A 570,909-nucleotide genomic window follows, 5' to 3' on the forward strand; every position below is an offset into this window, starting at 1 on the left:
GAGGCTGAGGTAGGAGTATCATTGTGAATTTGAGATCATTCTGAAACTACATAGTGAATTCCAGGTCAGCCTGGGTTAGAGTGAGACCCTGCATCAGAAAACAAAACGAAAAAAATTTTTTTTTTGGCAGGGTTTCACTCTAGCCCAGACTGACCTGGAATTCACTATGTAGTCTCAGGGTGGCCTCAGACTCACAGCGATTCTACCTCTGACTGGGAAATTTATTTTTCCTTTTCTTTTAAAATTTTTATTTTGAGGCAAGCCCAACAGACTGGCCTTTTTTTTATTCCACTTAAAAAAATTATTGACAACTTCCGTAATAGGAAATTCAATTTTTGGAGTGTAGGGAGAGACATCATCACAGGCAGAATAATCTCAGAAACATTTTTCTTTTTGTTTTTCTAGGTAGAGTCTTGTTGTAGCCTAGGCTGACCTGGAATTCACTATGTAGTCCCAGGCTGGCCTTGAACTCACAGCAATCCTCCCGCCTCTGCCTACCCAGTGCTGAGATTAAAGGCGTGAGCTACCACACCCAGGGTCTCCCGTTTTTATTTAGGCTTAAAATTGTTTTCTGGTGCTGGAGAGATGGCTTAGCAGTTAAGTTATTTGCTTGCATGGCCTAAGGACCCAGGTTCGATTCCCCAGTTTCCACATAAGCCAAATGCACAAGGTGGCGCATGCCTCTGGAGTTGAATTGCAGTGGCTAGAGGCTCTGGCATTCTCAGTCTCTCTCTCAAATAAATAAATAAAAATTTAAAATTACTAAAAAATGTTTTCTCTCGTGGCAATTTCAGCCCATATAAAATGAGCTCAGAGGCAGGTTCAGTTTGCCCCTTGGTCTGCAAAGCAGGCACGTGGTCTTCGCAGGTTCCCAAGGAGAGTTCAATAGTTAGCGATGAAAAGTCTGGAAAAGCAGGTGACCCTTAGCCCTAAGCAGCTTCTCCGGTCGGGCGTCCTCTGCAGACTCTTGTGGTGTCCTGCTCCTGTTTTCCCTCAGTTCAGGACTTGTACTGCAAAGCTGCACAGCGCCAGGGGACATTAACAGTTTGCTGAGACACCAAGGAGACCAGTGTGCATGGATGTGTGTCGGGGAAGGGAGCTGATTCTTCAATGCTGGCTCCATGTTTCCGCTCCCAAGCTAGCAGCCCATTGCTCAAGATCCGGCCCTCCGCAGCCACCGCCCTGGGGCACTCGAGTTCACACCTGTCAGGGTAGGGTGCTTCCGCGGGCCCACTGCCTCCCGTGGGTTGTCCTTTCCTCGTACACTCTTGATCCAGGACTCACCGAGGCGGCGCTGACTCCGTGCGGTGTGAATCACCTTGGTACCAGGTGCTCCGCCTCCACCCTAATCAGAGTTCCTCGAACGCAACTAATATAGTATCTCCGCTGAGGAGAACGGGCGTGGTCCAGGATGCAAGTACGCCACCAGCTTCAATTTTGTCCCTGCTTGGTCTCGGTAACAAGGCATCCTATCCCACCCCGCCCTCAAGCCAGCGGGAGCAATTACGACGCAAACGTTGAAGGGTAACTAATCTCGCAACCAATCAGATGACTGAAAGCGGCTTGGTCCTAGTAAGCTTCCGTCGCCCAGTAGGAAGGGGTGTGTGTCGCGCCTGCGCAGTGGACCTGTCGTCTCGCGGCGCGTGGTGGTTCTTTAGAGCCGTGCGAGTCACGCTTGAGTCCGGGTCTTGGGGGCGCGAGGCGTTCGTGGACCATGTCCTGGCTCTTCGGCATAAATAAGGGCCCCAAGGGCGAAGGCGTAGGACCTCCCCTTCCCTTGCCGCCCGCGCAGCCCGGCGCTGAGGGCGGGGGCGACCGTGGCTCCGGAGACCGACTGGCTCCCAAGGACAAATGGAGCAACTTTGACCCGACGGGCCTGGAACGCGCGGCCAAGGCGGCGCGCGAGCTGGAGCACTCGCGTGAGTGCGGCGTGCTGGGTGCAGGGGGCCGAGGGCCCAAGCAAACTGGAAGCTGCTTAAGGAGGCTCCAGCTTTGGTGTCTTACCTAAGGGCACACCAGGTGGCTGTCCGCAGCCCCACTTTTCAGGTGATCTGAACGTCCCTGGCAGTCTCTTGGCCAGAGCCATCTAGCGTGCTGGGAGACCCACGTCTTCTCACCTCTCTAAACCTTTCAATTGTCCACGCAACGGACGAGGCCGGTTTAGAAAGGCTTTTAGAGGTGCAGCTAACTTGTGGTACAGCGGGCCTCGGCTGGGCGCGTGCTTGTTCTTGTTCGTCCACGTGGGGCAGAACAAAGCATGGTCAGATCAGGGGTGGCGTGTAAGTGGTGGTCAGCATTGGTTTTCCTTGTAAATAGGGAAGCATACTTGAAAGCCATTTTATTTTAATGAGAATATAGCAGATTTTGCATCTATAATTGGAATACAGCATTCCACTCTGGATTGTGGGGGTATTTGTAAAGACAGACATGGTTCAACATAGACTGCACCTCCCTAAGACCAGATCTTTTCCACAATCTTCGTTTGTTCCCTGATGTTTACAGTTTGTCTTAAGGTGTTAGTTAAAGAGCCTTTTCTGCATCCTTTTCTGACCCTGCAGGGTCTTCTGTGAGTGCTGCATGCCTCCATCACTGTCCCTTTTTGTGGAGTCTGTCCTGGTGTGTACTCTGCATTTTCATTTCTGCCATGCTCAGTGGCATCAGTGCTAGCCGGGATTTCTTCCAGTCCTCTTAGCCTATGTCCATCTTCCCCAGATATTTCATGCCTATCTGATATTCCTCTGGATGCACTCCTAGGTTCCCAGATTCCTAGTCTTTTGGCCTTGTATCAGGGTCTGCAGGGTTGGCTTGAGCTTGCTGCATTGGCCCCACTGTCTTCTCTAGGCCAGTGGAAGCTGTCTTCAGTGACCTTCCTTCTCGGTTCCTCTGGACCTAGCCTAATGTTGCCTTGTTCTCAGAACTTGCCCTAGGCACTTGAGCATCTCTGATACACTGCTTCTCGTACCGGATGATGTTGTAATCAGTTAGGAAGGTCACATGGTCACCAAACCTGTACGTGCTTTATTTTTTGTTCTTCCGGGGAAGGAAATGGCCTTAAAGTTAGCCAAGCTTGCCAAAAGTCACATTGAGAGAAAAAAGGGCTTCTGGGATTTAGTTCCAGTTTTGTTGGATGTGACACTAAGACATTTCTTGTCTGCTGTGCTAGGATGAGAACCCAGGAAGCTGTTACTCCTTCCAGACCTTCACAGTCAGTGAGGGTTGTCAAAGAGCCCTCCCATCCCTTCATGGTCTGTTAAACACTTGGCTTTGAAGTACCTTGCTGCTTCTTTTGTTTTTCTTTTTTTTTTTTGGCTGGGGGGGAGTAGTAGGCTGACCTGGAATTCACTTAGTCTCAGGGTGGCCTCAAACATAATGGCTATCCTCCTACTTCTGTCTCCCAAATGCTGAGACTAACAGCATGCCCCACCAAACCCAGCTCTCATTGCTACCTCTTGGTGGATCCTTTCATCATCCATCCTGGTCAGTGAAGACCATGTTGTTTGGAATGTGGCCTTAGAAGGTCCTTCTCAAGCTCTGACACTGTTGGCTGAGTTCACCTCAAACTTTATGCAGTGCACAGACTGATCCCAGATGCTAAGGAATCCACCATGGTAGATGGTAGGTGGGTTGTACCTACCATAATCTTTCTTGTCTTGGGTTATTTTACCTTGAGGAAGCACACTCAGACCTTTAACAAATGTCAAAATCTGGCTAATGAAGCTGGGTGTGCTGGCGCATGCCTTTAATCCCAGCACTCAGGAGGCAGAGGTAGGAGGATCGCTGTGAGTTTGAGACCACCCTGAGACCACATAGTGAATTCCAGGTCAGCCTGAGCTATAGTGAAACCCTTCCTCGGTAGGGGGGAAGGGGAAGGAGGACAAAAGAAAAAATCTGGCTAATGACATGCTTGTAGTGGTTGGGTACTGAGATTGCAGCTATTGCAGTTTACCTTAAAAGTTTTTTTTTTTTTTTTTTTTTTTTAAGAGAGCTGAGTGTGCTGGCACATGCCTTTAATTCCACCACTTGGGAGGAGACTCTACGAAAAACAAAAACCAACAACAAAAAGACATATAGCCATCAACAAATCCACAAGATGCAATAAATAATACCTGTCAGTAGTAAACAGACACCAGGCAGTAAGCCATGACCACTGCAAAATGGCACTAATACATTTGCTGCTTTTTTTTTTTTTGGTATTTCACTAAAGATGTTTGTTTATAAAGTTTGTAGGTCGACAGTTCAATTCCTCAGTCATTTACATAAAGTCAGACAAGTTTCTTTTTGTAGTAGCAAAAGACCCTGGCATACATGCATGTACGTGCACACATGTGAGTGCACATGCATGCACACATACACATACATGCACACATAAACTACATTAATAAAAATTTTAAAATAAGAATAAAGAGTCAGTTTGGTGGTGCACGCCTTTAATCCCAGCACTTGGGAGACAGATAGGAGGATCGCTGTGAGTTCAAGGCCACCCTGAGACTACATAGTGAATTCCAGGTCAGCCTGGGCTACAGCGAGACCCTGCCTTGAAAAGCCAAAATAATGATGATAATAATAATAATAAAAGAAGTAACTATGAGCAAGGGAAGACTATTGTGGGCCAGCTTTCTGTGACTGGAACAAATGCCAGAGACAATGAGCTCATAAAAAGAAGAGTTTATTTTGGCTCGCAGATCTGGAGGTTTCAGCCTTTCTTTTGACCTTGTTGCATGGGTTGGTGGCCTTACATGATAGCAAAGGTGCTCATGCCATGGCTATGGAAGCCAAACAAAGAGAAGAGGAATAGACTAGGGCTTACAATTCCCTTAGGGCATGCCCCTATCAACTGAATACTTCCTATGAGGCCCCACTTCTGGGTTCTATCACTTCCAAGTATGCCAGGCTGGGGACCAAATTTTTATCACATTTTAGATTCCAGACTATAGTAACTGGTCAATGGCCAGATTTGTGCCTGAATTTATCAAGTTCCCTTTGCTGAGGCGGGGAGTGCTCTGCAGAGAAAGAGGGCAGTAAAGAGAACAAGTGCTGCTTATACACAGCCAGCTACATGTCACACATGCTGGAGGTGACACACAGGTTTTCACCATTTTTCTTAGAAGTGAGCTTCCTCATCTTCTTTTCTCCTTTCCCAGTCTGCTCCAGTTTTTTGTGTTTTGCCCTGGACATTGTAATACAGTTGCTTCTAACCCTACTTCCATTCTCATGTAAGGCCACATGTGTGTAATTGACAAAGTGGCCCATTTATAACTCAAGTTCTTGAAGTTCTGGTCGGGCATGTTGGTATACACCTTTAATCTCAGCACTTGGGAGGCAGGAGTAGGAGGAGCACCGTGAGTTCCATGACAGCCTGAGACTACATAGTGAGTTCCAGGTCAGCCTGGGGGGGAAAAAAAAGAAAAATTATAGAATGTGGTGGTTTAAGGAGCAAGCCAGGGACATTGTGGCATTAAGTGTGGGCTGCTGTGTGATCACTCCCTCCCTCCACCTTTGAAACTCCACTCTTCATATCACCTCCCCCTCTCAATCAGTCTCTTTTAATTTGTTGTCATGATCTTTTCCTTCTGTTATGATGGTCTTGTGTAGATAGTGTCAGGCACTGTGAGGTCATAGATCTCCAGACCATTTTGAGTCTGGAGGAGCATGTTATAATAAGTCCTACTCTTCCTTTGGCTCTTACATTCTTTCTGCCACCTCTGCTGCAATGGACCCTGAGCCTTGGAGGGTGTGATAGATATTTCAGTGCTGAGCACTCCTCTGTCACTTCTCAGCCCCATGGTACCTTCTGAGTCATCGTCACAACTGGTTTTATATGATATTAGGGATCAAACCCAAGGCTTCATGCATGCTAGGTGAGCACTCTGTCAACTGAACTTCATCCCCAGCCTCTCCAAATTTTCTGTTGGAGGTTAGGCAGCAGCTTTGGAGGGAAGGATCATCATGCAAAGTCTGGACAAGGGTGGTCAGGTGAAGCAGGTTGAGAAGGCAACACAGGTGTTTTTTTTTTTTTTTAAAGGTAGGATCTCACTCTAGCTCAGGCTGACCTGGAATTCACTATTTACTCTCAGGGTGGCCTTGAACTCATGGTGATCCTCCTACTACCTCTGCCTCCCAAGTGTTGGTCTTAAAGGCGTGCACTGCCACGCTGGGCTCAGGTGCCTTTTTTGCTTAGTTGTTTGTTTTATTTGGGAGGGGGATTGTGTGTGTGCTTTGAGGTTGTATCTCAGTCTAGCCTGGGTGGACCTGGAGCTCACTCTGTAGCCCAGTCTTGTCTCAAATTCATGAAGATCCTTCTACCTCAGCTTCCCAAGGGCTGGAATTAAAGGTGTACACCACTGTGCCTGGCACAAGTGCTTTAAGATTAAGATGAAAATGGTTCCTTACAAAATCCTTTGGCACCAGTGAGCGCTCCTCTTGCTGGCCACACATGGGTATCTGTTATCAGTCTAACATCCAATATCCTAATACCCTCTGTCCTGTTTCCCTATATCCCACAGGCCATGCCAAGGAGGCACTGAGCCTGGCACAGATGCAGGAACAGACGCTGCAGCTAGAGCAGCAGTCTAAGCTTAAGGTGAGCTGTGGGTGATGTCATCGGAGGACCTAAGGAATGTGCTTACAGACAATAGGTCCATGATCACATTCTTGGTTCTGTAAAAGATGTGACCGTGTCTCTGCAGTAAAGCTGGTATAGGTTGTAGGTGAGGCATGTTTGGACTTCCTGAGAGCAGGGGATGTTGAAATTCTTTTTTGGGGGGTGGGTGTGGAGAGGGTGATTGAGGCTTACTGTATAGCCTAGGCTGGCCTCCCAAGTACTAGGATTATAGATGTGCACCAACACTCCCAGCTCCTTTATTGAAATTACTTGCTTTTCTGCAATCAGCAGGAATCTATTTAAATTACACTCCCAGCTCCTTTATTGAAATTACTTGCTTTTCTGCAATCAGCAGGAATCTATTTAAATTATCTCTTTACTTATTTATTTGCATGTGTGTATCTGCACACGTGTGTGTGTGTGTTTGTATATGGGCAAGCCAGGGCTTCTTGCAATGAACACCAAATGCTTCTTGTGAATGGCTTATGTGGGCAGGTTGGGGATTGAACCCAGGCAGGCCGACTTTTGCAGGTAAGCTGCTGAGCCATTTTCCTAGCCCTTGACAGGACTCTTGATGCCAGAGTGAATTAAACAGAGATGAATTAAATAGGCTGTGTCCTTAGTACTTGGTTGTTGTATAGCACAGTTGAAGTTGTGAGCTCGGGTCAAGGGAGTGGCTTGGTATCTCTAAGTATCTGGTCTTACCTCTTTGTCCAGGCCAAGAGCCCAGTTAGCCCATGTGGATGTTTATTCAGACCAAATTTTCAGAAGTGTCTTCCGTCATACCCCAGACTGCTTCACACACTGGCTGTAGTGATGTCACTGTCCTGTAGCCTATAGCTCCAAGGAACAGGCTGTGGAGGGTGACTCACATTGACATCCTGAGTGGTGTATTCTACAGGAATATGAGGCTGCTGTGGAGCAGTTGAAGAGTGAGCAGATCCGAGTGCAGGCTGAAGAAAGGAGGAAGACTCTGAGTGAAGAAACAAGGCAACACCAGGCTGTAAGGGCTCAGGGAGGACTAGGGTGATGTGGGTAGTGGGGTACAATTTTGGATCTTTTAGTTATGGACCAACTAATTTACTGGGTGTTAGCTGGAGCACCATTGTACAACTACCTCAAAGCCCATAGATCCTCACAGTTAAAGCCTGTTACACCTGCATGTTTGTGGGAGGCAGTAGCTTACCTAAAGCCCTGACACCCACTGGAGGCTGGGTTCATATCATTTTCTGACCCTTCTAGTTGCATCTCAGGGCAAGATATGTCCTTACTGTTGTCTTCTTCCCTAGAGGGCCCAGTACCAGGACAAGCTGGCCCGACAGCGCTATGATGACCAGCTGAAGCAGCAGGTGAGCAAGGCACACCTCCTCTGAAAGTCATGCACTGTCCTCACCAGAGCACAGGAGACTATGGGACTGAATTCACCGGTGAGAACACAGGCATTGTTTTCTGATGAGAGCAGCTGGTCCTAGGTGAACTTTCCCGAACAGTGGTATGCATAGGCATATGTACACTTGTGGACCCATGTTTGGATGGGCATGCCCAGGCATGCAGATAGGGATATTCATCTGCAGAGACTCACTTGTATATGATGGCATATGTGCACAGATGTGTGCAGTTGTACACATAGGCTCATACCTTCCTGTGCAGCTCATGCAGCAAAGGGGGTTTTCCGCCCATGCTGAGAGTTCTTGCCAGGTGAGACCTTTTGTAGCACCCACCTGACCAAGGAGGTGTGTGATTAGCTGAGGGCAGGGTCTCTAAACAGTCTAAAGCCTGGGTGGCTCTTCTTGGTCAATGCTTGCGTCTTTTTTTTAAATATATTTATTTATTTTCTTTATTTTTTAGTTTCATTTATTTATTTTTTTTAAAATTTTTATTAGTATTTTCCATGATTATAAAAAATATCCCATGGTAATTCCCTCCCTCCCCCCCACACTTTCCCCTTTGAAGTTCCATTCTCCATCATATTACCTCCCCATCACAATCTTATTTATTTATTTGACAGAGAGGAAGAGAAAGGGGGAGAATGGGTGCGCCAGGGCCTCCAACCACTGCAAACAAACTCCAGATGCATGTGCTACCTTGTACATCTGGCTTACGTGGGTCCTGGAGAATCAAATCAGGATCCTTTTGGCTTTGCAGGCAAACGCCTTAACTGCTGAGCCATCTCTCCAACCCAATGCTGGCTTCTTGCTACAGGCTTGAGTTCGTTGAGATTTTTCAAATGCTTTGTTTTCTAGGGCATTGTAGTAGATCAGTAGACAGAGAATAGAGTGAACCAGTGGACAGCCATGCTGGTAACACTGCAATAGGGACTGTTTCTTTGCCTAGCAGGTGGGTAGCTCTGGAGCCATCCCTTCGGGTTGTGTGTGCCCTGGGCCATCATCAAACGTGCCTGTATTGGAGCATATAGGCTGCAAGTTCCCTGGTATTCTTCAGATGGGCAGAAGCCTTTTTGGAGCAACTGCAACCTCTTGCTTGACTTGGTGGGACTTTTTTTTTTTCCAGTTTTTTCGAAGTAGGGTCTCACTCTAGCCCAGGCTGACCTGGAATTCACTATATAATCGCAGGTGGCTTCAAACTCATGGCAATCCTCCTACCTTGGCCTCCCAAGTACTGGGATTAAAGGCATGCACTGCCATGCCTTGGCTTCTGACTTTTTTTTTTTTTTTTTTTTTGCTTATTTAGGTAGGTAGGGTTTTTCTCTACTCCAGTCTGACCTAGAATTTTAGAATTTACTATGTAGTCTCAAGGTGGCCTCGACCTCACAGTGATCCTTCTACCTCTGCCTTTGAAATGCTTGGATTAAAGGTATGTGCCACCATGTGTGGCCTAAAAAAATTCCTTTTTAAAATTTGTATCTGGCCAGGTCAGCCTAGGCTAGAGTGATATGATATCATACCTTAAAAACTAGTAAAAAAAAAATTTTTGCATCTGTGTGTGTCTGGGTTTGTGAGAGTCTCTTGTTATTGCAGAATTGAACTTGGGCTGGCAGGCTTTGCAAACAAGTGCTATTAACTGCTAAGCCATCTTCCCAGCACCATTTTTTTGTTTGTTTGTTTGTTTATTTTCAAGGTAGGTTCTCACTCTCACCCAGGCTGACCTGGTTTTCACTTTGTAGTGTCATGGTAGCCTCAAACTCATGGCTATCCACTTGGTTTTATTAAGTATTTATTATACTTTACTTTTCGAGGTAAGGTCTCACTCTGGTACAGGCAGACCTGGAATTCACTTTGTAGTCTCAGAGTGGCCTTGAACTCATGGAGATCCTCCTACCTCTGCTTCCCGAGTGCTGTCATTAAAGGTGTGCACTACCATGCCTGGCAAATATTTATTGTATTTTGAGAGAGATAAGAGTGGGGGGGGGGAATGAGATATGGGTATGTGTGTCAGAGTCTCCTGCTACTGCAAGTGAATTCTAGATGCGTGCAACACTCTGCATCTGGCTTTATGTGGGTACTGGGCAATCGAACCCTGGGCATCAGACTTTGTTAGTAAGCACCTTAAATCATTGAGCCATCCCTCTAGTCCCTATTTTTGATATTAAAAGCTGTTACCTTTCTGTGTCTCCTCAGCAACTTCTCAATGAAGAGAATTTACGGAAGCAAGAAGAGTCTGTGCAGAAGCAGGAGGCCATGCGGCGAGGTAGGGGATTGCCTCTGGGTGGTGCAGGAGGCTCAGAGGTGAGCTACAGTCACCTAGAAGATGTGGCTATGTTGATCGTTTCAGTCCCTAAGGAACACCTACACTGTGGTTGAAACCCCAGCTAAGAACTGCATTTGTAATGTGTGCTTCACAACCAAAGGCAACTGGGTGTGCAAACATCTGCTTCTGGTGTTAGGCTTCATCTGCAGTTCAGCTCCTCCTGAGTTTGTGCAGTTCTGGAGCTGGTTAAGTTGCATGGGAATATTGTCCAACTTAATCTACTGTGGGACAATTTCATTTTTGTTTTTTTTTTTTTTTTTCCTTTTTTTCCCCCTTGAGGTAGAGTCTTGCTCTAGCCCATGCTGACCTGGAATTTACTATGTAATCTAAGGCTGGCCTGGAACTCACAGCAATTCTCCTTACCTCTGTCTCCCAAGTGCTGGGATTAAAGGTGTGTGCCACCTCGCCTGACCAGAACTTCAGGAACTCGTTATAAATGGGCACACACATTTGGCCCCACATCAGAATGGCATTCCCATCTCAGGATGTATTAGGGAGGGTTAGAAGCAACTGTGTTGGTGCCATTTTGCAGTGGTAATGGCTTATTGCCTGGTATTTGCTCTTACTGCTAACAGACAGGCACATTATTTAATGCATCTTAGGGATTTTCTGGTATTTGATGGCTATGTGTCAGTTTAAGTGGGTTTCTGTTGTGCTTCTCTACATTTTGTTTGTTTCTTTAAACATGTCCTAAGAAGGGTGGCAGCATCTGTTTTCAGGAGACCTTCATCTGCCAGAAGGGCTGATCCTGGGGTATAGTTTGCACACTTAAGACAGTATACTCACCATTCCTGATGCATGCAGTGCCTAGTTCTGTGTACACATCAGCAGTGTGGGCAGAGGTGAACTGAATGCTACTCTCCTTTTCTTTTCCTGGGGCAGCCACTGTGGAGCGGGAGATGGAGCTTCGACATAAGAATGAAATGATGAGAGTGGAAGCTGAGGCCCGAGCCCGGGCCAAGGCTGATAGAGAAAATGCAGACATAATCCGAGAGCAGATCCGCCTGAAGGCTGCTGAGCATCGCCAGACCATCTTGGAATCCATCAGGTGAGGATACATCCAAAGGCTAGTGGCTGCTGCCTGTCCTGTTCTCCCTGGTTGTAATTGTTGTATTTTACTGGTCACTAGTGGCTCCCAAGGTCCTACAGCTCTGGGTCAGCATGTTGGTGGGAGGCTCTCTGACCCCATCTTGGCAGACCTCTTTGAACTTACCTTTGGGGATGACCCTGACAGTCTAAGGATGCTTAACTAGGTTCTTGTCCTTGACTGTCTCTTGCCATGTTTAGCATTCCCCCCCCCCCCCCAATTGCTCCTAGTCTGGTGATTGTTTTTCTACTTTCAGGACAGCTGGTACTTTGTTTGGTGAAGGATTCCGTGCTTTTGTGTCTGACTGGGACAAAGTGACAGCCACGGTGTGTATAACGTGTTCCTGGGGTATGAGCCTGATGAGCTCTGGGGTATAGTTTGTGGGATTCTCCCTGTGAGGCCCAGCTTTCATTTGCTGGATGAGGAGACATCTGTTGTATCAGCACAGAGCAGCCAAGCTTGAGCTGCAGTAGCTGTTCCTTAACTATAGTGAGGGAGTTGGAGAGATAGCTCAGCACTTAATTTTGTTGCTGGAAAGTCTGAATAGCACAACCTAATGAATCTTATTATTGTTATTTTGGTTTTTCAAAGTAGGTCTGGCTCTAGCCCAGGCTGACTTGGAATTCAGTATGTAGTCTCAGGGTGGCCTTGAATTCACTGCAGTCCTTCCTATCTCTGCCTCCTAAATACTGGGATTAAAGGTGTGTGCCACCATGCCTGGCTGGGGATGTCTTCTCAAAGAAGGTAGACCACAGAAAACTCCTGATGTCCACACACATGCCCATACATGCCTAAATTAACAAATTAATAATTTTTGAAAAAAGACAGCAGTGTTGGGCATGGCCCTTATGGGCTTCCATGTACTCAGCATCTCTGCAGAGCTACATTCATTTGTTGCAGCCTTTGCTTTGCAGAATGTTGCAAAGCACAGGGAAATAGTGTGATAAAGGTACTGGTGATAGTTTTTTACCTCGTCTGTCCTGTGCAATTGAGCACTGACTGGCTGAGGTATAGATCCAGGGACTCAGCCAGAGCCCAGTATGGGCTACATAAGATTCTAGATGCCTCTTAAATCAGGATTAGCTGTAGGGCAGAAGTTTGGCATAGACTGCTGTCTTTCTGTTCTAGGTGGCTGGATTGACACTACTGGCTGTTGGGGTCTATTCTGCCAAAAATGCCACTGCTGTTGCGGGTCGATACATTGAAGCTCGGCTGGGGAAGCCATCGCTGGTGAGGGAGACCTCCCGCATCTCAGTGCTGGAGGCATTGAGGCACCCTGTACAGGTATGGCTGCAGTGAAACCCAGGTTCTACATCCTTGCCAGACATCTTCCAATAAAAAAGTGGTTCACAATTTCTTTCCCCTCTCTTTTACATGAACAATACCCGCTCTCTGTCTTCTGTATGTTGGTGTGAGTGTTTTCTCTTCCATAAATGCTGTATCATCAGAGCTTGTTGAATTAGTGTTATCTACTGATATGACTGCCCCTGGGTGCCCTTTGCTCTTCATAGACCTGGTTCTATCCTTCTGTCATAGGTCTGAAAGGAGCTCGACAGCTCACTATGTCCCTTGAGCTGAGCTGCTCCCCTTGACTGGCCTGTAGCTCAGGCTGTACTCCATGGTGATCTTCCTACCTTATCCTTTACGCCCATCCATATGTATGTGAGCCACCATGCCTACCTCAGGTCAAATAAGATCTGTACCTTAAAAAAAATAAAAGGCCTAAAGCTGATAAGCTGGGTATGGTGATGCACACATTTAATCCCAACATTGGGGAGGTTGGGGTTGGAGGATCTCTGCTTTGGAGGTCAGCCCGGGGTTGTGTGAGACCCTGCTTTAAAAAAAAGGGGGTGGGCTGGAGAGATGGCTTAGCGGTTAAACACTTGCCTATGAAGCCTAAGGACCCTGGTTCAAGGCTCCACTCCCCAGGACCCACATTAGCCAGAGGCATGAGGGGCACATGCGTCTGGAGTTCGTTTGCAGTGGCTGGAGGCCCTGGCGCGCCCATTCTCTCTCTCTCTATCTGCCTCTTTCTCTCTCTGTCACTCAAATAAAAATAAACAAAAATTAAGAAAAAAGAAAAAGAAAAATTCTTGGTATCACCCAAAGTCCAACTCCAATATGTCTCCAGCTTTGACACTGGAGTCCTGGCATATCACTGTAGTTCTGTGTGTAGCCAACTCTTTTATTTTATTTTATTTTTTTTGGTTTTTCAAGGTAGGGTCTCACTCTAGCCCAGGCTGACCTGGAATTCACTACAGAGTCTCAGGGTGGTTTTGAACTCAAAGCAATCCTCCTACCTCTGCCTCCTGAGTGCTGGGATTAAAGGCATGTGCCACCACACCCAGTCTTTTTTTTTTTTTTTTAATTTTTATTAGCATTTTCCATGATTATAAAAAAATATCCCACGGTAATTCCCCCCCCCCCCCACTTTCCCCTTTGAAATTCCATTCTCCAAAGCCTTTTTTTTTTTTTTTTTTTTTTGGTTGCCAACTCTTACTCCCTACAGGTCAGTAGACGACTCTTCAGCAAGCCTCAGGATGCGCTAGAGGGTGTTATCCTCAGTGTAAGTTAATGTGGCAGCCGGGGTCTGGAAGGGTTGTCTGGGTCCCAGGGCTGGGGAGCTGCAATATCCATGTGATCCTTGTGCTGACTGCTTTTGGCACTCATAATACATGTTGCTATCAACTGAACCTGCATTCAGCTGCCCTTTAGGCCACTCTAGGGTCCACATGGGATAGACTACAACATAACACCCAAGGCTATCTGTGGGCTGAGGAACCAGGTTCCCCAAACCACATCTACCCTGGCAGCCCATCCTGGAGGCAAGAGTACGAGACATTGCCATAGCAACAAGGAACACCAAGAAGAACAAAAGCCTGTACAGGAATGTTCTTATGTATGGACCACCAGGGACTGGCAAGACACTATTTGCTAAAGTAAGAATACCTGGTTGTGTGGGTGGCACAGGGTACTGCTGGGCATCTCACCCTGGGGGTGGGTTCCTGTCACTGGCCCTCACAACACTAGTGCATGAAGGGCCCACCTCAGCTCTTCTGGTGGGGAACTGCCCTGGGCAGGGTGGGCTGGTGGAGCTGTGGGCTTGCCAGTTGGGGAGGGAACATCTGCTCTGTTTCCCCTGCCCCTTCCTGCCCAGAAACTCGCACTGCACTCAGGCATGGACTACGCCATCATGACAGGCGGGGACGTGGCCCCCATGGGGCGGGAGGGTGTGACCGCCATGCACAAGGTCTTCGACTGGGCCAGCACCAGCCGACGAGGGTGAGAGTACTTCCATACAAACGTGGTCCAGTTTCTGTGTGCCTGCCAGGCTCCCTTGATTAGGCCCTATTGTCGTCTTGTTGTCATGTCCTCCAGGCTTTGTGGGAGGCATGGGAAACTTCTAGCCTGTAAAGATTTCTGGGGGTGGGAGCTTGCTGTTGGTGGTTATGGTGCCTCTAATACAAGGGGGGCTGCCAATCAGATATAACTAGTGCCAGAAGTAAGTGGCTCACTCACATGGGAAAGGGGGTTGGATTGGGGCTTATAGTTGTATCCCTTGAAAGTATGCCTATGTGCTGTGTGTGCACAGATGAGTGTGTGACAGATGAGTGTGTGAGTGGGTTTTTTTTGTTTGTTTGTTTGTTTTTCTTTTTTGGTTTTTGAGGTAGTTTCACTCTAGCCCAGGCTGACCTGAAATTCACTATGTACTCTCAGGGTGGCCTCAAACTCATGACAATCCTTCTTTTGCCTCCTAAGTGCTGGGATTAAGGGCATGCGCCACCCCAACTGGTTTAAAATATTTATTTATTTATTTTGGTTTTTCGAGGTAGGGTCTCACTCTAGTACAAGCTGACCTGGAATTTACTAATGTAGTCTCAGGGTGGCCTCAAACTTATGACAATTCTTCTTTTGCCTCCTGAGTGCTGGGATTAAAGGCCTGTGCCACCATGTCCGGCTTTTTAAAATTTTTTTGAGGTAGGTTCTTGCTGTAGCCCATGCAGATTTGGAATTCACTCTGTAGTTTCAGGGTGGCCTTGAACTCATGGTGATCCTCCTCCTCCCTCTTGCCTCCTGAGTGCTGGGATTTTAGTGTGCCACCACACTGCACTTTTTAAATATTTTGTTTATTTATTTGAGAGAAAGAGGTAGATAGAATGGATGCAGGGCCTGTAGCTACTGTAAATGCACTCCAGATGCATATGTCACTTTGTGCATCTGGCTGTCATGGGTACTGGAGAATCAAACCTGGGTTAAGGCAAATGCCTTAAACACTTAGTGATCTCCCCAGCCCTTTTTTTTTTTCTTTTTCTTTTTAAATAAGTAGTTTATTTATTTATTTATTGGTTTTTGTTTTGTTTTGTTTTGTTTTTTGAGATAGGGTCTCGCTGTGGTCCAGGCTGACCTGGAATTGACTATGTAGTCTCAAATTGTCCACTAACTCTTGTCAATCCTCCAACCTCTGCCTTCCGAGTGCTGGGATTAAAGTTGTACACCACCACACCCAGCCTTTTTTTTTTTGGTTTTCCAAGGTAGGGTCTCTCTCGAGTCCAGGCTGACATGGAATTCACTATGTATTTCTCAGGGTGGCCTTGAACTCATGATAATCCTCCTACCTCTGCCTTCCGAGTGCTGGGATTAAAAGTGTGCACTACCACACCTGGTTTATTTATTTATTTGAGAGAGAAAGAAGCAGAGTCACTGCAAACTCCAGATACTTGTGCCACTTTATATATTTGGTTCTATGTGGGTACTGGGGAATCAAACCCGGGCCATCAGGCTTTGCAAAAAATTGTCTTTAACTGCTTAGGCATCTCTCCAGCTTTTTTCCCCCTCTTTGGAAGTAGGTCTCACTCTAGTGTGGGCTGACTTGGAATTCACTATAGTCTTAGGCTGGCCTTGGATTCACGACAATCCTGTCTCTGCTTCTGGAGTGCTGGAATTAAAGACGTACACCACCATGCCCAGCTGAATATGTTTCTTTATGTTAAGTCCTCTGAACATTAGCTGAGAATTCATACAACTCCTATAGTATGAAATGGCTAGCCTCATTTGTCCTTTGCATCGCCACATGTCTTGATTATGTCTACATTTCTGGCCTTTGTCCATTCACTTTTTTTTTTTTTTTTTTTTTTTGATGTAGGGTCTCACTCTGGTCCAGGCTGACCTGGAATTCACTATGTAGTCTCAGGGTTGCCTTGAATTCACAGTGATCCACCTACCTCTGCCTCCCAAGTGCTGGGATTAAAGGTGTGCACCACCACGCCCGGCTTGTCCATTTACTTTTTAAAAAATACAGTTTTTATCTATCTCTCTATCTTCCATCTGAGAGACTTGAGTGAGTGAATGCCTTTTGCCACTGAAGACAAATTTCAGTGCATGTTCCAATTTGTGCATCTGGCTTTACATGGGTATTGGTGAATTGAAAACAGGCCAGCAGGCTTTGCAAACACATTTAACCACTGAGCCATCTCTCCAGCCCCTCTTTCATTTTATTTATTTTTATTATTTTTTTTTTTTATTTTTTTATTTTTTTGAGGTAGGGTTTCACTCTAGTCCTGGCGTGGAATTCACGGTAGCCTCGAACTCAAGGCAATCCTCCTACCTCTGCCTCCCAAGTGCTAGGATTAAAGACGTACACCACCTCACCTGGCTCCCCCTTTCATTTTAGATGACCCCCTCCCCCTGGTGCTGCTCCTGTACAGCCCAGTCCCTGTTCCTGCATGTCTTGGGGCCTTGAGTAAGAACTGTGAGTAGGAGGAGCATTCTGTCCACCACACACCATTAGAGCTGCAGGTTGGGCTTCCAGTGTTTGAGTTCTTGTGAGCTGTCATTTTACTGAACCAACATGTTAAGAGTCCCTCATAGGGCAGGGCCTGTGCTCTGAGGAGCAGCTTTTGCTAGGGATTGGTTCCATACAGCCTGCTGCTTCTGGGAGCTTTCAGATGCTGGCTTGTCTTGTGGCATCCAAGCATTCCCTTTCCTACCTGACTCCCTTCTGGTTCACAGCCTCCTGCTGTTTGTGGATGAAGCAGATGCTTTCCTTAGGAAGCGAGCAACTGTGAGTATTCTGGAACTCTAAATACCTGTAATAGGTGACCAAGGCTGGGTCTTTTGAGCTTTGAGGATCATGCCTGAGGATGTCATGTTGCCCAGAGCAAGGAGGGGCTAAGCTTTCCATTCTGGCCCAGAGATGAAGCTGCTATTCAGATATACTTTCTTACAAGTTTGCTTGCAAGTGGAAGTCACATCTGCAGGGGACTGAAGCAGGGCTTTGTGCATGCCCTAAACACGTGCCCCTCACAAGCCATATCAGCCCTCTGCAACAATTATGAATCAGTCAGAAAGTACGTTTTGGCTGTCCGGGTCAGGGCCCATAGTCTATCCCCAGCCTGGGTCCCCAACAGTGGCTTCTCTGGTTACTGCCCTTTCTTTATTTATAAAACTGCTTCTCAGGCTAGAGACTGATCTTGGAACTTTCTCTCCCCAGGAAAAAATAAGTGAAGACCTCAGGGCTACCCTGAATGCATTTCTGCACAGGACGGGCCAGCACAGTAGCAAGTAAGGGCAACCTCACTCTCCATCTCCCTGTGGACAGTGCGTGTAGTCCTCATGAGGGGACTCTAAGGCACTGCCCAGGCATACCAGCTGCTAAGAGGCAGGGCTGAGAATCTAGCACATAGTATTTTGGCAGTTATTTGGGTTGGTCTTGGTGTCCTCACAGGGAAAGACTTGAGAGTCCAGTTCAGGAAGGCAATAGAGATCACTCTCATACCTTGTGGTGTCCAGCTGTCCATTCTATGTGCTGCTGAGCTAAGACCCTCCTATTATTTGAGGCTTTCCTGTGATTACTGGAGGCTGTGTGGGGTTGAGGCTGCATATGAGCCTGGGGCATTGGCTTTTCCTAGGAGTTGGTACTCGATCAGGTCCCAAGTATCTTGGATAGAGAATGGATGGATCCTTGGCCTTTGTTTGAGATACTTGTCCTGGGGTGACATCTGGGCCTTTGGAAGAGATCCCAGTTTAAGCCATTTCCCTGGAGTACCCTAGAAGTCATTGTAAAAATGCCCACCTCAGACCAGACATGCCAAAATTCCCTAATCCTGTCCTTAGCTTATTGATAACCCAAGGAGAACCCCACCTTCTAATCAGCCTGTGAGTACTTTCTCACAGACATTCCCTCACTGGCTGTGGCTGCTGTCTGGCCCAGGCCTTTCTGAAAAGGCAACGCTGGGCTCCCGCCGAACAGAGTTGATGCCTCCACTTAGCTATGCTAGGCCCTACCTCATGTGGACAGGTATTGCTCCCAGACACTGGAGTCTCACCCTATTCCTGAACACTTAAGAGGGAGATGTCCTGTTGATGCAAACCTGTTGGGCTGGGCATTGGGAAGAAGTGATTTGGGGGTAGCAGTAGAATATTAGGCTAACAAGCTGACTTAGCACAGACTACAAATGGGCCTGTTGTGACTGAGTGGCTGGGTCTTCCTGGGGTTTTCTGGACTAAAAACTTATCAAGGAAGTGGGTATGATGATACACACCTTTAATCCCAGCCCTTGGGAGGCAGAAGTAGGAAGATCACTTAGTTCAAGCCACCCTGAGACTACAGTGAATTCCAGGTCAGCCTGAGCTAGAGTGATACCCTACTTCGAAGAAAAAAAAAAAGAAAGAAAGAAAGAAAGGAGGTTATGAAGGATAAACAACTGCCAACCTGCCAACAGCAATTCTTCTAAAAGTTTACCTGAGGTTTAAAAGTCCCTCTTGGTCCTGAACAGCCTTTGCTTGGCCAGGCCCTCAGCAGGTGCTCTGATGTCTACAGGTTCATGCTGGTTCTGGCCAGTAACCAACCCGAGCAGTTTGACTGGGCTATCAATGACCGCATTGATGAGATGGTCTGCTTTGCCCTGCCACAGCGGGAGGAGCGGGAGCGCCTGGTGAGAATGTATTTTGACAAGTATGTCCTTAAGCCGGCTACAGAAGGAAAGCAGTAAGTGTCCAGCCCCATGGGGTCCCCTATTAACCCAGCTTCTTGTCTGGGCACTTCTATTTATCTGGGGTTTAGGTCATCTGTATGGGGTCATATTCTGTACATATGACCTGGCAGAAGTGATTCTGTCAGGTGGGCCTTATCTGGGGATACCTGCCAGCCTGTCCGACAGTCTCATCATGCACTTATATGAAGTGCTTGGGTCAACGTGGGTGGCAAGGCAAGGGAAAGTGGCACCCTTCAGAGTTTGAGCCTCTTCTGCCAAGTCTAGGGGTGGCTGGTTACCGCTTTCTGCTGTTGAACAAGTGCCAGGACTCACACTGTCCAGCTGCACATCTGCCTTACCACTCCTGGTTGCTGCTCTGGGTACCTATTCTCATGCTCTTGGCCGAGTCAGGGAGAAGCCAGTGAATGAGGCCTAGTCAAATGGCCTTGGTGCTAGCTGCAACCCCTCACTGTTATGTCTAGCATACTCTGGTGTGTCCCATCAGCAGAAGCTGCTCTGTTTTCAACCATCTCCTGGGGCCCAGACTTTGCAGCATCCAGGCTCCATGTCCTTCCATAACCTGACCTGAATCCCTCCTACTGCCCGTTGGTATTCTCCTTTCTGGGGAAACTGACTTATCCCTGCTGTTCCCCACTTAGCCTAGCTAGGTGACATGTATGCTCCAGCCCCAGCCTAGGAAATGCAACATGGTGTTCTGTATTTACTTTTCAGGAGTGATTTTTGTGGCTTGCAGTCAGACATTACTGCTGGAAACTAAGAATGCAGGGTTTTCAACCAACTGATCCCCTCTCTCCCCCTTCCCTTCTTCCCTTTCCTGAGATCTTTCCTGCCTAGTTAATGCTCATTGCTGGGTAAGCATTTAACTGGCATCTGCTCTTTGAGTGCTGAGTATATAGATGTTTGCTGGGTCCAGAGTGAGTAGGAGGTGGGAGCAGATTGTGAAAGTAGAGCCCTACCTGTCCCCAACCCCTGGCTCCTCCTGCAGGATGATGGAATGTGTCTAGATGGTTAGGAAGGAAGGCCAAGGACATTAGGCAGAGTTTGCCTCATTCAACCAGGGCTGTGCAGAAGAGCCTACCGAGAATGCCTGTTACAGGCAGTGGCACTTGACACGATGTTGGACAGCCTTGCTTCTGAAATCCCAGCTCCCTTTGTGTGGAGCCATAGCAACCCTGGGCCCACTTGGGAACTCTTCCTCCAGGCGTCTGAAGCTGGCCCAGTTTGACTATGGGAAAAAGTGCTCTGAGGTTGCTCAGCTGACGGAGGGCATGTCGGGCCGTGAGATTGCTCAGCTTGCTGTGGCATGGCAGGTGAGTCAGAGCCCTGGAGCTCTACCTGTTCTGCACACCCCCTCCCCACTCCCCAGAGTTTCTGTTGAAAGATGTTCTGTGTTCTATGTGTGGTCATGGGTGTAGCCCTTGCTTCCACTCTGGCTACCTTACAAAAGCTGTTGCATCTCTCATGGGAGAATGGGGCAATGTTATCAGTGGCTGAGCCTGTTCTGACCCAGATCTGAGGTGCTGTTGCAGTCATGGTAGGAAAAATATTCCAGGTTCTCTGGGGCAGGTGGGAAGGAAGAAAGCTGCTCTTCCGGGTTATTAAGACAATAGCCGAGGAGTGCTGCGCTCTGCTCTAGATTGACAGATGCTCATGCACGGGTACTCTTGGGTGTTTGTCTTTTTAGACAGGTTCATTGTGGAATGTAACGGGGGGGGGGGGGGGGAGCAGCAATGTTGTCTTCCTAGACCAGGCAAGGACACTGTTGGGTTAAAACACACATGCCAGAATTGCTTCTCTTGCCATGAAGCCTGGAGCAGGGAGACAGCCCCACACAGCAGTGCTGGGGAAGCATCCAGGGAGCGTGTGTGTGTGTGTGTGGTGTTGCCAAGAAAAACCATGTTAATAAGGTGGAAAGTGCTGTGGCCACCTCATTTTTGCCAGCTTCCACATGTCCCTGGAGCCTGCTGTCTGGTCAAGAGACAACTTAACCACTTAGTAGTACTTTATTATACCTACTTAAGTTTGGACTTTGTAGCCTAGGTACAGGCAGACAGTGTTAGTCAGAATGAGCTGGCTTAGCTGCTGTAACAAATGCCTTACATTGAAGGTTTCAGCCATTTGTGGCTAGTCGACTCTGATCTGTCCTCTCAGGAACCAGGTCTGTTTCCATAAGTAAGTGCAGAACAGGGAATTTGGCACAGTAAAAGTGGGCTGCTTAAACACCTGGAAATTGTGTTTCCACAATTTAGGAGGCTGAAGTCCAAAGGTCAGCATCAGCATGGTCAGGTCCTGGTGAGGATTCTTCCCTAGTTGGCAGTGGCCATGTTGTTGCTGGGTCCTCCTGGGGTTGAGAGCATAATTAATTCCTTGTTAGCGTGAAGCATGATCTTTAAATGTAGCACCTGTAGGAGTACCAGGGTCTTGGTGGGAGTATCAAGGCTTTCATATGTTAAATATAAAGGGCAGGGGATTAAAACGCCTAACCCATTCCAGTAGATTAGGCTTGGTTCACAAAACATCCAAGACAGTTTGTCTCCCTCCCTCTCTACATGTGTTATTGGCCAGAGCCGTGACAAGCCAACCAAGGGCCTGGCAAGGGAAAGCTGGGAATGCGCCCTGGGGTCCTTTCTAGACATGACTGGTCACTGGTTGGTCACCCAGACTGAGACAGATCAGTGTAGACCTTTCATGGGAGAGGAACAAGAGATAGAGGGGTCTAGTCACAGGACTGCCCATGTCCCACCAACTCTGGAGTAGGCATGGTTGCTGTGACCACAAGTCCTCAGAGACTTGCATTGGCACATCACATAAATTTCTGCTCTCCAGCTTCTAAGTGCATATGCAAGTTCCTGACTCTGTAGTCTTTACCTGTAGAGATTTGTTGGCCCTTTATTGAAAAACAGAATTTACCATCGTAACCATCTTTAAGCGAGCAATGTAGCGGCATTGAGCACATTGACAGTGTTGTGCACCCCACCTACTTCCAGAACTTCCTCATGCTCCCAAATTGAAATCCCACGCTCAGAACTCTAGCTCTCTCACCCTTGCTGCCAGGCAGTCTATGCTTACCCTGACTGAGGGACTCTAGGGACCTCCTGATGTTGAAGCAATTTTATTCTCTTGTGCACTAGTGTGATGGCTTCAAGGTCCAGCCATGCTGTAGCAGATACCAGGATCTCCAGTTTCCATGTAGACTAGTGCTTATCATATGTGCAAAGCATATTCTGCTCATCCATTTGCCTGCTATGGTCACTTGCATTGGTTAGGCTTTTCAGATATGTGAATAATGCCACTTAGTACATGGGTGACAAATACCTCTTCGGTCCCTGTTTTTTGTTTGCTGTTTTTAAGTTATTTATTTGAAAGAAGAGTATAGGCACACCAGGGCCTCCTGCTGCTGCAAGCAAACTGCAGCTAACTCCACAAGCTATGCAGGCAAGTGCCTTCAACCGCAGAGCCATCTTCCTAACCTTAGTCCCTGCTTTTAATTCTTTTGTATACTCCCAGAAGTGAGATTGGATTGCAGTGATTTTAGTCTATTGTGAGAGGAGCCATCAAGCTGCTTTCCCCATGGCAGTACCACTTTCAGTCCCAGCAGCAGTGCATAGAGACTCGTTTCTTCATAGGCTCATCCACACTTGCTATCTTTTGCTTTTTTTTTGATAGCAATCTTAATCCTTGTGGATATGAGGTGTTTTAATGGTTCTGTATGGATTTGCATTTTCCCTATACTCAGTGGTCCTATATGTCTTAGGATAAATTCCTTTGTCCATTTTGATCTTTATTTTGTTTTTGTTTGTCAAGGTAGGGTCTCACTCCAGCCCAGGCTAACCTGGACTTCACTGTTTAGCTTCAGACTGGCTTTGAACTCACAGTGATTCTCCTTCCTCAGCCTCCAAAGTGTTGAGATTAAAGGCATGTGCCAACACACTGGGTCTTTCATTATTTATTTCTTTACTTTTGTTTGTTTGTTTTTTGAGGTAGGGTCTCACTCTAGCCCAGGCTGACTGGGCACTTGCTCTGTAGTTTCAGTCTAACCTCAACTCACTGCGATCTGCTACCTCTGCCTCTCAAGTGCTTGGTTCAAAGGCATGCGCCACCATGTCCAGCCCCTTTCTCCATTTTTACTTTTTGGATTTTCGAGGTAGGTTCCTACTGTAGTCCAGGCTGACCTGGAATTCACTCTGTATTCTTAGGGTGGCCTCTAACTCATGGCTATTCTCCTCCCTCTGCCTCCCAAGTGCTAGGATTACAGGTGAAAGGTGTGTACCACCACATCTGGCTTTTCTTTTGTCCTTTTTATTTTATTTTATTATTTTTTATTTTTATTTTTATTTTTTTTGATTTTTCGAGGTAGGGTCTCACTCTGGTCCAGGCTGACCTGGAATTAACTCTGTAGTCTCAGGGTGGCCTTGAACTCAACGGCGATCCTCCTACCTCTGCCTCCCGAGTGCTGGGATTAAAGGCGTGCGCCACCACGCCCGGCTATTATTTTTTAAAACAGGATTTTATTTTTTTTTATTTATTAGAGGCAGAGAGAAGGAAAGAGAGCGAGTGAGAATGGGCGCGCCAGGGCCTCTAGTCAACTGCAAATGAACTCTAGACACATAGGCCACCATGTGCATATCTGGCTTATATGGGACCTGGAGAATCAAACCAGGGTCCGTAGGCTTCACAGGTCGCACTCTAGCATAGGCTGACTTGGAATTCACTATATAGTCTCAGAGTGGCCTCAAACTCATGGCGATACTCCTCTCGGCCTCCCGAGTGCTGGGATTGTGTGTGACACTACACCCAGCCCCTTTGTCCATTTTTTATTTATTAGAGAGAGAGAGGTAGGGAACTGGAGAATGAGCACTGCAGATAAACTCCAGATGAAGGCACCACTGTGCATCTGGCATATGTGGGTCCTGGGGGAATCGAACCTGGGTCCTTAGACTTTGCAGGCAACATTGTCTTTTTTTTTTTTTTTTTTTTCCTGGCTTTTGGAGGTAGGTCTCACTTTGGCCTAGGCCGACCTGGAATACACTGTAGTCTCAGGCGATCCACCTACCTCTGCCTCCTGGGTGCTGGGATTAAAGTCATACGCCACCACGCCCAACCTTCTTTTGTCCATTTTTTAAAATTTTTTTATTTATTTTTTAAGATGAATATAGAAGAATGGTTGTGCCAGGGCCTCCAGCCAGACACATGCACCACCTTGTGCATCTGGCTTACATGGGTCCTGGGGAATTGAACCTGGGTCTTTTGGCTTTGTAGGCAAGTACCTTAACTGCTAAGCCATGTCTCCAGCCCCTTTTGTCCATTTTAAATAAGGTTGTTTATAGATTTTGTTTTTGAGTTGTTAGAGATCTTTTATATATTCAGGATATTAACTCATTAGACATGTGCTTTGTGGAGTGTTTTCCTCTCATGATGTAGCTTATCTTTTTTTCTTGATGGGGATTTTGTATCCCTGCTCATCAGGGCTGTGATCTGTAGGTTCCTCTTACCTGTGCTTTGACATCAGAGTGGTGGTGGGAGCCTGGAGGGCATTGATATGTGCTTCTTCCCCTTTAGGGTAGGGAGAGTTTAAGCAAGATCAGGGCTGATTCTTAAGAAAATTGTTTGGTGTACTCACTAATTAAGCTATCAGGCCCTGGACTAAACATTGAACATGTTAACTTCATGTATTTATTTACCAGTTTTTTTAGCTATATTGCTGAGGCTAGACATGAACTCCTGGGTAAAGTGATCTTCCTGCGTTAGTATGAATAAAAAATATTAAAAAAATAAATTTTAAAAAGATAATAGCTTGACTAGCTCAAGGCCCTGCTGTCTGGAGCTCAAGTATTCAGGGACAATGAAGAAGAGTAGACACGAAAAGGAGCAGCCTAGTCAGAGGGGACCTCTTCGATCTCATTAGAGAAACTGATGCCACCTTATTCCATGTACCTGGAAATTGGGGCCCTGGCAGCAGCTGCTGGGTATGACCTGGTGTATTGTCTGGGAGATGTGGCCACAATGACCTGGGATTCAGCATTTCTCTGTCTTGCCTAAAGGGAGTTTTCTGGGGTCTGCAGTGTGTGTAGAAGGGGTGGGGAAGCTCTGTTCACACTTGCTATTTTTAGAAAGTCATTGAGAAACTCTGAGCACAGAGCCAGCCCTGGCACTGTGGATCCATCAGTAAGTTCAAGCATGCCCAGTTTGCTGGTGTCTAGGAGCCTCCGAGGCCAAGTTGGGGGAGAGTAATGGGGCATCTTACACAGCTGGTCCTTCCCTCCATACCCTCTTTCCTGTTAGGCCATGGCTTATGCCTCGGAGGACGGGGTCCTCACAGAGGCCATGATAGACACTCGTGTCCAGGATGCAGTTCTACAGCACCAGCAGAAGATGCAGTGGCTCAAGGTAGAGCTACCCAGACATGAGGCCAGCAAGCCGCAGTGCCCGATTCCTCAGCAACCAAGCTAGGCCTGGACACTACACACTTGGCCGGAAAACACCAGCTGCTGCAACCACAGTGCCATTCCCTTCTCTTCCCTGCTCCCTTCTGCCTCTGGGAGAGGTCAGGGATGGATCGATGGCTCTACCCTGCTTGGGGCTGCATGGTTGTGTCAGCTCTTCTCCTCCTCCTGCCATGGAAGGTGGCTGGGGAGGGCAGATCACCTTCCTGCCCCACAGGACACTTGTGAGACATGTCTACAAGCCTAGCTCAAAGCAGGGAGGAAGCCAAATGCTGTACCACAGAGCAGAGGCTATGGCTATGCCAGCAGAAATGGGACCTCTGGGGACCAGATTGTGGTCAAGGACCCTGTGCTGCCCAGTAGGCCTTGGACTGGGCATTCTCCCACCCTGTGCACATTTGTGCCATAAATTAGCCCATCTCTTACCTGGTGGGGTAGGACTGGGGCTGGACAGTGGCATCTCAGGCTCAGGAGGAGCTGCTGCCCTCCCCTTGAGTGGAGCTGGGCCTTTTTAATCCAGAATCTAATAAACTCTGACCATTACTATTTTGTCATTTGGCTGATGTGAGGGCCAAGAGGGAGGGTCTCTAGCCAACTCCTAGAGTTGGAAGTGATGGAAGAGGCAGAGGCTGGAGCTTTCTGGAGAATTTACTGGCCAGGAAGGGTGGGCTTCACAGTGAGGGCTGGGCCACCTGGAACTACCACATCCTTATTGCTGCTGAGGGCCCGCCCCTCCACTCCCACCCTCCAGTCGCACACGCCCCATGCACATGCTCCCGTGTGCAGATGGGCGCAGGCCCTAATGCCTCCCTCCCCTCCTGACGCTAATGGACGGATGGACAACAGGTGCACAGGAAACAGCGGCTTTCAATGAGATGTGGCCTTAGATCATGGTCACCCAGGCCAAACTCGTCCCCACTGAGGACCCGCCACCCTTAGCCCCAGCACCTCTAAGGCAGAGAGCCTGCCTTTGTGTCCTGTCTCCTGTGGAGGCCAGGCTACTGTCCCTGAAGCCTGGTGGCTGTCCCCACCCTAGCTCCCACCCGACCCCTTTTAAAAAAGAAGAGACAGCACCTTCCACTGGACTTGCCCATCGGCCACAGACCAGGTGGCCAGAGCCCAGCATACCCTGGGCCTGAGGCCGCAGTCCTGTCTTGCCAGCTGGGCATCCACGAGGTCCCTTTACATATGCACAGCGGCCCCGAGTCCCGTGCGCTCACAGGTGCCGTGGGCTGGGGTGCCCGTTGTGGTAGAGCTTCTGCTTCACGTGCACCATGTTCCCTGTAGGCTCCTCGAAGGGCCTGTGTGGCCGCCGGCCCAGCTCCCGCAGGCTGCACAGCTTGGGCAGCCAGGTCCACGAGCCATCTGCAGGGGGACAGGGCGGTCAGGCGGCCAGGCTGGGCCAGTGTGGTGCCCGCAGTGGCGCGAGGCACTCACCATAGCGCCGACCTGCCCTCCAGGCGCGCACAGCGCAGTGTAGGACGCCATCCATCCACACCAGGAACCAGCTGATGCAGAAGCCCAGCAGTAGCCCCAGCATAAGGTCGATCTCCTGCTTGGTCACATTGTCCGTCACAAAGTAGTTCTCAGAGGCGTCCACCACCGACTGGTCCCCGTCGTATGGGATCACGTAGTGGATGTGGTGCCTGGGGGCGGCATGGCGGGCTGGCACCTCTCTTGCCAACCCTGGCCTGGCCTTCCCCAGGTCTGTGATAGGCAGACTGGTGGGTCCCAAGGTGGGCAATGTGACAATTACAGGGCACCCTGGGAAGTTCTGTGAAGAAGTCCCTGTGCACTGGCTGGGAAGGGAAAATGCCCCCACACCTTCAGGTCCCTGTGGTCCTGGCAGGAGAGCTGTTAGGGCAAGTGGAGACCATAGACCTGCAGACCAGGAGTGAGTTCCAGGTAGGGCTGGGATGGGTGCCCTGCCCAATACTTTCACTCTGCTCAAAGTCCCATGGCAGGGTCTACAGTCCACCTACTAGCCCTGGGGTTACTACCAAGATCCCAAAAGAGCTCAGTGGCTGGGGCCACTGGATTTGTCCCTTGGCCCTCACACATTCCTCCTGAGAGACCTATGCCTTTCCCGTGTGCTTGGCGACCAGTGGGTCCCTCCCCTGCCCATTCTACTGGAGGGCTTGAGGATCTAGCTCCCCTTACCCATGAGCATATCCCTCTATCCCTATGCACACTGCTCATTTGCTCCTAAGAGGGAAGCTTCCACTTATCCAGGGCCAAGTTGGATGGGTTTTAGGACCCTCCCCAGGGTCTACTTACCCCCCATAGCCACGATCTCCACATCTTTGCCACACTGTGCCCCTCATCCTGTAGCTTCCCACCCTGCTATTTCAGGACACAATCCAGGCTTAGGCTACCAAAGCTTTCATGTCTTAGCTCGCCTCACTGCATTGGGGCTCCCCAAATGGCTCCATCGGGCCACTCACCCCCACTTTGAGATGGCTGGACACCTTCCAAGAAGCCCTTCAGTCCTGTAATTCCAGGCGGGGTGACCCTGCTGATGGCCCAGCTCCAAGAGGTAGCAGTGGCTCAATACCTAGAGCCACTGACCCCGGGTTACCCAGGGCACCAATGGGCCACTCTGTGGCCTCTCTTCCTGCCAATGCAGTTGGCCTCTCTTGGCCCCTGCCTCCTTCCAGAGCCACTAGTTGGAGGGCCTTCACTTCACTGATCTCCATGTCTGCTAGGAGATGCTTGCTTGTGAGTCTCCACGTGGGATCTACAGACACCTCAAATGCATGCTGAAAATAGCTCCTCTTTCCCCAAATCTGTGCCACCTCCTCCTTCCCTCAGTGAGATGCTGGTACTTGCACCTGCCTACAACAGGCCATCAGCCTCCTATTCAGGCCTGGCCCCCCACCCCTACTCTAAGGGACCTTTCACCACATAAAAACTAGCATCCCAGGCTGAATAGATGGCTTAGCTGTTAAGTGCTTGCCTGTGAAGCCTAAGCACCCTGGTTCGAGACTCAGTTCTCCAGGACCCAAGTTAGTCAGATGCACAAGGGGGGGCACGCGTCTGGAGTTCATTTGCAGTGGCTGGAGGCCCTGGCGCGCCCATTCTCTCTCTCTCTCTCTCTGCCGCTTTCTCTCTCTGTTGCTCTCAAATAAACAAAAATAAAAAAAGAAACTAACATCCTGAAGCCAGGTGTGGTGGCACACGCCTTTAATCCCATCACTGGGGAGGCAGAGGTAGGAGGATCACTGAATTCAAGGCCACCCTGACACTACATAGTGAATTCCAGGTCAGCCTGGGCTAGAGTGAGACCCTACCTTGACAAACAAAACAAAACACATCCTGGCGGGCATGGTGGCATACGCCTTTGATCCTAGCATTTGGAAGGCACATGTAGGATCACCCTGAGGTCAAGGCAAGCCTGGGACTATAGAGAGTTCCAGGTCAACCTGTGCTAAGGTAAGACCACACCTCCAAAAAAGAAAAAAAATCAAAAATCCTCCCTTGTTCCCTGTTAATACATATCTGTTGGTCCTCAGTGGGGTTGGTGTCCTTAAACCCAAGCCCAGGCCAGCAAGGACAAGGAGGGGCAGCAACTGCTACTTTTCAACCACCTTCTGATCTTCCTGGGAATTTGTAGGGACCAGCTCTGGTCCACAGTGTGGCCAGTGCTGACAGGCAGGACTTAGGCTTTCAGCCTTCAGTTGATTGAGATGACTGTGTCTGACACCTACCTAGCAGCCATCCAGTTGTCAACAGCCACTGTCCATCACTGTGACAGACCACTACCGATTGATCCTGGCACCGAATATGTGATTGCACTCCCACAATCCCCAGGAGAGGTAGCGCTTCCAGACCATCAGCGGTCGTCACAGGCCCTGACGGGATTGGGTTAACATGGGCTCCCAAGGGTCATTCTCTTGACTGCCACTAACGAAGCTGGCCCAGGTAGGAAACTTGAACACTAAGCATCAAAGAAGCCAGAGGGCACTGTGCACCCTACAAATTCAGCAAAGTTGGGTTATATCTACTGAGGGGGCTCAGGAATCCAAGGAATTAGAGGTCATAATCTGCACTTCCATTTTTTGGTTGGGCATCTGCAACTCCTCCCCTGACATGAGCTTCTCCTTGACTCTACATCGAGCCCCTCAAGGTGGGAGTCAGGTCTTCTGGATGAAAGCAGAAGGATGTGCCATGTGCACACGTATGTCTGTGATGTGTACATACATGTATCCTGCCTGTACCACACATGCTGCCATGTGTCCACTTAGGTCCAATGCATGTCATGTATACACACCGGCCGCATGCACAGGACACAGTGTGTATACTGTGGACATGGGCCCCACAAGCCCCACACCCATGCACTGCACACACTCTATGAGCATGGTGCTGCTGCACATGTGGATGCACATTCACACAGCTTTGCACGCAGCCACCTTCTCTGTGGGACGCTGTCATGTGCATGAGTCTGTGTGTACACACACCAGTGCTGCCTGCTGACACGTGTACTTTGTCCACAACATTAGTTTTCATACATATCCTTTGTATAAAACTGCAAATAAGCACATACAAGGCAGACACATGTGTACATGTATTCTCCATACAGTGTGTACACATGAGGAAAGTCTAGTATGGCCACAGGTGTACATGGTGTATGCACAGATATCCCATGTGCAAACTTTAATCTGTAGTCACTGCACCCACGCTGAGATGTTCTAAGATTGTCCCTGAGCACACTGAACTGTATATTGTTTTATATATATGTACTTTGCATACACATATATGTCATCAATATACAAAAGTGCTTTGTACAGTGAATTTACATAGCCTGTATGTAGAGCTGTGTACAAAGCACATACATATAGAGAAACACACGCAGAAACATTGCTCACAGCAGGATGTGACTCTACATTTTGGCGTACACAGGCCTTGCTTCAGGTTCCACTCTACAGGTGTCTGTTCCCGGAGTCCACACCTACTCTGTATGCTACATGGGATGTACATACATACCCTGTATAAACATACTCTGAGAACATGCCCTCTGTGCCCAGCAAGCCTTCAGTGTGTTGTCCTGGGAAGCTCTATACCAATCACATTACAACAGTCCACAGAAGTAGTGTCTGTATCTAATGTTCACAGGACTGGTGTCTGGGACTAGGCTGTGGACATTGTCTGCCTGGCAATGCTTCAGATCCCACCTACAAACATGGCCTGTCAATAGAAGAGCTGACCTTGTGCCTTCTTGAGCCCTCTGATGTGCCAGACAGACTGTGCCACAGCACAGACATTTCTGGAAACATATGGCCACATAGAAAACTCTCGCCATGCCCAGAACATGAGGGGAATGTACATCCTCGTTGTAGCTGCTGTTAAGGTCCATTTGCCTGTATCCATAGTCATGGAGACACTTAGGAGACATGCAACTGTTGTGACACACACACACTGTACCCCTATGTGTACACATACCCCTCTGAAGGATGGAGTGTGGAATAGTTCTGGAGTTCTCACCCCCATTGTGACCTTGGGCAAGTCTATCCTCCAACGCTGTCCACTAGGGACAATGGTCATCGTGTGAGGGCATCTCGGATGAGTGCATGCGGATGTGCGCGTGCGCTGTGTACGCACATGTATATGCACAGACGGTACACACATGCGCGGCTCATGAGAAGATGTTTATTTAGTACATGGACGTACAAACATGCATGGCCAGAAGACTCCATCACTACACATGCACAGAAAGGAAAGTCGCTGGAGGGTGTGATGGGGCTCCTTGTGACCTTGAGCAAGCCCCAGCCCAGGTCCTACTTTAGTTTCTTCTCTGCATAAGGGGCTGTGGCAGGTACCCCTCAAGGTAGGCCCTCCCCACACTGACCTGCACCTGCCTGCTCTGGGCTCCCATAAAAACCCATGGACACACAGCAGGCCCAGGAGGAGAACCAACTGTAGATAAGCCTCTACTGGCCCAGTTCGACCCTTCCCCGAGTGGCTGGATCTAGCTTTCTCTGTTGGCACTACTCAGGGCTGCTGCTCTCCAGGCCTTAGACCAGAAAGCTCCAAGGCCCATTCTGCCACCACTTGGCAGCCCTTTTTCCAAAGGAACTGGGGGAGGGGAATCCTACAGACTCAGGCACATCTCCCTTGTTGGGAGACACAGCTGGCCTACCTCGGATTCCTGTTGGACAGCCCCTCCCCCAGATCCTGGTAGGCTGAGGCGGCCCCCCACCATCCAGCCGCTGCTCTGCGGCCCAGCCTGTGCTGGGCTGGGCTCTCGGGCCGAATGGGGCCCGCTGCACATGTGTGATCACGCGTGTCGTGCCCAGAGCCGGGGCGCACTCACCGGCCACAGTTGCAGTGGCAGACGCGGTCCTCGCCCCGCAGGTGCGGGAGGATGTAGTTGTGGAATCGGTCCAGCAGCGCGTTCATGTCCATCAAGCACGCGATGGCCTGGAAGAGCCCATGACCGGTCAGAGCGAGGAGTGGGCCGGGCCAAAGTGGGGATCCGAGGGGAGCGCGGGGTAGGCGGGATGGGTGGGTGGGTGGGTAAGCGCGGGGCAGCTGGGGCAGGGGCCGCGCAGGACAGCGATGGAGGGCAGCGCAGGGCAGCGGCGGAGGGCAGCGCAGGCCGCGCGGGCAGTAAACAAGGCAGCGAGATGGGGGAGGCGCGCGCGCGGGCGGCGGGAATAGGGGGCGCGCGCGGGAAGCCCCTCCGCTCACCATCACGATCGACGCCCCCAGAATCATGAAGATCATGGTGTTCGCGCTCATGGACATCGGGCGGGGCCGGGCCGGGCCGGAGCGCCGCCCCCCGGCCCCGGTGCCCCTCCCGGCCCCGGCCCGATGCTGAGCCCCCGCCGCCTCCGCAGAGGTCAGATCCCGCACACCGCGCCTCCGCGGGCCTCCGGAACAGTAGCGCACGGGAGCAGCTGGGACGTGGGGGCCGCTGTAGGGTCGCTCGCCAGCCGCCTGCCGCCGGCCGCGCTCCGCTCCGCCCTCGGGTCCTCCCAGAGCTCGGCTCCGAGCTGTCGGCGCCGCGGCCCCTTCCCTCCTCCCTCCTCCCTCCTCTCCCAGTCTTCTCCCTCCCTCCTTTTCTTCCTCACTATCTCCTCCCTCCTCCTGCCTCCGCCTCCCGGGAGGGACTTCGCCGCCCAGCGCCAGCGTCCTGGGTCTAGGCTCTCCAGTCCCACCCCCATAATGCCGGATCTGACCCCTCCCCTCTGACCTAGGCTCTACATCCCACCCCATCTCATCAGTTTCCTTCCTGGTCTCCAGCTCGGAGCCCCTGCACTCCGTCCCAATCCGGACCAGGGGGTCCTTTCTGCCCCACTTCTTGGGCAAGGCCACTCCTCCTGACCCCTAAGTTCCGGGATTCCAGGTGAGGGCCTGCCGGGCAGGTGAGTCAGCATCCAGCCTCCCCCAGCAAATAAATGCCTTCAGAGGAGGGACCTACAAGGTCAGAGGAGCCAGGGAGGTCACTCCAAAGTCATGACTGCATGGCCAGGTAGGTAGCAGGGCAGAGGCAGGGAGGTGCGGACCAAGGATGCCAGAGACACTCATGGCTGTGGCAGAGAGGCTGCTAGATTTTCCGGAGGGGAGGGGTGCTGATGTCAGCCTTAAGTCTGAGGCGGTGTCTAAGTGCCTCTGACACTGGAGACCAGGTGTTATGTCCCAAATCCTCAACAAGTTCAGAGGGGACAACACAGGAAGCCCACCTGCTGTGTGACACAATCTTGATATCAACAACTAGTGACCCCAGACCCAACAACAGGCACCACAGGGAGGGTACCATCCTGCCTGAGCCCAGCAACCACAACTGAAGAGGGTCCTTTGCTGTAGGCCACAAAAGTCTTGGGCTGCAGGGCAATGGCCTTGTCTCCCCCAGTCCCTGCCTTTCAGGATAGTCTCAGATATGCCACAGGGCTGGACTCACAGGCCCTCTTTGTTGCCTCTTCCCTTGCAGGAAGAACCCTGTCCAGGAATTCAGGACAAAGTGAAGACCACCAGCATTGGTTAATTGGGCAATCCCAGGGTCTTTCCCAGTAAGACACTGCCCATGCTTTATTTACGTTTTTGTATAATCCAGCAGGTAGGGAGAAAAAGGCTAGGCAAGCTGACCAGGCACTTGCTGGGGGCCGTGCTGTAAACCATATTTTCTCTTTTGGTTAAAGAAAAGGGGAATTGAAAACAACAGTTTTTAATCTGGCAATTCTGTATACTCCTCATACCATATGTACAGTACATTGGGATAACATCACTGCCATGGGCAGAATACCTAACAGTAAAACAAGTATCAGGAAGGAAAACACATTAACAAAGTGGCTCCGAAGGTGGCTGAACAGGGCAGCTTCATATGAGGCAACTCCTGGCAGCTCAGTAGAAGCAGACAGTGTGGAGAAAGGCCCGGCCACTCTTCTCTTCAAACTCCTGCAGCAGCTCATCAATCTCATTCTCCATGTCTTCAGTGTGCTGGATCTGGGGAGAAAGCAGAGGCCTGGGTGTCAGCCGGGTACCAAGACATGCCTCCTTACCTTCTCAGAACTGCATCTTTTCTCCTGCGGGATGGCCAGGCCTCAGAACAAGGGTGTCCTCAGGGCTACCACAGTGGCCCTTCTCAGTGGCATCTACCATGGGATCAGAGTAAGCACCAGAACTCCACCCTGACCACTGCAGCACCCTATACTGGGAGCAACAGAGCTGTATTCAGAGGGCATAGCTGGGTCCTGTACCCCAAGGCTAAACTCAGGCCCTGCTCTCAGACAGCAGAGGTACACAGAACCTCCACCAACTAGTGGTGCCTCAGCTTGCATGTAAGTGAAGTATTCGGGCACAGAAAGGTACAGGCACTTGCCTTCAATTGTCCAGAAAGGAGGCCAAGCATGCTGTGTGGTAGGGCATCCTATGCACTGCACATAACAGCATTCCTGGCCTCCATCCACTGTATGCCCTAGGCATCGCCACAGGTTCCCTGGAGAACTCTTGCCCTAAAACTAGACAACATGGCTGACCGTATCTGCCCTGGCATGGCTGCATGTCTCCCAAGCTATACAGACCCCTCCATTGCTGCCTTGGCTGACATGTGCCATCTCTGCAAGGAGTGGTCCCTGTGACTCAGCTGTAACTCAGCTGTAGACAATAGGACCCAAGTAGAAGGTGCGTGCACAGCTGCTGTATGTTTTCTTCCTTAGCCCTTTCTCCTACACATTGGATTTAACTGCTGGAGCTCCAGCAGCCATACTGGAACATCAAATACACTGGGAATGGAAGGTTTGGCAGGAACCTACATCACACATACCAACTTAACCAATCCAGGCTATTGCCTGCTCTTGGAAAGCCAAGAGGGCATCAGTTCTGTCACTCACAGCCAGCTGACCTGAACCATTCCCAAAAGGAAAAGGGCAAAGCACATGGCTCTCCTGCCTGAGAAGGTCCCTTCATATCATATGAGCAGTATGGCACAGCCACATGATGGATACACAAGCCTCTGGGATGCCAGAAGAATGCCCAGGGGCCCTCAGGGGAGGGTTGGTATCTGACTGTTTTCTTCAGAGGGTGCACAGCACACATAGCCTTGTTTTATAGATGGCTACCTCTAAAGTACCCCCAAGCTTACCTTATACCCACCAGGCAGGGGTGCCATCTGGCTCTGCTATGTACACCGCAGGGAAGAGGTGCCAACTCCTACAGAAGAGGCTGTGACTAAGATTTGGGTGGACACCTGGAGTGACCCTCAAACAGTGCTAACAAATAAATGGAAGGTACTGCAGCCTCTGCAAGCGAACTCTTAAAAGTATGCACCATCTTGTGCATCTGGCTTACGTGGGACCTGGGGAATTGAGTCTGGGTCCTTAGGCTTCACAGGCAAGTGCCTTAACCACTAAACTATCTGTCCAGCCCCCTTTTAAATATTTGAGAGAGACAGACAGAGAGAAACACACACACAGAGAGACAGAGACAGAGAGAGAATGGGTGTGCCAAGGCTCCAGCCACTGCAAACTCCAGACACATGTGCCACTTTGTACATCTGGCTTATGTGGGTACTGGGGAATTGACCTGAAAAGGACCTGGGTCCTTAGGCTTCGCAGGCAAGCACCTTAACTGCTTGGCCATCTCTTCAACCCCTACTTACCTTTTCATATTTGACCAGGATTGAATGTGAGTTGCTGGCACCCAACTCCACCCTAACATCCCCTACCCAAGACTGCCTGGGCCCAGATGCTGAGACTCACACACTGGCAGAGCTCACAGATGAGGAATGCCCCTAGAGTGGCCTCTTCATGGTTGTCCTGGATATCCACATTGACCACATGAACAGGCTGGCAGGTCTCCTGTTCTCTTGAGTTAAGATCTGATTGTGACAAAGAGATAAATGTTAGAGGTTCTAGCAGCAGGTGGCAGATATAGACAAACCTCAGTTCCTAGGCTCCCTGTCCCTAGACTGAGGCTTGGGAGACACAACCTAAAAGAATGAGCATCCAGTCAGGCCCAGTAAACTTCTGAGGAGCAGCATTACTAAGTTGGCTCAGTGAAGGAAACATTCATTCAACACATACTCCATTGAGGCCACTCCACCATCTATCCAGCTTCAAGTTGAAGCATCTCTTGGAATCAACAGTGCATTATTGGCAAAATGCTAGGCCTAGCTCACATGCTAAGCAGACTCTGAAGGGCACAGCTGGCTCTTCACTGGCAGAAAAGGCCTAAAACATTTGCCTGTGCTACTCCCAGGATCCTCTGCTAACTTCTCCCAGGTCTTAACACCACAGATGACTATACAGGTCAGGGTAGGATGAGAAGTGGCCTTTTTCTCCCCATTGTCACCCAAGGGACCAAAGCCTAGCCTAGAAGACAATCTCTTGCTTGTTGGGAGCCATCCCACCCCCACCCCGCCCACACACCCAGCTCTTCTAGTTGAAGAGGCATAGCTTGTGTGTACCTGCTAGCAGATGCTGGCTGTGTGCTCACCTTCTACCACCTGGTCGTAGACTCTCTCTTCACAAGTGAGGATCAGATCAAATAGGTCTTTGCAGTTTTGGAACCTTTCTGGCCGGGGTTTGATTCTCTTATTTCTGTCCAACATATGTAAAATACCATTCTGTGTATAGCTAAATGCCGAGTCAAGGAACTTTGAATAATTTTTTTATTCTTTTACAAAGCTAGTGGAATAGTTGTGAAATGACCCCACTGTCCCACAGCAGGAGGCACTAGGAGACTTGGGGCTTCGTGGGGGAACCCTGAGTCCTTGAGACTCAAACCTGGACATTCGGACTGACATCCTCATAGAAAGCAGAGACTTAGCTCCAGAGCCTCTATCCTTAGAACATAGCCTTTCTTCTTACCATGCTGACCAACAATTTCTGATTTTTTTCGAGGTAGGGTCTCTCTCTAGCCCGGGCTGTCCTGTTCACTATGTAGTCTTGGTGGCTTCAAACTCATGGCAATCTTACCACCTCTGCCTCCTGAGTGCTGGGATTAAAGGTGTGCACCACAGATGGCTTTGGCTTTCCCCTGTTTTAAAATATTTTTATTTATGGGCTGGAGAGATAGCTTAGTGGTTGAAGCACTTGCCTGCTAAGCCTAAGGACCCAGGTTCAACTCCCAGAACCCACGTAAGCCAGATGCCCAAGGTGACACATGTGTGTGGAGTTCATTTGTGGTGGCTAGAGGTCCTGGTGTGCCCATTCTTATTCTGACAAATAAAAAATAAATAAAATTAAAAAAAAACATTTTTATTTATCTGGAAGACAGAATGAATTGAATAAATATGGGTGCACCAGTCTTTAGCCATTGAAAACAAACTCTAGATGCATGTGCCACTTTGTGCATCCAGCTTTATGTGGGTCTTGGGGAGTTGAACCTGGGTCTTGAGACTTTGTATGCAAGACCTTAAACACTGAGCCATCTCTCCAATCCCTGATTTTCCCTTTATCATTAAGTATTTCTGCTACTTCATCCTACTCTCTGTACCTCTTCCATGTACAGTGTGACACACTTGCTCCCTCTCAAACTGGACCCTGTCAGGAAAGTCTCGAGCAACAGCAGGAAGGCCTGGGAGACTCCTATGATGGGCCAGAAGGGCAACCTTGGCTCAACTGAAAGCAAACAGTGGACAGACATCATGCCCACCTGAGCCCAAATGGACAATCTGGGTGGAATAAAAGGTACAGGAGAGCCAGGTGCAGTGGCTCACATCTTTAATCCCAGTACTTGGTAGGCTGAGGTAGGTGGGTTGCCATGAGTTCAAGGCCAGACCAGGGATACAGATTGAGTTCCAGGTCAGCATAGGCTAGGGATTAGGCTTTACCCAGAAAAACCAACAAAAACCACAGGAGTCATTGCATCTGGGGTCTTTGAGAGAGCATCATCCCATCCCCATGGGGTCCACAGGGAAGGACTCATCTTCACACAGACTCTAGACCACCCATGGTTAAGGGCTCTTCTGACAGCTGGAGACAAACACCTCGCTAATTCTGTTTTAGGAGAAACAGCCCAGTCAGAAATTCTGTGGAAGGGGAGAGGGTTGTTAGTTTTTTTTCCTTTCTTTTTTTTTTTCCAAGGTATGGTCTCAGGGTAGCCTTGAATTCATGGTGTGTCACCACGCCAAGCTGAGGTTTTTTTGGTTGTTTTTTTTTTTTTTTTTTTGAGATGGGGGTCTCACTCTAGCCCAGACTGACCTGGAATTCACTATGTCATCTCAGGAGGTTCTTTTTTTTAATGTTGGGAATACAACCCAGTCCAAGGCCATGTGCATTACAAACTATGCTCTCAGGTACACATTTATTTTTTATATTTTTATTTTTATTTTTTTTGAGGTAGGGTCTTACTCTATCCCAGGGCTGACCTGGAATTCACTATGTAGTCACAAGGTGGCCTTGAGTTTATGGCGATCCTCCTACCTCTGCCTCACAAGTGCTGGGATTAAAGGCGTGCACCACCACGCCTGGTCCCAGTATTCTTGTTTTGAGGTTTTCTCTGTATAGCCCATGCTGACCTGAACTCACTCTATAGCCCAAGCAGCACGCACAGTGATCCTGTCTCCTGAATGCTGGGATTACAGACCTGAGCTACCACACCAACTTGCTCTCTTTAAATATAGCTCCTAGTTTAGGGCTGGAGGGATGGCTTAGAGGTTAAGGCATTTGCCTGCAAAGCCAAAGGACCTCAGTTTGATTCCCCAGGACCCATGTTAGCCAGATGCACAAGGTGGTGCATGTGTCTATAGTTCATTTGTAGTGGCACCCATTCTTTGTCAAATAAATAAATAAAAACATAGTTCCTACTCTACAAATAGCTTGTGGAACACATTCAAGTGCCCAACCCAAGCAGTTTACCAGAAGACACTTGGTCATGAGGTGCCAGGCATTTCTGATCCCCCTATCATTAGCTGCTCCTGGGCTGAGCTGTCATGTGTCCACAACCCCTAAAGCATGGTGCCTCCTCTGAGTTTTGGTCATGCTAATTCTTCTACACACTTTTAAGCAAGATGGAGAGTGCCACCCCCAAAGGCCTAGCTTTGCTCTGACGTCATACCCCAACTCAAGGCCAGATCCTCTCAGGCATGAAACTAGAACTCTTCAAGCTCCTTCTTTTTATTCATTCTAGTATTTACATAAATTAGGCAACAAATGAAAGATCCATGGAATTAAGGAGAAAATGTATTAAGTCTCAAAGAGGAAGCCTCATTAATTTGGCTGGGAAAAAGATCTAGTGGCATTTACAAACTGTCCTTGAAAAATAAGATGGAAGTCAAAAGATGGAGAAATGGCTTAGCAGTTAAAGGCACTTGCTTGTAAAGCCTAACAGTCTGTGTTCAATTCTCCAGTACCTATATAAAGCCAGATGCATAAAGTGGCACATGTACCTTGAGTCAATTTGCAGTGGGAGGCCTTGGTGTGGTCCTAATCATTTTCTGTCTTGCTCAAATAAATAAAAATACTTAAAAATAGCCAGGTGTGGTGGTACACGCCTTTAATCCCAGCCTCAGGAGGCTGAGATAGGAGGATTGCTGTGAGTTCAAGTACAACTTGAGACTACAGTGCATTCCAGGTCATCTTGGGCTAGACTGAGACCGTACCTCAAAATACACCCCAACACCAAAAATTTAAAATAGAAGATGAAGTCAGAGGCCCTGATGGGTGGAGTTGGCCTCTACTTATCACATGAAAAACCTAAGTAGGAATCCTAAGGAATGACTTAACACCCACCCATGTTTGACCCAAGATTACACCTATATTTCTACTTAATGTCCATAGGGACAATGGAAGTGTAGGTGAGGCAAAGAGCAAGGTACAGGTGAGAACTGGAGTAGAGCCAATGCACAGGCTTACTCAAAGTTAATGCTGAAGACAGGTGCACACTGATAGAGCTATATGGAGACACATACACACCATGGGTTTGCATGGAAGAGTAGGGAGGGCATAGCCCACCAGCTACAAATAGGGAAACATGGTCCGAAGTGTAGCCCACCTAAAGTACGATCTGAGACAAAGATGTCTCCTGACTGAACTAGCTCCCCTGGATGGCTATGTCCCTACAGCATAGTTCCCTCATCACTCAAATCTGACATTGACCCCACCAAGATAAAGCTAGAGAAAGTGAGACTAGTGGACAAACAGTTCCAATAGGCCTGGGTCACATGGGGAGCCAAATACAGTGGCAGGCTCCACCTTACATTCCCCACAGAGTTTAGAGCCCCCAAATCCTCCTAAAACCAGTCATAGGACAACCTGCCTAGAAAAGCACTTCACATAACCACCCCTAGCCTGGACAGACATTGCTCCCTCACATCCAGTGTTGGCCCAGCTGGTATACATCAAGCATGTCAGCATCTTACCTGAAGATAACACTTAAAAAAAAAAAAAATTTATTTATTTGAAAGAAAGTTAAAGAGAGAGGTAGACAGAGAGTGGGCACGCCAAGGCCTTTAGCCACTGCAAATGAACTCCATATGCACACACCACCTTGTGCATCTGGCTTACATGAGTACTGGAGAATTGAACCTGGGGTTTTAGGCTTTGCAGGTAAGTACCTTAACCACTAAACCATCTCTCCAGCCCTGAGTATAACATTTCTAATAAACTTGTGCCACCAGTCTGGGGTGGGTGGGTGGGTAAATATAGTGGGCAGGGCCCACTTTCCCAGGAAGGGCCTGCTGCTACATTACAGCCTCAAGAGACTGATGCTCATTCAGATAAGCACTGAGCTGCCCAACAAAGTTTTCTGGGGACCAAGGAAGTAGGAATGGCACTGGTTATGCTGTTTGGCTCTAGTGGCCAACCAGGAGTAAGATTCCTGAAGGTTGAAGAGTATACTTCAACCATTCCAAATGGATCTATTTGCAGTGAACCAATGCCTAGCTTTGTCCTAAACACAAGTTGCACCCACCTGGCCTGGGTACTTTACACCTGCCTCCTGCTGGCTCTCAGAAAGGCCAACTATGGAAAGTGAGGCATGGCGCATACAGGGTTCACACTGAGGGCTCCATGAAGACCTGAACACTAGCTGGGTGTGGTGGCACAAGCCTTTAATCCTAGCACTTTGGAGGCAGAGCTAAGAGGCTCACTGTGTATTTGAGGCTACTGAGTGAGCTGGAAAAAAAAAAAGAGAAAAAAAAAAGTCCTGAACACTCTCAGGGAACAAAAGCACAGTTCAGGGCTGGAGAGATGGCTTAGCGGTTTAGCGCTTGCCTATGAAGCCTAAGGACCCCGGTTCGAGGCTCGGTTTCCCAGGTCCCACGTTCGCCAGATGCACAAGGGGGCGCACGCGTCTGGAGTTCGTTTGCAGAGGCTGGAAGCCCTGGCGCGCCCATTCTCTCTCTCTCCCTCTATCTGTCTTTCTCCCTGTGTCTTTTGCTCTCAAATAAATAAATAAATAAAAATGAACAAAAAGCATATATATATATATAAAGCACAGTTCATTATGATCTACAAACTCCTTGCCTCACCCCATCACTCACATTCTCTGAAAAAGTGGTATAGAGCCAAGTGTGGTGGAGCACACCTTTAATCCCAGCACTTGGGAGGCAGATGTAGGAGGATTACCGTGAGTTTGAGGCCACCCTGAGACTCCATAGTGAATTCTTGGTCAGCCTGGGCTAGAGACACTACCTTGAAAAAACAAACAAAAAATGTGGTGAGAAGTGCCTGACACTACCTACACAAGACCATCATAATAGGAGGAAAAGATCATGACATAAATAAAAGCGAGACTGATTGAGATGGGGAGGGAATATGATGGAGAATGGAGTTTCAAAGGGGAAAGTGGGGGGAGGGAGGGAATTACCATAGGATATTTTTTTATAATCATGGAGTTATTAATAAAAAAAATTTGAAAAGAAAAGTGGTATGGTACAGAGGATTCAGGGAAACAGCAACATCGTAGATAGAATTTCTTAGGGGATTTCCTTAAAAACAAAACAAAAAAAAAAAACAGAAGTGGAAGCTGGGACTAGTGGAACATGCTTATAATCCCAGCACTGGGGAGACTGAGGCAGACTGCTGTGAGCTAGCCTGGGTTACACAGTGGGCTCCAAGCCAGCCTAGGCTAGAGTGAGAATCTCAAAAAACAAAAATTAGAAACAATGAGCTGGAGAGATGGCTTAATAGTTAAGGTACATGCCTCCAAAGCCTCAGGACCCAGGTTTGATTCCATGTACAGCCACGTGCACATAGTGGTGCATGCACTTAAGAGTTCATCTGCAGTGGCTGGAGGCCCTGATGTACCCATTCTCTATCTGCTTTCTTTCAAATAAAATTATTTTTAAAAATTAGAAATGATATATATAGCTGTTAAGTGCTGCACTGTCATTGCCCTTACTCAAGCAATTTTTTTTCGAGGCAGGTTCTTACTCTAGCTCAGGCTGAACTGGAATTCACTTGGTAGTCTCACTCATGCCAATCCTCCTACCTTTGTCTCCCACATGCTGGGTTAAAGTACGCCATTATGCCCAGGTCGCAATTTTGTTTCTTTACTATACCTGTCTGCTAGGTAGCAGCCAGCTATGTGTCATACATATAAAAAGAAAAAATTAGAAAGCCAAGATAGGATCTCTCTCTGCTTGCAAATAAATATAAAGCTGGACTGAGTGCATTTAAAAAGAAAACTGGTCAGGCATGGTGGTGCACACCTTTAATCCTATCACTCGGGAGGCAGAGGTAGGAGGATCATTGTGAGTTTGAGGCAACCCTGAGACTACACAGTGAATTCCAGGTCAGCCTGAGCTAGAGTGAGACCCTACCTCAAAAAAAAAAAAAAAAAAAAAAAGGAAAAGAATTAAAAATGACAGTCATGGGATTAGATTCTCTTTAGTTAGTGCCAAAAGCCACAGGGACTTCTATCCATGTCAAAAAGCCTGCTTCCAGAATCTTGCAATGTCTATCCATGTGAACAGAGTTGCTCCATTACTAAAACTTAAGGCCACTTTACTGGTAATATCAGGTTTCTAACCACAGGGTTGTTTTTTTTGTTTGTTTGTTTTTTAATTTAACCATAGGGTTTTATTTTTCAAGGCAAGGTCACTGTCCAGCCCAGGATTACCAGGAACTCATTCTGTAGTCCCCAAGGCTGGCCTCCAACTCACAGATCCTACCTCTGCTTCCTGGGTGCTGAGATTAAAGGTGTGTACCATCATGCCCAGCTCTAACTATAGTTTTACGGTTTTTTCTTTTTTAATTTTTATTTATTTATTTATTTTGGCTTTTCAAGGTAGGGTCTCACTCTAGCCCAGGCTGACCTGGAATTCACCATGTAGTCTCAGGATGGCCTCGAACTCACAGTGATTCTCCTACCTCTGCCTCCCAAGTGTTGGATTAAAGGTGTGCACCACTATGCCCGGCCAGTTTTCTTTTTAATGCACTCAGTCCAGCTTTATATTTATTTGCAAGCAGAGACAGACAGAAAGGGTACGTCAATCAGGGACCCTAACCACTACAAATGAACTCCAGATACACGTACCACTTTGTGCATTTGGCTTTACCTGGGTTCTGGGGAATTGAATTTGGGTCATTAGGCTTTGCAGGCAATTGCCTTAATCACCGAGCCATCTCTCTAGCCAGTTTTATGGTTCTTAAGCAGTTTCCCAAAGAGAAGCTGATTTCAACAACTTTTGGATATCAACTATAGGCCCTTCATGTGCTCAGCAACAGTATAGCCAACCTGAACCCAATGCAGGTCATAGCAGGAGACATCCACAAGCAGGTTCTCCTCAGCATCATTGCTAACACGAGGCTTGAGTTCTCACTTTTGCTGAGCCACCTTCTGGAGTCTCTGCAGTGCTCTCTGCTGAAGTAACACTGCAGAGATGATTCCAGGAAGAACAGCCATCATGGGCTGAGCAAGCATTGTCTCTGGAGAAAGGGAAGTAGAACCCAAGGCAGGAATCCCACAACAGCCAGCCATCACTCAGACTGCATGGCTCATCAGTGGAATCCTCCCCCTATTCCTACTACCCATATCTTCTCATCTACTAGGAGGTCAAAGACTATGGACAAATAGCCTACAGCCACAGGGCTGCTCATCTGACCTTAATACAAGGCCTCCTCGAGGTTGAACTGCCTGGATTGAGGCAGACCCTGATTTCTGCTTTAAATGCATCTTCACAAAACCCTCAGCACAAGTTTCACCCATCCTGCTGGTCAGAAAGAAGCTTAGAGGAGAAGCCAGCATAGTTCACGATAACAAAGGTCACCAACCACACTTATGTGAGACAAACCCAAGTCAGAAAAGTGACTCTGAATAGCACAGATCTACTCTTCTGAGACAAGGCATAAATGGAAATAGAACCCCATGGTCTTTTTAACCTTGGTGCCCCTGGTTCTGTCCTAGCAGTGGGAACTACGGGTTCTTCCTAGTCATGGGGTTGATGTTAGGGACGGTGCTGGATAGAGCACCAGGTTTCCCTTAAACATACCACCAAGGTCAATTACCGACATCCTGGCTTGAGCAAATCGCATAGGCTTTAATGAAGCCACCAGGGTTGGTCTCATCCCAGTTGCTTCTCAGAGATTATTGAAGAGAGCACATGACCTTGGCTGGCAAGTGCATCTTCTACAACTGACCATCATCTCCCAAACACTAACATACCCAATTTCTTATGGATTAGTTACAAATGCAGGGCGTGGGTTGTTTTTTCAAGGAGCCCACTGTCACTAACAACCTTCTTGGGCCTGGTGTCAATGCAACAGCCTTAGTAGGGCTCCTGATGCCACCTGATGTCAGGGGAGCATGTCAAGTCACAGATGGCATGGAGACCTTGCATGATAGTTTCATGTTAACTACTGTCCAGGTCCCCAACAAGGACTGAAGCAAACATTGTAGGGCTGATAATAGTACCAGTGTCCTACACAGCTGAGCACTGCACAATGTTTCCCAGAAAACAGTATTGAAAGGGATTGATGAATGCAAGGGAAGCTCCTGAAAAAACACAGCACCATTGTTAGGAACAAGGTAGAACACACAAAATTTAGAAGTGTATCTCATGACCAGCATGGTCATTTCTAATCAGCCAGGCATGGTGGCGCACGCCTTTAATCCCAGTGTTGAGGCGGCAGAAGTAGGAGGATCATCATGAGGTCAAGGCCAGCCTGGGACTACATAGTGAATACCAGGTCAGCCTGGGCTAGAGTGAAACCGTATCTTGAAAAAGAAAAAAAAAAATCTTTTGCTTGCATGTGCACATTATTGGACAATTCTGGACGTTGGATCCTCATATTCCTTCGGTAGGGTCTCTTTAGTGTTAGCCCACAACATTCATCAAGCTAGTTGACTCTCAAGCTTCTGATTCCTGTCTCTGCCTTCCATCTTGCTGTAGATATGCAGGGATTAGACACACTACCAAGTCTGCCTATTGGCCTTTAGGTGGAGTGTTGGGGATGTGAACTCGAACTCATATTTGTGTGCTAAACACTTTATCAACTGAGCTATCTCCCCAGTCCATTAAAAGTTTTATTTTGCCAGGCATAGTGCTGCACAACTTTAATCCTGGGACTCAAGAGGCAGAGGTAGGATCACTGTGAGTTTCAGGACAGCCTGGAACTACAGTGAGTTCCAGGAGATCAGCATCGGCTAGAATAAGACCTTACCTCAAAAAAAAAAAAAAAAAAATCAGCTGAGCGTGGTGATACATGCCTTTTAATCCCAGCACTAGGGAGGCAAAGGTAGGAGGATCACCGTGAGTTTGAGGCCACCCTGAGACTACAGAGTGAATTCCAGGTCAGCCTCAACTAGAATGAGACCCTACCCCGAGGAAAAAAAAACCCAAAAACATTAGAGGAGTGTTCAGCACTGAAACATCTCTATCACACATTACAAGGCTCAGGGTCCATTGCAGAAGAGGAAGTAGGAAGAATATAAGAGGCAAAGAAAGGATAGGGCTCCCTACAATGCACTCTTCCAGATACAAAATGGCCTAAACATCCATGACCTCGCAGTGTCTGGCACAAGCTACACAAGACCAGTATAAGAGGAGGGAAAGATGATGACATCAAAAGAGAAAATAAATTAAAAAAAAGAAAAAAGATCCCTCCAGACATAAAATGGCCTGGATATTGATGACCTCATAGTGCCTGACACTACCTACACAAGACCATCATAAGAGGAGGAAAAGACCATGACATCAAAATAAAAGACAGACTGACTGAGATGGGAAGGGGATATGATGGAGAATGAAATTTCAAAAGGGAAAGTGGGAGAGGGGAGAGGGAGGGTATTACCACGAGATACTTTTTATAATAATGGAAAATGTTAATAAAAATTGAAGAAAAAAGAGAGCTGGCTGTGGTGGCCAACACTTTAATCCCAGCAGAGGTAGGAGGGTTACACTGAGTCTGTTTGAGGCTATCCAGAAAATACAAAGTGAATTATTTCAGGTCAGCCTGAGCTAGAGTGAGACCCTGCCTCAAAAAAAAAAAAAAAAAAAAAAAAAACACAAAAGCAAGCAAGCAAACACAACAACAACAACAAAAAAAAACTGGGCTGGAGGGATGGCTTAGCAATTAAGGTGCTTGCCAGCAAAGCCAAAGGACCCAGGTTCGATTCCCCAGAACACATGTAAACCAGATGCACAGGTGGCGCATGTGTAGTTTGTTTGCAGTCGGCTAGAGGCCATGGCATGCCCATTCTCTCCTTCTTTAAAATAAATAAGAGTATTTTTAAAGGTGCTCTTTAATGCTTGTTGTATAAACCATGTATATACAGTAGGAAGAAAACCAATGTGTGTGTGGGGGGGGGGCATTGGAGACAAATTCACTGCCTTGTACATGCTAGGCTAGAGCTCTAACACTAAGCCACACCCTCAGCCCTAGAATAAGATTTAAGCCAAACTCACCACTGCATATTGGTGGTCCCAGCTACTTGAAAGACTGAAGCAGGGGAATCACAAATCTCAGAACCATCTAGACTAAACAAGACACTATCATTGCAAAAACATAGTGACTTAAAAGTTTTACTTTCTAATGCGGAAGAGGTGGCGGAAAGAATGTAAGAGCCAAAGGAAGGGTAGGACTCCTTACAACGTGCTCCCTCCAGACATAAAATGGCCTGGATATCCATGACCTCACAGTGCCTGACACTACCTACACAAGACCATCATAAGTGGAGGAAAAGATCATGACATCAAAATAAGAGAGACTGATTGAGATGGGGAGGGGATATGATGGAGAATGGAATGTCAAAGGGAAAAGTGTGGGGGGAGGGTATTATCATGGGGTATTTTTTATAATCATGAAAATGTTAATAAAAATGGAGAAAAAAAGTTTTACTTTCTTTTTTCTTTTTGCAAGGGTGGTTTTCGAGGTAGGGTCTCACTCTACCCCAGGCTGACCTGGAACTACGTAGTTTCAGAGTAGTGTCAAACTCATGGCAATCCTCCTAGCTCTGCCTTCCAAGTGGTAAATTTAAAGGTGTGTGCTACCATGCCCAGCTTACTTTTCATCTTCATTTTCTGAGATGGTCTCATGTAGCCCAGGCTGCCTTTAAACTTGTTATATTGTTGAGTAATGCTTTCATTTACATCTCAAATGCAGAAGTACAGATGTGTGCCACCACGCCTGGCTTGATGTTTGAGAGAGAAGAGACAAAGAATCAGAATTGTCATGCGACTGGAAATGAACTCCAGATACATGTGCCACCTAGTGCAACTGGCTTACATATGTAGGTACTGGGGAATTGAACCTGGGTCCTTAAGATTCATAAGCAAGCGCCTTAACTGCTAAGCCATCTCTCCAGCCCATGACTTGAGTCTTTTCATGCTAGGTCTTGAACCTAAGTGCATCTTACCATAAATCTACACCTTACCCTGTAACAGATCTTTTTTTCTTTTCTTCAAGTAAGCTCTTATTCTAATCCAGGCAGAACAAGGTGAGCCTTGAACTCAGTGATCCTCCTAACCTCAGCCTTCTCGGTATACCATCACAACCAGCTCTGTAGATTTCAATTAAATAAGCAGAATATGGTGGGAGAGATGACTCAGCAGTTAAGGCATTTGACTGCAAAGCCTAAGGACTCATGTTTGGTTTCCCAGTACCCAAGTAAATCCAGATGCACAAGGTGACCCATGTGTCTAGAGTTCAGTTGCAGGCAGGTCAATTCTCCATATATTAACCTCTTACTCTCTATCTCATAAATAATTTTTTTTTTTTTTTTGGTTTTTCGAGGTAGGGTCTCACTCTGGTCCAGGCTGACCTGGAATTAACTCTGTAGTCTCAGGGTGGCCTTGAACTCACGACAATCCTCCTACCTCTGCCTCCCGCATGCTGGGATTAAAGGCGTGCACCACCACGCCCGGCACAAAATTAATTTTTTTTAAATAACACAATAGGCTAGGTGTGGTGTCACAAACCTTGAATCCCAGCACTCAAGGGGCAGAAGTAGGAGTACAGCTGTGAGTTTGAGGTCAGTCTGGACTACATAGTGAGTTCCAGGTCAGCCTTATCTAGAGAGAGACCCTATCTCAAAAAATTAAAAATAAAATTGGAGCTGGAGAGATGGTTCAACAGTTAAAGGTGCTTGCTTACAACACCTGATGGCCCAGGATGATTCATGGCACACAAATAAAGCTAAATGCATGAAGTGGCACATGCATCTGAAGTCCTTTGCAGCAACAGAAGGCCCTGGCATGACCGCACCCTCTTCTCTTTTTGAGGTAGGGTCTTGCTCTAGCCCAGACTGACCTGGATTTCACTATGTAGTCTCAGGGTGGCCTCAAATTTATGGTGATCCTCCTACTTTCGCCTTTCAACTGCTGGGATTAAGGTATCACTCAAACCTAGGCTCACCTAGAATTCACTATGCAGTCAGGCTGGTTTTGAACTCATGGAGATCCTCCTAAATGTGCCTCTTCAGTGCTGGGATTAAAGGTATGTGCCACCATGCCCAGTTTTTTTAAAAGAATATTTTAGGGCTGGAGAGATGGCTTAGTGGTTAAGGTGCTTGCCTGTGAAGCCTAAGGATCCATGTTTGACTCCCCAGGTCCCACATAAGCCAGACAAAGTGACACAAGCATGCAAGGTTGCACATGTGCACAAGGTGGCATATGTGTCTGGAGTGTTGACTGCAGTGGCTGGAAGCCCAGGCTTACCAATTCTCATTTGCATAAAAAAGGAAGGAGGGGTGCTGGAGTGATGGCTTAGCATTAAGCGTTTGCCTGTGAAGCCTAAGGACCCCGGTTCGAGGCTTGATTTCCCAGGAACCACGTTAGCCAGATGCACAAGGGGGCATGTGTCTGGAGTTCGTTTGCAGTGGCTGGAGGTTTGGCACGCCCATTCTCTGTCTCTGCCTCTTTGTCTGTCGCTCTCAAAAAAAAAAAAAAATAATAATAATAATAAACAATTTAAAATAAATACCCGAGCTCACTATCAGTGACTGATTTAGGAATGAATTCAGGGTCCCTGTTAAAAAAAAAAAAAGGAAGGGGTAAACCAGGTGTGGTGGTGCACGCCTTTAAGCTTTTAATCCCACCACTCAGAAAGCAGAGGTGAGAGGATCACCACGAATTCAAGGCTACCCTGAGACTACACAGTGAAATCCAGGTCAGCCTGGGCTAGGGTAAAACCCTACCTAAAAAAAAAAAAAAAAAAAAGAGGGGGCAGTCTATTGGGGTTTGCCATAAACTTTTTTATTTATTTATTTACTAGGGGAAGAGAGAGTTGGGCACTCCAGGGCATGTAGCCAGTGTAAATCAAGTCCAGACATGCCTCACCTTGTGCATATGGCTTTATATGGGTACTGTGTAATCAGACTTGGGTTCTTTGGCTTTACTGGCAAGCACCCTACCCACTGAGCCTTATCATCAGCCTCTAAAAGTATTTTTAAAAGATCATAGCTGGAAGACAGGTGTGGTGGCGCACGCCTTTAATCCCAGCACTCGGGAGGCAGACGTAGGAGGATCACCATGAGCTGGAGGCCACCCTGAGACTACATAGTTAATTCCAGGTCAGCCAGGACTACAGTGAGACCTTGCTTCCAAAAAACAAAAGCAAAAAACAAAAATCACAAAAGCAGCTGGGTGTGGTGGTGCACTCCTTTAATCTACAGCTTGGGAGGCAGAGGTTAAGAGGATTACAGTGAGTTTGAGGCCACCCTAAGACTACACAGTGAATTCCAGGGCAGCCTGGGATAGAGCGAGACCCTACCTCAGGAAATTAAAAAAATAATAATAATAAAGCCAAGTGTAGTGGTGCAAGCTCTTAATCACAGCACATAGGAGGCAGAGGTAGGCGGATTGGTGTGCGTTTGAGGACAGCCTGAGACTACATAGTGAATTGCAGGTCAGTCTGGGCTGGAGACCTTGCCTCGAAAAACCAAAAAAATAAAAAATAAAATAGGGCTAGGGATGCAGCTCAGTTAGTACATTGCTTGTCTGGCATGCACAAAGCCCTGGAGCCAATCCCCAGTACCATATGAAACTAGGTATAATAGCACATCTCTGCAATTCCAACACTCAGAATATGGAGGTCATCTTCAGCTACACAGTGAGTTCAAAGGCACCCATGGAATCGTGTCAAAAAGACAAAAAAGAGGAGCGGGGGCTGCTGGAGAGATGGCTTAATGGTTAGGGTGCTTGCCTGCAAAGCCAAAGGACCCAGGTTCAATTCTCCAGGACCCACATGGTGGTACATACATCTGGAACTCCTATCCAACTCTTGTACTCTGCCTCTTGATCGCTCTTTAATAAATAAAATACTTAAAAAAAAAGTAAGGCTGGAGAGATGGCTTACCAGTTTGCCTAAGAAGCCAAACGACCCAGGTTCAATTTCCCCAGAACCACATGGTATATTGACCAGTAGCGTGGCCTCAGAAAAGTTAAGCTCTCTGCAACTCAGCTTCCTCTATGGTAAAACAATATTGCTATTTCTCCAAGAGGTAAAGTGACCCAAGACTGCCTCTTCCAAACCAACCCAATGCCATACAGATGCCCAGATGTGTGGAGCAGACATGGGAAGAATGTAAAGAGGGTTTCTGAGACCCTACTTACCTGTGTCTTTTCATAAGCTTCGTGATAACAATGGCTGGGTCAACCATGAAGATATTTGGGGTGGGACATCCTCCTGGGTCCCTCACCCCCACTGGTGCAGGATTTATGAGCCCCAAGTTTTGCATTGTGTCCTACCTTTAATAAAGAGTTAATATGGGAAAAAAAAAAATTCTGCCCTGAGGGGCGTGGTGGTTCACACCTTTAATCCCAGCACTCAGGAGGCAGAGTAGGAGGATACTGTGAATTTGAGGCTACCCTGAGACAACATAGTGAACTCCAGGTCAGCCTGGGCCAAAGTGAGACCCTACCTCGAAAAACCAAAAACAAAAAGCTACCCTGGACTGGAGAGTTGGTCAGTGGTTAAGGCACTTTGCCTGTGAAGCTTAAGGACCCAGGTTCAATTTCCCAGTACCCACATAAGCCAGATGCACAAGGTGATACATGCACCTGGAGTTCACTTGCAGTGGCTAGAGGCCCTGGCATACCCATTCTGACTCTCTCAAATTTTAAATACTACCTTCAAACAAAACAAAACCAGGAGCTGGACATGGCTCAGTGATTAAGGTATCTGCCTACCAAGTGTAAGGATCTAGGTTTGATTCCCCAGAACCCATGTAAAGCCAGGTACACAAGGTGCCACATGAATCTGGACTTCATTTGCAGTGGCTAGAGGACCTGGTGAACCCATTCTCTATCTGTCTTTCTAAAAAAAAACAAAAAAACCAAACAATTAAATATTAAAAAATAAAATAAATCCATAAACCTTGAGTCGTGGATCATTTTAGTTTGTAAAAACTATCTTATTTTGGGGCTGGAGAGATGGCTTAGTAGTGAAAGCACTTGCCTCTGAAGCCTAAGGACCCTAGTTCAACTCTTCAGGTGCCACATAAGCCAGGTGCACAAGGTGGCGGGTGTGTCCAGAGTTCATTTGCAGTGGCTAGACGTCCTGGCATGTGCATTTTCTCTCTCAAATTAAAAATAAAAAAATTGGGCTGGAGAGATGGCTTAGCAGTTAAGTGCTTGCCTGTGGAGCCTAATGATCCCGGTTTGAGGCTCAATTCCCCAGGACTCACGTTAGACAGATAGATGCACAAGGGGGCATACACGTCTGGAGTTGGTTTACAGTGGCTAGAGGCCCTGGGGCGCCCATTGTCTCTCTCTGCCACTCTCAAATAAAAAATATTAAAAAAAATTAAAATTAAGGGCTGGACTCGTGGTTAAGATGATTGCCTGAGAATCCAAGTTTGATTCCCCAGTACCCATGTCAGCCAGACAGATGTACAAGGTGGAACATGTGTCTCAAGTTTATATGCAGTATCTAGAGGCCCTTGTCCAGATGACCATTCTCCCTATCCCCTTCTCTAATAAAAGAATAATAAAAAAAACCCTAACACCTGCATCCAGCTGCTTCCCTTTGTTTGACATACAGGCAAATGCTAGCAATCCTACCTTCAGTAGGGCTTGGGCCATCTCTACGGGGTTGCTATAAACACTGGGCTAGAAGAAAAACCCAAATTTTCTTTCTTCTCCTGGAGATTCTCATCACTTGATAATTTAAAGAAAATAACAGGAGTATAACTTAGCAATTGAGTTTTCAGAGGCTAAGCTTAAGAAAACCACCATAAGGGCCAGGTGTGGTGGTGCATGACTTTAATCCTACCACTTGAGAGGCAGAGGTAGGTGGATCATTATGAGTTCGAGGCTGCCCTAACACTACATAGTGAATTCCAGGTAAGAAGCCAGGCGTGGTGGCGCACGCCTTTAATCCCAGCACTTGGGAAGCAGAGGTAGGAGGATTGCTGAGAGTTCGAGGCCACCCTGAGAATACATAGGTCAGCCTGAGCTAGAGTGAGATCCTACCTTAGGGGGAAAAAAAAAAAATCTGATAGCTTAGTGGTTAAGGAGCTTCCCGGCAAAGCCTAAGGATCCTTGTTCAACTCTCCACATCTCATGTAAGCCAGACACATGAAGGTGATGCAAGCACAGGGTCACAAATGCACACGAAGTGAAGCATATGTCTAGAGGTCCTGGTGCACCAATTCTCTCATGTTTAAAGAAAAAAAAGCGGGCTGGAGAGATGGCTTAGCAGTTAAGCACTTGCCTGTGAAGCCTAAGGACCCTGGTTTGACTCACCAGGACCTACGTTAGCCAGATTCATAAGGGGGTGCACTCATGTGGAGTTCGTTTGTGGTGGCTGGAGCCCTGGATGCCCATTCTCTATCTCTATCTGCCTCTGTCACTCTCAAAATAAATAAATAATTTTTAAAAAACCTTCATGCATGTTGGCTCATGTCTTTAATCCCAGCATTTGGAAAGCGGAGAGGCAGAATTGCTGTGAGTTGGAGGCCACCCTGAGAATACATAGTGAATTTCAGGTCAGCCTGAGCTAGAGTGAAATCCTACCTCGAAAAAACAAAAAACCCAAAGGATTTGTCTACGTGTGACGAGGTTTTCCTGTTCTTTTCCTCATTTAATTCATCTTGGCTTGGAAGTTTTTGTGCCTTTTTTTTTTTTTCTCATTTTCACTCTACCCTAAAAATTTTTTTCTGTATCTTAAAAACAAAAGCTGGGTGTGGTGGTGCACGCCTTTAATCCCAGCACTCGGTAGGCAGAGGCAGGAGGATTGCCATGAGTTCGAGACAACCCTGAGACTCCATAGTGAATTCCAGGTCAGCCTGGGCTAAAGACCCTACCTCAAAAAACCAAAAATAAATAAATAAAGCCACCAAAAGCAGACTGTGATGCAGCTGTGTTAGTGTCTGCTTTGGGATCTGTTCCATCCCCAGCATAGTGAAAACAAGGCAGAAGCACCTATAGGACAGCACATGACACAGGCCAGGCTGATTCGTGAACGGAACTCTGCATGGCTATCTCTCTGGGTATGTTCCTAGGACAGGGCTGAGGGCAGTCAACAGACTAGACACAGGCAGAATGAGCTCACTAGTAAGAGCCAGCCACCAGTACACAACAGATACTAGACAGCCTTCCAAGACCATCAAGCTGTCAAAAGGGGAGAATGTATCAGGCGCACTGCTTTAATCCTAGTACTTAGGATGAGGTGGGAGTATGGCTGTGAGTGTGAGGCCAGCCTGAGACTACCTAGTGAATCCCAGGTTAGCCTGGACTAGAGTGAGGCCCAAAAGAAAGGGGAGGGGAAATATACCAGGGGTCCTTGTCTGAGTGGGGCAGCAAAGACCTTTGAAAACTTTAAGAGCAGAGGAAAAGGTGATTACAGAGGAGCAATGCTGGACTAATCCATCTCAGCAGATAAGGCTGAACTCAAACATAAAAAGGGGCAGAGTCAGATGCACAAGGGGGCGCATGCATCTGGAGTTCGTTTGCAGTGGCTGGAAGCCCTGGCGCACCCATTCCCTCTCTCTCTTTTTCTCCCTCTCTGTCACTTTCAAATAAATAAAAATGAACAAAAAAATATATTTTTTAAAAAAGGGGCAGAGTGAGGGGCCACCTGCTCTCCGCAGTAAAGCTGCCCTCCATTCCCACCAATATGTAATCCATGATGCTTTAAAATTTGGGAGGTGTCATGCCTGCATAAAACACAGCTTGTTAAGAGCTTTCCCTCAAAGATTTGCCATTTAAAAAAAATTTGAAGTCCCAGCACTTGGGAGGTTGAGGTAGGAGGATCACCATGAGTTCGAGGCCACCCTGAGACTCCATAGTGAATTCCAGGTCAGCCTAGGCTAGAGTGAGACCCTACCTTGGAAAACCAAAAAAAAAAAAAAAAAAAAAAATCAAAGTTTCAAAGGGGAAGGGGGGAGGGAGGGCATTACCATGGGATATTGTTTACAATCATGGAAGTTAATATAAAATTAATTAAAACTTCTTTTGAGGGCTGGGGAAATGCATAGCGGTTAATGCATTTGCCAGCAAAGCTTAAGGACCCGATTCAATTCACCAGGACCCATATAAGCAAGATGCACAAGGGGGCACATGCGTCTGGAGTTCATTTGCAGTGGCTGGAGGACCTGGCATGACCATTCATTCTAGGTGCCGTTTCCTCTCTCTCTCAAATAAATTATTTTTAAAAAAAAACACAAAAAAATGAGTATGCATATTTATATGCTATGCATACATTATGTGTGCTGTGGGTACATATGCATACGTGGAGGCCAGGCAACAGATATATATGCCTGGCTTTTACCTGGGTGCTGGGGATCCAAATTCAGGTCCTCATGCTTGTCCAGAAAGCACTATACCAACTGAGCTATACATATCAAATTTAACATTTGTTTCTGGGGGTGACAGTGATCCTGGAATGTGACAAAACGTCAGAACTGGGTGAGCCTGTCTATATCTGCCCTATCAAGAGATACTGAAGTGCTTGGCAATTCTGTGTATGCTTCCAGATCCTTTGGCAACTGCATCAGGAAGGACTGTTCTATGAGGTTGAGCACTCAACTCCAACTTGCTCTTTAAAGATAGCCCACTGGCCACTAAACTACAAGTGAACCCTTCCTGAACCAAGTGCTGAGAGAAATGTTTTCTAGGTTCTTAAAATGTGCCTTTACAAACCCCAGTGTTTCAGGATGGCCTATGAAATTACTGGCCAACAGGAGCCTCTCATTGGTGGTGTGTGCATGGGTGTGCTCAAAGGGAAAAATGGGGGCATAGTTAGGCTTGAGACTGTCTTATCAGGAAGTCAAAGGTGGGTATGAACTTACTCAGCGAAAGAGCATAGTCAGTGACAGTATCACAGTTGACACATCCTGGGTTTGGAAAGCAGAGAGGCAGAATTGCTGTGAGTTAGAGGCCACCCTGAGAATACATAGTGAATTTCAGGTCAGCCTGAGCTAGAGTGAAACCCTACCTCGAAAAAAAACAAAAAACCCAAAGGATTCATCTACGTGTGATGGGGTTTTCCTGTTCTTTTCTTCATTTAATTCATCTTGGCTTGGAAGTTTATGTGCCTTTTTTTTTTTTTTTTTCTTCTCATTTTCACTCTACCCTAAAAAATTTTTCCAAAGCTGTGTACTGGTACATCAAAGCAACCACACTGGCTCAGGTGGTATCATCTGTCATTCCTCCCCCCTTGTCCTACATGCTCCCCCACCCATACCAGCTACTAGGTATCAGCTTCATTTTATAAGTCAAATCACCAGAAGCCATTGCTCACCTTGGAAGGAACTATACTTCAGGGCCTTACATTGACTTACTCCCAGCAGCAAGCCCAAGCAAAATGTAGTGACAAAGGATGAGGAAGACTTGGGTAAAGAACTGCACAGCAAAATGACGAACGCTCTCCAACTGCCCCACCAGACTTAGGAAAGCCTAGCTGCCAACTTATTGGTCAAATCCTAGAGACTGACCTCTTTCACTAGTCACAAAAACAGGGGACACCAGACATCAAAGCACTGCCAAAGAGCCATGCCATTAGTGTCTCAAAAGCTGAGGGAGAGAAGGTCAGGATAGTGCCAAATCAGACCAGGTTTCTCAGGCAAGCTATGGGACCATGTATTATATGTGGTCTGGATGACATCAGCAAGCAGGAATGCTGGAGGGGTATACTAATGTCACAGGCCTGACATGGGGATCTGCCAACCATCCTTACAAGGAGGTCATGAAGGAAAGAACACTGATGTAGAAAAGGGACAGGTCACTGAAGGGTGGATCTAAAGGGAAGAATGGGAGTGGAGGGAGGGAATTATCATGGTTTTATTGTCTATACTTATGGAAGCTGTCAGCAGAAACTTTAAAAAAAAAAAAAAGGGCTGGAGAGATGGCTCAGTGGTTAAGGTGTTTCAAAGCCTAGGGACCCAGGTCAATTGCCCAGTACCCACATAAAGCCAGATGCAGAAGGTGATACATGTGTATGGAGTTTGTTTGCAGTGGCCAGAGACCCTGGTGCACCCATTCCATCTATCTGCCTCTCTCTAATCTCTCTCTCAAATAGATCAATAGGGCTGGAGAGATGGCAGGCATAGTGGCCCATACCTTTAATCCCAACAGAGGTAGGAGGATCACTGTGAGTTTCAGATCAGCCTGGGCAAGAGACTCTACCTCACACACAAAAAAGAGATGGAGTGTGGTCAAAGAAGACGTCTAATAAAACAATAACCAAAGGAGAAGGAACATGTGCAGTGCTATTTACTTCTCTCATGGAATGTAAGTTTCAAAAAGGATAGGATTTCCAGATAAATTTAAGGGCATACCAGCATTTTGTCTAATAAAAAACTCATGAGCCAAGCATGGTGGCACACACCTTTAATCCCAGCACTCAGGAGGCAGAGGTAGGAGGATCACCGTGAGTTCAAGGCCACCCTGAGACTACACAGTGAATTCCAGATCAGCCTGGGCTAGAGGGGGACCGTACCTCAAAAAACCAAAACAAAAAGCTCAAGTTATTTTCTAGGGCTAAAGGGAAGCACCTGGTCCCAAAATGATATTCTGAGGCTTCATAGTTAAGCATCACTATGAAACTAAGGGAAAAAAGCTAAGGAAAGGAAGAGAGGGAGCCCATGTTCATTAGACAGCTTCACAAAGAGCTCTCGAGACCCTGCCTGGCCATATTCCATGGCCAAGTATGTAAGCAAGCATCCAATACTTAAGAAATAAGGTTATTAGCTGGGCGTGGTAGCGCATGCCTTTAATCCCAGCACTCAGGAGGCAGAGGTAGGAGGATCGCCATGAGTTCAAGGCCACCCTGAGCTGCATAGTGAATTCCAGGTCAGCCTGGGCTAGAATGAGACCCTACCTCAAAAACCAAAAACAAAAAAAGAAATAAGGTTATTAAACAGCTTATCAAAAATCCTCAACAACAGCCAGGTGTGGTAGTGCACGCCTTTAATCCCAGCTGGGGGGAGGAGGGGCGCCAGAAGTAGGAAGATCACTGAGAATTCAAGGCCACCCTGAGACTACATAGTGAATTCCAGGTCAGCCTGGGATACAGTGAGACCCTACCTCAGGGAAAAAAAAAAAATCCTCCACAAATTCAGGTTCCTATTCTTCTAAGCAGAAACGAGCAGACATGCTATCAGATCCCAGGATGGACTCCTAAGACCACTCTGTTATAGGCCCTAAGCACTCCATAGGGGAAACTGTGGTACTAATAGGAAATACCCATGTTTTTGGACAGTGTCCCCACTGACAACCTTTCAACTGCTGCTGAGAGAAGACAGAGTATAGGGGCAGAAGATGCAATAACTACTAGGATTTACATTTTACTAGAATGTACTTAGAGCCTTAAAACCTAATTAATTGTTGTATATATAAAAGCATTTCCAGCCAGGTGTAATATGGCACACCTTTGATTACAACACTCTGGAAGGAGAGGTAGGAGGATTGCTGTGAGTTTGGGGACGGCCTGGGACTACAGAGTTCCAGGTTACCCTGTACTAAAGTAAGAACCTACCTTATAACCCATCCCCAAAATAAATAAATAAATAATAAAGCATTTTCAGTTTATTAAATACCTTTTTCTCCCTCTCCTTTCTGAGACAAGGTCTTGCTACCTATCCCAGTCTGGTCTCAAACTTGAGATCCTCCTGCCTCAGCTTCCCAAGAGCCTTGTACTGTCTCTTCTCTGCTTCCTACCCCCTCTCCTGTCCCCATTCATTCTGTAAATCAGAGATTTTTATTGCGAAAGCAGCAAAAAAGCCAGGGCAAACATTCTTAGAATTTTGGATGGTGTCTAAAGAAAAAAATTCAGAGGATAGAGAGATAAGAGATAGCTCAGCTGTTAGGACACTGGCCTGCAAAGCCTAATGACTCAGGTTCAACTCCCCAATATCCACAGAAAGCTGGATGTACAAAGAGGTGTATGCATCTGGAGTTCTTTTGCAATAGTTAGGGACCCTGGCCCACTCATGCTCTCTCTTTGAAATACTGAAGAAAAAAAATACTCATGCTGCCGGGCATGGTGTTGCATGCCTTTAATCCCAGCACTCGAGAGGTGGCTCAGAGGTTAAGATGCTTGCCTGAAAAGGCTAACAACTCAGGTTTGATTGCCCAGTACCCATGTAAAGCCAGACTCACAAAGTGGTGCATTCATCTGGAGTTTGTTTGCAGTGACTAGAGACTCTCGCGTACCCATTCTCTCTCTCTCCTATCTCTTTCTGCTTACAAATAAATTAAATGGGTGAAAACTGGAGTTAAAAAAAAAAAAAAAGAGCCGGCAGAAGGCACCATGGGGTTGAGAAGTGACAGAGGACTGCTCAGCACTGAAATATCTCTATTACCCCTTCCAAAGCTCAGGGTCCATTGCAGAAGAGGTGGCAGAAAGAATTAAGAGCCAAGGAAGGGTAGGACTCCTTATAACGTGATCCTTCAGACACAAAATGGCCTGGAAATCCATGACCTCACAGTGCCTGACACTACCTACACAAGACCACCATAATAGGAGGAAAAGATCATGACATAAAAAGAGAGACCGATTGCGGGGGCGGGGGATATGAGGAAGAATAGAGTTTCAAAGGGGAATGTGGGGGGAAGGAGAGAATTACCATGGGATATTTTTTACAATTATGGAAGTTGTAAATAAGAATAAAATAAAATAAGATAAGATAGGGCTGGAGAGATGGCTTAGCAGTTAAAGGCGTTTGCCTGGAAAGCCAAAGGACCCAGGTTCGATTTCCCAGGACCCACGTTAGCCAAATGCACAAGGGGGCGCATGCTTCTGGAGTTTGTTTGCAATGGCTGTAGGCCCTGGTGCAACCATTCTCTCTCTCCTTCTTACTGTCAAATAAATAATAAAATAAAATTAAAAAAAGAGCCAGACTTGGTGGTGCATTACTTTAATCCCAGCATGAGATAGGAGGATCACTGTAAGTTTGAGGCCACCCTGAGACTATATAGTGAATTCCAGGTCAGCCTGAGCTAGACCGAGACCCTACCTCAAAAAAAAAAAAAAAAAAGGTGGGGGGATATGGTCTCACTCTATCCCAGGCTGACCTGAAATTCACCATGTAGTCTCAGGGTGGCCTCGAACTCATACCAATCCTCCTACCTCTGCCTTCAAAGTGCTGGGACTAAAGGCATGTGCTACCATGCCTGGCCTTTAAAAATACCTTTTCCAGGGCTGAAGAGATGGCTTAGTAGTTAAGACGTTGGCCTGTGAGTCCTAAGGACCCAGGTTCAATTCTCCAGGCTCCACATAAGCTAGATGCACAATGGTGGCACATGCATTTGGAGTTCGTTTGCAGTGGCTAGAGGCCCTGACCTGCCCATTCTCTCTCCCTCTGTCTCTAATAAACAAATAAATAAAAGTAAAATCTTAAAAATTTGTTTTTTTCAGCCTGGTGTGGTTGGCACACACCTTCAATTCCAGCCCTGGGAGGCAGATGTAGGTGGATCACCATGAGTTCGAGGTCACTCTGAAACTAGTGTATTGCAGGTCAGCCTGGGCTAGAGTGAGACCCTACCTTGAAAAACAAAAATAAAAAATAAAAAAGAGCCACAGGGGGCTGAAAATATGGCTTAGTGGTTAAGTCACTTGCCTGAGAAGCCTAAGGACACAAGTTCAATTCTTCCTCAGTACCCGCATAGACATAATGGACAAGGTGGTACATGAGTCTGGAATTCAACTGCAGTGGCTAGAGGGCCTGATATGCCCATTCTATCTGCCTCTCTCTCTCTCAAGTAATAAATAATAATAATTTTTTTTAAAAAAAGGACTAGAGAGATGGCTTAGCAGTTAAGGCACATGCCTGCAAAGCCAAATGATCCCAGTTCGACTCTCCAGGACCCATGTGAGCCAGATGCACAAGGGGGATCATACATCTGGAGTTTGTCTACAGGCCCTTGCACGCCCACTCTCATTCTCTCTCCCCCTCAAATAAATAAATAAAATATATATTAAAAGAAAAGAAAAAGAATCAGGTTTGATAATTCCCCAGGACCCACATAGGCCAGATACAAGGTGATGCTTGCATCTGGAGTTCGTTTGAGGGTCTAAAGGCCCTGGTGTGTCTATTCTCTCTGTGTGCTTTTTTTTTTCTCTCTCTCAAATAAATAATATAGTTTTTTGGGTTTTTTTTGGTTTTGGTTTTTCAAGGTAGGGTTTTTCGCTCTAGCTCAGGCTGACCTGGAATTCACTGTGTAGTCTCAGGGTAGCCTTGAACTCATGTCAATCCTCCTACTTCTGCCTCTCAAGCGCTGGGATTAAAGGCATGTACCACCATGCCCAGCTAAAATAAAGTATCTTTAAAAAAAAAAGTAGCCCCAACCACATGTCCCTCCCTGTAGAGAAAGCAGCCGGGCAGCCAACAGCCTGAGGCGCTGACACTGCGTAGTTTCCATTTCCTCATCCGAGCTTCTCTTGATATTAAGTCAGAGCCTTCTACTTGACCATACCAAGGTAGGATTCACATCTATGCCTGCATGTGTCCTGGACAATCTAGTAGGCAGAAAGAAGAGAAACTGAGCTCACGTAAATAAAATGGAGTAGCACTTCCATTACATGCACATGAATCAAAAAAACACATCTGTGGCTCCTGCTTCACCCAGACACCTCCCAGAAGGGTGGGGGGGGGTCAGAGTGACCAGAAGTCACAAATCACACCCACCACAAGACCACCCTGGGTTCTCTAAGGGTCAGCCATGGGATACAGTTCTTTGTCTTTCCTGAGGAGATCATTGTACATCTGGTCATATGTGGTTTTGAAGTCATAAACATTGGGTTTGTCAGGTGCTGGTCCTGGGAGCTTCACGTGAGTTCCTGTTCCAAAGGACCGGACACTGAACCCTCGTTTGCTGGAAGACAAAAAAGAGAGCATCACAGTTAGATTACCATGGTTTATTATCTGTAATTATGGGAGCTATCAAAAAAGTTAAAAAAAAAAAAAAAAGAAGAAACAAACAGGCACAATGTTCCAAAACTAAGGGATGTGAAATGGACAGTTTTTGAGGTAGGGTCTTGCTCTAACCCAGTCTGACCTGGAATTAGTCCCAGGTTGGCCTTGAACTCACAGTGAAACTTCTATCTCAGCCTCTCAAATGCTGGGATTAAAGGCGTGTGCCAACATGTCTGGCTTTTTTCATCTTTGCAGACAGCATCTCACTATGCAACAAAAAATGTCCTAGAACTAATGATTTTCCTGCCTCAGCTTCCCAACTGCTGGGATTATAGGTAAGTACCATCATGTCAAGCTCGGATATGTTTAAGTTGCTTTGATATTAATGAACATGTTTTATATATTTTTTTAATATTTTATTTTGGGGCTGGAGAGATGGCTTAGTGGTTAAGCACTTGCCTGTGAAGCCTAAGGACCCCGGTTTGAGGCTCAACTCCCCAGGACCCAAGTTAGCCAGATGCACAAGGGGGTGCACGCGTCTGGAATTCGTTTGCAGTGTCTAGAGGGCCTGGCACACTCATTCTCTCTCCCTCTATCTGTCTCTTTCTTTCTCTCTGTCACCCTCAAATAAATAAGTAAAAATAAAAAAATAATAATGGATGCGCCAGGGTCTCTGCCAACAAACTCCAGATGCATGAGTCACCTTGTGCATCTGGCTTTTTGTGGGTCCTATGGAATCAATCCTTTAGCTTTGCAGGCAAGCACCATAAATGCTAAGCAATCTTTCTACCACTATTTTTTTCCCCCAGGTAGTCTCACTCAAGCCCAGGCTAACTTGGAATTCACTATGAAGTCTCAGGGTGGCCTCAAACTCATGGTGATTCTCCTACCTCTGCCTCCCCAGTGCTGGGATTAAAGGCGTGCGCCACCACGACCAACTTGTTTTTTCTTTTGAGGTAGGGTGTTATCCTAGCCCAGGCTGACCTAGAATTCACTATGTAGTCTTGGGCTGGCCTCAAAATCACCACAATCCTCTAAAGTGTATTAGAATTCTGTATCAAGTTACATAAAAGCCAAATGAATCCAATTAAAAGATAATCTAGAGGCTAGGGATCCAGTTCAGTAGTAGAGCATTTACCTAGCATGCATGTGGCCCCATATTCAAACCCCAGCACTTAAAAAGTGGGGGAGGGGCTGAAGAGATAGTTTAGCAGTTAAGGCGTTTGTCTGTGAAGCCTAAGGACCCAGGTTCAATTCCCCTGTACCGCATAAAACAAATGCACAAGTCAGCACATGGATCTGGAGTCCATCTGCAATAGCTGGAGGCTCTGGTATGCCCATTATCTCTCTCTCAAATAAATAATCTATTTTTTTAGAAAAGGGAACCTGGGCTGAAGGGATGGCTTAGCAGTTAAGGCATTTGCCTGCAAAGCCAAAGGTCCCAGGTTCAATTCCCCCGGACCCACATTAGCCAGATGCATGAGGGAGCACACATCTGTAGTTTGCAGTGACTGGGAGCCCTGGAGCACGCATTCTCACTCTCTCTTGTGCGCTCTCTCTGTCTCTCTGTCTCTAATAAATAAATTTTTAAAAATCTTTAAAAGGCAAATTTTTTTTTTAAGGAATCTACCTTTATGAAACTACATGTGAGTATTAACTGTTCAAAGTCACTACTCGAAACACAAAAAGACTGACCACGGAATTAAGAACATTTTAGTCACCTAACCAATGTCTTAGCCTTCTTGTAAACATGGCCATTTAATCCTCTTCTTAGGCTGACCTGTTCACCAGGAAATCTTTCCTTTAGTTCCCAGATGTTCCTGTGATGCTGGCTGGCTAATCCATACCTGAGCACACAGGATGGTCCTATGGGGACAAACAGCTACAATAACTGCAGATCTCCAGGACCTAGCAGGATACAGATTCTGACAAACTAGACAAAGTGATGAGGAGCAGTAGTCCATCCTAGTTGGACTTATATGAGAGAAGTAGCTCTGCAAGCTGTATCGATGTCAAGAGAAGGAAAAGTACCTTAAAACACACACTCAAGTTATAGTCAGAAGTCTCTCCATCATCACTGATGACCACATTACTTTTTTCTTGGTTGTTAGGTTTTTGTTTGTTTTTTTGAGGTAGGGTTTTACTCTAGCCAAGGATGACCGGTAGGTAACTCACTCTCTAGCCCAGGCTGGACTTGAATTCACAGTGATCCTCCTACCTCAGCCTCCCCAGTGCTAGGATTAATAGGTATGTGCCATCATGCCATTTCACATTTATAAGAGAAAAACAAAACATGTAGATTCTGCTTCTCACCTATTATATTAAGACAGCTCAAGGTGATGTCATGATCCATACCCTAGTAATATGTCGGCACTCGAGGGGTTGAGGCATTAAGATCATGAATTTGAGTAGACTGGGTATAATACTGGGTAAGACCCATTCCCCAGCAACTACATAGAGCCAGATGCACGAAGTGGCACGTGCATCATCTGAAGTTTGTTTGCAGTAACTAGAAGCCCTGGCATGTCCTCTGTCTCTATCTCTACTTGGAAGTCCTGAATTAAAATATTTTAAAAAAATAATAATTTTTTTAGCTAGGTATGATGGCACCCATCTTTAATCCCAGCACTTGTGAGGCAGATGTAGGAGGAGTATGAGGACAGCCTGAGACTACATACTGAATTCCAGGTCAGCCCAGGCTAGAGTGAGACCCTACCTCAAGAAACCAAAAAAAAAAAAAAATACAGGGGATAGGAGATAGTTTATTCTGGAGCCAAATATGAGTGACCATGGCCTGCAGCACAGATTTAGCTTGTCCCAATTCCATGTTCTAACTTGTTAGCAATTTCATGATGGTTTTACAGTTACAGAACAAAAGAAAATCATAAATCAAGGCTCTTTTTAAAAACATTGACTGATAATCTGGTGGATAAGTTATGGCAAAGTGGGGTGGGGGAAAATCACCACCACAGGTGGATGCTATCTGATGACATACTTAAACCTTGGATTGGTGGAAACGGTAGTCCACTAGTACATTCCAAAAAGATCTCAACTGAATCACATGGATGTTATGTCAGAAACAGAGGAGGGCAGGGCTGGAGAGATGGCTTACGGGTTAAGGCCTGCAAAGCCAAAGGACCCACGTAAGCCAGATGCACAAGGTGGAGCATGTATCTGGAGTTCGTTTGTACTGGCTGAAGGCCCATGCGTGCCCATTCTCTCTCTCAAATAAAAAAATAAGTAATATTTAAAAAAAAAAACAGAGGTGGGCAATAAACGACTATTTGAGGGGCTGACAGTAGCCCATATAAATAAGTTTTATTATTTTATTAATAAATTAAATCATATTTTATTATGTATTTATAGAATATATATTATTGTATCTTTATTATATTACATATAAATTTTATTCACAAACTAAATAACAGTGAGAGAGAAAGAGGCACAGTAAGAGTATTGGTGTGCCAGGGCCTCCAGCCACGGCAATCAAACTCCAGACATGGGTACCACCTTGTGCTCATGCATGACCTTGTGAATCTGGCTTATGTGGGAACTGGTGAGTCGAACATGGGTCCTTAAGCTTTGCAACCAAGTGCCTGAACTGCTAAGCCATCTCTCCAGCCCTAAATAAGTTTTATTTATTTATTTATTTGAAAGAGGCAGATAGACAGAAAAAGAGAATGGGCGCACCATGGCTCTCAGACACTGCAAATGAACTCCAGACACATGCACCACCTCGTACATCTGGCTTATGTGGATACTGGGGAATCAAATCAAGGTCCTTTTGGCTTTGTAGGCAAGCACCTTAACCACTAAGCCATCTCTCCAGCCCCTAAATAAGTTTTTATAAAGCAGTTCACATTTAATTCAACACCTTAGCTGAGGTGTATGAGGTTGGTAACTGAATCAGTTACTATGTCTCTAGATGTCCTGAGCTATACAACTAGGCCCCTAACAGCACAGAATCATGACTAAAACCCCAAGTCAGCCAGGCATGATAGCGCATGCCTTTTAATGCCAGCACTCAGGAGGCAGAGGTAAGAGGATCACAAGTTTGAGGCCACCCTCAGACTAGTGAATTCCAGGTCAGCCTGAGCTTTAGTGAGACCCTACCTCTCAAAAAAACCAAAAAAAAAAAAAAAAAAAAAAAAGTCAAGGGCTGGAGAGATGGCTTAGTAGTTAAGGCACTCGCCTGCGAAACCAAAGGACCAAGTTCAATTCCCCAGTATCTACGTAAATCAGATGAGCATGCTGGCATATGTATCTGGAATTTGTTTACAGTGGCTAGAGGCTCTGGCATGCCATTTTCTCTCTCCTTCTGAAATAAATTTAAAAAAAAAAAAAAAAGCCAGAGCTAGAGTGAGACCCTACTTCACAAAACAAACAAACAACTGAGCTGTAAAATAAAACTGAAAACACTACAATAAAATTCTAATGTTCAGTAGGGCATGGTGGGGCATACCATTAATCCCAGAATTCAGGAGGCCTCTAGAGGTAGGAGGATCACTGTGAGTTCAAGGCCAGTCTAAAGCTACATAATGACCAACCTGGGCTAGAGCAAGACCCTACCTTGAAAAAAAAAAAAAAAGAGTCAAAGGCCCATGGCAGCCCTAGTGCTGGAGTTCTCCTGGTGGTCATGGCCCTGTGGAGGAGGGGCACAGGAAGGAAGTGAAGGAGACCTGCTGGGCCACCAGCAGAGGTGTGCTTCCTCACTTGTGCGAGGCCGAGTGAGTGTCCGGTCAGCTTTCCCAGCCTCAGTATCCCCATCCATAGGGAGGGCACGGCACCGTTATAAGAGGTTATGAGGAGGATGTAACAGAGGTCATGAGCTTCCTAAGGCATGGGTAAAGGTTGTCATTTCTGTGTCTTGGAGCTCTTGTTTGTGATATGGAGATGAAAATATTACTGAGGTAGGATTGCTTTGAGGACTCAGATTGGGTGGGGGAAAGCCATTTCTGGGCATGTGCTAAGTGGCAAGCCTGTGTTTGCTACGAGTATTATTGTTAGAACCAGAATTTGCATTCTGACTGCCATTTCATTGTAACTTTCCCAAAAGTGACCCAACCACCCCTCCCCCATTGTCACTTTCCTGGAATGGTCTTTGGGCCACCTGTCAGTTTGTCACTTTCCTGTAGCAACCCAAGCCCTGAGGCAAGGTGGATGCCCTACAACCAAAGAATTCCAATGATCCCCACGGCCCCATAAGTATCCCCTAACCTGTGAGGGAATTTTCTTCTGACATGTGTGGTATCACATCCCTTCTCTGGCTTTCCCCAAATAAGTCAGCTGTTGGCTAGGACTGAAGGGGAACAGAACCAGACACAGGGCAGGTGGTAGACATGACACCTAAACATTAAGCCCTCTGCCAAGCAAGAGGTTCCCTTTCAACTAAATTTGAAACTATTTCCTTACTAAATTGGATAATGTACAATAAAGAATCTTAAAAAAAAAAAAATGCTGGGCATGGTGGCACACACCTTTAATTCCAACACTTGGAAGGCAGAAGTAGAAGGATCACTGAGAGTTGGAGGACACTCTGAGACTACATAATGAATTCCAGGTCAGCCTGGACCAGAGTGAAACCCTACCTTGAAAAACTAAAAAGGAGCCAGGTGTGGAGGCACACACCATAACCCCAGCTACATAGACAGAAGCAGGAAGATTTGCAAATTCAAAGACAACAGGTTGGGCATCCCCTGCTTCTTTGCTGTGAGCTTACTCCTGTTTGGATGGGTTTGTCTGGAGGATGTGGATGAGAGAGGCACAATCAAGTTAGTTCACTTGCCTTCAGGTTCCAGCCCCTTGATTTGTGAAGTTCGCACATTCAAACTATGGTGCACCAGAACCTGCCATGGGCATGTTCTTACATGGGTGCTGGGGTTAGGATTCACAAGACAAAGACCTGCTTCTTCAATCCAATGAGGGTGTTTAAGATAGAATACAAGTGTCAAATAGCATGCACACTACAAAACATAGAAAAGTACACAAAACATAACACATCAAAAAAGGGGGGACCGGGCGTGGTGGTGCATGCCTTTTAATCCCAGCACTTGGGAGGCAGAGGTAGGAGGATCACCATGAGTTCAAGGCCACCCTGAGACTACATAGAGAATTCCAGGTCAGCCTGAGCTAGAGTGAGACCCTACCTCGAGAAACAAAAAAATCAAAAAAAAAAAAAAATTCGCATCATGTATATGACTGAAACTAAGGCCTTAAAAAAAGCCAGCAGTGGTGCATGCCTTTAATCCCAGCACTCGGGAGGCAGAGGTAGGAGGATCGCTGTGAGTTCAAGGCCACCCTGAGACTCCGTAGTGAATTCCAGGTCAGCCTGGGCTAGAGTGAGACCCTACCTCGAAAAACTTAAAAAAAAAAAAAAAAAAAAGAGCCAGCAGTCCTCAAGTGAAGGTCTTTTAAAGAGGGTCAAGCCTGGTGGGGCTTGGTGATGCATGGCTTCAATCTCAGCATTCAGAAGGCAGAGGTTACAGGAGTGCTGTGAATGAATTGAGCCCAGCCTGGGACTAGAGGGTGAGACAAGATAAGACAAAACACATGGCCCCAAGCCTTAAACCAAGCTTGATGGTTCACACCTTTAATCTTTAGAAGTTGGAAGGCTGAGGTAAAAAATCACTGGAAGTTATAGATATGGGATAGATATGGATAGGTATGAGATATGGGGGAATGGGCTGGAGAGATGGCTTAGCAGTTAAGGCACTTGTTGGCAAAGCCAAAGGGCTAAGGTACGATTCCCCAGGACCCACATAAACCAGATGTACAAGGTGGCACTTGCATCTGGAGTCCATTTGCAGTGGCTGGAGACCCTGGTGTGCCCATTCTCTCTACCTTTCTCTCTGTGTCTGTCACTCTCAAATAAATAAATAAAAATTTAAAAACTTTTATCAGGCTGGACAGAGGATTGCTGGGAGTTCAGGGCAACCCAGAGACGAACTAGTAAATTTCAGGTCAGCCTGGGCTAGAGCGAGACCATACCTCAACCCCCCTCAAGTTTTATATATGTATATAAAAATTACACATATAGCTATATATATATATATATATATATATATATATATATATATATATATATATATACACACACACACACACACACATACACACATATATATACACACATACATACACACACACATATATAATTTCAAAAAAATAAATTAGCCAGGTATGGTGGCAGACACCTTTAATGTCAGCACTCAGGAGGCTGAGGTAGGATTATCACCATGAGTTGAAGATCTACTGGGAGTGAGTTCCTGGTCAGGCTAGGTTAATATGAGACCCTGTCTCAAAAAAAAAGGGGGGGGGGGGACAAGAGATGGCTTAGTAGTTAAGGTGCTTGCCTGCAAGGCCAAAGGACCCAGGTTCAATTCCCCAGCACCCATGTAAGCCAGATGTACAAGGTGGCACATGCACCTGGAATTCATTTCCAGCAGCTGGAAGCCCTAGCATGCCCATTCTCTCTCTCTCTCTCTCTCTCTGCCTCTTTCAAATAAATAAAACAAAATATTGTTTTTTTAAGTGGGGTTGGGATATGGCTCAGTGGGTAAACATACTTGCTTGCAAAGCCTGATGGCCCAGGTCTGATTCCCTAGTACCCTCATAAAGCCAGATGCACAAAGTGGCATATGTGTCTAAAGTTTGTTTGCAGTGGCAAGAGGCCCTGACACACCCACTTCCCCCATCTTCCTTGCAAGTAAAAATTGAAAATAATAAATTTGGCTTGTTTTCACCCTCCCTCCCAAAAAACTGGTCCACAGGTGGCAAAAAGGCTAGTTAGCAACAGCTCTGCTATTTCTTTGAAACCTTAGGAACTGGTATAATAGCTCATCATTTATGGTGACAACCTACTTCTTATATAAAAGCAGTGAATGCTATAAAAATGCTGACAACCAACAGATTTGTCTGAAGGGCAACTATTTTATCTAATCATTCAGCAAGGTATTGGTTCATCAAATAAGTCTTTACAAGTATCAGAACTCTATCAGAATGTAAGTTATTGTAGGAAATGTTAAATGAAGGAAAACAGAATTGGTCACCAAACAGGACTCTAAAACATCCAGCCAGGTGTGGTGGCACACACCTTTAATCCCAGGGAGGGCAGAGATAGGAGGATCACAGTGAATTGGAGGCCACCCTGAGACTACATTGTGAATTCCAGGTCAGCCTGGGCCAGTAAGACCCTTCCTGGGGGGAGGAGGGGGACATCCAAATCACCAGCCCAGGTTCTCTCTGTGTGTATTTTTTTTTTTATTGACTAATGTTCCACTCTGTAGTGATTAATGGGATTTTAAAACATGATTGTGTCGGGCGTGGTGACACATGCCTTTAATCCAAGCACCTGGAAGGCAGAGGTAAGAGGATCACCGTGAGTTCGAGATCACCCTGAGACTCCAAAGAATCCCAGGTCAGCCTGGGCTAGACTGAGACCCTACCTCAAAAGAACAAACAACAAAAAAAATGTGATTGTGACATAGAATTAAAACACTGGCTCCAATGCTTCTAAAAGAAGGCCATCTTTAACCAGAACGTTCTATAATCCTGTCACGTTTACCAAGATTAGCGAGGAACTATCAGTCTGTTCTAGAAACCTGATGATTTCATGTCTATAAAACCCAAATCAGGGCTGGAGAGATGACTTAATGGTTAAGGTGCTTGCTTGCAAAGCCCAAGGACCCATGTTCGACTCTCCAGGTCCCATGTAAGCCAGACACATAAGGTGATGCAAGTGTGTAAGGTCACACATGCGCACAAGGTGGTGCATATGTCTGGAGTTCAACTACAATGGCTGGAGGTCCTGGTATGCCATTTTCTCTCTTTTTCAAAAAAATATAAATAAATAAATAAACCTAAATCAATTAATTGCTCACAGACCACCAACCTTAAGACCTTAAGTTGATGAGGTGTTTAGACAACATGAGTTCACCAAGAAGACTCAGGGGGACTGGAGAGATGACTCAGTGGTTAGGGTGCTTGCCTGAAAATCCTAAAGACCCGGGTCCAATTTCCCAGTACCCATATGTAAAGTCAGATGTACAAATGAGTGCATGTATCTGGAGATTGCAGAGGTCCTGGTGCCTCTACATAGTGAATTCCAGCTTGGGCTACAGCAAGATCCTACCTTTAAAAAAAAAAGGCTCATGGGTCAAAGGCTTAGTCCTCAGGTAGTGGATCGAATCACATGAGAATGATTAGATCATAAGGGCACTGATCAATGGGTTCACCCCTGAAGGATTCACAATTTGATGACATTATCGGGAGGTGATAGAAATGTGAGGAGGCAGAGACTAACTGCAGACAAGAACTCTGACTAATGTATCTTATCTCCACCCATTCCTTCTACTTCCTTGTATTTTAATCATTGAGCCATTTCTCCAGCCCTACATCTACGTTTTATGAGGAAATATGAAAGCTAGCAAGACAAATAAAACACAACATAAAAATTTATTATTGGGGGCTAGAGAGCTGGCTGAGTGGTTAAGGTGCTTGTCAGTGAGCCTAAGGACCCAGGTTCTATTCTCCAGATCCCACATAAGCCTGATGCACATGCTGGCACACACATCTGGAGTTCCTTTGCAGTGGCTAGAAGGCCCTGGTTTGCCCATTCTTTCTTTCTCTCATTCCCTCTCTTTCTCTAATAAATAAATAAAAACAAAATGTTTAAAAAAATTATTCTTACTTGGCAAATGTTTATAGAGGAGCTATTCTGTAACCAACACACCTTTCCAAATAATTCTTAGTGTTGTACTAGCTATAGCACTGAACAAGGACTTACCAACTTCAATAACTGTTTCAGTGAAGTATAAGACTGATGTGACTCAAACAGAGCTGGTAAACGTAACTTCATTAACAAAACTACTGAATAGAAATAAAAACTGAAAGCCAAGTGGTGGCACAGACCTTTAATTTCAGCACTTGAAAATCAGAGGTAGAAAGATCACTTTGATTTCAAGGCCAGCCTGGGACGAGAGTGAGTACCAGGTCACCTTGAGCTAGAATGAGACCCTATATGGGGGTAAAAACAAAAACAAAAACAAACACACACATTACTTTGTAAGGTTCCAGATCCACTTTGTTATGCAGCATAGCCAAAGTGTTAAAGAATCATCACTAAGCGGGTCTTCTAGCCAAGTGAAGACATTAAACTATGTTTTCCTTGGGCAATTTTTCAGGTATATAAACCTTGTATTAAAAAAAAATGTGGCCGGGCACAGTGGCACACGCCTTTAATCCCAGCACTCAGGAGGCAGAAGTAGGAGGATCACTGTGAGTTCGAGGTCACCCTGAGACTCCATAGTGAATCCCAGGTCAGCCTGGGCTACAGTGAGACTCTACCTCAGAAAAAAAAAAAAAAAAAGCGCATGCATGTGCAGATGTGTACGTGTGTGTACATGCGGAAGCCAGAGGACATTACTGGGTATTGTTTCAGATACCTACCATTTCTTTTGTTTTTCAAGGTAGGTTCATGCTCTAGCCCAGGCTGGCTTTGAACGCATAGTGATTCTCCTACTTCTGGCTGCAGAGTGCTGGGATTAAAGGCGTGTGCCATCACACCCAGCTCCACCTTTTTAAAACTTATTTTCTATTTATTTGCAAGCAGAGAAATACAGACAAAGAGCATGCTAGGGCCCCTAGCCACGACAAATGAACTCCAGACACATGCACTACTTTGTGCATCTGGCTTACATGGGGAATGGGGAACTGAACATAGGTCATTAGGCTTTGTAGGCAGGTGCCTTAACTGCTGAGCCATTGCTCCAGCCCTACCTCCTCCCCCCTCCACCTTTTTCCTCCAGACAGCCTCACATCAAAGCTTGCCAATTATACTAAAGCAGCTGGAGTGAGGATAAGAGTTCCATCTGGCTCTACCTTCCCAGAGCTGGGATTGTAAATGCACACTACCACATCCAGGTGGGTCAGGGATAAAACTCAGATTCTGAAACTTGCAAGGCAAACACTTTACTGACAGCCATTTTCACAGTGAATTAAATGTATCAGACTTCTGGTGCTATATTTAATAGATAAACAGACATGCAGAAAAATTTAAAAACAATCTTCATACAGATTTGTTAAAGCATATGACACTAAGTGAATACTATGGTCAATATGTCAAACATTAGGAAGAACTAAATTCAGAATTAGCAGATGGTAGACCCATGTAAGCCAGATGCACAAGGTAATACATGTGTCTGGGGTTTGTTTACACAGCTGGAGGCCCTGACACACCCACTCTCTCTCTCTTTCTCTCTTTAGCAAAGAAAAAAAAAGCCAGGCATGATGATCATATGTCTTTAATCCCAGCACAAGGGAGACATAGATAGGATCTTGTGAATTTGAAGCCAGCCTGGAACAAAAGGGTGAGTTCAAGGTCAGCCTAGGCTAGAGTGAGGATCGACCTCAACAAAAACACACCAACCATGGAGGTAATGAAGAGACTTCTCATTTTGACAAGGCAGCCAGTAAGGTTCAAGGTGGGCAGTGATAACAAGGCTCTTTTCTAGTAAGGCTTACGTATTGTTAATTTAGGGAGAAAATCATTGCAGCTGTTTTTTTAAAAAAAACTATTACTGTTCACTTGATACAGGTCTCACCTTGTGCCTTGTTGCCCCTGAGGCCCAAGGTCAGTGGAGCAGCCCCACATAGACCGGAGCCTCAACTCTTAGCCAAAGCAGCCCCACAACTCCAGCCATCATGGAAAAACAACAGAATAAATGATTTGCACTGACAGGAGAAAAAAAAAAAAAAAAAAACACCTATTACTGTTGAAGGCTGGGTGTGATGCCATATGTTTTTAATACCAGCACTCTTTGGGAAGCAGAGGTAGGAGGACTGCTGTGAGTTCCAGGTCAACCTGGGCTAGAGGGAGACCCTATCTTGAGGAAAAAAAATAAAAAAAAGAGTTGCTCCACATGGTGAAGCAAGCCTTTACTCCCAGCAATTGAGAAGCAGAAGTAAGATGACTGCCATGAGTTCGAGGCCAGTTTGAGACTACACAGTGAATTCCAGGTCAACCTGGGCTAGAGTGAAACCCTACCTTGGAAAAAAAAAAAAAAATTGAAATTTATATTTCAACTGTTGGGGCTGGAGGGATGGCTTAGCAGCTAAGACGTTTGCCTGCAAAGCCGAAGGACCCAGGTTCAATTCCCCAGGACCTGCATTAGCCATATGCACAGGGGGCGCACGTGTCTGGAGTTCGTTTGTAGTGGCTGGAGGCCCTGGCGCACCCATTCTTTCTCGCTCTCTCACTCTGTCAAATAAATAAGTAAAAACACTGTATTTCAACTGTAAAGTTAGTTTCTCATTCTGTCAATAGATTTTGATCAAGATACACTATACACTATCAAGCTGGGCAGATGGCTCAGCGGCTAAAGGCACTTGCTTTAAAAACCCCAAGTACCCAGGTTCATCTCCTCATATCTGTGTAAAGCCAGATGCACAACCTGGCATATTGTGTCTAGAGTTGGTTTGTAGGGTTAGGACCCTGGCATGCCCATTCACAGGCTCTCTCCTCCCTTCCCTCCCCCTCAAATAAATAAAATATTTGTGTAAAACACACTATCAGGCATACATGACTTACAAGACATATACAACACAAGGGTCAAAGAGAGCTGAGTGCTGGTTAGCTCAGCCCCCATCCAGAGCTTATGAGGACAGCCAGGCATGGTGGTGCATGCTCTTTAATTCCAGCACTAAGGGATGGAGGGGGGCACAGGTAGAACAATCACTATGAGTTTGAGGCCACCCTGAGAATACATAGTCCTGGGTTCAATTCCCCAGTTCCCACATACACCCAGATGCATAAAGAGGTGCATACATCTGGAGTTGTTCACTTGCAGTGGCAGAAGGCCCTAGCTCACCCAAATTCCCTTTATCACTCCCCCTTCACTCCCAAATAAATAAATAAAATTTAAAAAGTGTTTTTTGTTGGAGTTTATTTTTTGAGGTCTCACTCTAGCCCAGGCTGACCTGGAATGCACTATGTAGTCTCAGGGTGGTCTTTAAATCCAGCACTGCAAAGGCAGAGGAAGAAGGATCGCTGTGAGTTTGAGTTTGAGGACAGCCTCGGACTATGGAGTGAATTCCAGGTCAGTCTGGACTAGAGTAAGACCCTACCTCAACAAAAGAATACAAAAGGAGTCAGGCTGGTGGTCCACGCCTTTAATCTCAGCATTCAGGCAGCAGAGACAGGAGGATTGCCGTGAGTTCAAGGCCACCTGAGACTATATGGTAAATTCCAGGTCAGCCCGGGCTAGAGTAAGATCCTACCTCCACAACAACAAAAAAGAATGCAAAACAAGCCGAGCGTGGTGGTGCACACCTTTAATCCCAGCACTCAGGAGGCAGAGGTAGAAGGAGCGCTGTGAGTTCGAGGCCACACTGAGACTACATAGTGAATTCCAGGTCAGCCTGGGCCAGAGTGAGATCATACCAGACCAAAAAAAAAAAAGAATGGAAAAGGGTGGAAAGCTGGGCATGGTGGCCCAAGCCTTTAGTGCCAGCACTTGGGAGGCAGACATAGGAGGATCGCTATGAGTTCAAGTCCAGACTGAAACTACACAGTTCAGGTCAGCCTGGGCTAGAGCGAGACCCTACGTTGAAAAACCAAAAGAAGTTGGAGAGTTAGTTTGTAAGAATGTAGTAGCACCTTTGAACTAATCGAATCAACATATTGCAGAATATCCCGAATAAGGGTCTTGGGAAGGGGTGTGTGCATGAGACTCGCAAGCGTGGATATAAACATGACACTGACGAATCAGGTCACTGCTATTTCCAGAATCGTTCCATCTTGTTATGACGTGAAGCTTTCCAGTGAATGTGACGTGACACACACGGGAAAGACCCTGGCCTACCTGGGGACTCCGTTTCACCGTCTGGCACCCAGAGGGACATAAGTAAACAGACATAAGCAAGCATGTAGAAAGGCCGTGACCAGCAACCGGGCCTCGATCTCATTTCCCGAGACTGAGGATCCTGTGACCACCAGCTTTCGGGGCTCCGAAAGACTTCTAGGCGAAGCCGACCCCAGACGGATCCCCAGCCGCCAAGTCGTCCAGCACGTCAGCTGGGCGTGGCGTGGGCCCTCCGGCGCCCAGCCCGCCTAGGGTAGGGGTCTGGAACGGACCCGTAGGAAAGACTGAGGGATGGCGCGCGGCCGCGCGGGCCAGGAAAAAGCCCTCACTACCTGAGTATGTTGTGCGCTTCCATGCTCCGGTTCTGGTTACTCGAGCACACCACTGCCACCCGCAGCGGCGATGACGGCATGGCGCCAACCGCACAGCCCACCGCACCCGCTCCCGAGCTCCCACCCAAAAGCCGGTTTCGCGCGACCAAGATGGCGGCGGCCGGAAGTCAGCAATGCGGAAGTCGGGGGGGGACGTAGCGCGTGGAGACGCCGGCGCTGCCGCCCCGGGAGCACGCGAACCGCTCAGCGGACGCACAGCAGCGGGCTCGGGCTGGCCAACGTCGCGAGCTAGCGGGGCGGACGCCGCCGAAGTCGCGCTCCCTCCAGCCGCGGCTGGCCGGGGAGGTCTCTACGCCGGCGTCCGACGTCACAGCGTCCGCTGGAAAACGGAGTGATGCGCCGACCCCGCGACAGCGCCCGGAACGTCACAAGGCCCCACTACTGTCGCTCCTTGTGACGGTAGGCGTGGCGCCTGCGCAGTGAGAAGTTGGAGGTGCCAAAGGCCGTGAGGTCTCCTGAGATGATTGGGCCTGGTCTTTCTTCCTGGTTGGGTTTCCTTTTACGTGCACAGGTCCGCTTTTGCTCCTGCTTGTGCCCTCCCCTGTTTGCTGAAAATAGACCCACGACCTCTTCCTGTTTAAAGTCCTGGTGTAGAAAAGTGAAGCTGAAAAAATTTTTTTAAGTCACTAGTGGAAAACCAATGGAATCCCATGGTCCCAGACAAGTCACTAATCTTTAGGATACTTGCCATAACTCAGCAAGGCCTTCCTATGGGACAAATCCTCTGTAGCCTTGCACAACCAATAAAAGATTGAAACAGGAAGAGCTAATGAGGATTTTGGGGGGTATCTGATGAACAGAACAAGTGATTCTTCTAAATCCAGAGATAACAGTCTAGAAATACTAAAATAAGTGTGTTAGTCTATGAACAGCTGAGGCAGTTTTTTTTTTTTTCTATTTGTTTATTTGCAAGCAGAGAGAGAAATACAAAAAAGTGAGACCGAGAGAATGGGTGCACCAGAGCCTCTAGCCACTGCAAACGAACTCCAGAAATATGTGCCACGTTGTGCATCTGGCTTACATGGGTACTGGGGAATCAAACCTGAGTCCTTAGGCTTTGCAGGCAAACACCTTAACCACTAAGCCATCTCTCCAGCCCCTCATACCACTTTTGTTTAAAGGCATGCAATCCTCCTACCTCTGCCTTGTGAGTGCTAGGATTAAAGGCAAGCACCAGCACGCCCAGCTTACTTTTTTTTGTTTGTTTTTTGTTTTTTTGAGGTATGGTCTCACTCTGGCCCAGGCTGACCTGGAATTCACTATGGAGTCTCAGGGTGGCCTCGAACTCACAGCAATCCTACCTCTGTCTCCGAGTGCTGGGATTAAAGGCACGCACCACCACGCCTGGCTCAGTTTACTTATTTTTTAATAGAGAGACAGAGAGAATGGGTGCTCTAGGGCTTCCAGCCACTGCAAATGAACTCCAGACATATGCACCACCTTATGCATCTGGCTTAAGAGGGTACTGGAGAATCGAACCTGCTTCCTTAGGCTTTATGGGCAAGCACCTTAAGCATTAAGCCATCTCTGAAGCTCCTCATACCACATTTTAATTGTTTCTGTCTTTCCCTCTCATGCAAGTCTCCCTACTGGCCAGGTAACCACTCTGGTTCTTTCAGTTAATATTACTTGAATTATCTAGAATTACATATAAATGGAATGATATACTATGTTATGTTTAGAGATTTTTGTGGGGGAGGTTTGGCTTCTGTCAAAATATTTTTTAGAGAGAGGGAATGCGAATGGGCTCAACTGGGACTTCAGCTGCTGCTTATGAACGCCAGACATATGCGCCCCCTTGTGGCACATGTGTGGCGTTTCATGGTTGTGTCACTGTTTTGCCACGTGATTTGAGGGCTGGACAGAATGCTCAGTGGTTAAGGCGCTTAACTGCAAAGCCAAACGAACCAGGTTCAATTCCCTAGCACCCCCTGAAAGCCAGATGCACAAAATGACATGTGTCTGGAGTTCGTTTGCAGAGTCTAAGGGCCCTGGCTCACCCATTCTCTCTTCCTCCTTTTATCTCAAATAAGTAAAAATGAAATATTTCTTAAAAATCCTCATTTAGCCGGGTATGGTGGCGCAAGCCTTTAATCCCAGCACTCGGGAGTCAGAGGTAGGAGGATCGCCACGAGTTCAAGGCCACCCTGAGGCTACATAGTGAATTCCAGGTCAACCTGAGCTAGAGTGAGACCCTCCCTTGAAAAACCAAAAAAAAAAAAAAAAAAAAAAACTCATTTGAACACCTGGATTAGAGTGAGACACTACCTTAAAAAAGGGGGGGGGTGGGAGAGATGGCTTAGCGGTGAAGTGCTTGCCTGCAAAGCCTAAGGACCCCGGTTCAAGGCTCGATTCCCCAGGACCCACTTTAGCCAGATGCGCAAGGGGGCGCATGCGTCTGGAGTTCGTTTGCAGTGGTTGGAAACCCTGGCGCACCCATTCTCTCTTGCTATCTGCCTCTTTCTCTCCCTCTGTCACTCTCAAACAAATAAATAAACAAAAAATTAAAAAAAAAAAGGGCTAGAGAGATGGTTTGGCTTAGTGGTTAAGCACTTGCCTGTGAAGCCTAAGGACCCCAGTTCAAGGCTCAATTCCCAGGACCCATGTAAGCCAGATGCACAAGGGGCACATGCATCTGGAGTTTGTTTGCAATGGCTGGAGGCCCTGGTGCGTCCATTCTTCCTCTCTCTCTCCCTCTCTCCCTCTTTCTCTCTCTCTCTCTGCCTCTTTATCTGTCTGTTACTTTAAAAATAAATAAATAAAAATTTAAAAAATTTTAAAAAAAATACTCATCTGAGCTGGGTGTGGTGGCACATGCCTTTAATCCCAGGACTTGGGAGGCATAGGTAGGAGGATCACTGTGAATTCGAGGCCAGCCAGAGATTACAAGTGAATTCCTGGTCAGCCTGGCTAGGGTGAGACTCTACCTGAGGGGGAAAAAAATGAAAGCTAGGAGAAAGCTAGCTTTTTAAAGGCAATTTAAGTTAGAGACAAAGACAACCAGGAGACCCCACATACCATCTCACCCTGACCACATGGGTGTTTTCACCAACCTTGGGCCTGCTACCTATGTAATTTCTATAAACTTGGGATAACCTAGCTTCTACTTTAAGGAGGGAGAGAGAGAGAGAGAAATGGTGCGCCAGGTCCTCAACAACTGAAATTAAAGTCCAGATGCCTGTGCCACCTAGTGAGCCTCTGCAACCTTGCACTTACCTCACCTTTGTATGTCTGGTTTACATGGGAGAGTTGAACAGGGGTCCTTAGACTTCACAGGCAAGCGCCTTAACTGCTAAGTCATCTCTTCAGCCCTAGATTCTACTTTCCACATGCCAGCAACTTTACTCTTGTCTTTCTCTAAAGGTCTCAATTTCTTGTAAATGTACCTTATAAACTATACAGTTTCCAAGTGAGAGCATGTTTCCTGCTTCCCATGTGTGTATGACTGTTCTAACTCCCAATCTTCTTTAAATAAACCCCACAGGGCTGGAGAAATGGCTAGCAGTTAAGGTGCTTGCCTGCAAAGCCAAAGGACCCAAGTGTGATTCCCCAGGACTCATGTAAGCCAGATGCACAAGTTGGCACATGAGTCTGGAGTTTGTTTGCAGTGGCCGGGTGCCCTGATGTGCCCATTCATTCTCTCTCTTTCTCTCTGTCTTTCTCCCTCCCTCTGCCTCCTCCTCTCTCTCAAATAAATAAATAAATAAATAATAAAATATTTTTTAAAAAAAGTAAAGCAGGGTGTGGTGGCGTATGCCTTTAATCCCAGCACTGGGGAGGCAGAAGTAGGAGGATCACTATGAGTTCAAGGCCACCCTGAGACTACACAGTGAATTCCAGGTCAGCCTGGGCAACATCGAGACCCTACCTGAGAAACCAAAAGTAAATAAATAAGAAAAGAAGAAAAATAAATAAATAAATAATAAACCCTACAATTAATGATTTTCCCCTTAAATAAATACCACAATAGGTGATTTCTCCCTAAATAAGCTTAGTAATTTGTAATTTATCCTTCTTGAGTCTGTCTTTATTCTTTAAAAAAATATTTTGGTATTTTATTTTTATTTATTTGATAAAGAGAGACAGATTAGGAAAAGAGAATGGGTGTGCCAGGGCCTCGAGCCAAACAAACTCCAGACACATGCTCCACTTTGTATGTCTGGTTTATGTGGGGTTCTGCGGAATCGAATCTGGGTCCTTTGGCATTGAGGGCAAATGTCTGAACTACAAAGCCATCTCTCCAGCTCCATCTTTATTGTTTTCTTTTGGGGGAGTGTTGAAATAGGGTCTCACTCTAGCCCAGGCTGACCTGAAATTTACTCTGTATTCTCAGGGTGGCCTTGAACTCAGAGTGATCTGCCTACCTTTGCCTCCCTCTAGAGTGGTGGGATTAAAGGTGTTTGCCACCATGCCTGGCTAACTCTTAAAAATATTTAGCTAAGCATGGTGGCATATGATCCCAGCACTTGAGAGGCAAAGGTAAGAGGATTGCTGTGAGTTTTAGGCCACTCTGAGACTACATAATGAATTCCAGGTCAGCCTGAGCTAGAGTGAGACCCTACCTTGAAAAACCAAAATTACATATAATTTAGGGATGACTCAGAAGACACCATGGTGCCAGAAGAAGTGACAGGAGTGCTCAGCACTGCAATATCTCGATCATACCTTCCAAGGCTCAGGGTCCATTGTGGAAAAGGTGGCAGAAAGAATGTAAGAGCCAAAGGAAGGGTAGGACTCCTTACAACATGTTCTTCCAGATACGATATCCATGACCTCACAATGCCTAACACTACCTACACAAGACCATCATAATAGGAAGAAAAGATCATGACATCAAAATAAAAGAGACACTGATTGAGAAGGGGAGGGGATATGATGGAGAGTGGAGTTTTAAAGGGGAAAGTGGAGGGAGGGAGGGAATTACCATGGGATATTGTTTATAATTATGGAAGTTTGTATGTGTGTGTGTGTGTGTGTGTGTGTGTGTGTGTGTGTGTACACGTATAACTTATTTACTTGACAGAAAGAAGCAGACGGAGAAAGAATGAGCACACCAAGGTCACTAGCCACTGCAAATGAACTGTAGATGCATGTACCACCTTATATGGGTCCTGGGGAATTGAACCTGGGTCATTAGGCTTCACAGGCAAGCACCTTAACCACTAAGCCATCTATCTATCCCTGCATTATACATTTTTTAAAATTTTTTCTAGCCCAGTCTGACCTGGAATTCACTATGTAGTCTCAGGGTGGCTTTGAACTCACAGTGATCCTCCTATCTCTTCCTCCCAAGTGCTGGGACCACCATGCATAGCTATATTATACATTTAAAAATATTTGTTCATTTATTTTAGAGAGAGAGAAAATGGGCATGTCAGGGCCTCCAGCCACTGCAAACAAACTCCAGATAAATGTGCCCCCTTGGGCTGCTGGCTTACATGGATCCTGGGGAACCAAACCGGGGTCCTTTGGCTTTGCAGGCAAATGCCTTAACTGCTAAGCCATCTTGTGTGCATATGCAGTCTTGCTGTATCCCAGACTGACCTAGAATTTACTCTGTAGTCTAAGGGTGGCCTCGAACTCAAGCAGTCCTCTTACCTCTGCCTCCTAAATGCTGGGATTAAAGGCATACACCATCTCACCTAGGTCTTTTTTGTTTTTTAATATTTATTTGAAGCCAGGAATGGTGACACACACTTTTAATCCCAGCACTCGGGAAGCAGAGTTAGGAGGATCGCCATGAGTTCAAGGACACCCTGAGATGATGTAGTGAATTCTAGGTCAGCCTGGACTAGAGTGAGACTCTACCATGAAAAACCAAAAATGGGCTGGAGAGATGGCTTAGTGATTAAAGCATTTGCCTGCAAAGCCAAAGGACCTCCATTCAATTCTCCAAGACCCACGTAAGCCAGATGCACAAGGGGGGCGTGTGAGTCTGGGGTTCATTTGCAGTGGCTGGAGTGCCCATTCTCTTTCTCCCTCTCTCTGCCTCTTTCTGTCTCTCTCAAAGAAGTAATAATAAATAATAAATAATAAAGTTGTTTTGAAAAACAAAAACAATTATTTGAGAGAGAGAGGGGTAGATAGAATATTCTTTAGTAAAGGTAGGACAAAACCCAAAACTTGGGGTACATAAATTTCAGGAGACCCTCTTGAACCCCCCAAGTCTTGCATCACTAGGGCCTCCTGCTGCTGTAATAAGAACTCTAGATGTGTGCACCACTTTGTGCATCTGGCTTTACATGGGTACTGGGGAATTGAACCCTGGCCATCAGGTTTTGTAATACGTGTCTGGGGTCCCACGTAAGCCAAGATGCACATGGTGGCATATGCATCTGGAGTTCATTTGCAGTGGCTAGAGGCCCTGGCATTCCCATTCCCACACTCTCTTTCTCTGTCTCCAATAAATAAATAAAAATAATTCATTAAAAAAATTATTGGGCTGATGATGAAATGGCTTAGTGGCTAAGGCATTTGCCTGGGAAGCCTAAGGACCCCAATTTGACTCCCCAAGACCCATGAAAGCCAGATACACAAGGGGTTGCATGCATCTGAGTTCGTTTACAGTGGCTAAAGGTCCTGGCATACCCATTCTATCTGCCTCTCTCTCAAATAAAATAAATATTTTTTAAAACTTAAAAAAATAAACTTATTAATTATTTGAGAGAGGGAAGGAAAGAGGCAGATGGGAGGGGAGAATATAGATGTGCCAGGGCTTCCAGCCACTGTAGATGAACTCCATATACATGTGCCACCATGTGCATCTGGCTTCTGTGGGTACCGGGGAATTGAACCTGGATCCCTGGGCTTTGCAGGCAAGCACCTTAACTACTAAGCCATCTCTCCAGCCCAACACTCAGGAGGCTGAGGTCTGAGTTCAAGGCCAGTTTGAGATTACATAGTGAATTCCAGGTCAACCTGGGCTAGACTCTACTTTGAAAAACCAGGAAAAAAAAGAAAAAGTGAATGATATGTCTGAGGATGACACCTAAGATTGTTCTCTGGTTTCCACACGTGTGTGTACACGTGCACATTCATACCTGCATACATTTGCGCCAATATTCATATGAACATGCACATTCATCACACTAGTTTTTAAACTTTTCATTTTCATTTTATTTATTTTTTAAACTTTTCATTTTTATTTATTTTTTATTTATTTATTTTCCCAAGGTAGGGTCTCACTCTAGCCCAGGCTGACCTGGAATTCACTATGGATTCTCAGGGTGGCCTTGAACTCATGTCTATCCTCCTACCTCTGCCTCCCGAGTGCTGGGATTAAAGGTGTGTGCCCCCACGCCCGGCTAAAGTTTTCATTTTTAGAGAGAGTAAAAGGGAGAATTGTCACCAGGACCCCAGCTGCTGCAATTGAATGTTAGACGCTTGCGCCACCTAGTGGGCATGTGCGACCTTGCACTTGCCTCACTTTTGTGAATCTGGTTTATATGGGACCTGGAGAAGTGAACCTGGGTCCTTAGACTTCACAGGCAAGCGCCTTAACCACTAAGCAATCTCTCCAGCCCCTCACGAAAGTTTTAAAAAATTAGTTTCACAGACTAGACATGGTGGCACACACCTTTAATCCCAGTACTAGAGAGCCAGAAGTAGGAGAATGGCCATGAGTTCAAGGCCACCCTGAGACTCCATAGTGAATTCCAGGAAAGCCTGGGCTAGAGCAAGACCCTGTCTCAAAAAACAAAACAAGTTTCTCCATCAGGCTAGGCACATTTCAAATAATTAATATCTGTACCTCAATGCCTAGTGATTGGTGGTGTTTTTTTTGTTTTTGTTGTGGGTTACGTCATGTTCTCTGAAAGGTTTTGTTGGTATCTCAAGCTCTGGCAATTGTGAGTACAACCTCATATAGTAGTTTCTGTATAGCTGAATACATGGAGTCTTCTGATAATGTCCCTGCACTCAGCTCATGGAGGTTCAACTTGTATTCAGAGAATGACTGTGGATCATTCTGGTAAGCTAAGATGGTCACATGGTATGAGGTTTTCCAAGTGGGCAGGGAGGTCAGGGTTTTGTTTTAGATAGAAGGTAGAATGTCCCTGAGTGAGCATACTGGAGTTTTCAAGGTCCACATATATCAGCAGGGTTGGGCTGGGGCATAGCTCTGTCTGGAACACAACTGTGGGGAACAATAATAAAATTACTATGATTTACTCATCTCCATCTGGCTGGTCGGTAAGGTTTTGTGTGTGTATGTGTGTGCATGCACGCGCGCATCATGGTGGTGCACATGTGGAAGTCAAAGGACAACTTTGAGGTAATATGTGCTTCTTGGAGACTGAGTCTCTGGCTACTGCAAAGGAACTGCCAGAATTCAAAGGAATGTCAACCCAAAGCTTCTGATTTTCCTGGCTCCACCTTCCACTGTTGTAGGATCACAGATGGATCCAGCTTTATGTGGTTGCTAGGAGAATTGAACTTAGGCTGCTGAGCAGGCTTTGCAAAGAAGCAACTTAAAAAAAAAAATTATTTATTTATTTATGTGAGAGGGAGAAAGAAGCAGAGGGAGAGAGAGAGAGAACGGGCACGCCAGGGCCTCCAGCCACTGTAAATGAACTCCAGATGCATGTGCCCCCTTGTGCATCTAGCTTACATGGGTCCTGGAGAGTCAAACCAGGATCCCCTGACTTTGCAGGCAAATACCTTAGCCGCTAAGCCATCTCTCCAGCCCTGCAAAGAAGAAACTTTAACCACTGAACAATCTTCCCATCTTTTTTTCTAAATGTTTTAATTTTATGTAAACAGAGAACACCAGGGCCTTCAGCCACTGCAAATGAACTCCAGATGTATGTGCCATCTGTGCATCTGGCTTACATGGGTACTGGGGAATTGAACCTGGGTCCTTTGGCTTTGCAGGCAAACACCTTAACCGATAAGTCATCTCTCTGCCCATCTTTTTGAAATAGGGTCTCATGTATCCCAGCTTGCTGAGGATGCCCTTGAAATCTTGATCCTCCTAACTCCACCTCCTGAGTGGATTACGGGCATGTGCTACCACACCTGGTGTACACAGCACTGGGGCTCAAACTCAGGGTCTCATACATACTAGGCAAGCACTCTACCAATTGAGCTACATTTCTAGCACAAGTTTTCCTTTGTTTGTTTTTTATTGTTTACTGTTTCCATTTATAGATAAGGAAATTGGCCTGGTGTTGTGGCACAAGTCTTTGATCCCAGCCTTCGGGAGGCAGAGATAGGAGGATCCTCCTTAGTTTGAGGCCACCCTGAGAGTAGAGTGAATTCCAGGTCAGCCTGGGCTACAGTGAAACCCTACCTCAAAAAACAAAACAAACATTATATAAGAAAATTGAGCCGGGCGTGGTGGTGCATGCCTTTAATCCCAGCACTAGGGAGGCAGAGGTAGGAGGATCGCCATGAGTTCAAGGCCACCCTGAGATGACAGAGTTAATTCCAGATCAGCCTGGACCAGAGTGAGACCCTACCTCGAAAAACCAAAAAAAAAAAAAAAAAAAAAGAAAATTGAGCCAACAAAAGTTTCCATGGCCAGGTGTGGTGGCACATACCTGTAATCCAAACATTCAGAAGACGGAGGCAGGAGGATCATCATGAATTGGAGGCCAGCCTGGGCTGCTAGAGTGAGACTGTATCTTAAAACAACGAAGGTTCCATGGCTCTTCCCTGCCTCCAAGATTGAAGCTAGACCCTTGTGCGTGGGAATCAAATGCTGCTACTAAATTGCACCTCAGCCCTGATGCAGGGCTCTTAAAAGGCAGAGCCAGGACTACATGTGGGGAAAGCATAAGCTTAACTCTCAGCTATCAGTGATAAAGAAGACGCCAGACCAAGACTTCAGAGGTGACATCCTGAAGAAACACCCATCTCCACATTGACCTGAACCAGGCAGAGGAGTAGTTGTCAGAGATGCGCTCCATGTTCCATAAGAGACAGACAGGAAGACGGGAGGGATGGAAAAAGTACTCCAGTAGATGGTGGGACTGGACTGAAGTTGAGACTTAGAAAGGGATTATCAGCCTTTCAGGTAGACCAGGCTGTCTCGGAGGCTGATAGCCTCCTGTGGAAGGGGGAGTTTATAGGAATGACTGTGAGCTCAAATGCAGGCACCCTTGGCCTGGATACCCAGTTCCCTGCAGGGGCAGGGATGTTCCAGTCTCATCTCTGGACTCTGAGAAGCCCCTCAGTGATGGCTGCTAGAAGACTTGTGGGTTTAGTTGGCAGGACCTCAGTCCCCTAAGAGGCTGAGGTCATGATGGGCCTGGGGAGATTTCATAGAATTTTTGCTCCAAAAGGGGTCATGTGGGCCCAGCTCTGGAATCTAGTTGTGGCTAGCAGGCTGGATGCTGGGGTAATTCAGACAGGGCACTACCAGAGCTCCCACTCCTGTCCTTACCGGCTGAACACACATAAACAAACTGGCATAGGGACCCCAAGGAACCTGTTTTTGGCTGGGTGTGGTGGCACACACCTTTAGTCACCATTCAGGAGGCAGAGGTAGGAGGATCGCCGTGAGTTTGAGGCCACCCTGAGACTACATAATGAATTACAGGCCAACCTGGGCTAGAGTGAGACCCTACCTCGAAAAAAAAGAGAAAGAACCTGCCTTTGCTATGTATATACTTTGCTGTGCCACCCCCCTGCCAGGGATGAGTCTAGGCATGTCACTGCACCCCTCCCTTCCCCCAACCTCCTCTGTATGAGTCATTCCTCAGGGTTAGCTCACCCTCCTTGGTACTTTTGCTTCCTTGAGGCTCACAGGTGCCCCAGTGTACCAAGGACATTCCAAGTGGGGTGGGAGGGTGGTGATTCAGCACAAGCACACACAGAAACCTCAGGCTGATTCTCTACATCGCCCCCGGGCCCAGCTCTGGTACCATATAGGAAGGCCCTGGGCTGAGGAGGGGATCCCCTCCTAGAGCTGCTTAATTGCTACTTGTCACAGCTCAAGTGGGTCACTGGGAAACTTGGCTATTTCTAACCACCACCAGTTCTACCTCCCCATCCCCACAGAATACAACTGGCAAGAGATCCTTTCCTAAGGTCAGCAGGTAGACAGGCCATGAACATTCTGCCTGTCCTCCTGCCAGGATTGCAAGGTCAGCACTCAGCTGTATTCTGCACTCGGCCCCCACCACCATGGGAAAGATTTCAGGGCCAACCACTGGACTAATGCTTGAGATCCTTGGAGTGGGTGAGTTGGGTCCACTTTGTTTTCCCTCACTTCCACACCCTCCCCTCCAACATCCCAAATAAACACACAAGACAGTGTTAATAGTCTTAGAGTGATGGACATTTAGACGTTGGCACCAGGTTTGCACCTGAGCGGCGCCTCGCAGGGAGCGGGCAGAGCAAAGACAGAGAGGTAGGGCATGGGTGCTGCCAGCCAGGACCCAGGGTTAGCATGATTGCTAGGGTGAGAGTAGACGGGCAGATTAGCCAAGGTTAAGTCCGGTGGTCAGTGCTGGGGCTCAGTGACAGCTGGGCACCTCCTGGTGCCCAACAACATCAGGTGACTAGGTAGGTTACCTCAGCCAGGTGCCCAGGTCTGCCAGAAGGAGGGCAAGGCCAGCCTCTGTCCGTGTGGATGTGTGGGAAGCATTGCTGGGTCAGATCCCGGGTTCTTTACCCCCTATCATGAGAAGGACTGGGGATAGTGCAGTTGGTCACATTGTGGCCACTGAGGTCTCCTGTGTTTGTTGAGGCTTGGGATCCAGACCACAGAGGAGGGTCTGGGTAGGCAAGGCTGGCAGCTGTCCTTCTGACCTCAGGATCTGGTGCTGTTCTCCCAATCACCTGCCCCCTCCACTCCCCTGCACAGAATGTCCTCGTCAAGGCAGTACAAGCAAACGGAAAAGCGGGAATCGTCAGCCTCCCTAATTGGAGGCACTCACCCCTGGATGCAGCAGGTGGACGCTGGGCCCAGCCTGCTGAGCTACATCATGGCTCTCGTCTTCTCAGGCACCCACATAGGAAGACACAACAGGACCCGTGTACCCTCACCCTAAGCTCCTGAAAAATCTCCAAAACGGATTGTCCTCAGGGGGGACTCTGGTCAGTAGCATGCATAAGCCAGCCATTCTCAGGCCCACACACCCCTGTGGAAAGCAGAGGGATGATGGGTGGCTCCTGCAGTGGGTCTGAGATATACTAAGGCACAAAGCTAACCTAAGCCCACTGGGGTAAGGTGTTGGGGAAGGGATAGGCTCCAGACACCACTCCCCCAACCCGCAAAGCACAAAGTGACCAAGCAGTGACCATGGCCTTTGACAACCTGTCACAGGATGGAAGTTCAGGGTGATGATCCTGGGTGCCAGTGGCTCTTGCTGGAAGGAACCATATGTCCTGGCCAGTCCCTAAGGCCTCGGGAGAGCAGGAAGACCCATGGGCACGGCTGGCACCCCAGCCCAGGACCATAGGCCAGTCCAGACCTGATTCTGGTAGGCAAAGGCCCCGTTGGGGCTGGCAAGGTCGTGGGATGATGCCAAGGTTCCCGCGTGAGCTAGCCGGCTCCCTATTCGTCTCCATCAGGCCCTCCATGGGAATCCTAAAGAGGGAGCGGGCTTGAGGAAAAGAAGGGGAATGAGGCAGAGGACCTGGGGTCTCCAGCACTCAGGTTTCACTGGGGCTGTCGGGCTGACTGCTTAGAGCTTCAGGCCTGCCTGCGCAGGCTGGGCCGCCTGAAGGTCGGGTGCATGAGGTTCTCGGTGATGTAGGCCACCAACAGGCAGATGACCACCAGCATGACACAGATGGAACCGCCCACTGCCGTCATGGCCACCACGATCTCCTGCATAGCGGCCGGCTCGGCGGTGAATTCCACGCATTCAGCGGGCTCCGGAGCGGCGGCGGCGAGGCCCGTGCCGCTGCTGCGGGCGGGTTCGGCGCGCAGCGGCAGCGACAGCGGCTGCAGGCACAGACGGTAGCGCACGCTGTCGTGCACGTCGGGCAGCAGGTAGTCGCGGCAGGAGGCGCCGAGCAGCACGCGATCGCACGGGAAACGTGTGTAGGTGCCGCGCCACGAGCAGTTGAGCGCGAAGGCGCGCACGCGGCGCGCTTCGGCCGGAGCCAGGCGCCACTGCAGCAGCACGCTGCGGTTGCGCAGGACGTGGGCGCGCAGCGAGTCCCCGGCCGAAGCCAGCGTCACGCAGCCCGGCGCCTGGCAGTGGAAGCCGCGCGCGGGACTGCGGAAGCACAGGCGCCCGCCGCCCATCTCGGGGCCCTCGGGCAGCACCTTGTACGGGCACCAGGGCGCGTCGGCGGTCGGCTCCCAGCCGGGTGGCGTCGGAGCAGCGGCAGCGCCGGGCGGTGGCGCGCAGACGGCCAACAGCAGCAGCAGCAGCGGCGGGGCGCGCATCCTGCGGCTGGGCCGGCGCGGCGGGGCGCGGGCTCGCGAGCGCACGGAGCGCTACAGAGGGTCACGCGGGCCGCGCCACCGCCGCCGCCGCTGCCGCCGCAGCTGCTGCGCTCACCCGGCGTCGCGCCCTCCGCCGCCCGCCCGCTCGGACCCGCCCCACGCCCGGTGCGCGCTCGGACCCTGCGACGGAGGCGGGGCCGTCCCACGTCCCACCCCCTTAACCCTCGCCGGGCTACAGCCCACCGGAGCGGGACCGGCCGCTCTATCTCAAGTAGGCGGCGCGCTGTGGCCCGAGGATGGGCTCTTGCGATGCCCGTCGGGGACGCCGTGCTGCCTTGAAGGCCCCACCAGTGCAGACCTAGGGAATGGACTTCAGAACCGAAACGTTCCTTTGCAGGGCTTCTGCAGCTTTGGAATGGCCAGCGTCTATCGGGGAGAAAAGCCTTCGTTTGGTGAAAATCTGGTTCACTATGCATACCTAAAGGCAAACTAGCGGACAAACCTTCCATGTCCCACCGGAAGTTTCGCCCTGTCTTCACTGGCACCTGAACAGGGTCGGTTAGGGCTAGGTAAATGCAACGATCCTATAAAAATCCACTCAGAGCCCAGCCAAGTGATTTACTGATTTTGTCTAGGCAACCTAGTAAGAACCTGTCAAGAGGACAGCTGGATGGCCAATCTGCCAGTCTACTCCAGAAGAGCCATATGGATGCAGGAGAAGCTGTCCATCATGGTGTAAAGCCAGCCAAGTGAAAATGCAGATCAGCCAGTACTCTCCCCCAGGGTCTGGCTTTGCCCATGCCATGAGCCTGTGCTGGAGCTGGGGGCTCCGGTCTCACCAATTCCTGGCTACAGCAATTCCTGGCCAGCTGCCCAGACTTGAGGGTAAGGCTATCCTCTCCCTACTGGGCAGGGCGGGCCATGGATAAGAGCTCTGCTATCCTACTTGGATACCTCTTCTGTCCATTGCTTTTTGCCAGTTTGGGACAGGAGGAAGGCTGTCCCTGTGTAAGGGCTGCCAAACCATAGGAAGATCAGGTAAGGTAGACATCAGGAGGCTCTAGTTCCCATCCAGTGTTTCTGAGCCAAAGAAACGAAGGAATGGGAGCAGGGCTGTCACCAAAGACCACAAGAGGGGCTGGAGGGATGGTTTAATGGTTCAGGCATTTGCCTGCGAAGCCTAAGGACCCAGGTTTCATTCCCCAGCTCCCCAGAACCCACATAAGCCGGATGCTCAATGGGGGCCACATGCATCTGGAGTTTGTTCGAAGGGGCTGGATGCCCTGGCATGCCATTCTCTCTCTCTCTCTCTCTCTCTGTATAAATAAATAAAAATAATTTTTAAAAAAAACACAGAAGGGCTGAAGGGATGGCTTAGCAGTTAGGGCATTTGCCTGCAAAGCTTAAGGACCCTGGTTCAATTCCCCAGGACCCACATTAGCCAGATGCACAAGGGGATGCATGTCTGGAGTTCGTTTGCAGTGGCTGGAGGCCCTGGTGCGCCCATTCTCTCTCCCTCTCCCTCTTTCTCTGTCAAATAAATAATAAAATATAATAAAATAAAAAACAAAACAAGAAGCCTCTCACCTCCTTATCACATGCTCCAACCTTTGTAGCTGCCCCCTTCCAGCAAGGCCTTGTGTCCCTCTTGTTCTATGGCAGCACAGTCCCAGGACTTGGATCTGCCAAGGCCCTGCACTTCTAATCACCATACTGCCCTCCGCAAGGAAAGTGGAAGTTCAGGTCCTGTCAGGAGCTCCATTCACACCTCTACTCAAGAACTTGTCACATCTTTCCGGGTCCCTGCTCACAAGGCCACAAATCAGATACTACTCGGCAAAGAGCTCCATGGAGAGGCATGCTAGAACAAGTGACTCCACTTCTGGCTATAGCCACTTTACTGAGCAGTCCCACTGGAAACCAAAAGGAGGACACCTGAAGGTAGACAAAGGTCCAGACTGCTGGGGTCAGAACCCAGCACCCAGTGAGCAGGTTAGGAGCTGGACAGACAGATGGAGGAGGATCAGCATAAGGTGCACAAGCTGAGGTCCAAATGCAAAGTCCTTCAGAATATTGAGACTGTTGACAACCCAGGTCATTCCTATTTCTAGTAGCCATTGGGGAAGCTCTTCCTCAGACCCTGAGGCTCTTGGGTGGGGCTAAGATGACTCAGGCCTGGCCTGAGTTCTTGGGAAGAGGAGATTGTCTGCCCCCCATCATCTATGGCCTTAAAGATATCTCTGTGTAAGTTCAAGTGTATGTATGTGGGTGTGCATATCACTGTGTGCTGCTTGTCAAGTCAGAGGTTGGCTTTCACGTGTTGGTCCTTGCCTTTCACCTCCTGTGAGGCAGGGTCTCACTTTGCTTACTTCCACTGCTTTCACCAGGTTAGGTGGCCATCAAGCATCCAGCAGATCCTTGTTTCTGCTTCCCTTACGCCCTTCTCGCCTGTAGGGGTGACTGGGATTACAAATGCCCACCACAGGTTCTGGCTTTTTACATAGGTACTGGGGTTCCAAGCTCAGGTACTCATGCTTGCATGGCACATATTTTATCCACTGAGCCATATTACCAGCCCTGCTGAAGATATCTTAAGGGAAGTGCCAACTGAGAAGGAATCTAACCTTGGCCAATGCAAGAAACCTGGCTTGTCTACTTCCTCCCTGCCTCACCTGAAGCAAGTACTTTCCCTGAACCACACAGTCATGGGAGCCAAGTAGCCCACTTTTTAGGACCCCTGAAATACAGTGTCTTCAGCTGCAGGTCCTACAGAAGCTAGTCCTGCCTATCACCCATTGGGCCCCCAGATACGGAATGTGGACACAGATTTAGCCCTACGACTAGGCTAGAGGTGAAGACAAAGAGCCATCAAGGAAGAACAGGGACAAGCAGAGTTGCCTTGATGCTCAGGCTGTATGGAAAGAGCCTGGGAGCTCCAGAGCAGCAGCCACCCACTTCCTGTGGCCAGGTAGAGCTGGGTGGTAGATTTGTGTCCTGAAGCACAGCTCCTCCAGCTTCCCAAAAGCCACCTCCACACGCCAGCTCCTTTGCCTTTCCCTGTCACCAGCTACATAGCCCATCTTTTTCTTCTCCAAATGTGTGACCACTCTGCAAGTCCTGCACCAATCTCTGATCGTGCCCTAGAGGACCACAGAGGGACAGCTCCTGGTGGTGAAGGACCACTGGTTTCTATATCCACCCTGGTACCTGGTGTCAGTGGAAGACAGTGGCCTTTGGAGAGTGTGCTCCATTCTTACCAGGTTTTGAGTGTGACACAGGGCAAAACATCTACCTGAGATGGCAAAGATTGAGAGCCTGTCTTTGGGGTGGTTTTCTAGCGTTTGTGTAAGAAGTGGACCTGGGTCCCTGTAGGTCCCTCATCATACCCACTGGTCCAGATGATGCTGTGGTGCACATATTACTGTGATCTCAGCTGGGGGAGGAGGTGTCCTCCAGGGGTCCCCATTCCCACCTCAGTGAGTATAAGGACCTCAGGCCCAGGGTAGGGCAACTGCAAGTGCCAGAAAAAACAACAACAAAAAAAAAAACAAAACTCCTCCATCTAGGACCATCATGGAGAGCTGAGAGTGAAGGAGACATGGGAGAAAGCTAGCTTCTTTGAAGTTTCAGTTAGGGACAAGAGCCCAAAGAGAGAACCAGAAGATGCTTACCTGGCCTTGGCTCACGTCAAATCTAGTTTCAGCCACAATGGCTACAGCGCCCCCTGCTGCCTCCACAGTCTAGCACGCTGTCTAGGCGAGCTTAGTTTTGTTTGGGTCAGCGCCCCCTTTGACTTTTTTTTTTTTTCCTTTTTTGTTTTTCGAGGTAGAGTCTCACTCTAGCTCAGGCTGACCTGGAATTCACTATGTATTCTCAGGGTGGCCTCAAACTCACGGTGATCCTCCTAACTCTGCCTCCCAAGTGCTGGGATTAAAGGTGTGCGCCACTACGCATGGCTTCCCCTTTGACTCTTCAAACCGTACCTGACTCTGATGATGAACACATTTTCAATCCACTGAAAAGGCTTGTCAGTGCTGATCTCTGCCCTCTCTCTGCCTTGCCATTTCTGTCTGGATGTGCAAGCCTGGCTGGGTAGGGGGGAGTATTGTTTCTTTGCTGGGGTGGTTTTCTGCTTGCCTCTGTCTTATGCTTTGGAGTAATTTCTCACTTTAATGTATGATTTTCTTCTGATCTCTGAATCTACCACGTGTGTATTTCCTTTACACTCTGGGCCAGCTACCTGTGTAATTTCTCTAAATTTGGAGTAACCGTGGGTGTAACTGTCTTTACAGCCCATTTCTCATCTGAATTTCCTAGTCTCTGCTGTAGTACTTTCCCTCTGCTATTCTTCCTTAGGTCATCACTACTAGCTCTTAACTTTCTTCCATGGGGAGGCTCAGGGTGGATACTGTGCCTTCCAAACAAGTACGTGTTTCTTCTAAATCTCCCTACATATAAGCTCCTAGGTTCTACCTTCCCCACGCTTGTGACTGCCCCAGACTTTTCCTAGATCCCAATTTTCCTTAAATAAACCCCAAAATTTGTGATTTCTCCCTAAATAAAGTAAATAATTCATAATTTATCCTTCCTAGCTGAGCGTGGTGGTGCATGCCTTTAATCCCAGCACTTGGGAGGCAGAGGTAGGAGGATTGCCATGAGTTCGAGGCCACCCTGAGACTCCATAGTGAATTCCAGGTCAGCCTGGGCTAGAGTGAGACCCTACCTTAAAAAACCAAAAATAATAATAGTAATAATAATTAAAATAATTTATCCTTCTTGAGTTCATTTTTTAATCAATTATTTGATAAAAATAGGATAAGAAAGGGGGCTGGAAAAATAGCTCAACAGTTAAGGCACTTGCCTGCAAAGCCTAATGACCAGGGTTCAATTCCCCAGTATACATGTAAAGCTGGATGCACAAAGTGGCACATGTATCTGGAGTTCATTTTCAGAGGCTAGAGACCCTGGTGTGTCCATTCTCTCTCTCTCTGCTTGCAAATGGTGCAGTCCTTTAGTTCCAGCACTCAGTAGGCACAGGTGGTAGGATTGCTGTGAGTTCCAGGTCAGCCTGAGACTACATAGTGAATTCCAGGTCAGCCTGGGCTAGAGTGAGACCCTACCTCAAAAAGGAAAATAGGAGGGCTGGAGGGATGGCTTAGCAGTTAATTTGCCTGCAAAGCCAAAGGACCCAGGTTTGATTCCCACGTTAGCCAGATCCATAAGAGGGCACACACATCTGGAATTCATTTTCGGTGGCTAGAGACCCTGGCCCACCCATTCTCTCTTTCTCTCTCTGTCAAGTAAATAAATAAATAAATATAAAATATAAAAAAATACATTCCAAAGTCTCTCAACTGATCCTCTGGGCAGAGAGCCCTAAAGCTACATGATGCTCTCTCTGCCCATGTTACAGCTGGAGGGGTGGGCCTGGGTGGAATCCCACCCCTGAGCCCCATGCTTCCAACCAAGCCTCTCCAACCCCATGTGTTTATAAATACTCTGGCATCCTTTGGCTCCAGGAGGTTTTTAAATGTGTTATTTACTTCTCTAATCATGACAATTGCTATAATTAAAAAAATACGATAAGGAACTAATATTGGGGTTTTTAAGTTTTGAAAGATTCCTCCTGAACCCCAAAATCTTGCATCAAGAAGAGACTGTAGGGCTGGAGATATGTTTCAGTGATTAAGGTGCTTGCCTGCAAAGCTTAAAGACCCAGATTCGGTTCTCCACAGTCCACATAAAGCCATAGGCACAGGATCTTACATGCATCTGGAGTTCTACTGAAGCAACTATAGGCCCTGATGTACACATTCTCATTCTCTCTCCTTACAAATAAATAAACCAGAAATTAAACTGAGCATGGTGGCACATGCCTTTAATCCCAGCACTCTGGAGGCAGAGGTAGGAGGATTGCCATGAGGTCAAGGCCACCCTGAGACTACCAAACGAATTCCAGGTCAGCTTGGGCTAGAGCAAGACCCTACCTTGAAAAAACAAACAAATAAATAATATAAAAAAGAAAAAACTGTCCAGACTGATGCCCAGTGCCCTAGTCGTATAATACCAGGCTGGTCTCACTTGTGACAATGACAAATATCCACACAACTTGCTGATGCCACTTGAGACAGATCCAGATCGAGCCTTTGCCCACCTTACATGCTACCCCTTGTTTGTTTGTTTGTGTTTTCTTTTTTCAAGGTAGGGTCTCACTCTAAACCAGGCTGACCTGGAACTCACTCTGTAGTCCTAGGCTGCCCTTGACCTCATGGTGAACTTCTCCCTCTGCCTCCCAAGTGCTGAGTGCTGAGATTAAAGGTGTGCACCATCAAGCCCAACTTGGTATAGACTGGGAAGTAGAGCCAGATCCCACCCTGATGTTTCTGTTGCCTGTTCCATCTCTGCACCTTTCCTTCCTATTATCCTAGTACCTATTGGGTTGTCCTGGGCAAGATGTCAACTTGTGCCAAAAATGACTTAGGGCAAGCATGGATGTTAGACAAAATGAATACTCATGAGGTATTTCCAAGGATCAGCAAGAAGGCATACAAAGGTTGTTTGGCTTGGCTCTGCTCTTATGTTCCTTGTGGGGCTGGTGGACACCAGGTCCACTCGAGGATAGGACCAGGCCAGGGTGAACCACACTGATCATCATGGCTCTCTGGCCTACATGGGGCAGTTGATCAGCACAGGCCCAGCTGGATTGCATGGGGGTCAGCACAGGCTCTGCCTCACGTGGGTCATCAGCTCAGCATGTGCTCAGCTGGCCAGCACAGGAGAATGCAGTTGGCCTGGGGTCAAGGCATCTGCAGCTCTGCTGACCTCTCCAACTCATCTCAAGCCACTTTAATGACTTAGGTCTACTCAGATTTCCTAAGACTCAGATTTTCCGTTTTGTTTACATTTTCAAATGTACTGGCAAAAAAAGAAAAATCCACAGTGTTCCCACCCACTCCTGCTGCATGTGCAATTCTGTCAGCTTTTCCATTCCTGTGGAAGGGAAACACCACACTGCCACATCTCATTTCTATCATGAAAAGTTCTGCTGCACCCTCTCTTGACTCTTTAGTAGGTCAGAGCTCTGCAGGCCTGTCCTCTGGAATTCTGGCCAGGAAAATCCCAGCTCTGGCCCCTAGTAAGGAATTGCCTGTCAGAGGACAGCGAGAGGTCTCTGTGTGCCTTCAGCTTCAATAAAGCCAGGATTGGGCTGGAGAGATGGTTTAGCAGTTAAGCACTTGCCTGTGAAGCCTAAGGCCCTGATTTGAGGCTCAATTCCCCAGGACCTATGTAAGCCAGATGGACAAGGTGGCACATGCATCTGGAGTTCATTTGCAGTGGCTGGAGGCCCTGTTGCTCTTGTTCTCTGTCTATCTACCTCTTTCTCTCTCTGTCACTCTCAAATAAATAAAAAATAAACAAAAGAAATTGATAAAGCCAGGATTGAGACATACATAAGGTACCCCTCGTCTCCAGCCATATGGGGAACTAGGAGACACTTTCTTAGGTCTTTTGGTGGTTTCCATCACACTAGTTTTAGACATGCCCTTTGCACACACACATAGGTGCCAGAGAAAAACATCAAGTGTCCTATCACTCTTCTGATTTATTTCCTTGACACAGAGTCTCTCATCAAACCTGGAGCTGCTGTTTTTGGGCACACTGGCTGACCAGCAAGCCCCAGAATTTCTCTGCCCCTTCAGCACCGGGATTACAAGCATACATATTCCTCCTGTCCAGGTTTTTGTTTATTTATCATTTTTATTTTAGTTATTTGTTTTTGTTTTTACAAGGTAGGGTCTCTGTCTAGTCCAGGCTAACCTGGAACTCAGTATGTATTTTCAGGGTGACCTTGAACTCACGGTGATCCTCCTACCTCTGCCTCCCGGGTGAGTGCTGGGATTAAAGGCGTGCGCCACCACGCCCGGCTCTGACCAGGTTTTTACATGAGTGCTGAGGATTCGACTTAGGCTAGTGCTTCCAGTATTAGGGCTGAGCCATATTCCAGCACCTGGAATTTTCTTTTCAGATAAGATCTTACTGTGTAGCCCAGGCTGGCCTCAAATTCACAACATTTTTGCTGCCTCAGCTTCCCCAGTGCTGGGATTTCTGACAGGAGCTACCATGTCCAGTTCCCCTGGAAATGCTGTCTGGTGTGATTTCTCCCCTCCCTGTGTTTATTTATTTATTTTATCTTTATATGAGAGAGAGAAAGAGAGAGAGAGAATGGGTACATCATGGCATCCAGCCTCTGTAAATGAACTCCAGACATGTGTGCCCCCTTGTGCATCTGGCTTACGTGGGTCCTGGGGAATCAAACCTGAGTCCTTTGGCTTTGTAGGCAAGTGCCTTAACTGCTAAGCCATTTCTCCAGCCCCCTGCCTTTTTTGCTTGCTTGTTTGTTTATTTGTTTTGGTTTTTCAAGGTAGGATCTTGCTCTATCCCAGGGTGACCTGGAATTCACTATGTAGTCTCAGGCTGGCCTTGAACTTACATCAATCCTCTTACCTCTGCCTCCTGAATGCTAAGATTAAGGGCATTCGCTACCATGCCCAGCTCACTCGCCTTCTTTCTTTCTTTCTTTCTTTCTTTCTTTCTTTCTTTCTTTCTTTCTTTCTTTCTTTCTTTCTTTTTAAAGAGAGAGATGCTTGTACAGTTTGTGAAGCCAAACGAAAGCACTGGAATTTGTCCTGTTTCCTTTTGTGCAAAACCTAATGTTAAATCTGTTAAGTTGCTGATTCCCTAAAACAGAACTGAGTCTTTCCATCCAGCATTTCATGGGTGTATGGTATATGCACACTTGTATGCAGATGCACGCATGTGAGGAACCCAGAGGAAAAAAAATATCCAGTGTCTCCCTTCCTACCTCAACCTGCATGCTTTCTTGAGAAAGGGATTGGGATGGGCTGGAGAGATGGCTTAGCAGTTAAGGCACTTGCCTGCGAAGCCTAAGGACCCAGGTTCAATTCCCCAGTATCAATGTAAGACAGATGCACAAGATGGTGCATGGATGGAGTTCGTTTGTAGTGGCTAGAGTCCCTGGAGCACCCATTCTCTCTATCTGTTCCCTCTCTCTCTCCCCCCATCCTCTCTCTCTCTCTCCCTCTCAAATAAAGGGATTTGGGTTACAGACGTGTCCAGCGGTTCACGTCGGAGCTGGGGAATGGAACTCAGGCAATCTCAGCCCTCCATCGGCGACCTGCACTGTCCAGGAAGCACTCTTTCTTATCAGCTGAGCCATCTCTCTAGCCCCCACACCATCTTCACTGGCATCACTTTCGGACAAGCGTTTCTGGGCTATCGCCCCCTGGTGGCAGACAAGGGGTCATTCTGTTCGCTTGTGCTCCCAACTTCTCTGTAAGAAGCTTCTTGAATAGAAAAAAAAAAAGTAGAATTCATTCGCTAGAGTGAAACCCTACCTAACAAACAAACAAAACAAAACAAAAACGACATTTGAGCCCTGTCAGACAGGGGGTGTGACATGGGTAGGAATACAGAATTTCTCTTCAGGCTAGGCCAGCGCCAGTTCACAGACTCACTCTATCCTTCCTCCTCCTTCCTGCCCATCATTTCTCCCACCCATCCCTGTCAACCTGTGGATTCTGAATTTTAGGGTCGCTGTATTCTTTGTGTCACCTCAGTCATTAATGTAAAATATATTTGTTGAATTTTGTATATTTTTTCAATTTCATTGAAGACTTTCAAGTTATCTATACATCATATTGCAGAATATTAGATCCTCTGTCCTCAGTATTCACGTCACCACTTTATTTTTTTAAATATTTTATTTATTGAATTATCTGAAAGAGAGAAAGAGAGAGGAGGAGGGAGATAAAGATAGGATGGGCACAGCAGAGCTTCCAGCCACTGCAAATGAACTCCAGACATGTGTGACACCTTATGCATCGGGCTTATGTGGGCCCTGGGGAAATCAAACATGGGTCCTTTGGCTTCGCCCAACAAGACTTTAACTGCTAAACTATCTCTCTAGGCCCATTTTGTTTTTTTTTGTAGGGTCAAAACCTGGTCAAAAAAATACATGGTTGTAAAAGTATGACCTGAGGATCTCTCCTCTCCCTGGTGTCTCCCAACACCTGTTTTTACCACTGTCAGGCAACAACAGGCATTTCCTTCCATGTATAATTATGCACACCAGAAGTTAAAGGCGTGCCATCCACGTGTCCTGTGTTTACACATAGTGTGTGTTGTAGTGTAAGTGCTCTGTCCTTTGGCCTTTCTCCTAATTACATTTCATACAGACACACGTGGAGGCGGGCGTGGTGGCGAGTGAGACCCTACCTTGGAAAACAAAAAGAGACACATATGGAGATGTGCCTTCAAATATTATTTATTTATTTATGGAGAGAGAGACAGACAGAGGCAGAGACTGAACATGGAGTTCCAGGGTGTTGTGTGGCAAATTTCCTCCATCCACTTTTTTTTTTTTTTTTTTAATGTAGGGCTTCTAGCTCAGGCTGACCTGGAATTCACTATGTAGTCTCAGGGTGACCTCGAACTCATGGCGATCCTCCTACCTCTGCCTCCCGAGTGCTAGGATTAAAGGTGTGCACCACCATGGCCAGCTTAACTAATTAATTTTTTATTAACAACTTCCATGATTGTGAACAATATCCCGTGGAATGCCCTCCCTCCCCCCACTTTCCCCCTTTGAAACTCTACTCTCCATCATATCCCCTCCCCATCTCAATCAGCCTCTCTTTTATTTTGATGTCATGATCTTTTCCTCCTATTATGATGGTCTTGTGTAGGTAGTGTCAGGCACTGTGGGGTCATGGATATCCAGGCCATTTTGTATCTGGAGGAGCACGTTGTAAGGAGTCCTGCCCCTCCTTTGGCTCTTACATTCTTTCTGCTACCTCTTCCGCAATGGACCCTGAGCCTTGGAAGGTGTGATAGAGATATTGCAGTGCTGAGCACTCCTCTGTCACTTCTTCCAAGCACCATGATGCCTTCTTAGTCATCCCAAGGTCACTGCCATCTGAAAAGAGAAGATTCTCTACCAAAAGTGACAGCAGCCTTAATATATGGGTATGAACATTAAGAGAAGTGCTTACTGGGCAGTTTGATGAGCATAGTATATACATTTAGCCAGACAGCCGCAGATGTTATACCCGTAGGGCTCATGACTACCCCTGTTGTAGGTTTTCAGTATCAGGGATGTATTTGTAATTGGCCTCCAGTCCAATTAGAGGGCAGTTGATTTCCATCATGACAGATGTGCCACTATTGCACCTGTTGGCTCATTGGGCCTGGCTGGCAAAATATAAGATTTGCAGTGTCCATTGTTGAGTATCTTCACTGGTGATTTCTCTCTCTGCCATTGAACTGCATGCAGAATGGCTTCTTCCAGGTTTCTGTCCGCTGGTCTACATGGAAGAGGTTATCAGCTCAGTTCCAGCAGGATTTCTCAGTGGTCTTGCAGCCCAAGTAAGTGGAGTCTTCAGCAATAGGGTCTTACCTTCTATTCCTGGTTCTATTATTTTGATATTTGGAAAAGTCTGATATTAACAAAAGTTTATATATTTAAGGCACACATGAGGCTACAGAGAGTAAACTATGAAAAAAGATCTGCTGACAGAATTTAAAATAAATAAGAAATCTACATCATGTAGTTATATTTTTGGCTTACATATGAAGACATGTGCCAGGCATGGTGGCGCATTCTTTTAATCCCAGCACTCGCACTCAGGAGGCAGAGGTAGGAGGATTGCTATGAGTTCGAGACCACCCTGAGGCTATATAGTGCATTCCAGGTCAGCCTGGGCTAGAGTGACAGCCTACTGGAAAAAAAAAAAAAAGTATCCCAATTCTGATAAGCTTAAAAAATTTATAAAATTTTTCATATCTTCACACACACACACACACACACACACACACACACACACACACACGTTTGTTTGTTTTTTGAGGTAGGGTTTCACTGTAGCCCTCGAACTCACAGCAATCCTTCTATCTCTGCCTCATGAGTGCTGGAATTAAAGGTGTGTGCCACCACATCTGGCAAAATTGGGAGACTTTTATGTTATAGGGTCTGGTGTCACACAAATAAGACCATCAACTCATGGAATGTGAGGCAAAGTTTTATTGGGTAAAAAGAAAGAAAAAGGAGAAAGCTGGTGCAGCAGGTCCGCATCCCAGAGTTTGGGATCTCAGCCCTGGAGTGTTTGGAGTATCACCTTTTATTGGAAATAACCACATGATGTTTATAGTAAAAACAGGATTGGGAGTTAAACCACAAAATTACATATTGTTAAACAAGGGGGGGCGCTATTACAAGAAGTCACAAGGTTACGTAGGTGGAACTGAGGCAAGAAACATTCTATGCTATGTAATCACAAAAATATTTACAAACAAAGAGATACAGGGAGGTCATAGTACATTGCATAGAGGGATCATCCCATTCCTTAGGTAACAGTAAACACCTGCATTGCACAGAGGGATCATCCCATTCCTTTCACATTCCATTTTCCATCTATCTACATATTTTCGAGGAGATTTAGCACTTACTGACATGATCTAATGAAAAATGGAGACAAGTCTCATGGAAAAGAGAGGGAATGGGCATGCCAGAGTCACTTGTCACTGCAAACAATTTCCAAATGTATGTTTCACTATGTGCATTTTACTTTGTAAATAAGCACCTTTAACTGCTGAGCCAAAAAGAAATATTTTTAATCTCTTAACATACACAAAATTTTATGACACAATCTTTAACTATTCAAACCTTAACCAACTTTATAATTCTGTCTGTGGGACTTTGTTAAACTTGTTCAGTAATGATATAAGTTAAATTTAAAGCATTAAGACTGATTGTTGGAGGAATTGAGAAATTACATCTTAACTCACAACATAATTTTGTTTAGAATTTTCTTTTACTGTTCGCCATAAAGTAAATAGTTTTCAAGTGTGTGACAGATAAATACGCTTAATGTTTCAAATGTGGTCTATTTACCTTATAAAATAGGGAAAACAAGAATAAATAATTCCTCTGTGAGATTCTTTTTTTGAGGCGGGGTTTTAGACATAATAACCTTAGGAGAGAATTAAATATTAAGTCAATTTTAATCTTAAGATTTAGTTAAAAGGTTGACAAATAGAGGGAACTAGTTAATTTGGCTGGGTACTCTAAATTTAGTTTTTCATGATCATTATTATGACCAGATTAACATCAATGAGTTAAAGTTAAGTTTACAACCTGAATACCATAGCAACCTGCTACTAGTCAGGGCCATACTTTGTTACTCTGATGTAAACCCTAGGCTAAGAGCCATTTAATATCTCAAGAAGTTGTTAATCTGATTAAATACTTTGTCTTTAACCTTCTGTTTAAGTTTACTCATATCTTTATCTAAATACTGTATTCTACATAGTTTTATTTTACAAACAATGTAACCACTCTGTAACAATCTTTTTTATCAAACATTTAGCATCCAACATATAAAGTTTTCTATCTAGTTTATCTTCTTTAGTCAGTTTATCTCATAACTACCAACAAAAACTTTTTTTTTTTTTTTGAGGTAGGGTTTCACTCTAGCTCAGGCTGACCTGGAATTCACTCTGTAGTCTCAGGGTGACCTTAAACCTACGGCAATCCTCCTACCTCTGCCTCCTGAGTGCTGGGATTAAGGGCAGCACCATACCTGGCTTCCAACAAAAAGTTTTATTGTCCTTACCATAACACTTTGAATATGACCAATTTTTTTTCCTCAAAAGGCCTCTTGAAATAACTTTTTTAATTTTTAATTTTTTTATTGATTAGTTTTGTATTCAGCAAATACAGTCAGTTTGGTATCATTATTAGGCTAATCCATGACCTACCCCTTTCCCTGAAATAACTTTAAAAAAAAATGTTTATTTTTATTTATTTATTTGAGAGCAACAGACACAGAGAGAAAGGCAGATAGAGAGAGAATGGGCCTGGCAGGGCCTCCAGCCACAGCAAACAAACTCCAGATGAATAAACATATAGGTTTTAGAACTTTGTTTCTTATAACTTTCCTGAAACACATTTCTAAAAATATAAAAGCAGATTTGAACTTTATTAGAAATTTTAGAAAAAATTTTTAAACAAATTTAGTATCGAGTACTTTTAAATTTAAATATAAATCTTGAGGCTAGCTGGGTGTGGTGGCGCACGCCTTTAATCCCAGCACTCGGGAGGTAGGAGGATTGCCATGAGTTCAAGGCCACCCTGAGATGACAGAGTTAATTCCAGGTCAGCCTGGACCAGAGTGAGACCCTACCTCAGAAAAAAAAAAAAAAAAAAAAAAAAAAATCTTCAGGCTATTGTCTGTTAGTAGTTTCATAGAAGCATAGAAAGATAAAGTAAATGTAAAACAGGGGCAGGCATGGTGGCACACGCCTTTAATCCCAGCACTTGGGAGGCAGAGGTAGGTAGGAGGATCGCCATGGGTTCAAGGCCACTCTGATACTACATAGTGAATTCCAGGAGAGCCTGAACTAGAGTGAAACCCTACTTCAGAAAACCAAAAAAAAAAAAAAAAAGAAAAAGAAAAGAAAAGAAAATGTAAATGTAAAACATTTACAAATTTCTTATAAAAATTTTTTTGTTTCTAGTAACTTGGCATTCATTCATCATCATGCTGGGGCCAGGATCCTGAGATTCCCTGTGCTTGTAGCCCCTTGGCTCTGCAAGGCAGGGAAGCTAAGAAAGAGCCATTTTACAACTCTTTAAGATCTTAGTTTATATTTTTTATATATATTTTTATTTTTTATATTTTTTGCAATTTTTTCCCCCTATGATGTTAATTACTTTTAGTGTTCCTTCTGGGGGACACTCAGCAGTAAAAATTGGCTATGCTGTTTCATACAGTGGGCTGGGTGGAGAACATCCCCCACAATGAAATGGCACTGCACAGAACAGAAATCATTCTGTAGCCTTAGGGCTGTGAGCCCCACACGTCCTCACACACATTCACTTCAAGTGTACTTTTCACACAGATTCTAAGCAACCCTTTCCCCTTCACATATTCATTCATTCATTTATTCAGAAGTTATGCATTTCCATTGTAAATTTCTATTTTATTTACAACTTCAGAGACTAAAAATCAAGCTTTGTTACCAGGCAGGGTGTCAGGAGAGGCTGAGGGAGCTGGAGGAAGCGGAGGAGCTGTTGGGGTGAGGTGGCTACAAGCATCTAGTTGGAAAAGCAGGTAGAGCAGAGAGAGAAGCCCGTGCACACAGAGTGAAAAATAGGGTATTTCAGACCATTTGACTGTACATTGGCAGAAGTTTTTTTTTTTTTTTTTTAATCAGTGAGAATTTGGAAATGAAAAGGACATTCTCAGGACATTTGGACCCATTGCCCAGCTTATATTGTGACCAGGCAGAATTGCAGAGAAAGATGTCTTCCTAGAGGCTTTCTTGCAGTGGAAGATCAGGAGGGAGAGAGAGTGTCCCAAGATAGTAACCAAAAGGCACCCCTTAGGGTACAGTAGACCACACAGCAAGATCCCAGGTGTCTTTCTCGAGACCTGGGGTTGGTGCCTAATGGCCAAGGAGTATAGCTTGGCTTTTTGGTGCCTTTTCAGTCATGCCAAAGGTCACTGTCATCTGAAAAGAGAAGCCAGCCTGGGTCTGCAGAGTGAGTTCTAGGTCAGTCTCAGCTAGAGTGAAACCCTACTTTACAAAACAAATAGGCCAGGTGTGATAGCTCATACCTTCAATCTCAGCATACAGGAGGCAGAGGTAGGAGGATCACCATGAGTTTGAGGACACCCTGAGACTACAAGACTACATAGTGAATTCAGGGTCAGCCTGGGCTACAGTGAGACCCTGCCTTGAGAAAGAAAAAAGAAAGAAAGAAAGAAAGAAAGAGAGAGAGAGAGAGAGAGAGAGAGAGAGAGAGAGAAAGAAAGAAGGAAGGAAAGAAAGAAAGAACGAGAGAAAGAAAGAGGGAAGGAAGGAAGGAAGGAAGGAAGGAAGGAAGGAAGGAAGGAAGGAAGGAAAGAAGGAAGGAAGGAAGGAAAGAAAAAAAGAAAAAGAAAAAAGAAAAACAGAGCTGGCCAGATGGCTTAGAGCACTAATTCATATTCTTTCTCTCTCATAACAAAAAAGGCTGTCTGTTGGACTTGCCTCAAGAACAAAAAAGTAGAGAGCTGGCTTAGCATGGACATTCATTATTCTTCACTTCCTTACTGTAGACTAAATGTAACCAGCTGCCACAAGCTCTGGTCTCTAACTCTTCCCTGCTATCATGGGCTGTAACCTGGTATTGTAAGTTGAAATAAATCTTTCCTTCCTGTTAACCGATTTTGTTTGTTTCTATTTTTCGAAGTAAGGTTTCACTGTAGCCCAGACTGACCATCTGGAATTCACTATGTAGTCTCAGGGTGGCCTTGAACTCACAGCGATCCTCCTGCCTCTGCCTCCCAAGTGCAGGCATGAAAAGTGTGCGCCACCATGCCCAGTTAGAGCTTTCTTTTTTTTTTTTCTTTTTTTTGGTTTTTTGAGGTAGGGTCTCACTCTAGCCCAGGCTGACCTGGAATAAACTCTGTAGTCTCAGGGTGGCCTTGAACTCACGGCGATCCTCCTACCTCCGCCTCCCAAGTGCTGGGATTAAAGGCGTTTGCCACCCGGCAATAAATAAAATATTTTAAAAAAAGAAAGCTCTAAGGCGGAGGTAGGAGGATCGCCGTGAGTTCAAGGCCACCCTGAGACTACAGAGTTTATTCCAGGTCAGCCTGGGCTAGAGTGAGACCCTACCTCAAAAAACCAAAAAAAGAAAAAAAAAATTTTATTTATGGACTGGAGGATGGCTTAGTGGTTAAGGCGTTTGTCTGCAAAGCCAAAGGACCCAGGCTCGATTCCCCAGGACCCACATTAGCCAGCTGGACAAAGGGGGTGCACGTGTCTGGAGCATCTGGGCTGGAGGCCCTGGCAAGTGCCCATTCTCTCTCTTCCCCTCTTTCTCTGTCAAATAAATAAAAATAAAATATTTAAAAATATTTTAGCCAGGCATGGTGACACATGCCTTTAATCCCAGCACCCGGGAGACAGAGGTAGGATTGCCATGAGTTCAAGACCACCCTGAGAATACACAGTGAATTCCAGGTCAGCCTGGACTAGAGTGAAACCCTACCTCAAAAAACAAAAAATAAATAAATAATTTATTTGGAGATAGAGGCAGAGAAAGAGAAAGACACAGAGCAAGTGAGTACAGGTGTGTCAAGGCCTTCTGCCACTGCAAACCAACTCCACACACATGCACCACTTTGTGCTTCTGGCTTTAAGAGGGTATTGAGGAATCCAACTCAGACCATCAAACTTTGTATGCAAGTACCTTTAACTGCTGAGTCATCTTTCCAGACCACTTATAAAAGTTTTCTGATGGAGTCTTTAGAGACTGTTACATAGAAAATCACATCATCTACAAATAAAGATACCTTGATTTTTTTTCTTTCCTATTTCTTTTAAAAGTTTTATTTATTTATTTGGCAGAGAAAGGGAGCAGCGCTAGGGCCTCTGGCCACTGCAAACGAACTCCAGACACATGTGCCCCCTTGTGCATCTGCCTAACGTGGGTCCTGGGGAATTGAACCTGGGTCCTTTGGCTTTGCAGGCAAATGCCTTAACTGGTAAGCCATCCCTCCACCCCTTCTTTCCTCTTTACATCCCTTTTATTTGTTTCTCTTTTATTCTCTAGCTAAGATTTTCAATATTATATTGAACAAAAGTGAAAACATGTGGTGGTCCTGGTTTTAGTGGAAGTGCTTTGAGTTTTTCTCCTGATAGTATAATGTGTTGCCTATGTTTGTTGCATATAGCCTTTTTGACTATTTCAGTAGGGACACAAAAAGAAGGGGGACCTGGGATCCTCCAACAGATTAAACACACACTAAACATGTACCTTTCCCAGCATGTCATCAAAATAAGAATAAAACAAGAGGAAATATGGATTTCAGTAAACAGAGTACCCAGACAGGACAAAGGCAGAGCCCTAAACAGTAGAGAAAAGTTCCTGCCAACAGCTGCGTGGTCCAGGTTTGAATGGGCAATAGAGGCTCTGCCAGATTTATACCAATCTCATGGAATTGCTGTCCATGGAAAATGTTCCATATAGGTGGAGATTTTGGAGTGCTTGGAAATTGGTTACCTTGGGTTAGTAAAAACTAGGCACATAAATATAAATATAATGAGAAAAATCAAGTCTGCCACCAGGTGTGATGGCTTATGATCATAAATTTCAGCATTTGGAAGGTTGAAACAACAGGAGTGTGGAGAGCTTCAGGTCAGCCTGGGCAAGAGTAAAAATGAGAAACCAAGGCTGTACAGTGTTGCAGTCAGGTTCGCTTTGCTGGTAGAAATCACCCAACCAGGGCTAGAGAGATGGTTTAGCGGTTAAGCGCTTGCCTGTGAAGCCTAAGGACCCCGGTTCGAGGCTCGCTTCCCCAGGTCCCACGTTAGCCAGATGCACAAGGGGGCGCACGCGTCTGGAGTTCGTTTGCAGAGGCTGGAAGCCCTGGCGCGCCCATTCTCTCACTCTCCCTCTATCTGTCTTTCTCTCTGTGTCTGTCGCTCTCAAATAAATAAATAAATTAATAAAAAAAAAAAAGAAATCACCCAACCAGGAGCAGCTTGTGGGAAAAAGAGGTTTATATTGGCTTACAGGCTTGAGGGTATGGGATGGCAGGGGAAAACGATGGCATGAGCAGAGGGTGGACATCACCCCTGACCAACATAAGGTGGACAATAGCAATAGGAGAGTGGCATGGGGAAACTGGCTATAACACCCATAAGCCTGTCCCCAACAATACACTCTCTTCAGGAGGCATTAATTTCCAAATCTCCATTAGCTGGGAACCTAGCATTCAGAACACTTAATTTTATGGGGAATACCTGAATCAAACCACCACATACAGGAATGAAGGCCTGGTTCCATGAGTGGCGTCCGCATAGTATTACCTGAACTGTGCAGCTGGATGAAGGGACAGTTAGAGAAGTCACATTCCCACTGGGGTACGGTGCCTACAGGAGGTTGTCAGAGAACCAAGTTCTCACTGGCCTTATTGGACAAGTCCACAGGGATGTATAAGGTAGGTAAGGACAGTCTACTGTTTATAAACATGGAGGTTTCTACCAGTGAATGGTGTGATAGAGATGGGGGTTGGAGATACAGCTTGGTGTACAATGCTTGCCCCGTGTGCAGGAGATCCTGAGTTCTATTTATAGTACGCTGGAACACAAACAAACAAACAAACAAAAACATGTTTTGAAACTAATTTGGTGAAGAACGTCTTTTCATTGCATCCCTAGAAGCCAAGCTATTTTGAGCAAGACGTCATCCCCAAACCTCCGTATCCATGGCAACAGAATGCGTCCAGGGAACAGACACTGCGCAGGCGGAAGGGGGGGGCTGTACCATACAGGCCCCGCCCCGAACCACTTCCGGGGTGGGAGCAACGCATCCAGTCTGGGGGCGCTGCTCCCTTCCTGTGTCCGTTCTTTCCGGTTCCCAGTCCTCGCCTTTCGATGTGCCCCTCTTTGCCGGAACGCGAGCACATGCCCCATCCCCTTTTGGATATGTAGAACGCCAGCCGGCCATATCTGTCCCTGGCTCCTGCACGTCACGCACCGGTCTTCTCGGTGTCCTCCGCCTATCTCCTTCAACCCGCCCCGGCGTCAAGTGCGTGACGTGCGCAGGGCAACTGGGAGCTGTCTGCCCCGCCCCCCGCCTGGCGCAGCAAACTACAACTCCCGGCAGGCTGTGGGGCGGTCCGGGACTCGAGCGGGGGTCGCGACAGCCGGGTGGGCTCGCGCGGGCGGGGCGGCCTGGGCGGGCGGTGGGGGGTTGCGGAGGGCCAAAGGCTTCCGCTGGCTCTCGCGTAGCTGATTCGAGGATCCGCTGTCAGCCTTGTTGCTGCTCGGGTCCCGGCGTCCGCGGGCGGAGGGGTGCAGAAACTCCGGGCAAGTGGGGGGCCAGGACCCAGACGGTCTCCCCGAGCTGGGGGCGGTGGCTGGAGGCCCAGACGGTCTGATCAGCCGGGAGGGGGTGGGGCTTGGGCAGGCGTCCCCACTCCTTCCTCGCGCCAGGCTTCGTGTCCCTCGCCCCTGGACGCAGCTCGTGCCCGGTGCGCGTCCACGGGCCGGGACACGGACGCAGCGCGGGGCGGCTGATGGAATGTGCCCCGGCCGCCCTGGACGGGTGGCGGCGCCGGTGGCTGCAGTGTGGTGGCGGGTGCTGATTGTGGGTCTCCGCACCCCTGGCCATAGGGTTGGATCTCTTGGGGCGGAACCTCAGCCCGGAGGAGGCCAGTCCCAAGTCTCCCAGCTTCAGGGCTGCTGCCTGATTCTCAAGGAGGGTGGGTGACAGTGGACCGCAGACAGGTGAGCTCTTGAAGGGCTGTGGCCTGATAGTTTGGGTTTGGTGCGTTCAGCTCGTGGATGCTGTTGGATGCTGTGTCAGGGGTTGTGGTTGTGTCTGAATGTGCTTGTGTGGACCGCGCAATGTGACATTCGTCCTGCATCCCTCTGGGCTCAGAACCCACGGAGAAAAGCAGATGTGTCAGGCAGGATCCTCATGGTCACCAGCAGGCTTGGGGATAGAGTAAACACAAGTACAGAAGCCCTGGCAGGGTTAGCACCTCCTGGAAGATTCCCTGGCTCTACATTTCACTCTGGCCTGTTGCTCTGGATGCAACAAGTATCTGAATGTCACTCTCCCACCCAAGGTCAGCCTTGGGCAGCAGGGAGAGCTCCGGGCTGCTGTGTGCCTGAGGCTTTCTAGCTACATAGCCAAGATTAGCAGTGACGACACCCCACCTCCATACTTTATGGCTTTTCCCCCAGAAGGTGCCTTGATACAGGGCAGATTTGGTCTTCTGACCCCTCTATCTTAGGGCATCATTCTGTCACTCCACTGGCATCCAGGATACCCACCTGTCTGGCAGGGACCTGGGATATGACCTTTTTTTTTTTTTTTTTTTTGCCACATTGTCGATTCAACAGTGTCAGGCACAGCTGGAGGTCTGAGGAGTAGCTCATCCTTGAGTTCTGTATGATCTATGTCATGTAACTTTATTCTTCTGAATAAAGGCATTCTGCTAACTCCCATGCTAAACATGATTTAATTTCTATGGCTTTGTGGGGCTTCCTGACAAGATAATCACAACCAGGGGGCAGTGTTCTGCACTGTCCTGACACTTCTGTCCTCTAAGAGGTGGCTGTTTCTAGTTGAAAAGAACACTAGTGGGCACCAGTAGCCCCAGTTGCCCCTATGAGACTGGTGGTAAATGCCAAGTGTATAAAACTGCCTCTAAAACCATCTTTCCCCAGCCTGGCTCCCTGCCTGCCTGCTTGGTTTGCTGTGTTCTGTGTTGGCAATGGCTGCTAGCTTCCCACTGGAAGTTTTGGTGACTGAGCAAATTTGTGGCCTGGCAAGTAGCAGCTAACTGCCTGGGATGAAAATTTGAGGCTGCCGTGTGTGCTCTGAGGTGAGTTATGATTTTTGTGAAGCACACTTGCTAACCAAGTCCTCATACTCTGACTGCCCCACTGTCACTGTAAATATCTAGAGGGCCAACTATGGAGATGTTCAGATGCTGTTCAGTGCCATGTCTGTGCTGTAAGGTAGATAGCAAAGTCCAGCAGAGGAAAAAGTCAGTTAACTAGGTAAATTTCCCACTGAGACACACATGGCACATTGTGGCATTCAACATCCTGAAATATGCTGTACAGCAGGGTTTGGTGACACTTCATGAGGTCTTGAAAATAAGATCACCTGTATACCTGGGCTGTAACAGCAGCAGCTCTTGGGCTGTGTTGAGCAGAGCTCCAGGTAGTGCTTCCAAGACCCCAAAACCCTCCATGCATATGAGGCTGAGGCTTCTGCAAGGCCACTGCTGTCTTTGGGAACTTTGGCAGGTTGCAGGGCACATGAAGCACATAGTACCTTCCTTTGCTTGGAGCCTTGTGGGGTTAGGGCAGGAAGGTGGAAGCAGGCAGATAGAGGCTTCCTGCTTTCTGGGAAGGGTTGGTTTGTGGCCATTGTCTGAAGGCTGTGGCAGGGCAGATCCAGGGAGGAAGTCTGGTAGTGAAGATCCCTTGGAGGTACATCTGTCTTAGAGACATTGCACCGTGCTGTCCATCTGCAGGACAGATTTCCATTTCTACCCCCTGTCAGGGGCTCCTCAGGCACCCTGGACACATGTCCTCACCCTGAAGTCTGCAGCATGGCTAGCCTGGATACAGGATACTGCCCAGGCCTGCAGGTCACTTCCTGGACTTGTTCAGAGGCTAAGCATAGGTCCGTTGTCTTCTGTTTGGACTTCACTTGGTGTGTTAGGAAGGCTGCCAGGCAGTCCAGCCAGTGACAAAGTAGCCTATGCTGACCAGCCCCTGCCTGCCATCGTGTCTGGTATTTTTAGCACAGTTAGGCAGTTCTCAGCCCTTGCCACTCTTCCAAAGACTGTCCCTCAGTAAGGAGCCCAGCAAAGTCATAGCACAACCAGGTGGAACCTGAGAGGGCTTCCTGACCAAAACCAGCAGCTCCTGATAGCCAGGACTGCTTCAACAAGATGGTAGATGTCTAGGCCAGGGGGAAGGTATTCTTTACCAGTCCTCCCCAGGGCACTGGGATTTGTGAACACTGAGAAACATCCAGCCTTAGTGGCACCCGTAGTCTCAGGAACTCTTCTCCAGTATCCCATCCTAGATATCTTAGAGTCTGTCCTCTGCTTCAGTGGTGGGATTCTGTGTCCAACACAAGTGCTCTGGGTCTGTAGATATGTCTCCCTGGTTCCCCTTGAATAGTCACTGCAGGGAGATACAGGAGAAAGGGTTTCTGGGCCTCAGAAGCAGCTGGACCTGACATTCTAGGACCTTCTTAGGAACCTGCTAGCTTTCCTTTACTCTTCCCTCTAGGCCTCCCTGCCTGATCCATTATTCTTTGGCTCAGCACATAATATTCTGTCTGTCATCAGTGTCCCATGCCCTTGGCCTCGGGGCTCAGTGTCTACCAAGGATGTGTGGGGTGGTGAGTGGGGACAAAACAGGATTAGAAATAGGAAGGTAATAATGAAATGTAGGCAAGCTGGGAAGGGCTCCCAAGTCAGCTTTTGGCTTTATACCCTGGGGACCAGCTTGCTTCCTGACCCTGCCCTGGGCCTGGAAGTGTTTGTACCATATCTGGGCATGAGTCCTTTGCCATAAAATTTCATTCTGAAATGGCTCCATGTCCCTTAGCTCTCTGTAAGTAGTGAGATGGACAGTCCCTAGCTCTCTGTCAATAGTGGGGTGTACAGTCCCAGACTGAGGCATTTTCTGGCTGTGCTAAAAATACCAAGCATGATGATAAGCAGGTGACAGTCAACAGAGGCCATTCTGTCACATTCTGGACTGCCTGGTAGCCTTCTTGCTACCCAATGTGGAGCTGCCAGCTGAGGCCTAGTCCTGACTTCGCCCAGACCTTCTTCTGTACATCCTCATGGGATATAACACGCCATGCTTGCTCTCATGCTTGAAGCACACACCCCTCTATCTTGTTTTAAAAGAACCAGCATCAAGTCATTAGTGGAGCTTGCAGGTGGGAAGTTGTGGTAGCTGGCCTGGGCCAGGCCCGTCTTGGCCGAGAGGCTACATTTACAGAATCAAGGACATGCCACATAGCTCCAGTGTGACCACAGCACCAGCTCACAGTACTGAGGTATTTTTTTGGGTGGGCAGGGTGTTTTTTTTTTTGTTTTTTTTTGTTTTTTTAAAGGCAAATTCTTGCATCTCAAGTCAACCTCAAATTCCCTTTATAGCTGAGGATGACCTTGTTTTTGTTTTGTTTGTTTTTGTTCCCAGGTAGGGTCTCACTGTAGTCTAAATTGACCTGAAACTCACTTTGTAGTCCCAGGCTGGCCTCAAACTTGCAAACTTGCAGCCATTCTCCTACCTCTGCCTCTTGAGTGCTGGGATTGAAGATGTATACCACCATGCCTGGTGAACTACTTTTTTTTTTTTTTTTTTTTTTTGGTTTGTCGAGGTAGGGTCTCATTCTATCCCAGACTGACCTGGAACTCACTATGTAATCTCAGGCTGGCCTTGAACTCACAGTGATTCTCCTACCTCTGCCTCCCAAGTGCTGGGATTAAATATGTGTGCTACCATGCCCCGCTTAAAAATTTTTTTTTTTTTTTTTTTTTTTGGTTTTTTCGAGGTAGGGTCTCACTCTGGTCCAGGCTGACCTGGAATTAACTCTGTTATCTCAGGGTGGCCTTGAACTCATGGCAATCCTCCTACCTCTGCCTCCCAAGTGCTGGGATTAAAGGCGTGCGCCACCACGCCCGGCTTTAAAAATATTTTTTATGTTTATTTATTTATTTGAAAGTGACAGAGAGAGAGAGAGAGAGAATGGGTGCACCAGGGCTTCCAGCCACTGCAAACGAACTCCAGATGTGTGTGCCCCCTTGTGCATCTGGCTAATGTGGGTCCTGGGGAGTAGAGACTTGAACCAGGTCCTTGGGCTTCATAGGCAAGCATTTAACCACTAAGCCATCTCTCTAGCCCTTAAAAAATATTTTTATTTACTTATTTGAGAGAGAGAGAGAGGCAGACAGTGAATGTGAGTGCACTAGGGCCTCCTGCCACTGCAGATAAACTCCAGACACACGTGCCACATTGTGCATCTGGTTTTACATGGGTATTGGGTAATTGAACCCAGGCTGTCAGGCTTTGCAAACAAGTGACTTTGACCACTGAGTAATCTCTCCAGCTTTCTGACCTTAAACTTCTGATCCTCCTGCCTCTGTGATTGCAGGCATGTGCTACCATGCCTGGCTTATGCAATCCTGGGCATCCAAACCAAAAGCTTTGTGCATGCTGGGCAGGCACTTTACCAGTTCACTCACATATTTAGCCCTTCCTGCTGTTTTGTTTTGTTTTTATTTATTTATTTTATTTTTTCGAGGTAGGTAGGGTCTCGCTCTAGCCCAGGCTGACCTGGAATTCACTCTGTAGTCTCAGGGTGGCCTCGAACTCACAGCAGTCCTCCTACTCTGCCTCCCAAGTACTGGGATCAAAGGCATGTGCTACCACACTCAGCTCTTATTCTTTTTGTTTGTTTGTTTTGTTTCTGGAGGTTGGGTCTTGCTGTAACCCAGGCTGACCTGGAATTCACTTTGTAGTCTCAGAATGGCCTTGAATTGAATTTGATCTTCCCACCTCTGCCTCCTGAGTGCTGAAATTAAAGGTGTTCACCACTATGCCTGGTAGCTTGTTCTGGTATTTGTTTTTTTCCCTGAGGCAGGGTCTCACTCTAGCTCAGGGTGACCTTGAACTCACTATGTAGTCTCAGGGTGGCCTCGAAGTCACAGAGATTTTCCTTCCTCTGCTTCCTTAGTGCTGGGATTAAAGGTGTGTGCCACCATGCTTGGCTTGTTGTGTTTTTTTTTAATATTTTATTTTTATTTAGTAATTTAAGAGAGAGAAGGAGATACAGAAATAGGCAGGAGAGAGAGAGAATGGGTGTGCCAGGGCCTCTAGCCACTGCAAACGAACTCCAGATGATTGTGCCTCCTTGTGCTGGCTTACATGGGTCCTGGGGAGTTGAACCTGGGTCCTTTGGCTTTGTAGGTAAGCACCTTAACTGCTAAGCCATCTCTCTAGCCCCTTGATCTTGTTTTTGAGATGGTTTCGTGCTATGCAGCCTAGGCTGGTCTTGAACTTGAGACCCTTCTGTTTCAGTCTTCCAAATGTAGGCATTATAGGTGTATGTTACTCTAGCACTTGAGTTCAGCTTGGCTTCTTTTGTGTTAGTGCTGGGCCAGGTCTAGGATTTGGCAGACAGGGAGTCCCTTGCCATCAGGGCCTCCAGGTGGGTCAGTCTGCTCTGCCCACAGTGATTTGGGTCTGTGGTTGTCTGTAGCAGCCCTTGCTTTGGGTAAACAGGAGTGTTGAGTGAGGAGGAGCCCTGTTCCAGCTGTGATGAACACTGATGGCAGGAAGGATGGTGTGTGTGTCTCCAGTGGAGGTCAGCAACCTGGCAGGGGTTTGAGGCTTGTGCACCTAAGAAGCAGTGCCACCACTGTGCCAGCAAGCCACTGTCTTGGTCTCTCCCTGCCTCCGCCATATATGCAAGGGTGGTCCCCATGCCGAGAAGGCCGGGGGTGGGGCCCAGCCCAGCAGGGTCTGCATGTTTTGGAATCTCCCCAGAGAGAGTTTGAATCTATTACCTGGAACAGCTAGGGATCCTGGAGATCAGGCAGTGAGAAGTATAGTTTAGCTAAGGAAGAGGGTGTGAATTCCCTCCAAGACAGTCCCTAGTGAGGACCAGAGGTGCTCTGAAGGACAGTCATGACCATGACAAGGGGGAGAGCAGCCAGTGGAACCGTGCCCCCCTTAGTGCTGCTCAGAGAGAGGTGCCTGGCTTTCAGTAAGCATGCTGTGTTTGGGTTGCGTGGATAGGGCCGAGGATGGCTGGACCCTTGAAACTGGTCTGTGTATTGTCAGAGCAGCCAAGCACAGGCTCTCCGTTTTCTTTGAATATCACTCATTCTCACCCATTGAGGAAATAGTGAAGCCGGCAGGGGCTGGGGCAGGCCAGACATGAGGTACGGCAGTGAAAGAACTTGGTGGCTGCCTTCTGAGGCCTCCATGGGTTCACTGCTTGGTCAAGGGGAGCTGTGCAGAACTGGAAGGACCCTGAGATCCCACTAAGGGCAGTGAAGGTCTGCTCTGGTGCCATCCATATTAGCTGACGGTGTGGGAGGTGAGGCTAAGCAGGCTTGTTCCACACAAGACCCTCCCCTGGGCCGGGACTAGCACCAGAGAGTCAAAGGCATTCTCACTGGCAGTTCTCACTATGGCTGTTCAGTGTTTGGCCCTCCACTGTGGAAGGAGGAAGCCTCTGGTGCTAGAGTCTACCCTAATCTTAGGCCCTGGTGCCACATCTTAGTAGGGTCTCCAGAGCCCATAGAGGGGAGGGACTGAGAGGGGACAGGCTAGGCCCCTGGACCAATGATTCTCTGGAGAAACAGAGCCTAGCCATTTGGAGAGGCTCCTCACCAGTGCTGGGATGGGAGAATGTGAGCTTTTAAAATGTCTACTTTGGGGGGCTGGAGAGATGGCTTAGTGGTTAAGTGCTTACCTGTGAAGCCTAAGGACTCCAGTTCGAGGCTCGATTCTCCAGGACCCACGTTAGCCAGATGCACAAGGGGGTGCATGCGTCTGGAAGTCATTTGCAGTGGCTGTAAGCCCTGGCATGCCCATTCTCTCTCTCTCTTTCTGCCTCTTTCTCTCTCTGTTACTCTCAAATAAGTAAATAAATGAACAAAAAAAATGTCTACTTTGGAATAGGGAGATGGCTAAGTGATTAAAGGTGCTTGCTTAAAATGTCTACCTGCTTCTGCTTTGACCTTGGTAGTCTTGTGCAAGTGAGGAGGGAAGAAAACTGCAGAAGGCTGAGCCAGCCAGGAGGCTCCTGTCCTTGACAGTGAGGCAGGGTGCAGATTAAGAGGCATCTGTGGCAGCACCCTGGCCAGCATAGGCTTTCTAGTGGTGCTGGAATTCTCAATGGGCCTGGATCTGAGACAGCCTGTGGTATTCAGGTCTCTGCCAGCTCTCAGGCAGAGTGGGAGTATGGGACGAGGCTTGGCCACTGACCCTTCACTGTCCACTTGCGGCTTCGTGATGGGTAGGTAGACATTTGCTGAACTGGACAGGTCAGGAGACTCTTAGTTGGGGAATGGGTAGGGATGATGGAAGGGCCCAGGTGGAGGGGTGGTATGTGCTGTCTACTTGTTGCTCAGCCACCTAGCTCAGCCTGGCCTCTGTCCTGTGACTGAGGCCACTGGGCCAGAGTTGGAGCTGGCAGGGCCCTGACCAGTTGTCATCATCCCCTCCAAATCTTCAGCTACAGCCAACCCTGGCTCATAGTGACCTCCCAGCATCTTGTGAAGGCTGAGCAGTGTCCTGGAACCAGGCTACTGGTGTGTCCTACTCTGAGCAGTAGCCCTGGGTGGCTCCTTCCCCACCTTCAGGGCTCGGTGGTTAAACAGTATGGAGTGGAAGTGACTTTTCATGGTCCAGGAGCCCCTGAGCCCTCTCCATGTTAGTTTGTCTTTCAGATCCACTCATGTTCCAGGTGGTGACACATACCTGAATCCCCAGCACTTGGGAAGCTGAGGCAGGAAGATAGTAAGTCTGAGGCAAGACAGTGTTCATGTTCAGGCTTTATTTCAAGACTTGCATCATAGAGTGCTCAGGCCAAGTGGGCAGCCCAAAATGATTGCTTGGCATGGCTGGCTCCCTAATACCCTGGAATTGCTTATCCCTTTTGTAAATTTCTCCTGGAGTCGCTGTAGTAAGTAGACTTAAATTTGGCTGCTGTTCTTCCATGTCCGTCTGTGAATTTTTCCCTGCTGTCCTGTGTAGCACAATAAGGTTACCTGAACACTAAATACTGCAGGGCGCAGTATACCCTGCATAATTTCTAAATGTACCATCTCTTGGCTTCCCTACATGTGACCAAAGAGGGCATCTGTAGTGCTGTGTGACCTATTGCAGTATCCTTGACATATGGGGCTGTCCTGCCTATGTGAGCAGTGTTCTGGTGACCATATACACCATATGTACCAAGTATCCTGGTGTACCTGTTTCTGTCTCTTGCCTCTTTTCTGTGGGTTTGTCTTAAGTCTTTCCTCTTTCTTTCTCTGTCTCTCTTTTTCTTCTTTTTTTGAAGTAGGGTCTCACTCTAGCCCAAGCTGACCTGCAATTCACTATGTAGTCTCAGGGTGGCCTTAAACTCTCAGTAACCCTCCTACCTCTGCCTCCTCTGAGTGCTGGGATTGAAGGTGTGCACCACCACGTCTGGCTTTTTTTTTATTTTTATTTTCCCTGAGGTAGGGTCTTTCTTTAGCTCAGGCTGGGCTTGAATTCACAATGATCCTCCTACCTCAGTCTTCCAAGTGCTGGGCTTAAAGGTGTGCTTCACCACACCTGGTGTTTCAAATCTTTCATATGGACTTGTGGGGTTGTCCAGATTGTTATTGCAAATGTATTCCCTCACTTCGTTGCCTTTTCAGTGGCTTGCTGGTGTCTTATTGAACAGTCCTACGTGCCACAGAAAGGTACTCTTTTCTTCTGAAAGCTCTTTGTCCTACATATATGTATCTCCAGTTCTCATCTATAAGTTTATTTATTTATTTTTTTTTTTGAGGTAGGGTCTCGCTCTGGTCCAGGCTGACCTGGAATTCTCTATGTAGCCCTCAAACTCATGGCGATTCTCCTACCTCTGCCTCCCAAGTGCTGGGATTAAAGGTGTGCACCACCACGCCTGGCTCTCATCTATAAGCTTTAAAGCACATGCATTTTTTTTTTTTTGAGGTAGGGTCTTGCTCTAGCCCAGGCTGACCTGGAATTCACTATGTAGTCTCAGAATGGCCTTGAACTCACGGTGATCCACCTATCTCCACCTCCCGAGTGCTGGGATTAAAGGCATGTGTCACCATGCCCAACTAAAGTGCATGCATATTGACATATTGACAGTGTGTTGCATGTAATCTTCTGGAAAGAGCTCACTAGCACATGGCTACACTGCCAGGTCTGGTCCTTGGTCCTTTGGGTCAGTCTTTCTGTAGTGGCCCCAACCTCAGTCCCCTACCTTCAGGCCAAATGTCGCCTTTACCTTCTCTGCTGGCCTCCTCTGGTGCTGGCCTGAATGCCTGTTTCCAGCCTTCCTGGGCCCTAGGGCACTCACACATACTGTCCTTCCTGCTAGGCCCTGTGGTTTGGTTCTCCCAGGTATCCTTTAGTTCTAGGTTATAGGACAGGTGGTATCTGACATGGCCTGAGGGTGCTCTTTGCTGCAGGTCCCTGAGCAGCCTCACCACAATGGACCCAGACCCCCAGGCAGGTGTGCAGGTGGGCATGCGTGTGGTGCGCGGCGTGGACTGGAAGTGGGGCCAGCAGGATGGAGGTGAGGGCGGCGTGGGCACAGTGGTGGAGCTCGGTCGCCACGGCAGCCCTTCAACCCCCAATCGCACAGTTGTTGTTCAGTGGGACCAGGGCACACGCACCAACTATCGTGCTGGCTACCAGGGTGCCCACGACCTGCTGCTCTACGACAACGCGCAGATAGGTACGTGGTGAGGCACCACCGTGAGCAGGGCCTATGGGTGGGACTGGCCAGGCAATAGGAGGCCAGCATGCCTTCACTAATCCCATTTTGTTCCTAGGCATCCGCCACCCCAACATCATCTGTGACTGCTGTAAGAAACATGGGCTCCGTGGCATGCGTTGGAAGTGTCGCGTCTGTTTTGACTATGACCTCTGCACACAGTGCTATATGCACAACAAACATGACCTCACCCATGCCTTTGAGCGTTATGAGACGGCTCACTCACGCCCGTAAGTTCCCCAGGCTGTGACTACCACCCCAGGGCCTTGTGACATGTTCCTTGGAGACTTAGCTAGGCCTTGGCCTCTGGGAACTGAGACACTTAAAAAGCTCCTACCAAGTCCCTACTGAGTCATTTCCTTGAAGAAGTCATGGTTACTCCAGGGGCCTCACCATTGATGCTATTGCCGCACCTACAGACAGGCATCTGTCCTCAGGTCCTCAAGGTGTGTGGTGTGGATGGGGTTTCCTTTGCTGTCTCACCCTGAGTCAGGATTGGCTCCTAAGTATGACTGGAGCACTGCAGGTGGCCTTTGTGTGGCCACATAGCCAGCAATGGCCACGTAAGCACACCACATCCCTTGGAGGGACTGGGCCTGGAAGCTGACCTTGGAGAGCCATCCCCTAGCCACAGCTGAGAGCAGCCCTGGCCTGGCACAAAGATGCTGTGCTGCGGTCAGAGGGCATGGGGCTGGGAGAGGAATGTCTGTTGGTTGGGGCAGGCACTCCGAGATACCACTCTTTGGCTCCTACACAGTGACCCATCTCTTTGACCTTCCTTACATGTGGGGAGAAGCATGGTTCTAGGTACTAACTGCCTGTGCCATGCCAAATCCCTTCTCTGGGACAAGCCCTACTCCTGTTCACTGAGGGCACAGGCTGCACTGAGGGCCCCCCAAGGTCCCTTTCTCAGCCTTGCTCTGATGAAGGTCAAGCCCAGAGGCATTGGATGGCTTATTTCCATGAGGCCTTCTCCCAGAGTATGTAAAGTTATTCAAGGGCAAGAGCTGGGTCTTAGCATCAGGACACCCATTCTACAGACCTATTAGTGTTAGTAGTGCCTTTGGGGTAGAAGAACAGGCTGTTACAGCACTCTCCATGGTTCAGGACTCATTCTCTTGCAGGGTCACACTGAGTCCCCGCCAGGGCCTTCCTCGAATTCCACTAAGGGGCATCTTTCAGGGAGCAAAGGTAGTACGAGGCCCCGACTGGGAGTGGGGCTCACAAGATGGTGAGTGGCTGGAAAGGGGGGACAAGGGGGCAAAGCTGTGCTACAGCTAGTTATGGCTATGCCTTGAGCACGCTCTTGCCTGATGGGGGGACACTGTCTCCTTAGGAGGGGAAGGGAAGCCAGGCCGTGTGGTAGACATCCGTGGCTGGGATGTGGAGACAGGCCGGAGTGTGGCCAGCGTGACATGGGCAGATGGGACTACCAACGTGTATCGTGTGGGCCACAAGGGCAAGGTGGATCTCAAGTGTGTCGGCGAGGCAGCTGGTGGCTTCTACTATAAGGAACACCTCCCGAGGCTCGGTATGGGGCTGGCTTCACTGATACTAGCTGCCCTCCTGCCCTGCCTGGCTGGGCAGGCACTGCCCTAGCATGTCCTAGAGGGGGTTTGATACCTGAGGCCTAGCCTGCCACCCTCCCCCAGGCAAGCCAGCAGAACTGCAGCGTAGGGTGAGTGCTGATGGCCAGCCTTTCCAGCGTGGGGACAAGGTCAAATGTCTGCTGGACACAGACATCCTAAGGGACATGCAAGAAGGCCACGGTGGATGGAACCCTAGGATGGCAGAGGTGAGCCACCTTGCCTTCTGAGTCCCTGTGTGTCCTCCCTCCCTAAGTCCTCTGGACCCCCAGCCCTCTTCCTGCCCCCAAGTCCAGCCTGACCCAGCCATAGCCTCCGTGACCCGCCACAGTTTATCGGACAGACGGGCACCGTGCACCGCATCACAGACCGTGGGGACGTGCGTGTGCAGTTCAACCATGAGACCCGCTGGACCTTCCACCCTGGGGCTCTCACCAAGGTGCCTAGGGGCCCGGGCTGAGCCCCACCCATTGCTTCTGTAACCCCTTCTATATATCTGCTCAGCCCTGGGAGTGGTCAGGCAGAACTAGGGCACCAGCCTCTTCCTGAAGGAAGGGGAGAGCCTGGTGGGTGGAGGTGGGGCCCAGAAGGGGATCCAGGTGTGAGAGGATCCAGAGTAGAAGCACTGGGAATGCTAGAGCTCGGAGCCCATGGGCTCAGGCCTGTGTCCTAAGAACCAAAGGAAAGTGGACATCATAGTGATCTGGAAGTGGGATTGCTGGGCATGTTCTCTGAGGTCTTTGTGTCTGCAGCGTGGGGTAGATGAACAAGATAGGCAGAGGCTTGCCCAGGGTGGTGGGGACTGGTCCAGGTGGGCTCTGTGATAACAGTTTGGGAAGCAGGGCTATGGGGATGAGGCCTGGACCAGGCAGGTAGAGGGATGTGTAGGAGGCCACCCTGGGGGAGGGGGAGGCTGTGCTTTTTTCTGAACAGGAGAGGAGGGGCAAGACAGCAGCATGTAGAGCGTCACTCTCACCTGAGTGCACAGGTTGTGTGTTCCCTGCAGGAATACCCCTTCACACCATTCCTGCCCTCCATCCTGGCCCTGCTTTGGCACAGCAAGGGTCCCGCCCTGCTTTGGACCTACCCTATGTCTTGGGCCTAGCACATTTTCCAGACTGTCCTGGGTCTGGTACATGTTTCCTGAGCTATATGTACCCAGAGCTGGCTTTGCCTGGTCTGGATGCTGCAGCCCCAATGCCTGTCTCCCCCATGGCCTTGGAATTAAGACAACCCAAGGCTGCTTTGGTCACCTGAGGCCCTTGTGTGGCAAGATCCTCTGGTTGTTTGAGGAAGAAACTGGGGTCAAGGGCAGATCTGCCTATCCTGTGGAGCTCCAGGGAGGTACCCTCCTCCACAAATCCTGGGCAGCTACAAGTAGCTGGGGGGACCCCCTTACCTGTCTCTCTGTTACCCAGCACAACAACTTCTGGGTGGGCGATGTGGTCCGGGTTATTGATGACCTTGACACCGTGAAGCGATTGCAAGCTGGACATGGTGAATGGACAGATGACATGGCCCCTGTGAGTCATACTCTTTCCCTGCCCTTGCTCCTGTTGCCCCACCCCCAACCTGCTGTGACTCCACTTCTTCCTCTCAGGCCCTGGGTCGAGTGGGGAAAGTTGTGAAGGTGTTTGGAGATGGGAACCTGCGTGTGGCTGTTGGTGGTCAGCGGTGGACCTTTAGCCCCTCCTGCCTGGTGGCTTACCGGCCTGAAGAAGATGCCAACCTGGATGTGGCTGAGCGTGCCAGGGAGAACAAAAGTGCGGCACCAGCCTCGGTGGCCAGTGGGAGGCAGGGAAGCCCCTGGCCAGCACTTACCTCAGCCCTGCCCTCAGGCTCATTGAGCGTGGCCCTGGACAAGCTGCGGGCCCAGAAGAGTGACCCAGAGCACCCGGGGAGGCTGGTGGTGGAGGCCGCACTGGGAAATGTGGCCAGGGCTCTGGACCTGCTGCGGCGGCACCCAGAGCAGGCAAGCTCTAGCCCTGTCCCTTCTGGTGGCCAGCAGCAGGGCCAGAAGGCAGAGAGTACAGCACTCACTCCCTGGCTGTCTTTGCAGGTGGACACCAAAAACCAGGGCCGAACTGCCCTACAGGTGGCTGCCTACTTGGGCCAGGTAGAGCTAGTGCGGCTGCTGCTGCAGGCCAGAGCAGGTGTGGATCTGCCAGATGAGGAGGGCAACACTGCACTCCACTATGCAGCTCTGGGGTGAGGCTCGGGCAGACTAGTGGGTATTGGTAGGGTCCAGGCTTTGGAGCCAGTGGACATAGCACTCCTCTGCCACCCCTACTTCTCCATCAGGAACCAGCCTGAGGCCACACGGGTTCTACTGAGCGCAGGGTGTGGGGCAGATGTCCGCAATGGCACCCGAAGCACAGCACTGCATGTGGCTGTGCAGAGGGGTTTCCTGGAAGTGGTAAAGACCCTGTGTGAACGTGGCTGTGATGTCAACCTGTCGGTGAGTGGTAGTCTCTGGGTGCTGTGCCATTAAACAACCCTGGGTCAAGAGGGCAGCTTGACCCTAGAGGGAGGCACCGCTGTGTGACTAGTCCCCTTTGCTGCAGGATGCCCATGCTGACACACCCCTGCACTCTGCCATCTCTGCGGGGGCTGGTGCCAGCAGCATCGTTGAAGTCCTCACTGAGGTGCCTGGCATTGATGTCACTGCCACCAACAGCCAGGGCTTCACATTATTGCACCATGCATCCCTCAAGGGCCACGTGCTGTGAGTGTGGGGGTTGGGCACATTGCTGGGCTGCACTGACCCAGAGCACCCAGGAGAGGTGCTTAAAGAAGGCCGTGGACAGACTTCCATTGCATCCACAGAGCCGTCAGGAAAATTCTGGCACGGGCACGACAGCTGGTGGATGCCAAAAAGGAGGATGGCTTTACTGCACTGCATCTGGCTGCCCTCAACAACCACCGTGAGGTGGCCCAGGTCCTCATCCGAGAGGTGGGTACAGGGGCTCCAGGCCAGCCTGAGAAACAGGTCAGTTGGGTCCTTGGGCTGAGCCTGTGCCTATATATCTACCCAGGGTCGCTGTGACGTGAATGTACGCAACAGGAAGCTCCAGACCCCACTGCATCTGGCTGTGCAGCAGGCCCACGTGGGGCTGGTACCTTTACTGGTGGATGCTGGCTGCAGTGTCAACAGCGAAGATGAGGAGGGAGACACAGCTCTGCATGTGGCACTGCAGCGTCATCAGCTGCTGCCCTTGGTGGCTGACAGGGCTGGGGGGGACCCAGGGCCTTTGCAGCTGCTGTCCAGGGTGAGGAAGTAAGGAGTGAGTGAGTGAGTGCTGGAGAGATGAGCTTGAGTCGCTTTTTACCTCCCCTGATGCTGGGAGAACCAGGCTTGCTGCAGAGTGGGGCAGCCCTGGAGTGGGTGGAGTCCAGCGGGTGTGGGAGGGGCAAGTGGAGAGTAGTGTCAGAACTCTGGGAGCTGCTCAGCCAAGGCACCTGTAGTCCCCACTTCATGTTTTCTTTAAAAGAAACCCTTATATTTTATTTGAGAGAGAGAGAAAGAGGTAGATAGAGAATGGGCGCGCCAGGGACTCAAGCCACTACAGATGAACTACAGACACATGCACTACCTTGTGCTTCTGGCTTACTTGGGTACTGCAGAAACGGGTTCTTTGGCTTTGCTTGCAAGTGCCTTAACCATGAAGCCATCTCCCCTCTCTTACTCGTACCAGAGGTCTCAGACAGGAAAGGGATACCAGTGTTTTCGTTCCAAAGGCAGGGGCACCCCTTGCCCAGGCTTCTGGGGCTGCCTGGTATCAGCAGAGACATTCCTCAATGTGTCCTGCTATCCAGCTACAGGCCTCCGGCCTCCCAGGTAGCGCTGAGCTGACGGTGGGAGCAGCTGTAGCCTGTTTCCTGGCGCTGGAGGGCGCAGATGTGAGCTATGCTAACCACCGCGGCCGGAGTCCACTGGATCTGGCTGCTGAGGGCCGAGTGCTCAAGGCCTTGCAGGGCTGTGCCCAGCGCTTTCGGTAAGCCTGCAAGGAGGGAATGGGTAATGCCTGTAAGGCCACTGGCCGGTTTCAAGTCCCCTCCTCCCTTCCAACTGCAGGGAGCGACAAGCAGGCAGCAGTGGGGGTGGGGCCCCAGGCCCCAGACATGTGCTCAGCACACCTAACACCGTGACGAACCTGCAAGTGGCTGGCACGTCGGGGCCAGAAGCCGCTGAGTGCCTGGTGTGCTCCGAGCTGGCGCTGCTGGTTCTGTTCTCGCCCTGCCAGCACCGCACAGTGTGTGAGGGTGAGTGGGGGCGGGAGCACGGGGCCCAGAGGCGGCCAGGCCTGCGCAGTCCCACCCTTCTAACTGAGCTGCACCGGCAGAGTGTGCACGTCGGATGAAGAAGTGCATCAGGTGCCAGGTGGTCATCAGCAAGAAGCTGCGTCCAGGTGGGTGGGAGGCGCTCGGCAATCACCTTCCCGTCCCAGGGCACACTCCCCCACACTCAAGCCTCATACCCACCGCGTACTTCCAGATGGCTCGGAGGTGGCGAACGCCGTCCCCGTGCTCGGCCCGCCAAGGCAGCTGGTGGAGGAGCTGCAGAGCCGCTATCGGCAGATGGAAGAGCGCATCACCTGCCCCATCTGCATTGACAGCCACATCCGTCTGGTATTCCAGTGCGGCCACGGCGCGTGCGCGCTTTGTGGCGCCGCGCTCAGTGTCTGCCCCATCTGCCGCCAGCCCATCCGCGACCGCATCCAGATCTTTGTGTGAGCTCACGCAGCGCTCGGCGGCCCATCTCAGAGCCTCCTTCACAATTTATTTTTGTTTTTTGGTGTCTCTTTTTTTTTTTTTTTTTTTTTTGAGGTAGGGTCTCACTCTAGCCCAGGCTGACCTGGAATCCTGTAGCTCCAGGCTGGCCTTCAACTCACTGCGATCCTCCTACCTCTGCCTCCCCACGACTGTATTTTATAAAAAGATCCTCTAACTCTGCTGCTTGCTCCCTGCCTTCGGGTGCTGGGTGGGCCTCTGGGGTCCTCCGCCAGATTGGGGCACGAGCCTCGGGCTGCTTCAGCCCATCTGCTCCTACCCCCACCTCCCGCACACAGGGTCCAGGATGCCCCTTGGGCCCGAAATAACTCTTGGTGACAACACAGGCCACCTTGAGCATCTTAGGTGTGGCCTGACAGGAGGGGGAGAGGACTGTCTGTTGCCCGCCTCCGGGGGCAGTAATTGGAAACTCAAGCTTTGGCCAAACCTGGTTGATTTTTTTGGCTCAGCGAGGGGCCTGATTCAGTGGGGTGCAGTTAAGGTCTTGGTGGGGTCAACGGAAAATGCATTAGAGGATCGATTTGCTGGAGCAAATATTTGGGCCAGCCGGTCGGCGCTTTCCAAGAATCACCCGCACAGCTCTCTGCCGCCGCCAGCTGTTTGGCCCTGACTGCTGACTCCGCTGGCCAGTACGATGCCCACAGCCTAGATCCAAAGCCCGCGGGAGGGACAGGACGCCTGCTGATGTCTCTCGCCCCTCGATCCAAGCCCTTACCCCAAGCTCTCGTAGTCACACCCACCCAAATTTCGCCCCGCCCCGGTATCTCGGGCCAGGCATCCCCGCCATCGCTGCACCGCCCAGCACAGCTGCGGGCCGCCCCGTCGAGCCTTCCGGTCTTAGGGGTATAACTCCCCACCCCCAGCTAGGACTATGCCAGACCTCCACACCCAGCTCCCAGCTCCACTGTGTATTCCCAGCTCCCACAACCCTCTCCCCCCTGAGCCTGGCCCGGGATTCTGAGTCTCAGCACCCTCCCCACACCGCCGGCCCTGCCCCATGAGGGGGTATTCTCTCTGGGCAAGGCCCGCACTTCTGCTGGCCCCTTCCCAGCTCTCCCAGGGACCCCTGCAGGTCTCCACCTTGTCTTCCCTGTGGCCCTTCCTAATTCCTTTGCCCTCAGCCACCCTATACTCACTGCCACGTCCCCTGGCTCTGAATCCCCTTCCCTGTCGCGTGTACGCATCCCAAGCTGGTCCCAGTTATCCACTGGGGTCAGGATGGAAAGGCTTTCCTGCATTGGGGACCCCAGGGGGGGATTCCATTTTGGGGAAAAGCCAATTGGTCGTTTAGCCCCAGCTACGTGGCGGAGGGGAGGCAATTGACGCCCCTTTGCTCCGCCTGAGCCGTAGCGCCTCTCCCCAGCTTTGAGCGACCCCACAAAGCGAACCACCCACTGGCCCCTGCCATAGACCCCCATGGCCTGTGTCCTGGAACCTCAGTGGGGTATGCGGGCCACTCCCCGACAGGCCAGCTGGTTTGTCTCACGGGCGCTAGGTCTCCGCCTCCCCACCGGGCTGTAACCCGAGCCGCCCGCGGCAGCATCCCCTCCCGTTCCGCCCTGGCTCCACGGCCCAGGTCCCCGAGCCGAGCTGCCCCGTGCGGCCCTGAACCCGACATCGAGTCCGCCATGGGCCGCCGGGCCTGCATCCACCCAGAGGCGTCGGGCGCTGAGCAGGGCTACCGCCTAGGAGCCGTCCTCGGCGGGCTGTGCCTCCTCCCCGCGTTGGTGTTGCTGGTGCGGCTGGGAGTGCCAGCAGCCCCAGCTTGGATCGCAGCGCAGGTGAGCGGTTCGGAGAGTCAGGAGCGCAGGGCGGGTCCGCGTCGGAGCGTCTGACCTTGGGTCCAGAGTTGAGAGGGTTCCGTTGGTTTGCATGTGACTCTAGGTCTGAGCCTCCAGAATCAGTGTCCATCAGTGGCGGGAGGTGGGTGGAAGGCTGTGTCCATCTCCAGCTCCGCCCACTCCAATCGGCTCTGGCTCTTGATAACTGTTTTCTCTGGGGTAAAAGGAACACACTGAAGGAAGAAAGGAAGCAGTCATCAGCACCCTACCCCATTCCCATTGCTCCCGTCACCCATTTACTAACAGTCTTGTTTTCCACACCTATTTTGGGCCCTGGAGACTTCCTACAGACTCCTCACATCCACTTTCTTCCCTTGAAGAAAACTGTGGCTGTACCAGACCCCTCCAGGATCCCCACCACCCAGGACCCCAGCCCACTGACCCTACTGGTGCCCAGAAGACGCCGTTATACCCTGACCCCAGCCAGGCTGCGCTGGGACCACTTCAACCTCACGTACAGGTGCCACTTAGACTTGAGGGTAGTGGGGGTTGACCACAGCCCAAACACCATCCCTGACCTTAACCTTCACTCTCAGAATCCTGTCCTTTCCCCGGAACCTACTGAGCCCCCGTGAGACACGCAGGGGATTGGCTGCTGCCTTCCGCATGTGGAGTGATGTGTCCCCATTCAGTTTCCGGGAGGTGGCCCCCGAGCAGCCCAGCGACCTTCGGATAGGTGAGTAGCATGGTCCTGACCCCGCCCAGCCCCACAGGGGCTGTCTCAGCCTTGTACTTTTCTAGGTTTCTATCCTATCAACCACACTGACTGCCTGGTCTCTGCTCTGCACCACTGCTTTGATGGCCCCACGGGTGAGCTAGCCCATGCCTTCTTCCCACCCCATGGTGGCATTCACTTTGACGACAGCGAGTACTGGATCCTAGGACCCACACGTTACAGCTGGAAGAAAGGTGACCTGACCCCAAGGGCTTGTGGGGGCCTTATTCTTTGCATCATGGTGGGCTATGGGTGGAGGGTTTTGGAGCAGCAAGGCCTTCCTGGGGTAAATGAGTGTTTCCTAGTCAAGCAGGCAAGGGAGAACTCTGGTTCTAGTACCCTCCCCTTCCACCCCAATGCTGCTGGGGAGGGAGCTGCAGCTGCATTCCTGGGGACCAACCTCACCGCCTAGGCTGGGAACATATTTCTTCCCTGGCTGTGGCCAAGCGTAGCTTGCAGCTGTGTTCCAACAGCTGTACAGGGCCTTCTGGAGCTCACCAGGACTAGAAGGGCTCTGAGCACTGACCCATGGGGCCCACAGGTGTGTGGCTCACAGACCTGGTGCATGTAGCAGCCCATGAAATTGGCCATGCCCTGGGCCTGATGCATTCACAGCAGGGCAGGGCACTCATGCACCTCAATGCCACGTTGAGAGGCTGGAAGGCACTGTCTCAGGATGAGCTGTGGGGACTGCACAGACTTTACGGTAGGTTCCCTGGGGCAGGAAGGTGAAGATTTGAGTGGTGGCACTCTGGGCAACCCTGAGCCAGGCTGTCCTCCCAGCAGGCTGCCTGGACCGGCTGTTTGTGTGTCCGTCCTGGGCACGAAGGGGCTTTTGTGATGCACGTCAAAGGCTCATGAAGAGGCTGTGCCCTAACAGCTGTGACTTTTGCTATGGTGATGTCTGGGGGGTGAAGGGCCTCTTGGGCTCAGTGTCCCCATCTTGCGCCAGGTCTGGTGGGGATAAGCACTGATATGACATTTCTCCATGTCCTGCGCAGAATTCCCTTTTCCCACGGTGGCCACCACCCCACCACCGACCAGGACCAAAACCAGGCTAGTACCTGAGGGTAGGAACATGACCTTCCGCTGTGGCCAGAAGATTCTCCACAAAAAAGGCAAAGTATAGTGAGTGAGCAGCACTAACCAGGCATTCAAGAGGGGCTTGGGCTGCATGAAGCACTTAGGGGTGGTCAGGGAATGCTTGGGCTGCCCAGTGTCCTCAGAGGGTGTGTGTTCTGGGACCCTTGGAATGGGCTGGGCAGGTATGTAGGAGCTTCCCTCCCACAGCTGGTACAAGGACCAAGAGCCCCTTGAGTTCTCCTACCCTGGCTATCTGGCCCTGGGCGAGGCACAGCTGAGCATCATCGCCAATGCCGTCAATGAAGGCACCTACACGTGTGTGGTACGCCGACACCAGCGTGTGCTCACCACCTACTCCTGGCGGGTCCGAGTGAGGAGCTGAGCCCACTCATAGCCCTGGGCTGCTAGCCAGCAGATAAAGCACTTTCTTTCTGATGTTTTCGTGCTGTTTCATGGGAAGACCAAGTGTGGGCCAGCTTATGTCCACCTGAATGTGGGGAGCCTGGAATTGGGAGTACCTCACTTTGAGGCAAAGACAGTCAACAGGGCAAGAAGGGCTTTGCCAAGATGGCCTCTGGATTCTGAAGCCCAAGTATCAGCTTAGGCAGAGGAAAGTCCAGGCACATATGGCATCCATACTGCGGTATGAGGCCAACACCCTGTTCAGCCACAAATGGAAAGGTTAGATGAGCAGGTGAAGTACTTGACCCATGTGAGATCAGGACAGGGCTATACCCTATCCTGTAACTCTAGGCTGCTTACCAAAGCCCAGGCAGGTAGCAATACCCCTTCCAGGCACACCCATGTGACTCAGCAAGAAGGCCAACATACTAGGGGGTAAAAAAGGCCAAACCAGGTATTCCTCCAAGAATAGTTTACTTCTTAAGACAGGTAACAATCTAAAGTATAAAAACTCATGGTGGCTGATGCTGCCATACACCTGGATCTGGAGGCCAAGGCCTGTGTAGATAGGGCTGCCTCATTCATTAGCACAGACACAGGCTTCGAAGACTGACAAGCAGAGAACTCCAGCTCTGTTGCAGACCAGGGACCCACTGTGGGATGGCTGGGCTGTCTATGCTGGCACCTGAAGACACCCACTCTTACTCACCAGGCTAGTTAGATACCTCTGAAAACAGTCTTTCCTTCCAGAAGGAAAATATGATTTAATTCTACAAATTTACAAACCAAAATATATTAAAAAAACAAAAAAACATGGAAAACCAAGTCAGGATGAAGAGTTCCAAGGCAGGCACCCTGATTCATGGCTGGTGAGGTCATGCTTCCATGCTGTCCTCACCCTCCAGGCTGGGCCAGGGATGCTGAGTTAGAACTTGAGACTGAAGCCAGGACCTGCAGCTGAAGCTCCCTGGTTGGTGGTGGTGAGGTGGAAGCCTGTCTCCTTCAGGTCATCGTCACCCTGCAAAGCAAGATGTTCACCATGAGGAATGTGCCCCAGACAGCTCCCCCCATAGGAACTCCTGCTAGCAAGGACCCTCACCAGCTGGCTGTAGCCTAGGCCACCCTCAGGAGGTCGTGGACTTGTGCCACGCTTCACCCTCTGCTGCTCGCTCTTGGCAGGCCATGTAGGAAACATGGAGGGGTCGATGGGAAGGGGGGTCTCGCGGAAATATTCGTGCTTGAGGCCATCTTCTGCATTGATCCTCCTTCCAGGGAAGTATGTCAGGAACCTGTGGATATGGCATGGGGCAGTGGGCATCTCTGTGGGCCAGGGCACACCCATGGTTGTCATAGCCTGAGCCAAGCCTGTGTTCACTGGGTGGGCACATGCTGTAGACCAAACTGCCATAGAGAAGAGAGACCTATGGAAGTAACCTGTCTACTCCACTGAGTCTCAGTGTCCCCTAAGGTCCTGTGTGTTGGGGCTTCCAGGTACCAGGACAGTTATGGAAATGACTGATGACATGGGGCCAGTATGAGAGTTGTACAGACCATGCTGCCACCACGGAGACTTACTTGTTCATGAGATCAAAGCCCTGGTCTGAGAGCAAAGCACCAAATCGCTTTCGGAGGTTATTGTAGGGATATTCACTGAATGTCATCTTCTTGACTGCTGGGAGGTCATTGTAGCCAGGCCAGATCTTTTCACTGGGTGTCCCTAGGTCCTGAAAGAGGAAAGTCTGAACTGAGCAAATGCTATATAGTACTGACAGTATGTCACTGGTATCAAGAAGACAGGTCAAGCCAGGCGAGGTGGCACATGCCTTTAATCCTAGCACTTGGGAGGCAGAGGTAGGAGGATTGCTGTGAGTTCGAGGCCACCATGACACTACAGAATTCCAGGTCAGCCTGGGCTAGAAGTGAATCCCTACCTCGAAAAACCAAAAAAGAAGGTCACACTGTGACCTGGGTCTCCAGTCCTACATACACACTGACAGTTACTTCTAGTCCTGCCTGTTCAATTACAACAGGATAGATGACCCAGCCTTCAGACTCACCTTAAACACTTTGTTGATCTGATCAATTTCTGACTTTCCAGGGAACAGGGGTTTTTGTGTTAGCAGCTCTCCAAAGATGCAGCCCACTGACCACATGTCCACAGCTGTTGAGTATTCCTAAGAGGTCAGAGGACATGGGTCAGATGCCTGCGGTGTCAGTCCATGGGCCAAAATAGGGCCAGCATGGAGCAGAACAGGTTCTCAGATACCCTCAGACTCACCTTGGCACCAAGCAGCAACTCTGGGGCACGATACCACAGGGTTACCACAACTGGGGTGTAGGCTTTCAGGGGTGACCCATACTCCCGAGCCAGACCAAAGTCACCCACCTGCAGGGACAAAGAGAAGGTAGCTTAGGAAGCTAGACTATGGACAAGGTTCTTGGGCAGGGTGGGCAGATATAGGACTTCACCTTGAGGATGCCAGCATGGCTCAGCAGTAGGTTAGAGGTCTTGAGGTCACGGTGCAGGATCCAGTTGTCATGAAGGTGTTTCACCCCACTCAGCAGCTGGATCATCAGTGTCTTCACCTCCCCTGGGAGAATAATGGGGTCACATACACAACCCCCATACCACTGAGCCCACAATGTCTCACAAAGGGGCCAGAGGCATCAATGTTATTTACATGACCCAGCAGAAACCAGGCTCCTGGGTAAAGTCTATTCTAGCAACACTTGTAGCCCATGCTGGCTCAGTACAAGGACACTGCTTCTGCCTTTGCTCAGAGTCCTTAAGACACCTGTAGCTCATGATCAGGTAGCAGTGGTTGCCTAGGGTGGCATATGGCCATACCTGGCAGGAATGGCTGCTTCATCGTCTCCATTAGGCTCTTGAGGTCATGCTCCACATAATTCATCACAATGTAAATCTTGTCCATGTTGCTGCCCACGACAATTTCCTGGGAAACAGTGGGTATATACAGTGGGTCTATGGGTGGTGGGCACAGCCTCCAACCCAACCTTGGCAAATATTGACTCTCACAAACCTAAAATCCCAGACACAAATGCCATAGGCATCAAGGACCTACTATATTTCAACCTGTTTCTACGCTGAAAGTTTCCTAACATCTGACCCAAGAATGTCATGGAACCTTCTCCCTATCTCTTCAGGAGACAGGCCTCCCATACAATCATGCCAAGCATAAGGACTGGGCCTCACCCTGACAGTGACGATATTGGGGTGCTGAGCCTTGAGGATGGTGTTAATCTCCCTCAATGATGTGATTGGAAATCCTTCCTTCTCCTTCTCCATCTTCAACCGCTTCAGGGCCACAATTTCATCTGTAAAGAATATCATGTAAGCTGGGAATGGCTGCTTGTTCCTGTAATCCAAGCATGTGGATCAAAGCACTTGGAAGGCTGAGGCAAGAGGATCGCTACGAGTTCCAGGCCAGTCTGAGTTACACAGTGAATTCCAGACCCTATAAAAAACAAAAACAAGAACCAGGTGTGGTGGCGCATGCCTTTAATCCCAGCTCTTGGGAGACAGAGGTAGGATGAATGCTGTGAGTTCGAGGCCACCCTGAGATGACAGTGAATTCCAGGACAGCCTGGGCTAGAACCAGACCCTACCTCGAAAACCCAAAACTAAAATAAAATAAAAATAAGGGGGCTGGAGCGATGGATTAGTGGTTAAGGCATTTACTTGCAAAGCCAAAGGACCCAGGTTCAATTCCCCAGGACCCACGTTAGCAAGATGCACAAGGGGGTGCTGTGTCTGCAGTGGCTGGAGGCACTGGTATGCCCATTCTCCCCCCCCCCCTTTCTCTGTCAAACAAATAAGTAAAAACAAAATACTTTAAAATAAAAATAAGGGCTGGAGAAGTGGCTTAGTAGTTAAGGTGCTTGCCTGTGAACCCTAAGGACCCAGGTTTGATTCCACAGTACCCATGTAAGCCAGATGTACAAGGCAGCGCACGCATCTGGAATTCGTTTGTAGTGGTTAGAGGCCCTGCACACCCATTCTCTCTGCCACTTTCTATTTCTCCCTTTAATATTTAATCAATAAATATTAAAGAATAAAAATAAGCTGGGTGTGGTGGCACATGACTTTAATCCCAGAACTTGGGAGGCCAAGATAAGATCACTGTGAGTTCTAAGCTAGCCTGAGACTACACAGTGAATTCCTGGTCAGTCTGGGCTAGAGCAAAATCCTATCTGAAAAATCAAATAATGAGGGCTAGAGAGATGGCTTAGCAGTCAAGGAACTTGTCTAAGTAGCCTAAGGACCCATGTTTGATTCTCCGGTACCCACATAAAGCCAGATGCATGAGGTGGCACATGTGTATGGAGTTCATTTCCTGTGGCTACAGGCATTGGTGCACCCATTCTTTCTTTCTCTCTCAAATAAATATTTAAAAATAAAAATAAGCCAGGCATGTCAAAAGTGACACAAGCATCTGGTGTTCATTTGTTAGTAGCAGCAAGAGACCTTGCACACACATGCATACATGTACAAGACCCAGAAGTTATTTTTTTCCTTTTTTCTTTTTGTTGTTTGGAGATAGGATCTTGCTCTAGTCTAGGCTGACCTGGAATTCATCATGTAGTCTCAGGGTGGCCTTGAACTCATGGCATTCCTCTTACCTCTGTCTCCTGAGTGCTGGGCGTATGCCACCATGCCAGGCTTATTTTTTTCTTTTTTACAAAGCAACCGATTACTTCATAGGAAGGATCTGTTTTAAGAAGAAAAGCTATGGCTGAGGGCATAGCACAATAGTTGAGTGCTTGCCTAGAATCCCAATATTGCAAAAACTTTTGGAATTTATAGAAGCATGTCTTCCTTCTTGCTTGCCACTTCACTAGCCTTGTCTCTAAGCCTTCTGTCAATAGTAAACAGCAGAGGCTGACCCCTGGCTTCTGGACTCACTGAGGAGCTCGGGTGTGCATCACTCAAGCCAGGATCTGAGACTTCAAGGAAGGTATGGTGTGCCCAAAAGCTTGACACCAGGGAAAGGAAGGGGTTGACTCCAAAGATCCACTGTCTCATGCAAATATGAATCTGCATTTAGAAACCATGCACTGAAGCTGCAGAGACCCAAGCCAATCACCAGCCCTCCCAGAATCTGTACGAGGATTAGGAAAGGTTCTAACCAATGTCTGTCAACAGACCCATGGCTGGGCAAGCACCAGCATAGGGATGATCCACTGACCACTCCTCAGCAGTGATTCCTAGTTTCCCAGTGCACATCAGAGCTGCCTGCTGACTGGGCCCACTCTGGCTGTTAAATCCTGTCCCCATGTCAACCATGTCCCATCAGTGGGCCACCCTGGAATTCGACCCACCTGTTTTCTTGTCCTTTGCTCTGTAGACCACCCCATAGGTGCCTTCTTCGATCCTGTTCAGGCATTGGAACTCCTCCACACTCCGGCAGCCCTGGGAAGGAAGCAAGATACAAGGGCTCAATAGCTGTGCTTGATGGAAGGGCATCCTTGTCCATGGCCACATTGTATTGTACAGGGCAGGGGCATGGGAAAACCCACCTAAGTGACTTCAGGAGGGTGTGGGCACAGCACAGAGTATGTGCAGACAGTAGGATCTTATTCTGTTTTCTTCCAAGATACCTACATGTTAGTATGAAGTAAGCCAGCACAAACAGAAGCATCTCATTCACAATAGCATCCTCTGCCAAGTAGCCTATGCTACCCCAGAGAGGGCATGGCTTACCTGTCCCACAGAACCTTCTGGACATCATGTGGTAGGGTGCCACATTGTGTGGCCTATGGTCAGACTTATCTGTCCAGAGGCAGTACTGAAGGGCAGGTGACAAAGGTCCAGAAGGAAGTTATAAGCATCTGGGACCATCACACTCTCTCCAAATCTTCCTGGCAGTATCCTGTACTCACTGGTATTTTCTTAGAAGTTTGCAGCCATGTGCATTTACACTGACCCCTGATCATGTGGCCAAGCACCAAGTGAGTATAGAAGCAATAGCACATGGCTCCTGGTAACCAGTAAGCACTCAAATGCTGCCAGGCATAAGGACCATGGCTACGACGCTGGCGGCTGTGCCTGGCTACCTAGAATACTATACTGTATTGCCAAAGCAGGAAGCCAGTCTTGGGGCAGAAGGTAGAGAGGGTCCTAACCTGCAGGGCCGGAAGGTACTTGGGCAGCTCCTGCTTAAGCTCAATGGGCGATAGGGCTGGAGAGTCAGGCACGTAGTCACCTTCCGTCGGGGCACTGCTCTGAGGGGTTCCCTCGCCCACTTCTTCCTCCCCTTCTTCACTGTCTCCAGAATCTCGGTCAAATCGCGATTCTGGAACTTTAAAAGTTAAACCTAAGTATGGACTAGGAACAAGCAAGTACAACAACCCTCCTATTCTGAGGCTCTGGGTTCTGTACAGTGGTGGCCTGTCCTGTCTCCTTTACATAAGAAGCTGGTGCTGGGCTTGCCTCCTCCGGACAAAGGTACTGAGGAAGGCCTGTGATCCTTCAGAGCCACAATTTCATCTGTAAAGAGAATTGTATAAACCACGCATGGTGGCTGACACCTGTAATCCCAGCACTTGGCAGGCCTAGGCAGAGCCAGTGACAGCTACAGGCTGGACTTGGAAGATGAGAGCAGAAGCCACACGGGATGGGTATACCTAGAAATTATATCCACCAAGGACACAATCCTGCTGTCTGCTAGAGGCCCTAACAGCCCTCCCCTTTCAAGTGTGTCTATTGTCCAGCAGTCTCATTCCCCCTGAGGACCAGACCCCAGGTTCCCTCAGCGAATGAGTCACAGTGGGCACTCAGCAAGATGCCATCCAAATAAAGCTGATCTTTAAACTGGGCGTGGTGGCTCAAGCCTTTAATCTAGACACTCGGAGGCAAAGGTAAGAAGATCACTACAGAGTGAGTTCCAGGTCACCCTGGGCTAGAGTGAGACCCTACTTTGAAAAAATATGCCAACTGTGTGTCCTCAGGAAAGCAGCAAATCTCTCAGTTTGGCTGCATGTGCTCATGGACGAGCCAGAACAGGAGCTCCCTATAGCTTCTGGGAAAAACCAAGTTCATGGGGCATTATGTGCCGTGGACAGACAGGCACAGCCATGCTCACACCAGACAAGACACTACCACAGGTCAAAGGGAGACCCTTACCAACCAAGATGTGGTTTTCATTTTCTCGCTCTTCATCTTCACTCATTTCTTCATCACTTACTTCTTCTGCAAAAGAAAACAGCCATCTGCTTGGACCAGCATGGGGCTGAGCACTGGCCCTCGGGCTCCACAATCCTTTATAGGCAGATCTAAGGGTTTGGTTAGCAGGAGCAGGTGGTCCCAACAATCAATTTTTTTTTTTTTTGGAAGTAGGGTCCTAGTCTGCCCAGGTTGATGTGGAATTCACTATGCAGTTTCAGGGTGGCCTTGTACTCACGGTGATCCTCCTACCTCAGCTTCTTGAGTGCTTGGATTAAAGGAGTGTGCCAGCATGTCTGGTTCACACCAATCATTTCTGAGGCTCAGCTCTTTTTTTTTTTATATTCTCTCTCTGTTTTTTGAAGTAGGGTCTCACTCTAGTTCAGGCTAACCTGGAATTCACTATGTAGTCTTGGGTAGCCTTGATCTCATGGCCTCCTACCTCTGCCTCCTGAATGTTGGGATTAAAGGCATGTGCCACCATGCCTGGCTTATTTATTTTTTGAGGTAGGATTTCACTGTAGTCCAGGCTGAACCAGAACTCACTCGGTATCTCCAAGTTGGCCTTGAACTCATGGCCATCCTACCTCTGCCCCCAAGTGCTGGGGTTAAAGGCATGCACCACTATGCCTGGTCTTTTATTTTTTTAATTAAAAAAATTATTTTATTTTCTTCGAAAAAGATGGGGGAGGGGGAGAATGAATGAGAATTAATGGGTACACCAGGGCTTCCAGCCACTGAAAACGAACTCCAAATACATGCACTACCTTGTACAGGGGTACAGTGGGTACTGGGGAATTGAACTGAGGTCCTTCGTCCTTCGGCTTTGCAGGTAAGCACTTTAACCTCTAAGCCATCTCTCCAGTCCCTTATTTTATTTTTTGACATTGAAGTTCAGGACTATATTATACAACAGAGACTAGTGGTACTAGGGACTGAACATAGGGTCTCATGTATGCTAGGAAAACACTCTAACACCAAGCCACACACACCCCCTTTATTATTATTTTTGTTTATTATTTTTACTTATTTATTTGAGAGTGACAGAGACAGAAAGAGGCAGACAGAGTGAGAGAGAATGGCCACACCAGGGCCTACAGCCACTGCAGATGAGCTCCAGATGCGTGCGCCCCCTTGTACATCTGGCTAATGTAGGTCCTGGGGAATTGAGCCTCGAACCGGGTTCCTTAGGCTTCACAGGCAAGTGCTTAACCGCTAAGCCATCTCTCCAACCCCCTTTATTTGGTTTTTAGAGGTAGGGTCTAGCTCTCTAACCCAGGCTGACCTGGAATTCACTATGTAGTCTCAGGGTAGCCTTGAACTCACAGTGATTCTCCTACCTCTGCCTCCCAAGTGCTGGGATTTAAGGCATGCACCACCACGCCTGCCACTCCCAGTTTTGACTCTCACAGAATAACAAAATTTCAATTTGAAAAAGTTCTTACATTACACTTCAAATTACCTTTCTGTACTTCTTAAACTCTCTACAGCCATCATATAATGCTTTAGCATCAATGAAAACCGTCATGACCCACCAGCTCCTTACCTGCAGACTGTTCTGAGGCTTCCTCAGAGTTGCTCCCAGTCTCCTCTTCCTCCTCTTCTTCTTCTTCCTCTTCCTCCTCCTCTGACTCCTCACTAGTGCTCCCTTCTTCTTCCTCTTCCTCTTCTTCCTCCTCTTCTTCCTCAGAGCCTGAGCCTGATTCTGCTGCAGAAGAAAACAGCCCCTGGGTAAGCCCTGGCCTTCCACTGATGGCAGTAGTCAAGGCCTTGGCCAGGTGGGCTTAGTACCTGATGAAGACTCAGCTGAGCTGGTTTTCCTCTCACTATCACTGATGTCCTGTAGATCAGACAGCAGGTCTCTTTCTTCCATTTTCTCTTCTTTTACTTGTGAAATAAACCAGCAGGGGTGAATTTAGAGAAAGATCTTTCTTTGAGACAGGGTTTCACATTTCCCAGGCTGAGCCTCAAACTTGTATGCACCAACATGTCCAGTATGTGCTCTGTATTTCAGCCTCAGTAAAATTTTTCTATTTTTCAAGGCAAGGTCTCACTCTAGCCCATGTTGATCCAGAATTCATTATGTAGTCTCAGGGTAGCCTCAAACTCTTGATGATCCTCCTACCTCTGCCTCCCAAGTGCTGGGATTAAAGGCATGCACCAGTACAAAGACAGCACCATCCAAAAGTTGCATGTAGCTGGGTGTGGTGATATACACCTTTAATCCTAGCACTTGGGAGACAGAGGTAGGAGGATCACTGTGAATTTGAGGCTAGCCTGGGACTACAGAGTGAATTCCAGGTCAGCTTGGGCTAGAGTGAGACCCTACCTGAAAAAAGAAAAAGTAAGGTTGTAAAGTACTTTACATAATAATTAACTTCTTTGTGTATGGAAAACAACTCAGGTAGAGCAACTCCTAAAAGGACCAGCAACAAACACCTCAGATGAGAAACAAGCCTTATGTCACATGAATGTTAGCTGTCTCCTCACAACAAGACAGTATTGTAACCAGTATGTAATTTTATTGTGGAATTTTCTTAATGTCATAAACTGTTTTTATCCACTTTAAAAAAATTAATTTTTGTAAAATTAACAAAGTAATAGATTTCATCATGTCATTTTCATATGCACCGTAAGTTATTAAAGAAACAAATGGAGGCTGGAGAGATGGCTTAGTGGTTAAGTGCTTGCCTGTGAAGCCTAAGGACCCTGGTGCAAGGCTCGACTCTCCAGGACCCATGTAAGCCAGATGCACAAGGTAGCACATGCATCTGGAGTTCATTTGCAGTGGATGGAGGCCCTGGTGTGCCCATTCTCTCTGTGCCTTTTTCTCTCTCAAATAAATAAATAAAAATAAAAAGAAACTAATGATTGGGGGCTGGAGAGATGGGTTAGCAATTAAGGCACTTGGCTGAGAAGTCTAAGGACCCAGGTTCAGTTCCCCAGTATCCATATAAGCCAGATGCATAAGGTAGCACATGCATCTGGAGGCCCTGGCATGCCCATTCTCTCTACTGCTTCTTTCTCTTCCTCTCTCAAATACATAAATAAAATACTAAAAGAAAGAAAGAAACAAACAAACAAATGATTGTGCTGGAGAGATGTCTCCGCAGTTAAGGCTCTTGCTTCCAAAGCCTAAAGACCAGGGTTCTAGTCCCCAGTACTGACATAAAGCCAGATGCACAAGTGGTGCATGTGTCTGGAGTTTGTTTGCAGTGGCTAAAGGGCCTGGCATGCTCATTCTCTATCTGCTTCTTTCTCTCAAATAAAATATTCTAGGAAAAAAAAGAAAGAAAAAGAAAAAAATAAAAAAGAAACAGTGCTATGCAGATGGCTTAATGGTTAAGGCATTTGCCTACAAAGCCAAAGGACTGAGGTTCAATTTCCCAGGAACCACATAAACCACATGCAGAAGGTGACACATGCACCTGGAATTAATTTGCAATGGCTAGAGGCCCTAGCATGCCCAATCTCTATACGACCCCCTCTCAAACAAACAAACAAATCTGGCTTAAAAACAAACATTTTTTTCAGGTCAGCCTGGGCTAGAGTGAGACCCTACCTCAAAAAAAAAAAAAAAAGTTAGCCAGGCTTGGTGTCCCATGCTTTTAATCCCAGCACTTTGGGAGGCACAGGATCATTATTGAGTTCAAGACCACCTTGAAACTACATAGTGAATTCCAGGTCAGCCTGGCTACAGTGAGACCCTTTCTCAAAATACCAAAACAAACAAACAAACAAACAACAACAAAAAAAAACAAACCACATTTTTATAGTGAGATATCCCCCAGGGATCTGGAGAGATGATTCAGTGGTTAAGGTACTGGTCTGAAAAGGCTAACAACTCAAGTTGTACCCTCATACAGCCAGATGTACAGTGATGTATGCATTGGAGTTTGTTTGCAGTGGGTGGAGACCTGGTGTGCCTATTCTCCCTATCTGTCTCTCCTCTCTCCTCTCTCTCCTTGCAAATTAAAAAAAAAAAAAAAAAAAAAGAATAAAAAATAAATATTCCCTAGGAAAGACATCCTCATGTTCCAAGCAAAAGCTGGTTGGCCTCACCTGGCTTCCGGCTGTCTCCAAGCTCAAAACGCTCTCGTGGTGGCCTCAATGGGCTACGGCTCCAGTGGCTGGCCTTGCTCTTTTCACTGTAGTCCTCTCTCATCGTGCGGTGATGTGCAGAGACTATACACATGGAAGAGTGGAAATGAGGCTATCAACAGTCAATCCAAAATGGCCCTGATCTGCACATGGCCGCCTCTGGATGCCCCACACTCACACTGTGTACAGATATATACATGACACTAATATCCTCAGTCACAGGCCAAGAATTCAGCAGGAAAAGGCCCCAAGATGGGCTGACCCTGAAGACCTAGAGTCTAGAGTGATCTTCACTGGTCACGAAGGAAGGGTGAGAAAGGAGTATGGGGAAGCAGTCAAGTGAAAAGTGCCCACAATACTTGGACAACTGCACCTCAGATTCTGTCTTATGTAGCTGGCATTGAACTCTGGAAATGCTGAAGGCACACATGTACTAGTGGGGGACCAGGCAGCACACTGGTTAATTTTTTTTCTAATATTTTTATTTATTTATTTGAGAAAGAGAGGGAGGGAGAGACAGAAAGAGAATGGTGCATCAGGGCCTCCAGCCATGGCAAACGAACTCCAGACGCATGTGCCATCTTGTACATCTGGCTTATGTGGGTCCTGGGGAGGTGAACCTGGGTCCTTTGGCTTTTCAGGCAAGTGCCTTAAGAGTTAAACATCTCTCCAGCTCATTCTGGTCAATTTAAATCTCATTCAGCAGCAGCTGCCCAGCCTGTGTGTGAGGCAAGCAGTAGAGCTGGACATCCCCGAGTAGGTGGAATGCGAGGACACTTGAGGAGAACCATGTCCCCCAGTCATCTAACTACTGCTCACAGTTCCAGAAGGACAAACAGGCCAAGCTGCTACTGTACCCACTCTGGCTCAGGTGACTTCCTGGTAGTGTAAGGACCAGGGACCCTGCAACCACTTGTTTTGTCTTTTGATCTTCTAGGAGCTAGATATGTAAGGACAAGGACATCAAAGCAACTGCACATACAGGAAAAGTGAAAAAGTGGTTGTGCATATCAGGGACAGGCACAAACTCAGACCCAGGAGGACATGCCAGGCAAACCTTCAACAAGGACAGCACCAACAATCACAACACAGTCACAATACCTGAAAGGGGGGGTGTCGCTAACCTTATGGGTTACAACAAATGATCAAGTTTCACCAACAATAACAAATCTCAAAAAACCCAAAGAAATGGCAAAGTATGCCCCATTCAAACAAAGAAACAAAGAAAGCTGGGTGTGGTGGCATACTTTAGTCCTAGTACTCAGGAGGCAGAGGTTGGAGAACTGCCAAGAGTTCGAGGGCACTTTGAGACTACACAGTAAACTCCATGTCAGCCTAGGCTAGAGTGAGACCCTACCTCAAAAAAAAAAAGGAAAGGAAAAATAAACCATCAGATGATCATTCCTGATGAAGACCCAATGAAAGATTTTGACAAGGAGTCTGGCCTCAGAGGAAGGGAAGGAAGCAGTCACCAGCCTCCACCTGATTTAAAGAGAAGGTACTTGGCTGGTATCTGAGTTCTTCAATGACACTTTGGTCTATATGCCTGACTTTTCTGGTATGAAAATTAAGTAAATGGTGCACAAATATTAAAGATACAGTAAGTGTGGCCAGAAGTGGTGGTATACACCAGCAACTGCAGCACTTAGAAGGCTGAGGCATGATTACTGAAATTTCACAGCCAGACCAGAGAGAAGAGATGGAAGGGGAGGGAGGAAGAAAAGAAAGAAAATCTCAAAGATTCATCCCAATAGAAATATATAAACCGTAAGAGGATCACTGTGAGTTCAAGGCCACCCTGAGACTCCATACTGAATTCTAGGTCAAACTGAGCTAGAGTGGGACCCTACCTCAAAAAAACAAAGTAAGATGGGCATGGTGGCGCATACCTTTAATCCCAGCATGGATGAGGCAGTGGTAAGAGGATTGCCGTGAGTTTGAGGCCACCCTGAGACTAAACAGTGAATTCCAGGTAAGCCTGGACTAGAATGAAGCCCTACCTTGAAAAAAAAATGGGGCTGGAGATGGCTTAGTGGTTAACGTGCTTGCCTGCAAAGCATAAGGACCCAGGTTCTATTCCCCAGATCCCATATAAGCCAGATGCACATGGTGGTGCATGTGTCTGGAGTTCATTTGAAGTGGCTTGAGGACCTGCCATACTCATATTCTCTCTAATAAATAAATGAAAAAAAAATCCCATGAAATACATAACCCACTACAGAGATAAAATGGCATCTGAGTAGATGGAAGAAACACTTAGTGAATGTAAAAAGACAGGACAATGGAAACTACTGAGTCTAAGAAACAGAAAATCACTGTAAAAGGCCTTATACCCAAGGGAACTTGTGGGACATGAGCAACAGATCACCTGGAGAGGTGGCTTAGCGGTTAAGCGCTTGCCTGTGAAGCCTAAGGACCCCGGTTCAAGGCTTGGCTCCCCAGGATCCACGTTAGCCAGATGCACAAGGGGGCACATGTGTCTGGAGTTCGTTTGCAGTGGCTGGAGGCACTGGCAAGCCCATTCTCTCTCTCTTTCCCTCTTTCTCTCTCTGTCTGTCACTCTCAAATAAATAAATAAAAATAAAATATTTTTTAAAAAAAATTTAAGGGGCTGGAGAGTTGGCTTAGTGTTTAAGGCGTTTGCTTTGACTCTCCAGGACCCACATTAGCCAGATGCACAAGGGGGTGCATGCATCTGGAGTTTGTTTGCAGTAGCTGGAGGCCCTGGCGTGCCCATTCTTTCTCTCTCTCTCTCTCAAATAAATAATAAATAAAATATATTTAAAAAATTTAGGTGGTTAGAAAGATGTCTTAGCAGTTATGCACTTACCTGTGAAGCCTAAGGACCCTGGTTCGAAGTTTGATTCCCCAGGACCCACATTAGCCAGATGCACAAAGGGACGCACATGTCTGCAGTTCGTTTGCAGTGGCTGGAAGCCCTGGTACACCCCTATTCTCTTTCTCCCTCCCCCCCCCCCCAGTCACTCTCAAATAAAAATGAACAAAAGCTGGGCATGGTGGCACATGCCTTTAATCCCATCACTCGGGAGGCAGAGAGAGGAGGATTTCCATGAGTTCAAAGCCACCCTGAGACTACATAGTGAATTCCAGGTCAGCATGGATTAGAGTGAAACCCTACCTTTAGAAACCAAAAGAATCGACATGAAATATTTTATTTGTTTGAGAGAGAGTGAAAAAGAAAGAGGGAGAGAGAGAATGGGCACACCAGGGCCTCCAGCCACTGTAAATGAACTCCAGGTGCATGTACCACCTAGTGCAACTGGCTTATGTGGGTCCTGGGGAATTGAGCCTGGGTCCTTAGGGTTTTCAGGCAAGTACCTTAACTGCTAAGCCATCTCTCCAGCTAAATTTCTTTTTATGGGGTGTGGGAGAGAATTGGCCCACCAGGGCCACTAGCCACTATAATCATACTCCAGCAGCATGCACCATTTTGTGCATCTGGGCTTATGTGGGTTTGGGGAGCCATACTTGGGTCCTTGGGCTTCACATATAAGCACTTTAACCACTAAGCCATCTCTCCAGCCTGACTTCTCATATTTTTTTCAAAAGATATGAATATATTAACACTCAAGAAGCTCACCATAGAGGCTAGGAAGATGGTTTGGTGTGTAAAATACTTCCGTAGCAAGCATGAGGACCTGGCGTCCCTAGCACCCACTTAAAATGCTGAGTATTGTGGTATATGTCTGCAATCCCAGTGTTGGAGGAAATAAGAAATTTACTAGGACTCACTGGCCCGCTAGGCTAGTGTAGTTAATTCCAGGTTCAGTGACAGACAGTGCCTAAGGCCAGCCTATGGCTGCAGAGTGAATTCCAGGTTAGCCTGGGTTAGACAGAGTGAGACCTTGTATCAAAAAAACACTTTAACTGCTGAGCTATCTCCCCAGCCCAAGAACAGAAGTTTTTGTCTAGCTATAGGAACATGGATTGCCTTTGGGGCTGAAGAGATGACTTAGAGGTTAAGGCATTTGCCTGCAAAGCCAAAGGACCTAGGTTCGATTCCCCAGAACCCAAGTAAGCCAGATGCACAAAATGGCGCATGCCTCTGGAGTTCATTTGCAGTGGCTGGATGCCCTGGTGTGCCCATTCACTCTCCTCTCCACCCCTTTGTCTAACTCTGTCTCTCAAATAAATAAAATAAAAATTAAAAAAAGGCTTGGTCTTCATATAAAAAAAAAGAAAGAAAACTCAACAGCTTAACATATTACAGGTAGTATGAACTCAGAAATGCACATGGGATACATTATAGTGAAACTGCTCTTAGGATTCTCTTGGTCTCTGAAGATATCTAGTAAGACATAACAATGGTTGATAATTCCACTTTTTTGGGTACATGATTTAACAGACCAATGAAATTTTAAAGATCCCAATTTACGAATATATAACATACAAAGATGCAATTTTGTGACAGAACAAATAAAACAGGCAGGGACGGAGATGAAAGAAGCAGTTTCCAAGTTACTGAGGTTAAACTGATATTAGCTCAAATTTGTTTGTTATAACTTCAGAATGATAACCACAGATACACTGAATGTACACTCAAAATGGTTAAGAGGGTAAATTCATAGACATGTTCACATAACTTAAAATAGTTATTTAAGAGGGAGAGAGAAAAAGAATAGAGAGGGGGGGAAAAAAAGAATAGAGAAAGAGAAGGAGGGAGGGGAAAGAGAATGGGTACAACAGGGCCTCTAGCCACTGCAAATGAACTCCAGACCTTGTGCATGCATCCAGCTTTACATGGGCACTATTGAACTTGGGTCCTGTTTGCAGAGCAGTGCCTTTATCACTAAGCCATCTCCCCAGCCTACACATAGCTCATCTGCCCAAGACAGGCATGGTTGTAGTCCACCTTCATCCTAGAATATCATGATCCTCACCCCTTTTAGCATAAACTATGCATCAAAAGTGTCCTGCTGAAGGCTCAGCCAATGACATCAAAGAACACATGCTCAGACAGGGTAAGCATTTTGTGTGGAAAGCCTGTGGAAGCCTCTGACACCACCAGTCACCATTCGCAGAGCAGCACAAGGAGAGGCCCCACAGGAGGTAGACAGCCCCTTCCTCCTACCTTCCCTTCGGGCCTCACGCTCCTTGCGCCGCTCTTCTGCCCTCCGCTCCCGCTCCTTCTGCTCCCGCTGCTCCTTCTGCTGCTCCCTCAACTTGCGCTCCCGCTCCCGCTTCCTTTCTAACTGCTCCAGGCGGTCCCTGGAAGAAACATCAGTCTTCATGCCTCTGCCCCATAGAAACCTTTCTTAGAGCAGGTGGATTTTTCTGTTCAATTTACGAAGTGTCTTTGCATGCTGTAAACCCATACAGGGCTTCTTAAGGGCCTAATTCACCTGTACATATCATCAAACAGTTACTGGAGAGCCACTGGGAAGAAACACAAAGCACTACAAAAAGGCCAGCACTTCTCAGAATCCACACCTGACAGTTCTATAGCTTCTATTGGCAGCACAAAGACAGCATACAACTCATTAAGTATGCAAAAGAACTCCAGTTAAATTCAACTCATCAGGACACATGCACAGAAGCTGTAAAGGGGCAAAGCCCTCCTGGGGAAAAGGCTACACCCCTAAGGCCTGGTTCTCCTTCACTGGGCCTGGGAGATGGACCTGGCCAAATAACTTGCCACCCAGCCTGCAATAGTGCACTTCAACATGACAGGGAGGACAAAGAGAAAGCTTGATAACAAGGCAGGAATCACCTGAAGCATGGGAATATTAGTGACAGACACATGTGGCTGGGCAGCTAAAATTCATGTCAAAGGTAATTTTTTTAAAAGATGTATTTATTTACTTATTAGAGTGAGAATGGGCACACCAGGAACTCTCGCCACTGCAAACAAACACCAGACATATGCACCACCTTATGCATCTGGCTTATGTGGGGCCTGAAGAATCAAAGTCACCTGGGTCCTTAAGTTTCACAGGCAAGCGCCTTAACCTCTAAGCCATCTCTCCAGCCCCAAAGGTAATTTTTCATGTTCCTATAGCTAGACAAAAACTTCTGTTCTTGGGCTGGGGAGATAGCTCAACAGTGAAAGTGCTTGCATGCAACCTGCCAAGATGGGTTAGATTTCCCAGAGTCCACATAGAGCCAGATGCACAAAGTAGCACTTGTATCTGGTGTTGGTTAGCAGTAGCAAGAAAAAGGCAAAGAAAGAGAGAATGGGCGTACCAGTGCCTCCAGCCACTGCAAACAAACTCCAGACGCATGCGCCACCTTATGCATCTGGCTTACGTGGGTCCTGGGGAATTGAACTGAGGTCTTTTGACTTTGCAGGCAAATGACTTAACCACTAAGCCATCTCTCCAGCCCTCTCTCTTAAATTAAAAAAGAAGAAAAAAAAAAGGCTCACATGTCTCTCCTCTATCTGCCTCTGCTTGCAAATAAATAAAAGAAAAAGAAAAGAAAAAAAAGGCAGCTGGGTGTGATGGCGCACACTTTCAATCCCAGCACTTGGAAGGCAGAGGTAGGTGGGTTGCTGACCTGGAATTCACTACATAGTCTCAAGGTGGCCTCAAACTCACAACTATCCTCCTACGTCAGCCTCCTCAATACTGGAATTAAAGGTATATACCACCATGCCTAGCCAAACAAAAAATTTATTTGTGTTTTAAAATAGAAGTGGGGTGGTGTGGGGTGGGGAATGCCAGAGCTTTCTGCCTCTGAAAACAAACCCCAGACATATACACACTTTGTGTATTTTACATGGGTACTGGGTTAATGAACCCAGGCCAGGCTTTGCAGCCAAGTTCCTTTAACCTCTGAGCCATTTCCCCATCTCTTCTTTCTTTTCCTGTTTCACCTTCCAGGAAAGCAACAGAGAAGCCTAATTTTCTCCCCTTACTGAACAAGCACAAGAGGGGGCAGCCTAAACATTATTCTACACACTTAACTGTGAGCTTGTATACCAATTTCCAACTGATCTTTTAGATCTGGCTGCTAAGCCTCAATGAGAATCAACAAACCTTTCCCCACCTGGTGTGTTCAGCACTGTATGCTAGGAATGTCAATACCTCTACCCTCCTCCTGCAACAGACTGGCTGCCATACCTTTTCCTGCAATCAGCATGAGCTAGGCTAAAGGGCAGATCAGGAGCTAAAAAGATGCTGCTTCTCAGAAGTTAAAACTGACACAAACAGAAAAGAATGCCCTCAGTCTGGTGTGCTAGCTCCCAGACTGCTAGAGATCTTTCTTATGATTCTGTCCTTTGCTGTGAAGAACCCGAGTCTGTTTCTAACATCATGCAGGGAATGCTAAGCAATTTGTCTTCCTAGTCATCCAGGCTACACCATCCACTGAAAACAATCCATCTCCTCAGGTGTCCTAGGCTAGAGCAGCTGGAACCAAGCTTGGCACAGAATAGGAGCTCAGAAAGTTCCGGCTGAATGTACCAGTCATAAGCCAAACACAGCAGCTTCTCCTAAGCTTTGCTTTGACAGGATTCATACATGTGGACTTGGGTGAATTCCTCTGGGATGAATACATCTTGAAAATAACCTACCACTGAAAAGGTGTCAGATTCCACTTTCTTCCCAGAGGGAATCTGCCTCACACCCTAATGTCCCAGGCTGAGAGGTATTCATAAATCCCCCACCTTCCCACTGAACATCGTTTTTCCATCTCCACTGCTTCACATCTGGCTCAACCTTCACCTCCTTGTACCTGAATTCCTACCTATAACCGTGTATTGGTTAGTGATTGTCCACTAGATAGGATTCAGCATCACCTAGAAGACAAACCTTTGGTTTTAACTGTGAGGGAGTTTCCATGCTGGATTGACAAGACCTACCCTAAATGTGGGCAGTACCATTCCATGGGCTCAAGTCCCAAACTGAACAAAAAAGAGAAAGCAAGCCTACACTAGCATTCAACTTTCTGTGCGTCTTGATGGTAGATGCAATGTGACCAGCTGCATCATGCCTTGGCCTTCCATACCATAGTATTCTCAAACTATGAGCCAGGGCTGGAGAAATGGCTCAGCAGTTAAAGCACTTGTGTGCAAACCCTAAAAACCTGGGTTCTATTCCCTAGTATCCATGTAAAGCAAGATACAAAAAGTGGTGCACAGGGCTAGAGAGATGGTTCAACAGTTAAGGCACTTGCCTTGGAAGCCTGAGGACCCAGGCTTGATTCCCCAATATCCACATAGGCCGGATGCATAAGGTGGTGCATGTTTCTGGAGTTCATTTGCAGTGGCCAGAGGCTTAGCAGGGTCCATTCTCTCTATTTGCCCCCATAAATAAATAAAAGACAGATAGATAGTAGTGCATGCATCTGAGTTCTGTTTGCAGCAGGGAAGCACTAGCGCACCCATTCTCTCTCTCTCTTTGTTTTTGGTTTTGTTTTTTCAATGTAGGATCTTGCTCTAGCCCAGGCTGACCTGAAATTCACTATGTAGTCTCAGGATGGCCTCGAACTCACAGCAATCCTACTACCTCTGCCTCCCAAGTGCTGGGATTAAAGGTGTGCACCATGCCCAGCTTCTCTTTCTCTCTTCTCTCTGCTTACAACAAAAGTAAATAAAAATATTAAAAACAAAGTGAGTTCGAGGTCACCTTGAGACTACATAGTTAATCCCAGGACAGCCTGAGCTAGAATGAAACCCTACCTCAAAAAAAAAAAAAAAAAAAAAAAATTAAAAAAAAAAATATATATATATAACAAAAGTAAACTAAAAAACCACAAGCCAAAAGAAACTCTTTCTACCTTATGATGCTTTTGTCAAGTATTCTGTATTCTGTCATAGTAATGAGAAAAGTAAGAGGTAGGAATTCCAGGTCAGACTGGGCTAGAGTGAAACCCTACCTCAAAAAACTAAGAAAAAAAGGAACAGAAAAGCAATATGGACCCTTAGAGTTTCCTTGCAATTTCTCTCCTTCAACTCATCACACAGAACTAACTCTCGCAGTGAATTAAATTAGGACCCTCCTGATGGATCCCCATAAGACTCCAATGGGAGTATATGTGACATGGACTCTTGGACCATATCACCTCCTACAATTCATGACAAACTGTCTTAAGACATAGTCAAACACACTTCTTTCAAGACAACTTTCACAGTGAACCTCACTCAAAATCTACTATGCTATGCCCACATGCCAAACTTGCTTTCTGCCTGAGTACCCTGACTTAACAGATCTTCAGCCACAATCACTGGACTAAAGCTCCTTAATGAGCAGGCCTCACCTTTCTCTCCTGGAATGTTCTCTTGCCATCTCCCTCCTCTTCTGTCTCTCCCATTCTCTTCGAGCTTTGTCCTGTTCCTCTCGATGGCGTTTCCGGCGCTCATGTTCTCTTTCCTTTTCTTTCACTCTGGCATGTTTCCCTAGTGAGATATGAAAATTTTATCAAGAAATACTTTAAAGTCGGGCATGGTGGTGGACGCCTTAAATCCCAGCTCTTGGGAGGCAGAAGTAGGAGGATCCCAGTAAATTTGAGGCCAGCCTGAAACTACATAGTGAATTCCAGGTCAGCCTGGACTAGAGTGTAACCCTACCTTGAAAAACAAAAACAAAAACAAAACAACAACAAAAAACAAAAGAACAACAACAAAAAACCTTAGGCAGGGTGTGGTGGTGCACGCCTTTAATCCCAGCACTCGGGAGGCAGAGGTAGAAGGGTCACCGTGAGTTCAAGGCCACCCTGAAACTATGTAGTGAATTCCAGGTCAGCCTGGGCTAGAGTGAGACCCTACCTCAAAAACAACAACAACAAAAAAAAAACACCCCAGGAGTAGAGAAATGGCTTAGCCATTCAGGTGCTGGCCTGCAAAGCTGAAGGACCCAGATTCAATTCCCCAGGACCCACGTAAGCCAGATGCAATGTGGTGCGTGCTTCTGCAGTTTGTTTGCAGGGCCTGAAGCCCTCAAATGCCTATTCAATATCTGCCTCTTTCTCAATCTCTCTCTTTCTCAAATAAATGAATAAAAATGTGTAAATAATTTAAGACTTAAACCAAAAACAAATAGCCAGGTGTGGTGGTGAACATTTTTTTTTAACAGAGAGGGAGAGACAAAGAGAAACAGAGACATACAGAAAGAATGGGTGTGCCAGGGCCCTCAGCTGCTGCAAACACATTCCAGATGTGTGTACTCCCTTGTGTATCTATGCAACATTGTGTGCTTGTGTCATTGTGTGTCTGGCTTACATGGGACGTGGAGATTCAAACATGAGTTCTTCAGCTTTGCAAGCAAGTGCCTTAACCTCTAAGCAATCACTCCAGCCCCATACTTTTTATAGATTTTTTTAAAATTTAGAGAGAGAGAGAGAGAGGTATTCAGAGAATGAGTGCGCCAGGGCCTTTACATGCTCCAGATGCATGTGCTACCTTGTGCATCTGGTTTATGTGGGTCCTTTGGCTTTACAGGCAAGCATCTTAACTGCTAAGACATCTCTCCAGAACTGGGGAACACTTTTAATTTCAGCACTCAGGAGGTAGAGGTAGGAGGATTGCTGTTCAAGGCCAGCCTGAGACTACACATAACGAATTACAGGTCAATCAGGGCTAGAGTGAGACCCTACCTCAGGGGGAAAAAAATACCAGATCTAATAAAAAATGTCATTCCAGCCAGGCATGGTGGTGGACACCTTTAATCCCAGCACTCAGGAGGCAGAGGTAGGAGGATTGCCACGAGTGAGTTAGAGGCCACCCTGAGATACATAGTGAATTCCAGGTGTGCTTGGACTAGAGTGACACCGTACTTGGGGGGGGGAGGGAGGAGTCATTCCAAGAGATCTACAATGAGTTTATACCGTTAGCTAAAATTTCACCCATTTCCACTTTCAGCTATGCTCTGGAAAAGACAGATCATGACAGGGAACAACTATTTTTGACTGACATTGAAGAAAGCAAAGGCTTCTATACCTCCTTCTGCTGAATGACTACGATGCCTGCGCTTCTCTTTCCTCTTCTCATCTTTTCTGTGATGGGCCTTTTCTTTCCGAGACATTTGCTGGGGTGGTTTGATAGCCAGAGAATCATCTTCCTCTCCTCTGCAACAATAAGACACATCATACTGGAAAATCAGAGTACACCAATGGGGTTCACAACAGGTTCACAAACTTACTTGAACCATCATTGAAAAACAATCACATCAACCCTGAAATTTAAGCCACTCTAAGATTCAGGTGGGGCTGGAGAGATGGCTTAGTGGTTAAGATGCTTGCTTGCAAAGCCAAAGGGTCCAAGTTTGATTCCCCAGGACCCAAGTAAGCCAGATGCAGAAGGGGGTGCAAGCATCTGGAGTTTATTTGCGGTGGCTGAAGGCCCTGGCGTGCCCCTTCTCTCTCACTTTACCTGCCTATTTCTTTCCCTCTCTCAAGTAAGTAAATAAATAAATTTTAAAAAAAGAGATATTCAGGTGAGCCAGGCATGGCGGTCCACGCCTTTAATCCCAGCACTTGGGAGGCAGAGGTAGGAGGATCCCCACTTTTTCTCTTTTTGGTTTGCTTTTTCTGTTTTAAAAATTTGTGTGTTCAAAAATGTGAGTGCAGAACACAGATCAACCTCAGGTGTGTTCCTCATTCATTCTCCACCTTATTTATTTATGGTTTATCGAGGTACAATCTCACTCTAGCTCAGGCTGACCTGGAATTCACTATGGAGTTTCAGGGTGGTCTGGAACTCAAGGTGATCTTCCTACCTCTACCTCCTGAGTGCTGGGATTAAAGGCATGTGCCACCATGCCCGGCTTTACCTTATTTTTTTAAAATGCTTTTTGAATTTTTTTTAAATTTTCTTTTTTATTTCTTTGAGAGAGCAAGAGAAAATGAAGCAGAGAGAGACAAAGGAAGAGAATGTGCATGGCAGAGCCTCCAGCCACTGCAAACAAACTCCAAACACATGCGCCATCTTGTGCATCTGGCTTATGTGGATCCTGGGGAATTGAACCAAGGTTCTTTGGCTTTGCAAGCAAAGGCCTTAACCACTAAGCCATTGCTCCAGACCTTTTAAAAAGATTTTATTCATTCTTTTGCAAAGGGGGGGGGGGAGAATGAATAGGCCCTCCAGGGCCCACAGCTACTGCAAATGAACTGCAGAGGCATGCACCACTTTGTGCATCTGGCTTTATGTGGGTACTGAAGAACTGAAACTGGGTCATTAGGCTTTACAGACAAGCATCTTAGCTTCTGGGCCATTTCTTCACAGTCCCTCTACCTTATTTTTATTCAGACAGGATTTTTTTTAATCTGAGAGAGAAAGAGAAAGAGAGAGAATTGGCATACCAGGGCCTCACCACTGCAATCGAACCCCAGACACTTGCATCACCTAGTGGGCATGTACAACACTGTACTTGCCTCACCTTTGTGCGTCTGGCTTATGTGGGATTTGGAAAGTCGAACATGGGTCCTTAAGCTTCACAGGCAAGCGCCTTAACTGCTAAGCCATCTCTCCAGCCTGAGACAGGATCTTTTCACTGTGCTTAGAACTAAAAAAATCAGCTAATCTAGCTAGCCAGCTTGCCCTGGGATTCTGCCTGTCTCCCACTCTCAAGCACTAGGATTATAGGTGTGTCCCTACCATTCTCAGTATTTAAAAGTGGCCATTACATACTGAGCCATCTCATTGACCCAAAAATGTCTCTCTTTAGGGGGTGAAGGGTATGTTCATTTTCTTGATTGTTGTGTTAGTTTCATGGCCTTGTGAAATTGTATCACACCACAATTTTGGTACATTTTATCATTTATAATTCAATAAAGCCTTTTATAATAAAGCCTACTACAATATTTTAGTACTGTAACAAACTTCAAAGTGAAAAACTCATTTAATTAATCCCAGCACTTGGGAGGCAGAGGTAGGAGGATTGTTGTGAGTTTGAGGCCAACCTGAGACTACATAGTGAATTCCAGGTTAGCCTGAGCTAGAGGGAGACCCTCCCTCAAAAAAACAAAAAAGGGCTGCTTAGTGGTTAAGGCGCTTGCCTACAAGGTCTAAGGACTCCTGTCTGACTTTCCAGGTCCCACATAAGCCAGACACACAAAGTAACACAAGCACGTATCACATATGCACACATATGCGCACATATGCGCACAAGGGGGTGCATGCGTCTGGAGTTCAACTGCAGTGGCTGAAGGCCCTGGCTTGCCAGTTCTCTCTCACACATTTAAAAAAAAAAAGAAAAAAAAATGCTGGAGGGATGGCTTAGCAGTTAAGGCCTTTGCCTACAAAGCCAAAGGACCAAGACTCGATTCCCCAGGACCCACATTAGCCAGATGCACAAGGGGGCGCATGTGTCTGGAGTTTGTTTGCAATAGCTGGAGGCCCTGGCACACCCATTCTCTCCCTCCCTCTCTCCCAGTTTCTCTTTTTCTTTCTCTCTTTTTTTTTTTTGGTTTTTCGAGGTAGGGTCTTACTCCAGCCAATGCTGACCTGGAATTCACTATGGAGTCTCAGGGTGGCCTTGAACTCACGTCAATCCTCCTACCTCTGCCTCCCGAGTGCTGGGATTAAAGGCGTGCGCCACCACGCCCGGCTCTCCCAGTTTCTCTGTCAAATAAATAAATAAATAATTAAAAAAAAAAAAAGCCAGGTATAATGGTGCATGTCTTTAATCCCAGCACTCCGAGGCAGTAGTAAGTGGATTGCCATGAGTTCAAGGCCACCTTGAGACTACATAGTGAATTCCAGGTCAGCCTGGGATACAGTGAGACCCCACCTTGAAACACCAGGAAAAAAAAAAAAAAAAGACAAAACAGCAGCAAGAACAAAAATCATTTAACAGTAGGTCCCACTGATTCTATACATACAGATCCTGGATAAAAACTTTACATCCTGGGCTTCTCAGAACTTTAATCTACTTTAACTGCTGGCTGTGTTTTCTTTAACTATCCCACAAGATACGAGAAGGAAAACAATGATAAGATAGCACCACAAAAGAAGCATCATCAACACATACTAGTGATAGTGGTTTCTATGCATCCCATGTTGGACTATTAGCAAAATCCTTGATTTTCAAGGATAAATATTTAAATTAATTATCTAAATGATACTGGCTTTACTGAAAAATTGTCACCAATAAAGCAATTCATGATCATTTGTCTAACTGACAATTGAACCTCCATACACCTGAAGTCTCATAATACTTTTTCAAAGGAAGACTGAAAACAGTTGTCTGGGACCTCAGCTATGTAGTACTTTCCAGTCAGTTTGTTTATTTTTGGTTTAAAATATCTTAAGCATCTCTCACCTGTCTTCCATAGAGTCCTCTCTTCTGTATGGTGAGTTCCTGATTGTAATCTCCATGCGATGATCTCTCAGCTCCCCTTCCTCAAGGGAATCCCGTTTGGAATCCCGGTCATCAGACTACAAAACAAAGAGAAAATGAGTTATTTTCCTCACAGATAACTTTTTTTTTTTTTTAATCTCTGAAACAGGTCTTGATGTGTAGCTTAAGCTGGCCTTAAACCCATAATCTTCTTGCCTCTGCTGAGATTACAAGTGTATGCTATCACTACCAACTAAATCTACAGCCAACATTGATTGAAATCATATAACAAATTTTCATATATTCTGGATGAAAATGTTATGAATTTAAAAAAAACTGTGTCAAACCCCATGGGATTTAATTTTCTATAACCCAAAATTGAAATAAAAATTTGAAAAACAGCATATATGCCAAGTTAGTTTTTGATGAGCCAAAATTGAGACCAAGTTAGATTTTACACAGCTAACAATCATGCAGTACGTAGATATACTTCAAAATGAAGCCGGGCGCAGTGGCACACGCCTTTAATCCCAGTACTCAGGAGGCAGAGGTAGGAGGATCGCTGTGTGTTTGAGGCCAGCCTGAGACTACACTATTCTAGGTCAGCCTGGGCTAGAGTGAGACACTACCATGAAAAAACAAAACAAAACAAACAACAACAACAAAAAAAACCACTGCTCCTAATCTTACCAAAACTGGTAATAAGGAAGCTTTCTATTTAATCACTGACAAGGTTTTCAAAGTATGTTATTATGCAAATAAGGAAAGATTCAAAGCATGTATTTTAATTTCAAGGTAAGTTTTCACTATACTAAAAATACTTAGAAATGGTATTATGACTATGCTAATAATGAGATGAAAAATTAGTTTTGTTGCAACTAATGATTCTGGGTTCTGGACATTGTTCCCATGTAGACATTCTCAATTCAGACACTGCTTCAATGTGTTATCAATCTGCCTTCAAGGTGAACTGGGTACATGAATCTTTTTGTTAATTTTAGAATAGATTTTGGGCTCACCTGTGACATTTGGAAGTACAAAAGAACTTCACCGAAGAAGCGTTGTTCTAATGGAAAAATGAGGGCAAAGAAATTAAATCTCCTTTAAGAAAAACACTTACTTAAAAAATATAGCTTACATTTTTCAAGCGTTTTATCTCTGCTTTCTCTTCTTGTTCTTTCCTTCGTTTCTTTTCCTGGAGAATTTCATCTAAAGTTTTCACCTTCCAAGAGTCCTTTTCATCACCCATTTGAGTTAAAACACTGCAAAAAGAAAATTCAAGCAACCCCTGAACACGGAAAGTTCGATTCTCCGTTGCTTTGAGCACTTCAGTCTAATAATTTTTCAGTATTTCAGAAGTCTCAAGAGAGTCTCGCTAGGGAGGAAGGATTCTCTCCTGTCATTCCTGTAAAGTTTTCCCGTAATATACAATCATCGTAAGTCAGTTTTCCCGTAATATACAATCATCATAAGTCACGGTACAGGTCAAGGATGGGAAGATATCATCCAGGTCAAAGCCCAGTACCTCGAACTTAATAAACAAGCCATTGTAGGAGAACGCTGCCTGGGCTCCTACTTCTGCGGGTTCCGTCACCAAAATCAGGACAGGCTTGGCAGGGTGGGCCCGCAGGAGTGCCAGGGCCAGCAGTCTCCTCTCGGCTCTGTGTGGGACGGCGGGGCGTCTCGCCTTTGAGCCTGTGGCCGCCCCAAGGTCCATTCGCGTCCGAGGTAGTGCGGGTGCCCTCCGCCCCGATTCCCACGTTCGAGCCTCCCGCCACCACTTACCCCTGCGCCGCCGCCGGTACCGGAGCCTGAGAAGAAACAGCGCCCGGCGCGTAAGGACCGTCGCCACTTCCTGCGCGGACGTGTGGTGATGACGTACGCCGGCGAAGGGGAAGGTTCCCTTACAGCCCTTCCGAAGAACCAGCTCCCCGCGCGCGCCAGAACGTCGCTTCTTTCTCCGCCTGCGCAACGTGATGACGTCAAGGACCTGGGCATCACGGGGCGGTGACGTTGGCGGGGCGTGGCCTAATCCGGAGGAAGTGCTGGACGTGGAGTCTGTAGGCTCCGCTGAGTACAAGTCACCTGTGCTTCGTGTAACATTTTCTGGTAAAATGAGCATCTTGTCTCCAAAAGCCGAACACGTATTTTTCTATATGTCAAATTTATGGGAGGCTTTTCTGTTTTTTTGAGGTAGGGTTTCACTCTAGCTTAGGCTGACCTGGAATTCACTATGTATTCTCAGCCTGGCCTTGAACTCACAGTGATCCTCCCATCTCTGCCTCCCAATTGCTGAGATTAAAGGCGTGCACCACCACGCCCGGCTGCTTGCTTGGTTTTGTTTTTTTCTTTTATGGAGGTAGGATCTCGCTGTAGCCCAGGCTGACCTGGAATTCATTATGGAGTCTCACGGTGCCTGAAGCTCACGACGATCCTCCTGCCTCCCGAATGCTGAGATTAAAGGCGTGCACCACCATGCCTGGCTCTCAAAAGGTAGAGAACTTGTCGGGTGTGGTGGCGATTGCCTGTGAAACGTAAGGACCCAGGTTCTACTCCCCAGGGCCCACGTATGACAGATGTACCGGTGGCTCATGCTTCTGGAGTTCATTTACAGTGGCTGGAGGACCTGGAGTGCCATTCCATCTGCATCTTTTTCCCTCTTGTCTCTCTCAAATAAAAAGAAAATAAAAACAGCCGGGTGTAGTGGCATACGCCTTTAATCCCACCACTTGGGAGGCAGAGGTAGGAGGATCGCCATGAGTTCGAGGCCACCCTGAGACTCCATAGTGAATTCCAGGTCAGCCTGGGCTAGAGTGAGACCCTACCTCGAAAAACCAAAATAAATAAATAAATAAAATAAAACAAAAACTATTTTTTTTCTTTTTTTAATTTTTATTAGCATTTTCCATGATTAAAAAAATCCCATGTTAATTCCCTCCCTCTCCCCACTTTCTCCTTTGAAATTCCATTCTTCATATTACCTCCCCATAACAATCATTGTACTTACATATATATAATATCAACCTATTAAGTACCCTCCTCCCTTCCTTTCTCTTCCCTTTGTGTCTCATTTTTAACTTACTGGCCTCTGCTACTAAGTATTTTCATTCTCATGCAGAAGCCCCATCATCTGTAGCTAAGATCCACATATGAGAGAGAACATGTGGCGCTTGGCTTTCTGGGCCTGGGTTACCTCACTTCGTATAATCCTTTCCAGGTCCATCCATTTTTCTGCAAATTTCATAACTTCATTTTTCTTTACTGCTGAGTAGAACTCCATTGTATAAATGTGCCACATCTTCATTATCCACTCATCAGTTGAGGGGCATCTAGGCTGGTTCCATTTCCCAGCTATTATAAATTGAGCAGCAATAAACACGGTTGAGCACATACTTCTAAGGAAATAAGATGATTCCTTCGGATATATATATATATATATATACCTCAAAAAACCAAAAAAAAAAAGAAAAAGAAAGAAAGAAAATAAAATAAAACAAAAACAATTTTTTTTTAAAAAAGAAATAGACTGCTGCACAAAAATAGGTGAGGGAAGCCAGGCGTGGCAGTGCATGCCTTTAATCCCAGCACTTGGGAGGCAGAGGTAGGAGGATTTCTGAGTTCCAGGCCACCCTGAGACTACATAATGAATTCCAGGTCAGCCTGGGCTAGAGCCAGACCCTACCTCAAAAAAAAAAAAAAAAAAAAAAAAAAAAAAGAAAGAAAGAAAGAAAGATAAAAGGGTGAGGGATACAGCCAAGAGAGATAGCGCACACTTTAATCCCAGCACTCAGGAGGCAGAGGTAGGAGGATTGCTATTGGGAGTTGGGAGGCCAGCTTGGAACTGCTTGCTCACTGAGTTCCAGGTCAACTTGGCAAAAGTGAGACCCTACCTCAAAAAAACAAATGCTGGAGAGATAGTTTCTTGGTTAAGGCATCAAAATCAAAGGACCTCAGTTCAATTCCCCAGGACCCATGTAAGCAAGGGGGCGCATGCTTCTAGAGTTCATTTGTAGTGGATGGAGGCCCTAGGGCCGCCCATTTTCTCTCTCTTTCTCTCCCAAATAAATAATAAATAAATAAATAAATAAAAACAAATGTGGTATGGCTTGATAATGGAATGAAATTCTTCCTTTGTGTATCCCAGACCTCATTTTGCCTGCTGAATTCTCCTAGTACCTGAGAAAGCATTAATTCCTTCTCTCTTCATTGGGAAACTGGCAGAGGCAATAAGAAACCAACCATTTTGTTTTGTGTTGCTTTTTGTTTTTTCGAGATGTCTCACTGTAGCCCAGGCTAACCTGGAATGCACTATGTAGTCTCAGGGTGGCCTTGAACTCACGGAGATACTTTTACCTCTGCCTCCCAGTGTTGGGATTAAAGGTGTGAGCCACCACACCAGGCAGAAACCAACCTTTAGGCTCTAAAATTGGTCAGCAGTTAAACACCCTTGCTTTCAAGGCCAGCCTGCTCACGTTCAGTTCCTCACTTCCTACATGAAGCCTGAGGCATAGGGTGGCACTTGGGTCTAGAGTTTGTTTGCAGTGGCAAGAGACCCTGGTGTACCCATTTTCTCTCCCTCCTTCCCTTTCTCTTATTTAAAAAAAAATACTTTTAGCCTGGTGTGGTGGTGCACACCTTTAATCCCAGCACTCTGGAGGCAGAGGTAGGAGGATTACAGTGAGTTCAAGACCACCCTGAAACTACATAGTTAATTCCAGTTCAGCCTGAAAAACTAAAAACAAAACAAAACAAACAACAACAAAAAAACAACTTTTGAGCAGTGTAGTGGTACATGCCTTTAATCCTAGCACTCAGGAGGCAGAGGTAAGAGGATCATCATGAATTCGAGGCCACCCTGAGAATACAGAGTGAATTCTATGAATTTCATGTCAGACTGGGCTACAGTGAGAACCTACATCGAAAAACCAAAACAAACAAACAAATTAAAAAAAGCTGGAGAAACAGGTTAGCAGTTAAGGCACTTGCCTGCAAAACCTAAGAACCTAGGTTCTATTCCCTAGAAACCATGTAAGCCAGATGCACATGGTGGTGCATGCATCTGGAGCTCCTTTGCAGTGGTTGAAGGCTGTCACAACCATTCTCTATACCTGCCTCTTTCAATTTTTTTTTTTTCTTTTTAATGCTGGGCATGGTGGTGCATGCCTTTAATCCCAGCATTTGGGAGGCAGAGGTTAGGATTGTGATGAGTTCAAGGCCACCCTGAGACTACATAGTGAATTTCAGGTCAGCCTGGGCTACAAGAAGTCCCTACCTCAAAAAACAAAAATCAAAACAAACAAAAAACACCAAAAAGGAAGTTACACAAAGAAAACAATGACATATTTCACATTTATTTTACTTTGTCATGAACAAAAGCCATTAACTGCCTAGACAAAAATAACCAGGAGGCATCCACAGGATTATTACACAATACCAACTTATTACTACAGCAGAATTAAAAGGGGTTTACTACATTTTTTTTTTGTTGTTGTTGTTGTTTTGAGGTAGGGTCTCACTCTAGCCCAGGCTGATCTGGAATTCACTTTCTAGTCTCAGGGTGGCCTCGAGCTCATGGTGATCCTCCTACCTCTGCCTCCCAAGTGCTGGGATTAAAGGCGTGCGCCACCACGCCCGGCAGTTTACTACATTTTTAACAACTCTTTTCTAGGTGGAATTAATTTACTTATATAAATACTGAAGTAGGTGACATACAAAACTGTACACTTTGTATGATGTACTTTTAATTCTTCAGTTGTTTGGTATAAGGTGAAAATTATTTGGCTCTAATGTAGACAATTTCCAATACAGTATCAAGTTTTTCAATGAGGGAATATTATCCTAATTGTGGCATTTTCAAAATAGTGCCTATAACACCTTGGGCAGGTACAGACTGACAGCTGCATATAGCCCAGGAATCACAAATTAACTGAATATTCTTTCCCAGGAATGAAAACAAACAAAAGGACAATCACACACAAAAACCTTTGCCAGCTGGAATGGCTTAAAATTGAATGTGGATTTCTGAGCAGGTCCAGCAGCCACCAAACTCAAGCAGAAAAAATAGAAATACTTTGGAGACATCAAAGCTGACATTTTGTACACTGAGCTGCTGCTGTGAATGCAGCCCATCCATGTTCAGCATGCTCTCAGGGATCTGCTTTTGGATCCTTGTCCAGGACAGAGAAGCAGTGACTCATAAGGAAAGTCAAGACATTCTGTTAGAAACTAGGAAAATTGGATGGGGCATATAGTTCAGTGGTAGAGCACTTCCATAATATGCATGAAGTCCTAGGCTCTATCCCCAAACAACTTAGAAAATGAAAAAGCAGCCCCCAGGTAGGCCACATACATATTTTGAAAAAGAATAAAGCAAAATGTTGCTTAAAAGCAGAAGAACTGAAGCAGCTGGGTGTGGTGGTGCATGCTTTTGATCCCAGCACTTGGGAAGCAGAGGTAGGAAGATCAATGTGAGTTTGAGGCCAGCCTGGGCTAGAGACCCCACTTCAAATAAACAAAAGAACAACAAAAAGAACTGAAGTGCATGTTGGGGTGTGGAGTACTCAGAAGGCTGAGGCAGAAGGACAAAGTAGTTTATATAGGAGGAAGACACTGTCTCAAAAGACCAAAAATAGTGAAAAAATACTGATGTGGACTTCTGTATGTAATACCATTCTTGTTTATCCCTTTCCTGCCTAGAGAGACTAACTGAATGTCACTTGGATGCTGTGAAGAACTATGCTGGGCCTCTGCTATCTGCACTGACTCAAGTCAGCATACAGAGATGCAGGGAGCTAGAAGACTGGTTTTGTGATGTGCTTTGAAGGCATGCTACAAAGCAGAGCTCAATTTCACTGACTTCCTTTTATAGTGTTTTTAATTTTCTTTTACAGCATTTTGTTTTTACTGTCTCTGATGCATCGTGTTTATATTTTACCAAATGAAAGACATTCAGGATTGCACAAGAGTACTCTCAACTTTCCAGGGAAGCAGATTATTATAACACTGATATGCAGGAAATTATGATGATCATATATTTTTTTTTTACTTTTGGATTTTTGAGATAGGAATTTGCTATATAGCCTAGGCTGGCCTCAAACTCTACCTGTAATTATAGATGAATGCCACCACATTCATCTCAAATTCCAAACAAAACAACAAACCCAGCTTTTCATAACATTCAGTGCTGAAAGCTTTCATTGTTTTCTTGTGCTGGAGATCAACCTCATATGTGGCAGACAAATCTTATACCTCTTAGTTACATCTCATACCCATGGAAGTGTTTTGAAATTAGACTTGTATATCTCTGACTATGGATATAGTAAAGAAACAGATAGCTGGCTCAGGTCTGTTCAGTGTTCCATTTGTTTTCAAAGTTTCCAAAAGAACAGACAATGAACATGGATTCAGGAGAAATTAGCTCAAGATAAGTAATAACACCCAGTGTTAATGTTTCTACATGCATGTCAGCAACAATTCATTAAAAGCATAGCATTCTATAAAAGTACTAGACAAAGTTTAAAAACAGTGTGACTGTACAGTATTAACAAATGGCCAAGCAGGGCCATCCAGGACTCCCAGTGCAGGACTGTTCTGGAAATGCTATGGGAAGCAGGGGCTTAGGGTGACAATGACACAGGGGAAGGAATGTGGAGTTGGGCAGGGACATGGTTCTGGCTAAAGCACAGGTTCCATGATCTTTTTGCCCAGAATTAGGACGTCTCAAAAGCAGCTTTACAGGAAATTGCTTCATTTGCTAATAATTTAGGAAAACTGTTTTTGTATCTGGTCCACAAATTTAGAGAATTGAAACAGGCAGAGTGGCTGGTGAGGCTGGAGGGGAGGAGTGAGTCACAATGAGATATGGTGCCAGAAATTCCAAACAATACTGGGAAGCCAGGCGCCTGGATACACAGACACAAGGTCTGCTGGAAAGCAGGATGTGTGTGTGTATATTTGGGGGGTACTCCTCTGATGATGCCCATAGGCATGTGTTATCCTCCTCCCTGTGTCAGCAACTCTGTGGCTACATTCCTAAGAGTGGACAAGCCCACTTGCACAGGTTAATTCAACATTAGACCTCCATTGTGCCTTTAGTTTTTGGGGAAAGCAGAGAGGAAGGAAACAGAAACCTGGGTTAAGTCACATGAGAAAACATCTTCACAGTGGAGGTGACCTTACAGCACAGAAGGACACTCCTAGCCTGTCTCCAGCACACAGCCTACAGATTAAAAGGCTTCATTTCAATCAATCATCATGGCAGACTTTTTCAAGTAGGTAGAATTTAGACGTAATTATTGCTCTATTTTCCTTAGGGAGTCTATCTCCTGGAGGGACTGTTTTTCTATTTCCCAGGTGAGAAGCCAACTGACCACAGTGAACCACCATGGGTACCAAAGACCTAAAGCAGGAAGGGGAGGTGAGACTGGGAGCAAGTGGTACTAGTGGCTGCAGCTCCCCAGCCCCAGAGTTCACACTGACAGAGAGGGTCTGAAAGACTGGCTGGCTAAGGACCACACCCCTGACCAGAATCCACAAGATGAGGATTAAGGATAAACAGCCTCTTGTGTCCAAACTCCTGCTGTGTTCCTTTGCTTGGGTTCCCTGAGCTTTGGGGGCCAGTGACTCTAATGAGGGACAGACTCTGGGCATCTGATAAGACTGGCACTACACACCCTGGGCAGAACTGACTATGTATATAAACTATGGTCCACCTGATATGTGGACACTCCAGAAGCCTGTACTGGTGCCTATTTTGCTAAAAAGTGGTATCTCAATTTAAATACAGCATAAACTGTAAAAATTCAAAAGTTCTGCTAAACCTTCCATCATCCTGAGGAATCTTGGTGGGGCTTGCAGATCATGTAAATCAGAACAGCTTGCCTTACACTAATCAGGCCTAGGATGGAAATGAACACCAGGGTGTCTGTCCAAATGAGATTCATCTCCAACCTTCAGGATGGGGAATCACCACATGGGCAACAGTCACACAGTGTCCCTGGGGAAAAGGCTCAGTGAAGCACAGGCTGAGAAGGGGTCTTTACCTTCACATAAGAACCTCCCCCCAAGTTAGGAGACCTCTGTTTCCAGGTCCGTCTGCTACTTTGTTTCTTAGGGTGTTGAGGCCTCCATGCTTGGGGCCATTGGCACCTGGGACTTGTGTTTCAACACAGCAGCTTATGGGTGGCCACTCTGGCCAGTATCCATGGGCAGTCAGGGACCAGGAGGCTTGTGTCTGTGGTGGCTGGTATGGAGAATTCTAGGTCTCCTGGCTGGCACCAAGCAAGCAACAACTTGTGTTGGCACTGGAGTCTGTGCATGTTACACAATTGGCTCCAGTGATCACTCAACTGTGGCCTGAACAGTGTGCCAGGAGCTTCAGACATCTACTTCCTCTGCAGGACCCAGTAGCTGATGGAGGTGGTTCTGTCTGGCAGAAGCTGACCCCTGAATCCTCCAAAATGACCCAGTGTGGAGTGGGAGACCTGCCATGCACAGCCTGCCTCCCAACCTTTCCTGTAGTACATCAGGGCAGTTTAACCTGGTTTCTAGGGGACCCAATGTCAGGAGGAGCTCAAATGCATCCAGAGGACTCCTGTGCTCAGTGGTGCTGCTTGGTGTCCTGGGCAACCAGCGGCTCTGTGTCATCCTCTGGACCCGGGCTGGTGACTGTGGCTAGGCTCTGCATGGCCTCCTGCTGATACTGCCTGGCCTTGTTGTAGAGCAAGACACCAATTGTTACAAGAATGGTGCCAATTGCAGACAGACTGGTGATTTTGTTGCCGAAAATGATAATGCTGAGCCAGATAGACAAGGCATGCTTCACGGTGCTGGCAACACTGCAGCAAAAGAGCAGAGGATATCATAAGGCCCTGGGTTCACACTCACATAAGGCCTATGAATGACAGTGCCTACCATGTGTCACACAATGTACCACTGCTGTGTCAGCCACCCAGGGGCCCTGAGGACCTTGGTGAGGAGCATACCATATTCAGGTTGGGAGCACTAAGGAGTTTCCTTGTAACATTGTTCTTTCTTAGAAGATATGTGCTTTTTGTTATCAAAAAAGAAAAGTATAGAAGGATTAGAGAAATGGCTTAGCAGTTAATGTGCTTGCCTGCAAAGCCAAAGGCCTCAGGTTCAGTTCCCCAGGTCCCACATAAGCCAGATGCTCAAAGTGGTTCATGCATATGGAGTTTGTTTGCAGTGGCTGAAGGTCCTGGCATACCCATTCATCATCTGAATCTGCCTCTTTGCCTCTCTCTCAAATAAATAAATAAATAAATAATTTAAATAATAAAAAGTAGGGCCAGGCATGGTGGCACACACCTTTAACCCAGCACTTGAGAGACAGAGCAGGAGGGTCGCTATGAGTTTGAGGCCACCCTGAGACCAGTGAATTTCAGGTCAGCCTGGGCTACAGTGAGACCCTACTTTGAAAACAGACAGAAAGAAATAATAGGTTGATATTGTATATATGTAAGTACAATGATTGTTATGGGGAGGTAAAAAGTATGATGGAGAATGGAATTTCAAAGGAGAAAGGGTGGGGAGACGGAGGGAATTAACATGGGATTTTTTTATAATCATGGAAAATGCTAATAAAAAGTAAAAAAAAATAAAGATAAAAATAAAAAAAAGAAAAAGAGAAAGAAAGCAAGCAAGAAAGGATGAGAGAAAAGTAGGGAAACAGTCATATTTTCACCATTTAGACTTGGAAAATGGCATTTTTGCCACATTTGCTTCATTCTTTTCTTCTTTCTTTTTTTATTTTTTTTATTTTTAATTTTATTTTTTTAATATTTTTTTTTTAATTTATTTGAGAGTGACAGACACAGAGAGAAAGACAGATAGAAGGAGAGAGAGAGAATGGGCGCGCCAGGGCTTCCAGCCTCTGTAAACGAACTCCAGACGCGTGCGCCCCCTTGTGCATCTGGCTAACGTGGGACCTGGGGAACCGAGCCTCGAACCGGGGTCCTTAGGCTTCACAGGCAAGCGCTTAACCGCTAAGCCATCTCTCCAGCCCTCTTTTTTTATTTTTTGAGGTAGGGTCTCACTCTAGCCCAGGCTGATCTGAAATTCACTATGTAGTCTCAGGGTGGCCTTGAACTCATAGAGATCCTCCTACCTCTGCCTCCTAAGTGCTGGGATTAAAGGCGTGTGCCACCACGCCCAGCTTTTGTTTTTTGAGGTAGGGTTTCACTCTAGCCCAGACTGACCTGGAATTCACTCTATTCTCAGGGTGGCCCCAAACTCATAGCTATCCTCCTATCTCTGCCTCCCTAGTGCTGGGATTAAAGGCATGCACCATCACACCCAGCTTGATTTAGTTTTCTAAGACTTATGTAGCCCAGGATGGCCGTGAATTTGCAGCCATCCTCCTGCCTCAGGCTCTGGATGGCTGAAATTACAGGTCAATGCCACCACACCCAGCTCATTCTTTCTTTGGACTGAAATCGTGTGTGTATGCAGTAGGTTATTGTTAGGTCAGGACAAAATGGAGTCACTGAGGACAGCAGGACACATACCAGGGAGTAAGCCATCCACATTCCTCAAGGAACCACCCAGTCATCATCCCTTCCTTGCCTAACTATGCCCTAGGTCTGGGTTTCCTTCCCCCTTCTCTCTCAGGACACCAGGTTACTGTTCTGGTGGCACCCTGGCTATCTTAGATCTCCCCTAAAAAAACTTTTCTTTTACTTTTCCCTTTCTCATCTTCCCCCAAGTGAAGAGCTCTATAAAGTCCACTATCTGTAACCCCACGTTGACTGCTGTGCTCTTGAGAGTCAGTCCTGGCAGCTCTTGTTTTTTTCTGAATAAAAACTTCCATCTTTAAGTGGACACTGCAAGCCTTACATTTGGCCAGCCAGGCCAAATGAGCCAACAGGTACAATAGTGGCACATCTGTTATGGGGGAAACCAACTGCCCTCTAATTGGACTGGAGGCCCACTCCATGGGAGGTAATACATCCCTGATACTGAAAACTTAAAACAGGGGTAGTCATGAGACTTAGGGGTATAACGTCTGTTGTTGTCTGGCTAAATGTATATACTATGATTATCAAACTGCCCAGTAAGCACTTCTGTTAATGTTCACACCCTCATATTAATGCTACCCTCACTTTATGTAGAGAATCTTCTCTTTTCAGATGGCAGTGACCTTAGGACGACTCAGAAGGTATCATGGTGATGGAAGGAAATGACCGCAGTGCTCAGTACTGCAGTATCTCTATCACACCTTCCAAGGCTCAGGGTCTAATGTGGAAGAGGTGATGGAAAGAATATAAGAGCCAAAGGAAGGGCAGGACTCTACACAACATGCTACCTTCAGACACAAAATAGCCTGGAGAGCCATGGCCTCACAGTGCCTGACACTACCTGCATAAGACCATCATAAGAGGAGGAAAAGATCATGACATAAAAAGACTGATTGAGATGGAGAGGGAGTATGATGGAGAATGGAGTTTCAAAGGGGAGAGTGGGAGTTTCAAAGGGGAAAGTGGGGAAGGGAGGAAGGGTATTACCATGGGGTATTTTTTATATTCATGGAAGTTGTTAATAAAAAAAAAAAACAGCTGAGCAATCTCTCCATCCCTGGAATAAATTTTTTTTTAAACTTTGGTTTTTCAAGGTAGGGTCTCGCTATAACCCAGGCTGACTCAGGCTGGCCTCAAACTCACCCTGGAACTCTTTCTGTAGTCTCAGATTGGCCTCAAACTCAAGGAGATCCTCCTACCTCTGCCTCCCAAGTTGTGGGATTAAATGTAGGTGCGACCACACCCAGCCAAAAACCTTTTATTGAAATACTGTAACATGTTTTATACTTTATTTATTTGAGGGGGTAGAGGGAAAAACAATGGGTGTACCAAGATCTTTAGCCATTGTAAACCAACTCTAGATGCATGTACCACCTTCTGCATCTGGCTTACATGGGTCCTAGGGAATGGAATCTGGGTCCTTATGCTTTGCAAGCAAGCATGTTAACCACTAAGCCATCTTTCCACCTGCCTTTTTTTTTTTTTTTTTTGAGGTAGGTTCTCACTCTAGCCTAGGCTAACCTGGAAATCACTCTAGTCCCAGGCTGGCCTCAAATCAAACTCACAGCAATCCTCTTACCTCTGCTACCTGAGTGCCGGGACTAAAGGCATTGTGCCACCATGCCCAGCTTTTTTTTTTTTTTAATTATAGTCTTTAAGTTGCTCATTTTTTTTGTATTTTTATTTATTTACTTGAGAGTGACAGAGAGAGAAAGAGGTAGAGATTGAGAGAGAGAATGGGCGCACCAGGGCCTCCAGCCACCTCAAACGAACTCCAGATGCGTGCGCTCCCTTGTGCATCTGGCTAACGTGGGTCCTGGGGAATCGAGCCTCGAACTGGGGTCCTTAGGCTTCACAGGAAAGTGCTTAACCACTAAGCCATCTCTCCAGCCCTAAGTTGCTCATTTTCTGTGTCCAGGCATAGGTGTGAAAAGTTGATAAGTTTTTTAGTACCCATATGTTTTCCAATGTGAACCACTGGTCACATTGTCTACTCAAGGGAAAACAAACTGAAAACAAATAAAGAACTCTGATCCGGGCATAGGTGTACACACCTTTGATCCCAGCACTTAGGAGGCAGCAGCACATATACTAAAATTGGAACAATACAGAGACTAGCATGGCCCTGCACAAGGATGACACACAAATTCGTAAAGCATTCCATATTAAAAAAATAATAATACTAAGGCCAGGAATGGTAGCACATGCCTTTAATCCCAGCCCGCAGGAGGCAGAGGTAGGAGGATCACAGAGAGTTTGAGGCCACCCTGAAACTACATAGTGAATTCCAGGTCAGTCTGGGTTACAGTGAGACCCTACCTGGAAAAACCAAAACCAAAAAAACATGTGCATGGTGGCACACGCCTTTAATCCCAGCACTTGGGAGGCAGAGGTAGGAGGATTGCTGTGAGTTCAAGGCCACCCTGACACTCCATTGTGAATTCCAGGTCAGCTTAGGCTAGAGTGAGACCCTACCTTGAAAAACCAAACCAAACCAAACCAAACAAAAAAACAAACCAAAACCAAAACTGTGTTTCTATACAAATCATGTTCAGGAGCCATTTATGGCTATGACTCAGAGATAGTAAACCATCCCATCATCATAGAAAATGTTCTAGACAAGTATTTAAGTGATAGCAGAAAAACTCCAACATAAAGGCTTCTGTCAGAAAGTTCCTTCCCTGAAAATCTATTTCACACAGTGCTGGTGCAATTAGCCATCACTATGGAAGAACCCCTAAATATCTCCTGTGTCTCCTGGGAAGTCCTTTGCTCACCTGAAAGTCACTGGGGAAATCTTTCCCATGAGGGCATATGCAGTAACGCTCTGAAGGTGGAACAGTGCCCCGTCTGTCAGCAGTAGCAGCACAATGTCCTGGTTGAAGCTGAAACTCTTCCCATTCCTCCCAATCACAGGCACATCCTAGAATCAGAACAAAAGGACACTCTTCTGGCTTGTGTCTCCCTGCTAAGTCACCATGATGTCACTGGTGTCCAGCAATCAAGTAAGCAGTGACTTGAGAGCTTTGAACATCACCTTACCAAGTGACAATCGAACCATATTTATTAAGACCTTGAACATGAGCCAGGTGGTAATCCCAGAACTCTGGGATAGAGACAGGAAGATCAGGAGTTAAAGCCCAGTCTAAGTTACATAGCAAGTTTGAGGCCAAGACCTTCCACACACACAGAGAAAGAAGGTGTGAGCATGCAAAATGCCTGACACAACCAGTCACTGGAGAAATGCAAAATAAAGGAAAAATCCTTAGTGAAATAACTCTTTTTGTTAAAAAAGTATTTTTGTATATTTGAGGGTGAATGGGCTCACTAGGCTTCCTGCCACTGAAAATGCACTCCAGATGCATATGCCACTTTGTGTGTCTGGCTTTACATGGGTACTAGGTAATCAAACCCAAGCAGTCAGGCTTTACAAGCAAAAACATTTAATCACTGAGCCAACAGCCCATGTAGTGTGTGTGTGTGTGTATGTGTTTTTCCAAGGTAGGGTCCAGCTCTAGTCCAGACTTAGGTGGAATTCACTATGTAGAATCAGGGTGGCCTTGAACTCATTGCAATCCTCCTACCTCTACCTCTTGAGTGCTGGGATTAAAAGTATGTGCCACCACATCCATCCCATGTAATTTTTTTGTTTGTTTGTTTTGTTTTTAGGTAGGGTCTCACTTTAGCCCAAGCTGACCTGGAATTTACTATGTAGTCTCAGGGTGGCCTTAAACTCACAATGATCCTACTACCTCTGCCTCCAGTGCCTGGAATTAAAGGCATGTGCCACCATGCACAGCAACATGTAATTCTTTTATTAAGATGTCACTGCCTAGTCAGGTGTGGTGGCGCATACCTTTTTTTTTGGTTTTTCAAGGTAGGGTCTCACTCTGGCTCAGCACTTGGGAGGCAGAGGTAGTAGGATCACTGTGAGTTTAAGGCTACCCTGAAACTACATAGTGAATTCCAGGTCAGCCTGGACCAGAGTGAGACGCTACCTCAAAAAACAAACAAACAGGCATGGTGGTGTACACCTTTAATCCCAGCACTCAGGCAGAGGTATGAGGATAGCCAAGAGTTCAAGGCCACCCCAGCCTGGGCTAGAGTGAGACCCTACTTTGAAAAACAAAAACAAAAACAAAAAAATAAGAAGTCACCACCAAAACCAAACCACAAGGCACGGTGTTGTGCACCTGTGATCCCAATTTTGGGGAGGGTAAGGCAGAGGGCTGTCTAGTGAGATCCTGCTCAAAACAACAAACCAAACTAAGCAGAAAACAAATGTTGAGCTGAGAGTATGGCTCATGCCTGTCATCCCATTACAAGAGAGCTAAGATAGGAGGATTGCCTGTTTGAGGCTAGCCTGGGCTATAGAATGAGAACCTATCTCAAAAATATGTTTGGAGAGATGGCTTGGTGGTTAAGGTGTTTGCCTGTAAAGGACCCAGGTTCGATTCCCTAAGACCCACATAAGCCAGATGCACAGGGTGGTGCATGCATCTGGAGTTGGTTTGTAGTGGCTAGAGGCCCAGGCATGCCCATTCTCTCTTCTCTCCAATAAATAAATGAAAACAAAATAGTTTTAAAAAATGAAGCCAGAGAGCTGGGCGTGGTGGCACATGCCTTTAATCCCAGAAATTGGGAGACAGATGTAGGAGGATCACCGTGAGTTCAAGGCCACCCTGAGACTACATAGTGAATTCCAGGTCAGCCTGGGCTAATGAGACCCTACGTTGGGAAAAAAAAAAAAAGTTTGTGAGGAGTTGGTACTGCTGGAGGAAATAATTTTATATTCATATATGTCATGGCCACTTGGAAATTACTGTGGCAGTCCTTCAAAGAACTGAACACAAGCCAGTATGATGGTGCATGCCTTTAATCCCAGCACTTGGGAGGCAGAGATAGGAGGATCTTTGTGAGTTTGAGGCCAGCCTGAAACAACATAGTAAATTTCAGGTCATCTGGGCTAGAGGGAGACCCTACTCAAAAAAACAACAAAAATAAAAACTGAACACAGAAACACAGAAATACTGTGAGACCTAGCAGTTCCGCTTCTGTTTATATGCCCAAAGCTGACAGGAAGGTATTGAAGGGATACTTGCATACCCATGTCTATAACAATCACAAGATGGGAGCAATCCAGGAATCTGTGTGGATAAACATATGTCCAATTATGTAACAGATTATTATTATTCAATATCAAATAGAAAAGAGATTTTTCCCAATGTAGTAGCTATGCCTTTAATCCCAGCAGACAGGTGGGAGGATTGATGTAAGTTTGAGACCTGCCTGAAAATACAGAGTGATTTCCGGGTCAGCCTGGGCTAGAGCAAGACCACTCTACCTCAAAAAAAAACAAAGAGAGAGAGAGAATGATTTTAATACATGATACAACATAGATGTACCTCAAAAACATGCTGGGTTGGGGTATAGCTTGGTGGCAGAGCATTTGCCTACCATGTATGAGGCCTTATGTTAACCAGACACAAAAAAAAAACAAATACTAGATGATTCCATTATAAAGGTCCACAGAAGAGTCAAATTCATAGAGACAGCAAGTAGAATGGACGGTGCCAAGGAAAGAGAACAAGGAGTGTTTTAAGGGGACAGTTTCAATTTGAGGTGGAGAAAAAGTTCTGGGGGTAGATGGTGGTGATGGTTGTAAAAGCTGTAATGTACTAAGCATCATAGTACTTACTGCATAAACTGGTAAGTTTTATGCTACAGTTTAGTTAAAGAGCAAGCACTGAAACATGCATATTTTCACTCAATCATTACAATTTCAAGAATATATCTCAAAGATACACTGGCATCTGTATAAGGTGTAGATGTGAGAAGTTCCTGTTTCATATGTGTAACTGTGGGGAGCAGTGGAGCCCACTGAAAGTCCACTGAAAGCAGGTTGTTCAGTTTCACATGTGTTGAGGAAAAAGGTCTGCAGAGGCACACATGTGTAAACCAAAGGACTTACCTGCACATGTCAGGGGAGTATGTCTGTACCCAAAGACTCACTAGAGGAGCAGCCTAGGATTGGTGCAGAGGGGCCGGGGACACTCTCACTGTGGTTTTACAACTGTACAGTGAGCACACATTATTGTCCTCATAAAACCTGCATTTCTTCATGGCCTCCTTGGGCATAGCCATATCTGACACCCACTCAGCCATGGCTTCTGCGTCCACAATCAAAGGGGATATAGCAACTAGCTGCCCACTTGCAAAGTTAAACCATTCAACTGAATCATCAAAGGAAGCAGCACAGCCCCAGTTTGGTAGGGTGCCGAACTAGAAACCCACCATGAAGAAGGTCCAGGCTGGAATCAGCAAGGCTACAGCAGCAGCACTTGTGTAGAACTGCAGCTCTGGGGCCCTGCAAGTACAAAAGACACTTGATTCTATCCCCTACATCCCCCAACCACCCCAACCCTGCCTGGCTCCAAGCTTCCACCCAGGCATTTCAGCAAAGAACACTGAAAAAAGCCTTCACTCTAGAATCTGTCATCTCCCAGGATGATAAGGACATTTTGCTTTCCCCAGAAGTGAATAGGCAATCACAAAACAAGCTCCTCATTGTGGTATGGGGACATTCAGAGCCACACTATAAGCAAAAGTCCTCATGGGCCTAAGAAATCTGAGACCTGCTGACTGGGGATACTCACGAGAACCTGTATTTGTCCCCGCTGAGGAGCTTCTTTGAGAAAACATTCTGCAAACTAGAGTGAAGAGAAGAGGTTATGTACTGCAGCTAGTTAGTGTGGAGTCCAAGTGGATGAGGCATCTGCATTTTCTATTAATGACAACAGCTGCAGTGGTGACAGCCACTGAACACCTGTCTGCAACCAGTTCCATAATGGTCAGCCTGGACTAGAGTGAAACCCTACCTTGAAAAACCAAAACAAGAAACAACAATTTAGAGCAGGGCATAGAGGCTCCAAAAACAAAACAAACACAAAAAAACAATGACAAATCAAAAAAAAAAAAAACACAACAAAACAGTGACTGGAATATGATGTTGCTTCTGCTGTGTGATCAGGATATGAACACCAATCCAACAACACAGCTTTTTCTCCAGGACCTTGTCATAACGCTGGCCTCACCACAAGAGTAATAAGCCTTTCATGTTCCTTTTGTAGCCCCATACCAGGACAATCACCTGGCCAGAAGGAGACAAACAGCCTGACTCTTAAGGGGCCAAATACTGTCACCTTGGAGTCCACCTCTTCTTCCAGCCAAGACATAGCTTACAGCTTCCTCACTGGTTTAATTTAGCTTGACTATGTACATATGCAGTGCTAAACTAGTATTCTGTAGTCAGCCAACCACATGCCTACAATAAACATATTAAATTACCAGTCTGTGCTGGGCATGGTGGCGCACACCTTCAATCCCAGCACTCGGGAGGCAGAGGTAAGAGGATTGCTGTGAGTTCGAGGCCACCCTGAGACTCCATAGTCAGCCTGGGCTAGAGTGAGACCCTACCTCGGAAAAAAAAAAAATTACCAGTCTGTGCAATCATATCCCTACAGTTTACTATGGAGCCATGGGCTGTCCTGGAAATCATGGGAATCCTTCTGCCTCCCAAGTGTCTCCCAAATGCTGGGATTAATGGAATGTGTGTCACCATTTTGACATCCTGACTATGTAACCATGCCTCCCTAGTCAGCATAGGAAGAATCAGCACAATCAAATTCTGGCTTGTTTCAGAAAAAAAGGCAGCTGGTTTGGAACTTACTACTGTGCTATTTGAGAAAAGGTGGCACACTGGAGTGTGGCCAAGTCATAGGAGACTGAGCCACTTTGGATGTGAATATCTGAGAACTGAGATGAAGGAAAGCTAGCTCTATTTCTCAAGCAACCACTACTCCACCACATTCCCATGTGATTTGTGACTCACCAGTCCATGATGTTGGTGGATAATGCCGCCGAAAACCCCAGGATATTGAAACTTATCTCAGTGGCAGTGCATAGTGCCAGCCCTCCCATCACTGGGATGAGAGACAGGTTGACCAGCAGCCCTGGCAAGAGCAAGACACCAGTGAATGTGTACATCCAATCAAGAGTCAAGGTTGGTCCCACCCACTTATAGGTGAGGTTTCACTTTAATTCAGAAATATATACCAACCACTTCTTTACCATGTAGGAAAAATGAAATCCATGACAATCCATGTCTACAAGTAAGCCCTCCCTCCTTGCTGAAGCCAGACACTTTCAGAAGTTAAGCCAGGGGTTTCTCCATGAATGGCATGTGTGCTGGCCTCAACAACACAAGGACATTTAAGTCCATGAGCACTCATTAACCAAATAAAGAGGGTGGGCTGGAGAGATTGCTTAGTGGTTAAGGCATTTGCCTGCAAAGCTGAAGGATCCAGGTTCAATTCTCCAGGACCTACGTAAGCCAGATGCACAAGGGGGCACATGCATCTGGAGTTTGTTCACAGTGGCTGAAGGCCCTAGCAGGCCCATTCTCTCCTTCTCTCTGCTTCTTTCTCTGTATCAAATAAATAAAATATATTTTTAAAAATTAGAGAGAATGAATGAGATGGTCCTTTGGAAAGTATGAAAGAGGGAAAACTTGGCCAGATGTGGTGTTGAAGACCTGTAATCCCAGTACTTTAGAGGCAGAGGCAGGAGGATCAGGAGACCAAGCCTAGACTGAGATAGATGAGACCCTGTCCAAAAAACCCCCCCCCCAAAAAAAAAAAAAGGAAAACAAAAAAAAATGTGCTTGCTTCAGCAGCACATATATGAAAATCAGAATGATACAGAGATTAGCATGGCTCATGTGCGAGGATGACAAGCAAATTCATGAAGTATTCCATATTAAAAAAAAAAAAAAAGGCCAACAACAGGGATAGTGATATGGCTTAGTGGTTAAGTCTAAAGTCTAAAGACTCAGGTTTGATTCCCCAGTACCCACATAAGACAGATGCATAAGGAGCTCATTTGCAGTAGCTAAAGGCCCTGGTATGCCCATTCTCTCTCTCTCTCTCAAATAAATAAATAAAATATTAAAAAAGAATCCCAGCCGGGCATAGTGGCACATGCCTTTACTCCCAGTACTCGGGAAGCAGAGGTAGGAGGATCACTGTAAGTTCGAGGCCACCCTGAGACTATGTAGTGAATTCCAGGTCAGCCTGAACTACAGTGAGACCTTACCTCTAAAAACCAAAATAAATAAGTAAATAAATAAAAAAAAACCCAAATCAAAACAAAATAAAACAAATATTAAAAAGAAAGTGAGTACTTCTTTCTCTCTCTCTCTCTCTTTCTCTCTCTCTTTTTTTTTTTTTTAGGTAATGTCTCACTCTAGCCCAGGCTGACCTGGAATTCACTATGCATTCTCAGGGTGGCCTCAAACTCATGGCAACCCTCCTAACTCTGCCTCCCAAGTGCTGGGATTAAAGATGTGTGGCACCATTACCTGCACGAACTCTTCTTGTTTAGCAAAAGAAACAGTTATACACACACACAAAACCATCAACTGTTGGCGGGGCCTGGGAAGACAGCTCAGGGCAAGTACTTCCCGAACAAGAGTTTGAGCCCCAGCACCCATGTAAAAAGCAGTGGAAAGAGCTGGGAGTGGTAGTACACTCTCAAGCCAGCTTGGAGTTATAGAGTGAGTTCCAGATCAGCCTGGGCTACAGGGAGACCTTGAAGAAAAAAGTATGCTAAGCGTGGTGGTGCACACCTTTAATCCTAGCACTCGGGAGGCAGAGGTAGAAGGACTTCTGTGAGATGGAGGCCACCCTGAGACTACATAGTGAATTCCAGGTAGCCTGGGTTAGAGTGAGACCCAACCTTGAGAAACCAAAACAAACACAAACAAACAAAAATCCCCGAGGAGAGGCCACACATGCCTGTAACCTGAGGTGGGCAGAGACAGAATTGTTGAGGCTTGCTGGTCAACTAGGAGGAAAGGAAATTTTTATCCTCAGACCAGCTCAACCTGACCTCATATGGACTTGAACTTCTCAGAAAGTCATCAAGGAACTGATAGATCCCTGGGTTGAGTTGATAGCAACCCAGAGACTGCGTGGCTGAGGGAAGGAAACCTGGATCTGTTCCGGGAGAGTCTTGCCATATGAACACCTGCTCAGTTTTCTGTCTGATGGATGATAGGATGGAGATCTGTTTGGTTTTCATTAACTAACAGATAACGTACATAAAAATTCCAGAAAGAATTAGTGCTTCACCCTTCCAGAGTGTGCTGGTTTTGCTGGGGTGTGGCCAACATCTCCATCCTATTGGGCCTTCACCAGAGTTAGAATAAGTTTGAAGAATACAGTCATAAGTTTGAGGCATTCCAGGCTGTGACCTTGGAGAGATTCGTATCCCAGTCCACTGAAATTCTCAGTTGTTGCCCAATGAGCAGATGTTTCTTGAAGAGATAGTGCTATAAAATGGGGCTACTTCTTTGGATAAACCTATGCTCCAAAATACTGTTCCTTTAAGCTCTATCACCTTACCCATTCTCTAACACCTTCCTCATAGATTTCCTTTCTCTCTCTCTCTCTCTCTCTCTCTCTCTCTTTGTTGGGGGGGGGGGAGGGTTGAGGTAGGGTTCACTCTAGCCCAGGCTGACTTAGAAAGCACTATATGCACTAAGTAGTCTCAGGGCGGCCTTGAACTCACGGTGATCCTTCTACCTCTGCCTCCCAAATGCTGGGATTAAAGATGTGTGCCTCCATGCCCAGCTCTTTTTTAATTTATTTTGTGTGTGTGATTTTTCGAGGTAGGGTCTTGCTCTAGCCCAGGCTGACCTGGAATTCACTATGTAGTCTCAGGGTAGCCTTGAACTCATGGCGATCCTCCTACCTTTGCCTCCCAGGTGCTGAGATTAAAGGTATGCACCACCACATCCAGCTTTATTTTTTATTGTATTTATTTTTTAAATTTAATTAATTAATTTCAAGGTAGGGTTTCACTCTAGTCCAGGCTGACCTAGAATTCATTACATAGTCTCAGGGTAGCCTTGATCTTATGGTGATCCTCCTACTTCTACCTCCTGAGTGCTGGGATTAAAGGCATGCACCACCATGCCTAGCTTCTTTTTGATAAACTTTCTCAACATTTTATAATTGCTATTGGTTAGATAATGGTTACCTTAAGCTTTTTTTCCATGGTGAGAATCCAAATTATGATGTCTTAGAAATAATTCCTTTCTCTCTGCCAGATATTACCTTTATAAGGCCCATCTGTTTCATGTTGCTTATGGTGTTTAGGAATTGCCCTTGTCCTTTTGAACCAGGTTTATTATGATCTTGAAGCATTGTGATGTTCCAAAGGCACACATGAGAGAAGTCCTATGGGCATCCTCGCTCTGCTCCCTTGGGCAGACAGTTGCCCGAATGTCAAGGAACCATCTATGTATGTGCAGTGTTGGGATGAAACCCAGGAGCACTCTACATTAAGCTATGCCCTGGCCTTAAGGTTTTTTTTTTTTTTTTTAACTTTTATTTGCACACCTGTACACGTGTGTGTGTGTGTGTGTGTGTTAGGACCACTTGCCACTGCAAACAACCAGATATGTTGGTACCACTTTCTGCATCTGGCTTACACAGGTGGCTTGATTATTGAACCCAGACTGGCAGGCTTGCAAGCAAACACCTTTAACTGCTGAGCCATCTCTCCAGGCCCCTGTCTTTTTATATTTTTTGGTTTTGCAATGTAGGGTCTCACTCTAGCCTAGGCTGACCTGGAATTCACTATGTAGTCTCAGGCTGGCCTTAAACTCACAGTTATCCTCTTACCTCTGCCTCCCAAGTGCTGGGATTAAAGGCATGAGCCACCATGCCCAGCTCCTCTATCTTTTTAAAATAGAAGCAAATATGTATGAACATTAGTGCCTCTCCTACTTATATAAAAAACTATGTATTATATGAATCTTATGCATTTTTTGGCACCTTGCTTTCCTCTCATACAAAGTGTAAATATACTGATTTTTATTTTGTTTTGTTTTTTCGAGGTAAAGTCTCATTCTAGCCCAGGCTGACCTGGAATTCACTATGTAGTCTCAGGCTGGCTTCAAACTCATGGTGATCCTCCTAACTCTGTCTTCCAAGTGCTGGCATGAAATGCATGTGCCACCAGGCCTGTCAATATGCTGATATTCACGTAAGCTAGATGCACAAGGTGGTGCATGTATCTGGATTTTGTTTGTAGTACCTGGAGGCCCTGGCATGCCCATTCTCTCCATCTGCCCCTTCCTCTCTCTCTTTCTCTCTTAAATAAATGAATAAATAAAATGTTAAAATAAAGCTGGGCTGGAGAAATGGCTTAGTGGTTAAGGCGCTTGCCTGCAAAGGCTAAGGACCCAGGTTTGACTCCCCAGTACCCATGTAAGCCAGATGCACAAGGTGGCACATGCATCTGGAGTTTGTTTTCAGTGGCTAGAGGCCCTGGTGTCCCCATTCTCTCCCTATCCCTCTGATTCTCTCTCTCTTTCTCTCAAATAACTAAATAAAATAAATATGATCTGCTGGGCATTGGGGAGGATGGAGAAGCAGCTGCTTAAAGAGTCACGAGATCAGGAAGTTGTAGCTCAATGCTAGACTACTTACTTACCATGTCCAAGGTTCTGGGTTTGATTCTGGCACTAAGAGGAAAAGGATGGATTTTCTAGGCATGATAGTACATATCTATAATCCCAGTACTTCGGAGGCTGAGGATCATGAGTCTGAGGCCAGACTGGACTACATAGCAAGTTCTGAGCCAGTCTAATTACATAGTGACACCTGCTGTATGTGGAGGAAAAGGATGATAAGACCCAGCCCTAGTGAAAATGCGGCATCAAAATGAACCCCACCTGTGTACTCCCCAAGAATCATCCGAGACATGATCACAGTGAAAATGGGGGCGGAGCTCTTCACTGTTTCAGCAAAGGAAACTGCCACATTCTTCAGGCTGACGAGTCCCAAAACTACTGTCGCAAACCTCAAAACAAGAAAAAAGCACCATGAGAAAGACCTGTTTGTTTGTAAGACAGAAGCTGCAAACTGTCAGCCCTGGCTAGGGGGCTCATCTGGCCCCTCTCCTGCCTCAGTCTTTTCTCCCCACCAGAAGGCTGGGGCCCAGGTGAGAGTAACTCTATCACTCCTAAGGGCATCACACACACTACCTTCTAACTGCCATTGAATTATCTGAGTAAATGCACATGAAGAGCCACAAAACAAACTCCGCTTGGTGTCTACATATGACAGTACTATGACTATACTTAGTGTCCTGAACACATATCTGGGAGCACCAATTACCATGCCCCAACATTTAGTAAGCAGAAAGGCATTTTATACCTAAAAATATAACTAGATATTCAACCCAAAAAGTGAGACTCTTGGGCTGGAGAAATTGCTTAGTGGTCAAGGCATCTGCCTGCAAAGTCTAAGGCCCAGGTTAAATTCCCCAGTACCCACATAAGCCAATTTACAAGGTGGTACATGCGTGCACCTGGAGTTTGTTTGCAGTGGCTAGAGGCCCTGATGCACCCATTCTCTCTCACTCTCTATTTGCCACTTTTTCTCTCTCTCAAATAACCAAATAAAATATTTATTTAAAAGATGAGATTCTTGGGCTGGAGAAGATGGCTTAGCAGTTAAGGTATTTGCCTGCAAAGCGAAAGGACCCCAGTTCAATTCCCCAGGACCCACATAAGCCAGATGCAGAAGGTGGCACATGCATCTGGACTTCGTTTTCAGTGGCTGGAGGCAGTGGCATAACCATTCTCACTTTCTGTCTCTCTACCTCTTTCTCTCTCTCTCTCTCTCGCATAAATAAATAAAATGTATCTTAATTTTTTTTTAAAAAGGTGAGATTCTTTACCTCATAAGGCCCACGAAGAGCATGGTCATGATGAAATTGGGCGGGTAAGAGTGCCGGGTTTTGTGCTGATATAAACAGCAAGGAACAAATATCTTAATACAGCCAATCAGTGTTGTTGACAGCATCTGCACAGCACCTGAGGAGGGAGGCCCAATGCCACACTGAGACCAAGTCACTTCCCCTCCCATACAAGGGGAAACCACATGTCATCCTCATTCTCAAAGCACATGTGGGAAATCCTCTTAGCCTTTCCCCACCCATCTGGTGGCCACTGGCCACTGCAGGTTGGGGCCCAAAAGCAGCAGGCGGCATTACCTAGCATGCTGGGCTCGCCCTCCAGCAGGGACAAGATGTACTTGTTGAGGAACAGAGTGCAGAAGCTGAAGAAGAACCACAGTGTGAGGTAGACCAGGGCCCTCGAGCTCCACACACCCAGGTCTGACTCGATGACAGTGGTCTCCGTGATGGTGACAGTGAGCAGGCTCTCTTCCAGGCTGCCCTCGCCCTTGGTAAAGACGATCTTCTCACTCCGGTGACCAAAAAGAGAGCCCCAGGTGAGAAGTGGTTTTCCTTTCAGCTGCTCCTCGCAGCCAGGCTCAGTCTCCTCCAATGCTTGAGGTTTTGTGGAAGTCGACATGCTGAAGCCACTAGTGAGTGTAATTTAAGGGTGGAAAGCATGGAACACAGCGATTGCCCAGGTGCAGGGACACAGATGACAAGAGCCAATAGTCCTGGTTGGCATCAATGTGGGTCCCAAAGCACCTGTCTCTAGCAGAGCATGGAAGCAGAGGCTAAAGAAAAAAAAAAAAAAATATATATATATATATATATATATATATATATATTTGAGGTAGGGTCTCACTCTGGCCCAGATTGACCTGGAAACTGTAATTAACTATGTACTCTCAGGGTAGTCTAAAATTCACAGTAATCCTCCTACTTCTGCCTCCCAAGTGCTAGGATTAAAAGTGTGTGCCACCATGCCTGGTAAATTTTTAATTTTGTGGTTCAGTCTGGGCCACAACCCTACCTTGGAAAAACAAAGCAAACAAACAAACAAGCAAACAAAACAGGTAGGGTCTTACTCTAGCCTAGGCTAACCTGGAACTTGCTCTGTAGGCCCAAGACTACCCTCAATCTCACAGCATCCTCCTACCTTGCCTCCCAAGTGCTAGGATTAAAGGTCCGCACTACTATGCCCAACAGTTTTTTTTTTTTTTTTTTGAGGCACTGTCTCACTGTAGCCCAGGCTGTCCTGTAATTCATTCTGTAGTTCAGGCTTGCTTTGAACTCAGAGTAATCTTTCTACCTCAGCCTCCAGAGTGCTGGTATTAAGGGCATAATACACAATGCTTGAACATTTAATGTTTTTAAGATTGGTAATTTATTTTTTTTCTTTTTCTTTCTTTTTTTGTTTGTTCATCTTTCTTTCTTTCTTTCTCCCTCCCTCCTTCCCTCCCTCCCTCCCTCCCCCCCCCCCCCTCTTTCTTTCTTTTGAGGTAGGGAGTTGCTCTAGCCCAGGCTGACCTAGAATTCATTATGTAGTCTCAGGATGGCCTTGAACTCACAGACCTCCTCATACCGTCTGCCTTCTGAGCACTGGGATAAAGGCATGTGCTGCCAAACCGAGCCTAAGAGTGTTAATTTTCAAAGTGAAGTAATTTTGGGCTAGAGAGGTGGCTCAGCAGTTAATTGTACTTTCTTGGAAAGCCTAATGACCTGGGTTCAATTCAGTACCCATGCACAAAGTGGCACTTGCATCTAGAATGTGTTTGCAGTGGCAGGAGGTCCCAGTGCACCCATACTAATCCCTCTTCTCCTATATAAAAACATAAATAATTTTTTTTTGAGGCAGGGTCTCACTCTAGCTCAGGCTGACCTGGAATTCACTATGTAATCTCAGGGTGGCCTCAAACTCACTGCTATCCTCCCACCTCTGCCTCCCGAGTGCTGGGATTAAAGGCGTGCGCCACCACACCTGGCTAAGTTGTGTATTTTTATAAAGTAAAGCCAAATAGCAAAAAACAACAACAACAAAAAAAAAAACCCACAAATATGAAGGACTTCCAGTTAAGATCACAGAAGCTGCCTAGGGAAGAAAAAGACAAAAATAAACCCAGCAAAATACACTCTTCTATTAAAAGGTGAGGTGTATAAGAACTTATCAACTGCAGCAGAGAAGTAGGAGAGATCCAGAGCGTCTAGATTCCACAGAAGTGGCTCCAGCAGCAGCAGAACCAGGTTCACCTAGCCACAGCTGCAAGGCTCGGCCTGAGCCGCAAGAAAAGCCAGGTGAAGAGATTCTCCACTCACACCGGAGCTCCTTGCAAATTTAAGAAACGTGAAGCGAGGACGGCAGGGAAGAACTGAAGAGTGGGTCCTGAGGAAGAGGACCAGCAACAGAACTTCAACCACCATCCACAACCTCCCCTCCCCTCTCCACTATCCCAAGTGCCAGCAAGCACCAGAGACCTGGGGAAGGGAGCTCACCAACAAAACACCGAGCACAGTCTATCAACCGAGCACAGTCGATCAGAACCGTGATCCAGTGACCCAGCCAGCCGACCTGAGCCCACAGTGCAACAAAGAGAGACCCAAGCAGGAGTACAGCATAACTGAGATCAAAACCATCCCCAAAGCTGACTGGGAGTACACCAGGTTGCTACCTGCCAAGTAAGCCTGGTACATAGGCTTGAATTGGAAGTGCTAATTGCACCTTCCATGTCAGGATAAATTATATGTTAAATCTGATGGATGGTCGCATTTGCCACTCTTAAATAAGCTGTATTTTGGGCTTGTCATTTGTTGCTTCCTGATTTATAGTGCATGTTTCCTCTTCTGTCATTCATTAGGGAAGGGTCTCACTTGGTCACAAACTGACTTGGAATCCTCAACAGACCAGAAATCTTAGCCTCCTAGTTGACAGGATTAAGGGTGTGGAACACCACACACCCTAAGGGACAGTGACTTTGTTAAAGGATCTGGTTGTCATAATACCTACTCTTGCATAAATACTTCGTGCTGTTTTTCATTGAATCTGTACATTTGTTTAGTTAAATTTTAGAATCTAACTGTATTTTGTTCCACTGAGTCCTTGAATACTCTCATAGCAGGCAAACCCAACATTGAAGGTCACTTTTGTAGTTCCTCTGAGAGTCTTAAAGGCCACACCTAGCACCTTAAGCTCCTACCCTAAAAATATATAACATCAGATTGATTGATATATCTAATAATACTGCAGATAATTAGAAAATCCAAGCATTACATTAATCCAAGATGCAAAATATGCACATTATGACACAAGAACACAAAGAATCAAGACAATATAAATCCACCAAAAAGCATTTAACACATCAGAAATGACCTCCAGTGAGACTGATTTAGAGGAAATGCCTGAGATAGATTTCAAAAGAACGATTATAAAATATGTTCAGAGAAATCAAAGAGAAAATCAAAGAAATGAAAGACGACACAGAAAACCAATTTAATGAAATAAGGAGGTCAATACAAGACATAAATAAGGAAATAGAAATAATAAAGAAAAAACAGTCAGAATTACTAGCAATGAAGAACTCAGTCAATGAAATAAAAAATGCTGTAGAAAATCTCACCAGTAGAATGGATGAAGGCGAGGACAGAATATTTAAACTAGAAGACCAGATGGCAGATCTAATACAGTCCAACAAAGAGAAAGACAAACTAATATGAAAGTATGAATGGGAATTTCAAGATATTCGGGACACTATGAAAAGATCAAACATAAGAATTCAGGGTAGGGCTGGAGAGATGGCTTAGCGGTTAAGCACTTGCCTGTGAAGCCTAAGGACCCCGGTTTGAGGCTCGATTCCCCAGGACATTAGCCAGATGCACAAGGGGGCGCATGCATCTGGAGTTCATTTGCAGTGGCCGGAGGCCCTGGTGCACCTATTCTCTCTCTCTCTGCCTCTTTCTCTCTCTGTCTGTCGCTCTCAAATAAATAAATAAAAATAAACCAAAAAAAATTAAAAAAAAAAAAAAGAATTCAGGGTAGAGTAGAAGGAGAAGAATTTAACTCCAAAGGCATAGTAAGCGTTTTCAACAAAATCATAGAAAACTTCCCAAATTGGGAAAGAGATGCCAATGCAGATACAGGAAACTTTTAAAACACCAAACACAAAACCTGGAAAGAACCTCTCCTCGCCATATTATAATTAAACTACTAAACATACAAACTAAAAACACAAATATGAAATGTGGGACTTACTTTCAGATTACATTTTAGTCCACTGTCCCTACAAGACAAAAACATTGACAACTTCAGAATTTTGCCTTACGCCAATCAAACCAGAAACTGCCTCTATTTTCATATGTGGGGACCCATGGATCTAATCCTGAAGCAAATCCTGCAGAGACTACCTCCAATGTAAGCCAACAACCCTGCTCTAACCCCACAGCACAGGTACTGTTAACCCTCTCAGGTCACTGTACTAGCCAGCCTCTGCAGCCATATCTTCCTCCAGGCTTACCTTATGTTCCAGCAGGGAAGGAAGGATACAGAGACCTGGAGACCGTGAGGACTCAGTTCCAAAGGTCCTAAACTGCAGTGACTCCCTCCCTTTGCCCAGTTGGCTTTCCATGATGGCACAGCTTGGCTCAGCTCAGCTCAGGAATCTCCTCTGCTCCCTGGTCACTAACGTTCCTACTTTGCATCTCAGCAGTCACTGATGGGGCTGCCCCTAGCACAGAAGGCACTCGTTGATCCTCTGGCATTGTCATTCTTAACTTTCCATGCTTGGCTGGTTCTCCCATGCCCTCCACAGATACATTTTGTTCTTTACCCAGAGCTCCCAGCTATTCTTAGTGAAAACATTGTTAAAACATTGCTTTTAATCCACCCATGGAGCTTTTCATTTATAAAAAACCCATTTATTTCCCTTTCAAGATGGCCTGGTTTCCTGTTTACTTTTGTCTTTTAATTCCTCCTTCACATCTTTGTTGTTGTTGTTTTTGAGACAGGGTCTCATTCTAGCCCAGGCTGACCTGGAATTCACTCTGCAGTTCCAGGCTGGCCTTAAACTAATACTCAGTGATCCTCCTACTACTGGGACTACTCCTTCACATCTTTTAAAAAAAAATATTTTTATTGATTATTTATAATTTATTTATTTATTTATTTATGTTTTTTGAAGTAGGGTCTCACTATAGCCCAGGCTGACCTGGAATTCACTATGTAGTCTCAGGGTGGCCTCAAACTCATGGTGTTCCTCCTTCCTCTGCCTCCCCAGCACTGGGATTAAAGGTATGCACCATCATGCCTGGCTGGGCCTGATTTTTTTAATGGTTGCTGTCCAATTCTTGTCTGTGGGGTTGTTTTCACAGCAGACCTGGGAATGTGGAACCCTGGGTGATTCCCCAGACTGTGCCTCAATCAGGGCTCAAGGTTTTCCATGTCCTAGAACCAATTTTATGCTACTTTCTAGACAAATGTGACATCACCTCAAAGTTTTGCTTGAGCCAGAAATGGTGGCACATGCCTTTAATCCCAGCACTCAGAAAGCAGAGGTAGGAGGATTGCCGTGAGTTCAAGCCCACCATGAGACTACACAGTGAATTCCAGGTCAGCCTGGGTTAGAGTGAGACCCTACCTTGAAAAAAAAAAATAACAAATAAATAAATAAATAAGAAAAAATGCTTTGCCCAAGGATGTTCAAGATCTTCATTATAATGTCTCAGGGGAGATATCTGTCCTTCTTAAGGCCTTAGGCAGAGTCAAACCATCCCCTTCTGTGTGGTCTAGGGGCATTGTTCTAGTTCTGGCTCAGAGTAGGGTCTCATCAACTATGTCTCACAAGTACCAAGACTCCCTCTCTTGCAAAGTGGATGTGATGGTTTTAGTTACATGTTCCCCATAAACTCATGCACTCTGAATACTTGATCCCCAGCTACTGGCAATTTTGGAATTGAAACCTTGTTGGAGGTATGTTGCTGGGGGAGGCCTCCTGGGGGTGTTATAGCCAGATTCCCATTGTTAGTGTTTGGCACACTCTCCCGTTGCTGCTGTCTACCTGATGTTGGCCAGGAGATGATGTCCAGATTCTGCTCATGCCATATTTTCGCCTGCCACCATGGAGTTTCCCCTTGAGTCTGTAAGCCAAATAAACCCTTTCCTTCCACAAGTGGCTTGGTGGAGTACTTTGTGCCAAGAAGACGACAACTGCAACAGCAGACATACAAAATCTGAGTCCTGGCCTGGGGATGTAGTTCACTGGTAGAGCACTTGACATGCACAGGCCCAGAGATTGATCCCTAGCATCAGGAAAAACAAACAAACAAACAAACAAACAAACAAACAAACAAACAAACAAACAAAAGCAATGAGGCAGACATGGTGGTGCATGCCTTTAATCCCAGCACTTGGGATAGTATTATTATCATCACTTTGAGGTATAGACTCATTGTAGCCCAGGATGACCTGAAATTCATTATGTAGTACCAGGCTGGCCTCAAACTCATGGAGATTTTTCTACCTCTGCCACAAGAGTACTGAGATTAAGCTGGGCATGGTGGCACATGCCTTTAATCCCAGCACTTGGGAGGCAGAGGTAGGAGGATTGCCATGAGTTCAAGGCCACCCTGAGATGACAGAGTTAATTCCAGGTCAGCCTGGGCTAGGGTGAGACCCTACCTCGAAAAACCAAAAAAACAACAACAACAACAAAAAAAAGAGTACTGAGATTAAAGGCATACACAATTGTGCCCTGCTTTTTAATTATTTTTAATATTTTATTTATTTATTTATGCAAGAGAGGCAGAGACAGAGAGGCAGGAGAAGCATGGGCACACAGGACCTCCAGCTACTGCAAACTTCATACATTTGCTTCACTTTGTGCATATGGCTTTACATTGGTACTGGGGAACTGAGACAGGCTGTTAGGCTTTAGAAGTAAGCACCTTTATCACTGAACCATCTCTACAGCACCATAAAGAACTTTTTCTTTAAAAAATTTTTTTAAACTAATTTATTTGAGATATATAGAGAGAATGGGTGCACCAGGACCTACAGCCACTGCAAACAAACTCCAGACACATCTTTGTGCATCTGACTTATGTGGGTACTGGGGAATTGAATCTGGGTCCTTTGGTTTTGCAGGCAAATGCTTTAAGTGTTAAGCTATCTCTCCCCATAAAGAACGTTTTACAAAAACAAATTTCTATTTATTTGCAAGCAGAGGGAGAAAGGCAGACAGAGAGAGAAGAGACATGCTTGGGTCTCCTACCACTGCAAATAAACTCCAGATTCATGCAACACTCTATGTATCTGCTTTACATGGGTACTGGGGAATTAACCGGGATCTTTAGGCTTTGCAAGCAAGTGCCTAAACCATTGAGCCATCTCTCCAGTCTCATAAAGAATTTTTCTTTAAAGAATGTAAGAGCCGGGCTGGAGAGATGGCTTAGCGGTGAAGCACTTGCCTGTGAAGCCTAAGGACCCCGGTTCGAGGCTCAGTTCCCCAGGTCCCACGTTAGCCAGATGCACAAGGGGGCGCACGCGTCTGGAGTTCGTTTGCAGAGGCTGGAAGCCCTGGTGCGCCCACTCTCTCTCTCTCCCTCTATCTGTCTTTCTCTCTGTGTCTGTTGCTCTCAAATAAATAAATAAATTAATAAATTAAAAAAAAAAAAAAAAGAATGTAAGAGCCACAGGGTCTAATGCGGAAGAGGTGACGGAAAGATTGTAAGAGCCAAAGGGTAGGACTCCAAACAACATGCTCCCTCCAGACACAAAATGGCCTGGATATTCATGCTTCACAGTGCCTGATACTACCTGCACAAGACCATCGTAAGAGGAGGAAAAGATCATGACATCAAAATTAAAAGAGACTGATTGAGATGGGGAGGAGGTATGATGAGAATGGAGTTTCAAAAGGGAAAGTGGGGGGAGGGAAGGTATTACCACGGGGCATTTTTTATAATCATGGAAGTTGTTAATAAAAATTTGGAAAAAATAAAATTTTAAAAAAGAAAGAAAGAAAATAATGTAAGAGCCAAAGGAAGGATAGGACTCCTTACAACGTGCTCCCCCCAGACATAAAATGGCCTGGATATCCATGACCTCACAGTGCCTGACACCACCTACACAAGACCATTATAAGAGGAGGAAAAGATCATGACATCAAAATAAAAGAGAGACTGATTGAGAGGGGAAGTGGATATGATGGAGAATGGAATATCAAAGGAGAAAGTTGGGGGAGGGAGGGTATTACCATGGGATATTTTTTATAATCATGGAAGATGTTAATAAAAATTGAGAAAAAAAAGAAATAGGAGGGGATTATGATTAAAATAATATGTGGCCTGAAGAGATGGCTTAGTGGCTAAGCACTTGCCTGTGAAGCCTAAGAACCCCGGTTCAAGGCTCGACTCCTCAGGACCCACGTTAACCAGATGCACAAGGGGGCGCATGTGTCTGGAGTTCATTTGCAGCAGCTGGAAGCCCTGGCACGGCCATTATCTCTCTGTTTCTCTGTCAACTCTCAAATAAATAAATAAAAATGAAAAATGAACCAAAAAATTAAAATTATACATATATATATATATATATATATGTATGTATGAAATTGTCAATAAACAAGTTTAAAGAATAAAAAGCATTTTTCTTTAAATATTTCTAGCTGGGCATGCTGGTACACACCTTTAATCTCGGCACTCAGGAGGCAGAGAGAGGTAGGAGGATCACCATGAGTTTAAGGCTACCCTGAGACTACATAGTGAATTCCAGGTCAGCCTGCTAGACTGACACTCTACCTTGGGGGGAAAAAAATCTTTATGGGGGCTGAAGAGATGGCTTAATGATTAAGGTGCTTACCTGCGAAGCCTAAGGACCCATGTTCCATTCTCCAGGTCCCACAAAAGCCAGTCGCACAAGGTGACACAAGTGCACAAAGTCGCTCATACATACAAGATGGTGCATGCATCTGGAGTTCGATTGCAGTGGCTGGAGGCCCTGGTGTGCCAAGTCTTGATCTCTCATAAAAAATAATTTTGTTTGTTTTTGTTTTTCGAGGTAAGGTCTCACTGTAGCTCAGGCTGACCTGGATTTCACTATGTAGTCTCAGGGAGGCCTTGAGCTCACGGTGATCCTCCTTACCTCTGCCTCCCGAGTGCTGGTATTAAAGGCATGTGCCACGACACCTGGCCCTCTGAAGAATTTTTTAAACAAGACTAATTCATATTCACACAGCAATTATTCTTCCATCTTATTACTATACAATATTTCACTGGATAAACAGAACAGTATACAGTATTTGTATCCTCTACTAACAAACACCTGGGTGGTTTTACTCATAACATCCATGGATCCAGTCCACATGTTTCTATTGGGTAGCAACCAGGAGTAGACACCCTGTCATGAGAAGTGTACATATTTGGGCTGGAGAGATGGCTTAGTGGTTAAGGTGCTTGCCTGCAAAGCCAAAGGACCTAGGTTCAATTCTCTAGTACCTATGTAAAGCTGGATGCACAAGATGGTACATGCAGGTGGAATTCATTTGCAGTGTCTGGCAACCCTAGCATACCTATTCTATCTGTATCTTTCTCTCTCTCTCAAATAAATAAATAAAGTATTTTAATTAAAAAAAAAAAAAGAGGGGCTGGAGAGATGGCTTAGTGGTTAAGCGCTTGCCTGTGAAGCCTAAGGACCCCAGTTCGAGGCTCGGTTCCCCAGGTCCCACGTTAGCCAGATGCACAAGGGGGCGCACGCGTCTGGAGTTCGTTTGCAGAGGCTGGAAGCCCTGGCGCACCCATTCTCTCTCTCTCCCCTATCTGTCTTTCTCTCTGTGTCTGTCGCTCTCAAATAAATAAATAAATACTTAAAAAAAAAAAAAAGAGGGCCAGGCATGGGGATGCACATCTTTAATCCCAGCACTTGGATAGGAGGATCACCATGAGTTCAAGGCTACTCTGAGACAACATAGTGAATTCCAGGTCAGCCTGGGCTAAAGTGAAACTTTACCTAAAAAAAAAAAAAAAAGGAAAAAAAAAGTGAGCTGGAAAGATGGCCTAGCAGTTAAGGTGCTTGCCTGCAAAGCCTAAGGACCCATGTTCAACTCCATATCCTACTGTTGTAGTTTGATTCAAGTGTCCCCCAGAAACTTAGGTTTTCTGAACCCTAGGTTCCCAGCTGATGGAGATTTGGGAATTAACACATCCTGGAGGCAGTGTATTGCTGGGGGTGCACTTATGACTGTTATAGCCAGTGTTTGGCACACTCTCCTGTTCCTATTGTCTATCTGATGTTGGCTGGGGGTGATTTCTATCCTCTGCTCATGCTGTCATTTTCCCCTGCCATCATGGAGCTTCCCCTTGAGTCTGTAAGCCAAAATAAACCTTTAACCCACAAAGCTGCTCTTGGTCAGGTGATTTTTGCCAGCAATGCAAACGTGACTGCAACACTCCTGTAAGCAAGACACACTAATGTGAGGCAAGCTCAAGGTCGCACACGCCCACTAGGTGTTGTAAGCATCTGGTCATTGACAGCAGTGGCTGAGGACCTGAAGCACCAATTCTCTCTCTCCCCCCTATGTTCATTGTCTCTCTCTAATTAAAAAAAAAAAATCGGGGCTGGAGAGATGGCTTAGCGGTTAAGCGCTTGCCTGTGAAGCCTAAGGACCCCGGTTCGAGGCTCGGTTCCCCAGATCCCACGTTAGCCAGATGCACAAGGGGGCGCACGTGTCTGGAGTTCGTTTGCAGAGGCTGGAAGCCCTGGCGCGCCCATTCTCTCTCTCTCTCTCCCTCTATCTGTCTTTCTCTCTGTATCTGTCGCTCTCAAATAAGTAAATAAATAATTAAAAAAAAAATCATGGAGCAGGGTGTGCTGGCGCACGCCTTTAATCCCAGCACTCGGGAGGCAGAGGTAGATGGATTGCTGTGAGTTCAAGGCCACCCTGAGACTCCATAGTGAATTCCAGGTCAGCCTGGGCCAGAGGGAGACCCTACCTCGAAAAACCAAGGGGGAAAAAAAGAGAAAGAGAGAGAGAAGTGTACACACTGAACATTCTACAACACTGTACTGACTTTACATACCCACACTTCTGCTGCACTTGGTCTAGACCCTCAGGCCAGAGCTAGCTTTCCTGCCCACATAGTTCTCCCAGTTCCCATCCCTGATCCCAGGGAATATTAATACCATGAAATTCCTGCACTCCCAGTGTCTATGTCCCCACAAGATAAGGTCACAGGAACCTCCCCCACAAGTATCTCTAGCTTGGCTAGCCAAGTGATTCTGATGCAATTACATATTCCAAGAGCCAAAAATGACAAGCAGCAAAAAGCAGAGGCCTGTACACTCACCAGTGAAGTCAGACAACATCAAAGATGCCTAAATTGAGATCATGTTTCAGCTCCTTTGATAGTTCAAGGGTAGCCACGCAGACAGCCACTATGTGGAGCCACCCCTGCAGAGGCACCCACGGGTTCTTTTCACCTCACTGACTGTCCCAAGTTAGATTGATCTAACAGTACAAACACAGATTCCAGATGGAAACTGTCTGGACATGGCATTTCAAGAGTTGCTGCAAGCAGGTGTGGTGGTACAGACCTGTAATCCCAGCTCTGGGGAGGCTAAGGCAGGGAGATCATAAGTTTGAAGCCAGACTGGCATATTTAGTGAGTAAGACCCTATCTCAACAACCCATCCTCAGAAAGAGTCATTGCAAGTGATAGGAAATAAGGGGCAAAAATTAACAAAGCACTTCACTGAGGTGGACTTCAGGAAGAGCTAAGCCACTGCAGGGAGATGTGACTGTTTCATACATATTTTTGATAGCAGACAAACCCAGAAAAGGAAACACAACATATCTAATGTTACATAGGAGATACAAACACTGGTCTTTCCCCATGGAACAAGATGAAAAGCCTCTATCACACCCGCCCACGAGGAAGAGGCAAGCCTATTCAGAAATCAAGAAGACACGAAGGATCAATTAAGGCTTCACCAAGAGCTACTAAAATGCTCCCATGCAGCTGGGTGTGATGGTGCACACCTTCAGATCCAGCACTTGGGAAGTGGAGGTAGGAGAATCACTGTGAGTTTGAGGCCAGCCTGCAACTAGACTGAATTCCACGTCAACAGGGACTAGAGTGGGACCCTGCCTTGAAAAACCAAGCCAAACCAAACCAAACCAACCAACCAACCAAACAGACAAACAAAAAACATCAGGAGGGCTGGAGAGATGGCTTAGCAGTTAAGGCTCATGCCTGCAAAGCCTAAGGAACCTGGTTCGATTCTCTAGGTCCCACGTAAGCCAGATACACATGGGAGCACATGTGTCTGGAGTTCGTTTGCAGTGGCTAGAGGCCCTGGCACACCCATTTTCACTCTCTCTCTCCCTCTGTCTGTCTCTAATAATAATAAAAAAAGAGTCAGGAATAGGGCTGGAGAGATGGCTCAGCTTGCAATGTCTGAGGACATGGGTTTGATTCCCTAGTATCTATGTAAAGCTCAATGAACAAAGTAGTGGTGTATGCATCTGGAGTTCTTTGGAGTGGTGAGAGGTCCTGGTGCACCCATTCCCTCCCCATCTCACTCTCTCTCTTTACAAATAAATAAATAAATAAATAATGCCAAGCATGGTGCAGCACGCCTTTAATCCCACCACTCAGGACGCAGAGGTAGGAGGATTGTTTTAGTGTGAGGCCACCCTGAGACTACATAGTGAATTCCAGGTCAGCCTGGGCCAGAGTAAGACCCTATCTCGAAGAAAAAAAAAAATCCAAAAATAATAAAAACGGGCTGAAGAGATGGCTTAGTGGTTAAAGTACTTACCTACAAAGCCTAAGGACTCAGATGCCACATAAGCCAGACACACAGGTGACACAAGCGTCTGGAGTTCGACTGCAGTGACTGGAGACCCTGGTGTGCCAGGTTTCTCACTCTCAATCTCACATTAGAAAAAAAAAAAAAAGAGCCAGGCATGGAGGTGCACGCCTTTAGTCCCAGCACTTGGGAGGCAGAATTAGGAGGATTGCCGAGAGTTCAAGGCCATCCTGAGAATACAGAGTGAATTTCATGTCAGCCTGTACTACAGCAAGATCCTACCTGGGTGGCTGGGGGGGGGGGTGAGCCCAGTCTGTTGGGCTTGGATCAAAAAAATAAAACAAACAAACAAAAAATACCAAGGCCGGGTGTGGTGGCACACACCTTTAATCCCAGCACTCAGGAGGATCACCAGGAGTTTGAGACCACCCCTGAGATTAACATAGTGAATTCCAGGTCAGCCTGAGCTAGAGTGAAACCCTACCTCAAAAAACAACAACAACAACAACAAAATCAGGACTGACTACAGATATGAAGGAATCAGACAAAACACATGGAGATGGTAGAACCCAGGGATTTCCTACAGCTTCTGATGGTTTGTAGCTTTCCATAAAATTTCTTTCATGCTGTTTTCTTTTTTTCCAAAGGAGAAAGTGTGACTTTACCCTGTAGAAACTGGCAGATAACACCATGACCAAGAGGGCAAAGTTAACAAACCAGACATCAGGGCTTTGCCTGATAAGCCTAAGGACCCAGGTTTGATTATCAGGACCCATGTGAAGTCAGATGCACAAGTTGGCAGGGGCTAGAGGCTCTGACATGCTCATTCTGTCTCTCTGCTTGCAAACTATATATATATATATATATATATATATATAGAGAGAGAGAGAGAGAGAGAGAGAGAGAGAGAGATTAGTTACAAAATTAAGTATCTTTGAGTGAGACCCTACCTTGAAAAACCAAAAAAAAAAAAAAAAAAAAAAAAAATTAAATATCTTGAGTCGGGCATGGTAGCACATGTCTTTAATCCCAGCACTAGAGAGACAGAGATAGGAGGATCACCGTGAGTTCGAGACTACATAGTGAATTCCAGGTCAGCCTCAACTAGAGTAAAACCTTACCTCAAAAACAAAACAACAACAAAAAAATTAAGTATCTTTAAAAATAAAAATATATATATAAAAGCTGAGCGTGGTGGCGCACGCCTTTAATCCCAGCACTCAAGGAGGCAGAGGTAGGTGGACCACTGTGAGTTCAAGGCCACCCTGAGACTACATAGTGAGTTCCAGATCAGCCTGAGCTTGAGTGGGACTCTATCTTGAAAAACAAAATAAAAAACACAATCCCCCCAAATTAATATATGTATTTAAGTTTTGTTTTTTTTGAGAGAGAGAAAATTGGCATGCCAGGGTCTATATCCACTGCAATTGAATTCCAGGCATGTGTGTCACCTTGTGCACAGGTGTGACCTTGTACATCTGGCTTACCTAAGTTTTGGGGAGTCGAACCTGGATCCTTAGGCTTCACAGGCAAGTGCCTTAACTACTAAGCCATCTCTCCAGTAGATCTAGGAGTGGCGATATAAACCTGTAATCCTAGTAGGCTGAAGCAGAATGGAGACTTCAAGACCAGAGTTATGAGTTCCAGGCTAATCTGAACTACAAAGTTCAAAAAGTTATTGCATTAAAAAAGATATTTAGAGCCAGGCGTGGTGGCACACGCCTTTAATCCCAACACTCGGGAGGCAGAGGTAGGAGGATCGCCTTGAGTTCAAGGCTACCCTCAGACCCCACAGTGATTCCCAGGTCAGCCTGAGCTAGAGTGAGAGACCTTACCTCGAAAAACAAAAACAAACGAACAAAATATTTAGAGGCTGGGTGTAGTGGTGTATGCCTTTAATCCCAGCACTTTGTGAGGCAGAGGTAGTAGGATCACTGAGTTTGAAACCAGCCTTGTATTAGAGTGAGTGCCAGGTCAGCCTGGGCTAAACTTAGAATGTACCTTAAAAAAAAAAAAAAACACCAAAAAATGGCTTAGCTGTTAAGGCACTTGACAATAAAGCCTAAGCACCTAGGTTTGACTCCCCAGCACTCAAGGTGGCATATGTGTCTAGAGTTTGTCTGTAGTAGTTATAGGCCCTGGTACACCCATTTTCTCTCTGACTCTTTCACTCAAAATAAAATGAAAATTTTTAAAAATGTGTGTTAAGCTGGGCATGGTGGTACACACCATTAATCCCAGCACTTGGGAGGCAGAGATAGGAGGATCACAGTGAGTTTGAGGCCACCCTGAGACTAAATAGTGAATTCCAGGTCAGCATGGGCTACAGCAAAACCCTACATTAAAAAAAAAAAAAAAAAAAAAAGAGCTGGGTGTGGTACATGTCTTTGATCCCAGCACTTGGGAGGCAGAGGCAGGAGGATTGCTGTGAGTTCAAGGCCACCCTGAGATTACATAGCGAATTCCAAGTCAGCCTGGGCTAGAGCTCTACCACAAAATACCCCCCCCCAAAATAAATTAATTAGCTGGGCGTGGTGGTACATGCCTTTAATCCCAGCACTCAGGAGGCAGAGGTAGGAGGATTGCCATGAGTTCGAGGCCACCCTGAGACTCCATAGTGAATTTCAGGTCAGCCTGGGCTAGAGTGAGACCCTACCTTAAAAAACCAAAAAAAAAAAAAAAAAAAAAAATTAATTAAAATTGTGTTAAATATTTAGACTGTGGGCTGGAGAGAAGGCTTAGTGGTTAAAGTGCTTGCCTGCAATGCCAAAGGACCCAGATTCAATTCCCCAGTACCCATTTAAAGCCAGATGTACTAGGTGGCACATAAATTAGTGTTTACTTGCAGTGGTTACAGTCCCTAGCACACCCATTCTCTCTCTCTCAAATAAATAAATTAATTAACTAATAAAAATATCTAGAATATAGCAAAGAGACATGTGATTAAAAATACTAGGTATCAGACTGGAGAGATGGCTTAGCGGTTAAGCGCTTGCCTGTGAAGCCTAAGGACCCCAGTTCGAAGCTTGATTTTCCAGGACTCACATTAGCCAGATGCACAAGGGGGTGCATGCGTCTAGGGTTTTGCAGTGGCTGGAGGCCCTGGTGTGCCCATTCTCTCTCTCTCTCTGTCTGTCACTATCAAATAAATATATAAAAATAAACAAAAAATAAAAATAAAAAATGGAACATTCAGGAGGCATAGATCATTGTTAGAAAATTTTCAGTGCCAGGGATGGGATACCTCCAGTGAGTTGTTGGCCAGGGAGGTCCCTGGTGCCTCAAAAACATTATAGGCCATTGCTGAGGCCCTTGGTTTCCCACCAGGAATCGATGGTAAGACCCTACTGCTGAAGACTCCACATACTTGGGCCGCAAGGCCACTGAAAAATCCTACTGGAACTGAGCTGATAACCTCTTCCATGTAGACCAGCTGACAGAAAGCTGGAAGAAGCCATTCTACATGCAGTTCAATGGGAGAAAGAGAAAACACCAGTGAAGATACTCAACAGTGGACACTGCAAGCCTTAAATTTTGCCAGCCAGGCCAAATGAGCCAACGGGTGCAATGGTGGCATGTCTGTCATGGTGGAAACCAACTGCCCTCCAATTGGACTGGAGGACCGCTCCATGGGTGGGAATACATCCCTGATACTGAAAACTTAAAACAGAGGTAATCATGAGCCCTAGGGGTGTAACATCTTCTGATGTCTGGATAAGTGTATATACTATGCTTATCAAACTGCCCAGTAAGCACTTCTCTTAATATTTGTACCCTTATACTAACGCTACTCTCACTTTATGTAGAGAATCTTCTCTTTTCAGATGGCAGTGACTTTGGGATGACTCAGAAGGTATCATAGTGTTTGAAAGAAGTGACTGGAGTACTGAGTAACATCTTGATCACACCTTCCAAGGCTCAGGGTCTAATGTGGAAGAGGTGGCAGAAAGAACATAAGAGCCAAAGTAAGGGTATGACTCCTTACAACATGCTTCTCCAGACACAAAATAGCCTGCATATTCATGACCTCACCGTGCCTGACACTACCCTACACAAGATCATCAAAGAAGAGGAAAAGATGATGACATCAAAATAAAAGAGAGACTGATTGAGATGGGGAGGGGATATGGAATTTCAAAGGGGAAAGTGTGGGGGGGGTTATTACCATGGGATATTTTTTATAATCATGGAAAATGTTAATAAAAATTGAGAAAAAAAAATAATAGGTATCACAATGTGTGCAATAGTGGTACATCTGTCATGGTGGAAACCAACTGCCCTCTAATTGGACTGGAGGCCTGCTCCATGGGAGGGAATACATCCCTGAGGCTGAAAACTTAAAACAGGGTAGTCATGAGCCCTACAGGTGTAACGTCTGCTGCCATCTGGCTAAATGTATATACTAATGCTTATCAAACTGCCCAGTAAGCACTTTTCTTAATGTTCATACTCATATAGTAATGCTACTCCCCATATATTAATGCTACTCTCACTTTTGGAAGAGAACCTTCTCTTTTCAGATGGCAGTGACCTTGGGATGACTCAGAAGGTATCATGTTGCTGGAAAGAAGTGACAGGAGTGCTCAGAAATGCAATATCTCTATCACACCTTGCAAGGCTCAGGGTCTATTGCGGAAGAGGTGGCAGAAAGAATGTAAGAGCCAAAGGAAGGGTAGGACTCCTTACAACAGTGCTCCCCCCAGACACAAAATGGCCTGGATATCCATGACCTCACACAAGACCATCATAACAGGAGGGAAAGATCATGACATCAAAATAAAAGAGAGACTGATTGACATGGGGAGGGGACATGATGAAGAATGGAGTTTCAAAGGGGAAGGTGGGGGAGGGAGGGCATTACCATGGGATATGTTTACAATCATGGAAATTAATAATAAATAAAATTTTAAAAGGGGGTGCTGGAGAGATTCCTTAGTGGTTAAGGTGCTTGTCTGCAAAGCCAAAGGACCCAGATTCAATTCCCCAGGACCTATGTAAGCCAGATGCATGGGGGTACATGTGTCTGGAGTTCCGTTTGCAGTGGCTTGAGGCCTTGGCACACTCTTTCCCTCTCTGTCTCTCTGTACATCTCTCTCTTAAATAAATAAATAAATAAATATAAATAAAAAATCAGCCAGGTGTGCACGCCTTTAATCCTAGCACTGGGAAGGCAGAGGTAGAAGGAATGCTATGAGTTCAAGGTCACCCTGAGACGACAAAGTGAATTACAGGTCAGCCTGGGCTACAGTGAGACCCTACCTCAAAAAACAAAACAAAAAACCCCCAACCAAACAAATTAAAAAAAAATCATGCTAGGTATCAGTAGAATATGATGGAAACAGTAGATAAAAGTACCATAATGGCTGGGCTTATAATATCAGCTTTAGTGTAGAAGGATCCCATGGCAAGGAATGGAAAGAAGGAAAGGAGGGAAGGAAGTAGCTGATGAATGCCAATGGATTTTTTTTTTTCTCAGCAGTGGGACAGCTGATGCTCAAAGGTCCTGGTTCTGAGCCTCAGAATCATTCACACACCCCCACCCCGCAGGGTGAAATGACAAGCCACAAGTGGGGAGAAGACTGACATATGGGACAAGAACTTATTTCCAGAGTGTATGAAGACCACATCCATAGGAACAGGAGTAGAACCAAACCCTATAAAAGATATCACTCCACACTTGACAAGGACCTGAAAGGCACTATGGCTTCAGTTTCTGGGGGTCAGAAACCAGGCAACCTCCTTGTGCCCTAGCTCTAATCTTTCATGAAACTACCGAGCTGTAACAGCCAGAGTGGGCTTCATCAGAACACTTGACTGGGGCCCATAGCTGTGCCCACACTTGTGAAAATGGGAGGACTTGATCCTCACTGGCTGCTGGCCGAAGACCTCATGGTACCCCTCTACAAGGAACATTACAACCTGGCAGCTGGCTTTCATTAGTCTGTCTGTCACCCCATTTAGAACTGACACTCTTGGGCTGGAGAGATGGATTAGCAGTTAAGACACTCACCTGTGAAGCCTAAGGACCCAGGTTCAATTCTCCAGGTCCCACATAAGCCAGATGCACATCATGTCACATGTGTCTGGAGTTCGTTTGCAGTGGCTAGAGGCCCTGGAATGCCAATTTTCTATTTAAATCTCCTTAAATAGATTTTAAAAAAAGAACAACAACAACAACAAAACGAACTGACACTCTTCACATCTGCTGTATAGAAGCAAGGCTTTAGGAAGAGGCCACATCAACGGGAGAGGCCACCTGGGGTCATATTGGAGGCTGTCTACCATAGCCTTATCCTCATGGCTTGCATGCACGGAGATGACCACCAAGGAAGCTTTTCATTATCTAAATATTTAAACTGGGCAGTCTTCACATTTAGGAAAAATGATAATATGGGAGCAACTTACCAATAGCTGACTGATGTGACTCAAAATACAGATGTTTGTAACCTAAAGAAAGAGCCTGTTCCTACCCACAAAGATACATTTTATACAGCTAACAAGGCAACAAAGAATTTTGGGGGATGAGCCTGATTCCCAAAAACCTGGAGCTACATGGCTCTTGCCCTGGCAGTCACTTACCTAGTTTTGGCCCCCAGGTGTCCATAGTCTGTTCTTCTTTTCCAGCCCACAAGACTCACGCTGCTTTCAGAGAGAAGAAAGTCTTGTCCTGCAAAAGACGGAGCTTTCAGCGGAAATCTGGCAACAAGGTGATTTTAAGAACTGGCCTTTCTTTGACTGCAATGTCTCTATCACACCTTCCAAGGCTAAGGGTCTATTGCGGAAGAGGTGGCGGGAAGAATGTAAGAGCCAAAGGAAGGGTTGGACTCCTTACGTGCACCCCCCAGACACAAAATGGCCTGGATATCCATGACCTCACAGTGTCTGACATCACCTACACAAGACCATCATAACAGGAGGAAAAGATCATGACATCAAAATAAAAGAGAGACTGATTGAGAGGGAGAGGGAGGGGGATATGATGGAAAATGGAGTTTCAAAGGGGAAAGTGGGAGGAGGGAGGACATTACCACGGAATTTTTTTTATAATCATGAAAGTTGTTAAAAAAATTTGAAAAGAAACAGCTTGGAAAGGTTGACAAGCAATGGACTGGTTCACACATCTGATGTACTTTTCTTTTTCCAAATCTTAAAAAAAAAAAAGAAAAAAAAAAAAGAACTGGCCTTTGATCAGAGTGGGCCTGGAAAGTCAGCCACAACAGCTGAACTTTAATTGGGGTGAATGGAGTATCAGCCATCTACACCATCATAAAGGTCTCGGACATCATCACACTCCCAGATTATAAAGTATGTCCAAGAGAGCAGATAAAACCTAAGCTGTATCTGTCCGTGGGTGGCTGGCCTATGAGACTCCTTTGCTGGGCAGAAGCTGGTTCTGGGCCCAGTCAGAAATGTGTGTACTAGAACTGAAAGGGAAAGGAGCCACACAGTGCTTAACTCCAGAGCAGAGGCAACATAGAGTCCAAGATATAGGAACAGTCAGGAACACAGAATCCCCTGCCTCACCTAAAATGCCAGAGACTACTGCTAGGTCTAGAGGGTAGTCCAGGTTGGCCTCAAATCACTATGCAGCTCTGGCTAGTTTTAAATTTGTCATCCTCCTGCCTCAGGGTCCTGAGTGCTAGGATTACCAGTATGTACCACCATGCTTCTTTTTTTCTTTTAACCCCACCCAATTTTTAGGTTCATTAAAGCCTAGGCTCAGCCACATGTGGTGGCACACACCTTTAATCCCAGCTCTCAGGAGGTAGAGGTAGGATTGCCATGAGTTTGAGGCCGTACTGAGACTACATATTGAATTCCAGGTCAGCATGGGCTAGAGTGAGACCCTACCTCAAAATAAATAAATAAAAAGAAATCCCAGCACTTTGAAGGCACAGGTAGGTGGATTACTGGGAGTTCAAGGCCACCCTGAGACTACAGTATAGTGAATTCTAGGTCAGCCTGAACTAGAGTGAGGCCCTACCTCCTATCTCAAATAAATAAATAAATAAATAAAAATAAATAAATAAAGAACAGCATTCATTGCTCTGGGATTCCTCACTGTGGACTGAGTGTGACCAGCCTCTGCCACCATGCCATGATGGACTGGACTACCATAACTTGAAATAAACCCTTCCTCCCTCAATAAATAAATAAATAAAACAAATAAATTAAATAAAGAATTCAGCCAGGTGTGATGGTGTATGCCTTTAATCCCAGCACTCAGAAGGGTGAGGTAGGAGGACCGCTGTGGGTTAATGGCCATCCTGAGACTACAGCATCTGAAAAGTGAATTCCATGTTAGCCTGGAATTGAATGGTTTGGCTGTTCTGAACAAAAAAATCCAACAGGTTCTCAAACACCTGGTCAGGACATCTCAATTGGGTTAATCAGTGTTTTGTCTGTACACGATACCCCCCCCCCCCTGTGGTAGGGTCTCACTCTAGCCCAGACTGATCCTACCTCTGCCTCCCAGGTGCTGGGATTAAAGGTGTGTGCCACCATGCCCAGCTTCAGTCCAGTCTTGACAAAATCTATGAAGCCTACAAATCCCACAAACCTTTGGGGATTTACCAGGGAAACAATACAGGAAAGGACATGCCCTGGGTCCACAACAAATGCTGGAAGGCCCAAATGTCCACAATGAGCCTAGAGCAGTCACATACTGCGTGTGCTTGTCACAAATGAGGCGTGCATATTTTCAGGACCACTTGCTTAGTAAACTGTGACTGTAAAGGTACAAATGGTTCAGTGCCCACATTGTCAGCTACAGCACCCTTTGAGGTGGATGCAGGCTCCTTGCATTGTTCTGTCTTTCCATCTAATTTGCCTACAATGAAAATGGATCACTTCCATGTCCTTTTTTCTGCTACTGGAAACCGTTTCAGTCCGCTCTATAACATTATTTGCAGACATAGGGGTTTGCGCCTGTAATCCTAGCACTGGAAGACTGAGGAAAAAGTTCAAAGCCAGCCAGCACGTCTGCAAAGGGGGCAAAGAAAATTAAATTAAGGCTGGGCACTTGATTTCAAAGGCCAGGTTCAATTCCTCAGCACCCATATAAAGCAAGATGTAAAAATGAGGCACGTGTCTGAGTCTTTGCAAAGGCAAGAGAACTTGTCGCACACATACACGTGCAAATATTTAAAAACAATAAATTTTTTTTTTTAATTCACAATGTTATGTGCAAGTTTAGCAAAGTATACTGTATCCCATTTGGAAAACCTTATGCCACTGAACAAAGAGTTTGCCTCTAAATAGCAGTGCTTTTGCCTTTTGTTTTATTCTTCTGCAGTAACAAGCCACGCGTTCAAGGATTTAGTGTTGCAGGAAAATTGCTCGCCTGTCGAAATGTTAAAAAAAAAAAAAAAAGTTTAAGGAGCGGGGACAATCCCCCTGCTCACTAAAACAATGTCGTGGCTTGAGAACCTGAGGTTTCGTCCAAACCGAATCACAAAACACTCCACGGGAGCCAGCGAAGGCCGGCCGTGGTCTAGAGGACACCCGAGCCCGGAGTTCGCGGCCGACGGACGGGGGCGTCCTCACCTGGGCTCTGCGCGGACGCAGCCCGCCGGTGTCCCCGCCCCGCGCGGTGGGCCGAGGCCGCGTTCCCTCAACGACCGTCCCGTTAGAGTGACCCGGCCAGGTTCCGAGGCGGGCACAGCCCCTGGCCCGAGTCCCCGGCAGGGTCTGGTTCTGAGCGCCGTCACTCGAGCTCATTCAGCGCCTTCGACCGACGCGGACCCGCGGCGTTCCAGCAGGTCGCGCCCGGTGGGAGTCCCGGCGCCCGGCCGGCCTCGGGCATCCGGGACGTCGGGGCACGCCGTCGGCGGCTGGGGAACAGGGCTCGGGACCGGGCGGGCGAAGACCGTGCACCCCCCACCCCGGCGTCCCACAGGACGGGCAGGGGTGCAGATCCGGGACACACCGGGGCGGGAGGGGACCGGAAGTGACGCACAGGAAGCCGTCCCGTGCTCCCGCTACACTGCGAACTTTTGGGGCCGTTCGCGCGGAGAGGTAGACAGCGCCCCGTCGTGGTGACGCGTTGGCACATTCCCGGCCGTTGCAACACACCGCAGGGGCCGTGGGGGGCGGCGCACCATTGAACGACAGTGCTCTTCAATGGCCAGGCACCTTCTAGAATGTTCCCAACAAGGATGACCAGGACGCCCCCATGTGGCCGTCCGCTGGCTTTCCCGGACTGTTCCATTGCAGCTGGGAGGGCAGTGCTGATGAGCTTTTGTTTTCCTGTGACCGTCCTGTGGTACCTTCCAGAACATTCCACCGCGGCCAAAAGAGGAGGGTACGTTTTTGGTGAGGTTTCAGGGTTCTGGTGCTAAGGTACAGAAGGACGCCGATGAGAGAAAGCTTGGAACTCCCGGCCAGCCTTGCATGAAGCGGCTGGCAGTGCGGGCGCGTACCCCACAGACGTGGGCACTCATTGGTCAAGCCCGAGACACTCCACCCTCAGGCCATGCGAAGCTTGCTCTTGGGCACCCCTTGTGGAAACCGGCTGACCACTCCCTCCTTGCCCGCTGAAGGTTCTTTTTTTTTTTTTTTTTGGTGAGGTTTGAGATAAGAATCTAGTCTCCACTCCCCAGCCTGGGACGAAGTTGCTGCATTTTGTCAGGCCTTCATTTGAAAGCTGATAATTTTTTTTTTTTCTTCAAATCAGCCAGGGTTAAAGCAGAGCTAACTTTTTCCCCACTGGTAAACCCTTTGTATTGGACTTATTTTTATTCATTTGAGAGAGAGAGAAAGAAAGAATGGGTGTTGTGTCAGGGCCTTCAGCCACTGCAAACGAACTCCAGACGCAAGGGCCCCCTTGTGCGTCTGGTTTATGTGGGTCCTGGGGAATCAAACCTCGGTCCTTTGGCTTCGCAGGCAGACACTTTAACCAAGAAACTATCTCTTCAGCCCAAACGCTTTGTATTGGAAACGTCACAGATCTTGAAATCAGCCAAGGCCTGGACATATCCAGACAGATTCTTGTCTTCCAGAAAGAACCTGCAGGCCTGTCACTAATGTTTCTTTGGGTTTAGAAACCGCAAATGTCAATAATGGATATGAGCAGTAACCAGGAATGCCCGATGACCTTAACAAACTGTGAGGACCCATGTCAGAAATCCTGATTGCTACAGAATGACTACCCTGGTGCCCACCCAGATCCCTATGTTAGCTCAGCAACTGTGACCCCTGGCAAGATGGATCTCTCTCTCTCTCTCTTCCACCTGAAGGCTTGTATCTTAAGTCAGTGGCCTCACCGGCAATAGCAAAGCCCAGCTTTTGTGGTATCTAAGTACAACTCATGGGGTATTTGCTTCCCACTGGTCCCTAGTACTGCTGTCCTGTCCACATTGCAGGTGACAGCAGCCCTCAAGGTGCAGAGCCCACCATGAAGGGTCAAGTGTGTAGCCTGTTCTCTGTCATCATGGTGTTTCACCTCTGTATCATGGAGGCTGCACAGAAAAGCCACACCAGTCATTTCCTGCTAAGGGATATTACAACTGATCAGTGTGTATTTAGTGTTTAAACTTCTTTTGGTGGGATTCTAAGTACAGTTTGGGGATGTAAGAGATAGGCTGGCCAGAGCCCTCCACACTCATTCAGGCTGAGTTTCAATGTCTGACTTTAAGACTGTAGGGTCTGGTCTCATGTAGCACAGACTGGCCTTGATCTTACTATGTAATCTTGAATTTTTTTAAATTCATTTTTAAAAGTATTTTATTTTTTATTTGCTTATTTGACAGAGAAAGAGGGAGGGAGGGAGGGAGGGAGGAGAGAGATAGAGAATGGCCACGCCAGGGTATCCAGCCACTGAAAATGAACTCCAGACACATGTGCCCCCTTGTACATCTGGCTAATGTGGGTCCTGGGGAATTGAACCTAGGTCCTTTGGCTTTGCAGGCAAACACCTTAACTGCTAAGCCATCCCTCCAGCCCTTGCCTTGAATTTCTTTTTAAATTTTTTAAAAAATATTTTGTTTATTTATTTACAAACAGAAAGAGAAAGAATGAATGGGTGTGCCAGGGCCTGTAGCTACTGCAAATGAACTCCAGATTCATGGGCCACTTTGTGCATCTGGCTTTACATTGGATGCTGGGGAATGGAACCCAGACCATTAGGCTTTGTAAGCAAGTGCCTTAACCATTGAGCAGTCTCTCCAGCCCCATAACCGTGAACTTTGTATCCTCCTTCCACCTCCTGAATGCAGGGGGTTCCAGTTAGGGTCTCGCTCTAGTCCAGGCTATGAAATTCACCATATAGTCTCAGGGTGGCCTTGAACTCACAGCAATCATCCAATTCTCCTACCTCTGCCTCCTAAGTGCTGGGATTAAAGGTATGTACCACCACGCCTGACTCAATCTTTTTTTTTTTTAATATTTGCAAAGAGAAAGAGAGGGAGAGAGAATGTGTGGGCACCCCAGGCGTCTTGTTGCACAACTCCAGATATGTGCTACTTTGTGTGTCTGGCTTAACATGGGTACTTGGCAATCAAACTGGGCCATCAGGCTTTGTAAGCAAGCACCTTTAACCACTGAACCTTTTCCCCAGACCATCTAGCTCCCAATCTTAGTTACTAATATGAAGTCTCAGATCACTCATTATATGCACAATGATAGGAAGGTTACAGAATAGCTAAGAAAGGATTATAAAGGTCACAGAATTTTAAGGGGCCTTACAGGAGGCAGTGCAGAGAGTTGATAGAGATGTAGTCACTGGATGTGGTTAGAGATCAATGAAGCTAGTAGTGTTCCGACCCAGCACAGGGTTCCAGTTTGTGGGTCATGATGAATGACAAGTGTAGTTCATTGGTGGTAATATTTTACTTGTGTGAGTTATTTATCAATCTATGCCTCATGGTTAGTGCTGGACAGGTGGTATCTATGGAAAAGAAAAAACACAAGATGCACTCATTCTGCCTCAGCATTTGCTCTCATAATGGAACCAAATGCTGCTTTGTAAAAGTCACTTGGTATGGCAAGACCTTAAATCTGTTTTATGCAATATGGTGTAACTTAGGGCAAGACACAGCCTGACCACTAAACTTGTTCTTTTTCTTTCTTTTTAAAATAACTTTATTTATAAGAAAGAGAGAATGGGCACACAAGAGCCTTCAGCCACTGCAAACGAACTCCAGACGCATGTGCCCCTTTGCTTTAACCACTGGCTTATGTGGGTCCTGGAGAATGGAACCAGGGTCCTTTGGCTTTGCAGGCAAACACCTTAACCACTAAGCCAACTCTCCACCCCCCCCTTTTTCTTTGAGGCAGGGTCTCACTGTAGTCCAGGCTGACCTGGAACTTACTCTGTAGCCCAAGCTGGCCTTGAACTCATGAGGATCCACCTACCTACCTCTGCTTCCTGCACGCCGGGATTAAAGTGTGCCACCACGTCTGGCTTTTCATGCCTGTTCTAAAGCTATCCCTCACCAGGGCAGGCAGGACACAGGAGCCAGTTGGCCTGTGTACTCCAGGCATGGCTTTGGCTATTTACCAGGCTGCCTGCTGGGTGTGGAATGGGTAGAGGCCTGTTCTGTCTCAAGGCCATGTAGGATCTTCCCGAGTGTCCCTGCCCAGTCTTGGAAACATCTTAGTTGAAGTTGTGACTTGTGTTGCCTGGGATGGCTGGACACTGTTCTTGGGTCCCATAGGTGGTACCTAATTCATTGTGAATGTCCATGTTTTCAGGGGTGGCCCCAGGCATCATTAGATCTACCATCCTGTGATTCAGATCCTGTGTGGACATGAACCTCCAGGCCCTCCTACCTGCAGCAGAAAGCTGTAACTAAAGCCTGTGACTTGTCCTTGACAACAACTGGAGTCGAGCGTGGCGGCACACGCTCACACTTGGGAGGCAGAAGTAGGAGGATCACTGTGAGTTCAAGGCCACCCTGAGACTACATAGTGAATTCCAGGTCAGCCTGGGCTACAGCAAGACCCTACCTTGGGGTGGGGGATAAATTTTATATATACATACACACACACATATACATACATAAATTTGATAGAAAGAGACTCAGAAAGTATGAGCACCAGAGCCTTGTGCCAGTGCAAATAAATTTCAGATGCATGAGCTACTTTGTGCATCTGGCTTTATGTGGGTATTGGAGAATCAAACCCAGGTCAGACTTTGCAAGCACATTTACCTGTTGGGCCACCTCTCCAGGACTTGCCTTTTTGCAGCTACTCCAACCTGGACCACGTGGCTAGATGATGGTGGGTGGGTGAGGTGGGAGCAGGCTGGGATTACAGATGTGGCCAGAACCAGCTCCCTCACCCTTGTAGCATATCTGGCATTGGGACTTGCTTCCTCTCTGGACTCAAGTATCCCTTCCTGGTGACAGTGCAGTTCAGCTGAGTTGAAACCACCACTTTTGTGGGGCTGTATATCCAGGGTCCTTGACCTGCCCCTCAGAACTCACTGTACTGCCTGGCTATGGAATCTGCATCACATGAACTCCCTGCATAGGTGGCAAGGACCCCAGCTCCTGACACCATTTCTGTCCCTTGAAGGAAGAGACCTAGCCAACCTACGGTCACTGTTGTCAGTGAGGCCAAGGGGGTCCCTTGAAGATAGGATTTAGCATGGGTGACTTTGGCCATGCCTAAAGTCCTTCAGTCTTGAAATTGGTTATGAACCAGAAGAAAAATTTGTTACTTTTTTTAGTTTTTTATAAGTCTATTTATTGAAAGGATCTGAAAATAGTAATAAGGCCTTCATCAACAATTAACAAATTTTCAAGATAGTAACAGTATGAAACATTAAGAATGTACATCAAAACTCCATGTGTTCTACATCAGTCTGGTAGCAGCTGCTGTAGGACCTGTCAACATTTGCATTTGTTTAGATGTATAACCCACATCCCAGACACCACTTTTCTCTGCACCTCAGGCAGATCCCTGCTGTATTCAGTTACCTGCACAGACACCTGGGGACAGGTCGCCTCAGCTTGACAGCTCTGGAGCCAGACCACACTCAAGAGCTGTACAGATGCTGAGGAGTCAGCAAGGGCCAGAGGAGATGGTGGGCCCTACCATTAACAGGCAGAAGCAAGCTCAGGACAGACAGCTCTGCAGCTTCCAGGCGGCATGAAACAAGAACCCCAGCTCCTTCTGGAAGCCAGTACAAGAATGGGCAGCCTCTCCCTTCCTGCTGCTGCTACTACTCTAATAGGTGAGGACAAAACGCAAGGCAGGTGCCTGACTTTGAGACAACTGATAGAGGACCCCGCTGAGCTCCGGCTGACCACAGACTACATAGGCTCAGGGCCTGTGTGCCACCCAGGTACCCTCTCACAGAGACCTCCACATGGCTGCTGTTTAACCACAAACCAAGACTCTTGGAGAAGGAGGACAGGCCTGTGGACTGGATGTCCTCAAAACTGAGTTTATCTCAAAATCCCGTTGGCCACTGCAAATTGAGAAGGCGGAAGCATGGAGCCCTGGCCTGGACCCTCTGCACTGGGCTGGATACAATGTAAACACTGGACAACAGGCATCCCCCCTCTACATCTTCACAAAGTGCGTACAAGAAAATATGTACATAAGCACTTCAGAAAGTTTAAAATAATCTCTAAAAAGTACACACAGACTTTAAAATGTCCTGGGAGCTACTGCCCTGCTGTGTGAGGAATGTGGAGGTTGCCCTGTGGCTGTGCCAGGTATTACCTCTGCCTGCTATGGAAGAGTAGCCAGAGGCTTTGGGCAGACTGGGGTGCCTGGCCGTCTCCAGAATCCAGAGCAAAGCAACCCACAGCAAAGCTGCAGGGGAGAAAGTACAGGCCCCAGGGCTAAGCAGTGCTGCTAAAGGAATATTTTTGGCTGAGACATTTATTTCAATATCAAAGGGAAATTCATTCTGACCCCCTCAAAATTTCAACAGACTGATTTATGGGGGGCTCCTACCCTGGATCCTGAGGGACCTGCTAGGGGAGGTGCAGGATGCCCAGCTCAGTTCTCATGTTGCTTCTTTAGAAATGAAAAAAAGTCAGATGTAAAAACATTAAAAAGCTGATCTGTTCTGCAGAAGGCAGACCCAGGCTCTCCCACTAGGCAGGCAGAATGTGGACAGCCCCATGTGGTACAGCCAGGTCAGCCTAGGAAGGGTTAAGGCCCAAGGGCTCAAGGCTAGGCCCAGGAAGAACAGCCTAGCTGTCCTCTTCATCCTCATCTTCATCCTCATCCTCTGGGAAGTGAGCTTGCTTCTTTCGAACATTCCAATGCAGACACTGGGCGAGGCTCTTGAACCAGTCTCTCTTGGGGTCTTGGACACAGAGGGAGGGGAGCGGGTAGCAGGAGGTGGTGATGCTGATGCTTTGAAGGGAAAGAGCCATGTGCACAGGTGAGCCAGGGACCTGCTCAAGTCTCCTGACCACCCACTGAAGCCAGAACTACACCTGGGGCCTCAGTCCACCCAACTCTTAAGTATCCCTGTGTCCCTGTTCCCACTATACTAGTGGCTTGACTCTAGATCTCTGACCCCAGAGGTATGAGCAGGCTTTCCCCAAGAGCAGGGTAGGGTGGGCTCAGTGGATGCCAGGGGAAGGGATATGACCAACTCCCCCTGGCCCAACCCAAGTACTGGGGGAGGCCACATACTGTCACTGGGCAGCACACCCATATGTCCAGGAGTACAGAAAAGCCAGCCTGACTATGCCTAGCAGGCAGTATGAGCAGACCAGGATGGGTGATGGGTGGACATGTCACTTTCAGGTACTGTAGGCTACAGGCATCAACTGAGACTTGGCCTATGCTAGGACTAGTCGTACTCCCATGTGTAAGGCAAGACCCAGGGAAGTGGAAATTGCTGCAAGCCCTCTGCACCCACACAACCATATTTTGTCATAGGCCAACCACCTGAGGCAGGTAAGATCAGCAAGCAGCCCATGCCCCAGTCTTGCAACCCACACCTGTCTCCATGGCGTATTTCCTGCCTCTTCCTTCCGTCAAAAGACACCCATGCGGTATTCCTGGCTTCTGGAGACAGCGTAATCTGAAAGGGTGAAATGGACATGAAGGTGGGCCCTAGGCAAGGAGGGCATGCTCCCTGACCCTCCAGAGCCCCTGCATGAAGCAGCTCTGGCCTTGCTTTGTGCAAGAACAGCCAGTCTCCCATAGATGTGGCCACTAGAGCTGAGGCCAGGACACATGGCTTGAGTGACCTGACATGGAGAGTCTGGGGAAGAACCTAGGCACCAGGCCAGCCAGAGGCCAGGACAGGGGCTTTAATATGGGTTAACACTTGGGGAAGGGTTGCCCTTTACCTGGGTCCATTTATGCCATCCCCACCCAATGTGGACTATCCCAACCCTTTGCAGGTAGGAGCCCCGAATGAAGGGCTGGCCAGTTCTCTGTCACCAAGGACCAGGTGCCCTGTCAGTCAAGGTTCACACCTAAGGGTGCTGAGGAGTGGGCCCATGGTTGTGGCAGGTGCTGAGGTAGCAGCACCTGCTCCCTGCTGGCTCAAGGCCAAAGACTCACAGACCACAGGAGACAAAAGGACACTGCTGACCTTCAGCTCGACCCCTGCAGGGACCACGATAGGCCGGAACGACAGCGAGTGGGGGCAGATGGGTGTAACCATGATGGCTGGCACGTTGGGGTGGACCATGGAGGCGCCGGCTGCGCCCGCATATGCTGTACTGCCCGTTGGGGTGGACACAATCACTCCTGGCAGGGACAGGGTATGGGTGTCACTTTTGGGCCCTTGAGGGGGTTCTTGAGACCCCAGGTATGCTACGCCATGGGCCTTACCATCGCCCTGTACAGTGGTGATGAGGTGTCCATCCAGGTAGACATCCACGTTGGACAGGTAGGAGGAGGGGCCTCTATCAATCACTACCTCATTCAAGACCTGGAGGATGGCAGCAAGGCTATGGCACTTGAGACTCACCAGAAGGTTCTTGTTCTGGGGACAGGGCAGGGGCTCCTCTGTGTGTGTGTGGGGGGGTCCAGCTCACCCCACCAGGGTCCCTCATTGTGGGGACAGTCACAGACCTGATACTGCATGGCCTGCTTCCCTCCCTCAGTGTCCAGGCCATTCTCGCCGAGGCCATTGTGGACATCTGTCTTCTTGTCTCTGAGTTCCTTCACCACCCTGACCTTCAGCCGGCTCCGTAAGATAACAGCTACATTCCCTGGGGACAGCAAGGGTCAGCAGGGCCCAACCCAAGAGGCCAAGGACAACCCCAAGAAAGGAGGAACCCTCCTCTTTCTGCTTTTCTGGTACTTCTCCCCATAGGAGTCCCTGATCTGCTTCAACTTCCCGTTATTATTAAGTGTCTGAAATATTCAAAACTTAGAAGTCAAAGAGATGGATAAATGGTTTAGCGGTTAAGGTGCTTGCCTGCAAAGCCAAAGGACCCAGGTTCAACTCCCCAGGACACATGTAAGTCAGATGTACATGGTGGTGCATGTGTCTGCAGTTCGTTTGCAGTGGCCAGAGGCCCTGACATACCCATTCTCTTTCTCAAATAAATGAAATAAATAAATAAATAACTTAGAAATCTCTGAACCTTGAGACTTCCCTCCCAACCCTCAGGGTAGCGTTTTTCACTCTAGCCTAGGCTGACCTGGAACTCAGTAGTCCTAGGCTGGCCTTGAACTCACAGCAATCCTACCTGTGCTTCCCAAGTGCCAGGATTAAAGGTATGTGCCGCCATGCCTAGCTAAGAACCTTGACAGTTTTTTTTTTTTTCAATTTTCTTTTCTTTTTAAATATTTATATATGACAGAGAAAGAAGGAGGGAGGAAGTTAGATAGGGGGAGAGAGAAAGAATGAGTGCACCACTGTAAACGAACTCCAGATGCATGAGCCCCCTGTACATCTGGCTAACATGGGGAATGGAACCAGGGTCCTTTGGCTTTGCAGGCAAATGCCTTAAATGCTAAGCCATCCCACCAGCCCATACCATGAGAGTTTTAAGTACTGCATCATTAATTAAAAATATGCTCCCATTAATATTATCTCTTTGCAAAATAACTATTTTTTAAAAGCTAACCAAGTATAATGCCAACCGACAGCTGTTTGTGGGTTTCAGAACATTCCAACTTACCCTCTATAACCTGTTTTACTTGGGTCTGGAAGTTCTCAAAGTTGAATGGAGTCAGGAAGCCCAGAGAGCCCAGGTGGAAGGCCATTACTGGAGGCACACTGCCCTGTGGGTGAGGAGACCATGTGGCACTGCCTGGTCATGTAGGAGCCACCAAGCTGTCAACAGCTGTGGACCCTGGGGAGGTGTGGGCATGAGCTAGGTGAGGGGTGGAGGATCTCCTAGGACATGAGGTTTGTCTTAGGTGAGGGACCCCAGGGTGTGATGGGAAGTCCTACGTGAGAGACTCAGGAAAATAAAGAAATAACTAAGTCAGGGCAGGGCCATATTCCCAAGGAAGAAGAAACAGGTATGTAAGGGCCAATAAGAAACAAAAAGCTGGGGGCTAGAAAGATGGCTCAGAGGTTAAACACATTTGCTTGCAAAGTCTGATGACTCAGATTTGATTAGATTCACCAGTACCCACATAAAGCCAGATACACAAAGTAGAGCATGTGCCTAGAATTTGTCTGCAGTGGCAAAAGGCCCTGGTCTGTCCATTCTTTTCCTCCCCCCGTCAAATAAATAAATAAATAAATTTAAATTAAAAAATCTCCAAACATACAAGCCAACAAGATAGACCAGCTTACTGATCACAAAAAAAAAAAAAAAAAAAAAAAACAGGAAAGAACTCGCTAGTGCCCGTCACAAGGCTTCAGCTATACAGACCTTTTATTTACTTATTTTTATTTTACTTATTTTTTTGAGGTAGGGTCTCACTCTAACCCAGGCTGATTTCTTACTCACAGTGATCCTCCTACCTCTGCCTCCTAAGTGCTGGGATTAAAGGCATGTACCACCATGCCCAGCTTGTAGAGACTATATTCAGTAGACTGGAAAATGGGACAACTTGGCAGAGTTTTGGGGGAGGAGAGGGCAGCAGCTGGGAGTTACTTGGGTATATCTACATACAGTGGGTCAGACTAGGAGCCAAAGTCCCCAAAGCACAGGTGGCTTGCAACCTCTGGACAGGCAATTTTGCTTCAGGCCAGGGGTAGCACCCACCAGGACCAACCACCCTCAACTCGACACAGCTTGATGGGCCCTGCCCTGGCATCCCACCAAGCTGTGCTGCCCCCTTGCAGGCCACTCTCTGCAGTCATCCATGTCTGAGCCTCTAGTGTACCTTGGGCTGGATCACAACATAATTCAGGGTGAGACCAGAGAGCTTCCGATAGTATCTCCCCTGCTGCCCTCACCTGCCAGGGGCCTTGGCTTCTAGCCAGCCCTGAGGCATCAGCTCTTCCACAGGCTATCCTGTGTGTGGACAGTACGCCCTATTACCACCCCCTCTCCCTGCCTCAACCAGCCTCTGGTGCTGACAGAGCATGTCCAAGTGTCCATGCACCCCAGGAATACATGTGTTGCTTGTCTCATTTGCAAACCTGCTCTGCTACTAATAACTAAACTGAAAAATAAAACCAGAATCAGAGAAAGAACACCAAGAGGCATGTGGCCTTCTGGCATGAAGCTGTATGATGAAAGGGGGGGTAGGGTTATGGAAGCACTTTCTCACATGGTACCCACATGGTGGACCAACATCCCATAACAGTCTCACCTGGAAAAGCGAGGAGGCATAAAGGAGGGTGCCATCTCCTCCCAGGCATATAATGAAGTCTATTTGGTTGGAAATGTCGTCATAATCTAGAAAGCAGACAGAAAACCTGGAACTACTGTTACACAGAATTCCAATGCCTGAAGTACACAAATGTGAAGAAGGGTGGAATGTTAGAAGTTTCCACCACATACACCAGTTGACTAAGCACAAAACAACACACCTTCACGGAAAGTGCAGAACTTCTTCTTCACTGGTCCAAAGTTTTCATCACTCACTATGGCAGGGTCTTCCAGCACTTTCTTTTCCACATATACAATCATGTTGTTCTCCTAGAAGCAAAGCACAGCTGAGCCCCACACAATCCATCACATCCCCATTAGCCCAGGTCATGCTAGTCTTCCCAAGAACTCCTTTTAGGACTCTGTGTGTTAGGATGGGGTGAAGAAAGTCATTTTCATGTCAAGTAAGTAATTTCCATTCTGTTTGTTTCATCTCTGAGCAGCCAGGCCTCTGGTACTCAACATTAGAGGCCTCTTCCTGATCAGATGCTTTCTGACTTCAGTGGTCAGACATCTGGTGCTATGGCTTAGAAGTGATCTGAGGGGTACCCTGGTCATGTACGTAAAGAGGCTGTGATTTTGAGGCACCAAGAGGGTAGATCTATGGTGCTCAGAGGTGGCACCTTTGAGAAATGATTAAGATTGAAGCCATCAGGGTAGAGCCCATCATTACATCTTGGTGGCAGGGGAAAAGACCAAAGGCATTCAAATGTGCATACAAGAATACACCTATCTCTGGTCATATGGTGTTTTGTGCCAACCTGGCAGGATGGCATCCATCACCAAATGTGGCCCCTGGACTTTTCACCTTCAAAACCATGAGCTAAAACAAACCTTTTTATTAAAACTTACCCAGAATGGAATTGTGTTAATGGTAACAGAAAAGAACATGTACACCTTCCAAACTCACAAGGTGTAACTGTCACTGCCACAACAGGATTCAAGAGATAGAATACTGTAGGAAGGTCAAGAGAGCTAAGCACTGTTATCATGGGAGTGAGTATGCTACCGCATGAGGGAGTTTCTTATAAAACAATGTTTGCAGCTCAAAGCCCTGGCCAGATGCAGCCCCTCCATCTTGGGTTTCCTACCCTCCAACACTATGGGCCTTTATTGTTCTGACACTTGGGACACCTGCGTAGAGGCTAGTCGAGTCCTAAGTTCTGTGGCCCTGGGCAAGTCTGTTTCCCAGCTCTTGAGTGGGATGCACCAAGCCAAGAGCATTCCAACAAGTCTCAAACCCATGCCTGCTCACCTCCATGAGGTACATGCAGAGCTCTTTGAAGGGCTGCAACAGGCTGGCATCGCGGATCTTTTTAATGACAAGCACACTCTTGGGAGACTTGTTCCACGTCAACCGCTGGCTTGCAGGGTCCTGGATGTGCCTTTGAAGAAGAAGAGAGAGTTTATACCAGCAGCCATCTGTGTCTTGTGGAAAAAAAAGCATGTGATTTGGAAAAGAAAAAAATCCTTTCTATTTACTCCTATGATCCCAGCAATCAAGAGGCAGAGGCAAGAGATCATCATGTATTTAAGGTTAACCTGGTTTACACAGTGAGTTCCAAGCCAGCCAGCCAGCCAGCCCCAGCCAAGGTTACATTGTAAGTAAGACCCTGTCTTAAACACACACACCCCTCAACCAACCAACAAAATCCTTAGAAAGTATTGTGAACTCCTGCATACACTCAGCCATGGTCTCTCCATGGACTGGCTGGCAGCCAGGGGCTTGCTGGCAGCATCTAGAGAGACCATCCTCAGATGGTAGACATGGAAGACTCACTGTGCTCAGCAGTGGCTCTGGTGATGTCCCCTTGGGTACCACGCTGATCAACTGCATCTGACACTCACTCCCCCATTAAACTCACTGTGTGTTCCATTCCTTACTGACACTTCTTGGTGATCCCCTGAAACAGAGGGCATAGAGCAACAGAGAAGCCCAGGCTGGCTTACTGAGAAGTCCAGTCCCCAGGTGCTCAGAATAGTTGGCTGGAGACCTCTGTCCTGGGGGTCCATTATAGACTGTTTCCAGGCCTAAGAACCTTCAGGACATGCATTTCCTACAATGTATATGAAGTGTGGTAGTCCACCTTTCTTCACCTTTGTGTAAACTTAGCTGTTCCTTCTTCTTTTTTTTTTTGCTGGGGGAGGGGTGGGGCTGGAGTGGGGGTCGAGGTAGTCTCACTCCATCACAGGCTGACTACAGCAATCCTCCTACCTCCCGAGTGCTGAGATTCAACGAATGAGCCACCATGCCTAGCCCTTCCTTTTTATAGTAAAGTCCCTGAGTCCTGCTGAGACTCTTAATCTGCTGAATTTCCATAGCCCTCCAACTCAGTTGCTTGAGATGCACTAGCTGTCAGACCCCCAAACCCAGGACCCTCTGTACAAATTCCCTAGAAACAGGGCCTGTACAGCTGAACATGTATAGACAGTGTATATGTATGTGCCACAGGGCCACCCCCTGTCCCAGCTGCTAGAGGGCAGATAGGACTGGTCAGCTGGGACAGTGTATTTCCCTCCTAAGCTTCCTCCCCACAGCCCTCAGGGCAAGTTCTTAAGAGCTGTGGTGTATCTGAGAGATACCCTGTCCAGGTTAAATTTCCCCAAACAAGAAACCCTCTCCAAGTCATGCATTCCAGTCTCATTAACACCTTCAATGTTATGACCCAAACAACTCAAAGCATGTGGGCCCTGGTCACAGCACTCACCAGTTCCAGGAATTTCTGGGAAGGGAGGGGCTGCTCATGGCCTCCTTTCTCAGCCTCTCCACCTGCCAGTGTCACAGCTCCTGGGGAGGTTTCCACCTTCTAGGACACAGTGGGTGTGTCCTCAGCATCTCAGTTACACACACAGCACTGGCCTGCAACCATGCTCACAATTGTGGATTACACGGAGCATAGTTTTTGCAACCTCAAAACTGAAAGCAAACCATAACTTAAAAACTTGGAGAACTGGGCATGTGGCACATGCCTTAATCCCAGCACTAGGGAGCAGAGGTAGGAGCATCACTGTGAGTTCAAGGCCACCCTTGGCTAGAGCAAGACCTTACTTTGAAAAAACAAAAAATAAAATAAAATTGCTGGATGCATGGTATGGTGGGGCACACCTTTAATCTCAGCACTTGGGAGGCATAAGTAGGAGAATCTCTTTGAGTTTGAGGACAACCTGGGACTACAATGTGAGTTCCAGGTCAACCTGGGCTAGAGTGAGACCCTACCTCAAAAAAATCCAAAAATAGGTGGCTCACATCTTTAATCCCAGCGTTTGGGAGGCAGAAGTAGGAAGACTGCTGTTAATTCAAGGCCAGCCTGGAACGACATAGTGAATTCCAGGAAAGCCTAGGCTAGTGCGAGACCCAACCTCGGAAAGAAAAAACAAACAAACAAAACACCCAAAAATAGAATAAAAACCTTGTCAAAAAATAAAAATAAAAGACTTGTCAAAGGTCTTATAGAAGTGCTTCCTAAAATATTGATAGCACAGAGATGTCACAGAGCAACGGAAGGACACAAATAAAACAAAAAGGTAGATTGCCTACTGGTCACATGGCCCTTTTGTCTAAACCACCTACTTTTTAAAACAAGGAATTTTTTTTTTTAAGGAAAAAATATTAAGATTAACCTTTAACAGCAAAGGCCAATGTCAACTCCCTATTCCGAGTTGTGCACCAGGACCACCTGCCTACCTTACCCTAGTCATGCAGGAAAGGCAAGCTGTAGAATTGGCTGGGCACACCCTGTGGGTGAACCTCTCAGGCCATCAGCAGGTGAAAGGGTGGCTGGTGAAAGGCACTCACTCCTTGAACCTGCTTGGCCCTGGGCACAGGGAAGTGTAGGTAGCTCACAGCTCTGTGCTCTGCCAGGGCTCAAAACTCCCACACTGCACCAGACTCACCTGGCTGCCTGCCTTGCACATGTTCACCGCTGCCCAAAGCAGGTCCAGAAAACACCAACAGTGATATATTCTATACAGGCCTAGACATCAAGCCCTCCTCGTGACCACAAACCAGTTTCTCAACTTCCTGTTGGGTCATCTCAGAGGGATGCTGGCCCTTGGGACTGTAGATGTGGTGTGGAGAAAACAGCACTATGACCCAGCCCACTAGGGCCAGCTGAGTGACTGTTATGATAGCCAGATTTACCTGACCACTGAGTTACCTAACAGCCAGAAGCCGTCACTCTCACACATCCCAGCAAACAAAAATATAGGTTTAGGGCTGGAGAGATGGCTTAGCGGTTAAGCGCTTGCCTGTGAAGCCTAAGGACCCAGGTTTGAGGCTCGCTTCCCCAGGTCCCAAGTTAGCCAGATGCACAAGGGGGCGCACGCGTCTGGAGTGTCTGGAGTTCGTTTGCAGAGGCTGGAAGCCCTGGCGCACCCATTCTCTCTCTCTCCCTCTATCTGTCTTTCTCTCTGTGTCTGTCACTCTCAAATAAATAAATAAATAATTTAAAAAAATATAGGTTTATATTAAAATATCAAGCCAGGCCGGGTATGGTGACACACGCCTTTAATCCCAGCACTCGGGAAGCAGAGGCAGGATGATCGCTATGAGTTCAAGGCCACCCTACATAGTGAATTCCAGGTCAGCCTGGGCCAGAGTGAAACCCTACCTTGAAAAAATAATAAATTAATTTAAAAAATAATAAAATAAAATATCAAGCTACGCGTGGTAATACACGCCTTTAATCCTACCACTTGGGAGGTTGAGTAGGAGGATCATTGTGAATTCATTGTGAAGCCACCCTGATACTACAGCACACATTCCAGATCAGCCTGGGCTAGTATGAGACCATACCTTCTCCCCCCGCAAAAAAAAAGTTAGCTAAAAGAAAGTGAAAGCTTCCTATGATGAAACCTCCACGATATGTTTCTGAATATTAGAGAAACGTTCGATTCACTCTGCATGAAGTTCTTGCCCTAAAAGCATAGGCATATAACACTACATATGTGTGAATGACACACTTCTGCCCTCTAGAGCAGAAGAGATGGTGCCCTAACAGCTCAGAAGCTACCTTCCCTAGTCACTGACCCACAGTCCCATTAGTTCCCACTTGGGCTGCCTGACCTCAGAGAATGGTTCAGAGTACTGTGCTCTGTACTCTGACTTGAGTAGCTGACATCTAATTAAAGCTGTGAGAGAGGCAAGCTACAGGCCATGCAGGGAGGCACTACAGATGGCTAGTGGCTGGGCAAACACAGGGTAACTAGGAGGTATTGGGTAAGCAGGTAGTGCACTAGGTTGGAAGTAGGCCCTGGGTGGTAAGGAGGTGGAGGACAATAAGGCCATGGTTGATGTTAGAAGTCTGCTTGGTAGGTGGGAGGGCTCAGCTGTAACTGCTGGGTTTGTGGATAGGAGAGTACATAATCCCCAAGTCCTCCATGTGGCAGCAATACCAGAAATCACAGCTCACCTCCACAAACACATAAGCATGAGAAGATTTTGCCTAAAAATCACTCATTTCAGAGTTACTCCAGCCCTAAGGTTGACTTTCATGAGGTAGGAAACAGCTAGCACAGTATCATTACTGGATTCACATCAACTGCATTTTCAGCTTACAAAGCAGTTCCTTTGATATCTGGAAGTTGCAAGACAGGCAATGCTGCTGTGTCACTCTGGAAGCTGGCTCCAAGGGCCACCACAGCTTTGAGTCAAGTCTTCGACCTAGGCCAGAGTATGGTGGTATGCAATGAAGGCACAATGTGTTCTGAGAGGACATTCGGTGCTGTCATGGCCTAGCTCTGGCTGTATATACCTAGCCCTCTACATTCAGTACCTGTTTGTGAAGCAAGAGCAACAGACACGTGTCCATTCGACCTGATTACCTCAGTCACACCTCCCTGACACAGCCGCACCTACCATGTGGCTCTCTCATATGATCTAGCCTAAAAGGAAAGGGAGACACTGGGTAAACTCTAAAAACACAAATAGCAAAGATACCTGCATTAGAAAAGGCAAAAACATTTATAAGGTGAAAAATGAAAAAAGATGAGACTTTCCAGATATGGTGGTGCATGTCTCTAATCCCAGCACTTGGGAGGCTAATATAGGAGGATTGCTGTGAGTTAAGAGGTCAGCCTGGGGCTACAGAGTGAGTTCAGCCTGAACTAGAGTGAAACCCCGCCTTAAAAAAAAAAAAAGAGAGAGATAAGGACTGGCTAAGGATAAGGGCTGCTGTTTGGCAAAGAGATGGCTAAGCAGTTAAGGCACTTGCCTGAGAAACCTAAGGACTCCTGTTTGATTCCCCAGTACTCATGTAAGCCAGATACATAAGGTGAAGCATGTGTCGAGTTCAGCTGGGATTAAAGGCGTGTGCCACCACGCCCAGCTGAAATTCTATTTTTAAAAATACAAAATATTAATACTGGCCTCGTGAGATGGCTTTGTGGTTAAGGTGCTTGCCTGTGAAGCCCAAGAAGTCAGGTCCGACTCCCCAGAACCCATGTAAACCAGATACACAAGGTATCACACACCTCTGGAGTTCAACTGTAGTGGCAAAGGTCCCGGTATGCCTTCCTCTCTCATAAGAAAAACATTAATATTAGCCCACTTTAGGGATATTCTTCCCTCATGAAAGGTAAACCAAAGCTATATCCCTGTGCAGAACACACTGGACAAGCAGTAGCATGTTTGGAAGCATCAAACACTAAGCAGAAGTTGGACTGACAGTGACTGTGATCAAGAGCCATGAAATCATCAGTGAGCTTTCAGTTTCTATTACCGGGTGCCATCCTGGCAAGTGACAGCTGTAAGCAGCATCCTAGGCTGTGTGCTGCCCGTGGCATGGTATGTGCCTGGCATGTGGAAGGAGGCTGGGGCTCCACTGCCAGCCTGACCAAACAAAGCCCAAACACAGATGCACACACACACGAAGGAATAACCTATCTAGGCATGGTGGTGCACACCTCTAATCCCAGCAGTCTCCCAGGGAGGCAGAGCTGGGGAATCACTGTGAGTTTGAGGCCAGTCTGGGACTACAGGATAGTGCCAGGTCAGCCTGGGCTAAAGTGAGACCCTGCTTTGAAAAAAACAACAACAAACAATGATTTTATTTATTTATTTTCAAGCAGAGGAAGTCAGAGAGAAGAGAGACAAAGGACACACACAGAGAGGGGGGGGGAGGGGAGGGAGGGAGAGAGGGGGAGGGAGGGAGAGAGGGGGAGGGAAGGAGAGAGGGAGAGAGGGAGAGAGAGAGGGAGAAAGAAAGAAAAGAATGGGTGTGCCAGAGCCTCTAACCACTGCAAACTCCAGATGAATGTGCATCTGGCTTTACACAAGTACTGGGAAACTGAAGCAAGGTCATTAAGCATTGCAGGCAAGCACCTTAATCAATAAGCCATCAATCCAGTCAAAGGACTAACACTAAAGCAACTAAAATTTGGTTGAAAAGCCAATTAATATCTCTATTTCTGGAACAATGAAAGGAGAAGCCAATGTGTTAGAATAGAAGGCATTAGTCTCCCTTATTAGAAACTGAAAGCAATCATGAGCTTGAGGCTAGCCTAAAACTACATAGTGAATTTCAGGTCAGCCTGGGCTACAGTGAGACCCTACTTTGGAAAACACCACCACCACCCCAAAAAATAAAATATAAATCAAAAAATTAGAAACTGAAAGCAAATAAGAATCGCCTTCAATCCTAGTACTCAGGAGGCAGAGGGAGAAGGATCACCATGAGTTGGAGGCCACCATGAGAATACACAGTGAATTCCAGGTCAGCCTGGCCTAGAGCAAGGGAGACCCTACCTTAAAAAATAAAAATCCTCACTTCAACCTATGTAGGAATGAGCCCAGAAATAGCCTCAAAGAACCTCTGGATGACTCAGTGGTTAAAGGTGCTTGCTTACAAAGCCTACAGGCATGGGTGGCATGGGTTCAATTCTCCAGTATTCATATAAAGCCAAATGCACAAAGTACTGCATGTATCTGGAGTTCATTTGCAGTGGCAAGAGGCCATGGTGTACCCATTTCCTCTCTCCTTCTCTCCTCTCTTTGCTTGCAAATAAATAAGTAAAGAAAGGAAAAAGTTATAAGAAACCTGACATCCATGTGACCAGAACACTTAGGTTCTCTCTTCCCATTTCTCTTCTTATTTTTTCCTTTTTGAAATATTTTATTTACTTTTTTTGTGAAGAGAGAGAGGAAAAAAGAATGGGTGCATCAGGGCTTCTTGACATTGCAAATGTACTCCAGATGCATGTACCACTTTGTTCATCTGGCTTTACATGGATACTGGGGATTTGAAACTGGGCTGAACCCAGGCTGGCAGGCTTTTAAATGCAAACGCCTTTAACCACTACTGAGCCATCTCTCCAGTTGTTCCCCCACTCCCCAAACCACTTTTTTTTTTTTGAAGCGCATGTTGGCCTGGAACAACAGACATGGAACTGCAGATCCTCTGGTCTCTGTTTCAGCTGGGATTATAGGCATGTGCCCAAACAGCAAGTTGCCCTCTGCTTTCTGAGGCCATGAGCAGAGAGCATCCCACTCAGGTGCCCATGGACACCTCTTGGCTTTTGTTTGAAACAACTCAGAATACACACATTCCTCACTGACCTTCAGAACCCTCTACACAATGATACCATAACATTCTCAACAACATGCCTCCCCCAGGGCCATCTGGTACACTTACATGATGGTTTGGGGATTCTGCAGCACACAGGCCTTTGGTCCAAATGTGGTCACTGGGCACGGTCCATGGAGAGAGCGTGTCCTCCTGTCAAGCAAGATGGGTGCTGATGTCAGGGAATAGGCAGCAATACAAGAACGTGGGCTGTATTAGGCCTAATCAGACCCTATGAAAAGCCTTGGTCCATGGTGCTACATTGGAACTCACTGCTATCTGGGCTCTCCTGAGGACACTGATCCTAAGCCAGTGGAAGCACAGGCCTAGCAAGAACCAGAAGACACTAACTAGGCAGGCACAATCCCAGCACTCGATACAGTGCCTCTCAGCAGATCCACAGGCCTATAATTGGAGGTCAAGACCTGAATAATCTAGATGAGCATTCTTGCAGAAATGTTTACTCTAGGTCATAAGTACCCATAACACAAGAACTACATGAGCAGTCCAACCTTCCTACCTTCTGAAAAGTGACCCAGTCAGTTGAGCATCCAAACACAGGGTTGGCTGCAGCCTACCTCAGCTAGGGACTATACCAGGTGGGGCTCCACATCCCTCTTGAGGGCTTAGTGCCCTCTCATAATGGCTAAGGCAGCACCATGACTTTCCTTCTTCATATGTTCCTGCTCAGGCCTCTGGAGGGCTCATGGCCCCTTTAGTCCAAAGAGCCCACCACTGAGCAGACAGACAAGGACTGCAAGCTTGTATTCCCTTTAGCTGTTATTTCTCAGCTCCATAAAACCTTCAAATCCCAACACAGATTGAAGACTACCTAGCACCCCAGAACAGGCAGCATCTGAGGTTCACAGAGCCTGGCCAGCATGTACTGTTGACAACACTGGAGAAGAGCTGGGCATGATGGCATACACCTTTAATCCTAGCACCAGGGAGGCAGAAGTAGTAAGGATCACCATGAGTTTGAGGACATCTTGAGACTACATAGTGAGTTCCAGGTCAGCCTGGACTAGCTGGACTAGAGTGAAACCCTACCTCTAAAAACTAAAAATAAATTAACAGAAAAAAAAAACAAACTCTAAATTAACAGAAAAAAAAGGAAAAAAAAAAAACAAACCTAAAAATAAATAAATAAAAGCCCCCCAAATAAAACATGATAAAAAATTTATACAGAACATTACAAAATAACTTCTGTAGAAACATAAGGCTACTGAAAAGGTAGTTTAGGGCCTAGAAAAAAACAAAGTATGTCTAGGACAGCACTAATATTTCATCTACCCGCCTCAAAAAAACAGGCTAGAGAGGGGAATGATGGTGCATGACTATAATCCCAGCACTCGGGAGGCAGAGGTAGGACTGGTATGAGTTTGAGGCTACCTGGAGACTACATAATGAATTCCAGGTCAGCCTTGGCTAGAGCGAGACCCTACGTCAAAAAATAAAATAAAATAAAATAACCCCCCAAACTCCTGAATCCATTGGGTGACATCTATTCAAACTACCACAGAGACCCCACCTCAAAAGAGAAAGAAACAAACAAAACAAAATTGTATGAGCAAACTTGTATCCAACTCCACCCGGTGTTATCTGCCACCTACTAAAGAGGCTGCTGCCCCTGACCTATAGCCACTCTAGTCCAGGGTGACCTGGAATTCACTATGCAGTGTCAGGGTGGCCTTGAACTCAAGATGGCTATCCTCCTACCTCTGCCTCCCAAGTACTAGGATTAAAGGCATGTATCACTAGGCCTGGTTTATATATATATACTTTTATTTATTAGAGATAGAGAGAGGGAGAGAGAGAGAGAAAGAAAACGAGCACACCAGGGCCTCTTGTCACTGTAAATGAACTCTAGATACATGTGCTACCATGTGCATCTGGCTTATGTGGGACCTGGAGAATTGAACCTGGGTCCTTTGGCTTCACAGGCAAGCACCTTAAGTGCTAAGCCATCTCCAGCCCTTAAAAACAACTTTTTAGGAAAAAGTCTTCCTTGCACTTCACAAATGTGATCCTTGCTTTGTAGTCAATGGCAGTCCTTAGCAAGATTCCATCTAAAACTTAACACAGTTAATACCACTAGAAATGAGAACATCCCCAGGTGTTCATGGAACCACACACAGCCTGTTGGGCTGCCTTACCCCGAGGCTGAATTGCTGCATGGCAACATGGTTAAGCACAGATAACTGTTGGGAAGGTCAGGCAGCAGGGGAGGAGTATGCCCCATTACCTGCATGTGAGACCTCATGCCCTTGGCACATAGGAGCTGGGTGCTCTAGGCCACACCAGCACCTCTGACCCACCAGTCCTCCCCAAGACCTCAGGCTTTCTAATTAGCTTAATTGCTAGTCAATGTGAGCTCTAGTTTGGTGACTGTGCTGAGGCAGAAAAACAACATGGTGTGGCCCTCTATTTGGCACATGCCACTTAGGAACATGTGCTCAGCACATGTCTTGTTAATGATATTCCTTTCAGTCATAGCTTCACTTGGGTAGCATCCAGCCCCACCTGTTGGGCTGGACTCACACTAAGTAATGCTGACTTGCATTGATATAAGCTATGTGGAAGGATCTTAATCAATCATACCATAGCATCAGAGGAAAGAGGCAATCTTGGTCCTACCTGAACTCCTTGGTGCTGCCCAGGGCGGGTGAGGCTGATAGGCTCCTAGACTTGGCTCGGCCCCGGATAGGGTGATGGTAGCTCCAGGTCTCATCCCCATGACATGCTGAGCAGCGATACGAAGCTGAGTCTGGACTCAATTCCTTACTCAGGTTCATCTTTTCTTGTTCCACTTCCATAATTTATAAAGGACCAAAGCACGGATATCTAATAAAATAAAGTCAATATATATGAAAGAGGAATAATATGTAAACAGTTCATGGAGGGAATGTTAGGCAGTATGACTGTCTTGAATCAGAACAGTTGTGATAACTTCCATGATCAACAGGCCCTTGTGACCATGTGTTAATTGGCCCATTAACACTCCCAGGTGGAGGGAGCAGGAGGGTCCTGAGGCTATGTAAGCAGTGAGCAGTAAACAGTTGGGAGGGAGGAGACTCTGCAGTGATGCAGCTCTATAGTTAAGTAAACCCTCTCATGTTCCCAGAAGTAATTCCATAAGCTAATTAGTATGCTAAGCTGAACATGGGTGGAATCATTTATTTGGTTTGTTGTCCTATCTGGGATGAATAAACACAGATACACCAGGAAAACTCAAAGAAAAAAAAAAAAAAAGCTGGGCCAGAGAGATGGCTTAGCAGTTAAGGTAAGTGCCTGTAAGGCCTAACGATCCCCCAGTACCCCACATAAAGCCAGATACACAAAGAGGTGCCTTTTTTGGAGTCTGTTTGCAGTGGCTAGTGGCCCTGGCACACTCATTCTCTCTGTATCTGTATCTTTGCTTACAAATAAATATTAAAATAACCGCTGGATTTCCACTTTCCAAAGTTCTTTGAAAATAGCCAGGCGTGGTGGTACACACCTTTAATCCCAGCACTCAGGAGGCAGAGGTAGGAGGATCGCCCTGAGTGTAAGGCCACCCTGAGAATACAGAGTGAATTTCAGGTAATCTTGGGCTAGAGTGAGACCCTACCTCGAAAAACCAAAAAGAAAGAAAGAAAAAAAAAACTAATTTCAGTATTTTTGTTTTTTTGTTTTGATGGAGGGTCTTACTCTAGTCCAGGCTGACCACTCTGTAGCTCCAGGCAGGCCTTGAACTCACAGTAATCCTCCTAATTTAGCTTCCTGAGAGTGAGATTAAAAGGTGTATGCTACCACGCCTGGCTGATTTTTTTTTTTTATTTTGCCCAAAGTCTTTAAGAAATTATTTTAAACATTATATTTTTTTCATTTATTTATTTGAGAGAGAAAGAGAGAGAAGGAAAGAGAAAGAGGCAGAGAATGGGCATGTCAGGGCCTCCAGCCACTGCACACTAACTCCAGGTGCATGCACCACATTGTGCATCTGGCTTACGTGGGACCTGGGAAGTAGAGCCTAGGTCCTTTGGCTTTGCAGGCAAAAACCCACCACTAAGCAATCTCTTCAGCCCTACCCAAAGATATTTAAGAACCCAGAATCTAGGATTGGAGAGAAGATTCTGCGATTAAGGAGTGTGCCTGCAAAGCCTAAGGACCAGAGATTGATTCCCCAGTACCCACATAAAGCCAGATGCACAAAGTGGCTCATGCATCTGGAGCTTATCTGTACTGGCTGGAGACCTGGTGCACCCATTCTCTATCTGCCTCTTTCTCCCTCTCAAATAAATAGGGCTGGAGAGATTGTTTAGTGGTTCAGGTGTTTGCCTGTAAAGCCAAAGGACCCATGTAAGCCAGATGTACAAGGTGGCGCATGTGCCTGGAATTTGTCTGCTGTGGCTGGAGGCCCTAGCATGCCCATTCTCTCTATCTGACTCTCTCTCTTTCTCTCGAATAAAGTTTAAAAACTATATAAAAATAAGTGAAAAAATTTTAAAAGTCAGAATCCTACCTGTGTTCCCCCCCACCACCACAGTGCTAGAGATTGAACTCCGCCTAGTGCATACTAGGCAAGTGATGTTTATGAACCAATCTAAAGAATGAAGAGTAAGGAAAAACAAAATAAGCCAGAGTCAAGGCAGTTGCATCACAAATCAGGCAAAAGGGTCACCCTGGAGGGGTGGACACAGAGTACCATGAGGTAGCTCTTACAGCCTAATAGGTAAGAACAAAATGGAAAGTATCATGGGACAACACAGTTAATCCAACAGAAAAACTATGGTGTGGTGGTGGAGCAGGTCTTTAATCCCAGCACTCAGGAGGTAGAAGTAGAAGTACCACTGTGAGCGCAAGGCCACCTGAGACTACATAGCGAATTCCAGGTCAGCCTGAGATAAGAGTGAGACCCAACCTTCAAAAAACCAAAAATCACTTCAGTGAAGGGACTGGGGGAATGGCTCAGCAGTTAAAGGCTTGCTTACAAACCACTGGCCTGGGTTCTCCTAGCACCCATGTAAAGTTGAACACAAGAAAAGTGGTGCATGCATCTGACATTCATTGGTAAGAGATGCTGGCGTATAGACACATACAAATAATTTTTTTTAAATTTCAGTGAAAACTAGAGCCCATAAAAACATGTCTGTTATGACCATTCTTATTCAGTACTGAACTGCTGGCAATAGCCAGTACAAAAAAGAAAACAGAAAGGGCATAAAGACAAAGAAGTGAAATTACATAAAGCTGACCTTTTTAATGTGTTACACTACCCTCCACCAAATGAATGTATTTAATAAGCAAGTTTGTTTTTGGCTTTTTTTGTGTGTGGTTTTTTTTCAAGTTAGGGTCTCACTCTAGCCCAGGCTAACCTGGAAATCACTATGTATTTTCAGGCTGGCCTTGAACTCACAGTGATCCTCCTAACTCTGCCTGAGCAAGTGCTGGGATTAAAGGCATGTAACATCATGCCTAGTGGTATCAAATATGCATATATATTTGTATATGTATGTATGTACGTGTGTATATATACATTTATTATTTATTTGAAAGAAAAATAGAGGAAGAGGCAGAAAATGGGAGCGCCAGGGCCTCCAAGCCACTGCAAACAAACTCCAGATGCATGTTCCCTCCTTGTAGGTCCTTAGGCATTTGCCTGCAAAGCCATTTCCCCAGCTGAATCAATTATATTTTATATCTTACCAGTGAACCACAGAAAATTGAGATGTCTCATTCATAAACATTCAGATATATTTGATAAAAGGCCTATAATCTCAATACTTGGAAGATGGAGGAAGGGAGATCAGGAGCTTAAGATCAATCTTGGCTACATAGTGAACTTGAGGCCAGCCTGGGCAAATAAGATACTGTCTCATAAAAACAAATAAAGGTAGCCAGGTGTGGCAGGGCACACTTTTAATGCCAGCACTCAGGAGGCAAAAGTGGGAGGATCACTGTGAGTTCCAGGATAGCCTGAGACTACATAGTGAATTCCAGGTCAGCCTGGGCTACAGTGCAATTCTACCCCCAACCTCCCTCTCCAAAAAAAGGGGAGCACTGGAGAGATGGCTTAGCTGTTAAGGTTTTTGCTTGCAAAGCCAAAGGTCCAAGGTTTGATTCCCCAGGACCCATGTAAGCCAAATGTATAGGGTGGTGCATACATCTGGAGTTTGAATGAAGAAGCTAGAGGACCTGGCATGCCCATTCTCTCTTTCTTTCTCAAATAAAAAATAAAATATAACAAAACAAGTTGGGCATGGTGGCACATGCCTTAATCCCAGCACTTAGGAGGCAGATGGATCACTGAGTTCAAGGCCACCCTGTGACTACACAGTGAATTCCAGGTCAGTCTGGACTATAGAGTGAGATACTACCTCCTCCCAAAAAAGAAAAAAACAGGATTAGAGATATATGTGCTTAAGGTGCTTGCCTGCAAATCCCAAGGACCCAAGTCTGATTTCTCAGTATCCAAGTAAAGCCATATGTACAAAGTGGTGCATGTGTCTGGAGTTTGTTTGCAATGGATAGAGGCCCTGATATGCCCATTCTCTCACTCTATTTGCCTCTTTCTTTTTCTTTCTCTTAAAAAGGATCCTACTTCCAAAAACAGTGATTTCCAGGTCAGTGTGAGCCAGAGTGAGACCTGACCTCCTCGAAATAACAAAAGTAAATAGATAAATAAAAAGAAAATTAAAAACAGAAAGCTTAAAAAATGGTAACTGGGTGGGAAGATGGCTCAGCGGTTCAAGGCACATGCTTGCAAAGCTGGCTGGCCCGGGGTTTAACTCATTAGTTACTTATGTCCCTTAGGCAGATTAAAAAAAAAAAAAAAAGGTACAAAGGGCAGGTGGGGTAACCTACACCTTTTACCCCAGCACTCAGAAGGCAGAAGTAGAAGGATTACTGTGAGTTCCAGGCCAGCCTGGGACTACAGAGTGAGTACCAGTTCAGCCTGGGCTACAGTGACAAAATCCAAAAAAAGAAAAAAAAAAAGTGGTACAAGCATCTAGTTTTTCATAACCACAAAATATAGAAACAAGTGCATTTCCAGGATAGAGAGTTCATGAAGGAAAGTTGAATGGTCACATAATAAACAGTTGTAAGGATGGAGATATAATTTCTTTCTTTTTTTTTTTTTTGGTTTTTCGAGGTGGGGTCTCACTCTGGTCCAGGCTGACCTGGAATTAACTCTGTCATCTCAGGGTGGCCTTGAACTCACGGCGATCCTCCTTCCTCTGCCTCCCGAGTGCTGGGATTAAAGGCGTGCGCCACCACGCCCGGCTGAGATATAATTTCTAGGCTGGGAGGGGAACCACTGGAAGTTACAGCAGGGTTGCTGCTGGGCCTAAGTATTTCTCCACAGTGCAGGGACAGAAGTGGAGCAGGCGCACTAGACAGCTGCAGGAGTGTGTACCTCTAATCAAGACCAGGGTAATGATAGGCAGTGAAAATTCACTGAGCTGTGATACTTTATAAGCTAAAACCTATGAACAATACACGGCTGGAGAAGCACCACTAACCTGAGAGAAACTTATGACTCTAAGCCAATAAACTGGCTATGGTGATGAGTTAGCACATCACCCTACAGCTGTTCACATATGCTTGTGGCCAATGCCAGGTCAAGATGCTGGAATAGGGCTGGAGAGATGGCTTAGTGGTTAAGCGCTTGCCTGTGAAGCCTAAGGACCCCGGTTCGAGGCTCGCTTCCCCAGGTCCCACGTTAGCCAGATGCACAAGGGGCGCACGCGTCTGGAGTTCGTTTGCAGAGGCTGGAAGCCCTGGCGCGCCCATTCTCTCTCTCCCTCTATCTGTCTTTCTCTCTGTGTCTGTCACTCTCAAATAAATAAATAAATAAAAATTTAAAAAAAAAAAGATGCTGGAATATTGATGGCGGTGTGTGTGTGTGGGGGACATATACAAACACTGCCATTCCAACAAGGCAGGGAGGACACTCTTGGTAAGATCACTCTCACCCTGAAAAGATCAGAGCCCTGTGATGCTGACACCTTCAAAAGGTTTATAATGTTACAATCACTGGATTTTCATATGCTTTGTTTAATATTATGAATAACATTCAAAAGAATACGTCATAGGCTAGGGAGATAGCTCAGAGATTAAAAGTGCTTGCTTTCACCTGCTGGCCTGAGTTTTACTCCCCAGTACCTGCATGAAGCCAGATACACAAAGTGGCACAGGCATCCAGGCAGCAAGAGGCCCTGGTATGCCCACACTCTTTCTCAAATAGATAAAAATAAATATAAAAATAAGTTATTTAATTCAACTGCTATTTAAATGGCTACAGGGAAATCTTATACTCACAGTCCATGTAAAAATGTAATTTTTTGTGGTGTTGAAAATCAAACCCATGACCACTACCAGTGTTCTACCACTGAGCAACACTATCTATACTTCCAGCCCTAAAAGTCTAATTTCTTTATCTTCCTTATTAGTTAGGAAGTCAAATAAAACAGGCAGTACTTGGGTACAGGCTATGTACTGAGGTCCCCAAGAGAGGGGGGAGTCCATCATGCTAAAAAAACAAGAGGAAATCCATACCAGGAAAGCAGGATGACTCAACCAATGTGATCCATTTCATCAATGGGGCAGAGACAAACTGTCTAATTTTATCAGACAATAAACTGAAGCATTTGACAAAGTTGAACACCACTTAGAATGAAAACCCTCAGTGACGGGTATCTGACCCCAGACTTGGCTATCACTAACAGTATTCATTATAGTACTAGAAGTCATAGGCAGGCAAGACAAAAAGATGAGGAGTGAAATCAAGATGCAGTACAGTTCACGCTCAATACTGAGCCATGAATCTAACTGACATGCCCAGAGCATCTATGTTGAAAACAATAAAGCACTGATAAACCAAATCAAAGATGGACACACCCTTGCTCTCCAATTGAGAAATCAGTAAAGATCCAAATTATTCAAACTGGTCAGCCATCCTGGCCATAAAATGCAGAGCTTCTGGATCACTGAGACCCTGCCTCAAGGAAATAAGGTGAAAGAATAGAGAAGGAAGCTGGGCATGGTGGCGCATGCCTTTAATCCCAGCACTCAGGAAGCAGAGGTAGGAGGATCACCATGAGTTCGAGGCCACCCTGAGATTACATAGTGAATTCCAGGTCAGCCTGGGCTAGAGTGAGACCCTACCTCAAAAAAAAAAAAAAAAAAAATAGAGGAAGACACCCAACATCCTCCTCTGGCCTCTATGCACATGCACACACCCATACCACAACATAATAGACACACACACAGCAAACAAACAAAAACCCAGGAAATCTTAGTAGGATGCATACCTGTCATCCTAACTCTTGACAGCCTAAAGTAGGGAAGATGGCCTTGAGGCCAGCCTGCATTATATATAGACTGAAGACTAGGACAGTCTGGGATACAAAGTGAATCAAAAATAAAACAAGGGTTGGAGAAAAAGGTTAGCAGTTAAGGCACTGTGAAGCCTAAGAACCAGATGCATGCGGCATATGCATCTAGAGTTCATTTGCAGTGGCTGGAAGCCACTCAACACAAATGACTTCTGACACCAGTGGGGATCCCCATACTCCCAGCAATCCCAATAATGTTGCAGCAGACACCAGCCAGCTGTCCTCTAAACCAATTCAGTTCTGACATGATCTCCACCCAGACATCTAGAGGTCTTGTCACATCTCAGAATGAAGGCTCAGTGACACTTGCAAGTTCCAGAATGTTACCTGTGATTCTGATGGGCTGGTTGTAAACCACAATCCCTTCTTGGGTTTGATTACTTTGCTCCAAATGGCACACAGAACCCAGGGAAATACATCTGCTGGCTAATAACAAACGGTGGAGCTGGAGAGATGCTCAGAGAGAGGTGGCAAGGGAGCCCTGTCAACCCTGAGCATGGCCCTCCAGGGTTCTCCAAACCCTGTCCTTTTGGGATTTTATGGAGTTTTGATGTGTACTTTGTTCTGTGTACAACTGTGACTGGACAAAGGGCATGGTCCAATCTAACCACTGGAGATGTCACCAATAAGATCTGGCTTCTCATTTGTTACTACTGCTTATTATTTAAACACTCTGTTAATATTTTCTTGTAAAAACTAATTTGATGACTAAGCAGTAAGCCGAATGGTAATAATATTAAATATTAAATCTAGCTTATAAATTTTATCTTCAATTGGGCATGGTTGTACATATCTTTTATCCTAGCCCTTGGGAAGGATCACTGTGAGTTCAAGGCCAGCCTGGAATTACAGAGTGAGTTCTAGATCAGCCTGGGCTACAGTGAGTCCTTGCCTCAAAAAGGAAAAAAAAAAAGCCCAGTGTGGTGGCATATGCCTTTAATCCCAGCACTCAGGAGGCAGAGGCAGGAGGATTGCTGTGAGTCTGAGGCTACCCTGAATCAACATAGTGAATTCCAGGTCAGCCAGGGCTACAGTGAAACCTTACCTTGAAAAACCAAAAAAACCAACCAAACAACAACAACAACAAAATACCTGTGGGGAAGCCATACATGACTAAAACAAGATGGGCAGAAACAGCAGCATTGTTGAGGCCTGCTGGTCAGCTAGTCTACATGTGGAGGAGAAAAGCAATTACTATCCTCAGACCAGCTCACCCTGACCTCACATGGACTTGAACTTCTCAGAAAGCCATCAAGGAACTGACAGATCCCTGAGCAGAGTTGATAACAACCCAGAGATTGTGTGGCTGAGGGAAGGAAACCTGGACCTGTCTTGGGAGACAGCCGAACACCACATCAGCTGGGCTAGACTCTCACTACCTACCTGGGGGGACAAAACCTTATCTCTAGGACTAGAGAGATGGCTTAGTGGTTAAGCGCTTGCCTGTGAAGCCTAAGGACCCTGGTTTGAGGCTTGATTCCCCAGGACCCACCTTAGCCAGATGCACAAGGGGGCACATGCATCTGGAGTTCATTTGCAGTGGCTGGAGGCCATGGAGCGCCCATTCTCTCTCTGCCTGTCACTCTCAAATAAATAAATAAAAATAAATTTAAAAAAACTTTATCTCTAGTGTATGTTTTTGACAATTGCAAATCAGGATTCATGTATTTGCTTAGCATTTTAACCATTTTATTTTATTTTTGCTTGCTGGAGATCGAATGTAGGGCCTCATACTATTAGACAAGCATCATGCCTACACCTCCAAGTATGTTCATCACTTATCACATATATCTTTTATTTTTTTCAGGTATAGTGCTGAGACTAAAGGCAAAGGCATGTGCCACCATGCCCAGCATTTTTTTTTTTTTTGTTCTTGTTTGTTTGAGGTAGAATTTCACTCTAGCCCTGGTTGACTTGGAATTCACTAATGTAGTCTCAGGGTGGCCTCGAACTCACAGAGATCCTCCTACCTCTGCCTCCCGAGTGCTGGAATTAAAGGCTTGTGCCACTACATCTTGTACAAGGCACAAATATAATTTTAATATTTTATTTTCATTTTATTTATTTATTGAACAGAGAAAGAGAGCGATAATGGGCGTGCCAAGGCCTCCAGACACTGCAAACAAACTCCCCGCTTGCGGCCCCTTGTGCATATGGCTAACATGGGTCATGAGGAACTGAACCTGGGTCCTTTGGCTTTGCAGGCAAATGTGTTAATCACTAAGCCATCCCTCCAGCCCACAAATCTAATTTTAAAAAGCAACTTCCAGGAGAGATGGCTTAGCAGTTAAGGTACTTGAAGCCTAAGGACCCAGGTTCGATGGCCCTGTACCCACATAAGCCAGATGCACAAGGTGGTACTTGTGTCTGGAATGTATTGGCAGTGGCTACAGGTCCTGGTACACCCATTCTCTCTCTTTCTCTTAAATAAATATAATAAAAAAAATAAGAACATTAAAGCAACTTCCATATTGGGAAGTTTTACTTAGAAAAAGCACTGGATCACTGTAACAAAGTATCACAAAGAACTCATGACAAGTTGTGAAGAAAACATCAAGATATTAACCAATACATTTACAACAGACATGGACAGAAGTCACACACACAAATATAAACAATATATATGATGATAGTCCCATGTAAGCTCACAACAAATATTTGTGAAAACAGTAAATGAAACAGTGAAATTAAAGCCAAGAGTCATATTGCATGCCTGTAATCCCAGCACTCAGGAGGCTGAGGCAAGGGCATTATTGAACTTCAGCCCAGCTTGGGCTATAAAACCAAGCCCCGAGGCAAATGGTGGGGTGTGAAGAGAAGAACAAGACAGAAAAGAAAAAAGGAAAATTAGTGACAGAAATGGGAAACTATTTAATCTCATTGGTTAACACTGCGCTCAAGTTTGTCCCTCCATCCTTTGCTGTTTTTGAGATAGAAGCTTGCTATGTAGTCCAGGCTGGTCTGAACCCTTCTCCATCCTTCTGCTTCAGCATCTTGCATGCTAGAATTTCAGGTGAGTCATCATCACACCCATATCTCAGTGCTTATTCAATACCTAGCTCATCTCCACCAAAAATTAATGGTCAGAGCTAGCAGAGAAGTGGGGAAAGTGCACTCACACTGGCAGCAGAGGAACAGAGAAAGGCCTTCTGGTAAGTTTTAAGGCATGTGAGTGTAGAACCCACTTTGTACTGGCATATGTGTAAGAGAAGCATGAGTCTGAAGGCATTTATCTGTAGGATCAACCTCCTTTGTGCTGACAGGAAAACAGGTCTGCAAGGTTCTGAAGGGTGAGGCAAGTGTTGTCTACTTTTCCCCTGCAGTGTATGGAACTCCCGGGCCCTCTCCCTTTTTATTTTATTTTTGGTTGTTTTAAGTAGAGTCTCACTCTAGCCCAGGCTGATCTGGAATCTATGTATGTAATCTCAGGGTGGCCTCAAACTCATGACAATCCTCCTACCTCTGCCTCCCAAGTGCTGGAATTAAAGGCATGTGTCACCATGCCTGGCTTGCTCTTGATTTCATGCCCCCCCACGCGCTCCCCCAGACAAGCTCTCACTCTAGCTCAGGCTGACCTGGAATTCAGTCTCAGAGTAGCCTTGAACTCAAGGTGATTCTCCTATCTCTGCCTCCTAAGTGCGCCACCACACCTGGCTCTGGCTCAATTTTTTTTTTAAATATTTATTTTTATTTATTTGAGAGCAACCGACAGAGAAAGAGGCAGAGAGAGAGAGAAAGAATGGGCATGCCAGGGCTTCCAGCCACTGCAAGTGAACTCCAGACACATGTGCCTCCTCATGCATCTGGCTAACGTGGGTCCTGGGGAATCAAGCCTCGAACCGGGGTCCTCAGGCTTCACAGGCAAGCGCTTAACTGCTAAGCCACCTCTCCAGCCCTGGCTCAATTTTTGAATGCCCATTATCACCATTTGTCTGAAGAACCCAAACACTTTTTTTGGACAAGTGGATAAAAAAGATTTATTCAATGTCCTCACATTAAGAAGGACAAAGAAGCTGGGCGTGATGGCACACGCATCTTTAATCCCAGCACTTGGAGGCAGAGGTAGGCCACCCTGAGACTACATAGTTAATTCCAGGCCAGCCTGGACCAGAGTGAGACCCTACCTCAAAAAAAAAGAAAGAAAAAAAAAAGAAAAAGAGGGACAAAGACATTCAGTGACAAACCCTCCCCCAGTCAATATTCAGGGTTCTTTTTTGGGGGAGGGATATGATGTACAAGCACCTTGAGTATTGTTCTTCAGGAATGCTCTCCACCTCCCTTGAGACAGGGGCTTTCATTGGCCTAGAGTTCATCCATTAGGCTAGACTGGCTAGCCAGGAAATCCAGGGTTCCTCCTGAGCAATGGGATTACAAGCATGTACCACCACACCTGGCATTGTATGTGGGTACTGGGGATTGAACACAGTTCCTTATGCTTATAAACAAGTACTTTACTTGCTGACACAGCTTTTCAGCCCCTAAACACTTGTTTTTATGAATTTATTTGTTCCCACAAAATAACCCTAGGTTCATGTCAAGCCACCAGCACAATCAACAGGAATGAGCTCCTGGGATTACAAGGTGACATCTACTTGTCCAGGAGGGCCATAGCCATGTGGTGACTGACAAGCGGTACAAGGACTAGAAAGTGGGGCTATTATGGGACACTCTGTAACCACAGGGTACCCTCTTGTCCTTGCTCTCACAAAGTTCTTGCTGAAAGTGCTGGGCCTTCCTGCACAAAATTCTCTTTGCTACTGTAACCAGCACACCTGCATATTTCCCTTAGAAAAATCTTCCTCTTCATTCTCTACAACAGTTCAAGGGCTGAACCCAGTAAGATCAATTTAATCCCAAGGACTGCTGGCATACATGTTAGCCACCTCCATGCCAAAGGGTTGGTGGTTGTGATGATTTGAATGTAATATGTATTTGTGAGTAAGCCTCATATAGATGATGGAGCCTTGCTGGAAGAGGTCGGGGTAGACTTTGGGATTTTATAGTTCAGCACCCCCTTGCTAATGCTGGAGACTACTTTCCTGCAGTCGTGAAGATGTGATGCACCCCTGACTGTCTGTTCCTCTCATTCTTTTCCGGCCATGAAGAAACTTCTCATGTAAGCTGAAATAAGCCCTTTCTTTCCACAAGCTGCTTCTGGTCAGGTTGTTTGTACCAGCAATGAAAAGGTAACTGCAACAGTAGTGCTGGACTGGGCTGTAACTCAGCAGAAAAGCACTTGTCTGTCATGTGTGAGGCTCTGTACTGGATCTGCAGCACCTCAAACAAGAAAAAAATAAACAGGGATGGAGAGATGGCTCAGAGGTTAAGGAGCTTGCCTGCAAAGCCTAACAACCCGGATTCAATTCCCCAGATGCCATATAAAGCCAGATGCACAAAGTGGCACATGCACCTAGAGTTCATATACAATGGATGGAGGCCCTGTCATACCCATTCTGTCTCTCTTCTCCATCTGCTTGCAAATAAATAAATAAAATATTAAAGAAAAAAAAAGCAGCAAAGGGCTGGAGAGATGGCCTAGTGGTTAAGATATTTGCCTGCAAAACCAAAGGACCCAGGTTCGATTCCCCAGGACCCACATAAGCCAGATGCACAAGGTGTCACATGTGTCTAGAGTTCATTTGCAGTGGCTAGAGGCCCTGGCACACCCATTTTATCTGCCTTTCTCTCTTTATCTCAAATAAAAAAAAATATATATATTTCTACCAAAAAAAAAAAAAAAAAAAGAGCTGGGTATGGTGGTGCACGTTCTTAATCCCAGCACTCTGGAGGCAGAGGTAGGAGGATAGCCGTGAGTTAGAGGCCAGCCCGAGAATACAGAGTGAATTCCAGGTCAACCTGGGCTAGAGTGAGAGCTTGTCTGGGGGAGCAGGGGGCATGGAATCAAGAGCAAGCCAGGCATGGTGACACATACCTCGAGAAAACAGAACTAAATACCAAACAGCAACGCTGCTCGTCTTTTTTGTTTTTTTGAGGTAGGGTCTCACTCTAACCCAGGCTGACCTGGAATTCACTACGTAGTGTCAAGGTGGCCTTGAACTCACAGCAATCCTACTACCTCTGCCTCTGGAGTGTTGGGATTAGAGGCGTGCGCCACCACACCCAGCTTCTCATTGTTTTTAACATAAATCCACAAAGGAGAAAAATACCAACATCTTTATGCACCACCTCCAAATGAAACCACTTGGTCAGGCAGTACACTGGCACCTGTTGCTGTCCCTGAGCCCAAGATGAGGCTGATAAGTCAGTTAAGTGGCTGCAGAGGACAAACATGTCACACAGGGAAGTTCTGAGGGAGTAGGTCTTTAGAGGATTGGGAGGGAAATATTCTGGGGAAAGAAGAGTCCTTGAAGTATGTCATCCAAAAAGATGCTAAAACTACTTACTAAACCAAAAGCGCCTGTATCAGGCCCGCGATGAATAGTTTTGAAAAGCATTCCTCTCAGGAGCCAAGAAGAATGAGTAAATTTTGAACTAAAGCAGAGTGTGTTCCAAAACAAGAAAAGAAAAATATCTTGTTATTTAGAATCAAAGCCAAAAGGAATACCATTGCTTTGGAAGAGAGGCCAGTACTTAGCCTAGAAGAATGTCAGTCTGGGCACGCCCTGTTCCCACAATTTAGAAAGCGGCTCAGAGCACAAGGCCGGTGGCCAGTGCATGTTGTGGCTCACGGAGGGAAGTTGCCTGTAGGAACATCACCATGAACTCCTTGAGAACTTCGGAATTTCCCTACAGTTGAAAATTGTGATTTTTGGAGAATTCCACACGAAGACTGCTTTACAGAATGCTCAACTCACTAGCTTCCATTAGCTTTGGATTTCTAAAGTTTCACAAGCCAAAGGCCCCTCCGGCGTGCTCAAACTACCTGGAAGGCCCCACCTCCTCGTAGGCTGAGTTGGCTGTGGCGCCGCCAGCGGAACAAGCCAAATCCAAGAACAGCCCAGGGAAAGGACGGCCAGCCGCCTCCCCACCCTGTGCTCCGTGATCGACCCTTAGACCCGTCCCCTGGGCCGTGCCTCGCCCTGGCATCAGTCCACGCCACATTCCCATACAGCTTCTCCCAAGACCCGCCTACGGCAGGTGGGCAGGGCCGGCCCGGTCACCCGGCCTCCGTGGGCCCGGGCGGCAACTTGATCCCTAGAGAAGTGCGGCCCCCGGCCTCGCACTCACCGTCCGCTGCCGCGCGCCTGCGCGGGCGTCTACATGCCCGGCCGAGCCCGCGGGCCCCGCCGTCCCGCCGCTACCTCGCCCTCGGCGACCCTACCGCCCGCCGTCCCATGGCCGCTCTGTCCCGGTGCCGGCCAGCAACACTGCGCCGCGGCAGTCAGTACGCAGGCGCGACCACTACGCATGCGCCACGGAGCACGTGAGAGGGCCCGCGCAGCCGCGACCTGACAGGCACAGGGACCCGAGGCTACACAAGAGAATCAGGACGCGGACAGGGAGGAGGCGGGGCAAAGGGGAAGGGGCGGGGCAAAGTGAGGGGCGGGGCCGATAGGAGAAGAGAGGGAGGTGGGAAGGCTCGGTGGGGGGAGCTTAGGCGCCTAGGCGAAGAAGGTGCGGGACCGCGGGCAGGAGGAGGGTTGGAGAGGGAAGGGCGGGGCCGAGAGAGGGTGCGGATGGAGAGGAAGACCCCAGAGCTGGGCGACGTGGAGTAACGGAGGGAGAAAAGGGGCAGAGGAAACTGCAAAGCGGATGGATGGCCCGGCACAACCCTTCGGCTGGTTCACCCGCTGCCAGAAACAGCACCTCCCAGTCTTTGGTTGTCTGGGCTCCTTCACTAACAGCGTAACCCTTCCTACCCTGCATTCCTGGCTGCTCGCTTCAGGCAGCCCTTGGACCTGCAGGATTCAGAACCAGAACGCTGGGAAGGAACTGGCCTGGCGCCTCAGGCCCACCACAAACGGCTAGTGTGCTTTCAACACAGACCCTCTAGGGCCTAATGTCTCAAGTCAGCCAGTAGAGGACCCCCCACCTCATAGGCTGAGGTGTGCCTGAGTGGTTTGCTGAGTGCCCATGGAACAGGGTGTCTCACCTTGGAGAGCAAAGGCAAGAGGGGAGAAAGTCACCCAACTGACTTTGCAGCCTCAGAGGTAGCTGTGTGCTCAGCCAGTCCAGAGGCAAGCTGAAATGATGGGTACCCACCTCGGGCATCAGGCCTTATACCCAGTAATTGTCACGCTCTTGGAGATTGGCCAGGGCAGTGCACCATTAGGTGTTTAGTAGCCATCTGGCTTCCCCAGCGCCAGCATAGCTTTCAGATGTTCACTCCTCTATGCTCTAGTTGGCTTGGTGTGGCACTTCTGGTCCAGTCCTGAGTGCACTGGAATCGGCCACAGAAGCCCAGTATCCAGGCCTCCCCACAACCCCATACCTGTTTTGGTCAGGCTCTTTGGTGAGGACTCCTGGGGCCTGTGTCTTGTTCTTCCTGAACAGAACAGCACTGCCTCTCCTAGAGCCATGAACAGTGGGGGAGGGGGCAAAGATGACTGGAAAGTGTGTGTGGGAGATTTCAGGGAATTTCTTAAATTCTGCAACTTCCTTTTGTTTTGTAAACCCAGCTCCTTCCTCAAAGTGACCACACCTATGTTAGGCTTGAGCTGTGCTGCTGCATACTATTGCTAGTATAATTCTTGAGTAGTATCTAGCTACACACCAAGCACAGGGTCAGGCCTGGACAGAACCTTCTAGAGTGGGAGCAGTCATGCACTCCTGCAGGGGCATCTAGCTTGTGGACCTCAGCTCAAGGTCACATAGCATGCACCCTTTTTAGGTACACCTAATGGGGAATTCACAGGTGCTCAAGTGGTCCCAGGGAAACCTTTTGTCTATCCTGGTCCTACAGCCTACCTATGTAGGCAGCTTTCCTCATTTCAGAAGAGGAACAAGGCCAGGAGTTCTCATCAGTTGACCTTGATTGTGCAAGGTTCAAAGTGGGCCCCATCAGACTCTGAAGGCCAGAGTAAGAGAAGTAACTAAGTCCAAGGATGGGAGGAGCTTAAGGGCCCAGAAAGTTTCCAGTGCTTTATTTGGGCCGAACCCAAAGGGGAGGGCCAGCCCAACACCAGGATCAAAGGCCACAAGGGACAGGTTAGCAGGAGGTGGCAGATTATGCACACAAAGGAGGGGTTTCTCCCTTTGAGAGGTTGGAGACAGCCCTGTCCTACTTTTTTTCTGTATTCTTTTAAAGATGTTGTTTATATTTCAGACTCCCCAAGCCTGGACCTGCTTTCTCCTGAGAGCCCAAGAGGTAAGGGGAGGGGTGGACCAGGAAGCAGGGAGCCTGTAATGATGGAGCAGGGTGGGGATGTGACCAGGGACAGCCTATCATTAAGAGGCAAGCAGGTTCCCAGGCACAGGAAGTGTTTAGGTGCCAGCTACATGTCCTTGGGTCCTGTCCAGTGTTTCAGCTGGCCCAGTTGTGACAAACAGGGTTCATTCACCACACAAAAGGGGAATGGTGAGGAATCTGGGTCCAAGTGGCCACAATATTCTTGTGCAGGATCTGAGTACCAGTGTCATCTTGTCCAGCCTCCAGTAGCTAGCACCTTGCATAGCCAAGATCCAGCTCCTTACCTGGCAGCAGAGATGGGGACCGTACTTCCTCTGGAATTGTTAATTCTATTAAGGGTCAGGGTCAAGAATGGGCCACTTGTGGAAACCAACTGCCCTTCAATTGGACTGGAGGCCTGCTCCATGGGAGGGAATACATCCCTGAGACTGAAAACTTAAAACAGCGGTAGTCATGACCCCTAGGGGTGTAACATCTGCTGATGTCTGAATAAATGTATATACTATGCTTATCAAACTGCCCAGGAAGTACTTATTCATACCCTTATAGTAATGCTACTCTCACTTTGGGTAGAGAATCTTCTTTTTAGGTGGCAGTGACCTTGGGCGACTCAGAAGTTATCACAGTGTTGGAAAGAAGTGACTGGAGTACTGAGTAACATCTCGATCACACCTTCCAAGGCTTAGGGTCTAATGCGGAAGAGGTGGCAGAAAGAATGTAAGAGCCAAAGGAAGGGTAGGACTCCTTACAACGTGCTCCCTTCAGACATAAAATGGCCTGGATATCCATGACCTCACAGTGCCTGACACTGCCTACACAAGACTATCATCAAAGAGGAGGAAAAGATGATGACATCAAAATAAAGGAGAGACTGACTGAGATGGGGAGGGGATATGATAGAGAATGGAATTTCAAAGGGGAAAGTGGGGGGGGGGGAGGTATTACCATGGGATATTTTTTATAATCATGGAAAATGTTAATAAAAATTGAGAAAAAAAAGAATGGCCCACTTGACAGTCTCCTGTCCTAGCTGGTTAGGGGGACAGTTGTATTCCTGAATGCCAGCCATGCTAGGCATACCAATGACTTGACACAGAAGGAACTGGCTCATAGTAACACACCTTTGGATGGTATAGGCAGAGAGGTGGGGGTCAGCTTTGCTTAGGGTGCTCATGAGCAGGTGCTTAGGCTAAGAGAAAAGTGGGTGCGGAGCCTGGGCTAGGAAGTCATCAGACTCTTCATTCTCATAGAATTCTTGCCAGGTAGGCACACTCACTATACTTCTAACACAGGGGACCTGAGGCAGACAGGCCAAGTAACTTGCCCAAGACTACCCTGTGAGAAGTGACTGGCAGCTAGCTTGTCTGGACCTTGGGTGGGGAGGGGGCTGGAGTGTACAGAGCACCAGGGGTACCAGGGAGCATTGAGTAAGAGAGTAATGGGTAGCCATGTGTGGAGGACAAAAAGTTAACAGTGGGGTGGGTCAAGTTGCTTCATGGGGGGCCTTGGAAGATCCAAGCCAAGCCCCTCCTGGCCCCTTGTGCCCATCCCAGCACTTAGGCTTACTTGGCCCTTGGGATTCTGAAACAGAAGGCAGGTGGCTACCCTGTTGTGGGCATGCAGAATCCGAGTCAGGTTTCATGCTGGAGGCAAACTGAGGAGTATAGCTGACAGGAACTAAATAAGGATGTGCCCTGCCATGGGCAGAGGCAGGGTCAAGTGATTCCATACAGGGAAAGGGAGGGGAAGAGAGGAGCGGAAGCTACAGGGCAAGCTGACACCTCCGTCACACTTCAAGGCAGCACTGATGGAGTTTAGTGGTGGGTGCAATCTGTGTAAACCTGAGTGATGTGAAAAGGGCTGCAACTCATGCTTAGCCTGTTTGGAAGTAGTGACTTTCCTTGCACAATGTCCCGCAAGTGCTGCTGTCCACATGTCCATAGTGGGCACTTGTTTTCAGTGAATGTTCTGCTAAACATGTGGCCTGTACGTTGGCTGAGGGACCATTAGCTTCCAGCCTTCTGGGCCAAGGGTGCAATCCCAGCTACCTGTCAGCTCTGGAGGGCCTGTTGTGGACGAGGCTGGGAGCAAAGAGAGCATAGAATTACCAAAGGAAGAAGCCAAGTAGGGAGTGTGCAGACCAGGAAGGACCTCAGGTTCTCTCCTTTCTCCATGGGGAAAGGCATGCCAAACATCTGTCTGTGAACAACAGTTTTATTTCAGGGGAAAAAGTGAGGGAGGAAGAAGCCAGACAAACTCATCTGTCAATCGCTGTACCACACAGTATAAAACACCAGGTTACCCTATCCAGAAACATCAGAGAGCCACTTCAGAGTAGATGAGTAGACACACCATTGGCTCCAGGTGACTTAGAGCATGTCCCACCACTCAGCAAAGGTGATCTGGTTCAGTCAACCATAAGGGCTGTTTATTCTTCATGGCATCTGAGGTATGAAAGTTCTCTCTTACAATTTTATAAATGATCTAAGATTCTAGGGGCTGGAGAGATGGCTTAGCGGTTAAGACGCTTGCCTGCGAAGCCTAAGGACCCAAGTTCGATTTCCCAGGCCCCACAGAAGCCAGATGCACATGGTAGCACATTAGTCTGGAGTTCATTTGCAGTGGCTAGATGCCCTGGCATGCTCATTTTCTCTCTCTACCTCCCACCCCTCTCTGTCTCTAATAAATAAATAAAAATCTTAAAAATACATGTCTAGAAAGCTGTGCAATGAACAAAACAAGATTAAGGTTTTGTTTTTCATACTCCTAGGTCAGATGTCAGTTCTTCCTTCAAGATGCAGTGAATTGTTTTAAACTGAGAAGCTGGGCTTGGGAGATGGCTTAGTGGTTCAGGTGCTTGCCTGTGAAGCCTAAGGACCTAAGTTTGACCCCCCAGAACCCACGTAAGCTAGATGCACAAGGTGGTGCATGAGTCTGGAGTTCATATGCAGTGGCTAAGGACCTTGGTGCACCAATAGTCTCTCCTCATAAGTAAATAAAAAAACCAACTAGCTGGGCGTGGTGGCGCATGCCTTTAATTCCAGCACTTGGAAGGCAGAAGTAGGAGGATCACCATGAGTTCAAGGTCACCCTGAGATTACATAGTTAATTCCAGGTCAGTCTGAACCAGGGTGAGACCCTACCTAAAAAAAAAAAAGCTGAGAAGGGGCTATGCATGGTGGCTCATGTCTTTAATCACTGTACTCAGTAGACATGTAGGAGGATCGCCATGAGTTCAGGGCTAGCCTGGAACTACAGTTAGTTCCAGCTTCAAAAATAATTTTAAAAACTAATAAGGAAAGTGTCTCTTGAGTGACAGGTCCTCAGATGATTTAGAAGGAGACATAGGATAAGGAAGTCAGTTGGTCAAGGTAGACAAGAAATGACAGGAAACTCCCAGGGAAATATGCTTAAGGTCCTGGGCAAGGGTCCAAATGTGAGTAATGGCCAACCCTGGAGGGCTCAGGTGGTAGCTCATCACTGCTCATCAGGCCTGTAATATGGAGTTGCCTAGGAACCTCTGAGGGGCCAACACTTTTTTACTGATCCCCTCACCACGTGAGAAAGCAGCCATGGACAGGTGGCCACCCTCAACACACACTCATCCACCCACAAATAACCATCACACCAAAGTCCCTCATGTCAAACTGCTTTATTACATCTTAAATAACAGTACAGTTTAATATAGTATCTATCTTGCATCCAGCCTCCTTGCAGTACACTGACTTTAAAATTAAATACAAAAGGTGAAAAGGGTACAGGGTGCAGAGAGCTCTACAGAGTCGTTTGGTGGAAAGAGAAGGGGCTTCGCTGTATTCTTTGCCAGGTCCAGGTCTACCGCACAGTCACAGCACAGTTTTGTACAGGACGCTGCAGAAACAGGATGGCGAAGCCACTACTGCTGCTATGAGGGGATAGGATACAGGAGGGGGAAGGACCCACAGAACACTGCTGTCCAAACGCTGCTGCTGAACACAGCTCGAGATGAAAACCAGGAAGATCTGCATGATGTAAAAAGGATCTGCCTCAGATGCAAAAGGCTGTTCCTCAGAGGCAGGCTTCCAGGAAGTGGCAAAGAGGCAGCAGGGTAGCTCTCTTCCCCTCCCCTCTCTGAATCCAACAGCAGTTATTCCCAACAGAACTATTTTTTTTTTTTTGTTTTTAAAGTAAAGAGAACAGTGACTTGTCCAACTATTCAAGCGTATAGAGCGCTTGCTGCTTCCGATATGTGTGCAGAGTAGCAACAGTAAGTGGACAGAGCCGCCACAGTTACAACTTGAAAGGTTATTTCTTAAAAGAAAAAGAACATCTAAGGACTGAGTCCTATATGCACTTTGGAGCATTTCTACAGCATGCGATTCTAAGAGTAAACCCACCCAATATGGCAAACAATCAAAGTGTTTAAAATTTAACTTAGAAAGTCTGAGATCATTATTTTCAAAACATTGATTTGTACATTGTTTCATACACAAATAACCAACTGACTATCCAAGCAGAGGACAGGCACCTCTCTGGAGAACAGGTCCCTGACAGCAGGGGCAGGACGGGTAGTGTCACGCGACTACAAACTTCCCTCCAACTTTACAGGAAACCCAAAGTAAGAGCAGAAACTAAACTGGAGGTTGGGGAGGACATGGCAGGAAGGATGGAAGGTATGAGTTCGCTATTCAGCAAAGAAGAAGACTCTGTTCAAGCATTCATGGCCATCACAGCATGTGCTAGGCTACTTTGCTTCTCAACTTTTCTCTTCCACTATGCTGTTTGTGTGAAACAGTCATCTGTGTGACATGAGACAAAAATAAAAGCCAGGGACAAAACTGTCACCAACAAGTCAGAGAATGCCATGGGCTCTGGTTCTGTTTAACTACTGAACATAAAGGAATATACTTAAAGAAGGAAATGTGAATGCTCCCAGATCCTGCTACAAATGACTGAATATTTAGAAACAATTACAAGATAAACAAAGTCCTCAACTTGTCTTGCATGAATGCCACAAAACAGGATTACTGGTCTAAAATTCAAATAAACTAGTGAAGAGGCGTGTCTGTCTCACAATTACACTCAGGTTTACCTTCTGGTTAACATTTTTATTGTAGTATTTCCTTTTAAATTTCATCCAAGACAAAAAAGAAAACAAAGACAATGGCCCCGGAAGGAATGCACAATTTGTTTTAGTTTACAGCACAGAGATCCTTCTCTTAATGGGAATTGTGCTCTTGATTTCAGCAATAAGTGAAGGAAAAAAGATCTTGCCCTTTTGAAGTTCTGAGGGGAGGTGTGGGTGTCCACGTTAGTATGGTTGGATAGGATATGCTATCACTGTAACGCTTCAAGGTTGGAATGGTCTTCCAGTCACCGTGGCATCCACTTGCGCTGTGAACAGAGTTTGGGTCAGTGCCTAAGAAACAATCTGAACTATGACCTACAATATGCTGACCTCTCCTCCCACTCACTGTCACCACCCAGGGACATCACAGTGAATTAACTACAATTCCATCTTAACACCAAATCCACATTACTGTAGAAAAACTATGCATTAAAACTTCATGTCCAGGGCTGGAGAGATGGCTTAGCGGTTAAGCGCTTGCCTGTGAAGCCTAAGGACCCCGGTTTGAGGCTCCATTCCCCAGGACCCACGTTAGCCAGATTCACAAGAGGGCGCGTGCGTCTGGAGTTCGTTTGCAGTGGCTAGAGGCCCTGGAGCGCCCATTCTCTCTCTATCTGCCTCTTTAAAAGAACAAATTGTTGTTGAGGTAATAAAAGAAAATGTTTAGCAAAAAAGACACGAAAATAGAAGGGGAGCTACATGGGAAGAGGATGAGCAGAAAAGGGACAAGAGAGGGCAAAGAGGGGTGAAAATGAAAAATACATTATGTACAAGTATGAAAATATGATGATGACAGGTCTGGTGGCACATGCCTTTAATTCCAGCACATGGGAGGCAGAGATAGGACTGCCATGAATTTTGAAGACAGGCTGAGACTACATTAGTCCAAGTCAGCCCAAGATAGAGCAAGAACCTATCTCAAAAAACCAAAGATGTTGGTGGCACATGCCTTTAATCCCAGCACTGGGGAGGCAGACATAGGAGGATCGCCTTGAGTTCAAGGCCAGCCTGAGACTACATAGTGAATTCCAGGTCAGACTGAGCTAGAGTGAGACCCTATCTCCAAAAACAAACAACATCAAAAAAACCCCAAAGATGTTATGATGAAACCCAATATTATATATAATTAATGTTAATAAAAGCATTAATATAAAATGAAACAAACTCTTCATGTCCTAAGAAATATGTAAGTTCACTTCTGCTCGGGCAAGAGCACTGAGGCTGCTCCATTACCTACTGGCCTTAGTTCCAGATCTTGAGGAAGCTGTCCCAGGACCCTGTTGCCACAGCCATGCCATCATCAGTCACCCCCAAGCAGCTGACACGGTTGTCATGTCCAGCCAAGACACCTGGAAATAAAAACAGTATAGTCACTCGAGCCCAGAGGCTTCTCACCTGTATGTGATTATTGTGGAAAGGGCTGGATTTACTTATATTGATAAACAAGACTCAGGGCTGAGGAGATGGCTGAGTTAGTTGCTTCCTGTGCAAGCACAAAGAACTAAATTTGGATCTCCAGTACCTATGTAAATGCTGGGTGTGGTCATGCACACCTGCAACTGCAGTGCTCAGGAGAAGACAGTGAATCCAATCCCTAGGACTTCATTACTAGCTAGACAAACTGAATTATTGAGGTCTAAATTCATTGAGACCTTGTCTCAATAAAGTGGAGGCATGGAGGGAGATATCCATTGTTAACATATGGACTTCATCCATGCCTGCACACACACATGCACGTGCACACACACCAAGCTTAAATTCACAATGGAGTACAAGCCATAGTTAGAAAATCAAAAACTCAGCGGGGTGTGGTGCCCCATGCTTTTAATCCCAGCACTTGGGAGGCAGAGGTAGGAGGATCACTGTGATTTTGAGGCTACCCAGAGACTACATAGTGAATTCCTAGTTGCTCTGGGCTACAGCAAGACACTACCTCAAAATGTCATTTAAAAAAAAAAAAAAGACAAAAGAAAATCAGGGCTGGAGGGATGGCTCAACAGTTAAAGGTGATTGCCTGCAAAGGCTAAGGACCAAGGTTCAATTCCCCAGTACCTACATAAAGCCAGATGTAAAAAAAACACATAGGCTTCCATAATGCATTTTATCAAAGAGTGGAAGCCAGGCGTGGTAGCACACGCCTTTAATCCCAGGCAGAGGTGAGGTGGGAAGGATTGCTGTGAGTTTGAGACCACCCTGAGACCACATAGTGAATTCCAGGTCAGTCTGGGCTAGAGTGAGACTTTATCTCAAAAAACCAAAATAAATAAATAAAATTAAATTAAAAAAAAAAAAAAGCTGGAGCCGAGCGTGGTGGCGCACGCCTTTAATCCCAGCACTCGGGAGGCAGAGGTAGGAGGATCACCGTGAGTTCGAGGCCACCCTGAGACTCCATAGTGAATTCCAGGTCAGCCTGGGCTAGAGTGAGACCTTACCTCGAAAACCAAAAAAAAAAAAAAAAAAAAAAAAAAAAAGCTGGGTTTGGTGGCATAACGCCTTTAGTTCCAGCACTTGGGAGGCAGAGGTAGAAGGATCACCATGAGTTCGAGGCTATCCTGGTACAACAGAATGAGTTCTAATTCAAATCAACCTGGATTAGAGTGAGACCCTACCTCGAGGGGAAAAAAAAAATCTCTCTCTCTCTCTCTCTCTCTCTCTCTCTCACACACACACACACACACACACACACACACACACACACACACACACAGGGGGGGGGGGAGAGGAGAGAGGGAGGGAGGGAGGGAAGGAAATAAAAAACCTTATATCAGGCTGGAGAAATGGCTTTAACGGTTAAGGTGCTTACCTACGAAGCCTAAATTCCCCAGTACCCATGTAAGCCAGATGCACAAGGTGACGCATGTGTCTGGAGTTTGTTTGCAGTGACTGGAAGCCCTAGTGTGCTCATTCTCTACCTGCCTCTTTTTTCAACCTCTCTCTTAAATAAATAAATAAGTAAATAAATAAATAGCTTTAAAACCTAATCTCAAAGCAGCTGACCACATATGTGTATAGATACCAGCTATCTCATGCTCAATTGTGATTCTTGGGAGACAGGACTGCGATGGAAGCTGAAATTAGTGACCCCGGTGGAAAGCAGGCCTGCAGACTCCAAAAAGCTTTGGCTCTCAAATCATTAACAAGGATATTCCTGGCACTCAGAGGAATCACCTGTCACAACTGTATCAACCTGTCATACAGCTTGTGTTTTAACATCCTTGACAACACATTTAGTAAAATTCAGGCTTTAAACAAAATCATCACCAGCTGCAGCAGCAGCCAAGGGAACCAGAGAGCCAGCATAGTTTCAAAAATCAAACACTGAGTTTGCTCTAGTGGCACAAACCAGTAGGTATATTACTGAAGAGGATGTCAAAAGGGTCAAAGATCTAGCTGGGCATGGTGGCATATGCCTTTAATCCCAGCACTTGGGAGGCAGAGATAGGAAGATTGGCGTGAGTTCAAGGCCACCCTGAGACTACATAGTGAATCCCGGGTCAGTCCGAGCTAGAATAAGACCCTACCTCGAAAAACCAAAATAATAATATAATAATAATAATTATTATATATATAATTTTAAAAAGTTTAAAAAAAAACTATCCTCAAAAACCTTTAACACAGTTAAGGTGATTCAGTGTTTTCTGGCCTGCCAAATCACCTTCAATTCCTTGACAAGATAGAACTTATATTGTTCCTTGGAACTGAATCTCTGTTAAGGCCACAGGTGAGCTGACACAAACCTACACATTGCAGCTGATAATTGCCCTGTGCATCACAGAGAACTTGAATGTTCAGGATCATAGGAAGGAATCATGACCACCTACCTGCCCTGTCAGCTTTGAGTGCGTCCCAGACGTTGCAGTTGAAGTCGTCGTACCCAGCAAGGAGGAGACGCCCACTTTTAGAGAAGGAGACAGAGGTGATCCCACATATGATATTGTCATGGGAATAAGTCATGAGCTCCTGATCTGCACGGAGGTCAAACAGCCTGCATGTAGCATCATCTGAGCCAGTGGCAAAGGCATTGCCATTGGGAAAGAACTGGAAAAAAGGTAAATCAACACATGTGTTAGGGCTCAGAATATAGGTCAATTGGTAGGGCACTGGCTTAATACATGCAAGCCTCTGGGTTAAATCCCTAGCACTTAATTTTTTTATTTTTTTTTTTTTGATATAGTGGATCCCACTTGTACTCCCAGCATGGGGAATGAGGGGTGGATGGGCAGGTAGACATTGAGGGAGGACCACAGGAACTTCAAGGCCAGCCCAGACTATATATAATAAGTTCCAGGCTACATACACTGGAAAAAAAAATGCTCAAAAAGAAACAGGGGTCCAGGTATTGAGGAGCACACTAATCCCAGCACTCTGAAAGCAGAGGTAGGAGGATTGCTCTGTGTTCCAGGTCAGCCTGAGCTAGAGAATGAGACCCAACCATGAGAAACAACAACAAAAGGGGAAGGGGCACTGGAGAGATGGCTAAGCAGTTAAAGGCACTTGCTTACAAAGCCTGAAGGTCCAGGTTCAATTCCCCAGTACCCATGATGTACAAAGTGGCCTGTGGGTTTGTAGTTTATTTGCAGTGGTAGGAGGCCCTGCTGCACCCATTCTTTCTCTCCCCAAATAAAATATTGGAAGGAAGGAAAGGAGGGAGGGAGGGAGGGAGGGAGGGAAGGGGAGGGGAAAGGAGGGAAGGGGAGGGAAGGGAGGAAGAAAGGGAAAGAAAAAAGGTAAGTCTCCTGTAAGAACAAGAACAAGAGAATTGAAGGGGCACACGTGAGGGGAGCAAAGATAAGGGCTTGTGGACTCTCCAAGGTAGATTTCAGTCCAGCAAAGCTCACAGAATGCAGCCACTGCTAAAGGAATTCCCTTGCAGCTTCTTGGAGGTCCTTGTGGAAGGAGGCTGTGAATATGCCATGCTCTGGCCTGCAGAGGGCACACTGGTGTGCTTTAGGAAAGGAGACTAAGCAGCCTCATCAGTATCCAGAACATTGTACAACACAGCCAGCTGGCTGGCCAACAAAGGTCAATTCAGTTCTTGAATTTGAATTTCATCTATGAATTTGGTTGTATTTGCAAAGAAAAAAAGGAACACAAACCAGGTATGATGGCAAAGGCCTTTAACCTCAGCACTGGGGAGGATGAGGAAGGACGACTTTGAGTTCCATGCCAGCCTGGGGTACATTACGAGACCTTATCTCAACCCTCCCCATCAAGGAAAGTTCTAATGTGACAAACTCACACAGATGGCATTGATGTCAGACTCATGGCCTGTGAAAGTCTGCCGGCACATCCCTTCTCGGACATCCCAGAGCTTGGCTGAAGCGTCACAAGCACCAGAGACAAACAGTCTGGTGTCAGGAGCAAGAGACAGGCTCATGACATCTCCAGTGTGTCCAGTAAATGTGGTCGTTTGCTGGCCGGTCTCTATGTCCCACAGGGCACTGAAGCAGGGCAAATGACAAGAAGATGACTACCAGCCACTACCATTCTTTGACCCACAGAAGACCTCTGGGGCATCATAAACACACATTTAATTCTATAATGCGACTTAGCTTAGAGAATCAATGCAAAGAAGATACAACTTTGTGTGCATGAGTATGTGGGCCTGTGTACTTTTCTGAAAAGGGTGTAAAGGGTGTATCAGGATGTATGATACAACTCAGGCAAATGAGCCAGGCATGGTGGTACATATTTTTAATCCCAGCACTTAAGAGGCAGAGGTAGAAGGATCACTGTGAATTCCAGTCTACCCTGACACTACGTAGTGAATTCCAGGTCAGCCTGGGCTAGAGGAAGACCCTACCTCAAAATACAAATTACAAATGGATGAAAACACACACACACACACACACACACACACACACACACACACACACAACCTCATGCACATGAGAGGTCTGTGGGGACAACAGGAAATGTTAAGGCCCCCCAGAGGAGTAGATCCTGTTCCATCTGTCCTTCTGCCTTCATGGCCTCCTCCCTTGCTTCAGGGACATCAGGGGATCATGCCAAGAAAACAAACAGCTTAGCTGGGTAGAGTGGCACACGCCTTTAATCCCAGCACTCTGGGAGGTAGAGGTAGGAGTATCACAGTAAGTTCAAGGCCACCGTGAGACTACATAGTGAACTCCAGTTCAGCCTGGACTAGAGCAAGACCCTACTGGGGAGGGGGGATAAACAGCTCAAAGCAACTCTGATGCTCTGCTCCCTTTCCTTGGGGTCATAAACAGAGAACAGAGAGTCTTCATGGCTGCACATGGTATTCCAAAGACCTCTGCTTGAACAGCTCTTAAAAAGTGAGGCAGCAGGGCTGGAGAGATGGTTTAGTGGTTAAGGCGCTTGCCTGAAAAGCCAGGCTCGATTTCCCAGGACCCATGTGAGCCAGATTCACAAGGCAGTGCACACATCTGGAGTTCATTTGCAGCAGCTGAAGGCCCTAGAGTGCCCATTCGTATCTCCTCTCTCTCTCTCAAAAGGGGGTGGGGGAGTGAGGCAACACCTGCATACCACACCACTCAGGGCAGAAATTAGGACTAAAGGCCACAACAATGTACTGTTTCTGGTTGCAACCTAAGAAAGCAACAGCATTGTAAATCATCCATTCATTTCAACCTCACCTGACAGCCTAGTTAAGTCTGGTAACACAAATCCAATCAGCTAATTTCAGAATTTGTACATCCCAGAGCATGAGGGATTTAAGAAAAAAAGAGTAAGCTGGGTATAATGGTACATGACTTTAATCCCAGCACTCAGAAGGCAGAGGTAGGAGGATTGCCATGAGTTGTAGGCCACCCTGAGACCACATAGTGAATTCCACATCAGCCTGGGCTAGAGTGAGACCCTACCTAGAAAACCAAAACAAAACAGAAGAAGAAGGGAGGAGGAGGAAGAAGAAGAGGAGGAGGAGGAAGAAGAAGAGGAGGAGGAGGAGGAAGAAGAAGAGGAGGAGAAGTAGTAGTAATAGTAGTAAGCATAGGAGTATAACAAATCTCATCTGAGAAAATGATCAACACACAAAATAACTTTGGAAACATCTTACAGAAGTCTTAAAGGCCACCTGATGGCACCTGTGCCACAACCTGTCAGCTAATGGTGGCCACCCAAGCACGTTTCCAAAGACAAGAAGAAACCATAAGATAGATAGCTTATATCTAAAAGGAATCACACAAATAATATGTGGTCAGTTTATCTATGACAAATTTTAAAAAGTCCAGAATTTATTTAAGTGTGCTTCTACCTACTAGTAAACAGAAATCCCAAAATTAAGAAATCAGATAGAGTTCACTTGAATCACAACCCCTGATGTTTGAAGGCTGTACCATGCTCAGAGAGGGAAAGTTGAACCCTCCCACATTGATCTGGCTGCATAAAAGTGAAAGGAGAAAAATATACAAAAGCAAGTACTCCATGTACATCTGTGGTCAGAATACCTACATTTCAGGTCTCTGTTCAAATTAAACTTTGCATATCTATACACATTAGAATGAAATTTACTTACTGCTACTTTGTTGTTTTTAATCTCCAGGCCATTTTAAATTAGAAGTGGTCTAACTATTGTCAAGAACGATCTAACCTGTATGTCTCATCCTACAGGTCTGAACAAGAGCTCTGGGCCTCAGACTTTGCTGCCTGCCTTGGTCAGGTACTTACCATGTGGTATCTCCAGAGCTGGTGACGATCTGATTGTCATCCAGGAACCGGCAGCAGGACAAGTAACCTAGCAAAGAGTAAACCCAGATGAGAACATAAATCTAACAAGCTGATTCTATGTTTCTTTCTTTCTTTCTTTCTTTTTTTTTTTTTTTTTTTTTTGTGTGTGTGGGGGAAGTTTGGATCAAGGTACAGTCTGACTCTATCCCAGGTTGATATGGAATTCACTATGTAGTCTCAGGGTGGCCTTAAACTTACAGTGATCCTATATCTTCCTCCCAAGTGTCAAGATTAAAGGCGCTCACTACCACACCTGGCTTTATGGTCTTTTTAAAGAAATATATGGTAGTAGAATCATTTTCATTCCCATAAGGTCTCTGACATTTTAACAGTGTGGGCAAAACCATAGCAGGCAGAATCAATACCAGAAGAACAGGGCAACACTTCATATAGAGCCATATTCTGTATAGTATAGAGCAGCAGGCTAAGCCTGTGAAACACCTCAATCTTCCATCTGCTTTTCTGACCAACAAAATTAAGGCAGGGATTCACGTTCCTGTTGTTCACATTTGCTTGTTTATTCACTTTTTAAAAAATAATTGGTTCAGGGCCTTGGGTAGGAAGGACAGCTGTGGATAGGTGGGACACAGCCTTGTACAAACAAGATGATTCTTGTGTGTTTTGCTGTAGCTCATGCTCCAGTAGAAAGACAAAACAGTAATTTGGTAGTATATTAGGAACCAGTGTGAGGAACAGGAAGGCATTAGGCTGAGGGGCTTAATTAGATGATGAGGGTCATGAAAACCCTCAAAGGGAAGACGGAAGGCTCCCAGTTGTCCCAGGAAGGGTGTTCCAAAGCAGATAGCACAGCCAGAGCCAGGAGGGGGGATAGTCCAGAACTCATGTAGTCAGAGCAGAGAGGGCTTACAAGTTGTGGAAGGATGACCAAGAGGAAAAGGAAAAATGGTTGGACAGACACCTGGCAGGAATACTGGCAATATCCAGTGGGGAAGATCTATAAAAATGGTGAGTTGACTTTCTCAGGTGCAGTAGATAGGATGTAAAAATAGCTGTGCTCCTGTTTGTTCCTGCCCACCCTCACTGGAAGGATGCTCTGGAAGGTAGGCAGAATAGGGTGGTTAGGCTGTAGACAAAATGGAGCAGCGAGACATTCCATTCTAAACAGCTTTAGGAATGAGGAAATATTAAAAACAGAAGTGTGCGGTTCACCCCACATTAATGAGTTTATCTTAGTAACTACCAGTTCAGGGTCATCAAACCAAACACACAGCAACATTGGCAATTCTCAAGGAGATTCAAGCTTAAGACTGAGTGTTTTCAGAAACAGTTTTGCTTCAAGTCTACAGCAAGGAGACATGCAACATTGTTTTTGGTTAAAAAAAAAAACAAACACCCAAGGAAGAGGCCTATTGAAGGTTTTGATGTAGAAGGAAAGAATGCAGAGAAAGAAAGCAATTACTTCAGAAGCATCAACCTGGTTCCCACTCAAAAAATAGATAAACGCCGGGCGTGGTGGCACACGCCTTTAATCCCAGCACTCAGGAGGCAGAAGCAGGAGGATCAGGATCGCTGAGAGTTTGAGGCCACCCTGAGACTACTACACAGAGGATTCCAGGACAGCCTGAGCCAGAGTGAGACCCTACCTCGAAAAAACCAACAAACAAACAAAAAAAAAGACAATGGATTCCAAAATACCAACTACAGCCCAGAAAAGGACACATGGTCAAATATTTGAGACCACACCCACAGGGATACCAGGGTCCACACTGAATAGACTCCCTCCTAAGCCTCACTGGAGCTCTTCTCCCATGACTTGTAGCTATAACTCCTGAAACCATACCCTGTAGGGTGTCCATCTGGACAGTGTCACTCAGTCTCAACAGAACACCAGTCTCCAGAAGGTCACTAGGGTCTCACACAACTGGAAGAACTACCAAGCTCTGGAGTAGCGCTGGTTACAAAAGCTGACAGAGGCTCAAATGCAGAATGATGAAAGTTTGTGAGCTGGGAAGACGGGTCAGAGGTTAAGGATGCTTGCTTGCAAAGCCTGCTTGCCCAGAGTTCAATTTCCAATACACCTACACAAGCCAGACGCTAAAATTGGTACACGAGTCTAATGTTTCCAGAGGCAAGAAACATTAGGCAACCATGTTCTTTTTTGTTTGCTTGTTTTTCTTTGTTTGTTTGTTTGTTTTTCCAAGGTAGGGCCTCACTTTGGCCCAGGCTGACCTGGACCTCACCCTGCAGTCCTAGGCTGGCCTTGAACTCAGGGTGATCCTCCTACCTTTGCCTCCCAAGTGCTGGGATTAAAGGAGAGCACCACCACACCTGGCATCACATTCATATTCTTTCTCTTTTTTAAAAAAAGTATTTTTATTTATTCATTTATTTGACAGAGAAAGAGGGGGGGGAGAGAGAGAATGGGCACGCCACGGCTTCCAGCTACTGCAAACCAAGTCCAGACAAGTGCACCCCTTGTGCATCTGGTTAATGTGGGTCCTGGGGAATTGAACCTGGGTCCTTTGCTTTGCAGGCAAGTGCCTTAACCGCTAAGCCATCCCTTCAGCCTTTTTTTTTGTTTTTGTTTTTGTTTTTGAGGTAGGGTCACGTTCAAGCCCAGGATGACCTGGAATTCACTATGGAGTCTCAGGGTGGCCTCAAACTCACAGCTGGGCTATTTCTCCTACAAAAAAATAAAATAAATAAAAGGCCAAGTGTGGTGGCACATGCCTTTAATCCCAGCACTTGGGAGGCAAAGGTAGGAGGAACACCCTGAGTTCAAGGCCAGCCTAGGAATACAGAATGAGTTCCAGGTCAGCCTGAGACATAGTGAAACTCTACCTTGAAAAACAAAACAAGGGCTGGAGAGATGGTTAAGGTGTTTGCCTGCAAAGCCAAAGGACCTAGGTTTGATTCCCCAGGACCCACGTGAGCCAGATGCACAAGGGGACACATGCATCTGGAGTTCATTTGCAGTGGCTGGAGGCCCTGGTGCACCCATTCTCTCTTTCTCTCTCTCTATCCCTGCCTATTTCTGTATCTTTCTCAAATAAATACTTTTAATCTAATTAAATATTTTAAAAAAAAAGAAAGTGGAAAGTGCCAAAAGGACCAGAGCAGCACTGGGACCACCCCTAATTTCCTTCTGGTAACAATATGGTTAGAACTTTCAGAATACACACAAATGAGCTGGGTATATATCTCAGTGGTATAGTACTTTTACAGCATAAGCAAGTCCATATGTTCAATACGCAGTACCACCACCAAAAATAAACCAAAAATATCAACACTACTTCTGAAGATTTTAGTTGAAAAACAAATTTTCAAAATGAATCACTTTTGACAGTTTTAGCCTCCTAGCCTGCGCTATGAGGAAGGGGTGTGGGTCAGCACAGGTGTGTGAAGTTAGACAACAAAGAACAGCTCAGGAACAAAGCCAAAATTTGCAGAAGTTTCTTTCCAAGGGCAGGAAAAACCTGTCAGTGTAGAATTGGAAAAGGAGTACTGACCCCATCATGGGGGAGATGAAAGGCTGAAAGCAGGTATACTATGGAGAACTCTTGCTTTAAAAAGTCAATTAAGGACTGGAGAGATGGCTTAGCGGTTAAGCGCTTGCCTGTGAAGCCTACGGACCCCGGTTCGAGGCTCGGTCCCACGTTAGCCAGATGCACAAGGGGGCGCACGCGTCTGGAGTTCGTTTGCGGAGGCTGGAAGCCCTGGCGTGCCCATTCTCTATCTCTCCCTCTATCTGTCTTTCTCTCTGTGCCTGTCTCTCAAATAAATAAATAAGTAAATAAATAAATAAATAAAAGTCAATTAAGGGAGACCAGAAAGATGGCTTAGCGGTTAAGGTGCTTACCTGTGAAGCCTAAGGATCTAGGTTTGTTTCTCTAGACCCCATGTAAGCCAGATGCACAAGGTGGCATGTGCATCTGAAGTTCGTTTGCAGTGGCTAGAGGCCTTAAGTATACCCATTCTCTGTCTCTAATAAATAAATAAAAATATTATAGGGGGCTGGAGAGATGTCTTATTGGTTAAGGCACTTGCCTGCAAAGCCAAAGGACCCAGGTTCAATTCCCTAGGGCCCACGTAAGCCAGATGCACATGGCACATGTATCTGGAGTTTGTTTACAGTGGCTGGATGCCCTGGCGTGCCCATTCTCTCTCTCTCTCAAATAAATAAATAAAATATTTTTTAAAACACATTTGTAAAAAATATATTAAAAAGAAGTCAATAAAGGGGCTGTAGAGATGGTTCCGCAGTTGAGGCATTTGCCTGCAAAGCCTAAGGACACATGTTCAACTCTCCAGGTCCCATATAAGACAGACACCACAAGCGCACAAGGTCACACACACACATGCACACAAGGTAGCACACGTGTCTGGAGCTTGATTACAGTGGCTGAGTCCCTGGCAGGCCAATTCTCTCTTTCTCGTGTGTATGCATTAAAAAAAAAAAAAGGCCAGTTTGTTGGGCTTGCCTCCAAAATAAATAAAATAAAAAGTCAATGAAGGGGACTGGAGAGATGGTTTAGCAGTTAAGGCACTTGCCTGAAAAACCAAAGGAGCCATGTTTGATTCCCCAGGAGCCACATAAAGCCAGATGCACAAGGTGGTGCATGCAACTGGAGTTCATTTGCAGTGGCCAGAGGCCCAGGTGTGCCCATATTCTCTTTCTCAATTAATAATGATTAATTAATTAAATAATAAAAAGTCAATAATTAAGGCTAGAGATATTGCTCAGTGGTTAAGGTGTTTGCCTGCAAAGCCTAGGTTCGATTCCCCAGTACCTATGTAAAGCCAGATGTACAAGGTGGTGCATGTGTCATGCAGTGGCTGGAGGCCCTGGAGTACCCATTCATATTCATTCTCTCTCTCTCTAAAGGGGGGGGGGAGGAAGGAGGGAGGAGAAAAGTCAATGAAAAGGAAAAGAGAAGAGAGCAAAATAGAATGGTGATCTCAAAGTCAACAAGTGTTAGAGGAAGATGGTCCAGCAGTTATAGCACCCATGTAAAGCTGGATGCAAACTGGCAAATGGTACATGCTTCAGTGATCCCAAAACACCTATGGCAATGAGAGGTGGAACCAAGAGAATCTCAAGATCATGCAAATAAATAAATAAATAAATATTTTTTTGAAAATCAAAGTTTATTTTATTCATTTATTTGAGAGAGTCAGTGAGGAGGGGAGGGGAGAATGGGCATACCAATGCAAACAAACTCCAGATGTATGCACCATCTTACGCATTTGGCTTATGTGGGTACTGGGGAATTGAACCTGTGTCCTTAGGCTTCATAGGCAAGCACATTAACCACTAAACCATCTCTCCAGTCCAAAAGTGAAGTTTTAAAGTCTGGTGTGGTGATGCAAGCCTTTAATTCCAGCACTCAAGAAGCAGAGGTAAAAGGACTGTTGTGAGTTAGAGGCTAGCCTGGAACTACAGAATGAGTTCCAGGTCAAACTGGACAGTAGAATGAGACCCTATATCAAACAAGCAAGCAAGCAAACAAACAAACCCAACATCAACAACAAAAAGTCAAGTTCTGGGCTGGGCAGATGGTTCAGGGGTTAAGACACTTGACTGTAAACCCCAAAGACCAAAGTTTGATTCACCATAAAGCCTAATGATTTGAGTTCAATTCACTAGTACACATGTAAAACCAGATGCCCAAAAATGAAATATAAATATATGGAGTTCTTTTGCAGCAGCTAGAGGCCCTGATGACACACACCTTTAATCTCAGCACTTGAGGCTGAGGAAGGAAGATGGATGTGAGTTGGAGGCCAGCCTGAGACTACATAGTGAAATCCAGGTCAGCCTGGGCTAGAGTGAGATCCTATTTTGAAAAACTAAAATTCAAGTTTAAGCTATCCCCACCACGTTCCAATACTGAATAGAAGTACAGTGTTGTATTAGAAAGACCTCTGGCTAGACTTTTGGCCATAAAGTTCATGCACTTAGGGCCCTTTTGACTAGAAGACTTCAGCAAAAGCCACTGTGTCACAATTTCAAAGAACTAAGTCTGAGCATAGGGGTCTATTCTCTCCCTATAAACCCCTAGAGAGCAGCACTGAAAATAATTAGTGACTGGGCTACAATCATGTCAGATGCGTTTTCAGGAGTTAATTTTTCAAGGTTGGAAGCAGTTAAAGGTACTTTCTTGCAAATCCTATGGGCCCATGTTCAATTCCCCAACATCCAAGTAAATCCAGATTCAAAGTGGCATATACATCTGTGATTCCCAAAGTGCATACACAATGGGAAGCAGAGCCAAGAGAATCCAAAACTGAAGGGCCAACTATATCCTGAACTCCCTTTGTAGTGGCAAACCAGAACTGTCTTGATGGTGGGGCATAAACATTAGAAAGTTGTCCTCTACCACCACACAAACACTGTAGCATATGTGTTCTCTCTTACACACACACACACAAATAATTTTTTAAACACAATCGAATGTCTTTGTAATTATTTCTAATATAATTGGATCTGGAAGGTGTATTATGAGCTGGGAAGAACACAAAGTGCTCAAACTGGAGTTTGATTCCCTGACCCTGATGTAAAAAAGCCAGGAGCCATGGTGGGCTTCAATAATTACAGCATGCTGTAATTATGTAATTATGCTGACGGCAAGATGAGAAGTGGAGCCAAAAATATGAACAAAACAAGAACATACACAAGGGCTGGAGAAATGGGTCAGCAGCTAAGGCACTTAAATGCAAAGCCTGAGGACCCAAGTTTGGTTCCCTAGTACCCAAGTAACACCAGATGTGCAAGGTGGTACATGCATCTAGTTTGTTTTCAATAACTAACCACTATAACAGCCCTGGAGAGCCGATTCCATCTGCTTTTTATTTATGTTTAGGTTTTTCGAGGTAGGGTTTCACTGTAGTCCAGGCTGACCTGGAATTCACTATGTAGTCTCAGGGCCTCTCTATTTAAAAATATATTTAAAAATAAGCCAGGCGTGGTGGTGCATGCCTTCAATCTCAGCACTTGGGAGGCAGAGGTAGGAGGATCTCCAACAGTTCTAGGCCACCCTGAGACTACCCAGTGAATTCCAGGTCAGGCTGGACCAGAGACCCTACCTCAAAATAAATAAATAAATAATATATATAATATATATAATATATATTTTATTATTTTTATTTGAGAGAGGCAAAGAGCGAGAGAATCGGTGCACTGGGGTCTCCAGCTGCTGCAAACCAACTCCAGATTCATGTGCCACCTTGTGTATCTGGCTTACGTGGGTCCTGGGAAATCGAACCTTGGCCCTTTGGCTTTGCAGGCAAGTGCCTTAACCACTAAATCATCTCTCCAGCCTCTGCCTCTCATAATAAATAAGTAAGTAATACCTGTAGCTGGGTATGGTGGCACATGCCTTCACTCCCAGAACTTGGGAGGCAGAGGTAGGAGGATTGCCATGAGTTCGAGGCTACCCTGGGACTACATAGTGAATTCCAAGTCAGCCTGGGCTACAGCGAAAACCAGGAAAAAAAAAAAAAAAAAAAAGAATTATACCTGTATATTTTACTTTTTTTGTTTTTCCAGGTAGGGTCTCGCCCTAGCCCAGGCTAACTATGTAGTCACAGGGTAGCCTTGAACTCGCTGCAATCCTTCTACTTCTGCCTCTTGACTGCTGGGATTAAACGTGTGTGCCATTACTCCTTGCCTGTTTCTATTTTAAATATATTACAAGCTGGGTGTGGTGGCATACACCTTTAATCCCACCACTCTAGAGGTAGGAGCATCACCATGAGTCTAAGGCCAGCCTGGGCTACAGCGAGATCCTACCTCAAAAAAAAAACATTAAAAAAAAAAAAAAGGAGAGCCGGACATGGTGGCGCAGGCCTTTGATCCTATCACTCAAGAGGCAGAGGTAGGAGAATCACCATAAGTTCAAGGCCACCCTGAGACTACATAGTGAATCCCAGGTCAGCCTGGGCTAGAGTGAGACCCTACCTTGAAAAACTAGGGGGATTAGGGGTGAGGGAGAACAACAACAATCACTGTCCCAGAGACTGTGATCAGTGTTTCTGAGGTTTCTTTATTCTGTTAGTTTAGGGCAGTAAACTTCTGGTCCTCCTAGCCTCCCAAGTGCTAGGATTACGTTTGGCCTAAGATCAGTTTCTTCAGAATATTTAAAGGGAGGGGCTGGAGAGATGGCTTAGCAGTTAAGGTACTTACCTATGAAGCCTAAGGACCAATGTCTGACTCTCTAGATCACATGTGAGCCAGATGTGCAAGGTGACACAGGGCACAAGGTCACACATGTGCACAGGGAGGTGCATGTGTCTGGAGTTTGATTACAGTGGTTGGAGGCCCTGGGATGACAATTCTCTCCATGTCTCTCTTGCTCTTACTCTCTTGCATTAAAAAAGGACAGCTGGGTTGGAGGGATGGCTTAGCAGTTAAGGGGTTTGCCTACAAAGCCAAAGGACCCAGGTATGACTCCCCAGGACCCATATTAGCCAGATGTACAGGGAGCACATGCATCTGGAGTTCATTTGCAGCAGGTGGAGGTCCTGGCATGCCCATTCCACCCCCTCTCTTTTCCTCTTTCTCTGTCAAATAAGTAAACAAATATTTTTTTAAGTGGCCAGGCGTAATAGTACACGCTTTTAATCCCAGCTCTTGGGAAGTAGAGGTAGGAGGATCATCGCTGCAAGTTCAAGACCACCCTGTGACTACATTGTGAATTCCAGGTCAGCCTGAGCTAGAGTGAAACCCTACCTTGAAAAATAAAAGGCCAGTCCATTGGGCTTGCACACGCACATACATACATACACTCAGGAATGGCAGCAGAAACTTATATACCCAGCAGTGAGGAGGAGGAGGAAGAAAGAGGTTGGGGCCAGTGTTAAGACTACATAGTGAATTCCTGGTCAGCCTGAGATAGAGTGAGACTCTACTTCAAAAAACCAAAAAGGAGAGGTATGTCACTGGGAGCAGGTCTTGGGATTTTACAAACCAGGCCCTCTGGCTAGTGCTGGTAAACTCATCTTTGCTGCTTTCTCCCTGCTGAAATGACAAAATGTGATACCTCCTCTGTCTGTCTATGCTATGCTTTCCCTGTCTTGATAAAATGTCTCCTTGAAATAAACCCTTTTGGGCTGGAGAGATGGCTTAGCAGTTAAGCGCTTGACTGTGAAGCCTAAGGACCCCAGTTCGAGGCTCGATTCCCCAGGACCCACATTAGCCAGATGCACAAGGGGGTGCATGTGTCTGGAGTTCGTTTGCAGTGGCTGGAGGCCCTGGCACGTCCCATTCTCTCTCTCTCTCTCTCTTTCTCTCTGCCTCTTTCTCTGTCACATTCAAGTAAATAAGAATAAACAACAACAAAAAAATTAAAATAAAAAGAAATAAATCCTTTCCTTCCATAAGCTGCTTTTGGTTGGGTGTTGATTTTTCCCTCAGCAGAGAAGATAACTATTGGCCTTAGTAAAAATCTGTAATACCAGTAAAGGTGTATTAGGCCTGGTTTAATTTTGCTTTCAGAAAACATTTGGCCATTACTGTAACTTTTATTTTAATTTCTTAATAATAACCAACAAGGAGTTGAAAGGCATACAATGCAACCCAGCTCTACACTGGGAGGTTATGAAACACATACCTGTGTGTCCCGCCAGCTCACGACTCACACGTACATTCCCTTCACGAGTTTTCAGATTGTAAATGGAGCAAATGTTATCCAGGCCACCGCAGGCCACATAATTCCCAGAAGGAGCATATGCACAAGTCATGACCCAGGATGAGCGCAGAGGGATGGCATGGACCTACATGACAGGAATGTAGATGAGGCATTATCTTCAAATTCATTAACTACTAGACTGACATGGTAACACACACATGTGATCCTAGCATGTAAGAGGAGGAATACAAGTCAGTCTGTCTACATGACAGCCACCCCCCCCCCTTCCTCCATCTTTCTTAGTAGCTGGGATTACAGATATGTATACTTCACTGGGCTGTTTTTTTTTTTTTTTTTAGCATTTTTTTTTTATTTTTATTAACATTTTCCATGATTATAAAATATATCCCATGGTAATTCCCTCCCTCCCCACCCCCACACTTTCCCGTTTGAAATTCCATTCTCAATCATATTACCTCCCCATTACAAACATTGTGATTACATATATACAATATCAACCTATTAAGTATCCTCCTCCCTTCCTTTCTCCACCCTTTATGTCTCCTTTTCAATTTACCGGCCTCTGCTACTAAGTATTTTCATTCTCACGCAGAATGGGCTGCTTTTTATTTTAGGTGGTTTTTAGAATCAAACCCAGGGTATCATGCACATTAGAGAAGTACTCTACCCATGAGCTACATTCACAATCTCCAACTAAATTTTAAGAAGAATTTAATTCATGCATCGAAGTATAGTGCCTTTTAGATTCTCTTGTAAAAAATTAGAAATTAGCTGGGCATGGTGGTGCATGCCTTTAACCCCAGCACTTGGGAGGCAGAGGTAAGAAGATTGCTGTGAGTTCGAGACCACCCTGAGACTCCATAGTGAATTCCAGGTCAGCCTGGGCTAGAGTGAGACCCTACCTCGGGGAAAAAAGAAATTAAATGAAAAGCTACATTTTTGCGTTTTTAAGTCACAAAAATTCCCAGTCTAAGACTGGAATGCAGGCAGATCGCTTACCAACACAAGCAGGTACTAAGCTCCTGCTGACATGGTAAAGCATGGGAAGCATAAAACAACTCTTGCATCCCAGCAGAAGGTACCAGCAACATGAGCCCACCTGGATTCTTCCATTTTTCTTCACAGAACCTCATTACTGAAGAAAAGTCTTGTGAGTGGACATGCCTATATGGCTCCCTGGTGGTGTTCTGGGGAAGGGACTTGCAAAACCCACCTTGTTTGTAGTATAGCTGTCCCAGATGATGAGTTTTCCATCCTGCGAGGCGCTGACAAGGAGCCTGGAAAAAGCACCAGGAAATAAAATGGAAACAAATGTTGGAGACTTCAATAAGAAATTCAATACATTTGCTTGATGCAAAATAAATTTAAAAAAATTGGGGGGGGGGGCTGGAGATATGGTTTAGCAGTTAAGGAGCTTGTCTACAAGCCTAAGGATTTGTTTCTCCAGTACCCACGTACACCAGGTGCACAAGATGGCACACGTCTGGAGTTCATTTTGCAGTGGCTAGTGGCCCTGGCATGCCATCCCTCCCCCACTGTTAAATAAATATTTTCCCCCTTTTTTTGGTTTTTCAAGGTACGGTCTCACTCTGGCTCAGTCTCAGGGTGGCCTTGAACTCTCAGCGATCCTCCTACCTCAGCCTCCCGAGTGCTGGGATTAAAGGTGTGTGCCACCACACCTGGCTAATATTTTCTTTTAAAAAAAAAAATATTTAGGGGCTGGAGAGATGGCTTAAAGGTGCTTGCTTGCAAAATCTGATGACCTTGGTTTGATTTCCCCAGTACCCACATAAACCAAATGCACAAAATGATGCATGCATCTGGAGTTCATCTGAAGTGGCAGGAGACCCTGATGCAACTATACTCACTCTATCTCTGTCTCAAATAATAAATAATTTTCAATTAAAGTTATTCATTTATTTGCACGTATATATGCAGGGGGACAGAAGAAATGTATCAGAGCCTCTTGCTCTGCAAATGAAGGTCAGGTACTTGTACCACATTTTTGGAACTTAGACCTGGGCCAGCAGGCATTGAAAGCAAGTGCCTATAACTGCTGAGCCATCTTTTAAACAACAAGATAAAAGTGCGTTTAAGAAAAAGCATGGGGGGCTGGAGAGATGGCTTAGCGGTTCAGCACTTGCCTGTGAAACCTAAGGACCCGGTTTGTGGATCCATTCCCCAGGACCCACGTTAGCCAGATGCACAAGTGGGCGCATGCGTCTGGAGGTCGTTGGCAGTGGCTGGAGGCCCTGGTACACCCATTCTCTCCCTCCCTCTCTCTCTCTCTCTCTCTCTCTGTCTGCCTTTCTCTCTGTGTCAGTCGCTCTCAAATAAATAAATAATGAACAAAAATATTTTTTAAAAAAAGAAGGAAAAAGGGCTGGAGAGATGGCTTAGTGGTTAAGTGCTTGCGTGTGAAGCCTAAGAACCCCAGTTAGAGGCTCGGTTCCCCAGGACCCACGTTAGCCAGATGCACAAGAGAGCACATGCATCTGGAGTTCGTTTGCAGTGGCTGGAGGCCCTGGCATGCCCATTCTCTCCCTCCCTCCCTCCCCCCCTGCCTCTTTCTCTGTCTGTTGCTCTCAAATAAATAAATAAAAATAAAAATTTAAAAAAAGGAAAAAGAAAGCACTCTCAAATAAATAAAAAATGAACAAAAATATTTTTTAAAAAAAGGAAAAAGAAAGGGCTAGAGAGACGGCTTAGTGGTTAAGGTACTTGCCTGCAAAGCCTAAGAACCCAGGTTTGAATTCCCAGGATCCACGTAAACTAGAGTTCATTTGAAGAGGCCGGGGCATCCATTCTCCCTCCCCCCCCTCCTCCCTCTCTCAATAAAAAAATAAAATGAAGCCAGGCATGGTGGTGCACACCTTTAATCCCAGCACTTGGGAGGCAGAGGTAGGAGGCCACCCTGAGACTGCATAGTGAATTCCAGATCAGCCTGGGATAGACTGAGACCCTACCTCAAAAAAACCAAAAACCGTATTTTTTAAAAAAAATTTTAATATTTTATTTTTATTTATTTATTTATTTATTTGAGAGGGAGAGATACAGAAATAGACAGGTAGACAGAGAATGGGTGCACCAGGACTTCCAGGCCACTGCAAATGAACTCCAGATGTGTGTGCCCCCTTGTGCATCTGGTTAACGTGGGTCCTGGGGAATCGAGCCTCAAACCAGGGTCCTTAGGCTTCACAGGCAAGCACTTAACTGCTAAGCCATCTCTCCAGCCCCCAAAAAACTATATTAAAGAAGAAGAATCTAAATGCAAACCAAAAAATAAAAATAAAAAGTGCAAGCTGGGCGTGGAAGCACGTGCCTTTAATCCTAGCACTTGAGAGGCAGAGGTAGGAGGATCACCATGAGTTTGAGGCTACCCTGAGACAACATTGTGAACTCCAGGCCAGCCTGAGCTAGAGTAAGACCATACCTTAAAAATAAATAAATAAATAAATAAATAAATAAATAAATAAATAAAAAGTGCAAGACCAACTGTGACAACACAAACAGAAACACCTGTCACAGGTTAAACAGTTCAGCCCTGAGGACACTTGTCTGCCAATGCAGACCAAAGTGCCATCTCTTCTCTTAACAATTGAGATATACCAACCTCGTTTCCTAACATTTTTTTAATTAATTATTTATTTATTTGAGAGCGACAGACACAGAGAGAAAGACAGATAGAGGGAGAGAGAGAATGGGCGCACCAGGGCTTCCAACCTCCGCAAACGAACTCCAGACGCGTGCGCCCCCTTGTGCATCTGGCTAACGTGGGACCTGGGGAACCGAGCCTCGAACCGCGGTCCTTAGGCTTCACAGGCAAGCGCTTAACCGCCAAACCACCTCTCCAGCCCTCTCCTAACATTTTGTTTGGTTTCCTTTATTAATATTTTTATTAATATTTTATCTATATGCAAGCAGAGAGATGCAAAAAGAAGAGTATGGGTCTACCCACTGTAAACGAATTCTAAAAGCATGCACCACTTTGTGCATTTGGCTTATGTGGAGGTACTGGGGAATCAAATCTGGGTTACTAGGCTTTGCAGGCAAGTGTCTTAACTGCTGAGCCAACTCTCCAGCCCTAGGGTTTCAAGTCAAAAGGCAGGAACTGTGAGTTCAAGGCCAGCCTGGGCTACAGAGTTACACGTCACCCTAGACTTAAGAGACCCTATCTAGGAAAGAATGAATAAATAAATATAGAAATGAAGTGATTCTGGTCAAATTGGGCACACTGTCTTTGAAGAGCTGCAATTAGTACTAAATGTTTATTGACAACTTTCTGTTTCTGTGCTCTACCAATGTACTGCACCCCAATCCTAAGATATAATTCTATTTTTTTTTTTTTTTTTGAGGGGCTGGTGATCAAATGCAGGGACTTTGAGCATACTAAGTAAGATCTGTGTCACATCCCTACCTCCTCAAATGATTCTTTCACTCTTTTAAGACAGGATCTCACCTGCAGCCCAAGTTTGGCAGTGCTTCAATCTCTTCCTACCTCAGGAATATGCCACCACTCCCAGCTTCCCATCTTTGATACTTAAAGCCCATTCTTTTTTCTATGTTTAGTTATCATACATCAGGTGCTTTAAACCACTTCTGTAGAATAACTAAGATCTCTTAGCTGTTCTATTCCTGCCTGGCCCTTTGAAGACATTAAGCAAAGCATCAGAGCCATCTGTAGTAGCTCATCCTCCCAGTCAGCCGGTCACCTTCAGAGAGGTTTCGTGGTCAGAGAGCTTAATAACTGCTGACTCCAAGAGGAGTTTTAAGGGAATGTTAAGCTGTGAGCTGATCCTCCAGAAGGTGAGAGAAAACTCCCTCCTAATCCTAGGTCAGGTAATTTGGGGGACCAACACATCTTGCTGTACTTTCTAGAGTCTTTGTTGTTCTAGCAGCTTGCTGTTCTAGTTTCCTGAGCTGTCCCCCAACAGAGGCAGAAGGTAGAAATTAGCCAAAGGGTTGCAGACATTGGAAAGGAGGAGGGAAAATATACCACATAACTGAAAGAGCATCTCAATGTTATTAAAAATGCTATAAATTGAATTTTAGTAGAAATAAACATTCTGATAGACACATTACAAAACATACATACTTTACATTAATACATTCACAAGTACAAGCCAGTTACTGCCTCCTCCACCCCTGCAGTTTTGAAAAACATCAAAATGAAAAATAACGCTGGGCATGGTGGCACACACACCCTTAATCCCAGCACTCAAAGGCAGAGGTAGGAGTAACTGTGAGTTCAAGGCCAGCCTGAGACTTCATAGTGAATTCCAGGTCAGCCTTAGGCTAGAGTGAAACCCTATCTTGAAAACCCAAAGCAAACAAACAAACAAACAAACAAAAAAACCCACAAAAATAAATAAATAAATAAATAAATAAATAAATAAATAAATAAATAAATAACCTTGTAGCCAGGCGTGGTGGTGCACGCCCTCAATCCCAGCACTTGGAGGCAGAGGTAGGAGGAGGGTCGCTGTGAGTTTGGGGCCACCCTAAGACAACATAGTGAATTCCAAGTCAGCCTGGGCAAGAGAGAGACCCTACCTCAAAAATAAACAAACTTTCAGTCTTGAGTCATGTAAATGATTTCCTGCAATAACCTCTTCTTGTGACATCAGAAAATATGAAGGTGACTTGGACGGTAAAGGAAACATATCCAAAACAGTAATTTGGGGTTTTAAAAGATGGAACCACTGACTATACAGAAAACCTGACCACACAGCAGTGTCTAATCTTTTGACAGACAGAACATTTCATTTACAAAGTTCAAGCTTTAGAATCATGTTGCTGAAGGGAGAGAGGCTAAGAGGGAAGGAAGGGAGGGAGGGAGAGAGGGAGAGAGGGAGGCATAATGTCTTAAGGAAGTTACACTTTTGGGTTGGGCTGTATCATAGCTATCCTCAGGTATGTGTGGCCCCACAGATTGGACAAGCCTACTTCTTGCAGATAGCAGAGGTTCATGTTAGTATTGTTCTTTGGTCAGTTCATAGTCTCCTCATCCTCCACCCCCATCTTCTCTCCCTCTTTTTTTGAGACATAGTCTCATATAGCCCAGTCTGACCTTGAACTTCTGATTCTCCTGCCTCCACTTCCTCACTCTAGAATTACTAGCATGTGGTATGCAGTATTTTTATGCATGCTATGCAAGCACTCTTCCAATGGGGCTACATGACCAGTCTTTTCATTGTCTTTTCGGATGCAAGGTCTCACTCTTGCCCAGGCTAAACTGGAACTCACTATGTAGCCTCAGGCTGCTCTCAAACTCACAGCAATCCTCCTACTTCAAGCATCCTGAGTGCTGAGACAAAAGGCAAGCATCATCACGCCCAGCCCTTGGTTTGCTTTTGTGATCAAATATGAAACTAACTGTCCAGTATACTGACATTTTTAAAGTTTATTTATATGCAAGGGAAGAGAGGAAAGAAATGAGAATATGAATGAGAATGAACATGGCAGGGCCTCCTGCCACTGCAAATGAACTCCAGACCCATGCACCACTTTGTGCATACAGATTTACATGAATACTGGGAAATTGGACTTGAGCTAGCAGGCTTTGCAAACAAGTGTCTTTAACCACTGAACCATCTCCCCAAAGCTGACTGAGTGGTTATTAAGACAGGGCTCTCACTATATAGTCCAGGCTAGCATCACAGAGTTGTCATTTGAAAGAGCAATAATAAAACAAACCTCATAGCCGGGCGTGGTAGCACACACCTTTAATCCCAGCACTTGGGAGGCAGAGGAAGGAGGATCACCAAGAGTTCAAGGCTACCCTGAGACTACATAGTGAGTTCCAGGTCAGCCTGGGCTAGAGTGAGACCCGACCTTGAAAACCAAAAAAAGAGTCATGCTACCTACATTCTGCCCTAAAACAGCCATAACAAGATGGCCAACAGCCTCTTGATCTCCCCAATGTCCCTCTTGTTCATAAGGATACCATGATGCTGAATCTGATGCTGCTGATCCATACCCATGCTTTTCTTCCTTCTCACTCATGGCTTTCCATAAGTCATGCTTGAGACTGGATGGAATATAAGGCCTGATATGTCATCTGCCTCATTCTAGCTGCCTTCCTCCCAACCTCCACTGCTTGGGCTACATGTATGTGTCCATCCTCTTAATTCCTTAAACACACCCTCCTGTAAACCAGATACCAGAGCCTTATTGCTGAAAAATAGAAGGCCTCAGGGAGCAAAGACCAGGCTTCTGAACAAAGCACAGTCACTGCACTAAGTTAATTTTTCCATGAATAGAAAAACAGCTCCAAGCCACACCTGTTTGCTAACATTTTCCTTGCACAATACAAAATAAGGATATTTTTCCCCTTTCCCTACTTGATTTCATACATCTTTAAAAGAGTAACTACCAATTCATAGACTATTTTTGAATTCTACTTAAATTTTTGTATTTTTTTAATTAAAAAAAAAAACTCTGGTTACTAGATTATGTGTGTTTTTTGTTTTTGTTTTTGGATTTTTCAAGGTAGGGTCTCACCCTACCCCAGGCTGATCTGGAATGCACTCTATAGTCTCAGGCTGACCTTGCACTAAGTGATCCTCCTACCTCTGCTTCCCAAGTGGTGGGATTAAAGAAAGGTGTGTACTACTATGCCCATGATTATGAACAAATAATTGTTTACATTAAAAACTATTAAATCAGCCAGGCATGGTGGCCGCATGCCTTTAATCCCAGCACTTGGGAGGCAGAGGTAGGAAGATCACCATGAGTTCAAGGCCACCCTGAGACTACAGAGTGAATTCCAGGTCAGCTTGGACTAGAATGAGACCCTTCCTCGAAAAACCAAAAAAAATAGGTTGATATTGTATATATGTAAGTACAATGATTGAGATGGGGAGGTAATATGATGGAGAATGGAATTTCAAGGGGGAAAGTGTGTGTGGGGGGGATTACCATGGGATTTTTCTTATAATCATGGAAAATGCTAATAAAAATTAAAAAAATAAATAAATAAAAATAAAAAGGCTTGTTGGGCTGGAAAAAAAACTTTTAAATCAAGCCAACATACTCAATATTTCACATGCTTATCAGCATTTTGTTTTATAGTCAGAGAATTTAAGATTTACTTTTTTAAAAATAGAATTAGTTTTTAAAAAAAATTTTAAATGTATTAGAGAGAAAAAAGAATGGACATGCCAGGGCTTCTAGCCACTGCAAACAAACTGCAGATGCATGCACCATCATGTACATCTGGCTTTCGTGGGATCAGGAGAATCGAAAAAGGATAGTTAGGCTTCACAGGCAAGCACCTTAACCACTAAACCCAAGATTTACTTTTTTTTAAAAATATTTTTTTTTATTTATTTGAAAGAGAGAGAGAATGGGTGCAACAGGGCATCCAGCCACTAAAAATGAACTCCAGATGCATGTGCTCCCTTGTGCATCTAGTTTACATGCGTTCTGGAGAAGTGAACCAGGGTCCTTTGGCTTTGCAGGCAAACACCTTAGCCGCCAAGCCATCTCTCCAGCCCCTTACATTAAAAACAAAAACAAAAACAAACCACCACCACAACAAAAACAGGCTTAATCCACTTTGAGTTTTCTGTATAAAAACCCTATGCTGAAGCCTGGGTCCTCTGCACTGAGGCTCTGGTGTGAGTTTTCACAAGATGGTCAGGTACAGGGTGCATCAGCCTATCACCTTACAGGAGCCTATGTGGGGCTTGCCAATCTTGTTCCTTCATAGCCTCTTGGGACAGGCACAATGGAGAGCTTGGCCAACATGATGGCTACCTCCTTGGAGCACTTAACACCCAGCCTGACATAACCTTTGTAGACCCCAATGGTGACAAAAGCCTTGAACCTGGTGTGCTTCTGCACTGGCATGCCTATGCCTGCAGCCTAGGAGAACGCTGGTGCCTGAAACCTCTGTGGCAGCCACCATGGCCTCCCATGCCTGAGTCCCAGGATCTTCCTGCTGTACCATCATCTGTCATTTCGTGTTTTCTCAAGGAAGAATCAAGATCTAGTTTTGAGGCATAGGGAGGGATTGCTCAGTAGTTAAGGGTGCTTAACTGCAAAGCCTATGGGCCTGAGTTCAATTTCCTAGCACTCACATAAAGATGCAAAAAGTGGCATAAGCATCTGGTTTGTTTGTAGTAGCAAGAAGCCCAGGCATATCTATACACACTGGTGGAAATAAATATGTTTTTAAAAACCTAGAGGTAGGCATGGTGGCTTATGCCTTTAATCCCAGCACTTGGGAGGACAAGGTAGGAAGACCACTGTGAGTTCGAGTCTAATGTGAGACTAAAAAGTGAATCTCATCTTGGGCTAGAGTGAGAACCTACCTTGGGGGGGGGGGATCTAATTAGCTGGATTTTGTGATATAGGCAGCACTCAGGAGGTTGAGATAGGAGGATCACTGTGAGTTCGAGGACAACCTAGGGCTATAGAGTGAATTCTGGGTAAGCATAAACTGAAGTGAGAGCCTACCACAAATTTAAAAGAAAAATCTGGAGCTGGGCAGGGTGGCACATGCCTTTAATCCCAGCATTCAGGAGGCAGAGGGAGGATTACTGTGAGTTCAAGGCCACCCTGAGACTACATGATGAATTCTAGGTCAGCCTGGGCTAGAGTGAAACCCTTCCTAAAAAAAAAAAATCTGCTCTTGGGCTAGAGGTGGTAAGAGCTCAGAGGTAGAGCAACTGCCTACCAATCTTGAGGTCCCAAGTGCAAGCCCAGTATTGTTTAAAAAAATAAAAAAACATGGGCTGGAAGAATGGCTTAGCAGTTAAGGCGTTTGCCTGCAAAGCCAAAGGACCCAGTTCGATTCCCCAGGACCCAAGTTAGTCAGATGCACAAGGGGGCAGACATATCTAGAGTTCATTTGAAGTGGCTGGAGGCCCTGCCACACCCATTATCCCCCCCCCATCTGTCTGTCTGTCTGTCTCTCTCTCTGTGTCAAATAAATTTTAAAAAAAGGGCCTGGTGGTACATACCTTTAATCTCAGCACTCAGAAGGCAGAGGTAGGAGAATCGCCGTGAGTAAGAGGCCAACCTGGGACTACAAACTGAATTCCAGGTTAACCTGGGCTAGACAGATACTACCTTTGGGGAGGGGAGTCAATAAATAAATATATTCTTTTAACTTTGTGGGTTTTTTTTTTTTCCTTCAGGTAGGGTCTCACTCTATTCCAGGTTAACCTGGAATTCACTATGTAGTCTCAGGGTGGCCTTGAACTCATGTTGGGATTAAAGGCATGTGCTACCACACCCAACTCTCTCTATTTCTGAAACAGACAAAACAATGAATTAATGATCTCTGAAATGTACTGCTCCCATTTAGCTAAAACTACACCCTCTAAACAGCAGCACAACATCCACACCCCTCTCTTTGTGATTTTGAGTGCTACCATCATTAAATTGATCACGCAAGCATTGAACTGCACATACAATTGTATGGGAGCCTGTATAGAAGAAACTAAAGATAGATCCTTTTATCCCCTCACTGTTTACACTACCAAGCAGATAATTTTTCTAAAAAAAGAGAAAGCCAAACAGAAAATTCCACTCTGGCAACTGAACTACAACACCCCAATCCCGCCCACCCCCCAAAAAAAAACTCAAAGAAAGGCATAGTGGGGCAGGGTGTGGTAGTGCATGCCTTTAATCCCAGCACTTGGAAAGCAGAGGTAGGAGAATTGCAGTGAGTTCAAAGCCACTCTGAAACTATATAGGGAATTATAGATCAACCTGGGTTAGAGTGAGACCCTACCTTGAACCCCCCCCCCAAGAAAAATAGAGAGAGAGAGATATCTCATGCACGCACACGGGCAAACATGTTAAACATGAGAAGATTGCTCAGTAATTAAAGGAGCTTGTCTGTAAAGCCTGCAGGTCAGAGTTCAATCCCCTGTATCTACATAAAGCCAAATGCCAAAAAAAAAAAAGAAAAAGAAAAAGAAAAAGAAAAAGAAAAAGAAAAAGAAAAAGAAAAAGAAAAAGAAAAAGAAAAAGAAAAAGAAAAAAAAGGACCACTGGATTAAGAGATGGCTTAGCAGTTAAGGCATTTGCCAGCACAGTCAAAGGATCCAGGTTTGATTTCCCAGTACCCACACAAAGCCAGCTGCCCAAGATGAAGTAGGTGCCTGGAGCTCATTTGTAGTGGTTAGAGACCCTGGTGCACTCATTATCTATCTGCTTCTCTCTCTCTAATTTTTTTTTTTGTTTTTTGTTTTTCAAGGTAGGGTCTCATTCTAGCTCAGGATGACCTGGAATTCACTGGCCTCCAACTCACAGCAATCCTCCTACCTCTGTCTCCCTAGTGCTGGGATTAAAGTCATGCAACACCCATGCCTGGCAAAAATATTAAAAAAAAAAAAGGCAATCCATCTGGAGCTTGTTTGCTGGGCTAAGAGTTCCTAGTCTATGTGTGCTGGATACACACACATGCATGTACACAGATAAATATAAAAAAAAATGGGGGGAGGATGGACACACCAGGGCCTTCAGCCATTGCAAACGAGCTCCAGATGTGTGTACCCCCTTGAAGTGCATATAGGCACTGCCCACTTGTATCAATGTGTATGTGAGTACATGGAACCTGGAGATTCAAAACTAAGTTCTTAGGCTTCGCAGGCAAGCACCCCAACCAGCAAGCCATCTCTCTGGCCCAATAAATAAAAGTTAACAATCAGGTGTCATCATATACACCTTCAGTCTCAGAACTGTGGATGTTGAGGTAGGTGTATTGCCATAAGTTCAAGGATAGCCTGGGGCTACAGAGAGACCTTGCCTTGACCCAGGCAAGGTATGACATGCCTTTACTCCCAGCACTAAGAAGTCTGGGGTAGGAAGATTGCTGTGAGTTTGAGGCTAGTCAGGGTTAGAGAGTGAGTGAGATTTTTCCTTGATAAAAGAAAAAAAAAAATTTTTTTTAAAAAAGAGGTGCTAAGCTGGGCATGGTAGCACATGCCTTTAATCCCAGCACTCAGGAGGCAGAGGTAGGAGGATCGCCATGAGTTCCAGGCCACCCTGAGATGACAGAGTTAATTCCAGGTCAGCCTGGACCAGAGTGAGACCCCACCTTGAAAAATCAAAAAACCAAAAATAAATAAAATAAATAAATAAAAATAAAAAGAGGGTGCTGAGAGATAGCTTAGTGGTCAAGGCACTTGTTGGCAAAAAAGGACCCTGGTTCAATTCCACAGTACCCATATAAAGCCAGATGCACAAGGTGGTGCATACATCTGGAGTTTGTTTGCAATGGCTAGAGGCCCTGATGTGCCCATTTATTTATTTATTTATTTAGCTGAGAGAGAGAAAGAAGCAGATAGATGAGGGAGGGAGGAAGGGGGAGAGAGAGAATGGGCATGCCAAGGGCCTCCAGCCACTGCAAACGAACTCCAGATGCGTGCGCCCCCTTGTGCATCTGGCTTATGTGGGTCCTGGGGATTCAAACTTTGAACCTTTGACTTTGCAGGCAAGCGCCTTAACTGTCCCAAGAATTTTTTTTTTTTTTTTTTGAAAGAAGGGGCTGGAGAGATGGTTCAGCCGTTAAGGCACTTGCTTACAAAGCCTAACAACGTGGATTCAATTGCCCAGTACCCAGGAGGCTTTGGTGTTCCCATTCTCTCTCTGTGTTTAGTGCTCTCTTGCTCTTTCTCTCTCTGTCTCTGCTTACAAATAAATAAATAAAATATTTTTAAAGAAAAAAGGTAGATTAAGACCTTATGTCATGTATGGAGGAACATGTAATATGTAAATTAAATAGCACTATTTTAATTACATGCATGGAAAAGGCAGAAGAGAGACAAGCAACCACTAAAAGAAGAGCTTAATAGATTTCACTTGGGCAAAGGAGGCAGGTTAAAGTGTAGACAGGGAAAGAGAAGAGAGTATCTGGGTGGATGGTAAGAAGTCCAATAAAGAGGTAGTACTCAAAGTACAGAAGACAGGAGCACATGAAAGGCATTATCTCTTTGGAATGATAAATGAATAAGATGGTAGGGCCAAGTAGGAGGACAATGCCAATCACCCACAGAAATATAGCCCCCAAAGACCACCAAACAAAACTATGAAGAGATCCATGAAGCTCACATTCAGCCTCGGGAAACATGGGTAGCTGTTGAAAGCTTGCATCCTTCACACTCAAATGCCTGTGCGATACATAACCCAGGTCTCCGACACCATAAGAACAGGTTAGAAGCCAAGGACACGGGACAGAGATGGAGTCAACTTCTCCCAGGTCACAGGAGTAGTAGCTCACAGTAGAGCTTGGAGATCAAAGTTGAAGGCAGAAGGAAAGCTGGGGCTTGTCTGAATGAGACACAGGAGGTGCAGTCAGACAGTTAAGTGGAGATCTGGGTAAGGTACTTGCATCTATGAATACTAGTCCTGGCTGCCAGGTATCTGACTCAACTTCATAACCAGTATCTTCCCCTAGAAATCTCAACAGTCTGTGAATATGCCAAGCATTGCTTTGAAAGTACCTGGAATCTGTGCCCCAGTGCATGGCATAGATCTTGGCCAGGTGCCCCCTCAGAGTTCTCCTGGTGCGCATCTGGATTCTTCCCACTGGGTCGATGTTGTTAGTAATCTTAAAGAAATAAAAAAGTTATGCAGAATAACATCAGCAAAGAGACTCGTGACTGATTCTGCTTTCTTATTCTTCATAGGTTTTTATTCATCAGAGGTTTTCCTGATGGCACTGTGTACCTAACTGCTCAGGTTAACGTAGAATTCACTCTGTAGTCCCAAACAGCACTCAAACTCATGGTGATCCTCCTACCTCAGCCTCCCAAGTGCTGGGATAAAAGGCATGAGCTACCATGCCTGGCTCACTTGTGAGTTTTGATGTCTTTAGGACCCCATCCCTCCCCATCTCCACTGCATGCATGTTCACCACTAACCTTCAAAAGCACTTCTTTACCCTTCTCATTGATCCTCCAGACCAAAACTCCTCCTACCCAATCCTTCAGGTAAAATTCATTATCATAAAAGTAACAGTACAGTAGGTAGTTCATTGTTATTTACTAGTACATTTGTGTTTGTATAACCACCTCTAACTAGTTCCAGACATAGTTCTCATCCCAAAAGGAGACTCCACAATCATTAAGCTCATGTCTATTCCTCTCCTCCTTAGGTCCTGGCAGCCACTCATCCTATTCCATCAAAGGACTTTCCTATTTTGGAAATTTCACATAAATATAACCATAAAATGCAAAACTGTGGGCACATGCCTTTAATCCCAGCACTCAGGAGGCAGAGGTAGGAGGATCACCATGAGTTCGAGGCTACCCTGAGACAACATAGTGAATTCTAGGTCAGCCTGAGCTAGAGTGAGACCCTACCTCGGAAAACAAAACAAAACAAACAAACAAACAAACAAAACAAAGACAGCAAAGATGTCTGACTTCTGACATGTCAGATTTAGCTTTATGGCAGTAGGAATCCCCGATGTGATTCTTCATATGCTTGAGGAATATATACAGTCCACTTAACAGATATACCACAATCCACCTAAGGAAATTCTAGTTGCTTCCACCTCGTGAAACTATCCTGGAAGGTATTGGTATGAAAAGTGCACAGGGTCTTCATATATAAGCAATTTTACTTTCTGCAGTTTAAGTTACCTACTATCAACTGAGATTCAAAAATATCACATGGACAATTCCCAATGTAAGAAATACATAAAATTTTAAATTACACATTATTCTAAGTAGCACAATGAAACAACCTACTGCGTACTTTCTGGGATATAAATCACTGTTGTCCAGAGTATCTATGCTGCAAACAGTACCTGTCCATCAGTTATAAAGGACCTATCTTAGTTATCAGATTGTCTATTAGCAGTATTACTGTGATCATGGTCTCCATATGACTCCTGTGGAAGCCTGTCACAGTGTATATACCTTCACCTCACCTTACCTTAGCAATGTAGGCATTTGTCATCACACATCCCAAGGTTAGTATAATGTTTAAGGTATTTCTAAGAGCATGAGAATGTGCCCATATAACTATTACAGAACATTATTATAATCTAGTTATTATTCTTTTATTTATTTTTATTTATTTACTTATTTTTGTTTTTTTAGGTAGTGTCTCACTCTAGCCCAGGATGACCTGGAATCAATATATAGTCTCAGGCTGGCCTTGAACTCATGGGGAACCTCCTATCTCTGCCTCCCAAGTGCTGGGATTAAAGGCATGCACCACCACGCTGGCTTTTAGTTATTCTTTTAAATTGTGAATCACTGCTTCTTGTGATTAATTTAAAAATTATACTTTACCTTAGTGCCTATAGGGACTGGTACTATTTGAGGATCAAGCACCCACTGAAAGTCTTAGGACCTATTCCCCAGGTTGACAAGGAAAGGGAGTGGACTATGCATGTATTTGAAAACCACCTGCCAATTCTTCTGTGCATAAGTCTGACAGTAAAACTGTTGGATCACATGTAAAGTCTATGTTTTAACTTTTTTAAGCAACTGCCAAGCTGGGCATTACAAGCTTAAGTTCTAAGACAGATTCACTTAATGAGAGAAGCATTAAAATACTTTAAGTATTTTGCCTTAACTCCCAGCACTCAAGAGGAAGAGACAGGAGACTCATTCTGAGTTTGAGGTCAGCCTGGGACTACAGAGTGAGTGCCAGGTCAGCCTGGGCCAGAAAGAGACCCTAACTCTAAAGAAAACAAAACCAAACCAATACTTTAAGCTGGATGTGGTGGCTCACACCTTTAATCCCAGCACATAGTATGACTGATGTAAATTTGAGGCCATCCTGAAACTATACAATAAATTCCACGTCAGCCTAAGCTAGAGCAAAACTCTACCTTGGGGGTGGGGGCAGAGACTTTAAAGACAAAAACACAGTTCTTACGACTGTTGTGTCATAGAGAAGTTCTTTGAAGCTGGTGAGATACCATTTTCAATCTAGAAACAACCTTAGTCCTTTCTGTTATCAAAATGACTTACAAAAGAAAGGCCCCAGCAGTAGCTTTATCTTACTACACAGGACAGAGCAGAATAGTATTCATTCCAAAATCCCCAGTTAAGGCACAAATCCACATCAGCCTCCACCCTAGGCAGACAGTATGCAGAGAAGTTAATTCTTACCTGTGAAAGAGTTGCATCTGCACATGCTTTGCGAGCATCCTAAGAAAAAACAACAGGAAATTAGTCATGCTTCACACATTCAACCCCAGAACTTCACAAACCAAAGTTTCAGAGAACCTCCATAAACTATCAACAGCAAAATCAGAATGTATAATGATGGACACATTCTTTTCTTTCCTATTCTCCAACATCTCCAATCCACGGCCACTTCTGAGCTGTGCAGGCCACACTGGACAGACAACTCATAATCTTCAAGTCTACCTATATACCCTTCATCTAACTAAATACAGGATCCTGGGGACCCCATAACTTTATAAGCAGGTCGATGGAAAACTCATGTTGGCAACTAGGACAATATCAAGCAGCCTGAAGGCTAAGGCCACCTTCCCAATAGTCAGCAAACAACTGCTCTGTCTTCCCCTTAGCCCATGTGAGGAGTGATTGATACACCCACACACACAACAAACACAGGTCCAGAGGACAAGCTATCCAAGTTTAAAAAAAAAAAGCCTTCTAAATTATATTAAATTTGTTTTCAAGCCAAACAATCATTTAATCTAAATTCTATGAAAAAAGTGATCAAGAAAATCCACAATCAAAAAAAAAAAAAAGAAAATCCTCAAATTCCAATTAGACTGTCTAGACCTTATTATTTTGTTATTTTTTTAATCTATAAAACCTACTACAGTAACTAAACACTGTGAAAGGATATATCATGCTAATTAAAGTGGAGTAAGTGATCAAAGATACTAGAAAATAAACCTGAAAATCTCAAAATAGCATACACTTATAAATACAGACATACATTATGAAGCAAAATGAGACAACAGATTTAAAAGGTTTATTTATTTATTTATTTTTGGTTTTTCCAGGTAGGGTCTCACTCTAGCCCTGGCTGACCTGGAATTCACTATGGTGTCTCAGGGTGGCCTCGAACTCATCGCAATCCTCCTACCTCTGCCTCCCAAGTGCTGGGATTAAAGGCGTGCGCCACCATCCCTGGCTAAGGTTTAAAATTTTTAAAAAGTTAAAAGGGTCAAACTTTCAGTGCAGACTAATTCAAAGGAAATCATGACAACTTGGACAAAGAAAAGGATTCAGTGCACTGTTATCTGACCACCTGCTTCCAAAGTGGCAGCAAGCCATGGGCCAACATTCTTCCATCCATGTGGGACATGACCAGACCAGTATTTAGGGACAAACTGCCTCACTGAACCTGATGTTTGGTAGGAACATTGATAAAGACATCATATAGACATATGAGACTATTATTAAGATCTCAACATTCCAAAATCTTTCATGAAACTGTTAGTGATTCTGCTTATAAATAAAATAAACAATGCAATCAAGTATTCCTGCACTAAAAAAAATTGAAAAAGCCAGGTATGGTGGTGCACACCTTTAATCCCAGAATTCAAGAGGCAATGGTAGGAGAACTGCAGTGACTGTGAGGCCCACCTAAGACTACATAGTGAATTTCAGGCCAGCTTGGGCTAGAGCAAGAGCCTCTTAAAAAAATAAAATTTTTGAAAAAGGCACATACTGAAAATTCAAACTAGCATGTCAGTGAGTTCTTCATGCCAAGTGTTTAGTATTCATTTCAAAGTACAAGCTTGTTAATGCAGTATGTGGCTTTTGACTTGAAAGAGTAATAATTTTTAATTTCAATAAAGCAGAAGGGGGCTGGAGAGATGATTCAGAAGTTAAGATGCTTGCTTGCAAAGCCTAAGAACACAGGTTTGATTTCCCGTACCCTCACAAAGCCAGTTGCACAAGTAAGGCCATGGGTCTGGAATTCATTTGCAGTGGCTAGAGGCCCTGGTGTACCCATTCACATTCTCTCTCATAAATAAATAAATATTTTTTAAACTAGGCTACAGCAAGACCCTACCTCAAAAAAAAAAAAAAAAGATTAATTTCAAGAAAATAAAGGCAGAGAAGATCACTGTGAGTTTGAGGCCACCCTGAGACTACAGAATAAATTCCAGGTCAGCCTGGGCTAGCAAAAGACTACTTTAAATACAAAACAAAACAAAAGCCAGAAAATAAGGTATAAAGGGTAAGGTCTCATTCAAGCCCAGACTGACCTGGAATTCTGAAGTTGTAGGCTGACCTTAAACTTACAGTGATCCTCCTACCTCTGCCTCCTGAGTGCTGGAACTAAAGGTGCTTATCACCAAACCCAGCTCAAGAAAAGGGACATAGGCAACTTCACCTTGGTTGGTGTCCAATGATTAAAATGGGTAATGTGCTCTGGAGCTGTAAATTGAAATAAACCCTTACTCCCTTAAAAAAAAAAAATGGGTAATATGCCTCTCACACTTCAACTACTGGTATACAAGGGAACTTCAGTTCTGCTTAAGGTATCTTTGCTCTGACAGGTAAGTATTCACATGCAACTTTACAATTATTTAATAATGACAGAGGCTGTAACATCATTCCGAATAACTTTGAATTTAATGGATTGTTGCAGATGTACATAATCCACTGAAATGGTAAGAACCATAGGTCAACTGCTGGTCCTGTGTGGGTGTGTCAGAAGCAAAGCAACAGCACACAGAAGTCACCACACCATCTCATAATGACATTCTTTCATCTCACACTGTGAGTGAAAACCTGGGCCCTTTTCAGCTCAGTCTTTTGACCATCACATTCTTGATCATGCATGCAACACAGCTAGCCTGTCACGAGTAAGTTATGCCACTCCGTGTTTAAAGCACATGTGTATTATTAATTAAGCACCTCTTTGAGACTTTTTTTTAACTCAAGAGAGAAAGAGGCAGATAGATTACAGTGGCTAATGGTCCTGGTATACCCACTCTTGCTCTCTATCTGCCTCTCTCTAACTCCAGACATATGTGCCACCTTGAGGATCTGGCTTACATGGATATTGGAGAATCAAACTCAGGTCCTTAGGCTTTGCAGGATTTGATGGCCTTAACTGGTGAGCTGTCTCTCCAGCCCAAGACTATATGGTTTTTCTCCTTAGTATTACCAACACAAGAATGAAAACTTCTTAGGAATTTTTCAGAAAGAAAAGACCTCTTTAGAATCACCTACTGAATTTCTTGTGTGGTTCAATGGGCTGGGAATCATCATTTTTATTTGAGACAGGGCCTCATGTAGCCTAACTCCTGAACCATCTTCCATCTCTCAAGAGCTGGGATTACAAATATATGTATCATCACAATGGTTTAAAGAACTGTGTGGCTTTGATTTTTAAAAATATGTATTTATTTGCATGGAGAGAGGGATGGAAGGAGAATGGACATGCCAGGGCCTCCAACCACAGCAAATGAACTCCAGATGCATGCACTACTTTGTTTGTCCAGTTTTATGTGGGTATTGGGGAATTCAAACTCAGGTTGTTAGGTTTTGCTTCAGGCAAACACCTTATCTGCTGAACCATCATCTCCCCAGTCCTAGTTTTGATTTTTTAAAATATTTTATTATTTATTTATTTATTTATTTATTTATTTATTTATTTATTTATTTATTAAAGGGGGAGAAGGAGGGAGGGAGGGAGAATGGGTACGGCAGGGCCTCTAGCCACTGCAAACAAAAGCCATCATGTGCATCTAGCTTACATGGAATCTGGAGAATCAAATCTGGATCCTTAGGATTCACAGGCAATTGTGTTAACCGCTAAGACATCCCTCCAGCGCCTGATATTTTTTTTTTTTGGTGGGGGGGGGGGTTGAGGTGGAGTCTCGCTCTAGCCCAGGATGACCTAAAATTTACTATGTAGCTTCAGGGTAGCCTCAAACTCACAGCAATCCTCCTACTTCTGCCTCTTGAGTGCTGGGATTAAAGGCATCCGTCACCATGCCCAGCTCTGAACTTCGTTTGAAAAATATTTTGGGAGGCTGGAGAGATGGCTTAGTGGTTAAGCACTTGCCTGTGAAGCCTAAGGACCCCAGTTCGATTCCCCAGGACCCACATAAACTAGATGCACAAGGGGGTGCATGCGTCTGGAGTTCGTCTGCAGTGGCTGGAGGCCCTGGTGCACCCATTCTCTCTGTGCCTGTCACTCTCTAATAAATAAATAAAAATAAACCAAAAAAAATTTTTTTTAAGTATTTTTAAGGGCTGGAGAGATGGCTTAGCAGTTAAGGCTCTTGCCTGCAAAGCCAAAGGACATCAGTTCAGTTTCCTAGTATCCACGTAAGCCAGATGCACAAGGTGGAGCATGCACCTAGAGAACGTTTGCAGTGACTAGAAGCCCAGGTGTGCCCATTCTCTCTCGCTCTCTCTCATACTCACTCTGCTTCTTTCCCTCTCTCAAATAAATAAAAATAAAAAATATATATATATTTTTTTGAGACAGAGAGAGGAGAATGAGAGAGAATGACTGCACCAGGGCCTCTAGTCACTACAAATGAACTCCAGACACCATGTGCCACCTTGTGCATCTGGCTTACATGGAACCTGGAGAATTGAACCTGGGTCCTTAGGCTTCACAGGCAAGCATCTTAACCACTAAGCCATCTCTCCAGGCCCCTAGTTTTGATTTTTGACATGGTCTTGCTATGTAGCTCAGATTGGCCTCAAATTGAAGGCAATCCTCAGTCTCCTGACCACAGCCAACCTGCTTCCTCCCCTCAGTGCTGGAGGTTATATGCTAGGTAAACTCTGTAATTCTGAGACATCCACAGCCCTTGTTCTGATGCCTCAAAACCATGTTCTAAGGGGGCTTTGTCTTGAGACAGGGTATCATGTAGCTCAGGTTGGCCTTAAACTCCTGATCCTCACTTCCCAATCACTGGGATTAATGAGTACTGTGCCTTTAGTGCTTTCCACAATTTTTGTGACAAGTACATGTGCAGAATGTCCCATGGCATCTTAGCAATGTAGGAGGGCTATGGACAAGGGGTACTGCAAACACAAGTGACAGGGATGAAAATATGGATGGAGATGAGGCTGTATCTTTAAAAAATGTAGATGTTTATGTTAAAACTACACTCACTTTTAGTTAGAGAAGCTTCTCTTTTCAGGTGGTGGGGATCACTGAAGAGACTCAAAACTCATCAAAGTGCTGAGAAGTGACAGTGGAGTGTTCAGCACTAAGACTTCTCTATTACACTCTATAAGGCTCAAAGGTCACTGCAGAAGACGTGATGGAAAAAAAAATCTGAAGAGCCAAAGGAAAAGGAAAAGGAAAAGGAAAGTGCTTTACAATACTGTCTTCCAGACACAAAGTGGTTATGGTATTCATGACCTCAGTGAATGACACTACCTACACAAGACCTGCATAATAGGAGAGGGGAAAATGTTGACATCACAAGCTGGACAGATAGCTTAGTCGTTAAGGCGCTTGCCGGCAAAACCAAAAGACCCAGATTTGATTCCCTAGTACCCACAAAAAGCCAGATGCACAAGGTGATGCATGCATCTGGAGTTCATTTATTTGCATTGGCTAGAGACCCTTGAGCACCCATTTTCTATCTTCCTCCCTCCCTCCTTCTCTCTCTTTTTTTATTTTGTTTTTTCTAGATAGGGTTTTGCTCTAGCCCAGGCTGACCTGAAATTCACTATGTAGTCTCAGGGTGGCCTTGAATTCACAGCAATTCTCCTACCTCTGCCTCCCAAGAGCTAGGATTAAAGGTGTGCGCCACTATGCCCAGCTCCTTCTCTCTTAATTTTTTAAAGTAGGAAGAGTGGCTGGAGAGATGGTTTAGTGATTAAGGCACATGCCTGTGAAGCCTAAGAACCCAAGTTTGATTCTCCAGGTCCCACATAAGCCAGATGCATATGGTGGCACGTGCCTCTGGGGTTTGTTTGCATTGGCTTAGAAGCCCTGGTGCACCCATTCTCTCTCTCTCAAAAATAAATTTAAAAAAATGTTTTTTAAAGTAAAAAGTAGTCAGAAAGAAGTTTAGTGGGAAGGGGATAACAGGGTTGAATATGACCAAAATATACTATCTACATGTATGAAATTTTCAAATATTAAAACATTTTAGAAAGAGTTAAAGGTTACATTCAGCTATGTAGTTAAGTTTTAGGCCAACCTGCTTACACATATGACCCTGTCTTACAAATGAAAAATGAGAAGGAAAAAAAAAAAAGCTCAGCTGTGAAAGTTATATAGTAGAGAATATTTTGGTTTCTGTCAGTAAATCTCAGGTAGTTTGGCAATTCCGTTATCTATAAACTTGTTACAAAATTAGGTGAAGTGATGCTGGAGTGTTGTTATCCAGTTCCCAGTAGGCAGCTTGAACATAACTGATTGCTTAAAGAAAATGTAAGCCAGGCATGGTGGCACACACCTTTGAGCCTTTGATCCCAGCACTTGGGAGGCAGAGGTAGGAGGATCACTGACAGTTCGAGACAGCCTGAGAATACAGAGTGAATTCCAGGTCAGCCTGGGCAAGACTCTAAGTCGAAAAGGAATGTAAATGTTGGTTAAATAGGTACAGCTTGATATCAACAGCTTAAAGAACAGGGTTCTGAGGGGTAGTTAAAGCCTTACAGATGAGAACACAAAAGTCAAAGAAAGCACTTTCAAATATATAAAACCCTAAATAAATCGAGCATTTCCCCTTGGTAAGTTACTTCTTTCTCTCTTGCACTTCATATCAAGAAAAGAAAAACACACAACTGAATTAAAGATTTCTCTAATATATTCACAAAAGTAGAGAGCAGAATTTCATCTTTTTTAAAAGTTTAACTATTTATTAGTCATAAATTATAATTCACTGTTATTATTTTAGGGCTGTGCTATAACTCTGTTAGAACACTTGCCTGACATGTGTGAATTCCTAGGTTCCATCTCCAGCACCATCTAAAAACCACTCCAACACACCCAAAAGAATAGATGAGGATATGACTTTAAAAAAGGGGAGGGGTAGTGGCTCAGCTTGCTTGTAAAGCCTGCTGACCTGGGTTTGATTCTCAGTATTCATGTACAGCCAGATGCACAAAGTTGTGCATGCATCTGGAGATGATTTACAGTGTTGCAAGACAACCTGGCATGTCCATTCTTATTCTCTCTTTCCTTGAACATAAATATATAAAATAAAAAAAAATACTAAAGGGATAAGTGTGGTAGCACATGCCTTTAATCTCACCACTTAGGAGGCTGAAACAGGAGGATCACTGTTAGTTTAAGGCCAAACTGGGACTATGGAGTGAGTTCTAAGTCAGCTTCGGCTACAGCGAGGCCCTCCCTACCTTGAAAATCCAAAACGAAAAGGGGGGGGGGGGGAGACCAAGTACAGGTAAAATACAATCTTATTGGTATTAATCCTCATACTCCAAGTATCTTTTTTGCTCTTAGATAGCAGCAAAGTTCTTCAGAACAGATAACAAACTCAGACAGTAGCCAAAAAGAGGGTATGAAATCTAGTTTTCAAGAGGAAGAAGTTTAAGGGCTGGGCATGGTGGCACACGCCTTTAATCCCAGAACTTGGGAGGCACAGTGAGTTCAAGACCACCCTGAGACTACATAGGCAATTCCAGGTCAGTCTGGGCTAGAGTAAGACCCTACCTCAAAAAAAAAAAAAAAAAAAAAAAAAAGGAAGAATTTTGAAGGCCCTGAGGAGTTCTACACACTCTAATATTCAAACAATAAATTACAGTATAGAGAATGGGGATGGAGAGATGGTTTAGCAGCTAAGGAGCTTATCTGTGAAACCTGAGGACCCAGGTTCAATTTCCCAGTACCCATGTAAGCCAACCGCACAAGGTGGTGCATGTATGTGGAATTTGTTTGCAATGGCTGGAGGCCCAGATGTACCCATTCTCTCTCCCTCTCAAATAAATACAATTTTAAAACATCCTTATAATAATATGGGGAAAAAAATTCTAAAAACAAGCCAGGCGTGGTAGTGCATGCCTTTAATCCCAGCACTCGGGAGGCAGAGGTAGGAGGATTGCTGAGAGTTCGAGGCCACCCTGAGACTACATAGTGAATTCCAGGTCAGCCTGAGCTGGAGTGAGGCCTTACCTCGAAAAACCAAAAACCAAAAAAAAATTCTAAAAACAGCATATTAGACTTAAGTATTTGGATATGTGATCAGCAATAATGGTCCAATCATACTTCACTATTTGCCAAACAGCAAGTAACTTCTGATCTGAAATTGACACACACACAACTACTTACTCTTATTTGGTTCTTCAGTTGCTCGGCCTCCTGCCGCAGCTGGTCAAGCTCACTCATCTTCAGGTCTCAGTGCTCAACCCTCAGAACCCACGATCTGAAACAGAAATATGTTACAAAAATTTGTTAATTATTGGTTGATAAGAGATGGGACTGGAGAGATGGCTTGGCAGCTAAGCACTTGCCTGTGATGCCTAAGGACCCCAGTTCGAGACTTGATTCCCTGGTACCCATGAAAGCCAGATGCACAAGGTGGCGCATGCATTTGGAGTTTGTGTGCACTGTGCCTTAATGCGCCCATTCTTCCCCTCTCCCCCCCTTTCTCTGTCACTCTCAAATAAATAAACAAAATATTTCAAAAAATTGATAGAGACCCTACCTCAAAAACAAAAAATTGAATAATGTAGCCAGGCATGGTAGCAAGCACTTGTAAACCCAGCACTCACTTGGGAGGTAGAGGTAAGAAGCTCGCTGTGAGTTTGAGGACAGTCTGGAACTACAGAGCAAGTTCCAGGTCAGCCTGGACTACAGTGAGACCCTACCTCGAGAAAGCAAAGCAAAACAAATTTGGAACAAAACAAAATAAAAACTGAGTAACTTGTGCTGGAGGGATAGCTCTGTGGTTCAAAGTGCTTGCTGTGTAAACCAGACAACTGGAGTATGGATCCCCAAAACCCACATAAAATACAACACAGCGGTCCCAACATCTGTAAACCCAATGCACCTACAGCAGTGAGGCAGATAAGAGTTAGAAGAGGCAAAGTTTCAATTTAAAAAAAGAAAGGAACTCAGGCATGGTAGCGTACACCTTTAACTCCAGCACTTGGGAGGCAGAGCTAGGAGGATTGCAGAGACTTTGAGGACACTCTAAGAATACAGAATGAATTCCAGGTCAGCCTGGGCTAGTGTGACATCCTACCTCAAAAAAACAAAAAAGAGAAAGGGAGGGAAGGAGGAGGGAAAGAAAAAGATGTTGCCAGGCATGGTGGCACATGCCTTTAATCCCAACACTGGGAAGGCAGAAGTAGGAGGGTCACCATGAGATGGGAGGCCACCTTGAGACAACATAATGAATTCCAAATCAGCCTGGACTAGAGTGAAACCCTACCTCCAAAAACCAAAAAAAAAGAAAAGAAAAAGGAAAAGAAAAGAACCTGTCACCACCCAAAAAGAAAAATGAACCCCAAAGTACACAAACCAGCTAGTCTAGCATTCACATTGGCAAAAAGCAATAAGCGACCCTATGTCAAACAAACATAGTGAAAAGCAAGGACTGGCACTCCAAGGTTGGGTCTTCTGACCTCCACACATGCTGCATATACCTACATTTACACACACACACACACACACACACACACACACACACGGAGGGAGGGAGGGAGAGAGGGAGGGAGGGAGGGAGGGAGGGAGAAATAAAAAGAAAATTGTACTTTCCTACTTCATGACCAACTGGTACATTCAAGACTGTACAGTGTTAACTGATACCCCACACTGTTCTGAGCCCATAAACATTTTGACATGAAAGACAAACGTCTTTAGTATGAGGGTGTGGGGAAAAGGGAACAAAAAGAGGCAGTGAAAAAAAAAAAACACAAATTACTTTATGTTCACATATTAAAGTTCTCAATAATTTTTTTAATTTTAGGGAGTAAGAGAATTGACACACCAGGGCCTCAGCCACTGCAATCAAACTCCAGACGTTTGTGTTACATAGTGGGCATGTGCGGCCCTGTGCTTGCCTCACCTTTGTGCATCTGGCTTATGGTGGAATCAGGGAGTCCGGCATGCATCCTTAGGCTTCACAGGCAAGCACCTTAGCTGCTAAGCCATCTCTCTAGCCCACTCAATAAAATAAAATTTGAAAATTTGAGGGCTGGAGAGGTGTCTCTCAGCGGTTAAAAGTGCTTGCTTGCAAAGCCTGCCATTATGGGTTCACTTCCCCAGTACCCACATAAAGCTAGACACACAAAATGATACATGTCTAGAGTTGGTGTATAGTGACAAGAGGCCCTGATATGCCCCTACTGTCTGTCTGTATCTCTCTCAAATAAATAAATAAATATTATTTAAGGGCTGAGAGATGACTTAGTAGTTAAGGTGTTTGCCTGCAAAGCCAAAGGATCATGGTTCGACTCTCCAGGACCCACGTAAGCCAGATGCACAAGGGGGCACATGCATCTGGAGTTCATTTGCAGTGGCTAGAGGCCCTAGCATGCACATTCTCTCTCAAATAAATAAAATTTTAAAATATATTATTTAAAAATTAGCCGAGGGCTGGAGAGATGGTTTAGTGGTTAAAGTGTTTGCCAGTGAAGCCTAAGGATCCAGGTTTAATTCCCCAGTATCCACATAAACCAGATGCATAAGGTCTGGAGTTCGTTTGCAGTGGCTAGAGGCCCCAGCACACTCATTCTCATCCTCCCCCCACCCCCGTGTGTGTGTGTGTGTGTGTGTGTGTGTGTGTGTGTGTGTGTGTTTATCTGTCTCTCTCTTTCAAATAAATAAAATACTTTTAAAAAAACTAGCCAGACCTGGGCATGGTGGCACACACCTTTAATCTCAGCACTTGGGAGGCAGAGGTAGGAGAATCCACTGTGAGTTCAAGACCAGCCTGGGACTACATAGTGAATTCCAGGTCAGTCTAGGCTAGAGTGAGACCCTACCTTGAAAAAACAAAAAATAAATAAATAAAATAAAATAAAATTAGCTGGGAGTGGTAGCACATGCCTTTAACCCTAGCACTTAGGAGGCAGAGATAAGAGGATCACTCTGAGTTCAAGGCCACCCTGAGACTACATAGTGAGTTCCAGGTCAGCCTGGGCTAGAGTGAGAGCCTACCTCAAGATAATCCCCCCCACCAAAAAAAAAACAGCCAGGCGTGGTGGCACACGATTTTAATCCCAGCACTTGGGAGGCAGAGGTAGGAGGACTGCAGAGAATTTAACACCACCCTGAGACTACACAGTAAGTTCCAGGTCAGCCTGGGCTAGAGTGAGACCCTACCTCAAAATAACAAAAATAAAAAATAAAATAAAAACAGCCAGGCATGGTGGTACACGCCTTTAATCCCAGCACTTGGGAGGCAGAAGTAGGAAGGTCGCAGAAAATTCAAGGCCACTCTGAGACTACATAGTGAATTCCAGGTCAACCTGAGCTAGTGAGAGACCCTACCTTGAAAAACCAAAAAAATAAACAAACAAAAACATTGTGTGTGTGCGTGTATGGAGAGAGAGGTGGGGGGGGGGGAGAAATGGGCATGCCAGGGCCTCTAGCCACTGCAAACAAATTCCAGATGCATGTATCCCCTTGTGCATCTGGCTTATGTAAGTACTAGGCAATCAAACCTGGGTCCTGTGCTTCACAGGCAAATACCTTAACCACTAAGCCATCTTTCCAACCCTCCAAAAAAATAAAATTAAATTAAAGAAGGGGCTGGTTAGGAACATGGCACAGCAGTTAAAGGTGCATGCCTGCAAAATTTGCTAGCCCAGGTTCAACTCCCCAGCTCCCATATAAAGGTGGATGCAAAATGGCACATGCATCTAAGATTTGCTTGTGGTGGTAAGAAAACTTACATGTGTGCAAGCAAACAAATAAGTAAAAGTAAATAATGAGGGCTGGAGCAATGGCTCAGCAGTTAAGGCACTTGTGTGCAAAAAACTAACAATCCAGGCTCAATTCACCGCTACCCATGTAAAGCCAGATGTACAAAGTAGTGCATGCATCTGGAATTCTCAACAAACAAACAAACAAAACTATAAAATCAACCAAGCATGGTGATATACTTATAATCCTAACACTTGAGGAAGCAGAGGCCAAAGAATTGTTGCAAGTTGAGGCCAGCCTGGTTCTAGCGAGGAGCAGTTAAGACTATATAACAACACTCAATCCTCCATCCCATCTTCAGAGTTGATATAAGTCAATTTGTTTTTCAAGGTAGGATCTCCACTCTAGCCCAGGATGACATGGAACTCACTCTGTAGTCCTAGGCTGACCTCAAACTCACAGGGATCCTATTTCTGCCTCCTGAGTGCTGGTATTAACGGAACGTGCCACCACACCCAGCTCATATATAAGATCATTAACTAACAGTTGTTATTTCATTAAGATTGAAATATATCTTGGACAAATTATTTGGCTGACCCTAAAAGTATACTTGTTAAGTTCCTAAACTTGTACACTCTGCAGAAAAGTATCCAAATACCATCACTATACTCCTGATGTATAAATACTAATGACAACATAACCTCTGGTAGCTAATAAAGTCCCTCTGGCTGCTATGACAAGCTGGGCAAGACAGGGTAAACTCACCAAGTCTTCAGATGCCATGAGCAACAGATCAAACACCAAACTCTGGTTAAATGAGTTGGGAGGTAATCTGAAGTTCACCAGCACTGGCTGTGAACCCACTAAACTGCCAAGAAAGGCACATCTGTCCCCTAAAGGGTAGGCCTCCACACACAAACCTGTGTCACTGCTCCTTAGGAAAGCAGGATGTGCAGAAACAGTTTCAGAAATTTCAGTGGTGTTCTCAATTTCTTTGTCCACAATCTTTCTTAAGACAAGGTCTTGTTATACAGCCAGAATGGCATTACAACTATTGAGATGCCTGGTCAAACTTAACTCACATGCCTCCAAGTGCAAAGATTATAGTTATGTGTCACCCCTGGTTACAATGGTAGTTTCTAAAGGCATTCCTTGAAGTGGATGCTTGAATTATTAGGAAAAGCTTCATCCAGGGGAAACAAATACATACAGCAATTAGGACACTAAAGAGGACTGTTTACTTTCACAGAAAAAGACCCATCCATTCTTTAGCATACACAATCTAAGGAGTACAGTTTGGGAACATTCCTATCTGACAAAATAAAGAGCCAAATGAATAAAACTTTTAAATGGAAATACACACTGACATGTCTGCCTTGTATGCTTTTGCCACACCTGTATCTTACAGGGGGTTCAAGTGCAAATGCTCACTCATTTTGCAGAATTGGGGTCACTACTTTCTAATACCCCCTATTAAAAGTAACCTTCAATATATTTATTTATTTATTTGAGAAAGAGGTGGGGAGAGAGAGAGAGACAAACAGACAGAATGAGAATGGGCATGACAGGACCTCCAGCCACTGCAAATAAACTCCAGATGCATGTGCCACCTTGTGAATCCAGTTTATGTGGGTACTGGGGAATCAAACCTGGGTCCTTAGGTTTCTTAGGCAAGCACCTTAACCATTAAGCCATCTCTCCAACCCAAGAGTAATTTTTTATAATGAAGCTCCTTACCCAATCAACTCAAGGAAAACTAGTGGTTTAAACTTGTAAGGTACACTAAGTTAATCCAGTAAGCTCTCATCCTATAGGAACACTAAACTTTTTACAGTGCAGTACTGGAAACAACTGCTATGACCCAGTAAACAGGCACAATTTCTCTCTTTCTGTTTTTTGTTTTGTTTTGTTTTTGTTTTTGTTTTTGTTTTTGTTTTTGAGGTAGGTCTCACTCTAGCCCAGGCTGACCTGGAATTCATTATGTAGTCTCAGGGTGGCCTTAAACTCACTTTGATCCTCCTGCTCCTGTCTCCCTAAGTGCCATGATTGAAGGCATGCACCACCACACCCAGCAACAGACCCACATTCTGAGTTGCTGGGCTCAGGAGATGGCTCATCAGTGAAAAGAACTTGCTTGCAAAGCCTGTCCACCTGTGTTCAATATCCTGATACCCACATAAGGCCAGGTATACAAAGTATGGTGCATGAATCTGGAGTTTGTAGTGGTAAGAGGCACTGGTGCACCCATACACACACTCATGCTCTTGCATTCCCCCTCCCACATAAATACATACAAATAGAGAAGACTTTTTTCTTTTTTTTTAATTTAGGAAGTGGCACATGTGGTGGTGTTCCATTGCAGGGGACCCATATATATATATAGATATATATAGATATATATATATCTATATATATCTATATATATATCTGCACATAAATACATTTTTAAAAATTATGCTGTTTACCAGAAGTGGTGATACACTGCCTGTTATTCCAGCACTAGGGAAGTGGAGGCAGGAGGATTTCTAAGTTTGAGGCCAACCTGGGCTACATATCAAAGATCCTGCCCTGCCCCACTCCTGGGGGGGATACATTTTGGACAGAGTTGTACAGATTCCAGTGTTAGGTTACTCTGAAATCTTTTTCTAGGTATATGTGTGTGTAAGCTTTCTTTTAATTGGATGCTCTCTTCACATTACAGAAGAATGTATACATGACAATCATCCACTATATTGTTTATGACTAGAGGAGTTAATTTACTAAGAGCTTAGTTACCTTTAAAATGAGAGGCAACATACTACTCTGACCTTGTAAAAATCCACAAATAACACCAATATTTGCTTGTTTAAAGCTCTAATAACAAGCCAAGAAAACCAAAGCAGATCTCTTTCATGACTGAGCTAATGTGACATGATTACATTGCCTTTTCATTAAAACTCCTTCTAATCAGGATCCACTCAAAACCTGAGCTCGTAAACCTGGTGTGGTGGCACATACCTTTAATCCCGGCACTGGGAAGGGACAAGTAGGAGGATCACTATGAGTTTGAGGCCAGCCAGGAACTACAGAGTGAGATCTAGGTCAGCCTGGGCTAGAGTAAGACCCTACCTTGAAAAAAAATATAAAGATGGCCAGTAGCATACTTTTCTTTCTCATTAGTTTATATACAGATTAAAAATTTTAGCCAGGCATGGTAGCACATGCCTTTAATCCCAGAACTCAGGAGGCAGAGGTAGGAGGATTGCCGTGAGTTCAAGGCCACCCTGAGACTATATATTGATAGTGAATTCCAGGTTAGCGTGAGCTAGAGAGAGAGACCCTACCTCCAAAAACAAACAAAACAATAAAAAAAAAGAAAAAATTTAAGTATTTCCTAAAGTAGAATCTTAAAAAGGTTTCAGGGCTGGAATGATGGCTTAGCAGTTAAGTGCTTGCCTGTGAAGCCTTAGGACCCCAGTTCAAGGCTCGATTCCCCAGGACCCACGTTAGCCAGATGCACAAGGGGGCACATGTGTCTGGAGTTCGTTTGCAGTGGCTAGAGGCCCTGGCATGCCCATCCTCTCTCTCTATCTGCCTTTGTCTGTCGCTCTTAGATAAATAAATAATAAAAACAAAAACAATTTTTAAAAAGGTTTCACAGGTGGATTTTTTACTGCTCAGGCCTAGCAGTAGGTACTATGTGCACACACAGCACCACTGCTCACATGAGGTGGTGCAGGAGGCACAATAAAGGGCACGGTTCCAACAAAGAGCCAACAGACAACTTTCTGCTACTCTGTAACTCAGATTCCCCATTCAAGTCCAGGTCTCCTGTGAAGACAAGACAGATGGAACAACGAAGGCATAGGCTAGCATTGTAAATCATGTTTTCCTGCCTGTGTAACAGCAATTCCCACCCCCCCCCCCCCCACACACACACACGCCTTGTAAACCCAAGAGACAATGCTGACAATGAAAACCTTTGGAGAAAGAAACAGCAGAGCAAGAAAATTCTTATTGTACCATCATCCTCTATACCTGATTTGCTTACAGCTCACCCAATAGTTTACAGGTTCTCTAGGCCCTGGAGCCAGAGTACTTACATTCTTTTCTCCACACTTTTTGGTTTAAAAGAATGGCTAATGTTGTCATTTGATGGTAACTGAGTGAAGTGTGGCATACCACTGAGAACATTAATAAAAACAATGTAGTAATTTAAGGAAATGTTTTACATATATTAAATAAAAATATATAAATTTAAATGTAGTAATTTTAGTTAAGAAAAACATAATTGAAGCCAGGTGTGGTGGCACACACCTTTAATTACAGCATTAGGGAAGCAGAGGTAGGAGGACTGCCCAGGGTTCAAGGTTACCATGAGACTACACAGTGAATTCCAGGTCAGCCTGGGCAAGATGCTACCTCAAAAAACCAAAACAGAAAGAGAAAGAATAAAGAAAGGAAGACAGGTTGGAGAAGATGTTTTAGCAGTTAAGGAATTTTCCTGCAAAGCCAAAAGACCCCAGTTCGATTGGCCCAGAACCCACATAAGACAGATGAGCAAGGTGGTGCATGCATCTGGAGTTAATTTGCAGTAGCTGGAGGCCCTGTAACACCCATTCTCTCTCTCTCTCGCAAATAAATAATAAAAAAAGAACATTTAAAGAAAGCATGCATGCATGCATAGTTGCTAACAGATTAAATAGACTAATAGCATTCATGTTAGAAGTAACTGGCCAAATTTCTCTATATACTCTATTAATATGGGTAAGTTTCTTTACACATTAAAAAAATTTTAAATTAGTGTGTATTTAGTAAGTCTTACTTACATTTAATTTCTTTTGCCTTTCTCTTCACTGTCCTTAGTCCCCCAGCCCTTCTGGGAAATCCCACCATCAGGTTTGCTTGCCTAGGAGGCTCCAGTGTGTGTCCTAGGTAAGCTCTTGTGGTGCTGAGGTGGCACTTTCCAGCCTAATCCACTAAGACAGAGCCTGCTGAGACCTCATGTCTGTCCATGACCCACATCTATCATCACCTTTTACTTAGAACTTCTATTCAGAAAATGCTTTTCCTATAAATTTAAATAACTTAAAAGTATGGGGCTGAGAATGTAGCTCAGTGTCAAGGCACTTACCTAGGTTGGAACTGCACACATATTGATGTAATCTATCCCTACTTTAAGTAGCAAACAACATCTCAGTGAGTAAAGTATAAGCCCAATTAGAAAATTTCACATATGCAGTAGTATGACATGTCCTGTGTGATCTTTCCACAACTTCATGACAAACTCAGCAGCACCACATCCCTCCAATCAAGACTCTTGTGAAGGAAGTTTAAAAAAAAAGGCACATCAACAGTGAACTCAGGGCCATACAGTTATATGACACTCAGTAACAATAATATCAGGTTCCAAGTTTGCTAATAAATAAAGGTAAAAAATATTTTCAGATCTAGTTCTGCAACATGTAACTATGACCTAACTAAATCACTTTTTACTCTAGGCTAGAAACAACTTCATCAATGTCACAGGGCTAAAACGAAAATTAAATAAGACAACCAATGTTACAGGGCCCCATAAGCCTCTCAGTGATTACACTAGAATGTGTCCCCTTCAACACAGGAAGCTCAAGGTCAATGTCTGAAGTAGATGAGTAAGAACACTACTGCCCTTGATTGAGATGCCATCTGTAAGAGCTGTAATTTTCGGAATCAAGCCAAAGACTGTGACAGGCCTGGTGTGGTAGCACATGCCTTTAATCCCAGCACTTAGGAGGCAGAGGTAGGAAGATTGCTGTGAGTTTGAGGCCAGCCTGGGACTACGCAGTGAGTTCCAGGCCAGCAAAAATAGCAGCAATGGGCTAGGGAAATGGCTTAGTGGTTAAGGCATTGCATGCATCTGGAGTTCATTTGCAGTGGTTGCAGGCTCTGGCATGCCCATTCTCTCTGCCTCTTCCTGTCTCTCTCAAATAAATAAAAAAATAAAATAAAATAGTAACAACAACAAACCCTTAAATAAATAAAACCTGTGACAGTGACTTTGCATTTATGACATATCCCCAGTAAAGCAAATCTAATCAAATCTTTACAATCAGCCAGGCACAGTGGCACATACCTTTTAATCCCAGCACTCAGGAGGCAGACGTTGGAAGATCACTATGAGTTTTAGGCCACCCTGAGACTACATAGTGAATTCCAGGTCAGTCTGGGCTAGAATGAAACCCTACCTTAAAAAAAAAAAAAAGCAGTTGCCGGGCGTGGTGGCACATGCCTTTAATCCCAGCACTCGAGAGGCACAGGCAGGAGGATTGCCATGAGTTCCAGGCCACACTGAGACTACATAGTGAATTCCAGGTCAGCCTGAGCTAGAGAGAGACGTTAACTTGAAAAACCTACTGTTTAGAAGCACTAAAGAAGTAAGGAGGACATACATAGACAGGCAACACATAGATCCCAGAGAACAAACAGCCACAGTAGTGGTTGGTTTGTCTTAACAAAAACTTCAAGAGAAGTGAAAAAAAGCATTCAACTGGGCATTGCAATGCACACCTTTAAACCCAGCAGTGGAAGGCAAAGGCAGGAGGAAGGATCATTGTGAGTTTGAGGACAGCCTCAGCATCCCAAAAAGCAGGCCATGCAGTGCTAGCACCTGTTCTCCAAAGGCACACACACAGCCACTTCAGCTGGTTGGTTTTGTTATGACTCAACCTAGTACTTCCCAAATTTGTCTGAACATCTAAATGGCAAACCTTGGGGTTTATGTATTCATGTTTCAGAAGTGACAAAAACTGTTTTTCTGTTTATTTTTTCAAGGCAGAATCTCACTGTAGTCCAGGCTGACCTGAAACTCATTATGTAGTCCCAGGCAGGCCTAACAGCAATACTGCTACCTCTACCTCCCAAGTACTAGGATTAAAAGCATGTGCCACCACGCCTGGCAGGTAATTCTTTTTAATTACCTTCTTGTCAAAGTTTCCACATCTTTTATCAATCCCTCCTTTTCCCCCAATAAGCAGTTCACCTGGACCTGTAGCCCAGCTTTCTTTTCCTGCTTTCTAGCACTCCTGATTGAGTATTCCTTCCCAAATGAAGGCCATGACCAAGGTATGAACAAGACCTGAAAAGTGGATGAAAAGAAATACCTATGTACACAGTACATACGTATGTTTGCTCAAGTGGCAAAAGTTTGTTTAACCATCTGGTAATGACTTACCCTTCAACAGTAGGTATGGTCCTCTACAAGATGTCCCAAACGCCAGATGAAACAAACAGCATGCCTTCCCCAAGGAAGAGGAACCACATACCTGGCTCATGATCAGTAACAGAGATTCCTTCTGGACACATCTTGCTTTTTGACACAACACTGAGCTTTTAAACCCCAACCTTCGCAGTGAAGCAAGCAGCACATTAGCTTTCTATGAAGCTTACTGCCAGGATTGAATCTCAAGAAAGGTTCTAACCCCCTGGAGGTATGATCTCACTTTAAACCAGGTTGATATGGAACTCACTTTATAGTCCAAGCGGTCTCAAACTCACAGGGTTCCTCCTACCTCTGCCTCCCAGTACCAGCAAGAAGGGTATTTCTTTAAAACAAAACAAAACAAAACACCAGATGTTCAATTTTTTTTTCTTCTACAAACAACTGATTTACTTCGTTTACTCATGTTTATATGAGCACCTGCTACAGGGCTGAGACACGATGGCAGAAAGGCATGTTCCCTGTCCTCAGGAGCCATAGCAGAAACTAAAGGAATGAGAACCAGGCATCCATTAGAGGAGCTGACTTGCACCTCTGATATCAATCACTACTTGGATTCCAACACGTAAGAAGTAAAAGGGAGTTCACAATTTACCCCCCAAAGTGGCCCTGTGACTCAGGAGCATTTGCTTATATTATATGTTGTGTCCTCCCCTACCACCATCACCACCAACAACCAGCAGCAGGTTCTATAGATCAATGGTTTAAGTAGTAAACAAGAGGAAATGACTCACAAGCTGGTTAAGGCCCCTGCCCAAGGTTCACAGCCATAAAAAGGCAAAACCCAGGATTACAATAAGCTACTTCCATGACATGTTCCCCAAAGTAATCTATAACTGGCTGGAGAAGGTCGTAAGACCATAAATAAATCTCACTTCCTCAACTGCCTGCTTACCTGCTCCCTCCTAAACCTCCACAAGGACATGTTCTCATGACAAAGATGGAATGGAAGCTAACAACTTTTCTTTTCTAACTGGACCATTTTTCTTCCTGTAAACACATCATCCCAGAACAAGGAAGCTGAATTTCTCCACTTCTAGAGGATGCTTTTTTTTTTCAAAGTAGGGTCTCACTCTAGTCCAGGCTGACCTGGAATTCACTATGGAGTCTCAGCTGGCCTCGAACTCACAGCAATCCTCCTACCTCTGCCTCCCAAGTGCTGGGATTGAAGGCATGCACCACTACGCCCGGCTGAAGCATTTTTAAAAAAATATTTTTATTTTACTTATTTGTAGTAAAGGGGGAGGGGGGTGAATGGGTGTACCAGGGCCTCCAGCCATTGAACATGACCTCCAGATACATGTGCCACTTTGTACATCCAGCTTTATGTGGGTACTAGGGAATCCAACCATCAGGTCTCCAGCCCACAGAAGCATTTTAAAAGCTACTTCCTGCCAGGAAGGAGGTATTAGGTAGGAGGATTGCTGTGAGTTCAAAGACTATATAGAGTGAGTTCTAGGTCAGTCTTGGTGAGAGACACTGCCTAAAACAACAACAAACCTATGTACAACAACAAACCTATGTACTTCTTAGCTTTTCTAGGTGTTTTACCTGAGCTTACATATCACTCCAGTAAATATCCCTAAACTAATTCTGTCTGATACAGATACTTGAGCCACACACATAATTTCTAATTTTCTAGTGGCCTTAATGTCAAGTGAGATGAAACAGGTAAAATTAATCTAATCAGTATACCGTATTTAATCTAATACACCAGAAATATTACTGTGGCATGTAAAATATAAAACAGAGGCAATTCAAAACCATTATGTCACACTTAAGATTTGGTGTCTAATCATGCATGGTGGCACACGCCTTTAATCCCAGCACTCCAGAGGCAGAGTTAGGAGGATCACTGTGAGTTTGAGGCCAGCCTGAAACTACAGAGTAGGCTCCAGGTCACTCTAGGCTAGAATGAGATCCTATCTTGAAAAAAAGTGAAGTAATTAAGTAAATAAAAAGTGTCTGTTTTATACTTCACTTTGGACCAACAATATCATATGTCCACATGTCACCTCAGTGCACAAGTCTCCTTACCTCAAGACACACTGATTCTCCTACAAACTGAACTGACATCCATGTCCTTCAATTACAAGATGCACTTCACTTGATGACTTGATGTAATTAACCCTTCCAAGGATCAGAAGGCAGGCTCTCTGCACTAAACTGTGCATTCCCAATTCAAAGACAAAGAACAAGGGTCTTCTCTGGCTCCCCAGTCACTTCTTTCACATCAGGTACCAGCCTACTCAACTTATCTGCTAGAAGTGGACAATTTGGGGTAGGAGCTATAATTAGTAAAGCCAGGGCTAATCACCTTATCTTGGTCACTCTTGAGTCACAGAATGGGGGCTGCTGACCCTCTCCTAAGGTGTCATGTCCTGCCAACGTTGCTCCTCTGATCTGGTTATTCCTGGCCTTTTTATTATTTATTTGCTTACACTGACTTCTAGTTACTTGGTTTAGTTTTTTAAACAATATTACTAAGACAGGACAAACAAGGAACATGTGAAATTTGAGATGTTCTGGGACTGTGCACACCTAGAAAGCATGACAATAATGACATACAATAAAGACAATGCACATATTCACTAGCCCTTCAGCCTTTCCCTACAGCCTGTCCCTTCCCAGAAAACCACAAAGGTACACTCAAATCTCTTCTAATTTTATTTGCTAGCAGAAAGAAAAGAGACAAGGGAGGGAGGAAGGGGAGAAGAGAGGGAGTAAGAGAATGGGCAGGTGCACCAGGGCCTCTAGCTGCTACAAATAAACTGAAGATCCATGTGCCACCTTGTGTATCTGGCTTTAGTGGCATGGTGGTTTGATTCAGGTGCCCCCCCATAAACTTAGGTGTTCTGAATACTAGATCTCCAGCTGACAGAGATTTGGGAAGTAACACCTTCTGGAGGCAGTATATTGTTGGGTGCAGGCTTAGGCTATTATAGCCAGTTTCCCCTTGCTAGATTTTGGCACACTCTCCTATTACTGTGGTCTATCTGTTATTGGCCAGAAGGTGATGTCCACCCTCTGCTCATGACATCGTTTTCCCCTGCCATCATGGAACTTCTCCTCAAGTCTATAAGCAAAAAAATAAACATTTTATTCCCACAAACTGCTCTTGGTTGGGTGATTTATACCAGCAATGTGAACCAGATAACAACACCTGGGTACTGAGGAAACGAACCTGGGCTATTAGACTTTGCAGGCAAGCACCTTAACTGCTGAGCCACCTCTCCAGCCTGGTGCACTCAAATCCCCACACATCAGGGTGGGGGAGAGACTCAGCAGTTAAATGTACTTGCTTGCAAAGCCAGCTGGCCCAGGTTAGACTCCCCAGTATTCATATAAAGCCAGATGCACAAAGTGATACAAGTGTCTGGAGTTTGCAGAAGGAAGAGGCCCTGGTATGCCCATATTCACCAACCTCAGCTAGGACATACATGATTCAATTCTACTTTATATAAAAATATAGGGATAGGCTGGAGAGATGACTTAGAGGTTAAGGCATATATGCCTGCAAAGCCTAAGGACTCAGGTTCGATTCTCCAGATCCCATGTAAGCCAGATGCACAAGGTGGCACATGTGTCTGGAGTTCTTTTGCAGTGGCTGGAGGCCCTGTTGCACCCATTCTCACTCTATCTCTCTCTGTCTCAAACAAAATAGATAAATAAAATGTTAAAATATACATATACATACGCATACATACATACATAATATATATGGATGGAGCTGGGCATGGTGGCACATGCCTTTAATCCCAGCACTCGGGAGGCAGAAGTAGAAGGATCACCATGAGTTCAAAGCTAGGCTGAGACTACCCTAGTGAATTCCAGGTCAGCCTGGGCTGGAATGAGGCCCTACCTCGAAAATCTAAACAAAACAAACAACCAAACTTACCATATCTATCTATCTATCTATCTATCTATCTGTCTGTCTGTCTGTCTGTCTGTCTGTCTGTCTGTCTGTCTGAAAACTATAGGTGCCCAACTCTGAAAGGAAGTTTGAAAAAACATACTCTTCTGAGAATCAACTTGACTCTGAAATACAACCTTGTGCTTTAAAAGAAGAAATGAGCCGGGTGTGGTGGCACATGCCTTTAATCCCAGCACTCAGGAGGCAGAGGTTGGAGGATCGCCATGAGTTCAAGGCCACCCTGAGAGTACAGAGTTAATTCCAGGTCAGCCTGGACCAGAGTGAGACCCTACCTTGAAAAAAAAAAGAAGAAGAAGAAATGAAGCCGGGCATGGTGGTACATGCCTTTAATCTTAGTAATCCAGAGGCAGATGTAGAAAGACTGCTGAGTTTGAGGCCACCCTGAAACTAAATTTCAGGTCAGCCTGGACTAGAGTGAGACCCTACCTAAAAAAAAAAAATAAAATAAAAATAAAAACAGGAAAAGGGACAAATTAACCTATTGTGATGGTTTATACCTACATCTAGCACTCTGGGAAGCTGAGGCAAGAGGACTGTCTGAATTCTAAGGCCAGCCTGAGCTACACAGTGAAACATTGCAAGAGGGAGAGAAATGGAGTTTTAGTTTTTTTCTTTAAATATTTTATTCATTTAGGAGATAGAAAGAGAATGAATAAATGAATGAATGAATATGGGTGTGCCACCGCAAACGCAGTTGCACATGCCTCTTGGTCTATCTAGCTTTACATGGGTCTTGGAGAACTGAACCTGGGTCCTTTGTGTTTGCAGGCAAGCACCTTAACCACTAAGCCACCTCTACAGCCTGGGTTCTTAAAAAAAAAATTATATATAGTTGAGAGACAGAGGTAGAGAAGGAATGGGTGCACCAGGGCCTCCAGCTACTGCAAACAAACTCCAGATGCACGCACCTACTTGTGCGTCTGGATTACCTAGGTCCTGGGGAATCGAACCAGGGTCCTTTGGCTTTGCAGGCAAATGCCTTAACTGCTAAGCCATCTTCTCCAGCTCAAGAATGGGTTCTTATAGTACCAGTTACTTTAGGGAGACTGAGGCAGGAGGTTAGGGAACAATATAGCAAAAGAGTGAGAGAGCAATAAAGAGGACTCCTGAGACAAAAGCTAGGTAATTTTATTGATTGATTGATGCATCATCAGGCTTATCTGGGTCCTTTGGCTTTACAGGACTTAATCACTAAGCTATCTCTCTAACCATAGGTTTGGCAGGGTGGGGGTATAGGGAAGGAGGACTGGCCTGCCAGGACCTCAACCACTGCAATCAAACATGAGGCGTTTGCGCCACCTAGTGGGCATGTATGAATTTGTGCTTGCCTTACCTTTGTGCGTCTGGCTTATGTAGGATATGGAGAGTCGAACATGGGTCCTTAGGCTTCTCAGGCAAGCACCTTAACCACTAAGCCATCTCTCTAGCTTTCCTAGGTGATTAAAAGAAAAAGAAGTGGGGCTGTAGAGATAGCTCAGTGCTTAAAGGCTCTTGCTTGCAAAGCCTACTGACCTGGGTTCAATTCCTCAGTGCTGACAAAGCCAGACACAAAAAAAATGCAAGCATCTGGTGATCACTTGCAGCACCAATACACCTTGGTACACATGTACATAATTAATGCAAATTAAAAACGTGTTTTAAAAAAGACAGAGGTGAGCTGGAGAGAAGGCTTAGCAGTTAAGGCACTTGCCTCCAAAGCCAAACGACCCAGGTTCGATTCCCCAGGATCTGTGTAAGCTAGATGCACAAGGTGACACATGTGTTTGAAGTTTCAGGGGTACACCCATCCTCTCCCTCCCTCCTTCTCTCTCACCCTGTCCTCCGTAAGTAAAGAAAACAGAAAACTTAGAAAAGACAGGGGATGCTAGGTGTGGTGGTGCATGCCTTTAATCCCAGTACTCAAGAGGCAGAGGTAGGAGGATTGCCATGAGTTCAAGGCCATCCTGACTCTACATAGTGAATTCCAGGTCAGTCTGAGGTACAGTGAGACTCTACCTTGAAAAACAAACAAGACACAGGGAAGGAAGAAATAAATCCTGGACTGGTGGTGAATGTAGCACAGAGCAGAGCACAAGCTCATGAACAAGACCCTGGGTGGGTCTGGCAGCCATACCAAAACACACACACACACACACACACACACACACACACACACACACACACACACGGGGGCGGGGGGTGATGGGATTGAGGGAGGGGACACAAAGAGATGGATGATCAGATGAATGAACAAAGAAACAGAAAAAAAATTAAATACTGTAATTTAAGAACTAATACCTTAATTCAGGAGTGTTATTGGTCTGGTCTCCCACACATGTAAATTTATCTGCAAAAAAAGCAGAAAAGTCCACATTTGTAACATATATGGGTTATAATAAAATATGACATTTTGCAACATTTTAAGTAGGAATACATAAAACAACTCTTCCCTAGTCTCTCTCCTCCTAAACTGTTTTACTCAGTATTATGGCATTTCATTTTTCAGTACTAAATAAATGAGAAATATAACCTTGATGACTTCTTTTTAAAATCCTTGGGGACTGGAGAGATGGCTCAGCAGTTAAGGCTAACAACCCAGGTTCGATTCCCCAATACCCAGGTAAAGCCAGATGCACAAAGTGGTGTGCATGTCTAGAGTTCATTTGTAGCAACTGAAGGCCCTGGTATGGCCCATTCTCTCTCTCTTTCTCATTCTCTACTTGCAAATAAACAAATAAATAATTTTAAGAAATCATTGCCCGGTGTGATGGCACACATATTTAATCCCAGCACTTGGGAGGCAAAGGTAGGAGGATCACCCTGAGTTTGAGGCTACCCTGAGACTATATAGTGAATTCCAGGTCAGCCTGGACTAGAGTGAAACCTTACCTGGAAAAAAAACAACAAAAAATCCTTAAAAATGCAGCAGAATCCTTGAATTAAACTGAAAGTCATTGGGTGGCAATGGAGGGGGAGCAATCAGAATCCAGCTACTGAAAAGACTGCAATTCAAAAGACTTCTATGGAAGCCGGGTATGGTGGCACATGCCTTTAATTCCAGCACTCAGGAGGCAGAGGTAGGAGGATCACCTTGAGTTTGAGGCCACCCTGAGGCCTGGGCCAGAGTGAGACCCTACCTCAAAAAACAAAACAAAAGACTTCTATGGTTTACCTGGACCACATACAGGCTTGGTACTTCTGTGCTGAATACTTGGTTTCAGTACTCCCTCACTGGCTGGTTATTATTCCCCATGAGGGTTTACCACTGCCTTGGCCAGTGGTCAGGACCAGGATTTGGTCTGGAATGCAGTGGTCAAAAAGAAGCTACTTCTGACTCTTTTCAACACACTTCAGCTAAAATGGAAATGTCTTATTGGATAGTTTTCTGAAATATCTGCTTGTACTTAGCAGCAATTACATTTCAAATATGTAAAAATATTTTTGTAATCTCTCCCCAAATTACAGTGTGAGAATGCCCCTCCTGACCAGTCAAAGCTATTATCTACCCACTCACCACCAACTCAGGGTCCTGTAGGCCTACAAATGTACAAAGGCAAAAAGGGTGACACTGGATTCTAAGGCATGTACCCAACAACAAAAGTGAAATTTTGGAAGTGAGTTCACGCTTTTCTGGTACTAGAAGTGGTATGGTAGGAAAACAGCAACAGTTCCTGAAAAGGTTTAAAAAAACTTATACCACCCAGCAACTCTACTCCTAGGTTTATATCCAAAAGAACTCAAAGATAAGAGCTGAGTGTGATGGCACATGCTATTGTAATCCCAACACACTACAACAGAGAAACTCCCAAGTACCATATTCTGTAGAAAGACAAAACACAAAAGGTCATGCACACAGACACGATTTGAGATATCCAAAATAGGCAAATCCACAGACACAAAGCACGGTGCTTGCCAGGATGAGCTAATGGCTTATTGGGTACAAGGCTTCCTTCTGGGTGATGAAATGTGGAATTAGGTAGAGGGGGTGGCTGCAAAACATTGTGAATACACTAAGTGCTACTGAATTGTTCTCCTTAAAATGGTTTAATTTTATGTTATGTGAATTTCCCCTCAAAAAAGAAAAGGTGGGTGTGGAAGTGGAAGTTGGGGAATACAGAAGTTAATCAGTAAATGCAAACTACCTCCACCTCCACAAACCTTCACTGCAAAGAAGGTGCCAGAGTGCACGCGTGAGACATTATCAAACCTTCTTGTTCTGAAGCAAAGCCTAAACCTGGCACCCTGACATTTATTTTTGGTGAGGTCATTCTTGGAAGAAGCTTTCTGGCTACTGGCACATACCAGCTTCAGTGTCCAGGTTAGCACACCCCTGGCCCAGCTGTAACCATTACTAGGTGTCCCCAGGAGGGTGAAACTTACCCGAAGTGAGAATTCCTAAAAGGAAAGGGTCACAATCACCCCAGTCTAAATATAGATCCTTCAAAACATTTTTCATAGTAAGAGATAGGTAGGAAAAGAAAAAAGTCAAAAAACTAAATCAGTGTGCTCTATCTGAAATGCTTGGATTGCCTTGTGGTTCAAGTCATGAAATAGAGTTCAAGTTCTCTATTCTTTCAGAAGAAAATGTGACTACTTTGTGCATCTGGCCAACATAGACAAGGCTATGGTATGGATTAAAGGTGGTGCTTGCACTGTCCTGCAACATCTCAGCACGAATTCACAGAAAACTTTCTGGACTCATTTCTGGCTAAAAACAAGACCCAAATGAAGGTTCTCCCATGGGCTGGCCAGCCACAGGACCATGAGAAGAGTGCAAGACTCCTGTTCCCACAATAAGATGAGAATAAACCAGGAAAACTAAAAACAGAACTGAGTAAAAACAAAAGACAACATCTAGCATCATACAACTATACCTGCTAGTCTGTGCAATAGAAAGGTGAGGCACTTCATAGACATCAAGCTGCTGACAATATTGATAGCTAAAATATGCTGCCCAGGGTGTCAGGAAGGTAGGCAAGAAAAGTAAGTGGATACTGGGGAATTGAATTCGAGTTATTTGGCATTGCAGGCAAGTGCCTTAACCACTGAGTCTCTCTCCAACCCAAATAAAATTATTTTTTAAATATTCCCAAAAAATGAGGTGGGGCAGGATTATCAAGGCAGGGTCTCGCTATAGCCCAGGCTGACCAACTATCTCTGTAGCTCCCCAGGCTGGCCTCAGTCTCACAGTAATCCTCCTGTCTTAGCCTCCTGAGTGCTGAGATTAAAGGTGCCTGGCTAAATAGTCTAAAGTTTACCCCACTGACCAACACAGCTACTTGAATCAGTACCAACACATCTATTTCAGAGCTGCATCAGCTTGCTGTGAGTCCTCTCTACTGTGAATGGACCAATCTATACATGCCAGAGTGCAAAGCTTCCAGACCATTCATTCCCATGAGTAGCAAGGAACAGCACAGCACAACCTCCCTCTTAATGACTGGGTCAGATTTTAAACTTACTGGTTTCCCAAATTGAACTTGGTGTCATCAGATGTTTGCATAAGACTCCCCAGGAAAAATGCAACAACAAAAGTACACAGGAGATGAGCATGGTGGCTCACACCTTTAATCCCATCAGCAGAGGTAGGAGGATCAATGTATGTTCTAGGCCAGCCTAAGATTCTACCTGGAGGAAAAAAGTACACAGGACACCAATGACACAGTCAAAAACATATTGGGATAGCCATTCACAAGACTTGAGAAAACATGGGGGAAATATATATACACACACACATATATCCTATAACTCAAAAGAATGAGGAAGAAGGGGAAGAGGTTAATTCCACAAATGAAAACTAAACCAATAAAATTCAAGAAGGGGCCAGGCATAGTGGCACATGCCTTTAATCCTAGCACTTAGGAGGCAGACAAAGGAGGACCACTTAGTTCAAGACCAGCCTGGGACGACAGAGTGAGCTCCAGGTCAACATGACTAGAGTGATACTCTGATACTCTACCTTGGGGGGGAGGGGAGTGTCAAAAATCAAGAAGGGTTGGTTTCATGGGACCTACCTGATTTGAGCCAAGTCTTGAAAATACATGCAAATGGCCAAGTCACAACTCTGAGGCTTAGAGGGGAAGAGAGAGGACAGAACTGAAATGAAATGTGTGCCACAGGGTAGGCCAAGCTGATCATATTCTCTAGGGATCAAAAAAGTGGGGGCGGGGGTGGCAGGCCTGGAGAGATGGCTTAGTGGTTAAGCGCTTGCCTGTGAAGCCTAAGGACCCCGGTTCGAGGCTCGATTCCCCAGGACCCACGTTAGCCAGATGCACAAGGGGGCGCACATGTCTGAAGTTCGTTTGGAGTGGCTGGAAGCCCTGGCACTCCCATTCTCTCTGCCTCTTTCTCTCTGTCTATCACTCTCAAATAAATGAATAAAAATAATTTTTAAAAAAGCGGAGGGGGAAGCCGGGCATGGTGACGCACGCCTTTAATCCCAGCACTCGGGAGGCAGAGGTAGGAGGATTGCCATGAGTTCAAGGCCACCCTGAGATGACAGAGTAAATTCCAGGTCAGCCTGGAACAGAGTGAGACCCTACCTCGAAAAACCAAAAAAAGGGGGGGGGACATGGGGGCTAGAGAGATGGCTTAGCAGTTAAGCGCTTGCCTGTGAAGCCTAAGGACCCCGGTTCGAGGCTCGTTTCTCCAGGACCCACGTTAGCCAGATGCACAAGGGGACGCACACATCTGGAGTTCGTTTGCAGTGGCTGGCGGCCCTGACACACCCATTCTAATTCTATCTGCCTCTTTCTCTGTTGCTGTCAAATAAATAAATAACAATTTTAAAAGAGAGGGGAGATGGTACAGTTCCCCCCCCAAGTCTAGAGCACATACAAAACACTATACTGGATACTCAGCCATCCTTGGTGTTCACAGGTACCATGGCACACTTAAATGAAGGAGCCCAATTAAAAGGTGATCCACTTCCATGGTTATGTCAGGTTTAAAATCCAAAGATGAGGGGGTGGAGAAATGGCTTAGCAGTTAAACACTTGTCTATGAAGCCTAAGGACCCCGTTCGAGGCTTGATTCCCCAGTACCCATGTAAGCCAGATGCACAAAGTGGCACATGCATTTGGAGTTCATTTGCAGTGGCTGGAGGCCCTGGTGGGCCCATTCTCCCTCTCTCTCTGCCTATTTCCTCTTTGTCTCTCTTAAATAAATAAAAAATAATCATAAAAAAAACCCAAAGATGGAATTACTATGCTAAAGATTATATGCTTTTTCAAGGTTCTGGATAAAATCAACTGGGCCTATTTTGACTGTAGAGATAATTTAGCAGTATTAATGTTACTGACTTCTTAGTACATGTGTATTTAGCACATCTTTCTTTAAGTTTTAAATTCCAAAATGCTGTAGTTAAGCTGGGCGTGGTGGCGCACGCCTTTAATCCCAGCACTTGGGAGGCAGAGGTAGGAAGATCGCCGTGAGTTCGAGGCCACCCTTGAGACTCCTTAGTGAATTCCAGGTCAGCCTGGGCTACAGTGAGACCCTACCTCAAAAAAACAAACAAACAAAAAAAATGCTGCAGTTATATGGTACCCTTGGGCTGGAGAGCTAGCTCAAGGGTTAAAGGCACTTGCATGCAAAGCCTGATGGCCTGGATTTGATTACCCAATACCACATAAAGCTAGACACATGATGCATGAATCTGGTTTGTTTGCAGCAGCAGGAGGCCCTGGCGCACCCATTCTCATTCTTTCTCTTGCTCATAATAAGAATTTATATGGTACTGTTATTTAATATTTTTTCATAATCTAGAAATGAAATCTTCTTGCTGAGAATTTCTTTATAGGCTGCATTAAAATCTCAAATCAAGCAAAAGCATCTTTGTTGGGAATGATTTCTTCCTCCACCAACATAACCCCAAGATCAAAGAACAAGACTATATACATGGTTACATAACTGACAATAGTGAATTTCCAAATAAGAGCAGAACAGATAGAGTTCATCACTTCTCTTATCACTGTGAACACTCTCAAATTTAGCAAAGACTTAGATATGTGACTAGAGGTCCTTCCTGTTGTACATATGTATAATAACCTAGGCATTACCTTCACTTCTGAATTCATATCCTGATTACAAAACACATCCAGCCATGAGCGCTTGACATAAAAAAAAAACTAGGGTCCTTTTATTTAAAAAAAAAGTTTTATTGACAACTACAAATGAGCCCCCCCCCCCCGACACTTTTTGTTTTTTTTGAGGTAGGGCCTCACTTTAGCTTCAGACTGTCATGGAATTCACTATGTAGTCTCAGGGTGGCCATGAACTCACAGTGACCCTCCTACCTTAGCCTCCAGTGCTGGGATTAAAGGCATGTACCACCACACCCCACTCAAATTGAGGATTTTAAGAGAAAAAAGTAAGCTGCTGAGCTGGAGATGGTTCAGTGGTTAAAGATGCTTGCTCACAAAACCTGAAGGCCTGGGTTTGATTCCCCAGTACACACATAAAGCCATATGCACTAATCTACACAAGTCTAGAGTTTGTTAGCCATGGCAGGAGGCCATGACATGCCCATTCTTTCCACACTCTCTCCTTCCCTCCCAGCTTGCAAATAAATTAATAAAATATTAGACAGAGCTAGCCCAGCACTCAGGAGGCAGAGGTAAAAGGATCACAGCGAGTTTGAGGCCTCACTGAGAGTACATAGTGAATTCCAGGACAGCCTGGGCTAGAAGGCTTAGCAGTTAAGCACTTGCCTGTGAAGCCTAAGGACCCCGGTTCGAGGTTTGATTCCCCAGGACCCACGTTAGCCAGATGCACAAGGGGGTGCACACATCTGGAGTTCATTTGCAGTGGCTGGAGGCCCTGGTGCGCCCATTCTCTCTCTCTCTCTGCCTCTCTCTCTCTCTCTCTCTGTCACTCTCAAATAAATAAAAATAAACAAATAAGAAAAACCAAAAACACAAGAGTAAATTCCCTTCTCATTCAACAGTTCTCTAACAAAACAACAGCCAAGCAGATGAGGAATGTAACTATTATTAAAAATGGTGAGATAGGGGCTGGCCCCAGTTTCTCTTAAAACCACATGCTCTTATAAAATTTGCAGGAAAATGGATGGATCTGGAAAGGACTATAGTAAGTGAGATATGTCAGGCCCAGAAAGCCAAATGTTGCATGTGATCTCATATGTGAATCTTATCTACAAATAATTGGACTTCTGTGTGAATAGGAAAAAAACTAAGTAGCACAGGCCAGTAAGCTAGAAAGGGTAGAAAGTGAGAGAGAGGGGTACTTAATAGGATGGCATTGTTTATGTACGTAGAACAGATTAATGGGGGTGAAAAGGCCTAAGTGAGGTCAGAGGAAGAGACTAAGTAAAGGAAAGGTGGAGGGAGGACTACTCAAAATCTAAGAGAATGATTGACAGGGTGAGGAGATATGATAAGAGAATGGAGTTTCAAAGGGGAAAGTGGGAGGGGAGGGAATTACCATAGGATATTGTTTACAATTATGGAAGCTGTCAATGAAAATAATAAATTTTTAAAAACACATGCTTGTAGCTTTACTCTAATTTCTCTTTAGAGGCCTCAGTTTCTCTCAAGTCCACATGCTTGCAGTTTTACTCTGGTTTTTCCCTTAAAAAAAAAAAAACCCTCAATTTCTCTTAAACAAACCATACAAACTATGCAGTGTGTGGTGGTTTGATCTAGGCATCCTCCATAAACTTAAGTATTCTGAATGCTAGTCTTCCCAGCTGACGGCAATTGGAAATTAAAGCCTCCTGGAGATGGTGTATTGTTGGGGGCGGGCTTATGGATGTTATAGACAGTGTCCCTTTGCCAGTATTTGGCACACTCTCCTGTGCTATGGTTCACCTTATGTTGGCCAGGGGTGATGTCCACCCTCTGCTCATGCCATCAATTTCCCCTGCCATCACAAAGCTTCTCCTTTATTGTCTGTAAGGCAAAATAAACCCTTTCCCCCCCCCCCAAAAGCTGCTCTTGGTCAGGTGATTTCTGGCAGCAATGAGAACCTGACTGCAGCAGTAAAGTTGGTACCAAGAGTGATAATTGCTGCTAGACAACCTGACTGTGTGGCTTTGGCCTTTGGAGCAGATTTTCAAGAGGAAAGTGGAAGAATTTGAAACCTTGGCCTAAGAGATGCCTTGCAGTGCTGTAAGTACATCTTGATGGACTATTATGGTCAGAGTTGAAAGACCTGAATGCAGTAAGAACTATGACTGTGAAGTTTGGCTTATGAAGGTGAGAAAGAGCTTTACTTGGACTGGGCTAGAAGCAGTTTGTGTGAGAGGCTTGCTGTTATGCCTGTGTCCTGAGTATTTGTGCAGTTCTGCATTACATAGAAATGGACTAGTGTGAGCAGAGAGATATGGCACAGAAATTAAATCTTTGGGATGAAATGTCTACCCGTTAAACTGCAATTAGAGATTACAACCTTTGAGATTGGGCCAGCTGACCTGCATTGGGGCAACAGGAAGAAAGTAGACTCTTTTGAAGGGGCCTGAGTAATCAAAGAGTATCCTGTTCTTCAAAGTCTATTTTATCCCCCCCCCCCCAAAATAACAAATTGGCACTCTACATGGTATTATAGAGTATAAGAAATGGAAGAGCCAGGTGTGGTGGCACACGCCTTTAATCCCAGTACTTGGGAGGCAGAGGTAGGAGGATAGCATGAGTTTGAGCCACCCTGGGACTACATGGTGAATTCCAGATCAGCATGGACTAGAGCAAGACCTTACCTCAAAAAGAAAATGGAAAAAAAACAAGAAAGAAAAGAGAGAAAGAAAAGAAAAGAAAAGAAAAGAAAAGAAAAGAAAAGAAAAGAAAAGAAAAGAAAAGAAAAGAAAAGAAAAGAAAAGAAAAGAAGAAAAGAAATTCAGGAGGGGGTCACTGAGCTTGCAACACGGTCTTGTGTTTTAAAAATGGCCATGGACAGTGTAAAGCAGGTTTGCTGGATATATGCATAGAGACCCCATGGAGTGGTGAAGATGAACCATGGGTTGCAGTTGAGACCCAGTCTGGGGATGCCAAGACCATAAAATGGCTGCCAAGGAGAGATGCTGGCCCCAGATGAAATTTTCCAGGACTGTGAGTGGCCTAGCTGGGGGAGCAGAATTGAAATTCCAGAGAATTGTTGCTGATTAGAATTATTGTAATTGGGGATTTGTTACCAAGTAGTGCTGCTGGACTTGGAGCTAGAGTTTGATGTTTGCCCTGTCTTACTATTTAGTGAGCTGTAGTGTTTTTTTTCCCCTTTGCATGTGTATTCACAGGAGTGTTGAGGCCAGAGTTCAATATGGAATATCCTTTTCAGTCTCTCTTCACATTATTATTATTATTATTATTATTATTATTATTATTATTATTTTAGGTCTCACTCTTACCTCAGGCTGACCTGGAATTCACTATGTAGTCTCAGGGTGGCCTTGAACTTAGTGATCCTCCTGCCTCTGCTTCCCAAATGCTAGATTAAAGGCATGTGCCACCACACCTGGCTATCTTTTTAGAACTTATTTAGTTATTTGAGAGAAAGAGGCAGACACACCAGATGCATGTGTCACTTTGTGCATCTGTCTATATGTGTACTGTGATGAATCAAAACCAGGTCATCAGGTTTTGCAAGCAAGCACCTTTAACCTCTAAGACAACTCTACAGCCATCACCTTATTTATTGTTCTTTTTTAGTTTTTCCAGGTAGGGTCTCACTCTAGCCCAAGCTGACCTGCAATTCACTATGCAGTCTTAGGGTACCTTGAACACACAGCAATCCTCTGGCCTCTGCCTCCTGAGTGTTGGGATTAAAGATGTACTCTACCACCCCCGCTTTTAAAAACCTTTTAAAATGAATTTATTTACTTATTTAGAGAGAGAGACACACACACAGTGTGTGGACACACCAGGGCCTCTAGCCACTGCAAACGAACTCCAGATGCATATGCCATCTTGTGCATCTGGCTTACATGGGTACTGGGGAATTGAGTCTGGGTCCTTGGGCTTCACAGGCAAGTTCCTTAACTGCTAAGCCATCTCTCTGGCCAATGTTCTTGTTTTTTTTTTTTTTTTTTTAAACCTTTAATTATTTATTTATTTATATCTTTGTAGCCCATGCTGGCCTTGAGCTCATGGTAATCCTCCAAATAGTCTCCCAGTGAACCTAGAGTTTACCACTTCAGCTAGACTACTTAGAAAGCCCTAGTTGTCTGCCTCTCCGGTGCTGGGAATACAAACATAAGCTACCACACCAAGCCTTTACTTGAGTGTGGAGAATATTAAATCAGGTTACCACACCGGGCGTGGTGGCGCACGCCTTTAATCCCAGCACTCGGGAGGCAGAGGTAGGAGGATCGCCATGAGTTCGAGGCCACCCTGAGACTCCATAATGAATTCCAGGTCAGCCTGGGCTAGAGTGAGACCCTACCTCAAAAAAAAAAAAAAAAAAATCAGGTTCCCATGCTTGCATTGTAAGCACTTTACACACTGAGCAATCTCCCCTGCCCTAAGCTCTAGTTTTTACTTCAAGTAAAGCACTTCTAATTTGTTTCTGTACCTTTAAAAAATATATATATTTTTTTTATTTATTTATTTGACAGAGAAAGAGGGAGAGAGAATGGCCTCAACATTCATGCATACACCTGTGGATACACATGCAAAGGAAAATAAAAACACTAGAGCTCACTAAATAGTAAGACAGCAGTAGTTGTCTAAAACACACCACACACTTGTAAATATTCTTGCTGTTCTGACTTTTAAAAATATTTTATTTTTATTTATTTGACAAAGAGGGAGGCAGAGAGCAAGAGAATGGGTGCACCAGGATTTCTAGCCACTGCTAACGAACTCCAGATGCATGCACCACCTGGTGCATCTGGCTAACATGGGTCCTGGGGAATCGAACCTGGGTCCTTTGGCTTTGCAGGCAAAAGCCTTAACCTCTAAGCCATTCCTCTAGCCCCCGACTTTGTAATGATCCAGATAGACTAAACATTCGCTATATTATGACCATGGATGTGTCCCCAGACTATGTCATTTCTTTCCTGAGGTCTGGTTTTATAAATGCTAGTGATAAACCTGGTCTGACTGCTCATATGATGGCTAAGATTCTGGGTTAGCTTTTACTGACCTTGAGAGAGGTGACAGTGCAGCTACTGTAATCATTTGCAAATAATCAGTGCTAATCTGCTCTCTTGTATTAAGAATGTTGTCACTGCAAGGAAATTTTGTGATTGTCATTTGCCATTAAATGAATTGTTAAACTGTTTCTTTTTAAAAAAAAATTTATCCGTTTTTATTTATTTATTTGAGAACGACAGTTAGAGAGAGAAAAAGGCAGGTAGAAAGAGAGAGAATGGGTACACCAGGGCCTCCAGCCACTGCAAATGAACTCCAGATGTGTGTGCCCCCTTATGCATCTGGTTAATGTGGGTCCTGGGGTTGAGCCTCAAACTGGGATCCTTAGGCTTCACACGCAAACACTTAACCGCTAAGCCATCTCTCCAGCCTAAATTACTGTTTTTATTTTCTAGAAGAAAAAAAAAATACAACTACTGAAAAACTACACACACACACAAAAAAAAAACTGATTTTTGTCAAAAAAAATTTTAAAAAGGAAAAGGCTAGGTGTGGTGGTGCACGCCTTTAATCCCAGCACCCCAGTACTCAGAAGGCAGAGGTAGGAGTATTGCTGTCAGTTCAAGGCTACCCTGAGACTACATAGTGCATAACAGGTCAGCCTGGGCAAAAGGTGAGACCCTACCTCAAAAAACCAGACAAACAAAAAGTCTGGATGTATGTATGAATATATTGGAAGGGCTAAAAGAAGTGTTAGGAATCTGAAAGTTAAGCTTCACATTGGCATATTATTTATAAGACCAAAGTAAAGTGAATAAAGACACAGGGATACCTGAGAAAAGTATTCACACACCAGAGTATGGAAGTATGGAGAACCCATCATGAGGAAGAACCCTTTGGTGTTCTATCTCATTCAGGTAACAGGAGAAATTCTCTATATATTTATATATATAATTCCACTCTCATGTGGGTGTAATGCACTTTCACAGTATAGACATATATACCTCCTCATTCCTGTTAGCCAAAGGCATCTAGAATAAAAACCCAGACTTTGATTTTGTATAACTGATTCTTATTAAAAGAGCCTCAAGGCTCCTTCCAGAAATCATTCACTCAAAGTCTGGCACAGGAATGAAGAATGGAATAACTGCTTCAAAACTAAAAAGACTATAACAAAAAGAAACACAGAGGGCTGGGCTGGGTAGTACAGTGCTTATCTGAATGACACAGGACTACAGTGTTAGCTACAATGCCTCCTGGAATTCTAGTTATTTTATAAAGTTACCAAACTTGAAGTAACATCATAGGAACCTCCATACTTCAGGCCAGCTAGTCATAAGTACAGGTAACCTCTGAAGTGAGGGCCACCTCAATGGGAACTATAGTCAGGAGCCCTAAATTCATAAAACCACACTGTGCTATTGGGACCTCACAGATTTCTGTACAAAGGGAATATCATAACTCCACAGCTGTGTCTCAAAAAAAACCCTTCCTCCACCCTCACTTTGGAAAAATCTGTTCCCTGAGCATAAAATTCTAGAGGTTTAAGCCCCATCACTGTCTTCTCACAATCACTACAAACACTGATGCAATTCTCTGTTGCTCTTTTTCAGTAGTTAAGACTTCGGTGTGTCTAGGTGTTGAAGTCTCTTGTCTGTGGTGGAGCTCAGAGTCCATTGAATTTCACAGAACTATTTGTAGTCTTAACTGAAAAAACTCTCCATCTTCAGCTCTTCATACATGCCTTCGGCCTCATTTTCCTTATATCAGCCTGGCTAAACATGAGGGCTGAACAACATTTCTAAATAGTTCCATTACTTATAAAGTAACCTACATTCTATATTCATTAAATGCCTTTTCACTTCACCTTGGTGTCAGCAAGGGATACAGGATATCTTTTGGGGGGAGTCACATGGCAAGCTTTTGTTGTTCAGAACAGTATAACTATGCAGAATGGCCAACTTTCTTCCAACTTCAGTTCTGCCCAAGTGAATACCCTGAATTAAGAAAAAAGAAAGAAAGAGAGAGATAGTGATCGCAAGTTTTCAGATCCTCACTCAAAAGAGAACCTCAGTGAGCATTTTCCTTGCAAATCCATGCAGGGTCTCACCACCCTCTCCAGCTAAATAAAAATCTCCTTTCAGTGGTCCCTATTCCACTCGCCAACACATCCTTGTCGCCTGGTGCTCCACCCTATGCCTGCCCTTCTTCCAGCTCAACCTCTGCCTAGCACACCACTAATCTACTTCTGCACCCCTCCTCCTCCTTCCATCCATCTTCAACATTACTGCCTAATTTATCTTCCTGGATGACAGCTCTGACATGGCACTCCTCCGCTTGTAAGTCTTCTGATACTCCTACTTTAGAAAACCCGTCGTTTTTGCTTCACCTACTTTACAGCCTCTTCCTTACCAACTACATTCCCTGGTGGTCCTCCTGAGTGACCTGAATCAGAGGAGTTGGGCAACTGGGCATACCCTGCCACAATGAAAAATGCTAAAAATCTTTTTTACCTTTAAGAATCAGAGACAGGGCTTAGCGGTTAGGTGCTTGCCTGTGAAGCCTAAGGACCCCAGTTCGAGGCTTGATTTCCCAGGACCCACATTAACCAGATGTACAAGGGGGCACATGCATCTGGAGTTCGTTTGCAGTGGCTAGAGGCCCTGGTACGCCCATTCTCTGCCTCCTTCTCTTTGTCTGTGACTCTCAAATAAATTTAAAAAAAAAAGAGGGCTGGAGAAATGGCTTAGCGGTTAATCGCTAGCCTGTGAAGTCTAAGGACCCCCGTTTGAGGCTCGATTCCCCAGGACTCACGTTAGCCAGATGCACAAAGGGGCGCATGCGTCTGGAGTTCGTTTGCAGTAGCCGGAGGCCCTGGCACGCCCATTCTCTCTCTCTGTCTCTATCTGCTTCTTCCTCTCTCTCTGTCACTCTCAAATAAATAAATAAAAACAAAAAAAAATTTTAAAAATAAAAAGAATCAGAGACATAGGGGGCTGGAGGGATGGATGGCTTAGCAGTTAAGGCACTTCCCAGCAAAGCCAAAGGCCCCAGGTTCAATTCTTCAGGTCCTATTCAAGCCAGATGCACAAAGGTGGCACATACATCTGGAATTCATTTCAAGCAACTGGAGGCCCTGGCATACCCATTGTCTCCCTTCCTCCTTCCCTCCCTCTCTCCCCCAAATAAATTAATGAAAAGAAAAGAATCAGAGACATGAGCCAGGTGTGGTGGCACATGCCTTTAATCCCAGCACTTGGGAGGCAGAGGTAGAAGGACTGGCATGAGTTCAAGGCCACCCTGAAACTACCAAGTGAATTCCAGGTCATTAAAGAAAGAAAGAAAAAAAAAAGAAAAGAATCAGGGCTAGAGAAGGAGTAGTAGTTAGGCATTTGCCTGCAAAGCCAAAGGACCTTGGTTCAATTCCCAAGGACCCACGTAAGCCAGATGCACAAGGGGAAGGGGGCGCATGCATCTGGAGCTTGTTTGCAGGGGCTAGAGGCCCTGGCACACCCATTCTCTCTCTCCCTCTGACTCTTACTCTCTCTCAAATAAATTAATAGATGAAGTTTAAAAAAAAAGTTAAGGGCTGGAGAGATGGCTTAGTGGTTAAGCGCTTGCCTGTAAAGCCTAAGGACCCTGGTTCAAGGCTCGATTCCCCAGGGCTCACATTAGCCAGATGTACAGGGGGGCGCATGCATCTGGAGTTCGTTTGCAGTGGATGGAGGCCCTAGTGCACCCATTCTCTCTCCCTCTCTCTCTGCCTCTTTGTCTGTCTGTCGCTCTCAAATAAATTTTTTAAAAATTGCAGGAAAATGGATGGATCTGTAAAAGTGAGGGAACCCAGGCCCAGAAAGCCAAGCGTCTCATATGTGGATCCTAGCTACGTATGACTGGACTTCTGTGTGAGTAGGAAGAAAACTCAGTAGCAGAGGCCAGTAAGCTAGAAAAGAGATATAAAGGGAAGAGAAAGAAAGGGAAAGGATGCTTAATAGGATGGTATTGTATATATGTCAGTAAAAACTAGACTAATGGGGGTGAAAAGGCCCAAGTGAGGTTAGGGGAAGAGATTGAGTAAAGAAAAGATGGAGGGCTAATCAAAATTTATGAGGATATGAACAACTCATATGGAAACCTACTTTTTTTTGGACAATGGAACACTGAGGAGCCGTAGACTGCTGCTAGAAATTTTCAGTGCCAGGGATGAGATATCTTCCAGTGAGTTGTTGGCCAGGGAGGTCCCTGATACTCCCAAAACATTATAGGCCATTGCCGAGGCCCTTGGTTTCCCACCAGAAATAGATGGTAAGGCCCTACTGCTGAAGACTCCACATACTTGGACTGCAAGGCCACTGAGAGATCCTGCTGGAACTGAGCTGATAACTTCCTCCATGTAGATCAGCTAACAGAAAGCTGGAAGAAGCCTGTGGTGGTTTGATTCAGGTGTCCCCCATAAACTTAGATGTTATGAATGCTAGGTTCCCAGCTGATGGAGATTTGGGAATTAATGCCTCCTGGAGGGAGTGTATTGTTGGGGGCGGGCTCATGGGTATTAAAGCCAGTTTCCCCTTGCCAGTGTTTGGCACAACCTTCTGTTGCTGTGGTCCACCTTATGTTGGCCAGGGAGTGATGTCCACCCTCTGCTCATGCCATCGTTTTCCCCTGCCATCGTGGAGCTTCCCCTCGAGCCTGTAAGCCAAAATAAACCTTTTTTTTTTTCCCCCCCAGAAGCTGCTCTTGATTGGATGATTTCTACCAGCAATGCGAACCAGACTGCAACAAAGCCATTCTGCATGCAGTTCAATGTGAGAAAGAGAAAACACCAGTAAAGATACTCAACAGTGGACAATGAAAGCCTTATATTTGGCCAGCCAGGACAAATGAGCCAACAGGTGCACTAGTGGCACATCTGTCCTGGTGGAAACCAACTGCCCTCTAATTGGAGGCCCGCTCCATGGGAGGGAATACATTCCTGACACTGAAAACTTACAACAGAGGTAGTCATGACCCCTAGGGATGTAACGTCTGCTGCTGTCTGGCTAAATGTATGTACTATGCTTATCAAAATGCCCAATAAACACTTCTCTTAATGTTCATACCCTTATATTAATGCTACCCTCACTTTTGGTAGAGAATCTTTTCTTTTCAGATGACAGTGACCTTGGGATGACTCAGAAGGCATCATGATGCTGGAAAGAAGGGACCAGAGTGCTCAGCACTACAATATCTATCACACCTTCCAAGGCTCAGGATCTATTGCGGAAGAGGTGGCAGAAAGAATGTAAGAGCCAAAGGAAAGGTAGGACTCTTTACAATGTGCTTCCCCCCAGACACAAAACACAAAATGGCCTGGATATCCATGACCTCAGAGTGCCTGACACTACCTACACAAAACTATCATAATAAGAGAAAATATTATGACATCAAAATAAAAGACTGACTGAGATGGAAAGGATGGAGTTTCAAAGGGGAATGTGGGGGGAAGGGAGGATATTACCATGGGATTTTTTTTTTTATTAATCATGGAAGTTGTTAATAAAAAAAGTTTTGAAAAAGAAAAACCAAATTTTTTAAAAGTTAAAAAAAAAATAGAGATGTGGGTCTGGAGGATGGCTTAGCAGTTAAGTTCAGGTGCTTGCCTGCAAAGCCTAAGGACCAAGGTTCGATTGCACAGGATCCAAGTAAGACAGATACACAAGGTGACACATGTGCCTGGAGTTTGGGTGTGCCAGTGCCTCTAGCCACTGCAAACATTCTCAACACCCCCCCACACCAAATAAGTAAATAAAAATTGAGCTGGGCACTAAGGAGGCAAAAGTAGGAGGATTGCCATGAGTTCGGGGCCACCCTGAGACTATATAGTAAATTCCGGGTTAGCCTGGGCTAAAGCAAAACCCTACCTTGAAATTTTGCAGGAAAATGGGTGGACCTGGGAAGAATTGTACTTAGTGAGGTAACCCAGGCCCAGAAAGCCAAGCACCACATGTTCTCTCTCATATGTGGATCCTAGCTCCAAATGCTGGGACTTGTGTATGAACTGGAATAAAACTCAGTAGCAGAGACCAGTAAACCAGAAAGGGGCTATAAGGGAGGAAGGAGAGGAGAGGACTGAAGGGGACGGTATTGCATACATGTAAGTAGATGAACAGTTTACTGGGAGTGGAATGGCCTATGTGAGATCAGGGGAAGAGATTGAGTAAAGGTAAATTGGGGAAAGGGCTAATTAATATCTAAGAGGGTATGAATAAGCCTTACAGAAACCTACTTTTTGGGCAATGGCACACCCAGAAGATTACCAGAAAAATTTCAGTGCCAGAGATGGGATACCTTCCAGTGACCAGAGAGGTCTCTGCTGCCCCCAAAACATTATAGGCCATTGCTGAGGCTCTTGGTTTCCCACCAGGAATAGATGGTAAGACCCTACTGCTGAAGACTCCACAGGCTTGGGTTGCAAGGTCACTGAAAACTCTTGCTGGAGCTGAGCTAAAAATCTCCTCTATGTAGACCAGCTGACAGAAAGCTGGGAAAAGCTATGCTGCCTACAGATCCATGGAAGAGAGAAAAGTAATTAGTAGAGATAAACAATAGTGGATAGTACAAGTCTTAAGTTTTGCCAGCCAGGCCAAAGGAGCCAAAAGGTGCAATAGTGCAAGTCTGTTATGAGGGAAACCAACTGCTCTCTAATTGGACTGGAGGCCTGCTCGACAGGAGGGAATACATTCCTGGTACTGAAAACCTGTGACTGAAAGGGAAATCAGGAGCCCCAGGGGAGTAACACCTGCTGGTATCTGGCTAAATGCATATATTGTGCTCACCAAACAGCCTGGTAAGTACTTGTCTTAATGCTGATATCCATGTATTAATGCTACTTTCACTTTTGGTTACAGAAGCTTCTCTTTTCAGATGGTGGTGACTTCTGGAGTAACTCAAAAGGCACCAGAATGCTGAAGTGACAGAGGAGTGCTCAGCACTGAAACATCTCTACCACACTTTCCAAGGTTCAGGGTCCATTGCAGAAGAAGAGCTGGAAAGAATATAAGAGCCAAAGGTAGGACAGGACTCCTTACAATGCACTCCCTTTTTTTTTTTTTTTAAATCTTAGCATTTTAATTTTTTTGTTTATTTTTATTTACTTATTTGAGAGCGACAGACAGAAAGAGAGAGGCAGATAGAGAGAGAATGGGCGCACCAGGGCCTCCAGCCACTGCAAACAAACTCCAGATGCATGTGTCCCCTTGTGCATCTTGCTAATGTGGGTCCTGGGGAAATCAAGCCTCAAACCAGAGTCCTTAGGCTTCACAGGCAATAGGGCTGGAGAGATGGCTTAGCAGTTAAGCGCTTGCCTGTGAAGCCTAAGGACCCCGGTTCGAGGCTCGGTTCCCCAGGTCCCACGTTAGCCAGATGCACAAGGGGCGCACGCGTCTGGAGTTCGTTTGCAGTGGCTGGAAGCTCTGGCGCGCCCATTCTCTCTCTCTCTATCTGTCTTTCTCTCTGTCTGTCACTCTCTCAAATAAATAAATAAATAAATGAACAAAAAAAATAAATAAATAGCCAGGTGTGTTGGTACACACCTTTAATCCTAGCATTCGAGAGACTAACATAAGAGAATCACTGTATGTTGGAGACTACATAGTGAATTACAGGTCAACGTGAACTAGAACAAGACCCTACCTCGAAAATAGATATAGATAGACAGACAGACAGACACAAGTAGATGCAGAGGTTATGATGTCCATGGCCAGGAGAAGAACATGTCTTACTTAGTAAAGAGCAGCATGACAACTATATACTTAACATTCCTGTCATAAATGTTTTGATACACTGGGACAAGAAAGAAGATAAATCTGACCAACAATTTTTTTTCCTTTAAATCCAAAACCTGCAATGATTCAGAAAAGACAGGAAAGAGGCTCACACATTGGGCCTTCTGGGGTAAACAATCCAGAAACAGGAGCAAGGATGTTTAATAAGGCAGATCCAAGGACAGTGTGTGCTAAATTTAATCATGTCATGTTTTCACTAGGTAAATAAATCTCTTGTCCAAAGCCGGGCGTGGTGGCGCACGCCTTTAATCCCAGCACTCAAGAGGCAGAGGTAGGAGGATCGCCATGAGTTCAAGGCCACCCTGAGACTCCATAGAGAATTCAAGGTCAGCCTGGGCTAGAGTGAGACCCTATCTCGAAAAACGAAAAAATAAAAATAAATAAATCTCTTGTCCAACTACTGGTCCCAAAAATCACGCTTCCCAATCATAAACCTTAAATTAAAAAGAACTTGAATACTAACTACATCTTTTAGGAATGGTTAATTATACAAACAAAAAAGTTAAAACTATTCCTCTTTCCCCAATACCACCCCCCCACCCCCACAATGTGTCCTTGGTTCAAGCAAGCCTCTCAGGAAGTAGAGAGACAGGTAGTCTAAAAGATCCCCAAGAACAGAAAAAAATATATAGACCCCAGAGAGGGGTATAGAAATAAAAGCTAGAGTAAGGTTGGAGACACCTTAGTGGTTAGGGCATTTGCTTGCAAAGCCAAAGGACCCAGGTTCAATTCCCCAGGACCCACATAAACCATATGCACAAGGTGGCAACATGAATCTTTTGCAGCAGCTGGAGGCCCGGGTGCGCCCATTCTTTCTATCTGCCCCTTTCTCTCAAGTAAATAAAACAGAATTATTTAAAAAAAAAAATACAAGGGCAAGGCTGGGCATGGTGGCACACACCTTTAATCCCAGCACTCGGGAAGCAGAAGTAGGCAGAAGCAGGAGGATCATCATTGAGTTCAAGGCCACTTTGAGACTACATAGTAAATTCCAGGTCAACCTGAGCTAGAGTGAGACCCTGCCTCAAAAATAAATGTAACAGTAGCCATTATAGGAAGTTAACACATCATGGGTGAGAAAATAGCAGAGTCAGTGTGAAATTTACTGATTTGGACAAATGAAGTACATTTGTATAAATACAGGTTCTCAAAAACCACATACACAGAAGAGCCTGAACAGGACAATTCCAAGAAAAGGCCAGTCTAGTCTACACAATAAGACCATCTGAAAAAAAAAAATCACAAAAGGGGGAATGGTAGATGGGAAGTCAGGAGAGGTGAAGCCAGAAAAGCTCTGTGAACAGGAGCTACCAGAGTAATGAGGAGGAAAGTTCCAGTCGTAGTGCTGAGAAGCAACCATCTGAAGAAGCTGCAAACCTCCCCACAAAGCCTACAAAGATCTCCAAGTCTGGATTTACCACAGGTAGATGACAAAGAAAGCCTCGGCCCTATCCATCAAACTTAGATCAAGAAGCCTAAGGAAACTGTTCCAACTCTTGCTCCAAAAGCCTTTTCAACTTTCAATGAAGATGATGACAGTGAACCAGAGGAAATGTCCCTAGAAGCAAAGATGAGGATGAAGAATGCTAGAAGGTATACAGACCAAGCTCTGCCAGACCAAATTCCTTCAATAAGGGGAAGCATGGGTTTTCCCATTCTCAGAAGGTATGGGAACAAAATATAAAATCTCATCTTGGAAATATCCAGGACCAAGACAATTAAATTATGTGCTTTGAAACTGGTTGTGGTATAAAGTTAAAAGAAACAGTCCTTTTTTATTTATTTATTTTTCTTTTTGAGGTAGGGTCTCACTCTAGCTAAGGCTGACCTGGAATTCACTATGTAGTTTCAGGGTGGCTTTAAACTCATGATGATCCTCTACCTCTCCCTCCAAGTGTTGAGATTAAAGGCATATGCCACTATGCCCGGCTGAAGAGTCTTTTTTTTTTTTTTAAAGAATGCATAAGGCTATCTTTGGAGCCACTTTATTTTTATTGGAATCACAAAAAACCTCGAATATCTAAAATAATACTGAGCAACAAAAATAAGGCTGGTGGTATCACCATACATGATTTTAACCTATACTACAGAGACATAGTAACAAAAACAGCGTGGTACTGGCACAAAAACAGACATGTAGATCAGTGGAACAGAATAGAGGACCTAGATGTAAGCTCAAGTAGCTATAGCCACCTGATAATCGATAAAAATGCCAAAAATACTCATTGGAGAAGAGACAGCCTCTTCAGCAAATGGTGTTTTGAAAACTGGATATATATCTGCAGAAGGATGAAAATAGATTCTTCTCTCTCGCCATGCACAAGAATTAAGTCCAAATGGATTAAAGACCTTAACATCAGACCGGAAACTCTGAAACTGCTAGAGGAAAAAGTAGGGGAAACCCTTCAACATATTGGTCTTGGCAAAGACTTTCTGAATACAACCCCAAATTAATCACTGGGACCTCATGAAATTACAAAGATTTTGCACTGCAAAGGACACAGTGAAAAAAGCAAAGAGGCAACCTACAGAATGGGAAAAAATCTTCGCCAGCTATATATCTGATAGAGGATTAATATCTAGGATATACAAAGAACTCAAAAAGTTAAATAATAAGGAATCAAACAAGCCAATCAAAAAATGGGCTATCGAGCTAAATAGAGCATTCTCAAAGGAAGAAATACGAATGGCATATAAGTATCTAAAAAAATGTTCTACGTCACCAGTCATCAGGGAAATGCAGATTAAAACTACATTAAGATTCCATCTCACTCCTGTCAGATTGGCCACCATCATGAAAACAAATGATCATAAATGTTGGCGGGGATGTGGAAACACAGGAACCCTTCTACACTGCTGGTGGGAATGCAATCTGGTCCAGCCATTGTGGAAAACAGTGTGTAGGTTCCTAAAACAGCTAAAGATTGATCTACCATATGACCCAGCTATAGCACTCCTAGGCATATATCCAAAGGACTCATCTCATTTCCTTAGAAGTACGTGCTCTACCATGTTTATTGCTGCTCAATTTATAATAGCTGGGAAATGGAACCAACCTAGATGTCCCTCAACTGATGAGTGGATAATGAAGATGTGGCACATTTATACAATGGAGTTCTACTCAGTGGTAAAGAAAAATGAAGTTATGAAATTTGCAGAAAAATGGATGGACCTGGAAAGGATTATATACTAAGTGAGGTAACCCAGGCCCAGAAAGCATGTTCTCTCTCATATGTGAATCCTAGCTACAGATGATTGGGCTTCTGCGCGAGAAGGAAAATACTTGGTAGCAGAGGCCAGTAAGTTAAAAAGGAGACATAAAGGGAAGAGAAAGAAAGGGAGGAGGATACTTAATAGGTTGATATTGTATATATGTAAGTACAATGATTGTAATGGGGAGGTAATATGATGGAGAATGGAATTTCAAAGAGGAAAGTGTAGGGGTAGGGAGGGAGGGAATTACCATGGGATATTTTAATAATCATGGAAAATGTTAATAAAATTTAAAAATTAAAAAAAAGAATGCATAAGGCTATCTTTGGAGCCACTTTATTTTCTTAAAGATTGAGCAGGGTGGACACTGCAAGCCTTAAGTTTGGCCAGACAGGCCAAATGAGCCAACGGGTACAATAGTGCAAGTCTGTTATGTGGGAAACAAACCGCTCTCTAATTGAACTGGATGGAGGCCAGCTCCATGGGAGGGAATACATGCCTAGTACTGAAAACCTATGATGGAGGCGGAAGGTCATGAGCCCTAGGGGTGTAACACTTGCTGGTGTCTGGCTAAATGCATATATAATGCTCACCAAACTTCACAGTAGACACTTCTCTTAATGTTCATACCCATATATTCATACTACTCTCACTTCTGGTTAGAGAAGCTTCTCTTTTCAGATAGCAGTGACCTCTGGGATGACTCAAAAGGCACCTGAGTGCTGAGAAGTCACAGAGAAGTGCTCAGCACTGAAACATCACACCTTGTGAGGCTCAGGGTCCACTGCGGAAGAGGCAGCAAAAAGAATGTATGAGCCAAAGGAAGAGTAAGACTCCTTACAATGCATTCTTCCAGACACAAAATGGCATAGATATCCATGACCTCACAGTGCCTGGCACTACCTACACAAGACCCTCATAATAAGAGGAAAAGATGACATCAAAATAAAAGAGAGATTACTTGAGAGGGGTAGGGGATATGATGGACAGTGGAATTGTGAAGGGGAAGGTGGGGGTGTCATTTTAAGAGTGAGGGCAGGGTGGCACACACCTTTAATCTCAGCACTCTGAAGGGAGAGGTAAGAGGATTGCCATGAGTTCAAGGCTAGTCTGGGACCACAGAGTTAGTGCTAGGATGGCCTGGTTGCTATAGTGAAACCTTACCTCAACAGAGACAACAGGAAAGGAGAGGGAGAGGGTGGTAAGGATCAACTTAAAAGTTGTCCTCTGAGAACCACACATGAGGTGTGCCATAGTGTGTAAACACACACACAACCAAGCATGGCTCATACATTTAATCCCAGCACTGAGGAGGCTGAGCTCAAGTGAGACCCTGCCTAATATATATAAAACTAAACTGATGGGGCATGTCTTTAATCCCAGCACTTGGGAGGCAGAAGTAGGAGGATCACTGTGAGTTCCAGGCCATCCTGAGATTACAGAGTGAGTGCCAGATCAACCTGGGCAAGAGTGACAGTCTATCTCAAAAAAAAAAAAAAGTGGGCTGGAGAGATGGCTTAGCGGTTAAGCGCTTGCCTGTGAAGCCTAAGGACTCTGGTTCGAGGCTCGGTTCCCCAGGTCCCACGTTAGCCAGATGCACAAGGGGGCACATGCGTCTGGAGTTCGTTTGCAGAGGCTGGAAGCCCTGGCGCGCCCATTCTCTCCCTTTCCCTCTATCTGTCTTTCTCTCTGTGTCTGTCGCTCTTAAATAAATAAATAAATAAATAAATAAATAAATAAATAAATAATAAAAAAAAAGTTGGGGAATCTCAAAATTCCATTCTCTAGAGAACAGAGCTCACTGCCCCCAAAAGAAAGGTGGATGGTTTAGTTAAGGGGAGTGCATTCTACAGGGCCAATCAGAGGATATTACCATAGCCTAAGTGGGAATTCTCATTTTCTTTCCACATATATAAAACAACTCACTTGTATGGAAGTAGAACTAGTAATTCAGAGTAGAGATAAAGTAAGATAGCTCACTGGAGTACACAGAAATCAAGCCCTGGAGAGTCCTAGAAATACCATGGGTAGGGGATGTGGCAAATTTCAAATAACATGCCGCTAAATTCATAGATATGCAACACCCCTGAGGGGGAAGTCAAGCTGGCCACTTCCCACACCCACAAGCACAGTTTGGGACCTAACTGGAGGCAGGGGTCTCAACCAGGTTCAGCCTTGCCTGTGCTGAGCAGTGCCCCCAGCTTCTTCCCCCTCAAATTTTCCTGTGGCAGGCTACACTACACATTAATTAGAAGCAAAACGTTTTGAAGCTTGGTGTGGTGGGCACAACTATGATCCTAGCACTTAGTGTAAAGGCAGGAGGATCAGGAATTCAAGGTCTTCCTCAGCTAAACACCTAGTTTGAAGCCAGCCTGAGACCTTGTTTCAGAACATGAGCTGGGTGAGGTGGTGCACGCCTTTAATCCCAGCACTCCAGTGGCAGAGGTAGAATCACTGTGAGTTTGAAGCCACCTTGAGACTACATAGTGAATTCCAGGTCAGCCTGAGCTAGAGTGAAACCCTACCTCGAGAAACCAAAAACCAACTAAACAAACAAAAAAACAAGTAAACAAATAGCTTTGGGCAGCTGGGCACAGTGTAGTTTGCCTATGGATCCCAACCTTCAGAAAGTTGAGGGCTGAAGGGATGACTTAGTGGTAAAGGAGCTTGCCTGCAAAGCCAAAGAGCCCAGGTTTGATTCCCCAGGACCCACATAAGCCAGATGCACAAGGTGATACATTTGAAGTTTGTTTGCAGTGGCTGGAGGCTCTCAATCTATCTATCTCTCCCTCTCCCCCTTTCTCTCAAATAAATAAATAAAAATTAAAGAAGAAAGTAAGTAAGTTAGTTGAGGCAGGGGCTAGGGAAATGGCTTACTGCACAAGCATGAGTAAAAGTTCAGATCCCCAGAACCCATGTAATACAGTAGACACTATGGTAGCATACACCTATAATCCCAGCACTGGTGAGATAGACACAAGGAATCTCTAGAGCTCATGGACTAGTCTAACCTAATCAGTGTGCCCTAGGTTCAGTGAGAGACTTTGTCTCAAAAGAGTAAAGGTGGGGGTGCTGGAGGGATTGCTTAGTGGTTGAGGCATTTGCCTGCAAACCAAAAGACCTCTATTCGATTCCCCAGAACCCACATAAACCAAATGCACAAGGGGACACATGTGTCTGGAGTTCGTTTGCAATGGCTGGAGGCCCTGGTGTACTCATTCTTTCTCCCTCTGCCTCTTTCTCTCTCTCAAAAAGTTTAAGGGGGGGGAAGAGGGAGAGAAATTTGAAAGCCAGGTGTGGTAGCACATGTCTTTAGACCCAGCACTAGGGAGACAGAAGAGGATCACTGTGACTGCAGAGTGAGTTCCAGATCAACTTGGGCTAGAGCAAGACCCTCTACCAAAAAAAAAAAAAAAAAAAAAAAGTAGTAACAGGAAGCCGGGCTTGGTGGCACACGCCTTTAATTATAGCACTGAGGAGGCAGAGGTAGGAGGATCACCATGAGTTCGAAGTCAGCCTGGGCTAGAGTGAGACCCTACCTCAAAAACAAGCAAACAAAACAAAAAATAGTAGTAATAGGGCTACAGAAACCCCTTAGTGGTTAAGGTGCTTGCCTGCAAAGCCTAAGGACCCATGTTCGACTCTCCAGATTCCATGTAAGCCAGATGCACTATGGTGAGGCAAGCACAAGGTCAGACATGCCCAGTAGGTGGCGCAAGTGTCTAGAATTCAATTGTAGTGTCTGCAGCCCTGGTGTGCCAATTATGCCTCTATCTCTTAAAATAAAGTAACCTACCTTTTTGGACAAAAGAACACTCAGGAGCCATAAATTGTTACTAGAAAATTTTCAGTGCCAGGGATGGAGTACCTTCCAGTGAGTTGTTGGCCAGGGAGGTCCCTGATGCCCCCCAAAACATTACAGGTCATTACCAAGGCCCTTGGTTTCCCACCAGGAATAGATGGTAAGACCCTACTCCTGAAGGCTCCACATACTTGGGCTGCAAGGTCACTGAGAAATCCTGCTTGAGCTAAGCTGAAAACCTCCTCCATGTAGACCAGTGGACAGCTGGAAAAAGCCACACAGTATGCAACTCAATGGGAGAGAAATCATCAGTGAAGATACTCAACAGTGGACAATGAAAGTCTTAAATTTGGTCAGTCAGGCCAAATGAGCCAACAGGTACAACAGTTATGGGGGAAACCAACTGCCCTCTAATTTGAATGGAGGCCTGCTCCATGGGAGGGAAAAATCCCTGATACTGAAAACCTACAACAGGGGGTAGTCAAGAGCCCTAGGGGGTATAATGTCTGCTGCTGTCTAGCTAAATGTATATGCTATGCTCACCAAACTGCTCAGTAAGCACTTCTCTTAATGTTCATACCCATGGCACATGCCTTTAATCCCAACACTCCAGAGGCCAAGGTAGGAGATTTGCTGTGAGTTCAAGGCCAACCTGAGAAAGCTTGGCTTTCACTCCTTTGTTCCTCCCCCCTCCCCTCTCCGTGGGAATTTACTATATAGTCTCCGGGTGGCCTTGAACTCTCAGGATCCTCCTACCTCAGCCTCCCAAATGCTGGAATTAAAAGCATGCACCACCACACCCAGGTTCCACCTTAAATGTTTTTTTTTGGGGGGGAGGGGGTCTGGGGTAAGGTCTCACTCTAGCCCAGGCTGACCTGGAATTCACTATGTAGTTTCAGGGTGGCCTTGAACTCACATGATCCTACCTCTGCCTCCCAAATGCTAAGATTAAAGGTGTGCGCCACCATGACTGGCTCTACCTTAAATTTTCCTTAAAAAAAAAAATTATTTATTTGGCAGAGAAGGAGGGAGGGAGGGAAGGAGGACGGGAGGGGGAGAGAGAGAATGGGTGCACCAAGGTCTCCAGCCACTGCAGACAAACTCCAGATGCCTGTGTCCCCTTCTGCATCTGACTAATATGGGTCCTGGAGAATCAAACCAGGGTCCCTTGGCTTTGCCATCCCTTCACCTTAAATTTTAACAACTGGAGATTTCAATCCTATGCAAATCCTTCTTACCATAATCCTTCTGATGGACAACTGGACTCAAGCAACATGCCCAGATTACATCTGGACGTGGTGACACACGCCTTTAATCCTAGCACTTGGGAGGCAGAGGTAGGAGGATCTCCGTGAATTAGAGGCCACCCTGAGACTGTAGTAAATTCCAGGTCAACCTGGGCTAGAATGAGACCCTACCTAGAAAAACCAAAAAAATAAAAATAAGGCTGGGTGTGGTGGTGCCTTTAATTACAGCACCTGGGAAGCAGAAGTGGGAGAACTGCCATGAGTTTGAGGTCACCCTGAGACTATCCAGTGAATTCCAGGTCAGCCTAGGCTAGAGCAAGACCCTACTTCAATAACTAACTAAATAAATAAAAAGCCAGGCATGAGGGTATACACCTTTAATCCCAGCACTCTAGAGGCAGAGGTAGGAGGAATGCTGTGAGTCTGAGGCCAACCTGGGACTACAGGATGAGAGTCAGGTCAGCCTGAACTACAGTGAGACCCTACCTTGGAAAAAAAAAAAAGTAAAAGTAAAATAGAACCTGAAAAAAAAAAATTTTTTTAATACCAACACCTTTAATTTCAGAATCAGGAGGCTGGCTGGAAGGTAGGAAAATGATCATAAATTCAAGGCTAGCCTGGGCTACAGATTGACTGTAGGTCAGCAGGACTAGAGATCCTGCTTCATTAATTAATAATAAAAATAGGACTGGGAAGTTAAAAAGGAGACATAAAGGGAAGAGAAAGGAAGAGAGGAGGGTACTTAATATGCTATAATCATAATCCCGTTCCCCCCCCCCCATTGAATCCCATCTTCTTTTCAACTAGTCTCTTTTCTACTCTGATGTCACCATTTCCCAATAATCCATTCTTCACTCAGAAATATAATCTTTGGAACTGGGCGTGGCAGCACATGCCATTAATCCCAGCACTCAGGAGGATCACCATGAGTTCAAGGTCACCCTGAGACTACATAGTGAATTCCAGGTCAGCCTGGACTAGAGTGAGACCCTACCTCAAAAAAACAAAAAAAGAAAAAGAAAAAAAAGAAAGAAATATAATCTTTAAAACTCAATCTGTCACTCCCTCAACTGAGGCTTTTAACCGCCCCAGCTGTACTTCTTACTAATCCAGTAGTGCTTGCTTAGAAAGGCTTTTCCCAGTTACTCCCAAGAAGTACCCTCTCTCCACCCAGTACCTCATACTAACCAGACCATCTAAAATGAACTGCCACTCTCTCAAGAGAACAAAAGATCAGAGGGTGAGAACAGCAAGCAGTGTCTTGCTGGATGCTAGTACTGGGTATTCACTAAATCAACTGATATCTTCAAAGAGTTCATTTTTGTAATCTATTCCACAGATTTTTTTTTTCCAGGTAGGGTCTTACTGTATAACCCAGGCTGACCTGGAATTCACTATATATTCTCAGGGTGGCCTCAAACTCACAGTAGTCCTCCTACCTCTGCCTCCAGAGTGCTGGAATTAAAGGTGTGAGGCACTACCACACCAGGCTGATGCCACAGATTTTAATACTAGTCCTCTTATAAAGAATTATTTTGTTGTTGGTGATAATTTTTTTTTTTTTTTTTTTTTTTTGCGTCAGGGACTCAATTCAAGTAGCCCTGCCTGACCTCAAAATTGCAACTGTCCTCTTGCCTCAACCACCCAAATGCTGAGAATTATAGGCATGGGTCTCCTTGCCCAGCTTTAAAAGCAGGCGATTAAAGTCATGCTACAGAAAAGGCTGAGATGGGTTTTTAAAGGCAGGGCACATAACTTGTACAGACCAGACAAATACAGCACAAGTAGACAATAACTTCTAAGCATGCCTTCAACAAACCTGTCAACCCTCCTCCTGCCCTTTGGGAACTCAGCCAAGGAAGGTCTAAACTACATTCCTGGAAAGAGCAGGACCTGAAACCCTGGCTAAACAGCCATCTGGGCAGAACCATCCTGGAAGCACAGTCCCAGACCACCTGCCCCAGACTGCAAAGGGATGAGTGAGCCTGGGCAGCACCATAGACCTAATGACAGGCATTCCTAGCTGAGACGAGACCACACCAACAATGCAGAGAAGGGTGAACAAATAGTTGTTTCAGTCACTTAAATTGGGGTTGTTTGTGATGCTGCAATATAAATCTCATCTAATGCTTTGGCAACTAGTTTTTGAAAACGAAGGATGCTAAGTCTCAATTTTGGTGCAACTGAAAGCTTGGGCTGGATAATCTTTTATTGCAAGGCAGCACCCTGGTGGTACATCCTATGGTGTGACAACCATCAATGTTTTCAGACTCTGTCAAAGCATGACACATAGAAGGTGAGGTGGCAGTTCACTATGAGCTGTGACCAGCCTGTGGTTACAGAGCTTCAGAACATCCTGGGCTAGGGTTTAGATCCTACTTTGAATCAAACCAAAGAGTATGAGAGCAGAGTGCATACTCAACTTCAGGGGACTCAGCACTTCCACAAGGGAAGAATGTATTTATGGCTGAGATCATTTTCTGTCTTCTTTTCAGCGACCTGTGAGTTAGGCCATTGGTCCCCAAAAAACACTGGAATAGATATATTGGTAGCTGTCTCTACCAATCCTTCTGAAACTACCGACAGGGACTTTGTTCTGCTTCCATAAAAGCAGTAAGACAGAACAAAGCTAGAACACAAAGTACCTTGACATCTGGCCCTGACAAATCCTCCTATGCAGATACTAGGGGCTATCAAAGGAGATGATGTCTACTAAAAGTAGCCAAAATTAAGTGTAGCATGTTTGGCAAAGGCCCCAAGATTTGCTCAACTTAACCCTGGATACAAAGGCTGCTAAACATAAGATGTAAACAGAATTCAAATTCCCGAAGGTTTTTTGTTTTTGTTTTTGTTTTTTTGTTTTTTGAGGTAGGGTCTCACTCTTGCCCAGGCTGACCTGGAATTCACTATGTAGTCTCAGGGTGGCCTCAAACTCATGGCGATCCTCCTACCTCTGTCTCCTGAGTGCTGGGATTAAAGGCATGCACCACTACACCCGGCTCAAATTCCCTAAATTTATACCTCTCGAGACTTTCTTACTTGTTTTCCATTTCTACCAATGACCAACCGAATGCTCCAAGACTGTTCAAGAAGGTAGTTACTAGACACATGAGTTTTTTTTTGTTGTTTTGTTTTGTTTTTTGGTTTTACAAGGTAGGGTCTCACTCTGGTCCAGGCTGACCTGGAATTAACTCTGTCATCTCAGGGTGGCCTCGAACTCACGGTGATCCTCCTACCTCTGCCTCCCGAGTGCTGGGATTAAAGGCGTGCGCCACCATGCCCGGCCAGACACATGAGTTTTGTTTGTTGTTTGATTTTTTTGAGGTAGGGTCTCACTCTAGCCCTGGCTGACCTAAATTCACTATTTAGTCTCAAGGGGGGCCTCGAACTCAAGGTGATCCTCCTACCTCTGCTTCCTAAGTGCTGGGGATTATGGGATTAAACATGTAGACCACCAACCCAGTCTACATGAGGGTTTTTTAAAAACCCAATTTTAAGACTGAGGCAGGGGCTGGAGAGATGGCTTAGCGGTTAAGCGCTTGCCTGTGAAGCCTAAGGACCCCGGTTCGAGGCTCGCTTCCCCAGGTCCCACGTTAGCCAGATACACAAGGGAGTGCACATGTCTGGAGTTCGTTTGCAGAGGCTGGAAGCCCTGGCATGCCCATTCTCTCTCTCTCCCTCTATCTGACTTTCTCTCTATGTCTGTCGCTCACAAAAAAAAAAAAAAAAAAAAAAAAAGACTGAGGCAGGAGGATCACTGTGTTCAAAGACACCCTGAGACTACGTAGTGAATTTCAGGTTAACCTGGACTAGAGTAAGACCCTACCTTGAAAACAAAACAAAACAATTAATGAAAACTAAATATTAAGAAGCTAGTTTCTGGGCTGGAGAGATGGCTTAGCAGTTAAGCGCTTGCCTGTGAAGCCTAAGGACCCCGGTTCGAGGCTCGGTTCCCCAGGTCCCACGTTAGCTAGATGCACAAGGGGGCACACGCGTCTGGAGTTCGTTTGCAGAGGCTGGAAGCCCTGGCGCACCCATTCTCTCTCTCTCCCTCTATCTGTCTTTCTCTCTGTCTGTCGCTCTCAAATAAATAAATAAATAATGACCAAAAAAAAAATTTAAAAAAAAAAAAGAAGCTAGTTTCTTCGGTCACACTAAGCCACATGTCAAGTCATCAACAGCCACAATATGAGCAGAAAAAAATGCATTGCTGAAAAAAATTTCTAGAACTGGTCAATATACAATATGAAAATATACAAAAGAAAAGAGAGGGCTGGGGAGATGGCTCAGGGGTTAAAGGCACTTGCTGCAAAGCTTTCAACCCAGGTTCAAGTCCCCAGTATCCATGTAAAGTCAGGAGTTTGCAACAGAAAAGAGGCTCTGGTATGTGCATTCATTCTCTCTCTCTGCTAATAATAACATTTTTTTTTAAATATTTTTTGTTCATTTTTTATTTATTTATTTGAGAGTGACAGACACAGGGAGAAAGACAGATAGAGGGAGAGAGAGAGAATGGGCGCGCCAGGGCCTCCAGCCACTGCAAACGAACTCCAGATGCGTGCGCCCCCTTGTGCATCTGGCTAGCGTGGGACCTGGGGAACCGAGCCTCGAACCGGGGTCTTTAGGCTTCATAGGCAAGCGCTTAACCGCTAGGCCATCTCTCCAGCCCATAATAACATTTTTTAAAGGGGTTTTTGAGCTGGGCATGGTGGCCCAAGCCTTTAATCCCAGCACTCGAGAGACAGGTAGGAGAATCACCATGAATTCAAGGCCACCCTGAGACTACACAGTGAATTCCAGGTTAACCTGGCCTACAGTAAGACCCTACCTCAAAAAAAACAAAAAATAGTAATAATAATAAAATAAATAAGAGGTGGGTTTTGGAGAGGACTCAGCTAAAGGCACTTGTTTTCAAAGCCTTACTGGCCAAGTTAAAATCCGTAGCAACCACATAAAACCAGATGCACAAAGTGGCACATGCATCTGGAATTCATTTCCAGCAGGAAGAGGCCCTGGTATATTCATATTCTCTCATTTCCCCTTACAAACAGATTTTTAAAAATAGTTGGGGGCTGGAGAGATGGCTTAATTAATGTGTTTACCTGCAAATCCAAAGGACCTTTTGTTGGATTCCCCAGGACCCACGTAAGCCAGATGCACAAGGGGTTGCATGCATCTGGAGTTCATTTGCAGTGGCTGGATGCCTTAGCGTGCCCATTCTCTCTCTTTCTCTCAAATAAAATGAAATATATTTTTAAAAAATAGCCAGGTGTGGTAGTGCACACTTTTAATCCCAGCACTTGGGAAGCAGAGGTAAAAGGATCACCATGAGTTCAAGGCCACCCTGGGCCCTGAGATTACATAGTGAATTACAGATCAGTCTGAGCTAGAATGAAAACCTACCTTGGGGAAAAAAAAATGCAAGAAAACAAAGATCCCCATCACTCAACTATAAAGCAGGAAGATATGGCAGGAGTTTGTAATTCCAGCCAACTGTACAGGCAAGAAGACAGAGGAAACCGGACATGGTGGTACACTCAAGAGGCAGAAGTAGGAGGATCGCCATGAGTTCGAGGCTACCCTAAAACTGAAGAGAGGGAGAGAGGAGACAGAATATACTGGAAGCTCGGGAGCCAGTTAGTTTGGCAAAACCAACAGTGAACATAAGATCTAGGACTCAAAGGAGGTGGAAGGAGAGGATCAACACCCAAAACTAATCCTCTGATCTGCACGTGTGCCTATATGCACATAATGTGAGCAAACATATGTATCAGACAAGTACATTCCTCTTACCCCCCCCCAAATAAACAAGGAGATGTGAACCAAAATAAGGAATGAATGCTCCAGCTAAGGAGGCTAAGGAAGGAGGATTGCCATGAGTTCAAGGCTAGCCTGGCCTAAAGTGAGTTGGGAAGGAAGATAAGGAAAGGTAAAGGTGGAGCCAGATGCCTTTGATCCCACCACTTGGGAGGTAGAGTAGGAGGATCACTATAAGACTGAGATCAGCCTGAGACTATATAATGAATTCCAGGTCAGCCTGGGCTAGAGTGAGACCCTACTTCAAAACACCAAAAGGCTGGAGAGATGGTTTAGCGGTTAAGGCACTTGTCTGCAAGACCAAAGGACCTAGGTTTGATTCCCCAGAACCCACATAAGCCACATGCTCAAGGTGGCACGTGTGTCTGGAGTTCACTTACAGCAGCTGGAGGTTCTGGCACGCCCATTCTCTCTCTTTTTCAAATAAAAAAGAAAAAGAGAAAAGACAATGAAGTGCTAGGTCACTGTAGAACTGAGCAGCATCTCCCCCACCCCCATATTCAAGCAGAGCATGGGGGTGCTCACTTTTAATCCCAGCACTTGGGAGGCTAAAGTAGGTGGTGAGTTAATGAAGTGAGTTCAAAGCCACCCTGAGGTTACAGAGTGAATTCCAGGTCAGCCTGAGCTACAGCAAACCTACCCCCCTCCACACACACACACACACAAAAAAAAAAAAAAAAAACACTTAAACAAGGCTGGGCATGGGAGACCAGAGATCACCATGAGTTCAAGGCTATACAGAGTTAGTACCAGGTCAGCCTCCAGAGAAAAAAAGACATTTTGACAATATTTTCACAGGCTGTGTGATACTCAGCACAGCAGTTAAAGGAGCTTGCTTGCAATGTGTGCAGCCCGAGTTAGATTCCCCAACAACCATGTAAAGCCAGATGCAAAAAGTAGAGCAAGCTGGGTGTGGTGGCACATGCCTTTGATCTCAGCACTCGGAACGCAGAGGTAGGAGGATTGTTGGAGTTGGAAGCCACCCTAAGACTACAGAGTGAATTCCAGGTCAGCCTGGGCTAGAGAAAGACCGTACCTCAAAACAAAACAAAACAAAAACAGTGGAGCAAGCATTTTGTGCTTGTTCACAGCAGCAAAAAACACTAGCGCACACATACATACATATACAATGTACGAATAAATAAAATACCTTCATAGTATCACAAATTCAGTTTTAACCTAATGAACTCTTAAATGGTTTTAGGAACTGTCAGGAGTTCATGGATCACACTTTGAGGCCCACTGATCTAAATAATTGATCACTGCTCCCAGGACTCCAATCACCACTTAAATGCTGATGCTCTCCAAAAGCTTCCTCCATCCAAACCTTATGGAGCCTAACATTCAAATATTTACCATGCACCCTGTTTAAGGGGCTGGCAATGCTGCAGTGAGCCTGAGTGCCTAACTTCCCAAAGCTTACAAACTATTGGGAAGGGTAAATGGGGCTTTAAAGCCACAGCAGAGTAGGAAGATGGGTATTAATGACAAAATTTCTGTGAGGAAAGACTACTGAGAACAAAGACTGAATGGAGACAATGAATTGTGCAAACACAAGTCTTTTACAGAGAAGAAAGTGCTAGAATTACTATATGTATCCCTGATAAAGAATGTAACACTGGAGGGACTGCAGAGATGACTCAGCGGTTAAGTGCTTGCCTGCAAAGCCTAAGGACCTCAGTTTGAGGCTCAATTCCCCAGGACAAACATAAGCCAGATGCACAAGGGGGCGCATGTGTCTGGAGTTCGTTTGCAGTGGCTAAAGGCCCTGGCACGCCCATCTTCTCACTCTCTCTCTCTCTCTCTCTGTCTCAAATAAATAAACAAAAAAAAAAAATTTAAGAAAAGAATGTAACAGTGAGCTGGGGAAATAAATGGCCTAGAGGTTAAGGCATTTGCCTGCAAAGCCTAAGGACTCTGGTTTGATTCCCCAGTACCCACATAAAAGCCAGATGCACAAGGCAGCACATGCATCTGGAGTTTGTTTGCAGTGGCTGAAGGCCCTGGCATGCCCATTCTCTATCTGTCTCTTTCTTTGTGTGTGCACTCTCTCTCCCTCTCAAATAAATAATATAGAATATATTTAAAAAAAAAACAGCCAGGCGTGATGGTGCACATCTTTAATCCTAGCACTCAGGAGGCAGAGACAGGAGGATCATCATGAGTTCGAGGCCACCCTGAGACTACATAGTTAATTCCAGGTCAGCCTGGGCCAGAGTGAGACTTTACCTGGGGGGGGGGGGGGGGCGGGACGACACAACACACATAACACATGAGCATGCATTCTCCTCTGTCTCAGCATGCACAAACCAAACTCATCTGTACCCCACAGGACAGATGTTTGACCCCACCCTAGGCAACCACAAGGCTCCTGGATCACCAGCTTTATATCCTTCTTCCTACCAGCTAAAGCTCTGTTATGAGCGTGCTCCAGTCCTAAACAAATCAATCTACTCAAAAGCCAGGTGTGGTGGCACATGCCTTTAATCCTAGCACTTGGGAGTCAGAGGTAGGAGGATCACCATGAGTTTGAGGACACCCTGAGACTACATAGTGAATTCCAGATCAGCCTGAGCTAGGAGTAAGACCCCACCTCGAAAAAACAAACAAAAAAAAGTAACTGAAAGGTAGAAAACCCCAATCTCCTAGCAAGTTGTCTTCTTACAACATGACCAAACATTCTCAAGGAGATTTTTACAAAGTGAAGTCACTAATAGAAATGAATAACCCTTGCACAATGCTGTTATGAATACTTTCCCTGCTAACCTATTAATACTCAAACATCAAGGAGGCTATAGTGTGCCATTCACACATGAGAAACAATGAAATCCCAACACAGATATGTAAGTGACAGAGCTGGGTCCAACCTCAGTGCTTGTTCTTCGGGGGGGGGGGGGAGTGCATTTCTCCACATTCCTAGAATTTAGAAAATATTTTTTAAGGCCAGGCACTGTGGTGTACACCTTTAATCCTAGCACTTGGGAGGCAGAAGGAACGCTGTAAGTTCAAGGCCAGCCTGATACTACATAGTAAATTCCAGGTCAGCCTGGGCTAGAGCAAAAGACCCTACCTTAAAAAACCAGAAAAAGGGCTGGAGAGATGGCTTAGCGGTTAAGCGCTTGCCTGTGAAGCCTAAGGACCCCGGTTCGAGGCTCGCTTCCCCAGGTCCCACGTTAGCCAGATGCACAAGGGGGCGCACGCGTCTGAGTTCGTTTGTAGAGGCTGGAGGCCCTGGCACGCCCATTCTCTCTCTCTCCCTCTATCTGTCTTTCTCTCTGTGTCTGTTGCTCTCAAATAAATAAATAATAAAAAAAAAGGAAAAAAGAAAATATTTTTAAATTTTGGGAGAACTTTTTGTTAACTATTACAAAGGCTTTGAGATACTCATCAGTTAGAAAGTGTCCAAATTTTTTTAAACTTTATCAACTAAGATACTCAAACAAGTAAATGTACTTGTACTTGACATAGATAGTGTATTTTATGATCCCCAACAGTACTGACTGAGAAGACAATCGCACAGTTATTACAAATGAACATAAGACCACCCAGTTCAACAAGCATTGTGTCCCACTCATGCTTAGTACTCCCATTCTAGCAAACTAACAATTTAATACAGTCTCTCTCCACTCTTTTTGTTTGTTTGGTTTTGGTTTTTCAAGGTAGGGTCTCACTCTAGCTTAGGCTGACCTGGAACTCACTATGTAGTCTCAGGGTGGCCTTGAACTCACAGCAATCCTCCCACCTTGCCTGAGATTAAAGGTATGTGCCACCACCCTGGCTCCCACTCTTGATAAAATACACTATGCACACACCTTAATCCCAGCACTCTGGGAGGCAGTGGTAGGAGGATCACTATAAATTCTAGGCTAAGTAAGTTGAAAAGGAGACATAAAGGGTGGAGAAAGGAAGGGAGGAGGATACTTAATAGGTTGATATTGTATATATGTAATTACAATGATTGTAATGGGGAGGTAATATGATGGAGAATGGAATTTCAAATGGGAAAGTGTGGGGGTGGGGAGGGAGGGAATTACCATGGGATATATTTTATAATCATGGAAAATGTTAATAAAAATTTAAAAAAAAAATTCTAGGCTAGCCTAGGACTAAAGAGTGAATTCCAGGTCATCCTGAGATAAAGTAGTCTCTACCTCGAAATAACTTTAAAAAAAAAACATGAAAATGCATGATGGCGCTTAGAACTATAATTACTGACTTGTAATAACATTTTTTTTTTGAGGCAAGACCAACAGACTGACCTGTTTTGTCTTTTTTTTTAATGAGAGTCTAAGCGAGCCAGACTGAGAGAAAGCAAGAAAAAAAATCAGTGCCAGGGCCTCCAGCCACTGTAATCCAACTCCAGATGCATGTGCCACCTTGTGCACATGTGTCACCTTATGCATCTGGCTTATATGGGATCTGGGTAGTTGAACATGGGTCCTTAGGCTTCGCAGACAAGCATCTTAACCACTAAGCCATCTCTCCAGCCCTGTAATAACATTTTATCAAGAGTAAAATTGGTTCAACTGAATCCTAAAAATCATCTTAAAATAATCTTGGTCTTTTGAATCAGACAGCTTTTAAAATTGGCCCTCTCGGGACTGATTGAGAGGGGGAGGGGATATGATGGAGAATTGAGTTTCAAAGGGGAAAATAAGTGGAAGGGAGAGCATTACCATGGGGTATCTTTTATAATCATGGAAGTTGTTAATAATAAATAAATAAAAAATAAGCTGTGCACGGTAGCACACGTCTTTAATCCCAGCACTTGGGAGGCAGAGGCAGAAGGATCGCTGTGAGTTCGAGGCCACCCTGAGACTCCATAGTGAATTCCAGGTCAGCCTGGGCCAGAGTGAGACCCTACCTTGAAAAACCAAATAATAATAATTAAATAAATAAATAATAAATGGCCCTCTTGGGCTGGAGGAATGGTTTAGTGGTTAAGGCACTAGCCTGCAAAGCTAAAGAACTCAGGTTCAATTCCCCAGAACCCATGTAAGCCAGATGTACAAGGTGGCACATGCTTCTGGAGTTCATTTGCAGTGGCTGAAGGCCCTGGTGTGCCCATTCTCTATCTGCCTCTCTCTCTCCTAAACATAAATAAAAGTATTTAAATTACTTTAAAATGGCCCTCTTAAAATTCTAAGACAAATCAACAGAATACTTTTATTTATTGTCTTCCAAAAAAAAAATACCAAAAAAAAAGAAAGACTAGGTATGTAACTCAGTGAATAAAAGTGCTTGTGGAAAATGTTAATAAAAATTGTGAAAAAATAAAAGTGCTTGCTTGCACCAGGCATGGTGGTGCATGCCTTTAATCCCAGCACTTGTGAGGCAGAGGTAGTAGGATTGCCATGAGTTCCAGGTCAGCCTGGGCTACAGTGAGACCCTGCCTCGGAAAAAAAAAAAAGAAAGTGCTTGCTTGCCTAGCATTCAAGAATCCCAGGTTTGAACCCCCAACAGTGAATAAAATCAGGCATGATGGGGCTGCAGGGATGACTTAGCAGTTAAGGCGTTTGTCTGCAAAGCCAAAGGACCCAGGCTCAATTCCCCAGGACCCACGTAAGTCAGCTGCTCAAGGAGGGCGCACACGGCTGGAGTTCATTTGCAGTGGCTAGAGCCCTGAAACGCTCATATTCTCCCTCCCTCCCTCCCTCTCTCTCTTTGTCAAATAAATAAATAAAATAATTTTTTAAAAAATCAGGCATGACGGTGCACTCCTATAAACCTAGTACTGGGGGAAATAGAAGCAGGAAGATCAGAAGTTCAAGGTCATCTTTGGCTACATACTGAGTGTGAGGGCAACCTGGACTACATGTGAGGGAGGGAGGGAGGGAGGGAGGAAGAGGCTGACTGCTCTTATAAAACTAAAGGCTGGGCTGGGAGATGCCTTAGAGGTTAAGGCACTTGCATGTGAAGCCTAAGGACCCAGGTTCAATTACCCAAGACCCATGTAAGCCAGATGCACAAGATGGTGCATGGGTCTGGAGTACATGTGCAGTGGCTGGAGGCCCTGGCACACCCATTCTCTATCTCTGCCACTTTCTCTCAAATAAGTAAGTAAGTTAAATATATTTTGGGGGAAAAAAAACCCTGAAAGCCAGGATCACCATGGCTTCTCTAAAAGCAGCATTAAACAAGGCTAGAAGAGAGCAGTCAGCAGTCCTATCATCTGCTGACTTAACATCAACATCAACAAACAAAATTTAAGTTTTTATTTTATGTTTTCAAGGTAGGGTCTCACTCCAACCTAGGTTGACCTGAAATTCACTATGCAGTCTCAGGGTGGCCTTGAACTCACAGGGGATCCTACCTCCTGAGTGCTGGGATTAAAGGCATGTGCTACCATGCTTGACCTTTTTTTAAAATATTTTATTTATTTGCAAGCACACATGGGGGGGGATATTGGGTGTACCAGATGCAAATAAATTCCAGATACAAGCACTTTGTGTCTAGCTTTACCTTGGTACTGAGGAATCAAGCTTTAAAAAGGTATGGTTAAACCAGGTGTGGTGGTGCACACCTTTAATCCCAGCACTCAGGAGGCAGAGGTAGGAGGGTCACCATAAATCCGAGGCTACCCTACGATTACATAGTGAATCCAGGTCAGCCTGAGCTACAGCGAAACCCTACCTTGAAAAACAAAAACAAACAAAATTGGTGTGGTTCCCCCATTTCTTTTCCACAACAGTTAATGTGATAGCCTCTTCTCTTCACTCACATACACATTCATACCCCACACAGTACATGTGGACCTTTTTCCATCACTATTAAACATTTTAGTTTTGTAAGTAATTTCTGTTTCAATATATTTGTTCTTTTGTTCCTCACTCTATGATCATTAAACCAACCGGTGAACAGAATGTCTACATCACAATTTCTCAGAAAGTACATAATTCCAGCACCCAGGAAAGCCAAGGCAGGAGGATCCCTTAAACCTAGGAATCTAAGACGAGCTTGACCAACACAGACCAGATTAAACAAAACACCCCCCTGCCAGGTTTACTGGTCACACCTTTAATCCCAGCACTCAGAGGCAGAGGTTGGAAAATTGCTCTGAGTTCAAGGCCAGCCTTGAGCTACACAGTAAGTTCCAGGTCAGCATGGGCTTGAGTGAGACCCTATCTCGAAAAATAAAATAAAAATTTAACACCCCAGGGCTAGGCACTTGCCTGCAAAGCCAAAAAACCCAGGTTCAATTCCCAGTACCCATGTAAACCAAATACACAAGGTGGCACACATGTGTCTGGAGTTTGTTTGCCGTGGGTGGCTGGAGGCCCTGATGTGCCCATTCTTTCTACCTGCCTCTCTCTCTCTCTCTCAAAATAAGTAAATAAATAAAATAAAACACCACAAATGCAAGCCAGAAATAAGAATTTATATTTTTGTTTTTTAGAGACATGGTCTCATGTAGCCCAGGCTGGTCTCAAAATCCTTAACCTCCTGCCTCTACCTCCTATGTGCTTGGATAATAGGTGTGCACCACCACCAGATTTTTTGCAATCACAATTTAATCCAGGGTTAAAATCTAAAAAATTGTCTTCCTTGTCTTCAGACTTACACTAAATAGAGATTTCAAAATAGCACAACATGAAGTCAGAAGTGGTAGCTCAAACTTATAATCACAGCACAGAGAGTCTGAGGCAGAGGATCACCTCATAAAGGCCAGTATCTGGGCTACACAGTGAGTTCCAGGACAGCCTGAACTAAAAGATGCTTATCTCAAAAAAGTAACAAAACAACATGGCATGCCATATGGTCAAGCCCAAATAATGAAATTGAGACTATCTATTACCAATCCACTAATGCTAAAGCCAAAGTCCACATACAGTAAGAATTTAATCCAATTTAGTGACTGACATGAGCCAAATCTCTTGGGCAGAGAAAAACAATCCAATAAAGAAACTAATAAATGTGGATACTGATTTTCTAAAATAGAATCAAGCAGGGCATGGTGGCGCAGGCCTTTTAATCCCAGCACTCAGGAGGTAGAGGTAGGAGGATTGCTGTGAGTATGAGGCCACCAGCCTGGGACTACATAGTGAATTCCAGGTCAGCCTGAGATAGAGATGAGACCCTATCTGGCGGGGAGATCAGAATTGCTCAGTACCATAAGCATGGATAGTGAGTCAAGAAAGAGACTCCAGCTCTTTCATTCTTTTCTCAAGGCTACCTTTAGAAATGTAATTTTTTCTGATAAAACCAATGAATAACAGTTTTTACTAAATAAAATGTAACAAAAGATTTGGTACTTCTTCCAAGAAATTACCATTTCTTAAACTCAGTCCATTTTTCAAGTAGCCAATACAAATATACCAAACAATACAAATTCTGAAATCAAACTCACTAGGTATAAAAAAGTGAATTTTTTCTTGTTTTTATTAAAATATTTTATGAGGGTGGGCATGGTGGCACATGCCTTTAATCCCAGCAGAGGCAGGAGGATCGCCATGAATTCAAGGCCACCTGGAGACCACACAGTGCCAGGTCAGCCTGGGCTAGAACAAGACCCTACCTCGAACTGTGCCAAGTTGCGCAGCTGGCTTATGTGAGTACTGGAGAAGCAAATCTGGGTCCTTAGGTTTCCCAATCAAGTGCCTTAACTGCTAAGCCATCACTCCAACCCCAAAAAGAAATTTGGGGGGGAGGGTTTGGAGGTGTGGCTTAATGGTTAAGACATTTGCCTGCAAAACCAAAAGACCCAGGTTCAATTCCCCAGGACCCAAGTAAGCCAGATGCACAAAGTGGCACGTGCATCTGGAGTTTGTTTGCAGAGGTTGGAGGTCCTGGCATACCCATTCCCTCCCTCCCCCCTCAAATAAATAGTATTTTTTTTTAATTTTGAAATTTTTATTAACATTTAAAAATATTTTTAATTTATTTTTATTTATTTATTTGAGAGTGATAGAGAGAAAATGGGCATGCCAGGGCCTCCAGCCACTGCAAATGAACTCCAGATGTGTGTGCCCTTTTGTGCATCTGGCTAAAGTGCATCCTGGGGAAATCAAGTCTCGAACCAGGGTCCTTAGGCTTCACAGGCAAGTGCTTAACTGCTATGCCATCTCTCCAGCCCCTCAAATACTTTTTTTAAAGCCAGAGCACAGTGTCCAAACCTTTAATCCCAGCATTTGGGAGGCAAAGGTAAGAGGATCACTGGCAAGACTGAGATTACACAGTGAATTCACCTAGGCTAGAATAAGACCCTACTTCAAAAAAACAAAAAGAAAAGATCCTTGGGCTGGCAAGATGGCTCAGCAGTTAAATGTGCTTGCTTGCAAAGCCTGCTGAGACTAGGTAAGAGAGAGAGCACAATGGGCATGCCAGAGCCTCTTGTCACTGCAAAAAAAAATAAAAAATCTAGATGCATCCATCACTTTGGCATCTGACTTTATGTGGGTACTAGAGAATCAAGCCCAGGCTATCAGGCTTTGCAATCAAGTGCCTTTAACTGCTGAGCCATCAGCCAGCCCAATAACTGTTTCTTTGTTTTGTTTTTTTTCAAGGTAAGGTCTCACTCTAGCCCAGGCTGACCTGGAATTCACTCTATATCCTCTGGGGGGCTTCAAACTCATGGAGATTCTCCTACCTCTGCCTCATGAATGCTGGGACTAAAGGTGTGGGCCACCATGGCTGGCTCCAATAATTTTTCTTGTTTTGAGAGAGGGAGGTAGAGAGAGAGAATGGATGTGCCAACATGAACTCCAGATGCATACGCCCCCTTGTGCATCTGGCTTAAGTGGGTCCTGGAGAATTGAACCAGGATCCTTTGGCTTTGCAGCCAAACACCTTAACCACTAAGCCATCTCTCCAGCCCCTTTTTTTCAATAATTGTTTTAATTAATTTATTTATTTATTTACTAGAGAGAAAGAGAGAGAGAGGGAGAGAATGAGCATGCCAGGGCCTCCAGCCACTGCAAACAAACTCCAGATACATATGTCCCCTTGTGCATCTGGCTTACGTTGGCCCTAGGGAATCGAACCTGGATCCTTTGGCTTTGCAGACAAGTGCCTTAACTGCTAACCATCTCTCTAGCCTTTTTTTTTTTTCCCAACAAATTTTCAAAAAGTATTTCACTTACTTATTTCCAAGGAGATAAAGAAAGAATGGGTGCACCAAGACTTCCAGCCACTTGCAAAGGAACTCCAGAAGCACATGCCACTTTGTGCATCTGGCTTTTATGTGGGTACTGGGAAATCGAATAGGGGTCATGGCAATCCACCTACCTCCGCATCTCGAGTGCTAGCACTTGGAAGGCAGAGGGAGGAGAACTGCTGTGAGTTCGAGGCCACCCTGAGACTACATAGTGAATTCCAGGCCAGCCTGGGCTAGAGTGAGACCCTACCTCAGAAAACAAAACAAAAAACATTGTCAGGGGTGGTGGTGCACACTTCCCAGCACTCAGGAGGCAGAGGTAGGAGGATCATTGAGTTTGAGGCCAGCCTGGCACTAGAGTGAGTTCCATGTCAGCCTGGGCTAGAGACCAAACCTTGAAAACAACAACAACAGAAATACATTATCACACAGGCTTCTTGAGGTCAGGGGTTCAGGCAGGCCTTAATATGTTAACACGTAGTCCAATAGCTGAGCGTGGTGGTGCAAGTGTTTAATTCCAGCACTCAGGAGACAGAGGTACGAGAATCGCCATGAGTTCAAGGCTACCCTGAGACTCCATAGTGAATTCCAGGTCAGCCTGAGGGTGAGACCCTACCTCAAAAAAAGCAAAAAATAAAAAATTAAATTAAATATGTAGTCCCAGAGTGTCCTCAAACATGTAGCAAACCTCCTGCCTCAGCATCTACAGTGCTAAGACTACAGGCATGTTCCAGTCACCAATTCTGGCTTAATCTGCAGCCTCCTGACTATAAGGAAATTTATTCGCAACCCCCCCAATCAGAAATAACTGAGGATATCAAACAAATAAAAGCCTTTTATGTGTCACTAAGAGCATTCTGCTTAGTATTGCTTTAATGGGATAAACATAGCTTTGTTGTACAGGTTGTGCTGCAGATTCAACCAGAAAACCTAACTCTGACTTTCCAGATGCTCACCTTCTTAAAGAAGGCTGCAACACTTTGTTGTATCTGTGAACTAAAGTGTAGGCAGGACACTGCAGTCCAGCACCCCCACGCCCCCTCATTTCTGGTCAGCTCTGTCAGAAAGGTCTGTCTGCCAGAACCTGCCACCCAGTTCTGCCGTCTGGAGATTCCAAAACCTGTCTCCAAATTGATGGTACCAGTTCCATTCCTGGCCACACACCCAGTGTAAGACAGTAAAAAGGGAACTGCTTGTGGGCTTTCATTTTGCAGTATATACCTTCCAGAAGAATCCAGGAAAAAAAAAAAAAACCTCAGCATGAAAAGTAAAAACCTTATCGTCAAATAAAGTCTCTCTTCTCTGCACCCCCTAAAAGACTATAGGTTCAAATCAAAAGAAAATGTAGAAACTAACAATGCTTGCTCTGAAGACCTCACCCAATCAATCTCTAGAGTGAACTAGAACTTCTCACAAAACACTGCTATTTGCTAATCATGAAAGATGATCTACACACTTTCTTCGTTAACAGTCAATCTCATAAACGGCTACTTAACCACCAAAACATTACTTGTGATAACTGCTATCAGACCTCCACATAACACAAAATAACCACGAATACTCTCCAAAGCATAATCATTGGTTACGTGAAATTTCTAGCAACCCATAGCTGTGAATGCCACTGACTGCCTTCTCAAACTAAAAATCCTGGCATCGATGTTGTCCTTCCGCCAATGGATGTTACAGCTAACCCTGGAAAGCCCCCACATAGAATTGAGTACTTGAGTACATTCACCTGATGCTACTTCTGAACGGTAACCGTGGCGTTTACACATCCCCCCAAAAATGTTCAAATGCCTCCAAAGGTTAGAAAATATCAAAGCCAAGTACCAGTTCCCGACGGGAAACGGGGAGGGTGTGGAGGAGCAAAGAGGCCCTTGCCCCTGGCTGCGGGGTGCTCAGCAAAACGTTCCGTCCCGCCCAGCCATCCCGGAGACCCAGACCCGTGTCTACTCCACAAAGACCGTGGCCGCCGGGACCGGCCTTTGTTTTCCGCCGGGTCGGCGGGATAGCACGGCCTCGGCTGACAAAGGCGCGCATCGCCATCTTGTCGCGGCAGCCGGACGCGGCGCCCATTCATTTGGACACCTGGGGGTCTGGGGTGTCCAGAGCTCGGGGACAAGGGGTGTTCCCGGGCCGACTGTAGACCAGCCCCGAGCTGGAGAGGTTAGGTAGCAGCCCGCGTGAAGACACGCAGCACGAAGGCTTTCCCCACACACACCCCGGCTTTGTCCCACGGCGCGGCCGCTCCCGGGGCAGCCCAGTCCCACCGCACGCCCCGCAGGAAGGAGCGGCCGGGCGTGGCGCGAGCTGCCGAAGGCTCGGCCTTTGTTCCCAGAGCGGGCGTTCCGCATCCTCCGAACCCCGCTGGGTTTCCCCCGGGCCTACTACGTTCGGCCGTCCCACCTTCCAGCGCGCCGCGAGAAGAAGCGCCTGCTGCGCGTCCACAGCCCGGTTCCCGGGCTTCCAACTCAGGACCCCACCACCGCCGGGCATGGGACCCCAGCCTATTCCCCGAGGGCCGCACCCGGGCGCGGCAGGAAGACCAGGCCGCCGGTGGGGGTGGGGTGGGTGGGGGCGGGGGCGAAGCTGGCGAGTGCAGACCCCCCCCCACACACACACACACACACTCCCCAAGATGAGAAGCCCGGAGTCCCCACGGGCACCCGCAGAGAAGGACTAGAGGCCGGGGTCGCCGATAGGCCTGGGGTCGGCAGGCCGCAGCGGCCGCGCTCACCTCGCGCTCTACCGGCCTGACGCGCCCACGCCGCTCTCTGATCCTCCCGATCGTTACGCTCGCGGCCTGCGGGCAGGAGCCGGCGAGGCTGGTGGGGTCCGCGCGGCGGCTACTCCAGTCCCGGCCCCGCTGCCCTCGCCGCCCGCGCCCGCCGCCGCCGCCACCGCCGCCGCCGCCGTCGCCGCCGTCGTCCGCCCCTCAGACGCCTCCAGCCATCAGGATGGGCGCGGCGGCCCTTGCCCGCAGCCTTGGGAAACCCCACGTCGCGTCACCGCGCACAGGAAGCGAGCGCGCGCGCGCCGCACTTTCCACCTTTCCCGCCCGGCGCGTGCTTGATCGGCTTAAAGAGACCGCCGTCCTGCTCCCATGCCCCATGGGCAGCGACCCCGCAGACTTTCCAAAGTGCCATGGCTAGCGGAAAACAGAGTCTCCCAGGTCCAGTGGTGTCGGCAGAGTAGGCTCAATTTCTGTGCCACATCCCCCTGGCCGATGCGCCCTCCGCCTGGGGTCCAAGGCCAGGAAGGCTGTGGGCGAGCATGGCCTGGTGGCCACCAGAGCAAGAGTGGACCACTGGGGACAAGAACCCCAGGTAGGAAGGAAGGCCGTCATGGTCAGAGGAATATGCCACTCCATTTGCCCTCCATTTCCAGCCACGCTTCTGTCCCATTGGCTTTCCCTTCCATCTTAGCCTGCCTGGGTCGCTGGCCCCATGCTGTCCCTTCCAATCAGGCCCAGTGAACCTTTTCCTTCATGCCTGCACCCTCTTGTCCACTAGCCTCTCTTAGAAAAAAAGAAAAAGAAAGAAAGAAAAAGAAAAACAGGGTCGGGCTGGAGAGATGGCTTAGCGGTAAAGCTTTGCCTGCGAAGTGTAAGAACCCAGGTTCGATTCTGTATGTCCCATGTAAACCAGATGCACAAGGAAGGTGGCACATGCGTCTGCAGTTCATTTGTAGTGCCTAGAGGCCCTGGCGCATTCTCTTTATGTCTTTCTCTATTTCATTCTTCCACTCTGTTTCAATCTACCTCTCCTCTCCCTCCCTCTCCCCCCACCCTCTCTGTGTGTGTGTGTCCCAAATAAAAATAAAAACCCGGGCATGGTAGCGCACGCCTTTAATCCCAGCACTCTGGGAGGCAGCGGTAGGAGGATTGCTTGAGCTCAAGGCCACCCTGAGACTACACAGAAAATTCCAGGTCAGTCTGAGCTAGAGTGAGACCTTATTGTGGAAAAACAAAAATTAATCAATTAATTAAAAAGAAACAGGGTCATAGTCAGGTGTGACACAGTGCCTTTAAACCCAGCAGTTGGGAGGCAGAGGTGGGAGGATAGCCATAAATTTGAGGCCAGCTTGAGACTACATAGTGAATTCCAGATCAGCCTGGGCTAGAGTGAGACTCAAAAAAAAAAAAGGGGTCACAACACTTAGTTCAGTGGCAGTATCCCAGCTTGGAACCTGCCACTTCCCCCTGCTCATTCCTGGGAAAGCTTCCCTTCTTGTTGGTAACTGTGCACCTTCCAGCCAGGTCCACCACCTCTTCTGCACCTTCTCAGGTCTGTGCTACTGTCACCTGCTCTTTGAGACAGTCCTTTGCCCCATATGTTCACCATACTTTCCTATCCCCACCCTGTCCTGAGCACTCCAGGTCAGACCACAGACATGTCCCTGTACTTCTGGCCCAAGAAGATCCAGGTTCCTCTTGTGCTCTCCCTGCCCCAGCTCTAAATTCTCTGTATTTTCCCAGAAGACAAGGCTCCTGCTAGTGGACAGTGATCAATAGAAGTGAAGAACCAAGAGCTGGGTGCTCAGCACTACTAGGGCATTGCCCGAGGAAATACATGCATACGTATTCACACAGTCACATGGACGTTTGTGTACATTTTGCTCAACACCTAGTGCACATTATCTCTCCACAACACTGCAGTGTTCTTTTTTTTCTCCCTTCCATGTGAGTGACCTCCTGCTTTGGGAGTAAGGAACTCCAAATACAACCTCATTGCTGCCACCTCATTCTATGGCCTCTGACCCCCTGGAGCACTATGTCTTCTTCCCACCTGCTCCATAAATGGCTGTCAAAAAAAAAAAAAAAAAGGCCAGGCGTGGGGGCACACGCCTTTAATCCCAGCACTCGGGAGGCAGAGGTAGGAGGATCGCTGAGAGTTCGAGGCCACCCTGAGACTCCATAGTGAATTCCAGGCCAGCCTAGGATACAGTGAGACCCTACCTCGAAAAACCATAAAAAGTTAAAAAAAAAAAAAAAAAAGGCCAGAAAGATGACTTAGTGGTTAAGCACTTGCCTGTGAAACCTAAGGACCCAAGTTCAAGGCTCAATTCCCCAGGACCCATGTTAGCCAGATGCACAAGGGGGTGCAGGCGTCTGGAGTGTTTGCAGTGGCTAGAGGCCCTGGTGCGCCCATTCTCTGCCTCTTTCTCTCTCTACCTGTCACTCTCAAATAAGTAAATAAATAAATAATTTTTTTTTTTAATTGTAAGGAGTCCTATCCTTCCTTTGGTTCTTTCCACCACCTCTTCCGCAATGGACCCTGAGTCTTGGAAGTTGCAATACAGACACAAAATGGCCTGGATATCCACGACCTCACAGTGCCTGACAATACCTACACAGGACCATCATAATAGGAGGAAAAGATGATGACATCGAAATAAAAGAGATACTGATTAAGAGGGGGAGGGGATATGATGGAGAGTGGAGGTTCAAAGGGGAAAGTGGGAAGAGGGAAGAAATTACCATAGGAGATAGTTTACAATCATGGAAGTTGTTAATTATAAAAAATAAATAAATAAAGAGAAAAAATGCTTAAAGAACTTTAATTTTTGTTACTTCTACCACCTGCTACTGATCATATTGGTTAGGAAGGCTTTGGCAGATAGCGGTGGTAAAGAATCATTGAATCATTTGGCTTTGTTGAAAGTGGTTTTTTGTTTCTTTTTTTTCTCTCTCTTTTTAAGGCAGAGTCTCACTCTAGTCCAGTCTGACCTGGAATTCACTCTGTAGTTCCAGGCTGGCCTTGAACTCATGGGGATCCTCCTACCTCTGCCTCCCAAGTGCAGGGATTAAAGGCACACCACCACACCTGGCTTGGAGAATTCAAAAACTTTTATGGAGGGATGGCTTGGTGGTTAAGGCATGTGCCTGCAAAGCCAAAGGATCCAGGTTCAATTCCCCAGGACCCATGTTAGCCAGCTGCATAAGGGGCACACCTGTCTGGAGTTCCTTTGCAGTGGCTGGAGGCCCTGGCGCACCCACTCATTCTCTCTCTCTCTCTCTTTCTCTGTCAAATAAATAACAAAATATTTTTTAAAAAAGCTTTCTGAAGAGCTGGGCATGATGGCACATGCTTTTAATCCCAGCACTTGGGAGGCAGAAGTAGGAGGATCTCTGTGAATTCCAGGACAGCCTCAGCTAGAGTGAAATCCTACTCAAAAAGCCAATAATAATAATAATAATAATAATAATAATAATAATAATAATAATTTTAAAAAAATGAGCATCAACAAGGAGGGTCCAATGGGAGGGGGTAGATCATAGATGAGCCTACACAATGGTACCAAACTGCCTGTATTTGCTGAAAAGAAAACTAATAAGTTAAAAAAAATGACTGTCCTCTTTTACTTGAAACCATTGACAGCTCCATCATCCCACTCTTTCCTCACAGAGTCCAGGTCCCTACTGCCTTCCCCACTATCCCTTGTGGTTCCATCTACTCAAAGGTGCCTGGCCCATAACCTTGTGAAGACCAGGAACTTGGCTGCCACCAACTCTACAGAAATATCCCCTCAACCCCAGCTAGCTTAGCCCTTCCTTAAGAACAATCCTGGCCAATTTCATTTCTTACTAGTGGTCTATTCACAGCTGCCTTGCCCACCCTCTTCTTTTTTTTTAATTTAATTTTATTTTTTATTTATTTATTTGAAAGAGAGAAAGAATGGCTGTGCCAGGGCTTCCAGACACTACAAATTAACTCCAGATGCATGTGCCACCTTTGTGCATCTGGCTTACATGGGTCCTGAGGAATCAAACCTGGGTCCTTTGGTTTTGTAAGCAAGCACCTTAACTGCTAAGCCATCTCTCCAGCCTTCAACCCTCTTCTTATATTATGAATGCTCCTTCATCTACTGTACCCCTGTTCACCCCCCACCCAGAGCTCTGGGGAACATTTGCAAATTAAGTGGAAGAGATGTGGTTGATGTTCTGAATTCTTAGTGACAGGACCCAGACCCAGCAACCAGGGCAATACCTGGGAGGGTGTGGAACTGGGGTCCTGGGCAGTCATTGCTGCCTGGAAGAGGACTAAGCCAAAAGAATATAAGTAGCTGGGCATTCAAAGGCACCTGAGCACAGGATTCCCCCACAGAGGGGTACAGCATGGAGCACATCCAGTGCCAAGGGACAGTAGAAAGAGAATGGGGTTATGGGCATTGACAAGAGGGTCCTAGGTTCTAGGGGGTCCTCAAAATTCAATAGGCCTGGTGCCATCCCTTCCTTTTGAGGCCCACCAGGGTAGAGGAATGAAAGTGGAAATGAAAAAAGGAAGAAAGGTGAAGAGGCATATGATGTAGAGGGAAAACTGAGGCACAATCAGAGCAGCGTAAAGCCTTTTATGCTGTTGTGGGATCCTCATTCCCCACCCCCTCTAATCTCTACACACCTAGCACAAGGCAAGCAAAGATGCACACTGGCCACTGACAGAGCTGGACCCTGGGGCTCCCTTGTCCCACAGGTCAACATTGATGTTGTCCCCTCCTCCCAGTCACTACTAGTACTGTGGAACAAGGTCTTACATGAGGATACTGGACAGGTAAGGTTGGTTTGGCTGGGCTGTTTGTTTTGAGGCAGGGGCACAATATGCAGCCCAGGCTGGACTGGAACTTGGAATCCTCCAAGTACCGGGATTTTAGGCTCAGGCAGGATGCTTTGAGTTGCAGCCTCTGTGCCTCCAAGTGATCTGTTAGTGATCAGGGTGGGGCAGGTCCTTCCCCTGAAACTCCACAGCACTGGCTGAAGTCATCATTTATGTGTTTATGGATTGGGTGTGAGGGGCAAAGTTGAGGGGAAGGAAGGAAGAAGGGAAGGGCTGGCCCTTGATTCTCAAATTTCCTGACTGATGTACACATTCCCTGGGCAGCAGGAGCCTCTGGCCCAGGACCCTGGTCATTCTCTAACCTGCTTCCAGCCTACAGCCAGAGCCCTACCCTAGAGATATGGAGATAGTCTTTATGATTTTTTTGTTTTGTTTTGTTTTTTTGAGGCAGGGTCTCACTCTAACCCAGAATGATCAGGAACTCACTCTGTGGTACCAGGCTGGCCTCAAACTCACACTGAGCCTCCTACCTCAGTCTCCTGAGTACTAAATGCTGGGATTAAAGGTATGTACCACCATGCCTGACTAGTCTTCACTTTTGTACCTCAGGTCTGAAGCCCCCCTCTCCCCCTCTAGACTCTACTTCAATCCTGGCCTTTTGAAAATTTTGGTTCTGACATGCTGCCCGACCCCCTCTACAGTGGGACAAAAGTCCAGGGGAGCCCTGCCTGCAATGCAGAGCCCAGGCCTCTCCTGATTTTTCAAATACACTCTCTTAAGAGATCAGCTGGCCAAATCCTAGCCACACCCAGTCAGCTGTGACTAGCTCAGGGTCTGGCCAGCAGTGGCTGTAGGGCTGAGCAGGGCCCCAGGGTGGAGGCACTGCCCAGGGGCTGGCTCAATGCCCAGCCTTCTCTAAAAACCCAGGGAGCAAGGATGTATAATTCAGTTGCCCCTCCCCCATCTGCTCTTTAGCAGGAAATGGCCTAACAGGAAAGTAGGTCTTCTTAAATCTGAATTATTCAAACAATCTGGGCATGTGATGGGGACCCAGATCAGGGCTGGCAGAGCCCGGGTGCCTCTCTCCAGCTGGGCTTTGAAGGGTCTTGGAACTGCAGGGGACATTTCTAGATTTCTAGATCTTGTGAAAGGGCAGGATGGTGACTGGCAAGGCCTCTTTGTCAAACCCTGGACTCCTGCCCCTGCTGGGCTTCTGTTCCTAAGCAGCTGAACACTGGCTTCTCCACTGCACAGCCATCCCATCATCACTTCCAGTAACAAGTCGGCAGCCAGCCCCTGCCTTGCCTTTACACCCCAGAGCACAGAGAAGAGGAAGGAAAGAGGAGGGACACGTGATAGTGCCCTGGGACAGAGAATGTAGGTGACCAGGAAGAAAGCACTAATTACTTCTCCACTCAGTGTACTTTTTTTTTGTTTGTTTTTGTTTTTGTTTTCCGAGGTAGGGTCTCACTCTAGCTCAGGTTGACCTGGAATTCACTATGTAGTCTCAGGGTGGCCTAGAACTCACAGCGATCCTCCTACCTCTGCCTCCCAAGTACTGACATTAAAGGCATGTGCCACCACACCCAGCTCAGTGTAATCTTACCCAGGTGTCTACACCTGCCAGAGTGATGTGGCACTGACCTCCAGGGAAATGCTCATCCCTCAAGGAAGGAGCATGGAGGGAGCAGGGTAAAGTTTATGTGGACTGGCCAACACACTGGAAGGACCCATGGACTTCTCCCAGTAATATAGGGTGTTGGCTTCATCCCCAGACTCCCTACTTCTCACCCTGACCCTTCTGGTCACTCACCTTTGATCATAAACCAGACATCCTTTGTAAAGGGCACTAAAATTGGGGTGGGGAGATCAGGAAATGTTAAATGGGCCTGGCATGGTGGGCACATGCCTTTAATCCCAGCACTTGAGAGGCCAGGGTAGAAGGATCGCTGTGAGTTCAAGGCCATCCTGAGACTATATAGCAAATTTCAGGTCAGCCTGGACTAGCTCAAGGCCCTACCTTGAAAACAGAAACAGGAAAAAAAAAGTTAAATGAGTCAGGCATGATGACACCTTTCTATAATCCCAGCACTCAGGAGACTAAGGCAGAAGGATTGCAAATTTGAGGCCAACCTCAAATAATGTGGACACATGAATGTGAATTGAGCTATGTGGAGACACACTATTGAAAAGAAAAAAGAGGGGGGGCCGGGTGTGGTGGCTCACGTCTTTAATCCCAAAACTTGGGAGGCAGAGGTAGGAGGATTGCCTAGAGTTCAAGTCAGCCTGAGCTAGAGTGAGACCCTGCCTCGAAAAACCAAAATTTTTAAAAAAGGTCTGGAGAGATGGCTTAGTGTTTAAGGTGCTTGTCTGTGAAGCCTAAGGACCCATGTTGACTCTCCAGATCCCAGGTAAATCAGGTGAGGCACAAGGGTCGCACATGCCCACTAGGTGGTGCAAGCGTCTGGAGTTCAATTCAGCAGCTGAGACCCTCTCTCTCTCTCTTTCTCAAATAAAAAATTAAATTAAAAAAGCAAAAGCCCAGTGTGGTAGCTCACACTTTTAGTCCCAGCACTCAGGAGACAGAGGTAGGAAGATCACTAAGCAAAGCCACTCTGAGACTACATAATGACTTCTAGGTCAGCCTGTACTAGAGTGAGACAATACCTCAACCACCCCCCCCAAAAAAATGGCTGGTAAAAGATAGAGAAGATAAAACAGATGGTTTACTGGACATGGTGATACACGCCTCTAATCCCAGCACTAAGGAGGCACAGGTAGCAATATCACTGTGAGTTCAAGGCCAGCCTAGGACCACAGAGTGAATGCCAGGTAAGCCTGGGCTAGAATGAGACCCTACCTTGAAAAGTACAAAAAGAAAAGAAAAGAAGGAAGGAAGGAAAGAAAGAGCTGGGCATGGTGGCTCACGCCTTTAATCCCAGCACTTGGGAGGTAGAGGTAGGAGGATTGCTGTGAGTTTGAGGCCAGCCTGAGACTACAAAGTGAATTCCAAGTCAGTCTGGGCTACAGCAAGACCTACCTCAAAGGAAAAAAAAAAAAAAAAAGCTTCCTTCAGACCCTGGTGGCTCTTTATAGTGGGTGAGACAATACCCACCACACAGGGAGGGGCTGTCGCCTGTCACCAGGCAGGAGTATGCCATAGGAAAGAAGCAACCTCAGAGGGTTCTTCACCTGCCTTCCAAGCTAAAACCAGGGTTTTGAGCCAGGTGTGGAGATCCCATCTATAATCCCAGTGCTAAGGAAGGTGAGACAGGAGGATTACGGAGAGTTCAAGGCCAGGAGCTGGGGAGATGGCTTAGTGGTTAAAGCGTTTGCCTGCAAAGCCAAAGGATCCCTGTTCGATTCTCCAGGATCCATGTAAGCCAGATGCACAAGGAGGTACATGTATCTGTAGTTCATTTGCAGTGGCTGGAGGCCCTGGTACACCCATTCTCTCTCATACATACACTCTCTTCCTCTTTCTCTCTCAAATAAATAATAAAGTATATTAAAAAAAAAAAAGAGTACAAGGCCAATCTGGTATACAAAGCCAGTTCCAGGCAAGTCTGGGCTACAGAGTGAGCCCCTGTCTCAAGCGAAACAAAACAAAACCCCAGGGTCTGGGCAACAGCTGAGCTACACATAAAAGTCTTTATTGTTTGTGCAGCTTAAGGCTGTGCCCGGCATCTCCTGCCCTAGCTGCAGGCTCTTGGAGTCCTGGGTCTGAACCCCTGAGTGTAGTCAAACCCCAGGGGATATCAGTAGGCAGCTCTGGGATGCTAGAAGGGACAATGGCAAGAGACTCAAGCCTAGGACCCCTGCTCTGGCCAGCCCCTTCAGATGGCTTGAGCAGGCTAGGGCTCCTCTCTCTCAGTCTGGGGCACTGACCCTACCTCCAGGTGTCCTCTTGGGCATTTATTTTCCAGAGACACTGAGGCACAAGCTCCTGTGGAGTCATAGGGCAGTCAGCATTTCCCCTTCCTACCTGGTCCCCATCCCCATGTCTTGTCCAGCCTTGGCAGCAAACTGACAGAAGCTGTTATTAGTTTCTGCCACTCTCTGCAGGTCACAGGGCCTAGTCCTAGGGGGTGTAGCTGGCAGCCACATCCTGGGGACATCCTCTGTGAGAAAAGATATGGGGATAGCACAGAACCTCCAGAGACCTCCAGAGTCAGAGAGGTGTGGAGAGCCACACATAGACTCTGAAACAGACATACAGCTGAGAGTGTACAGGGATGCGGGACTTGGGCCTCAGTGCCCAGCCCATGGGGGGGCTCTGAGCCCTGAGACATTTTCTGGGTCCCCTAGACTCTCCCAGGTTGGTGTAACCCACAGATCTAAACATGCTCAGGGAGGGTTCCCTAGAGTTAATTAATGGGGATACAAACCCAGCTGAGCCACATTGGGTCCTGAAAGTGGGATGACCATATAGGCCTCCCTCCCCAGGACCCTGCTGTGTCCACAGGAGTCAAGTTAGCTCAGCTAGGACAATGCAAGGGCTTCTGAGCACAGAACCCTAGTTTCCAGCTCTTTTCATTTCCCTCTGCCTGTGGGAAGGGAGCTTCTGACATTCTGGGGACTCATCTCCCCATAGATGGCACCTGGGGCCTGGTGTCCTGAGACTCAAATACCTTACAGATAAACAGCTTACACCTGTGGCACAAGTCAGCAGACACATTTCCCTGGGGTCCAGGCCCATGAGATTGCCAGCTAAGTGGCCACAGGAGGGCTGCTGAGGGTAAAGCCTTCTGAGACTGCTACCCACACAGCTTTGTTAGGCTCTGCTAACACAAGATGGGCTATGTGCCCTGGGCCTGCCCTTCCACCCCAGGAAGCCAGCTGAGGTCACTTTGACAGGACAATGTCATCAGGGCCATTCCCAGCGGATGTTAAATAACCTTCTCTGGTCCTATGGGACTCTGTAGGCTCCGTATCAGCACAAGCCACGGGCTGTTAGTGCAGTAATATACCAGGGCCTGGTTCCCCAACAAGCACAGCCCTGACCTCAGAGCCTGTACCCTGGCCACAGTCCTCCCTGCCCTTGGGGCCCTGGATTCCTCTCAGGTTGCAGAACTAGGTGGGCTAGGTCCTTTCTAACAAAAAGACTCCCAGACTAGCCCTTCCTGACATGAATTTGGGGAGGCAACTTTCTAATCCAAAGACCCTATGCCCAGACTCCTGATGTTCTCATCTGTTCTTTCCACTCTGTCCAGCTTAGCTCTAGGCACAGTGGTCCCCACAAAGGACCTTCCCAGGCCCTGCATGGACCTCACTAGGAGGGGAGGTCTCTCAAGAATTCCCAGTGACTTTTTTTTCAAGTTAGTGTCTCACTGTAGCTCCAGGCTGGCCTCAAACTCATTGCAGTCCTCCTACTTCTGCTTTCTGAGTGCCAGGATTAAAAATGTGTGCCACACCCAGTCCCCAGTTACTCCTAATTCTCCAACATGGAGTTCTACTTCATCTGCTATATTAAAAATTGTGTTAGTGGGCTGGAGAGATGGCTTAGCAGTTAAGGCGTTTGCCTGCAAAGCCAAAGGATTCTCCAGGACCCACATAAGCCAGATGTGCAAGAGGACACATGCATCTGGAGTTCTTTTGCATCCTCTCTCCCCCTCTCTCTGCCTCTTTCTCTTCAAAAAAAAGTTTATATATATACATATATATATATATGTATGTATTGTGTTAGGGCTGGAGAGATGGCTTAGCAGTTAAGTGCTTGCCTGTGAAGCCTAAGGACCCCAGTTTGAGGCTCAATTCCCCAGGACCCACGTAAGCCAGATGCACAAGGGGGCACATGCATCTGGAGTTTGTTTGCAGTGCCTGGAGGCTCTGGTGCACCCATTCTTTCTCTCTCTCTCTCTCTCTCTCTCTCTCTACCTCTTTCTCTCTCTATCTGTGGCTCTCAAATAAATAAAAAATTTAAAAAATGTGTTAAAAGGCCTGGTGTAGTGGCACATGCTATTAATCCCGGCACTTGGTAGGCAGAGGTAGGAGGATCACTGTGAGTTCAAGGCCACCCTGAGACTACATAGTGAATACCAGGTCAGCCTGGGCTAGAGTGAGACCCTACTTTGAAAAACAAAAACAAAGCAAAAAAAAAATTGTGGTAAAATATACATAAAATGTACTATTTCTATTTACTTATTTATTTAGAAACAGGGTTGTATGTTGCCCAGGCTTGCTTCAAACTTACTATGTAGCCAGGATGAACTTGAACTTCTGACCCTCCTGCTTCTAACTACCAACTGTTGGAATTATAGATGTGTTTTCCAGATGGTACCCAGGGCATGGTGCATACTAAGCAAGCACTCTATCAATAGAGCTACATGCCTATCCCTGTTTGTTTGCTTGTTTGCATAAGTATGTACTATGTGTGCATGTGTATTTGTATGTGTGAGTACATACAAGTGTGGGTGCGTGTAGAGGCCAGAGGTTGACATCATGTGTCTTCCTTAGTTGCTCTCCATCTTACTTATTATTTTTTTTTGTTGTTGTTGTTCATTTTTATTTATTTGAGAGTGACAAACGGAGAAAGAAAGAGGCAGATAGAGAGAGAGAGAGAATGGGTGCACCAGGGCCTCCAGCCACTGCAAACGAACTCCAGATGCATGTGCCCCCTTATGCATCTGGCTAATGTGGGTCCTGGGGAATCGAGCCTCGAACCGGGGTTCTTCGAATTCACAGGCAAGCACTTAACCACTAAACCATCTCTCCAGCCCCATCTTACTTATTTTTAAGTTTTTATTTTTATTTATTTGAGGAAGAGAGGGGCACACAGAAAGAGGGAGAGAAGCTGGACGTGGTGGCACATGCCTTTAATCCCAGCACTTGGGAGGCAGAGGTAGGAGGATCGCCATGAGTTCGAGGCCACCCTGAGATTCCATAGTGAATTCCAGGTCAGCCTGAGCTAGAGTGAGACCCTACCTCGACAAACCAAAAAAAAAAAAAAAAAAAAAAAAAAGAGGGAGAGAGAATGGGCACACCACTGCAAATTAACTCTAGACACATGCGCCACCTTGTACATCTGGTTTACATGGGTCCTGGAGAATTGAACTTGGGTCTTTTGGCTTTTCAGGCAAGTGCCTTAACCATTAAGCCATCTCCCCAATTTTATTTATTGAGACAGAGTCTCTCACAGAGATCAGCTAGCTGATTCAGCTAGTCCGGCTAGCCAGCTTGCCCTAAAGGATCCCCCATCTCTGCCTCCCATGGGATGGGATTATAGGTGGACCTCCACAACCACCCAGCACTTATGTGGGTGTTGGGGATCTGAAATCTGGCTCTCACATTCATGGGCAAGCACTTTATAATCTGAACCATCTTTTTAGCTCCTCCTGTGTGGTGTGTGTGCTTTTTTTGCTGGGGGAAAAGGAGTTGAGGTAGGGTCTCACCGACCTGTAGTCTAGGCTGACCTGAAAGTCTATAGTTCCAGCTGGCCTTGAACTCACAGTGCTCTTCCCACCTCTGCCTCCTGACTGCTGACATTAAAGATGTATGTCATGAGGCCTAGTTGGTTTTTAATATTTTATTTTTTTTCTCAATTTTTATTAACAATTTCCATGATTATAAAAAATATCCCACAGTAATACCTTCCCTCCCCTCCCCCACTTTCCCCTTTGAAATTCCATTCTCCATCATATCCCCTCCCATCTCAATCAGTCTCTTTTTTATTTTGATGTCATCATCTTTTCCTCCTCTTATGATGGTCTTGTGTAGGTAGTGTCAGGCACTGTGAGGTCATGGATATCCAGGCCATTTTATGTCTGGAGGGAGCATGTTGTAAGGAGTCCTACCCTTCCTTTGGCTCTTACATTCTTTTCACCACCTCTTCCGCATTAGACCCTGAGCCTTGGAAGGTGTGATCGCGATGTTACTCAGTACTCCAGTCACTTCTTTCCAGCACTATGATACCTTCTGAGTCATCCCAAGGTCACTGCCATCTGAGAAGAGAAGATTCTCTACCCAAAGTGAGAGTAGAAGTGAGTTGCAGAATCTTCACTGGTGCTATCTCTTTCTCCCATTGAACTACATGTAGAATGGCTTCTTCCAGTTTTCTGTCAGCTGGTCTACATGGAGGAGGTTATCAGCTCAGTTCCAATAGGATTTCTCAGTGGCCTTGCAGCCCAAGTATGTGGAGTCTTCAGCAATAGGGTCTTATCACCTATTCCTGGTGGGTTTAATATTTTATTTATTTTTACTTTGTTTGTTTTTTCCACATAGGGATTCACTTTGGCCCAGGCTGACCTGGAATTCACTCTGTAGTCTCAAGGTGGCCTTGAACTCCTCCTACGTCTGCCTCCCAAGTGCTGGGATTAAAGGTGTGTACCACCACATCTGGCTCCAATTTTTATTTTTTATTTTTATTTATTTATTTATTTATTTATTTGACAGAGAGAGAGAGAGAGAGAGAGAGAGAGAGAGAGAGGGAGAATGGGCATGCCAGGGCCTCCAGCCACTGCAAGCCAACTCCAGGCACATGTGCTCCTTTGTGCAGCTGGTTTATGTGGGTCCTGGGGAATCGAACCTGGGTCCTTTGGCTTTGCAGGCAAACACCTTAACTGCTAAGCCATCCCTCTAGCCCCAATCTTTCTTTTTTAAACATAGGGTCTCACTGTGGAGCCCAGACTTGTCCCAAGTCCTTTGCCACAAATTCTGAAGTGCTGAGATTATAGGTTCACACCCACATCTCTATGGATCCCTGACTTTTACCCAGCAGTCAGTGCTAGGTGTCTGGTCAGACTTCAAATCTGGAGTGGGAAGGACACAACCTTTTAGGCCGAGCATTAGTTCTCCCCCTTTTGCCAGTGGCATTGTCCCAGGCCTCTGACTAGGATCTTGATGAGGCCCCCAAAGCAGCACTAGCACCTTCTGAAGTGGAGATGGCCATCCAGGGAGCTGTGGGCTGGTTCAGCAAGGGCAGGAATTAAGAAATCACTGAGTCTTTGCCCCACTCCCAATTCCCAGCCAAGTGAGCCTACTTATGTCCGGTGGCACTTAACACTCAGGCTGGATCCCACAACCCAGGTTCTGGGGCAGGAGGAAGATAGCATCCTCCATTCTGCAGAGCTTTCTGGGTGCCAAATCCTGAGTCTTGGAGCAGCATGAATCCTTGGCTGGTTCTGGAGCCAGCCAGAGCCCCTTCTGTAAGGGAGAGGCCCCTGGGACCTGAAGGCTGTTTGTCTAGAATCTAGTCCCCAGGCTCAGTCACCTTTCACCAGGGAGATGATGCAAGGTGTGCCTGAAAGGAACAATGACGGGAGGGGAGGGCAGAGCATAGGGGCCAGTCAGGGCAGGAAACAGACCCAGGTGATGGTTTGAGAGGCCTGGGAGTGTGAGGCTTGAGAAGGTATTGGGCCTCCAGCTGCAGGGATGCATGCCAGAGCCAGCATTACCCACAACCCTGTGGCTGCCCCTCCTGGGGAGGCTATGCCAGAAATGCAAGGTGTTTTGGAAAACAGCTCAGGAGGTCACTACTGGGAGCCAGGCCCCCTGGAGCTTCTTCCTGTGACGTCCCTCTGAGATAGGCTAGGCCCTGCTGCAGGCCCCTGGGGTTCATGCTTAGACCTGCCTTAGGTACCCTGGGGTGGGCCCAGCCTGCTGGCTCAGACTTCTAAGGATCTCTTTCCTGCACCTTTACTCTTCTAGCAGCCTTGGGCCTTGAGGCCAGTGTCCCTGACCTCTGAGAGGGACTATGGGGAGGAAGTCTCCCATCCCTACAGAGCAGGACAGCAGGAATGGAGGGCTGAGTCAATCTGACAGGGAGCTCCTGGGGAACTTCTGAAGCCAAGCTCATGACTGCTTGCTGCTGCCCAGAATGTCCATCACAGTTTGAGGCTATTGCCTTTGAGGCCAGGGCTCCATAGAGCAGCCTGGCAGTGCCAGTCCCCATGTTCACTCCTAGCCTCAGTTTCCCTTCTGGACCACAGGGATTTGTGCCAGACAGCAGCTGCCTGTCAGATGGGAAAGCTTCTGCTCCCTCTCTGGTCACTGAGCATACTGGACCCCAGAGGAAGAGCAGTCTACATGTCTTTGAACCAAATAACTGTGTTGATGTCACATTAAACAAAGACTGAAAAAGACAAGTCCCTTCCCTTCCCCTGCACAGGAGCTATAGAAACTAGAACCAGGCCCCTTGGGCTAGTTAGCTGGGCTTGCCAAGGATAGAGAAGGGAACACAAGGTGGCATGGTGACTCTAAGGATTGGGTTTAGAATCTTTGCGGCTAGTCTGGTGGGTGCTGCAGAAGCAGAGAGGGAGGAAGGCTTGTTGGAGAGCTTGGCGTCAGGAATCTGGACCGGCCGCCTGTCCTCCAGGTGGGTGAAATGGAATTAAGTCTATTTTTGTTCTTTGCATTGTGGGAATAGGAAAGCCAGACTTAACAAGATGACATTTTAGAAACAGGGACTTCATCGTTACCTCTGGCCCAAGGTCCAGTTCCAAAACCCAGCCTGGCGGATTTCCAGCTCTGCGCCCGCGATCGCGCGGTGCTCGAGCACCCCCTGGTGGGCATATGTGGAGCTAGCGCCTAGCGGCGCTACTTCCGGGTTAGGCGGGGTGGAGAGGAGATAGGGCAAGAGATGGAGCAGAGGCGGGGCGGGGCGGAGCAATGGGACGGGCCGGGGTCTGGACAGAATGTCCGGTTGGACCGCGTGACTCACTATGGCGCTGACCCTGCTTAACAGACTGCCACTTAGAGGACACCACTGAATGATCCCGCGCAGGCTTCCACACTGCCTGTGCCTTTGACCACCTCAGAATCATAAAACAATAAAGTTCGGGGCCAGGATACATGGTTAAGGCATTTGCCTGCGAAATCAAAGGACCCAGGTTTGATTTCCCAGGATCCACGTAAGCAAGATGCACAAGGTGGTGCATGCATCTGGAGTTCGTTTACATAGAATGGTGTGCCCATTCTCTCGCTTTCATTGAGCTCCTGGGAACAGGAGAGGTGGAAGCACTTGTCTCTGGCACATAGATGTGAGGCAAGGACAGTTTAAGTCACATTACAGTGGATAATGGAGACCCAGGGAAGAGCTAATGGTGCAGACTCCAGCCTTTGCCTGCAGGCAGAATTCCCACTTCCTTCAGGTACCTTGGTCTTTTCCATCAGACCTTCAGTGGAATGGGTCTTGACAATTTTGCTCAAAATCCACTGCTTTAAGTGTCCATGTCATCTCAAAAAGTACTTTCAGCCAGGCATGGTGGCACACGTCTTTAATCCCAGCACTTGGGAGGCAGAGGTAGGAGGATCATCATGAGTTCTAGGCCACCCTGGGATTACATAGTGAATTCCAGGTCAACCTGAGCTAGACCCTACCTCAAAGAAAAAACAAAAAAAAGTACCCTCATGTGCCTCCATTTTCCTTGCTGTATTATTCACAAAAGCCAAGAGGTGGAAGCAATCTGAGTCCCTGCTGACGGGTGACAATAAGTATGGTCTGTTCATAAAATGGAATGCTATTCACCTACAGAAGGGTACTGTAATATACTACCACTGGCTGAACCTTGAGGACATAATGCTGAATGAGATAAGCCAAACATGAAAGGACAAACCCCGTAGGATTCCACTTACAGGACGCATCTAGAGTAGCCAGATACAGAAGATAGAACGGTGGTTGCCAGGGACAGAGACGGAGAAAGGAGAGCTCCTCAGTGGGAACAGAGGTTCTGATTTGCAAGATGAAAGTTCTTTCTGGCATAAGATTCATAACACTGCTATACTTAAAAATACTTCAACCGGGCATGGTGGCACACACCTTTAATCCCAACACTTGGGAGGCAGAGGTAGGAGGATCACAGTAAATTCAAGGCCAGTCTGGGACTAGAGTGAGTTCCAGGTCAGCCTAGTCTAGAGTGAGACCCCCACCTCTGGGGAAAAAAAAAGGTTCAGGGCTGGAGAGATGGCTTAGTGGTTAAGGATCCAGGTTCAAATTTGCAGGACCCACGTAAGCCAGACCTACAAGGTAGCGCATGAATTTGTTTGCAGTGGCTGATGGCCCTGGTGTGCCCTTTCTCTCTCAGATTAAAAAATGTATATATCCTAAAAAAAAAAACAAAAAAAAAAACCTACCAGATGTGGTACATGCCTTTAATCCCAGGACTCAGGAGCCAGTGGTAGGAGGATTGCTGTGAATTCGAGGCCACCCTGAGACTACATAGTGAATTCCAGGTCATCCTGGGCTAGAGTGAAACCCTACCCTGGGGGGCGGGGGGAAGGTTCAGACTCTGTTCTAGATTATTTTTCTTCTTGTCCAAAAGAGACCAAAATAGAAAGCAATTTCTTTTTTTAGAAAAAAAACATATTTTTGCTTTGTTTTTCTTTTTTTCAAATATGTTTTATTTATTTATTTGAGAGAAAGAAAGAGAGAGTGATCACGCCAGGGCCTCCAGCCACTGCAAACGAACTGCAGATGCATGCACCCCCTTGTGCATGTGGCTAACGTGGGTCCTGGGGAATTGAACAGAGATACTTTGGCTTTGCAGGCAAACGCCCTAACCACTAAGCCATCTCTCCAGCCCATGCTTTGTTTTGCTTTTGGGTTTTTAAGGTAGGGTCTTTCCTTAGCCCAGGCCCCCATACATTGCCCCATACATTGGGGCATGGCATGGGATAAGGAGGCCACACGAAGGTCAGCCAGCATGAGCAGAGGAGGGAAAGAGGGTGAGAGTGAGGACCTGGGCACCTGCCCTTGATGGGCCCAGGGTAAGTGTAGAGGTGCAACCGAGAGGGGAGCTGTGGTGACTGCTAAGTGATGCCCTCCTATCTTTAGTGTCAGCCAGAGGAGGGGTATGAATGTCACCTCAGCTCTGACATGGGCTCCAAGGATGGCAGTTTCAAGTGTAAATCATGAGGTCACCAGGATGTGTAGGGCTGTGGTGTGTAGGTGTGTGGGAATGCAGACAGCTGGGTCTGTTGTCTACAGCTGTGTGCCACAGGCAGGTGAAAGTTGTAAGGCTTGGCTGTCCAGGGCCATTGACAACATCTTTCTGTAACCTGCTGCCTCCCCTTTGGAATCCTGGGTCCCAGGATCTAGTGTAGGCCTGGGTTTGGGTGCTGTGAGATGTCCCCTCACCCTGTGCCCTTGGGAGATGTTCAGTCAATAGCCCCTCACCCTGCTCAAACTGTCTAAATGCAAAATGCAAAGTGACTGAACAAGTACATCAGGGGCTCCAATCACTCAGCAGCAATGGGGCCAAGACTGCCCAGCTCAGGGAGGACACCAAGCGGGAGAAACTAAGGCCACATCACAGCCACGATGATGGTAAGGATGACTTTCCACCCCACCAAACTCAAAGTTCGCTTCTTCTCCAGTCCTTCCCCTGACCTCAGCCAAGAGGAGGCCTGCTGGAGCCATCTCACCCTCGTCAGCACAAATCTTTTGGCCTCGGCAGCTGGCAAGGGCCTGAAAAGGGAGCGTTCTGCAGCAGTGAGTATTCTGGCAGGCAGAGCTCTGGCTAGGCTGCAGGAGGACACTGAGTACCCCACCTGCTCAGAGCTGTCAGGCAGTCATGCTGTGGGGGGCGGGTGTGCATGTGGGAGTCCCATAAGGCCATGCAGAGGAGTAAGGAGAAGGAGGATTAAAGGGATTGACCATAACTATGGCTAATCCTGGCAGCGAGCCAGCGGCCAGGAGTGGAGCCCCTCAACAGGGACTGGGGTCTGCGTGAGCAAACTTCTGAGTGCTGTGGTTTATCCAGCTGGACTCATGCTCAGTGCGTGGATGGGAGCAGGGAGGATCCCAGCTATGGTGTTGGGGGTCAGTGTCACTACCAAGTGGTTATTTAGCCTAGACAGAAGGGGCTGGAGCACAGCTGAGAGAACATACACTCACAGGTAGGTGCCCAGGGTCTGGGTGTGGCTGAGGCGCCTGCTACTGACCAGCCTGGGCACGTGGCTCCCGAGGGAGCCAGCTTTGCTATTCTGAGTTGAAGGGAGGTCAGGTTCCCTAAGAAGCCCCAGAATAGCCCCTGACTGACTGAAGGAAGCTTTCCAGCTTCCCAGCAGCCATCTATTTCAGGCCTACCTTCCTGGTCCCTAGGCCATGACTATCTCCTCCCTAAGCCAGAGGCCATCAGCCCCATCCGTGCAAATGGGGGTGAGATGGTATCCCTGCTGCACTTGCTGCACTCTGCCTTTAGAGAGTGTTTGCCAAGTGTTGGCACTGTGCCAGGTGCTGGGTCCATGGGGATGGGAAGCCAAACAGGCTGTGACCAAATGAGGTTCCAACTGGCTGGGGTAGGTCTTTCACAAGTCTCACAAGTAAGTAATGGTAGCCTCAGATGAGGGTTCTGCAGCTGAACACAGGAGGGCTGGTGCCTCCTCTAGGGAGGTAGACTAAATTTTTTTTTTTTTAAGGTGGGGTCTCACTCTAGCTCAGGTTGACCTGGATTTCACTCAGTAGTCTCAGGGTGGCCTAGAACTCACTGTGATCCTCCTACCTCTGCCTCCTGAGTGCTGGGTGGATGTGTGCCACCATGCCCAGCCTCAGACTGAGTTTTTTTTTTTTAATTTTTTTTTATTATTTATTTGAGAGCGACAGACATAGAGAGAAAGACAGATAGAGGGAGAGAAAATGGGCGCGCCAGGGCTTCCAGCCTCTGCAAATGAACTCCAGACGCGTGCGCCCCCTTGTGCATCTGGCTAACGTGGGACCTGGGGAAGCGAGCCTCGAACCGGGGTCCTTAGGCTTCACAGGCAAGCGCTTAACCGCTAAGCCATCTCTCCAGCCCCAGACTGAAGTTTTTACCTCAAGAGTGAACAACCTGTGTGTAGGGATGACATTGGTTGATCCTTCTCATGCACCCTGCTCCAATGGCACCTATGTTCAGGGTAAGGCAATCCTAGCATGAGGAGGGCTAGGAAGGGCCCCTGTAGGGAAAGACTAAGTCTATCTCAAAATAGGGACTGCAGGGTTTCCCACCCATAAAAGGCTTTTGGAATACAGACCCCAGGAGCTCTGGGCATCTGGGCCGAGCTAAAACCCAGGTGCAACTCCGGCACCATGTGCTCATCCCATAGCAGCCTGGTGCCACTGCGTTGCATTGTTTTCTTTTCTTTTCTTTTGTTTGTTGAGGTATATAGTCTCAGGGTGGCCTCAAACTCATGGTGATTTTCTCTCCCTCCTGAGTGCTGGGATTATAGGTGTGCGCCACCACAGTCAGGGCTTCATTTTCTTTTTGAATTTAAAAAAACGCTTTATTTATTTGCAAACACACAATGCATGCACACACAGAAACAGAGAGAGCAAGAGAGACACAGAGAGAGAATGAATGAATGAATGAATGGGCACACCAGGGCCTCTTGCCACTGCAAATGAACTCCAACTCCAGATGCATGTGCCACCTTGTGCATCCGGCTTTACATGGGTACTAAGGAATAGAATGCAGGCTGTCCATTTTTAAAAAAGATTTTTTTTTGTGGGGCTGGAGAGATGGCTTAACAGTTAAGGTGCTTGCCTGTGAAGCTAAGTAAAGCTAAGGATACAGGTTCAATTCCCCAGTACCCATGCAAGCCAGCCACACGAGGTAGAGGCCCTGGCACGCCCATTCACTCTCTCTCTCAAATAAATAAATAAATATATTTTTTGAGGTAGGGTCTCACTCTAGCCCAGGCTGACCTGGAATTCACTCTGTATTCTCAGGGTGGCCTTGAACTCATGGTGATCCTCCTACCTCTGACTCCCGAATGCTGGGATTAAAGGTATGCACCACCACACCTGGCTAATAAATATTTTATTTTAAGATTTTTTTTGTGTGTTTTTGAAATTTACTTGAGAACCAGAGACAAGGAGAGTGAAAGTATGGGCACAAAAGGGCCTCCTGTTGCTGTAACTAACTACAGATTCATGTACCACTCTGTGCAACTGGTTTTACATGGATCCTGGGGAATCGAACCCAGGCCATCAGGCTTTGCAAACAAGCACATTTTAACTGCTGGGGGCTCCACTTATTTTTTCAAGGTAGGGTTTTGCTGTAGCCCAGGCTGACCTGGAATTCACTATATAGTCTCAGGCTGGCCTTGAACTCACATTAATCTGCTGACCTCTGCCTTCTGAGTACTGGGATTAAAGGCGTGCATTACCATACTGCCGGGGGCTCCATTTTTAACTACATGCTCTGAAGATTGGCCAAGTACATGGGGGGGAGGGGTCACCTCCTACCTTCCCATGGATAAAGAGAAGAGTAAGCGGAGCCCCTGGTGTGGGTGTTCCCTGCAGATAGAACACATGTCAGCTGATCAGATTAAGGAATACAAATGTCTTTGAGATGTTTGAGGAACAGGGTAATGGGGAGGTGAAGACAGGCAAATTGGAGCAGCTTACAAGCTTGCTAGGCACTGTTCCCGCCAAGAGCAAGATGGCCTTTATTACCGAGGACATGGATGAAGACAGTGGGCCAGGGCCAGTGGGTGGGAGGTGGGGTGAAGCCCTGGGCTAGGGTCATCTGAGTGTGAGTAGGGAAGAGGCAGAGCTCATGGGGAGGGGTTGGAAGTGGGACCCAGCCCAGCCTTCACTGCAGTCCAGGACCATAAACCACCCTGAAGACAAAGGGTTCTTCAACTGTGACAGTGAGTGACAGTTTCCTGGCACAGATGGAGAAGACCCAGAATCAGGAGGGTGAACAGAGGGCAGCTTTCTGGGTCTTTGGCAAGGAGAGTAAGGGCTACATAGACTGGAACATGCTCAAGTCGGGCCTGGGGAGAGGAGAGGGTGGGAGAATGGGGGGATGACAGTAAATGGTGGCTCAGTGTGAGGCTCCAGCAGGTATGTGCTCATGAATGCTAGTGAGCCCCTCAATGAAACGGAGGCTGGGCAGATGATAAAGGAGGCTGGCAAAGATGGGTTACTGTCCCAGCCTAGAGGAAAGGATTGGTGAGGAGATGGGCCTAGAGAAGGGTATCTGGGACAGCCCTCCCCTCCCACCTGACCATAGTCCTAGTCACTTGTGCTATGACCCCTGGCTTCTCCCACCACCCAGATCTGGGCTCTGAACATGCCCTGTCTGCCTGCACTGGGGTAGCTACCTGAGGCCTCCCATTACCCTGGGGACTTAGAGCCCTTTCCATATAGGTAGAGACCATATACACATAAACTTTATTCTCTCTCAAAAAACTGAAGGTTGGCAGGCCTTGAACTCACAAGGTTCAGGCCTGGGCCTCACCAGGGGCCTGGAGCTGAGAGCATCAGCCAGCCTGGGTCTGGTGTGTGGGGGGGAGGTGGCCAACACAGGGCAGGCTGGCTGGCCGGCATTGCATAGCAACGAGGCCGAGTCTGCAGCAATGTGCTGGATGCTGGCCTTCCCAGGGGAAGGATGGTAGGGGCAGGCAGGGGTTCTTGGCCCAGGTGCCAAGACTCCAAGCTACAGTCTGCTGGCTCCAGGAGAAAGAACTGCCCTCTTCAAGGGACACTGGGCCACAGCTAAGGTGACTGGGCATTAGGGCCTGATCCCTGGGGCTCTAGAGTGGTCTCCAGCACTGAGGCTTCGGGGAGAGGATCAGGTTTCTGGGAGGAAGCTGGCTCCTCTCTGGGTTTTGCCATCTTGATGGCTTCATCGTAGGAGGGTGGCAGTTCAAGAGCATACAGGCTGTAGGCAGGAGGGACCATTGAGTCAGGGTCCAGCTCACTGAAGGACAGGGGCAGATGCATGCCCAGTGGGTACTGCACAGAGCTGTAGGCTAGAGAGGATGAAAGTGGGTTTGTGGAAAGGGTTCAGCATTCACCCCACAGTGTCCACCCCCACCCCATGCTGGATAGTTGGCCACCAGGTACTCACAGGTCACTGTGCTGTGAGCAGGGCTGTCACTGTCCACATGGGTGACCGTGAGGTCACGGGGTTGCCATGCTGGTGGCAAGTGTGTCTGGGTGTGCGCCTGTTTCCGGAGGCAGCAGAACCGAACGCAGCTGGCTGTGACCCCACACAGCAGCAGCAGTAGTACGGTGAGCAAGATGAGCCTGGCAGGGAGAAGCAAGAGCCTACCGCTGGACTGGGTGCTTTGACTCTGGGTCCAATCACCCCCAACCATCCCAAACAGGACAACAGATAGGTGTAAAGAAAGCCAGAGAATGTCTCCATGCCAGAGACCTTCGGGGCCAGAGCCAGGCCTGAGCAGTCTGCCTGTCTTGGCCTCAGGCTGCTGGGCTGTCTCTCCAGGGCTGGCCAGGGGTGGCCTTGGGCTCACTCCCAGGACACACTGTCCCCAGCTAACTGCACAATCCTACCTTCTGCTGACTGTGATCAGGACGTGCTCCCAGGCTACGGGGGCCCTCTGCCCAGAGTCCTGGGAGTGGGGTGGGGGGCAGCAGATACAGTAGGTGCCTCAGGGCGGTGTAGTGGGCTTGGACTGGGTCTTCCCTCTCAGATGAACCGTCCGACCAGCGTCTTGGCACCTCGGCCTCCACTTACCCCACGTGCCATAGGCTGCTCCAGCGGGCCTGGGGCGGGCACCTGTGGGGATAGTGACACCTGGATTGGGCGGGACATGGCCGGGTTCAAGCAGTGGCTAGAAGCTCCGCGGCACTAGCCAGGCCCCGCCTCCCTCTCCCGGCGGAGACTTACTCGTCCGAGGGGTCACAGTTGCCGTCCGAGGAACCCAGCGCCACCTGTGGGGATTGGGGTGAGGCATGGCGGGGCGGGGCCGTGCGCAGGCCCGCCTCGAGTGCCCTGCTCCCGGGAGCGAGCATACCCACCTGCGGCAGCGGCAGGAGCGGCGGCAGCAGCAGCAGCAGCAGGAGGCCCCAGGAGGCCAGCGGCCCCGGGGCCATGTTCCTCGTCTACGGCAGAACGCCTCCTGGCCGGCTTGCGGTTTTGAGGCCCCGCCCACCCAGGTCCCCGCCGGCCCGCCCCGGGACCGTGTTGTCTGGAGGCCAGGCTCCCAGTCCGGGCTCTTGGTAACCCCACCCCTAGGGCCCCGCAAGCCACGCCCACCTCGGGCCCAGTAACGCTTCATTCCAAGCTTCACTACGGCCACACCCACCCTCGGTGGTCCTGTGACACACATACACACGCACGCACGCACGCACGTGTACACACACACACACACACACACACGCACACACACTCACGTATACACGTCAACCCCCTCTCCTCTGCATCCTGCTCTTAGGCCTGCTGTCATTGAGTCTTCCTAGCCTAGGGGCGTTGGGGGAACCCTACGTCTTGCCCGGGGGATTGAGCAGGGGTCTGCCCAGCATAACCTGGCATAACTTGGCATAACCTGGCGTCCCCCAGCTCTCGTTAGAGTTGTGACCAGGGCTGCACTGGGCTGTGGCCTCACAGGACAAAAGGGATGCTGTACTCTCATACTCTCTAGGTAAAGCCAATGGGGGGCTTTACACCATTAAAGGGCTGGGGCTCTGGCGGTTCAAAGACATTTGCGGTGCATCCACTTCGTGCACTTATCTGGGGTCCAAACCACCGGGGCTGAAACCTGGACTTGGCTCTGAGCTATAGAGAAGCTGGAAGCGGGACCACTTTCCAAAAACACTTGGCTTGAAAGACCAGGTCTGCCTGGCGTGGTGGTGCATGCCTTTAATCCCAGCACTCTGGAGGCAGAGGTGGAGAATTGCCATGAGTTTGAGGCCACCCTCCGACTACATAGTGAATTCCAGGTCAGTCTGGGATAGACAGAAAAAAACAAAAACAAAAACAAACAAACCACCACCACCAACAACAAAAAGAACATGTCCAACGTGGGGAGCTAGCATTTCCCATGAACCCCAGCCTAGATTGCCTACTGCTTAGCTGGGAACCTTGGGCTGCTGCTTCCAGGAAGACTCTTCTCCTTCTTCCTTCCAAGCTAGGTACCCTGTCAGCCTGTTCTGTCCTCAACTACCACGGGGCCAGCTACACACTGGTGATCAGACTGTAGAAGGTGGTTGCATAGCAAGGGTTGGGGAGGAAAGCAGGAGATCAGACACCCACCCTTCCTTCCTTACCTTTTTTTAAAAAATATTTTTAAAAATTATTTGAGAGAGAGAGAATGGGCGCACCAGGGCCTTCAGCTGCTGCAAATGAACTCCAGAAGCATGCACCCCCTTGTGCACATGTGCAATATTGTGTGCTTGCGTCTCTGTGCATCTGGCTTACGTGGCACTTACAGATTGGAACATGAATCCTTAGGCTTCCCAGGCAAGTGCCTTAACGGCTAAGCCATCTTTCCCTTTCTTTCCTCATTGTGCTCATACTCACATGGGTGGGGATTTGCTGTCTCTCCCCCACTGGTAGGGAAATATGCAGGGATTTACCCACAGGTGTCCTGCATACCCAAGCCTTGTGCCTCAGCATCCAAGGGCCCTTCCTATCTGTTCAGCTCTGTTCAGACTGATGAGCTTCGCTCCTGTTCCCATTTCCTCCTTCACCCTGCAGTGGCTATGCTGTGTGTTGGAGGGCCAGAATCAGATAGGAAGAATGTATGACACGAGTGTAGCCTGAGGCCACAACCAGAGCTTCAAGTTCGGGAAGGAGAAAGTTCTCAGGTAGCACCTGGGCAGGATAGCCAGAACCAGGTTTGGAAAGTAGTGGCTTTCCTGGGGAGCAATGTCTTACCCAGAGCAAGGCTTGGTTTGGCCTAGTGGGCATTCTTTCTCTTTCTGTCTGACCTGGAAGTATGCCAAGAATCTGGGGGCATAGTTGGTCAGTCCCAGTGACAGCAAGGGACCTGGGTCTGCTACTTCCAAGACCATTAGGCAGAAGTCCTACAAACTGCTGCTCAAGGTCAACCTCACTGGCTCAGTTAGGGGCAATGGTGTCTAGGCACCAAGGCCCCTGGGGAAAGTGGGGAAGGCTTTGCTCAGGAGAGCATCCAGACACTTCATCCCCAGCACCCTGGCAGACAGAGCTAGCTTGCTCCAGGTGGGTGGCAGAGCTGCACTGACAGGACAGCCAGGCTTAGGAGGCTCTGGGAGAGAATCCGACAAACCGGGTTTCAGAGGGCAAGAGCTGGTGGGGTGTTGGGGTGGGGATGTAGGAACATATTATGGGGCTGAGTAGGTCATGGCCAAGAAGGCAGTGGGCTGGAGGGAGGCATTTGCCTGCAAAGCCAAAGGTCCCAGGTTCAATTCCCCAGGGCCCAGGTTAGCCAGATGCACAAGGGGGCACAAGTGTCTGGAGTTCGTTTACAGTGGCTAGAGGACCTGTTGTGCTCATTCTCTCTTCCTGTTTTTCTGTAAAATAAATTAGGCTGGGTGTGGTGGCGCACGCCTTTAATCCCAGCACTGGGAGGCAGAGTAGGAGGATCGACATGAATTCAAGGCCACCTTGAGACTCCATAGTGAATTCCAGGTCAGCCTGGGCTAGAGCGAGACCCTACCTCAAACAAATTTTTTTAATTAGTTAAACTAAATTAAAAAGAAGGCAGGATCCACCCTTTTCAGACAAGTAGAAACAAACTCATAAGCAGGGCATTCCTCTGGTCCTCACCTGGTAAGAGGAGGATGTGGGTGAGCTCGGCCCTTGACCTTTGTCTACCCTTCCTTGCTTGGGATTAGCAAGGGGACTTGAGAAGAGCTGGGGGACTTAAGGGTCCTTCCCTGAAATTAAGAATGTCTTGTCCCAGTCTCCTTCCTTCTAGCTCCTCCCCTGATCTAGGCTAGTCTCAACCCTGGCCTTTCACCCTCAGCGCCCTGCGCTGCCTGTTGTTTCTTCAATGACATAGAACTGGAGAGGTATCTCCCAGCATTTGGGCTAAAGTTGCCTCTCCACAGTTACCTCTTGCCCTGTAGAAGGTCTTACTAGGCAGAGCATTGTTTTACGGACTGGAGTGTGTGTATACATGTATTAAGGGGGCTGTATGTGTGTGGGGGCTGACTCTCTGGGGTCATACTGCAGAATATGTGTTGGCTCACATAGTTTATTGACAGGGTTGTGGTTCTCACTGGGCTTTCTTTTTTTTTTTTTTTAAACATTTTATTTATTTATTTATGTGACAGAAAAAGAGGGGGAGAGAGAGGAAGAGGGAGAGGGAGAGGGTGGGTGCATCAGGGCTTCCAGCCACAGCAAACAGACTCCATAGTGAATTCCAGGTCAGCCTGGGCTAGAGTGCCCTCTTGTGCATCTGGTTAACGTGGGTCTTGGGGAATCGAACCTAGGTCCTTTGGCTCTGCAGGCAAACGCCTTAACTGCTAAGCCACCCCTCCAGCCCCTCACTGGGTTTTCTAGAGTCTGGACAGGTGTTATGGGGGTCTCTGTAGGGTCCCAGCGAGGAGCAGGCTGTATGATGAACTGGTCATATCAGTAGTTCTTAATGTGGGTCCAGGGGTGGTGCTCTCAGGCTCTGGGCTCATTGGGTTCAGGACAGGCAAAGTTGCCATGTTTGTGGGGGATCACTATGGGGTCCTGGCTGTAGGGTTATGCTGAGGACTGTCCATTTGAACCTGCCCAGCATGGGATGCCCAGGTCACAGGCCTGGGCCACAGTCTGGAGAGTACTTCATGGTGGGCAGGAGGGCCCAAGGGGCTCTGCAGGGGCTCCTGTGGCCTCAGGAGCCAGCCACCACATGGGCTACGAAGATGACCTTGTATGTTTCCTTTATATCCCCTCTGAGCTGCAGCAGGGCTGACACCATGAGTGGGTGGTTTGGCTGGAGGAAGGGGACCCCGAGTCAGGCAGATCTACTTTTCCGGAAGTCCTGCCCTCCTCTCCCATAGACCCACCACAGCCACCCCTCCTCCCTGCCTGGCCTGGGGTCGTGGCACCTACATCAAAGTCAGCAGGTGGCACCCAGGAGATGTTGATGGTCTTGATCTGGCCGCGTTCCACGGAACCCCTGGAGGGCTCGATGGAGAAACCCTTGTGCTGCAGCCATGGGATGCTGTCCAAGCTGAACTCGACCGTCTGTGAGGTATTGGCACAACTGGAGGCTAGAGGGTCAGGCACTCCCAGGAGGCAGTGGGATTAGGGCATTGAGGGTGCCCAGCTCTGCCCGCACCTCTATCCTGATGAGGCTGCCCACTCTACATCTTTTTCCAGGAAATCCCAAGCAAACCCAACGAGAGGCAAGACCAGGAGAAGCCAGACTGCCCTAGACAGAGAAGGCCAATGAAGCTGTCAGGGTGCCACTAAGAATAGGGTTGTGGTTACCTTCTTTTGTGTTGGTTGGGTGGTCCGGATACAGCCCACCTGTAGCTCTCGGGTGGCAGGTACAGCTGACACATCTGTGTCAAACTGGACATAGTTCAGAGTTACCAGAACAGGCTTCAGCTCCTCAGCCTCTGGAGGGGAGAGATCAAGCTGGGAACTGGCTGGGTGGAGGGACTGGCGTGAAAGGGTCTAACCACAGTCAGGAAGAGTAGCCTGTGTACAGGGTGGGGCTGGGATCCTCAGCACTCTGGTTATCAGAGACCATCCTGCCTTGCTCTGGGACGGATGGGCTAGGAACCCCTGCTCTCTTCCACTGGGTTTCAGTGTGTTCTCTTGCTAGCTAGGGGTCCTGGCAGGTCCTTTAATTAACCCCTGAGGAACTCTTGCTCCCCCCATGCTTACCAGTGCTTCCATGGTAGGGACTCACCTTCTCTGTGCTCTGGGTCAAAGACAGGGATCACTGCCAGAGATTCCACAGGCACATCCAGCGGGTCTCCTCCTTCCAGGAACATCATGTGTTCACGGGCAGCACCCTGCAGGAGGATCTGGTGGGAGATTTTCTAAGGGCAAGAAATACAGTACGGGCTGAGAAATGGCTCAGTGATTTAAGGCATTTTGCCAGCCAGGTTTTAATTCCCTAGTATCTACATGATGCCAGACTCAAAAGTGGCACATGCATCTGGAATGCTTTTGCAGCAGCAAGAGACGCTGGCAACACACACACACACACACACACACACACATTTTAAAAGACTTTTATTTATTTATTTGAGAGAGAGAAAGAAAGAGGCTAGATAGGGAGAGAATAAGTGCACAAGGGCCATTAGCCACTGCAAACAAACTTCTGACACATGTGCCACCTTGTGCATCAGGCCTGACATGGGTACTAGGGAATTGAACCTGAGTTCTTTGGCTTATGCTGGCAAGTGCCTTAACCACTAAGCCATCTATCTCTTCAGCCCAAATATATATTCTTGTGTATATTCGGTTTTTCAAGGTAGGGTCTTGCTTTAGTCCAGGCAGACCTGGAATTCACTATGTACTCTCAGGGTGGTCTTGAGCTCTCCACAGTCCTCCTACTTCTGCCTCCCAAGTGCTGGGATTAAAGGTGTATGCTATCTCACCTGGCTCCAAATATGTATTTTTTTGTTTTTGGTTTTTCAAGGTAGGGTCTCACTCTAGCCCAGGATGACCTAATTTCCTGCATTCTCAGGGTGGCCTTAAACTCATGGCCCACCTCCTACCTCCCGAGTGCTGGGATTAATGGCTTGCACCACCACGCCTGGCTAAATCAAATATATATATATATATATATATATATATATATATATATATATATATACTTTTTATTTTTATTTTTTTTTAATTTTTATTTATTTATTTGAGAGCGAAAGACACAGAGAGAAAGACAGATAGAGGGAGAGAGAGAGAATGGGCATGCCAGGGCTTCCAGCCTCTGCAAACGAACTCCAGACACGTGCACTCCCTTGTGCATCTGGCTAACGTGGGACCTGGGGAACCGAGCCTGGAACCGGGATCCTTAGGCTTCACAGGCAAGCGCTTAACCGCTAAGCCATCTCTCCAGCCCAACTTTTTTATTTTATATATAGAGAGAATTGGCGCATCAGGGCTTCAGCCACTGCAATCAAACTCCAGATGCTTGCATCACCCAGTGGGCATGTACGACCTTGTGCTTGCCACACCTTTGTGCATCTGGCTAATGTGGGATCTGGAGAGTTGAACATGGGTCCTTTGGCTTTGCAGGTAAGCGCCTGAACCACTAAACCATCTCTCTAGCCCTCATATATTTTTTAAAGTGGTACAGTAGTCTGCCCTGCAGTTTTGTGATTGAGGCTCCCTCAGTGATGGGGCCTGGGGATTAGGGCCACTTCCAGGAAGGGGCAGGGAAGGAACACACAAGGTATCTTGTGGGCTGGGGTCTGCACGACCTGTTTGTAAGCTTTACCTTTTCAAAGAGCACCACCTGGAGCTGGTCAGAGAAATAGAGGCTCTCATGGTCTGGGCTGAAGGTCACGGTGAACTCCTGATCCTTTCCTGGAAGCATGAGGCCCTCAACAGGGGTGATGCTGAACACACTCTGGCCATTGTGGTTCTGGGTGCCTGCAGGCAGGGTATGGGTTGTGTTGAACATGTGTTCTTCCCCAATCCCTGGTACACACTGAACTCAGAACCCCTCGTGTCATAGTGTCTCTCCTGCCTCCCACCGTGGAACCTCTCAGTACCCCCTTTAGCCCAGCCCCTCCATGGCTTGTTCTGACTTACCCCGTTCTGAATGGTGCCCTCATTGCCCAGCACAGATCCCTTCATGGTCCTGTGTTCCCTTGGCCTCTTGGGAGCCCTGTCAACTCACCAACAACTTCAGTCCTCTGCTTGGTAGAGGTGAGAAAGTTTGGCAGCTGCTGCCGGTCCTTGGCCCTAGTGCTGGAGAGGCTCTCCAGCCGCACCCAGAACTTGATGGGGAGTGAGGAGTCATTCTGTAGCTGCAAGAGCAAGATGCCGCCTGACTAGTACACCCTGAGCTGCCCTCTGATTGTGGTCAGTGCCCATGTCTGGGTCACCTGCTGCTGGGTCACACATGATGGGTGATCAGCTGGCATTATGCTCCATGCTCATCTGGCAGTATCTCCAACACTGACCACACTAGCAGAATGTAGAGCTGTTGGTATCCTCCTCACCTCATCCATGTGATGTGCTTTTGCCCAGGTTAGTGGCCTGCCTCCCTGCCCAACTATGTGGCCAGCTCTGTGCTACCATCTATCCTCAGAGCTCCTCTTAGTTGAATTACATCCTTACTTGGTCCTTTCCTTGCCCCTTGTCCCCTCTTGAGAGCATCCGCCCTCAGTGCCATGCCTATCTGCAACTCTGCTTAGAACCCAGCCCAAGCAGGTGGGAAAGTAGGCTGCTTAGCCCAAGGCACTCTTCAGGGTGAGACAATGGGAGGTGGGCCCATATTCAAGTGTAGTGAGGGAGCCAAAGGGATAGCATGTTTCTTCTTAGACACACACGCACGCACGCGCACACATGCACACATGCACTTGGGTGGAGCTCCACTTTGTACATCTGGCTTTACATGGGTACTGGGGAATTGAACATGGCCTGGCTGGATCTGCAAGCAAGCACCTTTAACTGCTGAGAAATCTCCCCAGGTCCCTGGGTCGAGCTCCAAAGAAGGGAACAATAGATTAGAAGAGCATTAAGAGGATCACAGCGGCTCTGTGCAAAGGCCCAAAGCAGAAAACATGGACACCCTGCAGGCCAGGGGCTGGACTCAGAGTGGAAGGAGGGGCACCCTCAGCTTTCCCAGAAGCAAAGGCCCTGTGACTCCTCTGGGGGAGTGTAGTAGAAGTGACAGCCTCTTGAAGGCTGGGGTGGGGAACAGCCTGTGGCTTCACTAGCTCCCTGACAAGTTGGGTACTTCCAACCATAGGGTTAACTGCCTCCAAGGAACCCTCTCCCAGGAGGCTAGGCCAGGGGCAAAGACTTGCTTCACCTTGAAGCTTGTGGAGATAGACTCTCTGGCAAGCACGTAGCCCATGTTGAGGACGCTGCCTTCAATGGAGCATGTGATCATGGATGCCACTCCTGTGCCTATGAGCGTAAGGGTGAGCGTGCCTCTCTTGGTGATAACGTCCAGTGTTTCTTGAGCCTAAAGAGATCATGTCCCTTAGCAACCAGGCAACATAGGAAGCGTATCCATGAGTGTCTGATACATGGCACACCACTGCTGAGATATCCTGGAGCCCTTGCTTCAGCTGACTTGCCAGCAAAAAGGGTTAGGACAGGCTGATCACAGGCCTGGCTGATTATTATCCAGGCTGAAGTGCATAGTAGCAGTGACCTATGGCCATCCCAGGTTCTGCAGAGTGGGAAGCCCAGGGTCGCATCATCACTTGGGGACCTGGCACTCACCAAGACGCTCTCATGGGGTGAGAAGGACAGCACCAGGACGTGTGTTTCACCCGAGCACAACTTTCTGGAGGGGTTCATCAGGACGAATGGACCATTGGGGTTCAGCACTGAGAACTTCACCTGAAGGCCCAGTGTCAAGGATGATGAAATGACGGCTGTGGACTCTGCTAGATGCCACTCCCACCTCCACCCCCGCACGCTGGCTGCACTGGGCATGCATAGGATACAACAAGGTCCTCAGGGGAGATGTTCTGGATGGAGACCTTCTTTATGCTGCGATGTCCTGAAACACATCAGGGAGTCAGTCCAGTTCCCAGTAGGGTGGAAAAGCTAGTGATAGCTAGGATGTTCCTGGGTCCCTGGGATACATTGTATGTGCCAGGGACTGGAGCTGATGTCACTGCAGAATCAGGACTCACCCACAGCAATATCCCCGAAGTTAAAGACAGTCTTGCCTTTGTTGGATGTCACCACGATAAATGGAGCCACTGTTGGACACCATAATTCCAGGTACAGGGTGTTGTAGGGGCTAGAAGAAGACAAGGATACATTGAGGCAGGTTAGCATAACCCTGTGCCCAACCAGGCCTCAGATCTGGTCAGTTAGTTTGTGGCCAGTCACACCCCTCCCATCTGGTCCAAGCACCCCACACCTGAAGCTCAGAGGTTCTGATGGCTTCCTGTCTTTGATGTCACCACTGGCAATGACACAGGGGACCACATACTTGTTAAACTTCCCTGGAAAAGCTCTGGTCAGGGTGGCTTGGGCAGCCTGGTACTCGGTGGAACTGGAAAGAAGCCAACAAATGTTCTTATGCCTTTTCCCCATGATCTTCCAAATTCTGCCTCTGGGCTCCCCAGTGTGAGACCAGATCTCCCTCACCCTTTGTGGAGAAGGTCCACAAGACCACACCCTATGGCTCTAGGTTCAGATGGTCAAAAGGGCAAGAGACAACAGCTTGGGGCCATCCTGTGTCTCAGGATGTGGCTGTACCAGTTTTGCCTGACAGGCTGGCTTTCCCACCCTTCTTTGGCTCCTCTGGGGATCTTCTTCCTCATTCCAGATCCTGACCACCCAGGGGAGGGGAGCAGACTGGCTTTGTCACTTAGACAGCCGTATTTCTGGGGTCACAGAGAGGATTTCTGGGCATATAGCCCAGCCCATCAGACCTTTTCTCGACTCATTTGCATACTAGGAAGGCTGGAGTCAAATCATGAAATGAGTCTGTTCAAAGGAATACCAAGCCCAGAGGAATGGGTGGACAGATGCCTAGGAAGGGAGTCCTTGAATCTAGTTGTGTCTAAAGCCATGAGCCCTGGACCTACAGCTACACAGACCAGTGCAGCAGGTATCATGTGGGAAACTCTCCCTGGGCCAGGTGAGATGCAGACGGTGTAGAATCCATGCAGCTCACCTGAGACTGTCCTGCCTCTTCATCTCCAGTGTGCGGGCAATGGAGGTCCTGGCCTGTCGGTCCTTGTGCGTTCGGCCCATGGGCAAAGATGGTTTCCAGTGTTCCTTTCTCTGGGTTGATTCCTTTCGGAACTGTGAGCGGGAACAGCTGCTGTGGGGCTGCGCGAGGGCCTCTGCCCTGCCAGGCAGGCAGCAAGCACACTGTCCTCTAGGCTTCTCTGAGTGGCTGGAGCCACAGGTTTAGGTTTGGAGTGAATGGGACACCAAAGCCAACTGGCTTTTAAGGAAAGACTGAGCAGGTACAGCAGGATTAAGGGATTAAGTGGTGGAGAGTGGTGATCATATAGGGGCATGTGAGAAGCCCCAGTGCAGAGACCCTCAGAACACTGACTGCAAAGTCTAAAATCAGGAAACCAAGGCACAGGGGATTAAAAGTCTGCAGAACAGGGGTCCTCACCCACCCTATTTCCTTCCTGCACCTCAAGGCATCAACAGTAGTGGGAAGGCTGGCCCTTCACCCATGTATGTGTTATACAGGACCCAAGTCCAAGATGTGGTTGAAGGGAGGGTCTGTGACTGGTGACTGTGCAACTTTCCCGGTGGGTACAGCACACAAGGCCTGCACAGTCTATGGGGGCTTATTGTGCAGGATCCCTGGCATCTTTCCCAGGGCTTCTATGGTTTCCTCATGGGACTTGTGAGAGACCATGCTGGGTTTTGTCACAGTCCTGCTTTGGTTAAAACTCTAGCTACCCTTAAGGCTACCCATGGCTCCAGCTACCTGGTGGTGCTTTCAAGAGGAAGGGAGAGGTCTTCCAAGGAAACTTTTACTTTCTTGGAAACAGCCTGAGGCACAGTGCCAGAAAAGCCTGTCCTTGGGACAGGTGCAGTCCCAGTTGCCAGAGGCTCACAGTGCATACCCCACTCGCTGGCACGTCATCCCCTTCTACTCTTCCCACATCCCTTCCCTCTGGCCGCCAGGCACCTCCCCTAGATTCTACACATACCATCTCTGTTTTCTTTTTCAGGTTCTGGAGTGCTTCCTTGAGGATAACCTCATGGGGCAGTACTGGCTGGAAGGTCACCCGAACCAGGCATCTCTGTGGGGAGAAGCTGTCACTCCCTTAGGTGTCCAGAAGGCAAAAGTGGCCCTGCTGGTACATTCACCCTCCTCAGCCCCTCACTCCTCTCTTAGATGCCTGGATTTTGTTGTTGTTGTTTTGGTTTTTCAAGGTAGGGTCTCACTCTAGCCAAGGCTGATCTAGAATTCACTATGTAGTTTCAGGGTAGCGCTGAACTCATGGAAATACTCCTACCTCCACCTCCCAAGTGCTGGGATTAAATGTGCACGCCATCACTTCCAACTGGCCTTTTTTTTTTTTTTTTTTTTTTTGATGAGAGGGAGGGGAGGAAGGGCAGGGGAGAATATTGGCATGCCAGGGCCTCCAGCCACTGTAATCAAACTCTAGATGCATGCACCACCTTGTGTGCATGTAAAACCTTGTGTGCTTGTGTCACCTTGTGTGTCTGACTTACATGAATCCTTAGGCTTCACAGGCAAGTGTCTTAACCACTAAGCCATCTCTCCAGCCCTGTTGTTGTTTCTTTGAAGAAGGGTTTCACTGACCTGGAATTTACTACGTAGTCTCAGGCTGGCCTTGAACTCACAGTGACCCTCCTACCACTGCCTGCTGAGTGCTGGGATTAAAGTCATGTGTCACTACACCTTGCAGATGCCTGGATTTTTGAGATTTCAACCTAGATGTGCCCTTCCAGGATAGCCCTCTATGAACACTGCTCCAGGGAGCTGGCGTTGGTTGCAACTCATGTAGGGTGTGTGTTGTGGGGGTAGTGTCTGATGATCCAAGGTGCTGAGTGAAGGGTCATGAAGGTATCAATACTTCACCCACTGTAATGGAGCAAAAGTAAGAAAAGAACATGGGAACAGGGAGCCTTTTCAACCATCTGCATCAAGGCTCCATGTCTTCACAACACATGCTAGTGTCTCACTGACCATGTCTCCCTGACACTGAGTACAGTGATGGTTTAAGGGATCAGAGAGGAAAGGGAAGAGGGAGGGAGAGGTGAGAAAAGAAGGGATGATGAGAGAGGGAAGAAGAAGGAGAGGGAGAAACACACAATAAAGGAAGAGATAGAACTATTAAGCCACTCAGAGATGAAAGCCCAAATGCCCATATTTGCTAAATTTGACCAAAGACTTTTTTTTTTTGAGGCAAGCCCAACAGACTGGCCTTTTTCTATGACAGCAAGAGTGAGCAAGAGAGAATTAGCATGCTAGTACCCCCAGCCAGTGCAATTGAACTCCAGATGCATGCACCCCCTTGTGTGCGTGTGCAACATTGCACGCTTGTGTCACTGTGCATCTGGCTTATGTGGGAACTGGAGAGTCGAACATGAGTCCTTAGGCTTCACAGGCAAGCACCTTAACCGCTAAACCATCTCTCCAGGCCACAAAACATGTTTTAGAATAATTGTATTCACTGAATCCTGCTGGTCTGCCAGGCAAAAGGATAATGGGTAGAAGAAGTTGGCCACATTCCTTTCCTCCTCAGAGCAGGTACTGTGTGAACTCTCTGTGCCTTATCTTCTATGAAACTAACAACACTCGGATGTTCTGAGGGTCTTTCTTCTAGGTCCAGTCATGAATCTGCCTGACAGGCTGTTTGGGGTACTTGCTGCCTGTTAGGTTAGGCTACCCTGTGTGCACTGTGCCCTCTTTCCCTGCCCTTATGTTGTCCCTGTATCATGTTTCTTGGTCTCAGTATCACTGAAACCTCATGGTTAATATGGGCAGAGCCAGGCACCTTGGAGGGTGACCTGGAGCCCTGTTTCCCAGCCTAGCAGTGGGACCTCATGCTTACCTTTCCTGGCAACACAGTCCCCACTGTGGGTGAGATGGTGATGGGCGAGTTGGGGGGCAACAAGAACTCAAAGGATGTTGGTCCCACTGGGGTCACATCCTCTGAGCTGATGGAGGGCAAGGCATGGGTCAGTTTGTTCATGCTCGTGTGAGAGTTGATGACATACAGTGAGGCCACGGAGGTACCGTACAGTGCAGTGGCTGCAAACTTGATCAGATAGTGGGACAGCTCCAGGGGTGGGTGGACACCCACAGCTTGGCAAGACACCTTGAAGCACCTGGAAGGGACCAACATGGGTGATGCTTAGCTGTGCAGTGGTGCAGGCAGTTCCTCTGCAACTCTGGGTGAGGAAGACACACAGCTCCTCACATGCTGACCATGGTGGATGAGCATGCTGTATTGGTGGTGTCTCAGGGGCTCATAGTCATGGTTGTTTGCTACCTGATTAATAAATTTGGAAAGCACTGCATTGGCTGGTGCACATTTTTGGCAGGTAGTTAAAAAATGTATAAGCAAGGCTGGAGAGATGGCTTAGCGGTTAGGCGCTTGCCTGTGAAGCCTAAGGATCCCGGTTCGAGGCTCGATTCCCCAGGTCCCACGTTAGCCAGATGCACAAGGGGGTACGCGTGTCTGGTTTGTTTTCAGTGGCTGGAGGCCCTGACGTGCCCATTCTCTCTCTCTCTATCTGCCTCTTTCTCTCTCTGTCTGTTGCTCTCAAATAAATAAATAAAAATAAATGAAAAAAATTTAAAAAATGTATAAGTAAGCAAGCTCCTCTAATCACTCAGACACCTTCTCATGCCAAAAACTGTGTAAGCAATATTACATAAACATAGAAGAGAGGGGCTTGAGAGGTGGCTCAGTGATTAAAGGTACTTGCTTGCAAAGCCAGCTGGCCTGGGCTCAAATCCCCAGTGACCCATATAAAGCAGGATGAACACTCATTTGCAGTGTCATACCCCCCCAATAAATAAATTAATAAAAACAGAAGAAGAGGAATTAAAAACCCATAAGATGCTTTTAAAAATAAAAGTAGGGGAGTCAGGTGTGGTGGCACATGCCTTTAATCCCAGCACTTGGGAGGCAGAGGTAGGAGGATGGCCAAGAGTTCGAGATTACCCTGAGACTACATAATGAATTCCAGGTCAGCCTGAGCTAGTGTAAGACCCTACCTTGGAAAAACACAAACAAAAACAAAACAAAAAAAGTAGGGGGACTGGAGAGATGGCTAAGCAGTTTAGGCACTTGTCTGTGAAGCCTAATGACCCAGGTTTGATCCCCCAGTGCCCAAGTAAGCCAGATACACATGGTGGTACATGCATCTGGAGTTTATTTGCAGTGGCTAGAGGCCCTGGCATGTCCATTCTCTCTCTCAAATGAATAAGTAAAAAATTAACATAGTAAAAAATAAAGGCAGAGCTGGAGAGGTGGCTTAGTGGTTAAGGTACTTTCTTGCAAAGCCTAAGGATTTGGGTTTGATTCCTCAGTACCATTGTAAGTCAGATGCACAAGGTGGCACATACATCTGGAGTTCATTTGCAGTGATTGGAGGCCCTGGTGTGCCCACTCTCTCTATCTGCCTCTCTCTTTCCTTCTCTCTCAAATAAATAAATAAAATATTTAAAAGTAAAAGGAGTTTGGGGCTGAGGAGATGGTTCAGCAGTTAAAGGCACTCGATTGCAAAGCCAAATGGCCTGGATTCAATTTTCCAGTGCCCAGATAAAAGCCAGATGCACAAAGTGGTAGGCACACACAGTGGCAAGAGACCCTGGCACACCCAATCTCTTTCTCAAATAAAAAAAGTAATTGCAAAAGAAGTGATTTCTGGGACTTGAGAGCTTAGCGTTTAAGGTACTTGCCTGCAAAGTCAAAGGACACAGGTTCAATTCCCCAGGATCCACATAAGCCAGATGTACAAGGTGGCACATGCATGTGGAGTTCGTCTGCAGTGACTGGATGCCCATTCTATCTTTCCCTCTCTTTACTTCTCTCTGCCTCTCTCTCTCTCAAATAAATTAATAAAAATAAAATATTAAAAAAGTGATTTCTGGCTTATTATATTAAAAACCAAAAAAAAGATTAAAAAAGATTCAATTCTCTGTTGTCTCCAAGAAACACATTTTACTGGCAAAAACACACAGAGATGAAGAATTAAAGAATGGAAGTCAACTTATCAAGCAAATGGAGTATAGGCACAAGATGAGGTAGTATTCTTAAATCAGATGAAGTAGACATCAATCCAAAATTAGCCAGAAGAATAAGGAAGGCTATTGCAGCCAGGAGTGATGGTGCACGCCTTTAATCCCAGCACTTGGGAGGTAGAGGTAGGAGGATTGCTGTGAGTTTGAGGCCACCCTGAGACTACACAGTGAATTCCAGGTCAGCCTGAGCTAGAGTGAGACCCTACCTCGGGAAAAAAAAGAAAAAAAGAAAGAAGGCTATTGCATATTAATGAAGGGAAATTTCATCAAAAGCTGTACGGCTGGAGAGATGGCTTAGCAGTTAAGGCACTTGCCTGTGACGCCTAAGCACTCATGTTTGACTCTTCAGATCCCACATAGGTCAGACACAGTAAGTGGTGCGAGCATGCAAGGTCTCACGTGTACATAAGGGCTCACATGTCTGGAGTTTGATTGCTGGAAGGGCTGGAGGCCCTGGCATGCCATTTCTCTCCCTTCTCTCTTGCATTAGAAAAAGAGAGAGAGGGCTGGAAGGATGGCTTAGTGGTTAAGATGTTTGCCTGAAAAGCTAACGGTCCCAGGTTCAATGCCCTGGGACCCAGGTCAGCCAGATGCACAAGGTGGTGCAAGCATCTGGAGTTCGTTTGCAGTGGTTGGAAGCCCTGACACACCTATTCTCTCTCTCTGTCTCTCTCTCCCTATTTCTCTGTCAACTAAATAAATAAAAGTAAAATATTAGAGAGAGAGAGAGAGAGAGAGAGAGCTGGGTGTCGTGGTGCACACCTTTAATCCCAGCACTCGGGAGGCAGAGGTAGGAGGATCGCTATGAGTTCAAGGCCACCCTGAGAATACAGAGTGAATTCAGGTCAGCCTGAGCTAGAGCAAGACCCTACCTTGAAAAACCAAGGGCTGGGGGGAGGAAAATAAAGAGATCAGTCTGTTGAGTTTGCCTCAAAAATAAATAAATAAATAAAAAGCTGTAAGGATGTATGCCACTACGCCTGGCTAACATACATACATACATACATACATACATATATACATATATATATGTATGTATATATGTATGTATTTTTTTTAAAGCTTACTGTTGGGCTGAAGAGATGGCTTAACTGTTAAGGAATTTGCCTGCAAAGCCAAAGGACCCAGGTTCGATTCCCCAGGACCCACGCGGGCCAGATGCACAAGGGGCACATGTATCTGGAGTTCGTTTGCAGTGGCTACAGGTCCTGGCACTTGGCATGCCCATTCTCTCTGTCTCTCTTCTCTCTCTCTCTCTGCTCGCAAATAAATAAAAATATAAAAATTACAAAAATAAAAAAGCTTACTGCCTGCCAGGCGTGGTAGCACATACTGTTTTTTTTTTTTTTTTTTTTTTTTTTTGTGGAGAGAGGAAAGGGTTTATTTCAGGCTTACAGTGTCCAGAGGAAACACAATAAATGGTGGAAGAAGCTGAACCACTTCCCTATATCATAGTAGAGAGACACCACCAAACAGCCAGCAAGCAAGGACATTCAGAGCCACAGCACCTTTTAGGGCTGAACTATAAGATCTGCCTCCAGGGACACCTCTTATAACAGGGATTTGTCCACTGGAGACTCAAGTTGCAAGCTTAATCAAAAAATACTTTGGGCTGGACTGGAGGGATGGCTTAGTGGTTAAGGCCAAATGACCCAGGTTAGATTCCCCAGGACCCATGTTAGCCAGATGCACAAGGGGGCACATAGGTCTGGAGTTTGTTTGCAGTGGATGGAGACCCTGGTGTGCCCATTCTTTCTCTCTCTCTCTCTCTCTCTCTCTCTCTCTCTCTCTCTCTCTCTCCCCTTCTTTCTCCATCAAATAAATTAATTAATAAATAAAAATAAATACCTCAGACTATGGGGACATACATTCACATTCAAACTACCACAACATTCATGACTTTTGTGTTTTTCTACACAATAAATAGCCCATACTTTTAATCCTAACACTCAGGAGACTGAGGTAGGAGGTGCTCTATGAGTTCAAGGCTAGCCTGGGCTACAATGAGACCCTGCTTCACACACACACCCCCCACACACACCCACACACAAATAAAAATTTATCATGTGACCTGGGATTTCTTAGATATTGATTCTGAGAAAAATAAAACCTTGAAATCCTCCATGAGAATGTTAGTACAGCCTTACTCATAACCACTCAAACCTGGACCTATCTCAGGCACCTTCTGCAGGTGGCTAGATAGACATTCTTATACTAACAGGGCTGCGACATGCCTGATGTTCATAAACCCACAGGAGGCCAGGTGTTGGGATAAGAAGGGGTAGGAAGCCACATTAGGTCACTTAATGAAGTGTGAGGGCCTGAGGGGGCCTGATACCCACTGAGTTCGAATCTCCAGAACTCATGTAAACAGCTAGAAGTGGCCACATGCATCTTAACCTCAGTTCTACCAAGGGAGCAGAGACCAGGAAATTGTCCAGGTTCACAGAACTGATGGAAGAATGATGCAGGACAACTGACATTTTACTCTGGCCACCACATGAGTTGCTGCCCTGCACCCCTGCTGCAGGCAAGTACATGGGGCATCACAGGGTGCATGCACACGCATACACCACACACCATACCCCCATCCTCATACACACTACATATACACAAGTAAAAAAAAAAAAAAGAGGGTAGAGGTGGGAGGTCCTTTGGTGAGGAGCATGTCGGTGATTTGATGTATTTTACAGGTAAAGCCAAAGGATTTACTGACAGTCTGGATGTGAGGTGTGGGAGAACAAGGAACTTGTCTGAGCAGGGGTTATAAAGCCTCTGTCCATCCTCATTCTTTGAGTCTCTGAGATAGCGCTTGTCCCAAGCTTTGGTAATTTCAATTTACCTGTGAATAGTTTTTAAAAGAGACAAACCATGTTTGTCATATTTCTGTAGCTTCTACTCTTAGGGTTCCCTCAGTGGGAGATAGAACAAACCCTCTTTATTTGCCAGAGGTGCTCAGCTCAGCAGCTGGCAAAGCCATCCTTGTGGGAGAAGTTATGGTACCTCCTTGTGGGTCTCCCCAATCTGCAATTTGCTCCCTAAAATAGTGGTGCCCATGAGCTAAGCTTCACTTTCCCCTCCCCAGGGAGTAAATGATCCTGAGCCACAGGAGTTGTGCTGAGCTGGCCGTGGGCTGCTCAGGAAAAGAGCTACAACACAGGCTGGGCATGTGTGTGGAGACAAGACAGGAGAGAGAGTAAAGGAAAGGTATATGCAGGCTCCAGGAGGTGGCCTCAAGCCAGGCTGGACACACATGAGATGCTCTGGAGTTTCATGTGTTCTGGGTCATGGCCGTTGCTCCAGAACATGTCACCAGAAGCTGAAAGCCCCAAGTAGCCAGAAACTACCCTTATCATAGACCAGTCATCTACTTTACCTCTCTCACCACCCCTGAGTACTGTCCTCAGGCTCTGGCCTCACAGAGTGGCCCATGTCACTGCAAGCAGGGCCAACCCATGTGCACACCACACATCCACTCAATCCATTTGTCTGTTTACTCACTCATTCCCATATGGACACATGCATGTATTCATACACCCACATACATGTATATGGACATGCCTCTACACATTCCCATAGTTACACATACTCACCCATATGGACATACCTTCACACATGTACAGGCACATATTCACATCCCCATACCCTCCATGTGGACACATGTTCATATGTTTACACATGCTCACCTAGGCTCCATCATGTGGACACTCGCTTATATATTCACACACATATTCAACCACCCATAGATTCATGCTCATGCACGCCCCTAAATGAAGTCATATACATACATGCACACACACTTAGAATACAAGGGCACTCACAGATTTACACATGCACTCACACTCCAATAAGCATTTTCAGAGATGCACACATATACACCTACATTGATACATATCTAACACAATCCACATTCACACTCATACCGTCTGAAAGGTTCACAGTACATGCACTCACACACCCACACTCATATACAGTACTTATTTATTTATTTATTTATTAGAGAGGGAGAAATAGAGAGAGAGGGAGGTAGAGAATGGGTGCACCAGGGCCTCTAGCCACTGCAAATGAACTCCAGACACATGCACCACCATGTGCATCTGGTGTGTTCTGGGGTATTGAACCTGGGTCCTTAGGCTTCTCAGGCAATTGCCTTAACTACTAAACCTTATCTCCAGCCCTACAATACTTTTTCATACACTCATGCAGCAAACTCACATGAACTTGTGCACACACATTTACACTAATACACATTCACAATGCACGTCTGCTCATTTACATCACATGTTCTCACACACTCATTTGCTTATCCCCTCATTTGTAAGCATGAGTCCAGAGCAAAAGAGCATGTGGACCAGAAACCTGCCTATTTCTCAGTCTGGGGCTCCCGTTGGGCAGTAGTGTTGCCCAACTTTGAGGTCAACTGGTGGGATCCAAGGTGAGCTGGGGTGAGGAGTGGGAAAGGCACCACCTCTTGAGCAGAGTCATGTACCCTCCCTGCCTGGCAGGCTCACCGGTTTATTTCAGATTTGCAGACCAGCTCGAAGTTGTATTCCTTGGCCTTAGTGGGTTGGAAGATCAAGTCAAGATTCAAAGTTTCCAATGGCAAGATTGTCCCAAACCCATCATTGGGCTGGATGTCCATAAACTGAGGAATGGAAATACATCAGAGTTAAGGTGAAGACAGTACTCTGTGGAGCCTCTTTCTCTCCCTCTCAATTTGTGTGTGCTTGTGTGTGTGGGGTGCACATACAAAGAATAGGAGAGTGAGTGTGAGATGTGTGTGCATATGGGTGTCTTCAACCTTACTGAGTATGGTGTGTGTGAGCTGAGTGTGTGAGTGGATGTGGGGTCTTTGTGGAACATCCCAGGAAGGGCTGAGGACAGCTATGTCTGGGCATCCTTTTGGGTTGTCCTACAGGGATTAGGTGGGGAAAGTCCTATGGGGCAGGGAGGAGGTAGTGTCTAGAGCCCTGTGGGTACAAGGCATCAGAGGGAGACAACCAGCCAGAAAGATGAGGGGCCAGCGAGGATGAGGAGCAGGCCAGGTGTGCAGGGCAGAAGTGCTGTTGGTACCCAATGCTTGGGCCTGGAGAACAGCTGCTGTGTCTTGCTCTCTATCCCCAGGGCCTGACCACAGCAAGTACCTTGGGAACGCCAACGAATCCAAACTCCTGGGGCAGAAGCGAGTGGTTGGTGAGGTTGATCTCTGTCTTGATGGCCTCATAGATGGTGCAGTAGCCAAAGTGCACCTGTGAGGGGTTGATTTCCAGGTCTGAGGTGGTGACAACAGCTTGAACGATGAACCCCACTGGTCTGGTCTTAGATGCAAAGGGCAAAGCACATTCCTGGTTACTGGAAGTTAATGCAATATCCCCAAAGGATAAAGACCCTGGTGTTTAGCTGCCTGATAAGCCACAGCATAGCAGTTCCAGAATACAAGTCTCTCAACCAGCCCATTTCCTTGTGTTCCCTGGTGAGTAAGCACATGAGCTAGAGTCACAGGGTGTGGGCAGCAGCTGAAGGACTAGCCAGGTGCAGCAGTGAGCATATGTGACTGTATGTTGTATGCTGTGTGTAAAACACACACACACACACACACACACGTGCATATCCCTGTTGGTGAGGGCATACTGTGTACATCTGTGTGTACATGTGTTGTGTCCCCATGCATATTTCTATCCGAGTATGTGGGTACATTGCCTGTGTGTACTTGTGAGTGAGATACCTGAGGCAACCTGCCTGGACTGGAACAGGAGGCCTCTCTCTGGCCCATGACTGCCCTCCCTTCTTCCTCACTGTTCAGGGGCCATGTGGGCAGGGGGAAAAGCTGCTGGTCAGGCCACTGGACACCAATAGCTAGCTAGTGAAGATGGGATTTGAAACCAAGGTTCTAACTTTTTGGGTACTCTTATAGGGGTTCAAGGTCTAGCACCCATAGTAATCCTCTGATTAACAGGAAAGCCTGACATTCCTTGCACAAACCTGGTCAGCCACCCAGATTGTCATTGGAGCCTCCAGAACTCGGCTGTCTTTATCAAAGTACTTCCCTGCATCTTCCGCAAGAGAGAGTCTGCAAGAGGCAAGGTGACCTGAGTGTATTTTTCTCCTTCATGTACATATATATATATATATATATATATATATATATATATATATATATATGTATATATTTTGTTCTTTCAAGGTAGGGTCTCACTCTAGCTCAGGCTGACCTGGAATTCACTATGGAGTCTCAAGGTGGCCTTGAATTCATGTCGATCCTCCTACCTCTGCCTCCTGAGTGCTGGGATTAAAGGCGTGCCCCACCACACTTGGCTTTTTTTCTTTTTTCTTTTTTAAGGTAAGGTCTCACTGTAGTGCAGGCTAGCCCGGGCTGGTCTAGAACTCACAGTGATCTTCTTATCTCTGCCTCCCAAGTGTTAGGATTAAAGGCATGCACCACTATGGCCAACCTGCCTTATTATTATTTTGCTTTATTTATTTGATGGAGAGAGAGAGAGAGAGAGAGAGAGAGAGAGAGAGAGTGAGCACTCACACCAGGGTCTCTAGTCTCTGAAAATGAACTACAGATGCATGTGCCACCTTGTGTGGATCCTGGGGAATTAAACCTGGGTTTCTTTGGCTTTGCCAGCAAGCACCTTAACCATTAAGCTATCTCTCCAGCCCTGTTTTATTTTATTTTTAAAAAATATATATTTATTTATGACACAGAGAGATAGAATGGGCATGCTAGGGCCACCATCCACTGCAAACTCCAGATGCATGCACCCCCTTGTGCATTTGGCTTATGTGGGTCCTGGCGAATCTAACTGAGAACCTTTGGCTTTGCAGGCAAATGCCTTAACTGCTAAGCCACCTCTCCAGCCCCCTGATTTACTTATTTATTTATTTATTTTTGTTTTTTGTTTTTTGAGGTAGGGTCTCACTCTAGCTCAGGCTGACTTGGAATTCACTATGTAGTCTCAGGGTAGCCTCAAACTCCTGGTGATCCTCCTACCTCTGTCTCCTGAGTGCTGGGATTAAAGGCATGTGCCACCACATCTGACTCTGTTTTATTTATTTACTTGAGAGCAAGAGAACAGGTGTGCTAGGGGCTCTAGCAACTGTAAACCAACTCTAGACACATGTGCTGCTTTGTGCATCTGGTTTACATGGGTTCTTGGGAATGGTTCCTGGATCCTTAGGCTTTGCAGGCAAGTGCCTTAACCACTAAGCCAACTCTCAGAGGTCTCTCACTAAACCTGGAGCTCACCAAATTTGCTAGACTAGCTGGCAGTGAGCCCTGAGGACCCTCCTGGCTCCACCTCCCAAGTGGTGAGATTATAGCTGAGCACTGCTGTGTATGTTTGTGCTGGAGACTCAAGTCTTTATTCTTTGCAAAAAACACTTTATCACTTTACTATGCCATTTCCTCAGCCTCCAGTAGTTGTGTTTTAAGTTTATAAGGCATTTATCATTTAAAGGAATTAAAATGCCCATTTGAAAATCAACGTAAAAGTAGTTTCCTTATGGGGTTCAGTGATAGAGCACTTGTCAGTGGGGGCAGGCCCTGAGTTTAAGCCCTAAGACTGAAAATATGTTTTCTTTAGTTAGGAATTGTGGTGTGTATCACAGGCCAGAGGGTTGCAAGTTTAAGGCCAGCCTGGGTTACATAGTGAGTTCAGTTCTGGGCTACATAGTGAGACTCTGATTTAAAGAAAATGTTTGGAGCCAGGTGTGGTGGCCCACACTTTTAATCCCAGCAGAGGTAAGAGGATCACTGTGAGTTACAGGCCAGCCTGTGACTACATAGTGAATTCCAGGTCAGCCTCACAAAGAGTGAGACCCTATCTCAAAAAGTTAGGGCTGAGGAGATGGCTTCATAGTTAAGGTGCTTGCCTGTGAAGCCTAAGAACCCAGGTTCGACTCTCCAGGATGCACATGGTGGCCCATGCATCTGGAGTTTGCAGCTTCATTTGCCCTGGTGCACCCATTCTTTCTCTTCCTCTGTCTCTAATAAATAAAAATATAAAAAATTAAAAAGAAATAAGTTTGGTTGAGGAGATGGCTCAGCGGTTGACACTTGCCTGTAAAGCCTAACAACATTCGATTTTCCAGAAACCCATGTAAAGCCAGATGCACATACTAGCACATGCATCTGGAGTTCCTTTGCAGCCCTGTCATGCCCATTCTCTCTCTTTGTCTCCCTTCTCTCTCTATATGCTTGCAAATAGAGAAAAAAGATATTTAAGAAAAGTTTTCTCAGGCCGGGCATGGTGGCACATGCCTTTAATCCCAGCACTTGAGAGGCAGAGGTAGGAGGATCTTCCATGAGTTTGAGGCTACCCTGAGACTACATAGTGAATTCCAGGTCAGCCTGGGCTAGAGTGAGACCCTACCACGAAGAACAAAAAAAAAAAAAAAAAAAAAAGCAGGGCATGGTGGTATACACCTTTGGTCCCAGCACTAGGGAGGCAGAAGTCAGAGGATCACTGTGAGTTCAAGGCCACCCTGAGACTACATAGTGGATCATAGTGGATTCCAAGTCAGTCTGGGCTACAGCAAGACCTTACAAAAAAAAAAAAAAAAAAAAAGAAAACAAAGAGAGAGAGAGAGAGAGAGAGAAAACAAAGGGCCTTAGAATAGGGAGGCTACAGTGACAGCTAGATGACAGGGATACCTCCTAGGTAGAAAAGCCTCAGGACTCAGGATGAAGATGGAGAGACAAATTTCCAGTGTGTGCCCAACTTGACACAGAGCCTCAGGGAGACATGAAAAAAGGAAGGATCTTCATCTCACAAGGCACAGACAACAGATAGCAGGATGCCCATGGTATCTGAGCAGAAGTCATGGCAGGACACACACACACACAGGAAGCCAAGGGGATCTTACTCTGGCAGGTGGCACATCCTGGTGATGTGTGTCTGGAAGTGATTGGGATAAGGTACCTCTGTATCACTCTCTCTCCCATCATGGCCCAGGCTTTTCCCAATTCTCACCGAGGAAGGAACTTGAGCTGTACAGAGTAGGAGGACAGGGCCTGGATGTAGCCTGTCTCTGGCAGGAGTTCTATGTGGCCTCTCAGTTCCTTGCAGACTTCAAACTTCAGGCGTAGGGCTGCTTTTGATCTGCAGCAGGTCACAGGGCACCAAATCAGAGCTATGACTCTTCATGCTTAATCCTTTGAGTAATTAAGGTAATTTTTTTTTTGATTTTTTGAGATAGGGTTTCACTCTAGCCTAACCTGGAATTCACTATGTAGTCTCATGGTGGCCTTGAACTCATGACAATCTTCCTACATCTGCCACTCACGTGCTGGGATTAAAGGTGTGTGCCACCACGCCCAGCTGTAATTAAGGTAATTCTAACCACCCACTAAACCAGCACCAGTGAGCAGGGCGCCCATACTCTGAGCCAATCACTTGCTCCTTGATGATTAGAGAGTACTTTGTTTATTTTATTTTATTTAAAAGAGAGAGAGCATGAGAGAAAGAGGCAGATAGACAGTGAGTGCGCCAGAGCCACCAGCCACTGCAAATAAACTCCAGATGCATGTGCCATCTTATGCATATGGCTTATGTAGGTAGTGAGGAATTGAATCTAGGTTCTTAAGCTTTGTAGGCAAGAACCTTAATTGCTAAGTCACCTCTCCAGCCCTGATCCTGTTTCTATATTTTGTTTTTCATTTTTTTCCCCCAAGGTAGCGTCTCATTCTAGTCCAGGCTGACCCGGAATTCACTATGTAGTCTCAGGGTGGTCTTGAACCCACAGTGTCCTGGATCTTCTACCTCTGCCTTCTAAATTCTGGCACTAAAGGCATGTGCCACCATGGCTTATTTCTTTTTAAATTTTTATTTCGGTTTTGTTTTTATTTATTTACGTATTCATTTGAGATATAGAGAGACACAGAGGGGCAGAATGGTGCCTCCAGCCACTGCAAACAAACTCCAGATACATGTGCCACCTTGTGCATTTGGCTTATGTGGGTCCTGGGGAATTGAACCTGGGCCCTTTGACTTTGCAGGCAAGTGCCTTAATCACTAAGCCATTTCTCCAGCCCCCAACTCCCTTTCTAAGGAAGCTCTGGGGAACAGTCCTGGCTTGCCCCCTAGGCATGTCACCTTTTGTTCCCATAGATAAAATCATCTCTCAGCAAAAGGAAGAAATGGAGAGGAAGACCCAGAGTCTGATCTGCCTTGGAACCAACAGTTCAAGAACATTCTGGTGCCTCTTTAGGATGGACCTGGTGTGTTCCATGGCTGTCCAGGGTCTGCTTCTCATTATTTCCCAGACCTCTGCTTATATATGTCCCAGAGTTGAATCCACAGTGATCCAGAGATGGAAGCAGTGAAGTCATGCCATGGACACTGAGGGTTAGGAGGGACACTGTGGGAAGCACCTGAGTCTTCAAGGGGTGTCCACAACTATACAGACTCCCCGTGTGATTCATGAGGGAGGACAAAGAAGGTACTAAAACAAAAGACTCTTTCTTTCTTGATTTCTTTTCCTTCTTCCCCTCCCTCCCTTCCTTTGTTTCTTTCTTTCAGACAGGGCCTCATGTATCTCAGGTTGGCCTAGAACTTCTAGGATGACTTTTGTGGTAATTTGAATAAAATGTGGCCCACAGGCCCAAGTGTTTTGAATACTTGGTTCCCAGTTGGTGGCAAATGAGATAGTTGTAGGGCCTTTGGGAGGCGGAGCTTTGCTGGAGGAGGTGTGTCTCTTGAAGCACAGGCTTCAGGGTAACATAGTCCAGCTCCAAGCCCAGTATTCAGAATACTTCCTTCTTATTGCTATGGAGATGTGATGATCTCCTGGCTGTTTGCTTTTGTTATAGGTAGATGCTTGCTGTGGGTAGAGGGGTTTGGTGAAGCAGTGTCCTGCACCTTGGTCTAGGGGCCGGTGTCTCAGAGGTGGTATAAACATGAAACATGAGAAGCTACTCAAGTATGATGCACTCTCGGGGACTTTTTTTTTTTTTTTCAAGGTAGGGTTTCGCTCCAGCCCAGGCTGACCTGGAATTCACTATGTAGTCTCAGGGTGGCCTCAAGCTCATGGCGATCCTCCTACCTCTGCCTCCCGAGTGCTGGGATTAAAGGCGTGTGCCACCACGCCCGGCAAGGAAAAGATTTTTACTCTGAAGTTTGGCTGCAAACACTGCAAATAAATATAACTCTTTTCTCAGGATTTCATTTGTTTTCCCTGGTGCTGCTATTTTCTGTGTTTCTGTGTTCTTTTTTTTTTTAAATTTTTTTTTGTTCATTTTTTATTTATTTATTTGAGAGCAACAGACACAGAGAGAAAGACAGATAGAGGGAGAGGGAGAGAATGGGCGCGCCAGGGCTTCCAGCCACTGCAAACGAACTCCAGACACGTGCGCCCCCTTGTGCATCTGGCTAATGTGGGACCTGGGGAACCGAGCCTCGAACTGGGGTTCTTAGGCTTCACAGGCAAGCGCTTAACCGCTAAGCCATCTCTCCAGCCCTGTTTCTGTGTTCTTGAGGGCACTTGGGAGTCTCACCTGGGGCCCTGGGAGCTTAGCAAGTATGTGTTTGTCATGGTTGCTGAAACACTTCCCATAAACTCAGAGACCTAAAACAGCATAAACTTGCTCTCTGAGCATATTGTAGTAGAAAAGTCCAAAAGTGGTTCTGACTGGACTGAAGTCAAGGTGTTAGTAGGAGTTATTCCTTGTGGAGACTGCAGGGGACAATCCATTTCTACCCTTTTAGCTGTCTGGAGGTCCTGGAATTCCCTGGGTTTGTGACCCCTTCCTCTGCCTTCAGATCTGTCTCTGTCCCTGAATCTCTTTCTCTCTCTCTCTCTTTTTTTTTCCAGGTAGGGTCTCATTGTAGCTGTTGCTGACCTGGAATTCACTCTGTATCTCCAGGCTGGCCTCAAACTCACTATGACCCTCCTACCTCTGCCTCCCATATGCTAGGATTAAGGGTGTGGCCCACCATGCCTGGCAGTTTCTCAGATATTGAGTCATCTTCCTCAAGGCATGTAGCCTAATCAGCTCTGGCCACTTTCCTTTGCCATCTGAGGTGACCTACGTGTAGACAGTCCCCAGGTGTGACACTACCATTGGCCACTAGGGGGCTCACCGCGTGTGGACGAGGATGGAGTCCTGGTAGAGGCGGTCATACATGCAAATCTTCAGGTCCACAGTGGGTTTTGGCACCCAGACTGGCACGTCCATGGCAATGCCAGTGGCTCTGAAATACAGCTGAATTGGAGCATGTAAATTCAACAATGTGTTCTTATTTTGCAGCTCAGGCAAAGCCAGTGAGTGTGACACAGGTCAGCCAAATTTCCTGGTTTGACTTTTACTGTATTACAAGTACTGGAAGACCAGTGAACAAGACATGATTGGAGTTTTGTGGCATTTTCATATTATTATTTATTTATAACCAGTGAGCCATTTCTCCAGTCCCAAAAAGCTACTTTTTTTTTTTGAGGTAGGGTTTCACTCTAGCCCAGGCTTCGAACTCACGGTGATTCTCCTACCTCTGCCTCCCGAGTGCTGGGATTAAAGGTATGCGACATCCACGCCTGGCCCAAAAAGTTACTTTTAAATATATATATATATATATGGCTGGAGAGATGGTCTAGTGGTTAAGCACTTGCCTGTGAAGACTAAGGACCCTGGTTCGAGGCTCGATTTCTCAGGACCCATGTTAGCCAGATGCACAAGTGGGCGCACGTGTCTGGAGTTCGTTTGCAGTGGCTGGAGGCCCTGGCGCTCCCATTCTCTCTCTCTCTCCACCTCTTTCTTTCTGTTTGTTGCTCTCAAATAAATAAATAAAAGTAAAAAAAAATATATATTATTTATTTATTTATTTATTTGAGAGAGAGAGAATGGGCACACCAGGACCTCCAGCCACTGCAAAGGAACTCCAGATGCATGTGCCCCATGTGCATCAGGCTTACATGGGACCTGGGGAATTGAACCTGGGTTCTTTGGCTTTGCAGGCAAATGCCTTAACTGCTAAGCCATCCCTCCAGCCCCGCAAAAGCTACTTTTTATATCTTTATTCCAGCCCAATATCAGGCTGAGGTAGGGGGATTGCTGTGAGTTTTAGGCTAGCCTGGGCTACATACTGAGTTTCAAGTCAGCCTAGAAAAACATAACAATAAAACAAAGAAAAAAAAGAAAAGAACAACAGTCCCCCACCCCCACTATATTCCAAGTAACAAAGAGAAAAATAGGATAGGCCAGGCTTGATCAGTCCAGTAAAAACAAGAAAGCTGAAAAATAGAAAATAGCATTATAAAGTAAACAAACATAAGTTACCATGGAAGGGGCTCAAGGAATGGCTTAGCGGTTAAGGCATTTGCCTGCAAAGTCAAAGGACCCTGGTTTGATTCCCAAGGACCCACGTTAGCTGGATGCACAAGGGGGTGCGAGCGTCTGGAGTTTATTTGCAGTGGCTGAAGGACCTGGCATGCCCATTCTCTCTCTCTCTCTCTCTCTTTCTCTGTCAAATAAATAAATAAATAAAGTAAAAAAATAAGTTACCATGGAAGAAATAATACCAAACAAGGCAATTTTTGGTTTTGTGAGTTTACTGAGTTCTCCCAGGAAAGGGAGGCTATTAGTCTGGGTTGACAGACAAAACCTGGCTGTTGAAAAAAGACAGAGTTAGCTGGGTGTGGTGGCACACACCTTTAATCCCAGCACTGGGGAGGCAGAGGTAGGAGGATTGCCGTGAGTTCAAGGCCAGCCTGAGATTACAGCATGCATGGATACCCCCAACTTTTTGTAAAAACTATTTAATTTTTATTTATTTACTTGAGAGAGAGAGAGAGGGAGGGAGAGAGATACAGAAATAGGCAGGGAGCGAGCAAGAGAGAGAGTGAATGGGCATGCCAGGGCCTCCAGCCACTGGGAATGAACTCCAGATGTGTGTGCCACCGTGTGCATCCAGCTAACGTGGATCCTGGGGAGTCGAATCTGGGTCCTTTGGCTTTGCAGGCAAGCACCTTAACCACTAAGCCATCTCTCCAGTCCTACCCCCAACTTTTATGTGGGTACTAGGGAATCAAATTCAGGTGGTCTTAGGCACTCATGCTTACGTAACAAGTATTCTTACCTGCTGAGCCAACTTCCCAGCCTTGAAAGTTGTTTTTTCTTTGGGTTTTTCAAGGCAGGGTCGTCCTCTAGTCCAGGTTGACCTGGAGTTCACTCTGTAGTCTCAGGCTGGCTTCAAACTCACATCAATCCTTGTACTCCTGCCCCCTGAGTGCTGGGATTAAAGGTGTGCGCTACCACACCTGTTTTTTTTCTTTCTTTTTTATAAAGAATGACTGTGGTAGGGGGATGTCTCAGCAGTTAAAAGGTGGTTGCCAGTCTGGGTTCACTTTCCAGAACCCACATAAAGCTGGATGCAAAAGTGCATGCATTTGGAATTTGAGCAGCAGGAGACCTTGGCATATGCACATGCGAGACAAACAGGAGCACACTCACACATGCAAATAGAGTGAAAAAAAAGTCAAAGGATGACTATGAGCTGGGTGTGTTGGCACATGCCTATAATCAAGCATTTCAGAGGCTGAGGAAGGAGGATCTCAAGTTCAAGGTCAGTCTGTGCTACATAATGGACCCTGTCTCAAAAAAAAAAAAAAAAATCAAAATAGTGCCGGGTGTGGTGGCGTACATCTTTAATCCCAGCATTCAGGAGGCAGAGATAGGAGGATCACCATGAGTTCGAGGCCACCCTGAGATTACAGAGTGACTTCCAGGTCAGCCTGAGATAGACTGAGACCCTACCTCAGAAAACCAAAAAACAAACAAACAAACCAAAAAACCCAACAACAACAAAAGGCCAAATAGCAACAATAATAAAACCTAGAACAAACAAGATGAGTATGGAGTGAGGGGGGAAAAGGGTATTTGGTTCTAATGAAAGGGACAACTCAAATTGAAGAGGCAAGTAAGCCTTCATGTACCAACCAGTAAAGCTCTATCTGACACTCATCATCCCGAACCACAAAATATAAACACAAGACAAGATAGATGTCATGAAAGGAATGGGAGGAGAGAAATCCTGAAAATAAACTTGTTTACTGATGTTAAGTAAAGATTAAAAAAATATTCGCATGTATGGGCATGCCAGGGTCTCTTGTTGCTGCAAATAAATGCCAGACACTTGCATGACTTTTTTTGCCCAGCTTTCAGGTGGGTGGCTGGGGAATTAAACCCCAGGCTCGGTGACAGGCTCTGTAAATGCCTTTAATTGCTAAGCCATCTTCTAACTCCCCAAAGATTATTTATTTATTTGTAGTCTCAGGCTAACCTTGAACTCACAGTAATCATCCTACTTCTGCCTCCCAAGTGCTGGGATTAAAAGAGTGTGCCACCCAGTAAGTTAAAAAGGAGACATAAAGGGAAGAGAAAGGAAGGGAGGAGGGTATTTAATACATTGATATTGTATATATGTAAGTACAATGATTGAGATGGGAAGGTAATATGATGGAGAATGGGATTTCAAAGGGGAAAGTGTTGGGGGGGGGGGAGGAGGTAGGGAATTACCATGGGATATTTTTCTATAATCATGGGAAATGCTAATAAAAATTTAAAAAATGTTTGTAAACTTAAAAAAAATAAAATAAAAAATAAAAAGAGTGTGCCACCACACTCAGCTTAAAGTTATTTATTTATTTGTTTGAGAGAGAGATAGGGAGAAAGAGGCAGACAGAAAGACAGTCAGTATGGGTATGCCAGGGCCTCTTGCCACTGCAAAGGAATTCTAGATGCCTGTATCACTTTGTGCATCTGGCTTTATAAGGCTACTGGGAAACTGAACCAGGGTCATCAGGCTTTCAGATTTTACAGCAAGAGTCTTCAACTGCTGAGCAATCTCTACAGCTCCAAAGATGCTTAAATTTTTTTTAAATTGATTATGGACATACATAGTATGGCAATATCACATGTTGGTACCAAGACACTTTTTTCATATGAATTTTCATATGAATTGTTATTATTTGTTTGAGGAAGGGTCTCCCTCTAGCCCAGGCTGACCTGGAATTCACTCTCTATTCTCAGGGTGACCATCGAACTCATGGTGATCCTCCTACTTCTGCCTCCTGAGTGTGCTAGGATTAAAGGCGAGTGCTACCACGCCCGGCAATCACATTGTTTTTTGAAGCACTCTAGCTCAGGCTGACCTGAAATTCACTATAACCCAGGCTGTCATTATTTTTATTTTTATTTTTATTTTTATTTTGAGAGAGAGAGAGAGAGAGAGAGGGAGGGAGGGAGGGAGGGGGACAGGGAGAGAGAATATGAACTACAGACCTGTGCGCCCCCTTGTGTGAATGTGTAACATTGCATGCTTGTGTCACTGATATGAACATGCCTTCTTAGGCTTCACAGACAAGCGCCTTAACCAATGAGGCATCTCTCCAGACCTTAGGTTGTCTTTGTTTTTTGTTTTTTTTTTTTAATTTTTATTTTATTTTATTTATTATTTATTTATTTGAGAGCGACAGACACAGAGGGAGAGAGAGAGAATGGGCGCGTGCGCCCCCTTGTGCATCTGGCTAACGGACCGAGCCTCGAACCGGGGTCCTTAGGCTTCACAGGCAAGCGCTTAACCGCTAAGCCATCTCTCCAGCCCCTTAGATTGTCTTTGAAATGGTGATCCTCCTACCTCAGCCTATTGAGTGCATGAAAAAAGCATGAATCAGCTGGGTGTGGTGGCGCTTTGGTGCTTTTAATCCCAGCACTAGGCAGGCAGAAGTAGGAGGACTTCTGTGAGTTTGAGGACCCCCCCCCCAGTACATAGTGAATTCCAGGTCAGCCTGGGCTAGTGCAAGACCCAACTTTGGAAAACGACAACAACAACAAAAAAGCATAAATCACCACACCCAGAAAATTACATTCCATTTATTTATTTATTTATTTATTTATTTATTTATTTATTTATTTGAGAGCGACAGACAGGGAGAGAATGGGCTCCCCAGGCCTCCAGCCACTGCAAACAAACTCCAGAGGCATGCTCCCCTTTGTGCATCTGGCTAATGTGGATCCTGGGAAATTGAGCCTCGTAGAACCAGGGTCCTTAGGTTTCACAGGGAAGCATTTAACTGCTAAGGCATCTCTACAGCCCCCAAAATAATTTAATTTTTCATTGTAACCAGAGACAAGATATATCTTAAAAATATAGTTTTCAGTTTGACGAGGCTGGATTCTCCAAGACGTGTGTAAGCCATGTGCACAAGTTGGCGCATGCATCTGGAGTTCCTTTTTAGTGGCTGGAGGCCCTGATGTGACCATTCTCTCTCTCTACATCTCTCTCTGTTGCTCTCAAATAAATAAATACAAATAAAAAATTAAAAAATATTTTATTTGTATTTATTTCAGAGAGGGAAAGAGGTAGAGTGAGAAAGAGAGTGAATGGGTGCACCAGGGCTTCCAGCCACGCAAATGAATTCCAGACACATGCGCCACCTTGTGCATCTGGCTCTATGTGGGTCCTGGGGAATCAAACCTGGGTCTTTAGGCTTTGCAGACAATTCTTAAACTTTTTTTTAAAAGGTCATTGCAGGAAGTCTGGCTTTCCAGGTCTGACGTCCTGACATGACTGTCTCTGTTTTGGGCAAGAACTACAAGATGACAGACTAGAGACCCTGGCAAGCACTGGGGCAAGAACATATGCAAGCTAAGTATCACATAGATGGGTTAGGGTTTGATAGATATCTTAGCAGTTAAGGTGCTTGCTTGAAACGTTTAAGGATCCATGTGACTCTCCAGATCCCCTGTAAACCAGATGCACAAGGTGACACAAGCTCAAGGTGGTATGCGTGCACAAGGTGACACATGTGTCTGGAATTTGATTCAATTGCAGTGGCTGAGGCCCTACAGTGCCAATTCCCTCTCTCATAAAGACATAGAAGGGATAATGAATGCTGATATTTAGCATTTCTTCCTGCCAATGAGCAGGAAGAAAGAAGGTTGCCTGGGGATGGATGTTATCATCACTCCCTGCTGCTTGCTCACCAATCTCCACTGCCTGTTGCCATAGGTAAAAGGAAACTATGATTAGGGTGGTGGGTCTTTGATGTAGTGGCTTGCCTGAGTCACCATCCCTCTGTAAATGACCATATTAGAGGTCATTCACACTTGGCAGGCTGGATTTGCCCAAGGTATCCTTTGGGCTGTAGTGCTGTCCACTTCAACACAACATCACCCTGAAAAATTCACATTTCCCCAGCACTTATATTCCCTGATCATATTTTAATAAAGTTATAATATATAACTAAAAAGTAAAAATTTGGGCTGGAGAAATGGCTTAGTGGTTAAGGCATTTGTCTGCAAAGCCAAAGGACCCAGGCTTGATTCCCCAGGACCCATGTAAGCCAGATGCACAAGGGGCACATGCATCTGGAGTTCGTTTGCTGTGGCTAGAGGCCCTCGTGTGTTCATTCTCTCTCTCTGTCTCCTCTCTCTCTGGTTATAAATAAATAAATAAAGTTTTAAAAATTAAAAATTTAACCCCTTAGAAATCAAGAAAGAAAATTCTAGCAATTAAGAGTAAAGGATACACACACACACACACACACACACACACACACACACACACACACACATATATGTAAAGGCTATGGGGTTGGAGGGATGGCTTAGCGGTTAAGGTATTTGCTTGCAAAGCCAAAGGACCAGATTTGATTCCCCAGGATCCACATTAGCCAGATGCACAAGGTGGTGCATATGTCTGGGGTTTGTTTGCAGTGGCTGGAAGCCCTGGCACACCCATTCTCTCTCTCTCTCTGTCAAATAAATAAAAATAATATATATATATTTTTTTTTTCGAGGAACAAAATAAAATATTTGTTAAGACAGAGTAAAGGGGGGCTGGAGAGCTGGCGTAGCAGTTAAGTGCTTGCCTGTGAAGCCTAAGGACCCCGGTTCGAGGCTTGATTCCCCAGGACCCACGTTAGCCAGATGCACAAGGGGGTGCATGCGTCTGGAGTTCATTTGCAGTGGCTGGAGGCCCATTCTCTCTCTCGCTCTCTATCTGCCTCTTTCTCTCTCTGTCACTCTCAAATAAATAAATAAAAATCTTAAAAAAAAAACATTTTAAAAAAGAGTAAAGGCTATGGTTGGGGGTGGAGTTCAATGGTAGAGTGCTTGTGTAAGGCTTTGAGTTTGATGCCCAGCACTGTAAAAACAAAGAGAGGAGATGGAGAGATGGTTCAGCGGTTAAGGCACTTGTCTACAAAGCCTAATGACCAGAGTTTGATCCCCTAGTTCCCATGTAAAGCCAGATGCACAAGTTGGTGCATGCATCTGGAGTTCCCTTGCAGAAACTGGCTGTCCTGGCACTCCCATTCTCTCTCTATGCCTCTTTCTGCTTACATATAGTTTACAAATAGATACACACATAGTTACAAGTAGATAAATAAAATATTTAAAAAATAGAGAGCGGGGTGTGGTGGCTCATGCCTTTAATTCTGCCACTTGGGAGGCTGAGGTAGGAGGATCACTGTGAGTTTGAGGCCACCCCGAGACTACATAGTGAATTCCAGGTCAGCCTGGGCTAGAGTGAGACCCTACCTCAAAAAACATAAAACAAAAACAAAAAATAGAAAAAGGGGAAAGGAGGAAGGAGGAAGTAAGGAAGAAAGGAAGGGCAGGCTCTGTGTGGATATGTATGCACTCATGTGCATATGTGTGTGTATTAATTAAGATGCCAACCATCTGTGCCACCAATTAGTGGTAATCTCATGGCAATTGTAGCTGCCTGATGTGGCTGTGTAGCAGAAGGATCCTCCCAGTGCCCAGGGACAATAAACATCAAGTGGCAGCAGGGATACTCACTGTTGGACACTGTGAATTCTTGAACATGACTTTGAACTTGGCCTGGACCTCTCCTGGGATGACTGGGGTGAAGATGATGGGCACTTTGATGGAACTGAATGGGCCAATTTCCCCATCTGACACCTGCACAAGAAGAAGGGTACCATGGGGTCAGCAGGTAGGTGTCATGGTTCTTTTTTTAATTTTTTTTTGGTTTATTTTTATTTATTTATTTGAGAGCGAAAGACAGAGAAAGAGGCAGAGAGAGAGAGAGAGAGAGAGAGAGAGAGAGAGAGAGAGAGCAAGCAAGCGAGGGAGAGAGAATGGGCGCACCAGGGCTTCCAGCCACTGCAGACGAATTCCAGATGCGTGTGCCCCCTTGTGCATCTGGCTAACATGGGTCCTGAGGAATCGAGCCTCGAACCGGGGAACTTAGGCTTCACAGGCAAGCACTTAACCGCTAAGCCATCTCTCCAGCCCTCGAGGTTCTTTATAAAGGTGCATTCCACTGACCCTTGTGATAGCCCTTGGTCACACACAGGAGCTAGTTCTGAGGCTGGCTCTGTCCTTGAGTGTTTACTGTTGTGGGGTCCCAGCTGAGGGGAGAGTGTGAAGGCAGCCTGGACCTTTCACTACATCCTCCCCTCCAGCTTGTGCAAACACTCACTATCCTCTAGCCAAGGAGGGCCCACTGGCAGTGTCCTCACCAGGTGCCCCATGCCCAAGAAAAATGGCCCTGCTGTGCTAGTCCTGCCCAGCCCTGGCATGGAGCGAGGCTGACTTAGTGCTGGCTCAGACAACAGGTGCCTGGAGGCTGCTTGTCCAGCCTGGTTCTGGCTAGATGGAAGGGTTCCCTGAGGGTATAGTTAGTGACTGAAAAGGATGCGGCTAGGGCTGGAGAGCTGTGGGCTGCCTCCGGGCTGAAGGAAGCCAAGGTTCAGCAGGGCCGGCAGGCTGACCTCCCCTAGCGTGATCTCTGGATGCTCCTCACTGGGAACTACCGTCACAGGGCTGTCTGTTGTACTCTCTTCCTCTGAAAGACAAATAAGAGGGTAGAAGCAAACCTAAATATTTCTAAAACCACTCTGGAAAAGTCAAGGATTGTCAGATTAGAGAAACCAAAAATGTGTAAGACTTTTTTTTTCCCCTTTGGCTTTTCAAAGTAGGGTCTCACTCTAGTCCAAGCTGATCTGGAAGTCACTATGTAGTCTCAGGCTGGCCTCAAACTCATGGCAATCCTCCTACTTCTGCTTCCCTAGTGCTAGGCTTAAAGGTGTGTGGCCACATGCCAGGCTGCATAAGACTTTTTCATGTTAAACTCCTAGGCATTACTGATAATTAGTTAATGGGGAAATATACCATCTATTTTTTTGGGGGGTGGGGCTGAGGTAGGGTCTCACTCTAGCCCAGACTGTCCTGGAACTCACCCTGTAGTCCCTGGCTGGCCTTGAACTCACAGCAATCCTCCTATTTTGATATGCCATTCTTACAGGCTGAACACTAAATATGCTAAGGTGTCAATCTTCCCCAAATTGATAGATTTGAGACTATGCCAATCACACCCATGCAAAATCTCTTTTCTCATAAAAATTTATATATATTTTTGCTTTATTTATTTACTTGAGAGTGAGAGTGAGCAAGAGAGAAAGAAAGAGAGAGAGAGAGAGAGAGAGAGAGAGAATGGGTGCGCCAGGGCCTCCAGCCATTACAAACGAACTCCAGATGTGTGTACCCCTTGTGTATCTGGCTTATGTGGGTCCTGGGGAATCGAGCCTCGAACCAGGGTCCTTAGGCTTCACAGGCAAGCACTTAACCACTAAGCCACTTCTCCAGCCCTCATAATTTTTTTTTTATGCAAGGACAAGGAGCATTTTTTTAAATATTCAGGCTTAAGCTCGGTCCCTTGACTTCACCAACACAGTGGTTCCATACAAGGGCCCCGAGTAGGGGGAGGGGAGGGTTTTTATTGGGATTTGAACATAGAAGAAGAGGATGGGTACATGATTGGTTGATTTAAAAGGTATTTTCTGATTGGCTTGGGATTTCAGCGGCCAAGGTTGGGGGCAGGGCAGAGGTGGGAGCTAGGGGAACCCCAGGCAGATGAGGTAGTCTTCATTGTGATTGGCTGGGGCAGAAAGAGCAGAATGGACAGGCCTCAGGCATGTCCTGGGCATGTCTAGGCTAAGGGGTGACTCTGTCCTTTGGGTGGGCATCTTCCCTAACCATATGTCAGGGCGGTTGCCTTCTGCCTAAATGGAAAACCTGAAAGTTAGGCCCAGCCAGGGCAGCACCTTACTGAATCCCTTCATGGCATTAATTTAGTTTCTGGGTCTTTCATTCCCCCCTCTCTTTGTACCATGAGGAGCCAATCTTGGATCCCAATTGAGTTAAGTGAGTGGAGTTTAATTAAAACCATAAGCTGTACTGTATTAATGCATTAGCTAATAAAAGCAACTAATCTATTAATAATGCAAGGTCCTATTGTGATTACTAACAAAAATAAAAGTAATGGCCCTGCTAAAGCAGACAGCACCTCATAATTTTTTAAAATGCAAATAACCTAAACTATCCAACTATTTAAAAGGGTGAATGACAGGTACCAAAAGTGTGTAGGACCGACCGATGGTCCAACTAATCAGGAGAGAGCCAGAAGTACACCCTCAGTCAGTCAGTCAATGGATTATTGGCACAGGTAATAACCAAATACCTGTGCCAATGTAGGTATCAAGAACAAGAGGCTATTCCACAGATGAAACTGAGCCTCGCTTTGTGCTGAACATAAAAGTTATTTGAGGTAGACCACTGTCCTAAACACAAAAGTTATGTCCCATGTTTTTCAGGCAAGTGCCTTAAGTGCTGAGCCATCTCTCAAGCTGTGTCCCTTGTTTTTATAACCTTGGGACAGGTTAAAAAAAAAAAAAAGACTAAAAGGGCACAGGCACCTGAACAATGGTAAGTTGGGAAATCTTTTTTTTTTTTTTTTTTTTGTCAAGGTAGGGTCTCACTCTAGCCCAGGCTGACCTGCAACTCACTCTGTAGCTCTAGATTGTCCTCAAATTCACAGGGATCCCCTTACCTCAGCCTCCCAAGTACTGGGATTAAAGGCATGCACCACCATGCCTGGCAAGTTTGAAAATCTTAAAGTGGAGCTGGAGAGATGGCTTAGCAGTGAAGGCATTTGTCTGCAAAGCCAAAGGACCCAGGTTCAATTCCCCAGGACTCATATAAGCCAGATGCACAAGGGGGCTTATCATCTGGAGTTGGTTTGTAGCAGCCAAAGGCCCTGGCACACCTATTTTCTCTCTCTATCTTCCTCTTTCTCTCCTTCTTTCAAATAAATAAATAAGTAAACATTTAAAAAAATTTAAAAAGAAAATCTTAAAGTGGAAAAGTATTAATAAAGCATGAAAACTATGAAAACAATTCAAAACAGTGTCATAAGGTGGAAAGCAGGCTATATTAGAGTGAGGGCCAGGTCCTTGTTGGAGCATTTTGCTTACCATTGGGATTTAAAAAATAGTTTATTTATTTATTTGAGAGACAGAGACAGAGACAGAGAAAGAGGCAGATAGAGTGGGCATGCCAGGGCCTCCAGCCACTGCAAATGAACTCCAGACTCATGTGTCACCTTGTGCATCTGGCCTATGTGGGTACTGGGGAATTAAATTGGGTTTACTTAGTGAGGTGTAGTGCAAGATTGCTAAGAATTCTTTAAACTTCCAGACATGGTGGCACATGCCTTTAATCCTAGCACTTGGGAGGCAGAAGTAGGAGGATCGCTGTAAGGTTGAGGCCAACCTGGGACTACAGTGTGAGTTCCAGTTTAGCCTGGGCTAGAGTGAGACTCTGCCTTGAAAAAAACAACAACAACAAAATAAATAAATAAATAAATAAATAAAGAATTCTTCAAACTGCCCTCATGTGTCATCTGCACTTCTGAACCACTGGTGTGAAACAAACACCCTCCTCAGCCATGAAGCCTGGTGGTTTCTTTTCTTTTCTTTTCTTTTCTTTTCTTTTCTTTTCTTTTCTTTTCTTTTCTTTTCTTTTCTTTTCTTTTCTTTTTTTTTTTTTGAGGTAGGGTCTCACTCTGGCTCAGGCTGACCTGGAATTCACCATGTAGTCTCAGGTTGGCCTTGAACTCACTGTGATTGTCCTACCTCTGCCTTCCGAGTGCTGGGATTGAAGGCTTGTGCCGCCACACCCAGCTCCTGGTGGATTTCTTAAAGCCAGCATCTGCAGGTTCTCCATCACATGAGCAGAGCCTTCTAGGCCCTCAGAATGCCCTCACATCCACCCGTACCATGTGGCCAGTTTGTCTGATGGTTGAAAGCTGGGGTTTCTCTCAATCTTCTGTTAGTTTCAACATGAATAGAATTTCAATCCACTCCATAACCAGTATATATCTGAATATATATCTTTCACATTTATGAGCACTTGTACCTTTTGGCCCTTCCCCTCATCACCTAGACCCCAGGCTCCCCAGTCTCCAGTTGGGACTCTGGCCCTCTGCTTCCTCTGGCTGGTCTGAACTTCTGAGCAGGCTATGCTCAGAGTGGCCTCTCAAAGATCCCTCTACCCTCGTCAACACATTCTTGGCTTATCCAGCACCCTGCTGATGCCAAGGACCCTGCTGGCTTAGGAACCAAGGCAGGAAGCTTGGGATGGGTACCCACCCACAGGCCTCCTCAATCCTTACCATATGGTTTCTCAGATTCCTTCTGGCTCTGGTTGTCTACTGGGGAGGAGTCGTTGCCCTCAATCTGTTGCTCAGAGAAACTGGGAATGACCTTGTCATAGATGCTTTTATCCTCATAGGTGAAGAGGCTGCTCTGAAAGGGAACTCAGTATCTTCACTATCCTTTTTCCCATTCAACATCCCAGATACCTTTGCCACTGGGCAGGCCCAAGAGAAGTCATCACTGTATCTGGTCCCAGGGCTGCTGGCTCCATATATCCCCTTAGCCATCCAAGGCTCTCATTCTGTCTGTCCCAGGTCTTGGGAGCATAGCATCAGCTTGCCCGGGGTGGGGACGACCCTTTGCTACCTTTATCTGGGACAAGCTGACTCTTCCTTGCCCCTGGCATGAATGCCCCATCTTGGCTCCTGCCTGACAGCTGCTAAGCCTGGCCCCCCACACTCTGCTGGGTCATTTATCAAGAGGCTGACTCTGCTCTAGCCTGGGTTGAGTTGACCCTGCCTCCTCTGCAACTGGCTGGAGACAGAATTCCTACGTGTGCAGGGGGGTCCTAGGCAACTTGTCCTCACTTCCCCTGAGTAAACTTGGCTCCTAGTACCCCTCCCTCATTCCACCTGCTCTATTCCCTGGTTCTGACCACGGCTGGTGACTCTCTTGCTGCAGCAACCTGCTGTCCACACTGCCTGTACCACAGCTGCCCATTGCTCTGCTCTTCCCTTGAGTAAAAGCCTTTCAGCAGTCTTTACAGAGACCTCTTACATCTATCTTTCCCAAATGACCCCTACAATTTACAAGTGGATGAGAGTTGATTTTTTAAAAATTTAATTTATTTGAGTCTGGGCAGGTGAGAGAGAATGGGCATACCAGGACCTCTAGCCACTGCAAATGAACTCCAGACACATGTGCCACCTTGTGCATCTGGCTTACATGGGTACTGGAGAATTGAATCTGGGTCCTTAGGCTTCGCAGGTAAGTGCCGTAAACGCTAAATCATCTTTCCAGCCCGAGAGTTGATTTCTTTAGTGGGACCCTCAGGACAACCCAAGGTTTCTATAATTTACTGTAGGCCCTATTTTGAGAAGACAAAGGCTCCTTTCATGCTTTGGGAATCAATATAAGTGCAGCCATGGGGTCTCCCATGAAGCTGTCTGACTGGAGCTCCCCCTTTAGGAATTCTTGAGACAGGGACAGCAGCATCCTCCTACTGCTTTTGAGGTCAGGCTATACACATCCTCCCTGTGAGAGCTAGCTTTTTTGCTCTCACTGATGTGAGGCTGTACTCACATTCCCTTCCCCTCACCTGCTGACAGTTTTAGCTCCTCGTCTACTTGTAAACATATGAGATTGTATGCAGGGCTGGGAGGACCCATGCCCTGTTCTTGGTTGAGCAAAACTGCAGGGACCTCTGGCAGCCATGGCTGTTGATCAAGAGCTGGTAGTGCACTCACTAGTTTCATGTCGGACTGGGATTCATTCATATCATAGGACTCAGAAGCCAGGAGAAATTTGAACTTGGTGCCCAGGCCTCCAACGTTGGTCAGTGTGATGATCTGGGATGTGGTCTCACCCACCACGTAGCTGCCAAAGTCAATGAGCTCCCTGTCAAGGGACAGCTGCCAAAGGACATCAGAGTAAGGTAAGATGGCTGCTCTAGGATGGCCAGGTCTTCAACACAAACAGAGCAGGTCCTTGCAGAAACCATGAGCCAGGGAACACAAAGCCCTCAAGGCAAGATTTCCTTTCCAACTTATTAGCTGCAGCCCCAAGAGGCTATGAGGCGCCTCATCCTTCTTCTTCATGAGGAGGCCTGCATCTGACTCCAAGCAGGACAGGCCAGATTGCCATGTGCATTTGTATAAATCATATACTGCCCACCAGGGACGTAGCCCACCTCAAAAATCATAAATTCAAAGTTGTCAATAAAAAATATTTTAAAAAGCCTGGGTGTGGTGGCTCACACCTTTAATCTCAGCACTTGGGAGGCAGAGGTAGTAGGATTGCTATGAGTTCAAGGTCACCCTGAGACAATTTGGGGCTCCTGAGTCTGGTTTTAAGAAATTCACCACCAAGCTGGGTGCCTTTAATCCCAGCACTCAGGAGGCAGAGGTAGAAGTATTACCATGAGTTTGAGACCAGCCTTGGACTAGAGTGAGTTCAAGGTCATCCTCAGCTAGGGTGAGACTCTACCTAAAAAAAAAAAAAATCACCTGCAGTTCTCTGCTCAAGGAATGATAAGAATTGAGAGCAGTCATATGGGGTTGGAAGCAGCTGGGGCTTGACCTTCCTTGGTGAGGTCAGCTGTGCTACAGATGGACAGACCATATCCCAGAGTGGGATCATGTTCTCCACAGTGTCCATGAACTACAGACCACAGACCCACTGCATTCAAGCTAAGAGAACCATTCCTAGGCAGTACCAGGACTCTTTGTTCACCAAATGGCCATCTCCTGTGAGTCGAAGGGAGCCTACCCCTGGGGCATGACATGGATCACCTAAGGCAAGTGAACATGAGCTTTCCAGAGAGGAGCCTAAGCTCTTGTTAAAGAAGCTACTTTCGACGGCTACAGACTGCACAGGGCTCCCATTCTTACTGTTTTCTGCAGCCTAGCCTAGACCTGACCTGAGAGAAGGGCTTGCACAGCCTCAGTGTCTCACACAGAAAGCTCACCACAGCTATAGGACAGTGCACAAGTACACATTTTTTTATTATTTATTTATTTATTTATTTATTTATTTATTTGAGAGCGACAGACACAGAGAGAAAGACAGATAGAGGGAGAGAGAGAGAATGGGCGCGCCAGGGCTTCCAGCCTCTGCAAACGAACTCCAGATGCGTGCGCCCCCTTGTGCATCTGGCTAACATGGGACCTGGGGAACAGAGCCTCGAACCGGGGTCCTTAGGCTTCACAGGCAAGCGCTTAACTGCTAAGCCATCTCTCCAGCCCACAAGTACATATTTTTAACTGAGCACCCAATTTAAAGGAATCCAGGGGAAAGAGGAACACATTAAATGGAGTCACAGGGTACAATCATATAAATGCAGAACATTCTAGGAAAGAACTAGCTTGGTAAGCTTTATGATTTAAAAGTGGAGAGAGGGCTGGAGAGATGGTTTAGCGGTTAAGTGCTTGCCTGTGAAGCCTAAGGACCCTGATTTGAGGCTTGATTCCTCAGGACCCATGTTAGCCAGATGCACAAGGGGGAACACACACATCTGGAGGTCACTTGCAGTGGCTGGAGGCCCTGATGCACCCATTCTCTCTCTCTCTATCTGCCTCTTTCTCTCTGTCATTCGCTGTCAAGTTAAAAAAACAAACAAACAAACAACAGCAACAACAACAACAAAAAATTAAAAAAAACCAAAAAGATAATAAAAGCATTCATTTAAAAAAAAGTGGAGAGAGGGGCTACTGTCCTAGGTGTGATGGATGGAACAAAGACCAGAGAATTGAGAAAGCAGTCTGCATGCTAAATTAGCAAAGCTAATAGAATTCTTTTTTAAATTAATTTTTTTTACTTTATTTATTTGAGAGAGAGAGAGAGAGAAAATGAGAATGGGCAAGCCAGGGCCTTCAGCCACTGCAAATAAACTCCAGATGCAGGCGACCCCTTGCACATCTGGATTATGTGGATCCTGGAGAGTTGAACCGGAATCCTTTGGCTTTGCAGGCAAGATTCTTAACTGCTAAGCCATCTCTCCAGCCTTTTTTGTTTTTTAACTTTTTATAGAATTCTTGATTACCACCTAATACTCAATTCACATCCAAATCTTCCCAGTATCCCCAAACCACATTTTCATAACTGTTATATTTATTTAATAACTTATTTTTGGATGCCATTGAGATTACATTTTTTTTTTTTTTTTTTTTTTTTGGTTTTTCGAGGTAGGGTTTCACTCTAGTCCAGGCTGACCAGGAATTCACTATGTAATCTCAGGGTGGCCTTGAACTCATGGTGATCCTCCTACCTCTGCCTCCCGAGCGCTGGGATTAAAGGTGTGTGCCACCATGCCCAGCTAAGATTACATTCTTGAGTCTCTCTTGATCTAGAACCTCTGTCCCGCTGATGTTGGACTTGGACATGTACCTTGCTCTGGCCAATGAATTGTTGGGAGGTATAAAGTAAGCAAAGACAGGAATTTACTTGTGCTGCTGGCTTTGATCTCTACTCCAGTCAATCTTAAAAAAAACTCTGTCAGATGGGTATTGCCCTGAACTCTGGGAACCATGCCCAGAAGGCCCTGGTAGCACCCTAGAGCATATCCCCCTAGGCCAGATCCGATCAGATCAGGTAGACCATGGTGGAACTGCAAGTCTGTGAATGTGGGACAAAAGGCCCACTATAATCTGTCACAAGCACCAAATTTAGTTGTTTACTGTGTAGTGTCACTGTGGTAAGAAATCATGACATGGTAGGTCCTGTGTTTATTAGACATGCCAGAGGATTTCTTTTTAAGCTTACTTTATTTTATTTTAGAGTGAGAAAGACAGAAAAAGAAAGAGAACAAGAATGTGTGTTCCAGGACCTCCAGCTGCTGCAAATGAACCCCAAATGCATGCAACACCTTGTGCATTTGGCCTACATGGGTCCTGGGAATCAAATCTGGGTCCTTTGGCTTTGTAGGCGAGTGTTTTAATGGCTAAGCAATATCTCCAGCCCAAGGATTTTTTTTTTTTTAAATTTTTATTAACATTTTCCATGATTATAAAATATATCCCATGGTAATTCCCTTCCTCCCCACCCCCACACTTTCCCGTTTGAAATTCCATTCTCAATCATATTACCTCCCCATTACAATCATTGTAATTACATATATACAATATCAACCTATTAAGTATCCTCCTCCCTTCCTTTCTCCACCCTTTATGTCTCCTTTTCAACTTACTGGCCTCTGCTACTAAGTATTTTCATTCTCACACAGAAGCCCAGTCATCTGTAGCTAGGATCCCCATATGAGGGAGAACATGTGGCGCTTGGCTTTCTGGGCCTGGGTTACCTGACTTAGTATAATACTTTCCAGGTCCATCCATTTTTCTGCAAATTTCATAATTTCATTTTTCTTTACCGCTGAGTAGAACTCCATTGTATAAATGTACCACATCTTCATTATCCACTCATCTGTTGAGGGACATCTAGGCTGGTTCCATTTCCCAGCTATTATAAATTGAGCAGCAATAAACATGGTTGAGCATGTACTTCTAAGGAAATGAGATGAGTCCTTTGGATATATGCCTAGGAGTGCTATAGCTGGGTCATATGGTAGATCAATCTCTAGCTGCTTTAGGAACCTCCACACTGTTTTCCACAATGGCTGGACCAGATTGCATTCCCACCAGCAGTGCAGAAGGGTTCCTTTTTTTCCACATCCCCGCCAACATTTATGATCATTTGTTTTCATGATGGTGGCCAATCTGACAGGAGTGAGATGGAATCTCAATGTAGTTTTAATCTGCATTTCCCTGATGACTAGTGACGTAGAACATTTTTTTAGGTGCTTATATGCCATTCGTATTTCTTCCTTTGAGAACTCTCTATTTAGCTCCATAGCCCATTTTTTGATTGGCCTGTTTGATTCCTTATTAGTTAACTTTTTGAGTTCTTTGTATATCCTAGATATTAATCCTCTATCAGATATATAGCTGGCGAAGATTTTTTCCCATTCTGTAGGTTGCCTCTTTGCTTTTTTCACTGTGTCTTTGCGGTGCAAAATCTTTGTAATTTCATTAGGTCCCAGTGGTTAATCTGTGGTTTTATTGCCTGAGCAATTGGGGTTGTATTCAGAAAGTCTTTGCCAAGACCAATATGTTGAAGGGTTTCCCCTACTTTTTCCTCTAGCAGTTTCAAAGTTTCCGGTCTGATGTTAAGGTCTTTAATCCATTTGGACTTAATTCTTGTGCATGGCGAGAGAGAAGAATCTATTTTCATCCTTCTGCAGATATTTATCCAGTTTTCAAAACACCATTTGCTGAAGAGGCTGTCTCTTCTCCAATGAGTATTTTTGGCATTTTTATCGAATATCAGGTGGCTATAGCTACTTGGGCTTACATCTGGGTCCTCTATTCTGTTCCACTGATCTACATGTCTGTTTTTGTGCCAGTACCATGCTGTTTTTGTTACTATGGCTCTGTAGTATAGGTTAAAATCAGGTATGGTGATACCACCAGCCTCTTTTTTGTTGCTCAGTATTATTTTAGATATTCGAGGTTTTTTATGATTCCAAATGAATTTTTGGATTGTTTTTTCTATTTCCATGAAGAAAGCCTTTGGAATTTTGATAGGGATTGCATTAAATGTGTAGATTGCTTTAGGTAAGATTGCCATTTTCACGATATTGATTCTTCCAAGCCAGGAACAAGGGATGTTTCTCCACTTTCTAGTGTCTTCTGCAATTTCTCGCTTGAGTGTCTTAAAGTTCTCATTGTATAGATTCTTTACTTCCTTAGTTAGGTTTATTCCAAGGTATTTTATTTTTTTTGATGCAATTGTGAATGGGAGTGATTCTCTGATTTCATCCTCTGTGTGTTTGTTGTTAGCATATACGAAGGCTACTGATTTCTGTGTATTTATTTTGTATCCTGCTACATTGCTGTAGGTTTTGATCAGCTCTAACAGCTTGCTAGTAGAGTCTTTAGGGTCCTTTATGTATAGAATCATGTCATCTGCAAATAATGATAACTTGATTTCTTCCTTTCCAATTTGTATCCCTTTTATGTGTGTCTCTTGCCTTATTGCTATGGCTAAGACTTCCAAAACTATATTAAATAGAAGTGGAGACAGTGGACACCCTTGTCTTGTTCCTGATTTTAGTGGAAAAGCTTCCAGTTTTTCCCCATTTAGTAATATGTTGGCTGTAGGCTTGTCATAAATAGCCTTTATTATATTGAGATATGTTCCTTCTATTCCCAGTCTCTGTAGGACTTTTATCATGAAGGGATGTTGGATTTTGTCAAATGCTTTCTCTGCATCTAATGAGATGATCATGTGATTTTTGTCCTTCAACCCATTTATGTAATGTATTACATTTATAGATTTGCGTATGTTGAACCATCCCTGCATCTCTGGGATAAAGCCTACTTGGTCAGGGTGAATGATCTTTTTGATATACTCTTGTATTCTGTTTGCCAATATTTTGTTGAGAATTTTTGCATCTATGTTCATGAGGGAAATTGGTCTGTAATTTTCTTTTTTTGTTCTATCTTTGCCTGGTTTTGGTATCAGGGTGATGCTGGCCTCATAGAAGGAGTTTGGTAGGATTCCTTCTTTTTCTATTTCCTGGAAAAGCTTAAGAAGCAATGGTGTTAGCTCTTCCTTAAAAGTCTGGTAAAATTCAGCAGTGAATCCATCCGGGCCTGGGCTTTTTTTAGTTGGGAGATTATTGATAACTGTTCGGATCTCCATGTTTGTTATAGGTCTATTTAAGTGATTAATCTCATTTTGATTTAATTTAGGTAGGTCATATAGATCAAGGAAATCATCCATTTCTTTCAGATTTTCATACTTTGTGGAGTATATGCTTTTATAGTATGTCCCTATAATTTTTTGAATTTCTCTGGAATCTGTTGTGATGTTACCTTGTTCATCTCTGATTTTATTAATTTGTGTCTCTTCTCTCTTTCTTTTGGTCAGATTTGCTAAGGGTTTATCAATCTTGTTTATCCTTTCAAAGAAGCAACTCTTTGTTTCATTAATTCTTTGGATTGTTCTTTTTGTTTCTATTTCATTAATTTCTGCCCTAATCTTTATTATTTCTTCCCGTCTACTACTTTTTGGTTTGCCTTGTTCTTCTTTTTCCAAGGCTTTAAGGCGAAGCATTAGGTCATTTACTTGCGACCTTTCTAATTTCTTAATATAGGCACTTAAGGCTATAAATTTACCTCTTAGAACTGCCTTCATTGTGTCCCAGAGATTTTGGTATGTTGTGTTCTCATTATCATTTGACTCTATAAATTTTTTGATTTCCTTTTTGATTTCTTCATTGACCCACTCATCATTTAGTAGTGTATTGTTTAGTTTCCATGATTTTGTGTATGCTCTATAGCCTTTCTTGCTACTGATTTGTAGTTTAATTCCATTGTGGTCAGATAGAATGCAAGGAATTATTTCAATTTTCCTGAATTTGTTAAGATTTGCTTTGTGTCCTAATATATGGTCTATTTTAGAGAATGTTCCATGTGCTGCTGAAAAGAATGTATATTCTGCAGCCTTTGGATGAAATGTCCTGTATATATCTGTTAGGTCCATTCCTTCTATGACCTCATTTAGTCCAGATGCCTCTCTGTTTATTCTTTCCCTGGATGACCTGTCAATTGATGAGAGTGGGGTGTTAAAGTCACCCACCACCACCGTGTTTGGTGTTATCTGTGACCTTAGTTCTAATAGTGTTTGTTTGACGAATTTGGGAGCCCCCATGTTAGGTGCATATATGTTTAGGATTGTAATGTCCTCCTGTTGTAGTGTGCCCTTAATCAATATAAAGTGACCTTCCTTATCTTTTTTGACTAACTTCGGACTAAAGTCCACCCTGTCTGATATTAGGATAGCAACCCCTGCTTGTTTTCTAGGCCCATTTGCTTGAAACACCGTCTTCCAACCTTTCACCCTAAGATAATGTCTATCCTTTGTAGAAAGGTGAGTTTCTTGAAGACAACAAATTGTAGGATCCTGCTTTTTAACCCAGTCTGCAAATCTATGTCTTTTCGTTGGGGCATTGAGACCGTTGATATTAAGAGATATTATTGAAAGGTGTGTATTTATGTTTGCCATTTGTGTGTGTGTGTGTGTGTTACTTGTTCTACCTGTGCTCTCTTCTGTTAACTGGTATTTGAGTATGGCTGGTTTTTTCTAGGTTCCTTATATGTGTGCTTTTCCTTTTGTTCAGCATGGAGGATTCTATCAAGTATTTTCTGTAGAGCTGGTTTTGTCTTCAGATATTCCTTTAACCTGCTTTTGTCATGGAATGTCTTTATTTCTCCATCTATTTGGATGGATAACTTTGCAGGATAAAGTAACCTTGGTTGACAGTTGTTATCTTTCAGAACTTGGAATATATCACTCCAGGCCCTTCTGGCTTTAAAAGTTTGTGTGGATAATCTGCTGTAATCCTGATGGACTTGCTTTTGTAGGTAACTTGATTTTTCTCTCTAACTGCTTTCAATATTTTGTCTTTGGTTTGTGTGTTTGGAAGTTTGAGTATAATGTGGCGAGGAGAGTTTCTTTCTGGGTTTTGTCTGGCTGGGGTTCTAAAGGCTTCCTGTATCTGTATTGGCACCTCTTTCCCAATTTGGGGAAAATTTTCCTCTATGATTTTGTTGAAGATGCCTACTATGCCTCTGGAGTGGAATTCTTCTCCTTCTACTATGCCCTGAATTCTTATATTGGATCTTTTCATAGTGTCCCGAATATCTTGAAATTCCCACTCATACTTTTCTATAAGTTTGTCTTTCTCTTTGTTGGACTGCATTAGGTCTGCCACCTGATCTTCTAGCTTAGATATTCTGTCCTCTCCCTCATCCATCCTACTGGTGAGATTTTCTACAGAGTTTTTTATTTCATTAACTGTGTTCTTCATTGCTAGTAATTCTGACTGGTTTTTCTTTATTATTTCTATTTCTCTATTTATGTCTTGTATTGCCTTCTTTATTTCATTAAATTGGTGTCCTGCCTCTTCTTTGATTCCTTTGATTTCCTCTTTGATTTCCTCTTTGATTTCTTCTTTGATTGTTTTCATGTGTTCTTTGACCTCTTTGAACATATTTATAATTATTCTTTTGAACTCTTTCTCAGGCATTTCCTCTAACTCTTTCTCACTGGAGGACATTTCTGATGCATTAATACTTTTAGGTGGATTTATATCGTCTTGCTTTTTAGTGTTTCTTGTGTTATAATGTATATATTTTTGCATCTTGGATTAAGTTAATGCTTGGATTTTCTAGCTAGCTGTGTATTCTTAGCTGTATCAATTGATTTGATGTAATATATTTTCAGGGTAGGACCTTAAGGTATTAGGTGTGGCTCTTAAGACTCTCAGAGTATCTACAAAGATGTTCTTAGGGGTTGAGTTTCCCTGCTATAGGAGTATTCAAGCAGGCTGAGTGGAATAATATACTGGTAGATTCTAAAATTTAGCTAAACACTGTACCCATTCCATCAAAAACAGCCCCGAGTATGTATGCAAGAGTAGTTATTATAATGACCAGATCCTCTATCAACAAAGAGGTTTAGATTTCTGGTCTGTTGAGGGATCCAAGTCAGCTTGTGACCAAGTGAGACCCTTCCCTGGTGCAATCCCAGTTACCTTGGGTGATTGTGGTCTCAGTCAAGTTGCTGCCTGGGTCGTCGGGCTGCTGTTCTGATTTCTGGAGCTGGGCACTTGCTTTTCCTACGGGGCAAACTGAGCCGCTGCTGCCGCCTCTGCAGCTGTTGTAGATGCCACCCCCGGAGCCCCCACCGCTGCTGAAGCTGCTGTTGCCGTGTCCACCGCCGCTGCTCACCCCGAAGCCGCTGCTGCGGGATCTGTCACTGCTGCCGCTCCTGGGTCCACTGCTGCTGGGGCCACTGGTACCGGTGCTGGAGCCGCTGAAGTTGCTGCCGAATTCTGCTCCTGCTTGGGTCCCGCCGTCAGCCCAAGTTGGCGTGGCCGGGTCCCGGGCCGCTGCTGTGTTCGCTGGAGCTGGGTTCAGGCGGCGGCGGGGGAGAGGAGGGAGCCGGGGCTGCTCTGGTTGTATCGCTTCTCCACGTGTGCTTTTACCTCGCGGTCTGCTCCCCCCTCCGTTGCTCGCTGCCGCTCTCCCCTCACATTTCCCGAGTTGCGGAGAGCGCGGTGTGAGGGGAAAATCCCGCACCTGGCTTGTCCTGCGGCTCGAGCCGAGAGTCCGGCGGTTTTCTGCCGCTCCGCGGTTGCGGCGGGTAGCCGAGCCGCCCCGGAGCCGCTGTTCCCGCCTGTGCAGGCTCTGGATGCTCTATAACTCTTCCACTTCTCCACTGCCGCCTCAACTTCCTATACACCTCACTTTTTAGTAAAAGTGTGTATTTTGCTGAGTTTTTTTTTGGTCTTTCCCCCCCCAGGCTGCTTTGGCGTGGTACCTACACCGCCATCTTAACCGGAAGTCTCCCCAAGGATTTTTTTTAAAATTTTTATTAGCATTTTCCATGATTATAAAAAAAATCCCATGTTAATTCCCTCCCCACCACACTTTCTCCTTTGGATTTTTTTTTTTTTTGGTAAGGGTGTTCAGTATTATATTGGTAATTTACTTAGAAGTGGCTTTTTTTTTTTTTTTTTTTCAGGTAGGGTCCCACTTTAGTCCAGGCTGAGATGGAACTCATTCTGTAGTTCCAGGGTAGCCTCAAATTCATGGTGATCCTCCTACTTCTGTTTCCCAAGTGCTGAGACTAAAGACGTGTCATCTTGCTCAGCAAAGTGGGTCTTCAAAATGGGTGGTATGGGGCTGGAGAATGGCTCACTGGCTAAAGGTGCTTGTTTGCAAAGCTTGATGACCCAGGTTCAATTTTCCTGTATGCATGTTCAGCCAGATGTACAAAGTGACACGTGCATCTGGAGTTCATTTGCAGCAGTAAGAGGCCCTGGCACAACCATATTCTCTACCTCTGTCTCCCTCTCTCAAATAAATAAAAAATGTCTTTTTTTTTTTTTTTAAAGAAATGGGGGTTTGAGAGATGATTAAGGCACTCGCTTGCAAAGACTGCCAGCCTGGGTCCAATTCCCTAGTACCATGTAAAGCCAGATGCACAATGTGACATATGCATCTAGAGTTTGTTTACAGTGGCAGGAGGCCCTGGGGTGCCCAAACTCACTCTCTCTCATAAATAAATGAATAAATAAATAAAATATAAACTAAATAGATGATATAAAGATAAAACTGATATGGCAGATGTTGAAAGTGCTCTGGGGCACACCATATTGGATGCACAAAGGACTGGGAGTTTCAGATGAAACCTGTCTCCTTTGTCCTGCAGGAAAAGATCTGGCTTTCATACAGAGCAAGACTTGTCTGGAAATTTCCAGCTCTGAATACTTACCTTAATTTTTTTGTTTGTTTTTATTTTTGTTTTTTTGAAGTAGGGTCTCACTCTAGCTCAGGCTGACCTGGGATTCACTATGTAGTCCCAGGGTGGTCTTGAACTCATGGGGTTCCTCCTACCTCTGCCTCCTAAGGGCTGGGATTAAAGGTGTGTGCCACCACGCCCATCCAAGCACTCACCTTTTCAGAACACATTAGGTTTCCCACCCAAGATCCAAGTAGGAGCCTGGTTGCTACCAAACCAAGCTCTGGCCCCATGCTCTCCACACTCCCAAGTGCCCACCTCTTACTACAGCTCCCAGCCAGGCTAGATATCTTCAAACTTACACAACATTTCTTCGTTGAACATTTCAATGGAACAGAAAATTCACCCGTCTGAGCCAAAAATGAGACATTTCCTTCCAGATCTTTGTTTACCTAAAAAACAAAATAATCCCGTCCACCATAAACTCCTATAATGACTCAGTTACACAGGCAGCCTCTGTATAACCACAGGTGGGGCCTGACTACTACCAAACAAATGTCACTCCTCAGAGCACACCCAGGAGGAGCCTCACATGAGCAGGCGTGTGGAAATGTGCTTCACATCCCACTGAGAGCTACACAGGTGAGAGAACAGTTACCACACTGCCAGCTGGTGAGCTGGAGCTCCCATGTAATTTGGCTGGCATTTCAAGATGATGATGAATTTTTTTTTTTTTAGAAAAAATAGTAAACACAGGACCCCTTTGACTCACCATGGGCTTGAAAGTGACGAGTACTTCACAGGACATCCCAGCTGACATGGGGCCAGGAGGGTCAAAGCTGTGGGTATAGGGATTCAAAGCACATGGGTTAGGTCACTGCGAAGGTGGATGCTCACCATATACTCAGTTGGACCTTTTGGATTCCTACCCTCCCATGTGTCTTAGGCACCATGGCTCTGGCTCTGCTCAGATGTCATGGCCACTAGCAGCTCCAGGTCTGCTGTGTTTCCTGCTGATCTCATTCTCTAGTGAACAGGAGGTACCCAAGTTTCTTTCCTTCCTTCCTTCCTTCCTTCCTTCCTTCCTTCCTTCCTTCCTTCCTTCCTTCCTTCTTTCTTTCTTTCTTTCTTTCTTTCTTTCTTTCTTTCTTTCTTTCTTTTCTTTTGAATGTGGAGTCTCTAGCCCAGGCTAACCTAGAACTCATTCTGTAGTCCCAGGCTGGCCTCGAATTTACATCAGTCCTCCTCCCTCTACCTCCCAAGTGTTGAGATTAAAGGTGCGTGTTACCATGCCCAGCTCCAAGTAATCTTTGATTGTCTAGTGAGTGAACCAGCAAGAGAATGATGTAAGTTCCCAGGGATCCAATTCAGAGGTTTGGAATGCTGGGGGGTAAGTATGGCCATGGTACCTTGGGGACATGTGTCAGGTTTGGGATTAAGGATAGTAGATTCTAATACCAACATGGAGGAGGGAGGAAGGGCTGTGAGTTGAGCCACCCAATAAAATAGCCCTAAACCCAGGGAGCTGAGATAGGAGTCTGTCCTGTTCTGGATCCTGGCTGAGAGAAAGAGTCTCCTTACAGAATTCCTTACAATACCAGGCCTATTTTCACAGTATTGGATTTTATGTAATTTGCTTGGTTTGGAAATGCACAAGCATTTAATTTTTTATTTTATTTTATTTTTAGCACAAAGTGACACAGAGAAGAGAGACAGAGAGGATGGGTATGCCAGGCCTCCAGCTGCTGCATGTGCTACCCCATGCATCTGGTTCCACGTGGGCATTGGGGAGCAGAATCCAGGTTGTGAAGCTCTGCAGGCAAACACCTCAACCATTGAGCCATAATCCTAGCCCACAATTTAAAATTTAATACAAACTTCATCTTGCTTGGCAATGTCCCCATGGCACAAGGTAGAAGGAAGTCTAAAATTTTTCTGATGAGGAAGAAGCATTTTTTTTCTTTTGAGGTTGGGTCTCACTCTAGCCCAGGCTGACTTGGAATTCATTCTGTAGTTTCAGGGTGGCCTCAAACTCATGGTGATCCTCCTACCTCTGCCTCCTGAGTGCTGGGATTAAAGGCATGCACCACCACACTGGCGAGGAAGAAGCATTTTGATGCTAGACTACACAGAATCTCCATGGATGGAGACACACCACTGATAGGATAACAACCCAAGATCACACACATGTGTGGTGGGCATGAACCAACTCAGTGAGAAACAGGTCCAAGCTCTAGGAGCTTCACCCAATAAACTATTGAGCTGAGCCACTAAAAGATGTGTGGTTAAAATGGTAAAGCCGCTGGGCATGGTGGCGCACGCCTTTAATCCCAGCACTCAGGAGGCAGAGGTAAGAGGACTGCTGTGAGTTCAAGGCCACCCTGAGAATACAGAATGAATTCTAGGTCAGCCTGAGCTACAGCAAGACCCTACCTAGGGAAAAAAAAATGGTAAAGCCATAAAAATAGAGTTACAGGCAGGATAAAAGAAAGACACTGCCAAGAAATGCCAGCTCATCTGAAAAAGAACTTGGAATTTTTAGAAATAAGAAACGCAGCACTGAAACAAGACACGCAGTCAGCAGCTTCAACAGCCGGTTAAACACAGCTGAAGAGACCAGTGAGCTGGCGACACCTCACACACTGCCTGACTAGACAAGATGGTGAGTATGAAGCAGGTGCCATCAGGACAGGGAGAAGAGGGAGAGTGCAATGGGAAGGTTTCACATGGAAAGAATGGGGCAAAGCCGAGGAATGGGGAGAAGTGGTGTTTGGGGACTAGGGCTGAGAGGTTCACAGAAATGCTCAAGTACCTCAACCCTCAGCTCCAAGAAGCCCAAATGAGTCTAAAGAAAATCAATCAGACCAGGCACTGCAGTAAGAATGCAGGACACTGAGGGGCAGGGCTATCACAGCAGCCAGGTGGAAATAGAGGAACCTTCCAGAGAATCACAATCATAGCAGCAAACCTTCCCCCTCCCCCCACACTGAAGATAGGAATGTATGACACTACCAAGAGTGGAGATAAACTAATCCTGGCCTGGGGAAGAGGGCTCTGGAGCAGCTGAAGAAACAGTGACCACCTGGGCTCTCCAGACAACCTCCTGAAACCCTGCAGGCCAACAAGAGTAAGTGACTCAACATGCCAGATGACAGAGATCCAAATTATCACAGAGGGTAAAATAAATACCAATTTCCAGCAGATGGCTAGGAGATTCTGCAAAACTGCAGAAAGAGGGAACAGGGGAACAAAGATCCTATTACCCACTTCCACTCAGCTCCCCAAAGGACAGTATATCTTAAGTGGAAAATGCTGATCAGAGAGCCCTGTCAGCCAGCACTGTTCACAGGAGAGGGCATCTGGGAGCATATACCCTCAACAGCAGCCTCAGAACCCTGGAGAAGGTGAGGACCCCTGAAGTCTGAGCAGAGAAGGTGAGAGTTATGATCTCACCCATTTGAACCCCCACTTTTATTTTTTAATTTTTTTTGTTTGTTAATTTTTATTTATTTATTTGAGAGTGACAGACAGAGAGAGAAAAAGGCAGAGAGAGAGAATGGGCGCGCCAGGGCTTCCAACCACTGCAAATGAACTCCAGATGCAAGCACCCCCTTGTGCATCTGGCTAACATGGGTCCTGGGGAATCGAGCCTTGAACCAGTGTCCTTAGGCTTCACAGGCAAGCGCTACCGCTAAGCCATCTCTCCAGGCCCCCTTTTATTTTTTTAAGAAAGAAAGAAAAGGCATGCCAGGTCCATTAGCCACTGTAAACAAACTCCAGACATATGCACCACCATGTGCATCTGGTTAATGGTTAATGTGAGTTCTGGGGAATCTAACCTGGGTCCTTAGACTTCATAGGCAAGTGACTTAATAACCCTCCTTAGCCTGCCTTTCTTTCCTTCTTCCTTTCTTTCTTAAATATTTTGTTTTTATTTGTTTTAGAAAGAGAGAGAGAGAGAGAGAGAGAGAGAGAGAGAGAGAGAGAGAAGGAGGGAGGATGCGTGCACCAGGGCCTCCAGATGCTGCAAACAAACTCTGGACGCATGCATCACCTTGTGCATCTGGCTTATGTAGGTCTGGAGAATTGAACCTTGGTCCTTTGGCTTTGTAGGCAAGCGCCTTAACTGCTAAGCCATCTCTCCAGCCCTGAACCCCTACTTTAAAAATTGCACATTACAGGCTGGAAGCCTAAGAACTCATGTTTGAATCACCAGGTCCCACATAAGACAGACGCACAGTGATGTAAGCACATAATGTCACACATGCAAACAAGAGGGTGCACACATCTGGTGTTTGTTTGCAGTGGCTGAAGGCCCTGCCATGCCCATTCTCTCTCTCTCTCTGCCTCTTTCTGTCTCTCTAGTAACGAAATCTCACATCACACACTAGCAGAAGTGGGCATTCTTGAGCTATGAATGTTCAAGCCACTGGGGACCTCCAGACTTGCCCATAAGCTGGATGCAGTGGAACACACCTGTAGTGCCAGCTACTTGGGAATCTGAGGCAAGAAGATTGCATGTTTGAGGCTATCTTGGACTACATAGTGAGTTCCTGTCTCAAAAAGTACAAAGGGGCTGGAGAGATAGCTCAGCAGTTAAGGTGCTTGCCTGAAAAGACTAATGACCTGGGTTTGATCCTCTAGAGCCCACATAAAGCCAGATACATAATGTGGTGCATGCATCTGGAATTCATTTGCATTGACTGGAGGCCCTGGAATGCCCATTCTCTCTTTTTCTCTCCTCTGTCTCCCTCTTCTTATCAATCAATCAATCAATCAATAAAATATTTAAAAAATACAAAAAGAACTGGGCATGATGGCATATGCCTTTAATCCCAGCACTCAGGGCACAGAGGTAGGAAGACTGTTGTGAGTTAAAGGCCACCCTGAGACTACATAGTGAATTCCAGGTCAGCCCAGACTAGAGTGAGACCTTAAAAACCAAACCAAACAAAAATACAAACAAAGATGAAGGCTAGATGGCAAGGATCAGAAGACAAGAGGAGACACCACAGAAACCACAGCAAAAATGAAAAATGGGAAAAACAGAAAAGCATCAAGTGGGAACTACAAAGATAATGATATTTAAAAGGCCAGCAAAGAAGTGACCACATACATATAAGTGGAGGAGGATAAAGAGATGAACAGGAAATAAATAAATACATAATGGCTCAAAGAGAAAACTAAGTTACAGTTCAGGAAATGGTGAGAATATAGTGAGTTACAGTTCAGGAAATAGTGAGAAATAGCGAGAAGTCACCAGCTCTAAGGGGAACTACCACAGTGCAAATGAGAATGAGAGGAAACGTGGACAGCCTGCCAAAAGCGTGGCTGTAACAGGGAGGACTGAGCTGGCCTTCATGACTTCATTGCCCTACTCTGTAAGGAAAGCTGGTCCGTGGCTAGACATCCAAACTTTGTAGCAGACTCACTCAATATGGATGAAATCCCGCAGGCTCTCCTCTACACCCACTAGCTTGCAGTAGTTGATTGTGTAGCTGGCGTTGATCAACGTGATTTTCTTCTTGTACACCTTGCCAATATCAAAGTCCTACAGAGTTGGAGAAGATGTCATGATGCCAGGCTCTCTAGCAACAGCCTCAAGAGTAGGCAGGGAGGAGTGCCAGTGAGTGATTCACTTGGACATTAATGCATGAGAGGCTAAGGATCCTCTGCAGAGAAGGAATCCTCAGGTTTCCCATGAATTGAGAAAGGTCTTCTGGGAGTACAGGAAGGGCAGTGGAGGGTCCATCTTGTGAGAACTTCTCCCTCACAGACATGAGGTTTTTGGAGAACAGGTAGAGTAGGAGAAAGAAAAGAAGCTCAAGCTACCTACTGTGGCCTCACCTGCTTTGTGCCTGCTGACACTAGCCAGCAGATGTGTGTTGTATGGGCATGGGCTACTTGGAGCCACTTCTCATGAAGCTGGAATCTGCCCAGCAGCAAGGGCCCTACCACCCCCTTCCCAAGAGTCCAGGCCTTTCCCTTTAAGAAGCACCTAGGTGCTTCCTGCTCCTTAGCCTGCCCTCCCAGCCCATACACCCCAGCACCAAAGCTGTACCAGAGGGAAGGCTCACCTTGAAGTGGATGAGCTCAGGTTTGCTGTTGAAGGGGCGGCCCTTGAACTCCCGCCCAGACACCACCTGTTTGTGGACCACCCCACTGCGCAGACGCTCCATAGTGCGGGCCAGGATGTCCTTGTCCATCTTGGTCCCACCCACAGGCTTTCTGTCCATATCCTCTTTGGGCACCTTGGGTTCACAGAGACAAAGGCCCATGAGGGCTTAAGGCTTAACAGCTTATAAAGTGCTGTGGCTACCAGCAGGGCAGAAAATTACTCTGATGGGCCCAGCTTCATCTTATCTCATGAATAAGATAGAGATGCCATACTTCACACAGAGAGAAATGAAAGGAAGAAAATCAGAAACATATTGAACTCAGATTTCTGGGAAATAACAGCAGAAGGGAATGTTCTAGATTGTTGAGTAAGGGAAAGAGAAGGTTTTTGAAGTAGTTTTCAGAATCCAATCTTCCCGAGTGGTAATGTTGGTGTAAACCAGGCCATCTCATTAACTGATGTTAGCAACTGAGAGTGTTGTAATCCAAGATGGGCCTGAGAGTTTCCTTTTGACATTGTGAGGACTATGCTTGGGTCCTTGGCTGCCCATGTCACCAGTGATCACTTTAGCTTGCCAGGGTGGAAAGTGTCTGGTACCTGCCTGCACCCATCACCTCCCTGCTGGTTTTAGAGTGGAATTGCCAGCCCGGCCTGTCTTCTTCATTGCCAGAACCAAGTGGCTTTGTCCAGATATCAGTGATGGTTTGATTTGTACAGAAACTGAGAGGGGTGGGCCCGGGAGATGGAGCCACAGCCTTGCCTCTCACAAGCTGAAGCCATCACCTTGGTCATGCAGAGGACCAGCACTTTGGACAGGGGCACATTCCTTAGAAGGTTCAACCCGTGCCCTCCCCCCCCCCTTTTTTTTTCCTGGAAATGTTTCCTTGATAGTAAGCAGAGCAATGCAACATTCAAGCCCTTCTGCTCCTCCCAACTGTACACTGCAATGCGTGGCTTACCACTGAGGCCTCAGTGATAAGGAGCCAGGCAGTGGGGGCATCTAGGATTATTATACACATGTCAGCTCCCTTAGGGATTCTGGGAGGAACAGAAAGACTTGCTGTTTGGAGGAAATAATAGCAGGCACAGAAGGAAGTGGTCAGTGGCAGCAAGAAGTGGTTTTAGAACCCCAGGTGTAGAGCAGGGATTGGCCTCTGCAAAAGATCTGGAGCAGGAAAGCTGTTACCTGGTATGTCTTGTAGTCTTCAGTCCACAGCCCCGGGATCTCTGGCTCAGCCAGAATCTCCTCTGCACTGACGGTTCCCAGGATGCCCTGCATAGACTCATTGGAGGTGGTTGCCTGTAGACAGCTGGCTTTGGGGCATATTGCCATTTCATTCTCCTGTTATCAAGAAAGCAATGAAGCAAGATGAAGGAGTTAGCAAGGTCAACAGACCTCTTCATTGAAGTTCTTGGGCATTCAGCAAGTAACTCCTGGACCCAAGGAGTCTTTCTGGAGATCATAAAACTCCCCCCACCCCCACCATCTTTGAAAGAAAGCAGACTGTTGACTTAGGACCTGGGGGAGCTGGCGGGCTATCCCAGATGAAAGAAGTTTGCTTCCATCACTCCTTCATCCCCCACTCTGTCCACCCTCTCTGCTAGATTAAAGCCCCTGAAAAAAAGCTACCAGTACACTTCACGTTTCCAGTCTCAGGACTGCTGAAATGTGAGGTGTCCCTTTGTGACCTCAGAATAAGAACTCTACTTCCTGCTGGAGATGTCTACCTGATTCTTCCTTTCAAACTTGCCTCTAAACTTTTTCCTTATATAAGACATGTTGATTTCAAAATCGGAGATAGCATTGATCAGAAGACAAAACTCCTTGGAGCTCTACAGGGCACTTGGCCTGACAATGCCACATCATTCTTTTATGCAGAGACAATGGTACATGCAAGCCTTGTAACTTTTCCACTTAAAACATAACACCTATTTAAAAAATTATTTATTTATTTATTTATTTATTTATTTATTGGAGAAGGGGGGCAGATAGAGAGAATGAGTGCACCAGGACCTCCAGCCACTGCATCTGGCTTACATGGATACTGGGAAATCAAACCTAGGTCCTTAGGCTTTGCAAACAAGCACCTTAGCTGCTAAGCCTCTCCAGCATTCCATTGTAGTACTCATTGTATTGAATTATCTTTTTTCTAATTTTTTTTAGAATATTTTCAATTTATTTGCTTATTTGAGAGAGAAAGAGGAAGAGAGAGAGAGAGAGAGAAAGAGAGAGAGAGAGAGAGGGAGAGAGACAGAATGGGTGTGTCAGGGCCTCCATCCACTGCAAATGAACTCCAGATGCATGTGCCCCCTTGTGCATCTGGCTTAAGTGGGTCCTGGAGAATCAAACTGGGATCCTTTGGCTTTGCAGACAAACACCTTAACCACTAAGCCATCTCTCCAGCCCCCAGTGACTTTTCTTGATGACAACCAGATCTGAGAAATCCTGTGCAGACCCAGAAAGGACAGTGGTGCTGGTCTAGAACTGTTTTGGGGGTCAAGCCTCATCTGAGTTGCTTTGGCTATGTACTGAGCCTGCAGTGGGCACTGGACAAGCCAGGGCTCTTCCTCCTGGAGGACAGGAAATAGTCATTACAAACCATGGGACCTATTTCCAGCAGAACAGACTGAAGTTGTATAGGAACAGAGGGAAAGTGACTCAGGAGTGGCTGGGAAGGTCTCTCAGAAGAAAGAACGCTGCAGCTCTGCAGTGGTACAGAGAGAGCATTCCCTCAGTGGAGGGCAAGTGCAAAGGCTCCAATGAGTCCCAAGGTGAGGAGTAGAGAAGAGCAGAGGTTCCACCTAGCACAGGGAGCTGGGAAGCGGGAAAAGGTCTATGATGTGCTCTGACAGACAGGAAGACTCCCAAAGGCCAAAGATCAAGCAGCCTGAGGTAGCAGTTGATGTAGAGTACAAAGGAGGATTCTGGGCAAAGGAGGAGACAATGTCCCTGCCCTATAATCTCAGGGAGGGGTGAGTTAGAAACAAATCTTCCCCTATGTGGGTATTGTCTCCACAGGACATCTTCTCAGAGCAGGCCCTGGGTACAAGTGAGTGAAAGGAATGCTACAGTCTCCATGGACTCCCATTAGGGATACCTGGCAGTGGGTAGACTCTGGCCACACAGGTCTCTCCTTTTGGGACTGACCCAACTCTGTATCTAAGGACAGGGGGAAGGACTTGCCCCAATATCAAAGAGGCAACTTTCCAGAGCTCCAGTAGCACCATTGATTAGTGTACTTACCTGAGAGGCGACTTTGCTAAGGGTGTACAGGGTGCCCTGCTGGGTGCTGCAGGGCTATGGCCCTGGTGACCTTGGTCAGTCTCCTCACACAGGGGCCCTCAGTTCTTCCAACCTCTACCCTTAAGTGTATAACCTCAACCTGAAAAACAGAAGTTTTCTGCTTACCAGCAGGCTGTTGGTGGTCATGGCAGAGGTCTTCTCTTCACAGAAGTCGGAGATGTAGTTCCAGGTCTTGTCTCGCAGAGTCCATCGGTCTTTGGTTTTGGTAGGGAGATGCTGTTTCTTCTTCCGATTTTCCTCCTCAGCTTCCTCTTTCAAAATCTTACTTACTATCTCCTGTTTCCGGAGCTTCTGTTCCTCCTCAAAGGCCCTATGGAAAGCACTTCTCAGACAAGAGTAGGTGCCCCTTTCTCAGCACCTACAAGCTGAGTACCTAGCAGTCACTAGAGTGACAGAGCTCTGCCTTGCTTGTTCTGTCCAGTCTTGCCCTTGTCCCGTCCAGTTCTGTCCTTTTGTTCCCAGCTTAATCTGTAAGTCCCCACAATAAACCCGGGCCCTCATAAGCTGCTCCACCCTAGTTTCTAGGTTGACAGCGGGGGGTCCCGGCTGAGACACAAAGCAAGGGCAGCAACAGGGCTTGGGGACATCTTACTCACTAGGTCCCTGAAACCTATACCAGATCAAATGTGGGGACATACAGAAAGCAGAAAAACTGTAAGGAACTGAAAGAGAGAGAGAGAGAGAGATATTGAGAGAGGGAGGCAGGAGAAGGGTGCCCCCAGTGAGAGAGTCAGCAGGCCACAAATCAGGTAGATGCTGTAGAAGGGAAAGGGTTAGACACTCTAAAATGATGGCAGCTTTAAACAGAGGCACCAAGAAACTAGTTAAGTGGAAGTTACCAGAGCATGCTGTGCAAGGTAGAAAAGGACAGATTTGAGGCAGTCCTCTTTAGAAACCCTGGACTCTTCTCTCTCTCTCTCTTTCTCAAATAAATAAAAAAAATATATTTTAAAAAGTGGGGGTTGGAGAGATGGCTTAGTGGTTAAGGCATTTGCCTACAAAGCCAAAGGATCCTGGTTTGATTCTCCAGGACCCATGTAAGCCAGATGTGCAAGGACATGCATCTGGAGTTCATTTGTACCGCTTGGAGGCCCTGGCACGCCCATTTTTTTTCTCTCTCTCTCACTCTCTGCCTCTTTCTTTCTCAAATAAATAAATAAAATATACTAAAAGAAAAAAGAAACCCTGGACTCAGGAAACTCACTTCCCACCCCTACCACCATCGTGGGACCACAGAGGCAACATTGAGCACTGACTTGGGGGAAACCAGAGAGTAAAGCCAAAGGGTAACATGTGAAGGATGAGCCCCTGGCATCCTCCCAAGAGCAGGGTGCCACAGTGTCCTGAAAATCCCACAGAACCAGGAAGCCAAGCTGAGAAGGAGTGAGGGGGCTGGGGAGTTAGCTCAGGGGTTAAAAGTGCTTGCTTGCAAAGCCTGCTGTCCCAGGTTTGATCCTCCAGTACCTACTTAAAGCTAGATTCATAAAGTGGCATGGGTCTGAAGTTGGTTTGCAGGAGCAAGAAGGCCCTGGCATGCCCATATTCTAGATCTCTCTCAGATCTGTTTCCAGACAAACAAATAAACAATAAGGAAAGAAATTTCCTAGCCCCAACAAGAGCCTCTACAGAAGTCTGAAAATGCCAGAGTCAGAGGCGAAGGTCGTGGATTACTGGAACTTTCTTCCCACATCCCATCGCTGCTTTTGATGGGATGAGGCTCAAGCCCTTTGGTCCACTGCATCCACTGGCTGAGCAGGTGCCTCCTAGCCCTCACCGCCTTTGGGCCTCCAGCTCCTGGTGCTTTCGTTGATGGAAAAGGTGCTTGAATGCATCCCCACCTTGGGACAGGATTGCTTCCTTCTCAGCACAGGCCTTCTGCTTAGCCAGCACCGTCCTGGCCTGGCCCCAGGCCTGAAACTTCTTCAGTGTTTCCTGGAAATAGGCAACTCTGAAGTCATAGCACCAGCACATGCATGTACACACTGACCTGTAGACCTTTCTTTTTGCACACACTGACATGTAGACCTTTCTTTTGAATGGATGTCCTTAAGCTAATGCTGATATCTGTGGTAGACAGTTTGCAAACATCTGTAACTCTCCATGTGTTTCTCACCCATCATGCAGTTCTGGGGGCCCCTGGGGCATGGAAGTCTATATAGCTGACCATCCTCTCTGTTCCCTTCTGTCTGAACCTTCATAGCAGTGTGTCCAGCTCTTTTCCACATCACCTTCCTACCTAACCCAAACCCTAGCCCAAGTGCTGGCTCCATCACAACTCTCTCCTTGAGATGATGTCCTCTGAGAGCAGGGCTGGGCTGTTTCCTTCCTGCTGGACTAGGGCCCCTGCACACAGCTCAGCTAGGAAGCCTATGATGGAGGCATGGTGAACTTGCAGGGAGCAGCTGAGCAGGCTGGTTGGTCCTTGGCAGGAAACTGAGGATATGGTCTGGTTCACGGAAGCAGGACCTAGTATGATGGCCAGCTAGCTGGACAAGCCAGAGAGTGTGGTGCTGTGCCTAAGGGTCAGGTGGTGGGGAGGCACTTACACGGCTGGCAGTGATGTTGCTCTTCAGTGCTAGTACAGCATCCATGCGACGCTTCATGTGCTCGCGGGACTCTAGCTCCTCCTTCTTCTCTTTCTCCCGAATTCTGGAGGAAGCAATATGCTAAGGTGATGTTTGTGAACACAGACATGTGGGAGCCTTATGTGCTGGTCACTTCCACCAAGAGAATAATGAAAGGCGACAGTAAAATGGGACAGGCCCTGGCACCCACAACCAGGCTATGGGGACAGGTAGCTGGGGATGTTCTCTGGACCCTAAGGGCTTCCTTGTGTCTCATGGTCCTCCTGTGAACACAAACAATTTAGAATTAAAACTGTACATCTATTGGTTTCCAAATGGCTTGGTGATGACTTCACTGAGTATTTTCCAACTAAAAACAAGGGAACCACAGTCCTGGATACCTCAAGGACATTGACAGAGACAGATTCAACAGGAGACCCTACCGTCCCAGGGAGGCCTTCAGGAACTTCACTGCGATCTTGTGGTTTCTCTGGGTATCTTCTACTAGCCTCTGGTGTCTCATCCCCAGCTCCCTCTGGACATGCAAGGACTTCCTGCAGTGATGTGGGGTAGAGAATGGAACCAGTGTCATGTCACATGATACACTTGCTGGAACACAGGCCACTTAAAACTATGCCTACTGTGACTCCTACACCTAGTGACCATCTTGTACAGGCTCAGGCAAAGTTAGGACTAAGGAATTCTAGACAGGCCTGGAATCATGGGTGACATAGATGTTAAAAATTCTATTGAGTGGGGCTGGAGAGATGGCTCAGCAGTTAAGGTACTTGCCTGCAAAGCCTAACTAACCAGGTTTGATTCCCCAGTACCCACATAAAGACAGATGCACAGAATGGCCCATGCACTTGGAGTTTGTTTACAGTGGCTAGAAGTCCTGGTATGCCCATTCTCTTTCTTGCTCTCCTTGGAAATAATAAAATATTTTTTTAAGTGCTACTGAGGCCAGGCATGTTGGTGCACACCTTTAATCCCAGCACTTGGGAGGCAGAGGTGGGAGGATCACTGTGAGTTCAAGGCCACCTTGAGACTACATAGCAAATTCCAGATCAGCGTGGGCTAGAGTGAGATCCTAGCTTGAAAAAAAAAGTGCCACTGGTACCCCTGGTGTGAGGGATTCTCTAAAAAAGCAGGGTCTTGTCCAGGCTGGACAGGGGTCTGACATGGGAAGGGGCCAGCAAAGATGATGATATAGAGAGGGACAAGATCACAGAGCAGCAGAAAGTGAGTGAGGAAGAGGAGACAGTGCAGGATGAGGTCCTTGAGTGCTCATAACCAGCAGCCAGAATCTATAGGAAGCAGCAGATATGGCAATGAGCTGGGCATAGTGGCAGGTGGGGAAGGTCAGGGGGAAGCTGGCTCCTGCTCAGAGCAGGGCAGCTAGATGAAGGTGGAGATACATAAAGAAGGGGTCAGGCGAGTATGATGTGCAGCACAAGTCTGGGGTATCCAGAGAAGAAAGGCTTGGTATAAGGCTTGGAAGAATGAGGTCCAATGGCCCTGAAACTTCTGGTAGTGAGTCTGGTTGAATAGAGACAGAAGTTACCCCAAGGAACATGTGGGAACTGAGCTTGAATACTTCAAAGTTCAGGGTGGACACAAGAAGAGCCAGATGTCGGGTGTGCCAGAGAATTGCCTGGCCAGACAGGGAAGAGGGAGTGTGCAGGGGAAGGGTCTGTTGGTTTCATTGATGCTGGTCACTAGTAACTGTGTGCACGTAGTACTGGGCAGGCAGGGGCAGGGAGCATGGGCAGGACCAGTGGTGCATATGTAGAGAGAGGAGCTGTGAGCCCTGGTGAAGAAGGCAGAGGGATTGGCAGGACTACAAGACTGGACCTGGTGTCACTTACCGGGCCCTCAGCAGCTGGTTCTTCTCTGCCTTCTCCAAGGCCTTTTTCTCCCTGAAGAGCTGCTGGGCTGCATGTGCCTGGAGGTGCTTCTGCCTGGCTTCTGCCTCCTCTTGGCTACGCTTCTGGACATCTTCAAATTTCCCCTTCTCGATCTCAATGTGCCACATGGTGTTCCTTGCAAACAAGAGACCACTTGCTGTTTACCGTGGCTAAGGGTTCAGAGATCTGGGATAGGACCTCCATGGAGAAACTGTCTGGCTTATGTGGGACCTGGAGATTTGAACATGAGTTCTTAGGCTTTGCAGGCAAGTGCCTTAACTGTTAAGCCATCTCTCCAGCCCAACATGTTACCTTTCAATTTATAAGCAGCTTGAAGAAGAGCAAACTGTGTTGGCTTTTTATTCTTTTTTGGTTTTTCAAGGTAGGGTCTCGTTCTAGCCCAGGGCGACCTGGAATTCACTGTGTGTTCTCACGGTGGCCTGGAACTCATGCAATCCTACTTCTGCCTCCTGAGTGCTGGGAATAAAGGTGTGCACCACCATGCCCAGTGGCTTTTTATTCTTAGCCCTTAAAGTAGGAGTTAACCCACATGCTGCTTTGAGATCTGTGTTTGCTAACTAACCAGGAACTAAATGCGAAGCCCACTCATCCTTGCTCATGCAGACTTACTGGCTCTGCTTTAGAATGGCAGTGATTTTTGACTGTAGGTCTCTCTCATTCTCTAGCTCTGTGTTTAGGCATCTGGATGCAGCCTGGAGACGGCCCACAGCTGCCCTGGAGCATAGAAACAGAAGACATGATAGATGGGCTGAATGTCAGCAAGCACCATGATCCCACCTAGAAACTGTTGAGGAGAGCCTGACATCTTCCCTCAGCTTTCTCATATTTCAAGAGAGAAGTTGAACTGGTCAACCAGGAGTGAGGCTCTATAGCATTGTGTAAAGTGTTTCCTACACCCAGTTCCACTAGGTAGGTAAGACCAAGGTAGTGCCTTACTTCAGGGCCCATCCTTGATTCCAGACAAATCTACTTTCTGCAACTGGTCTCTTTTTTTCTCTAGGAAGCTAGAAGCTGAATTCCTACTTGTCAGGACCCTCAAAACAGCAAGCCCTAGACTTAGATCCAGGAAAGATCCAGCACACTTCCTGAAACACTACCTAGCCCTTATGTTCTGAGCTGCTTTGAACCCTCACTCTGTCCTCCTTTCCTCCTGGCACTGTGTTTCTCCCAGTGTACTACTCACTATTGTTGAAGCCCAATTATGCTGTCAGATACAACCAGTTTTTGGGATGGTAAACAGGTATCTTCTTTCAGTGGTAACATGTTAGTGAAGGGAAGCCAAAGGAAGGGCTTCATCTGTGAGAAGAGTCTAAATTACACCAACCAGGAGAAATGGATGAATCCCATGTATATGGTGTTAGAAACCATGTTTCAGTAACGGGTGAAGTCTGAGGTCATCTGTGAACACTGAGATGCTGATCTCACAGAATCACATTGGTTTAAAAATCTCACACAGAGCTGGGTTTGGTGTCTCAGGCCTGTAATCTCATTTGGGAGGCTGAGGCCAGAGGATTACAAGTTTGAGGAAGGCCTGGTCTACAAAGTAATACTGCCTATAGAATAAATGAATGGATAAATAAATGAATTTCAAGGAAGGGGTGCCACTTCCATCACAATGACCAGGGCTAAGACGGCCACTTTTTGAGCTGCTTTGACTCAGCCCTGTCCACTCCACAACCTCTGCACCCTAGACTGTCATATTTTGTCTGTGTGATGTTGCCTGTGCCCCACTCTGGAGCAAGGCTACCTGCTGCCTGAGCTGAACACAGTAAATGCTTAGTGAACAAGTGAACTTCTATGGCATGGTACTACCTTGACAGCATGGTCACACTTGGCTTTCCAACCTCCTTGCCCACAGGATGACCTACATGTTGTTAGCTTCTTTTTCTCTGGTGATCTCAGCTGCAAAGCTCTCCTGCTGTTTGCTGAGGAGGCCCATTCTCTGACGACAGATACGCAGCTCCTCTCTGAAATTTTAAACCAAGAACTAGGATAATGGTTTTCTGAAGCTCTAGCCTTTTGAAGGGGTAGGGTGGGGCAGGGTCTAGGGGGCCCTAGGCCAGAGACAGAGAACACCCTGTCTTTCCAGGCATCTCTCTATCAAGTGACATCAGCAGGGGCTTATCGGACTGTTTTTTGAAAATCTATCAAAAGGGCCAGCTGTGCAGCCTCATCCCAAAGGTGATGTGCCCAGGCAGCTGAGAAATGCAGACAATATGGGCCTGTATGAGTGCAGGACCCTGAAGGGCAGCACTATGTACTCTCAGTGTGGCTTAAAACTCATGGAGATCCTCCTACCTCTGCCTCCCGAGTGCTGGGGTTAAAGGTATGCACCATCACACCTGATTCTTTTTTTTTTTTTCATTTAGGGGGGCAGATAGAGAGAGAGAATGGGTACACCAGGGCCTCTAAGCCACTGCAAATGAACTCCAGATGCATGTGCCACCTTGTGCATCTGGCTTATGTAGGTACTAGGGAATCAAACCTGGGTTCTTGGGCTTTGCAGGCAAGTGTGTTAACTGCTAAGCCATCTCTCTAGCCCTGAATTGCTTTTGAGCAACTCAGCAAAAGAATCACAGCTATGACACATGTGCTTATGCTTCTTAAGGGGAAAGGCTAAGCACAGTGGTCTAGTGAAGGTATGGAGGGGACAGCTGTCTGATTGCTGTCCAACTTTTCTTGTATGTTTGAAATTTCCTTCCCAGATATTAAGGAACATACTTTGTGTTGCTACTGACTACCCTGGCAGGTAGAACATAACATAAACTCAAGCAGATCAGGTGTCAGTGAGGCCCAGTAGGACCGTGAGAGGCAGGAGTCTGCCCACTAAGGTCTCAGCCACAGTTGGGCCCCATGCAGAAGCCAGATGGCCATGGAGGACCTAGGAGGAGAACCGAGAACCTCTGAGTCTCTGGGACCTAGACAGAAACAAGGAGCAGGAAATAAGGCTAAAGCCTAGGATGTCATCCTTGGTGGAACTTGCTAAGTTGCTCCTGGGGCAGACCCTAGCAGGACTCTCCCTTACGGGGCTCTCAAAAAGACACGGGCCAGGACTTCCCATGCCTACACTACAGAGCCAGAAGGCAGGAGGCAGCTGAGTCACGGGACCTGGGTAGCACCTAGGCCTTCAACAGGTGAGCTCACCGGGTCTTCTGAATGAAAAGGTCATTCTCCTCATGCAGTTTGTCCAGGAGGCCCATGCTCTTCTGCAGTTGAGTGTTCTGGATTTTGTCTTTGACAGTTTTCTTCATTTTCTCAGCATTCTCATTCTGTCCTTTCACTGAACTTGAAATAAAAGGGCAGCATTTTCTACACACATCAGCCATGTCACTCAGTAGTACCTCAGAGTGATTTATGCCTGACAGCTCCACAGCCCACTAAAGCTGTAGGTCAGGGAGGAGGAAGCTGCACCCTGATGAATTACCGGGAGTATCCTAGGTCAGCAACATCCTGAGGAAGAGATTCCATCTCAAATGCTGGATCTTCTAATTCATGCTTTTCTAGAAATCAAGGCAAAAGTTTAAAAAAAATGTAGACAAGACATAGTGGTGCATGTCTATAATCCAAGCACTTGGGAGGAGGAGGCAGAAGGATCAGGAAGTTAGGGTCATTATTGACTATATAGCAAGTTTAAAGCCAGCTTGAGACTCTGCTTCAAAATACTAAAAACAGAACCACCAGAACAAGACTCTAGGGTGAACATAGTGGCAACCAAAAGGAACTTCCTTTAATCGCCCAAAACTTGTTGGTTAGATTTTTGTATAGGTCTGGAATAATAAACCTTTCCTTAAAAAGGGCTAGTTGTTACCTTGGAAACCCATTTTTCTATTTTTTTCTCAAGTTAGGATCAGCATAGTGTCCTTGTTGCCTTAAATATACACACCTATTTTGAGTAATAACCACAGCCCAAGAGTTCAAGCAATAAGAAAAACTGAATCTATTTTCTTTTTTTCCTTTCTTTGTTTTTTTTTAAATTTTTAAAATTTTTATTAGCATTTTCCATGATTATAAAAAAAAAATCCCATGGTAATTCCCTCCCTCCCCACCCCCCTCTATTTTCATTTCAAGTGTTTACCTTATAGGATATCAGAAACACAGTTCCTGAGTTTTGCTCCACTACTGCTGTAGACACGTGTGGAACTCTCACTTGCTCTCTCTGTCTTCAATTGTGATCATTTAAAGGCCTGAAGAAAGCTGGGGTTAATACTGATGTTGCTTGAATTAATTCCGTTCTGTGGTACAAATAACATCTCAGTATATCATATCTGTATATATTTGAACCAAGTTGTGTGCAGAGAAGTTGATATAACTATATTTACAGAAAGCAATTTTTACAATTAAAGTTCACATTTTAACATAAAAAAACCCCAAAACTAAAAACAGCTGGGCATGGTGGCACATACCTTTAATCCAAGCACTTAGGAGGCAGATATGGGAGGATTGCTGTGAGTTTGAGGCCAGCCTGAGACTACAAAGTGAATTCCAGGTCAGCCTGGGCTAGAGTGAGACCCTACTAGAATCCCCAAGTGCTGGGCACCAACACTATCTTTCCATTGTGTATATTGAAGCTTGGGGAGGCTACAGGATATGTAAGATGCAACTATATTTTATTGAACCAGAATCTGTGTTACTTACAATAGTTCATTATTGCTACTTTATTTATTTATTTTTGAGACAAGGTCTTATTATATATCTTAGGCTGGCCTTGAACTTGCTACAATCCTCTTGCTGAGCTGCCTAAGTGCTGGGATTATAGATATCTACCCAAGCCTGGCTCAGCTTTACTTTTTTCATTTTTTCCTATTATTCAGAGAGACAGGGTTTTACTATGTAGCCTAGCTTGGCTTTGAACACTGCCAATACCCCTGAGTCAGCCTCCCAAGCATGGACCACCACAGCTGGTTGAGCTTTACTTATAGGCAGAACTGATATACACAAATCTCCTTGGGTCTCCAATAACATTCTTTAAATTGTTTTATTTATTTATTTATTTATTTGCAAGCAGAGAGAGAAAGAGATAGAAGAGAGACAGGCAGAGAGACAAAAAGTACATCAGGGCCTCCAGCCTTTGCAAATGGACACCAGGTGCATGCACCACTCTGTACATCTGGCTTTACATGAGCACTGGGGAATTGGTCTTGGGTCATTAGTCTTTGCAGGCAAGCACCTTGACCTCTGGGCAATCTTTCAAGCTCTCTAATAACTTTTATTTATATTTATATTTTTAATTAATTAATTAATTTTTTATTAGTTTTCTATTCTGCAAGTACAGGCAGTTTGGTACCATTATTAGGCTCATCTGTGACCTACCCCCTCCTCATTGGCCCCTCCTTGTTGAGGTATATGGGTCGTGCATTGTGGAGTTAGCCCACAGTTATTGGTACGATAAATGTCTCTGTATATCATGACCCAACACGTGGCTCTGACATTCTTTCCGCCCCCTCTTCCGCAAAATTTCCCTGAGCCATGTTGGGTTCATTTTTGGTCTGCTTCAGTAATGAGGTAGGTGTTGGGAGCCTCTGGGGCTCTGGCTCTGATTTGGTAGGTGTTGATTTTTCTCTGTGTTGGTCTCCTTCCCCCTTGTGGTGGTATCCGGTTAATCAGGAAAACAGCACCCTTGCTTGTTTCACCAATTTTCCTTAGTTTCAGCCAGGGCCCTTTTGAGGTATGATGGGGTGGCTCTCTCCTTAGGATCTGCATCTATCTATCTTTTCCGGGGATTTGCAGCACAGCTAGGCGGTTGCCATCCTGGCCGGAAGTCAACACTCTCTAATAACTTTTAAATATAGAAGGGTTCTACGACAAGACTTTTGAGACTCAAAATGTGGTTAATTATGGGTTTCTCTCTACAAAAATGAGTGAAAAGAAAATACAAAAGCCCACAGCCACAAGGAGGATGAGGGAAGGAAGGCTGGGGGTTAGAACCACACCAGCCCAGGAGGGGCAAAGTTCAGAGACATGGTGGTCAGGGACAAAGGTGCTGACACCCCTCTCCATGGACCAGAAGACAAATGGGCCATGGCCAGGGAACCAAGTTTCTAGGATAGAAGGGATGCCTGGAAACCAGCACAAATCCTAAATCAAGGAATTTCAGAAAAAAGTTTCAGATCATCAGAAAATTTTAAAAGAATGCTTTCAGCAAAAGGCAACAACAACAACAACAAAAATAGGTCACATTCAAAGGTTTAAAATGGCATCCAAAGTCTCAGTGGTGATGTTGGAAACCAGAAAACTGCCACTTTCTAATCTCAACCATCATTTGTCATTCTTTCAACTAGAGACAATCATGAAAATTCTCTGTTTGAGAGAAAGATGAATTTAACAGATGTACTTTTTTTCTGAAATAAAGGGAGTTAAAAGACAACCAAGAGACAGACACACTGTCTGTCCTTCTTGTTGCCAAGACTTGATTTTTGTGACAGAACTTTTATTAGCATCCTTCATGGGAGGGGCATTGTCCACAAGCTCCTCCTCAGAGTACAGGCTTTTTCCATATTCAGAGGCAGAAATTAGCTGTAAAAGAATTATGATAGAATATAGATCAACAAGATCATAGATTAAAAAAAATCAGAGCTGGGCATGGTGCCACACATCTTTAATCCCAGCACTCAGGAGGCAGAGGTAGGAGGATTGCCATGAGTTCAAGACCACCCTGAGATGACAGAGTTAATCCCAGGTCAGCCTGGACAAGAGTGAGACCCTACCTCGAAAAACCAAAAAAAAAAAAATCAGAAGTCAGTCATGGTGGCCCCTACCTTTAATCCCAGTATGGTAGAGGATTAAGATGAATTTGAGTCTACCCTGAGACTACATAGTAAATTCCAGGTCAGCCTGGGCTAGAGTGAGACTGTACCTTGAAAAAAAATCAATCCCAAAATGTATAAGAATAGACTGGCTGGGCGTGGTGGCGTATACCAGTCTGTGGTATTGACCTTTGATTCCTCTTGAGCCTTCACTAAAAACAGTGGAGGATTCTTTTATTTCAGTACACAAATTTACAAGGACAAGGCAAATACAATAAAAATAGGAACCAGGGCTTAAAAGATGGCACAGCAGTTAAGGCACTTGCCTTTAATGCCTAATGATCCAGGTTCAACTGCCCAGTACCCATGTAAAAGCCAGATATACAAAGTGATGCATGCATATGGATATAGATATAGATATAGATATAGATATAGATATAGACACATACATACATACAGGAACCAAACTGAAGCTGGGAAGTGGAAGGACAAGTGATGGGCCCGTAGATGGAGAAGAGATGCTCTAAGGAGGACTGAGAGATTTGTCAGATGTGTGGCACATTCCTATAATACTAGCACTTGGGAGGAGGAGTCAGAAGAATCAGGAGAGTTCAAGATCAGCCTCAGTTTATAGTGAGTCTGAGGCCAACCTGAGCTACATAAAATCCTGTCTCACACAAAAGAAGTAACTTATTGAGGCTGAGTTTCAGAAGCAATTGGTGAGGTGGGTAGTCTGTGTTTCATCATCACACTGAAAATCATTTTAAAACACTAGATAAAATTCTTTCTATCTCTTGTTTTTGCTTGTGCATGTGTAGTGCAGGTGGTGGTGGTGGTGTGTGTAGTATATGCATATACATGCATCCCATGTAGGTACATGTGGAGGCCAAAGGAGAAGTCAGATGTCCTCCTCGATGGCTCATCCACATTTCCTTGAGAGAGAGAGTCTTTAAACCTGGAGTTACAGTGTTTCATAAACCCCAACTATTCTCTCATCTCTGCTCCCCCCAAGACTAGGGTTACAGGTGTACATGACTATACCCAGCTCAGTTTACATGGGTGCTGAGGCACCAAACTCAGTCTCAGGCTCTCTCCTACCCTCACTCTTAGTCACTGAATCATCTCTCCATCCCCCAAATTGTCTTCCAATTTTCTTAAAAAGCGTAGGAAAAAAAACTTGCAAAATCATAAGAAATTATCAGGTTAAAATCTAAGGACTGACCTACAGAAATAAGTTGAACACAGAAAGATAAAGCCTAGTTTGTTTTATTCATTTATAGAACCTAACACAATTGACTCCACAGAGGCAGAAAGAAAAGGCTAGGGCCCGGGGGAAGAGGAAGACAGTCTGAAAGCATGATGAATATAGCCAACAACATTGGGCATTGTTACCAGCTATGTGTTAGACAAGAAGTTTCTGTTTCCTTGCAGCATCGTGGGGGGGATTACTCCCATGCATGCTAGATAAACATTTTGCCATTAAGCATCAGCACAAGTATTATACTTTTTTTTTAAAATTTATTTATTTGAGAGCGACAGACACAGGGAGAAAGACAGATAGAGGGAGAGAGAGAGAATGGGCGCACCAGGGCTTCCAGCCTCTGCAAACGAACTCCAGACGCGTGCGCCCCCTTGTGCATCTGGCTAACGTGGGACCTGGGGAACAGAGCCTCGAACCGGGGTCCTTAGGCTTCACAGGCAAGCGCTTAACCACTAAGCCATCTCTCCAGCCCAAGTATTATACTTTTTTTTCCAGGTAGTTTCACTCTAGTCCAGGCTGACCTGGAATTCATTATGTAATCTCAGGGTGGCCTCAAACTCATGGTTATCCTCCTACCTTTGCCTCCCGCATGCTGGGATTAAAGGTGTGTACCACCATGTCTGGTGTATTGTACATTTTAAAATTATGCATATGTTCTCATCATAAAGAGTGTTAAGTATTTGAGGTGCTGGATATATTAACTGTTTTGATTTAGTTATTCTCATGATATTCATGATTAAGCATACCACTTTGTAGCTCATGACTTTATGTAATTATAAATTATCAATTTATAATAAAAAGGCTTTACAGCAAAGATGGTATCTAATCATGAACATTAAAGACATTCCTTAAAAATTTTTTGTTGTTTTGTTTTTCTGAGATAGAGTCTCACTCTGTAGCCCTAGTTGGTCTGGAGCTTGCTATATAGCCCAGACTAGTTCTAGACTCATGGTAGTCCTCTTGCCTCAGCCTCCTAAAATGTTATGATTACAGATGTGTCACCATGTCCAGGTGCACTTCCTTAAGATTAAAAAACAAAGCCCGGGCTGTGACCCTCAGAATCACCAAAAATGCTTTCTGAACAAAGCAAGAATGCTATTACAACTACTTTTTAGTATTCACTAGCTTCCCTCAATGAGAATAATTAGATGAAACAGAAATAAAGGCATAAGGTGGGCTAGAGAGATTGCTCAGTGGTTAAGACACTTGCCTACAATATCTACCAACCTGGGTTTGATTCCCCAGTACCTACATAAAGCCAGATGCACAGGGTGGTGCGTGCATCTGGAGTTTGTTTGCAGTGACTAGAGGCCCTAGAGCATCCATTCTCTCTCTTACTTGCTCACTTCTTGCAAACAAATTGAAAAAATGATTTTTAAAGGCATGAGGAGGGGCTGGAGGAAAGGCCTAGGGCCAAGGTCTAGCCTCAGCAGGGTTGTAGGACTTAAAGGGGATGTGTGGAGTTGGCATTGTGAGGAAATGATATGGACCAGTAGGGCAGGTGAAGGATACTGGACGCAGAGCAAAGCTCTGCTTCTTTATTTATACTTTTATAATACATTATTATTATTATTTTTGCAAGCAAGACATAGCAACTTATTCATGTAGCTTCTATTCTCTAAGAAATCTTGCACAAGCCAGGCATGGTGGCGCACGCCTTTAATCCCAGCACTCGGGAGGCAGAGGTAGGAGGATCGCCGTGAGTTCGAGGCCACCCTGAGACTCCATAGTGAATTCCAGGTCAGCCTGGGCTAGAGTGAGACCCTACCTTGAAAAAACAAAAACAAAACAAAACAAACAAACAAAAAAAAGAAATCTTGCACAATATTCTCCTGGGTTTCCCTGCTTCTGCTTAATTCATGAATCTCTTGACCACAGAAAGGGCTGTGTTAGCCACTCTCTACATATTACCTTGCGGCCTGAATAACAGTACATTTCTCTATTTCTAATCCAGTATTGATTTAATTGTCTCTCTATGACTTTTCTTTGTTGCTTCATTTTACAGTTTGGTCCTGACCTTGCAAGTCTCTCCATAAAAGGAAGATTTTGATATTTAACTCTTTTCCCATCTTTCCAGACCCAGACCATCCTTACTCCATTAATGTATGTCCCTGTATATGGTAAAGGTTGATCTATCTAACCAGTGTTTTGCATTGCTGACTTTCGTTTAGGAGCCCACCAAACTCTATTGTTAATTTTGAAAGTTACATATTTTGTTTTACTTCCTTGTGTGGGCCCAACCTGATTATTTGAAAGATGTTTACTTTTGCTCCCTAGCATTTCAGGCTCCTTTTCTAATAAGTCCTCTGTTGGTTCAGGAAATGTGCCCATTCATTCCTGTAATCATCTTGACAACAAGAATTTTCTTTAAGTAATGTTTCTTGGGAACAATTGGTAAGGCATGTAGCATTGCAAGGAACATGTCTCATCAGGTGAAATATATATTTTATTTTTTTTATAAATATATATTTTTAAAATTTTATTTATTTATTTATTTGAGAGCGACAGACACAGAGAGAAAGACAGATAGAGGGAGAGAGAGAGAATGGGCACGCCAGGGCTTCCAGCCTCTGCAAACGAACTCCAGACGCATGCGCCCCCTTGTGCATCTGGCTAACGTGGGACCTGGGGAACCGAGCCTCGAACCGGGGTCCTTAGGCTTCACAGGCAAGTGCTTAACCGCTAAGCCATCTCTCCAGCCCGTGAAATATATATTTGTGGTGTTAAGAAACTTTGTTCATTCAAAGTAGTCGTAGTTCCATGGTCCATAACCTGTTTAAACATTATAGCCTCAGAAATTTCCATAGAAACATTATTTTCCTGTTTAGTCATTGGTGACTGTATAGACACACCTGAACTGGATTTCCTATTGCTACTGAGAAGGGGAAAATGAAAGCAAAAATGAGCAACAGTATACTTCTTATAATTCCAAGAACGAGACAGCAGTATCAGACTGCTGGGCAGCAGGCATTCTAGGAGGTCGCTGAAAGACCTCCCGGCTTTGCCAAGGGAAGTCTCGGATTCCGCAGCTTTGCAAGACGGAGTCCTGTCACTATCATACTCCTGAGCCGACTGCTGGAGCTGCTTGACCACCGCCAGCTTAGTGGTTAAGGCACTTGCCTGCGAAGCCTAAGGACCCAGGTTGAATTCCTCAGTACCCACATAAGCCAGATGCACAAGGTGACACATGTGTCTGGAGTCTGTTTGCAGTGGCTGGAGGCCCTGGTGTGCGCATTCTCTCTCTCTCTCAAATGAATAAATAATAAAGTAGTTTTTAAAAAGGCATGAGGAATGAAAGGGAAGAAAATCACCATCTTCAGATATGCTTAATAAATATAGAAAATCCAAATAAAAGCTGAGCGTGGTAGTAGACACCTTTAATCTCAGCATTTAGGAGGCAGAGGTAGGAGGATCACAATGAGTTTGAGGCCACCCTGACAATATGGAGAAAATTCCAAGTCAGCCTGGGCTAGAGCAAGACCCTACCTCAAATCCCTGCTCCCCAAAAAGAAAATCCAAACAAATATATAGATGAATTAGTGAGACAACTTAGTCATATTGCTAAGTATAACCTCAAAAATAAAACTCAAATATATTACCAGAATAAATGCCAAAAAAAAGTAGGTTTTGGAAAAGTTACCAATTACAATAAAATTTAAAAAATGAAATTCTGAGCTGGGTGTGGTGGCATGCACCACCATGCCTGGCATAAAAATGAAGTTCTTAAGAATAAATGCAGCAAAAGATGTATGAGAACTATAAGGACAAAACGATAAAACCCTGTGGGTGACATTAAAGTAGACCTACATAAAAATAAATGGAACAAGTGACCCAATTTCTTCAACAAATAAATGTCACAGGGGAAACAGGAAGGGGAAACATTTCAGATTAAAAGGGCCTTGAGAGGCAAGTCTGCCACATGCAATACGAGGGTTTAACTCCTGACTTAAGCAGCAGCCTTAAAGGACAATCTTGAGATAGTTCCTGAAAACAACACAAACTGATTGCTGTTTTTTTTTTTTTTTTTTTTTTTTAACATTTTATCTATTGCCGGACATGGTGGTGCATGCTTTTAATCCCAGCACTCAGGAGGCAGAGGTAGGAGGATCACTGTGAGTTCAAGAACACCCTGAGACTACATAGTGAGTTCCAGGTCAGCCTGGGCTAGAGTGAAACCCTACCTTGAAAAACCAAAAACCAAAAAAAAAAAAAAAATTTTTATTTGAGAGAGAAAGGGAGAGAAAGAGAAGAGGCACATATATAGAGAGAATGGGTTCACCAGGGCCTCTAGCTACTGCAAACTTTGTGCATCTGGCTTAAGTGGGCACTGGGGGAAATTGAACCTGGGTCCTTAAGCTTCACAGGCAAGTACCTTAACTGCTAAGCCATTTCTCTAGCCCTGATTACTCTTAATTTTATTGTGGTTTGTAATTATTTTGTAGGTTATCTAAGTCAGTCTCTAACAGTTAGAGGTACATGCCTAACGACTGGGGTTCGATTCCCCAGTACCCACCTAAAAGCAGATGAACAAAGTAGCATGTTGCATTTACAGCTTGTGTGTAGTGGCTAAAAGTCCTTAGGGGATCATCTAATCACACACACACACACACACACACACACACACATATATATATATATTTTTTTTTTTTTGGTTTTTTGAAGCAGGGTCTCACTATAGCCCAGGACAACCTGGAATTTACTGTATTCTCAGGGTGACCTTGAACTCATGGCAATACTCCTACCTCTGTCTCCTGAGTGCTGGGTTTAAAGGCGTGCACAGCCATGCCAGGCCTGATCGTTTGTTTTTTTTTTTTTTTTTTGAGGTAGGGTCTCACTCTAGCCCAGACTGACCTGGAATTAAAAATGTAGTCTCAGGGTGACCTCAAACTCATGGTGATCCACCTACCTCTGCCTCCTGAGTGCTGGGATTAAAGGCATATGCCACCATGCCCAGCTCTGAACGTATTTTTTTGAGGTAGGGTCTTGCTCAATCCCAGGCTGACCTGGAATTCACTATGTAGTCTCAAACTGGCCTCAGTCTCATAATGATCTCCTACTTCTGCCTCCTGAGTGCTGGGATTAAAAACATGAGCCAGGGCTGGAGAGATGGCCTACTGGTTAAAGTACTTGCTTGCAAAGCCTAAGGACTCTTGCTCAACTCTCCAGGTTCCATGAAAGCTAGTCACGCAAGGTCACACATGTGCACAAGGGGGCACACAAGTGTGGAATTTGCAGTGGCTGGAGGCCCTGGCACACCAATTCTCTCTCTCTTTTTCATACTAAAAACAAACAAACAAAAAAAAGCATGAGCCAAAAAAAAAAAAAAAAAGAAAAAAAATCTTGAGGGCTGGAAGACTGCTCAGCAGTTAAGAGAATTTCCTGTGCAACCATGACAGCCTGAGAAGACCACTTGAATTCAATCCTCAAGACCTACATGAACAGCTGGGTGTAGTCACACATATCTATAACTCTAGTCCTATAAAGGAGCACAGATTTGAGAAACCCCAGAATTTGTGAAAAACTGCAAGCTCCTGTATGAGTAAGACTCCACTTCAAATAAGAATGGGCAGAAGAGGGGGCTACAGAGGAGGAGGTTCAGTGGTTAAGGCTACACCCAGCTGTTCATGTAGGTCTTGGGGATTGAATTCAAGTGGTTCTTTTCAGGCCTTCCTGCTTGCACAGGACATCCTCTTAACTGCTGAGCCATCTTTCCAGGCCTCAGGATGTTTTCTTAAATTAAAAAAAAAATTGTATTTATTTATTTGGGAGAAAGAAAGGGAGAGAGAAAGAGGCAGAGAGAGTGGGCGAGTCAGGGCCTCCAGCCACTGCAAACGAACTATAGATGCATGTGCCACCTTGTGCATCTGGCTTACATGGGTCCTGGGTTGTTGAACCTGGGTCCTTTGGCTTTGCAGACAAACCACTAAGCAATCTCTCCAGCCTTTTAATTTTATTTATTTATTTGAGAGGGAAAGAGACAGATAGAAAGATAGAGAGAATGGGTATGGAGGGCCTCTAGCCACTGCAAATGAACTCCACCTGTATATCTGTCTTATATGCGTACTGGGGAATCAAACATGGGTCCTTTGGCTTTGCTGGCAAGCACCTTAATTGCTAAACTATCTCTCCAGCCCAAGATTTTTTTAAAAGAGTAAATACCGTATTATTCCATTTCTATAAAATTTTTAAAAATAGGTGATCCAGCCATGACTGCATGGCAGTAGGAATGCTGGAGAGGATGAGACAGGAAGATCATGAATTTAAGATCAGCCTCAGTTAGTAAAGTACTTCCCTAACAAATCTCTAGCCCTGCATAAACCTGGTATGGCCTCATGATTGTAATCCCAGCATTCAGAAGGTGAAGGCAGGAGGATCAGAAGTCCAAGGTTATCCTCAGCTACATAAGTGAATTCAAGGCCAACCTGGGATACATAAGACCCTGTTTAAAAGGGGTGCTGGAGAGATGGCTCAGCGGTTAAAGTGCTTGCCTGCAAAGCCTGACCACCCGTGTTTGATTCCCCAGTACCCACTTAAAGCCAGTGCACAAAAGAGCACATACATCTGGAACTCATTTACAGTGGCTAGAGGCCCTGGTGTGTCCATTCTCTGCCTCTCTTCTCTCTCTGCCTGCAAATGCATTGTGGATGCTAACCTGAGTGTTTTCAACTTGGCTATTCTTGGGGGGAAGAGGGGGAGGATGTTAGGATGTTCCTTGTCTGATAGATACTATGGTGCCACATTGGCTGGGACCCAAAAGGGCTAGTAGAATTTGAAAACTTTCCATCTCTCTAAACCAGATAATGTCTGCCAAGAAGTCTAGAACCAAAGCACCCAAGATTCAGCATCTTATTATCCCATGTGTCCTGCAACACAAACAGTCTGAAGAAACAACACACTGAGAAATGTAAGGAAGAGGCTGCAGAATATGCCCAACTTTTCTTTGCCAACAGAATGAAGGAAGCCAAAGAAACCACCAGGAACAGATTGCCAGGAGACACAGGTTGTCCTTGCTGGAAGCTTCTACTCCCAAGTCTGGGTCTAGTCAAAAATGTGAATCTTGAGGAGTAACAAATAAATGATCAGACCTTGGGGGAACAAAGCAGGTGGGACAACTCACTAGAGACTCTTGAGCTTGGACCTGTTGACATTCCCCCATAGGAGGACCCAAGGAAGGTCTTCAGGTACAAGAGGCCTAAGCAGCCATGGGGTGGTCATCATTCATGCTGGGATAAGGCTTCTCAGTGATACAGCTGGATTGAGGTTCCACTTTCCAGAAAGTAACCCTAACTCTGCTCTGTAAATATGTAAAATAAATAATAAGTGGTAACACTTAACTATTGTTTAGGAATAAATTCATAGGCAGTAAAACTAAAGATGAAGAAAAAAGAATCACAAGTTACTGGGTAGTCAAGAAGGGAGTTACATATAAGTAAATGTGTTCCTGCATCCCCTCTCCCTGCTCTGTAAGTAACCTCTTCAAACTGATTGGTTCATCAGAATGGGTTTTGGTGTAATCATACCTTGGTTTGCCCTCTGTGTTTTATCTGGGGTGAGTTGATGTGTTTTGGGAAAATGATTCACCTAACACTGGCCCACAGCAGATGCTCAAGGAATGGTTACCAAATACTTTTACACATACAGGAATATATATATCAAGCTAGGAAGGCCTATCCACTTCCAAAGAGGGGTTATGCATATACAGCCCAACTGGAATGGCAGAATGTGAACTGTGCTTGCCCTCACACCTCTCAGACCCACGCACATAACCATGGGGCACACAGGAAAGCAGACCACCTTGGCCATGCGGCCATGACAGCTCACCCTCACTGGAGACTCCAGGCAGTGAGTCATCCCTGACGCCTTCAAACCATAGGCCTTCAAACTATACGCCAAAGCCTCAGAACACGCCAGCTCTGGGACAGACCACTGGTTGCACCTGTGCCCACCTCTCTCTGCCAGTCCCCTTGCTAGAACTTCTAAGCAAATGGCCTCTCAGCAGTGACCCTCTTCAGAAAGGTCTCTCAGGAATTGATCCTCACAATGACCTCTCAGAAACTGACCATTTAGGCCAGGGTGGTGATGCACACCTTTAATCACAGCACTTGGGAGGCAGAGATAGGAGGATCGCTGTAAGCGTCAGGCCAGCCTGAGACTACATAGTGAGTTCCAGGTCATCCGGGGATAGAGCTTGACCCTATATAAAAAAAAAAAAAAAAAGCAAAGAAATTGGACCCTCAGCAGTGGTGCCTCAGAAACTGACCCTCAGCAGAGGCCCCTCAAGATCTGACCCTCTGCAGTGGCCCTTCAGGAACTAACCCTTAGCAGTGGTTCCTCAGGAACTGACCCACAGCAGAGGCCCCTCAGGAAGTGACCCTCTGCAGTGGCCCTTCAGGAGCTGACGACCCTCGGCAATGGTCCCTTTGGTACTGACCCTCTGCAATGTCTTTTCAGTGGCAGACCCTCAGCAATGACCGCTCAGCCGCGAGGAGAATGAGTAGTTTGGGCGGGTATCTCCATGACAACGGAAGGCTCCATAGCAGCGGGCGGGGGAGCACACTTCTCCCGGGGCTGTGGTTCGGGCCAACGCGTCTCCCGCACAGGCGCAGTGCGGGTACGCTGGGCACCCTCCGGAGTGAGTGAGAGCGCCGGAGAGGACGCTCTGATCTCCCAGAGACATAATGGCTTGATGGTTTGGCCCATGCCTGTTTAAGTTTGGATCAACTGTCAAAAAGAACAAGCATTTGACTAAAAGCTGGAAGATCCTGGCTACCCCACAAGGACTGACTGAGGCCTTCATGACCCCACAGTGAATACCATAACCCCACTGAGGAAGGCTCCCCGCGAAACTGGGAACAGGGGGGAGCAGATAAAAGAGTATAAGATTTTTTTTTTTTTTTAATTTGAGAACGACAGACACAGACAGAAAGACACATAGAGGGAGAGAGAGTGAGAATGGGCGCGCCAGGGCTTCCAGCCTCTGCAAACGAACTCCAGACGCGTGCGCCCCCTTGTGCATCTGGCTAACGTGGGACCTGGGGAAGCGAGCCTCGAACCGGGGTCCTTTAGGCTTCACAGGCAAGCGCTTAACCGCTAGGCCATCTCTCCAGCCCAGATTTTTTTTGTTTATTTCTTTTTCAAGGTAGGGTCTCACTCTAGCTCAGGGTGATCTGAAATTCACTATGTAGTCTCAGGGTGGCCTTGAACTCATGGTGATCCTATTTCTGCCTCCCAAGGGCAGAAATTAAAGTTATGTGCCACCACACCCAGCTCTCTCGCTCGCTTGCGCTCGTGCGTTCTCTCTCTTTATATGTGTGTGTGTGTATACATGTAATTTTTTAAGTGAAAAAAAAATTGAATTTCTCCCTCCTCCCCTTTCTCTTGAGACAGGAGCTCATGTAGCTCAAACTGATCTCATACCACTGTAGTTTCTTTTTTTTAAATGGAAAGTAGACACCACCACATGCCTAGCTGTGCTGGATCTGAATTCGGACTCCTGCAGTGCACTTTTCAGTCCAAGTAGAATCCTGTCCTCTAGCTGGGGACATCTGACTGACTCCTACTTCTGTGACCTGCTTGGCTCCTAGGAATATATATATTTTTATTTATTTATTTAATTAATTTATTTTTTTTTGAGGTAGGGCCTCATTCTGGCCCAGCCTGACCTAGAATTCACAATGTAGTCACAAGGTGGCCTTGAACTCCTGAAGATCCTCCTACCTCTGCCTCCTTAGTGCTGGGATTAAAGGCGTGCGCCACTACACCCAGCCTAGGATTATATTTGGACACATGAGGTGGTGCTGTCACCAGACTGTGCCTCAGCTGGGCTCAGCAGTAAGTGGATGTGTCTACCTGGCCTCCAAAAAGTCATCTGGAGGCCTGGAAACTCTTTGAGGTTTATCTTCAGAATGGAGAATTTGAAGTGTCAAGAAGCCCTGCAAAAAGTACAGAGGCTGTGACAACATCAGTAGAGGCTAGACAGAGATGACTCCACACCCTGAATCCACCTCTCTTTCGAGGAGCTGGATCTTTTCCTTCTCAGAATTGTGAGCTTGAGGAATAGAATGAGTCATCTTATCAGCTTCTTACAGATTTTTTTTTTTTTTTTTGGTGTGTCTATGTGTGTGTGTATGTGTGTGCTATTGGGGATCAAACCAAGGGCATCACAGATGCTAGGCAAATGCTATCAATGAACGACATTCCCTAGCCCCATTATAGTTTCTGTAAGAGAATTTAATCACAGTCTTCTCCAACCCCAACCAAATAGTGAGGCTTCTTTCTTTTCAATTTGCTTCTTTTGGCCTTTCTTTGATGATTATTGCATTCTTTTTTTGAGGTAGGGTCTCACTCTAGCCCAGGCTAACCTGGAATTCATAATGTAGTCTCAGGCTGGCCTCGAACTCATGGCGATCCTCCTACCTCTGCCTCCTGAATGCTGGGATTAAAGGCGTGTGCCACCACATCTGGCGATTAATGCATTTTCTACTAGAAAAGTGAAGGACAGAGACAGAGCAACCAGAGTCCACGGATAGGGAATTAGTAGAAGAGGGCAGGGCGCAGCCTCAAAGTGCAACTCAGATGTTGAAAGTGCAGGGCCTGCTTTTATGCTCTGCTGTGGAAAGACTGCTAAACATGTTAAGTGAAAGATATTCAGAATGCAGGACACTGTGCACAGTGTTTTATCTACAAGGGTCAAAAAGCACATAATATGTATTTTCCCTATTTTTTCCTGTGTATATGAGTGTCTGGAGCACATGTCTGTTCCCATATGTATGTGTACACATGTGTGAAGACCAGAGGTCAATATCAGATGTCTTCCTCAATCACTTGCTAAGTTACAAGGTTTTCTTCTGAGACCAGAGCTCAACAATTTGGCTAGACAAGCTTGCCAGCAAACCCTAAGGATCCTCTAGTCTCTGCCTCCCCAGTGCTGGGATTCCAGGCATGCAGTGCCACACCTGTTATTTTTATGTAGGTGCTGAGCATCCAAACTCAGGTCCTCATGCTTGTATGAGCATTTTACCTATGGAGCCATCACTTTGGCCCCCTACATGTGCATTTTTTTCACATTAAAAAGTAACCCGGGGCTGGAGAGATGGCTTAGCGGTTAAGTGCTTGCCTGTGAAGCCTAAGGACCCCAGTTCGAGGCTCAGTTCCCCAGGTCCCATGTTAGCCAGATGCACAAGGGGGTGCACACGTCTGGAGTTCATTTGCAGAGGCTGGAAGCCCTGGCGCGCCCATTCTCTCTCTCTCCCTCTATCTATCTTTCTCTCTGTGCCTGTCGCTCTCAAATAAATAATTAAAAAATTAAAAAAAAAAAAGTAGCTCTGCCAGGCATGGTGGCTCATGCCCTTAATCCCAGCACTTTGGAGGCAGAGGTCCAGCCATTGTGGAAATCAGTGTGGAGGTTCCTAAAACAGCTAAAGATTAATCTACCATATGACCCAGCTATAGCACTCCTAGGCATATATCCTAAGGACTCATCTCATTTCCTTAGAAGTATGTGCTCAACCATGTGTATTACTGCTCAATTTATAATAGCTGGGAAATGGAACCAGCCTAGATGTCCCTCAACTGATGAGTGGATAATGGAGATATGGCACATTTATACAGTGGAGTTCTACTCAGTGGTAAAGAAAAATGAAGTTATGAAATTTGCATAAAAATGGATGGATCTGGAAAGAATTATACTAAGTGAGGTAACCCAGGCCCAGAAAGCCAAGCGCCACATGTTCTCCCTCATATGTGGATCCTAGCTACAGATGATTGGGCTTCTGTGTGAGAAGGAAAATACTTAGTAGCAGAGGCCAGTAAGTTAAAAAGGAGATATAAAGGGAAGAGAAAGGAAGGGAGGAGGGTACTTAATAGGTTGGTATTGTATATATGTAAGTACAATGATTGAGATGGGGAGGTAATATGATGGAGAATGGAATTTCAAAGGGGAAAGTGTGGGGGGGGAGGGAAGGTATTACTATGGCATAATTTTATAATCATGGAAAATGTTAATAAAAATTGTGAAAAGAAAAAAAATTAAATAAATAAAAAATAAATTACAAAACGAAATAAAAGAAAATAAAATAAAAGAAAGAAAGAAAGAAAAAAGAAAGTAACCAGGTGCCTGGCTCGGTGGCACATGCCTTTAATCCCAGTTCTCACGAGGCAGAGGTAGGAGTATCACTGTGAGTTCCAGGCCACCATGAGAGTATGTGGTAAATTCCAGGTCAGCCTGAGCTAGAGTGAGACCCTATTTCAAACACAAAAATAAGCAAACAAAAAAAGTAACCAGGCATGGTGACACATGTCTTTAATCTCAGCATTTGGGAGGTAGGAGGATCGCTGTGAGTTCGAGGCCAGCCTAGAGCTACAGAGTGAGTTCCAGGTCAGTTTGGATTAGAGTGAGACCTTATCTCAAACAAACAAACAAACAAACAAAAGTAACATTAGGGGCTGGAGAGATGGCTCAGAGGTTAAAGGAACTTGTTGCAAAGCCTGATGGCCTGAATTCAGTTCCCCAGTACCCACATAGAGCTAGATGCACAAAGTGGCACATGCATCTGGAGTTCATTTACAATGGCAGGAGGTCCTGGTGCACCCATTTTTTAATTTCTTTATCCTATCTCTCAAATAATTAACTCATTTTTTTTTCATGACAGTAACATTAGAGGCTGGTGAGATTGTTCAGTGGTTAAGGCACTGGCCTGCAAAGCCTAATGACAAAGGTTTGATTCTCCAGTAACCACATAAAGCCAGATACACAAAGTCGCCCATGCATCTGGATTTCATGTGCAGTGGCAAGAGGCACTGGCATGCCATAGTCTCTCCCTATTTCTTTTTTTTTTTTAAATTTTTTTTATTTATTTATTTGAGAGCGACAGACACAGAGAGAAAGACAGATAGAGGGAGAGAGAGAGAATGGGCGCGCCAGGGCTTCCAGCCTCTGCAAACGAACTCCAGACGCGTGCGCCCCCTTGTGCATCTGGCTAACATGGGACCTGGGGAACCGAGCCTCGAACCGGGGTCCATAGGCTTCATAGGCGAGTGCTTAACCACTAAGCCATCTCTCCAGCCCCTCCCTATTTCTTAAATAATTAAATAAATATTTTTAAAGCTAATATTAGGTCTGGGAAGATGGCTCAGTGGTTAAAGGCTCTTGCTGGCAAAGTCTGCTGGCCCAGGTTCACTTTCCCAGTACCCACATAAAGCCAGATGCACAAAGTGATGATGTGTTTGCAGCATGAAGAGGCCCTAGTGCACCAAATACACACACAGTTCCATCTCTGTCTTACAGGTGCTCACATGCAAACATAATTTTTTAAAAACTTTATTTATTTATTTATGTGAGACAGAGAGAGAAGAGAGAGAATGGGCATGCTAGGGTCTCCAACCACTGCAAATGAACTCCAGATGCATGTGCCACCTTGTGCATCTGGCTTACATGGGTCCTGGGGAATCAAACCTGGGTCCTTAGGCTTCATAGGCAAGTGCTTTAACTGCTAAGCCATCCCTCCAGCCCCCAAACATAATTTTTGAAAAGTAATTTTAGCTGGGTGTAGTGGTGCACACCTTTAATCCCAGAACTCTGGAGAAAGAGATAGGAGGATCACCATGATTTTGAAACCAGCTTGAGGCTACAGAGTGAGTTCCAAGTCAGCCTGGGCTACAGTAAGACCCTACCTTGAAAAACCAAAAAAAAAAAAAAAAAAAAAAAAAAAAAAAAAAAAAAGTAATAATCAAAGGGGATAGAGAAATGGTTTAGTAGGTAAGAGCAGTTGCTGCTCAAGTATGAGGACCCGAGTTCCATCCCTGGCACCTGCATCAAAAGCTAGGCATTGCCATGCATATCTTGGCCCCAGTACTGAAGATGACTCCCCAGTCTGTCAGTCTAACCAAAAGACAGGGTGCTCTAGACTCAGTAAGAGACTGTTTCAGAGAAATAAAGGCAGAAGAGCAATAGAGGAAGATACCATATGTCTTCTTCTGGCCTCTGCATATGTGATCATGGGTTATGTACATCTGCATACGTACATGCATACACTAACATACACCATGCACACACACACAGCACATATATTACACACACACATACACCAAAAAACATTAAAATTATTATAAACCAGGCTGAAGAGATGGTTCAGTGATTAAAGGTGCTTGCAGATACTGATTGCCCAGGTGCGCCCAGGTTCAATTCCCCATTACCCACATAAAGCCAGATGCACAAAGTTGTACATGCGTCTGGAATTTGCAGTGTCACGAGGCTCTGATATGCACATTTTCACTGTCTCTCTGTCTACCTCTTTGTCTGTCTCTAAAATAACTTTTTAAAAAATTTAAAAAAATTATTATAGAGCTGTGGAGATGGCTCAGCCATTAAGATGGTTGTCTGCAAAGCCTAGTGTCATATGTACGATTCCCTAGTACCCACATAAAATCAGAAGCCCAGTGGCTCATGTATCTGGAGTTCATTTGCGGCAGCTAGAGGCCTTGGGGTGCCAATTCTCTCTATCTCTCTACACTCTCTTTGCTTGCAAATAAATAAATAACCATTATAAATACTGCTTCAAGGAGATAGAGATGAAGAGAGAGAGAGAGAGAGAGAGAGAGAGAGAGAGAGAGAGAGAGGGAGGGAGAAGAGTTTAGGGGAGGAGAAGAGAGGAGAGAAGGATTATAAACTGGGCAAAGTCGTGCATGTCTGAAATCCCCTAGCATTTGGGAAGTGAAGATGGGAAGTTCAGAAGTGCAGTCATTCTCAGCTACACAGTTAGTTAAAGGCTGGCTTTAGCTACATAAGTCCTAACTCAAAAACAAAACAACCCTGTGCCCCCAAACAACAACAAGCTTCCCCAGTACTCAGGAGGCAAAGGTAGGAGAATCCCTGTGAGTTCAAGGCCACCCTGAGAATACACAGTGAATTCCATGTCAGCTAGGCTAGAGGAGACACTACCTTGAAAAAAGCAAAAAAAAAAGGTAATTTCAAAAGATTTTATATTTTATATTTTATATAGTTACTTGAGGCAGAATGAGAGAGAGAAAGAGGGGGGAGAGAGAATGCATGCATCAGGACCTCTGGTCACTGCAAATAAGCTCCAGATGTATATATCACCCTGTGCATCTGGCTTTAAATAGGTACTGGGGAATCAAACTTTGGGTCCTTAGGCTTTGCAAACAAGTGCCTTGATCACTGGGCAATTTCTCCAGCCCTCAGATGATTTTAAAAACCAAAAATTTAATCCAGGGGGGTGTGGAGGGAGGGTATTACCATGGGATATTATCATGGAAAATGTTAATAAAAATTGAGAAAAAAAATTTAAGCCAGGCATGATGCACACCAACATACCACCTGTAACCCTAGCACTTGAGAAGCTGAGGTAGGAGGATCTTCAGTTGCAGGCTAGCCTGAGTTACATAGAGAAATCATGTCTTAAAAACAAACAAAAGAGAAACAAATAAAAGCCCCAACAGTTTGATTGTACTAGTAAGCAATATCTCAGTGACAAAAGCAACTGAATAAATCTTCAGTTGTTTGTAATAGCTTTGGTGACAGTTGTGATATTGCTACCCTGAAATTACTTTATGAAGTGAAACAAAGCCAAGTAGTGATGTTAGAAACCAATATTTTCAACTTGAAAGAAGAGATACAAATATAAGAAATAAAAGCCATAAAAAAGAAATAAAAGTCCCACAGTCCTGATATTTGAATGGGAGATTTAGTACAAATTAATACAATTTTCCTTTAAAGTATATTTCTTTGTCATGTCCAATGAGAAGATTGACAGTTATCCAGTTGATTAGCCACTGCTGAACATATGTGGATATTTAAATTAGTTATAATTAGTGCCAGACATGATGGTGCACTCCTTTAATCCCAGCACTCGGGAGGCAGATGTAGGAGAATCACTATAAGTTTGAGGCCACCCTGAGATTGCATAGTGAGTGCCAGGTAGTCTGGGCTAGAGTGAAACCCTACCTTGAAAAACTAAAATAAATAAATAAATTAGTTACAATTGATTTGGGCATGGTGGCATATGCCAGTAAACCCAGCACTCTGGAGGCTGAAGCAGGAGGCTCAGGAATTACAGGCTATTACTGGGGAGGGAGAGAATTGTAGATATCCCCAAAGTAAGATTCTCTTGTACCAAGGAATTCCATGCTAACCAAGGCTATACAGACTTTTCTTCAAAAACCAAAATTAGCTAATTAATGAAATACTTAAATACTTATACACTAATATTTGTCATAGTAAAAATATAATGGCACACACTATTAATTCCAGCACTCAGGAAACTGAGGTAGGGTGATTGTCATGAGTTCAAGACCAGCCTGGGAGCTACAGAGTGAATTTTAGATCAGCCTGGGCTACAGTGAGGCTGTATAAAAAAGGAAGCTTTAATTGAAAAATTTGAAATTCCACTTCTCAGTTATAATAGCCATACTGTGCTCAGGAAGCCTGTGTAACTGGCTCCCATACTGGTAGATGTAGAATACCCATCCACACTGCCCCCTCCAAAATTAAAGCTCAGTGGTACAGCCCTTGCCTAGCATGAACAAGACCTTTGGCTCCATCCCCAGCACTGAGGGAAAAAAAAAGGAGAGAAGGAAAAAAAATAAAAGAAAGAAAGAATCTAGGACTATCTCTAAGATTGGGCTCATCTGGAAGCAGATATGCACCTGGCAGAATCAGTGCCTAGACTGTTTTACATACCAAGTGGAATAACTGTCTCCTGGAAAAGTGATTGCTTTCCGTTCAAAAGCAGAAGACACCCAAGATGACCCTGGGGTATCTTGTTGTAGGCAGCTCCACATTGCTGGGAGTAACATCCAACCAGAGACAGTTTATGAAAGGAAGGGATTTAGTTCAAGCTTACAGATCCAAGGGAAGTTCCATGAATGGTGGAAGAAGCTGGCTCCCTTTTATGGATCCAAGCACAGAGACCACCAACAGCCAGCAGCACAAACTACAACAGGTAGAGCTCAAACTGCTCTCTCCATATCATTGGGCTGGAATCCAGATCCAAACCCACCTTAGGGCTGGACTCCAGGATCCACCCCCAGCCAGATGGCTGGAGACCCAAGTTATAAATTTAATTTTAATAAAACACTTGAGTCTATGGGGTCATGGTTCAAACTACCACACTTGTCCACTTTCTCTCTCTCTCAAAATCAATAAAGAAAGAAAGAAAAAATGCTGAAGGTGGAGGGAGGATTTAGGAAGGGAGAAAAGGGTGGGTGGTGGGAGGGGATTATGATCGTGGTATATTATTTATATTTATAGAAATTGTCCATAAAAAGTTAAAAAAAATTTTTTATTATTTTTATTTGACAGAGAAAGAGGGAGGGTGAGAGAATGGGTATGCCAGGGCCTCCAGCCACTGCAAATGAACTCTAGACACATAGCTAATGTGGGTCCTGGGGAATGGAACTTGGGTCCTTTGGCTTTGCAGACAAACGCCTTAACCACTATGCAATTCCTCCAGCCCAATATTTTTATTCTTATTTATTTCAAAGAGAAAGAGAGAGAGAGAGAGAGAGAGAGAGAGAGAGAGGGAGAGAATGGGAATGCCAGGGCCTACAGCCACTGCTAATGAACTCCAGACACATTCACCATCTTGTGCAGCTGGCTTATGTGGGTCCTTTGACTTTGCGGGCAAGTGCCTTAACCACTAAGTCATCTCTTCAGCCCAATAAAAAGTTTAAAAAAATATTTGATTTTTATTTATTTATTTGAGAGAGGGAAAGAGCAAGAGCGAGAGTGAGAGCGAGCGAGTGAGAGAGAGAGAGGATGGGTATGCCAGAGCTTCCAGTCACTGCAAATAAATTCCAGATGCACGCACCACCTTATGCATCTGGTTTATGTGGGTACTGGGGAATCAAACCGAGGTCCTTTGGTTTTGCAGGCAAGCACCTTAACCACTAAGCCATCTCTCTAACCCCAATAAAAAGTTTTTTAAAAAAGGTGCTGGGGGTTCTTGGGAGATGGCTTAATGGGTAAAAGAGCTTACCATGCAAGCATAAGGTCCTGAGTTCAAGCCTCAGCACCTCACATAAAAAGCTGAGCATTGTTGGGTGTGATAGTGCACACCTTTAATCCCAACACTTGGGAGGCAGAGGTAGGAGGATCACCATGAGTTCAAGGCCACTCTGAGACTACATAGTGAATTCCAGGTCAGTTTGGGCTAGAGTGAAACCTTACCTCAAAAAAAAAAAGAAAAAAAAAGAAAAAAAAAAAGCTAGGCATGGCTACACACTCCTGAAATCTTATGACTGAGGGAGGTAGAGACAGGAGGATTGTGGGGCTCTCTGGTTAGCCGGTCTAACTGAAAAACGGTGAGCTCCAGGCTTAGCGAAAAATATTGTCTCAAGAGAATAAGGTGGGGTTGGAGGGCTGGGGAGATGGTTAAAGGTCCTTACTTGCAAAGCCAGATAGCCTTGGTTTGTTCCTGCAGTGCCTACATAAAGCCAGATGCACAAGATGGTGCATACATGGGAAGTTCATTTGCAGTGGCAGGAAGCTCTGCCCATTCTCTCTCTCTCTGTCTCTCTCCATCTGCCTTTTTCTCTCAGCTAATAAACAAATAGTAATAAAATAAAATAAAACCGCTTGGCATGGTGGCACATGCCTTTAATCTCAGCCCTTGGGAGGCAGAGGTAGGAGGATCACTATGATCACTCAGTTCCAGGCCACCCTGATACTACATAGTGAATTCCAGGTCATCCTGGGCTAGAATGAGACCCTACCTTAAAAAAAAACAAAAACTAAAAGGCAGGGCTGAAGAGATGGCTAAGCGGTTAAGGCAATTGCCTGATAAGCCTAAGGACCCATGTTTGACTCTTCCAGTCCCACATAAGCCAGATGTACAAAGTAACAAACATGTAAGGTCGCACATGTGCACAAGGCAGTGGACAGGTCTGGAGTTCTATTGCATTGGCTGGAGGCTCTGGTTCACCAATTTCTCTACCTCTCTTTCTCTGTCTTGCTCTCTCACATGAAAAAAAGGCCAGTCTGTTGGGCTTGACTCCAAAAAAATAAATAAAACTAAAGTTGGGGTGCTGGAGAGATTGCTTAGTGGTTAAGGCAATTGTAGGCATTTGTTTGTGAAGCTTACAGACCCAGATTCAATTCCCCAGTATCCATGTAAGCCAGATTCACATGGTGGCGCATGCATCTGGGGCTTGTTTGCAGTGGCTGGAGGCCCTGGCATGTCCATTTTTTCTCTCTCTCTCTGTGTCTCTCTTTCTCTAGCAAATAAATAAAAATAATTTTTTAAAGGAAAAAAAAGTTGGACATGATGGTGCACACTTTTAATACCAGCATTCAGGAAGCAAAGGTAGGAAGATCACTATGAGTTCAAGGCCAGTCTGGGATTACAGAGTGAGTCCAGGTCAGCCTGGGCTAGAGTGAGACCCTATATCCAAAAAAATTTAGAGGAGAATACCTTTTCACTAGTGTGCATGGGGTATATGCATCTGTACACACATATGCATATACCCCATGCAATACACACACCACATATACTCCCCCCCAGTACTTGGCATGTTAATCATTAGGAAAATGCACATGGAAAACACAATGAAATACTTTTTTTTTTTTTTTTCGAGGTAGGGTCTCACTCTAGCCCAGGCTGACCTGGAATTCACTATATGTAGTCTCAGGGTGGCCTTGAATTCATGGATATTCTCCTACCTCTGCCTCCCGAGTGCTGGGATTAAAGGCGTGCGCCACCATGCCAGGCTCCACAATGAGATATGTTAAAAAATTTTTTTGGGGGGGGATGGTGGGATGGCTTAGCGGTTAAGGCGTTTGCCTGCAAAGTTAAAGGACCCAGGCTCAGTTCCTTAGGACCCACGTTAACCTGATGCACAAGGAGGCGCATGCATCTGGAGATTGTTTGCAGTGGCTGGAAGTTCTGGTGTTCCCATTCACTCTCTCTCTTTCTCTTTCCCTCTGTCAATAAACAAACAAACAAATAAAAACATTAATTTTTTTGTTTATTTTTATTTATTTATTTGAGAGCAACAGACAGACAGAGAAAGAGGCAGACAGATAGAGAATGGGTGCGCCAGGACTTCCAGCTACTGCAAAAGAACTACATAAAAAGAAAAAAGAAAAAAAAGAACTCCAGCTGCATGGTCCCCCTTGTGCATCTGGCTTACATGGGTCCTGGGGAATAGAGCCTTGACCCAGGGTCTTTAGGCTTCGCAGGCAAGCACTTAACTGCTAAGCCATTTCTCCAGCCCCCCACAATGAAATAGTTTTAAAATAGCTGTAGAATGGGTAAAATTAAAGACTTGCAGTGTTAAGCGTTGGTGGGGTGAAACCTCACACATCACTGGTGGGAGCACAAAAGGTACGGCCACTTTGGAAAACAGATTGGCACGCTCTCATAAATTAAGCATACATTCACCTAAAATCCAGTAATCATACACCTACGTATTTATTCAAAAGAAATGGAAGCATATGTCCACTCAAAAATCACACTTGAATGTTCAAAAGCAGCTTTACTCATAATAGCCCAAACTGGATACAACCCAAATGACCATCAACAGGTAGGGAGTAAAACTAATTGAAGTATATTCAGATAACACAACATAGCCCAGAAAAAAACAGCAACAACTGCTGATGCATGCAACCATGAACTTTTAGTTGAATCTCACAAATGTTGTGCCAAGAGAAAGAAGTCAGATACAGAAGACTACCATGTTAGGAAGCCATTGCTTTGAAACAAATCCCACAAGACAGGGGCTTCAAAGACATTTTCTGTCTCAGCTTCTGTAGTAGAGGTTTCAGCTCTATAGTCAGATGTCGATGGAAGGTTCAGAGAGCTCAAGACTCACAAAGGATGGATGACCTGACAGTGTCGCCAGCAGCATTCTTTTTGCTAAGGACATTTTTGGCTATCTGAGACCTTTTGTGCTTCTGTATGAATTTTAAGATTATGTTTTTCTTTTTTGTGTGCTTTTGTCTAAGTGTGTGCAGTAAGTATTGAAGTTTCTGCTTTCTTTCTTTACTTTTTTAAAATTTTTGGGTTATTATTTATTTATTTGAGAGCGACAGAGAGAGAGAGAGAGAGAGAGAGAGAGAAAATGGGTGCACCAGGGCCTCCAGCCACTGCAAAGGAACTCCAGATGCATGTGCCCCCTTGTGCATCTGGCTAACGTGGGTCCTGGGGAATTGAGCCTTGAACCAGGGTCCTTAGGCTTCACAGGCAAGTGCTTAACTGCTAAGCCATCTCTCCAGCCCTCCGCTTTCTTTCTTTAAAAAATATTTTACTTAGCCGGGCGTGGTGGTGCACGCCTTTAATCCCAGCACTCGGGAGGCAGAGGTAGGAGGATCGCCGTGAGTTCGAGGCCACCCTGAGACTCCCTAGTGAATTCCAGGTCAGCCTGGGCTAGAGTGAGACCCTACCTCGAAAAACCAAAAAAAAAAAAAAAAAATTATTTATTTATTTGAGGGAGAGAGACAAATGAGAGAGAGAGAGAGAGAGAAAGAAAGAGAGAGAGAATGGGCATGCTGGGGCCTTCTGCCATTGCAAATGAACTGCAGACTCATGTGCTGCCTTGTGCATTTGTCTTGTGTGGGTCCTGGGGAATCAAACCTAGGTCCTTTGGTTTTGCAGGCAAGCGCCTTAACCACTAAGCCATATTTTCAGTCTATTTCTTTCTTTTTTAAAAACACTTTATTTATTTATTATTTGAGAGAGAGGGACAGATGGAGAGAGAATGGACATGCCAGGGCCCGTAGTTACTGCAAAAGAACTCCAGACACATGTGCCACCTTGTGTAGGGCTTATGTGGGTACTGGGGTATTGAATTTGGGTATTTTTACATTGTACGCAAGCACCTTAATCACTAAGCCATCTCTCCAGTCCTATTTTTTTCTGTTTCTGCAAAAAATGGTGCTAGAATTTTGAGTGGATTTGTAGTGAATCTGTATATTGATTTTTGCCATTTTCATAATATTAATTCTTTCATTCATAAGTATGTGAACTCTTTTATTTTCTGATATCTTCCTCAGTTTCTTTGTTTGTTTTGTTTTTTTCAAAGTAGGGTCTCACTTTAGCCCAGGCTGACCTGGAACTCATTCTGTAGCCAGGCTGGCCTCATACTCATGGCAATCCTCTTACCTCAGCCTCCCAAGTGCTGTGATTATAGGTGTGTGCCACCATTTTTTTCTTTAATCTTGTGTTCTTCTTAATGTGTGTGAGTGCATGTGTGGGCATGCCAAATGTGCATGTGGAGGTCAGAGGACGACCTCAGATTTTAGTCCTTACCTTCCATCTTGTCTGGGGCAGAGTTCTTCGTTGTTCTCATTATCTGAGAGCTTCCAGTGACTCTCCTGTCTCTGGCTCCCATCTTGCAATAGGAGCCCTGGGATTGTAGATGCTTGCTATTGTGTCTGGCTTCATGTGAGTTCTAGTATTCCAAACTCAGATCCCCAAACTTATGCAGTTAGTGCTTAACCCATTGAGCTATCTTCCTAGCCAAAACCTGTTTCCTGAGTGGATCACAGCCTCCCTTTGAATTGACAGAGTTGAGGCTGCTCTGAATATTTTGTACTTGATCCTTTCTGCCAAGTTTCCTCTGCTTATCCAGATGAACCACTGCATCTGAAAATCATAGGATTAATAATTACACCCTAGGCTCAATGAAACCCCATTTGTATCACTGCCACTTTTCTCTGTTTAGTGCAGTTTTTCCAGAAAAACAACAAAGCATCTCCACAAACCCACCAGGCAGGGATTTTAAATTTAGCTAAAGCAGGTTCCTCTCTCAGGCTATGTGACTCACCTCCACCTCCTGGGGCTGGCCTGCTGCTTCAGAGCCTGAGCCATGGCCATGGACTCAGGTCAGCTCTCTGCCAAGACTCACACTTATACAGTTCCTTCCCATGTGCTGGGAACGCTGACAAAATGGTCGTCCACATCTAAAGCAAAACAGACTATGGGCTAGTTATCTGTTGCCCAGCAGACCACATTTCTGTGGCTTTCTCAATACCATGGAAAGTCTTGCTATCTACAGAGGAACTGAGCCAGTGACTCCTGAGGCTGCCTAAGGAGGTGGTTTTCACACCCTCCAGGTGTCCTGCCCAGTACCATATGGGGAGAGCATCAGGCCTCCTCCCTACAAAGAATGAGACAGCAGCCACTGCCCTCAGTATCCAAGGGCTATGAATGGCTCCTACCTGATGGAGAAGCCAGTTTTACATGTCACCTAAGCAGTACAAGAGGTGTATTAGTTTCTGTTCTCACTGCTGTGACAAAACGCTCAACAAAAACAACATAAAGGTCTGGGAGATTGCTCAGTGGTTAAAGCAAAGCCCATGGGCTGAGGTCCAATTACCAAATATCTAAATAAGCTGGACACAAAACATGTCACAGAAATCTGGAGTTCATTTGCAGCAGCAAGAAGAGGCCTGGGCACAACCATGCACGCGCACATACACGTTTGCAAATAAATAAAAAGAGCTGGGCATGGTGGCACACACCTTTAATCCCAGCACTCAAGGGCCAGAGGTAGGAGGATTGCTGAGTTCAAGGCCAGCCTGAAACTACATAGTGAATTCCAAGCCAGCCTAGGCTAGAGCAAGACCCTACCTCAAAAAAAAAAAAAAAAAAAAAAAGTCACAAGCTTGAGAGATGGCTCAGTGTTTAACTCTGCTGCCTGCCCAAGCATGATGGCCTGAAGGGGTCTGAGACTGTCAGAGTTCAGATCTGATGTAAACAGCTGATAACGACTATAGGTGCAGCCCTACAGAGAAGTAGACACCCACAAGTCATCAGAGCCCCTCAAGCTCCACAATCAGTAAAGAGACTCTGGCTCAAAAACAAGACCAGGAAGAACAATGGAGCAGGACATCTGATGTTCCACTCCAGCTACCACAGGCAAGCACCCCCACCCTGCTGCAGGCAAGCATATGGGGCGCCACATCATGCCATACACACACCACATTACACACACACACACAAAGGAAAAAAAATGTTTTAAAAAATATTATTTGTTCATTCGCTAGCATAGAGAGATGGAGAAAAGGGAGACAAACAACTGTTGCCAACATATACCAGATGCTCAGGTCGTTAGACTTTGCAGGAAGTGCCTTACCCGCTAAGACATCTCTCTAGCCATAAGTTTTTTGTTTTGCTTTATTTTGAGGAAGGGTTTCACGCTAGTCCAGGCTGACCTGGAATTCAGTATGTAGTCTCAGGGTGGCCTGGAACTCACAGCAATACTCTCAACTTTGTCTTGAAAGTGCTGGGATTAAGGGTGTGGACTACCACACTGGGTTAACCTTTTTTTTTTTTTTCTTTTTAAGCAATTTAAGAAAGGAAGGGTTGATTTTAGCTGACAGTTTGAGGGTATAGTCCATCATGGCAGGCAAAGCGTGTGTGTGTGTGTGTGTGTGTGTGTGTGTGTGTGAAAGAGAGAGAGAGAGAGAGAGAGAGAGAGAGAGAGAGAGAGAGGAGCTCTAACTGACAACAGGGGTGTGTGAGGCAGCTGGTCACATTAAATCCACAGTCAGGAGGCAGCAAGAGATGAATGCTGGTGCTCAGCTTGCTTTCTCCTTTGCTACTGTCCTTTTGCCATTCAGCTTGGGACCCCAGTCTGTGGTATGGTGCTGCCCACATTTAGGACGGTTTGTCCTTTTTCAGTTTAACCTCTCTGGAAACACCCTCATAGGCACATCACCCAGAGGTATAGCTCATTCCAAATCCAGTCAAATTGGCAAAAAAGATTAGCCATCACATAAACTGAAGGAGAATTCGTAGACTTCCTAAAACAGATTCGCAATACTTAGTGTTCAAAGGAACTAACAGAGGTATGTGAGGCCTCTCTGCTTTCCCATGGAGGCCTGTCCCACCGCAGGGCCCTTCTAGAGGTTGTAGACACGTATGATGGGGTCTGACCATGCCAGACCCAGCAGTCAGTGTCTTCCTTTGCCCAGTAAGGTTTTTCACCACAGGGTCTGGCGAATAGCGCCCACCAGCATTCTATTCTCTCTCACAGTTGGCCAGTGACGGGTCTCCTGGGAGCTGCTGCTGGTGGTGATGGTGGTGGTGGTGTCCCCCCCCCACAAAGGATGATGGCTGCAGGGACACTCCTCGCCCAGGCAACTCATACTCGGTATCTCCCTCCTCCCCCATATGGACAAACTGCTCAAGCAAGCCCCGTTTCAGAGACGAAGTTCGGCGGCTCCTCTCGATTGGTCCCTGGTGCCCACTCGGGTCTTGCGCTCTGGTCGCTTCTCCGGAAGACACGAGGAACAGACCCGTTTGTATCCAGGGAGGAAAGCAGTTGCAGGGTCCGGGGCGCAGAATTCCCGTCCCGCACCAGAGGGGATGCGCGGTGCTCGGGCACCACGCTGGAGGAGGTCGGCGCGGGGTGCGGCAGGGCGCCGTGGAGCCTGCGGGGCGCGGCCGGGCGCGGGGCGGAGTCGGATGGGGCTGGCTCTGCGCTCCGCCCGCCCCTCGCGCCCGCGCCCGCCCGCGCTCCTGCGCTCCCGCCCCTCCTGTGCCGCCGCGCGGACGCAGGCGAAACAACTTTGGTGGCGCCGAGGCCGGCCGGAGCCGTCCCGCGCCGAGCCCGCGAGGCCATGGACGTGCTGGGCTGGCTGCTGGCCCCGCTCCTGCTGCTGTGCGCGCAGCCGCACCGCGGCGCCAGGTGAGCCGCGCCCGCGCCGGGGGGCGATGCGGGGTTGGGGGGGACTCCTCCACCGAGGGTGCCCTCGACGGGGCCCCGGGGCCTGAGCTTCAGGGACCCCGAGTCCTCATCCCCACGTCCGTCCCGAGCGGCTGTCCTCCCAATTGGCCAAGATGCTGTCCCGTGGCTGAGGATCTCTGCGGTCCTCTTGGCGCCTCGCGTGTGCTGTCCGCCGTCCCCGGTGCTGAACACCAACCGCGGGATGGGACAGGGACATACTGAGAGACCAGGTGGCCATGGGCCGCCCTGGCCTGAGTGGATAGCTTCCAGCGTCCTCGACCTCCTCTCACGGAGTCGGCCCCTGGCAGGCTGATTCAGGAGCTGAGCTGAGAACGAGGGGCGGGTAGAAAGAAAGGAAAGAATTAAGAAACTGGGGCAGGGAGAGGAGGCGTCTACCCGAGAGCTGGGAGAGAAGTGAGAGGGCTGAATGCCCCAGGAAGGCCTGCCTTCCAACATTGTGTTATCAGGGTCGGGGTCGCTGTGGGATCTTTTTTCAAGATGCGTCTCAAAGTTCACTAAGTGCAGGTGGATGGCAGTGAGGTGACCACACTGAAGGAAATTCTGGATTCTTAGGGGACAAGGGGATCTGCTTCCCCGGAGCAAGAAGAGTCTGAGAAGGAAGGCCTTTGAACTGGAGCTCCCAGATCTCTAGTTTCCAGCACCTGACAGTCCCTAACTGCCTTCTCTCCTCTCTGAGATCTGAAATGGGACCCTGGTCACATCTTGGGCACAGCACTGAGCCCAGCCCTAGCCGTGGTAGCCATGAGAAGCAAGTGAAGGGCAGCAGACAAACAGGCAGTACATGTTCCCAGCACTCTGGACTTGAGGACCAACTGACCAATGTGTATGGGAGACTGTTGGACAACACAAATGGCTTCAGATCAACCTGTGATATGGCTATATACAGCACACCATGCAGGTGTCTGAGTTTCCCTGCTGGTGGGTGGGGGACTGGCCAGGAAGGTCTAAGTCTGACTGTAGATGAGGCCATTGGGCTGGAAATCACAGAACAGGCCTGTGACCAGCCCGTCTTGAGAAGGGCTTTGTTTTTTCTTCAGTCCCCATGGTCCTTTCTCCCCTTCTTTTCCTAAGGGTGGAGTGTAATGGCCTAGTTGCAGCTATCATACTTGAGGTCCTGGTCAGCTGTCAGCCCTACCACACAGCCCTGCAGCCAAAAATCTGAAGCCTAAAAGGTTTTGAGATCCTGATGTTTTAGTCTGAGCATGATTCCAAAACTCATTCAACGGCAAACCTTGTCCTGCACTGACATGAGGCCCATTTGTGTCTATTCCTTCTATTTACAGAACCTATTTATAGGTTACTTGCTGGGAAATCCTCCAGACCCCTCCCTCAAGTCTCAATATGCAGCTTATCCCCTTCCCAAAGTCTGAAAAATTCTGAATCCTGACTTGTGTGGATCCTGAGATGCTGGGTATACCAGCTTACCTGGGCAGGAAAGCTGAGGGACCCAAGGCTGGGCAGAGACCCTGGTCTTTGCCATCATCCCCATCTCACAGAAAAAGGCACCTTGTGTGGTGAAAGATGCCATTGCTCTGCTAAGTTCCTATCCCATTCTCCGATGGAAACTAGTTTTGCCACATTTTATTCTGTCCTTCTAGAAGACTCTGTCCAAATCTCCTGCTCTTGTCTTTGGTTTGGCTTGGGGCAGGTTTAAAGGCTGTCCCTAAGGTAAGAAGAAAGCAGGGACACAGCTGCCAGCTCAGTCCTTGTGGTGACCTTCAGATTTAGCATAGTGCTGTCCATGCAGGGCTTCCCACCCATTGCCTTTTTTGTCCCCCTCCACTCTAGATGCCGCCCCTCTTCCTCTAGTCTCCAGGTCCTCATCTCTGGAGTGATGTTGAAGGACCATGCTGATTGTCACAACTCAGTGCAGATCCCAGCCATCCTTGATGAGGAAGGTTGGCGGGATAGGAGGAGAGGGTGCATGTTTTATTTGTGGACTGGGTCCTGAGTCAGAAGACGACCTGCATATGCAGCAGCCGTGGAGCTTGCCGACTGCACCCCCATGTGGGTGTCCCTCCCAGGCTGTTGGCACCTCCATCTTCCTGGAGCTCACAGTGCTATGGTCGCAGTGCTCCTATTTGCCTTGGTAACTGGGATGCTAGCGAGGCGCGTGCTGCTCTAAAAGCAGAGCTGTGGGATCCGTGGGCTTCTGTGTGCATGGTGGATGGATGCTGCAGCAGCGAGGAGCATCCGCTGCCTGGCTCAGCTGCACCCACCTTTCCTTTCTGTCCCTAGGGGCACAGACAAGTCATGGGGGTAGGTAGATTCATTTCTCAGTGTGGGGGGATAGAGGCCCCATAACATATTGTAAGTAGCCCAAGGGGGCAGGCTAATGTGTTTTTGTGGTGTTTGCTCTGTCCCATGAGTTTAAATCCCTAAACGGGAGCCTAGCATATGTTTCTGAGCTTCTCTGTCCATTCTATCCATAGGATGTCCCAAGTCTAAGGTCACTCCTGGGCTCCAGAGGAGCTGTCTGCCAAGATATGCGTGATTTACCAGTCAGAGTGGTATGTGCTGGGCTCCTTGGGTATACAGCCCATGCCCTTCTTCCCCATAAGCACTGCCTGCCCTGTGCAACCTGTCCTGAGCCTGGGAACATAGGGCCTGCAGATCCCAAAGTCCCAACACTGGCCCTCTGCACCAATCCACAGCTGGAAAACAGCAGTCAGTATACTGAGAGGGAAGAGTCACTGAGATGAGTGAGTAAGGCCTACTCCCCCCTCTTTTTTTTTTCTTTCTTTTCGAGGTAGGGTCTCGCTCTAGCCCACTGACCTGGAATTCACTAGGTAGTCTCAGGCTGGCCTTAAATTCACAACAACCTTCCCACTTCTGCCTCCTGAGTGCTGGAATTAAAGGCATGCACCACCACACCTGGCCTTATTCCCTTTTTGCTCCCAGGTGATGGCAAATGGTTTTGCACTACAAATTTGATGTGAATTTCCTAAGGGTTTGTCTTCGTGCTCCAAGCAAGCCTAGGACTGAGGTGGAGGGAAAGTGTACAAGCACATATTACTGGCTTGAGACAGGCAAGAGATGGGTCCAGGAAGGACAGTGTTTCCCGGTGGCCTCACTCCAGGCTAGCTAGATGGCAGCTGGCTAGTCCAAAAATAAAGCCTAATTAAAGCCCCTTTACATCTGTCCTTCAGGGTGACTTCTATTTGCATTTTTAATTGTGCCTTGTAAGGGACCAGGACTTAATTTAACCATCTTAAACTTTGTAACCACAGTGCCTGCTTTGTCTCCATATCCGCTTGGTCATCACCGTGGAGGACTGGTGCAGAGTAGTGTCTCTGTCTGCAAGGGACAGTGGACCCAGATACTTTATCTTGCTCATGAAGATGGGCCAAAGTAGTTATACCAGGTAGATCAAAAGTCAGATATATGAATTATTACTATTATTTTAAAAAAATTTTCCTAGGTAGGGTCTCACTCAAGCCCAGGCTGACCTGGAATTCACTATGTAGTCTCAGGCCTCAAACTCATGGCAGTCCTACCCCTGTTTCCCAAGTGCTAGGATTAAAGACGTGTGCCATCATGCCCGGCCAAAAGTCAAATATATGAAACAAAAAAGTGGGATGGATAAAAAGTGTGTATCGGCGGGGCTGAGACTCTACTGCTGTTGCTTTCCCAACCCCAGCTCTTCAGGGCATCCTAAGACCCACCTAAGAGTATGACAGAAGCATAGTCTTGAAGGGAAGGATAGGCTCATGTCCATGCTCCCCAGGCCACTTCATATAATTTAATCAGATTATGAATATATGTGCTTCCCTTTTGGGCTTTTTTTTTCATTTTTTTTCATTTTTTGGCTTTTTGAAACAGGGTCTTATGTATCACAGGCTGGCTTTGAATCACTGATCCTTCTGCTCCTGCCTCCAAAGCTGGGATTACAGGCATATGCTACCACATCTGGCAGAATTGTGTGTTTAAAATGTGAATTTAAGGACTAGAGAAATGGCTTAGGGGTTAAGGCTCTTGCCTGCGAAGCCTCAGGTGCCATGTTCAGTCTCTTTTTAGATCCCACATAAGACAGATGCACAAAGGTGAGGCAAGCGCAAGGCTCCACATGTCCACTAGGTGATGCAAACATTTGGAGTTCAATTTCAGTAGCTGAGGCACTGGCACAACAATTCTCTCTCCACCCCTCTCTATATATAATTAAAAAATAAATAAAATAAATGTGAATTTAAGAGTCATTGTGCCTGGCATGATGTCACATGCCATTAATCCCAGCGCTTGGGATGCAGGAGGATCACTGTGAGTTTTAGGTCACCCTGAAACTACATAGTGAATTCCAGGTCAGCCTGGGTTCGAGCGAGACCCTGACTTGAAAAACCAATTAAAAAAAAAAAACAGTTGGGTGTGGTGGCACATACTTTAATGTGTAGATATCTATCTCTCTCTCTATATATATATTTGTTACAGAGAAAGAGGCAGAAAGAGAGAAAAAGAGAGAGGGAGAGAATGGGCACACCAGGACCTCTAGCCACTGTAAACAAACTCCAGATTCATGTGCCCCCTTGTGCATCTGGCTTACATGGGTCCTGGAGAATTGAACCAGGATCCTTTGGCTTTGTTAGCAAATGCCTTAACTGCTAAGCCATCTCTCCAGCCCATGGTGGCACATACTTTCAATCTCAGCACTTGGGAGGCTGAGGTAGGAAGATCACTGAGTATTTGAGGATGCAGCTTCTGGGCTGCAGAGTGAGTTTCAGGTCAACCTAGGCTAGACTAGAGTGAGACCCTGTTTCAAAAAATAAAGATTAATAAATGTGAATATAATCAGGTGGCCTCTTGTCCAGAGCCCCATCCTGACTCCAAATAGTGATTTATTCTGCATACAGAACCCTCCTCACCAGAACCATTGAGCCTGCCTTGCTCACAGCCCAGAACCCTCTGTCCCATTGCTTCTGCCCTGGACACTCACATTCTTGCCTTTGGGCTCTGATGTCACTTCCTCAGGGAGGCTGTCCCCTCCCTGTTCTGCCTTTAGTCTAGATAGGAAAGATCCTGACCAACTCCCTCCTCTTATCTGTAGTATTCATTTCTTGCTTTGAGACAAGGTGATCCCAAATTCACAACATAGTTGAGGATGATCTTGAAGTCCCACTCCTCCTGCCTTCCCCTCCCCCAAGTACTGAGATTACAGACATGCACCACCACTTCCAGTTTTACATGGTGCTGGGGATGGAACCCAGAGCTTCACGCATGTTAAGCAAGCACTTTACCTACTACTTAGCTACATATTCAGCCCAATATAACATTCATTATTATTTAAAAAAATATTTTATTTATTAGACAAAGAAAGGGGGAGGAGAGTGAGAGTGAGAGCAAGAATCATGCTAGGGCCTCTAACCACTGCAAATGAACTCCAGATGCATGTGCCACCTTGTGTATCTGGTTTACATAGGTACTGGGGAATTGAACTTGGTTCTTAGGTTTTGCAGGGAAGTGCCTTAACCACTAAGCCACCTCTCCAGCCCACATTCATTACCCTTTTTAAAAATTTGTTTTTTTGGTTTTTCGAGGTAGGGTTTCACTCTAGCCCAGACTTACCTGGGATTTACTATGTAGTCTCAGGGTGGCCTCGAACTCATGGTGATCCTCCTATATCTGCCTCCTGAGGGCTGAGATTAAAGGCTTGTGCCACCATGCCTGGCTTCATTACTCTTTTTAAAAACATATTTATTTATGAGAGAGAGAGAAAGAGAGAGAGAGAATGAGCACATCAGGGCCTCTAGCCACTGCAAATGAACTCCAGACACATATGCCACTATATCCATCTGGTTTACATGGGTTCTGAGGAATCGAACATGGGCCCTTAGATTTCACAGGCAAGCACCTTAACCACCAAGCCATCTCTCTAGTCCTCATTACTCTTTTTTCTTTTAAATATAATTGCAGAGGGAGGGCTGGAGAGATGGCATAGCAGTTAAGCACTTGCTTGTGAAGCCTAAGGACCCCGGTTCGAGGCTTGGTTCCCCAGGACCCACATTAGCCAGATGCACAAGGGGTCTCACGCATCTGGAGTTCGTTTGCAGTGGCTGGAAGCCACTCTCTCTCTGTCTCTCTCAAATAAATAAATAAAAGTAAACAAAAAAAGCAAAAAGTATAATTGCAGAGGGAGATAGAGAGGAGATGGAGAGAATGGGCATGCCAGGGCCTCGAGGTGCTGCAAACAAACTCCAGACGCATGTACCACTTTGTGCATCTGGCTTTACATGCTTATTGGTGAATCAAACCTGGGTCATAAGGCTTTGCAGACAAGCGCCATAACCACTTACCCATCTTTTCATCCCCACATTTATTACTTTTAAAGCCAATTGCATTGTTTCTCTCCAGGAGACTTGGACCTCTGCCTAGACTGTGGTCTTTATCAAGGAGTCACTTGATATTTGGATATGGAAGGATAGATGTTATGAACAATTCCTCACTGATGCCTGGAGCTGTGTCTCGAGGAGGACTCAAAATATGATAGAATGGGGTATAAGCATTTGGGAATAAGGAGGAGGGCTAAGGATCTGGAGCTCCAGGGAGGCCAGGTGGATGAAGTAGAGGTGGAAAAGAATGGGGGCTATATTGCAGCAAGTCTGGAGAGAGCTGAAGGAACTGGGGATCAGAGAAGAGGAAAGGGAAGATCGAGCAGGAGGAGCATTGCCCTTAGCACAGCAGTGGGACCCCAGACACCTAAATTGGACGAGTGAGGGGCTGGACTTCTACTGGCCTATGTGTAAGTGCTGGTCTGGAATTGGACACTGGGGTAGTGGTTGGTCTTGGGCTTGGCCCTCACAGACAGCAGGAGAGAGTGCTATGATTCCCACTGGCCACTCCTGAGGGAGCAGGAGACCAAGGCTGAGCCTGGCTGGGTTAGGTGGCTGACCCTGTGTGAAGAAAGGAACAGTCAGAGCAGGAAGGACAGCCAGGCAACCAGTACCTGAGGCTGAGGGGACTGTGAACATTTCACCATGGCGTGACCTAGCAACGGACCTCATCTCTGGTGGGCATTGTGTGAGGCTGGCTCAGACCTTTTCCCCAGGGGCTCAGGACAGGTCCCAGACCAGATTAACTCAGAGGCTGTGTCCAAAGTCATTCTACAGGCCCCAGAGCAGTAGGGTCAGAGTAACTGAATGGCCTCCATTCCCACTATTTTAGAACACCCCCTCCCCATGGTGGGCTTTCCCTTTGTTGGCAGGATTATGTTGAGATGCATTAGTGTCTTGGGCTGCTACAATAAGTTATCACTAATTGGGTGGCTTCAAACAATAGAAGTCTATTCTTTTATACTTCTGCAGACCACAAACCCAAAATTCTCTGCAAAGTCCGTGGGAACAGTTGCCTTAGACTTCCTTCTCACTTCTGGTGGTGGCCAGTAACCCTTGATGCTCTTGGCTTACAGATACACTCACGCCATCTCTCTCTCTCTCATGACCTGCCTTTTCAGCTCTTCTATCTGTTTTCTCCTAAGGACACAGTCATGGGATTTGGGCCCACCCCACTCTATTGTGCCTTTATCCTAACTAATTATAGTAGCAAAGCCCATATTCCCAAACAAAGTCTCTTTCTGAGGTTCCAGGTGGATATGAATTAGGAGGGCACTATTTAACCCAATCCAGACAAGCAGAAGGTATAGAGGGACTACTGGGGCCTCCGTGCCCTTGAAGTACATGAATGGGCACAATGTGTTCCCTCATTTGTTTATTTGGGTCCCATGGAAGAGGTACCTTCCCCTGTGACCCTGCCAGGGACAGCAAGGCCAGAACCGGCTCCTGTGAGATTTGCCTGAGCCTAGATGATCCAAGGTCAGGCTGAACCCTTGATGCATATGGTCACTTGGTGGGGGGCAGCCTGTGAGCAGGAGCCTCTGGGTCCACTTTGGAAGCAGCCCTTTCCTTGTCCCCATCTTTCACACTTTTATTCTCCCAGGGAATCTTCTGGGAAGTTTCAGTGTCAGAAGGTGACAAGGAGGCCATGAGCACCTTTGAGAAGAAATGTTGGGTCAGGTGGCTACCTGTCCTGCCTCTAGTTTTCCTCACAGGATAGATGGGAGAGGGAGTGAGGAAGGCCACCCAGGGTGCCTGAGGATTTGGCTCACATATTTAGGGTGTCATAAGGCAGCTTCCCTTTAGACCAGGCGAGGAGAGGCCTGCACTAGGCAGAAAGGTGCTAGAAGAGTGGAGGACCTGTGGCTTTCTCTGTGTTCTCCAGGGCCTGGGGTGGCGGTGGTTAGCACCTCCTCATCCTCAGCACTTGAGAACAGTGCTCCATCCCTTGGTTCTGGTGCTCTGCTTGTCTACAACCAGCTGGTCTTGTCTTTCCAGAGCAATGAATGACATTGGGGACTATGTGGGCTCCAACTTAGAGATATCCTGGCTCCCCAATCTGGACGACCTAATGGAGGGCTATGCTCGCAACTTCCGGCCTGGCATTGGAGGTGTGGTGGTTATTGAGGGTGGGAGCATGGGGAGGAAGGGCCAGCTCCACCCCCTGGGTTGGCTGTGTGGGTGGGTGTTTGCTGGGTTCTGGATTGGCAACCTCAGAGGTCCGTTGGACTTCAAGCTTAGGTTCCACAGGGGGATGGTAGAAGGTGGCTCTCCCCAGGTCACAGGGGCAACTGCATACCAACTCTAAATTCTCTGCATAAGCCCTGGCTCCTATCTCCTGTCCTGTCTCCTGGATTTGAATAGAGAGCCTGGCCCAGCAGGGTAGCGAGGGCACTAGGCTGCAGCTTCTGTTGCACTGACTTCAGCAGCCTTCCTCATTTTTGCAGGCCCTCCTGTGAATGTGGCTCTCGCCCTGGAGGTGGCCAGCATCGACCACATCTCTGAGGCAAACATGGTAGGTACAGTTCCCTGGGCCGTGGCCCTAGGAACAGAGTAAAAATTGACAGTGCCCCTGCTTTCCACCATCCTCACAGGAATACACCATGACAGTGTTCCTGCACCAGAGCTGGAGGGACAGCAGGCTCTCCTACAACCACACCAATGAGACCTTGGGCTTGGACAGCCGCTTTGTGGACAAGCTGTGGCTCCCTGACACCTTCATCGTGAATGCCAAGTCTGCCTGGTTCCACGACGTGACTGTGGAAAACAAGCTCATCCGTCTGCAGCCCGATGGTGTGATCCTGTACAGTATCCGGTGAGCCAAGCCTGCCTTCCAGGCCCTGGCAGCAACATGTCATGGGGGTATTCATGCTGGTAGCTAGGATCGGGGTGGTAGAGACTGTGATGATAATTATGTCCTCCAGCTCCCAGCTTGCTGTTTAGTTGACATCAGCTCTAGAGGTTGCTAACAGGAGGCCGTGGCAGATATTTTTAAAAATGGAATTAAAGTCATATAATATAAATTAATGACATTAAAGGAAACAAGTCAGTATATGTCATGCATTCACTATGCAATCTTTACCTCTAGCTGACTTGAGACATACACTTACCCCAAAAGAAGACCCACTTTGAAGGGTACCATCAATCAGACACTGTTTATTTTTGGTGACAGGGTATCATGTAGCTTACACTGGCCTCAAATTCACTGTGTAGTGAGACTGGCCTTGAACTCCTGATCCTGTCTTTACCTCCCAAGTGCTGGGATTAGAGGCATGAGTAACCACTCCTGGCTAGTCTGAAGAACCTGATCAGTACCCATTTGCTCTCTGCCCCACAGATTAGCTTGTTCTGGACAGTTCACACAAATGGAATCATACCTTGCCCTGTGTGACCTTTTTATCTTGTTTCCCTCAGCACCATGTTTTCAAGCCCATCTGCATTGTAACCTATCAGTTTTCATCCTCTTTCACAGCTGAGTAATATGGCCCCCACATGGAGGAGCTACCTTTGCTTGTCCCTTTATCTGTTCATGGGCATTTGCTCCTAACTGTTGGCTGTTGGAAGCAATGCTACTATGAACAAACATGCATATACATTTTACTTTTAAAAATGAAGCAAGTTGCCAACATTTTAAAAGTCAGTGTTTGGGGAGATGGCTCAGCGGAGTGCCCAAGTTCAATCCCCAGACTCCATGTAAAGTACTAGAAGCTGTGTTGGGATTCCCAGCACACTGATGTGGATGGTGAGTTTCAGGTGTTTTGAGGGAGGTCCAAGGCAGGAGGGAGCTCTGACACTGGAAGTGAGACAGGAGATTGAGACAGGAGAGAGTCCTAGAAGTCATGGTGAGCACGGCACAAGAACAGAGCAAGATTCCAGAGTGAGAAATCCTGCCTCAGATGAGGTGGAGAGGAGATGACTGACCCAAAAGTTGTTCTCTGACTTCCATACCTTTAACATGGCATGCATGTGCCCTCACACTCATATGCAAATATGCACACACACACACACACACACACACACACCATACCAGACAATACACACCAGACACATGCATAAATAGTGAAATTAAAAGATTAAGAGATTGGAGGCTGGGAAGATGGCTCAGTGGATGAAGTGCTAGCCACTCAAGCTAGAGTACTTGAGTTTGATCCCAAGGCTCTATGTAAAAAGACAGAAGCTGTGATAGATTTCTGTAATCCCAGCACACCCGCAAGTGGAGACAGGAGAATTTCTTGGAAGCTTAGGACAAGAACAGCAATGAGAATCCAGAGTGAGAAGGTAGACATGTGAAGACTAACATAAAAACTGTCCTCTGACCTCCACATGTGTGCCATGGTGTGTGCATGCACACACACAAACACATGAATTAAAAAATGTGGGGGCTGGAGAGATGGCTTAGTGGTTAAGTCACTTGCCTGTAAAGCCAAAGGATCCCAGTTTGACTCTCCAGGATCCACATAAGCCAGATGCACAAGGTAGCACATGCATCTGCAGTTTGTTTGCAGGGTCTAGAGGCCCTGGCATGCCCATTCTCTCTCCATCTCCTTCTTTGTCTCAAATAATAATAATAAAGAATAAAACCTTTAAAAAGTCCTGTAATGTGCCAGGCACCCAGGAGGCAGAAGTAGGAGGATCGCTGTGAATTTGAGGCCACCCTGAGCCTACACAGTGAATTCCAGGTCAGCTTGTGCTAGGGCAAAACCCTACCTTGAAAAAAAAAAATCCTTTAATGTTTTGGCCAGATATAGTGAAGTATACTTGTTGTGGTGATGCACGCCTTTAATCCCAGCACTGAGGTGGGAGGAGGATCACTATGAGTTTAAGGCCAGCTTGGGCTACAAAGTGAGTTCTAGGTGTTCAAACAACAACAGGGATTATACACCAGAATCTAAATGTTGTTGTCTCCTCTGAAAAGTCAGAGCACTTGGGAACCTTTAGTCTGTTGCTCTGTGACTATCAGCTGTCCCTTGGACCAAGATCTAGAGAGCCTAGGCTGGTCCTTGCCTCATAAGTCTCCAATTTGGACAGTCGAGAATATTAATCAATAGATTTGTAATCTAGTTCTTTTCTTATTTTTATTTATTCGATAGAGAGAGAGAGGAAGAGAGAAAGAGAATGAGAAAATGGGCATGCCAGGGCCTCCAACCAGTGCAAACGAACTCCAGATGCATGCACCACTTTGAGCATCTGGCTTATATGGGTCCTGGAGAATTGAACTGGTGGTCCTTTGGCTTTGCAGGCAAGTGCCTTAACCACTAAGCAATCTCTCCAGCCTGTAATCTAGTTCTTGATAGTCCTAAAAGAAGACTCATACATGTCTATAAAGTTGACTGTAATTTTCAGATTTTACCCAGATGTGAGATAGCATGTCAACAAAGCCCAAGAGGCAGCTGAGGCTGCAGGTGGCCCCCAATCAGGTCGCTTCTCTGGGCTGGAGCAGGAGGCTTCTCTACCTACTGGGTGCAGAGGAACTGCTAGCTTCTAAGAGGGCTCCATGACCTGCTTTGTGCAGAATCACCTCCACAGTGGCCTGTGACATGGACCTTGCCAAGTATCCCATGGATGAGCAGGAGTGCATGCTGGATCTGGAGAGCTGTGAGTGACCCCTCTGAGGCAGGATGGGCTTCTCTGTGGGTGGGGCCTACTGACTGGGAGGCTATCTAACTCAGGGCCTGAGCAATGCTGGCCTGGCCCAGGAGGCAGGGCCACATCTAGAACATGAGCCAATAGTTTGGATGGGAGGAGAAGGGGCTAGAAGACCTGGAGAAGCTTGGCCAGTATCAGTGAGACAGGACCTGGAAGAGCTAGGGTGTGGCAGACAGGCTGTCCCAACACAGTTTCCCTGGGTCCTATCTATCCCCTACTTTTTTTTTTTTTTCCAAGATAGGGTCTCACTCTAGCCCAGGTTGACCTGGAATTCACTAAGTAGTCTCAGGCTGGCCTTGAACTCACAGCAATCCTCCTCTGCCTCCCGAGTGCTGGGATTAAAGGCATGCGCCACCACACCAGGCTGACCCCACTTTTGCCAGTACCTGTAGCTCTATCCACCTAGCCTAAGGTGCAGGATGTGGTTACAGAGCTGAGGTCCTCCCTGCTCCTTACTGGACTCCTGCTCTGTTCCTGTCACTTGGTTGGCCTCACACCTCAGATTCCCTATGAGGCTGCCAGGGGCTGATGCTAAGTCCTGCTGCCCACTACAGATGGCTACTCTTCTGAGGACATTGTCTACTATTGGTCCGAGAACCAGGAGCAGATCCATGGGCTTGACAGGCTGCAGTTGGCCCAGTTCACCATCACTAGCTACCGCTTCACCACAGAGCTGATGAACTTCAAATCTGGTAACACAGGGGTGTTCCTGTGAGCTGCCTGTGGTTTTCTTGTACTGAGCCACTAATCAGCTCTGAGGGCCAAGGATGCATCTAGAAGACCACTTGGTTAGCGTACTAGCTGAGTACCACAGGCTGAGCTCAGACCGGACAGGGACATGCCATTATGTGGAACCAGCAGGTTTCTACTGTCTTATTTCTGGGGGCTTTCTTTTTAGCATTCTGGGCTTAGGGGCGACCTGAAGGTGTGTGTTGGGGGTGTCTTTTAGCCCCAGGACAAGACACCCTTCTCCTTCCAGAGTGTGGGTACGCATGGAGTGTTGAGAAATGGAGCCCTCCACTGGCTGGAAGGATCCCTGAGAGCCCATTTAACTTGAGACCAGTAACAAGATCAGATACTCTATCCTTTTCTTTCTCTGGGCGACTCAGCCTCCTTTGTGTCCAGACCTAGGGCAAGAGGTCATCAGGCTGTGTGGGGTGGGCACAAAGAGCTAGGTTCTGGGGTCTTTCTTCTGAGCATCACAGTGGACCCAAGGTCCAACCATGGCCACTCCTTGAGTCAGGTGGGGTGGACAGGGAAAGCTGCTCTGACAGTAGGCTATTCCTACAGCTGGCCAGTTCCCGCGGCTCAGCCTGCACTTCCAGCTACGGAGGAACCGGGGTGTCTACATCATCCAGTCCTACATGCCCTCTGTCCTCCTGGTCGCCATGTCCTGGGTCTCCTTCTGGATTAGCCAGGCAGCAGTGCCTGCCAGAGTGTCTCTAGGTATGGAGGGAACTTCCTCTTCTTCCTGGGAGCTGGTGGAAGGGCTGTTCAGGCAGGTCTCCTCCTTACCAGCCATGAGCTAGGTCCTTGGCACCTGGCCACATGCCATCTGCCTTGTACAGTGGCCAGCCAGGCCAGGCCTAGTCTGTGAACCACAAGGTAAGGGCAGAAGCCTGTTGGACCACCCATTCTGGGATCCAAGCCAACTGAGCTGGGTTGGGAAGGAGATGGTAGGGGTTCAACAATGGCCACCTGTGCCCACCAGGCATCACTACTGTGCTAACGATGACCACACTCATGGTGAGTGCCCGCTCCTCCCTGCCACGAGCATCGGCCATCAAGGCTTTAGATGTGTACTTCTGGATCTGCTATGTTTTTGTGTTTGCTGCCCTGGTGGAATATGCCTTTGCCCACTTCAATGCTGACTACAGGAAGAAGCGAAAGGTCAAGGTCAAAGTCACAAAGCCAAGGACAGAGGTGAGAGGGTGGTTGGGCCTTCTCAGGGTTTAGAACCAAGGATGGATCCCTACCTGGCACTGGGGACAAGTAGGGGGGCTGGCGATGCTGCGTTGCTGGGGATCAACCAGGCTGTCAGCTGGATGGCTTTAGGTAAGTCATGTTTGGTGTCCTGGGGGGCAGATGTGAGCTCCTCAGCCCAGCCTGCTTGCTGTAGGTCACAGCTTGCTAAGCACAGAGAAGGAGGCTGCTGTTGGCCTGAAAGGCATCCTGTACTGAAGCTCTGATCAACCGGGCCCTGGGAGCTGTGCTTCAGACCCTGTTTCTCCATGTCCCCTGCAGATGGATGTGAAGAACGCCATCGTCCTCTTCTCTCTTTCTGCTGCTGGGGTCAGCCAAGAACTGGCCATCTCTCGACGGCAGGGGCGTGCCCCTGGGAACCTCATGGGCTCCTACAGGTCTGTGGAGGTGGAAGCGAAAAAGGAAGGAGGGCCCCGAACAGGAGGCCCAGGGGGCATCCGTGCCAGGCTCAAGCCCATCGACGCAGACACCATCGACATCTATGCTCGTGCAGTGTTCCCTGCAGCCTTTGCTGCTGTCAACGTCATCTATTGGGCTGCATACACCATGTGAGGGCAGCCCATGGGCCACTTTCATTTACCCTGCTGTCAGGGTGGCAGCTGCCAGAACTTCCCAAAAGACCTCTTTCTGGGAGTCTCAAAGTGGGATGGAGAGGAAGCCTTGGTCTCCTCAGCTTTACCACAGCCTTATACTAAAGACCAGCCTGCACTCCCTGCAGACAAAGCAGGGTGGTTTTGGACAGGCAGGAAGAACTGACCTGATGCCAAGGCTGAGCCTGGCACTGTTGGGTCTTCAGGGGTTGTGAATTTTTAGATTCAGACTGATCCTGATTTCCAGGCCTTTGCTCTATGGGCTCAGGATCAGAGAGCAGGAAGAGCGTGGGTGGATGGCCACTGTCGTGGTCAAACAATGAAGGATATCTCAAGGCCTCTTTGGTCTCAGCATGAAATAAAGCCTTAGTCCGGCTGCTGGTTACCGTCTCTGTTGTATATGGCCACTGCGCCACAGCCTCCTCTGCCTGTGACGTACCAATGTCCTCTCCATAAGCTGAATGGGTGGTATCTGGGTAGAGGCAGCCTGCAGAAATCCACATAACCTTGCACAAGGGAAGCAATGGGGTCAAGGTCCCAAGAAAGAGGCTGATTGGCTAGAGTGTACTAGGGGTATTTGGGAATGAGAGGACCCAGCATTGGTAACGTTGATATCATGTATTGGTTCCTGTCTCTTTCCTGTCATGGGGCTATAATGGAGCCATTTCCTCAAAGCCAGAAGCAGGCCTGGGAGCACGACCTGAGAACTCCAGATCTCAGAGCTTTGTGCCTTTGAAGTACCTTCTTGAAATCCAAGAGGTGGGGACAGACCAGAGACCAGGGCAGCATGGGGGCTACATCCCAGTACATGTGCCATGTGGCTATGTCTGGGACTTCAAGGAGGGCAGAAATGTACAGGTGAAGAGATGGATTAAGGAGTCACCACCCCCTTGGACCCCTGGTGAAGGCCCAGGCCCAGGATGCCACTTTGGTGTCTTCTTTGTGTGTATGTGTTTGAGGTAGGGTCTCGCTTTAGCCCAGGCTGACCTGGAACTCACTATGTAGTCCCAGGCTGGTCTTGAACATACAGTGATCCTTCTACCTCTGCCTCTCTCCTCCTCCTCCTTCTTTTTTGAGGTAGGGTCTCACTCTGGTCCAGGATGACCTGGAATTCACTATGTAGTCTCAGGGTGGTCTCAAACTCATGCCAATCCTACCTTTGTCTCCTGAGTGTTGGGATTAAAGGTGTGCACACCACGCCCAGCTGCTGCTGCTGTTGCTGCTGCTGCTTCTTCTCCTCCTCCTCTTCCTCCTCCTCCTCCTCTTCCTCCTCCTCCTTCTTCTTCTTCTTTTAATGGCATCTTCTTGAACAAAGTGATGGAAACTCAGAGGCCATTTCTGGCCCCACAAACATCCCTCAGTCCCTTCCCACTGCACCTGGAGACACTAAAGCATGTGACAGGCAGTTCTTAATAAAGGGATCCAGATTTTTCATACATTGGGTCCCTCACATGGACAAAACAAATGTACAAGTAACAGAGCAGCTGTTGCTGGAGGGTCCAGTCAGAGCCAGCAACCACCAGCTCAAGAGGTGACAAAGTTAGCTGGGCTCAGCACCCTGCCTGATCAGGGTGGCACTATATCATGCCACATGGCCCTGTGGCATCCTCCTGGTAGACTCTACCCCAGCCCACTGGTGAACTTGGTAGTATTTGTGTAAAACAGCAAGAGTGTCCACAGCATGATGTGGCCCTCAGCAGTCCCAAACCATTGTAGGTGTCAGAGTTATAAAGTCACTAGTTGGTCCAGGCCTTTCACCAGGGACACACGGCTGACTTGTCCCACAAGGGCAGAGAACATTGGTTCCTCTGCTTAGACCACAGCCCAGTGCTTACCAATCTGCCTCCATTTCAAAGACCCTTTACCTCCTATGGACTCTTCTCTCTTGACAGCTAGGCTGACCTTTTCTTCTTTTCTTTTCTTTTCTTTTCTTTTCTTTTCTTTTCTTTTCTTTTCTTTTCTTTTCTTTTCTTTTCTCTTTCTTTCTTTCTTTCTTTCTTTCTTTTTTTTTAGGATCTGTACTCATGTTTATTCATTTTTCTAAAAAACACCACAGGCTGAGTACACTGATGATCTGTCCTCCATTGTAGTGGACCTACGTCCCTCTTCATCATTACTCAGAAATGTATAAAATGTATAAAAACCCACCATGGTGATGAGGGCATGTCATCCACTTGCCCTTTTGGGGGACCTTTTGTGACAATGTCAACAGTCACTGGAGTCCTGGCATCGAGAGCTGACATTTCCTGGAATTCCTTCTTCCAGAGTCTTCTGGCCATGAAGTGCCTCATGGGTATACAACCTCTTGGCAGCCTTTCCACAGGGAGATTGAGTCCTTTCTGTTTGTATGTGTCCAGAGACAGATCAGGCTGACCTTTTCTAAAGGATGTGGCTGTGTGGTTTGTCAGGTCATCCAGGGTGTGGCAGGATTGAGCCCCAGTGTGAACAAGAGCTGCAAAGAATAGCCTAAGAACCAGCAGAGAGTAGATGTCCAGCTAACAACAGCTGGATCTGGGTCATTGAGTCTCCATGCCACCTCCAGTCATCAGAAGGCAACAGTCTGAGGCCAAGCAGCTTGGGATAGCCATAAGGATGACCTTGTGCTGGTCCAGGAGCAGAGGCTCTTTCCTTTTTTGGCACCTCTGCTCCATGGGCCTTGTGCAGAGTTACTTACTATTTCTACCTCTGTGAGCCCAGAGGTTTGCCCAGGATGGGAGATCCAAGCCCTAGCTGGTGTACACTGCAGATAGCCCAACACTACCCACTTCAGGTACAGCCAGAGTCATTCCCTTGCCAAAAAGCAAGCAGGCTCAGCTATGCCTCTAAACCCTTGAGAAGAGGCTGGTGGGCTCAAGTTCTCAAAGCTGCTGGGTTCATCTGGGTCCAGAGACCAGCAGCCCGAGTCCTCTCCAGCCCCAGGACCTGCCCATTCCACCTGCTTCTGCCCTACCTCTTGTCACTCGCTGCCACCCGCAGGCTGCCCTCTTTCTGCCTCATGTACCCACGGGGAGCTATTTAAAGCAGGCTTTGCGACTGCCTCAGGCTCCCACGCAGCCAGGCCCACCCGGGCAGCAGCCTTCACTTGATTCCGCAACCAGCAATCACTCCGTTCAGCCTGCAGGCTGCTATTTCTGCCCACATGTTTACAGGGCAGAAGGAAGGATGGGAAGAATTGATGCTTTTCAAACATGGGCTTCTGTTCCGGTGGTGAGGACAGGAGCCAACTGAAGGCCAGGGGTGGATCAAGGTCTGCAGCTGAGAGAAGCCAGCCTGGGAAGAGGATATTGATGCCTCCTGCCAGCAAGGATACAGGGGACAGATGGTGGCAGGCAGGAAGCACTTTATCCTAGCGTGGACAGCTCTCTGGGGTTTGGCAGTTCCATCATCTCTGTCCCAGGCTAGAGTGTGTGCTGTGAACATGGGTTGCTTTTCCCCAAAGCTGAGAGGGGACCTGGATGTCAGGGACAGTACCCCAGTTTCTTTCTTGCATCAGGAATAGGACAACTGCTCCCCACCCCCAGCTTCCAACCCTGTCCTCCTTCCAGTGAGGCAGGCAGACATACACCACACCACACGTAAGACCCACACAGAGGGATGACTTCCTGTGGGTTACCCTTAAGCAGAGCCCACACAGGTTGATCTGGGGTTGGGGTATCTGTTTCCTAGGCCACCACAACGAGCTAGAGGGATTAAATAACAGATCTGTTTTCTCAGGGCTCTGGAAGTCAGAAGTCCCAAACCTAGGTGTGGGCAGAGTTGGTTTCTTTCTGAGGCCTTCCCTGGCTTCCAATGCTGGTGGTCCTTTGCTTGGAGATGCATCAGTCTGACCTCTGTCTCCATCACCACATGGATGTCTCTGCTCCTTTTCTTCCCACACAGGCACCTACCTTTGGACTTAAAGGGTCATAATACCTGAATATGGTCCATCTTAGCCAACTATATCTGCAAAGACTGTTTCTAAATAAGTCACATTCCAACATTCTGGGTGTATGAACATTCTAAAGAATTCTGTTTAATTCAGTCAAAACTGTGAGCTCAGAAGAAAAGCAGGAGCTATAGGATTAACTAGGGAGAGGCAAAAAAGAGGAAAAGTTGAAAATAATGCTTTATGACCTGGGCCAGTGAGCTCCAATCCCATGGAGCATCTGTCTACCAACTCCAGTCCCAGGTCCCTGCTGCCTACAAGGCTGAATGAACATCCCTGGGACTTTGGCACTGCCAGTGAGCAAGATCTGTCTCCTACAGCTGCTGCTTGAACCAGATGCAGCCTTAGAGAGACACCTGCAGCCCTTCCCCCAATTCTGCTTACACCTTCTCAGGCACCACATTAAGTTTATTGTGATTTACTCTGTAAGGTGGGAGCTGTTATTATAACAAGAACTAATAAAAAACAACAACAACAGTGGATGGTTGGTGAGACAAATCAAGCTCTTCCCTTCAGCTCATCAGCCTCTCGACATGAAGCTGTACTGGGATTAATCCACTCCCTGCCTATCCATCCCTCAGCTCTCTTACAGGCTGGGGTACCTCTGCTACAGTGATATACACCCTGCCAGGGATGGCCTCAGTTACCTTGCTCTTGTCCAGTTGTCACTAGGGAAGCTGTCTGCCTTGTGTTCAAGGAAGCTCAAGAGCTTTTCCTTCCAGATTCCATGAGTTTCTCATTCTGACTCCTACCCAGGATGGCTACTCTCTCTGGCCCACTCCCACAGGGACTCCAGCTAGTCCTCTTTTACCACAGAAACTCTTACTGGAATGCAGACACAAGGAGTATGGTGCCTTATGTAGGGACAGTTAGTTAGGTAGACAGACCCTGTGGTCAAGAGAACTGTGTTTACTGGAAAATGAGTTCCCTGTAGCCTTGGGCCTCCCTGTCTGTGAACCAAGCAGAAGTCCCTCCAAGGGGTGTGAATGATGAATGCCATGCAGTGCTGCCAGGGGCTCCTGACAACGCTGAGCAGAAGGCAGTGTGCACAATCACCGAGGCCAACATGCAATGCAGAGTGTGAGGAGAGGGGCGGTCAGGGTGCACAGGGATTCATTCTCTTGAAGAAGATGATAATATAGTGATTTTCTTAAAGGTTTGCTAAGATTTCCTACAAGGGTTGAGGTCCACTGAAAAAGACTAGTATTGGGAGGTTTATATGTGATTTTCCTCTGGTAATGGTATGGAAGCAAACTGTAATCACCATGCTCATAGGACTCCTCAGGCCAATTCAATCTCCAATCACCATCTCCAATTGGACTGGAGGCCTGCTCCATGGGAGAGAATACATCCCTGATACTGAAAATCTATGACAAGGGAAGTCATGAGCCCTAGGGGTATAATGTCTGCTGCTGTCTGGCTAACTGTATAAATTATGCTCACCAAACTTCCCAGTAAGCACTTCTCTTAATATTCATGCCCATATATTAATGCTACTCTCACTTTTGGTTACAGAAGCTTCTCTTTTCAGATGGCAGTGACCTTGGGATGACTCAGAAGACACCATGGTGCTGAGAAGTGACAGAGGAGTGCTCAGCACTGAAATATCTCTATCATACCTTCCAAGGCTCAGGGTCCATTGTGGAAGAGTTGGTGGAAAGAATGTGAGGTCCAAAGGAAGGGTGGGACTCCTTAAAAGATGCCACACCATACACAAAATGGCCTGGATATACATGACCTCTCAGTGTCTGACACTACCTATACAAGAACATCACAATTCCATCTGTCACCATGTCGACATCAGTCCTGGTCCCTGTGCTCCTGGCTGCTCAGGTGCTGACTCCTCAGTAAGAGGTGCACAGTATAAGCAGAAAACTGTAGGCAGTGTTTAGAACTTGATCAAATGCAATGCCATGTAAAGTACTTCCTATTCAATTAATTCCACATTCATGTCTAAATCCTTTAACATAGGCAGATTCATAAAACGTAGATGACATGATCCCACATGAAAGGTTTGGTCTGTGTAAGCAGAACATCCTGGAACTCTTCAAGGTGGTACATCATAGGGCACTTCTCTGACATGCAGTTTAAATCCTGGAGTTTTTCTCTTCAGTGCACTGGAACACCATGAGCCCCTTCTCAGTGACGCACCCCAAACCTCAGTGCTGGGGCAGGCTCATATCTATGATTATGACCGGGGTGGATACTTTCCTGACTGGTAGACATGTAGGGCCTGAATCACAGGAGTGTGGATGCCACCTTGCCTTCCCTGGCAGCACTAGAACCTGCATCTCATCCAGTCTCATCCAAGATGCTAAAAGCAAGCAAGCAAGCACTCCTCACCATCAGCTTCCTGATTCAGCCACCAGGCACCAGGTTCCTTCCTACACACGAGTGAGCCTGGTGAGGAGGCTCATGGGAATTGGATCCCTGATTCATTCAAAAGGACCCGAACCACATGTGTGAACCCCTTCCCCAGAAGCCTCTTTCCCTGACAGAGACCTGTGCATGTGGCAGGAAGATTTTCTCAATCTGCCCTCTCCTTTCCAGCCATGCTAGATAGAAAAAAGATCAAAGTCCATTTGAGTGAAAGAACTGTAATCTTAGCACTAGAAAGATGTCTTAACAAGGCTGGAGAGATGGCCTAGCGGTTAAGCGCTTGCCCGTGAAGCCTAAGGACCCCGGTTTGAGGCTTGATTCCCCAGGACCCACGTTAGCCAGATGCACAAGGGGGCACATGCATCTGGAGTTCGTTTGCAGTGGCTGGAGGCCCTGGCACACCCATTCTCTCTTTCTCTCTCTCTCTGTCACTTTCAAATAAATAAATAAAAATAAACCAAAACAATTTTAAAAAAGATGTTTTAACAGTTAAAGCCCTTGCTTGGGAAGCCTAACAACCAATGTTTGACTAACAAGATCCGATGTCAGCCAGACACACGAGGTGATACAAGCACAAGGTCACATATGTACACCTTTGGAGTTTGACTGCAGTTGGTAGAGACCTGGATGGGTTAATCTCTCTCTATGTGTGTGTGTGTGGTATGTGTGTGTTTCTCTCTCCATATCTCTTTCTATTTATAATATATATATTAAGTATATGTTATATGTAAGTATATATTATATATAACATTATATATATAGACAGAACTCTGGTTACTAAGGAAATACAGGAAGCAATCAACAAATGGGACCTCCCGAAATTAAAAAATTCAGTACCACAAAGGAGACTGTTGAAGAGGCAGGCTTTAGAATGGGAGAAAAATCTTTGCTAGCTATATATCTGAGAGATGATGAATGTCTAAAATATACAAAGAACTCAAAAAGGTGAACATGAAAAAAATGAATCAGCCAGGCATGGTGGTGCATGCCTTTAATTCCAACACTGGGAAGGCAGTGGTAGAAAGATTGCTGTGAGTTCAAGGCCACCCTGAGAATACATAGTGAATTCCAGGTCAGCCTGAGCTAGAGTGAGACCCTACCTTGAAAAACCAACAAACAAAACAAAAGAAAAAAAATGAACCCAATCAAAAAAATGGGCTGTATGAGGTCATGCAGGCACAGAAAAACACCACATGTATTCTCGCATTTGTATTTCCTGTCTGGAATCAAGTGGAACTGAGTGAAAACGGAAGTAAGCATCAGGAATATGGGTGGAAATCCAGAATGACAACAGGATAGAGAAGGAGGGAGGAATGAGGGGTTACTTGACAGGTTAGGTGAGGAAAGGAATATAGAGGGTTGGAGGGGACCTGGAGGGGGGTTGGAGGGGTAGGAAGTAGGAAGGGTAGGGAGGAGATTACACAAATGTTAGGCCAACCTGAGTCAGTTCCATGGAAACCCTCCTGGCTAGCATTCTACAATATATAACCACCAATAAAGGGGGAGGGAGGACAGTCCCAACAGAAGGTGGAAAAATATTTAATCTTTTTATTTTATTTTATTTTATTTTTAATACTCACCGTTCTTCCTCCCTCCTTCGCTCTCTCTTTCTATTTATTTGCAAGCAGAGAGAGAGATAGAGATAAGAGAGACAGAGAAAGAATGGGCGCTCCAGGGCCTCCAGCTACTGCAAACAAACTTGAGACGCGTGTGCCCCCTTGTGCATCTGGCTTACATGGGTCCTGGGGAATTGAACCTGGGTCCTTTGGCTTTGCAAACAAACGCCTTAACCAGTAAGCCATCTTTCCTTTCAGGCCCCAAATACTTAATCTTAAAACCGTGGACTCTGGCTGGTAAATCCCAGTGTCAGAATTGGGATGCCTTCCACAGTGAGCTAATGGTCAGGAAGACCCATGAGATCCCCAAAACAATGTAGGTCATTGCCAAAACACTTGATTACCTGCCAGAACTAAAATGTTAGACTCTACTGCTGAAGATACCTTAGTCTGGGGTCACAGGATGTCGGAATACCATGCTAGAATGAAAATGGAAATTAACTCCCACCTGTCTAGCCGACATAGTGCTGGAAAGCTAAATGGGAGGCATGGAGGAAAAACAGTCACCAACAGTATGAATAACTAAGGAATGCTGCAGATTACAAGATCAACCAGCCAGACAAGAAGCACACACTTGTGCAATAACACAACCTCTGCAGGTAACCAACTGTTCTCTGATTAGACATGAGCCCACTCAGTGGGAGAGAACTCATACTTGGTACTGGAAACCAAGTCAGAATTCCATGGTCAGGAAGGTCATACACTTCAGAGGGAAAGCCCCCATTGCTCTGTGGAGAAAAAGTGTGGTCTTTTTACATTTTTTAAAAATTTATTTGGGAGAGCAAGAGAGAAAGAGGCATGGGGTGGGAGAGGGAGAATGGGTGCGCCAGGGCCTCCAGCCACTGCATGCGAATTCCAGATGCATGCACCACCTTGTGCATCTGGATTATGTGGGTCCTGGAGAATTGAACTGAGGTCTTTTGGTTTTGCAGGCAAATGCCTTAACCGCCAAGTCATCTCTCCAGCTCCTCAAGAGTGATCTTATACACCAAAAATCTCTCAAATAACTTTGCATATCCCCTTTAACCCAAGCTGCTCTCACTCTTAGTTGGATAACTGTTTTGTTTTTCAGAAGGCAGAAAAAAAATGAGCAGAGCCAAGATGCATTGTAAGACAAGAAGTTAGCTAACTGCCCACCATGAGAAATGCCAACTCTACCATATTTTTCAGGTTCCAGGAGAAACTGCAGAAGAAGCAGAACCATGAATACTGCTCTTACTGCTAACCTGACAACCAGCTCCAAGACAATGCTGATAGAAATAGTGATCAATCAAAACCCATCAAAGCAGAAATCCAGTGGCTACAGACTAACTCAACACTAAATTAGACTGCCAACAGGCCTGTCAGTCTCAGGGATCATTGCAGATGAAGGGGTGGAAAAATTTTAAGGGTCACAGAATGGGTAGCAATACCCTAAGGCCTGGTCAGCAGCTCCCCCAAACAACTAACTAAGGTCTTCATGAGCCCACAGTGAACACCATTACCCCACTAAGGAGGGCCCCAGGGAAACAGGAACAGGGGGATGGGGATTAAGGAATATAACCTGTTAAAATACATCTAAAATAAAATAACCAATTTAAAAAGTGTACTATGGGACTAAGCAGAGAGTTCTCAAAAGAACAAGCAAAAATGGCTACTGAATATCATAAGAAGTTTTCAACAGGGGCTAGGAAGATAGCTCAGCCAGCACTACTAGGCCAGGTTGAATTCCCAAGCCCAGCCACATGAGCTGGATGCAAAACAGTGGTGAAAGCATCTAGCATTCCTTGCCGGCACCAATAAGTCCTGAGGTTCCCTCACACAATGTATGTAAATTAGTGAATAAATATGTAACCAAACAAAAACAATTTTGTTTAAAAAATGTACAGTTAGGCATAGTGGTACAGCCCTTTAATCTCATCATTCAGGAAGCAGAGATGAGGATCTCTGTGAGTTCAAGACCTGCCTGGGACTACATAGTGAATTCCAGGTCTGTCTGGGATAGGGTGAGACCCTGCCTTGAAAAACCAAACATAAAAATAAATGTCAATATCCATAGATATAAGGGAAATGCAAAAACTACTTTGAGATTCCATTATTCAATCAGAAGGGTCAGCATCAAAAAATCACATGAGGGCTGCACAATTCATAGGTGATTAGTCCCAGTAACAGAGCTAGATACAGCACTTCCCAAGTTACATAAGTTCATTTTTCTCCAAGAACATTTTCTTGGATGATCTCCAATTCACAGCTAACCAATACTTCAGCATCATAGTGACTCTAAGGCAGTTTTACAAACCTACATACTATCTATGTATATATTTAACTTTTTGTACTGTATTTTAGTTGGTGTATTACTGTAGTTTTATCATTCTCTCCTGAGGTAATTTTATACCTCATTTTTGTCATGCACAATATATGTTATGTGGCATGTTTGTGTGTGTGGTGTCTACATCTATACTAGATCTGCCCATGCAGACGCCAGAGGAGAATGTCTGCTGTCTTCCTCTATCTCTCACCCTGATATTTTCTTGAGATGGTCTCTCTGAATGGGGATCAGGGGTTTTGTTGAAGCTGAGAGATGTTCTGGTCTAAGCTCCCCACAGAACTGGCATCACCAATGTGCATGGACACAGGCAGCTGTTTCCTTTCGTCCTGGAAAACCAAACTCAAATGGACTCAGGGACTCTCAGACCCTCATGCTTTCAGAAAGTGCTGTCACCCACTTGCCATCACCTCAGCCCAGATAAGGTCTTTTTAACAATTCTTTACAGATTCACCACTACCCTTTATAGTCTCTACATAACACACACTCCAAAACGAAGGAATTTTTTATGTCACAGAAACCATAGTAAGGCCTCTTTCCTACTATTCTTCAGTAGCTGCTGAGTTATCTTCTCCTGGCTTGGGTAAAGCTGATGGGAGGCAAGGATTGATTTTGGCTCACAGTCTGCAGGGGAAGCTTCAGCCTGTCAGGAGAAAGCATGGCTGAGTAGAGGCTGGACATCACCTGTGCCACAGCAGGCAGAAAACAGCAGCAAGTGAATAAGTCAAACTAACACTGGCAAGCTAGGAGCTAATAAAACAAAAGGTACACCCCAGCAACATATCTCCTCGAGAAAAGCCCTACCCACATTGGCTGGTGACCAAGCATTCAGAACACATGAGTTTATGATTGGCATCGGATTAAAACCACCACAATACCTATGTGTGTGTGTGTGTGCACACAGTATCCTTTAAACTTTATTATCTCATAACCAAATCCATCATGGTATTTCTATACCATAAACAGTTTAAAAAGAATGTTATATCTAATAACACATCCCTACTATTTCTCACTTACATAGAAACAAAAGAAATGCTAACTCATGCATTGGCCACATGTGAAAATAAAGCTTTCTACCATAAGAGTCCCCAAACTGGCACAACTTCAAATGAAAGTAACTTTACATTATTCATTATTTTAACGTACTTCTTCCAAGTCTTCAATTCTCTTAGTCAACTATACAATATGTTAATTATGCCAGCATATTAGTTTGTCAATTAAGTATGCCTTTACTCTAAGTACAATTACCATAACAGTATTTATTCACTCAAGCCACAACAGCATTATTTCTCAATATTAAATAGTATTGTGAATCTGGGGCATTGGGACAGGGTGGAATTACTTTTTTCTCATTTCCTCTGGAGGATGGCATACCTTTGCTCATGAGGAGAATTCCCCAGGTTTGGAAGCAGTTTGTGGATTCCTCCCAGGCCCAGGGAACCAAGGGCCATCTTCCTTCTCTGCATCCACCACCTCCCCCAGCATCCCTCCTGCCTCCTGAAGGCCCAGTCCATCCAAGCCGGGCACCTTGACACTGCATCTCCGAGGCAGGAGCCCGCCAGAGTCGAGGTGGCCATGGGGACACCAGGCGTGGGGCTCTGTTTTAGGGACACTGGGCATGGGTCTCCATCATGGGGACACTAGGCTTGTCTCGCTGCGGGGCCCCGGGGGGGGGGGGGCGGCCGGCTTTACCTGAGAGTAGTTCCTCCAACAGCTCAGAGGCCACAAGCAGAACCGCTTTCTCACCGTCGGGGCTGCAGCTGCGCTCCCAGCTAGCTCCAGCCCTGTTCTGCGGGAGGCCGCCCTGCACCGAGCCAGGCGGCTGAGTCTCCTCTGCGAGGCTCCCGCTGTGCAGCGAGGCACCCAGGCCTGTTCCAACAGCCAAGCAGTGAGCGCGTGTCCCGTCTGACTCCTGACCCAGACCCTGGGGTCATGGACGGATGGACTACACACCTCCGTCAATCACGTGCAGATTGCCCCGGGTGGGGGGCCACTCAGCAGTAAGTCCTCAGCAGCCCGCAGAGACCATCCCCGATGCTGACCAGCTGGGTGGGGAAGATTGCCTGCAGTCCACTGTGTTCTCCAGGAAAGATGCCAGGACCCGGGTGCCCACTCTGCTGGTCCCTTCCGGCCTCTTCAGTCCAGACAATGTAAAGTCAGCTTGAAAACTTGACCAACTTGGTCCTACCAGAACTTTTAGAGTAAGTTGAGAGATAATGACTTTCAAGCCAATTCTGTCTGAGCTTTTTAAATGTTTTGTTTGTTTTTCCAGGTAGTGTTTCACACTAGTCCAGGCTGACCTGGAATTCACTATGTAGTCTCAGGGTGGCCTTGAACTCACAGTGATTCCCCCCTATCTCTGCCTTTCTCTAGTGCAGAGGTAGGAGGATCACCTGGGCTTATTTTCTGCTAGTATTCTTTAAGTTGCTGAGGGATGCAGATGTCCCAAATTTCCATAGTTCTCCGCATTGACTGGAAATGTTTAATTTACTAGGTTCTTGTGCCTTGTTTTATCATAAATGTAGCACAATTTTGAACCACCTGCAACCTTAACATTCTTTTTAACTGATTATTTTAAAAAAATATTTTATTTTTATTTATTTGAGAGAGAGAGAGAGAGAATGGGTGCACCAGGGCATCTAGTCACTGCAAACTAACTCCAGATGCATGTGCCACCTTGTGCATCTGGCTTACATGGACCTTGGGGAATCGAACCTGGGTCCTTTGGCTTTGTAGGCAAGTGCCTTAACCACTAAGCCATCTCACCAGCCCTCAACTGTTTTTTTTTTTTTTTTTACTTACAATGATTCCCTTGTCACATTACATTTGCCTTAAAATACTTAAAACAACAACGAAAACATTCTGTTCATTCCTCAGCTGTCACCAAGGTGTTCTGTTCTACCCAGGAAGCTGAGGCTGTGATGGGGTGAGGTCCTCACTGCATGGGGCAATGAAGCGCCACGAGCAGCAGTCTGTATCATGGCCTCCAGCCCTGAGCTCACCTGCATTTAGCTGCTCTCCTCCTGCATGATGATGAAGTGACTATTCACCGGGGATAACATCAATACCATCCTTACAGCAGCAGGGGAGAATGTTGAACCTTTTTGGCCTGGTTTGTTTGTGAAGGCCCTGGCCAATGTCAATGTCAGAGCCTCATCTGCAATGAGGAACTGGTGGGCGGTTCCTGAGGCTGATGCTTCACCTCAGGAGACCCTGCCCTGCCATTGCTGCTGCCCAGTGGAGAGGGGTGTGGAAGCCAAGAAGAGTCTGAGCAGTCTGATGCTAACACAGGCTTTTGTCTTTTTGACTGAACTTTGTGTACCACACTCAAGAAAAGTACGTCGCTGGTCTTAAAAAAACCCTCAACTTTATGTATTTTTAACTTTCTATCTGATCAGTTACTATTAAGTCATATAGCACCATGAGATTGATAAATGATAAGTTTCTTGCATATAGTCACTAGTCCTCGCCCTCACATTTCATGAATCACTTTTAGTCAGAATCTTTATAACAGCAACAGGAGTGTTTTTGTATTCATTGAGGTATTTTCCAGTTTTTTAAAAGAACAAAACTAAACTAATTTCCAGTATTTTGGCTAAGGCAGAAAGGAGAGTGAGTTCAGACTGCCTTGGTTACTTAGAAAGACCCCATCTCGGCAATGACCTTGGGATGACTCAGAAGACATCATGGTGCTGAGAAGAAGAGACAGAGGAGTACTCAGCAGCACAATATCTCTATCACACCTTCCAAGGCTCAGGGTCCATTGCGGAAGAGATGGTGGAAAGAATGTAAGAGCCAAAGGAAGGGTAGAACTGCTTACAATGTGCTCCCCCAGACACAAAATGACCTGGACATCCATGACCCCACAGTGTCTGGCACTACCTACACAAGACCATCATCGTGGGAAGAAAAAGATCATGACATCAAAATAAAAGAGAGACTAATTGAGACAGGGAGGGGATATGATGGAGAGTGGAGTTTAAAAGGGGAAAGTGGGGGGAGGGAAGGAATTACCATGGGATATTGTTTACAATCATGGAAGTTGTTAATAAAAAAGAAAGATCCCACCTCAAAAAAACAAAAATAAATAAATTCATTAAATTTATAATAAATAAAAACTAAAACCAAAAAGTAGTTTTTTTTTCTTGGAGGTAGGATCTCACTGTAGCCCAGGCCAACCTGAAATTCACTATGTAGTCTCAGGGTACCCTTGAACTCACAGTGATCCCTCCTACCTCTGCCTCCTGAGTGCTGGGATTAAAGGCATGAGCCACCACATCCAGCTCCAAAAAGTATTTTTTAATATATTTTATTTTATTTTTAAATTGTTATTTATTTGAGAGTAACAGACAGAGAAAGAGGGAGAAAGAGAGAGAGAGAGAGAGAGAGAGAAAGAGAGAATGGGTGCACCAGGGCTTCCAGCCACTGCAATGAACTCCAGACGCATGCACCCCTTGTGCATCTGGCTAACATGGGTCCTGGGGAATTGAGCCTCAAACCGGGGCCCTTAGGCCTCACAGGCAAATGCTTAACCGCTAAGTCACTTCTCCAGCCCTACAAAAAGCATTTTTAATCCCTATCTTACATCTTTGAGGCCTTTACATTTTTTTTAACCTCACCTCAACAGATATGATTCTGGCATTGCTATTGTACCAGATTTGGTCCTTTTAATTTTTCATTTATTTTTCTTTTGAAGCAGGACCTCACTCTAGGCTGATCTGGAACTCACTGTGTATTCCAGGGTAGTCTTAAATTATAGGGGTCCTCCTACCTCAGTCTCCTGGGTGCTGGGATTCAAAGCGTGTGCCACCAACCCAGTGCCTTTACATTATATATATGTCATTACTGGAATTTTTATACCTGGCCTCAGAAAGCTATTAGTATGCGAATATGACATTTATGTACAAGAAAGTGGAGTAGAAAAAGCTTGTTTATATAACTTCTAGTACTTAAAAGTATGTGTTTTATGAGGAATGTTAATGACAAACTTGGATCATAGGAACAGATACTTCCAATCCCTCCACCTGGCCTTAACAGGTGTCTGAAAGATGCTGATTCAATGATGGAGACAACCCAGAACACCAATGCTCAGATTGTGATCTCTGAGCCAGTAGTAGCAGCATCCCTTGTGAGCCTATTTGAAATGCAGATTTGGAGCTAAGGCTGGATCAGCTGGTTAAAGTGTCCTTCTTGCAAGCATAGGGACCTGAGTTGATTGCAAACATCCACATGAAATGCTAGGTGTAGTGACATGTGTTTGTAATCCCAGTGCTGGGGTGGTAGGGACAGGAAGATTCCTAGGTCTTGCTGGTAGATAGTGTAACCTACTTGGGAAGCTCAAGGCCAGTGAGAAACTCTTTTAGAAAAACAGGACAGTATTACTGAGGAATGAACAACATCCAAAGTTGTCTTTTGGCCTTCACACGCACATGAACATATGTGCACATGCTCACATACAAGTGCAGATTCTTAAGGTACAACCTGTGTAAGAGGGAAAATACTTGAAAACAATACAACTAATGAGAGACCAATATTTCAGATTTTATAAGGAACTCTAACAACTCCATAGGAATACTCACAAGTCTGATTTAAAAATTATGTAAAAGACACAGAAACGACAACAGGTATATGATAACTGTTCCCTATCAACTACAAAGGGAAATGAAACACCACAGTGTGATATGTCATATATGTATCATCAAAAAGACAAAAATAATAAATGCTAACAAGGAAGGGAAGAAAAGTCTTACCCATTGTTAGTAAAATGTAATTTAGTACAGTTATTATGGAAAACAATATGAAAAAAATTGAAAACAAAATGTATATACAATCCAGCAATCCCACTATTGGGCATATGCACAGAGGAAATGAAATCAGTATGTCAGAGATATTCACACTCCCAAGTTTATTCATAATTTTTCACAGAAGCCAAGACATGGAATCAGCCTAAATGTGCACCAACAGATGATATATACACGTAGCAGAGTTCTACTCATTCATAAAAGGATGAAATCCTACCATTGCCAGCACATGGATGAGCCTGAAGGGCTCGATATTAAGCAAAATAAGCCAGACATTGAAAGAAAGGTACTTCAAGATCTTTCTGATGTGTGATCTCATGGAACCAGACAGGAAAATGATGGCCTTCAGAGGCTGGGACAGGATGGAATTGGGAGGACTAGAGGATAGTCAGTAGAAGTGGTGCTGGGCAGGAAAAAGTTCTGAAATTCTTTTGTGTTCTACAATAGTGTAATCATAGTTTAACAGTGGTGATGCATTGTCTCTTAAAGAAAAAAAAAAACAAACTAGCCAGGCGTGGTAGTGCACACCTTTAATTCCAGCACTCGGGAGGCAGAGGTAGCAGGATTGCCATGAGTTCGAGGCCATCCTGAGACTACACAGTGAATTATAGGTCAGCCTGGGCTAGAGCCTCAAAAAACCAACCCCTCTCCCCAAAAAAACCTAGACATGAAGATTTTGAACATTTATACCACAAAGAAATTATAAATAATTACCCTAAATTTGGTCGTTATGCAATGTATTGAGGCATCACACTGCACCCTAGAAATATGAGTATTATGTACCAATCTAAATTAAAATAGCACAAAAATTAATTTGAGAATTATAAAAAGCAAGACAGCAATGCAGATTCTTGGGCCTATCTTAGTCCTATTCTGTCAGAAATTCTAGGAGTGGACCCAAGCAATCTCAGTTTCAGAAATCCAAGGGACTCTGATGCACACCTAGCAGTCTGTATCCTACCCCTGCCCCCACCTGATCTATTTCCCCATCCAGGCCAGCTGTGGTCACTAACACTTCTCACAAAATAGCAGACACAAAGTGCTCTCTTTACTTTCTCAGTCAGATTTTTATTATTGTGACAAAATACTTGACAAAAATCAACCTAAAAGGGCTGGAGAAATGGCTTAACAGTTAAGGCACTTGCCTGTGAAGCCTTAGGACCCAAGCTCGATTCTCCAGGTCCCATGCAAGCCAGATGCACATGGTGGTGCATGTGTCTGGAGTTCATTTGTTGTGGCTAGAGGCCCTGGCATGCCCATTCTCTCTCTCTCTCTCTCTCTCTCTTTCTGCCTCCCACCACTCTCTCTGTCTTTAATAAATAAATAAAAATAAACCTTAAAAAAATCAACCTCAAAGAAGGAAAGATGCATTTTGTGAATTTTCTAGATTTCCTCTCATCACTGTGGGAAATGGGATGAGGCAATGGATGAATGTGGCAGAGAGGGCTGCTGGTCTGATACATGCATGAAGTAAAGAAAAAGAGAAGGGGCTATGGTGCCAGAATCCTCTTTAAGGGTGCATGTCCACAAATAAAACTTCCTTCACAAGCACCATTTCCTAAGGTTTCCACTCCCTTCCAATAGTACTACCAGCTGAGGACCAAGGCTGCTCATGTGTATGTACCTTGGGGGCAGCAGAGGGGCATTTAATGCAAAGACTATAACATTTCCTTTCCATGCCCCGAAGAAGAAAGAGCTCTAATTCATCCCCTGCTATGTCTTTCCCATAATAGTAGTTATTGGCCTCTGATTGCCTCAGTGTCTCTGTGTGTCTCATTAGATTCTACTTCTAGCCTGATAGAGATGGTGCTCTCTCCCACGCTTGAGAAGATGCAGAGATGGGAGTTCACCGGTGGGAGGAGAGCAGCTAGAACCACACTGCAGGATGTAGGGGAGGAGCACCTAGAGAACGTCCAGAATTTGTCTTTACGTCACTCGAGCATATTGAGACCCAGAAAGGCACTCATTCTACCACTGAAGAATTTTACGGAGGCAGGAGGGCTCTCACTACAAAATCAAGGAAGGAGGGCTGCAAAGAACAAGTGCATACACTCCTAAGACATGGTTTTAAGTTGGCTTTCTGAGAATCAGTGTCTCACCACAGCCATCAAGCTCTGTGAGGTGGTGAATTCAGAGTGCAACCGCTCTGGGGATGGAAAAGCCTCAATGTGAGTGACACACAACCTTGGCACCTTGGCCCATCATGCAAAGGTGGAAGGTAACGGGACCACTGGGAATAGCTCCCAGTTTTACAGTGGAAGAGGGACTTGGATCACCAATCAGGTGCTTTTCTAGCTTTTTAGGACACTGTTCTGGGTTCATAGTCATAGAAATATCCCCTTCCCATGGCTGTTGAGACACTGATGACATCCACTTAGGAACTTGCATAGCTTCCCGCGCCCTAAGAACATCCACTGTGTGTTTCATTACTCTTTCATAGAAGTTAAGTTGTTCCTTCTCCTTCCAAATGGAACAATGGGAATGCTAATTCCCCTGTAAAAAAAAAAATGCCTGTCATGAGCATAAATGTTGGCTCATTTCTCACTAATATTCAGAGATTCAGGTTGGAATGAGGACCTCAGCTTTTCTGCAAAGGACCTCATTAGCAGGGCTTTTGTCTTGATTATTTTTATCTAGATTAACTACAATATGTTCAACCTTGTGATTACCCTCATGGGTGTAGCTGGTTTCATATGTATAATGTACAGTAAGATTCTGTTATTGGGAGGTTTCTTACCAAGTCAGTTTTAGAGTCCATCAGAAAAGTCAAAGTTTCCCTTTCAACCCCCACATTACTATTAGTTTTACCTGAAGTTCCTTTTATTTCCCATCAGGAGTTTTGTAAGGCCTGGATGACTATCCAAGTTGAAAATTGGCAGCCAGGAGATCAGTCAATTTGATGTGTCCAACCTGATAGTAAGGCCCTGTTTGTCTGAATTCAATAAATTTGAGGTGAAAAAGGGAGTGTGGGACCAGAAGCACTTTGGTGGCTGCTCATTAGTTCTCATGTCAAAGGAAACTCTTACATGGTATTGGCCAGTCAGGGTCTGAGTAGCATCCCCACCAAAAATAGCACAGTGTGTGGCAATACATTCTAGATGTGTCTGTAAACTAACTTTGTATAGACTATGGACTTCATCCCTGTCAGCCGGACAAAGTCAGTGGAAATCACAACAATTATTGAGGAGAAAACTTTTATTTTGAAGAAATCCAAAACACCTGAAAATCAAATAAAATAATTTTATTGAACTTGATATTAATTTTAAATGCACGCTTTAAAAATTATTTATTTTAGTTATTTATTTGAGAGAGAAAGAGGCAGATAGAGAGAGAGAATGGGCATGCCAGGGCCTCTAGCCACTGCAAATGAACTGCAGATGCATATGCCCCCTTGTGCACCTGGCTTACATGGGTCCTGGGGAATTGAACCAGGGTCCTTAGGTTTTACAGGCAAACACCTTAACCGCACAGCCTTTTCCCCAGCCCTAAATGCACACTCTTTAATAAACATAAAATTTAAAAATTAATCAGTTTGAAAGAGATAGAGAAAGAGGCAGATGGATAGAGAGAGAGAATGCACACACCAGGAAATATAGCCCATTGCAAATGAACTCCAGACTCATGCACAACCTTACATGGGTCCTGGGAAATTGAACCTGGATCCTTTGGCTTTGCAAGCAAATGCCTTAACCACCAAAAACATCTCCCCAGCCCAATAAACATACTTTTATTGTATGATTTCTGTGAATGTTATTTGAAGTAAACAACCAGGACACCTATATGTTTTGACCTACAGATACACACCACTCCAAACAATGCAATGAGGTGGATTCTCTCTTAGTCACTTCCCTTTGTGGTCAGTTTCAATTCAAATGTATCCCTGAACATATGCTGGAAATACAGTCAGGGAGCCAATGCAGCGCAAAGTAGTTCAGAAACCAACCCATCGCCCCCTACTCCATGTAAAAAGATGCCCCAAATAACTCCTGATGCTTTGGACATTCTTGCTCAAGTAGCCTACTGCTTCCTTATAGTGTATTCTGCATTATCTGTTTTAATAGAACTCTTTGCTACTCTGCTATTTGTGCATGCTTTTTCAGTTTGAATGAGAGGCCAATCATCTGAAAACAACTGGAGCAAATAGAGACCCTTGGCAAAATGCTTGGTATGCCAAAAGCCAGGGGACAAGTTCAACCTGTGACTCAAAAGTACACTAAATATTTCCAAGCCAGAGGCAATTAAAAGGTATCATCCAGAATTGTTCTCCCCCTTACTTTTAAAGACAGAGTCTCACACTGAACCAGGACCTTGCTAGTTATGAAAGTCTGTCTAGTCAGCAAACGCTAGGGATCAAACTCTTCCTATACTGCCATATTATAGGTATATGCCACCACATGACTATTTTTACATGATTATGTGCAGCCAAGCTCAGGTACACATGCTTGTGCAGCACACACTTTGCTCAATTAGGAACTCCTCATGCCTGAGTTAAGTTCTTTAGGAAACTTTCCTAAACAATATCCACTCATTATATAAGAATGGTAAATATGTTGACAGCACACGAGAAAAACTGTTGACAGCCATATGAATAGTTTTTTTAAAAATATTTTTAAAATTTATTTGAGAGCAACAGACAGAGGGAGTAAGAGGCAGAGAGAGAAAGACAGAGGGAGAATGGGAGTGCCAGGGCCTCCAGCCATTGCAAACAAACTCCAGATGCATGCGCTCCCTTGTGCATCTGGCTAACGTGGGTCCTAGGGAATTGAGCTTGGAACCAGGTCCTTAAGCTTCACAGGCAAGCACTTAACCAAACCAACACTCCAGCCCATATGAATAGTTTTTGATGTATAAATTATTAGGAAACAAAAAATATTTAACTTACTTCACTTTCTTCAGATAATGTCATTTCTCCTTGCCACAAGTGGCTCTTCAGATTTTTCTCAGTGGTGTTAACTGGGTCAGTAACTAGGAACATCAAATAATATTAAGAATGTCATTATTGTTGGGCGTGATGGTGCACGCCTTTAATCCCAGCACTTGGGAGGCAGAGGTAGGAGGATTGCCATGAGTTTGAGGCCACCCTGAGACTCCATAGTAAATTCCAGGTCAGCCTGGGCTAGAGTGAGACCCTACCTTGAAAAACCAAAAAAAAAAAAAAAAAAAGGAATGTCATTATATATTAATTACCCTTGATAAAGTCCTTGAGGAAAAAGTAGGGGGAACACTTCAGCATAGAAAGAGGGGCAAAGACCTTCTGAATAGAACCACAGTGGCTCAGGAAGAAAGGCCAAACTGCTGGGACTTATGAAATTGAAAAAGCTTTTGCTTTCCACCCGCTCCTCCCTCCCCACCCCAGCACCACCCACTCAGGCTGCACTACTGGCTCTGAGCACCTAGGCCAGCACCACCCCAGCGGTCTCCCTCCAGGTGCCACCATGATCATATACCGGGACCTCATCAGCCTCAATGAGCTATTCTCCAACATCTACAAGATGTGGAAGATCATGGACAGCTTGTTCCTGGAGGTGGAGGGCAAGACTGTCAGTAGGACTCGCTCACTGGTGGAATTGCTTTCACTGAAGACCCAGAGAACAAAGGTACTGAAAGTACAGAAGTCACTGGTATTGATATTGTCATGAAGCATCACCTATAGGAAACCAGCTTCACAAAAGAGGCCTGCAAGAAGCACATCAAAAATGGCATGAGGTCTGGAGAGATGGCTTAGCAGTTAAGCGCTTGCCTGTGAAGCCTAAGGACCCCGGTTCGAGGCTCGGTTCCCCAGGTCCCATGTTAGCCAGATGCACAAGGGGGCGCACGTGTCTGGAGTTCGTTTGCAGAGGCTGGAAGCCCTGGCGCACCAATTCTCTCTCTCTCCCTCTATGTCTTTCTCTCTGTGTCTGTCACTCTCAAATAAATAAATAAAAAATTAAAAATAATAATAAAAAAAATGACATGAAACCACTCAGAGGCAAACTTGAAGAACAGAAACCAGAAAGAGTACAGCCTTTTATGACAGGGCTACAGAGAAAATCAAGCATATCCTTGCTAGTTTCAGTTTTTTACTGGTTCAAAATATGATTCCAGGGCTGGAGAGATGGCTTAGTGGTTAAGGCGCTTGCCTGCGAAGCCTAAGCACCCAGGTTCGTTTCTCTAGGTCCCACATAAGCCAGACGCATATTGTGGTGCATGCGTCTGGAGTTCATTTGCAGTGGCCAGAGGCCTTGGCACACTCGTTCTCTCTCTTTCTCTCTCTCTCCCTCTTTCTCTCTCTGTCTGTCACTCTCAAATAAATAAAATAAGCAAAATAATTAAAAAATATGAATCCATGGGCTGGAGGGATGTCTTAGTGGTTAAGGCATTTGCCTGCAAAGCCAAGGGACCTTGATTCAATTCCCCAGGACCCACATAAGCCAGATGCACAAGGTGGCATATGCATCTAGAGTGTGTTTGCAGTGGCTGGAGGCTCTGGTGTGCCCATTCTCTCTCTCTCTCTCTCAAGTAAAAAAAAAAAAAAAAAAAAAGAATCTGGATGGCATGGTTACTCTCCTGAACTACCGTGAGGATGGTGTAAACGCCTTTCATGATTTTCTTTAAGGATGGTTTTGAAATTTAAAAATGTTAACACATCGGCAGTCATTTGGATCTACCACCTGTCATCACAGCTGGCTGCTGCTTGCCATCCATGCATCACTAGGACTAAAAGAATGGGACTGATGTCATCTTTGCCTTTTATTTTGACTGACTTATTTGGAATGGAGGCATTTTTTTAAAGAAAAAAACATGTCATGTAGGTTGTCTAAAAATAAAGTACATTTAAGCTAAAACAAAGGCTTTTGTACAGCAAAGGCTAGAGCAATGAAGCAGCTTATAGAATGCAAGAATATTTTTTACATTTATATATCAGACAGAAGATTAGTAACTAGGATACACAAAGAACTCAAAGAAAAAAAAAAACCTAAGTAAGAATGAATGAAACAATATAACTTAAAAATGGGCTGCAGAACTGCATAGAGAGCTCTCTAAAAAAGAAATACAAATGGTCAATAAACATCAAAAATATTTAACATTTTTTAACCATCAAGAAAATGTAAATTAAAAGTAATCTGAGATAATATTTCCTTCCTGTCAGGTGACTTTCCTGAAGAAATCAAGTGACAATAAATTCTGGGAGAATGTGGGAAAAGAGGAACTCTTCTCCATTGTTGATGGGATTGTAAACTGGCATAGTCTCTGTGGAAATTAGTGTGGAGGGTCCTAAGACAGCTTCAGTGGATTTACCATATGATTGAGCTATAGCACTTCTTTGCATATATTTTACTCATTACTATAGAGATGCTTGATTTTCCATGTTTATTGCTGCTGTATTCACAGTAGCTGGGAAATTGAACCAGTCTAGATGCACATCAACTGATGAATAAATAATGATGGTGTGGTTCTATATACATATACATAATGTAGTTTTATTCAGTTATAAAAATGAAATTATAAACTTTAAAGGGAAATGGGTGGATCTGAAAAAGAATATACTTAGGTAACACAGGCTTGAAAAGTCAAATGTTGCATGTTCTCTAACTAAACATTTGAATTCTAACTTCAAATGTTTACATTAGGGGCTGGAGGTATGGCTTAGCAGTTAAGGCACTTGCCTGCAATGCTAAAGGACCCAGGTTCAATTCCTCAGGACCCACATAAGCCAGATGCACAAGGTAGCACACGCATTTGGAGTTCATTTACAGTGGCTGAAGGCCCTGGCATGTCCATATTATCTCTCTCTCTGTCAAATGAATAAAATTAAATTAAAAAATGTTTACATTTGTATGTGAGTTGGAGTAATAGTCAATAGTGGAGGTGAGGAAGCTAGAAAGGCCCATGAGGGAGAGGAGAGACAGGAGGGCTTAAGGGGAGGATATAGTAGATGTGGTAGTTTGAATAGATGGCATCCAATATATTCAGTGTTTTATTAGTTTGTAGTTTGGATCTACAGTCACCTGGCTGGAGGAGGTGTCACTGTGGATCTTAAGGGTTGGTAGTGAGTTTGATATTCCAATCTAAAGATATGTAAAGTGCCTAGTTCCACCCGGAGTTCCTGAAGTGTGCTATGTGGTGTGGCTTTTCTCTTTCTCTCTATTTGGACCTGTGAAAGCAGGCCAGCTTCTGCCATCATGGAACTTCCTCTGGATCTGTAAGCTTCAATAAATCCCTTCCTTCCATAGCTGTGACTGGTCTGGAAGTGAATCTCAGCGAATGTGAAGCTGTCTGCTACAGTAGATATGTAAGCAGAGGAGCAGAATACTGGTGGTGAAATGGTCTAGATAGGGTGAGGGAAAGAGGTCATATGAGCAGAGGGGATAAGACTGTTTTCCGGCAGCAAGTGCTCTAACTTCCTTGTTCAGGTTGTGTCTGGTCCCATCTACTAGTCCTGGATGCAATGAAAGAGGCTCAGACTTCTGGCCTCCAGGACTGTGAGACAATAAATTATGTTGTCTCAGCTGCCTGGTTTGCAGCCTCTTTCTACAGCAGTTACATGAAATTTATAAAAGCATCATGTAGGTCAGGTATGGTGGCACACACCTTTAATCCCAGCACTTGGGAGGCAGAGGTAAGAGGATCACCATGAGTTCAAAGCCACCCTGAAACTACAAAGTGAATTCCAGGTCAGCATGGCTACAGTGAGACCCTAACTCAAAAAAAAAAGTAAAAAAAAAAAAGCGCATCATGTTACAAGGTACTTTGGGAACTCCAGAAGCTTCTTCTCCTTCACTAGTGGGGTAAAATCAGGTGAATTCTCAGAGACTGACTCTATATCAGGGCTCAGAACCCCTGTCTCCCTCTCAGTAGACCTGTTAATTAAAACTGCAAGTCTCCTGTAGGGTCACTAGCCCTCACAATTAGTTCGTGGGCCAAAGTTTCAGCATTATCTGCCCTGTGCATGCCAGAGACAGGAGTCTCTTTAAATGCATACATACTGCAATTCTTACCATCATGACCTTCTGAGGCCACAGTTGACTCCAACATAAGCCTTGGTGAGGGCTCTGCAGGATGGCTGACATTATTCCACATCCAATAAATGGGGAAACTTGTCCTTTTATTACTGGGAAAACTAATTCCCCACCCCCTGAGAACCTACTTTTTCTAAATATATGCATGTGCCAGGTGTGGTGGCACATGCCTTTAATCCCAGCACTTCAATCCCAGAGGCACACACCTCAGTGACCTCCTTCCATCTCTTCCCAAAATTTCACCATTTCCCAACAGTGCCACAGGCTGGCAATCAAGTCTTCAACACAGGGACTTTGGGGAACATTAAAATCCAAACCATAAAAAAAAAATCCAAACCATAAGACAGAGAAAATGTTGAGATCCTAAAATTCTATGTTACTTGCCTAGAGTTGTACAGAGAGAAAGACAGTAAGTGGTAGGGTGAAACTCACATCAGACTTGTGTGCTCTTGAAAGAGATACCAGGATCCTGACCTCATCCTGTCTCTCTCTGCTTCCTGGCCACTGTGAAGTGAAGAGCTTTGTTCTACTTCATGCTCCCTGCCATAATGCTCTGCCTTGTCATAGGCCTAACACTATGGGACTAGGCAACCATGGACTGAAACCTCTGAAACTGTGAGCCAAAATATACTTCCTTTAAGCTATGTTTGTGTGTGTGTGTGTGTGTGTGTGTGTGTGTTTTGAGTTGGGGATCATGGTGGCTCATGTCTGTAATCCCAGCATTCAGTAGGCAGAGACAGGAGGACTGCCAAGAGTTTCATGCTAGCCTGACTTCTGTTGAAATCAGGCTGACCCTGCCTTTAGAGACTCCATTTTGAGTGCAAAGGCAGAAGCAGGGTGACACTACCTGTTGTACACACAGACACCACCTACAAGGCACAGACTGATAACATTCCTAAAAGTAAAAAGGGTGCCATCTGATAAACTTATCAAAGTCAAGTGGGACTGTGATGGTTAAGTTCTGTTGTCATCTTGGTCATTCCTCTTGGGCAGGTCTCTGAGGTTGCTTCCAGGAAGGATTAATTTCCAGGAAGGATTAACTCCTTCAGAGTGGGTGGCCTTCCTAGTGATGGCCTGTATATAGGGAATCCTGGGATTGAGAGATGGCTTAGCCGTTAATTTTGCCTGCGAAGCCTAGGGACCCAGGTGTGATTCCCCAGTACCCATGGAAGCTAGATGCACAAGGTGGCACATGCATCTGGAGTTTGTTTGCAGTGGCTAGAGGCCCTGGCATATCCATTCTCTCTCTTCTCTCCCTCCCCCTCCCTCCCTCCCTCCCTCCCCCTCCCTCCCTCCCTCCCTCCCCCCCCCCCCTCTCTCTCTCTCTCTCTCGGCAATGAAAAAGAAAATAAAAAGGAATCCTAAGAGGAAACAGTCCCTTTTTCCCCCACGTAGTTGCCTACTCACTGATGAGTGCCTTTTGCCTCACTGAGCCCCTCACCCCACCATTCTCTTGTACATGCAACTCTCTTGTTTAGCTAATCTTCATTGGCTTCAGAACCAAGTTTTTTATTTTAATTTTGCTTTTTCAAAGAAGGGTCTCACTCTAGCCCATACTGACCTGAAATTCACTATGTAGTCTTAGGATGGCCTCAAACTCAGGGTGATCCTCTTACCTCAGCCTCCAAAGCTCTGGGATCAAACACGTATACCACCACGCCTGGCTGGAACCAGGTTTTCTTTTTCTTCATTCTTTTTGGTTTTCTGAGGTTTGGTCTTACTCTAGCTCAGGCTGATCTGAAATTCACTATGTAACCTCAGGGTGGCCTTGAACTCACAGCGATCCTCCTACTGCTGGGATTAAAGGTGTGTACCACCATACCTGGCTTTGGAACCAAGTTTTCTCAGCCTTCCAGGAATCCCTAGGCCTTCAGTGCTGAGTTGGGACTACCCAGACAAACAGTCTGAACTGAGCAGTTACTGGGATCCTTGACTCTCCAGCCTATAGACATCTGTTATCGGATTGCCATAAATTAATGCAATAAATTCCCTTTTAAAATACCAATTCATTCTATCACTTCTGTTCCTCTAGAGAACCCTAACACAGGGAACATATGACTACATGGGCATATTGAAATGATATCAGGAAACCAGGCCAGAGAACTTTTTGAAAATACCAAGGAAGGGTATAACACACTCACCTGGGTACCATTAAGAGAAGAACACCTAACACTGTGATGACGATGACTCCCACTAATCTGTCATTTGACTACCCGGTGTATGCATCACGGGACCAAAGGTAGAGAACTCTAGATTGTCTTAGGAGCTTCAGCTTGATTTGGTTCCCACTGCTGATGTAACTTACTTGAACTGTAGTTTGCCCATCCACCTGTTTGTCTTACCGAAGTTTTGCCCTTCACCTCTATGGCCTCCCTAATCCTATACTTGTTTCTACAGCTTGACTCAACCCTGAGGTTCAGCTCAAACCTATAACCCAGCTGGCTTGCTTCTGTGGCAGAGACCACAGAGGATCCCCAACAGGGACTCTATACATCTATGAGCTGTTAAAGCCTGTGGTGGCCTTCTTAGGCCCTTCGTTGCCATTCTTTAACCCACACACATAGAGATAGCTATATAGACAAAAGATAGTTATTTACTGTGCAATGTGATTTGAGAGTTAATATTAGTAAAGATTAAGATAAAAGAACCTGTTTTTGCCAGTGGCCAGCTATCAAGGGAAACAAGGACTACCTGGAAAACTTCAGGCAACAAAACCAACTTTGCTTGTGAATTTATTGTTATTCATTAAATTTTGACATTGTGGAAAGACACAAATATGTCCGTCTATATTTCTGACATAGTGTGCTCATAGCAGTTCAAGAGTGTTTCAGAGCCAAGCGTGGTGGCACACGTCTTTAATCCCAGCACTCAGGAGGCAGAGACAGGAGGATAGTCGAGAGTTCAAGGCCACCCTGAAACTACATAGTGAATTCCAGGTCAGCCTGGGCTAGAGTGAGACCCTACGTCGGTGAAAAAAAAAAAAAAAAAAAAAAGCTTTTCAGGACAACTTGGATTACATAGCAAAATGTGTCTGAAAAAAAACAACAAAAATGTTGATAGTACTCCCATATATTTGTCACAGTGATGGACTAATACTTTCCACAAAATGAGACAATGATGTTTCTTCCTCCTTGGGTCATTGTAGCCTCAGTCACAGAAGCACCTAGAACAGTGTCTGGCTCCTGTGGCTATTCCATGGTATCACTTGCTTTTATTACTTGGCTCCAGGCTCCAGTCTGGGTGACAGCCTTTGAGGAGAAATGCAAACAGAATACTGGCTGAGGACTCTCTCAGGTTTCCCCCACTAGAGAGGGAGATGAAATATCTTCCATGCCACATGTGAGAAATGCCTGGCTATGTAGTGGGAAGGACTCCAGTCAGGTTGGCTCCTTACCCTTGCCTATGTACCCCCACTCTTTTTTTTTTTTTTATTTTTTTATTTTTTGGTTTTTTTTTTTTTTTTTTTAAATTTTTATTAACATTTTCCATGATTATAAAATATATCCCATTGTACCCCCACTCTTAAGAGGTCTGCTAGCCCCTCTATCTAGGACCCTCTCAGTATCCTTTCTTTCTTCCTTTTAAATTGTTTTAAATTTTATTTATTTGAAAGAGAGATAGAAGCAGATAGAGAATGGCGTGCCCAGGCCTTCAGCCACTGCAAACGAACACCAGATGCATAAGCCATCTTGTGCATTTGGCTTACGTGAGTTCTGGGACTTGAACCTGGGTTCTTTGGCTTTGCAGGCATGTGCCTTAACCACTAAACTATTTCTCCAGACTTTAGTATCCTTTCTCTGAACAGCCCAGGGGCACAATTTCTGTGTAGTCAACTTGGCTGGAAGAAGGGTGGCCCTGAGTTTCAGGTCTTCAGCTAGAGAAAGAACCCCATAGCCTCCTTGTCCCAGGGCACCAAGGAATCCACAGTCTTGGGCATTATCAGGAAAGGTTTGGGTGGGGTCAACTGGAAGCTAGCACCTACACTGATACATTCAGGTCACCTGTCACCCTTTCAGGGATCCGCTAGGTGCCAACATCAGGAGGTGCTCCAGGTGGCTCCTGAAGCTGCAGTACCACCCCCATACAATGTAGAAAGGCAGTGTATACACACTATGATTAGACAAGGTCCAGTCCTGAAGGTAGCTTATTAGGGGGAAGGTAAGCTGATCCTGTCCACAGGAGGCTCCTGATCCTTACTTATACAAGGTCTGAAGGATCTTCTCTCTGCATGGGGAAGCTTCCAAAAGACGCCTGGACACAGCCAGGCTGCAAGACCTTCAGGCCTGGCGCCTCCCTGCTGAGTAGCCTTTGCTCTTCCATCTGCTGTTTTTCTGGGGCCAGTGCTACCCAGCAGGGGCCTGCCTCCTTATGTCCTGGCAAAGTGGCTATTGCCTGGTCCAAGTGAATGCCAGGATGTGTGTGTGTATGTGTTTGCATATGTTTGTGTCCATGTGTCTAAACCTGCAACCTTCTCCCTCAAAGGACATAGTCCACTGGTTGAGTGGAGCCCGTGGTGGCTTTGGACTCCCCTTCCTGCTGGTCAGTCACCTCCCACCCTGGCCACTGAAGTAACTTGCCATGTGCTATAGAAGCTCCCTATATTTCCAGGTCTTTCCTTGGGTTGGGCCCTAGAGTATAGCTATTGGTCAGATGACCTGGGTACTCCTCAGGCTCTGGGTGCCTCTAGTCACTTGCTTTTTCCTGCGGCTCAAGCTGAGCCTCGCAGCTGTGGCCCCATGGACCTGGTGCTGCTGCTGCTGCTGGAGCCGCTTCTGCCTGCCTATGTGGGCTCTGGATGCTCTGGATCTCTCCTACTTCTTTGCTGCCATTTTAATTTCTTATACACCTCATTTTTTAGTAGAAGAGTGTATTTTGCTGTTTTGTTTTTGTTTTTGTTTTTGTTTTTGTTTGGCTTTTTCTCTCCTAGGCTGCTTTGGCATGGTTCCTATGCTGCCATCTTACCCGGACGTCTAGTCACTTGCTTTTTAAAAGCCAGCCCTGCTGGGCATGGTGGTACACGCCTTTAGTCCCAGCACTCAGGAGGCAGATGTAGGTGGACCACTGTGAATTCAAGGCCAGCCTGTGACTACATAGTGAATTCCAGGTTAGCCTGGGCTAGAATGAGACCCTACCTCAAAAAAAAAAAAAAATAGCCGGGCAGGGTGGCACATGACTTTAATCCCAGCACTCGGGAGGCAAAGGTAGGAGGATTGCCATGAGTTTGAGGCCACCCTGAGACTCCATCGTGAATTCCAGGTCAGCCTGGGCTAGAGTGAGACCCTACCTCGAAAAACAAACAAACAAACAAAAAAAGCCAAGTTGGGGGTTAGAAGGGCCCTTCCTTCTCCTACATTCTTTCCAGGCCAGGGGCTTAGGGGATACCTTGGCTGTCTATGCATCTGAAAGCCTGACCTAGGAACAGTTCATAAGCACACCATCTCTCATCAAGCCCCTGAGCTCAGCCTTCAAGAAAAGGCAGACAGCATGGAAGGCAGGACTTGGCTGGCAGCTACCCTTTGTGCAGTAGGTCCCTTGTGAATAGCTTAAGACAAATCCGGCCAAGGGCACAGGCTGAGGGTTGGGATACATTTCCCAGCCCCACCATTGGCATCACCATGTGATTGAGTTACTGTGACTCTATTTTCTTTATTATCATGGGGCTAAAATAGTGCTCCTAGACCTGGAGCAGTTGCTGGCATTGCCATGGCGACATGTTTCTGGCAGGGCCTCCTCAGCCTCCCCTGGGTCTTAAATAACCCTAGTCCTGGGGGAGGTGCTGTGGGGCCTGTCTGAGGCCTCTAGACCAGGCAGCCTGGGACCCTAAGCGCCTGTCTGCCCCACATGCTCTGATAACCTGATAACTCAGGCCCAGGTTCTGACCCAGAGAGGCCTGGGTATGCATGTAAAATACAGACAGAGACAGAAAGAGGAACTGGTAGAGATAGTGAAAGGGACAGATACCCTAGAACAAGTTCAGGTCCTCCCACGTCCATAGAATAGTCCAAGAGAGGGACTGAGGCTGGGGAAGTGACACTTGGTATAGACTGGTCCTGTATGGTGAGTTGCAATCTTGCCCCTTGCAGTGTGTAGCTTTTGGGGAGTGGTCTCTGCCTCTTCCAGATTCAGCTGTGTGTAGGAAGAAGCTAGCTGGATGCTAGTGTTCCTTTGTCTATCCTCCCCTCTCTCCAGCCCCTGGACACAGTAGCCCACACCTGCTCCTGGATCTCCTGCTTCTGCTGGACCCAATATAACCCAATACCATCTCCATGCCCAATCTCACACACCCAAATACAGAACACACAGGCACAACATACACAGAGATAGCTCCACAAACATACACAGATAAGCGCACACACATGGACAGACAGACAGACACAGAATCAGCTCTCAAACCTTTCTCTCTCACACACAGTCATCAGTCCAATCCATGGGATTTTATTCATTTATCTTCTGTAAAATGCCTTATTTAAAGAATTGTTCCAGGCTGGAGGGATGGCTCAATGGTTGAATGCACTTGTTTGGAAAGCCTGAAAGCCTGATGGCCCAGGTTTGTGTCCCCATATCCAGGTAAAGCCAGATGCACAAAGTGGCTGATGTGTCTGGAGTTCGTTTGCAGTGGTAGGAGGCCCTGGTGTGCCCATATTCACTGTTTTTCTGTCTGCCCCCGCTCAATATCTCTCTCTCTCACTCTGTCTCTCTCTCAGAATTGGGGCTGGAGAGATGGCTTAGCAGTCAAGGCACTTGCCTGCAAAGCCAAAGGACCAGGTTCAATTACCCAGGACCCATATAAGCCAGATGCCAGATGCAGAAGGCGGCAGCACATATGTCAGGAGTTTGTTTGTATCGGCTGGAGGCCCCAGCATGCCCATTCTCATTCTCTCTCTGTATTTGCCTCTTTATCTATCTCTCAAATAAATAAAAATAAAATGTTTAAAAAAATAAAGACTTGTGCAAAGTAATGTTACAAGTTATACATAATTCCTATTTGCCCTTTAACTAGACTCCCTAATGTTAGTACTGTTCATGGCCATGGCATGTTCTTCAACATGAAGTAATTAACATTTTAACATATTAAGTATATAATTAATATTTCTGAACATTAAGGATGTATTTCATTTGGTTTTCCTAATTTTGAGCAGTTTTTCAACTTTCCTGACTTAGTCTCCTAAATTGCTAGGAATACAGTCTTGCACCAAGAAGTCCAGCCTAGCAGCCTATAGATTTTTGAACAGGACTGGTTAGCACAAAGGAGTACTGAGCTGAAAGACAGCTGGCTGAGGAGGGCACCCTGGAGGGACAGACCTGGATGCCCAATCTGTATATGAGGGTGGATCTATGTTAGCCAGTCAAGTTGCTGGCAGATGCTAGGGGAGCAGAAAGCATCCCAAAGACCTTGAGCATGAAGAATAATTGTGATCGTGTTGGCCTGGTGTTGAGGAATTGATCAGACAGGGCTGCAGTCACTGAGGGAGCAAGACATATAGCAGCATTCTTACCTCCCAGGCCAACACCAAGACCTACAAGCTGCTGCCAAGTAGGTTCAAGTGAGCCCTTTCCTCCTTGGCGTCCTTCTTTTGCCCCCTCCTGGGGAAGCTCAGTACTGCAGAGATTGTTGAAGCCACTACTAGCACCCGGGGATGGACAGAAGGGATACACTATACAGTTCAGCACCCTGCAGTGCAAGGATGACTTGCCCCAGGACTAGTCACATTCCTAATCACAGAAAAATATGGAGGCAAGGCAAAACTGGACGTGGCATTCAAGCACACTGTACTTCTGGTGCCTCCTGAACTCCTTCACCCACTCCCCATCCTCCTCTTCACTGCTACCACAGCCTTGGCTTTCACAGAACTCTCTTGTCCCCAAGGCTCCATGATCATTGCATGGCCACCACTTCTCTTCCCTGTACATGTCCTCAGATCCCCAAGCCAACCTCTTTAAGAACCTGGTCTCTACCAGCATGCAGGTGGCATGGAGGCACAAGCCTGATATCACTGTATCCCTGAACAACTCCTGGCACCTACTGGGCTCTCAAGCAATATCCAATGAATGAAGTGGGTGTTGTCACTTGAGGCTGCTTCTCTTCATTTCACCCCTGACAAAGAAAGGAAACATCTGCTGCCTGACCCTCCACTATGAGTGCCAACCACCTGTCAGCATGTTTTGGGCCTTTCCTGTAGCCCCTGGGGTCCTCGCCAGGCTCCACCCAGGTCAGCCTCACACCTGGCAGTGTGAGAAATAACTCTTGACCCATGGGCTCCTACACATGCAAATGCCAGCTCCCAAGCTGCTCCCAGTATGCAGCCAGCACAAACGCTATGTGAGCTTTGATGATTAAGGGGCTATCCTGGAGGTGGGGCTATGAGACCCTCCTCAGGGGACAAATAAGTCATATTGAACTTTCTGTCATAGGAGGGTATCACTATAAGGACATTACCAAAGAAACCCTGAGGGAAGCCTGGGCCTACTTCAGAACCACATCTCTGGAGGTAGGGGTGAGCAGCCTGGGCGTCCCAGCCCTGAGGGGGATGCTCTCAGTCTCACTTGGTCCTCTCCTGGTCACTGACTCCCTCTTCTCATCCACCCTGCCCCTTGGCTGGCTGGTCCCAGGAGTGACAGAAAGTGCTGACCTGGCATCTTTGGCCCCTTGCCCAGCTGGGCTTTGGGAGAGAAGCTCCACCTTCTCCCACTTCCCTGCAGCTAAAGCTTTGTAAGTCTGGGTCACTTTTACAACCAGCTAACATTCTTTATTTAGAAGACAAGTGATAGTGATTATGGGAGTATGCACTGTCTGTGCCAAATGTCTGTCCTACCTGCCCCTGGGCCATTTCACACCTGCCTGGTGTCTGCCCCACCTCACTGGTTTCATGAGTTACCACCACACCTCACTTGCCTTGGGAGAGTCCTTGAAACCTGCCATTATACCAGACTATGACTGGTGTGGCCAGGATGGTAATCCTGCCCTCCTTTGTTGAGAACCTGAGGCCTTGGGAGCCAGTGTGGCTCTAGCACAGCTATTCATTCTGCTGTGTTAGAAGCCTGGAGAGGCTGTGGGGGGGGGGGGGGAGGCGGAAGAAGAGGTACCCTGGGGATCTAGCCTGAGGGGAGTGGTTGGTGAATTTAGGAACAAACACTGGCAGTTGGCCAGGCAACACCATGGCTTTACCCACGGGGCATGCCTTTGGGTCTCTCAGCCCAGAAGCCTCACCAATTGGGGGAATCTGGCTGTGGGAATTATCCCTATGACCTGCCCTACTGTCTCAGTGGAGACCTACAGCCTGGGTGGGGCTTTTGTTTTGCAATACCAAGCTTCTACCCCCTGGGAGGGATGGGTCTGGACTCCAGAAGCCTGAGGAGGCTTTTGAACCTTTAATTCTCAGGTTCTCAGCATTCTGTTCCAAGAGCCTTTGGCATTCCTTATGGCAGGTCCTCCCTCCCCCACCACCAGGGCTGGACTTGGGGATGGGATCCTCAGAGACCTTCTACCTGGATTAAATGTGTCCCCTCCCCCCATTCCCGCAAGTCAAGCAGCCTGTTTTCCCTCAACAAGATTGGGGATTGGTTGGTGGCCACCCAATACCCAGCTTCCAGAACAGAGGTCCCCAGAGGCTCTTCCTAGAACAAGGCTTCCCAAGCTGGAAAGGTTACCAGCTAGCTCAGGCTGTTGTAACCAAAAGGGTCTGGGAAGGGGGCACACACCAACCAGCCCTCCTACCTGAGGTAAGTAGTGGCATCAAGGACTTCCTCCTCTGGTTAGATAGCCAGGGAGGAAATTCTGCTAGAATTGTTGCACCAGCTCTCCATCAGATGGCCTGGTCCCACCAAGGGCATACCTTTTTCTTTCCAGCCCCTCATGAAATGGAAATTTTGAGGTCCCTTGCCAACACACAAATACACCAGTGCACCAATAAATTTAGGGTACCCTGAATTCTTGTCTTATGAATTTAAAGAAATAAAATCCATAGACCACAGGGTAAAGTTTAGAGAGACTTTTTAAAAATTGCTTATTTTTATTTATTTATTTGAAAGTGACAGAGAGAGAGAGAGAGAATGGGCATGCCAGGGCCTCCAGCCACTGCAAACAAACTCCAGACGCATGTGCCCCCCCCCCCTTGAGCATGCATCTGGCTAACATGGGTCTTGGAGGAATTGAGCCTTGAACTGGGGTCCTTAGGCTTCACAGGCAAGCGCTTAACTGCTAAGCCATCTCTCCAGCCCTTAGAGAGACTTTATTAGACTAAGAGAAAGACAAACTAGGCATGGTGACACACTCCTTTAATCTGTGAATTTGAGGCCTGCCTGAGACAACATAGTGAATTCCAGGTCAGCCTGGGCTAGAGAGAAACCCTAATTCAAAAAATAAAAAGAGAGACAGAAGTGAAGAAGAGGAAGTAAATAAAGATCCCACCATAAGGAAGGAGAGAGGGAGTGGAGCCCACCCTGTGACCTAAATTGGGGTCATTTATAGTTTCTGAATGAGGACTGAGTAAACCAGCCATGAAGCCAGGGCTTGGGGCTGAGCTTAACCAACCACAATGTCAGGATCAGATTTAAACTTTCCAGAAATGCTCCTGCCAAGGGAGGGACTCAGGTTTTAGCATGGACCAGCTGGATTGCTGGCAAGTAAGACACTCCTAACATCATGAACACTACCTCCTGGGTACAGGACATTATCATGCCTGACCCAGGCATTGTCCATCACCCTCTACTCTATTCCCTCCTTCCAGCCCAACTGAGGACCCTGGAGCTGTGTGTGCTAGAGCTGGATACAAGAATCCCACCTCATGAAGGTGGTGGTGCAGTCAGATTGCTTCACATGAGTGTCAAATATGTTAGTCAGACTCAAAGAAGTGTGACAGCAGCCTGAACTGAGAAGGTACAAGCCAGGATGAGCACAGGGGAGAGTGAGGGAACAAAGGAATGAGGTTCCAGGTCCTGTGGGGACCAATGGTCTGGGGTGAGGACTTAGCTTCCATACAAGGGCAATGGGAACCACTAGGGGTGGCACTGGGCTTGCTTAGACTATAAGAACAGGTTAAAGGTAAAGCTGTGAGTTAGCAGATGGGGTGGGGGGAGTGGTATGTGGGGATTATGTAGGGGAGCAGAGTCCCTAGAAAGGTGCCATACAGTTAGCAGTAGCTGAGGTGAGGTCAGGGCAGTGGAGGAAGCTTTCAGCACTGAAAGGGTGTGGGGCAGCATAAGGCCCAACCAGGGCTGAGGGGAGATCTGCCTAGGGGTGAGAAGCCACTGCAGTCTGAGGCCTAGGAACCTAGACTACAGGTTGTGTTTTGGGCATGGTAGCACTCCGTGAGGCAGGAGGCTCACAAGCTCCAGACTAGTCTGGGCTACACAGGAAGTCTCTGTCTTAAACAACACCCCCCCCCCCGCAAATAAATAAGTAAATGATAAAGGCTAGGTGACCAGGAGAAGGGAGGAAGAAGCTTTGGAGAATAAAACCCTGGGGTGCTGTCAAGGTGAAGGTAAGAAAAGTCCAAGAAGCTTGTCATCCCAGCACTTGGGAGATAAAAGCAGGAGGGTCAAAAGTAGAAAAACAGGCCAGGGATATAGCTCAGTGGTGGAGCACTTGCCTCACATATGCAGTGCTCTAGGTTCAGATCCCAATACTGAAAATAAATAAATTAAATGAAGTCTGTGAGTGACACGCATCTGTGATCCCAGCATTGGAGAACCTGGGCTACATGGTGAGTTCCCATCTCAAGAAATATTCAAAATATTGGAAGTGATCGTTTTATGTCAAGTCTAGGAGTGGGGTGTGTGTGTGCGCGGGAGCGGGGGCAGAGGTGTTCCAAAGGAAGCGGTCGAGGTGGCGACAAGGAGTACATAGAGCTTTGACAGGGAACACTATAGGATCTATGACCATGGCCACCGTGTTCTCCTCAGTGCCTGGCTCCAAGGAGCGCCAGGAGCATCTGTGGAATGAAAGCGAAGGATTGAAAAGTACTTACAAGTGTTCGGAGCAGGGACAGAGAGTGTAGATAGTCCTTCCCTGCCTGGGACCTCCGATTTGCCGGGGTGCGAGAGGGCTGCCAAGTGCTCTGCTCCTCACAGGATCCGGGAGACAGCGCTTCCTCCGATCGCGTCTCCTCAGCGTGGACCGCTAGCTCCCACGGTGGAGCGCCTGAACACGTGCATCTCCGGAAGAAAGTTCTCGGGGCTTCTCCACACAGCGGCCTCAGAGGTGAACTGACGTGCCGCGCCGTGCCAGGCTTGCTTCTACGCGGCAGGCGGCCGGAATCTCCCCCGCCCCTCCGCCCCCGTTGCTAGGCAGAGCCGCGCCGCACACGTTCCCATTGGCCGCAGGTGACAGAGCCCCGCCCCCGACAGGTAGTCCTCCCCGTGCATGCCATTGGGCTGCGGCCGCGCGTTCCCCAGAGGATTGGCTCAGGTAGCGGCCACGCCTCATTCTCATTGGTCACAGGTGCCACGGCCGGGTCTGTCCGCCTCGTCGATTGGTCGTTCAGTCAGCCATGTTTAGACGCCCCCCCCCCACATCACATCTCCGCCCTCCAGCTCTCGGCGGCCGCGCCCACCCCGCCCCTCCCTCAACCCAAGTTTAGCAGAGTTGGCCCGGCGGGCGCTGTCGGTCCCGCGCAGCGCGCTCCCTTCCGCGTTCCGTGTTCCGTCGTCTGCTTCACCTGACATCCCCCGGCCCGCCTCTGGCGGAGGGAGGGGGGGGCCCCAGCACCATGGCCCTAGCGCCCCAGGCGCAACACTGACGGCGGCTGGCCGGAGCGCGCCATGCCCAGCAGGACGTACGCCAAGATGGACGGGAGTGGCGGCCGTGTCCGTCTGAAGGCGCACTTCGGCGGGTGAGCGCGCGGACCCCGGGCAGGGCAGAGCTGGGCAGAGCCCGGGCGCCGTCGCGAGCTCCGGGCGGCCGCTTACGGGACGGGGGAGGGGAGGGAAGGCAAGGTAGTGACGCGGCGCTCCGCTGCCCTTGATCGTCACCCGCGGGAAACTGCGCGCCTGCTGGGCAGGCTCAGTCCGTGGCGTCGCTGCGCGCTCCTCGCCCTGGTCACGGATGGTTAGGGACACCGAGGAAACAAACCTATAAGAACTAAAAGTTTCCATCAGATGGTGAAAACTTATGGTGCGTTTCTCTCTCCGCCCACCACATCCCCCCCCCCAAAATCAGGATTAAGTGGCTCACGCCTTTAATCCCAGAAGACTCGGGAGGCTGATGTGGGAGGATCGCTTTGAGTTCAAGGCCAACCTAGACTACAAAGTGAGTTCCTTAAAGGAAGGAAGAAGGGAGAAAGAAGGAAGGAAATAAGTGTAAGATGGGTGTGGTGGCACAGGATTGTAATGCCCGTACTGTAGAGCAAAGGCAGGAGGATTGCTGTGAGTTCTAGGCCTGCCTGGGCTACACAGTGTGTCCTAGGTCAGCTGGGGCTAGAGTGAGACCCTGCCCCTAAAAACAAAACAAAACACAAAAAAACACAAGGGGGTGGATATCGAGAAATAGAGGGTTTTAGTTTAAGAAAAATCTTTGAGCTCGTGGGAAGGTGTACCCATGAGCGCCTGCAATGGTGAGAACAGAGTGGCCCTGTCACGTCTTGGGGACACTTGAGACACTTGTTTTGCGTGACAGCAGTGTTTCTTTTTTTAAGATCTCCAAAAAGAATACAGCCCTGTTCTGTCTTTGAGGATTGGACAGATGGAATCCTCCATCATTTTGCTGGAGGCCTGCTTTGGTGCTTGTCCTGGCTGTGTCCTCTAGATTGTGCCTGCCTTGCTATGAAATGGGGCCATCATTAGGTGTCATTGCTGGTGCCCTGAGCAGGTGGGGGTGGAGACTTTGGAGGCCAGTCCGCCCAGCAACAGCTGGAGGATCACAGGGTCCCGCCCCTCAGTTGTTGACCTCGGTAGTGGAAGACTAGCACTTTGTTTCTTCCACCTATGTTTTGTCTCCAGAAACCCGACCTGAGACCTGGGTACTCCCAGGTCAAAGGTCAACAGTCAAGGGTCACTACTGCTGCAGTGGGGAGGGAAGGGGTTGGAATGCTTGCCCAGCGGGTGAAATGGGCTCTCAGCATTCCTTGGGGTTTTGCAAAGTGCTCCTCTGCTAGCCACCCAGGCTACTCAAGCAAGTGGCTGTCATTTTCTGAGGTGGTTTTCTGCTTGAGCAGAAGGAAGTTTGACCTTAGGGACTTCCTGGCCCCACAGTTTGTCATGGAAACTTTCCAACTAGTTCTCCAGCACTCTGGCCCCATGCTTGGTGGCCCTGGAGTCAGGGTGGGGTTTGTAATAAAACCAAAAGGTAGGGGGATTTGCCTGATGGGGTGTCTGGTAATGAGCTTCACCCAAAGAGGTCAGGTCCAAAGCGCTGCCTTCAGCCTGGAGTGTAGCTGGCAAAAGGGAAAGCTGTGCTGTGGCTACAGGCCCTGGGTGCATCCACCTTTCACATTTTGTGTTGAGCCTGACAAATCGCAGATACTGCAATCACCTTTCCAGCATGAAATTCCCAAGCTGAGCAACACATGGTCAGGGTTGGTCCTTATTGTAGCAAGTCATACCCTGAGGGCTTCGAGTGGTTGGGCACTGCACCCTCTGTTCAGCCTTCCCCCCACGGTCAGTTCAGCTATCACTTGGGGACCATGAACAGTGTCCTCAATCCCAGGCTTGGCTACTTGCCTGCTTCTCTCTTGTTTTGGCCCTTGGGGATCGCTTTGGTTACCAGCAGTGTAATTCAACCTGTTGACTTTAGTTTCCCTGGCTGGTAAAATGGAATCCCCCCCCACACACCTCTTCCTCTTCCTTTCCCTACCCTTTTCTCTCTCCCATTCTCCACCCCTTCCTGCTCCCTTTTTCCCCTCCCTACTCTTCCCCTCCCCTCCCTTCCCCTCTCCCTCCTCACTCCCTCTGTTCTCCCTTCCCAGAAGGGACTTTTTTCCAGCACTCCTCTCCATTTTTCCTTGTCTGACTACCTGAGTGTGTGTGTGGGGGGGCTTGCAGACCCTAGGTAAGCGACATGGGAAAGTGTCTGCAGAGATCCACCCTCAGCTATGAAAGCTGTGGGACAGGATGAAGTTCTATCCCAGAAGGCAATGGTCTAGGGTGAGATGCTGCTGCTTTGAGAGAGGTGGCAGAGCCACAGCTCAGGGTCAAACACTGTCCTTAGGAAGGGTGGTTTGGGAGCTGGGAAGATGGCTCAGAGGTTAAAGGCACTTGCTTTCAAATCCTGATGGTCCATGCTCGACTTCCCAGTGCCAGATGCACAAGGTGGCACATGTTTGGAGTTCATTTGCAGTGGAAGAAGCCCTTGGCATGCCCATTCTCTTCCTTCTCTGCTTGCTAAAAGACTAATAAAAATATTAAAAAAAAAAAAAGAAAAGAAAACCTGGATATGGTGGGCACATGACTTTAATTTCAGCACTTGGGAGGCAGAGGTAGGAGGATCGCTGGAGAGTTCTAGGCCACACTGAGATTACAGCCTGCTACAGTGAGACCTTACCTCGGAAACAAACAAAACAAAACAAAGCAAGCCAGGCATGGTGGTGCATTCCTTTAATCCCAGCAGAGGGAGGAGGATTGTTATGAGTTGGAGGCCACCTTGAGACTACACAGTGAATTCCAGGTTATCCTGGGCTAGAGTGAGTTCCTACCTCAAAAAACAAAAAGAAAAAAGAAAAGCGAGGGTGATTTGATGCCCATCTGCCCTCCTGTTATCCCCCAGGCCTTCTCAAGTTCAAGATCAGAGCCCCTCCTACCCACACCCCCAGTAGTCACTCATATCTGAGGGGTTCCAGGTAACACAGGGGTCATAGATGAGCCTGGTTTAAAGAGTATGCTTCCAGGCTGAGGTGCCAGCTTTTCTGAGACTGTGGACATCCAAACTGGTGGCTCTTCTCTCTTGACCAGGTTCTTAAAAAGTTTTTTTTTTCTTTATTTGAGAGAGAGAGAACAGGTGCACTAGAGCCTCCAGCCATTGCAAATGAATGCCAGATGCATGTGCCCCCCTTGTGCATCTGGCTTACTTGGGTACGGGAGAATCAAACCTGAGTCCTTAGGCTTTGCAGGCAAGTACCTTAACCGCTAAGCCATCTCTCCAGGTGCTTGTTACAAACTGTAGTGTTGGAAGACATGCTGTGGTCCTTGGAGACCTAGGATCAGGGAGGAGTAGTCCGTCCATGCTGGTGCTGCCTCCAGGGTTGATGCCTAGAGCCATCTCCTAAGCTAGTATGTGACCAGGGTGGTGGTTCAGTCTGAAGTGCCACTTCCAAAGCTCTGGGGTCTCATGGGAACTTACCCCGTCCTCCAGACACTCAGAGGGGCAGAGGATAGCTTTCAGTAGGAAGGAGGAAGAGAGAGGTCAAGGACAGGAGGATTCTTAGTGTGCTGCATAGTACGGGCACTTAAGCAGAGTGACCCCAGGTGACAAGTGCCTGGAAACTTGGTCTATGAAGTCCTCTCCCTTTAGCCTGTCTGCCTAAGTTTCCTTATCTGCCATTATTCTACAGACTGTGGTGAATACAAGCTGGGTAAGTTTCTATGCAGTATGTAGAGTCTAGGGCAGGTACTAGATGGCCAGTTCTGGTAGGAAGGAGTGAGAAGCTGGGGGTTTCTCTCCCTCACCCCCAGGGTTGGGGAGACTGAAGTTACCAGCTGATGTGCTGGGGAGTGGTAAATGCTAGGTCCTTGTTACTCTGAATTTTGTCAGGGGCAAAGGCTTTGTATACAGAAGCTTGTTAGACCCAATTCATACAGCCTGGTGGGGAGCCAGGGGGTCAGCAACCACCTCAACCTGTTTTTTTTTTCTCAATTTTTATTAACATTTGCCATGATTATAAAAAGTATCCCATGGTAATACCCTCCCTCCCACCTGCACTTTCTCCTTTGAAATTCCATTCTCCATCATATCCCCTCCCCATCTCATTCAGTCTCTCTTTTATTTTATTTTTTTTTAATTTTTTTGTTTATTTTTTATTTATTTATTTGAGAGCGACAGACATAGAGAGAAAGACAGATAGAGGGAGAGAGAGAGAATGGGTGCGCCAGGGCCTCCAGCCACTGCAAATGAACTCCAGACGCGTGCGCCCCCTTGTGCATCTGGCTAACGTGGGACCTGGGGAACCGAGCCTCGAACCAGGGTCCTTAGGCTTCACAGGCAAGCACTTAACCGCTAAGCCATCTCTCCAGCCCCTCTCTTTTATTTTGATGTCATGGTCTTTTCCTCCTCTTATGATGGTCTTGTGTAGGTAGTGTCAGGCACTATGAGGTCATGGATATCCAGGCCATTTTATGTCTGGAGGGAGCATGCTGTACAGAGACCTACCCTTCCTTTGGCTCTTACATGCTTTCCACCACCTCTTCCGCATTAGACCCTGAGCCTTTGAAGGTGTGATCGAGATGTTACTCAGTACTCCAGTCACTTCTTTCTAGCATTATGATACCTTCTGAGTCATCTCAAAGTCACTGCCATCTGAAAAGAGATTCTCTACCCAAAGTGAGAGTAGCATTAATATAAGGGTATAAATATTAAGAGAAGTGCTTATTGGGCAGTTTGATAAGCATAGTATATACATTTTTCCAGACATCAGCAAATATTACACCCCTAGGGCTCATGACTACCCCTGTTTTAAGTTTTCAGTATCAGGGATGTGTTTTCTCCCATGGAGTGGGCCTCCAGTCCAATTAGAGGGAAGTTGGTTTCCACCATGACAGACCTGCCACTATTGCACCTGTTGGCTCATTTGGGCTGGCTGGCCAGTTATAAGGCTTGCAGTGTCCACTACAACCTGTATTTTTTAAAAACATTTATTTAATTTATTTATTTATTTTAATGTTTTCATTTATTTTTATTTATTTATTTGAGAGCGACAGACAAAAAGGCAGAGAAAGGGCTGGAGAGATGGCTTAGCGGTTAAGCACTTGCCTGTGAAGCCTAAGGACCCCGGTTCGAGGCTCGGTTCCCCAGGTCCCACGTTAGCCAGATGCACAAGGGGGCACACACGTCTGGAGTTCATTTGCAGAGGCTGGAAGCCCTGGCGCGCCCATTCTCTCTCTCTCCCTCTATCTGTCTTTCTCTCTGTGTCTGTTGTTCTCAAATAAATAAATAAAAAATTTGAAAAAAAAGGCAGAAAAAGAGAGAAAGGGAGGGAGAAAGAGAGAATGGGTATGCCAGGGTTTCAAGCCACTGCAAATGAACTCCAGATGCGTGCGTCCTCTTGTGCATCTGGCTAACGTGGGTCCTGGGGAATCGAGCCTCGAACCAGGGTCCTGAGGCTTCACAGGCAAGCGTTAAACTGCTAAGCCATTTCTCTAGCCCTATTTTATTTATTTGTTAGTTGGGGGGGGGGGAGAATGGGCATGCCAGGACCTCCAGCCACTGCAAACAAACTCCAGACACATGCACCACCATGTGCATCTGGCTTACATGGGACTTGGGTCTTTAGGCTTCGCAGGCATATAACATAATAGCTAAGCCATCTCTCCAGCCCTCAACCTGTATTTTTGTCTCAGAGGTTTTTGGTTTTCCCTCTGCAAGCCCTTCACGGGGGGTATCAGACACGGGTAGATTTTCACTGCAACTTCAAGTAAATTCAGCAAGAGTGTGGTTCTTGCTTAGAGTTTCCATGGAAATGCGTTGGTTCTGAGGCTCTATTCCTCTGCCTGTCAGTCTTCTGGGGGCAGGTGAGGTTTCTCCTTTGCCATTGAAGGGCTATCTTGGGGCAGCTATGAACCCTTGAGCCATAACCTACTACAGAGGCTCAGTTCTTGTTTTGGGGTAAAAAGATAAAAGGCAGTGACATTCTGTGACTTGATTTTCTAAAAATTATCCCTGGAATTATTTCACAGATGCACTTGGGTCAAAGTGGGTCAAGTCATCCCTTCAGGGCTTAAAAAAAGCTGCTTTGATTACTGAATTATTAAATTCTCCCCATATCATTTTCCTGGGTGACATGTCCTTGTTTGTAGCTTCAAGGTTTAAGGGAAGGCTTGATGGTCATGTTTTACCTTAATTAAACCAATGGGTGTGAACTGATCCTGCCATTGCAGTTGCCTAGCCTCTACCAGGGGGTGCCATTTGATGTTTTGACCTATTTTTTGTTTGTTTGTTTGTTTTGGGGTAGTGTCTCTGTCTAGCTCAAACTGACCTGGAACTCTACTATGTAGTCTCGGGCTGGTCTTGAATTTACAGCGATCCTCTGCCTCCTAAGTGCTGGGATTAAAGATGTGTGCCACCATCCCAGGCTAACCTGGTTTTTTATAGAGCCTTGGGGATCATTTTTAAAAACTGGTCAGTAGTTCCTATTTCATGTTTGTGGATGTCTGTTATATTATGTTGGGGAAGATTTTAATTTTATTTATCTAATCAGTAACTTGGACAATTAATAAGCAGTGTTTAGTCTAATTTAAATGTGACTTTGGTTACAGATATCCCTGTCCTCTTTGTTTCCAGGGACATCCTGATCACGAGTGTGGATGCCTCAACAACCTTTGAGGAGCTGTGTGAGGAAGTGCGGGATATGTGTGGCCTACACCAGCAGCACCCTCTCACTCTCAAGTGGGTGGACAGTGAAGGTAGCCTCAGTCCTGTGCTGGTCAAACTGAGTTTCACTGGGCTTTGCCAAAGCAGCCTCCATCCTCTCCTACAAGATGTCAAGCTGTGTAAACTGAACTTAGTACAACCAACATTTCCCCAGTATGGACACCTACAAATGCATAATTGGGAACTGCATTTGGGCCTGACAGAGTAACATTAAATGCCTGACAGAAGGGTGGGTCCCTTCTAGTGGATTCTAGTCTCAAGTACAGGGAGAGGTTGTGTGGGCCTCCTAGGTGCTCACTTTGAGCAGGTCCTTATCCCTTGCCTAACCTTCCTTTTTTCCTGGGCTTTTCTGGCAGCTGATTTTGGAATGAATAGCTGTTTATTTCCCTAGCCAAGCCCAGAGGCCAAGTATAGCTCTGAGGCATCCATTCTACCTTCCCCTCTCCTCTCTACCTTCTCTCCTCTCTTCCTTCTTTTTCTTATTTTCTTGAGGTAGGACTTTGCTCTAACCCAGGCTGACCTGGAATTTACTGTATAATCTCTGGGTGGCCTCAAACTCACAGCAATCCTCCTACCTCTGTCTCCAGAGTGCTGGGATGAAAGGTGTGTGCCACCATGTCTGTCAAGGAGAGAGAATGGGCACACCAGGGCCTCTAGCCACTGCAAACAAACTCCAAACACGTGTGCCACTTTGTGAATCTGGCTTTATGTGGGTACTGGGGAATCAGACTCAGCTCATTAGGCTTTGCAGGCAAGCGCCTTAACTGCTGAGCCATCTCTCCAGCCCTCCTCTCTTCCTTTCTACTTCTTCCTTTCCTGTCTGTCCATTTTCTCTTATCTCTGTTTCTTCTTCTCTGTATCTTCCCCCCCATTCTTTCTCCGTCAGACCCACATCTAGAAAATGGGGATGGGTGGGGTGGGGAGAGATTGGAGAGATGGCTCAGCAATTAAAGGCACTTGTCTGCAAAGCCTGATGGCCTGGGTTTGATTCCCCAGTACCCATGTAAAGCCAGTTGCACAAAGTGGCACATGCATTTGGAAGTTGTTTACAAGGGCAAGAGGCCCTGGTGTGCCTATACTCACTTTCTTTCTTTTTTTTTTTATTTTTTTTTTTGGTTTTTTGAGGTAGGGTCTCACTCTGGTCCAGGCTGACCTGGAATTAACTCTGTAGTCTCAGGGTGGCCTTGAACTCATGGTGATCCTCCTACCTCTGCCTCCCGAGTGCTGGGATTAAAGGAGTGTGCTACCATGCCCGGCTCCCATACTCACTTTCATTTATTTATTTATTTTGCCTACTCACTCTCTTTCTGTCTGCTTCTTTCTCTTGATCTCAAATAAAAAAATATTTTTAAAAAATTTGAAATAAAAGAGAATGGGCTGTAGAGACTGCTTAGTGGCTAAGGTGCTTACCTTCAAAGCCTAAGGACCCAGGTTCGATTCCCCAGTACCCACGTAAGCCAGATGCCAATGTGGTATATGTTTCTGGAGTTCATTTGCAGTGGCCAGAAGCTCTGGTACACCCATTCTTTCTCTCTCTCTTAAGTAAATAAATTAATAAATCAAATACTTTTTTTAGAAAAAGAAAATGGGGATGGGATAGGATATGATCAAGAGGAACTCCTTTGCCTTTAGGACTGACTGCAGCCATCTGTTGAAGACTGGGCAGATTATGACTGTATACATTTTTTGTTAAATTTTTTTTTTGGTGGTGGTGTTTTGAGCTAGGGTCTTGCTCTAGCCCAGGCTGACTTGGAATTCACTATGTAGTCTCAGGTTGGCCTTGAAATCATGGCAGTTCTTCTACCCCTACCTCCTAAGTGCTGGGATTAAAGGCATGTGCCACAATGCCCAACATTACATTTTTTTATATTTATTTATTTATTTGATTGAGCGAATGGACACTCCAGGGTCTCCAGCCATTACAAACTCCAGATGCATGCGCCACCTTGTACATATGGCTTATGTGAGTCTGGAGACTCAAACCTGGGTCCTTTAGCTTTGCAGGCAAGTGCCTTAACCACTAAGCCATCTCTCCAGCTCCGACTCTATATTTTTCTTTTTGTTCAGCCTAGAGGGTAGGGACTTCTCCTGCTACATGGGCCACCTTGGAGAAGGTTCTTGACTTTTCTTGCTGCCCAAAAGCTTTTGAAGCTCCCAGGGATACAAGTTAACACTGCTTCCTTCTGAAGATTGATGAACCACTCACTGGTCTGGATGGCTGGTCTGTGGTCTCTCAATCCTGCTGTGTACAGATCATAGATAGCGAGACTTTGCTCTACAAACATGAGTCAATGTGCTATGTGAGCACCATTTCAGACTACTTTGCCTTCAGACCTTGGAGCCTCAGTGGTTTATCTTGCTACCCCCTACCAGGTGACCCTTGCACCGTGTCCTCACAAATGGAACTGGAGGAGGCCTTCCGCCTCGCCTGTCAGCACAGGGATGAAGTGCTCATCATTCACGGTGAGTGATTGTGGGTGGGCTTTTCAACCTGCCCATGTGGTCTATGAAGATAGGTGGCCCCAGGGAACCCTCATCAACCATGGACATCTTTGACAGAACACCTGAGAATTAGCCATATGGAGGGATTAACATTTTCCATGATTATAAAATATATCCCATGATAATTCCCTCCCCCCCACCCCCACACTTTCCCATTTCTTTTTTTTTTTATAAATGGAAGTTTATTTTTTATTTTTATTTTTAATTTTTATTTATTTATTTGAGAGCGACAGACACAGAGAGAAAGACAGATAGAGGGAGAGAGAGAGAATGGGCGTGCCAGGGCTTCCAGCCTCTGCAAACGAACTCCAGACGTGTGCGCCCCCTTGTGCATCTGGCTAACGTGGGACCTGGGGAACCGAGCCTGGAACCGGGGTCCTTAGGCTTCACAGGCAAGCGCTTAACCGCTAAGCCATCTCTCCAGCCCACACTTTCCCATTTCTTTTATGTACTTTTAAAAGTCAACTTTAACTGGGCCTGGTATGACCCCAGCTACTCAGTAGACTGAGGCAGTAGGATCAAATATTAAAGGCCAGCCTAGCAAGAGGTCTGGGGCTGTAGTTTACTGATAGAGTGCCTGCCTACCATTCCCAAATCCCTAGGTTCAGTCCTCATTTTTTAAGTGTTTATTTTTATTTATTTATTTGAAAGAGAGAGAGAATGGGTACACCAGGCCCTCTAGCCACTGCAAACATATTCCAGATGTATGTGCCCCCTTGTGCATCTGGCTTATGTGGGTTCTGGAGAATCAAACCTGGATTCTTTGGCTTTGCAGGCAAATGCCTTAACCGCTAAACCATCACTCCAGCCCCTCAGTTGGTGTAATTACCATCCTCTCTAGTTTCTGCATTAATTTATTAATGCAAAGAACTAATTTTCCTCTGACAATTCTGCTGTCTAGAAACCATTGGTTGCCTGTTCCCCTAAAGTCTTACAAATAAGGTTTGACACATGGAGGTGCTTATGTTTTTTAGGTTCTGCCCTAAAAAATATCTCCCGAGAGCAGGTCCTCATGAACCCTGTGGTGAGCCCTTTGACCTGTTCAGGGAAAGGCTTTCCCTAAAGAAAAGAGTTAACAGCACAGGGGACACTAATCCTCTTATTTATTTCTTTCTGTCTAGTTTTCCCGAGCATCCCTGAGCAGCCAGGCATGCCTTGTCCCGGAGAAGACAGTGAGTGCTCAGTTGAATTTCTTTTAACATGTCCTGCATGTTATGGCTGAAACAGCTGATCATCATGCCAGGGAAATGGGCGGGTGCCATATGTGAAGCAGGGCTTAGGGGCCCAGGGACATTTGCCCGGGTGAGGAGTATGACCTCAGCTTGAGTTGCTGTTACCATCTTGGGGACGGTTTTCATGTTGGCTGGTGCCCGTCATTGTTTTCTGTGGGTTTGGCTAACATTTCATCAGGGAGGAGCTGACTTGGTCATTTGGTGGCATGATGAAAGGTTCAAGAGGTGCCCTGATTTGTTCTCAGGAGGAAAAGACCCAGGCAGGCTAGGAAACTTGGACACTGCACTAATACATCTGCTCTAGTGTAAGCCACCCCAGGCCTGATCTGCCCTCTCTCCATCTTGTGCTGCCCTATTTATTTTCTTGTTGAGTCTCTTGGTGGGAGATAAGGGAACCAGGTTCCAGGAGCAGTGAGTTCCAAAGGGAGCTTCTATTCTTGTCTTTGACTGTGTCTCACAAGCAGTGTTGAGAAGGCCCCTGGGGTGAGAGCTTTTGGGGCAGTTGAACAGTGAGGGAGAAAAGCCCAAGGCTGCATAGGCTGACATAGTTGGCACAGCAGGTGCTTGGCCCACCTGGGACTGTGGGGTGAGAGGATCAAGGGAGAATATCAGTAAGGTGGGGTATGGAGGTTGTGCCTGGAGAGGCTCTTGACAGGCTGGGTGAGTACTGAGCCTGTGAGAGGGTAGTCTCCTGCAGAAGCCCCAGGCAGCCTGTAGAGGCCACAGAGCAGATGGCTGGCATGTTGTGTTTTGTAGTCCTTGTTACCTATAGGACTATGAGGTTTCTTGTGTTAGTGCTACATGCTGTTCCAGAACTTTTTGCCTTTGGGATGTCCATGCCGCCCCAAGAGAGGGACTTGTCACACAACAGTGTGTCTTTATGAGTACATAAAAGAATAAAATAGAGCAGGGCATGGAGGCATACCTTTAATCCCAGAATTCAGGAGGCAGAGGTAGGAGGATCTCTTTGAGTTCAAGGCCAGCCTGCGACTACACAGTGAGTTCCAGGTCAGTCTGAGCTACAGTGGGACCCTACCTTGAAAAAATCACCCCCCTCCCCAAAAAAAGAGTAAAATAAGTTAAGGTAAACACCTGGGAGAGAAGATGAGGTTGTCTTGTCACCACACTCCTCAGCCTTCATACTGCTGATCGGTAGCTGGCAGGAGCTTCAGATAGTATCTGTCTGCTACCTAAATGTCTTTATGACCATGGTGACAAGACTGTTCATTTGCCCCATTTTGTGCCAGGAGTGTCTCCAGATAGACCTGTTCACACAGGGCAGTGGAGCAGCCAGCTGCATTTGTGCACCTGTCTCAGCCTGTCCCAGAGGCTCAGACTCAAGTATTCTCCTTTCCCTGTGTGGATGCTGTAGTGATAACTCTGAGTTGGTGGGGCTCTTGAAATGTTGGAAGGGTCATAGGATGCCTGAAGGGTTGGGATCTCTGCTGGAGGGTAGGATTGGGTGTGAGATAGAGTAAGTCCATGTTACCTTGTGTGCATGCAGAGAATGTGGCTGATCCTTGAGAACTGACCTGAGCACATGAGTAGGTCCTTGATAGTGTGGCTCTGAGGCTGAGATGACCACTCAGTTTGTCAGAACATTCCATAAATCTTTTGCTTAGTAGGTCATAGGCTAGGTATTGGGCAGGATCCTTGGGTAGTTGAGAGGAGAAAGTTTCTTCCTGCTTTTGCATCCGTCTGTCTTGTCTGCTGATGACAGCTTGGCTGGATGGTTCACTGGGGTGTAGGATGGCCTTCATTCCCCTGGTATGTATGATATGATAGTACCCTCAGATGGGTTTTCCCAGGCTTTACACTTTGATGTTATGTTCTCCTCAGGTTAGTGCCCATCTTAGAGACAGGAAAACCCTGTTGTGGTCAGTGGGACCACCATGGGAACTGTGTGTCTGTGGTACCTGCAAGAGTTGGCCTGGGAGATGTAAATGGCTAGGGTGGCCTCCTTGAGCCTTAGCAGGGTCACAAGCTATACTGGTAGATATATCAGAGGCAGATGAAAACTTGAAAATGTGGAGCTGAGGATAAAGCCCTGGCTGTGCACTGTGAATACCTGAGTTCAGACCCCCAGAACCCAGGGAAAAGTTGGATGCTATGGTGGGCATCTGCAATCCTGGCATGCCTATGGTTAAAAGGAAGGTAGAGACAGCAGAGTGTGCTGGAAGCTCACAGACCAACTGGTCTGGCAAATGGAGCAGTGAACAATGAAAGACCCTTCTCTCCAACAAGGTGGAAGGTGAGGATTGACATCCAAAAGTTGTCCTCTAATTGCCACATGTATACTGTGGCACTTGTGTGTTCCTAGTCACATGCACAAGAACACATGCACCAAAAAGGAAAGAAGTGAAAATTTTGCAGGATGTGGTTACAATACAGGTGATTTGGGGAGTATATAGCTGGGAGGGTCACATTATGCTGACTGGCCTGCCCCTTGAGCACCTGGCACCAGTCACAATCTTTTTGGCCTTTATGCGTTTTCTCTTAACTCTAAAGAATCTAACATTTACTGTTTCTATCACTTTGTTGAACAGCTCAGTAGCATTTAGTGTTCATTGCTCAGCTGCCACCAGCTCTGCCCCTATCTAGAATGAGTCCCATGACCTTAGCAGTCACTCTGCTTCCCCTCCACCTGTTAGTCAGTAGTCTGTTCTTGGCTTCTGTGGGTTTTGCTTGTTTTGGTCATTTCATATAACGAGGATCTCACACTACATGGTCTCACATCTGGTTTCTTTCACTCAGCAACACCTCAGGGTTCTATACTGTAGCATGTGTCACTACCTTATTCCTTTAGTTTTATAATTATTAAAATTTTTGAAGAATATATATAACTAAATTTATCACTTGACTTCTTTTTTTTTCTTTTTTTGAGACAAGGTCTCACTGTGTGCCAAGGCTGCCCTCACGCTTCTGCTTGAGCCTTCTGAGAAGCCAGGACCGCAGACTGTAGTGCTACCCCTGTGTCCTTTGCCTATGTTTGAATCTGCCTGTTTGTTGTGAGTGTTAAAAGTTCCGTGTACAAGCCGGGCGTTGTGGCGCACGCCTTTAATCCCAGCACTCGGGAGGCAGAGGTAGGAGGATTGCCATGAGTTCAAGGCCACCCTGAGATGACAGAGTTAATTCCAGGTCAGCCTGGACCAGAGTGAGACCCTACCTCAAAAAGCAAAAACAAAACAAACAAAAAAAGAAGTTCTGTGTACATTTTGGATCTTAATCTCTTATTGAACATGGATATGCAAATACTTTATATGTAGCTAGGCGTGGTGGCGCACGTCTTTAATCCCAGCACTCAGGAGGCAGAGGTAGGAGGATCGCTGTGAGTTCAAGGCCACCCTGAGACTCCATAGTGAATTCCAGGTCAGCCTGAGTTAGAGTGAGACCCTACCTCAGAAAAAAACAAAAAACAAACAAAAAAAAAAAAACAACTTTATTTGTATGTGTAGCTTTCTTTGTTGAATGAGCCTTATGTTTAAAATATTTTATTTATTTACTTGAGAGAGAGGGAGAAAGAGGCATGTAGAGAGAGAATGGATACACCAGAGCCTTCAGCCGCTGCACACAAACTACAAAGGCATGTGCCTCCTTGTGCATCTGGCTTAAGTGGGTATTGGGCAATCAAATCTGGGTCCTTGGGCTTTGTAGGCAAGTGCCTTAACCACTAAGCCATCTCTCCAGCCCTGAATAAGCCTTTTAACATACAGTTTTTACATTTTCTTAAAGTCTTACTGTTGCAGTCAGGTTGCCATCGCTGGCAGAAATCACCTGACCAAGAGCAGCTTGTGGGAAAAAGGGTTATTTTGGAACAGTGGCATGAGCAGGGAGTGGACATCACCTCCTGGCCAACATCAGGTAGACAACAGGAACAGGAGAGTGTGCTAGACACTGGCAAGAGGACATTGGTTATAATACGAATAAGCCTACCCCCAACAATACGCTGCCTCCAGAAGGGGTTAATTCCCAAATCTCCCATCAGCTGGGAACCTAGCATTCAGAACACTTAAGTTTATAGGGGACACCTTAATCAGCCACCACATTACACCCCTGGTCCCCATAAGCTGATGTAAAATATAATGCATTCAGTCTAACTTTAAAAGTTCCTATAGTTTTTTTTTTGTTTTGTTTTGTTTTTAACAAAGAATTTTTTTTTTAATTTTTATTAACATTTTCCATGATTATAAAATATATCCCATGGTAATTCCCTCCCTCCCCACCCCCACACTTTCCCGTTTGAAATTCCATTCTCCATCATATTACCTCCCCATTACAATCATTGTAATTACATATATACAATATCAACCTATTAAGTAGCCTCCTCCCTTCCTTTCTCCACCCTTTATGTCTCCTTTTCAACTTACTGGCCTCTGCTACTAAGTATTTTCATTCTCACGCAGAAGCCCAGTCATCTGTAGCTAGGATCCACATATGAGAGAGAACATGTGGCGCTTGGCTTTCTGGGCCTGGGTTACCTGACTTAGTATAATACTTTCCAGGTCCATCCATTTTTCTGCAAATTTCATAACTTCATTTTTCTTTACCGCTGAGTAGAACTCCATTGTATAAATGTACCACATCTTCATTATCCACTCATCTGTTGAGGGACATCTAGGCTGGTTCCATTTCCCAGCTATTATAAATTGAGCAGCAATAAACATGGTTGAGCATGTACTTCTAAGGAAATGAGGTGAGTCCTTCGGATATATGCCTAGGAGCGCTATAGCTGGGTCATATGGTAGATCAATCTCTAGCTGCTTTAGGAACCTCCACACTGTTTTCCACAATGGCTGGACCAGATTGCATTCCCACCAGCAGTGCAGAAGGGTTCCTTTTTTCCCACATCCCCGCCAACATTTATGATCATTTGTTTTCATGATGGTGGCCAATCTGACAGGAGTGAGATGGAATCTCAATGTAGTTTTAATTTGCATTTCCCTGATGACTAGTGAAGTAGAACATTTTTTAAGATGCTTATATGCCATTCGTATTTCTTCCTTTGAGAACTCTCTATTTAGCTCCATAGCCCATTTTTTGATTGGCTTGTTTGATTCCTTATTATTTAACTTTTTGAGTTCTTTGTATATCCTAGATATTAATCCTCTATCAGATATATAGCTGGCGAAGATTTTTTCCCATTCTGTAGGTTGCCTCTTTGCTTTTTTCACTGTGTCCTTTGCGGTGCAAAATCTTTGTAATTTCATTAGGTCCCAGTGGTTAATCTGTGGTTTTATTGCCTGAGCAATTGGGGTTGTATTCAGAAAGTCTTTGCCAAGACCAATATGTTGAAGGGTTTCCCCTACTTTTTCCTCTAGCAGTTTCAAAGTTTCCGGTCTGATGTTAAGGTCTTTAATCCATTTGGACTTAATTCTTGTGCATGGCGAGAGAGAAGAATCTATTTTCATCCTTCTGCAGATATTTATCCAGTTTTCAAAACACCATTCGCTGAAGAGGCTGTCTCTTCTCCAATGAGTATTTTTGGCATTTTTATCGAATATCAGGTGGCTATAGCTACTTGGGCTTACATCTGGGTCCTCTATTCTGTTCCACTGATCTACATGTCTGTTTTTGTGCCAGTACCATGCTGTTTTTGTTACTATGGCTCTGTAGTATAGGGTAAAATCAGGTATGGTGATACCACCAGCCTCTTTTTTTTTGTTGCTCAGTATTATTTTAGATATTCGAGGTTTTTTGTGATTCCAAATGAAGTTTTGGATTGTTTTTTCTATTTCCATGAAGAAAGCCTTTGGAATTTTGATAGGGATTGCATTAAATGTGTAGATTGCTTTAGGTAAGATTGCCATTTTCACGATATTGATTCTTCCAAGCCAGGAACAAGGGATGTTTCTCCACTTTCTAGTGTCTTCTGCAATTTCTCGCTTGAGTGTTTTAAAGTTCTCATTGTATAGATTCTTTACTTCCTTGGTTAGGTTTATTCCAAGGTATTTTATTTTTTTTGATGCAGTTGTGAATGGGAGTGATTCTCTGATTTCATCCTCTGTGTGTTTGTTGTTAGCATATATGAAGGCTACTGATTTCTGTGTATTTATTTTGTATCCTGCTACATTGCTGTAGGTTTTGATCAGCTCTAACAGCTTGCTAGTAGACTCTTTAGGGTCCTTTATGTATAGAATCATGTTATTTGCAAATAATGATAACTTGATTTCTTCCTTTCCAATTTGTATCCCTTTTATGTGTGTCTCTTGCCTTATTGCTATGGCCAAGACTTCCAAAACTATATTAAATAGAAGTGGGGACAGTGGACACCCTTGTCTTGTTCCTGATTTTAGTGGAAAAGCTTCCAGTTTTTCCCCATTTAGTAATATGTTGGCTGTAGGCTTGTCATAAATAGCCTTTATTATATTGAGATATGTTCCTTCTATTCCCAGTCTCTGTAGGACTTTTATCATGAAGGGATGTTGGATTTTGTCAAATTCTTTCTCTGCATCTAATGAGATGATCATGTGATTTTTGTCCTTCAACCCGTTTATGTAATGTATTACATTTATAGATTTGCGTATGTTGAACCATCCCTGCATCTCTGGGATAAAGCCTACTTGGTCAGGGTGAATGATCTTTTTGATATACTCTTGTATTCTGTTTGCCAATATTTTGTTGAGAATTTTTGCATCTATGTTCATGAGGGAGATTGGTCTGTAATTTTCTTTTTTTGTTCTATCTTTGCCTGGTTTTGGTATCAGGGTGATGCTGGCCTCATAGAAGGAGTTTGGTAGAATTCCTTCTTTTTCTATTTCCTGGAAAAGCTTAAGAAGCAATGGTGTTAGCTCTTCCTTAAAAGTCTGGTAAAATTCAGCAGTGAATCCATCCGGGCCTGGGCTTTTTTTAGTTGGGAGATTATTGATAACTGTTCGGATCTCCATGTTTGTTATAGGTCTATTTAAGTGATTAATCTCATTTTGATTTAATTTAGGTAGGTCATATAGATCAAGGAAATCATCCATTTCTTTCAGATTTTCATACTTTGTGGAGTATATGCTTTTATAGTATGTCCCTATGATTTTTTGAATTTCTCTGGAATCTGTTGTGATGTTACCTTGTTCATCTCTGATTTTATTAATTTGTGTCTCTTCTCTCTTTCTTTTGGTCAGATTTGCTAAGGGTTTATCAATCTTGTTTATCCTTTCAAAGAAGCAACTCTTTGTTTCATTAATTCTTTGGATTGTTCTTTTTGTTTCTATTTCATTAATTTCTGCCCTAATCTTTATTATTTCTTCCCGTCTACTAATTTTTGGTTTGCCTTGTTCTTCTTTTTCCAAGGCTTTAAGGCGAAGCATTAGGTCGTTTACTTGCGACCTTTCTAATTTCTTAATATAGGCACTTAAGGCTATAAATTTACCTCTTAGAACTGCCTTCATTGTGTCCCAGAGATTTTGGTATGTTGTGTTCTCATTATCATTTGACTCTATAAATTTTTTGATTTCCTTTTTGATTTCTTCATTGACCCACTCATCATTTAGTAGTGTATTGTTTAGTTTCCATGATTTTGTGTATGCTCTATAGCCTTTCTTGCTACTGATTTGTAGTTTAATTCCATTGTGGTCAGATAGAATGCAAGGAATTATTTCAATTTTCCTGAATTTGTTAAGATTTGCTTTGTGTCCTAATATATGGTCTATTTTAGAGAATGTTCCATGGCTGCTGAAAAGAATGTATATTCTTCAGCCTTTGGATGAAATGTCCTGTATATATATCTTCTATGACCTCATTTAGTCCAGATGCCTCTCTGTTTATTCTTTCCCTGGATGACCTGTCAATTGATGAGAGTGGGGTGTTAAAGTCACCCACCACCACTGTGTTTGGTGTTATCTGTGACCTTAGTTCTAATAGTGTTTGTTTGACGAATTTGGGAGCCCCCATGTTAGGTGCATATATGTTTAGGATTGTAATGTCCTCCTGTTGGAGTGTGCCCTTAATCAATATAAAGTGACCTTCCTTATCTTTCTTGACTAACGTCGGACTAAAGTCTACCCTGTCTGATATTAGGATAGCAACCCCTGTTTGTTTTCTAGGCCCATTTGCTTGAAACACCGTCTTCCAACCTTTCACCCTAAGATAATGTCTATCCTTTGTAGAAAGGTGAGTTTCTTGGAGACAACAAATTGTAGGATCCTGCTTTTTAACCCAGTCTGCAAATCTATGTCTTTTCGTTGGGGCATTGAGACCATTGATATTAAGAGATATTATTGAAAGGTGTGTATTTATGTTTGCCATTTTTGTGTGTGTGTGTGTGTGTGTGTGTGTGTGTGTTACTGGTTCTACCTGTGCTCTCTTCTGTTAACTGGTATTTGAGTATAGCTTGTTTTTTCTAGGTTCCTTATATGTGTGCTTTTCCTTTTGTTCAGCATGGAGGATTCTATCAAGTATTTTCTGTAGAGCTGGTTTTGTCTTCAAATACTCCTTTAACCTGCTTTTGTCATGGAATGTCTTTATTTCTCCATCTATTTGAATGGATAACTTTGCAGGATAAAGTAACCTTGGTTGACAGTTGTTATCTTTCAGAACTTGGAATATATCACTCCAAGCCCTTCTGGCTTTAAAAGTTTGTGTTGAATAATCTGCTGTAATCCTGATGGGCTTGCTTTTGTAGGTAACTTGATTTTTCTCTCTAACTGCTTTCAATATTTTGTCTTTGGTGTGTGTGTTTGGAAGTTTGATTATAATATGGCGAGGAGAGGTTCTTTCTGGGTTTTGTCTGGCTGGGGTTCTAAAGGCTTCCTGTATCTGTATTGGCACCTCTTTCCCAATTTGGGGGAAATTTTCCTCTATGATTTTGTTGAAGATGCCTACTATGCCTCTGGAGTGGAGTTCTTCTCCTTCTACTATGCCCTGAATTCTTATATTGGATCTTTTCATAGTGTCCCGAATATCTTGAAATTCCCACTCATACTTTTCTATAAGTTTGTCTTTCTCTTTGTTGGACTGCATTAGGTCTGCCACCTGGTCTTCTAGCTTAGATATTCTGTCCTCTCCCTCATCCATCCTACTGGTGAGATTTTCTACAGAGTTTTTTATTTCATTAACTGTGTTCTTCATTATTATATTATTTCTATTTCCCTATTTATGTCTTGTATTGCCTTCTTTATTTCATTAAATTGGTGTCCTGCCTCTTTGATTCCTTTGATTTCCTCTTTGATTTCTTCTTTGATTGTTTTCATGTGTTCTTTGACCTCTTTGAACATATTTATAATTATTCTTTTGAACTCTTTCTCAGGCATTTCCTCTTAACTCTTTCTCACTGGAGGACATTTCTGATGCATTAATACTTTTAGGTGGATTTATATCGTCTTGCTTTTTAGTGTTTCTTGTGTTATAATGTATATATTTTTGCATCTTGGATTAAGTTAATGCTTGGATTTTCTAGCTAGCTGTGTATTCTTAGCTGTATCAATTGATTTGATGTAATATATTTTCAGGGTAGGACCTTAAGGTATTAGGTGTGGCTCTTAAGACTCTCAGAGTATCTACAAAGATGTTCTTAGGGGTTGAGTTTCCCTGCTTTAGGAGTATTCAAGCAGGCTGAGTGGAATAAAATACAGGTAGATTCTAAAATTTAACTAAACACTGTACACATTCAATCAAAAACAGCCCCGAGTATGTATTGAAGGGTAGTTATTATAATGACCAGATCCTCTATCAACAAAGAGGTTTAGATTTCTGGTCTGCTGAGGGATCCAAGTCAGCTTGTGACCAAGTGAGACCCTTCCCTGGTGCAATCCCAGTTACCTTGGGTGATATTGGTCTCAGTCAAGTTGCTGCCTGGGTCGTCGGGCTGCTGTTCTGATTTCTGGAGCTGGGCACTTGCTTTTCCTACGGGGCAAACCGAGTCGCTGCTGCTGCCTCTGCTGCTGCCGTAGCTGCCACCACCGGAGCCACCACCGCTGCTGAAGCTGCCGCTGCCGTGTCCACCGCCGCTGCTCCCCCCGAAGCTGCTGCTGCGGGATCTGCCGCTGCTGCCGCTCCTTTGTCCGCTGCTGCTGGGGCCGCTGGTACCGGTGCTGGAGCCGCTGAAGTTGCTGCCGAACTCTGCTCCTGCTTGGGTCCCGCTGTCAGCCCAAGTTGGCGTGGCCGGGTCCCGGGCCGCTGCTGTGTTCGCTGGAGCTGGGTTCAGGCGTTGGGGGAGGGGAGGGAGCCGCGGCTGCTCTGGTTGTCTCACTGCTCCACGTGTTCTTCTACCTCGCGGTCTTCTCCTCCGCTGCTCGCTGCCGCTCTTCCCTCACGTTTCCCAAGTTGCGGAGAGCGCGGTGTGAGGGGAAAATCCCGCACCTGGCTTTTCCTGCGGTTCGAGCCGAGAGTCTGGCGGCTTTCTGCTGCGCCGTGACTGCGGCGGTTGGCCGAGCTGCCGGAGCCGCTTTTCCGCCTGTGCAGGCTCTGGATGCTCTATAACTCTTCTACTTCTCCGCTGCCGCCTCAATTTCCTATACACCTCACTTTTTAGTAAAAGTGTGTATTTTGCTGAGTTTTTTTGGTCTTTTTCCCCCCTAGGCTGCTTTGGCGTGGTACCTACGCCGCCATCTTAACCGGAAGTCCAGTTTTTTTTTTTTTTAATCAATCTTAATGATGATCTTTTTTTTTTTTTTTTTTTTTTTTGGTTTTTCGAGGTAGGGTCTCACTCTGGTCCAGGCTGACCTGGAATTAACTCTGTAGTCTCAGGGTGGCCTTGAACTCATGGCAATCCTCCTACCTCTGCCTCCCGAGTGCTGGGATTAAAGGCGTGCGCCACCACGCCCGGCTTTAATGATGATCTTAATGATGTTCAAACACCCCCATAATCCATGGTCTTTTAACTGAGCCATAATACCAAAAATATCCCCCCCAAAAACCCATAATGGCATAAAATAAACACTCACACTGCAAAAGATGGCATTGGGTATAGCAAAGAAATTTTCAGCTAATACAAGATTTAAACAGGGCAAGCATCAAACTCTGTAGCGCCAACTCTAGCCAGTGACAAGTCTCCACATCTGATAATTCTAACCAGCAACAAGTCTCTGGAGTTCCAATTCCGCCCCACCAGCTAGGCTACTCACAGTCCTGGAAAACTTCATTGGAGCTGGCTGGCAGCTTTCCTTAGCAGCCATCTCGTGGTCCCAGCATCTCCACTGGGTCTCCACTGCAACCCACAGTCCATCCTCAACGGCTCCATTGGGTCTCCATGCAGGCATCCAGCAAACCTGTTTCACACTGCCCATGGCCATTTCCAAAACACAAGACCGAGTTGCAAACTCAATTACCCTCTCTTTCCTGCATTTCTTTCTTTCTTTCTTTTTTTTTTTTTTTTTGGTTTTTCAAGGTAGGGTCTCATTCTAGCCCAGGCTCACCTAGAATTCACTCTGTATTCTCAGCGTGGCCTTGAACTCACAGCAATCCTCCTACCTCTGCCTCCTGAGTGCTGGGATCAAAGGCGTGCGCCATCACACCCAGCTTTTTTTCCTGCATTTCTTATACTCCACAATACCAGGTAGGTTACCAATTTGTGAATCCAGGGGAGAATAAAACAGACTTTGAAGAATAAGATACTCCTTGAGCACTCAAACACCTTCAAAAGAGTCTACATTCTTCCTGTTGCCCTAGTGCAGATCAGCTGGCCCAGTCTCAAAGGTTGTATTCTGTCAAACAATTGCAGGTAAATGGGCAGTAGCTTAGGCCCAAAGATATCAAATTTTTCTGTGCCATATCTCTCTGCTCATACCAGTCCATTTCTACACAATGTAACCCTGCACAACTTCTTAGGACACAGCCATAACAGTAAGCCTCTTATTACAAACTGCTTCTAGCCCAGTCCAGACAAAGCTCTTTCTCTACGGTCATAAGCCAAATTTCACAGTCCATAGTTCTTACTGCATTCAGGTCTTTCAACTCTGACCAGAATAGTCCATCATGTACTTACAGCACTGCAAGGTGTCCCTTAGGCCAAGGTTTCAAATCCTTCTACGTTGCTATTGAAAATCACCTCCAAAAGGCCAAAGCCACATAGTCAGGTGTCTAGCAGTAATCCCAGTCCTCTGGTACCAATATTACTGTTGCAGTCAGGTTCGCCTTGCTGGCAGAAATCACCTGATCAAGAGCAGCTTGTGGGAAAAAGGGTTTATTTTGGTTTACAGACTCAAGGGGAAGCTCCATGGTGTCAGGGGGAAACAATGGCATGAGCAGAGAGTGGACACCACCTCCTGGCCAACATCAGGTAGACAACAGGAACAGGAGAGTGTGCCAGACACTGGCAAGGGGACATTGGCTATATATAATACTCATAAGCCCACCTTCAACAATACACTGCCTCCAAAAGGTGTTAATCTCCTTTAGCTGGGAACCTAGCATTCAGAACACCTAAGTTTATGGGGACACCTGAATCAAACCACCACACTGACTTATTTCTCTCTTGTTGTCTATGCCTTTGGCATCACATCTGAGAAATCATTCCAGGTATGTGACTCTTATGCTGTGCTTTCTTCTAGAGTTATATAGGTTCTGGTGTGTGTGTGCATGCGTGTTTTGCAGTGATGTGACCCACAGCCTAGCACATGCTTGGTAAGGACTTTGCCACCAAGCCACACTCCCAGCCCTAGAGCTTTGTAGTTGTGTTCTACATTTGGGTCATGGATCCATTTTGAGTTAATTCTTAAATTTCATAGAAGGGTAGAGGTTAACCTTATTTCACTATTTGTGGAATCCAATTTTCTCAGCACCATTTATTGAAATGACTCTCCTTTCTCTGTAGGAGGTTTTGGTACTTGTTAAATCATTTGCATGCATCTGCAAGGATTTATTTCTGGGCTTAAATGTGAAATTTTATCCATAGGCTCACATGTTTGAACACTTGCTTGAACAACTGGTTGGTATTGTTTGGGGAGGCTTTGGAACCTTTTGGACACTGGGTGTGGTAGTTTGATTCAGGTGTCCCCCATAAACTTAGGTGTTCTGAATGCTAGGTCCTCAGCTCGTGGAGATTTGAGAATTAACACCTCCTGGAGGCAGTGTATTGTTGGGGGCAAGCTTATGGGTATTATAGCCAGGGTCCCTTTGCCAGTTTCTGGCACATTCTCCTGTTTCTGTTGTACAACTGATGTTGGCCAGGAAGTGATGTCCACCCTCTGCTCATGCCATTGTTTTCCTAGCCATCCTGGTGCATCCTCTCAAGTCTGTAAGCCAAAAGCTGCTCTTGATCAGGTGATTTCTGACTACAACAGTGATGTTGGTACCGAGGAGTGGGATTGCTGATAGATACCTAACTATGTGGCTTTGGCCTTCTGGAGCTGATTTTCAAAATTTGAAACCTTGGTCTAAGAGATGCCTTGCAGTGCTGTAAGTACATCTTGATGGACTATTCTGGTCAGAGTTGAAAAAGAGGGTCATTGAGTTTGCAACACGGTCTTGTAAACAAATGGCCATGTGCAGTGTGAAAATTTGCTGGATGCCTGCATGGAGACCTGATGGAGCTGTGAGGATGGACCATGGGTTGTAGTAGAGACCCAGTGGAGATACTGGGACCACAAGATGGCTGCCCCGATGAAGTTTTCCAGGGCTGTAAGTAGCCTAACTGTAGGGGAAGAATTGGAACTCCAGAGACTTGTCAGTGGTTAGAATTATCAGACTTGGAGATATGTCATTGACTAGAGCTGTTGAACTTGGTGCTACGGAGTTTGATGTTTGCCTTGTTTAAATCTTGTATTGGCTAAATATTTCTTTGCTATGCCCAGTGCCATCGTTCACAGTGTGAATGTTTATTCTGTGCCATTATGGGTTTGGGGGGGGACTTTTTGATATTATGGCTCAGTTAAAAGACTTTGGATTATGAGGATATTTGAATATCATTAGGATTGATAAAAACTATGGGGACTTTGAAAGTTGAACTGAATGCATTGCATTTACATCATGTATGGTTAGCAGTTTATGGGGGCCAGGGTTGGAATGTGGTGGTTTGATTCAAGTTTCCCTCATAAACTTAGGTGTTCTGAATGCTAGGTTCCCAGCTGATGAAGATTTGGGAATTAACCCTTTTTGAAGGCAGTGTATTGTTGGGGGCAGGCTTATGGGTACTATAGCCAGTGTCCCCTTGCCAGTGTTTGGTACACTCTCCTGTTCCCGTTGTCCATCTGATGTTGGCCAGGAAGTGTTGTCCACCCTCTGCTTATGCCATTGTTTTCCCTGCATCCTGGAGCATCCCCTTGTATCTATAAGTCAAAATAAACTTTTTTTCCCCAAAAAACTACTCTTGACTGGGTGATTCCTGCCAGCAATGCGAACCTGACTACAACACTGGGCCTATATAGCTGAAGTAGGGCTGGAAGGATGGGATTAGAGGGTTATAGCTAACCAATTCTAATCAGAACTTTGCTTCCTAGACTGTACTCTCCTAAACCATGAGCCAAAACAAACCCCTCCTCTCTTAAATTGCTTCTTGTTAAGTATTTGGTCATAATAATGAGAAAAGTAACTAATAACACTATTTCGCTTGTTTCTCTATGACATACCACACTGATTTGTTTACTATAACTTTACAATGATGGTTTTGTTGGTTGCTTTGTCTTTGAAAAAGGGGCTCAGGTAGCCTGGGCTGGCCTCAAACTTGCTAGGTAGCTGAGGATGACCTTGAATTTCTGATTCTTCCTCTACCTCCTAAGTGCTGTGATTACAGGTGTATACCACCATATCCCACTTGGAAGAAGTCTTGAAATGAAGATTTTGGTGGAGATATAGTTCAGTGATAGAGCATTTGTCTAGCATGTGTAAGACTTAAGTTTAGGCTGAGCGTGATGGCACATGCCTTTAATCTCAGCATTCAGGAAGCAGAGGTAGGAGGATCACCATGAGTTCGAGGCCACCCTGAGACTACATAGTGAATTCCAGGCCAGCCTGAGCTAGAACAAGACCCTACCTAACCCCCCCCCCAAAAAAAAACAAGTTTAGTCATTAGTACTGGAGGAAAAACAGCAGCAACAACAAAACTCTGGGAACCCTTTTTTTTTTTTCTTGAATTGTTTTATTATTTAAGCCCTGAATATTCTATATGAATTTTAGATTTTTAGGATAGGGTTTTCTACTTACATAAAAAAGGAGGAAGGGAGGAAAATTTTTTTTTTTCAAGGTAGGGTCTCACTCTAGTTGAGGCTATCTAGAAATCACTCTGTAGTCTCAGAGTGGTCTTGAACTCACACTGATCCTTCCACCTCTGCCTCCCAAGTGCTGGGATTAAAGGCATGTGCCACCATGCCCAGTATTTTAAAATGTCTTTAATATTTATTTATGAACAGAGAGACTGAATATGAGTGCACTAGGACCTCTTGCCGGTGCAAACGAACTTCAGATTCATGTACCACTTTGTGCATTTCACTTTCACATAGGTAGTGGAAAATTGAACATGGGCCACTAGCCTTTGCAAGCAAGCAGCTTTAACCACAGAGCCATCTACCCAGCCCTGTTTTCTTAATATTTTTTATGGATTACTGATTGTATAGAGAGATAAGTAATTTTTGTTGCTGTTTTGTTGAGGCACAGTCTTAGATTGACTGGAACTCACTCTGTAGCCTAGGCTGGCCTTGAGCTCATGATTATCTAAGTCTCTCGAGTTTTGGGATTGAAGACATGAGCCACCATGCCCAGATATAGGACAGATGTTTTTGTTGTTGTTTTGATTTGTGTATAGTAGGTGGCGTGTGTGTGTGTGTGTGTGTGTGTGTGTGTGTACTATAGTGTATTTGTGTGGTATAGGCACATGTATGTGTATATTTGCCCTATATGTATGTACACTGAAGCCAGAGGAGAACGTTGGGTTACCCCCTCTTTGTTGGGTGACCCCTCTTCATTGTTCATCTGTGTGTCTCCTTGAGATGGAGTCTGTTCACTGATATTTTCCAATACCTAGTGATTCTCTTGTCTTTGCTTCCCATAGGACTGGGGTTATAGATGTGAATGGCCATGCCCAGCTATTTACATGGGTTCTGGGAAATCTTCCTCATGCTTGCACAGGAAGTACTTTTTTTTTTTTTTTTTTTTTCTGAGGTAGGGTCTCATTCTAGCTAAGGCTGACCTGGAATTCACTATGTAGTCTCAGGGTGGCCTCAAACTCACAGCGATCCTCCTACCAAGGTCTGCCTCCCGAGTGTTGGCATTAAAGGTGCATGCCACCACACCTTGCTCAGGAAGTACTCTTAACTGCTGAGTTCTCTCTCCGGCCCCTAAGACAAGTTCTTTTTTGGTTTTTGGAGGTAAGGTCTTACTCTAGCCCAGGCTGACCTGGAATTCACTATGTAGTCTCAGGCTGAGACAAGTATTTTGTTAAAGCATTTTATTGACAGCTTCCATAAGTATAGACAATAAAACTATGATAATTCCCTTCCTTCACTTCTATTTCCCCCTTTTAGATCCACCCTCCATTGAATCCCCTCCTCCTTCCAATTAGTTTCTTTTATTTTGACATCATCACCTTTTCTCCTATTATGAAGGTCTTATGTAGGTAGTTTCAGGAATTGTGAGGTAATTAGTATCAAGGCCATTTTGTATCTGGAAGAAGATTGCATTCTAAGCAATCCTACCCTCTCTTTGGCTCTTATATTCTTTTTTTTTTTTTTCTTTTTTTTTGTGTTTTTTTTTTTCCGAGTAGGGTCTCACTCTAGCCCAGGCTGACTTGTAATTCACTATGTAGTCTCAGGGTGACCTCGAACTCATGGTGATCCTCCTATATCTGCCTACCGAGTACTTGGGATTAAAGGTGTGCGCCACCACGCCTGGCTTCTTTCTTCTTTTAATTTAATTTAATTGAGAGAGAGAAAGAGGCACTTTGCAAGGGCCTTTACCTGCTGCAAGAAACAAGATGATTTTTTTAATTTTAAAAAATATTTTAATTTTTATTCATTTATTTATTTATTTATTTATTTATTTGAGAGAAAGAGATGGAGAGAGAAAGAAGCAAACAGAGAGTGGGTGTGCCAGGGCCTCCATCCACTGCAAATGAACTCCAGGTACATGTGCCACCTTGTGCATGTATCTTACGTGGGTCCTGGGGAATTGAATCTGGGTCCTTTGGATTTGTAGGCAAATGCCTTAACCGCTAAGCCATCTCCCTGGCCCCTTTTTTTCTTTATTTTTTATTTATTTAATTCATTTATTTATTTTTTGGTTTTGAGGTAGGTTCTCACTCTAGTTCAGGCTGACCTGGAATTTACTATGTAGTCTCAAGATGGCCTCAAACTCACAGCAATCCTTCTATCTCTGCCTACTGAGTGCGAGGATTAAAGGTGTGTGCCACCATGCCTGGCTTTTTTCTTTTTTAAAAAAAGATTTATTTATTTGAGAGAGAGGGAGAGAGGCAGATAGAATGGGTACATCAGGGCCTCCAGCTATTACAAATGAACCCCAAATGCATGTGCCATCTTGTGTATCTGGCTTACATGGGTACTAGGGAATTGAAACTGGGCCCTTAGGCTTCACAGTCAAGTACTTTAACCACTAAGCCATCTCTCCAGCCCTAATATTATTTCTTCCACCTCTTCTGCATTGGACCTTGAGTCTTGGAGGGTGTGATAGAGATGTCTCATTTAGTGCTGAACACGCCACAAAGACAGTATTTTTTTCTAAAAATTTTTAAATTTATTTACTTATTTTAGTTTTTAAATTTTTATTTATTTGCAATCAGAGAGAAAGAGAGAGAGAGAATGGGCATGCCAGGGCCTCCAGCCACTGCAAACGAACTCCAGATGCATGTGCCCCTTGCACATCTGGCTTATGTTGATAATGGGGAATTGAACCTGGGTCCTTTGGCTTTGCAGGCAAATGCTTTAACCGCTAAGCTGTTTCTCCAGCCCAACAAGTAATTTTTTTATGCGTTGACTTTGTATCTTGCTACATGCATACAGATATTACACACACATACACACAAGCAAGCAAGAAAAAAATCATCATCTGTAAACAATAGTAATTTTTCTTTTCCAACTTGGAAACTTTGTGTCTGTCTTGTCTGCTTGCTTCACCTTGGATTCTGGTTTTGTGTTAAATTGAAACGGTGAGAGGAAGCATTATTGTTTCTATCCTGATCTTATAGGAAAAGTTTTTACCATTAAGTAGTTCACTATACATTTTAATATATTTTTATTCCTAGCTGTTTGATTTTTACCATGAAGGTTGTTGAATTTTGTCAAATACTTTTTCTAAGCCAGGCATGGTGGTGCATACCTTTGATCCCAGTACTAAGGAGGCAGGAAGATCACCATGAGTTTGAGGCCACCCTGAGGCAACATAGTGAATTCCATGTCAGCTTGGGCTTTAGTGAGACCATACCTCAGAAAGACCAAACTAAATCCCAACTTTTTCTGTGTTGATATCAAGTATTTCCTTCACTCTATTAATGCATATGTCACACTGATTGATTTTCTACCTTAAATTTTCCATGATTCCCATAAACAAATCCTATTAGGTAATGGTGTATAACTTTTTTTAGCATGTTGCATGAATTTGTTTTGCTAGTATTTTCTTGGGAATTTCTTTATTTTTTGTTCTAGTGGTCATTCATGCTGGTCATAGGACTCAGGATCCATCTGATTAACATAAGTACATTCATTCTGAGAGTCTAACTTAACCATGTCAGGAAATAAGGTCACACCTATAGGTTCTAGGAGGAGGATGTAGACATGTCATTGGTAACCACTGTTGAACTACCACCTTGGTGGCTACCTTTAGGTCTAGTTGCCTTTCACTTCCTTTTTAGGTTCTTGGGACTGGTCTGACTACCTCATCCTCTGATTTATATGTGGTCTCATACTGTTATGGTGGAAAATGTATGGAGTGGGGCAGCCATGGCACTTGGTAGAGGTGGGGCATTCCTGAAGCTCTTTGTACATCTCTAATGGGAGACCTTGGAGCCTTAAGTGGATGGTAGCTTTGCACAAGGCAGGATGCTAAGGTTGGCTCTTACCCTGCATGTCCACCAGCCTGTTTGTTCACCTTTTGCACTCACTACCTTCCCATTTATCAGGCTTCTGAACCATCTTTTCTGAGTCCACGGCTTTGTGTGCTTCCCAAGGCAGGTAATACAGTGACTCAGAAATAGACCGGAACAAAGGGGTCTTGTTGTAAGTCTGGTGTTATTCCTGTCCTACTCTGGTGGTAACTTGTCTAGAGAGGAGCCTGTAGCACCTTGGGACACTGCATAGTACTAGGAGAGAGCAAGGGATGTGGCTTACTGTTAGGGTGTTGGCTTCGTGTTTAGAAGGCCTGGCTTCCATCCCCAGCACTGCAGAAACAAGAAACAAACTGACGAAGGCACTAGAGCATGCCATTCATGTGACTGGACATCGGTGAGTCTACAGCATGACTTTGGGCAGATAAGTGAGGTGCCTGGTGCTTCGGTTTCTCCCTTTGTCAAAGGAGTCAGGGGTGAGGTTAGACTTTTAGAACATGCTCTCTGAGGCCAGTTCCACAACATTCCTACTGTACCTTGCTAGCTGGTGATAGGTGGGAATGAGAATTCTCCATCAAGTGCCACCAATCACTTCATTCAGCCTTGTCTCAAATTATTTACAACAAACTAAAAAAGCTACTTTTGCACCTAAAATGGGCTTCTAACAAAATTAACAATCCAAGCCGGACGTGGTGGCATACGCCTTTAATCCCAGCACTCGGGAGGCAGAGGTTGGAGGATCACCGAGAGTTCAAGGTCACCCTGAGACTACATAATGAATTCCAGATCAGCCTGGGTTAGACCCTACCTCAAAAAAACAAACAAACAGAAAAAATTAATAGTCCACTAGTTCAGCCTGCATTTTCTAAGTTCTGCAAAGATGACTATTCTGGACTGGTGCAGAGGAGTAAAATTGGCCAAAGTCAGTGGTTGTAACAGAGTGCTAATCACATATGTAAATTTTTACTTTGAATACATTTTTCCTGTTCAAGTCCAGCATGGCATGATGGTTCAGTTATGTTGTGTTTTTTTTGTTTGTTTGTTTTTGTTTTTGTTTTTCCCAAGGTAGTGTCTCACTGTAGCTCAGGCTGGCCTAGAATTCACTATGTAGTCTCAGGCTGGCTTTGAACTTATGGCAATCCTCCTACCTCTGCCACCCAAGTGCTGGGATTAAAGGCGTACACCACCACACCTAGCATGTTGTGTTTTTTTAAAAAAATACATTTATTTATTGGAGAGATAGGAAGAAGTAGACAGAGAATGAGCAGTGCCAGGGCTTCCAGCCACTGCAAACAAACTCCAGACACATGTACCACCTTATGCATCTGGCTTAAAGGGGTACTGAATTGAACTTGGGTCCTTAGGCTTCATGGGCAAGCCCTTTAATCACTAAGCCATTATAGTCTGAAGGCTGTTCAATGAAGGCCCAGAAGGCTTGGTGGGCCATTGAGTGCCCCAATAAAACTATACTTATGGATGCTAATATTTCTGCTATCACACGCTTTCATGTGACTGAAAGCATGTGTCATCACACCTGACTTATTTTATTCAACCAATTTAAAATACAAGAGTTAAAGCCAGGCATGATGTTGCACACACCTTTAATCCCAGCACTCAGGAGGCAGATATAGGAGAATCACCCGGAGTTCAAGGCCACCCTGAGACTACATAGTGAATTCCATGTTAGCCTGGACTAAAGTGATACCTTACCTTGAAAAACAAACAAGAAAACCCCAAACAACAAAAAGGTGTGTCGGTGGGGGGGGGGCTGGAGAGATGGCTTAGCCATTCAGGCTCTTGCCTGCAAAGCCTAAGGACCCAGGTTCAATTCCCCAGTACCCATGTAAGCCAAGGTGGCGCATGCATCTGGAGTTTGTTTGCAGTGGTTGGAGGTCTTGGTGCACCCATATTCATATTCTCTCTCTCCTTTCAAATAATTTTTTTGTGTGTGTGTGTGTTTTTCGAGGTAGGGTCTCACTCTGGTCCAGGCTGACCTGGAATTAACTCTGTCATCTCAGGGTGGCCTTGAACTCATGGCGCTCCTCCTACCTCTGCCTCCCGAGTGCTGGGATTAAAGGCGTGCGCCACCACGCCCGGCTAAATAATTTTTTAAATACAAGAATCTTTTTTTTTTTTTTTTTTGAGTACTAGGCATTGAATCCATGGCTCAGGTTGTCCTTTAATTTGCAGTTCTCCTGCTTTGACCTCTTAAGTGCCAGAATTACAGGTCTGCTGACACAATGGGCTCAAGAACCATTCTTTTTTTTTTTTTATTCTTTCTTTTGGTTTTTCAAGGTAGGGTCTTGCTGTAGTCTAGGCTGACCTGGAATTCACTATGTAGTCTCAGAGTGTCCTTGAACTCACAGCAATCCTCCTACATTTGCCTCCTGAGTGCTGGGATTAAAAGTGTGCACCATCACACCTGGCCCAAGAACCATTCTTATCTTGCTGGGTTAGAGTACCAGATGCCTGTGGATTACTATGCCTTGTTTATAGAAGAGGAACACTCCAAGTATCATACTTATAAATTTCACATTTTCTGAAATGACCTGTGCATAGCTGGTTCCCTGCCAAAGGAGGGAAGCCTTGCCTTTGAAGAGATAGCTTCAGGCCATTTGGTGTTTGAAAGAATTTGAATTTGAACTCAGAGCTTTGGCGTGGAGTTCACACTGTGAATGCAAAAACACCACAGATCTCTGAGTTGACTGTGTTACTGTGATTCAAATATGGTAAGGCCACTGACACTGAGCTTGTTACTTAGTGCTAAATAACTAAATAACAAGCTCATAGGTCATGGGTGGGTCTCACACCATGCAGGCAGAGGAAATATGGGTGTGTGCATGTGTGTGTGTGCATATGAGAGAAAGAAATTGAACTTTCATGTGAGAGACTAGGCAAGGCTGGTGAGCAACCTTGGGCTTGGCTGGCCTATCCCTGTAGAGAAGGTGGTCTATAGTGTGGGTCTGAGTTTGGTTTGCATTTGTAAGTTTATTGCAGAGTAAAACCTGTGCTACCTCCAGGAATTGGATCCAGGGGCCATAAGCACCCACAGGCTATGACCAACCATGGGCTGTGAGCACTCAGGGGAGATCTGTTGCCAGAACATGGGACTGTGGTCCATTTATGCCATATGTCAACAAGTCCCAAATGCCAATGCATTTCTGCAGGAATGCAGAAAATAAGGAAATATAGTCCACTTAGTGGTATGTTCTTATAATTGATCACAGCAGAGGTCTGAGCAGGGCTGTCATACCCCTGACCCTCTTCTCCAGGCACATGGATTGGGGCAAGACACTGACCTTTCCTCACCTCCTCCTCACTGCACAGACACACAGTTGGACCCCTGGGTTTCCCACGTTTACCCCAGAGTGTAATCTTGCCCGTATGGTGTCAGTATGAGCATTGAGTGGGTTCTGGAGAAAGAGGCAGTGTTCCCTGGCCAGGCTGGTGCCTCATTCCTATGTTTATTTAAACTGGAGGATGCAGACATTATGGTGGTCTATTCCCATAATCCCAGCACTCAGGAAGCACTCAGGCAAGTTCAAGGCCAACTTGGGCTATGTACTAAGTATAAGCCAGGAAGGGTTACATAGCAATGCTGTCTAAAAAAAAAGGCGGGGGTGGTGGTGGCTGGAGAGATGGTTTAGCTGTTAAACAAAGGCCTCGGAGATGGTTTAGCATGCAAAGCCAAAGGACTCAGGTTCGATTTCCCAAAACCCATGTAAGCCAGATGTACAAGGGAGCACATGCATTTGAAGTTCATTTGCTGCAGCTAGAAGCTCTGGTGCACCTGCTATTTCTCTCTTTGTCCTCACTTTCTCTCAAATAAATAAAAATGAGCTATTAAAAAAAAAAAACAGCCTGGCATGGTGGTACACACCTTTAATCCCAGCACTTAGGAGGTTGAGGTAGGAGGATCACTGTGAGTTTGAAGCCACCCTGAGAATACATAGTGAATTTCAGGTCAGCCTGGGCTAGAGTGAGACCCTACCTTGAAAAACCAGAGAGAGAGGGAGGGGAGAGGGGAGGGAAGGAGGGAGAGAGAGAGAGAAAGAGAAAGAAAGAAAGAAAACAAACTGGAGTGAATATATGCAGGTATAGCTGGGTGTTGAGGACCTTCAAGTACCAAGGTATGAGGTAAGGACCAACCAGCTCATCCTTGACTCCCGGTTGGTCTGGAGACCAGGCTGGCAGCAACTGGGCATGACACAGCACAGTGAGTAAGATCCTGCATTGGGTCATGGGCCACCTATTACCTTGACCTGGGTGTGTATGCTGCCAGGCCAGAAGGGATTGCCCAGCTTCCTGTGAAGCTGCTTTCCCCATTTTTTAAAAAGATTTTATTTTTATTTATTTATTTAAATGAGGGGAAAAGGGAGAGAGAGAGAGAGAATGGGCATGCCAGGGCTTCCAGCTGCTGCAAACAAACTCCAGACACATGTGCCACCTTGTTCATCTGGCTTACTTGGGTTCTGGGGAATCAAACCTTTGGCTTTGCAGGCAAGCATCTCAGCTGCTAAGCCATCTCTCTAGCCCTTGCTTTCCCCATTTTTACCTTTGCCAATGTCTCTCTTCCCCTCCCTGTGGTAGACACAGCATCAACATGCAAATGACATTTGACTCTAGATTTGGCTGCCATTGAATGGGCCAAAGTCCCCTTATGGCTGTGGATACCCCCCAAGTAGTCATAGTCTGTGGGTGCTCATGGCCTAGGTGGTCACAGCCTGTAAGTGCTCAAACCGCTGGATGCTCATAGTCCATGGACATTTGTGTGAAGCCCATTCTGGATGCAGATCTTGGGTCACTTGTCGTGCCTGGAGTAATGTACCCTGAACCCCAGTGTGGAGCTGATGTGGAAGACTGGGCTGCCTGAGCTGTCTCCTGGATGTGGCATTTTAAAAGCTACTGGGCATGAGCCCTCCCTGGCCTGGGCTCTGGTTGGCCCTTGTCCTGTCCAGCACTGGCTCAGTGCAGAGACGCTTGTTTTCATGTGACGTCAGCTCCTCCGTATCCATGCCATGTTTTAGTTTGTGCCTCAGCTGCCGGCTGTAGGCTGTAGCTTCCCAGGGGAGCCGGTACCACCCGGGCCTGGAGACATGAGGCAGGGATGTGAGAGGCGGGGAGCAGGGCGGTTAGCCTTCCATTAGGTGTCTGCCCCTCCAGCCATAGCCCACCCTGCCTATTGTCGGTCCGGAGGCCAGAGGACACAGCATCAGCTCTCTAAAGGGATGGAAGATGCCTCCTTGCACATCCATCGCTGGTAGAGCATAAAGAATTTTGTGCTGTGGAGGCAGCAGAAGAAAGCCCGTGAGTAATGCACATCTCTCCTGTGGATTTTCTGCCAGGCCCACGGCAGTGGCGTTGCAGGCCCTATGTATGCAGCGGATGGGGCTGTGGAGCTGCTGCAAGTCAGCATTTCAGGGCTCGTCGTGGCTTCGCCACAGCCTGCATGCTGCACAGATGTTCCAGCACTGAGTCGGGGCTGCCGGCTGGGCAGGGATGCTGCTGCAGCATCTCACAGTGATGGGGGAAGCACACTGAGAGACTGTTGTTTTTCCTGGTGACAGATTCAGAGGAAATAAGCTATAGAGGAGTATGCTGAGTGAGCAATGCGGCTGACGCGGGTGTGAGGGAAGGAGATGTGCACGGATGGTATGTGCTCAAGGTCTGGGGTGGGCAGTTGCTGCAGAGGCTGGTGAGGCTTAGGGCTCAGGGAAGCCTAATTTCCTCACCAGCCCGGCCCTAAGGAGCCTCTGGCTATTGGGAGCGTTGCTGTGGCTGGGCTTTTACAGTTGTGAGTCTGTGTGTTGTGGCCAGAACAAACGTGGGTGTCTTGCTTTCTTTTCACTCTGCATTGCTGCAAGTGGACAGATCGATGGGACCACAATGGTGAGGTCTGGGCACCCTGGGCACCAGGCCCAAGGCTTAAACAGCCAGCACCTGTTTCCATAAACAAGTGCAGCTCCTGCTTGTGGTCTTTCAGGCATGAGCCTGCCAGAGCTCTGGCTTTGCACTGACGACAGCGTCATGTTGGAGTCTGGGTGGCACAAACAGTGCTAACGTGCACAGCTTGCTCCACCAAGGTGCTCGGATGTCAGCTGGGAGCGTGGCCCCGGTGTCCAGTATTCTGTTCTGAGATGGTTGGAGGTAGACTCTGATGGGTCTGGGCGGGGGGGGGGGGGGATGCGAGGGCTGTGTATAGGGGAGTGTCGGAATGGGAATGCTTTGCTGACGTCCATTTTGCATGTTTTTTTTTTTTTTTAAACAAAACAAAACAAAAAACTAGCGTATGCTGGCAGGAGCCTTGGGGCCTGGGAGGACAAGGCTGCCAGAAGGGGGTTATTCCACATTTGGGGAATGTGGGTGCTGTCAAGGCCTAGGGGCCAGAGGCTCCCCTCCCCCAGACATAGGCTGTTCCACACAGCCAGCATAGGTCTCAAGCATGTCTTGTTTGTTTTGGGTCCTTGAATTATAAAAATTTGGCATGTAGATGGGTGGGAGGGAACGACAACTAGCATGGATGTTTGTTCATGCTAGTACCTTCTAGGGAGGAGAAATGAGCTGTGTCATAGTTTCTCTGGGATAGCTGAATGTTGTGGCTCCTATCGTTTAACCACTCGCGTGCAGTGAATGGCTGACTTGAATCTTAGAAGGTAGATACGCCACCAGGGTCTCTAGAACTGGCGTGGAGCTTCAGACTTCTCAGTGGCTTCTGGCCCTGTAGCCCTTAGTTGGGTTCACAGAGCCACAATCAGGGAACAGCTTCAAAGTGCTAAGGCCCCTCCCCCCAAGGCCATCTCTATGGATGCTGCCAGATGGGGCTGTGACTGCATGTTACCTGTTTGGGGGTCTTGATCAAATGTGCATAGAGACTTCTATCTCAGCTGTGTCAGCCATTAGCAGGCTCCTTCTCCCATGTCTTTGTGAAGTTCAGAGCCATCATTAGTTATGTAAGGAGTTGGGTGCTTGTGTATTATTTTTCTCTGAGCTCTGCTCTCACTTCTTAGACTTCTCCTGTGAGCCCCAAGGTGCTAACTTGAAGTATTTGCTAGGCCGCCTGATAGTCTGTTGGATCATGTGTCTCAGAGTGGTCATGGGACCTTAGGAGCCCTGATCAGTCCACATAGTTGGTGTTAATGGGAATCTTGGTGGCCCTAGACCAGCTGGGGCCTGGTAGGGACCATGAGAGTTGGCTGTGTTGCTAGCAGAAACTTCCCATTAGTGTTTTTGGAAGTTTTCCCATACCACATCATCTTCTCTGGTATGTCTATACAATGTTCTGGTCAGTACAGAGGATCTGGGGTCTGACTGTCAGGTGGAATGTCCAAGGGGTTAGGCTCCAAACTGCTAGGGATTCCCAAATGGGTGCCCATTGTTCCCTTTGTTGACTTGGATATTTCTTGTTCAGAAGGGCCATCCTGGGTGAATGGGCTATTGAACAGGGCTAGAGCTAAGATGGTGCCCTCTTCAGGAAGGTCTGGTGACATCTTAAGAGCCCAGAACATTCCCTTTTTTTACTTGTCCTTTGGTGCTCCTGGGCATCTGCCAGTCTGGCCTCATGTTGTTTACTGACTTCCTCTTGTCTCCTTGCTGCCTTGTGTACAGGACCTTTGCTTATATTGTATCCTTCCCTCCTGACAGGATAAATGATACTGGGGCCATAGTTCCCAACAACTGTTACTCCACAGGGTGGCTAAGGAACCCAAGGTATCCAGCTCCTAGCTTAGGGACCAAGCATGGAGCAGGCTCAGGGTTTGTTGCTTTATGAAAAGGTAGAAAAACTTTATCCAGAATAAACCATCTCACTCTCAGCCTCTCCCTTCTCTACTGTTCAGCTTGGTGAAACCCCCACCAGTGTTTGGACATGGTAGTTTATTTTTAGGACTATCTTAAATATGTGGAGTAGGGCACCTCATTAAAACTAGCTGCTTTTCCTGTTCCTGTCTCTAAGGCCTCTGGGCAGAACCAGACAGATCGCACCCCATCGCTACCAAGCAGCCACCAGGAGCCAGGTTGCACCGTTGACTAGTAAGCCTTCAAGGTGCTGGAACCCCACTGTGACATGGGAGGCAGCCTTAGCCTCTGTTGGGCCCTCACTTAGTTGTTAGGTACACATGGGGTTTTCACAGTGCTAGGGTTTGAACTGAGTTTGAAAGTGTCTGATCTCTGAAAATTTGCTTTTTCAGTGTCTCTTCTATCGGAGATTTGGAAAAGTCCAAGTCGAGCAAGATGAAGCCACCCTGGGTTGGTCAGAGGTGAAGGACCAGGGTGAGGAATAGGCTGCCAGCATTTACCCCTTGCCACCCTGGTTGTGAAGCCCTGAGCAGCTTCCTTGATTTATACCACTGTGAAATGGGAGCACTGAGGGAATCAAATGAGATTGTGTTGAGCACAGGAAGGCAGCCATTAATTTGGCATTGCATGTTATTTTTGTACCTAAATTTTTATTTTGAATTTTTCATATTTCTGTTTTGTAGTGACATATGACTAAAAGAGGGAAGTTCCCCTGGTCTCTACCCTGACCCTTGCTACTTTGTGGGGTTATATCCATGTTGGCAGTTTTATTTTGACATTTTATTTCCAAGTTTCTAGGTAACATATCTGTATAGTTATTACTAGGCTTTTTCCATCTAGGTTGGCTGTCTGCCTCTCCCCCTACACAGGTCAGTTTAGTTTGCCTTCCTCTGCCCTCCCAAATAGGGTTCTGTTCTAGCAAGATGGAGCCATTTTGTGCTGGCAGGTAATACAGGACCTGGGATTGCATCTGTGGACCACACAAATGACATTCCCATTTTTTTTTTTACATTCCCATTTTTTAAAAAATTTTTATTTGTTTATTTGAGAGTGACAGACACAGAGAAAAAGACAGATAGAGGGAGAAAGAGAGAGAATGGGTGCGCCAGGGCTTCCAGCCTCTGCAAACGAACTCCAGATGCGTGCGCCTCCTTGTGCATCTGGCTAACATGGGACCTGGGGAACCGAGCCTTGAACCAGGGTCCTTAGGCTTCACAGGCAAGCGCTTAACCGCTAAGCCATCTCTCCAGCCCTACATTCCCATTTTTGTGCGATTTTCTGGTATCCTTGTAGCTAACATTCATTCTGACTTTTGTCTCTCAGATTTTTAAAAATATTTTATTTACAAGGAGAGAGAGACAGAGAAAGAGAGAGAACAAGAACACAGGTGTGCCAGGGCCTCCTGTCACTGCAAATGAACTCCAGACACTTGTACCACTTTGTACATCTGGCTTTACATGGGTACTGGGGAATTTGGCCATTAGGCTTTGAAAACAAGTGCCTTTAATCTCTGAGCCATCACTCCAGCCCTCTTTTTGAGAGGTCCTGGCTTTGCAGCTGAGGAAAACGTCCCTCAATGTTGCTCTTTCTTCCTCTGGGATTCCTCCTCCTATGGAGCCCTATTGCACTGCTCCCCGCATATTTTCTTTAGGACTTCCCTGGACCAACTCAGAAATGCTACCACCACCTCTGTTGGCACTATTGGTTCTGCTCCTCTGTTTTCTCTTTCTTGGCATAGCCTAATGTTGAGATACCTTCCACAAACCTGAGAAAGTGGAATGGGTAGCAAAGTGCTGAAAACTTGAAATTCTCAAAAGCACTCTTGCTGTATCTGCACATGTGATAATAGTGCAGTTAGGTATAGAATCCATGTTCCTAATGAGCCCCACAGGGTTTCAGACTTGGGCATTTTGGGGTGTATGTGTGTTTCTCAACATTTTTAAGCTCATCCTATTCTCAAGTTTCTTGATAATGTCATTTGATGTGGGACTTTTTGGTCTCTTGTGCTGTAGATTTTGAAGATACACACACACAGCATTTGGGTATAGGTTTCATAGTCATGTTTTCTTGGATGACTGACTTCCCTTCCATTATGTCCTTCTGTAGCATCCTCTGGACATTGGTTGGGCCTCCTGAACTGGTCCTCTAGTCTTTCCTGTCCCCCAAGAAGATGTTACCAGATTTTGCCATCCAAACCTTCATTCCTGTTTTCCTTCTTCTTTTCCCTTCCTATTCTCCAACCTTTTTTCTTTTTCTTTTTCTTTTTCTTTTTGGAGATAGAGTTTAGCTGTAGTCCAGGCTGACCTGGAATTCACTATGTAGTCTCAGGCTGGCTTCAACTGCAAAGCAGTCCTTCTACTTTGGCCTTCTGAGTGCTAGGATTAAAGGTGTGGGTCACTATGCTCAACATAAGGAGATAATGAGTGTACCAGGACCTCTAGTTGCTGCAAATGAACCCCAGATGCCTGTGCCACTTCGTGCATCCAGCTTTATGTGGTTGGTGGGGAATTCAGCTCCAGTAGTTAGAGTTTAAGGGTAAGCGTCTCAACCACTGAGCTATCTCTCTAGCCCTCGTTTGTTATTTCACAGGGTTTTGTCATGTAGCCTTGGCTGGCATGGTATTTATTATGTATCTCAGGCTAGCCTCAAGTTGCAGCAGTCTTCCTGCCTCATCCTGAGTGCTGTGATTAAAGACATATGGCACTACACCTGATTCGGACTCTGTGGGAGAAGATACTAGGGATTAAACCAAGGGCCTCCTCAGGTGCTCTACCACTGAGCTAGATCCCCAGCTCATTTTTATTTTGTTTCCTTAAATATTTATTTATTTATCAGAGAAAGAGAGAAAAGCGAAGTGACTAGAAGAAAAGAGAGAGTGGGCACACTAAGCCATCCTACCACTGCAAATGAACTCTTAAGGACATGCGCCACTGTGTGTTCTGAGTACTAGGGATCAAACCCAGACCACCAGGATTTGCAAGCAAGTGCCTTTAACCACTAAGCCATCTCTCCAGCCCCTACTTTTTTGTTGTTTGTTTTGTTTTTTGAGACAAGTTGCTGTGGGAGACAGACTGGCTAGGAACATGCTATCCTCCTACCTCAGCCTCCCAAGTGGAATTATATATATGTGCTACTCTTCTTAGCCCTTTCTTGTCTTTTAGCTTCCAAGTGATCTTTGTTGTTTTCTGATATTCCATTTATTTATTTATTTATTTATTTATTTATTTGGTTTTTCTAAGTATAGTTTCACTCTAGTCCAGGCTGACCTGGAATTCACTATGTAGTGTAAGGGTGGCCTCAAATTCACAGTGATCCTTTTACCTCTGCCTCCCAAGTGCTAGGATTAAAGGCATGTGCCACCATGCCCTGCTGATCGTCCTATTTAAAGTAGTGTTGGGCCTTTGGACTGTGGATGTAGTTAAGTTGGCAAAGTACTTACCTAGCATAAATTATGCTTTGGATTCTATACTCAGTACTGATAAAACTATGCATGGCATGGCAGTGTAATCCTGTGGTCCCAGAACTTTGGAGGTAGAGGCAAGAGAATCAAGAATTCAAGGTTGTGGGCTGGAGAGATGGCGTAGCGGTTAAGCGCTTGCCTGTGAAGCCTAAGGACCCCGGTTCGAGGCTCGGTTCCCCAGGTCCCACGTTAGCCAGATGCACAAGGGGGCGCACGCGTCTGGAGTTCGTTTGCAGAGACTGGAAGCCCTGGCGCGCCCATTCTCTCTCTCTCCTTCTATCTGTCTTTCTCTCTGTGTCTGTCGCTCTCAAATAAATAAATAAAATTAAAAAAAAAAAATTAAATAAAGAATTCAAGGTTGTGAATGTGGTAGCACATGCCTTTAATAACAGCATTCAGGAGGCAGACATAGGAGAATCACTATGAGTTCAAGGCCAGTTTGGGAGTACAGAGTGAGTTGCAGGTCAATCTGAGCTAGAGTGAGATCCTACCTTGGAAAAACAAAAACAAAAAAAAAAACTAAAGTAGTCTTAATGTTTGTGGAACATTTTTGAACTTAACAGAATTGAGATGAAGCATTCAGCATTTCTCCTTATTGGCATCTTCCATTACTATAATGTTAATGATGACCAATAGCCAATACTGAAATGCCAACTCATGTCTGTACTACTTCAGATTACCTTGACCCATCTGCATGCCACCCTGGACCCCAAGTTGCACTTAGTTGTTTCTTGGTTCACTTGTCTGTGACAGTTCCTCAGAGGGCCCATTTCTGAAGTCTTTGATACTGTGGAAGGTGTTAGCTATGTGTTTGTGATGCCCTTGATTTGGGTTTGTCTGGTGCTTTCTCATGCCTAGGCTTGTCAGGGATTTGGGGAGTAAGACCTTGGAGGTGAAAACCCCTCTTGCCACTTCAGGTTATCTCAGGCTGCACAGTGTCCACATAGTTCAATCTTGGTGATGCTGATTGCCTGGCTGAGCTGTGGGCCAGGTCTTTCCACTGAGAAGTAATCATTCCTGTTCTTTTCCTACTCAGGGAAGATATCCTGCATCCCACACTCAAGAGGCAGGTATCACACCATCCCCTCCAAGGATGGAGAATCTGTGGAAATTCTATAAAAGTTTGCTGTACAGTCTTGTTTATTAATTTTTCAGCCACTCATCTGTTGGTGTGGACAGGAGTGTTCTTGTCTGGGTTCGGATTCTTTACTTGTGTCACTGCCCCAGATTACCTACCTTGGACTTTGGAGCTCGTCTAGATTGGCTCTTTCGGACATGACTGGGGGCTCAAGGGGCCATAAGTGTTGCTGGGCAGAGGAAGACTGTGTCCTGGGCTAGTGATTGGGTCATGGATATGTCTGGACAGGTGGCATGACTCTCAAAGAAGTTTGGGGCCAGAGATTTAGGAGTGGGGAGGTAGATCTTGGAAGCCTCAAGTTCAGGCCAGAATCAAGGGAAGTAGGAGGGGAACATACTGAACTGTGGGGTCCCTCTAGACCTTGGTTTTGTAGCCATGTGTGAGCAGCCAGAGTGATGCCTGTCTTACAAACAGAATCAGGCAGTATTGAATTGAACTTGCAACCCTGGCATGTATAGACCTTGTAGGGCTTGATAGGTTCCCACTACTGGACACAGGCATCTTCCTGTACTCTATACTTGTTGTTCTATGATACTGTCAGGTGAGCCCATCTTCCTTTCCTTTGAATGTGTCCAGTTATTGAACAGTCCATTACTTTGATGAGTACCACTTTGTGCATTTGGGTAATGGTAAATCAAACCCAGGCCATCAGGTTTCGCAAGCAGGGTAAGTGACAGGTGGCTGCCTCAAGCTGATCCTTTGCTCTCTCTTCTCCCTGTGTCTTAGTGGAATTGAGCAGGAAGCTGCTTTCAAAGCTGTCATGCTATTGAACTCAGTTTTAAGTACCTTGGGCCCAGTTCTCAATTGGCTTAGTCTCTCTGGGTCCCTGGCATAAAAGAATTTGGGTCTTTGAAGGGACTGTGTGTTGAATTCCTTTGATACATCAGGTTCCTGGCTTAGAAATGGATGGTAAGGATGCAGCCCCATTGGTTAGCTGCCTGTGCCATCTTCACAGGGGTTAGAGGTAGAAGATGTTCATGGTAGGAGGAGAGCTGCGCATTGAGGATCCTCAGTGCTAGTTCCTGTCCCCTCTTGCTGTTCTGAGCTCATTGCTGGCCCCAGGCTTATGGCATAACCAACAGTTACATATTTCATTCAAATAGTGTTATTTATATATGTATGTAATGGGTTTATAATTTTTAAGTGAATAAATAAAACATTTCTTACTAGAAAGATTCTCTTCCTCCTCTTCTTTTTTTTAGACAGGGTCTTCCTATGTAACATAAGATAACCTTGAACTTATGATCTTCCTGAGTATAATACAATTTTAAATACCAAAAATACCAGAAGCCTTGCAAAATCCAGAAAAATGGTAGTAATGGGACCCGTTATTATTATCTGCTTGGCATGTTTCTGTATTTTTCCCTGAGTATTTTGTACTGGTAAACACAACTTGGTTTCTTTTTCAACTGACACTTTTTTAATATTTGCCATAGAAAAACCTCTCTAGAGAATTACAAGGTTTTGTTCTAGTAGTGTTAATGAAAATATTTCTACTTAGGCCGGGCGTGGTGGCGCACACCTTTAATCCCAGCACTCGGGAGGCAGAGGTAGGAGAATCGCCGTGAGTTCAAGGCCACCCTGAGACTACAGAGTTAATTCCAGGTCAGCCTGGACCAGAGTGAGACCCTACCTTGAAAAACCAAAAGAAAAAGAAAATATTTCTACTTAGGACCATCATTTAGAAGATCTTTTCAATTTAGGTATGAGGACACACATCTGTAACTCCAGTACTTATGAAGCTGAAGCAGAAAGATTATGAGTTTGAAGCCCGCCTGGGCAAGTTCAAGGCCAGCATGATGTGAAAAAATAATGAGGACCACAGTGAGAGCTCAGCAAAACATGTCATGCTTCAAAGGATGTTTAAGAATAGTCACTACACAGGAGAGCTTGGAATTGTCTACAGTCTTGTGACCCTTCAATGAGAGAAATGAGTGAAATTTTCCCCAAATTTGAAAACAATCTTAAAATTTTATGTCATTATTACCAATAATTTATAAGATTGGGGTGAGGAAATTTTCTTCCTTTTTCTTTTTCTTTTTCTTTTTCTTTCTTTTCTTTTCTTTTTTTTTTTTAAGTGGAGGGTTACTGGAAATACTCAGTAAGCAAGCATTCCACTATTTTATGTTAAATTTTATTTTTCTGAGGCAAGGCCAACAGACTGACCTTTTCTTAATCGGGGGGCGGGCTGAGAATTGGCATGCCAGGGCCTTCAGCTACTGTAGTTGAACTCCAGATGCATGTACCACCTGTGTGCATGTATGACCTGTGTGTCTGGCTTGCGTTGGACCTGGAAAATTGAACATGGATTCTTAGGCTTCTCAGGTAAGCATTTTAACCACTAAGCTATCTCTCCAGCCCCTATTTCCTTTTGAGATAGGGTCTCTTACTATAGATTCCATAGTTCCATACTGGCTTGGAAATCACAATCCTCCTGCATACAAGGATCACAGGTGTGTGCCACCAGACATAGCTTTTTTTTTTTCTTTTCTTGCTAGAACCTGATACTTCACACATGCTAGGTAAGTGAGCTGTACTCTAGCCTTTCCTGTGTTTTTGGGGGGAGTTGGTTTATTTTCAAGATAGGGTCTCACTCTATCTAGCCCAGGCTGACCTAAAACTCATTCTGTAGTCTCAGACCTACATTGAACTCACAGTGATCCTCTTACCTCTGCTTTCTGAGTACTGGGATTAAAGGTGTGCACCACCATGCCTGGCTCCTTCATCTGTTTTTAAATAAAAGAGATTTCTAGAAGGAACAGAAAAAAGGATGTGTCTGGAGTGTCACAGCATGGTGGGGGGGGGGGATGGTGATGACTAGCCCATTAATAAGGGAAGCCCAGAACACAGCCTAGCACCAGGACCTTGACTAGTGTCCTGAAGTGCTGGTGGTTCTTATGGCTCATGTGCTGTTCACAACCCTGTGCTCAGAGAGTTTTTGTAATTTTTTTTATTATTATTTGCAAGCAGAGAGGTCTATAGAGAGGAGAGACACAGATCAGGAAAATGAGTGTGCCATGTCTCCACCTGTTACAACTGAACTCTAGATGCATATGCTGTTTTGTGTATCTGGCTTTTACATAGGTACTGGGAAATTAAACCTGGGTTGTTAAGCTTTGCAGACAGGCACTTTAACCACTGAGCCATCTCTCCAGCCCCTGTTCAGAGGGTTTTAATGAAGCTTTACGTGTGCATCAGTGAATGTAGTTTCATCCCATTCTCCAGAAAATTTTTATATTTTATTACCAAAAGTAATATCCTAAGATATAGGAACAAAATGTGAATTGTGTCACCCATAATTTGTTTGTAAAAACAATAATGACTACCTCAGCCAATTCATTGTTCCATAATAGCTTTTTGGCAGGGTGGGAGAGCTTATGTTCTGCTCCTGCTTTTGTATATTTATCTACTGTTGAAAGCAAGGCTAGGGTTCTCATTTCCACATGGCTACAGAAGAAAACCTGCATTTGACATTGAGGTGGCAGAAGTGAGGTGGCAGAA

At 46.1% G+C, this 570,909-nt stretch overlaps 15 protein-coding genes, 3 non-coding genes and 1 pseudogene across 46 annotated transcripts in view; 10 read left to right on the forward strand and 9 right to left on the reverse strand.

Moving 5' to 3' along the window:
• Positions 1 to 1,644: 1,644 nt before the first annotated feature.
• Positions 1,645 to 26,376, forward strand: LOC101610525 (ATPase family AAA domain-containing protein 3). 3 transcript variants are annotated; one of them, XM_004657415.3, is made up of 16 exons: positions 1,645 to 1,919; positions 6,504 to 6,580; positions 7,503 to 7,604; positions 7,891 to 7,950; positions 10,180 to 10,249; positions 11,192 to 11,357; positions 11,653 to 11,722; positions 12,525 to 12,680; positions 13,906 to 13,962; positions 14,210 to 14,335; positions 14,554 to 14,678; positions 17,406 to 17,457; positions 17,887 to 17,957; positions 19,216 to 19,383; positions 20,592 to 20,700; positions 25,673 to 26,376. In XM_004657415.3, the coding sequence occupies exons 1-16, from the start codon at positions 1,715 to 1,717 to the stop codon at positions 25,838 to 25,840; spliced, it is 1,782 nt and encodes a 593-aa protein (XP_004657472.1). In that variant the 5' UTR covers positions 1,645 to 1,714; the 3' UTR covers positions 25,841 to 26,376. The 3 variants fall into 3 exon arrangements, 2 of the variants coding, with proteins under 2 accessions (XP_004657472.1, XP_045007140.1); XR_006637287.1 differs by having other exon boundaries at positions 19,216 to 19,330; positions 25,673 to 25,808; XM_045151205.1 differs by lacking the exons at positions 20,592 to 20,700; positions 25,673 to 26,376 and adding an exon at positions 20,102 to 20,419 and having other exon boundaries at positions 19,216 to 19,330.
• Positions 21,375 to 32,624, reverse strand: Tmem240 (transmembrane protein 240). Of its 2 annotated transcripts, XR_006637288.1 has the most exons (5): positions 32,521 to 32,624; positions 32,144 to 32,250; positions 27,271 to 27,479; positions 26,908 to 27,198; positions 21,375 to 21,731 (listed from the first exon to the last, which is right to left on the reverse strand). XR_006637288.1 is itself a non-coding variant. In XM_004657753.2 (4 exons), the coding sequence occupies exons 1-4, from the start codon at positions 32,575 to 32,577 to the stop codon at positions 27,050 to 27,052; spliced, it is 522 nt and encodes a 173-aa protein (XP_004657810.1). In that variant the 5' UTR covers positions 32,578 to 32,624; the 3' UTR covers positions 26,683 to 27,049. The 2 variants fall into 2 exon arrangements, 1 of the variants encoding a protein (XP_004657810.1); XM_004657753.2 differs by lacking the exon at positions 21,375 to 21,731 and having other exon boundaries at positions 26,683 to 27,198.
• A 1,185-nt stretch (positions 32,625 to 33,809) lies between these two features.
• Ssu72 (SSU72 homolog, RNA polymerase II CTD phosphatase) lies at positions 33,810 to 76,389 on the reverse strand. Its single transcript, XM_004657752.3, has 5 exons — positions 76,205 to 76,389; positions 61,829 to 61,972; positions 36,766 to 36,905; positions 36,030 to 36,148; positions 33,810 to 34,275 (listed from the first exon to the last, which is right to left on the reverse strand). Exons 1-5 carry the CDS (start codon positions 76,282 to 76,284, stop codon positions 34,174 to 34,176), a joined length of 585 nt encoding a protein of 194 aa, XP_004657809.1. The 5' UTR covers positions 76,285 to 76,389; the 3' UTR covers positions 33,810 to 34,173.
• Positions 76,390 to 87,523: 11,134 nt separating this feature from the next.
• Fndc10 (fibronectin type III domain containing 10) lies at positions 87,524 to 89,609 on the reverse strand. Its single transcript, XM_004657414.2, has one exon. The coding sequence runs from the start codon at positions 89,607 to 89,609 to the stop codon at positions 88,905 to 88,907; it is 705 nt and encodes a 234-aa protein (XP_004657471.2). The 3' UTR covers positions 87,524 to 88,904.
• A 19,500-nt stretch (positions 89,610 to 109,109) lies between these two features.
• Positions 109,110 to 126,120, forward strand: Mib2 (MIB E3 ubiquitin protein ligase 2). Of its 8 annotated transcripts, none has more exons than XM_004657746.2 (21): positions 109,350 to 109,394; positions 109,860 to 109,973; positions 110,922 to 111,079; positions 119,438 to 119,706; positions 119,804 to 119,975; positions 120,870 to 120,976; positions 121,082 to 121,276; positions 121,398 to 121,540; positions 121,663 to 121,770; positions 122,750 to 122,854; positions 122,932 to 123,094; positions 123,170 to 123,303; positions 123,391 to 123,539; positions 123,633 to 123,789; positions 123,896 to 124,056; positions 124,158 to 124,284; positions 124,367 to 124,600; positions 125,148 to 125,326; positions 125,407 to 125,594; positions 125,675 to 125,740; positions 125,827 to 126,120. In XM_004657746.2, exons 4-21 carry the CDS (start codon positions 119,460 to 119,462, stop codon positions 126,063 to 126,065), a joined length of 2,874 nt encoding a protein of 957 aa, XP_004657803.1. In that variant the 5' UTR covers positions 109,350 to 109,394; positions 109,860 to 109,973; positions 110,922 to 111,079; positions 119,438 to 119,459; the 3' UTR covers positions 126,066 to 126,120. The 8 variants fall into 8 exon arrangements, with proteins under 8 accessions (XP_045004911.1, XP_004657806.1, XP_004657803.1 ...); XM_004657747.2 differs by having other exon boundaries at positions 121,675 to 121,770; XM_045148976.1 differs by lacking the exon at positions 109,350 to 109,394 and adding an exon at positions 109,110 to 109,272 and having other exon boundaries at positions 122,932 to 123,303.
• An 86-nt stretch (positions 126,121 to 126,206) lies between these two features.
• Mmp23b (matrix metallopeptidase 23B) lies at positions 126,207 to 130,196 on the forward strand. Of its 6 annotated transcripts, none has more exons than XM_045148984.1 (8): positions 126,207 to 127,903; positions 128,284 to 128,423; positions 128,500 to 128,639; positions 128,705 to 128,872; positions 129,220 to 129,384; positions 129,462 to 129,575; positions 129,680 to 129,810; positions 129,969 to 130,081. In XM_045148984.1, the coding sequence occupies exons 1-7, from the start codon at positions 127,751 to 127,753 to the stop codon at positions 129,805 to 129,807; spliced, it is 1,008 nt and encodes a 335-aa protein (XP_045004919.1). In that variant the 5' UTR covers positions 126,207 to 127,750; the 3' UTR covers positions 129,808 to 129,810; positions 129,969 to 130,081. The 6 variants fall into 6 exon arrangements, with proteins under 6 accessions (XP_045004919.1, XP_045004915.1, XP_045004916.1 ...); XM_045148980.1 differs by having other exon boundaries at positions 126,208 to 127,903; positions 129,680 to 129,806; positions 129,969 to 130,196; XM_045148981.1 differs by having other exon boundaries at positions 126,208 to 127,903; positions 128,783 to 128,872; positions 129,680 to 129,806; positions 129,969 to 130,196.
• A 711-nt stretch (positions 130,197 to 130,907) lies between these two features.
• Cdk11a (cyclin dependent kinase 11A) lies at positions 130,908 to 157,612 on the reverse strand. 4 transcript variants are annotated; one of them, XM_004657731.2, is made up of 20 exons: positions 157,470 to 157,612; positions 156,823 to 156,946; positions 155,667 to 155,782; positions 152,345 to 152,472; positions 150,667 to 150,805; positions 146,540 to 146,676; positions 141,409 to 141,531; positions 139,138 to 139,233; positions 138,893 to 139,054; positions 137,308 to 137,373; positions 136,308 to 136,483; positions 135,504 to 135,594; positions 133,378 to 133,499; positions 133,012 to 133,117; positions 132,633 to 132,754; positions 132,442 to 132,549; positions 132,221 to 132,337; positions 131,739 to 131,887; positions 131,263 to 131,452; positions 130,908 to 131,181 (listed from the first exon to the last, which is right to left on the reverse strand). In XM_004657731.2, exons 2-20 carry the CDS (start codon positions 156,931 to 156,933, stop codon positions 131,089 to 131,091), a joined length of 2,352 nt encoding a protein of 783 aa, XP_004657788.1. In that variant the 5' UTR covers positions 156,934 to 156,946; positions 157,470 to 157,612; the 3' UTR covers positions 130,908 to 131,088. The 4 variants fall into 4 exon arrangements, with proteins under 4 accessions (XP_004657788.1, XP_004657797.1, XP_045005936.1 ...); XM_004657740.3 differs by lacking the exon at positions 157,470 to 157,612 and adding an exon at positions 156,704 to 156,750; XM_045150001.1 differs by lacking the exon at positions 137,308 to 137,373.
• Positions 157,613 to 161,014: 3,402 nt separating this feature from the next.
• LOC101601620 (solute carrier family 35 member E2A) lies at positions 161,015 to 203,586 on the reverse strand. Of its 3 annotated transcripts, none has more exons than XM_045149586.1 (10): positions 203,367 to 203,586; positions 200,400 to 200,487; positions 181,346 to 181,821; positions 181,031 to 181,166; positions 180,021 to 180,148; positions 175,110 to 175,230; positions 173,875 to 173,928; positions 173,513 to 173,585; positions 169,996 to 170,141; positions 161,015 to 165,520 (listed from the first exon to the last, which is right to left on the reverse strand). In XM_045149586.1, exons 3-10 carry the CDS (start codon positions 181,665 to 181,667, stop codon positions 165,283 to 165,285), a joined length of 1,218 nt encoding a protein of 405 aa, XP_045005521.1. In that variant the 5' UTR covers positions 181,668 to 181,821; positions 200,400 to 200,487; positions 203,367 to 203,586; the 3' UTR covers positions 161,015 to 165,282. The 3 variants fall into 3 exon arrangements, with proteins under 3 accessions (XP_045005521.1, XP_045005522.1, XP_004657787.1); XM_045149587.1 differs by lacking the exons at positions 200,400 to 200,487; positions 203,367 to 203,586 and adding exons at positions 185,274 to 185,301; positions 199,831 to 199,891; XM_004657730.2 differs by lacking the exons at positions 200,400 to 200,487; positions 203,367 to 203,586 and adding an exon at positions 199,831 to 199,892.
• LOC123461205 lies at positions 169,284 to 169,388 on the forward strand. The gene has a single exon (XR_006637507.1). It is a non-coding gene; the product is annotated as a U6 spliceosomal RNA (small nuclear RNA).
• LOC123461206 lies at positions 175,937 to 176,040 on the forward strand. Its single transcript, XR_006637508.1, has one exon. It is a non-coding gene; the product is annotated as a U6 spliceosomal RNA (small nuclear RNA).
• A 6,241-nt stretch (positions 203,587 to 209,827) lies between the features above and the next one.
• Positions 209,828 to 239,779, reverse strand: Nadk (NAD kinase). The gene is made up of 12 exons (XM_004657729.2): positions 239,661 to 239,779; positions 225,730 to 225,936; positions 223,162 to 223,245; positions 215,787 to 215,916; positions 214,693 to 214,801; positions 214,473 to 214,558; positions 212,879 to 212,981; positions 211,821 to 211,960; positions 211,578 to 211,677; positions 211,336 to 211,493; positions 210,734 to 210,816; positions 209,828 to 210,137 (listed from the first exon to the last, which is right to left on the reverse strand). Exons 2-12 carry the CDS (start codon positions 225,906 to 225,908, stop codon positions 209,972 to 209,974), a joined length of 1,338 nt encoding a protein of 445 aa, XP_004657786.1. The 5' UTR covers positions 225,909 to 225,936; positions 239,661 to 239,779; the 3' UTR covers positions 209,828 to 209,971.
• Positions 239,780 to 245,419: 5,640 nt separating this feature from the next.
• Positions 245,420 to 351,000, reverse strand: Gnb1 (G protein subunit beta 1). 5 transcript variants are annotated; one of them, XM_045149687.1, is made up of 13 exons: positions 350,862 to 350,944; positions 317,997 to 318,126; positions 305,388 to 305,436; positions 288,400 to 288,493; positions 280,299 to 280,337; positions 277,671 to 277,777; positions 265,424 to 265,487; positions 264,172 to 264,334; positions 254,540 to 254,606; positions 252,129 to 252,330; positions 250,711 to 250,927; positions 248,123 to 248,238; positions 245,420 to 247,155 (listed from the first exon to the last, which is right to left on the reverse strand). In XM_045149687.1, exons 4-12 carry the CDS (start codon positions 288,454 to 288,456, stop codon positions 248,132 to 248,134), a joined length of 1,023 nt encoding a protein of 340 aa, XP_045005622.1. In that variant the 5' UTR covers positions 288,457 to 288,493; positions 305,388 to 305,436; positions 317,997 to 318,126; positions 350,862 to 350,944; the 3' UTR covers positions 245,420 to 247,155; positions 248,123 to 248,131. The 5 variants fall into 5 exon arrangements, with proteins under 5 accessions (XP_045005622.1, XP_045005625.1, XP_045005621.1 ...); XM_045149690.1 differs by lacking the exon at positions 317,997 to 318,126 and having other exon boundaries at positions 248,127 to 248,238; positions 350,862 to 351,000; XM_045149686.1 differs by lacking the exon at positions 317,997 to 318,126 and having other exon boundaries at positions 350,862 to 351,000.
• Positions 315,996 to 316,129, forward strand: LOC123461263. Its single transcript, XR_006637552.1, has one exon. It is a non-coding gene; the product is annotated as a small nucleolar RNA SNORA72 (small nucleolar RNA).
• A 17,932-nt stretch (positions 351,001 to 368,932) lies between the features above and the next one.
• On the forward strand, positions 368,933 to 372,551 carry Calml6 (calmodulin like 6). The gene is given in 6 exon segments (XM_004673165.2): positions 368,933 to 369,103; positions 371,894 to 371,931; positions 371,933 to 372,066; positions 372,220 to 372,239; positions 372,241 to 372,362; positions 372,440 to 372,551. Coding segments are annotated over 6 exon segments (597 nt in total).
• On the reverse strand, positions 372,003 to 374,482 carry Tmem52 (transmembrane protein 52). The gene is made up of 5 exons (XM_004657413.2): positions 374,363 to 374,482; positions 374,232 to 374,275; positions 374,079 to 374,120; positions 373,449 to 373,627; positions 372,003 to 373,350 (listed from the first exon to the last, which is right to left on the reverse strand). Exons 1-5 carry the CDS (start codon positions 374,435 to 374,437, stop codon positions 373,094 to 373,096), a joined length of 597 nt encoding a protein of 198 aa, XP_004657470.2. The 5' UTR covers positions 374,438 to 374,482; the 3' UTR covers positions 372,003 to 373,093.
• A 3,273-nt stretch (positions 374,483 to 377,755) lies between these two features.
• Positions 377,756 to 456,072, reverse strand: Cfap74 (cilia and flagella associated protein 74). Its single transcript, XM_045150701.1, has 39 exons — positions 456,017 to 456,072; positions 443,657 to 443,765; positions 443,006 to 443,081; positions 442,726 to 442,866; positions 441,450 to 441,548; positions 440,191 to 440,295; positions 439,522 to 439,695; positions 438,097 to 438,207; positions 437,636 to 437,738; positions 436,864 to 437,021; positions 435,195 to 435,399; positions 432,972 to 433,127; positions 431,745 to 431,918; positions 431,100 to 431,218; positions 426,440 to 426,506; positions 426,030 to 426,119; positions 415,110 to 415,274; positions 413,661 to 413,793; positions 409,921 to 409,994; positions 408,983 to 409,105; positions 401,265 to 401,386; positions 398,157 to 398,285; positions 395,161 to 395,248; positions 394,323 to 394,496; positions 393,690 to 393,823; positions 386,978 to 387,254; positions 385,103 to 385,195; positions 384,097 to 384,227; positions 383,335 to 383,469; positions 383,102 to 383,211; positions 382,910 to 382,965; positions 382,683 to 382,802; positions 382,264 to 382,419; positions 381,124 to 381,253; positions 380,719 to 380,873; positions 379,180 to 379,312; positions 378,753 to 378,883; positions 378,372 to 378,506; positions 377,756 to 378,252 (listed from the first exon to the last, which is right to left on the reverse strand). The coding sequence occupies exons 3-39, from the start codon at positions 443,047 to 443,049 to the stop codon at positions 378,151 to 378,153; spliced, it is 4,752 nt and encodes a 1,583-aa protein (XP_045006636.1). The 5' UTR covers positions 443,050 to 443,081; positions 443,657 to 443,765; positions 456,017 to 456,072; the 3' UTR covers positions 377,756 to 378,150.
• Positions 456,073 to 473,164: 17,092 nt separating this feature from the next.
• On the forward strand, positions 473,165 to 488,147 carry Gabrd (gamma-aminobutyric acid type A receptor subunit delta). The gene is made up of 9 exons (XM_004657727.2): positions 473,165 to 473,232; positions 481,611 to 481,723; positions 482,060 to 482,127; positions 482,207 to 482,427; positions 485,125 to 485,207; positions 485,813 to 485,950; positions 486,549 to 486,704; positions 486,970 to 487,181; positions 487,503 to 488,147. The coding sequence occupies exons 1-9, from the start codon at positions 473,165 to 473,167 to the stop codon at positions 487,791 to 487,793; spliced, it is 1,350 nt and encodes a 449-aa protein (XP_004657784.1). The 3' UTR covers positions 487,794 to 488,147.
• Positions 488,148 to 509,292: 21,145 nt separating this feature from the next.
• LOC123460942 lies at positions 509,293 to 510,479 on the forward strand (annotated as a pseudogene).
• A 15,013-nt stretch (positions 510,480 to 525,492) lies between these two features.
• Positions 525,493 to 570,909, forward strand: part of Prkcz (protein kinase C zeta) — a 145,783-nt gene continuing 100,366 nt past the window's right edge. Inside the window, exons 1-4 of one of the 5 annotated variants that reach the window (XM_004657725.2) lie at positions 525,493 to 525,686; positions 532,280 to 532,401; positions 534,743 to 534,832; positions 535,993 to 536,043. In XM_004657725.2, coding sequence (XP_004657782.1) covers positions 525,616 to 525,686; positions 532,280 to 532,401; positions 534,743 to 534,832; positions 535,993 to 536,043 — 334 coding nt within the window. In that variant the 5' untranslated portion in view covers positions 525,493 to 525,615. Of the gene's footprint in view, positions 525,687 to 532,279; positions 532,402 to 534,742; positions 534,833 to 535,992; positions 536,044 to 560,024; positions 560,324 to 560,446; positions 560,669 to 561,138; positions 561,164 to 570,909 lie in introns of those variants that run through there. The other 4 variants (XM_045149682.1, XM_004657726.2, XM_045149683.1 and 1 more) reach the window with 4 other exon arrangements.

This window comes from Jaculus jaculus, chromosome 5 (genome assembly GCF_020740685.1).
Source record: "Jaculus jaculus isolate mJacJac1 chromosome 5, mJacJac1.mat.Y.cur, whole genome shotgun sequence".
NCBI classification, from domain to species: Eukaryota; Metazoa; Chordata; class Mammalia; order Rodentia; family Dipodidae; genus Jaculus; species Jaculus jaculus.

What these genes read in the sequence shown, in the direction of transcription:
- LOC101610525 (XM_004657415.3), top strand. Translation starts at nt 1,715, where the DNA reads ATGTCCTGGCTCTTCGGCATAAATAAGGGCCCCAAGGGCGAAGGCGTA. An exon ending in ATGACCAGCTGAAGCAGCAG is followed by an intron (nt 7,951 to 10,179) that starts GTGAGCAAGGCA and finishes GTGTCTCCTCAG; the next exon opens with CAACTTCTCAATGAAGAGAA. An exon ending in GGGACAAAGTGACAGCCACG is followed by an intron (nt 11,723 to 12,524) that starts GTGTGTATAACG and finishes TTTCTGTTCTAG; the next exon opens with GTGGCTGGATTGACACTACT.
- Tmem240 (XM_004657753.2), bottom strand. Translation starts at nt 32,577, where the DNA reads ATGTCCATGAGCGCGAACACCATGATCTTCATGATTCTGGGGGCGTCG. An exon ending in TGGGGGCGTCGATCGTGATG is followed by an intron (nt 32,251 to 32,520) that starts GTGAGCGGAGGG and finishes GGGCTCTTCCAG; the next exon opens with GCCATCGCGTGCTTGATGGA. An exon ending in TGCCACTGCAACTGTGGCCG is followed by an intron (nt 27,480 to 32,143) that starts GTGAGTGCGCCC and finishes TGCCGCCCCCAG; the next exon opens with GCACCACATCCACTACGTGA.
- Ssu72 (XM_004657752.3), bottom strand. Translation starts at nt 76,284, where the DNA reads ATGCCGTCATCGCCGCTGCGGGTGGCAGTGGTGTGCTCGAGTAACCAG. An exon ending in GAAGCGCACAACATACTCAG is followed by an intron (nt 61,973 to 76,204) that starts GTAGTGAGGGCT and finishes TTTGTCTTCCAG; the next exon opens with CAAACGAGGGTTCAGTGTCC. An exon ending in CTCAGGAAAGACAAAGAACT is followed by an intron (nt 36,906 to 61,828) that starts GTATCCCATGGC and finishes CTCGGCATTTAG; the next exon opens with CTATACACAGAATGGTATTT.
- Fndc10 (XM_004657414.2), bottom strand. Translation starts at nt 89,609, where the DNA reads ATGCGCGCCCCGCCGCTGCTGCTGCTGCTGTTGGCCGTCTGCGCGCCA.
- Mib2 (XM_045148976.1), top strand. Translation starts at nt 119,460, where the DNA reads ATGGACCCAGACCCCCAGGCAGGTGTGCAGGTGGGCATGCGTGTGGTG. An exon ending in CTCCACTATGCAGCTCTGGG is followed by an intron (nt 123,540 to 123,632) that starts GTGAGGCTCGGG and finishes CTTCTCCATCAG; the next exon opens with GAACCAGCCTGAGGCCACAC. An exon ending in CCCAGGTCCTCATCCGAGAG is followed by an intron (nt 124,285 to 124,366) that starts GTGGGTACAGGG and finishes ATATCTACCCAG; the next exon opens with GGTCGCTGTGACGTGAATGT.
- Mmp23b (XM_045148980.1), top strand. Translation starts at nt 127,751, where the DNA reads ATGGGCCGCCGGGCCTGCATCCACCCAGAGGCGTCGGGCGCTGAGCAG. An exon ending in CACTTCAACCTCACGTACAG is followed by an intron (nt 128,424 to 128,499) that starts GTGCCACTTAGA and finishes CTTCACTCTCAG; the next exon opens with AATCCTGTCCTTTCCCCGGA. An exon ending in CAGCTGTGACTTTTGCTATG is followed by an intron (nt 129,576 to 129,679) that starts GTGATGTCTGGG and finishes TGTCCTGCGCAG; the next exon opens with AATTCCCTTTTCCCACGGTG.
- Cdk11a (XM_004657731.2), bottom strand. Translation starts at nt 156,933, where the DNA reads ATGGGTGATGAAAAGGACTCTTGGAAGGTGAAAACTTTAGATGAAATT. An exon ending in TAGTCATTCAGCAGAAGGAG is followed by an intron (nt 150,806 to 152,344) that starts GTATAGAAGCCT and finishes ATATCTCACTAG; the next exon opens with GGAAACATGCCAGAGTGAAA. An exon ending in AGCAAAGGACAAGAAAACAG is followed by an intron (nt 133,500 to 135,503) that starts GTGGGTCGAATT and finishes TATTCTTTACAG; the next exon opens with ATGAAATTGTGGCCCTGAAG.
- LOC101601620 (XM_045149586.1), bottom strand. Translation starts at nt 181,667, where the DNA reads ATGTCGACTTCCACAAAACCTCAAGCATTGGAGGAGACTGAGCCTGGC. An exon ending in GATTCTTGGGGAGTACACAG is followed by an intron (nt 175,231 to 180,020) that starts GTGGGGTTCATT and finishes TGCTCTTGCCAG; the next exon opens with GGCTGCTGGTCAACCTGTCT. An exon ending in CAGCCTGGACCTTCTTCATG is followed by an intron (nt 170,142 to 173,512) that starts GTGGGTTTCTAG and finishes TTCTGATTCTAG; the next exon opens with GATGTGCCTGTGATTGGGAG.
- Nadk (XM_004657729.2), bottom strand. Translation starts at nt 225,908, where the DNA reads ATGGAAGTGGAACAAGAAAAGATGAACCTGAGTAAGGAATTGAGTCCA. An exon ending in TCTGCATGTACCTCATGGAG is followed by an intron (nt 214,802 to 215,786) that starts GTGAGCAGGCAT and finishes CTTTGCTTCTAG; the next exon opens with GAGAACAACATGATTGTATA. An exon ending in GTTCTGCACTTTCCGTGAAG is followed by an intron (nt 214,559 to 214,692) that starts GTGTGTTGTTTT and finishes TCTGCTTTCTAG; the next exon opens with ATTATGACGACATTTCCAAC.
- Gnb1 (XM_045149690.1), bottom strand. Translation starts at nt 288,456, where the DNA reads ATGAGTGAGCTTGACCAGCTGCGGCAGGAGGCCGAGCAACTGAAGAAC. An exon ending in CTGACATCAATGCCATCTGT is followed by an intron (nt 250,928 to 252,128) that starts GTGAGTTTGTCA and finishes CCTTTTTTCCAG; the next exon opens with TTCTTTCCCAATGGCAATGC. An exon ending in ACTCAAAGCTGACAGGGCAG is followed by an intron (nt 248,239 to 250,710) that starts GTAGGTGGTCAT and finishes TTTTATTTCCAG; the next exon opens with GTGTCTTGGCTGGACATGAC.
- Tmem52 (XM_004657413.2), bottom strand. Translation starts at nt 374,437, where the DNA reads ATGGCCCCGGGGCCGCTGGCCTCCTGGGGCCTCCTGCTGCTGCTGCTG. An exon ending in CGCTCCTGCCGCTGCCGCAG is followed by an intron (nt 374,276 to 374,362) that starts GTGGGTATGCTC and finishes CAATCCCCACAG; the next exon opens with GTGGCGCTGGGTTCCTCGGA. An exon ending in AACTGTGACCCCTCGGACGA is followed by an intron (nt 374,121 to 374,231) that starts GTAAGTCTCCGC and finishes CTATCCCCACAG; the next exon opens with GTGCCCGCCCCAGGCCCGCT.
- Cfap74 (XM_045150701.1), bottom strand. Translation starts at nt 443,049, where the DNA reads ATGGAATCTCTTCCTCAGGATGTTGCTGACCTAGGATACTCCCG. An exon ending in CCCAGTCCGACATGAAACTA is followed by an intron (nt 413,794 to 415,109) that starts GTGAGTGCACTA and finishes GTTCCCTTTCAG; the next exon opens with AGCAGCCTCTTCACCTATGA. An exon ending in TGACCCAGAGCACAGAGAAG is followed by an intron (nt 378,884 to 379,179) that starts GTGAGTCCCTAC and finishes TCTCCCCTCCAG; the next exon opens with AGGCTGAGGAGCTGAAGCCT.
- Gabrd (XM_004657727.2), top strand. Translation starts at nt 473,165, where the DNA reads ATGGACGTGCTGGGCTGGCTGCTGGCCCCGCTCCTGCTGCTGTGCGCG. An exon ending in CATGCTGGATCTGGAGAGCT is followed by an intron (nt 485,208 to 485,812) that starts GTGAGTGACCCC and finishes TGCCCACTACAG; the next exon opens with ATGGCTACTCTTCTGAGGAC. An exon ending in GCCTGCCAGAGTGTCTCTAG is followed by an intron (nt 486,705 to 486,969) that starts GTATGGAGGGAA and finishes TGTGCCCACCAG; the next exon opens with GCATCACTACTGTGCTAACG.